At 40.8% G+C, this 500,885-nt stretch overlaps 2 protein-coding genes across 4 annotated transcripts; one reads left to right on the forward strand and one right to left on the reverse strand.

The window, feature by feature from the left end:
- Positions 1 to 213,613: 213,613 nt before the first annotated feature.
- Positions 213,614 to 313,513, reverse strand: Sec5 (secretory 5). Of its 2 annotated transcripts, XM_068227474.1 has the most exons (18): positions 313,360 to 313,513; positions 313,125 to 313,245; positions 312,697 to 312,849; positions 294,507 to 294,654; positions 294,233 to 294,428; positions 289,163 to 289,283; positions 284,179 to 284,393; positions 276,735 to 276,850; positions 265,816 to 265,937; positions 256,825 to 257,048; positions 252,427 to 252,674; positions 247,890 to 248,004; positions 241,932 to 242,087; positions 241,731 to 241,853; positions 234,773 to 235,093; positions 233,553 to 233,737; positions 225,655 to 225,714; positions 213,614 to 216,389 (listed from the first exon to the last, which is right to left on the reverse strand). In XM_068227474.1, the coding sequence occupies exons 2-18, from the start codon at positions 313,231 to 313,233 to the stop codon at positions 216,287 to 216,289; spliced, it is 2,715 nt and encodes a 904-aa protein (XP_068083575.1). In that variant the 5' UTR covers positions 313,234 to 313,245; positions 313,360 to 313,513; the 3' UTR covers positions 213,614 to 216,286. The 2 variants fall into 2 exon arrangements, with proteins under 2 accessions (XP_068083575.1, XP_067002420.2); XM_067146319.2 differs by having other exon boundaries at positions 313,125 to 313,513.
- Positions 313,514 to 333,452: 19,939 nt separating this feature from the next.
- On the forward strand, positions 333,453 to 469,071 carry LOC136872510 (serine/arginine repetitive matrix protein 2). Of its 2 annotated transcripts, XM_067146320.2 has the most exons (4): positions 333,453 to 333,770; positions 429,881 to 430,671; positions 451,746 to 451,879; positions 468,262 to 469,071. In XM_067146320.2, exons 1-4 carry the CDS (start codon positions 333,616 to 333,618, stop codon positions 468,796 to 468,798), a joined length of 1,617 nt encoding a protein of 538 aa, XP_067002421.2. In that variant the 5' UTR covers positions 333,453 to 333,615; the 3' UTR covers positions 468,799 to 469,071. The 2 variants fall into 2 exon arrangements, with proteins under 2 accessions (XP_067002421.2, XP_067002422.2); XM_067146321.2 differs by lacking the exon at positions 451,746 to 451,879 and having other exon boundaries at positions 468,262 to 468,750.
- The last annotated feature ends 31,814 nt before the right edge of the window (positions 469,072 to 500,885 follow it).

Here is a 500,885-nt window from a genome sequence, read left to right on the forward strand (position 1 = left end):
CCATCGTCGCCATAAGATCCATCTGTGTCGGTGCGACGTAAATCAAACTGTAAATAAAAACTACATAATCCTTATTATTATTATTATTATTATTATTATTATTATTATTATTATTATTATTATTATTATTATTATTATTATTATTATCCATTCCTGTGCCTGTCTCTTATGCCAAGGCGCTGGATTCGTTTTCCAGCCAGTTCAAGGATTTTAATCCTGGACTGAGCAGTAGACCAGGGTTCACTTGAAACGAGATTTTCTCAAGCTCTTAGTTAAAGGAAGGAAGCGCACAGTGAGGAGATGATGCTACTGACCTGGTATATATAGACGAGCACTGGTTGCCATGGTTACAATGGTGTCGTGAACTGACGACGCTTATTCCAGATAGACTCCAAACCCAAAAGCATAATATCCATGTTAAAACCAAAAGCTATTGAGATATCCGCAATTAATCAATCAATCAATCAATCAATCAATCAATACTGATCTGCATTTAGGACAGTCACCCAGGTGGAAGATTCGCTAACCTTTTCTTAAGTGATGGTAAAGAAATTGGAAATTTATTGAACATCTCCCTTCGTAAGTTATTCCAATCCCTAACTCCCCTACCTATAAACGAATATTTGCCCCAAATTGTCCTTTTGAATTCCAGCTTTATCTTCATATTATGATCTTTCCTACTTTTAAAGACACCACTCAAACATATTCGTCTACTGATGTCATTACTCGCCATCTCTCCACTGACAGCTCGAAACATACCACTTAGTCGAGCAGCTCGTCTCCTTTCTCCCAAGTCTACCCAGCCCAAACTTTGCAACAATTTTGTAACGCTACTCTTTTGTCGGAAACCACCCAAAACAAATCGATCTGCTTTTCTTTGGAATTTTTCCAGTTCTTCAATCAAGTAATCCTACTGTAGTGAGGGTCCCACACACTAGAACCATATTTCAGTTGGAGTCTTACCAGAGACTTATATGCCCTCTCGTTTACATCCTTACAACCCCTAAATACCCTCATAACCATGTGCAGTGTTCTGTACCCTTTATTAACAATCATATTTATGTGATCACCCAATGAAGATCTTTCCTTATATTAACACCTACGTACTTACAATGATCCCCAAAACGAACTTTCACCCCATCAACGCACTAATTAAAACTGAGAGGAATTTTCCTATTTGTGAAACTCATAACCTGACTTTTAACCCCGTTTATCATTATACCATTGCCTACTGTCCACCTCACAACATTATCGAGGTCATTTTGCAGTTGCTCACAATCTTGTAACATTTATTACTCTGTACAGAATAACATCATCTGCAAAAAGCCATATCTCTGATTCCACTTGTTTACTCATATCATTTATAATAATTGGATGTTGGTATGTTTGAAGCTAATAGACTCATAACCTACTGGACCGATTTCGCTGAAATTTTCACAGCTTGTTCTTATTACATCTGAGGAGGGTTACGAAGTGGTCTGAACGAAATCTGATTGGTAGTTCGGCACTAAGGGGAAGATAAGCAAACCGCAAGATAAGTCCGATCAGCGGGTTGCCTACCCAACAGTATGGGAAGATTATGATGTGTTCCTTAAAACTTATTTCTGCTTTTATCTAGAAAAGTTACTGTAGGGGCAAGAAACTCCTAGCACCCCTAAAGGAAGGGCGTGAAACTTAAAAATCCGAAAATGACGATATTAGTGAGGAATTCATAGTCTTTGGGGTAGCTAAGATGAACTGTGACACTCTGAATGCCGTTTAAGTCAAAGTTCGTTCCCAATCGGTATGGTAAACATATTATGACTTACTGTTTGGGAAAGAAAACTGTAGGGTAAGACACACATACAGGCGGGATCGTACAACTGAAGATGTTACAGACGTTAAAATTGGTATTTGGAATCTTCTTTAAAAATAAACATTTTTTTTTAATTTTTGGAAAATCCATAAAGTATATTATTGGTATAAAAATTCATAAAATTATTGAAATGGGCAGGAAAAACAATATGACTACGACAGGCATATCGCCTACTCTAATTCTCTGAGTTCTTTCTAGAAATACAGCCACCCATTCAGTCGCTCTTTTTTCTAGTCCAATAGCATTCAGTTTTGCCAGCAGTCTCCCATGCTCTACCCTATCATATGCCTTAGGTAGGTCAATCGCAATACAGTCCAATTGACTTCCTGAATCCAGAATATCTGCTATATCTTACTGGAATCCTCACCCCCACTCCCCTTTCCTGTGTGGTTTGAACAACATTTTACTTCATTACTTATTCCTTGAAAGAATTGCACGCCGTGGTGTAGAGGCGAGCTATCCTCGCAGACAATGACAACGATCTGACATGCTGTGGGTATGTTCTGGCGTCTACCTACTTCACAAACTGCCCGCATACTGTCTCACATCTGCCTCTTTCCTTTCTTTTAAATGGCACACGTGCGTGTATTATCCCTGGCCTTACTGAAAATGAAAATCTATAACTTGTTTTCCAGTCATTGACCGGGTCAGGGATGGAATGAATGAAACCTCCATCTTGCGGCGAGGATAGGAACTGGGCCGGCTTCCGAGACCTGTCGCACTCCTCTGGGTCAATGATTAATGACTGACAGATGAAATGATATTGGAGAGTGTTGCTGGAATGAAAGATGACAGGGAAAACCGGAGTACCCGGAGAAAAAACTGACCCGTCTCCGCTTTGTTCAGCACAAATCTCACATGGAGTGACCGGGATTTGAACCACGGAACCTAGTGGTGAGAGGCCGGCGCGCTGCCGACTGAGCCACGGAGGCTTCCCTGGTCTTACTATTAGTCTATAATCTGAAACATAAATCTTCGATGTGAATTGCAACTAAGAATTCGAACTTGCCTCGAAGGAATTCTCAGCTGCCGAGATATACTGTATGTATTTTTCCAGAATAACATGTGGTGGTCGTTGTGATCATTGTTTTAAGTGAGTGTACAACTACAGTAGGTAAACATTGTCTCCTAGCACTAATCGGAGGAAAGTTTTTTACAATTTGCTTCACGTCGCACCGACACAGATAGGTCTTATGGCGACAATGCGATAGGAAATGGCTAGGACTGGGAAGTAACCGACCATGGCCATAATTAAGTTACAGTCAAAGAATTTGCCTGCTGTGTAAATGGGAAAACACGGAAAACCATCTTCAAGACTGCTGACAGTGCAGTTCGAACTCACTATATCCGGAATGCAAGCTCACAACTGTGCGCCCCTACACGCACGGCCAACTCGCTTGATATCAGTTGGAGAAAAGAGTAGAGGATGGTTGCTCACTTGCACTTCCTCTTAAAACAATAATCACCATCACCACCACAAGCACTTAGAACCTTCGAAGAATTCGGGTAGCGGCAAAAGAAAGAAAAGGGCCACGAAGGGCGAGAGAATGTAAAACATCGTGGGCCTCTAAAACCTAATAGGTCTACAGTCCGTATCGGAAGAGAACACGAATTCACTAAGAGAGGTCAGACAACAAAGATTAACGTTAAAAGGCTGGCAAAAGGTGGTGACGCTCGTTATTGTTTTAAGATAAAGTACAACTAGACAACTATTGACACTAACCAGAGTAAAAAAACTGGCAAAAGTAACTAGAAGCAATACAAGACTCAGCTAATGGAACCGTGGTCGCCAACCCACGCTCCCTAGTTGAGAGCCTGTGGTCCCCCGTTTAGTCGCCTCTTACGTCAGGCAAAGGACACCGCGGATGTATACTGCCGCCCCCATCCACAGGGCGACCACGTTCAGAGGGTTCTGTAACCTTTTGAAATTATAGAACTTGATACGTGAGGGATGACAACTCTCCCATTTTGTCGCCCCAGCTAGAATGATGGCTTCACTGATGTTCTTGCCGAGATAAATTATATATTTTCTAGTTCCGTTGCATTGTCTCGGTGCCATTAAAGTTAAGTACACTTCATAGGATATATTTCTTTTTAGTACGTCACTAGATCTGTCTGCGTTGGTGGGTCGTAAACAGATAGCAAAAATAAACTAGACGACATTTAGGCAGCGTATGCGCGTATCAGTGCTGACGAAGGGCATTTTAAACATTTCAATAAGAAACAGTTCCATGTGGTACGCTGGTAACTTACGTTCTGTTCATGTGCGTTGTAGGAAAGGAGTTCTAACTAGAGCCCGGATTATATGTAACATAAAAACGAGAAATATGTACATAAATTTGTAGCTAAAATTGACAAAATATGCAGTCAAATATGTAATAAATAAAACATATGTAACTTTATACCTAAACTTTATTTGATGTATTCTTGTACACTGAAAAGGAAACAAAACCGAAAAAAGTTTTAAAACTGCAGATTTTATTCAACCTGTAATTTTAATTTGGAGGTGCAATTAATAACTAATTATTTTTCCAAATTTTCTTCGGTCATCTAATGTCTTCTATCTGTTAGGATGTTCTTATATGTGAAAAAAGACCTTTTAACTTCACATGAAGTCACTGGCGCGTATTTCAAATTAGCTGCCAAAGAAATATTTAATTGTAGACTTGCTCAAGCAAGGGAGGTCCTTATTTCGAGAGCTTATATTTCGTCTCATGAAACACAGATATACCGAGCTCGATAGCTGCAGTCGCTTAAGTGCGGTCAGTATCCAGCATTTGAAAGATAGTGGGTTCGAGCCCCACTGTCGGCACCCCTGAAGATGGTTTTCCGTGGTTTCCCATTTCCACACCAGGCAAATGCTGGGGCTGTACCTTAATTAAGGCCACGGCCGCTTTCTTCCTACTCCTAGCCCTTTCCTGTTCCATCGTCGCCGTAAGACCTATCTGTGTCGGTGCGACGTAAAGCAGGTTCAAAATTTTATATAAAAAAAGAAACGCAGATATGCTTATTAGAAAAATAAAATCTGGAGATTCTTGTATGGAGTGTAGCCCTTTAAGGAAGTGAAGGATGGACGAAACCCGAAGAAGAAAGAAAGAAGGAAAGAAAGAAAGAAAGAAAGAAAGAAAGAAAGAAAGAAAGAAAGAAAGAGAAAAGGCGCTTTTGACATGTGACATCAAACCAAGGACTGGGGAAGGGATCACAACAGAAGAGTCACTAAATCTGAGAGGAGAACAATGTGACACAGTTTTTGCAAGGGAAGATTGGTAGACACAGCTCAAGACACTTAAAACATGCACCGTCAACACAGCTAAGGGATGCGATTCTTTGACAGAATACCTCATTTTAAATTATTAAATTATTTTTTAGATGTTAAGAGACCCACAGGCTTTTAAATCTATTTTCAAGTGTTTACTTAAAAAACTTAAGTCCTTGTAAAATTAGTAAAAAAAAGAATTGCTTTATTTCAAATGCGTTATATCCCTCAAAATATTTAAAATATGTAATATTTATTAAAATATTTATTATGCATCGAAATATGTAAAAATGTATAACTTTAAACTCCTGGAATAATGGTCCTTTTAGTGTGATTCGCCGACATTTTAGCTTTCCTTGTAGCAACGTATATGGGAACCAAATATGTAATTACATATAACCCGAGCTCTAGTTATAACATGGAAATAAGCCGTTGCCGGGTCTATATCCACATAACGTATTTTATTTTTCTACCTGTGAGTAATGTGTCCTAGAAGTTTGGCCGTACCTTTCTGTTACACCCTGTGTTAGTAGGGATTTTTAGACATCTAATATAACCGAGTGAGTTGGCCGTGCGGTTAGTGGCGCGCAATTGTGAGCTTGCCTACGGGAGATAGTGGTCACGAACCCCACTGTCGGCAGTCTTGAAGATGGTTTTCCGTGGTTCCCTCTTTTCACACCAGACAAATGTTGGGGTTGTACCTCAATTAAGGCCACGGCCGCTTCCTTCTCACTCCTAGCCCTTTCCTATCCCATCGTCTCCATAAGACCTATCTGTGTTGGTGCGAGGTAAAGCAACTTGTAAAATAAGATATCTAATATGCATACATTGTAGAACACGGAGTGCTAAATGGACTTCCTTAGTTGAAGTGACGTTATAATTACACTCGTATCTCGGTGAAACTTTTATTGGCTAACGTCTTTCCCTATCGCTCTGATGCGCATTTAAATCAATCAGTTCTAGATGCTGTAATGCTGGTGGTCCCGGCTGAATGCCCGGTGGCCCACTTCTCTTGGACTCGGTCCCAGTGAGTATCGCACGTGAGCGAGTGGGAGGAGGAAACCAAAGCCCCCTGGCTGAAGTGTTTATGGTGGCTACCTGCTGGCCTGCTTTACGAGCTGACTCGTCTTTATGACCGGCCGGCGACTCTACAAAGGGGGGGAATTAACGGCTCCACTCAGTAATCCAGCTTCAAACTCTCTCTCTTTTTTTACTGCCGTCGTCTCTGAAACGGATTCAAGTCTATTGTCACGTAATCCTCAAAGGGTTTTTGTTGTTTGTTCTAAAATTTATTTCTTTATCGTGATCCCGAACCCGCGATTGGAGCTACATAAATCTCTTTTGTGCTTCAGGGCATGCCGAATGCAGTCTGTGTAGCACGGTAAGGCACAGTTTGGTCCTGCCTTCGTCAGACCGGGAGGTCGCAGCATGAAATGAAGTCAAACCGGTTGTCACTGTTTTGTCCTCTGAAGCAAATACTGTATTGCCTAATTTTCCTAACGTTACTAGATTACTTGTGTTGTTATCGTTGTCGTCGTCGTCGTTGTTGTTGTTGTTGTTGTTGTCGTTGTTGTTGTTGTTGTTGTTATTGTTGTTGTTCGAGTCATCACTCAGTCAGTGCATAGACTGATTTGGAGAAGCTTTCCATGCCACCTTACCCTGTGCTAACCTTTAAATTTCTGCGTAACTACATCCTACAACTACTCGCCTACACCTGCTCTTCTTGCTTCCTACATTTTTCTCAGAAACTGTCCGCCTCCATGGCGTGCTGGCTTTTGGTCACAGGGGTCCCGGGTTCGATTCCCGGCAGGGTTCGGGAATTTTAACCATCATTGGTTAATTTCCCTGGCACGGGAGCTAGGTGTGTGTGTTGACTTCATAATCACGTATTCCTCATCACGACGCGCACCTGGCGAGCCGAACCCGTCCTGGGATTTCTCGGCGCTAAAAGACATACGCCATTTATTTCTCAGAAACTAATTTATCAAGTCCTGGGTGCCTCCCAACAGAACCCCATAACCTTCCGATTTCGTATCGGATTGACAAATGATGATATTAGTTCTGTTGAAGGATCTGAAAGAGCCTCCGTGGCTCAGGTGACAGCGCGGCTTCTCAACGCTTGATTCCGTCGTTCAAATCCCAATCTGTGCTGGACAAAGCGAAGACGAGATAGGTTTTTTCCGGGTACTCCGGCTTTCCCTGTCATCTTTCATTCCAGCAACACTCTTCAATATTATTTTATTTCATCTGTCAGTCATTAATCATTGCCTCAGAGAAGTGAGACAGGATTCGGCAGCCACACAATTCCTATCCTCGCCGCTAGATGGGAGCTTCATTCATTCATACTGTCGAATGACTGGAAACAGGCTGTAGATTTTCAGAAAGGATCTAAGCTACAAATTTGGCGCTACTGCTAGCACAGTTTTGTAGAGTGCGCGCTTGTCGCCCGCTGTGGCCCAGTTCAAGTGAATATTTAATTCTCATGAGCACGTTTGCACTTGAAATAAACTTCGAGCTTGGTACGTGGTGTTCAGTGCATATAATACAAGCAAAACTGGAAATTTACTCAAATGCTTCTCTTCATTTACATACACTACAAATGAATACAGATTGCATCCGGGAGATAGTAGGTTCGAATCCCACTATCGGCAGCCCTGAAAATGGTTTTCCGTGGTTTCCCATTTTCACACCAGGCAAATGCTGGGGCTGTACCTTAATTAAGGCCACGGCCGCTTCCTTCAAACTCCTAGACCTTTCCTATTCCATCGTCGCCATAAGACCTATCTGTGTCGGTGCGACGTAAAGCCCCTAGCAAAAAAAAATGAATACAGAAACGACCAGTGGTAAATAGGCCTGCATCCCGCGCATAAGTCTGGCGTCAAGAAGGACATACGACAGTAAAACAGGGCCAAATTCACATCAAATGACGATCCTAGTAAATTGCGAAAATGTTCAGGAATAATAATAATAATAATAATAATAATAATAATAATGATGATGATGATGATGATGATGATGATGATGATGATGATGATGATGATGATGATGATGATGATGATGATGATGATGATGATGATGATAATAATAATAATAATAATAATAATAATAATAATAATACAAGGAGAAACACCAACATAAAACATAGACTACGGTATGTACTTCTTGGCATTTCATTTCATTTGGTTTGAGAGTTATATGTCTCAGATACCCCGTTTTTATGACAATTTTCTTACTTTTTCGAATACCGGTATTTAAAATCTCCATTTAAGTTGAAAGTTTGGATATCTCTTACTTTTTATTATGCCTTCAGTTATTCTTTAAATCTATTTCTCATTTTCAGTCAACTACATACACTGATAAGTTGATAAGTAACTGAATTAGAGTCTGCTGCCATTTATTTATTTATTTATTTATTTATTTATTTATTTATTTATTTATTTATTTATTTATTTATTTATTTATTTATTTATTTGTGAACATAATAGGTCATGAGTCCCGATTGGATTATTCACAATTGTTACTTATATACACTGACTGACAGAGCAAATGCAACACCAAGAAGGAGTGGTCAGAACTTTATGCCAATTGCAGGGTAGACTGACGTCACTGAGGTATGCTCATGATGTGAAATGCGCCGCTGTGCTGTGCACGTAGCGAACGATAAATGGGACACGGCGTTGGCGAATGGCCCACTTCGTACCGTGATTTCTCAGCCGACAGTCATTGTAGAACGTGTTGTTGTGTGCCACAGGACACGTGTATAGCTAAGAATGCCAGGCCGCCGTCAACGGAGGCATTTCCAGCAGACAGACGACTTTACGAGGGGTATGGTGATCGGGCTGAGAAGGGCAAGTTGGTCGCTTCGTCAAATCGCAGCCGATACCCATAGGGATGTGTCCACGGTGCAGCGCCTGTGGCGAAGATGGTTGGCGCATGGACATGTGGCACGTGCGAGGGGTCCAGGCGCAGCCCGAGTGACGTCAGCACGCGAGGATCGGCGCATCCGCCGCCAAGCGGTGGCAGCCCCGCACGCCACGTCAACCGCCATTCTTCAGCATGTGCAAGACACCCTGGCTGTTCCAATATCGACCAGAACAATTTCCAGTCGATTGGTTGAAGGAGGCCTGCACTCCCGGCGTCCGCTCAGAAGAATACCATTGACTCCACAGCACAGACGTGCACGCCTGGCATGGTGCCGGGCTAGAGCGACTTGGATGAGGGAATGGCGGAACGTCGTGTTCTCCGATGAGTCACGCTTCTGTTCTGTCAGTGATAATTACCGCAGACGAGTGTGGCGTCGGCGTGGAGAAAGGTCAAATCCGGCAGTAACTGTGGAGCGCCCTACCGCTAGACAACGCGGCATCATGGTTTGGGGCGCTATTGCGTATGATTCCACGTCACCTCTAGTGCGTATTCAAGGCACGTTAAATGCCCACCGCTACGTGCAGCATGTGCTGCGGCCGGTGGCACTTCCGTACCTTCAGGGGCTGCCCAATGCTCTGTTTCAGCAGGATAATGCCCGCCCACACACACTGCTCGCATCTCCCAACAGGCTCTACGAGGTGTACAGATGCTTCCGTGGCCAGCGTACTCTCCGGATCTCTCACCAATCGAACACGTGTGGGATCTCATTGGACGCCGTTTGCAAACTCTGCCCCAACCTCGTACGGACGACCAACTGTGGCAAATGGTTGACAGAGAATGGAGAACCATCCCTCAGGACACCATCCGCACTCTTATTGACTCTGTACCTCGACGTGTTTCTGCGTGCATCGCCGCTCGCGGTGGTCCTACACCCTACTGAGTCGATGCCGTGCGCATTGTGTAACCTGCATATCGGTTTGAAATAAACATCAGTTATTCGTCCGTGCCGTCTCTGTTTTTTCCCCAACTTTCATCCCTTTCGAACCACTCCTTCTTGGTGTTGCATTTGCTCTGTCAGTCAGTGTATAAAACATTAACATATTCTTAAAATGATTTTCCTGTGAAACACAAATCAGATTAAAAACGACATGAAGCATAACATCACAATACTAATTCTAAGTAATTAAGATATAATATAATACTTTAAACAATTATTAAAACAGGATATTTCACTGGGAATATACATAATTGAGTAATATGATTGACAAGGTTTACATTAATTATTTTTAATGTTTTCATTTCTGTTAAATGTGAAACGCAGAGAGTTTAAAATTATCAACATATGGATGAATATAGTTGTAAAGTCTCATTGCTCTGTTAATTGGGGAGTTTTTGTGAATTTCAGTCGTAGTCTCTGAAAGAAAGACGATATTTCTAGGAAGACTTAATTTCTGTCATGTATAGAAAGAGACTGACTGAATCATATATCAGACATCAATTTTATACAGGCATGCACACTACCACTATACCACGGGGCCGGCACATAAACCAACCCATTCTGAAAAGGATATAAAACGACCAATAAATTCATACGTATTCATCAAATTTCATCATCATCATCATCTGTTTACCCTCCAGGTTCGGCTTTTCCCTCGGACTCAGCGAGTGATCCCACCTCTACCGCCTCAAGGGCAGTGTCCTGGAGCTTCAGACTCTTGGTCGGGGGATACAACTGGGGAGAATGACCAGTACCTCGCCCAGGCGGCCTCACCGGCTATGCTGAACAGGGGCCTTGTGGAGGGATGGGAAGATTGGAAGGGATAGACAAGGAAGAGGGAAGGAAGCGGCCGTGGCCTTAAGTTAGGTACCATCCCGGCATTCGCCTGGAGGAGAAGTGGGAAACCACGGAAAACCACTTCGAGGATGGCTGAGGTGGGAATCGAACCCACCTCTACTCAGTTGACCTCCCGAGGCTGAGTGGACCCCGTTCCAGCCGTCGTACCACTTTTCAAATTTTCGTGACAGAGCCGGGAATCGAACCCGGACCTCCGGGGGTGGCAGCTAATCACGCTAACCACTACACCACAGAGGCGGACTTCATCAAATTTACAAAACATTATTGGTAATTATACATAACGGTCTGTTATATTGGTGTCGTGCAAGATGCGACCGTGCCGCATACGACCCGTGCCACTAGCGACCGCATAATCTGTAACCGTGCCGGATGCGACCCGTGTTGACAACCCAATCTTCATTTTAATAAGCTTTGTCATCATTCAAAATAAGGCAAGCTAAATCAGAACCGAAAAATGTTAGAAAATAGGCGAAAAGTTTCCAGCACTGCTTACCGGGTAGGGAATGCAATTGTTACCATTGATGCTTTCACGTCCCGTACATTGAATTAATTGTCGGGAAATACAGCCTGTAAAAACCTTTACGGAGAACAACCCCAACGATTCCGCGAATGGTTTATAAATAATAATTAATGAGTACATTTTATGACGAAACCAGCTCGAGAACTCGTCGTTGACAACTAAATCAGTGTGATGTATAAGTTGGAATGCCACAAACAGAGATATTCCTTCCGCAGAAAAAAAAAGATGGATCATAAATAATGCAAGAGATATTTTAAGGTCAAAACCATAAAAATGTGTATGGGGGTAGGGGATGTACAATCGGGTAATTCTGAATATTAGAATAACATACGCTCTGTTATATTTTAAAGAATATTATATTTGTTTTTCAGTTACCTTATGTATTAAATACAGTTCTTGGGGATCATCAGGATCAGTCCCTGGATTTCTGGAAATAGAAACGACACAACAGCATCTTCCTAAGTTACTTTTGAAGAATTTACTGCAAAGTACCAGCTCTAAGCGCAATGTCACTTGAACGACTCCTATAAGCAGCTACTGTCCCTACTTTACGTAACACTTCTGAGTGAAATAGGTATATTTTTTACAGCACGAAATATGGTGATGCGTTTACGTTTTATCCTACTGCATGCCCATACAGGCTTATGAAGGTGCGTTTCCATGGCTGGGAGAAGGTACCAAACAGGTTATCTCAGTGCGTTACGGCACTGCCTGTTACGACTACTTCTGGAGACGGTTGGGTTCGAATTCCCCGTCGGCCATCGTCGAAAATGGTTTTTCGTGGTTTCCCAGTTTCATCTCCAGCTAAATGCCAGGATGGTACATTCCTCATGGCCATGACCACTTTCTTCCCACCGAGCTCGATAGCTGCAGTTGCTTAAGTGCGGCCAGTATCCAGTATTCGGGAGATAGTAGGTTCGAACCCCACTGTCGGCAGCCCTGAAAATGGTTTTCCGTGGTTTCCCATGTTCACACCAGGCAAATGCTGGGGCTGTACCTTAATTAAGGCCACGGCCGCTTCCTTCCCACTCCTAGCCCTTTCCTGTTCCATCGTCGCCGTAAGACCTGTGTGTGTCAGTGCGACGTAAAGCAACTAGCAAAAAATAAAAACTTTCTTCCAATTCCTAGCCTATACAATAATTACACCTACACCCACATACAGTAGTACATGTAGCCCACTCCCATGGGGGAAAGGAGCTACAGATCTGGTGAGCCAAACATGCCCTCGGACCTCCCGTCACTAAAAGTCATGCGCTAAAGAAATACAATTTGAAAACGTTCAAGGTAATCATAAGAAGTGGTATCAATTTTTCATATAGGCTACTCGGAAGTTTCGTGAGATCGTGTTACATAGTAAAACCACTTTCCAGTAGATAGAGGATGGAACGTAACTGATGATCAAATTAATAGGGTAGATCTTGGAGAGAGGATCACAATGCCGTCATTTGCAGGTCTGTAGCTTGCACCGTTACGCTAAGACTTGGGAGAAAGGAGACGAGCTGCTCGAATAAGCGGTATGTTCCGAGTTGTCCGTGGAGAGATTGTATGGAATAACATTACTAGACAAATAAGTTTGAGTGGTACTTTTGAAAGTAGGAAAGATCGTAACATGGATATGAAGATGGAATATAAGAGGACAAATTCGGGCAAATATTCATTTATAGTGAAAGGAGTTAGGGATTGGAATAATTTACGTAATTTACGAAAAACAACTAGCAAAAAAAAAAAAAAAAAAAAAAAAATCCAAGGTAAAGCTTCGATACATTTCCAAAATTCTCTTAAATCATTTAAGAAAAGAGTAGGTCAACAGCCGATAGGTAATCTGCCGCTTCGGTGATGGCCCTAAATACAGATCAGTGGTGACTAATTAACATTTTGCTTTACGTCGCACCGACACAGATAGGTCTTACGGTGACGATGGGACAGGAACGGTCTAGGAGCGGGAAGGAAGCGGCCGTGGCCTTAATTAAGGTGGCCTACAGCCCCCCATTTGCCTGGTGTGAAAATGGTAAACCACGATAAACCATCTTGAGTGCTGCCAACAGTGGGGTTCGAACCCACTATCTGTGGAATGCAAGCTCACAGATACGCTCCCCTGATCGCACGGCCAACTCGCTAGATATTTACTGTTGCATACACGTGAAGTGATTAAAACTAAAGTAGAACCTCATTAATCCGGACCCTGTTACTCCGGACTTAGCTTAATCCGGACAGCCGTTTAATAAAAATACACAAATGCAATTACAGTATAAAGCTGAGTTACGAGCGCAATGTTGTAAACTACTCAGAGGAGGAGATCGTTGAAAATGTGATCGCAGCAGAAAGCTCTGAAACCGATGAATTTGACTAGGTGGTATTATTATTATTATTATTATTATTATTATTATTATTATTATTATTATTATTGCTATTTGCTTTACGTCGCACCGACACAGATAATTCTTATGGCAACGATAAGACAGGAAAGGCCTAGGAATGGGAAGGAAGCGGCCGTGGCCTTAATTAAGGTACAACACCAGCATTTGCCTGGTGTGAAAATGGGAAACCACGGAAAACCATCTTCAGGGATGCCGACAGTGGGGTTCGAACCCACTATCTCCCGGATGCGAGCTCACAGCTGCACGCTCCTAACCGCACGGCCATCTCGTCCGGTTGGTGGTATTATTAACCCTAAGCTAAAACTTTGTGAAATTAAGGACCATCTAAACATTGCCATTAAATACGTTGAAGATAACAACTATGAAAACATATCTGCATATTACGGACATTTGACGCATCTGCGTGAGTTAATTATTCAAGAAATTAATGTCAAAGAAAGACAACAAAGGATTAACAGCTTCTACAAAACAGAAAGTTTGTCAAGTATGGTCAGTTCTAATTCTGAACTGCACTAGTTCTGTATTTGTAGGGCGTTATACTGTATTCCAATATATCTTGTATACTAAATTACTTTTGTATTTCTTAACAAATTTAATATACTGTACTGAACACGTTCTTTTTACTGAACAGAGTGTTTAAATACGTACCTGGCCTCATTTGAAAAGTTATTTTGTTTAATCCGGACAACCTAGGACAACCTAGAGCCCCAATTAGACCGGATTAATGAGGTTCTACTGTATGTTCCATATTAGTAGTCACGTTGGATTGTACAAAATTTTCACTTTTCTTCTCTATGTCCATACGTATGAAACGATCTTATACAAATTTATTAAAGTGAATAAATAGGGCATTTACCGAAAAATATGATGACGAACGAACAAAAAAAAGCAGCACGCTTCCTTCTGATTACTGATAACTGCTTGGAACCCACAATTAGGCTACTTAGGGACTATGCTACCTAAGTCTACGTATAAATATGTATTAACATGAAACTAACAGAAGCATTCCGAGAAGAAACCAAAAATTTTATTTACACAGACATATATTACGAGTATTTTCTCCAGTAATATTTCTTTTAAGCAGAACAACGATGCTCTTCCAGCTATATTTCTATCCGTCAGCTTTCAATGTGAAAGAGGAAAGTTTAAATTCATTTCCTCGAGCTGCTGCCTATTAGTTTAGTCGCGCACTCAGCAGAGTGAGGTTCGGTGCTTGCCAATTACTGTCGCGTCGTTAGCAAGTATTGGCTTCATAGCGTGGCCAACACGTGCCACCTCTCCCTTCTCTGAGGACAGATTAGTTTATTTTCTGCTCCATTGTGTCGTAAGTGGCACATAACCAATCCACGTACTGTATCGAGAACTGGCATACTGTATTATTATTATTATTATTATTATTATTATTATTATTATTATTATTATTATTATTATTATTATTATTATTATTATTATTATTATTCCGGGGTATCTGTAGAACGCAGAGGTGAAAGAAGGTGCTGGATAGAATGGGTCGTCTGTCTACGATAGCAAACATTGAATTAAAACTTAAACGAAAAAAAACGTAAAAAATTTTTACGTAGTGAAATAACAACGACAAATTTGGGGATTAAAATAGAGAACTCTAGAATAGGGAATTTGACAATTTTGGGCTTCGAACCCTTAGTTTACACATTTAAAATTTCAGAAGATGAATTGTTTAGACAAAGATAGAAATCTCCCAAAATTCAAGAGCACTTGCTCCAAAGGTTACAATCTCTAGCCCTCCAGATACACCCTGCACTATTACAGAAATCTTAGAAAAGAGCTTACATGCTCTCCAACATCAAATTTCTTACAGCCTACTCAAGGCAACATTACATCTGGCCTCTAAGCACAATTTACAATTGAAATTACTTTTACACAGGGTATCTGTTACCCAAACCACTGGGCCTTCGTGGAAAAAGAACACGTTAGATTACTGGCCCGAACACAAAACGAGTGGAGGCGTACAATTGCACTCCTAGATAATGAAGTATAAAATCCTAACTGGGCTCTCGACCCGATTATACAGGGGCTAATCCCAAGCTACTGAGGTGACTCGAAAGAAGGTTAATTTACTGCATTACAGGAAAGAAAAACAGTTACGAAATCGTAGTCACCTCAAACCAAGCTGAAGGGGAACTCGAGAGGGTAACGCACTCTCTATCCCCGATTTACAGTTTTAAGACTTTATGAAATTTTACATTGGCCGAAAGAAAGTTTACATTTTAGAGAACAGGAGGTTACATAATTAGAAACTAGGACCTTCCCCTCGTGTAAGTCTGCGGAGGCAGCTACAGAAAAATAAGTCTGGTGGTCATTAACTTGGCTGCTGGACTGCCTGGTGAAGAATGAGGCGCCCCGCCTCCTCTCTTAATACACACACACACACACACTCAGAAATACGACGATCAATAGACAAGGTAGCCAGAAAAGCCGCAGTTTATACACGCGAGGGGACGGTTCTAGAGGGTTCTGGAGTAATCCGGACACACCCTCTAAATTTTATTGGCTTAATCAAAAGTTACACCCAAAGAACAAACAAGAAGCCTGTGATAGGCTGAAAAATAATTACAGAAAATTCCTATTGTCCAGATTCAAAACTGGCGGAATGAGAAAGAAGTGTTGCAAACTTTGAAATATATATAAAAAAAGAAAATTAATTTAGTTGGGAAACATAAGAACACAAAATTTCTTTAAATTACTAATTCTTCCGTCTTGCACCAGAGTGCATGACCACAGTTTTTTGTAGAGATATGTATGGATAAATGTCCAAACTTCTTGATGTACATCAAAACAAAACAAACTAACCTCAATCAGTTCAGGAAACTTAGACATGACGAATTTCTCAATTATTCAGTAGTTCACATCTTCTGATTAATGTCCCAACTTCATGCAAAAGCAGTTTCACGTTTTGTTGGATAGATAGAGTTCATTAAGGCGCTTATTTTGAATGCGCGGAGTTGAGGTGTACCTCCCGGTACAGTTATTACCGTGTTTTGGTAAGTTGCAGAGGTGTAAGAAGGTGCTGGGGTGAATGGGTGGACAGAGAAAAGTTCGAAGCGTAATTTAAAACACTAAAATTAAAAATGTTATTTCTTTCCTCCCTTTCTTCTTTACTTTCTGGTTTTAAACTTTGGTAAACAATAACCGCAGATCAGGAGCTCGTCGGCTCAAATAACAAGAAAGATCAAAGTTTAGGTACACAATAATTTGTAGAATAAGCTTGTAGCTCCAAAGTTACATTATTCGAAAGAGCACCGTTTCTCCGTTCGACTAATAATCGAGGAGATGCTCTCCAAACTTATTACAATCTAGCCTCACCAAGGCGCAATTTTCTAATCCAAATTTCACAGTTAGATCATTACAGAATAGTTTAATGTCTTACCCACTCGACAATCTGGTTTACTCTTGACTATCAATAGTTAAAATTTAACAGAGGCAATAAGTGCCCATTCTACATGGCTTTAGTGATCAAAGAGAAAAGGTTAAAGATGTCAGCCGTAAACAAAATGCTAGGAGGCGAATACCTGCGCTCCTTTGGAAATACACCTTAAAACACTTAATAATCTATGTGGGCTTGTGGCCTTAAGTCACAGAACCCAAGCCTATACTACAGAGGGCGACTAGATGGAGAAAAACATTAAGTTCCAAAATAAGAGGTAAGTTCAGATTTTCACAAAATCATAGTCACCCCAAATACCAAGTTGAATGGGAATTAAAAGAGGGTGAATACTCCTTAGTCCTTAGACTTGTTTGCAACTTTACATTTACAAGATGATATTAAACCTTGTAAATTTAGATTAAGAATGGATTTTGAAACCTTCCCATCAAGTCGGCTATCTGAAACTATCACATAGGCCTTACTTGAAAGATGATTGCTATTACATTGAGCTGGTGGGCCTTCCGACGACGGGTAAGGCTTTCCCTCTGCCTCCACTACGCACGCACTCTAAAACTCTTCACTGGAGCGATGGAAAATACAACATAGCCTATAAGGTCCCAGTTTTTATAGCGGAGGGGAAGGTTTCAGAACTCTCTAGGCCGAAGCCCTGTACATACCCTCAATTCTGATTGGCTAATTTAATAAATATCCAAAATTTCTGATTGGTTGATAATTTCATGAAGAAGGAAGAGAGAGCATTGCTAGTAATCTTGGAACACAAAAACAATCTACGAACATTTCAGTTATGTAAACCTAGAAACTAAAAATTTCTTTCAAAATTAAATGTCCATCCTCCCACCGGGGGGGGGGGGGCACATAAATCGATAAGAGAGACATCTGAAGATAAATTTCGAAACTTCTTCTGCAACACAGTTCAAGGTTCACATTATAGATGGCCTTCTAAAAGGCGCTCAGTTTAAATGTACGGGAGGTGCACCTCCGGTACAATTATTATTATTATTATTATTATTATTATTATTATTATTATTATTATTATTATTATTTCTTCGTTATGCCCGTTTACAGAGCGCGTTGGAACTTGTTAGTTTACAGAGCGCGTTGGAACTTGTTAGCTTGATGATGGTTTTCCTTTCTCCTCCTCCCAAAATCTCTTCATGAACTCGCTATGCTTTTTCTTGCGTTCTTCCGTCCATTGCTTCCCTGTGGTTCTTTTAGTCTTTTCCGTGAACGTGTGCTTTGCTACCAGATTCCCAAAAGCCTTGCGATCCTTGATGATATCTTCTGTGATATTCATTTCTTTTAAGTCCTGATTTCCTCTAACCAGCTTATTTTTACCTTTGATTTAATTATACCAAGCAGTTTTTTTGCATATCTAGTGTCGTCCATTCTACAGATGTGGCCATAAAATGTCAATCGTCTCCTCCGTACGGTATCGGTGAACTTGTCGATTGCTTTGTACAAATCTACAGTTTTCCTTTTGATCCATATACCATTTACTTGAACGGGGCCATATATTTTCCTAAGAATGTTTCGTTCTTGTTTTTCAATTTCATCAATTTTAGAGTGGCCTCCTAGGGATGTGGTTTCTGAGGCATACAAGGCTTCCGGAAGAACAACAGCTTTGTAATGCCGAAATTTTGCATTTCGTGACATCACTCTTATATTGTAGTGATTCCATGTTATTCGGTATGCTTTCAGGAGTTTGGTGGCTCTTTCTAAATTAGATTTCCTGTCCAGTCCGGATGGTACAATGATTTCTCCTAGATATTTGAAGAAAGGGACCTGTGTGATTATTCCATAATTTGTCTGTAGTGGGGATCTTTAGATATTCTGGTGTCCATTAACCATGATATGAGTCTTCTCAATCGATATTTGGAGGCCTGTATTTCATGCTATCTCATGTAACTTATCTATGGCATACCTGATTTCTCAGGCCGGAAACGATCTTGAAGGTACAGCGGTTAGCGAGAGTGGAAAACGACCTTATTCTAAATCAAGGAGTCGTTCAGAAGCCGTAATCATCAAACCAATGAACGGTAAGACTTTCGCTGATGTTTAGAAGGATATCAGGAACAGGGTGAAGCCGAAGGACAGTGGATCAGGCATCCAATCTATCCGCAAAACAAGAGCTGGGGCTGTTCTTCCCGAATTGAATAAAACAACACAGATTGAAAACAGGGAGATATTCAGTAAATCTGTGAGAGATGCCCTCGGACAAGATGGTGATGTAAAGGCTTTAATCCCCCGAAATACAATGGATATTCGAGACTTGGATGGCGTCGCTACCGCTGTAGATGTGGAGGAAGCTGTAAGACGAGATTCCGGTAATCCTCATGGAGAGCTGAAAATATCGGTTACAAAACAAAACAGCTGGGGACAGAAACTTGCCATCTTCAAAACTAAAGACGAAGATGCTCAGAAACTACTGGAAGCAGGAAGAATTAAGACAGGATGACTACAACTACACTGCAGTGTACGTGCTAGAACCATGTTACCTCGCTGCTTTCGATATCTATCGTACGGACACCTGACAAGAAACTGCACAGGCCCTGACAGATGCAAGCTCTGTTTTAAGTGTGGAGAACCTGGTCATAAGGCAGTAGACTGCAAAAAGAATAATCCGCGATGCATGCTTTGTACAGACAAGGGTGTCAATGAAGCTAAACGAAATTATGTTCCTGGATCAAGTGCATGCACAATATTTCGGGAAGCTCCTAAAAAGGCCAAACATCACAGCAAATTACGCGAATCCTTCGAGCAAACATTCACAGGAGTAAAACAGCCAACAACTTTATGACACAGCTAATTTATTAGATGGAAGCAGACATCGTTATTATTAGCGAACCATATCAAGAGGGGGACCATCCAGGGTGGTTTGTAGATAATTTTGGAACAGCTACAATAGCGATACCAGATCTAGTAACAGAACATGGATGTGAGGATGGTTTTGTTTTGATATAGATTGGGGGAATCACTACTGTAAGCTGTTATTTTACGCCAAATGAATCTGTTCCCAAATTTCAAATGAAACGTGATGGCCTTGAGGACGCATTTCGCGGAATGGAAAACAGACTAGTGGTCGCTGGTGATTTTAATGCTCAAGCGTTGGAATGGGGCATACCACAAACAGACTCCAGAGGACGACGTATAATGGAGATGAAAGCCATAAGGGGATTGGTGGTCAACGACATTGGAAATGTGCCAACATTTCAACGGTCAGGATGTCAGGGAACAATACCGGATGTAACCAACTCATCGGAGGATATTGCGCCTAAGATTACTGAATGGCAAGTGATCGAGAACTATACGGGGAGTGATCACCAATATATCATCTTTTGACTGCTCCAGGAAGCTCCTCAAGTAAGAAACATCTTGCGCAGGCCAGCACGGTGGAACATAGCCGGTATCGACAAGGAAACGTTTCTTGATGTAATACGGAATGGAATGGAGAACATAACAGAAAAATGCTTTAGCTGTAGAGGGAAAGAAGCAGCTGGTGTATGTGTTAAAATCACCATGCCGCTAATCCAGCAAGCATGCAATATCTCAATGTCCCGAAAGAGACCACGAACTAACAAGCGCTCAGCGTACTGTTGGACCGAACAGATTGCTGAACTGAGAAGGAATTGTCTGCGACTTCGACGTAGGGCTCAGAGGATGAGAGGCAGTCCAGAGAATACCTCAATCTCAACGGAGTAAAAGTGAGTGAGGAAGGAACTTTGCAATGCCATTAGAAAGAGTAAAGCCGATAAATGGCGGGCATTGGCTAAGGAAGTAGAAGATCGATTGAAACTAGGTTACAAGATTGTAATGAAGAAAGAAGTAGAAGAATGAAGTAGAAGATCGATGGAAACTAGGTTACAAGATTGTAATGAAGAAAGTCGGGACATTTTCAACCCCGAGCGTGAATCCGCAAACCATTAAAGAAATTGTGGATACACTATTCCCCGACCAACCAGAGAGGATTAACTGTGACGATGAAAAAAACGGGATGATATACCCCTCTTCATAGTAGAAGAGCTAAACAGAGCTATTAGCTCTCTTAGAAACAAGAAGACTCCAGGACCAGATGGTATACCTGGAGAATTGCTCAAGATAATATCAGAACTCTGTCCAGAACTGTTGCTGAATATGTATTATCACTGCCTGCAAGCGGGTGTTTTAGTCCCCGATGGAAAAGGCCCGATTGGTTTTGATCAGCAAATGAAAACCTGGTGGTTATAGACCTTTATGCATGTTGGACACAGCTGGAAAAGGCCTGGAGAAACTTCTGCAGCCTATAATTCTCTCAGCAGTTTAGCTAGCAGGGGATTTATCTGTTCGCCAGCATGGATTTCGGAGAGGGCACTCGACGATGGATGCAGTGTGGGAGGTGGTGAATACAGCACAAAGAGCACAAACGGGCAATCATCATTCCAGTAAATTGACACTTATTGTGATCCTGGATGTGAAGAATGCTTTCAATTCGGCAAGGTAGAGCGACATGTTGGAAGCTCTTGAAGAAACTTTCAAGCTACCACAGTATCTTATGCACATAATGAGAGACTACTTCAAGGATCACACTCTGATGTATGATACGGAAGATGACCAAAGGACAAAACTACTGACGGCTGGTGCAGCGCAGGGATCGAACCTTGGCCCAGATCTTTGGAACATCATGTATGATGGCTTATTACGTTTGGAGATGTCAGAGGACACGAAGCTTGTGGGCTACGTTGATGATGTGACCGCCTTGATAGTGGCTCGTAATGTTGAGATTGCTCAAATCAAACTGAACCAGGTGATACGGCGCGTAAAAGAATGGATGATGAGTCACAGTCTAACACTAGCAGAACGCAAAACGGAGATAGTTCTTCTGACGAGGAAAAGGATAGAGACTGTTGTGCTAATGATTGTTGGAAAGTTAGTGATTGAAACGTCTACGAGCACAAAATATGTAGGAGTGACACTTGACTCCAAGCTCACATTCTGGAATCATATTCAGGGAGCGACAGATAAGGCAGTAAAATACATGACTGCACTTAATAGACTGATGGGAAATATTAAAGGCCCGTAATCCGGTGAACGACGCCTTCTCATATCGACGGTTCAGTCAGTGCTCCTGTATGGCTCTCTTAGAATCCTTGAGATTTGCTTGGTATCGGAGAAAGATAGTTGTTGTGCAGCGGAAAGCAGCTTTACGTATTGCATGTGCATACCACATAGTTTCTGAACCTGCAATACTCACGGTGGCAGCAATATCTCCAATAGATCTACTTGCATTGGAGCGAAAAGATATCTGGCGTACCCAATGAGAGCTGGGAAAGAAATGTGCAAAGAAGCGTGCTTTCAGTCAACGGATGAGGCGATGGCAACTCAGATGGGAAAGTGACTCTCAGGGTAAATGGACCAGGCGACTGATACCACGCTTGGATATCTGAGTTGGAAGGGTTCATGGTGAAGCCAACTATTACCTCACACAGCTTCTAACAGGACATGGATATTTTCGGAAATTCCTGCATAGAATGGGCGGAGAGAGTGATGCAGTATGCATACACTGTGACAACATCGATGATGTTCTTCACATCTTATTTGTGTGCGGCCATTGGAACATAAAGAGAAGATGTGTGGAAACTGAACTGGGAGAACTGACACCAGATAATATTATTTCTGTGATGCCACGAAACCAGGAATCGTGGGATTGTGTGGCAGTGCATGTGGAGGATGTCCTTGTCAGAAGAAGAGGAATTTGAAAGCGTACGAACGCCCGTAAAGGAGAAATAAGAAAGAGGATGTTTGAAAGACTAAGTAAGGACGACATAACCCTGAAGTAATGCGAAAGCAGTTTCGGAGTGATTATACCCATCGTGAGAAAAGGGTGTGTGGTTTTTAGTGGGTAAGAATCCCACACACTTGCGAGTGCGGACTCTTCACTAGTGTCTTTTGAAGATTTTCCACAGTCCGTCGTAAAAGTATTATTATTATTATTATTATTATTATTATTATTATTATTATTATTATTATTATTACATGCTACTTTACACAAAACTACACTTAAAAACAAACCAAACCCCATGGTACTACAGCCCTTGAAGGGCCTTGGCCTACCAAGCGACCGCTGCTCAGCCCGAAGGCCTGCAGATTACGAGGTGTCGTGGGGTCAGCACGATGTATCCTCTCGGCCGTTATTCTTGGCTTTCTAGACCGGGGCCGCTATCTCACCGTCAGATAGCTCCTCAATTCTAATCACGTAGGCTGAGTGGACCTCGAACCAGCCCTCAGGTCCAGGTAACAATACCTGACCTGGCCGGGAATCGAACCCGGGGCCTCCGGGTGAGAGGCAGGCACGCTACCCCTACACCACGGGGCCGGCATTCTTAAAAACAAGCAGTACTGTAAAATATCATTATATTTTGTTTTTATACATCAAAATGGAATGCTTTTATGTCTCTCATATTGTATATAGCATATGAATATTTTGACTATTGGATGCCTGTCTCCATTTATAGAAACAGCGGGTGTACTTGAATTAACTCAGCGGTAAGAGCAGCTTTTCGATATTACAACGTTTCATTTGATTTGTTTGTTACCAACAAAGGCAAGACTTCTCTATTTATGAATAGTAATAATAATAAAAATTCGGCAGCCCTGAAAATGGTTTTCCGTGGTTTCCCATTTTTACACCGGGCAAATGCTGGGGCTGTACCTTAATTAAGGCCACGGCCGCTTCCTTCCAACTCCTAGGCCTTTCCTATCCCATCGTCGCCATAAGACCTATCTGTGTCGGTGCGACGTAAAGCCCCTAGCAAAAATAATAATAATAATAATAATAATAATAATAATAGTCATAATAATAATAATAATAATAATAATAATAATAATAATAATAATAATAATAATAATTGTACCGGGCGGTACACCTCCACGCCGCTAATTTAAAATTTGCGCCAGTTGAAACTCCTCTGCTGGAGGAAGTCTGAACTTTATTCACGGTATTAATTTTTAAGTTTCTCAGAAGATGTCACTACGTGGAAATTTTGGAGTTTTTGAACTGTGCCACTTTTGATGTATTTTTGTTTTACCGGTAGTAGGAAGTGTGAACTTTCTCTTCTAGAGGACACTACTGAAAAACTACAATGGTGCACCCTAGTGCGATGTGAAAGAACTATTTTTTGGAGAAATTTTTATTTCAAAAGTTTGTTTCTTGTTAAATTTCTTTCTGTTATTGTTTAAGTTGGCTGTATACCCCTCTCTTTCCCCTTGTTTTGTATTTAGCCAATCCCGAATTTCTTTAATTAATTTCTGACCAATCTGATGTATCTTCCCCCTACTTGAATATGTTGCTGTACCCTACCCAATAAAGTGATTGTGGGCGGGTGTTTTCTTCCCTAAAACGCCTCGAACTTTCCGCGAGAGTATATAAACTGCTGATTTTTGGGTCTCTGCGCCACTTCTGTACCATCTATCAGTGTGTAAAGTACATAGCAGGGGGCGGGTAGCGCCTCTTTCTTCGGCAGCGGTCAACAACAAGGTAATGGCCGATTAATAACTTCTTTCTTTGCTAGCTCAGCAGTTTAACTCTCGGGGCGGGTCCGAAGTTTTTCCATAATGTAACCTTCCTTCAAATGTAAAGACCTTTGGTATCTATTCTATCTTTAAACTACATATCGAGATAGAGAGTGCTTAACCCTCTCGAGCTCCCACTCATATTGTTTTGAGGTGAACTTATTTTTCTCAACCTATTCTTCTTTAACGTAATGTAAATTGTTTCTTTCTTAAGTCACCTCTTTAGTATGGGATTAGCCCTTGTATTAACGGCCTAGTGCCAAGTAGGTTTTAAACAAAGAGTATTAGGAGCGCAAGTTCGCCTCCTCTCAAATTGTTATTTTAGAGGTCATGTAATTAATCTTTTCTCACTTAATAGACCTCAGTAGGTTGGGTATTTTACCCCTGTGTCTATGTCCTGAGAGGACAACTTGAAGGTGGAGTTTGGTGTGGCCTCTCAGAGGCTTAAAGTTTGAGAGCGAGTAGCTCTTTCTTGAAAATTGAGTGTTGTATGCCTCGAGGAGGCTTTTCTGTGTAATTTGGAGCAAGTGCTCCTGAGCATGAATGGGGTTTTCTGCCCCTCTGTTAAAACTTATTTTGAAGTAAGGTTGGGCTGATTGCCCAAGCATTGTGAAGTCGGGGCGCGAAGCCCAAATCCAGTAAATTGTGTAACTACATTTTGTTGACTTGCTACTCTGTACCTGCCATGCTTGTTATTTCCTTATTTTGAAAAGAAAATATAACCTTGTTAATTTTACATGAACTCTAATTTCGTAGCTTGAGACCCGTTCACACCCGCACCTTCTTTCACCTCTAACTACCGCAAAAACTCGGTAACAATAATGATAATAATAATTGTACCGGGCGGCACACCTCCGCTCTGCTAATTCAAACTTTGCGCCAGTTGAAACTCCTCTACTGGAGGAAGCCTGAACTCTAACCTCTAACAACCATGTTAATTCTAAAGTTTATCAGAAGATGTCATTACTATAAATTTTGAAGTGTTCTGAACTGTGTCTTTTTCGATTTATATTTGTTTTCTCTGTAGCAAGAAGTGTGAACATTCTCTTCTAGATGGCACAACTTAAGAACTACAATTGTGCATCCTAGTGCAAAGTGAAGGACCTTTTCTTTGAAGAAATTTTGTAGTCATAAGTTTGCTCTTTGTTAAATTTCTTCTGTCATTGTTTGAGTTGGCAATGTTAATCCGTTCGTTCCGCCAGTTTTGAAATTAGCCAATCCCGAATTTCTTAAATTAATTTTCGACCAATCGGGGCTTTCTTCCCCAACCTACTCTGTAACTGTGTTCGGTAACCAATAAAAGCTCGTGGGCGGGTGTTATCATTCATGAAAGGTCTCGAATGTTCCACGAGGGTATATAAACTGCTGATTTTTGGGTCTCCGGGCCAATTCAGTAACATCTATCATTGTGTAAATTATGTAGCAGGGGGCGGGAAGCGCCTCTTTCGTCGCGCAGCAGTTCATCAATAAGGTAATGGCTTTTTAATAACTTATTTTCTTGCTAGCTCAGCAGTTTAACTCTCGGGGCAGGTTCGATACCTTTTACCATGTAACTTTCCTCTAAAATGTAAAAGACACTTGGTATAGATTCTATCTCTTTAAACTACATATTGGGATAGAGTTAGAAAGTGCTTAACCCTCTCGAGCTCCCACTCCTATTGCTTTGAGGTGAACTTATTTTCACAAACGTTTCTTCCCTTCCTAATGTAATATAAATTACTTTCTTATATTAGTCACCTCTTTAGTATGGGATTAGCCCTTGCATAAGCGGCCTAGTGCCAAATAGGTTTTAAAGAAATGTATTAGGAGTGCAAGGACGCCTCCTCTCAAGTTGGTATTTTGGAGGCCATGTAATTGTCCTGTTTCTTTATTGAGTAGGCCTCAGTAGGTTGGGTATTTTTACCCCTGTTTTCGTGTGCTTGGAGGTCAGCTTGAAGGTGGAGTTTGGTGTGGCCTTTGATAGGCTTGAACTTTGAGAGCGGGTTGCACTTTCTTAAATCGGTTTATGTGTGCCCCGAGCAGGCTTTACTGAGTAATAGGGAGCAAGTGCTCCTGGGCATGATTGGGGTTTTCTGCCCCTTTGTCAAACCTGGTATTTGGCTAATGTTGGGCTAATTGCTCAAGAATTGTGTGTCTGGCTCTCGGAGCCCAAATCCTGTAACAACTGTAATTGTACATTCTCGATTTATTGCTAGGCTACTAAGTACCTGTTATATTTGTTATTTCTTGATCTTGAAAAGAAAATATAACCTTGTTAAATTTTAAATTAACTTTAATTTCGTATATTGAGACCTATTCATCCCAGCACCTTCTTTCACCTCTGCTGATCCACCAAACCACGGTAACAATAATAATAGCCGGACTGAGCATTGATCATGTGGCTATAGGCAGACAATACAATAGAGAGATAGGAAACATCAAGGTATTCTGAGGAGAAAACATAGACTTTGATCATTACCTTTCACTTGTCAAGGCTAATTTTTTACCCTTGAGAAGAACAGCAAAACCCCCAAGGAACTCGAGAATACCCAGGTTCAACACTCTGCGACTACGTGAAAAAAATTGCGCCTTTCAGGATACACTAAGGAAGAATACACAGAAAGAAAGTTGGTCAGCCCTACAGAAAGCTCTTCTGGATGCCGCCCACGAAACTATCCCCACGAAGTCCAACAAAGGAAAGCACCTTTGGTGGACAACGGAGTGCGAGCAGGCCATAGAAGAAAGGCGTAGAGACTGGATCAGATGGAACCAGCACAAGAATGAAGCCAACCATGAGGCCTTCATCACTCAAAGGAAAGCAACATCAAACACCGTACGCAGAGCCAAGAGGAATTACCTGCGAACCCTGCTGCAACAAGCAAAAGAACATGTCCAGAGAAATAGCTCTAGAGACCTGTACAAGGGACTCGAGATACAGGCGACCCAGGATACTGCCCCTACCTTACTTCTTCGTGGGCAGGACAGGAGGATTCAACTGAACAAAGGGACTGCACCAATATTCTTGCAAATTATTTCCAGAAGCTCCTCAACACAGAAGAACCTACAGTAGTGTAAGACTAATCTTCCATGAGTCTTCAACCAGGAACACTGATTCTCAACCACACGACAGGAAAAAATAAATAGAAGATACAATCAAGAACCTAAAGAATAACAAAGCCTCAGGCGAAGATGGTATAGTGGCATGGTATAGACGCACGGGGAAATCTAGACGGAAGCACAATAGAAGGAAAGGCGGCAGTATCCCCTTCGGCTGGCTGGGAGGTCTCCGGTCTGACTCTTTCCGTCAAGGAAATGCCGAAGACGGCTGCGACAGGGTTAACACGTAACAATATTTATTGTAAAGTGATGGTGGTGATTATTGTTTTAACAAGAAGTACAACTGGGCAACATCCTCTATATAATACTAATCAGAGGGACAAGAATGGAAGGGATCCGACACTTCGAAAAATGAAGGTATGAGCCAAAGAAAGACAGGGGCCACGAAGGACGTGAAAATGAAAGACTCCTTAGCCCTCGGACCTAATAGTGTTGGGGTCAGAAAAGAACAAGATTTGACCAAGAGAGTTCAGATGAAAGTGATGAGCTAAAGGGCCCCGTGTTCGCCAACACATGCTCCCAAGTTTAGAGACCCTGGGACCCCTTTTCATCGCCTCTTACTACAGGCGGGGGATGTCGTGTGTGTTATTCTTCCACCTCCAATCGTAGGGGGCATTTATTGTAAAAGTGTTATACCGGTAATTTATTTCCGTTTAAATGTTTGAAGTCTCAAAAAAAATTTACTTTCATACAGCTTATGAGTGGAAACCAAATCCCATGGTACAGAGCCGGGCGAGTTGGCCGTGCGGTTAGGGACGCTCAGCTGTGAGCTTGCATCCGGAAGATAGTGTGTTCGAGCCCCACTGTCGGCAGCCCTGAAGATGGTTTTCCGTGGTTGTACCTTAATTCAGGCCACGGTTGCTTCCTTCCCACCTCTAGGCCTTTCATATCACATTGTCACCGTAAGACCTATCTGTGTCGGTGCGACGTAAAACAAATTGTAGCCGGGCTGAATGGCTCAGACGGTTGAGACGCTGGCCTTCTGACCCCAACTTGGCAGGTTCGATCCTGGCTCAGTCCGGTGGTACTTGAAGGTGCTCAAATACGTCAGCCTCGTGTCGGTAGAGTCACTGGCATGTAAAAGGAGTCCTGCGGGACTAAGTTCCAGCACCTCGGCGTCTCTGAAAACATAGAAGTAGTTAGTGGGACGTAAAGCAAAGAACATCATGATTATTAAACAAGTTGTAAAAAAAAAAAATCCAATGGCGTAACAGCCCCGAAGGCCCATATATTACGAGGTGTCGTGTGGTTAACACGACGAATTCTCACGGCCGTTATTCTTGGCTTTCTAGACCGGGGACGCTATTTCATTACCAAACAGATCCTCAGTTGTAACGCTGAGGCTGAGTTGACCTCGAACCATCCCTCAGATCTATATAAGAATCCCTGATCTGGCCGGAGATGGAACCCGGGGCCTCAGGAAAAGAGGCAGGCACGCTACCCCTACACCGCGGCGCCGGCGGAACTTGTGCATAAGGGCGGTAACTTTTAACGTTTTGAAATCAGAAATGTAGTATTTTGATTTGTACATTTAGCATTTACTAACGTTTATACTTCGTAATTCTAGTAAATAGACCTAGGTATGTTTCTTGATAATATTAATGTGAAATGAAATCGAATTTGCATAGCTGACGTGCCTTCATGGTTATAACTGAAAATTTTTTGTTAAATAGCTCGTGGGTATCGCTAAAAGAACATTATTCACGATTTTGAATTTTTCTTTGCTTAATAGCATTAGTAAACCGCTTACCTGGGGTTGGTAACCTCCATATTGGCCTCGTAAATAGCAACCACCATCATCATCATCAACACCAAAACCCTAACCTGAGTCAGTCGATTCCAGACACAGAAGCACGAAAGTAAAAGCTCGCAAAGATGATTGTTCTCTAACCGGAGGAAATCCCAACAGTTGTAGTACAGATTGAGAGGCAAAGAAATTTGAGGAAAAGCAGACGAGATGTAGGGCACTTTTTACCCTAACATCGGCCCTGCTCAAGTTCTGTTTGTTTTTCCTTCCCAACGGGTCATCTTTGCAGTTAATACATCGAGAAATAAAGCAAAGTTAGTCTAAAATCGTATCGGTTCATCGCAAGCCTTATCGCATCGTTAATAGGTATACACTGGAGGAAAATGAAATCCTAGGACCAAGAAGAAGAGGAATGAAATTTGGGCTAAGCAATTGTCTAGGTAACATATTTATTTGATTACAGTTTCCAGATGGTGGTGGTTATTGTTTTAAGAGGAAGTACAACTAGGCAACCATTCTCTATATAACACTAATCAGAGGGGAAAAATTGAAGGGATCCAAAACTTCGAAACATGAAGGTATCGGCCAAAGGAAGACAAGGGCCATGAAGGGTGTGAAAATGAAAGACTCTCTAGGCCTCGATATCTAATACCGTCGGGGTCGGAAAAGAACAAATGTTGACCAAGGTAGGTTGGATAGAATAGATGAAAGTAAGGAACCTGGCACAAGTAAGTACAGTAGAAGCAATACCAGGACTCAACTCAGGGCCCTGTGGTCGCAACCCACACTCCCAAAATGATAGCACTGGGGCTCCTTTTAGTCGCCTCTTACGACAGGCAAGGGATACCGTGGGTGTTATTCTACCGCCCCCACCCACAGGGGGCAAACACAGTTTCCAGGTCACAGGTGCAGGTATGCACGAGGAGACACGTGAGATGCACCACATGGTGAACGGTACTCGGTACGGTTCGCTATCTTTTGCATTTGTATTCAGTAATTTGTTTTTCTCATATTAGTCTTTATCTCTCTAGTATAGCGCAGTATAGCCTAGTTTACAGTTTAGCATAGCATAAGTTAGCACAATACAGGTTTAATAGTTAAATGTACAAAAATAGCTGTAGTTTTATTTACGTCCATGTATTGGTTAGTGTATGCCCTTGCTGGCGGGACCTAGTATTTACAGTGCACTATGTCTTCTGGTATGGGCTAGAGCATTTTTTTTTACTTTCATTGATCTGTCTCAGCTTTATTCTTGGCTTTGACAAAATGAAAGTGACTGAGGTATGAGTGATGCTAGTAATGCCATTCCTTCTGCAGCCAGTCCCTGCTATGGATGGTGTGAAAATATTGCTCATAGGGTCAGTTGGTGCATGCATTTCAGTGGGCTTGGCAGACTGATATGTAATAGCAACTCCTGGCTCGGTGAGGAAAGCAACGGGAAACTATCTCACTCCTCATTTCTCTAGTACGCCGCTTCAGTGATGCCTAGGCCACCTATGACAGCTGATGGCGGAGCTGTTGAGGATTCAATCAGCCTTCGGGCTGAGGACTAAACATACAACATACATTGGTTAGTGTACTTAGTTCGTGCGTGTTTAGAATGTCTCAATGTAGTTTGGGAAAGACGAGTGGCCAGAAAGTGACTGTGAGACCAGTGGAGTATTCCTTTTGAAGGCAATAACCTCCGGTGTCCGGACATTTCTATAATATAATTTCGTGTGGCTATTTCTAGCCGAGTGCAGCCCTTGTAAGGCAGACCCTCCGACGAGGGTGGGCGGCATCTGCCATGTGTAGGTAACTGCGTGTTATTGTGGTGGAGGATAGGGTTATGTGTGGTGTGTGAATTGCAGGGATGTTGGGGACAGCACAAACACCCTGCCCCCGGGCCACTGGAATTAACCAATTAAGGTTAAAATCCCCGACCCGGCCGGGAATCGAACCCGGGACCCTCTGAACCGAAGGCCAGTACGCTGACCATTCAGCCAACGAGTCGGACTCCGGACATTTCGTACCACGGACATTCCGTACCACTTGATTTTTGAGGACATTTCGTACCACGTAGGTCGTTATCTACCTGTCAACAATTTTCCCGTAATCCGCAAATATTTACGTCAGGACAATCCGTACTACTTGGTGTCAAAGTGGAATTCAATTTCCACGCCAGCGGGACTAATGAGCCGTCAGACACGACTTTAGAAATCAGAAACAAAAATAATTCACAGTATTTGCTGAAGAAAACTTCTATATTATTTTAATAATTGCCCTTTAAACTATACTTATCACTTATGTTTACGTAGTTATCACAAGAGTCGATATTTTGAATTACAAAGCCTGAAACAAAACAATACATTAGAAATACACATTGTGTTCGGGCGCAATGTACCTGACGAGCACAAGGATGGATAATATTACTATTATTCGTGAATATTTATAAACTACTGCATTATTTCAGTATCAAGTAAGTAAAAAGAATATTCTGATTAAGTTGCCGATATAGGCTTGAAGGTCACGCGGAAACAGGAAATTACTGATAGATGGAAGTAATTAGGTCCACGTGAATGACGAATACGAGATAACAATTAACACGTGTGCGAATGAGATCAGTTGCGTCCGACGGAAGGTGGTCACACCGTGTGGAGGCTTCTGCGCCACTAGTGGACAATGGATATACAAATGGATACATTCATTAGGATATCGTTTTTACTTCGCAATACTTTCTCACTCTCTCAAGTGGTACGAAATGTCCTCTCCTAAATATTTTAAAGTCATTAACTGACACTTCGCAGGTAATCAGCCGGTCAAGTGGTACGAAATGTCCTAGAACCATAACCTCCTTCCTGTACCAGCCATTAGCGGTGAGTGATGTGTTATTTCCTCATTCTCTTTTATTCTTAATAATGTATCCTCTGTTTAGTGTCGGATGTTGTTAATAAGTGTAGCTTTTTTTTTTTTTTTTAGTTTGTTTCCGATCCCGATTCACTAGCTTTTCTGAGTACGGTATTACATTTTCGAGGGGTGTTCTGCTAGTTGCTTTACGTCGCACCGACACAGATAGGTCTTATGGCGACGATGGGACAGGGAAAGGCTAGGAGTGGGAAGGAAGCGGCCGTGGCCTTAATTAAGTTACAGACCCAGCATTTGCCTGGTGTGAAAATGGGAAACCACGGAAAACCATCTTCAGGGCTGCCGACAGTGGGGTTCGAACCTGTTATCTCCCGAATACTGGATACTGGCCGCACTTAAGAGACTGCAGCTATCGAGCTCGGTCGAGGGGTGTCCACCGCGGTCGTATTGCATCAGCTGTTCTCGCGGCAGTAGCGCGCCAGACGATGCTCATTTCTTTTGCGAAACGTCAATTTAGAAGTAAAGCCGTGCAGAGTATAATCAGAGGGACAAAATGGAAGGGATCAGACACTTCGGAAATTGGAAGTATCGGCCAAATAAAGACTAGAGCCACGAAGGGCGTGAAAATGGAGGACTCCCTAGGCCTCGATATCTAATACCGTCGGGGTCGGAAAAGAACAAGAGTTGACCAAGGGAGGTCGGATAGGATAGATGAAAGTGAGGAGCCTGGCATAAGTGGAGGTAATGCCAGGACTCAGCTAAGGGCCCCGTGGTCGCCAACCAATCCTTCCAAGTTAAGAGCCCTGGTGCCCCTTTTAGTAGCTTCTTACGACAAGCAGGGATAACATAGGTGTTATTCTACCGTCTCCAACACACGGGGAGGTGGGTTGTGGGGCAAATTGTAAAAAAATCTTAATTCGTGCTTCGAGAATGAACTGAAATTGATAGTCTCGTGAAGTGGAGTGTTACTTCACCATCTTCATTCAAATGTAAAAATTATATTATCATTTAATATTATTAAATGAAAAATATTTTGGCTATAAGTAACTTTGCAAAGTTCAAAATATTATAAAACTTTTAAACTGATTATTTTTATGCAGTTTTCTTTATTCATATATTTATAAACGTAAGTTGTTTACTTATGATCGGCCCCGCGGTGTAGGGTTAGCGTGTTTGCCTCTTTTTCGGAGGCCCCAGATTCGATTCCCGGCCAGGTCAGGGATTTTTACCTGAATCTGAGGGCTGGTTCGAGGTTCACTCAGCATACGTGATTACAATTGAGGAGTTATCACACGGTGAATTGGCGGCCCCACTCTAGAAAGCCAAGAATAACGGCCGAGAGGATTCTTCGTGTTTACCACACGACACCTCGTAATCTACAGGCCTTCGAACTGAGCAGCGGTCACTTGATAGGCCGATTCCTTTCGGGGCTATTGAGCTATGGGGTTTTGTTTGGTGTGGTTTATTTGTAAATTGATAAAATTAATGAAATTTACATATAAATAAGTACAAATTCTGGCTCCTTGGCTGAATGGTCAGGCCTTCGGTTAAGAAGGTCCCGGGTTAGATTTTCGGTCGGGTCGGAGATTTTAATCGCGTCTAGTTATTTCCTCTGACTCGAGGACTGACTGTCTGACGCAACACATTCCTTTTCTTAAACACATAACACATCACACTACCATCCACTATAAACTAATCGAATATCGTTTCATGAACAATTATTAGCATATTCTCACATAAACACGCAACAGTACTTACATCCCTCCACATAGAGTTGGCGTCAGAAAGATCATCCAGGCGTAAAACACGGCCTTGTCCACACGTGCAACAGTTCACACCTTCAATCCCATCAGGGCGTGAGAAACGTGGTAGAAGAAGAAAAGAACAATATATTCAATGACAAATATAACATTCAGGTGAAATAAAGTTTATTTACATAAGGTAATCAGTTTATAATAACATATAGACGTATTTCCATGTTGTCAAGCCGATAGAAGATGTTTCAGAAATGACTAAAACCAGTAAACATTTTTATTAATTATAGTGAATTATTTTTGTTATCATTTTTAAACAAATGATAGATTATTTTGTGTCCCACTGCATCGCCCACTTGACCGCTATAAATTGACTTTTCCGTCTAACCCGCTGAGTTGTAAAATATATCACACAAATATTTTTAAAATACTCCATAAGATCTATTTGATAACTAAAAATGTAACATTTTTTATTTGCTCCTATACAGTAGGTTTCTTGTTTCTGGTAGCCCCTCCACCCGAAAATTCCCTCCAGCCCCCTCGTACTCTCCACCAAAAAAGAAAAGAAATCTTAGGTACAGCCTTGCTCCTAACTGTATGTCAATCCCAAAACGATTTATTGTCATATTTTGTGCGTCTGTAAACAAACCAGCATTAGATATGTTAGTTGCAGACTTTTAATTCGATCCTGTCTCAGGTGACACTGTCTTGCCAGCAGGAGCCAAACGCTGATCAATTAACTTTATTATAGCAGAAGCTGGCGACCCCAAGGGTGCGCTTTGTGGTAAGAAGACGGCAGCATCGCAGCGTCTCCTTCGCTTTGTGGTTCGGCTCAAAGTGGCCCCTTGACAGAGGACCAGACCAGCTTTGTTTGTGCTGATTGATGTCATTGTTTTTGATCTCCTACTCTCTCTCTCTCTCTCTCTCTCTTGTCTTGCACATAAAAACAGGAGCCTGCTCTCAAAGGAGAGACGTACTGTACATGACAAAGGCAGAAAGAAAACAGAATTGGCAAAGGCAGTAGCACTCACACATGCAAGCGCTTTTGTTGAAAGCATTTTGATAATTCCACTAATGTACTATACTCCTATGCTCCGTTTTCCTCAGTGTGGTACAATTTTATTAGAGGAACTACCCTACGCGGCCAAGCCAGACGAACCCTTCCCCACTCCATTCTCCATCGCTGTGTTCTCTGTACATACAGCAAGGACGCTGCACAAAGACTCCTCCACTCAAACACACACCACACGACTCTGTTATTGCACATTATAAATACAACCTTTTTATATTTTTGCATCACACTCTTAAGAGGCTGGAATGAAATAACAATTAACTAGCTTATGTCAAAGAATGTTTAATAAACAATTTCCTTCTGGTCAATGGACAAACAGGCTTCCTCTTGGCGTACAAACACGAGCTAAAAGCATTTGCAACTCAAAAGAAGATCTTGCTGCTGAAATAGCCGCGTTGTGCTTTGCAGCAGTTATAATAGAAAGTCATTGCCAGTACTCACTACATCAAAAGAAAAAAAAAGGAAAGGAATTAGTTCTATAAACTCGCTGTGCTGAAGTACGTTCTAAATTACCGGCAGCAGGTAAAGGTATTTCACAAAAGAAAGAAGGAGAAATAGCAATCTGTTACGAGCACGAAAATGACGAAAACAGGATTTAATGAATTCATATTGATATGAACCTGTCGTTGGCGGGGCATTCAACATGTGCATGATCACAGTGGGGTGGTGATATGTATTTTAGAGGAAGTACTACTAGGTAATCATCTCTGAACAACTGAAGTGGAAAAAATATTAAAATAAAATAATTTATTCAACGAAGGAATTTCACAATGAATTACAAAATAAAACAAAAAATATTGTATTAAGCCGAAGAGGTCACAAACCAATTAAACAGAAATATAAGATCCCTGAGTAACAGAACACTAGAAATGTACATACCCTTGATTAATCTACTCTCACATATAAAGCGAATGGCGAGATCAGCAGCAATCGCGTAATCGGATAGAGTTTGTTCGAGTGTCTCCTGCAGGTTGAGATTCCGTCTTAGGCCAGAGAGATCGGCGTACTCTTTGAGGATGTGCGCGACGGTGTATGAACACAGTTTCATCGATTTTTAATCGAATATTCTACGTAGAACTGAAGATGAAACGAATGCAGGATTTTTGAGCTTTTTGCAGCCTACGAGCTAACTGAGAGTTGAGGCCGCTATACAACATCATGGTCGTCAAACAGGGGCAATATAGAGTGTTGATTAAGCTAATTTTTGTTGCTAAAATTAAGAATTTTCTGACTCTCTGCAATGGATGGAAGGACCGTTACACTCTCGAACAGGTATATTTTACATTGTGTTTTATATTGAGCAGAGAGGGAAAGAAGCGTGAATGGCTGGACAAAGCATAAACCAAAGTTTAAATGTTGCTAACAAAATCAATGAAAATTCCTTTCTTAAAATTATTATTATTATTATTAATTTATTTTACACACTTTCAAGGCAATGATATTCAAGCAAATGTACAGATTTTAGGAAATCAAAGCACAATAAACCTTAATTTACAGTACATTTTTTACGCAGAATTTGAACCCATAAATTTCTGAACAGTTCCAGTCTTGGTAATAACCACCGCATTCTACATGATCTTGTAGATGTTGGTGTTGACATCCAGCTTCTTTAGTCTTTCCATCAGAGTTTTAGGTACAGCAGCTATACTCGAAAGGATGATTCAGTATTGTAGTTACCTTGGGGATGATTGGTACAATTATCACCTCTTCACACTGCCATAATCGTTGAATATGCTCCACCAGTGGTGTATACTTGTTGATTTTCTCAGTATATTTTTCATGGAAATTTCCCGATGTTCGGGACAGCTATGTCAATCAGAGCGACGCGTTTTGTTTCCTTTTCTAACACCGCTATATCCAGTCTGTTGTGGTTAGTCATCTTATCTGTGATAATTGTACTTAAAATACGGAAGTCTTTCATCAATCAGCCGGTATTTGATAGCAAGTTCTTGGTGCAAAATCTTGGCAACTCAGTCGTGGCGTTCCTTACAATCCCTTCCTGAGAAATGTGAGCATCCAGAAGTAACGTGATGGACGGTCTCTTGCGTTTGGCAGCCATTACGACACGAGTCCCTCATGACTGTTGGGTCCCTCATCACGTTTTTCAGGTAGCTTCTGGTTGGAATGATTTGGTCTTGAATAGCCAACATAAAACCTTCTGTTTCGGGGAACATTTTTCCTGCAGCCAGCTATTCGAAGCTTCCAAATCGTTATTATTATTATTATTATTATTATTATTATTATTATTATTATTATTATTATTATTATTATTATTGTAAGGGTTCCCTGGAGAGACAATATTCGGTTGGCATTAATTTACAGTTATTCGGATACAACATCACAATCAAATGACAACTTAAAACCGTCAAATACTTGTAAGTCCTTCCTTACTTGAAAGCTGGGGTCCATTTTTTTATAAAGTCCCAGCTGGTCAGCACTGCGCACCTTTGAATAAGTTGAAGTAGGCAAGGCACGTGGCAGATGGAGATGTATCGGCGCTGTACACAAATGACAGCCTCCATCAGAAATGACTGAGTACTCGGCGCACTTCAAAGGAGGCGGCATCGTTTGTTAGAGAAGACCACCCCTATAGTCGCCCACTGGCCAGTCACATTTCACTCTACGGCAACACCTGCCTCGGTCTTAAACACTACAACACCTGGATCATTCTTTTTTGTCCTTTAGTGCATGATATGGACTATGAATGATATTATGTTCCCTATTTCTACGGTACTGTACTACAGGGTGGTCGGAAGCAATGTGAATCGGGTATATGAGTATTAAAGAGTTGGTCATACTGATGTATAATTTGAAAAAAAAATCAATATCTCACTGCGTTGTCATTTTATCTGCTACTGAATTTGGCCAATCAGATCGCTTCGCGGACGAATTCAAATGGCCTTTGAGAAATGGTGCTATTAAATTTGCAGAGCAGCTGTCCATATCAAGAGAACAATCCGACGGTGGTTCATTGACGAAGTACTTGTAAAGTCATGGAAAGTTGTAAGAAGAATAGGACAGTAGGAAAAGGTAGGGCATGCAATAAGGCAGTCTGTGGGTCTTGCACTGCCATCTGTACTAGGAAAAGCAAAACTTCAGTGGCGTTTAGTTGTGTGTTGAGCTGTTCATACATATTTTATTCCTTTCTACAGTACCGGTACATTGAAAAGTACAATGCATATAATAACGTTTACAACTAGGGTTCTATACCAAGTTATTGATGTAACTCATATTTTTAACACTTACATTTTTTATGTTTTAATAACATGGTTGCTCATTATTCGATTTATTGCACTTTCTCACTCTTTTTGTCCAACCCTTCGTAAGGGTGCAGTGGCATCACGCGACAATCCACTTGGTGATCTTCCTCCAGGAGTCTCTACTTTGGGCATGGTGACTTGCTTACTGGAAGCTCATCCTGGTCAAGCTCTTGATCTGGTCCATCCATCGTAACGGTGCACGTCCTCTAGGTCTTCGGCCGTCGACTTTTCCCTCTATGATAAGTATTTCCATTGCCTGTTGTCTTCTGGCAATATGACCAAAATATCTGAGTTGATTTTGGTTGATAAGGGTCGACAGTCTTGTTCTGATGGCGAGCTGTTGCAGGATCGATTCGTTAGTACGGTGTGCTGTCCATGGTATTCGCAGTAATCTCCTACAGCACCACATTTCTAGAGCATCAATACTGCGGCGATCCACTGTCTTCTTCGTCCAAGTTTCTGGTGCATAGGTCGCGGTAGGGAAGATCCGAGTTCGTATGAGGTAATTTGTATTATTATGTTGAGACGATTCCGGGAAGAAAGGTTAGCCCGACGGCCTCTCTCTGGATCGCCCGCAGCTAAATCGCAGCAATTCGTTTGGCATGTATGAGGAGATAGATCTTAAAATAAGGTTTCGCTTTTCGGGAGACTTGTTTCTTGAGACTGACAAAAGGACAGTCCGGTAACTGTCAACTTGAATACAATTCTTGGCAACCGATATATTTTATTATATACATGGGGTGATTTCCATGCGATTATAGATCACTTCGACTACATACATATAAGAATTACGTATCCCGATCGTCAAAGGACTGACCGGGAGCGATTCACTTATATTTACTGCCAAGAAAACACACATTATAGTGAAAATATTATGATGACATTTAATTTCCACCGAAAGTTATACTCTTATCTGTGGGCACGTCATGCTCATGCTTAGCCATATTTGAGTAATGTGTAGGAAGACAAACAGCTGACTGGCGTTTGGCGCGCGCACAGACGAATTTCATTGGTTGCGACAAGCAAAGATACTTCTGTCTCCATTTTCAAACCAAAATTGAAACTTTAAGCGATGTCTAGTTAAACATTGACTGAACATTGTTTATGCAATGGAAGATCGTGCTAGTTTTAGACGTCGTTTAGGTAGACGTTGTCTAAGGCTTAAAACTAGTCATCGTTTCTGCAATCGGCCCTTATAATGTTTAAGTTATGAAAAATAGAAAACAGAAAAAAATTGTATTCATACACGTAAACTGGGTTCAAAATCATGTATGGAGTCAAAACGACTCACTTTGGGCGTTATAGGAAGATTGTAAACCCTGGGCGTGCTAGTGCTTAAGACTGGCTTGAGATCATCAATCGAAGGAAAAACTTCGCCATGGGAGGGATATGAAAAACGTACCTTCGAGCTGCCAGGATCACGCTATGATGACACCGGCTGAATCCCACTGGTGTTTGTCTTTGATGCTCATTTCTCAGCATGATGGCTCTCAAGCAGGTCTTAAAACAGTGCACATTTAGCAACATCGCCTCGCAAGGTCCATTTCAGTTGCCCGCGGAGCGATCTAATTGGCTAAATTCATCACCTGATTAAATGGCAATGGCACGAGTTTAGAATTATTTTTCTCAAATTATTTATTAGTATGAAGTATGACCAATCCTTGACTCGGTTCACGTTGTTTCTGACCGCCCTGGAGATATCCTCGACGGAAGGGCAAGAGAAAAGTCGAAAAAACATTTTATCAGAACAGGAAAATGTCCGTTTCAATTTAGCTGCACTGTTACTCAGGGTTGCCAAATATCTGAAATCAACATACAGCACAGATGCGCGCTCGAGCACTTACTTGCTAGGTGACACAAAATATGTTAAAATGTGACTTAAGAAATGCAAAGTAGGACAATTTTAATTCACTTATTCATTTACATCATTGCAGTTACCCACCTTATGATTAAATACTTTTCTCATCACGTTGGATAAAGCCGAACCTGTTATTAATTTTAGTGAAAAATGGAAGAGTATGTATAGGTACTTTAAGGCAGAAACAGGTTCCAAGAAAGACAGTCCAGGAATCATTAATGAACAAGGGGAGTATGTATGTGAGGATCTTCAAAAAGCAGAAGTATTCAGTCAGCAGTATGTAAAGATTGTTGGTTACAAGGATAATGTCCACATAGAGGAGGTGACTAATACTAAAGAAGTATTAAAATTTGCATATAACATTGGAATTTACAATAAGATACACACGTTGAAAACTAGAAAAGCAGCTGGAATTGATAAGATCTCTGGGGATATACCAAAGACAATGGGTTGGAATATAGTACCATATCTGAAGTTCTTATTTGATTATCGTTTGCTTGAAGCAGCTTTACCAAATGAATGGAGAGCTGCTATAGTAGCCCCTGTGTATAAAGGAAAGGGTGATAGACATAAATATGAAAACGCTTTGGGAAGGCATTCTTTCTGATTATATTAGACATGTTTGCGAAATTAATAACTGGTTCGATATAAGGCAGTTCGGGTTTAGAGAAGGTTATTTCCCTGAAGCTCAACTTGTAGGATTCCAGCAAGATATAGGAGATATCTTGGATTCAGGAGGTCAAATGGACTGTATCGCGATTGACCTGTCTAAATCATTTGAGAGATTGGATCATAGAAGACTACTGGCAAAAATGAGTGCAATTGGACTACTAAGAAGTTAAAAGAAAGTATAATATGGTTCAACCTTTCAATACTATTAAAATAACAAATGTAAGTTTACATTCCTATTTAATTAAAATTGGTACCACCGGGCGAGTTGGCCGTGCGCGTAGAGGCGTGCGGCTGTGAGCTTGCATCCGGGAGATAGTAGGTTCGAATCCCATTATCGGCAGCCCTGAAAATGGTTTTCCGTGGTTTCCCATTTTCACACCAGGCAAATGCTGGGGCTGTACCTTAATTAAGGCCACGGCCGCTTCCTTCCAACTCCTAGGCCGTTCCTAACCCATCGTCGCCATAAGACCTATCTGTGTCGGTGCGACGTAAAGCCCATAGCAAAAAAAAAAATTGGTAGCGGTTTCGACCATCATTTTTGGTCATCATCAGCCGATCACAAATAGGTGTAAAACAATGCACATATAAATAAATTGCGAAGTAAGTTACTGATAGTGAAGCACTAAAAACTTTAGGGAGTACTGAGCGTTGAAAGATGCACAGGTAGAAATGTGAAGTTTAGATGATACTGTCAGATGCAGTTTATGAAGCACTATAACACACGTATTTATCAGTTGCAGTTTATAAGGCACTGTACAATTTTAAGGATACTGCGTGTCAATCATGAACGTTAGTAAGCACTCTACGGGAAAAATTCCATAATCAAATACGTATCCGAATATAGTACTGAGCAAATTCTTGATGACCAAAAATGCTGGTCGAAAAAATTAAATAGGAATGTAAACTTATATTTCTTATTTTAATAGTATTGAAAGGTTGAACCATTTTATACTTTCTTTTAACTGATTAGTGAACTCACTTCAGTACGGAACAATATGAAATTCTTATCTCTTAATGCAATTGGACTAGAGAAAAGAGTGACTGAATGGGCTGTTATATTTCTAGAAAATAGATCACAGAGAATTAGAGTAGGCGGAGCTTTATCTGGCTGTGTAATAATTAAGAGGGGAATTCCTCAAGACCTTTACGTTTTCTTATATACAGTATATAAATGATATGAGTAAAGAAGTGGAATCAGAGATAAGGCTTTTCGCAGATGATGTTTTTCTGAATAGAGTAATAAATAAGTTACAATATTGTAAGCAACTGCAAACTGACCTCGATAATGTTGTGAGATGGACAGCCCGCAATGGTGTGTTGATAAACGGGGTTAAAAGTCAAGTTGTGAGTTTCACAAATAGTAAAATTCCTCTCAGTTTTAATTACTGTGTTGATGGGGTGAAAGTTCCTTTTGGTGATCACTGTAAGTACCTGGGTGTTAATATAAGGAAAGATCTTCAATGGGGTAATCACATAAATGGGACTGTAAATAAAGGGTACAGATCTCCGCACATGGTTATGGGGGTATTTAGGGGTTTTAGTAAGGATGTAAAGGAGAGGGCATATAAGTCTCTGGTAAGACCCCAACTAGAATATGGTTCTAGTGTATGGGACCCTAACCAGGATTACTTGATTCAAGAACTGGAAGAAATCCAAAGGAAAGCAGCTCGATTTTTTCTGGGTGATTTCCGACAAAAGAGTAGCGTTACAAAATTGTTGCAAAGTTTGGGCTGGGAAGACTTGGGAGAAAGAAGACGAGCTGCTCGACTAAGTGGTATGTTCCGAGCTGTCAACGGAGAGATGGCGTGGAATGACATTAGTAGACGAATAAGTTTGAGTGGCGTCTTTAAAAGTAGGAAAGATCACAATATGAAGATAAAGTTGGAATTCAAGAGGACAAATTGGGGCAAATATTCGTTTATAGGAAGGGGAGTTAAGTATTTGTATAACTTACCACGGAGATGTTCAATAAATATGCAATTTCTTTGCAATCACTTAAGAAAAGGCTAGGAAAACAACAGATAGGGGATCTGCCACCTGGGCGTCTGTCCTAAATGCAGATCAAGATTGATTGATTGATTGATTGATTGATTGATTGATTGATTGATTGATTGATTGATTGATTGATTGATTGATTGATTGATTGATTGATTGATTGATTGATTGATATCAAATACGTAACTTCCCAACGCTCCATTAACCTGTCTCTAGAAGTTCATGATACTGTTGCTGAACAAATTCAGTCATATTTTCAGTTCATCTCTACTGAGCTTGAGAAATAGGGATGCACTTAAGAGGTGTTTCAATTTCTACATGCAATATTTCCAGTGCATGTTTGAAATCGTTATTAATAATGGATTCAGGGTATCCGAATTTAAAACAAAATTTTACTCTGCGACGGAAATGGGACGAGACTCTGATAGCTGTCCGCTATTACGTGTCGTGGGTTCATAACCGCTAGCCTGACCAACCCAAGAATCGGAGAATGCGTTAGGCAACGAACTCTCACACCACATTCAAAAAAATCGATCTTCTTTGAAAGAAATAAAAGCTTTTGTTATTTATGAGAGGTGGACTGGAGTACGCTTTGAGTAATTCAACTTAATTATGGCGAAACACGAGACAATTGACGTCCCGGATGGGAACTATCCGGTAGTGGTGGTGGTGGTGGTGGTGGTGGTGGTGGTGGTGGTGGTGGTGGTGGTAGTGGAGGTTATTATGTTTTTAAGACGAAGTACAACTGGGCAACCATCCTATATATAAAACACTAATCAGGGAGAAAAAAAGAAGGGATCCTCGAAGAAAGACAGTAACAGTTCTAAGAAGATCAGAGCAACGAAGGTAGTGAAAATGAAAGACTCCCTATGTCTCGAATGCTCTGATACCGTCGGGGTCGGAAAAGAATAAGAGTTGACCAAGGGAGATCGGACAGGATAGATGAAAATGAGGAGCCTGGCACAAGTAAGTGGAAGCAATGCGAGAAAATTAAAGACTCCTTGGGCTCTAACACCGTACTGGTGGTGACTAGTTTTAAGAGGAAGTACAACCAGGTAACCATCCGTTATATAACACTAAACAGAGAGAAAAGTGGAAGGGATCCAACATTTCGAAAAATGAAAGTATCGGCCAATGAAAGCCAGGGCCACGGAGGGCGTGAAAATGAAAGATTTCCTAGGCCTCGAATACTCTAATACGATCGGGGTCGGAAAAGAACAAAAGTTGACTAAGGGAGGTCGGATAGGACAGATGAAAGTGAGGAGCCTGGCACAAGCAAGTGAAAGCAATGCCAGGGCTCAGCTAAGGGCCCCGTAGTCACCGACCCATGCTCCCAAGTTAAGAGCCCGTGGGGTCCCTTTTAGTTGCCTCATAAGACTGGCAGAGGATACCGTGGGTGTTAATTCTACCCGCCTTTACCAACGAATAGAACCTCGTGATGTAGCGAACACAGTCCGCAATTCCAAGTGATGCAGGGCCCTACTGACTCCATACCAGGCAGCATTCAACATTGTACTGTAACTCAAGGTGGGCACATCCTGTACCGACATGTCTCCACCTGAACGTGTAATCATCGCATCACTGCCTCACACCCGCACACTTCGGGCGTTGTAGGCACACCCCTTCGTGGTGCTGCAATTTCCTTTTTCCTAATATTAATAACTGATAGGGAATGTTATCGGGACGTTACTCTCTAATGACCGAGCGAGTTGGCCGTGCGGTTAGCGTCGCGCAATGGTGAGCTTACATTCTCCCCCTGTGGGTGGGGGCGGTAAAAGGGGCCTCAGGGGCTCTGAACTTTGGAGCGTGGGTTGGCGACCACGGGGTCCTCAGCCGAGTCCTGGCATTGCTTCCACTTACTTCTGCCAGGCTCCTCACTTTCATCTGTCCTATCCGACCTCCCTTGGCCAACTCTTGTTCTTTTCCGACCCCGATGCTATTAGGTTTGCGAGGGAGTCTTTCATTTTCACGCCCTTCGTAGCCCTTGTCTTCCTTTGGCCGATATCTTCATTTTTCGAAGTGTCGGATCCCTTCCATTTTTCCTTCTGATTAGAGTTATATAGAGGATGGTTGCCCAGTTGTACTTCGTCTTAAAACAATAATCACCACCACCACCTGAGCTTACATTCGGGAGATAGTGGGTTCGAACTCCAGTGTCGGCAGCCCTGACTATGGATTTGCGTGGTTTCCCATGTTCACATCACGACCGCTTCCAACCCATTCCTAGCGTTTTTCCTATCACATCATCGCGGCGTAAAGCAAATTGTTGAAAAAAAAAAAAAAAAAACCTTTAATGAATCAAGAATGTCGTTTCGCTCATAGAAGTCTAACTCACGAGATTATGAAGTTGGACTGGATCATTCAACGCTGGCTTTTTTGTGCCCTCATTGTAGCTGATAATGTCTTATCTTGCTGACTATGGATGCAGTCATCAGACTTGGTATTAAAGACGGAAAAAACACGTGTAAATGTTCTAAATGATTCTGTTTGTTTTTTAAAGTTGAAAGGGAGAGAGAAGGCTTAAACTGTGTCGTCAACAAACTTTATAACGAGGAAATGTTGGTGTTTATTAGTAACTTCACGAACGTTTTGTTTTTACTTGATTAAGTTGAGCAGTTTTTTTCTCATACGCCCGCCTAGCCATAAGCCGTGTGCGTTCTTCTTTTTGTGAGTTACATTTAAAAAATACAAGCCTTTTGAACTTGCCTTTCTGTTGTAAGGGGTTAAAGTTACAAGCTTATTCTAACTTCTAAACGCGTGTAAATTTATGACACACACACACACACACGCGCGCGCGTTCTCAAATCAGGGCCCGTTTCAACAAAGGATATTACCATTAAAGAACATTCAAGTAGGGTACCTCTGTTTCTACTTTTCTAAATGCTGTCGATAAGGGTCTGAATGTAAACAAGCTGGTGGTTGTTTCATGTTTTAAGAGGAAGTACAACTAGGCAACTATCATCTATATGACACTAATCAGAAAGAAAAAATGGAAGGGATCTGACTTCGAAAATTGCAGGTACGGCCAAAGAAAGACAAGAACCACGAAAAGCGTGAAAATTATTGTCTAGGCTTCCATACGTAATACCGTCGGGTATCAGAAAAGAACAAGTGTTGACCAAGTCTTATTTTTTTTTGCTAGGGGCTTTACGTCGCACCGACACAGATAGGTCTTATGGCGACGATGGAATAGGAAAGGCCTAGGAGTTGGAAGGAAGCGGCCGTGGCCTTAATTAAGGTACAGCCCCAGCATTTGCCTGGTGTGAAAATGGGAAACCACGGAAAACCATCTTCAGGGCTGCCGATAGTGGGATTCGAACCTACTATCTCCCGGATGCAAGCTCACAGCCGCACGCCTCTACGAGCACGGCCAACTCGCCCGGTAGGGAGGTCTTATAAGATAGATGAAAGTGAGGAGTCGGCACAAGCAAGTGGAAGCAATGCCAGGACTCAGCTAAGGGCGCCGTTTTCGTTAACCCACACTTCCAATTTAGAGCCCCTGGGGCCCCTTTTAGTCACTTATTACGACAGGCAGAGGATACCGTGGGTGTTATTCTACCACCTCCACCCACAGGGGTAAAAGGGTCCGACACGTCGGAGAATGAAGGCATCGGCAAAAGAAAGGAAAGAGTCACAATTGGAATGAAAATTAAATAATTCAATGGCCTCGCAAGCCTAATACCGTGGGGGTCGGTAAATAACAAGAGTTCACCAAGATAAGGTGATGGGGCCGATAACCTAGATGTTAGGCCCCTTTAAACAACAATAATCATCACATAAGGTGATGGTGATGATTATTGATTTAAGAGGAAGTACAACTGGGCAACCATCCTCTGTTTACACTAATTAGACGGAAAAATGTAGAAAGGGTCCGGCACTAAGAAAAACGAAGGCATCAGCATCACGAAAGGCGTGAAAATAAAAGGCTCCATAGGCCCCGATATCTAACACCGTCGGGGTCGGAAAAGAACAAGAGTTGACCGAGGAAGGAGCAACGTCAGACTCTGTTCGGAGACCTGTGGTTGCCAACCCACGCTCTCGAGGACAGAGCCCCTGGGGTTTGCGGCTTTTAGTCGCCTCTTACGACTTGCAGCAGATACCGTGGATGTATTTATGCCTCCACCCAGAGGAGATTTATGGAGATACTTGTTTGCACTCAGGATCGAAGATCGATCACAGTCAATACTTTTTAAGGGCAGGAGACTCATAATTTGCCACGTCGTTATATCTACATTGAAAGAAATTGCAGCTTGACTTATGGACACATTGTAGACTAGGGGTCACCAAATTATTAGATACAGAGGGTCACATATCAAGCTGTGAATCCCAGAGAGGGCGGAATACAGACATTCTATCAGAAATAAAATACCATAAAGAAATTAATAAAATGTAATATACAATGTGTTCATTAAAACTCAGGTGTACTTTCTTGAGCGGTATAAAATTTGCTTTTTAAATCCACAAATTTATCAAACCCGGCTCTAATCTAGTCTCTTGAATAAATAAAATACCTTCCAAATGTTGCTCACTTAAGTTACCTCCGTACTGAACTCCAACAAAGAATAGGTTAAATAGTAGCCTGCTTATATGCCTAGATAGTCCCAAAAACATACTTAAAATCTCTGTGCAAACTCTTTGATCCCTCGTAGAGTTAGGCTTGTTTCGCGCCGCATTTCAACACAAGCTTATTCCCATGTTTTCCTGATAAAACTTAGTTTTCTCGTTATTCAATCCTATGCATCTTTTTCAAGCCTCAAATTACTTCACGGGCCGTACTTAGAGATGGTGGGGGTGGTGATAATTATTGTTTTAAGAGGAAATACAACTGGGCAACCAACACTAACACTAACCAGAGAGAAAAAATGAAGGGGACCGACACTTCGAAAAATTAAGGTATCGGCCAAAGAAAGAGGGCCATGGAGGGCATGAAGGTGAAAGACACCCTAGGCCTCGTAAACCTAATACTGTCGACGTCAGAAAAGAAGAGGAGTCGACCAAAGGTGATCAGATGGGATAGATGAAAGTGAGGAGCCTGGCACATACCGGGCCTCAGTTAAGGGCCCCATGGTCGCCAAGCTACACTCCAAAGTTTGGAGCCCTTGTGGCTCCTTTTAGTCGCCTCTTTTGACAGGCATGGGATACCGTGAGTGTTATTACACCACCCGCACCCACAGGAGGAAAGGTCGTCGATGATGTATTCGAACCCACCTGTCTCCCGGGTAGAGAGTGGTGGTGGTAATTATTTTTGTTTTAAGAGGAAGCACAAGTAGGTAACCATCCTCTATATGCTCTAATAACGTCGGGGTCAGAAAAGAACAATAGTTGATCACGGAAGGTCGGATAAGATAGATGAAAGTAGGGAGCCTGACACAAGTAAGTGGAAGCATTGCTGAGACTCAGCTAAGGGCTTCGTGGTCACCAACCCACTCTCCCCCAAGTCCAGAGCCCATGGGACACCTTTTAGTCGCCGCTTACGGCAGGCAGGGAACACCGTGAGTGTTATTCTTCCGCCCCCACCCACATGGGGACCCAAAATAGAGATAGCAACCTTAACTGGCCGTGACGCAATGCACTGAGTTTTTTCTTTCCTAGTAGTTTATCGTGGCACTAACACATCGAAGAATTTTCTGCGAAGTAGGGACGAGAAATGGCGAGGATTGGAAAGGAAGCGACCGTGAATTTAATTAAGGTACTGACCCGTGTCCTGACGGACCATAAGAGACAATCAGATATGTATTTGCCATATTAGATAATTGTATTGAGATAAATTTCATTCGGGCATTGTAAAAGTAGTAGATTGCAGAATAGTTGAGACAGGAAGTCCATGGACACAAAGTCGCTGAGTATTGCGCGATGCTTCTCTGTGACCGTGGGAAAGGTTCGGCGTTACCAGAAGTTAGCACATATCGGAACGTGTGGAATACGTTGGCCAAGAGGACATTCGTCCAATTAGGAAGCATGGGTGTGGCCAATATGGAGTCTGGACTGCGTGGAATTAAAATCCCAGGTTGACCAACATGGATATCTGCGTGAAGAACACATCGCTATAGAGGAATCAATTCTGTTAGTTGATGGATTTCCACAGGTCTCAAAGTGAAAAACAATAAGGAATACGCTATAGAAATAATCTGAGTCATTTTTAAGTCATCAGGAGTGTGTTTTATGTTAATTTTAATTAATATAAAAGTCATTGTGAATCAGAAGCACGCTGATTGGTTGATTCTTTAAACATACGGGAATCCCCTAGCGAAAACGGCGTTGGCCAAGCTTCGTAAGCGTCCCGATCATTGGGAGCGTCACTCTGCTTGTGTGAATCGACGGGAGTGAACGTCGGTCTATACTGCTCTGATATTTGTACGCGAATGTTGTCACGTGGGTAGACATATAACAGTGTATGGTCTTTTCGACCGAAAAACAGTGCATTTGGTTGTGAAGTTTGCTAAATTAACTGGTGCAGTGATAAATTGCCGATTACATTATGACGCAAAGTTTTACTCCAATGTAATAGACGGTAATATCAGCCGCAGACTGGTGAGTGAAGGAGAGACGCTCAGTTGTATTGCATTTTCGAGTCTGTCGCGCATCGCTAAGGACTTTCTTACCGAACCGTGAGTCGCTCTAACTAACTGTGTTAAACCCTAAATGTGTGTTCTTAATTTTACGTGTGTTTTTTCTGTCGTCAGATTAATGCTGTCTTAATTCACAGCTAACAAGGGTTTATTCGGCACGTGCACATAGAGCGGTGAAGAGGCATTTATTTGAAGTCTTCTGTGTTGCAGTGAACACGAACTTTCATCAAGAAGATGGCACCGCCCATAGAAGAAATAAGGTTGTTTCCATGTGTTAAAGCTGTGATGAAAATGGAGTAACCTAATCCCAGTGCAGGGATGTGAGCCGTTGCCGACGTCCAGAGAGTTGTCAAAGATAAGACGCATGCTTTTAAATTAGATGGCATGTTATATGAATTATGTTTAATACTAGTGAAGCTTACAGTAGTGTAGGGATTTTTCTTTAACGTAATTTTTGGCCGGACGGTATGTTTTTATTTTACATTTGTGATGCTGTATATACGGATAGGAGGGGAATGCATGATTTTTCTATTTTTCTTTTACTTTACGATTATTTAGCTGGGATATTGAGGGAGTTGTTAGGATTTACTTTGTTTTTGTGTCATTATGCATGTTACTTAGAATTATTCCGATATTCTTGTATGTTAGAGATAGGAGGATTAGATTGACAAGATCATCCACTTTCCGAGTTAAACACTTGCTGCGTCGAGAGTAAAATCATTTTTTTTTTTCAATTTAGAAAGGTTAGTAACAGTTAGGTTGCATGACGCATGTTATTTCAGGAGCTGTGACACGAGTGGAGCTGCATCGCAACGTTGACTAGAAAAGGATTCTTCCAATGTAGGTTGGAAACTGTTTCATACAATGATTTGAGTGGGATTTGAACCCGAATTTATAATGAGAAAAGCAGATGAGATTGTAAGAAATATAAGAGAATTGAATGCATGCTGATTTATGAAGTTGATTATGCAGGCCGATTGCATGCCTGATGAAATGATAAGAATTATGTGCAGTGTGAATAGTGCTGCATTTGTATTCTGAGAGATTATTGAGAATCAGAATGGACGAGAAATTAATGCCAGGCCAGTGAATCTGATGTGTGTGTTGAATTTTAATAGCATGCTAGCAAGAAGTACGAATGTATGTGAATTTCCGAGCAGTTGAGGAAATACGAGCTCGCCTTACAGGTTTACTTATCAGCCGTGTTTATATAGACAGTGTGAAATGAGATGTAATTTCCATAATGCAATCTTGTCGAACAGTAACCAAGCCCTCAGTGCAGTATTGAGTTTTAACATTTCTTTTCAGCCCACAGCAAAGCAGGACATATGTGACAGATGAACGCACTTTCTGGTGCGCAAATGCAGCAGAGGAACGCAATATTGCCCATTGCTTTCCACATGTTAATAAAGGATATTATATGTTTTCTCTTACATGATGGTAATTTGTGCAAGTTCATGTTGTTTTGATATGTTTGTCTTGTTGTTAACACGTTCATTACCTGCTTCTGAGCGGGACACTTGAATGCCTGGACCAGCCATTTTCATGCCCGGCCCTCTTAACGTGCATTACTTAATAACATTTACCATTGCCCCTGAACTATAAAGGTTAGAAACATGATACTTTGTGCTAACCTCTAGTAAATATTTAAGGTGTGATATCTGGTGTCACAGATTCCAAAATACGTCTAATTTTATACAGCCTATCTGTACTTTTGGCATAATGATTACTGCCACTGTAGTGAAGAAAGGAAAGAATATGAAGGAAGTGTATTCGGAACATTGTTTTAGAAAAAATCGGGTTATGAAAAACAGGGTCTTCGGTCCAGTACATTTTTATATCAAGATTTTGGAATAATCGGTTTCAACGATTGCATGAACGAATTCTTCGTGAAAGACCGGGGCGCCGCGCCTATCACTTGACTCGCCTATAGATTGGTTTGCTCACACACATACTGATAAAATTCGTCATTCATGAAAATACTCACCTAATTAAAAATATCCTGCTCATTTTCTGTTTGAACGTTTATACCTGAATTTTCTCTAAACGATGGAACAGGTGGACAATAACTAGGATGATATGTATCAGGCACTTCACTTTCCTTTATAGGCCTATTGGTTTCGGGAATCGGAAATTCCTCGTCACTCTCACTTTCACTATCTGAGTCTATTTCAGGAATACGTTCATCACCAGAACAATCATTGTGAACAATATCTAATAATTAATCTTCCGTAATAAACTTTCCTTTATAAGCCATTATAGTACACTCGGTAAGAACGACACGCACTCCATTGGAATCTCAAGTACCGTCTTGACACGCGAGGAAGTGCTGAGATATTCCCGCTAAAACAGCTAAGATAAACATGAGTCCACTCAACGCGGGGGTTATCTCAAAAATGTCAACCAACTTCCTGCTACAACCAGTAACGCTGACTGAGGTGTAAGAATGCATAGATGACGAATATAAACAGCATTGTTTCGCGCGGAACATTAAACGTCTTACGCCGTCCACGGCCCACAGCATAGGAGCAAGCTTAAACGTCTTACGCCGTCCACGGCCCACAGCATAGGAGCAAGCTTAAACGTCTTACGCCGTCCACGGCCCACAGCATAGGAGCAAGCTTAAACGTCTTACGCCGTCCGCGGTCCGCAATGAGTTAAATGGGGAACAGCCCGAGTGCTGAGTGAATGTTCGTGGTCAATCTAGTTCTCACTAGATACTTTTGGTGAACCGCGTTTCACGTCGAGTCAGTGTAGTATGTAATTTTTCTCTTTCCTAATCCGATGTAAATATTTGAGATACTTAGCTTATATTGTGATCATTGTAAATATAGCGTAGGTAAATGCCACTAGTATTTTTCATGTCCCATTGCGTCTTAATTTTCGTTTAATGTTAAATTTTGCGACAACTCTCCTGAATTTAAATCCGTATCTTTGTGATACTTAAAATCGTGTTAATCCATACGAATCAAATACGCATATGCATACGCATACAAATGTGAACATGAACATTGGACAATCATGTGAAGTCATTTTAAAGTTCACAAGTATTTAACGTTGTGTTTGGACTTTCATTTTGCATTTAATTGATTGCGTACTTAACGTTCTGATGTCCATTTTCCTTTCAATTTTATCTCTGCGATAATTTTCTAATCATTTTATTATTTGAATTTCATTTGTGTTAGTATGATTCGGGGTTATTTTATGAATAAACTCATCCTACCCCATATTAATGTTTCTCATTCGAGTTAAACCTCCATTTCCTGTCATATACTTATGATTAGGTGTTAAACTTCGACATTTAGACCTGCCCTTCGACAACCAACCCACTTCTCTGCCCAAATCTGAATTAGTCGGATGTTTAATCAGGAATGGAGGCATCGTTCTAGAGGGTTATTACCCCTGGGTACGGTACAGTACAACCCCAGCATTTACCTTGTGTGAAAATGGGATACAACGGAAAACCATCTTCAGGGTTTACCGACGGTGGATTCAAAATCCATCATCTCCCGAGTGCAAGCTCACGGCTACACGATCCTACCTGCACAACCAAATCGCTCTGTCGCACCGAGTTAAACTGTTCAGTGGTTATTATTATTATTATTATTATTATTATTATTATTATTATTATTATTATTATTATTATTATTATTATTATTATTATTATTATTATTATTATTATTATTTTTGCTAGGGGCTTTACGTCGCACCGACACAGATAGGTCTTATGGCGACGATGGGATAGGAAAGGCCTAGGAGTTGGAAGGAAGCGGTCGTGGCCTTAATTAAGGTACAGCCCCAGCATTTGCCTGGTGTGAAAATGGGAAACCACGGAAAACCATCTTCAGGGCTGCCGATAGTGGGATTCGAACCTACTATCTCCCGGATGCAAGCTCACAGCCGCGCGCCTCTACGCGCACGGCCAACTCGCCCGGTATTATTATTATTATTATTATTATTATTATTATTATTATTATTATTATTATTGTTGTTGTTGTTGTTGTTGTATTTCATCATCAACATCACACTCTGTCGTTAGTCTTTTTTTTTTTTGCTAATGGCTTTACGTCGCACCGACACAGATAGGTCTTATGGCGACGATTGGATAGGAAAGACCTAGGAGTTGAAAGGAAGCGGCCGTGGCCTTAATTAATGCACAGCCCCAGCATTTGCCTGGTGTGAAAACGGGAAACCACGCTTGAAAACCATCTTCAGGGCTGCCGACAGTGGGATTCGAACCCACTATCTCCCGGATGCAAGCCCACAGTCGCGCGTCCCTAATCGCACGGCTGACTCCCCGGTCATTAGTGTTAACCAGGGCTTATAATCCCATCATTTCACCACTTATAACAAGAATCAACATTGTAGCTATTAGAATAAAACTTTCCACTTCATATCATTTAATGACATACCGTGAACAATCGTCCTCCTGTGTAGACAAGTACGTGCCCCAACCTCTACCACTGTAGAACTACATCAAAAGCAATGCATACTGTCTCTTTTCCCCTTTTTATTTGGCCAATAAACTAGTCGGTAATCCTGTTTTCTGGAGCAGTGAGCCTCTGTCTCCACATAGAAAACGTGCGTCGTGCATGCATTGGAACCGCACTTGTTAGCAGAGCGCAGACTTCCTTTGATGTACGACACAAAAGGCGAATTGGCGAAATATGACAACACGGTCATGACACTGTGTGTAGCCCTCAGGGTGAACGGTACAGTTGCTGTAGCAAGCAGAGGAACACCACCTAGCTACATCCGGTTTCATAGACAAGGATAATGTGTAGCCTATTTTAATTTCAAGGATTTCAGGTACTGTATGAGTTCACTCACTTCAACACACTACCGTACCTGTAAAAAGCTTAATTCCTACCAATTATTAAGTTATTATCCTTGGAAGTGAACCCAGTACTTAAAACCAATCTATAAAAATGTTTAAATTTTCGTTAAAACTGTGCGTTTTATCATAATAATAATAATAATAATAATAATAATAATAATAATAATAGCTTTACGACCCACTAACTGATTTTACGGTTTTCGGAGACACCGAGGTACCGGAATTTAGTCCCACGGGAGTTATCTTAGGAGCCAGTAAATCTACCGACACGGGGTTGACCTATTCGAACACCTTCATATACAACCGGTCTGAGCCAGGATCGAACTTGCTTACTTGGGCTCAGAAAGCCAGGGCTTCAACCGTCTGAGTCACACAGCCTGGCTATAAATTTATAAATGTAATACGAACATGATAGAGAAAGAAGGTTTGGAAAAAACGAGACTTTTTAAAAAATCTTGGGGAATGGATCCAACCGAATGGGCTTGATAAGAATTAAATATAGAACAAACCAAAAAGAAGAAATTCCGTATAGATCAATACAGAACTTATAACAAGAGTGGCGGTGATTACTTTTCAATTGGGCAACCATCCTCTATTAACACTAATCAGAGAAAAACATCAGGGGGCCCAACATTACGAAAAATGGTATCGGCCGAAGAAAGGGAAGGGCCTCGAGAGCGTGAAAATGAAAGATACCCTAGGCCTCGTAACCTGGGGTTGGAACACTTGCACGGAGTGACATTTGCACGGAGCCTTTCACTCTACTTGATGAGTCAGAAGTAGGATGGTGACACTTGCACGGAGCTTTCACTCTACCTGATGATTCAGAAGTAGAATGGTCATACTAACATAAATTTTTGATAATTTGATACGTACTTCGACGAAAATGCACATAAATACTGGCCTCTCCTGGAATTCCAATACCACACGCGTAAATGCTTCAGCATGTAAGAAAATTACTCAGAAAGTATAAAGTAGTCTTCGGCTCGCCAGGTGCAGGTCTTTTTGGTTTGACTCCCGTAGGCGACATGCGGGTCGTATACCCAGCCCCCGTGCCAGCGGAACGAACCCAGAACCCATTATGGTTAAACTTCCCGACCCTGCTGGGAATCGAACCCGGGACCCTGTGACCAGAGGCCAGCACGCTAACCATTTAGCCATGGAGCCGGACAATAAATTCCATAAAATGACCGCATAATGACTTACAACTTCATAAAAAGACATAATACAAAATGGCAAAAAATGATCTAATAAATTAGCACATTTTGCTATTTGTTTAAGGTCGCACTAAGACATCGAAGATTTTCGGCGACGGAAGGGTGGGAGATTGGGAAGGTAGCCGCCGTGGCCTTCATTAAGGTACAGCCCCAGAATTTGCCTAGTGTGAAAATGGGAAACAACGGAAAACCATCTTCAGGGCTGCCGACAGTGGGTTTCGAACCTACTATCTCCTGAATGCAAGCTCACAGCTGCGCGACTCTAACCAGACGGCCACTTTCTCGGTAATTAGCATTTTTACAATGTGGGAACTATGATAAGGATTTCTATACAAATTAGCAATGTCTACTTAGAACCAATTAAAAAATGGCATGTCACCAAAAATCCTAACTCTGGTAATCACGGTAGTGAATTTAGATGCAATTTAGAAGTAACCGTTAATGGCGTCATGGTGTAGGAGTAGCGTGCCAGCCTCTTACCCGGAAGCCCCGGATTCGATTCCCGGCCAGGTCAGGAATTTTTACCTGAATCTGAGGGCTAGTTCAAGGTGATTAGATTAGAATTGAGGAGCTATCTGATGGCGAGATAGTGGCGCTGGTGTAGAGAGCCAAGAATAACTACCGTGAGGATTCGTCGTGCTGACCACACCTCCCAATCTGCAGGCCTTCGCGCTGAGCATCGGTCACTTGGTAGACCAAGGCCCTTCAAGGGCTGTTGCACCATGGGGTTTGTTTTTCTGTTTAATTTTATACATTCTAAGATACATTTAGCTGACTTAGCGCCGTTTCCAGGGAACACTACAGGGAGGTAGTATCTTTGCGTTCCTCATACATAATTTTTTTCACTTTATGCAAGTTCGTCAAGTTTTTTATTTTTAAGTGCTGATTCAAGATATTTGCACGGTTATGCAGTGATATTTCATTGTCACGTTTTCTCTTTATTATGATTCAGAATATTTCTATATTTACAATATTTACATGATTTACAAATCCTCTAATATTCCAGGGTAGTTTCACTGCAGTTTCTGAGCGTAATGAACACAAACTAGGAATGACCTTAGTTTGCCATCAACTTCAAGTATTTTTAAGACCTTTGAAATACTCTCATCGATCTTCACTGTTGATTTCTTCCTTCTCTTCCCATCGATATTCAAAGCTATCCTGACAAATTGGTGACCGTAGTACTCTGCGTCATCTCGAAGAGTCTTGATCAGCGAATATACATTCGGGTGCGCTCTCGAAATTAAACTGTTTATTCTTTGGTTCCAACCTTCAGAAAAGTTATTGGTCCAATGCCACCTTCCACAACATTTCCACATATTCCTTGGCATGTGCTCGTTATCCAGCCATTGACCAACGACATAGTCATAAAACACCTGTAGATTCTGAGGCGAGCTCTCCTGAATACATAACCAACCATTCTCAATCATTTCTAGGGAAATGAGCGCTAGTGCTGAACACATTCGAATATGAAGTCTAATTCCTTCATTTTCCCTGTACGCAGTAACAAGACCACAATCTTGTACTTTCCTCCATATACATTGATTAAAATGATAGTTGCAGCCAAAAATCTCAGCTTGAGGAAACAGCGTTTTAGCTGATTGGACGATGGCGATTTCGAAGTCCATAATACGTGTCCCAGGATTCCACCCTAGTACGTTGTTTTTAACAGCTCCGAAGAAACGAGCATAAGGTTTCCCGTTTTTTGTTTGGTAACAGCGCGTAGACAACTGGTATCGTGTTGGTTTCTTCCCAAGAACTTCCAAGATCGGCGTGGATTTTAAGTAACAGCCCAAACTGCTTGCTTGAACTTTTGAAGGTCTCGTCGACAAAGAATGAAGAGCAACTTGATAAAGCAGATTTTCCTTTCTCGCTGGCAAACACTAATATCCTGACTTTAAGCCCCCTGTTGTCGTCTTCAAGTAGGAATTTTCCACCGTCGTTCATTGCTATGTCTCTTTCCTGTATTAATACACCTCCAGAATCGATCGGGTCTTTTGTAGGCCCCATTCTTTTCCGTCGGATACGATATAATGATTGTTTGGCACTTCTATGTGATGGCAGCGATGTCGCAAGGTCATAGTCTCTATTGAAGAGCTGGCCTACTTCTTCGGTGTAAACTGTTGAAATCATACTGTCTGTTTCCCTTGCCCTTTTTTTTTTCTTTTTGTTGCATTTACAACACTTTTTTTTTCACTTCATTCGCCGCGTCGTCCGGAATGCAAACATGACTTGTCTCGCCTAAAACTGTATTATCTTTCGTTGTTATTCTTCCTTTACATTTACTTTACTTTTCTTGAAATATACGCACCGCCAATAAGTCATTTGATCATAATTGGTATAGTCCACAATATACTGATGTCCGTCGTAAATCAACAAAGGCGGTCTCAGTGAACTCCATAGCTGCAGAGCAATTATCACCAGTTCAACACTGAACACTAGTTGTCACACAGGTATCTACTGTAGCAATGAATTCCACTTACCGGGTGGGTCTTCGCCTCCCCTGTTTCTGGTTTTCCAACCCTCCTTGGGCCTCCGTGCAAGTGTCACTGTTTGAAATAGCCATGCTTAGTAATTTCCGGAAATTTTAGCTTTCAGTGCAAGTGTCAACACATTCCATCTCCGAGCAAGTGTCACTCCGTGCAAGTGTCACAACTTCCGTAACCTAATACCGTCGGGGTTGGAAAAGAACAACAGATGACCAAGGCAGATAGGATACGAGAGATGAAAGTGAGGAGCCTGACACGAGGGGAAGCAATACCAGACTCAGCTACATGGTGGATGTGGTGGTCGAGGTGGTGGTGGTGGTGGTGGTGGTGGTGGTTATTGTTTTAAGAGGAAGTACAACTAAGCAACCATCCTCTATGTAACACTAATCAGAGATAAAAATATGGAAGGAGTACGACACTTCGAACAAAGAAGGTATCGACCAGAGAAAGACAATGGTCGCAAAGGGTGTGAAAATGACTCCCTAGGATTCGCAAACCTAATACCGTCGCTGTCCAAAAAGAACAGGAGTTGACAAAGGGAAGTCGGATAGGATAGATGAAGGTGAGGAACCTTGCACAAGTACACCTGTCAAGAGAGTCAGCGGATATCCCACCCACAGCGGGAAGTGTTGTTGGTGAGGATAAAAAATGAATTGGCGTATGGCGTATATTGCCGGGAGTGTCCGAAGACATGTTCGGCTCGCCAGGTGCAGGTCTTTTGATTTGACTCCCGTAGGCGACCTGCGCATCGTGATGAGGATGAAATGATGAAGACAACACGCACACCCAGCCCCCGTGTCAGCGAAATTAACCACTGATGGTTAAAATTCCCGACCCCGCCGGGAATCGAACCTGGGACCCCTGTGACCAAAGGCCAGCACGCTAACCATTTAGCCATGGAGCCGAACGTTGGTGGTGGTGATCATTGTTTTAATATAAAGTACAACTAGGCAACCATTCCCTGTTAACACTAATCAGAGGGAAAAACTGGAATAGTTCCGACACTTCGAAAAATGAAGGTATCAGCCAAAGAAAGGCAAGGACCACGAAGGACGTGAAAATAAAATGCTCCCTACGCGTTGAAAACCTAACATCTTTGAGGTCGGAAAAAAACAAAAATTGACCAAGGCAGGTCGGATAGGATAGACGAAAGTGAGGAATTTGACACAGGTAAGTTGAAGCAATGTCAGGATTCAGCTATGGGCCCCTTGGTCGCCAACTCACGCTCTCCAGTTCAGAGCCCCTGGGGCCCCTTTTAGTCGCCTCTTACGACAAGCAGGGGACACCTTGGGTGTTATCCTACCGTTCCCACCCACAGGGGGAACACAGGGTGAAGTATTTCACCTTAATAAATAACAAGATAAATTCTTCATCTACCCAGTTTATACAGATGATGAATATTTACAGTAAAACAATCTATATACATATTCGAACATTCATAATGGCATTTATTATAATTTAGTTATCCATAAGCTCTGTCCTGTATTTGCCAAGCTCTGAGCTCCAGCAGGTAAGGGGTAAGGCGATATAATTACAGGAAGCCTAGAGACAGTTGAGTACAGTGTTTGACCTTTGTCTACACTTGAGTATGTAATATCGTGTGTGTGGCGGCAAACATGAAAGGAAAGGAGGGAAGGTCAACTTTCTCATTGGCTTTATGGATGGATTCTCGTCTCTATCTCTCCTTTTCTCACTAGGCCGCACGGCTCTGCTGCTTGATACAAAACCGCGGATAAAAAGAACAAAAGGGTAGGGTATTTTGTGGGAGGGGTTCGGAGAGAGGCGGTCTCCTTTGAAGTGTTCTTTTTCCGCGGTTCGCCATTGTAACCTCCTTGGTTGCAAACAAAGACTTCAAAAGCTCTTTGGCGAGCCGCTGCCTAGCTTGGCCGCGCGTGGCACTAGCTCTTGTCTAGAGAACATCAAACGTGAGGTCCACCCACCCGGCAGTGCGAATATCAGAGAGGGGGATTCCCCTCCCAATTGATAGTGCGATGTGAGAGCAACACCAGCTCTCCCATGTACGTAGTCACAATGGTGTTTCCATTATCAAGAAGATAACGTACATTTTTACTCAGTGCGGTCCTACGGACACTGATTTCATTACAATCACTTACTTGTTAAGGTTAATCATGATCGAAAGTCGAAAACCAGAAGCCATTGAACGACATTTTTGCCTTTACTTGCCATCTCCTTCGTTTGAAAATCCTCTTAATTTCAAGTAAATAAATATTTTATTTTTGAGTTGTTTATAAATTATTTATTATTATTATAATAAATTTATTACCGTATTATTACTATTATTATTATTATTATTATTATTATTATTATTATTATTATTATTTTGCTTTTCGCTAGTGGTTTTACATCGCACTAACACGTAAAAGGTTTTCGGCGACTCAATGACGGGAAAAGACTACGACTGGGACGGAAGCGACCGTGGCTTTAATCAAGGTACAGCTCCAGCATTTGTCTGGTGTGCAAATGAGAAACAACGCAAAACCATCTTCAGGTCTGCCGACAGTGGGATTCAAACCTACCATCTCCCAGTTGCAAGCTCACAGCTCCGCGATCCTAACCGCACGGCCACCTCACCCAGTATATAAAATGATAAGCTATGCTACAAAAGAAGTTATGATCATTCTTTTCCTAGAAGGAATCGTAATTTAATTTCATATACTGCTCACATTCGTCCAGTCTCCGTGGTGTAGTTGTTAGTGTGATTAGCTGCCACTCCGGATTCGATTCCAGGTCAGAAGATTATGAAGTACTATAAAAATATCTTTGTAACTGGAAGAATATATATGCAAACACAGTATTAACTTACATTTTCTTGTCATAAGGGAAACGGAAGAAAGACCGCGAATCCTTCTGCACTTCATAGTTATTGCAGCCAAACGCAGGACATATCTTTCCACTCATATTGACAAGAGATATAAAGGAATGACACACGCTACTATTTACTTACGTCAACTTAATGCAAACGCATAAATAACCCCAAAAACTTCACAAACAAATACACATGCTCTTATGACATAATCAGTAACTCTCAGGTCACTCCGCTAGGCAGAGCACTAATCGCTGTCCCTCGATATCTCGCAGAGTGTCGCGTATTGTCTCTACTGTATTTGTTATAACTCCACCGAAGGACGTTCCGATATACTGAAATATCGATATTTCTTTCGGTATCGATATTAAATGAAATTATCGGTATGCCGATATTACTGAAAGAAAATCTCTCGATATCAATTGATATATTTTCAAAAACAAGTAAGGATTTTACATTATAATAAAGTACCGTACATTAAATTTGAGATCACAGGTGTTCCAGGAAATACAAGATAATTAATATAATCAGATAAAGCGTTCAAAATTTAGTATTTAAATGATGATTGCCAACGGCCGTAGCCGTGTTGAAACACCGGATCCCGTGAGATCTCCGAAGTTAAGCAACATTGGGCGTGGTCAGGACTTGGATGGGTTGCCACGCGCTGTTGGTGGGGCGTAAGGGGATGGAGGAGCGGAAAGGAACTGGCCACCCTACCGCACGTAAACTCCGGCTCAGGAACACCTCTGCGGAGGTTCGGACCTGCCTTCGGGCAGAATAACCTTTAAAAAATGATGATTAAAATATAATAAAGTACTACACCAAGCACACCGAGGTTATGTTTTTATCCTGATTAAGAAAATATAATTGGATTCTCGGCATGCAGAACATGAAAAAACAAAAACACTTAGAACTTCACTGTACTATTTAGAAAAATATGCCTTATTGATTAAGATATAACGATCGAAATATAGTATGAAAATCATGGTAGAACTATAATTAAATACAAAATGAAGCATAATGATGTTACGCTTTCATGTCGAATAAAATATATTAGTAGACCTTTGATATACAATATATGAGCCAACTAAAACACTTAGAACTATTCATTGTCCGGTACACTACTTAGAGAAATAATCTTGTCCAAGTATTACGGAGACTACCATGGTGGACAGAGGTGAAAGAAGGTGCGGGCATGAATGGATATTTACTCATATCGATAATATCGCAATGATCCTATTCCATCATACATCATTATTTTATTATTATTCTGTCGTCCTCTCCATCACTCGTATCTGCATCCGATGGGGATTCTTGCAGGTTGATGATTACGGGTTCCAAGACGTTGTCTATACAGTAATTTATTATTAATACGAAAAGCGCACAAACGTGCAAAGAGTTTAGGTTCACTGTTCTTTGCTATATGCCATTAGTGATTTAGTGCGCTTGTAGCATTCGCTGAAGTGGTAGCGCTTACAGGCCTTTCCGCAGAGGCTGCATACACTCTCTGGTGAGGGTTCGTGGAAACTGTTTCTTGTGCATAGCTTATGGTGGAAACCGTGCACCGCGAGCCTAGTTATGGCGCTTCATAAGTCCTTGTTTGGTCCCGTCCAGTTCCGATCTAGCATAGCATCCGTTGCGTAGAATTCGGGGCCTGAAGTCCGCTCTCTCGTTTTGTCTGTCCCGAAGTAGGTCCGACTCTTGTTTCGTCGCTGGCAGCTGTTGTCTGAACCTCAAGTCTTCTATGAGGAAACACATTTTTGCAAGTTCGTAAGCCAGTCTCGAAGGGGCGTATTTTGATATGCCCAAAGTTCTCTTTAGGTATCTTGCTTTCACACACTCAAGGGTCGAGAGGTCTCTAGTTGTCGTATGAGCTCTATGCCATAGGTCAGAACAGGCATTATATTTGCGTAGAAAAGTGTTAATGCGGTGTCTAGTGCTAGTTTTGTCAGATTTTTATTGTCGTAAATGGCTTTCATGGCAGCAGCTGCCCTCTCCCGTATGTGAATTTTGTAAGATGATCCCGATGTTTGTAGGGTGATGCCTAGGTACTTGAAAGAGTTTACAATCTTTAACTCTTCCGCTCATTAGTATATTTTGTCTTGTGCAGAGGTTTTCCTCCCCTCCTGAAGATCATTTGCATTGTCTTGTTGGTATTCAGCTGAAGTTGGTTGTTTTCAACCCACTCCTGGAACCGATCTACAGTGTCTTGCAGGGCCTTCCTGTCGTGTGAGCCTAATATGATGCCATCTGCGTAGAGGTACATTTTCATTGAGTCCTTTTGTAGGATGTCTGTGACGTCTGGCATGACGGCTAATCGGGTCTCCTTGTAAAACGCCGTTGCTCTGTACTATGTTTTCTGAGATCGTGACGCCATCTTTGATTATGATTTTGTTGTAGGTGAGCAGGGTTTTGATGGCAGCTGTTGTTGGGTTATCAATAATCTTCCGTTTGAAGTCATCTTCTTGAATGGTTTCAGCATGCCGAATACAGTCCGCCCATGCCTTTGTCGTAATACTTCCAATAGCCTGTGAACTAATTTCTCCGTGTCCGCAATTTTGGAAGTAGTGTTTCTTTCTGCCACGAATCCCTTAACCTGTGACCATACAAGTTCTCTCGGATTGTAGTGGCAATGATACGGTGGCAAGCGCATAATTCTATGGCAATGCTCACGAGCGACAGCGTTAAGTTCGTAATCTTTTTCGCGCGACTTACGTATTTTAACCAGTTGGAACAACTCCACCTGTGTCTGTGAAGCCGAGTGTGGAAGTGACTTACTGAACAGCCATGCTACAGTATCAACCTTCTTACTGTTTGAACTTCGCGCATTATCCCTTATAACTGAGTGATGGCTAGCATTATCCATCAAAATTTCTGACGCTGGAGCTAGAGAGTGTAAAAACTGTACTTTGAACCACTCAGTAAACGTCACTGCATTAATTTCACTATGATAGTCACCGTTACTGTTATGTTTGGACCAAAACACTAATTTGCTTTGAGGAATGAATCCAGAAACAGCAGAACCAGCGTAACAAATCATTAAAGGACCGCCCTTACCAGTCGTAACTTTCAGACCCCCCCCCCCCTCCAAGCCATCATTCGATTTCTAGCAAGTACTTCTGGTATGGTTCTGATTCACCCAAGTTTCATGTAAGCTCGTAAAAAATAATTGGACCTTTCCTTCTTGCCTAATTTGATGCAATGTCCTCAAGAATACGGCCCTTGCAGCAGCGATATCAGAACGTTCTATAAGGAACTTTCTTCCGTCATTACACTTCACGTATCTGAAACCCATACCCTTTGAAATACGTAGTATTGACGTAGTACTTCCCTTGAATCGCACAGATTCGTCTTCCTCTGTAGCCTTCACCAATTTCTTTGCCGTTGGAAATTCACCTGCAGCATACATGTCACGTATTTTGCGCCTAAGAACGTCTTGATTAAAACCATCTAAATTCGCCACAGTCTTTTCACGTTTGTGATGTTTACATGGTGGCCGCAATAGTACGCTACCACTTGTTTTCCTGAATCATTCTCTGTACAGTTCTCTGGCTTGCTTATGCAGAACCTTGCGCTTATGCTGTTCATCTTCCATGATTCAACGCACGGATCTACAATTAATGTCACGAAATAACAACGGTTCACTTCCTATAAACTTTATATTATTCAGTAGTTACCTTGCCTTCACAAGCTCAGAACGGCTTGTGATGTTTACATGGTGGCCGCAATAGTACGCTACCACTTGTTTTCCTGAATCATAATGACTGATATCGCTGCTGCAAGGGCCGTATTCTTGAGGACATTGCATCAAATTAGGCAAGAAGGAAAGGTCCAATTATTTTTACGAGCTTACATGAAACTTGGGTGAAGCCGAGTGTGGAAGTGACTTACTGAACAGCCATGCTACAGTATCAACCTTCTTACTGTTTGAACTTCGCGCATTATCCCTTATAACTGAGTGATGGCTAGCATTATCCATCAAAATGCTTCCTCGTGCTACAGAGGAAGACGAATCTGTGCGATTCAAGGGAAGTACTACGTCAATACTACGTATTTCAAAGGGTATGGGTTTCAGATACATCACAAGCCGTTAAGTGAGCCGATTGGTTTTCTGCGGAGTAATGACGTAACTGCGCAGAATCTCGCTAAACTGGGCCGACATCGTTCATGCCGCGCAGGATAGCGCTCTGTTGAGGTATCACTGCAAGCCTCCTTTATATAACAATGCACTGACGGTGCACTAGGTGAGATATTCATCTCCATTGGTATAAATGACTGCCTTTGACTGTTATATCAGAACATTGATACCCCACATCGGGATCTGTATAGGTTGTACCAGACATACGTCTACGAAAACTCGGTAAATGGTCAACTTATATTTCCTAAATTTAATAATAATAATAATAATAATAATAATAATAATAATAATAATAATAATATAATATTGCAGTGAAATCAACTGTTATTGTTTAATGGCTGGCCAACACTTCGAAAAATGAAGGTATCGTCCATAGAAAGACAAAGGTCACGAAGGGCGGGAAAATGGAGGACTCGCTACGCGTTGAAAACCTAATATCGTTGGGGTCAGGAAAGAACGAAAAGTGACCAAGGTAGGCTGGATAGGATAGATGGAAGTGAGTAAGTGAAAGCAATGCCAGGGCTCTGCTAAGTGCCCCATGGTCGTTAACACACACTCCCGAGTTACGAGCCTCTCAGACACCTCTTACGACAGGGAAGGGGTTATGCCGTGGGTGTTATTCTACTGCCGCCCCACCCACAGCTGGATTTGAGTACGGACCAACTACGTCATAACCCCCCCTCCATGTCACAAAAGCCCCAAAGGACCATGGCTGACCAAGCGACCGCTCCACAGCCCGAAGTCCTACAGATTGCGAGGTGTCGTGTGGTCAGCACGACGGATCCTCTCGGCTGTTATTCTTGGCTTTCTAGACCAGGGCCGCCATCTCGCCGTCAGATAGCTCCTCAGTTGTGATCACGTAGGCTGAGTGGACTTCGAACCAGCCCCCAGATGCAGGTAAAACTCCCTGACCTGGCCGCGAATCGAACGCGGGGCCTCCGGGTAAGAGGCAGGCGCGCTACCCCTACACCACGAGGCCGGCAACTACGTCATAGTACGCTGCTACACGTCTATACAAATGCAAACGAACGTTTATAATACATACATGCGTCTTCAGGTTCTCGGTGGAGCATAACAGTTGACGATAATGCAGGCTCAACTGCCAGTACAATAGAACTCACTCGGAATTGTCGGCAAGATGAAAGAAGAGCTCTCAGGTGTGAGCGACCCCGTCATCTGCCTCAAGGCGAGGTTACTTTCTCAACTGGCTCATAAAGGAAGGTGTGATGAATGCTTACCCCTACCTTCAAATGTATTTTCTTATTGCTTCCTGAATTAAACATATTATAGTAGATTTTGTATGTGTTCGATAAAGTAGAAAAAGACGAGTCATAACCGAACTTGTAATGTTGAAAACAACTAGCTGTTACACGTTGTTGACGGTTACTCAAATAAGAACTAAAAACCTTAAGCGCAGCCAGGTCGAAATTTAGCAATTCCATTTTCTTTATCATAGTCTGAATTACTATAGTGTTAAAGGCGCTAATGAAGTAAAGAAGGATAAGTATAGTGAGCAGTCGTTTGTACATAGCGTTTCTCATGTCTTCAGTAACCTTCAAAAGTGCTGTCGCGGTACTGTGACCCTTCTTAAATCCAGATTGCAAAGGATCCAAATGAGCATTTTTATTTAGGTATTCCAGAACTTGCTCGTATACTAAACGTCCAAAGGCTTTAGAAAGCGTAGGGAGTATGGACATAGGACGATAGTCAGAGGGTGATTGTGGGTCTAAACCAGTGGTTCCCAACCTGGGGGCGATCGCCCCCAAGTGGGCAATTTGGGTTATCATCAAGGGGGCAATAAATAACTGGGGGGGACATTTGGGGGCGATGAGTATTCAAAGGAGGAAAAATTAAAATAGTACTGTACAGTAGAAGTTGGCGGGTAGCACGAGTCGCTGGCTGTTCTCAGCCGGCAAGTTCACTGCACTCATCCCCTCTCCACAGTCCCCACCTGTTGTTGCTCAGCGCGGCAGACTGGTGACTCAACCCCTTTCCCCTGCCATCACAACACACTTAAGTGTAGAAATTCATGCACAATGGATTCAGAAAAAGAAGTGTCGTTAATACTCAGCTGAGTACTTAAAATTCGGTTTTATCGCGTCACCGCAAAATGTGCACTTTCCAGTTTCCACATTGTCTTTTGTGCGATAAAACATTTACTAGTAATGAAGCCATGAAGTCTCCGCGAATGAAAGATCATTTATCAAGAGCACACAGTGATAAAGTGAGTACAGAACTTAGTTATTTTCAACACCTCAAAGCTTAAGTTGATAAACGGTCCATTGTGAGTGAATTATTTAAAAAACGATTAACCGACCTTGACAAAGGTCTTATTGCTTCTTACGAGGTGTCTTTATTGATTGTTAAATGTGGTAAACCTCACACAATTGGCGAAACTCTTGTTTTACCGGCTACCCCCCCCCCCCCCCCAAAGTTGAAATCTTGCTAGGCGTGGGCCCTAGTAATATGTCATACGGTTCCTTTGAGCAACAATACTGGTTCCAGGCGAATTGACGAAATGACCACGGGCGTTGAATCCAAACTCGCCAATTTGTTGAAAAAAAGTAAATTTGCATTGCAGACTGATTAATCAACTGTGATTGATAACAAAGCAATTGTATTTAATTATCTTACGTGAGGTTTATCAGTAAACAAAAGGAAATTACCGAGGAAATGTTGCTTGCTAGAACTTTGATCACTGATACGAAGGGATCGTCAATTTTTGAAGTGGTTCAAGATTATTTTGAGAAAAAAAGACATTCCCCTAACAAACGTGAGCGCTTGCGCAACAGACGGTGCTCCTGCTCGCCATGCGTGGTTTCTAGCCCACCTTAAGAAAGAAGTGTCAGATGTCATCACTATTCAGTTTGTGATTCATCGTCAACATTTATCTGCGAAAAAATGGAGTAATGTCCTGCATGAAACCCTACAACTGGTTATTACTGGTGTCAACAATATCAAAGCTAATTCTCTCAGTGACCGTCTGTTCCGATAATTTTTCCATGAAAATGACGAGAAATACAAACGCTTGCTTCTAGATGTGGCCGTGAGGTGGCTTTCCAAAGGAAACTGTTCGCGCCATTTCTTCGAATTATTTGACACTGTTACTGAGTTTCTCGACACGTCTGATCCTGTTTTAAGTGAGAATTTGAAGCAACGCAAGTTGGAACTTGCGTACTTTACATATATTTTTGAAAAAATGAACTAAGTCAATATAAGGCTTCAAGGAAACAAGATGAACCTTATCAGGGCCAAAGGAATTATTTCATCATTCATCACCAAGTTTGATATTCACAAGGTGAGTATTGGCCATAAAGAGCTGATTGAGTTTCCGAACCTTAGAAGCTGTTCAGTGTCAGATAACGAGACTCCTGAACTCCCAGAAGACAAAATCCTAATTTTTACTGATCACCTTGACCAGTTAAAAACTGACATGGAATCAAGGTTTGAAGATTTGACCAAGTTACAAATTCCGTTTTGGATTCTCGATCCATTCTCGTTTGAAACTTTAGATAGGTTTGATAACTCTTTTCAGACGGAGTATTCAGATCTGAAGATGACTGTGAGGCGAAAATCATTTTCAAGCAGAGCGGTTACGAGTTAGCCTGGGTGAAGCTTATGTACACTTATCCACAACTGTGAGGAAAAACTAAACCACTTCTCATCTTGTTCCCGTCAGCATTCTTAGTTGAAAAAGGATTTAGTTCCGTTGTCCAGCTCCTCACAAAACAAAGAAATAATTCGGATATTTGCCTCAAAGGTGACTTGCGCCTGAACTTGACGAACATAAAGCCGGATATTCAAGCTTTAACTGAAATCCACCAAGCACAAGACAGCCACTGAAAAGGTAAAATAAAACAATAACAATATTTTCAAACTTTAATTTACTCTTTCAAATTTAACTGTCAACTTTCTCAATATTCCCATATTCCAGTTTTAAAATTAAAACACGTACCCCTGTTTTCTAAATGTACGTCAATAATCTTAGTTAATTATTTCACTTCTTTGTTCTTAAAAATCTGTAAAAAAAATGTGCATTTTACTTTTTCTATTTTATTTAAGAATAACCAGATAAAACTGCTTTGGTTGTTTTTATATATGGTATTAAAATAGTTAAAATAATAAAACTGATTTATTATTTACACGTTACTTCAAATTAAAATTAGGTACACAATGAAAATGAAAAGGGGGCGATAGGTGTTAGTCAACCTCCAGAAAGGGGAGACGGGCTACAAAAGGTTGGGAACCACTGGTCTAAACTCTTAGGTACCGGTATAATTTTGGCTGTTTTCCAGACAGTAGGGAAAGTTATGTTTAGTAAACAGTAGTTCAGTATATGCGTCAGTATAGGCAGGACAGCACTCATAATGTTATGTATAAAAGTAATAGGAATTTGATTTAATCGAGTACAGAGCCTTTTTAACCTGATTTTCTGCTACACTGTGAAATGTGAATGGTGGATTGGCTGGAGGGGAGGGCTGTGAGTCGGTGCAGTTAATTGAGGTAGGTTGAATATTTATTCTACTAAAGTAATCGTTCAGTTCGTCAAGTGGAATGTCAGGAGTTGTCTGTCTCTGTTGATGTTTTCCTATTCCCAGAGCTCTAAGTTGGTCCCATGCGCGATTAAAATTTAAGTTGTTAGCTAAATTCCGGAAGTATATACATTTTTTAATTTCTGATTAACTGCTTTGTGTGATTTCTTAAGATGCGGTAAGATTCGAAGTCTGCGTCATCTAGGGTTTGTTTATAATGTCGAAATAACGAGTCACGGTGGGCCATCATTCTCTTGGCTTCATCATCTAGCCATGGACAAGAAGGGGGCGCGCGCGCGCGCGCGCGCGCGTGTGTGCGTGTGCGTGTGTGTGTGTGTGTATTTCTTTGCCGCATTATTTGTATAAAATGTCACTTCTTTATTGCTTATCACATGACCATTATTATAATAACATTACCGTATTTATTCTAAAGCACAATATTGCGTCGTTACTCAAACTGTTTATTCTTGCATTCATTTCACTTGTACTCGGAATATATGAAATGCTGCAGTTATGTGGGATGGGAGTAACAAAGGTGGTTGCCGTCCAAGGAGGCCAGATATCCCAGGAGTTTTAACGAATGTACTTTTATTAAGCATTTTATATATAATGTAGGCTATATTAATATTAGCTTCCGGAGTCCGACTCATTGGCTGAATGATCAGTGTTGAGTCCTTCGGTTCAGAGGGTCCCGGGTTCGATTCCCGGCCGGGTCGGGGATTTTAATCGCGTCTGATTAATTCTTCTGGCTCGGGGACTGGGTGTTTGTCCCAACACTTTCCTCTTCTTATTCAGACAACATACTACACTACCAACCACCAAAGACACAACAGTGATTACATCCCTCCATATGGGGTTGGCGTCGGGAAGGACATCCGGCCTAAAACAGGGCCAAATACACATGTGCGACACAGTTCGCACCCGCGACCCCACAGGTGTGGGAAAAGTGAGTATCCGCACGAATCCACCACTCTTACTGGATCCAAGGACACTCTTTTCCTATTTAGGTATTCTATACCACCTAAACTCTGGAAGTTTGGACACCTATCAAAATACAATTCTGGATGAATGCCCCCCCCCCCCCACCCAAACTGAAATTCTGGCTACGCTACTGAGAAGGTGGGTGGTGGTGGTGGTGGTAATTATTGTTTTAAGTTGAAGCACAACTAGGCAACCACCCTCTACATTACACTAATCAGAGTGAAAAAGGGAAGGGATCAGACACTTCCGAAAAATGAAGATATCGGGCAAAGAAAGACAAAGGCCACGAAGGGCGTGAAAATGAAAGACTCCTTAGGATTCGCAAACCTAATACCGTCGCGGTCGGAAAAGAACGAGACTTGACCAAGGGAGGTCGGATAGTATAGATGAAAGTAAGGAGACAGAACACAGCTGAGGGCTCCGTGATCGTCAACCCACACTTCCAAGTTGAGAGCCCCTGTGGCCCCTTTTAATCGCCTCTTACTACAGACAGGGGATACCGTGGGAGTTATTATACCGCTCCCTGTCACAGGGGGAGCGTGAAAATGAGAGACTTCTAAGGACTCCGGGACCTAATACCGTCGTGGTCAGAAAAGAACACGAGATGACCGAGAGAGGTTCGATAGCATAGATGAAAGTGAGGAGCCTGGCATAAGAGTTTGAAATTTCGACATCAGAACGTATCAGACACAAAACTTAAAAAATAAATTTAAAACATTCATTTCAAGAATTTATTGGTCAATCTTCTCAGCCATTTCTTGACGGAACAGAATTATTTCACACTGTCTCTACCTAATCGACGGCGTCAAGAATTTCTCTAAATCTCTTATTTTATGACACTCGTCTAATACAATATATTCCTCTGCTACAGCTATTGCTGTCTGCTTCGTTTTCTCATAAATGTCCTTGTGGGGTAAAATGAGTTCATTGAAGTCCTTCCGATTCAGAACGAAGATTTCACAGAATTCAACTGCAACTGCACTCATTGAACGAATTTCGTGCAAAACGAAAGCAGCCATACCGAATATTTCTCCATCTTCCAAGTGTTTCACTTCCCTCCCGGTTGGAGAGATAAGGGCACAAGTACCAGAAGATAAAAAATAAATTTGTTCTGCGTAGCAACCAGCTCTCATGATCACATCATTGGGTAGATATACTTCATACTTCAGTGAAGTAACAATTCCTCGCATTATTGGGGCTGGTAAAGACGCAAATAGATTAACCTTTTCGATTAGGTGACGACAGCTGTGTACAGTAATATCTTCCTTCAGACGATCTGATAATGTATTCATGATATGCTGCAGTTTAAAGTAAGATTTCTGGTATTTGTACTCGTAATATACTTTCATGCGATGCTGAAGGGGAACTGGCAATTTTTTCTGACGCATATAACCTTCAACTTCGTTCATCACAACTCTGTATTTTGTTGATGATGCTCTTTCCCAGCCCTGTATCTGAAAAATGAAAGCGAATATATAGGCCGACATTAGAAAGCCGCCAAGCATAGTCGCATTCGCCAAGTAAACGTCTACCCCACTACTAGGTACGGTCTCAGTCATGTCGAAAGCAAACGCGTACGAAATCGCTCGGTACAAACATGCTATGTACTTCTCTGAGTATGATGAATCAGTAATATTTGCCTTAGCAATCCACGAGGAGTCCAATTTCATGCTTTTCGTTAGTATACCGTAACTGGATACAATGTACTGGAGACATGCCATCCAATGAATGAACAATATCACATTTACTATTAGACACGTATAGCAAACGAAGTAAACACCTAATCCTATCATATCGGCAGCAAGACGTAAATATCTATGAAGAGTTGGCAAGTGCAATATTTTTAATACAGAAAACAATTCAAGAATTAATGTAGGCAAATGCGTCTGTTCTATACGTTTGCAGTTAAATACACCGTATCGTAGTTGTCTGAATGGAATTGATGACATAATATCTATGACGAAGTATCTGCGAATATAATGCTGTGCAATCCGCTGGTGATCTATGATAATCTCCCCAGTGACAGGGTCAATGTACCCTGAAAAAAAGTTGACTAACACGTCAAGTAGACAATAGATATCTAATCCTAAACTTATCTGTTCCAACCCTGCGGGCAATATATCACCCCTTACCTGGATAAAAGCTGTAACAATTGGTATAATAATGAATGAGAGACATAAAATCGGCATCATGAACATTTCCCAGACAGTTCTGGCCACACTTAGAGGATGGAGAACGTACCAGTTCTGAGATTCTATTTGACGTCTTTTCTCGCGTCGGACTGCTGGAGTACTTCTCAGATAAGTGTAAGAATAGGGATGCATTCCTGATACAATAATGTATTCCTGAAAAAATACTATCAGACGTGTCCTAAATCTTCTCGCCACTTCCTCTGAAGATATTACTGCATCCTTACTCAGTTCACAAGTGTGATCAGTTTGCATTCTGACCGACAAATTCTGACAAATTAACAATATCAGTGCACAGATGATGTACAAATAACCTTCCTATCCTTTCTCCAAGACCGACTCCAATCCTCAGACCTTAATGCTACCACTGCCTTCGTGATGTTCAGGCCGTACTGTACCTCTGATGACGTCACACAAAGAGGCGAACTGTTTCCTTCGTCCGACCCGTGTAATGCAAGGACATGATGCGTCTGTACCTTTCGTAATTGTGAAATATTTACAAATATTGCATTAATATTACAGGTGAGATCACTAAAACCTGTAATCGCATCATAACTCGTAAGTCAGGTCTATGTATTTTTGGGAGAAGTAGGTTTGAAGTGCGATCTACGCGGTCAAAGCTTCAGTGTTTTACTCATCAATGTACCCAACAAATAATTATTCTGCATTAATACAAATATGGAGACAACAAACGTGCAATAATAAACTTTACTTTCATACCTCTAGATTGCCACAAATACAGTAGCTTTCTTGTTTGTTTTTTTGTTGCTGTTTGACACTTCTGGCACTATCCTTCGAACATTTTCTTGAGACTCTTTCTTCTATACATTCTGTGTCACTTTTTGTTTAGGAATAACCCATGTTTTCCCAAATATTAATGCACAAATCAGCCACATGTATTAGTTACTTCCCACATTCACGGAAACTGCCGAGGAATGGCTTTTACTCGCATTAATTTTGGGGAGAAAGGGCAGCGCTTACTAAAGAAATAACCATATGTAGGTTCCATTGGTTACTGTCCACTTTTATACTTGTTCTGTATCAACAATAGCATGCTCTGCTTTAAATCTGTGAAACAAGAAAGTTAAAAGCAGAACTCATCATAAGCTCTGGAAAATGAGTGAAACACCTTTATTCTTCGTAACAGGTATTTTTTTTCGGTTGGGATTTTCGTTTTTCATAAAGGTAGTCTGCTCCCTATACGAAGAAAATGAAAATATTAATGTCTATTTACTTGTATAGTTGTATTTTAGCCGTGGACGCACAAGTTCTTAGAATTGTGGCAAATGCGAACTTTCACACACTGTATTTAAATTTGTACCACATTATATTTCCACAAAAACGTGTTATATGATAAAAATTAAATGAGTAAATTACACGAGAAGTATTACGTCCCTTGAATTTACATTACTCACCACGTGAAGATACCATGCCTAACCTAAACTATGAGGTCTCATTATCTTAATAACAGCTGTTGACGTAAATCTTGATGTAATAAATTTAAAGAAAAAACATTCAATATACTTAAATATAAATTTTGTCTCTCAACGGTCACAACTATCCTAAGAATGCCCCCAATCCTTATGGATTACATTCACGAGTACAATTTGTAACATTCGCTTAGCTCGCCTCAATTGATCAGCTGATTGGCTTGGCGCGCTTTCTACAGTACGGCCTGTATATTACGAAGGCAGTGATGCTACTCTCGATCGTTCAAAAATGGCGAATCGAGTAGCCGGAATTGTTGGAAATGTGGATTTGTTTTGGTTTGTTGTAATCGTATGTAGTCGGTGTAATTTTATGAAAGCTGACGATAAATGTTAGTTTATTTGTAGAATATAAGTGTGCGAGTGTATATATGAGTCAGTGGACACACATGATCTGTAATTATACACAGTAATGTGAGAATGTGCTTGTTTTGATCGTGTTTTTACCCATTAAAGAACATGAGTGCACTAGGTGGACCAGGTTTTAATCTAACTATGGCAATGCCTCTCACACAACTATTCGTAAGTTTCCTACGGATTAGAACATTAAGAGAGAAATGGATTAGGAATATACATCGTGATTATTTTGAAGTCCATGAGAAAATTGTACCGTGCATACATCACTTTGAGAATAAGTCTGAGGTTAGGGAGGCCATTTCTCTACTTCCAAACTATTCATGTTCCCCAAAAAAATAATTTATATAGATTATAACTGATATTGTGTTATTCCGTCAGTGTTTATTTGCTTCAAAATGTCGAGTGATTTATATGGAAGTGTATTTTACAATAATCTGTGCTTTGCCTGCGGAAATGTTTGGCTGGATTGGAGTATAACAAAACTTATAAGTGTGACAGATGGAGCAAGCTGTATACTGTTACACAGAAGAAATAGTGACTTGAGGGATTAGCTGGGTTTGTAACGTAGGGTTTTACATTACCAACACCTTCAGATTCATGCTGTGGTTATCTGTTATCAAGCAGACAGCGCCGAACTGAAGCTCGCCCATGTGGTTAAATATAAATGTTTAGTCAATAGAGTTTTTGCTCTCATGTTCTTTAATGGGTTTTTTCGTGTGGCTATCTCTAGCCGAGTGCAGCCCTTGTAAGGCAGACCCTCCGATGAGGGTGGGCGTCATCTGCCATGTGTAGGTAACTGCGTGTTATTGTGGTGGAGGATAGTGTTATGTGTGGTGTATGAGTTGCAGGGATGTTGGGAATTAACCAATGAAGGCTAAAATCCCCGACCCGGCCCGGAATCGAACCCGGGACCCTCTGGACCGAAGGCCAGTACGCTGACCGTTCAGCCAACGAGTCTTTAATGGGTAAAAACCTATTATAGCTTTAGTGTCTGAACGTTTTATTACTAAGGTTACTATCATTATGTGAAGTGCTGTTATGCCAACATTATGTTAACATTACCAGGGCCGTTCATTGGGTTAACATAATCATTTCGAATGTACTTGGGCTGAGTGACTCAGACGGTTAAGGCGTCAGCCTTCTGAACCCAAGTTGGCAGATTCTATCCTGGCTCAGTCCGGTGGTATTTGAGGGTACTCAAATACGTCAGCCTTGTATCGGTAGATTTACTGGCACGTAAAAGAATTACTGCAGGACTAAATTCCGGCACTTCAACGTCTCCGAAAACCGTAAAAATTATTATTTCGGGTGTACTTCCCATTCATTGGGTGCTGAATTTAAGAAATTGTCCACCACTTCAAAACTAAGGTAACAAATTATGTTTCACAGTTCTCATGAGAGCGAATAAATCGAGGAATTTCGAACCTTAATTTATTTTGAAACATTCAATTTGAACAGTTTTATCATGTATTTTCATCTATCCAGCGAAGTGAAATCTAAGAGAAAATGTTATTTGACGAATTATTGAAATTTCTAAATAATCACCTTGTTGGGCTCTTTTCTAGTAGAATATATGTAATGCTAGTTGATTATATGTGGTGCGTACTTGTTGGCGAAGCGTTTTCATACGTGTAAAAGTGATTTTCCCTATGATGTTACATTTATCATGTTAAATTACCGCCGTTTATATAATATGTGAGTGATATTTTCGTGTTGGCCAATACCAGCAATCTGGCTACTTCGGCCGCCATGTTTTTTATATTACGGTCTGAGGATTGGAGTCGGTCTTGCTTTCTCCTAACGAAAATATTTTAATCTTACCGCCAGAGGTCGAACCGTAAAGTTCATCAGCGCTTCCAAGTAGCCACAGTAGAGAAATTAGAAACTAATGATGGCAAGGCCATCTACAATGGCAAGGCCATCTACAACTATTAAATCTGGAAAGCACGTAAGTGGGTATCTAAAAAAAAATGGCCACAGACGTAGGCCATGTGCAAGTGGTTGTAATGGACCGTGTTTGCATTCTTCTTAGCTTATGTTGCACACGTGAACAGGCGGTAGATGTTATTTTGTACGTGTTTAATAGCGCTACAGTTATTTTTATTAGCGATCTAGTTGTTCCTTGTCATGTTAATGAGGTAATTTACAGTGGCGGCTCGTGGGGTGTAAGTTTGGTGTAGCCCAACACTCGCGTCTGCAGTAAACGTGTATGTTTTGAATAGGTGTGTTGGATAATCTAGCTAGCAGGAAATAAGGGATCAGGATGATCTTTTGGTAAGATAATGGTCTACAAATATCCGCTGTATAATTTTCATGCACTTACTTTAAAAACCACAATGTAACTATAAAATTAACTAAAAAACAAATATTACTCACAATCGGTAATGTCTATTGCTTGTACGTTAAATCTATTCTTCGGTCCTATGAAGCAGCGAACCTGTCAATGATGTCATCGTAAAAGGGCATTGTATCCATGAAGTCGCTGAGCAGTGACTTCTCCAGGGATATGGTTGCCAGCGCAGTCAACCTCTCCTGCGATGTTGAATTCCTTAAGTAGATTTTTATCCGCTTAATGCACGAAAAGCTTCTTTCTACTGAGGAGCTGGTAGACGGTATAGTAAGTATTAAACAAACTAATTTATACGCTTCTTTAAAAACGTCTGTGAGTTCATTTTTATTGAGCGACAGAATGATTTCCTCCAAACTGGTGTTTTTGTAGGTGGAATTAGAATAGATAAACTGAAGTTCAGTTTTTAACGTGTGTGTGTCAAATGTGGGATAAGAGATTTTTTAAGTTCTCTAGAGCATCTAGAGGGAGGATTATAAATTCTTCAAACTTAGAGCTATCTCCTAAGCAAAGAAATTGGAGCTTCTGCATATCTTGAAATCTTATATCAATCTCTACGGAGACTAAATCCAGTATCTGGAAATAAAGCCCTCGATACTTTAGAAAAATTTCACTTTCTGTTTTAAAACCAGAATGTCTTTTTAGTTCAATTTTGGTTTTCTTCTTCTTCTTCTTTTTTTTTTTTTTTTTTTTTTGCTATTTGCTTTACGTCGCACTGACACAGATAGGTCTTATGGCGACGATAGGATAGAAAAGGCCTAGGAGTTGGAAGGAAGCGGCCGTGGCCTTAATTATGGTACATCCCCGGCATTTGCCTGGTGTGAAAATGGGAAACCACGGAAAACCATCTTCAAGGCTGCCGACAGTGGAACTCGAACCCACTATCTCCCGATTACTGGATACTGGCCGCACTTAAGCGACTGCAGCTATCGAGCTCGGTAGCGGTTTTCTTCTCAGCCGTACGAAAATAGGTTGTAAATGTTTCTTCATTCCTTTTACCTAGTGTCAGTTGCCATGTGGTGCTTATTTTTGAGAGGCAGAAGTAAACGTCCAGAGATTTCTTTTGTAGCACCTTAAATAATATATTAGCAAGCTCAAAAATGTCCTTGAATACTATTGATAAAATGTGAACTGGAAGCTATTGAAGTTATTAAACAACCCCTCTGATTGGCGAATGATTTTTTCGTCTGACTGAGGATCGTACATGAGTCTTTCAAACATTTCTTTCAATCCCTCCAACTCCTCGACAACCACGCTCAAACGTTTCCCATGTGACGACCAACGTGTATCCACACCAGATGGTATTCGCTTCGCAATTACTGAATCAGCGACGAAAGTTCTTTTGGCTGATGAATGAAAAAATGAAGGAATACCACCAAGACTCGCAAAAAAAAAAAAAAGAAATTACGGCACTCTGATATGTTGGTAATACTTTGCTTTACCACTAGATGTAATCGGTGTGCCAAACAATGTACAAATAATGCTTGAGGGGCATCTTCCTTGACCTTAGTTTGAAGACCATTTAGATGACCTGCCATGACACTAGCTCCGTCATAACACTGCGCAATCAATTTAGTTTTGTAGGAAAATTCACGCAAAACAGTCTGCAGCAAGCTGAATAAAGTAATCACCGTACGGTCCGAACTAACGTCAAAAAAAACAAGAAAGCGTTCAACTAGCGCACCTTTGTGGGTAATATACCAAAGTATCACCGAACACTGCGATTTCTTTGTGATATCAGTTGTATCGTCGACCTGAACTGAAAAGAAAGAGGTTTCTAAAATATATTCTTTCACAGCATCCCTAATGAAGGTATAGATGCAGTCTATTAACTCACATTGTATAGTTCTCGATTCTGCGCTAAAAACTTTCTTTGTAGAAGCATAATGCTGCTGCATTTCTAATGAGCTGCTGGAAACTAAAAGTTTCAACAGTTCTTTGAAATTCCCTCTATTTAAGGAGGAATCGCTCTCATCATGGCCTCTAAATGCCATTTCCTGCTTAGAAAGAAATAAAACTGGTAATCGCATGAAAAGTCTGTTAAGCCTCACATTCTCACTAAATTTTGTGATGTATAGACGAGCATTTTCTCTTAAAGCGTCAGCAATTTGATTCTGATTCTTCGCAAGTTCGTTAAATCCCACGGCATTTTTATATGCTCCGAGGAACCTTCGTGCTTTTGGAAAGACCTAATAGCACAGGACATATTTTCAAATCCTATGTGATTCCAAACTCTCTGTTTCACTCCAGTAATAAGACAAGGCCAACAAAAGAGTCTGCAAATAATGACTACCGCATAACCACGAATAACTATTATACCAAGATACCTGGAAATTTCTTGTGTTCATCTTTCCGGAGGCAGTACCTGTTATTTTGTAATAAGTCAAAACTGGTTGGGGACGATTGCTTGATAAAATTTCTTTTTTATCCTCCTCCTTCCATTTCGATAACGGAGTTTCTCTTAAAATACAAACTAAATCCATGGATGGTTCCATGTTAAAGCACGCCTTGGAGGGAAGACTATTCTTTCACACTATAAGAAAAGATTTAAATACTATAAGTACGACCTCCACGCTACATATTTATATCCCTAATGAATTTCAAACGCACTTCCTCTCCAAACATCCATACGACAATAATTATTCTACGCTTCATACAGGAACTATAAAAACGCCAAGAGCTCACCGTGTGAGCTGTGCTACTAAATGCTCTTCAAATGCGCTTATGTTAGTTACAGTTCACTCACAATTAATCCGCCACACGGCCACGATTCACATTATAACAACTATAAAAGAATACTCCGTGCACCACACGTTCAAATTTATAAGAAGCTTCTTGTTACAGCTGTTGTAACAGTAGCCACAACTCTCGCGACAAAATATACTAGTAAATGTGTCTTTGATTGTGTTTTAGCGTGAGATTGAGATAGTAATATTGGCAGCAATGCTGTAGGAGTCCGCATGTGCTCAACCTAAGCCGTTGGCAACGCCTAAGCAGCGAGGGCGGGTTACATGTTCGGGTGTGTTCGGATAATATCGTCCCAGCTAGAGCCAAGCAGCCGAATATCCCAGAGACTCGCTGGGCTGCACCACGCAAAATACAACCGATGGGTACTTATGACAGTCTTGGGCGTTGTCATGACAACCGTTGTGTTACACGTCTTAAGTCAGCCCGCACTGCTGCACTCAGTCCGCAACACTCGTAAAGGAAGCGAACAGCGGTGCTTGCTTAAGGTGCGTTTTCCACGGTGCGATTGTAGCCGCAACGGCGATTGTAGCCGCACGGCGACAGCAGTATTCCATCTCCGCGCATGCGCAGTTTGAATTTGGTCTGCGACTCGCTGCGATTGCGGCTTGAGCCGCCACACTGGTGCAGTGAGCAGTGCTGGCGGCCGCAGTCGCTTAGACGGAAGTGACAATTGCTCAACACCTCCTCCGCAAGCACTCTCCTCTATCAATCAAGGGCTGATAAAAGCCGAGCCGTGCTCAGATGTAAACAGTCTTCATATCTTGTCAAGATTACTGGATCATAATTTATAGGAATGAATATACAGTATAATATGTACTTTTAAATAAAATGCAAATCCCACACTGCATTATCATTTTTTAGCGTTTTTATTGATTCCTTCATTCCCTAGATTACACCGATGGAATGGCATGCAAATAATTGACATATTGGTGCAATTAATGTTGTGTCACTCAATTAAGTTGCGGGTTTGTTAAACTTGAAGTTTACCGGGCCAGTTGGCGGTGCTGTTGGGGGCGCGCATCTGTGAGCTTGCATCCGGGAGATAGTAGGACCGAATTCCACTATCGGCAGTCCTGAAGATGGTTTTCCGTGATTTTCCATTTTTACACCAGGCAAATGCTGGGGCTGTAGCTTAATGAAACCACGGCCGCTTCCTTCTAGCTCCTAGGCCTTTCCTATGCCATCGTCGCCATAGGACCTATGTGTGTCGGTGCGACATAAAGCCACTAGCAAAAAAATCTTGAAGTCTATTACGACCACAGATTTACTGATCGTTATGTCTTACTGTAAAAACACTTATTCAGCTGAGCTAAACACTGTTAACATAAGATTAAAATATCCGTACCTGAGAGAGAGTGCAAGTTTCTCAGCTGGGCCGATAGGCTTCTTGTACCGACTGCACGGGGTTTTCAAAATTTCACTTTTTAAAAGTTAGAGAATATAACTAAACACTCAGTCTGAAATACTTCCTGAACTTTGTCTCATCACTTAACAGTTGCCTGTTAATTAAATTGTTACAGCGTCCTTCCTCATAGTGCGATTCAAATATACTGTTGACTTTCCTTCTTTTCGGGCCGAGATACCACATTGACAGTTCTTCTTCTTCTTCTTCTTCTTCTTCTTCTTCTCCTCCTCCTCCTCCTCCTTCTTCTTCTTCTTCCATTAAAATGCCAAGGAAATCCCTGCCACTAACGAAATCGCCCGTGCTCTCGTCCATTTCTGACGGACTGGACTGCGGACTAGCGGCTGGAGTCGTGTCTAAGAAAACACCCTACGTGCCCGTCGCTTGCGGCTACTGTCGCCAACGTATATGGCGACCCCAGTCGTTGCGGCTCTGGCCGCCGTGGCGGCTACAGTCGCACCTTGGAAAACGCACCTTTAATTAACTATGAGCCCTACGCCTGTTGAGAAATCACAACATATAGAGCGCACTCTTCGGTTTTTAAACGAATATGTTTTAAACAGAAAATACATGGATGCAGAAAATGATAGACGTTTGTTTTGAGAAATGTTAGTGCAGCCCGGCTGTACCGGATGCACTTGAAAAGCCGCTACTGTTTCATTTATTATTCTGACCCAACGAGCTAGACTGTATTGCGTGGGATACCATTTATCTCTTTTCTTCCTCACAACAAATTGTTCCGTTAATTCCTTGTTCTTTAAAGGAAATCTGAAATATAATCCGACAAATAATTACCGTGGCTATCAGTACTTTCGCTCTGCAATCATTACAATGGGTTTAATTACTAACAGAAATTACGAAAAGTGATCTCGTGTATAATTCAGTAATACTTAAAATACGATATATCCTTGGTTTTATTACTCCGATTAGTACAACCGTACGCTGAGCATACGGCTGGCATTCTTGAAAGCGAGAATCTATCTTTTCACTTCTTAAAACTTAAGAAAACTTACGATATTAAATTGCCATGCACAATCTCCCTGTCACCTCAGCTTATGTTCTCGCGCCAACTCGCTTTGTTTTGACAACCGTAAACATGGCTGCCCTTTATCAACTTGCTTCCGCAGGGAGCGCTGATGTCAGGCATACAGCCCCTCTATGTTATTCTAGCTCGTTGTTCTGACCACTATAGTTTTATTTTGGTCCGTATTGACTTAAATCTAATACACCGCTGAAAATCATTGGTCAATTCTATTAAAAGTTATTTAATCTATATTAATACAATCCCGTACATGTTTCAAGAACCTCACCTGTTTTCTCCATCAGCGACCGTACAATCTAAACAAGTTGTAATTAAAATACAGGAAATGCCATCTACTAGAAACGTTTAAAATTGCACTACCTCTAAATAAGTTGTAATTAGAGAGAATCCACAAGGGATAGCTGCCCTAGAACAAGGGAATACTGTACGGTAACAGCATCAAATAGACAATAATTTTCGCACTATTTATCTTAGGATAAAATTAGCTTATATATTTTTGAATTTCGAAATTCCCTTGTTGTACAGCTATCCCCGATCAGGAAAATTTTATTTTTCTTTACATATACAGCATAAGTGGTGATTTACCATTGAGAATGAATCAAGTAAAACACAAATACATAAAAAAACAAAAATTGTTTGCATAAAATAAATTCTAATAATATTGTTACGAATAAAACTCCGTATCTTCTTCTTCTTCTTCTTCTTCTTCTTCTTCTTCTTCTTCTGTATCTGTTTACCGTCCAGGGTCGGCTTTTCCCTCGGACTCAGCGAGGGGTGGCAGTTAATCACACTAACTACTACACCACAGAGGCGGACTCTGTCTGTTGTATTAATCTAATTTATTTCAGGATGACCCAATAAATGCACACACACACACACACACACACACACACACACACACACACACACACACACACACACACACTCTGTACCTTACTGGAAAACAAACATGTGCCTGTGAAACCTGATGAACAACCAGAGATGAGACTATACTGACCACCAACCCGGGCTTCGAACAGCCCTCCTCCTACTTTCTGGGTAAGCTCCAGCATCGCTCGAGCACAATGGGGGGGGGGGGGAGGGGGAGGTGACGTTCGAAACGTATTTTTCTTTTAAAAATGTATATAAAAGTCATGGTCACGAGAGGTTCATTGTATTTTTCTTGTAAAGAACACATAACAAACTGTAACTGGAACCAATTTCAGCTCTTGATTCCCCTGTGGGTGGGGGCGGTATAATAACACCAACGGTATCCCCTGCCCGTCGTAAGAGGCGACTTGAAGGGGACTCAGGGGCTTTGAACTTTGGAGCGTGGGTTGGTGACCACGGGGCCCTCAGCTGAGTCCTAGCATTGCTTCCACTTACGTGTGCTAGGCTCCTCACTTTCGTCTATCCTATCCGACCTCCATTGGTCAACCCTTGTTCTTTTCCGACCGCGAAGGTATTACGTATGGAGGCCTAGGTTCATTTTCACGCCCTTCGTGGCCCTTGCCTTCCTTTGGCCGATACCTTCATTTTTCGAAGTGTCGGACCCCTTCCATTTTTTTTCTCTCTGATTAGTGTTATATAGAGGATGGTTGCCCAGTTGTACTGAAACCGTACAGTGTCCTGTACAGCTCATGGGAATGATATGGGCTTTTATACTCCATTAAAATTACTCCTAAAGGTCGCGTCATTGGTAGCAGTATGGGCGAAGGGGATCGAGCGGCGTCCGGCCAGAACGGAACCCGCGAAAAGAGCGCCTGCGAACAAAGGGAGGACAAAGCAACAGCCAAGCCCCCGCGGAAATACGCTCTCAACTTGCAGAGAGAGATAGAAGGGGACGCGATGCTGGAGTAGTCAGATACGCCCCGAGGTGTGGCCTAGCTTCCCAGAGTTCCAAACGAACATAAGGAACTTCCGGTTTTTTATGCACGTGTCACGGGTGCCAACGTCGGACTTTGGCGCGTAAACAATGGAATGATATTTTAATCCAGATATAGGAAAATTATGTGAGACACACCCTTGAATAGAGCGGAATTTTCTGCGTTCCCCAGACTAAAAATATGTAATAACTTATGCAGGGGAAGAAATGAGGTCACCAGCTGTCAAGATGTAACATATCGCTAACACATGTGGATACAGCGGCGTCACCCAAGCCAAGAGTCGCGCTCAAAGTTTACTCCACCTCCCGAGGGACGCTAATGAATTAATCAAAGGCGGGAAGCAAATTACATAAAAACTGCTGATCGTAGGTCCAGCACGCCTGGCTCAAATGAAAGAGGAGACAGAGGGCTACAAGATGCAATATTTAAATATCGTCAATTCTTGGTACGAAAGGAGCTCTTGTTCTTAATGAACCGTGAACGTTGACGCCCCCAAGCTTCCGGCGGGCAAGATAATATAGGCCGAGCAGGCCATTGCAGAGACAGTTGTTCTTTTACGGTCGTTGAGAAGGACACTATGTCCCGCGGTGCCCCAGTTTAAGTCAGAAACCCTTGACCGGGTATTGTAAGCGCCATTGTGTCCAGCACGCTTTGTGAAGTGAACGGGAGGCCAAACGAGCCTAGGTATTGTTTCTGTGCTGCGTGTCAAACTAGTTTCCGGGGTATCCAACGGACCCCATGGCATGCCCAGAAATTTTGTATTTCTGTTTTTCTGTCCTTGTGAACATGTATTGGGGCTAATTCACCTGTTATGTTCAGTAAATATATAATAACATAGTACTCACTTTTATACACTCGTCCTTGAGGACCTCGAAGATAGCTTTGCAAGTTTCTGGAATTACCTTTCTCAGAACTTGAGGGGAAATTGTCGCTGAAAATTTTTAAATCTTCCATACTTCTTCCTGTAGCCAAGTACCGAAGTGTAGCTACGAGCCGTGCTTCTGCATTGATTGCTTTTCTCATTTGGATATCTTGCTTTGTGATCAATGGCGCAACCATGTTTTAACACTTTTCTGTATTCTATATCTGATATTCGCAAAAAAGTTTTGAAAGTCTTTTGCACTTGTATTTTTGAGCATGTTTAAAATAATAGGCGACCATTTGTCTTTTTCCTGTAACCAGTCATTACACCACGTACTCCTCCTCCTCCTCATCATCATCATCATCTTCATCTTCTTCTTCTTCTTCTTCTTCTTCTTCTTCTTCTTCTTCTTCTTCTTAAGACAACCCAACTGGTCAAGCACAAGACAAGCAGGCGCAACTTTCGAAACACGAGAACTGTGTGAGAGAGTTCTTCGTGCTGGACGAACGTGTGTGTAGCGAAACAGAAGCGAACTTGGTTCGCGAACCAACTTCAGGAACCAAGTCCGTCGGACCATGTTCGTATGTGTATAGGGCGTTTAAGTCCACTGTACGCATGCTAGATCTCCGTAAGTGACCGATCGCCTGGCAGCTACCGATCCCGAGAAATCAGTATCAAACACAAACACACTGTGCGGTTCAGTCGGTGTCACCGTAGCCTATTTGCTACGGCACTATCTTATCACCTTGGAGGTCCGTGTTCAGATCCCACCCCTGGGGAATTCTTTCTTCGATTAGTGCTCTCCTGCCGGTCTTAAGGCGGCACGTACAGATTTATCAACACAGAGCGCAAAGCCAATTTGAATTCGCCCGCGAAGTGATCTGATTGTCATTTGACAACGGTGTGAGAGAACGAATGAATTGTTTCAAATTATTTATCGGTATGACCAACCCTCTAATGCTCATATACCGGGTTCACGTAGTTTTCGACGACACTGTATATTAAGAAAACATAAAAGTCCAATATTACTGTCCTGCAGGACTTTCCCCTTAATCGTCACAGGATCGGATTTCTACCACCTGATCTTATCTATCCGTTAAACCCTCTTTTTTTACACATTGAAGGAATTTATCATATAGTACCCTGAAATTTATGCATGCCTCTTCCAGAAAATGGAGATTTTGTTGTTGACAACCAATAGATTATATTTTTTCAGTCTTAAAGCACTTCAGCCTGCTGCCTACTTAGATTCATAGCCCTCACTGAGTCGTTGGTTCAGTCTGGACTGACTGACCAGGAAGAGTTCCTTTTCTAGGTTCGTTCAAAGGAAGTAGATAGTTTGGGCATTTCATCTACCTGTTCATCTGATCGAGACGACAAATTGGGGGAAATATTCGTTTATAGGAGGGGAGTTAGGGATTGGAATAATTTACCAAGGGGTATATTCAATAAATTTCCAAATTCTTTGCAATCATTTAAGAAGAGACTAGCAGTTTCCCGCTGGCTCCGCCCGCAATGTACAAAGTATGGTGTTGTTCATTACTATCCTCACGGATGTATCTGCAAAGTTTCGAGTTAATGAAATAAAGCACATGATCTGCTGTGCTAATAGAATGTAATGTTATGTCAACGAAACACTTGAAAATACTGTACATCACACAAAGACATTGAAGTAAACGTTCCTTGGAACAACACTACGCGCCGAACTGTTAAAAAGTCCTTCAAAGATCTTCGTCATGGAGACAAATGTACTCATAACTTTTCTCATAATTTATCAATTTAAGTATTTACTACCTCAAAAGAAAACGCTTGATCCACTGAGTGTTTTTAAACCAATACAAACTGCGTACCTCAATTATAACGAAAGATATGATTGCTTCAATGAGAAAAAATGTTGAAGAAATGAGACGTCGAATTGAATGTGCACTTTCCTCAGAATCAACCGATTTGAATAGTTAAGGGCCGAAATGAAAGAGCTTGATCCACTGAGTGTTCTTAGGCCAAAACGAACCCCGTACCTCAATTAGAACCAAAGATATGATTGCTTCAAAGAGGCAAAAACTGGAAAAATCAAATAATTTGAGGAAGGCAGAAGTTAAGTGATTTATATTATCTGATGATAAATCTGTGCATGAATACCTTTCAGTTTAAAAAATGAAGGAAATCGACCGATAGAATGGCCGGACTGACTGACTTTAGTTTTCATAAACATTTTTATTATATAGATTTTTGGGTGACCGGTAATGATCATCTTTAACCAAAAGTAACTGCTAAGCCCAACCCTAGTTCAGAGGGCGTTGTTTGAACTTGAACACCTTCGAGCATAGAAATAGAGAGAGAGGGCGCTTCGCATATTTCTACCGGCCAAGCGTGGCACCAACATCACGCTCTGAGCGATCAGCGGATGTAGGACAAAACAAGGCGGTCTTCCATAAGAAGAACATTGCGAAGTGTTTTTCAATCCCGATTTAAGCGTGCTCCTTATAATTAATTGATTTAAACTACTGATGGTGATAAATGCAATTCCCTAGGAATATTTCCTTTCCTTTTTGTATGAAAAGTGTTAAGTATCATTTTATATGTGTCATATTCTGATGTGTTTATGTATCAGTTAAGCGATACTGTGACGTGAATAGGTCTCACGTTGTTAACCTATTTTAGTTACTTGTCTCATAATTTCACAAGTTTTAATTTTTCTCCGCAACATTCGTCTGAAAGAGTTATTTTTAAAATATTTTTACAGTGCTGCAAAGAATAAACTCAACAAAACATGCCAATAACCTGCATTTCTAATAATGCCGATTTTATGCCGGTTAAGCCTTATAAATCACGTAACGTGACCGATAATAACGCAATCATCCCCACCTATAACGATTATCGCCAAAGAAACTTTGAAATTACCAATACTTAATGCAGGTTCTGTCGTTAAAAAAAAAAAAAGCTATCACTATCATCACACTTATTCACAGACCTTCACATTTAGTTTACAGATGTACATTTAAGCATGATGGTAATTATTGTTTTACAGGGCCTAACATCTAGGTTATCAGCCACTATCATGCATGAACGCACATAGAACAACCTAACATCTAGGTTATCAGCCATTATCAGATATGGATAGGCGCGCGCACACACCCATTGTTATTCCCCCTCTCCAAATATTTATATCTTACATTAAATAAATGATGTTGTTGTTACTTCATTTGAGTGGCTTGCGACATACTGGCCATCATCCCCTTATACTTAGGTGTTAGGCTGAATTTATCTGATAACCTAGTGTGTGTGTAACTAGTTTTTAAGGTGTAGGATTCAGATAGGTGGGGGGGGGGGGTGATTTAAACAAAGTACCATCCCGGCATTTTCCTGCGAGGAGTATTGGGAAACCCGGGGAAAACCACTACTCTAAAGATGGCCAATCAGCACCGGGATTTGAACTTTCTATCTCCGGCTCAGCCGCGTAGTCATGGTGCGCGACTTACGGCTGTGCTGTGAGGTCCAGAAATAAATTTAGGCTACCAGGCAAAACGAGTATGTCAAAAAAGTACAAAGTAAGATAAGTCCACGATGTAGTTATAAGTCAGAACTAAACTGTATGAACCTAGGCCTAATATTTAATTTGGTCCCAACGGTACAAGTAAACATGTTAATATCTATCTATGGCAGAAGAGTACAAGTAATTTTCTGACTTATACTCGTTTTCCTTGGCAGCCAAGATATTATTTGAAATGAAGACTGTCTTTTCAGTTACAGATTTCTAATCCTTACCTGTGAGAAGATATTTTATTCCCCTTTTCAAATCTCTGACTGCAATTGTAAGCTATATTTTGCTATATTCTTTCAGACTGGTGTACTTCACTCATCACATCAACGAAAAAACGTTGTTTTTTAATGTTTGTAACACATTAAAACTGCATAGAAAAAGCCTGGTTTGTCGACAATGAATCCTTGAAATATCCCCGCTTACGCCGATGGCCCGCGCAATTTACGATAGGTGCCCAACATCAGCTGATTTGTATCTTGGCGCCGTATTCTTCTGGCAGCGCCCTGTCTATCTATTTGTATGCTCGAACTTGAACACAAGTATACAGAGAGTATCTAGCGGACTGTGACTGGATCTCATCGAATGTCAATGCTTACTTCGTATATACAAGTTCTTTTGCTCCTCTCCCCTTTTCATAAATCTCTTTAGCTTTTGGCTTTTATGGCAAAGCTTCAGAATAGTGTGTATTCTATGTGTTCTCTCTTACTCTCTTTACTCGTTTAATATACTGCATAATCTATTTCTCATTTCTGTTGGTCAAAACTTCGTACTAATTTTGCCTATAAAATGACTAAGGAGCACGTATGTGAACTGGAGGACAAGAGAAGTAAGTATCCAGCAAATCTATCTGTTCTCGGAAGGGTTAAGCATTGCATAGAAAGGTTCACAAATATCTCTGGTAAAAACCCTATCGCTAAGAGATACTTTAGGAGTTCGTCATCTCTGGAAGCTGAGAGACGTCGTCACGGGCATCCCACGACTTGGTACATAATTCATCCTTTCAGCGTTTTCAGAACAGCATGGGATGTAACTTTATTTGTTATTTCTCTGATATCTCTTTTTGGGGAACCCTTCTTTTCGACTTTCAAAGCAGACATTGATACGAGTCTGAATCCATGTATCGAAGCACTTAATTTAGCAGGTGATTTTCTATTCCTCGTCGATGTTTTTCTCAACTTCTTTACTGGTTACATGGCTAAAGACACTGAAGAAGTTATTTTAAGTCAAAAGAAAATAGTGTGGCATTATTTGTCTGGATTCTTCTTTATCGATTTCACGTGTAACTTTCCTTTCTCAGAAACAATACTTGGTGTACTAAGTACAGAAACGATCGAAGCAAATCGAGACATCATTCGTCCTCTCGATCTGATGTTTATATTAAAGGTATTCCGAATGAAAACACTTTATATGTACGCTTATACTTTAAGCGAATTATTGGACATAGATCCAATCAAATTAATGTATTTTCGTCATACTACTTGTAGTTTAGTGTACATTCATTGGTTGGTATGTTTTCAGTATTTGACTTCAGATTTCTTTCGTCTTTATAGTAATAGCAGAGGATGGATTGTTGAAGCTAAGCTTCTCGACCAGAGCGCTGGAAAGAAATATCTAGTTTCTTTCAACAGAGCAGTGGCCCAAGTGTTTACACTCGCATATGGAGATGCTCCTCCACATACAGCTGAAGACGCAGTTGTATCATTACTAACAATGTATTCTGGAGCAATAGTTATAGCATTCTTATTTGGTACTGTCGTGCAGGTACGAAGCTGGAAGAAAGTGGGAGACGTGAAATACGAAGTAGTCACAAATCAACTTCGAGTATATATGTGCAATAAGAAACTTCCAGTTCCTCTGCAGGACCGTGTGCTTAAGTACTCCGAGTATCGTTATCAAAAGAAATACTTTCGTGAACACTTGATTATGTCATCCATAACAAATAGACTCAAAGAAGAAGTGAATGTCGAACTTTGTCAAAACTTGATAAAAAGTTCTTCACTTTTCAGCCACTTACCAGAGGATATCCTTAATTTAATAGTTATGAAGCTAACGCTAGAAATATACATGCCTAATAGTGTTATAATGAAGGCTGGTGAAAGTGCAGATTGTATGTTTTTTTTATCAAGAGGAACTGTTGCAGTACTTTCACATTCTGGAAGGGAGATTTGTCATATGGAAGATGGCGCCTACTTTGGAGAAGTCGCTCTCATCGAGGAAGATACACGGCGAACTGCTAGTGTTCTCGCTCTCGAGTATTGTGACGTCTATATTCTAAGAAAGATAGATTTTGAACACATTTTCTTACCTCACAAGAGGCTTTATAATTCGATAAAAGTATTAGCCATGAAGCGTCTAAGAGAAACTATGTTAGTGGAAGAAGCATACCGCGAACGGGCCATGGCATCTTTAAGAGGAGATATGAGGCACACTTCTCAAAGTAACCGTTCATTTCAGTGAAAACTTCAGTAAATTGCTATTCGATCGTCCATACATTTCCCACAGATAGCTCGTTTCACTTCCAAAAATTAGAGTAAATATTCTGTATGTAGGAGTAGTTATTATTGACTACTAAGGTAGAATGTGCTGTTATATGTAAGTGGTAATATTTACTGGTGACAGTATCATACTTTACTCATAAGTAGGCTGAGTAATGAACAAGTTCTTTAGGAACTTCCAAGTTGTATATACTATTGAACAGTTAGGCAATCAGGCCTATGTTGTCATTATTATTTACCTTTAATATTTCGACTGGGATACTGTCAAACGCCATAACCTTCATGTCTGTTCTTAAAAAGTGCATATACCTATAACTTTTAAATTATTTTAAGATATCGTACCTCCTCCATGCTGTTTCAATTTTTTTGATATCGCTTGTTTTGATTCATGTCTCATACCATTCTTATTTCTTTATCATGTATGATGTCCGACCTCACGCCTGAGTGGTCTTTGTTCCCCGAGATGGCGGGTTCGATTTCCGGTCGAGGAGAACCTTAAATAGATCAGCGTGGGATCCCACCTCTGCCGCCTCAAGGGCAGTGTCCTGGAGCGTGATGCATTGAGTAGGGGATACAACTGGGGAGGAGAAGCAGTACCTCGCCCAGGTAGTCTCGCCGGCTATGCTGAAATGCGATGGGGAGATTGTAAATGATAAGCAAGGAAGTGGGAAGGAAGCGGCCAGGGAAAATAACAATTTAAGGTTAAAATCTCCGACCCGACCGGAAGTCGAACCCGGGGCCCTGTGAACCGAAGGCGACTACGGCGACCATTCAGTCAAGGAGAAGAAAAATGATAATAATTAGGACTCGGAAGTTTATGACCCAAAGAAGTACAAAATATGCAAGCAAATATGTCCTAAAAACTAGCTAAATATAACTTAAAAAAGTAATATGACCTAAGCATTTTAGGGATAGATAGCAAATATTAGATTATTACTGACATTAAACAAGCCAACAAGTGATTAGCGATAATATAACAGAAACATTTATCAAGTAAACATACAGAGCTACAGCAGGTACGTTAAAACTTCATACATACATTCATTCAGTAGCATAGCCCTGAGGCGGAGTGCTCACTCTGTTTTCCTAAAGAAAGACAAAAAAATGTACGTATTAGCATGTTTTTTGGTATCTGTCGGTATATATTGGACCAGCACCACTTTCTCGGAATAACGTCTTCTAAACCGGCTTCCTATCTGTTTCGAATTAAAGAAAAAAAAAACATCTACTGCAGTACTACTACACGACGCAGATAACATATACGGTACCTTATTAAAAACAACGATTCAGTTTAAACAAAACCTAGTGATTTGCCTGTGTCGTGCAGCTGTGAGCTTGTATTCGGGAGATAGTGGGTTCGAATCACACTGTCGGCAGCCCTGAACAGAGTTTTCCATGGTTTCCCATTTTCACACCTTAAGACCATAGATGCTTCTTTTCCACTCCTAGCCCTCTCCTATCCCATCGTCGCCGTAAGACCTGTCTGTGCCGGTGCGATGTAAAGCGGATTGTAAAACAAAATATAACCAAATATGACCTTATATCACTAAAATGAGCTAAACATGATCAAAACAATAAAAGTGGCCGAAATATTCATTTAAATGCAGTTTAAAATTGCTTTAGACGGGGTCAGGGATTCATCATTCTGAGCTATGATTTTTCCTTAACATCCGAACCAGCCCCGCGGTGTAGGGACCAACGCGTCTGCCTGTCAGCCGGCTGCCCAGGGTTCGATTCCCGGACGGGTGAGGGGTTTTTAATTGTAAATGATTAATATCCCTGGCCTGGGGACTGGGTATCTGTGTCGTCCTTACGTTCCTTTCCTCACATTCAACACTCCGCAATTCCAATTACACGCAGGTTCATGTCACATGGTGCAAGTAGGGGCAAAAGATCGCTATAGGTCGACGCCCCGAACAAATAGCATTAAAAAAAAGAATCCGAACCAATAATAATATTAATAATAATAATGAGGTAGGGAAAGGGTGGAACCTGGTGTCGGTGCATGGCGTATTGCTGTTGAATAATAAATGGTCTAGACCTAGAGCCTCCGTGGTTCAGACGGCAACGCGTCGGCCTCTCACCGCTGGATACCGTGGTTCAAATCCTGGTCATTCCATGTGAGATTTGTGCTGGACAAAGCGGAAGCGGGACAGGTTTTTCTCCGAGTACTCCGGTTTTCCTTATCATCTTTCATTCCAGCAACACTCTCCATTCTCATTTCATACCATCTATCAGTCATTAATATACATCACTTTGGGAGTGGCGACCCCATCGTAATAATAGCCTATATATGATTCATTCATTACATCCCTGACCCAGTCAATGACTGGAAAACAGGTTGTAGGTTTTCATTTTCAACAAATGGTCTGTACAAGGCTTAAGGTCTCCATCTGACGGACAAAGCAACCACCAACAGTCCTCACTGCGGAGAGAACCCAGGCGTTTGGCATACAATCTAATGATTAGAAATTTTAGACATTTTATATCACCACCTCTCTGTCCGACTCGTTGGCTGAATGATCAGCGTACTGGCCTTCGGTTCAGAGGGTCCCGGGTTCGATTCCCGGCCGGGTCGGGGATTTTAACCTTCATTGGTTAATTCCAGTGGCCCGGGGGCTGGGTGTTTGTGCTGTCCCCAACATCCCTGCAACTGACACACACCACACATAACACTATCCTCCACCACAATTACACGCAGTTACCTACACATGGAAGATGCCGCCCACCCTCGTCGGAGGGTCTGCCTTACAAGAGCTGCACTCGGCTAGAAATAGCCATACGAAATTAAAAAATTAAATTAAAACCTCTCTTACTCTGCTGGTCAACATTCTGATGGTAATGTTTTCCCCTCAAGCGGATTCGAACCGCTGACCATGGTGTCAGACCTTAAAGACTTGGCGCCTTAACGATCTTGGCCATCAGACGGGCACACACTGTGGGTGGAGAACACGAATAGCAGAACAAGCTATATAGATACATTTTATAATTTCGGGCAAGAGTCGCTGATTCACGAACATTAACTAAGTTAATTCGTATGTTTCCTTCGTCTTTTTCATTTTAATCCGTTTCCCTCCAGGGTTAGTTTTCCCCTCGGTCTCAGCGAGGAATCCCACCTCTACCGCCACAAGGGCAGTGTCCTGGAGCGTGAGACATTTGGTCTAGGATAAAACTGGGGAGGAGGGCCAGTACCTCGCCCGGAAAAACACTTGGAGGATAGCTGAGGGGCGAATTGAACCCCATCCACTTAGCTGACCTCCCGAGGCTGAGTGGACCCCGTTGCAAACCTCGTACCGTTTTTCAAATTTCTTGGCAGAGTCGAGAATCGAACCCAGGCCTCCGGAAGCGGCAGTTAATCACACTAACCTCTACTCCACAGAGGCGGACATATTTACTTTTTATTATTTTGATTTTGCAGCAATAAAAATACTTTTTTGTGTATGTTATACTTTAGCCAACCCCGCGCTCTAGGAGTTCCGAGTTCGATTCCTGGCCTGGTAAGATATTTTTACCTAAATCTGAGGGCTGGCTCGAGGTTCACTCAGCTTATGTGAGAACAGTTGAGGAGATATCTGACGGTGAGATAGCAGCCCCGGTCTTGAAAGCTAAGGAAAATGGCTGACTACGCGTTAGCTCGTAATCTGCAGGCCTTTGGGCTGAGTAGCAGTCGTCTGGTAGACCAAGGCCCATCCGGGCTGTAATGCCATGAGGTGTATGAAAATGCGATTTTCATTTCACATTAATATTATCAAGGGACCGAGCAGAGTACTAAGGCTGTAGAGCCAATCTCTACATTCATGAGACCCGAGGGTTCGAACCCCACCGTCGGCTGTCCTGAAAATGGTTTTCTGTGCTTTCCCATTTTCATTTCCAAGCAAATGCCGGGACACATCCTATTCATAGTCCACAGCTGATTCCTTCCATCTCCTTACCCGATTTCACTCACCATCGTTGATTTAATCATGAGCTCCTCAAGTGTGGTCGGCAGTAGGAAGGGTATCTGGCCGTAAAAACATTCATCTCACCTCATCCCCGACCCCGCATCAAGAAACGGGACTAATTGGCAGAATATACATAGGGTACATTGTCAAGGTAAATTACAGTACTTATCAGAATTATCGCAAATGCTTTGGATTTCGTCAATATACCATAAAATGTTAAATGGCAAATGCAAAAACTCTTCAAAATGCTAAATCTATCTTCTTCTATCTGAAGCTCCAGGACACTGCTTTTCCTACACCTGTGGGGTCGCGGGTGCGGACTGCGTCGCAGATGTTGATTTGGCCCTGTTTTACGGCCGGATGCCCTTCCTGACGCCAACCCTATTTGTAGGGATGTAATCACTATTGCGTGTTTTTGTGGTGGTTGGTAGCGTGGTATGTTGTCTGAATATGAAGTGTTGGAACGGACACAAACACCCAGTCCCCAAACCAGAAGAATTAAATAGAAGCGATTAAAATCCCCGACCCGGCCGAGAATCGAACCCGGGACCCTCTGAACCGAAGGCCAATACGCTGACCATTCAACCAAAGTAGAATAAAGTAGAATGTTTGTCTGTCCATCCGTTCCTTATTCAAATCTATACCGTTCCACCAATCCGAACCAAATTTAGGGCCCTGCAGGTAACCCTGTCACAAGAAATTTGAGCAGCCTTCCCCATTTCCTAAATTTTGGCCCTTGGGCACATTAAGATAGGCTAATATAGGTTAAATATCAAATTTGTCTTACAAGGTGCCTCACGTACAAGAACATAACATATTAATCTTAATTGGATATGAGACTCGTTTAATTAATTGTATGCTTCGAATATTAAATATTATTTACACCTGTTTGATATGCAGAGGAAATTGCTGTTATTAAGCCTTCTTAGTTGTGCTTTAATAAACTGTAAATTTGTAATACCTGAAGTCATCTCTTTTCAGTTCGGACTAAGTTTTTAACTGTTAGGTTTTACCTAAAAAAAAAAAAAAAAAAAAAAAAAAAAAAACAGTATTATGCGTGAAAAGAAACAACTTACTTAAAAGAGAATTACATGTTTCTTTCTTATAAGGACATCGTCAGATCCAATCAAATCACAATCAAATATTTAGAAATATTTAAACATGTATTATTATTCTTTGTGTCCGCCTCCGTAGTGTAGTGGTTAGCGTGATTAGCTGCCACCCCCGGAGGTCCGGGTTCGATTCCCGGCTCTGCCACGACATTTGAAAAGTTGTACGAGGGCCGGAACGGGGTCCACTCAGCCTCGGGAGGTCAACTGAGTAGTGGTGGGTTCGATTCCCGCCTCAGCCATCCTGGACGTGGTTTTCCGTGGTTTGCCACTTCTACTCCAGGCAAATGCCGGGATGGTACCTAACTTAAGGCCACGGCCGCTTCCTTCCCTCCTCCTTGTCTATCCCTTCCAATTTTCCCATCCCCCCAGAAGGCCCCTGTTCAGCATAGCAGGTGAGGCCGCCTGGGCGAGGTATTGGTCATTCTCCCCAGTTGTATCCCCCGACCCAGAGTCTGAAGCTCCAGGACACTGCCCTTGAGGCGGTAGAGGTGGGATCCCTCGCTGAGTCAGAGGGAAAAACCAACCCTGGAGGGTAAACAGATAAAGAAGAAGAAGAAGAAGATTCTTCTTTGTTCTATCGGCCTACTAAGGACCACGTCTTCTCCGGCCTTTGATCTTTGCCCAGTGCTCCTTCATTTGTTGCCGGTGTTGCTCTTTTCTTTCCCGTCTTCAACTTTGGCCTTTCTTGAAAACCCTGGTGGTCCTTTAGTTTCCTCCTGAGTGGGTTGCGTTCTTGTATATCTTCATAAGTGATCCCCATCTCCTGTAGGTCCCTTTCCACATCCTTGAATCAAGTTGGCTGGGTCTTCTTATCTTTAAAATAGGTAAAGATCTGGTTCGATAAACATTTATTATTATTATTATTATTATTATTATTATTATTATTATTATTATTATTATTATTATTATTATTATCATTATTATTATTATTATTATTCTTGCGCTCCGGCCTTCTAAGGACCACGTTACAATTTCAATTCTTCCTCCTTAGTTCTTTCCTTTTCTTCCAGTATTCTTTCATTGTTTCACTGTACTTCCTTTTCCTGTCTTCAGTCCACTTTGTGCCTGTTTTCTTTTCCTTCCTCCCTTGGAATCCTTCCATTTGTAAGACTTTCTTCCTAAAAATCTTTCTTTCCAATAATTCTTCTTCTCGTATGTTGTTCCTTTCCAGGTCTTTCTTGACTTCTTGAATCCAGGTGGTAGTTGATTTCTTTTCCCAAAGGTACTTGAAGATTCGTTTAGTTAGTCTATTATCATCCATTCTGTAAATGTAAATCTCCTTTTTCTTATTGTTTCTGATATGTTTTCTATGTTCTGATAAATTTCATTGTTACTTCGTAATTTCCAAAACTCTGCAATTCTTAGAGGACCTAATATGTTCCTTATAATTCTCCTTTCTAATATTTCTAATTTATCGAGCTTGTAGTTCAGTGCTAGACATTCGCTGGCATAAAGGCATTCTGGTTTCACTACTGTGTTGTAGTGCTTTATTTTAAGTTTTCTTGATAAGCACTTTTTGGTATAAGTATTCTTAGTTATAGCGTACGCTCTTTCCATCTTTTGTATCCTCTCCTCTATAGCAGATTTTTCTAAACCATTTTCTTGAATTGTCCCACCCAAATATTTGAATTTCTTTACCTTTTTATTTGACCAATATCCGTTACTAAAAACTTTAATCAGTTTACCGTCCAGGGTTGGGTTTTTCCTCGGATTCAGTGAGGTATCCCACCTGGGAAGGAGGACCAATACATCACCTGCTATGCTGAACACGGACCTTGTAGGGGGATGGGAACATTGGAAGGGATAGGCAAGGAAGTGGAAAGGAAGCGGTCGAGGCCTTAAGTTTGGTACCATCCCGGCATTTGCCTGGAGAAGTGGGAAACCACGGAAAAGCACTTTGAGGATGAATGAGGCGGGAATCGAACCCCCTCTACTCAGTTGACCTCCCGAGGCTGAGTGGACCCCGTTCCAGTTCTCGTACCACTTTTCAAATTTCGTGGCAGAGCCGGGATTCGAATCTGGGCTTCCGGGGGTGGCAACTAATCACGACTTCACCACTACACCACAGAGGCGAACATTTATGTTTATTTCTGTTTAAATTTGTTTAAGATAAGTTCCAAAATTCAAATTCCTGTGTATTTAAACAGAAATAAAGATACATGATTATACATTTGAGTGTGATGTGATAGAATCTGATGGTATTCATTCAGGAACGAAATATTCAATTTTAATGGAGTTGTTTCTTTTTCAAGTAGCCTATAATCCCGTTATTTTACTTACATCTTATAAATCTGTGTCCCTCCGTGGTCTTTGCACAGCTGAACACCCCATATTAAACAGCATCTTTGGGTCACTGTCTGGAAAGCTTCGCGCACCGCAGTTTTCAGATCATCATTTCCAACATACCACTGCTTCCTCACCTGCTCCTTGATGTAACCCCAGGGTGCGTTATCAGGTGTTGTTAGATTAGGGCTCCTTAGTGGCCATGGAAGAGGAGCTGGATCATTGTCCCATCCTCGACCGATACAGCGATTCCCAAAGACTGCGTTCAGACGTTGTCGAACAGACACTGCGAAGTGAGCCAGCGCCCCATCGTGTTGAAAACGTCTAAGATTCCCGCATTTTGCAGCTGCGGGATAAGCCAGTCATTAATCATCTGGAGGCAACTGCTCTGATTAACAGAACGATCAAAAGTATATGGGCCAAACAGACGCGTTTGTGTCTTTCTGGCACGAATGATGACGTGTGGAGGCAACTGTTCTGATTAACAGAACGATCAAAAGTATATGGGCCAAACAGACGCGTTTGTGTCTTTCTGGCACAAATGACGTGAGGTGGGTTTCGCTCGATTTCATGAAAAACATGTGGATATTCTTTTCCCCAAAAGTAAACATTGCGACTACGGGAGCTGCGATAAATCGCACATTCGTCAGTGAACATGATTTCTGCCTTCTGACAAGGGGGTATTCCCTACTCGTCAAAACCGATTTCCCTCAAATTTATAGAACATGCAGGGCTTAGCTAGAAATGAAAGTACCCGAAGTGGGAACTCCAGATGGCCAAGCGTATAGAAAATAAAAATGTTGACGCGGCTCTCGCACCGTAAAAGCCACTTACGTTAGCGCGCGCGTCGAGCAGTAGTTGGCGTAGCGGTAAGAGCTTGAACTAGTAATTCGATGGTCGTGGTTCGACTCCTCGTGTGTAGAATGTTTTCCTTCGATTTTTATATATTCATTTATTTTAATTTATTTTATTTATTTGTATGCAAAAGGCATATAGGACGTCATTTTTTAATGAGCGCACAATTGTAGAAAATTTGGAGTTGCGAACTTGTCCGACGTGTTCAAACAGAAATTATTCCTTTTTCTCCTTTATTGGCTATTTCCTCTCCTTGGGGAATGTGCCATAAACGTGAATAGTCGTTTGGTAGTAAGATTCGTTTTGATCTGACAAGTGACGGTTGCTCCTGGCGCCTGTACACAAACAATAGATTTTTGGCGCAGGTAGGAAAAAGTCTGACAATTAAATCCCAATTTTTTACCTTTTCTGAGCCTTTTGCGTATAAATAAATGCAATGAATTATTCATTTCTTTGGTTAATTGAAAAATGAATAATGTAAAAGTTGACATGAAAACCAGTCTCCACACGAGTATTTGAACCAACGACCATCGAAGTACCTGTCCAAGCTCTTACCGCTACGCCAACAACTGCTCGCCGTGCGCAATAACGTTAGTGACTTATACGGCGCGAGAGCCGCGTCAACATTATTATTATTTATTTTTTTTTTTCTATACGCTTGGCCATCTGGAGTTCCCACTTTGGGTACTTTCATTTCTAGCCAAGTCCTGCATATTGTATAAATTTGAGCGAAATCTGTTTTGACGAGTAGGGAATGCCCCCTTGTGAGCCATTGTTTGGAATTGTTGCAACATCCAACCTCAAGCATCAAATCCAAATCCAAATCATCTGATAATTCATTGACACTCAATGGACGCCAACACCTCTTTTTCAGATCCGCTTTGATGTATTTCCTCATGGTTGATTCCGGAATCCCAACTATGACGCACGTTTCCGTATGGATTTTTCCACGTCAGCGCAAATTTCAAGACTGGTGGATAGTCATTCACTTCTCAGCGCGTCGCGAACACTGCCCGTTAAAAAAGGCTTTCTTTTCCCTCGCTAACAACGTCTTCTTTTTCGGCGCTGCTTTCACAAATCGCGCAAAGAAATCGTCCCTCACATTTTTTATTAACATGCCACTAATTTTATGCTCATGAATCCACACAGTGGCCAACAAACTTTCCTCAATCGTATAATCACTTGTATCAGCCATTCTTTCAATATCTTGGCACCAACTGATGTCAACAATTGAAGACGATAACAACGGGTATCTGACAATAGAAATAAATAATGAGTAGGGGTATACGGACTTTCTGCGCACTCTGCTTACCTAAAATAAATCTTACATTTATGGAACGCTCATCCGATTTGTTGTTAATCAAAATTGCAGGGCTTTATTTTTAACACTTAACCGATGCGTTCGCCAGTACTGATCACACTGTCTGGAAATACTTCCGAGATTGTATGAGGAAGGTATTCTTCCACTGTATGCGCAGTGGCTGGATCTTGTTTAAACCATCCGAGCGATTTTTCTTCTTCCGTCAAATGGTGCAAGAACGGCGTCAAAATGTCACCTCGGTACCTCTGTACCGCATAAATCCTCAACCTACAACAATTCCTTCACTGTTGTGGCCAGCCGTGAATGGAACTTCCTTCCGCAGGAGGTCAGAGGGATATCAAACCACGGAAGATTTAAAAGTATGTGTTCAAAATATCTCTATGAAACGAGCTCGTAGTGCGACAGTCTTCTTCTTCTTCTTCTTCTTCTTATTATTATTATTATTATTATTATTATTATTATTATTATTATTATTATTATTATTATTATTCAATAGTGTTAGAAAGTACTCAGCTGTGGTTTCCCGCATAGTTATCCTTATCTCTATCCCCATTTTGCAATGTTTTTCATACACAGTAAACACACGAAAACTGTATTCGTCAATGTCATATATTTCTGGAATTGGACAAATTAATTGTAAATATTAGTAGTTTTATCTATATTATTATTATTATTATTATTATTATTATTATTATTATTATTATTATTATTATTATTATTATTATTAAAACTGTAATTCGTTGTATGTTAATTTCTTCGTAGGAAGCAAAATGTTAATTTATATTGTGGATTATAATAGTTATTTTTATGTACAGCAGGATAGCATAGTACCATAGTAATTTGTTCCAGTCTCTTTTTTTTCATTTATTCAGTATTTTATATATTTTTATGTTATTTATGTATTTCACTGGTTAAGTGTAAGACAGGGACACGTGACCCTAACTTTGCCAGTTAAAATAAACCATATCTATCTCTCTCTCTATCTATCTATCTATCTATCTATCTATCTATCTATCTATCTATCTATCGTCACGTAAAAGATAGGCCCAATTATTATTCTTGCATTAACAGCACATCAAATACCAACGTTCCTATAATAATGAGGAATTTCGTGAAAACCATGAGGAATTTCTGCACTCCAGTAGCGAGAGTTATTACCGTTCACATGACCAGTAAGATGAAACCAGACCTCATCTAAAAAAGTTGGCGAGCTGTGGATCAATTACACCATCATGGACCGATGAAAGATACCACTCACATTATCGCACTCTTGCTGCTGGATCACCAGGGTTCAAACAATCGGCCCGTGTAAATCTGTACGGTTTGAATTTTATCAACTTTATTGGTTTGTGTGCAGAATAGGTCGAAATCCCTACTTGTGCTACTTTCGGGAGAGATTTATTTGGCTATTGTTTAAGATTTGCACGAATTTCTTCTAGCTTTTCCCCTTTTAAAGCTGTTCATTTGCTCTTGTGTTTCTTGTTTTCCACTGAGCCAGTACTGTCAACTTTATTTACAATATTGTGAATTGCTGTTGTAAAAGGTGGCACTTCACCAGGAAAGTTCCGAACAAATTCAACACGCACCCGACGAGCTGATTCGTATTTACAATACTTCTTAGACATAAAGACGCGCTGGTGCAATGAAAGCAACTTTGCAAACGGACAATTCAGGCCTTCAACCTTCGACTGAGCACTTGCCATCGCAAACTACAGTACGACATTGCAAGTTATGAATCTCATTCCGTATTGACGGTTATCACTTTACAAAAGAAAATATTTATAAAATCCTCCTATCAATACAAGTCATCTGTTAAATGAAGCAAAGTCTATACATGTTTCAGCCTAATCTCAAGGCCATCTTCAGTAGTAAAACAATGATTACATAATATACAAATATACAAATATAATAAACAAACATCTAACAGATGACTTGACTTGTATTGATAGGAGGATTTTATAAATATTTTCTTTTCTAAACAGTACGACATTCAATTATAGAACCGGTGTTATCGCGCGCCTGCCAGCGGAGAAGAATGGCGCTCTGTTATCGGTCAAGAGTTAAAAATAAAGCCCTGTAGAAGTATTTTGACATAGCAAATTATTTTTTAAAACAAGAATTAGATTTTCAGTTGGAAACCGTAATTGTTTCAATGATTTGATTATTAAGAATCCTGAACACTATAAAGTATTCAATCTCTTTAGGCCTTTTCAAAAGCCATACGCCATTTCATTTCATTTTCATCGTGAAATTACCAGCGTTTCGCCCCAGTGTGACAACGGGCTCGTCAAGTTAGACTGCCACACATTTCCGAGATGCTGGCGTCTAGTGCGCCGTTGAGACACCTCTGTGTAGTAACAGTGCACGAGGGGAAATATGTACCTCTACTTGTATAAATACTTGCCTTGTTACTATCAGTTTTGTTCAGTTATTTCTCTACACTATGGGTCCGGTCCCTACTATATAGTACAAATGTAGCTCATAGTAATAGTAAGTTTATTAACCTCTCCTAGACAAGTTTCAAACCACAGCTGTACAGTGGAATTAATAACGACGTTTCTAATTAGTTACAAACTTCCTTTATGTTTATAATACAATGTGAACTATATTCATTTCGTTAGTAATTAAAACCAGAATTATATTTTAGCGATATGTTAAATATCTGCATTCGACTACTGAAGTTACCTTTATTTTGTTACTGTATAATTATAACCTAACTTGTACCACTATGTAAGGCACTGATGTATATCACAATATTGAAAAAATTAATATACGTTGATACATATATTTAATAAATAGAAGAAACACGCTGTTTAGATTAAACGGTCTATAATACTGTGCACTTTGCCGTAGCTGAAGTAAATTAAAACCACACAATGTATTTAGCATACAATCAATGAATCCTAACTTGAATGCTCTTAAAAAAAAAGTGTTCTTCTTAATAATATATTCAATACACATGTCAGAAGTTCATTGACAATTTCTGTGGTGATGACTGATGACCCAAGGTATGACCCATGTATGGAGGAGGGGATTTTTAAGACAATCAATCTCCTGAATCTGAATTCAGGAAGCTCTTTGAAACTATGATCAGTTGTCAATTTTTCATGAATTTGTATGATTTAGTTGCTCATAATAATTGAAGGAAATTAGCATCATAGATTGCAAAACTGTATTATCATTGAATGCTCTTATAATCAGGTGTATTTCTAAAATGAAATTAATTTCATCACATTTAATTCACTGGCAATTGACTTTTGTGACGACCCAAGGTTACAGCTTGGCTGGCCTGGTCTTGTGTAAAATTTTCTCCATTTGAGTGGAAAAGAGAACATCGAAGAGCATCAATCTCTTTAATTAACGAAGCTGTTTGCCATTTAAATGGTGAAAATGTGTACCGCATCCTTCCATACAGAATCAGTATAACTTTTAACGAATGTTCATGGTTTAGTTGTAGAGTATATTCGTAATAAATAAAAACCATACAGTGAAAAATATGAATTATGTTAATGCTCTTTGATATAGTATGTGTGTGCATTGCTTTTGAATTCCTATATCTAATAAATGTAAGCAATACTACTTACAGTTGAACACGGAAGGTCCAGAACTTTAGCCATTGAGAACAAACTGCAGATTGACGTGTCATTTACTTCTTCTTCCAGAAACATCGACTGGGGGAGTTGATGTCCATAGTTGTACAGTTACATACTATATGCTTTTTTATAGACTACAAAAAATGTTATATGATTGTGTCACTTCTTCTTAGTTATAGAGTAGACTACGTTTTTTAAAAGTAAAACTGAAAAGAATACCTTAGAATAACAGTTACGTTTATTTTAAGTCCACAAAACTATGTAATTTGTAGCTATGTCTATTTTCTGTTTGTTTTTCTTTAATTTTCACATCGTTAATACATTTCTAAAAACAAAACAAAACTAGCGTTATAAACTGGAGCTTCTTTAATGCTGTACAATTTGTAAAATGATCATGAGCAGCTAGATACAGTAGTTACCGTACATGATTATTTCTATGTTTGTTCACTGTAATATTTTAGCTATTGTATACGTTGTGTAGCATAACAGAGAAAAACGATATTCTGTTCTTTTGTCTTTCAATATTACACTAGTTATTTTAGAGATATATTTCATCATGTACTATATACCAATAAGTTTATAGACGCAACGGAATCTCATGGTATCGCTTTTCTTTTCCACTCAGCACAGGTTTTCGTTGACAACAGATAATATTGCGTAATTGAGTTCTGCTCAGTAGTCTGAGATGTTTTCAAGAGGGCCTCTTGCGATAAACAACAGACTGCTGTATGCTATAACACCGCATATTAATCAGTACACATGAGAGGCACTACAGTAAAATTCCATTTCACTGTTTCTCATGTTCTCAAGGAAGTTACATTTCTCACAACAATTACAATGTGTTAAGCAAGCAAAAATTGATTTCTGGACGTAACGTATAGAATTGCCAACATCCTTGCGTTTCATAGAGATTCAAAGAAATACATAAACGTGTAAAACTTTTAAACAATTCATCTCTCATCATGAATGAAAAATTATACCTACAGATTGTATGATATTTTCCGCTATATACTGTACTGAGAAACTGTTTTCGTTCCCGCGTCGGGCAGGTTCCACTATGTACAGGTAATTTTGTCTAGTTTTAATCTCATGGACCATGGACTATTTCCATTAATACCAGGTTTCCATTATGTGCAGGTTCGTTGTAAATAGGTTTCACTGAATTAACTATGTAGTATATTTTCACATAGTAAATGTTTCGTAATTAATAATTAATATGAATGTTTTGCCGATGGAATTATATAGTTGTCTATAAGGTAAAAACGGCAAATGAGTAATATATTTTATCGATTCCTTCACAGTATTCATTTATAAATCTGTGTAAAATGCTGTAGAAACATAGTACATTGTAGAAATTCTTGTTTAACTTTCTCATCTCTTGTGTGTATACACTGATTATGAGCAATGGAATTAGAGATAGCTAGCAAAATGGCGCTGTGTCGGCCCGGCGGATGGAATAGTTCGGCGTGGTACATGACTGAGATGTCGTCAGACCTCGTACTGGCCGTGTGAGTAACAGGTGAGCACAGAATGGGTAAGGCACGAGATCTAGGTGCGTTTGATTGCGGCCAGATTGTCGGTGCCATATGCATCGGCTATTTCATCTCCGAAATCACACAGACGGCTTTACTGTGCAAAGCCTTCTATAAGCCACAGTGTTCAGAGTGTACCATGAGTACGTAGATTCCGGCAAAACCACTAACGTCAGGATCAACTCTCGTAGGGTACAACGTGTTGTTGGCAGAGGTCATCATTGACTGACTTGGACGGTAAGAGTGAAGAAACGGGTCACAGTGAAGCATATTACTCGCAAACTCATTGCCGGATAACAATGTAGTGTCCGTCGAGGGCCACCTCTTCGGAATGAGGCACAGAAGCCCCGTCCCACTGCACACCGCACGCCACAAGGCACAAAAAATGATATTGGAACAGGAACACCACCACTGAACTCTCAAAGCAGAAACAGAGATCGCCTGGACAAATGAGTCGTGTGCCAATTTTCACACGCCGATGGCGGGATACAAATGCGTCATCAAGCACTCCAGGCAATGGATTATCTCGTTAATAGGGTAGAGTTCAGGCCGGAGGTGGTTGTTTCATCGTATGAAGACTGTTCACGTTGGATCAAATGAAACCTGCGGTACATCTGACAAGTACCTCATCGACGAACGATACAGAAATCTGTTGTTAGATCATGCCTACCCATTTGTTCACCTCCAACAGGAGATCTGTACGAACAGTACGACAATGCACCGTCCAGTTGCTTCCGAACTGTGATTGATTGGTTCGATGAACACTCCATGAACATGTGGACGCTTGCCTGACCCCTAAGATCACCTGACGTGAATCCTACTGAGCACATTTAGGATGCTGTCCAGAGAGATATGCACGCCGTTGACCTTACCCTGAACAATCTCTCTGCATTACGAGAGGCTGTGCGGTGTTCATGACTTTCCACGCGTATGGTATCTGGTAGAGTCTCTGTCACGCCGCATCGCCATCGTCATCATGGTGAGAGTGAGCGCTGCTCGCAACTAGCCAGGTATCTCTAGTTCAGTTGCTCACCAGTGTAATATTATTTTCGTTTATTTTGTACTTATAAAAGGAGCACTTCTGTTAAGAATGTCTTCGTCTCTAGTTTCATACTAACAGTGCCATTTTACTCCGTGTTGCATTGTTTCTCCTCAAACACTGATATGTTTGCTTTATTTTTTAAATATTTATAAGGAAAATATCCTTAAATGAAGCATATCTACTCTGCTCTGTATTCCAATGCAAAAGAAACATTATATGTTTATAGGACTAGAAACCGATATTATTACCTTCCTTTGTTTAACATATTTGCATAATATTATGATTTAAAAATATGTAAAACTGGCATATTATGTAATTATTATTGTACACTTTTCCTCATAATTTATTGTCAGTTGTAAAAATATGTGGAAGAAATTGTTGTAATTGTGATTGTACTCTTTTGATGTAATTAAACGTTTTATTGCTCTTGAAGTGACTGGTAAAATAAGTTACTAAAACTGTTCGTAATATATCTAGAGTTCACGGAGCAGTCTGGCTCCTAGGCTGAATTTTCTTCGGTCTTCGGGACGCCGGATTCGATTCCCAGCCGAGTCGAGGGATTTTAATCCTAAACTGTTAATTTCCTTGGCTTGGGGACTGGGTGTTTGTGCTATCTCGAACATTTCTGCAACTCATACACCACACATAAGAATATTCTCTTCCACACTATCATACAATTTCACATACACGACAGATGCCGTCCACCCTCGTCGGAGGGTCTGCCTTACAAGGGTTGCACTAGGCTAGCAATAGCCACACGAATTTATTATTATTATCGTCGTCATCATCATCATCATCATCATCATCATGGAACGTATGTTGGGATTATGTCTTAATTTTCAGTTGAAGATATGTGAAACAATATTTCCTTCTTCACTCTTTTGAGCAAGAATATGAATCGTAAGATTTCTGTGGATACATTCCATTTCCCCTAAACTTTCAACTCCCAATAATTCAAATTTCACTTTCACCGGTAACTAAGCAGTGTGAGTATCAAGTAATTTCTCCCGATGTTTGAGTCATTTTAGACGGAATAGAATCCTTATATCGTTTATTGTCTGCTTCAAGTAGTTTTCCTTCGAAGAGATCGTCGGTTTGTCCTGTGAAAAAAATCTCTGTTTCGTCACGAAGTATAAGGACTGTTTTCAATAATGAATTCAAGGACTGCGAGAGAGAAACTCATACGGTGTTATGTTCCCTGGAATGGTCCAAAGTCCATGAAAGTTGTCAAAATGAAGTGATTATTATCTCATTGTACCTTCCCTTCAAAAAATAACCACTACCACCAGCATGCAAGATGTACAAAACTTCCCATACATATCCGAATGGACCGATTCATGATACGTAGTTATTTTCTCTGGAATCCAAAATCCATGGAAGCCTTTGAATTCACATCTGTGAATATCATTTTGTAAGATTTTCCTAAACAAATATTCATAAATGTTATAAAGGTACTGTACAGTGCAGTATTGCAAAACGTATCGGAAGTGGTAACTACCAAATTCAGTGTTTTGCATTACGTTGTCAAACGAATCTTCATCACACTCCTCATCTTGGGTATCGCCCGAGTTGTGTTATATGCAGCGCGTACAAGTATTTCAATCAAATGTCCTCTTCTGAAATGACGTCCAAGGTACGAGTGTTTCTCTCTCCTCGCCCAAGGGATGTCAATTGGAAAGCACAGTGTGATGTCTGTGGGCTAAACCTGACTAACCTGAGACTGACTCTACTATCGCTTGGTTGTACAAGACTTCTAATTTTTATCTTTCCCATCCAGTCTTGACCAAGTGTTGTTATCCTTCAGCTACGACGATATAAGATTTTCGTCATTTTCATGCCATTTGGTTTGTGTAAAAAGGGAATGATTATTTCGTTGAACCTCCCTTTAAAAGAATAGCCACCACCGTACACAGCACTAACAATGCAGACATTAATTTCTGTAGGTTGCATCCTGTCGACGCATAGTAGACCTGCCTGCTAAATCTTCACACACCTCCCGAATAACTTACCTCAAAACGTAACTGTAATTGTGCCCAATCAAATGTTGTGGTACGATTTCGATTCGATGACCAAGAATAGTCTATCAAACTTCTCTTGCTAGTGATTTACGAGAGAGAGTAATCTCCATGGTCTGTTTTATTCTTTTGTAGAAGTGTAGAGCCTATTTCTCCTGTGGTTTAAGTTGAAAAGGGGTGAATATTTCGTTGTACAGACAAATCTCGATATCTCGAATCTCTTTGGGAACTCAATATTATTTCGAATTTTCGAAATTTCGAGATATAGAGAATTCCCGGTTTTGAGCATATACAGGGTGGCCCACTTAAACGTTTCACCGCAGATATATCTGGAACAACAAGAGATATTGAAAAATGACTTTCACGGGCATGAAGGCAGGGAAAGGGCCAATTAAAGTAAATATTATGAGCCAGTCTAAAACGTAGGAAAATAGTATTTTCAACATCAACTTACGTTTTTTTAAATGGATATCCTGCATTATTTCGTAAGCAATCGTTAATATGAAAAATCACATAAGTAATGGCGTTTGTTTCATCGCAATAGGTCAATTACATCCCGAGATTCCAGCACGAATCTCACGGTCATCTTACCCGCGATATGATTGCCGTACTACGATACGACAGGCGCTATACTTAATGCTATTTGCACTGCTATCAAGAGGGATGAAAATAAGAGAATTTCGTTACAGTAACTTTGCTGTACGAATTATGTACATTCTGAAGTAGTACAGTACAGGTACTGCAATGTACTGTGTAGGTAAATAAAACACGCAAGAGAGGAACCGTTATTTACATATCCTTTTGCTGTGGCAGGAAACCCTTCTCTTATTATCATCCCTCTTGATAACAGTGCAAATAGCATTAAGTACAGTGCCTGTCGCATCGTAGTACGGCAATCATATCGCGAGTAAGAGGACTGTGAAGTTCGCGCTTGACTCTCGGGATGTGCAACTGCTACGCGATTCATTTATCTCAAGCGTCAACTTCACGTTGCAATATCTCGGGATGTAATTGACCTATTGCGATGCAACAAACGCCATTACTTATGTGATTTTTCATGTTAACGATTGCGCACGAAATAATACAGGGTGTCCATTTTAAAAAACGTAAGTTGATGTTGAAAATACTATTTTCCTACGTTTTTGACTGGCTCATAATATTTACTTTAATTAGCCCCTTCCCTGCCTTCATGCCTGTGAAAGTCATTTTTCAATATATCTTGTTGTTCCAGATATATATGCGGTGAAAGGTTTAAGTGGGCCACTCTGTATAATCGAATCATAGGTACCTATGAGTTGATACAGTAGTATTTAACTGTTATAAAACTCCACTTGAAGTACTGTAAGACTTTAACTACAATACTTATTATAGCAACTTGTTTAAGACAGATTCCATACAGTAGAGGAACATGAAACATACCTCCGCTAACATATTGGGAAAGATCCGTTGTTGTTGTGAAAACACTATGACTTACATTCGACCGTCTCTATGTAGGATCGAAGAATACCCACCGGATTTAATACTCATACAGGAGAGGGCTCATGCAGCTTCAACTGCCTATGGTCAGCCTACCAGTGGTGGACAGATGTAAACATACCGAAGTTGGCCGGAAAGATGTACGTTAAGGATTAACAACACATATGGTATTGCACAGTTGTTATTATACAGCATTCGAGCTACAGAATATTTTCAGCTTCTGGGGAGGAAATGTTTGCTTTGAGAAATCAGGAAATTCGTATAACCGAATTTTGTGTAGGCCTAATAGAGAAATAAATACACGGTAAAAATAGAACAGACGGCCAGAACCCCCTGTGGGTGGGGGCGGTAGAATAACACCCACGGTATCCCCTGCCTGTCGTAAGAGGCGACTAAAAGGGGCCTCAGGGGCTCTGAACTTTGGAGTGTTGGTTGGCGACCACGGGGCCCTCAGCTGAGTCCTGGCATTGTTTCCACTTACTTGTGCCAGGCTCCTCACTTTCATCTATCCTATCCGACCTCTCTTGGTCAACTCTTGATCTTTTCTGACCCCGACGCTAATAGGTTTGCGAGGGCTAGGGAGTCTTTCATTTTCACGCCCTTCGTGGCCCTTGTCTTCTTTTGGCCGATATCTTCATTTTTAGAAGTGTCGGATCCCTTCCATTTTTCCTCTCTGATTAGTGGTATATAGAGGATGGTTGCCCAGTTGTACTTCCTCTTAAAACAATAATCACCACCACCACCAGACGGCCAGACATTGAAGTTACTTTGAGACAGAGAAAATTTGAGTAATGGAGGTTCGACTATATTTCCATTTAAATATATATATTTTCCAAGATAATATAATTTAACAGATTGTGAGTGACCACGATAATAATCACCACGTGTGTAAAGAGGTTGCTGTCACCTTCTATTGTTAAAGTGTGCGAATGCTCCAAATGGGGTATATTTGAGCGCAAACATTCACTCTTAGTTTATCAGAAGTAGCCTAGTGGACATATTATATAAATATAGTTCTTGATATGAAAAACTTGATATGGACGTCAGATATGCTACGTCATAATATGTGCAATTCTGAAAGCTTCCGAAGTAAACTAGAACAAGAAATAGACCTTTGATGTTAACATGCTTACAGTCGTTCCGAGCTTACGTTCTCTTTTCATGGCCCCTTTCCTAACATGAATGGAGATAATTCTCTCACATTATTGCATTGAATCGTGCAGTATTTCGTTTTCGTAACAGTTCATTTCAGGAGCTTACAGGTACATGCTCTGTGCTTACATCGTTTACCATCAGGAAGTTCATACACTTATAGGATGTTATCGCTTTTGACACTACTATACAGTCTATCTCACCATGTTTGAGAGTAGAAGAAAGCAGTCGCAAGCACGTGTATTCTGGAATACTACCTATTCCAAAACATTTCTCTTTCGTTCATTAGACTGTTTCACCTGAGCAACAATCCTCATTATTACGATTTTTTTAATCACAGAGAAGTTAGAACAATTCGATTTTCCTCTGTGAGGTTTGCAGTAGAGAGACTGAAGGTAAGCACAACCTAATGTTCAGCCATATACAAATATCACGCCAGCTACAATGCACCTGACTAGATATATTAGCTGCCTCTTTGAACAGAAACACACTGCAACATCAAATCCAAAATTATAATATTGTTAAAAGCATCATATGTTAGGCTTGTTATATTTCTGATGATGATGATGATGATGATGATGATGATGATGATGATGATGATGATGATGATGATGCTTGTTGTTTTCGGCCCCTAATGTTACGAAATGAAATGACAAATTAAAAGTTCAAAATCATCCACTGACCAAAATAAAAAAATGTCATGAAGAATGAATGGATGGACATGAATTTAAAACAATCAGTGGATCCGACTCAAAAAACTATCATAAATAATAGTCTTACTGACCAAGGGACCACTTCTAAAGCACAATCCTGAATCGAAGATGCTTGATGTCTAAAGGGGTCCAAAATCCAGGTCAAAGGCCTCTCAGAATGGTACTTATCGCTAGGAAAGTAGAACCATGGTATATGTCATGTTGGGGTACTAATCAAAAGTAGCGAAGACTCACGGTGTTCCACACATGATGGTACTACTCACAAGTATTGTACGTCGTACAGGTAACGCTGACCTAAGGTGTTTCTCACACAATGGCGCCACTCATAGCCAACACAAACTCACCTAGGTGTACAAATCACGGGCGCCGGTATTCCCGTGGTGTTCCTCACGTACTGGGTACTAATCACAGGCAACGCCCAGACTCGTGGTGTTGCTCACATGGGTACGACTCACAGGTGCTGGAAACCCACAGTGATCCACCCTCTCCTGCTACTAAGCACAAACCTATTTCGTACTTAATATAGTGGTACTACTCGCAAGTAAAGGCGACCCATGGTGTTCCCCGCGTGATAGTACTAATCAAAAGTAGTTTCATGGTTCTAAGACAAACATCCCTTGGTCGCCCCTTTTAGTCGCCTTCACGATAGGCAGGGGATACCGTGAGTGTATTTTTCGTCTACGTCTCCCACCTACAGGGGGTAGAGAGAGAGAGAAAACGAAGAAAAAGAAGGGATCCGTCACTTCGACAAATGAAGTAACGGACGAAGAAAGGCAAGGGCCACGAAGGGCGTGAAAATGAAAGACTCCCTAGGCCTCGAATGCTCTAATACCGTCGGGGTCGGAAAAGAACAAGAGTTGACCATGGGAGGTCGGACAGGATAGACGAAAGTGATGAGCCTGGCACATGTGGAAGCAATGCCAGGACTGAGCTAAGGGCCCCGTGGTCGCCAATCCACACTTCCAAGTTGAGAGCCTCTTGGGCCCCTTTTAGTAGCATCTTACGACAGGCAGGGGATACCGCGGGTGTATTCTACATGTGCGTCCCCCACCCGCAGGGGGTTTGGGCCCCTTTTAGTCGCATCGTACGACAGGCAGGGGATACCGTGGGTGTATTCTTCATCTGCGTCCCCCACACACAGTGGGCAGTGTGTATGGTCCGCGAGAGGTATTTTATTTCCCTCAAGTCCGCCGGCAAGCCGGTTAGGACCCCCCTACCCGCCACCTGGGACGCGCCACGTGGGAGTATCACCTCTCCCTCCTGCTACGCCAACGTAGTAGGTTCGTGGTGTTATATTTCTTCTAAACTATGTAAGTCGATCAACGTTAATTTTTTTTTTTGCAGATGTTCATATAAGAAGTGGAAAACCAAACCTCACAGGCATTGCATACTCCGACTTTCAAACATGGTAAGACAGACTGTAGATCACGACACAGCTGCGTTAAGAGGGAATAGTAGCCTAGTTATTGTCTCTTAACAATAACTACCATCACCACCAGTTATCCCGAGCGGCGCTTCTGTATTTCTGCTTTATTTCGGATTACTCTATTTTTCACTATTGCAATGAAAAGGGTTCTTATACGTTTTCTTGTGCCATTCGTTAGTTACTGGTCGAACATTCAGTAGTGCAATGTGAATATTACGGGTAATTTCCTTTAGAATACCAGAGCTGAATGTTAGTCGAGATATGATGCTCGTCATATCAGTTCTTTCTCCTCTACCAGACGTAGGGAGTTTTGATATACTGAACTAACCCCTAGTCATTAGGTTTAATGTCCGGCACCTTTAGTTGAATGGGCCCCGGCTTCGATTCCAGGCCGGGTTGGGGATTTTAACCTTCATTGGTTAATTCTGATGGCTCGGGGTCTGGGTGTTTGTGCCGTCTTTATATATATATATTTTTTTTTTTGCTATTTGCTTTACGCCGCACTGACACAGATAGGTCTTATGGCGACGATGGGATAGGAGAGGCCTAGGAAGTGGAAGGAAGCGGCCGTGGCCTTAATTAAGGTACAGCCCCATCATTTGCCTGGTGTGAAAATGGGAAACCACGGAAAATCATCTTCAGGGCTGCCGACAGTGGGGCTCGAACCCACTATCTCCCGATTAGTGGATACTGGCCGCACTTACGCGACTGCAGCTATCGAGCTCGGTCGTCGTAATTAGAAAACATCATAGGTAGGGCCCCATCCTCATAGATGCGCAGGTCGCCTGCACCAGGCCTCTTCGGAGGCCACACGCCGTTATTATTATTATTATTATTATTATTATTATTATTATTATTATTATTATTATTATTATTATTATTAGATTTACTAACTTAACTTGCCTTGTGTGACAAAAACGATGAGGCACCACATTCTCTATGCGGTCCGTCCTTAATGTTATAAAAGGTGGCTGCAATAATATAGTCATTTGAAAGGGGGAAACTCCGTAGGGAAGAGCTTTTGCATGATTGGCCATCCGGATGGTCGTTTGCAAGACTACCGTTTCTAGGATCAATTCTCTCTTGACCGCGCGTCAAAATGTTTGTTCACCGACTACCTACTGGTAGCTTTTCGAATTTCCACCTTGAAAGCATTGCAGACGGCCATGGACCGGAGGTGACAGTGGCGCTAAAGCGGCTGTGGTCTAGCGCCGGGGATGTCTTGGTACGACCGCGACAGGGTAACCAGTGCCGAAAGGGGATATGGGATTGCCTGGTGTGTTTAGGAAGGTTTCTCATAACTTTTCCTTTAAGGAGGGGTGGAAGTAGCTGACAGAAGACTAGCCTTTGCACCTCAAGTTATTCTATACTCTTGTATTGGACTATGTTCCTGCGTTAGTACTCGCTTGTCGGTCATTTGTCCAAACAGGTAGGTCACCACGGGCTGTGAGGCGGGTCGGAGCCTCACGGCACCGCCACACAAAACAAGGACATATAATAACACAGCACTATTCACTCTCTCTCTTAGAACATTCGAGCTGGGCTGAGCCAGGACCATCCTCTCTACAGCGTGGACCAGGAATCCAGTGACTTCCATCTCTTCGGGGCGTTGAAGAAGCATCTTGGTGGTAAGCGGTTCAGTGACGATACGGCCGTCATGGCGTGGCTTCAGATACTGGACTCAGATTCCTTCCATGCCGGTATCAAAGCCTTGGCGTATCGTTGAGTAAGAGCTTGGACAAGAATGGTGAGTATGTTCAATAGTAAATGGCATCAGTGCCGTAATAATGTGTACGGTATCTGGCTGCACAATAAAGTTTCGCCGCACGAGCTCTTTTCATCGTACTTTTTGAAGCTACCTTGTACATATAACAGAAGGTGCCCCCCATAGTCGGAGTTCAGCCTTGCAAACACTGCACCAGGCTTAGCAATAGCCGAACGAAATTATTACCTACAGTCTGTTTCATCGTGTTTGAGAGTCAAAGAAAGCTTTCTGAAATACTACCTGTTCCAAAATGTTTCTCTTTCGTTATTTGCTTTACGTCGCACCGATACAGATAGGTCTCATGGCGACGATGGGATAGGAAAGGCCTAAGAATGGGAAGGAAGCGGCCGTGGCCTTAATTAAGGTACAGCCCCAGCATTTGCCTGGTGTGAAAATGGGAAACCACGGAAAACCATATTCAGGGCTGCCGACAGTGGGGTTCGAACCAGGGACTCTCAGCGTGGGTAGGCGACCACGGGGCCCTTAGCCGAGTCCTGGTATTGCTTTTACTTACTTGTGCCAGGCTCATCACTTTCATCTATCCTATCTGACCTCCCTTGGTCGACCCTGTTCTTTTCTCGCCCCGGCGCCATTAGAGCATTCGAAGACTAGGGAGTCTTTAAGGATCACGCCCTTCGTGGTCCTTGTTTTTCTTTGACCGATATCTTCATTTTTCGAAGTGTCGGATCCCTTCCATTATTCTCTCTGATTCGTGTTACATAGAGGATGGGTGCCTAATTTTACTTCCTCTTAAAACAATAATCACGTGTCTTAAAATCGGCTTTCGAGACTCATCGAAGAAAAATCATTTCGCCAGGGGAGTGATATGAAAATGGACCTCGGAGCTGACAGGATTGCACAATAGCAAGTACGCTGAAGTGACACCGGCCGAAATCCACGGTGTGTTTGAGTGTGAAGCTAATTTCTTCGTATGGACCTCGAGGCGGTCTAATTCATTTGCAAATTTAGCAACACCGTCTCACAAAGCCCATTTGAATTCGCCCGGGGAGCGATCTGATTGGCAAACTTCAGCAGCTGATAAAGTGACAATGGCGCGAGAAATAGATTTTTTTTTTTCAAATTATCTTTATGACCAACCCTCTAACACTGATATACACGGTTTACTTTGTTTCCGACAATCCTGTGTAACACCGAAAATAAGTTCATTGGGGGTTATGGTTCACTGGATTGAGCCACAGACATCAAAAAGGGATTACAGAGCTTTAACTTGTCAAAAATTTAAAGGAACGCAAGTAATGACAGAATATACATACATATAAAATAAGAGTTTTGTCTGTACATTGCTCAGAATTTAAAACGAATGGTATTTCTGTGTCGGTCATATCCAAAGTAACAAAGAAATGCACTTTTTACTCTTCCATAATTTTTGTCTCTGTCTGTCTGTCTGTCTGTCTGTACGCGCATCACGAGAAAACAGCTGAAGAGAATTTAATGAAAATCGGTATGTAAAGTCGGGGAATGAGCCACTACAATCTAGGCTATAAATTATTTTATTCACGCTGAGTGAAATGGTAGTTTAGGGGAAGGCTTAAAACTTAATTCTCAAATATTTATGTTATTAGTGGTCCTATCGATAAATACTACATAACTAAAGTTATATAGAATATCCGACTATTTATGTCTTATCCATTTTTACAGTACTGGCTCTGATAAAATAGTGTTATTCCTGAATTTGTATTTTTGTTGCTAAGTCCATATCAACGGCGAGCCAAGAGAAAATGGGTAAACAGAACTGAATGAAAATCGGTATCTAGAGTCTGAGAATAAGAAACTACAGTCTAAGCTAAACAATGTTATTCACCGTGGATGAAATGGTAGTTTAGGGAACGGGCCTAAAATTTAATTTTAAATACATATGTTATTGGTCCTATCGAAAAGTACTACATAACAAAAGTTATAGAGAATTTATGTTTTCTTCAGTTTTACCGTACCCACTATGGTAAGAGTGGTATTTCAGAGTCGGAGGAAAACTAAATGTGAAGGCCTACAATATCGAAAGCTCATAAAATTGATCAACAATAACATTAAATTGACCATTGTTTTTGTGATATTCCTTGTCTCTTATGTTGCCAGTCATCTCCGATAGATGGGATTACTGCTGTGTGGTGGTGGTGGTGGTGATTATTGTTTTAAGAGGAAGTACAACTAGGCAACCATCCTCTACTGCTGTGTACCGAGTATAACAGCCTGCTTGAATATTGGAGGTAAATAGCTGGGGAGTTAGATAACTTTCTTCTTTACCACGCCATTCCTGTGGTTTGTACATTTTCTGATACTGCTGGTACGTAACACACTGGTTCATCATAGTATTCCAGCTATTCGATCCATACTCTGACGCGCTCATTGGAATGATCAGAATCCACACTTAACGGTATATTGGCAGAGGCTGACTTATGACCTGGTCTAGAATTACAATTTCGGCCTATTCCAAATTATAGCACCACAATTGACTAAATAACTCAAAATTCAATTCTGAAAAGAGCCGTTTCTTGAGAAAAGCTTCTCCCTCTTGACTTTTATTAAATTCTACATTCATTTTATTCCAAATTAGCAGCGAAGAGGGGGTTTCTCCTCTGGCTTGGAGGAAAAATTTGCCTACAAGTCAGATAGTTTTTCCCGCCGTTAGTGTAGTGAATTGAGATTATCCGACTCATCGGGTACTCCTATTAAACAGATAGGTAAAAGGGCATAGTTTTTGCCCTGGGACTCTACACTATTCGATCCCACTTCCCCCCGAAATTAAGGAGTGTTCACGGCTCACGGCTGTCTGTGGCCTGGTCATTCCAGCTCTAGAACTTTGGACGGTTAGATCCGCAGCGTAGTACTGTTCGTTGAAAGTGGGAAAATGTGTGGTTTTACATTTGATCGAGCATTTCATATATGATACCATTGTTTTTAATCGTGACATTCCTACTGACGTCATTGTAATGACCTATGTTGATTTCAGTTGAGAAAACTACTAAGACAGTATTTCTGAGGATGTAAAAAGGCAGATGGATCATGAGTGTCTACCATTATAATGAAAACTCCCCAACATGCTTGCGATATGGTAGGCAAGAGGGCCTACCATTACAATGAAAATACCCTAATCCAGTCTTCGAAAAGACGTCTGGTGACTTTCCCGTTGAGTTTCTTGGGTAACGTTAAGAGCTATGCAGTATAATACAATCTTACTCACAACGTGTACGCTACCTAACCTAGAATTCTGTATTCAATGTAGAATTCCGTAGCGAAGCTCGGGTACATCAGCTAGTAGGCCTGTACACATATATATTATACACAATGTTTGGATTGGATTATTCTGAAGCAGTGGCTGCAATTACTGATAACCGGAACAATTTTCGTAAGGCATTCAAAATATTAGTGATTCAAGCGGCAAACATTCATAAGAATAACTCGGACTTTCACGTGAAAGGCAGTTAAGTATTGCAGATTGCAATTTGGACGCTGCATTTAATTCAACTGATGATGAACATGTCTGATAGGCGGGGAATATTTACCTTAGCATTTCAGACTGCGTCACATTCACTCAGTTTATGTGCAACGGCAGATAGTGATGAAGAACTAGAAGATTGCGATGTTGATCCTCCCAAAAAATGCATCAACAAGAGGATATTTTAAAAAGTGCAATGCCTTGTAGAGTGCTGCAAATTACCCAAAATCTGCAGAAATTATACAGGTTTTTAGGTCACACATACTTAGCAGGCCTGGCAAAGTACTACGATTCTATGAGAAATTATACGCATACAAGACAAGTTAGATGCTTTGTATAAAGCAATGGACTTCAAGAGTGCGCTGAGAGATCACTTCATTTACGTATATTAAATAATATATTGTATAAGTACCCTCATAAACGGTATTCAACCCATTTTTCACCTTTTTTTCACCCCCTTAACAGGATTTTCCGAAAACAAAAAATACGTGCTTCCTTATTTTTAAAGGAGATTCCAAATACCAATTTTCACATCTTTAAAATGTTAAGGGTTTGAGATATAGATACATTCATTTTGAAAATTCACCCCCTTAGCGACGGATTATCCAAAAATCCTCTCTTAGTGAGCACCTACATTGTAGTATAAATGTATTTTCAAAAATTAATTTCTTTATGTCCAGTAGTTTGGGCTCGGCGATGATGAGTTAGTCAGTCAGTCAGTCAGTCAGTCAGTCAGTCAGTCAGTCAGGACATGTTATTTTATATATATACCTACTAACCACATCTTAGAGGCCCTAGACATGTACTTGGTCATCCTATTTCCAACTTTGTTATCATTAGGGCCGAAGGCACAAATCACAAACGTTGTTGACTGGCGACGCATTGCGCCGAAGTTTATTTGGAAGATCTAGAACGAAGATTTAAGGAGTACTTCACAATGTCATCTCCATTTATATACGTTCAGACCGTTTGGACGGAAATACTGTATTCCTTATTCCGATTATACTAGTACTAAGAATGTTCATAAATGAATAGTCAAAAGAAATTAAACCGCAACAACATCTCATGGATTCACTTTCTACCAAGGCAAAGATTATTTTTAATACTGAAAACATTTCTCATCAGATAAAGTAGGGGTCCTCATACCACGAAAAGCATAAAATTAAGAAATTTCCTCAATTGTACCGAAAATTGAAGGACTAAAGGGGCCGGAAAGGTTTCAAATTGTGAGTCTTGTATAATGTCTATCAAAATAAAATAAAAACAAATTTCGAAAATCCCTTCTGGCCTAAATGCAGTTCCGGAAAAACAGCCTAAAATCGCATGTTTCTTTACTCATTTTCTGTTTTATTCAAATCCTAGCCAAATTAATTTATTTACATAATTATTTCTGTAATGTGTTCCTTGGTTCAATACCTTCAGGCTTTTTGATCTTTTTTAAAAAAATGTCCACACCAAATATAGTTATAAAGGCTTAAGTGAATCTCTGCATTGACTCACATTAGCGCTCGTAGTGGTGCTGAAGTGAAACAATGCATTGACTTACATTAGCGCTCGTAGTGGTGCTGAAGTGAAACAATGCATTGACTTACATTAGCGCTCGCAGTGGTGCTGAAGTGAAACAATGCATTGACTTACATTAGCGCTCGTAGTGGTGCTGAAGTGAAACAATGCATTGACTTACATTAGCGCTCGCAGTGGTGCTGAAGTGAAACAATGCATTGACTTACATTAGCGCTCGTAGTGGTGCTGAAGTGAAACAATGCATTGACTTACATTAGCGCTCGTAGTGGTGCTGAAGTGAAACAATGCTTTGACTTACATTAGCGCTCGTAGTGGTGCTGAAGTGAAACAATGCATTGACTTACATTAACGCCCGTAGTGGTTGAAAAAGGCAAACTGCTAATCTAATCGACCGCATAACGATGATTAAGAAACGGATTGTAATTTTTAGGAATAAATAAAGAATATATTCTCATACTTTATTATATTTTAATTACCTTAAATTCGTAGCTCATATTCCTAGGATGTTTTTAACATTGAGTTGCTTGCCTGAAGGGCCTGAACTGTGGATTTTCAACAGTGTTTTCAATTGCGAAGATAACAGTGAAAACAAACATCTAACAAATAAAGCTGAACTTATGGCGTACTTAAAACACCTGGAAAAAAGAAAGCATTTCTATCCGCTGACATGTGCCAGGCTCTTCTCTTTATTCATTGCTATCTGATCTCCTTCGGAAGACAAAAATCATATTGCATAGACTGAGGCTATTATTTCTTTGTACCAGAGGAATTTACGAGACCTCTATAAGGCCCGTATTACACTATCAAAGAAAATGGATTCAAATAACTTTGATCAAAGACATTTTGATTGTATTTGATAAAAAGAACGTGGATGAGAACCATCTTGGATCAATCTTTGACGAGTTTCTCCATGCTGTTATATTTGATCAAAGATTTCGTGATAAGTGTGAAAGATGACCTGGTAAAAATGACCAAGAATTAAATTGAAGCGTCGCTACAGTTAAGCTTCTTATTGCATTTTATGAGGAGAAGGATTTGCTGTATAACACGTAGTCCACACATTATAAAACAGAGAATTGCGATTAAAGAAGTACAGCGATATGGAAAGACCCAATACTTGGCTGAAAAAGTTTAGGTAGCGTAATTAATTGCTGATATTAGTACATTTGTATTATGTATGCCTAGTGGAACTTAGTGTTATATGTAAACGTAAAATAATATCAGCAATTATTTTCTTTTCAGCCAAGTATTGGGTCCTGAGAGCATTTATTTTGCTCACATCCTCAATCGTTAATTCCCGGAATACGTGTAGGCCTAATGTATTATGTATATTTGGACGTGCTCCGTTGGCAAGTAAAAGGAAGAGTTACTGCAAGTGCAAGCGCTCTTCTAAACTTACAGCATTTCTCAAATGGGTATTTTGCTTCACCACTAATGGAACAACTTTCTCAAGTAACTTCTGAAGTGTGTCTATATCCATTCTTATATATCTCCGGTATGATTCCGGGTCCTCACTTTTCAACTTCATTCATTATTGCATTCACAATTCCTATTGAGATTCTCCTCGCAACCCATGACCTCACTCAAAATTTCAGACTTTTCTTGACAATAGTCCTCCTATATTAATACTGCACACGCACTTGTAACTAGAGTGGGAGTCTGCTCAGAATCCATTGTTGTTTACACAGCCTTCTCGGAAAGAAGACTGCGGAGTTTGTTCAAAATATTTAAGGCCGATTGCAGAAACGGTGTTTAGACTATGTCTACGGTTAAACAATGCCTAAGTATGGTTGCCGCATTGCAGAGACGTTATTTATCACTTGGATACTGTCTAAAACCGATGTTCAACTGTCTATATTCAAACACTGCCATATTTCCCTTGGTCATCATCTTGCAAGGAACTGCACACGCAGATTCTTGTTCACCATCGCTTAGCTCCTTCTCCTCAGAGTTTAACCTCAAATGAGAGTGAATCACAATCAGAGGTTATGTACCATGAAACATGTACGGTAATTTGTATTACCATGTTGAGACGATTCCGGGAAGAAAGGCAGCAATTCATTTGAAATGTACGGGGAGGTAGAGCTTAAAATATGATTTCGCTTGTTTCTTGAGACTGACAGAGAGACAGTCCGGTAAATGTAAACTTGAATACAATTCTTTGCAACCGATATATTTTATTATGCATGGGGTGATTTCCATGAAATTATAGGTCACTTTGACTACATACATGTCAGAATTACTTGTCCCAATCGTCAGAGGGCTGTGATATACATCAACCGGGAAGGGGAAGGATTCACTTATATTTACTGCCAAGTAATCCCACATAATAGTGAAAACTAAAACGTAGGTTTATGTGATGTTTAAATATAATCGTCGCGCTAATTCAGATAAGTTTTCGACAATTATGAGATAGGAAAAGGCAAGTGGTGGTGATGGTGGTCATTAATGTTTAAAGACGAGGACTGGGGAAGAAGAGCCGTGGCCATAACAACAGCCCTAGTATTTGCCTGGTGTAAAAATAGGGAAACTACGATCTCCAGAATGCAAGCTACATCTATATGGCCCGTACAACACATTCGGTTACACATTACTATTGTTTCATCTTCCCTTCTTCCAAGCTATTTATGAGTAGATTACACTCACCGTAACAACGCTATAATCAAAGTTACACTTCCCCGTATAGTGGCGTGTCGATTTAGTGTCGACAATATTATGAGATTTAATTTCCATCGAAAGCAATACTCTTATCTGTGGGCAAGTCATGCTCATGCTCAGCCATATTTGAGTAATGTGTAGGAAGACAAACAGCTGACTGGCGTTCGGCGCCCGCACTGACGAATTTCGTTGGTTGCGACAAGCAAAGAGTTGCATGAAAGATACTTCCATCTTCATTTTCAAACCAATATTGAAACTTTAAGCGATGTCTAGTTAAACACCGGCTGAACATTGTTTATGCAATGGAAGATCGTGCTCGATTTAGACGTTGTTTAGGTAGACGTTGTCTAAGGCTTAAAACTAGTCATCGTTTCTGCAATCGGCCCTAAATGTAGTGTAATAGCATATCTTTAATTACAACATGGCTTCAAACACTGATCAAATAATTTGATCAACGTTGTTACCCAAGTTCTTTGGTAGTGTCCTAAGGTTGAGAAACAACTGTTCTCACCAATCGCTTTGAGTTAACATGTCTTCTCTGCGACTTTACTGGGTAGGAGAACGAGAGAATTCAATACTTCAACACACAAGGATAGAAGAAGCCTGGTCTTCTTTACGACCGTGACTAGCATGACCAGCTGACAGCATGGCCACTCACACCTGGATAACGTGCGGCTCTTTTGATCTCGCCGACACTCATACAAGACCAGTTGAGTCTCCCTGTTTACGAGATCTTCTATTGTACTCAGGACATTGTTCAGAAGAATATTACCTCCTAACACAGGGGTAGCATTCATGTTCCACGTAACGCAAATTTGACTCTATTTAACTCCCTGTTCAAAGCAATAATACTTACAGCAGCAATCGAATGGTTCTGAGACGGACAGGTGAGCGACACACACAACTAAGAGGTCATGAACCTTGGAGGAAACAAAGGATGAGTATTTCAGTCGCATAAAGAAGAGAATAACCGGAGGCTGCCGCAGCTTAAATATTTTTGTCCAGAACAAAATTTATTCTCGCTATAAGCAACTTACTGCGACTATAGTTTCAAATGTAATTTTGTTATAGAGCTGTAGTAGTGGTGGCGATACTGGTTATTAATGTTACGAGGAATTACAACTGGATAGCCATCTTCTATTAACACCCATCAGAAGGAAAATGGAAGATCTACGACATTTCGAAGAATGAAGCTGTCGGCAAAAGAAGTGCGTAAAAATGAAAATGACATCCTAGGCCTCCCTAATCTAATACCGCCGAGGTCGGAAAAGTACATGAGTTGTCCAAGGAAGGTCGGATAGGATAAATGAAAGCGAGGAGCCTCGAACAAGAAAGTGGAAACAGTCCCAGAACTCAGCTCATGACCTCGCGGTCGCCATTCCGCTCTCCCAAGTTAAGAGCCCCTGGGGCTCCTTTTAGCCACTTCTTACGACAGGCAAGGGGCAGCGTGGATGTTACTCTACCGCCCCCCATCCATAGGGGGATGACTGCAAAAAAACTTTAAAAAACGTTTATTTATGACGTTCGGCCTGGTGATGATCATACAGCTAGCATAGATATTCTGAAACACAATAAAATACAAAGAAAATGAACATATTACATGAAATGTACTAAATAAGCTCTTGTTTGTGACGACTAACTATGAGAAGTTGTCATCGTGTATTCTTCAGAAATGTCTGGATAGCGGAATACACGGAGGCACGGTTTGTAGCGAGCAAGGTTGATAGACTGGTTGGTAGTGGTTAATGTAAATCTGCTATTGTCTTTATGAGTGTTTGTTGCTGAGAAGTAATCATAATAATAATAATAATAATTTCGGGTGGCTATTTCTAGCCGGGTGCCTTGTAAGGCAGACCCTCCGATGAGGCTGGGCGGCATCTGCCATGTGTAGTTAACTGCGTAATACTGCGGTAGAGGATAGTGTTATGTATGGTATGTGAGTTGCAGGGATGTTGGGGACAGCACAAACACGCAGCCCCCGAGCCATTGGAATTAACCAATGAAGGTTAAAATCCCCGACCCGGCCGGGAATCGAATCCGGGACCCTCTGAACCGAAGGCCAGTACGCTGACCATTCAACCAACAAGTCGGACTGCTGAGAAGTAAAACGTTTGCACTGAAAAAGTCACACAAGTATAATACGGGGTGTCAGCAACATTAATACGAAATAGATGACTGCGGAAGCTATCATGGTTGAATCTGATCTGATGGATGTGACGTATCGCCTGTTAGAATTCCACTCAGAGAACCAGGGTTTCGACGGTGGATGAGGCTGTATCTTAGAATAATGATGTTCACGCTGTTGTTTAGATATATTCCACTCTTCATTCCACATGTCGTATGCTCGTTGTTTTTCGCTAGAAATGAGGTCCAGTGGATGAAAGGTACGTCTCATAGCTTGGCCTGATTCTGCCGCTTGTTTGGCGAGCTTATCCACATATTCGTTGTGGGTGATTCCGCTATTGGCTGGTGTCAACAGAAGAATGACACGATAGTTGTGTCGGTTCAGTTGAGTGATTTCCTTTAGTATTTTGATAATATAAACACTAGGTTTTTGACACAAAATTGGTGTTGATAAAGTATTTAGTACACTTAGTGAATCAGAGAGGATGATGAATTCTGATGGTGGAAAGGATTCTACATACGTAAGGGCTTCGAAGATAACAAAAATCTTCGACAATGTTGTGAGATGGACAGCAGATAACAGTGTGATGTAAAACGAGATGAACAATCAAGTTGTGAGTTTCACCAAGAGGAAAGGTCTTCTCAGTTTTAATTCCTCCATTGATGTGGTGAAAGTTCCTCATGGGGATCATTGTAAGTACCTATCTACTGTATGCGTTACTATAAGGAAAGATCTTCACTGTGGTAATCACATAAACGGAATTGTAAATAAATGTTGCAGAACTCTGTACATGGTTATGAGGGTATTTAGGTGTTGCAGTAAGGATGTAGTCCGCCTCTGTGGTGTAGTGGGTAGTGTGATTAGCTGCCACCCCTGGAGGCCCGGGTTCCATTCCTGGGTCTGCCACGAAATTTAAAATATGGTATGAGGGCTGGTACGGGGTCCACTCAAGCCTCGAGAGGTCGAATGCGTAGAGGCGGGTTCGATTCCCACCTCAGCCATCCTGGAAGTGGTTTTCCGTGGTTTCCCACTTCTCCTCCAGGCAAATGCCTAACTTAAGGCTACGGCCGCTTCCTTCCCTCTTCCTTGTCTATCCCTTCCAATCTTCCCATCCCCCACCAAGGCCCCAGTTCATCATAGCAGGTGAGGCCGCCTGAGTGATATACTGGTCATCTTTCCCAGTTGTATCCCCAACCCAATGTCTTACGCTCCAGGGCACTGACCTTGAAGCGGTAGAGGTGAGATCCCTCGCCGAGTCCGAGGGAATAACCAACCCTGGAGATTAAGTTTTTTTTTTTTTTTTCTACTTGCTTTACGTCGCACCGACACAGATAGGTCTTATGGCGACGATTTAAGAAAGAAAGAAAAAAAGAAAGAAAGAAAGAAAGAATATAAGTACCTGGTAAGACTACAATTAGAATATGGCTCGAATGACTGGAAACAGGCTGTGGATTTTCATTTTTTCTTCAGTGAATGGGACGCTTACCAAGTGACGATTACAGAACTGGAATAAATCGAAAGAAAAGCAGCTTGATTTGTTCTGGATGATTTCCGACAAAAGAGTAGCGTTACGAAAATATTGCAAAGTTTGGGCTGGGAAGACTTGAGAGAAAAGGGACGAGCTGCTCGACTAGGTGGTATGTTCCGAGCTGTCAGTGGAGAGATGGCGTGGAATGACAGTAGACGAATAAGCTTGAATGATGTTTTTAAAGATAGGAAAGATCATAGTATGAAGGTAAGATTGGAATTAAAGAGGTTGGGGCAAATATTCGTTTATATGACGAGGAGTTAGGGATTGGAACAATGTATCTTTGAAATAATTTAAGAAAATACTAGGTAAACAAATGATAGGGAATCTGGCACCTGAGTGACTGCCCTAAACGCAGATTAGAGGAGAATGATTAACTGATAGAATAGAAGAAGGAAAACTATGACTGGAACTAGAAGAAAATGAATCTCCACTGCTTCTCGGAGGTGTCTGTAGATGACACACCGAAAATAATAAATCACATAATGTACAGTATGTCGTTAATAGTAAATACGCACTTTAACTCCGCAATGTTTGCCATCTCTTACGTGGTTACGTTCCAGAAGCCTCTGACAGTGCGCAAACATGAGCAAGAGCCTGGTGAAGGAAAGGAGGGCAGGCGAGGCAAGCCGAGATCAGCTCGGGCTGTTTCCTGTGTAAGATCTCTTTGACTGTCTGCACTTCACATAAAACTCGCAAGCAGACAGCCTTTGTTTCTTGTGCACCCTACACAAAGGAACAGGGGGGATGGAAAGGCTTATTGATGTAACCTTAGCCTTTGATGTTCTCAAAGCCTTGACACACTCACAGACTTCTCCTCCTCCTCCTCCTCCTTGAATTGGTAATAAAAAGAAAAGTGGGGACTCTTTGTACCCCTCTCTTCTCTCTTTCGTCTTCTTTCCTTTTTAAAAACCTCACTCCTCTGCTACATTTTATAATATATAAAAGCAGTACCTGCTCTTAGTATCTACCTGAAATTCATTTATAATGCCGTATCTACTTTTACTCGTAGTTTTAATTATTTCCGTAAAATCAAAGAGAATACTCTGTCTTCTAACTGAAGACATCTCACTCACTTGGTCTTGTCTGAAAGCTCTTTCGCGCTATAAAAAAATATGTGACACTAAACCCGTTGAACACAGCAGAACAGAGATGTGCAAATATGAGAAGGGGAGTGGTAAGTGGAGGGTGGTGTTAGCATGTAAGGTGTAACGTTTACGGGTACTCAGAGCCTCCCTTCACACACACTCACACACACACGCGCTATGCTAAGAGGTCAATTAAACACTAGCTTGCAACATCACCCCGTCAAGCCGTCTGCTTTTCTCAACTCGTGAAGTCAATAATTTTGTTAAACCGTTACATGCTGCGTTTTTACAGTTATGCTGCTCTATCATCACAAAGTGCGGCTCACATTAGAGAATTTATTTATTTATTTACATAAATAAGACGACAGTTTGTTACATCGTGAAAAACTATTGAGTTTTTCACTTCATTTGTGTAAAAGGAATTATTATGTTCCATTTGGGACAAATATTACGGTGACATTTCGTAGATAGGTATGCGCTACGTAACCGAATTTTCTATTTCTGCTTAATGGATTGTAGGAACCCGTACTGTGTGTGACCATAAGGATCGTGAATTATATATATATAAACGCCAGTAGACGTTACAGTTTGGAAATAATAAGCAAATTATTCGTACGCACAAATAAAGAACTGTTTGGACTCATACTTCACGGAAGGAAAATGCAATAATAGTTTGACATATTAACCCGCCCGGTGGCCATGATCGTTAAGGGGTCAAGTCTATGTGGTCTGACAACGTGATTAGCCGGTTCGAGCCCCGTTGGTCGAAAGGAAACTACTTTTCTCTGTGCGAAAATCAAATGATCATAAATCTGTCTCTGGGTCATGACCATCCATCCATACCTTACACCACAGCATTCATGGTTGCTAGGGTTTCGCTTCCGTCAGACTAACTTGCGTGACGGGCTGAGTAGCTCAGATGGATGAGGCGCTGGCCTTCTGACCCCAACTTGGCAGGTTCGATCCTGGTTTAGTCCGGTGGTATTTGAAGGCGCTCAAATACGCCAGCCTCGTGTCGGTAGATTTACTGACACGTAAAAGAACTCTTGCGGGACTAAATTCTAAATTTCCGTCACGTTAATTTTCAGATGACCCCCAGAGGCACAAGACAGGTACTGATCGTGATTACCGTTTTAAGAGGAAGTATAACTAGGCAACCACCTTCTATTAACACTAATCAGAGGGAAAAAAAGAGAGGGCTCCGACACTTCGATAAATGAAGGTATTGGCAAAAGGAAGACGAGGGCCACGAAGGACGTGAAAATGAAAGACTCCCTAGGCGTCGTAAACCGAATACCTTCGCGACATAACACATATTTATGCCAAAAAGTTTTCAGCTTCAGAATGGTGGCCGGCAGGTTAGGAGAGGTGGCGACATATAATTTCTAGTCACTGGATTGCGTACCAAAAGCCTTGATTCAATTCCAAACCTATCCGTAGTGTTCAAATGGAGTGAGGACAAATGTCGCTGTTGATGGTGATTCGTCCGTCGGATGGGGACGCTAAGACTTGAACAGACCACTTGGTGCTATTCGACAGGAATTGGCTGTGTGCCGGCACCGGGTATCACTCTCTCCGTTCCTCCTATTATATATCACCTAATAAATTTCATCTCATTAACTCCTCTGATGAGGTTGACGTCAGGAAGCGCATCCGGTCATAAAAACTCGCTACCCGACCCCGTAGGTAAACGGAAAGGGCCGGACATCCATACATACTGAACCCTTTTGGTTCACTATGAAGGATACCTACCTTCCTTACCTATCAGCAAAATTTCATGAGATCTGTCTCTTGGGTCGTATCGGGTTCTTCGTCACTAGCTGAGGTAAAGGTAGGGTTCAGTAATTCTAATCTATCTACTCAAATGAAAGGTCTGTTTAAAAAATATTCCTATTTATTCAAGTAATCTCTGAAGATTAATCATGTATCATCGGTATCATTGGGATCCAATCGTGTCCACTGGACACCACAATCATTTTACACAAAGATCAGAGCACTGGTGTGAGCCTTTGACATAACTGCCTGATGGGCATCCTTATTAGAAACCATTGTCTCAATTATTAATTAATGAAAAGAAAGTCTGGAAATCCTTAGATTCGGCTTCCATGTGAGACTACATGTACCATCATAGTGATTCTTTATGGTCCAGTCCTCGTAACACGAACTCTGGACTCTGGATATAATTAAGGCAGTTCAATCGCTGTGTGCCACACCGTGGTTATACGGCATGGACCCTTAATTGAATCGATGTGGCCTGTGACTATGTCATGGACCGACATCTAAACTTCTAAGTTACTTTAAAGTCATTTGGTTGATGACCGCAAGGAAAATGATGCTACGGTGGCATATGACCCCATGACCATCCAAGTTTCTAAGCTGAAGGCTAAACACAATTAAGTTACATTGGTTGATGACCAAGTTTCCACTTCACTAACCCCAGCACATTTACTGCTCCATCAATCAAAGTCAAATAATGCAACAACAACAATTCTCACAATACTTTGTGGCAGTAAAATCCATTACCTTCACATATGTCCCCTTAATCGTTACGTTAACATTTACATATTCCCCAGAAAAATAAACTAAGATTTCCAAAATGCATCTTCAAGTTATTCGCTTGATTTAAAGTCATTTCAAAATACGTTTCCACTGAATTAAATAATTAAATAAATTTAAATGATTTAATGAAATCTTAATGAACAACAATATCTCAGCGGACGAATGGTTTCCTTCACAAGTCCCCACACAAGTCTTGACGTAATTCATTTTTAATCATGTTGGATGTATATCGTCGGTAGCTGGAAAAAATTTACATCACTTATTTCCCGTATTTATCTTGTTTCGTGATATCACACTTCAATTTAATCTAATACTAACCATTATTACTACTTGGATAACCTTGATAATTAAGTACAAAACCATAAGTAACTCGCCGTACAATGTAAACCGATTACGATGTCATGTCTTGTCATAACATTTCCATGAAGCTTTGTGCGCCCCTCACAAACAAAACAATCATCATTACCATCGCTCTATATTTTGGACAACCCTGAAATTGGCTAATCTCGCTCATTATACTCTAAGTTCGTGGTCTCAAATATACATTACAATCTCAATTAAACAAATTTACAGTATCTAATAACACACACGTTATTCCTGGATGAAAATTTCAACTAGATTCCGTAATTATAATGATTTCCGTTGCCAAGAAATGCGATCTCAATTCTCACACACTACCCAAATCCCGTTACACGAGCTGCGAACTCCTTTCAGCTGACTGCATTGAGACACGACCCCGCTCCGCTGGGATATGAAACATCTGCTTCGTTTTGCCTGACTGGCCTCTCAGAATGAAACCTTTAACTTCGCCGACATAATTAAACAAATACGATATTTCTGACCAGCAAAATGCACATAGATTATATTTCAAAATTACCTACAATAATTGTACACGTCGCAAATTAATACCGGCATGGATTCTCTAGTTCTACTTTCCATCCCAAACATTACACAAAATCCCCTCGGGCTTATACATATCCTGGCACATTTACAGGCTTCCAATCACCTGATTCACAAATCCTATCTCAACTCATACGACAACTCTAATCTCTGTTCTCCAACTCGACGACCCTCACTAACAAAGAAATGGAATAAAATATTTAGAATCCACGACGCATAATACGCACAAATACATTAATAATGAACACTTCGCATAATGATCTCGTATTTTCCAAACTGGATCTTCACAAAATGACTGTCAAAATTCTACTAATTTTTTATTGTCAGTCAGACACATTTTAAATGGACATAGAATAACGTTTCACTTCGTGACAAAAATTCACCACTCTACATTTCTCACCCGACAGCGCTCTTCCGCTCGATTGAAAATGGGTAACCATGGATTTCTTACATCATTTACGTCAAAATTCAAACAGAAGAATTTTACGTCAGATAAAATTATCTCAATTTAACATCACAAAAGTATAGGCAATAAATTCACGGAAATTGACGATCTACTCTAGACGTGATATCACTTCGAAGCCCTCACTAATAACTTTTACATGTCACCCGGCACGCACAATATTTTAAAAATTTACCCAAGCACAAAATAAAAGAAATGATCTTTCGTCATATTTCTGAAATTTGCCAAAAACATATGGGTGACCAACTGCGTCATAAACAAAACCCATTTCAAATGCACATTAGTTTGACATCACAAAACAAGATATAGTAGGTGGTAAGATGGCAAGGCACCTATCTTAGATTTACGTCGGATTTCATCCTTCGGCTCACCCGTGGCCCGCTTTTCTAGCCATTTTACATTTCTGGCTGTACATCATAATATTTATTTATTTTCCTGGAATAAAACATTACAAAAAGAAATACACTTCATTTGTTGATTTCGTTGATCGCACTCGACTGATAGTATTTGTTTCCCGCACACGAATTACTTCCCTTACCACACACAAATATATAAAAACTTCTTCGGTATCTTGACCGTCCTTTTTATACAATTTACTTCTGCTCAAAGAAAAACTATCTCCACATGGAGTCAAGACCCCAGCCACATCGGCTAAAATCTGTCGGTTGGACTTAGTCTACTTTTGTCGATCGATTTACAGAGCAGTTCAACCCTCTGTCTTCAGCCTCACGATACAAAATGTAGGGGTTTCAACATGGCGTCCCTTCTATATTTATAGACAGTACCTCCTCTCTCCAGGCATTTTCCCTTTGCCGCCAAGAAATTTTGCGTAACTTTTTCGACTTACATGAACTGTATTTAAGAGTTTTGGAAGTAACCACATACTTGCTACATCGCTAGCAGTAGTGTTCCTGGACATTTAAAATTTATATTTATTGATTTAAATGGTTAAATGACCTCATTTGATAGGCACTACTTTTCTGTCAACTTCGCGTGGGGACGCTAGATACGCGCGCTCTTCTGAAATAATCCACCAGAAATGGCTTAGCTGTCTCATATCCGTCTTACTAAAGACCAATTGTCTTATAGATAAATACAGGACCCTCATTATATTGCATTCACCACTAATTCTTTCATTTAATTATATTTATTCAACATAAACTTTCTTCCGTATCCGTCCACTGCCGACACGTGCGGATGACGTCACGTATCCCAGCGTGGGAATGAAGGTAGCCACCCCCCTTGTCACGTGCTGCTTCCGTGATATCAAGACTATGCTCAAGCTCCTCATCGCCATTGACATGGAGCCTCATGAAGTAGCTTTCATACTTAAAATTCTTAGGGCACAAAGGTCATGGGTTCATATGCCCAAAAGTTTCCTGACAAACATTGAATTGTTAAAGAATGGAGTGAGATTAAAAGGAAACAACTTACCTATGCGAGAAACTGATAAATATTAAATATATATTCTAAAACCAATATTTTACAATAAAACTACATTTTTAAATTACATCTGAGCAAGGAATAGACAATATGTACACATTTACTCCCACAAACAGTCTAACTTGAGCAAGCGGTGAGAGTGGACGTGTTGTGTAGTGCGTGCCGTGAAGCGTGGTGGGTGTGGAACTGTACCGGGCCGCGACTTGGAGGTGGCAGTGGAAGCAGGGGAAGTACCCTAGAGAATGGGAAACAGGAATTGTTTGTCAAATATACAAGAAGAAAGGTAACAAAAACAACACGAATAATTATAGGGGTATATCTCTGTTAGATTTATACAGGAGTTTTAGCTAACAGATTAAGTGACTGAGCGGAAAAGAACTCGGTTTTGTCAGCTTACCAAGGGGGCTTTAGAAAAGGAAAAAGAACGGTAGACAATATAATAGCGAGGAAGATTTTAGAGAAATACATGAGTATGGGAAGAGGCAAAATGTTTGTGGCGGCAATTTATTTCAAAAAAGCGTTGGATAAGGTAAACAGAAGTGCTTTAGCAGAAAAATTAGGTAGGTTGGGGATTTCGGGGAAGATGATTTGTGCAGTGGAGGTGATATATAAGAAGGTCAGGTGCTGCGTTATGCTGGAGTAAAACAGGTTGTGTAGGCCATTAGAGTGTAAGGTGGGTTTAAAACAAGGATGAAAATTATCCCCGATATTGTTTATTTTATTTATTAATGACATTTTGGATGGACACGGCGAGAAAAATGGGCGGCACCGCTGCTTAATGGGTTGGAGATACTGGGACTGATTTTTACAGACGATGTGGTTTTGCTGACATTAACTGCAGGTGGAAGCAGCAAAGTTTAAATACGGTGTCAGAATATGCAAAGGAATGGGCCCTGAAAATTGACGGGAACAAATGTAAAGTATTAGTAACGCAGAAACATAAAGGTAGAAAAAAGGAAATGATCTGGATTGTACAGGGAGAGAGGTTGGAACAAGTAAATAAGTTAGAATATCTAGGAGTGGTTTTAAACAGAAGAGGGACATAGTAGGATCAAATTAAAAGAGCAAGGAGTAATGGGTTTGCAGCCTTAGCCTCAGTCAAAATTTTAGTGGCTAAATTTCCGGGAATTAGCTTTAAAACCTTGAGGTTAGTCTTAAGATCAGTAGTATTCGGTAGGATAATGTATGGGGCGGAAATATGGGGGCTGGAGGAAAAGAGAGAGTATACTTAAGACAAAGTATTAGTAAATTTAGTAAGGCAGTGATGGGGCTCCCTGAGTGCACAGTAGCGAATGCTGGGATGGAATTAATGTGCGGGGAAGAAATAGAGGTTGAGTTTATGAAAAGAGTAGTGAAATACTGGATGGGGTTGAAAAGAGAGGATGGAGGGATGGTGCTCCAGGCTGCGTACGAGCAACAAAAGAAAAGTATGTATAAGGGGTGCTGGCTAGCAAAAATTAAACTATACTTGGAGAAGGTGGGATTGGGGTACATGTGTTTCTGCTATTGGCTTTACGTCACACCGACACAGAAAGGTCTTACGGCGACGATGGGACAGGAAAGAGCTAGGACTGGGAAGGAAGCGGCCGTGGGCTTAATTAAGGTACAGCCCCAGCATTTCCCTGGTGTGAAAGTGGGAAACCACGGTAAACCATCTTCAGGGCTGCCGACAGTGGGGTTCGAATCCACTAGCTCCCGAATACTGGATACTGGCCGCACTTAAGCGACATGTGGGAAGAGGTTTGGAAGAAGAAAGAAGCTAGGGGTCAAGAGGTGCTTTCGAGGAGAATTAGAGATATTCGAAAGCAGAAATGGACAGAAGAGTGCAGGAACAGAGGATCGCTTAGTGTTTTTAATAAAGTAATGGAAGTGACAGGGTTAAATATTAGGAACGTAGATAGGTTAAACAGAAGAGGATTACTATGGTGGCTGATGGAGTTATACAAGAATAAGGGATGGACAAAGGGTAAAGATAAAACATTATGCGTATTATGTGGGATATCAGGCAATAATCTAGACCCTTAATAGGTAATTGTAAAGATACGGAAAAGTTAAAAAATAAAATTTTGAGTGCCAATAATCAGGAATTATTAGAAAAAGGGGATGAGCATAAAATCGTAGAGTGGATTATCAAAGAATGGGAGAACGGAGGAGAATTAAACAGGTATTTATGTGTGGTAAGTAGAGTTTGTGAAATAACGTTAAAAGAGATAAGTTCATAGAAAGAAAGTTCGAAGAGCTACGGGTGTAAAATGAGAATGAATTTGAGGCGTGTGTATGAGTATAAGCAAAATTTTTCGATATAAGGATTTGTACGTTGTACTGTACTATCGATATGAAGGAGATCGATGTGTGTGTTGTAAAATCAGGGAGAAGAGAATTGTTGTTTATGCTTTGGATGTAATGGCGACTGTCAATAAAGAGATTGTTTATTTCGTTTGAATCGCTATTTATTCAGTACATTGGCGCAGTCGGTAAAATCCGTTGATTAAATCCGTAAACTAAACCTTCAGAAGACATTAAAATGGAAAGAAACAGTACTATACCAATTTTCGATGTACATGGAGATGTCACCAGCCTTGCTTGTAGATGGAAAATATGGAAACGTTCGGTCGAATTGTATATTGCCGCAAAAGGAATAACAGATTCTGCTAGAAAACAGGCAATTTACCTACATTCGGGTGGAGAAGGCTTGCAAGACATATTTTATTCTGTCCCTGAACACAACACTATTCCTACAGGTAAAGCTGTGCATGAATATACGTTAGAAATGTTAGATTTAAAAAAATCCGAAAAGAAATCCGCTATTTGAGCGGCATATTATGAAGTCTATGAAACAGGATATTAATGAAACATCTGACGCCTTTATATCTAGGTTGTGTCAACAAGTTGTCAAATGTGATTTTAAAGATATCACAACAAAAAAAAGAATTGGAAGACATGTTTGTTTGTGACAAGTTCGTAGAGGGTTGCAAATCAGCTGAAGTTAGAAAGAGAATATTGGAAAAATCCTCTGTAACACTAGATAATTTGGTTGACATTAGACGGGCACATCACATTTTAGTAAGGACGACGTTTGTGAGCAAGAGGTGTATAATATATCGATTAAGAAGAAATTTGGGACTTCACAAAGAACTATTTCCAACAGTGGCAAAAACACGGGTGCTCCGCCGAAAACTAATTATAATAGTTATCAAAATAGAGGAGAAAGGAAATGTTATCGCAGCGGGGAAACAAACCACTTAGCAAGTGACCCCCAGTGCCCTGCGAGAAGCAAAGTTTCCCAGGCTTGTAATTTAACGGGGCACTATCGGAAGTGTTGTAGAACAAAAAAGGTATATAAGTTAGAATCGGTGGAGTCAACTGTTGATTACGAAGTTTCTTACGTGGGCAACGTCAAATATGAAGACGGCCCTGGATGTAATAGTGGTTTAGACTACACCTTTCTAACAAATGGCGGGGGGAAAACGGAAGACAACGGGGAAGGCCACTGTCTTGTCTATTGTCAGGGGTACCCTTCGTTTTTATTATTGACTCGGTATCTACTTACGATGTTATTGACCAAGAAACTTGGAAGGAATTTAAAAGGAAGCAGGTAACCGATAAAGTAAAATTAATACATAGTTCAAAAAGACTTTTCACTTATGGTAGAACCGATTCGTTGGATATTTTAGAAGAGTTCGAGGTGGACATAACGCATTACAGTAGGAAAAACTAGTACAACTGTTGTAGTTATTAAAGGTAATGGACCGCCTATTTTGGAACGTTCCTCGGCTACTACAAAACTAGGAATATTCAAATTTCTGAGCAGGTTAACCATACAGTGGTTTCTGAGACATCAAAGGTGGGCAAAATAAAGAATTTTGAGCTTAAATTACCAATCGACCCGAAAGTCCGACCAGTTATTCCACCTCTGCGGAGGATGTCATTGGTATTGAAACAAAAAGTAGCACAACGTATCCTTGAGCTGGAGCAAAATGACATAATTGAAAAGGTTGAATGACCGTCAAGATGGGATTCCCCTCTTGTACCAATTCCAAAAAGTGACAGCGTTAGATTGTGTGTCGATTTGCGAGAGGCAAATACAGCTGTACTAAAGCCTAGCCATCCCTTACCAACCATTGAGGACCTACACCCTAAAATTAGTGAAAGCAAATACTTTTCGAAGTTGGATGTTAGGTCAGCTTTTCACCATTGTGGTGCTGCATCCAGACTCACAGGAGATTACCACAATTAGCACACATTTGGGCTTATGTAGGTTCAAGCGGCTAATGTTTGGTTTGAATCGGGCAGCTCCTGAATTCCAAATGATAGTGGAGCATCTGATAAGGAACAAGATTCCTACAGGAGTTTACGTATTTATTGATATTATTGTGTATGGGGAAACTAAATAAATACATGATTCAAGATTTAAAAGGTTCTTGAAGTTTTCGCGAGCACGTTATTGAACTGAATGAGGAAAAGTGTGAATATGGTAAAACTTCAATTAAGTTCTTGGGTCACAGCATATCAGCAAATGGCATTAGGCCTACCGAAGACAGAGTGGCGGCTCTGAAGAATTACAGAAGACCGCAAAATGTGTCTGAGCTGAGAGGTTTTCTAGGCCTACTGAACTACGTAGGTAGATTTATTCCTAACACATCAACCATGACAGAACCACTGCGAAAGCTTACACATAAATCTGCACAGTTTGTATGGAAAAAGTACACCAAGAGGCTTTTAATAAAATAAAAAATACTTACATCTAGCTCAGTTTTAGGATATTTCAACCCCAAGTACGAAACGGTAGTGATGGCAGACGCTGGTCCAAAAGGATTTGGTGCGGTGCTGATACAACGGGACAATGAAGGGATTGTCTGGGCGTGTGAGCGTCTAAGGATTTTCCTGACGGGTAAGCAGTTTTGCCTGTATACGGACCATAAACCACTAGAGGTAATTTTGGGGCTACATCAAAACCCTGCGCGAGAACTGAACGTTGGCTTTTGAGACTCCAATCTTTTTACTTCCAAGTTAAGTATGTAAAGGGGAAAAATAACATATCAGATCCTTTATCACGGTTAAGTGAGAATTCAATCGGTGAAGCCAAGAAGGACACATATCTGATGCACTTGGCCATGTATTTGGCACCAGTTGCATTATCTTTGGAGGAAATAGATGAAGCTTCAAACATTGATCCCACTCTAAAAAAGGTCCGGTCACATTTACAAGCAGGGTGTTGGGATCGTTATGACGTTGACCTCCTTTCATTTCTGGCGATGATGTCGCAATTATGCGTCATGGACAATATATTATTGAAAGAAACTAAGTTGGTAATTTCGAAAAGTTTACAAACTAGGGTCCTTAGTTTGGCACACGACGGTCATCCGGAAATTTTGGAAATGAAAAACAGACTCAGATCTAAATTATGGTGGCCCGGAATGGACAAAGCAGCGGAACGGACAGTGAGAACATGTCTGGGTTGTCAGATTACCAGTAAACCCGAGAAGCCCGAAAACATATATCCGACAGTAATTTCTAAAAAGCCTTCGGAACGAATAGCTGCTGAATTTCTGGGCCCTTTTCGTAATGGGGTACAACTATTGATAGTGATAGATTACTTTAGCCGTTTTATGGAAGTGACCAAACTAAGTAATACTGACTCTAAAAGCATAATAAAGGCCCTAGATGGAATTTTTTCAAGATACGGGTATCCTGGAGTTCTCTCAACAGATAACGGCACGAACTTCGTCAGCGCGGAGATGAAAAATTACCTGCAACAGTGTGGAATTCATCACCACAGAGTTACCCCGTTACACCCACAAGCAAATGACACAGTGGAAAACTGAACCCAGGGATAACTTAACGACTACAGGTTGCCAATGCCATGAAATTAGATTGGGAGTTACTACTAAATAAGTATCTACTGATGTACCGGAACCATGGGACCAGACTACAGGGGTTAGTCCGGCGGAGTTAATTTTTAACAGAAAAGTAAGGGACAAAAATTCCCGGTCTGGCCCCATACAAAACAGAAAACATTAGAAGAGGTGGGGGAACGAGACCTTATTCAAAAGTTTAAAAAGATAGAATACGCGGATATTAGACGTGGGGCCCGAGAAAGTAAATTATCAGAGGGTGACAAGATTTTGATGCGTAATCCCAGAGTAAACAAATTTTCAACCACATTTGGACACACAACTATAAAAGTCGTCAAGAGGAATGGCAACACTGTGACAGCAGAGACTTCGGAATGCAGACAAATAACTCGCAACTGTACCTTCTTCCGGCCTGTTCATGAGCTGTTGTCTGAGGACGAGTCGGAGAGTGTGAAAGAGCAACCAGAGGAACCAGAAGAAGAAGTAAATCAACCAGAGAAGAAAGAAGAAGAAGGGAGCCAAGAGCCAGGACTGAGACGAAGTCAACGGGAGAGGAAACCCCAGGAATTTTTGTCAGACTACGATTTAAAATAAAAATAGAAAGGAGTGATGTACTGTACTATCGATATGAAGGAGATCGATGTGTGTGTTGTAAGATCAGGGAGAAGATAATTGTTCTTTATGCTTTGGATGTTATGGCGACTGTCAATAAACAGATTGTTTATTTCGTTTGAATCGCTATTTATTCAGTACATACGTTTAGAGTTAATTAGTGCGGTTAAGTAGGAAAAGTACGGTTACAAATATATGTGAAGAGTGAGTGAAAGATAGTTAAGATAAAGGCAAAAGTTAGTAGGTTCTGTTATATCTGATTGTAAAACATGGTGAATGTGACATGTGTGTGAAGTGTAAATAAGAGTAGGGAAGTGGCAAGATATTGTAATTTGCAAGGTGAAAGTCATAAATATAGGCCATGTTTATAATGATATGGCAAGGCATGGTCGTATAATTGAAATAGCAGTTGTAAGGAAGTTAGATAAGGAAAATCATGACTCAACTGCTGAGTTAGTTGGGTTAGTGCATAAGTAATATTGAAAACTGCTAAGTCAGTATGTGCATAAGGCGATTAGGTAATAAGAATGCTAAGTAAGCGGAGCTGGAAAACAGTGTTCTACTGAGAACGAAATGCTGATTTTAAGAAGATAGAATATAATAGGACAGGTTTTGAGGTTTTCAGTAAATACGTGTGTGTAAGATTTAAGTTAGAAGAGTTTAACATAAGTTAGGCATAAGGATGGCGTTTACACGAGGATTGGTTTCCGCCCATGTGAGCGTCCACATAGTAGACTTTGCATATCTGTATATTTTTATTTTTATTGCTTGTTCTTGTATGAAGTGAGGGAGGGAAGGAATGACACAAGAGGGAGGGATAGGGCGGGCCTATCCCAAATGTTGTAGGCAAAGGTGAATAGAGGGAGGTCTAGAGGGTGAGACGGGGCGCATGGGGTGCTGGATTTCATCACCAGGCACTGCCCGGTTAGTAAGGTAGTTATAAAGTTGGCACTTATACGTGGATAGGTTTTCCGCCCATGTGAATGTCCACTTAGTAGACTTAGTTTACTTTTGTATGTTTTTTCTTCATTGTAAAGGGAACAAGGTAGTTATAAGGGTGGCGCTTGCATGTGGCCCGGTTTCCGCCCATGTGAGAGTCCACATGGTAGATTTAGTTCATTTTTTTATTTTTATTTTACATTCTTTTTCTTTGTAACGGGAACATGGATTTGGCCGAAAGCCTGTAATGTTCTTCATCAATAAACACTTAAATACATACATACTCCCACAGATCACCAGAACACATCAAACTCTCTTCTCATCAAAGAAACCCCGCTTTGCTTCAAGTACACTCTTAACTATTCTCGGCATTCACAGAACAAAACACTGATGCAGGTATACTTAGCCAGGCATTCCGCAAGATGTCCCACAGCTTTTCCTATTAAGGAGGACACATTTTTCCGACTTGCTCATCCAACTTCTCCCAAGGCAGCTCAAATGGATTTAAATCCAGGGATTGGGGGTGGGGGAGGCATTCCATTAAAAACAATATTCCCCAGAGTTTTGTTTGTTTTGCAGATAATTCATGAAATAGCGAGACGTGTGTCTGGGCTCATTGTCTTGTTGGAGCACAAACCCACGCTGCTGTCCAGACGGAAGAGCATGCGGAGATAGGATGGAATGGAAGCCGTTTTTGTCCAGTGTTCCTTGAATTCGGCGCAGTCTACCAACTACACTGAATGTAAAACAACCCCATACCATCACAGAGCTCCATGTTTCACTGTAGGTGTTAGAGAGTAGGATGCGTTTTTACCGATGCTGAACGTCGAACATAAACCCGTCGCCGTTGCCCGAAAACATTCGAAACTTGGTTACAGCAGGTAATATATTCTGTCATTAAAATCATTCAACATATTCGTGCGGGTACATATGTTTTGTTCGGAACTTCTGGCCGCCAATGTACATACATACATACATACATACATACATACATACATACATACATTCATACATACATACATACATACATACATAGATAATAGTTTGAAATATTGTGAATTCGGTGTTGCGTTGATTTCTGAAATTATGGTCCTCACAACACAGAAGAAGGTGTTTATCGTGAAACATTATTTCCGGTCATACGGAGTGGGGCATCAGAATGGACCGAGTCTGCTTCACGAAAGTACATCACGAGGAGGGATTTGACATGGAGGTACCAAGTAACAGAGCAATGTCAGCTGTCATTGACAAGTTCCGTCATACATGATCAGTCTTATATCAATGAAAGAGGACAACAGGACGCTCAAGAACCATCACCACAAGCGAAAAACATGGCCGAGTTCTCTAATAGGTGTTACAGTCCCCAGAGCGTACAGTAGTCTACAACAGTTGAACATTTTAAAAGTATTATGAGAATAACAAATTTCCACCAGATTTTGAACATCTTGTAGACGAGAATAGATACCAAGTTTCTAGTACAAGATAATTATTTTGTTATGTATGCCAATGTAAACGTTTTAAATTGTACGCTCATATAGTGTATGTCTGTTTCTGCAATTTGTTCATTTTAAAATGTATTATTTTTGTACCCCGTTCACTTAAGATTGTAATAGAGTAGCATTTATATTAGACTAATTTAAATAAAAATATAGGCATATAATCCCATATAGATTGTTTTTTCTTGACAAGTGTCTTAAAGTCTTACCTTATCCGTTAGGTATTTTGGTGACGATGAGATAGGAAATAGCTAGGTCTGAGAATGAAACAGCCGTGGCCTTCAATCAAGTACATCCCGACATTTGCCTAGTGTAAAAATGGGAAACCACAGAAAAGCATCTTCAGAGTTGCCGAGGAACCCACCATCTCACAGTTATGTCCCGAACGGGAGCGGGAAATTCGCCGCAATTCATTTGTCGCAGTTAAAATTCGGCATAGAATTACAATTCGTAATGATTACGCTTCACCACAAGTAAAATTCGCAACAGGTAGGATTCGTCACACAATTACCATTTGACACAGTTATAGCGTGTTTATGGCGTTCGTCATAACGTCGCCATTTACAAGAAGTGTCTGCCCATTTACGTTTCATAGTGTATTTTTAACTTTTCTTGTCCACAATAATGTATTGTGTTTCTAAATTATAGTTTCTGTGGGTATTAATAACTTTCGTAATTCGATGTATTTTCACTTCCACTGTAATTTCGCAGTATTTTCACAATTTTAGTTGATAAAGTAGATACACATAACCGACAGAGGACGCCACAAACTTATAAATAATACTTGCATTCGGTAGATAGTGTCGGCGGCCCTGGTTTTCCGTGGCTTCCCATTTCCACACCAGGCAAATGCTGGGGCTGTACCTTAATTAAGGCCACGGTTGCTTCCCTCCCACTCCTAACTCTTTTCTAACCTATCGTCGCCATAAGAACTTTGTGTCAGTGCGACGTAAAGCAAACTGTAAGAAATGAAATATATATTATCTGTTTCAAACATTTTGATTATAAAGTCTTAACCCTCTCATGCATCATGTCCACTACAGTGGACGGCTCCTATTGGCTGATATTAGAGCTCACTAGCACTTTATCCGTATCCCCTATTGCATGAGGTCCACTCTGGTGGACGTGTTCTATTCAGTGCTGCATTCTTATGGCGGAAAAAGCGACTACTGGAACGGCAGGCGCCTTTCTTCTACAAGTGTGTGACCAAAATGTGGGGAAGAAGGATGTCTATGTACATGTTCCCACAATAAGAACAAAATCCTTCTGTGGAAGAAGTAAAGATAGGGTAAAAAATTATAATATCTTTTATCATAGTATATAGGGTGTTGAGAGACATTTCCTTTATCCAGAAACTTCCTCAGTGTATGTGTACTGCGCTATATGTTCATGTCCACTGTGGTGGACGTTATGCATGAATGGTCACAACCATGTGCATGGCTGTATCCACTGTGGTATATGTCATGCATGCGCAGTACTCGGGATTATTCTGATTTCTGTAGTTAGTATGGTTTATCCGTGTATTTTAAATTTATGTTTAAAACCGTACCTATACTCATATTATAATAATAGCCTGACATTAGAAATATAATGAGTATATTTGCTCACTGATTTGTAAAATCATCATTTAGTCACTTTCAACCATCATATGTTTATTATATTATTATTATTATTATTATTATTATTATTATTATTATTATTATTACCGGTATTACTGTTAGTATGGATTATTATTGACGTCTTGGCAGTCACAAGATCAGTAAGTCTGTTGTGCATGAAATGATCGAGGATTTCGTTGGTAATCACCCGTATATTGACATGGAAAGTGAGTATAAGTAATATTTAATATCCGTGCTTTCAAAATTTAATAGGATAAACTACGGTAGTGGGTGAAAAGTTCAAGATATTGACATTGTGTGTTAGCGAAAATGCGTTTTTAGGTTACCTAGTTCTAGTTTCATCAAAGAAAATGAAATGATCGAAGATTTCGTTGGTAATCACCCGGATACTGACATGGAAAGTGAGTGTAAGTAATATTTAATATCCGTGCTTTCAATATTTAATAGGATAAACTACGGTAGTGGGTGAAAAGTTCAAGACATTGACATTGTGTGTTAGTGAAAATGCGTTTAAAGGTTACCTAGTTTCGTCATAGAAAATAACAGAGAATAGATATATCTCTGCGACCTGAGTCACGGCCAGCTGGACTCCCTACACACGGCACGATGTCGGGAGCTGGAATCCAGTGCGACTCTGTGGATTTGAATCCAGCATCTATGGAACATGGCCACAATATCATGGACGTGGAGCGCACGCATGATACATGCAATAGAAGCATTGAGCAGAATGCGGAAACGAATCTGAGGCTTGATATCACTCAACAAATTATGGAGGATATGCTAAAAGAGGAAGAACAACTGGAAATCGCCAGGGGCCTGTTGAAAAGTATTCTTGCAATTCAGCAGAAAAATATGAAGATTTAAATTCAGCAAGGTTTAAGGAAATTGGAGGAAGCCCTAGATGCGGGATCTACGCACAGAAAAGCCTGGAAAGCAACTAGAGCATTAATGCAAAAGGATTTGACCGGTCAAGAGAAAGTAGAACAGAGCACCGCAAACAGAAACGTAGAACAGGATAACTGGGAAATAGTTTTATCCAAGAAGAAGAAGAAGAGGGAACAGAGGCAGAAGAAGGCAGATGAAGATGAAGGTACTCAACCTGAACCAGTACCGGTATCTGAAACTGTTAAAAAGAACGAGCAACAGAAACGTTCAACTATAAGAAGCCGCCCAGAAGCCGTACTTATTAAACCGATGAATGGCAAGACTTATGCAGATGTTGTGAAGGATATCCGCAACAAGGTGAACCCAGAAGACAGTGGCGCCAGTGTTAGATCGATCAGGAAAACTATGTCTGGAGCAGTTCTTCTTGAATTTAATAAGGCCACGGAAAAGGAGAATAGAGACAATTTTAATAAATCACTTAAAGGCGCTCTTGGACATGATGGCGAAGTAAAGGTTTTGACGCCTAGAACTACATTGGAAATTCGGGATATGGACAGTGCCACCACTATTTCCGACGTAGAGGAGGCTGTAAGACGTGAATTAGAAAATCTTAATCAAGAATTGAAGGTCTCCATCACAAATCCGAACAGCAGGGGACAAAAACTGGCCATCGTGGAGATAGAAGATAGCGAGGCACGAAAGCTGTTAGACATAGGCAAAATTAAACTAGGCTGGCTATACTGCAGAGTAAGACGGTGGGCCGTAGTTCCTCGGTGCTTTAGATGTCTGTCATATGGGCATCAAGCACGAAACTGTAAAGGATTGGACAGAAGTAAGCTCTGCTTTAAGTGCGGAGAAGCTGGTCACAAGGCAGTAGGATGCAAAACGAATCCACGATGCATAATTTGCACAGATATGGGCGTTGAAGAGCCAAAACGACATCATGCTCTTGGCTCAGGCAAGTGTATTGTGTTTCGTGAAGCACTAGAAAAGGCCAAAAAGCAGTGGTGAATGGTACAGATCCTTCAAGCCAATATACACAGGAGTCTAACTGCCAATGATCTATTGACGCAGATAATCTATGAGATAGGAGCAGACATCTTGATTCTCAGCGAACAATATCAAGACAGAGAACAACCAGGCTGGTTTTCAGACAATCTAGGGACAGCTGCGATATGGGTACCAGACCTTGGAAAATACTCAGTTACAAATCAAGGATGCGGAGATGGGTTCGTCTGGGTCCAAGTTGAGAAGGTAATTTTTGTCAGCTGTTATTTTACCCCGAACGAGGCTATTTCTGACTTCCAGACAAAACTAGATGGGCTTGAAGATACTCTGCAAGGGATGAACACTAACCTAGTTGTTGCTGGTGATTTTAATGCTCAAGCAGTTGAATGGAACTTGCCTCAAACAGATTCTAGAGGGCGGCGTACAATGGAGATGGTCGCGAGATTGGGATTAATGGTTATCAACGTTGGTAATGTGACAACCTTTCGGCGACCAGGGTGTCAGGGAACCATACCAGATGTAACCTTTGCTTCTGAAGACATTGCGTCTAGGATAACTGAATGGCGAGTAATTGAAGAATATAATGGAAGCGATCATCAGTATATCACTTTTCGTGTACTTCAAGAGACTCCGAATCTAAGGATTACCACGCCCAAGTCAGAAAGATGGAACATAGCCACTATGGACAGAGAAAAATTTCATGAAGTAATACAGAATGGAATGGATTGTATGACGGATACATGTCACGGAGGCAAGAGAAGCATTATTGCTAATAAATGCGTGGAACACACCATGAGACTCCTTCAGCAAGCATGCGACGCATCAATGACCAGAATCAAACAACGGAGAGGCAAGCGTCCAGCATATTGGTGGAATGAAGAAATTGCTGAGTTGAGGAAACAATGCCTGCGACTCAGACGAAGGACACAAAGAGCACGACATAACGACGCAGCTCTCTCAGTAGAGTATAAGACTATGAAGAAAAGACTGCGAAATACAATTAAAAAGAGTAAAGCCGACAAGTGGTGGGAAATGTCCAAGGAAGTGGATGAAAATCCATGGGGATTAGGGTATAAAATTGTCATGAAGAAATTCGGGATGCTACCAAGCCCTATCATGGATCCACGCACCATGGAAGAAATAGTACACACACTATTCCCTGATCATGCAGAGAGGATTGATGATGAGGCCGAGAAAGAACTAGACAATGTACCACCTTTTACAATTGAAGAATTGATAACAGCAATTAATTCCCTTAGAAATAAGAAAGCCCCTGGTCCAGATGGTATTCCAGCAGAAGTACTAAAGGTGGCAGCCGAATTATGTCCTGAACTGCTGTTGAGAATGTATAATCATTGTTTGAAAGCGGGAATTTTTAGCTTTCGTTGGAAGATAGCTAGATTGGTTCTGATCAGTAAAGGGAAAACTGGGGGTTACAGACCTCTATGTATGCTGGACACTGCCGGGAAAGGTTTAGAGAAGCTTCTACAACCGAGAATACTAGCAGCAGTCCGATTAGCTGGCGACCTATCCGACCAACAACATGGATTTCGCAGAGGTCACTCAACGCTAGATGCTGTGAAGGAAGTGGTGAAGACAGCAGAACGAGCTCAAACGGGTAATCATTATTCTAGGAAACTGACGCTTCTTGTGACTCTAGATGTTAAAAATGCCTTCAACTCGGCAAGATGGAGTGATATTTTGGAAGCTCTAGAAGAAACTTTCAAGCTACCAGAATATCTCATGTATATACTGCGAGACTATTTGAAAGACCGTACATTGTTATACGACACGGAAGACGGTCAGAGAAGAAAACGGCTCACAGCTGGTGCAGCGCAAGGCTCAATTCTCGGACCACACCTTTGGAACATCATGTATGATGATTTGTTACGGCTGGAGATGCCAGAAGATGTAAAACTTGTGGGTTATGCTGATGATGTAGCTGCTGTGATAGTAACCCGTAACCTAGAGCTGGCTCAATTTAAATTGAATCAGGTGATGCGACGTGTCAAAGAATGGATGATAAATCACAAGTTAGAACTCGCAGAACACAAAACGGAAATTGTCCTCCTGACGAGGAAAAGGATTAATACTGTTGTACCGATGCAGATCGGACAGATAGCCATCGAAACAACTAGGAACACAAAATATCTTGGTGTAACGCTTGATACTAAGCTTACATATTGGGACCACATCCAACGGGTAACAGATAAGGCAGCGAAAACCATGACTGCACTGAGCAGACTCATGGGAAATATCAAGGGACCGATATCTAGTAAAAGGCGGCTTCTCATGTCAATTGTTCAATCGATACTGCTATACGGTTCGGAAATTTGGGCTGAATCGTTAAAAATTGTGAAATATCGGAGAAGAATTGCGGCTGTACAACGGAGAGCAGCTTTACGAATTGCTTGCGCATATCGCACAGTATCAGAACCCGCGATTCTAGTAGTAGCAGCAGTAGCTCCCATCGACTTGTTGGCCTTCGAAAGACAAGAAATTTGGCTCACACAAGAAGAGCTAGGAAGGAAAAGGGCAAAAGCTTTGGCTCATAGTCGCAGAATGCAACGATGGCAAACAAGATGGGAAGATGATTCTAGAGGGAAATGGACGAAAAGACTGATACCTTCTCTGGGCGTATGGGTTGCCCGAAATCATGGTGAAGTGAACTACTATCTCACACAGTTCCTGACAGGTCATGGATACTTCCGAAAATTTCTTCATAGGCTAGGGCTAGCAACTAGTCCGGTGTGCATATACTGCGGCGATATCGATGACGTATCACATACTTTCTTTGTGTGTGTTCATTGGCTGCCACAAAGAAGATGCTTAGAAGTTATGCACGGAGAATTGACGCCAGAAGGGATCGTGTCAGTAATGCTACGAAGTCGAGAATCTTGGGACCAGGTGGCAGTCTACGTAGAAAATATTCTGCGTCAGAAGAAGAAGGACCTGGACGATTACGACAGATAGTAAAGCAGAAGAAGGAAGATGAAGCACAAGATGCATTAAGCACGACATCCGCCCTGAAGTAATGCGAGAGCGGTTCCGGGGCGGAGATAAACGTCGTGGGAAAAGGGAGTGTGGTTTTTAGTGGGTAAGAATCTCCACACACTTGTTGAGTGCGGACCCTCACAAGCGTCTTATGAAAGATTTTCCACACTCCCTCGCAAAAAAAAAAAATACTGTTAGTATGATTATTATTATTATTATTATTATTATTATTATTATTATTATTATTATCTTTTTCCAATACGGGTGATAACTGAAAAATTCTGGATGGCTCTGACTATACAATTGCTGATGATAATGACGCAGATGAAGACTGGGAAGCAACAACTGTGATCCCCCACAATGTCGTTATTCCCGAGTCCAGAAGAAGTTGAGGAGGAGAACGAACATCATTTTGATCCCCCTGCTACAGATACGTCCCAAAGGCAGGCATCCACTTCTATGAGACAAAAAATAAGCCCAGTTCCACATGGACAAGGACAGACAATAAGTTTTGTTGTTCTCTTCCTCCATTTTTGGAAGACTAAGTGTAATGTGTCACTTTGTCCAGACAGCTTTGCCATTTTCCACACAAGAAAATGAAAGACACTGAATGAAATTATAATGCATAGGATGAATCTATTAATGCATGAAGTCCACTCCAGTGGACATGGTGTTATTTCCATGGTGTTTGGTGTAAATTACTGAAATAATGCTTTGAGTGATCCATTGGTACCCCTGATATTACAAAAACACTGTATTTAAAAATTTTATCCCCCATGCCATTAATTTATGCATGAGAGGGTTAAAGAGTGGACTCGCAGGCAACTTTCTTTCCCGCGTATTTTTCAAGATCTCTAAAATACACTGGCGAAAAGAAATATCCAAACACCAAGAAGGGGTTGTGCTAGATTAACGAACGTCGGTAGGCGTGTTAATACATATGAAAGATGACGTTGATTCAAATTTCCCGCAAATCGCATTAGCGTGGCCCCATGACGTTTCACATCATGTTTGCTTTAAATACAGGCTGTACAGCGCGAGAGCGTTAATTACCTGTGAGATTGGACGGAGTGACTGTGAATAGGTCAAGAATTCCCTTACAACGACGAAGAGGCCAGTATCAACAGCTCACTGCGGTTGGACGAGGCCGTATAATAGGGCTACGTGAAGGTGAATTTTCCTTCCGCGCTATTGCAAAACAACTTGGCAAGAATGTCTCCACTGTGCATGTGTGCTGGCAGCAGTGGCCACAAGAAGGTACGCTCCGGACGTCCCTGTGGCACCGCCGAGAGGGAGGACCACCGTATTAGGCGTGTGGCTGTGGCGTAGAGGACTGCGTCTGCAGCAACAATTCGAGCGGTAATTGGCACCACAGTGACGGAGTGAACTGTTCGAAATCGGTTACTTGAAGGACAGCTCCGATTCAGACGCTCTGCTGCGTGCATTCCACTTACTTTAAACCACCGCCGTCTTCGACTTCAGTGATGTCAAGCGAGAGCTCATTGGAGGATGGAGTGGAAGTCCGTTGTGTTTCCCGAAGAAAGCCGGTTCTGCCTTGGTGTCAGTGATGGTCGTGTATTGGTTAGAAGGAGGCCAGGTGAGCGCCTGCATTCCACTTGTCTGCGGCATCGGTACACTGGAGCTGCACCGGGACGTCTGATCTGGGGATCAATTGCCTATGACAGCAGGAGCACTCTCGTGGTTATCCCACGCACCCTGACTGCAGATGTGTACGCCTGTCTGGTAAAATGAAATGGCGTATAGCTTTTAGTGCCGGGAGTGACCGAGGACAAGTTCGGCTCGTCAGAGGCAGGTCTTTTGATCTGACTCCCGTAGGCGACCTGCACTTATTGATGAGGATGAAATGATAATTAAGACGACACATACACCCAGTCCCCGTGCCAGGGAAATTAACCAATTATGGTTAGAATTCCCGACCCTGCCGGGAATTGAACCCGGGACCCCTGTGACCTAAGGCCATCACGGTACCCATTTAGCCACGGAGCCGGACGTCCGTCTGATGATTCGACTTGTTGTGCTGCCATTCATGAACATCATTCGCGGGGGTGTTTTCCAACAGGATAATGCACGCCCCCATGTCACTGTCGTAACCCAACGTGCTCTACAGTCGACATGTCTTGATCTGCTCGATCCCCCGATCTGTCCCACGTATGGGACATCATCGGACGCCAACTCCAGCATCATCCACAACCGGCATTAACCGTCCCTGGATTGACCGACCAAGTGCAACAGACATGGAGCTCTATCTCACAAGCTGACATCCGGCACCTGTGCGACACAATGCCTGCACATTTGCATTCCTGCATTCAGCAGTTAGGCGATTACACCAGTTACTATTGGACCAGCATGGCACATTTGCGATGACTTTTTTCGCGTGGATATTAACCTGTAGTCTTGTACCTTTAATCAATGAAATATGCTAACTCGACAAATATATTGCCAAAATGTCCGTTCCCTCCATTCCTTATTTCATGGTGTTTGGATATTTTTCCGCCAGCGTATTTAATTTTGACCTTTTTAAACGGGGCATATACAAACATCGTAAACAAATCTCGACGAAATTCTTTTTTATTTTCTTCATCTGATTTTTTATGTTCAAGGTCAATCTCCCGATTGTAAGCTCACAGTTGCGTGACCCACGCACGGCCATCCCGCCCGGTTACAGATAAGAGACGCAGTACAAAACCATAAAGTACGTGTTTCACTGGACGAAACGTTCATAGCAAGCGTTACTGTGGAGATGATGTTGCTTGATCGTGTTGGAAAGAGAACGTTGACAACTTGAGTACTAGAAAAAATTAACCAAACTACGATTGTAAACCTTCTTGAAATTGCAATGGATCTGCATTTTGTGTCATACTGTACTTGAACGGTAACATGTTTACGAGTAATAGCACGCCCTTCCTCTAACCCTTCCTTCTGCTGTTAACAGCACAACAGAGTGGTCTTGGTTCTAACGTTGTGTGTTCTGGTTTCCTAAGCACGAGTCATGGTTTCAAATGACTGAATTAGCCGACATCACAAACTCAACAATGATCAGTTCTAGCCCAACTGTTGTTTAATTTATACATTCATGATCTACATTCAATTACAACTCTGGTTATGTTGTTGATTTAGTAATAGGCCACCCAACATACGGACTTCAAGATAAAATATTGTCCAAGGATTTATGTGAACTTGATTCTTATTTCCGAAACTAGCGAATGCAAGCATGAGCAAAATAATAGTAACCTCAGTAACAAACTGGTGAAAACACAGTAGAGATTACACTTTAATGATATTTTGATTCATCATAGTTCTCAGTCGAAGTACCTTGGTGTGATCCTCGATCGAACTCTAACAGACAACACCAAGAAAATCTGGCACCAAAGTTTACCACACGAAATAGCATCCTCCAAAAGTTGTGCGGTAATTCATGGGGTGTTTCAGCAGCTACTGTACCTAGCGATGTTCTATTCATGGACTTGCATTATCAGCATCAGAATACTGTTGCCCAGTACGTTTGAACAGCTGGCATGAATGAAAAGTTGACACCCGGTGTAATAACTTGATGAGAATTATATTTGACTCTACTCGATGCTCCAACATACTGGTTACCATTCCTTTTCCGTATTGCTCCATCTCACCTTGTAACCGTACAACTAGGTTACAGATTCCATTCAGTATTTATTATTATTATTATTATCATTATTATTATTATTATTATTATTATTATTATTATTATTATTATTATTATTATTAACCTGATTCATTAGATTTTATATATTCTGTTTCTCATCATTTAGACTGTAATAATTAGGTATCACGTATATTATTGTATTTCATCATAGGTTAAGTGAATATGTTTGTAATTATTCTGTATGGTAGTAAGTGAGATTTGTTGGTTTCATATTGTCATGCTGTGGCTTGTAACTTTGGCTAGATGAGCTGGCATAGTATTTTGCAATCGAGGCTATGTTTAACTGTGCAAGGAGATTTCCCGGTGACGCATTCGGTATAGTCATTCTCGGACCGCTTGGGTACGCTTAGACGACACATGACTGATGACATCAGTGCGTGGACACGTGATTGCGACCAAGTGTCAGTATTCGCCAGCTACTGTATGTGGAAGTGGAAGGGATGAACAGTGAGTGGGGAGATGAGTCGTCATCGCGAGGTGATATAAGGTGATGCTACGGTAGGGAGAGGTACTCAGTTCATCATATCTATTCAGTTGATAGTACTCAGTTCATAAGCAGTTCATATCGTGCAGATCATATGTAACAGTCAGATGTATCACATGGAAGAAGTGGTCTTAGTGTGATGGTCAGAGCTAAGAGTTGTGTTTGAAGAGGTAATCATCGAGGAAGTCTACAAGTGGTGGTTGTATCCGAGCAGAGACGGGTACTATGCTGATAAAGAAACATCATCTTCTAGTGAGGATGGACTTCACACGATGTTTCAATAATATGTTTCAATAATATGTTCCAATTTCTTATAATATATTGAATGGACGTAATTACATTGGAGCTCCCTACACGCGTACATGGTATGTAGGCCAACTCCTTGTTATATAAGAAGATTACAACAGACGGCTCCCGACTTCAGCTCACAGGTTTTCCCAAGAATTTCAAGTTCAACAGCGGTGTATGCAGACAACAGGTAATTAAAGCATCAGACATGTTATGCATTCATAACATGAAGAAGAGTGTAATCAGCGGCGATATCACATCTCACTTCAAGTTCATGCCAATAGTTTTTTTTTTGTTTAGATTAAATTTTCCTTTTCTTTGTACCGCAAATCTCACGATATATTTCTTTTGTTAAATTAAAAGACGTAAATGATTGTTCATTGTGACGTAAATTTAGTCATAAACTCAGTTTTATTTTTAATTATAATAAGTGATTCCAGTTCCATGTACAATCCTCAATTGTGGTAATGCAACAGTAATTTAATATTGTCCTGATCCATATCCCTGTATATTGCCAGATATGTGAGTTTATCACCTCACGCCTTGAGATAATTGATATAAGAGGTATGCTCTACCGAATTTTGTTGTTTTTCTTAAAAAAGCAACTGGCGCTCAAACAAATGTTATGTATATTGTGTGAAGGAGATGTAAGTATAAGAGTAGTGGTCGGAGTAGCCACAACCTTCGCCGCTCAAACGCACTAGTTCGAAAGTATAATAAGATCTCCATCAGCACCATCTACCAATCCACCAGGATAGCACATCACAATGCCTGCAGACTAAAATCACGTCACCTTTTAGTAAGAACAACTGAGGAATTTAAGGAGACAGCTTTTAAGCTTTCTAAAGAATGAACATTGACAGAAAGGCTGAAACAATCTCCCCATACACAACAGACACTGGATCTATTATAAAATTACTTGGGAAGTACCTGTACAAAGAAATATGAGCTACGAGAACGGCAAATGTACTGTATACAGTTCATAGAATAGGCCTCGCTTACTTGGTATAAGACACAGGTTTCAGAATGTAACCATCGGTACACGGTATCACAATTTGAATTATTTCACTGATAACTGTACGGTAATTCCTACTGATTTGATCACTTTGTGTAAATTGACTTCGTGTGGCACACAAACACACACTGTTTATCTATGTCTTGCAATCGGGCAATAGATTTTCAAGCACAAATTTTTCTTGACAAAGTAGTAAGCCTTAACGCCATCCATAGGTAACATACTGTCTACCTGTAGAAATAACAATAACACATACTGTAGTATCTAAGAAAAAGGTATACGACTTCAAACATACTGGTTACCATTCCTTTCCCATATTGCTCCATCTGACCTTCGCCCCTCAAACAGTCCAGATAGCATAAGGCTACCATATCAGCAGCTAATACCAACAGAGCAACGATGATATTAACTGATTACCATCCCCAGACTGATGGATGCATATATAGACCAAACAATAGACAATAATACTTGTAAACTGACACTTGACAATGGATCTTTGGCCACGTCAAACATACTCTTACAGGCATCCAACTTCCCTCTCCAACTTACCATGGCGTACACAGCGTGGGCAATGGCTGTCCACTCCGGAGAGAAAGATCTCCCGCGCTTTCATAGGGCTTACTACAGGAACGCCTTCCACGGACTTGTCACACCCAAGACTCGGCGATCAGTTGCATTCTCCTCGATGACTCACAGTGTTGCCAACTTAGCGGATTTTCCGCTAAATTTGGCGGAATTAGAAGACTGTCGGTGGATAAATATGTCATTTAGCGGACAGCGGATTTTTTTGGCGGAATTTTAGATTTTAGATTTATTGTAACGGAATTATCCATTTTTACATTTTTTAAAAAATTCGTACTCTAGTCTGTCTCCGAGCTATTCCGTATTTCTTGTCATGAGCTAGCATTCACATGAGGAAAACATGTTATTTGGATTTGATGTTATGAGATCATGGTATCATAAATTTGTAATGCGTGGGGAAAGGTTATTTATCTCTTAGTTGACGAATGACGACAGATAATGAAACTGTGAGAGAGTAGCATTTATATTTATGCTATGAGGGAAGACCGTTTAATGAACTGGCCTGTTCTGTGTGTCGCCCTTGAGGTAGGGGATTCACCCAGTTTGCACCCGGCAGTAAGACGCCTATAAGTTTTAGCTCGCGGGCTCGCAGGCAGGGGGTTAATCCCAGTGAAACTCACAGATCAGGTGAGTGCAGACATTTACTTTTATTATTATTATTTATTATTCACCTCGTAATCTGCAGGCCTTCTGGTTGAGCAGCGGTCGCTTGGTAGGCCGAGGCCCTTCAAGGGCTGTAGTGCCATGGGGTTTGGTTTGGTTATTATTTATTATTGCTCATTTTTTGAGATCGGATTTCTTGGCGGAATTTTAGCGGATTTTTAGTAGTATTTAGCGGATCTTGAAAATATAAGTTGGCAACACTGATGACTCATGCAAATTCCATGTTATTTTTGCCTTCCGTTAACAGTTCCACTTGTCCTAAATACTGTACACAACATATTACGTATACGATCCTATATGGAGACTTTCTATACACTTAAATATACGAACAATTTAACGTTGAATAACAAGTATAATGAAAGTGTGTGATATTAGTACTATCACTGAATTTAATTTAATTTTGAGTCCTTAAGGCTACCATCAACTAGCACAACAAGTATAGGTATCACTGAAGAGGCGTATATGAGAAGTGAGATATTTTCCCGTTGCTTTTCTCATCGAGCACTAAGGTGCAATTACGTATCAGTCTGCCAATCCCACACAAATGTACACACCAATTGACCCTACTAGCGAAACTTTCACATTATTGATCACAGGGCTGACTCCGTAAGTGAAGTCATTACTAGCATTGCTCATACCTCAGTCCTTTCATATTGTCAAAACCAAAGATACGACTGAGACAGATCTATGAGCGTAATAAATTTGCCATAGTCCATACCAGAAGATACAGTGCACCATAAAAACTATACCTCACCAGACATCGGTCTGGGCTTCTTGGAAACGTAATGACTACAAAATAAGTATGAACTAATATGTAGATTGTAGACATTTTAAAACCGGAAAACATTAACTACAAACGACCTAAAAACAGAAGAATCTGAACATTTCTTAACTAATTAAAATTTCTGCATTGTATCCCAGGACTTCTGGGGTCACTGGACCCACCGTGGCTCGTTTTGAGATACCACGTGATTTTCAGAGCCGTCAACAACCCAGAATTATAAGACTTCACATTCTCATAATAAATCACTAAGCAATAAGAAACTAATTCTGGTAAAAATTCCATCCTAGGATCCTCCGGGAATCAAACCTTTACCGTCTGGGTGGAAAAACCAACAACTAAGCTATTCCAATAATCATGTTCTCTAGGTTGAATATTTTACGAAGGAATACAACCAGTGTTCAGAAAGAAATCCTCGGCATTTGTTCTACTGCGTTCTTTAGTGAAAGTATGCGATGGATCAAAAGTAATATATACGTGCTTACAACCCCTCGACTTAAAATATAATTTTCACTAGAATCATCACGTGGCACGCGAAATGTTTATAAATCTCTGAGTTAGACCAAAATTGAGCCTCGCCACATCAACGGCCCTAATAAATTTAATTTTAAAAATGAGGGAAAAAATGACTATCAACATTTACATTGTTAAATGAAACTGATGACATCAGCAAATGCCACCACTAATGTGTTCCTTTAATCTTAGTAATTCCCTCCATTACTCTTACGTGTTAATAGGAAGGCATAGCTTTCTGCTGCTGTAGAAGGTGATGTCGGAGATTGTAATAAAACGAAGATGTAATGCTATATTTGGGAGAAAAGAGAAACATCTAACAACAAATATGCTTATATCTAGTATGTCGCCATTGTTGGTCACTTTTGTCCGATTATTGATCGTGGAAAGTTCCTCCTAGCATATTCACACAATAAAATATTCCTTTATACGGACTGCTCTTTTAAACTATCAAGATTTAATTCAGTCTACTTGCTTTGCTCGAGTTTCTTCATGTACATTCATAATTATTGCAGCAAAGGCTTTGCTATTGTTCCCCATTTTGCTTTGTTCTTTTGTCAGTCCTTCTCCCACCAGTCTGGGAATACGGTACCGGCATGTTTTGTGCTAGTCACTCCGCCTGAATTAAGCGGAGTGGTTCTTCAATTAAAGACACAATACTCACACTGTGAAGCCTGATATATATACATGCACAGTCTTTAAAGAGATGCAGCAGTCTGCAATTTTTCTATTTTTTTTCAGTAAGTAATCATTATAATTTTACAAAGTACGGACAATTTACAGTATTAATGTAAATGTTTTTAACCCTTATGGACTTCCTCTTGATGAAATGTATGTATAGAAAGCGCGGCGTTCGAGCAGCAACAAAAGGTGCTACTTCTCACTGTTGGTAATTAATTTGAAGATGCCATCTATGCACATTTGTAATTATACAGTTTACATAATTTCTTCAGGTAAAATTGCATATTAAATATTACCACATAAAGTTTTAAAAACTCCGTATTTAAATCATCGTCTGTGGTTTCCCATTTTCACACCATGCAAATGTTGGGGCTGTACCTTAAGGCCAGGGCCGCTTCCTTCCAACTCCTAGGCCTTTCCTATCCCATCGTCGCCATAAGACCTATCTGTGTCGGTGCGACGTAAAGCAACTAGCAAAAAAGAAAAAAGTTCCTTACATAGTCTTTTCTAAAATGATCTCAAAGAAATTGAAATTTTATCGAACATTTGCCTTCATAATTGAACCCATTCCCTAATTCCTCTTCCTATAAATGAAAATTTGCCTCAATTTGGCCTCTTGAATTTCAAGTTTATCTTCATATTGTGATATTTCCTAACTTTAAAGCCTCCACTCAAGCTTTACCTGGGAACATATCACATAGTATAGCATCTCGTCTCCTTACTTCCATGTCTTTCCAGTCCGAAATTTACATCATTTAGGTGACACTGCTCTTTTGTCGGAAATCACCCAGAACAAATCGCGTTGGTTTCATTTAATTTTTTTCTAATTCTTGTATCAAGTAATCCTGTTGTGGGTCCGATACACAGGAAGCATACTCTAACTGAGGTCTTATCAGAGACCAATATGCCCTCTCCTTTACATCTTAAATACCCTCATAACCACATGAAGAGATCTGTAATTTATAACCCCGTTAATTAGATTACTCCAGTGAGCATCTTCCCTTATTTTAAAGCCTAGGTACTTACAGTGATCCACATGAGGTACCTTCATCCCCTTAACACAGTAATTAAAACTGAGAGGACTTGGTGAAACTCATAGCCTAACTTTTCACCCCATTGTTTGCTATCCATCTCACAACATTGTCCAGGTCTTTTTGTAGTTGCTCACAATCCTGTAATTTATTTATTACTCTATACAATGTAACACAATTCGTTATCTATAATTCCAATTCTTTACTCCTATCATTCGTGTATACGATGTGATTCTTCTGCCCCTTTGAATTTTAGATCTTCGCCCACCCTTCAAACGTCAAGAACCATTCTTTTGTGGATCCACTTATTTTATGATATTTCCTAACTTTAAAGCCTCCACTCAAGCTTTACCTGTGTATTCATTTCTAGCCTGCCTTCCTTCCCTTAACAAAGTGTCATTCTTTGATTATTAGCTATGGCTTCAGGGGAAGCGGATATCTCCCACTCTGGAAGCGTTTCCCCTCTTCTCATGCCACCATGTCTTTGGTCTCCTTCCCCTGTCCCTCTCGGGGATCCAATCGCTGTTGACTCGCTCGGCACGTGACCTCGCCCTTTGGACAAAGTCACGGTTGACCGAATTCAGAGAGAAGATTCTGCTTCTCTTGCTTGAAGGTGACACATACGGGCCGGTGCCGTGTGGAGGTCGAACTAGGTTCCACTGACATGGAGGTAGGAGTTGAAATTTCTATTGTTCCCCGATGTCTTACCAAGTAAGAAAGGGTATGGGGTGGTTGGACTTTCTTAATGAAAATCAAGGTGTTAGGTTTAGCCAAAAACTCATTTGTAACTATCATCTGTAAAAGTCTAGTTGGTGCATTTACGTAGAGCTAATGCTCATTATTTCTTGTAAAGTGTTTCACTTATGCCGTGGCAGATTTTTGATGAGGCACGTACCCCTTGTAAGGGGATGTTTAAATTGTAAAGTTCCTGATTATGAATTGTAAAGCCACGGGTAATGTTATTTGAGGTTCCTTATGATGAAGTGGCAACGTTTTACGCACCTTCGTGTAATGACAAGTAAAGTGTGTATTAAGTCGCATCTGTTGGAAACTAGAAGAGTTTCTCCGCAGTTCTAAGAGCTGGTTAGATGTTGTTATTGTAATCTCGTGCTTACTTAAAGTGTATTTTTTAATTACCTGGGCTGGTTCCCTAGGTTACCTTGTGCGACATTTGTAAATTACATATTATACGAGAGTGTTCCCATTATATATTGGATAAAGAGTCTGACAGAGTTTATGATTAAGGTGCGAAGCAAATGTTGTCATCAAACAAAGCAAATTTAAATCAGGTATATAATAAAGTTTTGGCACTATGATTCGAGTGCTTATCTGTACAGCCCCATAGGCCCACCACTTCCTTCTCTTTCGCTACGCTTGCCAATTTTGGCACAGAACTGGTAGCAGAGCGGTCGTGGTTGAATGGGGCTGGCCTAGGACCAACCGGTGTATGAGCTTGGGAGAGACGTGTGCACTGAGAGTATTTCCGTCAGTGGGATCCCTGAACTTCTTATTTTTGGCGTAAAATGGCTACTCGAGATATAGTCTATCCTGGGGCTCTCCGGAAAAAGGAACTTTTGTACGGATTAGCTATTCGCGGCTCAGGCACTGTTAAGAGTAACGAGGTATTGTTAAGAGCTAATTTAAACAAAGTAATCTCTGTGCCCAACCTAACTGACGGCGAGGTTGGTGGAGCGGCCTTGTTGATTGAAGCAACCTATCTGATATTTTGTCAGTAATGGGGTTTCTAGAGAGCGATGTAGCATCGAACCACCAACCTAGAAGAGTCCAAGGTCGCATTACTCATTATCTTCACCGTATCGAAGACCTACTCTCATTAACCTTGAAAGAGGAAACTAGGAAACAAGTTAAGGATTTAGAAGCTAAAGCCGGTAACCTTGTAGAGAAATCTGACTCGTGACTGTTAAGACCAAATTTGCCCCGCTTGATGTAGTTGTAGGTGAAGACGATTTGGGTAAACATAGAGAGAATTTAGAATCGGTAGAGCAGCAACCTTTACAGTAAACCTTATCGTCATATGTCTCACCCTTTTCTAATATTCCACATCCGTTGACCTTGACGTTAAAAGGGGCTCCATATTATTGTGTAAATTTGGCTAGCGATACTGTTTCTTTCCTGCGTTTTCTCGTGGAGTTCCAAGACCGTGCCTTGATCTTTCGATTATCACACGCTCAAATGTTACAGAGTATTTATCCGCTTGCTCTTGGTGTTTTGTCGCAAAAGATAGTTAATGTAATTGCTGACCATATGTCCCTTTAACAGTTGCATGCCTATTTATTAACACATTTCATTCCGGCTCGGGCACTTAATTCCTTTATTCAAAGTAACTATATTAGAGTGCAGCGCGTTGACGAGTCCTTATCGGACTTCATTTTTGACATCAAATTTTATGCGAGAGCCTTTGCGTTGAACTACTCGGAAGAGCAAATTGTCTCAACCATCATAGAGGCGATTTCTCCTGTATTCCGCTCCTGTTTGTGTTTTGCGGCCCATCCTCTCAATGTTTCGGAGTTGGAGGCGATGGTAGTATGCACCGAAGGAGTTCGTCATGCGGACTCTCTGTGTACGTCGAGTGATCCCTCCGTGCCTAAGGCCCTTAGTACTCCTTCGTCACGCAAGTCAGGGAATGTAAGAAATGCTATTCCTGCGGCTCGTCAGAACATCTGCGAATCCGCTGCCCAGTTAAATGTTCGGATGCGCGACCTTCTAGAGTCAGCACTGACGCAAATGGGCAATCAAGGAGCAGTAGGTTGGTTTGCTTTAAGTGTAGTCTCTCTGGCCATCTGGCGAGAGATGTCTGGGAACTTCGGTTCCAGTTGATTAGGTGAGGGGGTAGTCGTGGATATTTCTACTGATGAACCCCCGTGTGTCAATGGTGATAAAGGTCTGCCTATTGATCATCCTGCTAGTAAGTGTCCGGCAGAGTGTTTAAGCATCTCATCCAATCTTAAAGGTCCTCTTCCCTTTATTAAGGTTGAGGTTGGTAACGAGCCCGTGCCTGCACTGTTAGACTCTGGCAGTGTGGTATCCCTCGTAAGTAAGAAAAGGTATTTAATTAATTAATTTATTTATTTATTTATTTATTTATTTATTTATTTATTTATTTATTTATTTATTTATTTATTTATTTATTTATTTATTTATTTATTTATTTATTTATTTATTTATTTATTTTGCTTCAGACAAGTACAAACCTAATGATGTAAAACACATATACATATATTATTACATTCGATAAAACAAATATTAAATTAAAATTATAATATATCTTATGAAAGTCCTTGTAAAATAAAGTCATAAATGAAATAAAAATACACTTTTCTTCAGTAACATAATATTACAAATATTGAGTTACATATGCACATGGTATAACAAGGTATTTAAAATATTATAATTAAAATGATGTACGAACTGCTTTAAAGCTGCATTAGTATTGTAATTATACATGATGGTAGTGATGTTATCGAAGTGAATAATGATGATGAAGTAGATGGTATAACTAGAAACTATAAAGATGACTAAAATTATGAGCTTAACAATAGGAGTCAGCAAAGTGGGATTTTAATTTAGAACAGAAAGCAATTAAGTTATTTGTTTACATTGTTTTACTATGGATGTGTATGTAGTTGCAAATATATCTAGTCTGTACTCATTGCTATATTTATTAAATACTAGCTGTAGTACCCGGCGTTGCCCGGATAGTTTTTGAATGTTTACTTTTAATATTTGTATTACCAGTTAGTTGAGTGTGAAGTGAATGCTTATAGAATTCTTTTTGAGATGTTGATTTTACGACTTATCATGTAGTTTTATAGTTATTTAGATGTATCTGACTTCAAGTTTTAGATTATTTAATTATCGAGTGAACACTAATCTCGGTCATTTTATACTATTTACTTTTAAGCCCTTCTCAGCTCCTGCCTCGATGGAGGCTTAACGTGGACTTAAACGCTATCCACAGCGTCACAGGTCGTATCAGCGGCACATAAACAATGGATTTCGACATTAATATTGGTTATTTTCCTTATTTTTGCACGTCAGCCCCTCATTCCCCAACACCAGCGGGGGCTAGGTGTATCTGACCTCCACAGTAATGTTTTCTATATAGTAAGTCATGTGTATACCAAGTTTGATTGAGAGATATCTAAAACATACACACATCCTTAAACTCTGTCCCTTTGGACGTTTTCAATTTTTTGCCAGTTCTCATCTGCCTGCCGAGTAGGACTGAGCTTTATCTTAAACGGCATCCAGAGTGTTACAGTTCATCTCAGCGACCCCGAAAACTATGGATTAGACACAAATTTCGGTCATTTTGGTTAATATTTACATTTCGCCCCTACTTTAGAGGCTAGGAGTCTCTTACCCCTAGGGTATATTTCTTCGGACAGTAGGTCCAGTATACACACATGCGTCCATTCTCTCGGTCATTTTCGAAATTTTGTTTTTCACTTTTTCTCACCGCTATGCGAAAGGAGGCAGAATTTTGACTTCTAAAATAATTGGAGCGTTACTATTCATCTCAGCGACCCCGAAAAGAATGGATTCGACACTATTTTCGAGTATTTCTACATCTCATCCCGTCGTAGGTGTGCTAGGGTTGTCATACCTCCACGCACTTTTTCTCCTGATAATAAGTCATAAGTGACCAAGTTTGTTTGAAATTGTTCCCGTAGTCCCGAAACGTATGGATTCAACACTAATATCGGCCATTTTCAGTCTTAATTACATTTCGTACCCTTATCTAAGGCTTCAAGGGGTGTCTTTCCCCCTTAGTATTTTTTTCAGGTATTACGTAATATTTGCATTAAGTTCTGCTGACAGTTATACTGGAACGTACAAAAACATCCTTAATCTCGGTCATTTGGATATTTTCTGTTCTTGACTCCTTCTCACCCGCCTGGCAATTGGGGATCAACTTGGACTTAAACGACAACCGGAGTGTCACTCCTCGTTTAATCGACACCTAAAACCATGGATGTGACATTATTTTCGATTATTTTATATCTAACTCCCTTCCTAACCACTCACTACAAAAGGGGCCTTAATTTGGACTTTAAAAGTCCAGAGTGCCACCATTCACCTCAGCGACCCTAAAAACTGTGGATTCGACACTAATTACGATTATTTTTATATATCACCCCCCTTGCCCCCCACCCTAAAGGGGGCTGAACGTGAAATTAAGAATTTCCCGGGATGTCACTGTTCATCTAAGCGACCCTGAAAAGTATGGATTCGACTCTATTTTCGTTTATTTTTATATATGACCCCCCTTGCCACCCGCCCCTAATGGTTCCTGGGGTGTCTTATCCCCACGTGGTTTGTCTCCCGATACTAAAAATCCGGAGTGTCTCTATTCACTTTGGCGACCCCGAAAACTACGTATTCGACACAATTTTCGATTACATGTATATATCACTTCCCCCTCGCCCCAACGCCAAAGGGTCTGAACTTGGACTTTAAAAAATTGGAGTGTCACTATTCATCTCAGCAACCCCAAAAAGTATGTATTCCACACTACTTTGATGGTTTTCATATCTCAAGCCCTCCGCCCCCACCCCTAATGGTTCCTGGGGTGTCTTATTCCTACGTGGTTTGTCTCCCGATATTAAAATTCCGGAGTGTTACTATTCACCTCGGCGACCCCGAAAACTGTATATTTGACACTAAATACTATTATTTTTATATCTCACCCCCTTGCTCCCCGCCCCAAAGGGGGATGAACTTGGACTTTAAAAAATCCCGGGGTGTCACTATTCATCTAACCGACCCCAAAAGGATGCATTCGACACTACTTTCGATGATTTTTATATCGCACCCCTTCGCCTCCCGCCCCTATGGGTTCCAGGGGTGCCCTACCCCCACGTGGTTTGTCTCCTGATAGTAAAAATCCGGAGTGTCAGTATTCATCTCAGCGACCCCGAAGAGTACTTGACATTCTTTTCGATTATTTTTATACATCACTCCCCCCTTGTCCCCCACCCTAAAGGGGGCTGAACTTGGAATTTAAAAATTCCCGGGTTGTCACTATTCACCTAAGCGACCACGAGAAGTATGGACTCGACACTATTTTCGATTATGTGTATATATCACTCCCCCCCTCGCCCCCACCACAAAGGGGGCTGAACTTGGACTTTTAAAAAAATTGGAGTGTCACTATTCATCTCAGCGACCCCGAAAAGTATGGATTCGACACTATTTTCGTATTTTTATATATGACCCCCTCACCCCCCGCCCCTAAGGGTTCCTGGGGTGTCTTACCCCCACGTGGTTTGTCTCCTGATACCAAAAATCCGGAGCGTTGCTATTCACTTTGGCGACCCCGAGAACTATATATTTGACACTATTTTCGATTATTTGTATATATCACTCCCCCCTCGCCCCCACCCTAAAAGGGGGCTGAACTTGGACTTTTAAAAAAATCGGAGTGTCACTATTCATCTCAGCGACCCCGAAAAGTGTGGATTCGACACTATTTTCGTTTATTTTTATTTATGACCCCCTCGCCCCCCGCCCATAAGGGTTCCTGGCGTGTCTTACCCCCACGTGGTTTGTCTCCTGATACTGAAAATCCGGATTGTCGCTATTCACTTTGGCGACCCGGAAAACTATGTATTCGACACTATTTCCGATTATTTATATATATCGCCCCCCCTCGCCCCCACCCCAAAGGGGCTGAACTTGGACTTTAAAAAAAATTGGAGTGTCACTATTCATCTCAGCGACCCCGAAAAGTATGGATTCGACACTATTTTCATTTATTTTTATACATGACCCCCCTCGCTCCCCCCGCCGCTAAGGTTTCCTGGGGTGTCTTACCCCCACGTGGTTTGTCTCCTGATACCAAAAATCCGGAGTGTCGCTATTCACTTTGGCGACCCCGAAAAGTATGTATTTGACACTATTTTCGATTATTTGTATATATCACTCCCCCCTCGCCCCCACCCCAAAGGGGGCTGAACATGGAACTTTTAAAAATATCGGAGTGTCACTATTCATCTCAGCGACCCCGAAAAGTATGGATTCGACACTATTTTCGTTTATTTTTATTTATGACCCCCCTCGCCCCCCGCCCCTAAGGGTTCCTGGCGTGTCTTACCCCCACGTGGTTTGTCTCCTGATACTGAAAATCCGGAGTGTCGCTATTCACTTTGGCGACCCCGAAAACTATGTATTCGACATTATTTTCGATTATTTGTATATATCACTCCCCCCTCGCCCCCACCACAAAGGGGGGCTGAAATTGGACTTTTAAAAAATTGGAGTGTCACTATTCATCTCAGCGACCCCGAAAAGTATGGATTCGACACTATTTTCATTTATTTTTATATATGACCCCCCTCGCCCCCCAGCCCCCAGGGGTGTTTGGGATGTCTTGCCCCTACGCGGTTTGTCTCCTGATACCAAGTCATAAGTGTATCAAATTTGGTTGAAATCGCTCCAATGGTTTGGGAGGAGATGTGGTACAAACCCACCCACCCACCCACATACATACAATGATATATATATATATAGATTTTCATTGAGTTTAACCCTGGTGAATTACTATGTTGTTGGGTTCTTGGTGTAGAGCAGTAGAAAGTAACATGTTTTGGGCGTGTAGATGGATTAGGATAGACAAGTTGAACAGAGAGAGCAAGTTAGAGCTAACAATAAGATTGTTAAATAATTTGTAGGCAAATAGAAGAACTGCAATTACTCGTCTTTTTGCTAAGGACTTATAGCCAATTTGTTTCATTAAATCATCATACGAATCAAATTTAGGGCAATTATTAGTTATTTTGTACGTAAGGTATCTAAGAAATTTGTTTTGCACCATTTCAACTTTGCTTTCATATACAGTAGTTTAAGGGTGGGATTCTATAATAGCTTTATTGCCTCGGGATTTGTGAAGTCACGCGTCCATTAAATCCTAATATTCTATAAGCATTTGCAACTACTTCGTTTATGTGTAGAGAGAACGTCAATTTAACGTCAAAATGCACACCAAGATCCTTGATAGAATTCACTGCTGACAGAGTAGTATTCAAAATATTATATGAGTGACTAATTTTATTTTTATTCCCGGAAAATACCATTACATGACACTTGTTAATGTTAAAATCTAACTTGTTAATAACGCTCCAATGTGATATGCTATTGAGGTCTTTCTGAAGAAATCTACAGTCCACCTGTGAACGAATGGTTTTGAAAATTTTTACATCGTCTGTGAAAAGCAATATTTTTGAATACTGTATGCATTTAGGAAGATCATTAATAAGTAGTAAGAAGTCGGATTGCTTCCACCTGTTCACTATTTTTCCTGATAAGGTCGTCTTGCTCAGCAATAGACTTAGTGTTGCTGTCTATCTTTTCATGGCAGAGATCTATAGACTTCCTTGGCTCACACTCTTGCTTCATCTGTTCAGATTTGAGTTCCCTTATTTCACTTTGCAGCTCTAGTAGCAATTTTACCACGTCCTCAATAGAATAGCACTGCTTTTGACTCGTACTTGCCCCACAACACTTGCCATTGTTCATTTCACTACATTTACCGTGAGCCCATTTTTCACATAGTCCACACTGTACTTTATTCTTCTTGTCCAGCTCCTTGTCACACACAGCGCAGGTTGCCATGTTCTTGTGTTTCGTTGGCTCCACAAAGAAATTATTAATAATAAATTAAACTGCAGTTCTTAACTAGTTCTAGTTACGTTTATACGTTCACGCTTGCAGGAGTTCACATTTACACTGGTTGCACAGGATATGTATATTTATGTTTCACACGATATTACACAATGTTCAGGAGCCGATCATCACACCACTCTTACTCTGCCGCCATCTTTAGTGCTTATACCGCCCATAAGTCTATTTGCAAGTTTTCGGACTTGGAACCTGTTTATTTTCTTGCGTATCGGTCAACTATTCGAACGTAGAGATTGGGGGTTTGGTTAGGGCGGAAATTCGTATCTCTAACTTCTCTTGGAAATTTCCATTTTTCGTACCTGTAAATTTGTCGTGCCCTGTCATATTAGGAACAAACTTTTTTATTTTTCTGGATTAATTTTATACTTCCAGAATCACACATGTTGCTTTAAATGTTGTCATTCTGTAAAAATGCCGCTAAGTTTTTAAATTCTATCTTTCTATCTTTTCGGTTACGCCCCCTCAGAGCGAGGTTGTGTGTGACCTTAGCCATCTGGCTGAGGATCAGGCGCAGAGTGTGAGGGGGTTTTGTGACGCATTTTCCGATGTTTTCCGCGAAATTGGGTATGACTAATGTGTTGGACCATAAAATCGAAGTCTCGGATCCTACTCCTGTAAGAATTCCTCCTCATCGATTATCTCCTCCTAACGTCAAGGTCTTGAAGGAGATCATCGATAACATGCTTGATCAGGGAATCATTCGGCTTTCCACCTCGGCCTTCTCGTCGCCCAATTTTCTCGTCCCTAAACCTCAGAGCGGGTTCAAGCCGGTTCTTGACTATAGGGTCCTGAATAAGAAAATTGTGTTACAGTCGGTTTCTCTCCCTGATTTACACTCGTGCTTCTCATGGTTTAGGAAGGCCCGCTATTTTCGGTTTTAGATCTAAATCAAGCTTATTATCAGATTCCCCTTGCGAAAGAATCTCGCATTTAACAGCATTCGCCACCGACTGGAATTTATATGAGTTCTGTAGGCTCCCTTTTGGCCTCAGGCGCCGCGGCGCTAACGAGGCTATTGGATAAGATTTTTCTGATCTTAATTCAATTACCTCTACCATTATTTGGACGATTTAGTCGTCTATTCGGAAAGTTTTGAGGAGCATCTGATACACTTCAAGGAGGTATTGAACCGTCTCCGTAAAACTGAGCTCAAGATTAAGCTCTCGAAGGTCTCTTTTGCGAAGCCCCAAATGTCATTCCTTGGGCATATAGTTTCTCCTGGAGGTGTTTCTGTCGGAAGTTTTCCGGACGTTTATCCCGGATTTTGCTAAGCGTGCTGCCCCACCGAACGCTCTCTGTCGAAAAGGTGTTAAATTTTATTGGGGTCCCTCCCAGCGAGCAGCCTTCGAAGACCTTAAGCTAGCTATCTCTGATGTCCCCGTCTTAGCCATGCCTGACTTTTCGAAAACGTTTGTGTTTCAAACTGATGCCTCTTGCTCTTCAGTCGCTGCTGTTTTAATGCAGGGCTCCGAGTTAGGGAGATGTCCCATCGCGTACGCATCCAGAATATTTCCTCTCCTTGAATCTAAGTACTCCATATTGTACCCTACAGGGCACACTAACACTGCAGGATCATACCTGCTCACCTGTTCTTACATACGGGCACCAGTCAGCTGCAGTCGGCATAAATGGTCGACAATTGGGTTCTTATAACGAGACGATCATGGGGAACTCATACAATTACATTAAACTACGAAATGAGGAACACTTTTGCTGCGATCAGAATTTTTGAGCATAAGTTTGTATTCACAACTCAAGTTATTTACAGGGATTGCACCTGTAGTGCCAAAATAAATGCCCCAAAAGCTCACATCTACAGTTTAAAAGAAAACAAAGAAAACACAATCTGGGTTATGACGTTGTGCTGAAGTTTGTCGATCTGTGAACCAGGAAAAGAAACGGATGTGTCCCCAACATGGAAACAGCATCACTGTGCCTACGACATAAAATGACATGATGGTAGAATTAAGGATATCCGCAGAAATTAGCGCTATTATGAAAGTTTCCTCCCATATCGGGATATTTATATACACAAAAATAGCAGCGCAATAAGTATAAAGGTAATCTCAGATAACCTACTCTACCGCCCTATATTACATATTTACAAGGACTTGAACCTACGTCCACCAGGCAGAACTTTGTGTCAACAAATGGACTCTCATAACAATTACACCGTGCAAGATAACTTAAGAGTAATACGCAACCATAAGAATGCAGAAACAACAAAAAAGAAAGGAAAGGAGACAAACGTTCAAATGAATGAAGCAACAGTGTCCCCAAAAAGCTTCTCTACCAAAAGAAAGACGACCTTCCCCCGGGCTATACAAAGATGGTCACGCCAACCCCAGGGTGCGGGCCGTGCATTGACCTGTTTGGTCTAGCCATGAGAGGCTCGCCCTCACCAAAAAAAATTCGTAAACACACCGACCGCCTGTGACCCAGTACCCTGGTTCTTGTGCTCCCAGAGCTAACTTCACAAAGGGGGCTTATATTTATCTACGCTTGACAAAGCAATGGCCACATAAATAAGTGAGCAAAATACATCTTACTCTATGTATCCGATTTCACTAACAAACCACCACGGGCCTCGTTTATATCATACAAAGTATTCTACCATACTACACTCCGTTAAAATCAATATCGTCGATTTATACGACGGGTTCACAGTAACCTTAGGTCTGCGGTTCAAGCCCTGTTTGGCAGAGTCGCACAGAGTCAAATAACATTTATGTCTCCACCTGCGTTACAGATTACGTTCATCTAAGTTGCATAAATAGAGCCATGCATATGATCGAAATACAATCAGCATGCACACCTAACATCACGCAGATATGTCTGCCCTTCCCCCTAGAATATAATGGTAATTACTAATAGTGATCCTAATCCTACAAGGAAAATGTATTCAACGACCGACCCAAAGGAAAATATCCGTTCTATCGTACTCAAACAATATGTATCAACTAGGCACACTACCTCTTGCAGCGTTAAAAAAATTACATCATTGCTTTACATAAAGAAAAAATCTATCTACCCTTATCCTTTAGATATATCAACACAATCTTAATATGCAGCCTGATGGGCCACGATCAAATCCTATATTAATATTCACAAGTTTAATTATACTATCTCTGCGTGACTCCCTAACTCAATTACATGTCTAGGAAATCATGGTCCACTTATCTCATTATGATGACCTCCTCCTCTCCCCCTTCGGGTAGGCTATAGTGATTTAGCCCATCATGGTAGAGGTCTCGTCCAGGGTCGATTCTTGGAGTCCGGTTTCCCCGTCCCGCTGGTCCATGGTGCTGTCTTCTTCTTGAGGGATGCCTCGTTCAAGGTAGCGTCTTCGAAGCCACGTTCTGAAGTTCTTGCACCTCACTTCCCTCGGAATACGTCTCGACCTCTTACTACAATGAAATGTTCATTTTAAACACAACGCATCATTCTAGACTTTCATTTAAGTTGAGCTAGCATACAGCTCTAACACTTTGCAATATTACAACTCCTTGTCCTCAATTCTCGTATAACCGAATACTCACTAACTTGTGCACTATGCCATAAACTAGATTCAGCCCTAGAAACTATCTACTCAGTTATTGTTTTTATGCCCGCTTAATTCGGATTCACAAGTCTATCAGAGGATGGATATAGACCTCCTTAGCCTATTGTCCGCACTTCCTCGGCACCTCGGGAGCTTCGCCCCTACCGCTATTTATCGGAGTCTATAAGTACGACGTTCTTTTGTTGCCGATACAATTAGCCACATGCGACCTCACTGATAGGTATCTGAACATTGTCACACCTATGAATCTACCATCTGTAACTCTGTAGATCACCGATCCACTGGATCAAAGTTACCGCACTGCAATAATTACTCACTGTCTTTATTCTGAACAAAAGGGTTTCTGGCGCAATCTAGGCAGACGCACGACGCGTACTGGCAGCAATATGATCGTCGACTGGATGACCCCTCCCATATCACTCAGCTCTTATAGGAGGCAACACACCAAAGGACGCTAGGGAAAGTCCCGAGAAACAACTTGTGTGGGGAATGTGGCCACTACAGAGCTTCCCACGGTGGTTATGCTTGCTACGTATTTATTGATCTAATTCCATGTTGATAAACCTTGAGGTATCTATGGCTTCGTAAAATTCTGGCAATCATTTCCATATTTTTATTTTCCTGAGAAATCTTCAATTACAAGAATTGTGGCTCGATTCCCGTAGTGTGGTGACCCTGTCTGCTCCCGCTTAAAATTCTGTTTAGGTTGGCGCTGGGACTTCCCATAACAAATTCTTATCTCTCTTTCTCTCTTCCACATATATTCTTTCTCACTTGTACACAGCCACACCCTGCCTCGGGAATTACCTTCTCGATTCCCGCGCTCTATACAGCATCACGCCCTCACAAGCGGCGTCCTATTGCAATATTTTTACTGCGTTAAATATCCATTCTCGCGATTAAATAGAATGGTACAATATATCCATATATGAGTTGGAGGGATTCGCCGTGCTATTTGCCCTCGAGAAATTTCGAATGTATTTGGAACACGTCAAGTTTGAGCTGGAGACGGACAACCAGGCGTTGAGCTTGGTCTTGGGTAGGCCCAGCAGATCTGGTCGTTTAGCTCGTTGGGCAATTAGGGTTTCGGCTTTCAAGTTTGATATCCGTCATATTCGGGGCACGTAAAATGTAGTAGCCGATTCTCTGAGTCGTATGTTTTATCCCAGCGTTGAACAGGAAGACGACTTAGGCCCGGATCCTACAACCTCGTTGTCGATTTCTGGGGCAATTTTGTCTGATGCTTCTCTTCTATACCATGGTATAGCTAAGCTTCAAGCTGACGATTCTGAGTTAGGACCAGTTATTCAAGAGTTAAAGAAAGGGATCCTGGTCGCTCCTTTTATTCTCAGAAATAGAGTTCTTTGTTGTCCTTCTCGCCACGATCAGAAGATGAAGGTAGTGGTGCCCACAGTTTTGGTTCCAATGGTATTCAAATATTGTCATGAAACTCCTCGTGCTGGGCAAAAAGGAGTATTTAAACTAGGGAAAAAATTAGGGAGTATTTTATTTGCAAAGGGGTGGATGGAGAAAATCGAGAACTTGTCAAGGCCTCTAAGATTTGCAAGATCAGTAAGCCGGCGATTAGTACCAAGGTAGGGCTATTGTCATCGACTCAGGCGATGCGGCCCATGGAGCGTATCGTTATGGACTACGTCGGACCTCTGCCCAAGTCGAAAGGAGAGGGGAACTGTTTCATCCTAGTTTGTGTGGACGGTTGTTCTCGGTGTTCGTGGTTGTTTCCGACTAATTGGGCTACTGCTGATGCCACCATAAAATGTTTGAAGAGCACTTTTCTACCTTTGGGCTCTGTCAGTTTTTAGTCTCTGACAATGCAGAAGCTTTTACGTCTAACCTGTTCCGGAAGTTTTACTTTGGCCTGTCCATCTCGCATGTTACGACCTCCGCGTACTACCCCCAGGCGTCGAACGCAGAGCGGATGAACCGTAATTTACATTCCGCTCTCATTGCCTTCTATCGTCAGGATGTTTCGAGGTAGGACACATCTATCTCATGGTTAGCCTTTGCTTTCAACACTGCTATCCATAAGGCGTATAAAATGTCGCCTTTTGCGCTTATGTTTTCCTTCGTCCCTAATTCTCCCCTATCCAACTTATTGAGCATGAATAACTTATTACCCGAGCATATTGACCCTCCTGATATTAGGGCTACTTGGAGACGTGCTATGCAAAATTTCAAGGTTTCACATTTGAGGAAGCAGCAACGCTACAATCAAGGGCGTACGCCTACCAGCCTGGCCGTCGGCGATACGGTTTTTGTAAAAAATTCGTTCCATCTGGTAAACTCGCTCCTCATTTCTGGGGAACTCTGTACTGTTCTAGAGTTTCTTACTCCTCTTTCGCTGCTACTTAGGGACCCGGTCGGGCAGAGAATCTTCAGGGACCACCCCTCCCAGGTCAAACCGGCGTAGTTGCTCGCTTCTTCTGAGGTTTATTGCCCTCCATTTGCCTTGTTTCGGAATACTTAAGGAGGGTTTCCTAATGTTATATTGGCATTCTAGTAGTTAGCCTATGTTTGGGTGCATTATATATTGTCCATTGTCTCTGTGTAATTTTGCTCCTTCCACCTCACGCCTTCATCCCTACATCTCGTTTGCTATCTTGTTCGCTCGTTACCTCCATGTCAGGTGCCTAGTCATCTCCTGTGGCCTGACCCCATACCTTCCCGTCAGTCCTTCCTTTACACGGCAAAACGTTGAAAAATTCTGTCGGCTCTGTGTTGATTGTTCCAGCTTTCTGGAGAACCCATCTTGCCTAAGTTCACCGGGAGGGCCCCCCGATGCAGCTGGCTGGAGTGTACCACGTCTCTCGGAGCCGATGTTTCTTCTTTATTATGAACTTCAGTTATCTCCACCGACCTGTCTTCTTTCGAGTTGACCCTGCCCTGGTGCTCAGCAACTCGTTATATGGAAGATTACTTCGTTCTACTGTGCTCTGTGGAAGGACTATTCGGAGATTCTACCCATATAATATTCGACCGGTGGTGTCGATGTTGCAACTGTTCACTTTGTTGGCAGCCTTTCGGCGTATTAGAATTGGACCTGTACTCTGGTACGTGTCCCCTGCTTGCTGAGCAACTGGCTTGCTTTGAAATATGCCCCGTCTTTATTGCTAGCGAAATATGGTGTGCTCAAGATACCTTAATTATGAATGAACATGGTTTCTCATTCAAGAGGCTAATTCCTTCCCGTGGTTTGGCTTAAGGTGGGGAGGTCTGTGCCGTGAGAAGTCTTCCTCGGCACTTTGTATTTTATTCAGTCTGGCCAGGGTCTAATGTTATGTGCACTTTATATTTGTAACTGTTCTCTTGTATATGTATATATGTTTGTGTATTAATTTCTAGCCTGCCTTCCTTCCCTTAATAAAGTGTCATTCCTTGATTATTAACTATGGCTCCAGGGGAAGCGGATATCTCCCACTCTGGAAGCGTTTCCCCTCTTCTCATGTCTCCATGTCTTTGGGCTACTTCCCCTGTACCTCTCGGGGGATCCAATCGTTGTTGACTCGCTCGGCACGTGACCTCGCCCTATGGACAAAGTCACGGTTGACCGAATTCAAAGAGAAGATTCTGCTTCTCTTGCTTGAAGGTGACACACTACAGGCCGGTGCCGTGTGGAGGTCGAACTAGATTCCACTGACATGGAGGTAGGAGTTGAAATTTCTATTGTTCCCCGATGTCTTACCAACTAAGAAAGGGTATGGGGTGGTTGGACTTTCTTAATGAAAATCAAGGTGTTAGGTTTAGCCAAAAACTCATTTGTAACTATCATCTGTAAAAGTCTAGTTGGTGCATTTACGTAGAGCTAATGCTCGTTATTTCTTGTAAAGTGTTTCACTTCTGCCGTGGCAGTTTTTTGATGAGGCATGTACCCCTTGTATGGGGATGTTTAAATTGTAAAGTTCCTGATTATGAATTGTAAAGCCACGGGTAATGTTATTTGAGGTTCCTTATGATGAAGTGGCAACGTTTTACGCACTTTCGTGTAATGACAAGTAAAGTGTGTATTAAGTCGCATCTGTTGGAAACTAGAAGAGTTTCTTTGCGGTTCTAAGAGCTGGTTAGATGTTGTTATTGTAATCTCGTGCTTACCTAAAGTGTAATAGGTTATTAGATTGTTAGCCACGTAATTTTCTAGAATTACCTTGGTAATTGGCAATTATATGAAGTGGGATACCATCCTCTTTAATCTTGTATTAACCGTATTTTTTAATTACCTGGGCTGGTTCCCTAGGTTACCTTGTGTGACATTTGTAAATTAAATATTATACGAGAGAGTTCTCATTATATATTGGATAAAGAGTCTGACAGAGTTTATGATTAAGGTGTGAAGCAAATGTTGTTATCAAAAACAAGGCAAATTTAAATCAGTTACATAATTAAGTTTTGGCACTACGATTCGAGTGCTTATCTGTCCAGCCCCATTGGCCCACCGCTTCCTTCTCTTTCGCTACGCTTGACAATTGTGGCACAATTATTATTGCAGTGTTTCTGTGGAACGTATAGGTGTAAGAAGGTGCGAGCTTGAATGGGTGGATAAAAGGGGTGATAGCATAATTTAAAACCTTAAAATTTGAAATTTAATTTTTTCCTTTCTTTTCTTTCTGATTTTAAACTTTGATAAACAACACCACCAAATAACAATTGAATAAACAACTGGTGAGCTCGACAGCTCTGTTCACAACATTAACTCACAGTCAAAATTTTAATTGCAAAATGAGCTAAGCTCGAAGTTACACTATTTTCAAAGAGCATCCTTGCTACATTCAATTTCCGGCAGTTAAAAGAGGTGAACACTCTTTATTCCATGAGTTACATCTTTCCCAGCAGGGATTAGAATAGAGTCCTTATACTTACTTAAAATGCCCATTTAAAGGAAGACATTAAACTTGGAAATTTACATTGAGAATAAATTTTTGAAACCTTCCCCTTAAGTCAGCTTTCTGAAGCTATCACATATTTAAAGGTTGTCTGCCATTACCTTGAGCTGGTGGGTCTTCCAAGGACGGGCAAGGTTTTCACCTGCCTCCATTACGTATGCGCTCTAGACTGGAGCGAGGAAGAAGACAACATGGCCCCAAAACTCCCAGCTTTTATAGGAAAGGGGAAAGTTCCGGAACATTCTAGGCCGATTGCTTGTACACACCCACAATTTTTATTGGCTATCAAAATAAATACTAACATTTCTGATTGGATAATAATTTCAGAAAGGAGGAGGCTATGTACTGCTGACAACTTCAGCACATAAAAAACAAATTCCAAACACTTCAGGTTAACCAACATCGAAAATACAACATTCCTTTGACAATTAATTGCCCGTCCTCCCACCAGAGGGAGCACGTAAGTCGACAGTAGAGACATGTGAAGATTAAAGTCCAAAACTTCTTCCAATACACAATTCAGAGTTTACATCACAGATGGCGCCCGACTCGTTGGCTGAATGATCAGCGTACTGGCTTTCGGTTCAGAGGGTCCCGGGTTCGATTCCCGGTCGGGTCGTGGATTTTAACCTTCATTGGTTAATTCCAATGGCTCGGGGGCTGGGTGTTTGTGCTGTCCCCAACATCCTTGCAACTCACACACCACACATAACACTATCCTCCACCACAATAACACACAGTTACCGACACATGGCAAATGCCGCCCACCTTCATTGGAGGGTCTGGCTTACAAGGGCTGCACCCGGCTAGAAATAGCCAAACGAAATTAAAAATCACAGATGGCCTTCTAAAAGGCGCTCAGTTCAAATGCGCGGAGAAGTTGTACCTCCAGTACAGACCTCCACCCCCTAAAGTTCTACCACGGACAGTAGAGTTTTGAAATTTGGCATTTAGGAAATTTTAGAAAATTTGAAATTAGACATCAAAGTTAGAAACTATCTTAATGAAGATTTCATTCACAAGGTATTTTGAAGAAAATATTTCTTGAAGTGTTTATGAAGTCATAGAAGTCCAGTCAGTAATGCCCAAGGTTTACGGCAAGAGCGGCCACCACTTCCGATGCCAGGGTGGGGTACCCCGGACCCACCAAATACGCTTAGATCTCTCTTTCGCACTACCTTGAGAGGGGTAGCCATGGTGATGATCACTACGGACCACGTTTCATAGTTCTGCCCAATGATGGAGTGGGCGGTTGCGGTACAGCATCCCAGCCATTACCGCTGTTGATGGTGCCCAAGTTGGCCGTTGAGAAGGAACTGAGCCGGAACGAGGTGGGCCCTTACCCCGCGCCGGCACCTCTCGCCACGTGTTACGTCATAGTCTCAAAAGAAGTCAGGGCACCGCAACAATTAATTCCTGGACAACAGTAGCTGATTTTATGGAGAGAGTTTTTTGTTGGTGGTGCATTTAATGTTGGTGGCATGTAGGAAGAGTGCACGGAATTCAGGCTCAGGCTTGGAGGCAGGGGAAAGATAATGACAGACAAGAAAAAAATTACTGAAGGGAAGGCTTTTACAAAAAAACGTTTGGACCAAACATAACTACAATTCACCATTAACAGGTGCAGAAGGTCTACTTTTTTAAACTTACTTGAGAAAAACTTAAGATTCTAAGCTGCTAAGGAAATAAATATAATGAAATTGGCAATGTCATCACTTGGTGGCTTAAACCGAAAAACAGAGAGTTTATACAGGTTTTACTTGGGACAGGTGAACCCTAAAAATCCTCTCAGTGTTGGATTACTCACCAAGAAGGTGACTGGCGTTAAGAAATCCAGAATAACACCAGGACCATGAAATCTAGGGCAAACTTGCCTGCAAAAACGAAATATTTCACCATGGCTTGATCTCCCAACCTTTAAAATATTGGATCTCCATCCAGGATCATATCTCTCTTTCACTTTCTCGTGAGAGGCTTTAAAGTTATTTTTAGCCTTTGTCCAAAGATCCCTGATATTATCGGGGTCTATTGTCTCTGGTAAAATCTCATTGATTGACTACAAATTGGACAACGGAATGTTAGGAACGAACTTGAAGGTAAGAGACGCGGAAGAAAACTTGTGTGACTCGTGTACCACCGAGTTGAATGCAAAAGATAGCCAATGCAATGAAGTGTTCCACCTAGAATGATCTGCATGATGGAAAGCGTTCAAGGCATATCGAAGATTACGGTTAATCCGCTCAGCTAGAGATGGTTATGGATAATAGGCTGTCGTCGTTACATGTGAGTTGGATAGATCAAAACAGAATTTGCGAAACAAATTATGAGCTGAATGCCTTGGCATTATATGAGAGTATGTATTGACAAGGTCCAAAAGATGCAAAAATAGTATTGAGGCAAGAAATAGTGAACTGAGCGGTGGCAAGCCTAGTCGGAAACAGCTATGAGAACCGTGTGAAACCATCCACACACACAAGGATGAATTTGTTCCCGTTCCCCTTAGATTGAGGGGAAAGGCCCGACATAATATACTGAACCCATGACCTTTGTGCCCTAAGATTTAAGTATAAAAGTTACTACCTGATGCCCCATGTCAATTGTGATGAGGAGCTTGAACATTTCTTGATATCACGGAAGTGACACGTGGCAAGGTGGTGGCTACCTTCCGCCCCACGCTATGAGATGTGACGTCATCTGCAAATGTCGAATGTGGAAGGATTCAAAAGAAAGTTTATGTTGAATAAATATATTTAAATGAAAGAATTGGTGGTGAACGCAGTATAATGAGGGTCCTGTATTTATCTATAAGACACTTGGTCTTTAGTAAGATGGATTTGAGAATGCTAAGCCATTTCTGGGGATTATTTCAGAAGGACGCGCGTGTATATTTTACCCACGCTAAGTCGACAAACAATAGTGCCTATCAAATGAGGTCATTTAACCAGTTAATTTAATAAGAATAAATTTTAAAGGTTCAGGAACACTACCGCTAGCAACTTAGCAAGTTCATGGTTACATCCAAAACTCTTTTAAATACAGTTCATTTAAGTCGAAAAGTTACGCAAATTTTCTTGGTGGCAAAGGGAAAATGCCTGGAGAGAGGGGGTACTGTCTATAAATAAAAAGGGGCGCCATGTTGAAACCCCTGCATTTGTATCGTTGAAGCTGGAGACAGAGGGTTGAACTGTTCTGTAAATCGATCGACCAGAAGTAGACTAAGTCCAACCAACAGATTTTAACCGATGTGGCTGGGGTCTTGACTCCATGTAATTGTATAAAATGTATAAAAAGGACGGTAAAGATACCGAAGAAATATTTATAAATTTTTGGTGGGGTAAAGAAAGTACTTCGTGTGTGGGTAATAAAAATAATCAGTGGAGTGCGATCAACAAAAACGACAAGTGAAGGGCATTTCATTTTTATGCTTTATTTCCAGGGAACAGGAAGAAAATTTTTATGTACAGCCAAAAATGTAAAAATGGCTAAATAAATGACAGAGGGTCACAGGTGATCCCAAAGATGAACGCTAAGGTAACCTAAGGTAGGTGACATGCCATCTTACCGCCTACTATATCTTGTTTTATGATGTCCAACTTATATGTATTTGAAATGGGTATTTATGACGCAGTTGGTCACCCATATGTTTCTAGGTGAATGTCAGAATATGACGAAAGGGTCATTTGTTATATTTTCTTCTTGATACATTTTTAAAGTATTGCGAGCGCCGTGTAATGTTGTAAAAGTTATTAATGAGGGTTTCCAAGTGATATTAGTCCAAAGTTGATCGTCATTTCCGTAAAGTTATTGCCTATATTTTGTGATGTCAAATTAAGATGTTTATTCGACGTAACATTTTCAGTTGGAATTTTGATGGAATTGGTCTAAAAGGGATCCGTGGTTACCCATTTTCAATCGGATGGAAGCGCTGTATGTAGTGTTGAGTAATGCAGATCGGTGAATTTGTCACGAAGTGTAATGTATTCTATGTCCTTTTAAACCGTGTCTGAGTGACAATAACAACGGTAAAATTTGTCAGTCATTTTTGTGAAAATCCCGTTTTAAAATACGAGATCGTTTTATGAGAAGTTGTTCATTATTAAAGTATTGTGCGTTATTAGGCGTCGTGGATTCTAGTAAGGATTTCTATTCCAGTTCTTTTGTCAGTGAGAGTCGTCGAATTGAGGCAAGAGTTAGATTTGCCCTATGAGTTGAGATAGGATTTGCGAATCAGGTGATTGGAAGCCTGTAGTGAACCCGGGACTTTGGTGTGAGCCCGAGGAAGACTTTGTAATATTTGAGATGGAAAGTAGAGTGCGAGAATCCGCGCCGGTGTTAATGTGCGACGTGTACAATTACTGTAGGACATTTTAAAGTAAATCTATGTATATTTGTTTGGTCAGAATATCATATTTTGTTCTATTTAGCAAAGTCAAAGGGGTTCGTTCTTAGAAGCCAGTCAAGCGTGGTGATAGACATGTGCTTCATATTAAAACTGACAGACAGGGTGAGGGTCATTTGTACTCGAAGCCGACAGCTGATCGGAGTTCGCCGCTCGAAGATGACGGGGTTGTGTGCTGCTTGCTACGTGTTAAAAATGAAACTGCATTCTTGGCAACGGATATCATTAACCGCGGGAACTAGTTGAAAATATCATCCGGAAATAACGTGTAGGTTATTAGATACTGCGAATTTGTTTAATTGAGATCGTAATGTATGAAACCCTAGAGTTCGAGTATAATGAACGAGGTTAGCCAATTTCAGGGTTGTCCAAAATATAGAGTGGTGGTAGTGATGATTGTTTTGTTTGTGAGGGATGCACAAAAACTTTATGAAATTTTATGACAAGATATGACATCGTAATCGGCTTACATTATACGGCGAGTTACTTTTGGTTTGTACGCAATTATTAGGGTTATCCAAGTATTAATAATGGCTAGGGTTAGGTTAGATTTAAAGTGTGATGTCATGAAACAAGATAAATAGGCCTACTGGAAATAAATAATGTAAATTTTTCCAGCTGCAAAGTAACGATAGATAATACACATTAAACATGAACTGAATATAACTGCGCGAAACGTTGAGTAGGGACTTGTGAAAGAAACCATTCGTCCGTGGAGATAGAATTTGTTGTTCATTAAGATTTCATTCAATCATTTTTAATTTACTTAATTATTAAATTCAGTGGAATCGTGTTTGTGAAATAACTTTAAAGCAAGCGAATAACTTGGAGATGCATTCTGGAAATTTTAGTTTACTTTTCTGGAAATATTTAAATGTTAACGTAACGATTAAGGGGACATATCCGAAGGTAATGGATTTTACTGCCACAAAGTATTGTGAGCGTTGTTGTTGTTGCATTATTTGACTTTAATTGATTGAGCCGTAAATGTGCTGGGGTTAGTCAAGTGGAAACTTTGGTCATCAACCGATATAACTTAATTGTGTTTAGCCTTCAGCTTAGGAACTTGGTTGGTCATGGGGTCATCAACCTATGTGACTTAGATTAGGGCCATATGCCACTGTAGCATCATTTTCCTTGCGGTCATCATCCACAATTACTTTAAAGTAACTGAAAAGTTTAGAGGTCGGTCCATGACATAGTCACAGGTCACATCGATTCAATTAAGGGTCCATGCCGTACAGCCACTGTGTGGCACACACCGATTGGACTGCCTTAATTATACCCAGAGTCCAGAGTTCGTGTTACGAGGGCTGAACCATCAAGAATCATTATGATGGTACATGTAGTCTCACATGAAAGCCGAATTTAAGTATTTCCAGACTTTCTTTTCTTTATTTAATAATTGAGACAATGGTTTTTATTAAGGATGCCCATCATTCAGTCAAGTCAACGGCACAAACCAGCGTTCGGGCCCTCTGTGTAAAAATGATTGTGGTGTTAAATGGACAAGATAGAGTCCGAATTATACATGGATTACAAATTATTAGTTTCTTCAATAAAATTTTCCAAAATAAAATATAAGTATTTTATGAATAGACCTTTCATTTGAGTAGATATATTAGAATTACTGAACCCCACCTTTGCCTCAGCAAGTGACGAAGAACCCGAAACGACCCAAGAGTCAGATCTCATGAAAATTGCTGATAGGTAAGGAAGGTAGGTATCCTTCAGAGTGGACCAACGGGTTCAATATGTATAATCGCTCCATAGGGCGGGATGCTTGATGAGATGACAATAGTCCTAGCTTAGTAGACAACGTGGGCTTACTAAACAAACAAGATTTACAAGCTTTAAGCAACTCCCTAGTCTCACCGTCCATATTCTTCCAGATAAACATTTCTCTCATCTTCTCTCTAGTTTTGAAAATGCCCAAATGTCCCACTATTGGGGTCTCATGATAATACTTGAAGACCATACGCACAAGAACAGGTGGAACTAAATTTTCATCTTTTGGTCGTGCCTCGAAGAGCCAGCTGCAGTGCCAACTATCAGACAAATACGAACTAATAGCAAACCAACTGCATTCACCTCAACTGTAACGCCTCCCATTAGACAAGAAGCATTGGAAATGCTCTCAAAATTACACATGTGCCAACAATTTGACATATTAATGAACCATATATCAGTCAGCGGAATAAGGGAAAGAATTATGAACTTAATACTAGACCTGCAACGCCCCCTTCCCTAGCGATATTCTAAGACGTAAAATCATGCGTACGTAGGGAAAAACGAGGCGCGAATCGCGACTAGAAAAGGCCAGCAGAGAACAGCCTTGAGCTGGAAACGATCCTCATTATTAATGAATAAGGATATCAGTCTAAACTACAGCAATAAAATAAAAAAAATTAAGGTTTATTGATAAAATAAGATTGAAGCAGAAAGATAAAATTGTGATGTAATAACATAAAAAATGGTAAAGGATTATAACGTAAGCATACCTCGTTCAATGGATATCTGAACATTATAGCGTGAGTGCTGCGTTTTTACACTCCAGGATAGAAATAAATATCACCACAAACTTGCCGCCTCATATATTACCAGGTTACATCATGTGCAGGTAATTATACAACTCACACGACCCAACTAGGTCATTCTTTTTACGAGATTTACTTCATTCACAGCATATCCCTCTTTGCACTCATTATCAACACAACAACAATAGTCATAGCTCATCCGAAAAAAAGGTCCATGCATAATGGAGGGGGAAAAAGGTAAAACCAAAACGTTAGATAATAACATGCCAGAGAGAGAAAGTCGCTGGATCAGAGAAGTGAATTAAATCAAAAGAAGAAAACACAGGCATGCACATAGCCCACCTGAATGAAAGTAAACAATCATGGCTGCTCACGGCCAAGCAAGCGCCCGAGACAGAGACCAAGATAGAATAAGCAATACTGTACCCAGAACAAACAAAAGGTACAGAAACAAAATCATAAACGAAAATACAACTGACCGATACATCGTCTTTCCACTCCCCTCACTCACTCACACGCACCCAGGTTCACACACACATGCTAGCACGGCAGGCAATAGGAGCGGTAGCTCCAATTAATAAAGCAGAACACCACTTCATGTAGGGTGATTCGCCTGGTCACAAACTACAGGTCTCGTATTCACCAGACAGCAGTGTGCACGACGCAAACAATTATACAAAGGGGTCAGATGAATCCCGTACCCATAACCATCATGTCACCCGCCTCGTACGACGAGAATGAAGCTTCCAGTCGACACGGAGAGCATACACATAAATGATGGCGAAATACCATATGATGCAGTGCACACAAATAGAACCAATTTTGAGACCCAGTTACAAGCATGGCATAGTCGCAAACACACTAACAGACACACGTCCCATTCGTGCTGCATGGGCCGGAAGACGCATATCAATCAGCTATATTCAATGGGGTGAATAGTACTACAAAGAAACAAGAATTAACGTACCTCCAATATGAATAATCAAAGTATTAAGATGCATGTTAGTATGAGCTCGGTTTGAATATATTAAACATCCATTTATAAGATAGGAATACAGCTCTGCTCTGTGCGGGCTCCATTGTTAAATAATCTCTCATAAATAAAGCAAAGATCCCCTTTAAAGAGATAATACTCCTCGTCTCGCAAAAGGAACGATCTTCCGTGTTTATATCAGACAGTGCTGCCCTCTCTACTACTTCATCAGAAACGCATAAGTTATTCAATTTGAGGCCATAGGAAGCTTTTTACTTTGAAAAACGTCACATTAACGAACATGCCACTAGGCATGGTTCAGACCTTACCTACCCCCCAGCTGGAATAACAGTCGAATCAGTCGCACTCGACCACATTTTAAAAATAAATAATGGGAAGTAGGCATACATTCATCAACACCCAAGTTGAAGGACTACGTATTCTATATTGGAATGCATTTATGCTGAAACAACGAAAAACTGAATTTGAACAAATATTGCAACATTACCACATAGATGTGGCACCCGTAAACGAAACCTTTCTGAAAACTAAGGTGAAATTCTCCGTTAAAGGATACAAAATCCAACGAGCAGACAGGGACACCACTGAAGGTGGAGGAATAGTCATCCTCATCAGACAACACCTAAAATTTGAGAAATTCCTGCTACCTACACTAAAAATCATAGAAGCATCAGCAGTGAAGATCCACACAAAACGAGGCCCTATACTACTAGTAGCTGGATACAAACAACCAGGAAGTCCTCTACACACAAGAGACCATGAATACATCTTTAACAGTCGTACACCTACCATACTCGCTGGCAACCAAAATTCTAAACATACTGCATGGAACTCGCGGGTTATAAACCCTGCAAGCAAAAAGATGATGGAGCATTGTCTTAACACAAACATAAATATCTTACGAACTTCCGAACCCACATATATACCATACAATCCCAACCACCAGCCCGATATCATGGACATTGCACTAACGCAATAAATTGATAACGACATCCATTAGACCACGATTTGGGCCACCGACTCTGACCACAGGCCAGTGTTGCTGGAAATACAAGATGACGCAGTCACACCAACCCTGTCGAACAAATCAAACATTATACCTACCAAAAACATCAACTGGGACAAATTGAAAAACTATATAGAAACAGATACAGATCACTCACCCTAAGAACTAAACACGCCAAAAAACGTAGACGCACCCGTACAAAATCTCATCGCATCCATCAGAACAGCAGCCAAGGCAGCCAGCACACCAACCACCAAAATAGAGACTAAAAACTTACCGTTAAGAATCAAATTCCTCATCAAACTAAAAAATATCGCCAGACGAAGATAGCAGAAGACCAGAAATCGACAACACAAGCGCACATACAACTTTCTCAATCGAAGATGTGCAGCTGAAATACTAGAATATAGCAACGAAAAATGGAACAATATCCTCTGCTATCTATCAACCAAAGACAACAGCATTTGGCGAATGATCAAAGTACTCAAACGGAAGTCCTACAATATCCCTGTCCTCAAAACCAACGACATCACTGCGTTCACCAACTCCGAAAAAGCAGAAATACTAGCCAGCTCACTTGAAGAACAATTTAAACCAAATGATGAACCTCAATATACCGACTTCACTAAAGACATTGAAGAAGCAGACAATAACATTCGACAAACACCAGCAAGCCACACAGACGAATACCCCGCAATCACAGTCCCAGAAGTCGCTTAAGTGCGGCCAGTATCCAGTAATCGGGAGATAGTGGGTTCGAACCCCATTGTCGGCAGCCCTGAAGATGGTTTTCCTTGGTTTCGCATTTTCACATCAGACAAATGCTGGGGCTGTACCTTAATCAAGGCCACGGCCACTTCCTTCCCATTCCTATGCCTCTCCTATCCCATCGTCGCCACAAGACATATCTGTGTCGGTGCGACGTAAAGCAAATAGCAAAATAAAGATATCAAGAACAAGATCATAATATATGAAACATTTCTTCGGACTGTAGCACTATACCCATCCACATATGGGGCACAGCCAAGGAGTGCTACAAACATTTCTACCGCCCAGATCAAGAGCATACTAACCCCTTAATACAATAACTTCATGACATGTATGAAGGCGTATATTATCGTTATAAGCACCCTAAAACCCAAATAAATGACTAAATCACCCAAAGAAATACACTACGCTAAAACTATTTTGTAAATATTCCACAACAGAAAATACAAAACTCAGAACCACATATAATGTTATTACTGTAGTTACTGTAAATACTATAGTAAGTAAAAATGTCCAAATTTACATACCATGTAAATATTGTAATGTATGGTAAATACTATATAAAGTAAGCTAATTACACCACCCTACAGCACCACTGTATATAATTGTAAATAATAGTGCAGCAACAAACTCCCCTTACTCCAATTTCTTTTTAAATACTGCATGCCCTGTCGAGACCCACCCACAACCTCACAAATACCAATTACAAAATACCAACATTTTCGCATGTAAATAATCACAAAAATATACCGGACAAAACCAACAGAGCCAAAGTTAAATTGCGATTAGAGACCAAATAGGTCGGGAATCTCAACAAAAATCACAGCTGTCTCTCGAAGAGCGACAGCAGTCGCTCCGCGTGTCTCAGTCTCATAAGGGACCACATGTTCCACAGAAGAAAGGGTTTCCATAATAGGAGTCAACACTGGATCTTCATGTTGGATTTTGCTATGTCAAGAAATAGCATAGGGGCATCAGTCAAAATGGCACTAACACTAGGAGGTATAAAAATAGAAAGAGAAGAATTGTCTACCTGGTCACCAGAATCGACCTCGCCAGAAAACATACGGCTTAACCCATCTGCGACCGTATTCTCGGATCCCAGAAAATTCCGCACGTCAAACTGAAACGCCAAGATACTCATAGCCGAAAGGGCGATTCGCCCTGTACGATGAAGCCTAGCCAAAACCCAGGTCAGAGCCTGATTGTCGCTCTCTAATTCGAACTTAACATGTTCAAGATAAAGGCGAATTTTTTCCAAGGCAAACAGGACGGCCAGTCCTTCTAACTCGTACATGGAGTACTTGGCTTCTCGACATGATAAGGTCCTAGACGCATAGGCCGCCTCCCGAGTTCAGATTCCTGAAGAAGAACAGCTGCGACCACAGATGATGAGGCGTCTGTCTGAACGATGAACGTCTTAGAGAAACCTGGCATTGCTAAGACTGGGGCATTACAGAGAACTAGCTTCATGTCTTCGAATTCAGCTTGTTGCGATGGCCCCTTTTCAAACTTAACACCTTTCCTACGGAGGAGGTTATGGGGCGCCGCCCTGTTAGCAAAATTTGGAATGAATTTCCTAAATAAATTCACCATTCCGATGAATCTAGCAATCCCTTAACATCTTTAGCAGGCTTAAAGTCATGAATAGTCTGTGTTCTGGAATGATCGATTGGAACTCCGTCTGGTGGCACAATATGCCCTAAGAAGGACATAGTTGGCTTAACAAAAGATATCATAGATAACTTGTCTGTCAATCCAGCTTTACGAAGACTATTTAGTACTTCCTATAGATGAGCTAAGTGTTCTTAAAAGGCCTCAGAGAAAATAACGACATCGTCTAGATAATGGTACAGATATTCGAATTTGATGTCGGAGAAGACCCTACTTAGCAGTCTAGTAAGAACAGCCGCGGCCGCGGAAGCGTGCTGCGTCCACAACCCAGAGGTCCGTGGATCGAAATCACGCTCTGGTACCACTTGTTACTATGTTTCAGTGGAAGGCAGAGGTGTAAGGAGGTGCGGGCTTGAATGGGGGGACAGAGAAAAGATGAGAGCATAATTTGAAACACTAAAATTTTAAAGCTTTCATTTTCTTTTCTTTTTTCTGACTTTAAACTTGATGAACAACACCACGACATAACAACTGAATAGACAAAGGGTGAGCTCGTCATCTGTGAGCACAACATAAACTCATAGTCAAAATTGTAATTAGAAAATGAGCTTGTAGCTCAACGTTACACTATTTTCAAAGAGCACCTTTTGCTCCACTCAATTTACACTCTAGGAAACTGAACTCCAAAACTTACTAAAATCTAGCCTCTCCAAGGCACAATTTTCTTATCCAAACACTAGATAAAGCTAGAAAACAAAGTTCACTGTCTTTTCTGCTCGATGGTCTGATCCACAATGGACTCTGAGTAAGTAGAAATTAAACAGAGACAATAAGTGCCCATTCTAAATGGCTTTTGTGGTGAAAAGAAAATGTTTAAGAAATCGGCCATAAACAAAATTCCAGGAGGCAAAACATTTGCACTCCTTTTGAATAAACTTGGTAACACTTAAGATCCTATCTGGGCTGATGGCCCGAATTTACAGAGGCTAAGCATATACTACTGAGGATAACTAGATGGAGATTATATTAAGTTCCAAAAATAAGGGTAAGATATAAAGTTTTAGAAAATCATAAATACCCCCATACCATGTAGAATGGCAATTAAAAGAGGTGAACACTCTTTATTCCCCAGGTTACATCTTTTCCAGCAGGGATTAAAATAGAGTCCTTAGACATACTTGCAAAATGTACATTTAAAGGAAGATATTAAACTTAGAAATTTACACTAAGAATGAATTTTGAAACCTTTCCCTCAAGACAGCTTTCTGAAGCTATCACATATTTAAAAGATGTCTGCCATTACCTTGAGCTGGTGGGCCTTCCGAGGACGGGCAAGGTGTTCCCCTGCCTCCACTACGTATGCAGTCTAAACTGGAGCGAAGAAGAGGAAGAAGAAGACAAGATGGACCCAAAACTCACAGCTTTTATAGCAGAGGGGAAAGTTCCAGAACTCTCTAGGACGATGGCTTTTACAGACCCGCAATTTTTATTGTGTAACAAAATAAATACCAAAATTTCTGATAGGCTAATAATTTCAGGAAGAAGGAGGCTATGTAGTGCTGACAACTTCAGCAGATAAAAAAAAATTTACAAACACTTCAGGTTAACCAACATTTAAAATACAATATTCCTTTGAAAATTAATTGTCCGTCCTCCCACCAGAGGGGGCACATAAGTCGACAGTAGAGACATCTGAAAATTAAAGTCCAAAACTTCTTCCAACACACAGTTCAGGGTTTACATCACAGATAGCCTTCTAAAAGGCGCTCAGTTCAAATGCGCGGAGTAGGTGTACCTCCGGAACAATTATTATTATTATTATTATTATTATTATTATTATTATTATTATTATTATTATTATTATTATTATTATTATTATTATTATTATTTGTGTTACGTCTCACCGACACAGATAGGTTTTATGGCGACGATGGGATAGGAAAGGTCTAGGAATTGGAAGGAAGTGGCCTTAATTAAGACAGTAGGGTATGAACCCCCTTTCTCCCGGATGCAAGCTTGCAGCTGCACACCCCTAACCGCACGGCCAACTCGCCGGGTTTATTATTATTAATATTAGACTATGTCCGCCTCTATGGTGTAGTGGTTAGTGTGATTAGCTGCCACCTCCGGAGGTTCCGGTTCGATTCCCGGCTCTGCCACGAAATTTGAAAAGTGGTACGAGGCTGGGACGGGGTCCACTCAGCCTCGGGAGGTCAACTGAGTAGAGGTGGGTTCGATTCCCACCTCAGCCATCCTGGAAGTAGTTTTCCGTGGTTTCCCACTTCTCCTCCAGGCAAATGCCGGAATGGTACCCAACTTAAAGCCACGGCCGCTTCCTTCCCTCTTCCTTGCCTATCCCGCACCAAGGCCCCTGTTCAGCATAGCATGGAAGGCCGTCAGGGCGAGGTACTGGTCATTCACTGGTCATTCTGCCCAGCTGTATCCACCGACCCAGTTCTCACGCTCCAGGACACTGCCCTTGAGGCGGTAGAGGTGAGATCCCTCGCTGAGTCCGAGGGAAAAACCAAGCCTGGAGGGTAAACAGATTAGGAAAGAAAGATAATTTTCCGATATGCCATTTCCTTTTGGAACAGTACTTGCAGTTCATTAAATAGACTACTGATAGCGAATTAGAACTTACTAAAATGTTTTTGCTATATTGGAAATAATTCGATCTTATTCACTTCAGCACATTATCAAATTCGTTGCGTTTGTGTGAATGGTTCCTACTAGGTCCATTCTCTTTTGCATTTCATTACCCAAGGTCTCAATCCTGCTGCGCTCGAATAATGTATAGTCTCGGGGTAACGCGCTGGAGTGCGGTTACCGACAGTCGGGGTTCGAATCCCAGTGAAGCGGAAATTTTTTCCTGAATAATAAATGGATATAGCCCTTAGTAAGAGTGTGCCAAGGAAGTGAGTGAAGCAGCATATAGGAAGCTGGACGCAAGGGCTGAGTAGATGATGTCATACCATCGATATGCAGGACTGGGGAAACTTGGAAACGCATGTCTAAATATGACGGATACGAGAACACGAAGAAACAGGTCTGAAGTGGTTGGGAAGAAATACTATACGAGCTGCCACCCCCGGAGGTCCGGGTTCGATTCCCGGCTCTGGCACGAAATTTAAAAAGTGGCACGAGGGCTGGAACGGGGTCCACTCAGCCTCGGGAGGTCATATGAGTAGAGGTGGGTCCGATTCCCACCTCAGCCATCCTGGAAGTGGTTTTCCGTGGTTTCCCACTTCTCCTCCAGTCATATGCCAGGATGGTACCTAACGTAAGGCCACGGCCGCTTCCTTCCCTCTTCCTTGTCTATCCCTTCCAATCTTCCCATCCCCCCGCAAGGCCCCTGTTCAGCATAGCAGGTGAGGCCGCCTCTCCCCAGTTGTATCCCCCGACCCGATGTCTCACGCTCCAGGACACTGCCCTTGAGGCGGTAGAGGCGGTATCCCTCGCTGAGTCCGAGGGAAAAGCCAACCCTGAAGGGTAAACAGATTAAGAAGGAAAAGAAGAAGTAAAGGACCTCGTTCAACGGTTGGATGAAAGTGAAACATACGCCTGTGAGGTAGGCAACCCGGATAGTATGAGTCAAGAACGGGTTTTGGATAAACCGACGGAGAGTGGAGGAGGTGGGGTCGGTCGACAGTTGCCTTTTACGTATTCCCAACAACTAGCCCGCCTTTACGAATATACTTCGACTTATCAGCGCGAGTGGATATTTTCCCAACAACTAGCCCGCCTTTACGAATATACTTCGACTTATCAGCGCGAGTGGATATTTACCTCCCTTGTCTTTTGAACTACATAACCCAGTACGTCAATAACAACGTCCTCCGGTGGTGTGTGGTCTCGGAGTAACGCGCTGCATTATGTATGCTGACCGCTGGAGTTCGAAACCCCGTACGGCAGATTTTTTTTCTGAATAGTAAATAACTCACTCTTGTCAACGTCAATACATCCATTACGTATATATTTTTATTCCCGCCTGTGTGGTGTAGTGGTTAGTGTGATTAGCTGCCTACATAATTAAAATCATGGTACTTACACTTGGATGAATGGATCTTTTCAGCTCCTTTCTCTTTAGGACTTCATTACCCTCTATCTCTATACCAACGTCGGACAGTGAGGTGTGGTGTTGGGGTAACGCAGTGGAGTCAGGATTGTTAGCACAGGAGTTCGAATCCCAGCAGAGAGGAGAATTTTTACTGAATAGTAAATGAATATATCTTTCAGCAATAGTGTACCGAGGAAGTGCCAGGTGTTGAGCAGCCAGGAGGAACAGCTGAGTAGATGTCATGGCGGCGACATGGAGGGCTTCAGAAACTTAGAAGCAAATATCTGAAATATGGCGGATGAAAAAATATGAACTAAGGAATTCTGAAAAAACGACAATGTCCAGGAAATGGTTCGGAAGAAATACGATATGAGTAAGGGAAGTTGTTCACGGGTTGAATTGAAAATGGGTGGGTAGCGCCTGTGAGGTAGGCAATCCGCACAGCAGGGGTCAACGACCTACTTTTAAACAAACCGCCAAACGCTCGACGATAATAATACAGATCATATGAGCTACAGGTTTAAATTACTTCGCAATGAATAACGCTAAGTCCAAATATGTAGTAGTGCGCATGCGTGAGCATGTGATCGCTTACAACCAATCAGTAACCCGAAACAAATCTTGGATTTCTGGTCTGCTGTTTGATGTAGGTATAAGGGTGGGTTAGTGGTTGGGAACACGTCGAAGGCAGCGGTCGGCCGACCCCAGAGGGGAACCCGGAGCCATTACCCCCAGCTGTCTAAAATACAGGGGGGACTCTATGTCGGTTTGTTTAAAAATAGGTCATTGACCCCCTCCTGTGCGGATTGCCGACCTCACAGGCGCCACCCACCCATTTTCAATTCAACCCTTGAACAACTTCCCTTACTCATATCGTGTTTCTTCCGAACCATTTCCTGGACATTGTCGTTTTTTCAGAATTTCATAGTTCATATTTTTTCATCCGCCATATTTCAGATTTTTCCTTCTAAGTTTCTGAAGCCTTCCATGTCGCCGCCATGACATCTACTCAGCTGTTCCTACTGGCTGCTCAACACCTCCCACTTCCTCGGTACACTATTACTGAAAGATATATTCATTTACTATTCAGTAAAAATTCTCCGCCCTGCTGGGATTCGAACTCCAGTGCTTAGTATCCACACTTCAGCGCGTTACCCCATGACCACACATCACTGTCCGACGTTGCTCTAGAGATAGAGGGTAATGAAGTTCTAAAGAGAAGGGAGCTGAAAAGATCCATTCACCCAAGTACCATGATTTTAATTATGTAGGCGCAATGTAATAAAAATATATACGTAATGAATGTATTGACGTAGATAAGGATGAGTTATTTAATATTCAGAAAAAAATTCTGCCGCATTGGGTTTCGAACTCCAGCGGTCAGCATACATAACGCAGCCCGTTACCCCAAGACCACACACCACCGGCAAACGTTGCAATTGAGATACTGGGTTATAAAGGTCAAAAGAAAAGGGAGGTAAATATCCACTCGCGCTGGTAAGTCGAAATATAAAGGCGGGCTACTGGTTGGGAATACGTCAACCCGTCGTTGACTCCTACTGTCCGGGTTGCCTACCTCACAGGTGGATGTTTCACTTTCAGTCCAACCCTCGAACACAGTCCTATACTCACATATAAACCAGTTCCCGGACTTCCCTTCTTCAGACTTGTTTCTTCGTGTTCTCGCATCCGTCATATTCAGACATGCGTTTCCAAGTTTCTCCAATCTTGTGTATCGATGGTATGACATCATCTATTCAGCCCTTGCGTCCAGCTTCCTATATGCTGCTTCACTCACTTCGTTGGCACACTGTTACTAAAGGCTATATCCATTTAATATTCAGTAAAAATTCTCCCCTTCACTGGGATTCGAACTCCACCTTCCGGTATGCGTACTCCAGCGCGTTACCCCGAGACTATGCATTTCTCTAGCGCTTTGGCATTGAGACCTTGGGTAATGAAATGCAAAAGAGAATGGACCTAGTAAGAACCATTCTCACAAACACAATGAATTCGATTTAGTAGGCACAATACTCTAATAATATTTTGAACTGAATAAGATCGAATTATTTCCAATTATAGCAAAAACATTTTTGCAAGTTCTAATTCGCTATCAGAATGTAATAAACTGCAAGTACTATACCAAAAGTAAATGGCATAAAGGAAAATTACCGGTATAATAGGCAGTCCATTGGATGCTAATTAAGAAACCTTGTGTCGTCTACGTCCGCCTCTTTCGTGTAGTGGTTAGCATGATTAGCTGTCACCCCCAGAAGCCTGGGTTCGATTCACGGCTCTACCACACATTTTTTGATGTGGTACGAGGGCTGGAACGTGGTTCACTCAGCCTCGGGAGGTCAACTGAGTAGAGGGGAGGTTCGATTCCCACCTCAACCATTCTGGAAGTGGTTTTCCACTTCTCCTACACGCAAATGCCGGGATGCTTCCTAACTTAAAGCCACGGCCACTTCTTTTCCCCTTCCGTCTCTATCCCTTCCAATCTTTCCATCCCCCGACAAGGCCTCCTGTTCAGCATAGCAGGTGAGGCCGCCTGAGCGAGGCACTGGTTCTGCACTCCAGTTGTATCCCCAGACCCAAAATCTCACGCCCCAGGACACTGCCTTTGAGGTGGTAGAGGTGGGATCCCTCGCTGAGTCCGAGGGAAAAACCAATCCTGGAGGGTAAACAGATTAGAAAAGAAAGAAAAAAGAAGTAGGCTATAGTCTATAAAATAATTATTATAGGAGGATAATAATAGTAATAATTAGTGATTTACACCCGCTAGGGGGCGCTTATGACTAGTTATATTTGGATGCTCGCTTTCGTCCCCAATTCCTCTTGAGTCCTGCTATTATTTTTTACTTTCTTTTCTTTGAAAGAGGTTTGCGAAATTTAACATATTCTGGTCGAGAAGACCGCGAATTTATCAGTTTACAAAATTTAGGGCGGTCTGAGACATCAGTATCAGAAATCCCAGCGGAAGCTAAGTCCTTTTTTACTCCATTGAGCCACATGCTCCCATTTTTGTAGTTTTGTTGATTGAGAAAATCTCTGCCGTTGTCCATTCTCAGAAGGTGCCCGTAAAACTTCAGCTGCCTAAGGCGCATACTAGTGTTAGCCGTTTCCGATCGTTGGTACAGTTCAGAGTTTGCTTTAAGTCGGTAGGTTCCATCCGGGTGAACTCTTGACCCATGAAGTTTCCGGAGGATACGTCTTTCGACTTTTTTTAGGTCGTCCGTGGTGCCTTTCCTGTTCACCCGTAAGGTCTCCGCAGCATATAAGAACTGGGGTCTGACAAATATTTTGTAATGGCATATTTTGGCGTTCTTCGAAATGCTTGTTATAACGAATAATAATAATAATAATAATAATAATAATAATAATAATAATAATAATAATAATAATAATAATAATAATAATAATAATGGGAGCATTAAAATAGAAGACCACCGAGCTGGATAGCTGCAGTCGCGTAAGTGCGGCCAGTATCCAGTATTCGGGAGATAGTAGGTTCGAACCCCACTGTCGGCAGCCCTGAAAATGGTTTTCCGTGGTTTCCCATTTTCACACCAGGCAAATGCTGGGGCTGTACCTTAATTCAGGCCACGGCCGCTTCCTTCCCACTCCTAGCCCTTTCCTGTCCCATCGTCGCCGTAAGACCTATCTGTGTCGGTGCGACGTAAAACAAATAGGAAAAAAATAGAACACCTAAAAGTAAAATACAGCTTATCATCGACCTATCCAGGGCGTGGGGCGTGACGTGGCGGAAAGTCAATGGACTGGATAGACAGCTGGACTCGCACCAATGACACAGCAACAGTTTTTTCAACACCTCGCATTCTATGCTACAGTGGAAAGAAATTATGACTTCATTAACATGAGTTCAAGATTTCAAATTCATAAGTATTTAAACAGAACACAGAAAAAGTAGTAGTTAGTGGGATGTAAAGCAAATAACTTTGTTATTATTAATTTTCGGTAGTGATTTTGTGTGATGAAAGTGGACGTTATCTTTGTAACCAACAATCTTTACATACTGCTGACTGAATACTTGTGCCTTCTGACATGCACACTCCCCTTCTTCATTAATGATTCCTGAAATGTCCTTCTTGGAACCTGCGTCTGCTTGCCATTTCTCAATATTTGAGTGTGATTTGATAAAATTTGATGATGTTCTTTCAAGAATGAAACATGCCATTCTATTTTAATTTGCAACCTGGACAATTTTTGGTAGCCGGGTGGAGTGGCTCAGACGGTTGAGGCACTGGCCTTCTGACCCCAACTTGACAGGTTCGATCCTAGCTCAGTTCGGTGGTATTTGAAGGTGCTCAGATACGTCAGCCTCGTGTCAGTAGATTTACTGGCTTGACTAAATTCCGGCACCTCGGCTTCTCCGAACACAGAAAAAATAGTAGTTAGTGGGACGTAAAGCAAATAACATTATTATTATTATTGTTGTTAATTTTCGGTAGTGACTTTGTGTGATGAACGTGATGAATATTTTCCTCTACGGTATACTAAGACTTCACGTGTCACACGGATAAGATTTCTTGAATATAATTCTTAGTGTGAACATAGCGCCTTGACTCTGAGGAAATGGTCGCTAATATGCTTCTCTGTGCGAGTGAATGCACGTGTGAGCATATCCATTCATTTCTTAGGTTTTGAATAATTTTGCATAGGTATAAAAATCTAAAACACAGAGTGTGCAAGTTACTTTGTGCTCAGTTTTCCTTCATCCTGTTTCGTTCCTATTAAAGTTGTAGGTTCGTGGTTGTTAGAATAGCTCATGCAAGTTAAATGTGACAGTCTTGGTAAATATAGGTAATTTATTCGTTACAAAATAATTACCAGTACAGTTTTTATTAATTTGTTTTCCACAACGTGTTTCAGGGCTTCAAAATCAAATCAATCAACATTGATCTGCATTTAGGGCAGTCGCCCAAGAGACAGATTTCCTACCTGTTGTTTTCCAAGCCTTTTCTTAAATGATTGCAAAGAATTTGAAAATTTATTGAACATCTCCCTGAGTAAATTATTCCAATCCCTAAATCCCCTACTTATAAACTGATATTTGGCCCAATTTATTCCCTTGAATTCCAACTTTATCTTCATATTGTGATCTTTCCTACTTTTAAAAACAGCATTCAAACTTATTCGTCTACTAATGTCATTCCTCGACATCTCTCCACTGACAGCTCGGAACATACCACTTATGATAAAGATGTTGATTCCCATAGGGAACCTGAAATATTTTTTATGAATGAGTAAATTTATAATACCAATATAGTTGGTCCATTATTGGACATTGTAAATTTTCCAGCCAACTCATTCCTGGTTGTCAGCGTTTTGCCCCAGTGTGCTAAGTTGGACTCATCAGTTGGTAAATAGCACATCCTCCAAGACGCATGGCTAGTGCATACTGTAGAAGCCACTACGTAGGCTACATCAACATCTTCATCATCTGATGACCAGGCAGGCATTAATTTTGGAAAATGAGACGAAGTCTCTCATAGTGTATTGACACTGCCGGTGGCTCAGAGTAGCCTACGCAGTGGCCTCCACGGTATGCACTAGCCATGTGTCTTGGTGGACGTGCTATTTACCAACTGATTAGTCCAACTTAGCACACTGGGGCAAAACGCTGGTAACCAGGAATGAGTTGGCTGGAAAATTTAAAATGTCCAATAACGGGCCAACTATATTGGTGGGTAAATTTACTCATTCGGGACAAATATTACAGGTTCCCTATGGGAATCAACATCTTCATCATCTGATGGTCAGGCAGGCATCAATTTTTGAAAATGAGACGAAGTCTCTCATAGTGCATTGGACTGCCGGTGGCTCAGAGTAGCCTATGCAGTGGCCTCCACGGTATGCAATAGCCATGCATCTTGGTGGGTGTGCTATTTACCAACTGAAGAGTCCAATTTAGCATACTGGGGTGAAATGTTGGCAACCAGGAATGAGTTTGCTGGAAAATTTATCATGTCCAATAACGGACCAACTATATTGGTATGATAACATACCACTTAGTCGAGCAGGTCGTCTCCTTTCTCTCAAGTCTTCCCAGCCCAAACTTTGCAATATTTTCATAACGCTACTCTTTTGTCAGAAATCTCCCAGAACGAATGGAGCTGCTTTTCTTTGATTATTTTCCAGTTCTTGAATCAAGTAATCCTGGTGAGGGACCTACACTGAAACCATACTCTAGTTGGGGTCTTACCAGAGAATTTTATACTCTCCCCTTTACAACCTTACTGCAACCCCTAATTACCCTCATAATCATGAGCAGAGATCTGTACCCTTTATTTACAATCACATTTATTGAATACCCCAATGAAGATCTTTCCTTATATTAACACCTAGGTATATATTTTTTTTTTTTTTGCTAGTTGTTTTACGTCACACCGACACAGATAGGTCTTAATGCGACGATGGGACAGGAAAGAGCTAGGAGTGGGAAGGAAGCGGCCATGGCCTTAATTAAGGTACAGCCCCAGCATTTGCCTGGTGTAAAAATGGGAAACCACGGAAAACCATTTTCAGGGCTGCCGACAGTGGGGTTCGAACCTACTATCTCCCGAATACTGGATACTGGCCGCACTTAAGCGACTGCAGCTATCGAGCTCGGTACCTAGGTACTTACAGTGATCCCCATAAGGAACTTTCACCCCATCAATGCAGTAATTAAAACTGAGAGGATTTTTCTTATTGGTGGAGCTCACAACCTGACTTTTAACCCTGTTTATCATCATATCATTGCCTACCTACTGTCCATCTCACAACATTATCGAGTTCCTTTTGCAGTTGCTTACAATCTTGTAACTTATTACTCTATACAGAATAACATCATCTATTGCAAAAAGCCTCATCTCTGATTCCAGTTCTCTACTCCTATCATTTATATAATTATATAAGAAATCATAAAGGTCCAAATATACTACCTTGAGGAATTCTCCTCTTAAAGATTACAGGATCAGATGAAGCTTCACCTAATTTTCTGAGTTCTATTTTCTAGAAATATAGCCACCCATTCAATCCCTATTTAGTCTAGTCCAACAGCCCTCATTTTTGCTAGTAGTCTCCCATGATCTACCCTATCAAATGCCTTAGCTAAGTCAATCACGGTACAGTCCATTTGACCTCCTGAATCCAAGGTATCTGCTGTATCTTGCTGGAATCCTACAAGATGAGCTTCAGTGGAATAACCTTTCCTAAACTTGAACTGCCTTCTATCGACCAGTTACTAATTTCACAAACATGTGTAATATAATTAGAAAGAATGCTTTCCCAAAGCTGACATGCAATGCAAGTCAAACTTACTGGCCTGTCATTTTCCACTTTATGTCTATGACTTCTACAGCAACTGTCCATTCATTAGGTATAGCTCCTTCATGCAAACAGAAATCAGATATGGTAGATACTATATCCCAACCCATTGTCTTTAGTATATCCCCAGATATCTTATCAATTCTAGCTGCATTTTTAGTTTTCAGATTTTGTATCTTATTGTAAATGTCATTGTTATCATAGGTAATTTCAACACTTCGTTAGTATTAGTCACCTCATCTATTTGGATGTTATCTTTGTAACCAACAATCTTTACATACTGCTGACTGAATATTTCTGCCTTCTGAAGTTCCTCGCATACACGTTCCCCTTGTTCATTAATGATTCCTGAAAAGTCCTTGGAATCTGTTTCTGCTTTAAAGCACCTATACATACCCTTCCAGTTTTGACTAAAATTTATATGACTGCCAGTTATGCTTGCCATCATGTTATCCTTAGCTGACTTCTTTGCTAGATTCAATTTTCTAGTAAGTTCCTTCAATTTCTCCTTCCACAGCCATTTTTAACTCTATTTTTTTCCAACCTGCACCTCCTTCTTAGTCTCTTTACTTCTCTGTTATATATAATGTAGGGGGTCTTAACCATTTCTTACCACCTTTAAAGGTACAAACCTGTTGTCACATTCCTCATCAATTGCTTTAAACTCATCCCATGGTCTGTTTACATTTTTATTTACCATTTTCCACCGATCATAGTTACTTTTTAAAAACTCCCTCATGCCTGTTTTATCAGCTATATGGTACTACTTAATAGTCCTACTTTTACGGCCTTCCTATCACTTTTTTTTTTTTTAACTACGACAAAAACAGCTTCATGATCACTAATACCATCTATTATTTTGGTTTCTCTATAGAGCTCATCTGGCTTTACTAGCACCACGTTCAGAATACTCTTCCCTCTAGTTGGTTCCATCACTTTCTGATTCAGTTGTCCTCCCCAGATTAACTTATTTGCCATTTGTTGGTCTTGCTTCCTGTCAGTTGCATTACCCTCCCAATTGACATTTGGTAAATTGAGAACACCCACTACAATTATTCCTTTCCATATCGTTTCCCACATAACTGATTATCTAATCAAATAATTCTGAATTAGTGCCTGTGCCATGCTTTCCCGGTCTGTATACTCAAAAACAACAAGTTGCCTAGTATCTTTAGAGATAAGCCTTGCACCTAGAATTTCATGTTTGTCATCTTTAACTTTCTCATAGCTTACAAATTCTTCTTCCACCAGAATTAATACTCCCCCTCCTACCATTCCTATCTTATCTCTACGATAAACACTCCAGTCCCGTGTGAACATTTCTGCATCTATTATATTATTTCTCAGCCACGATTCAATTCCTATTACAATATCTGGTAAGTGTATATCTATTAACTAACTAACCCCATGGCACTACAGCCCTGAAAAGCCTTGGCCTACCAAGCGACCGCTGCTCAGCTCAAAGGCCTGCAGATTATGAGGTGTCACGTGGTCAGCACAACCAATCCTCTCGGCCGATATTATTGATTTTCTAGACCAGAGCCGCTATCTCACTGTCAGATAGCTCCTCAATTTTAATCAAGTAGGCTGAGGGGACCTCGAACCAACCCTCGGATCCAGATCGAAATCCCTGACCTGGCCAGGAACTGAACCCGGGGCCTCCGGGTAAGAGGCAGACATGCTACCCCTATACCATGGGGCTGGCTGTATATCTATTAAATTACTTAATTCTACTCCTTTTGTTACAATACTTCTACAGTTCAACATAACATTTTTATGTCATCCTTACGTGACGTCCAGATCACGGTACCCTTATCGCCGCCACCTAGACCACCCCGTTTCCCTGAATGTACCTCCCTATAACCCTTCTAAACAAATTTTCTAAAGTATACATTCTATTGCGGTTTACGTGAAGGCCATGTGAGTGCAGATCCCTATCTCCTACCCACCCATTAGGATGTAGAAATCTCACTACCAGTTTCCCATATAACCACTCCATAGTTTCATTTAAATCTCCAAACACCTTCCACTCAGTATTCCACTGATAACAACCTCTGCTTCCTTAAATTTCAACCATGCTGCATTTACCAGCTCCCACACATCCTCAACTACGTTGATACTTACACCAAATAGGTTATAAAGATAATAGCAGAAAGTAGGAGTGAAAACTTGAGACAGTGAATGTGGCTCACTCTGGAGGCTCGCAGTGTAGACGTAAAACTGGGCATCAATAGCTGTGAAGTAATTCAGTCACAAATGTTAATAATGTTTAATTGTATACAGATTATATGGCTGGAATAGGCAGTATTTGCGCTATATATGGTTGCAATAATTACAGAGCGCCATGTGCGTCAAAGTCTTTCTACAGATTTCCGAAAAATAAGGAAATGTAAGTGCGAGTTTAGATGTTTGGTTAGATTTATGTTTACACAACTTCATTTTGTATAGAATTAATACTTGTTTTTACAGCAGTAGAAAGCAGCTGTCAACTGCTCTGTTTTAGTTAATTTGCTTATTTTGTGGCAATCTGTTTTACTACCTCATTTTTACACGTATTCTTCATTACAAGATGCCATCATCGATATATAGTAATGTGATGATGAATATACAGTACATGCAATTATTCTATACCTACCTGTATTGTGATTGTGACATGAGTAAGGCCTCCTGGTGAATTTTAACACTTTATAGGGGAGTACTCTGGAGAACAAAACTAAAATTTGAGAAATGAAAAAATCATCTCCTAAGGGAAGTAAAATAATGATTTTGAAGATATTTGGCCTAATTTTGTTATTACATGACTGATAAGGCATGGCAAGTATACTTACCACAGACCGGTTATAGTACTGTATTACAGTGAATGGTCTCTGGTAAGAATACTTACCATTTCTTTGATTCAATCTAGAAATCTAGTGTTCTAAATATTTATTTTACAATCATAACTGAAAATTACTGCAAGTGGGGATATCTGAACAATTCACGAGTAGAATATAAATTTAATGTCAAGAATGTCATTGTTTGGTCCGTATTAAATCAAGATTCACAAAGCAATAAATTGAAGTATGGAGGTCCACCTATTCCATACAAATTATGTAGGAGTATGCCCTCCGTGACCCCCCCCCCCTCCTCCAATCCAATATACCCCGCTCCTTCCTTCCCTCTCCACCGTATCGCTGCGCGTATGACTAGCTGGTTAGTTCCTCATCAACTCCACAACTAACAGCCTATCACCCGAGGTGAGTTTTCTACTTAAAGCTTTCTTGCCCCATTTCTTTATTTCTAACGCTAACTTGAACATATTTTATCTTATAGGTTCCGTCTTGGATCGAGAACCATTTATTCTAACATCTATAACATCAAACTGTTGCGACGAGATCCACTCTCCCAGCCACATTACTACACCACATGAACGAAGTTTGAACTCGGTGCCATACATTATTGAATCTTTCTTGAGGAACAACATTCAAAATGAACTCCGTTACTTCTATACATAATATTACAAATGAATTATGGCTATAACATTCATCTGCTATATATAATTGACGCAAGTTGATCTGTAATAATGAACAACATTCAAAAGGAACTCCCTGTTACTTATATATATATATATATATAAAATATTGTTTGATATATAATCTTACAAGTGAATCATAGCTACAATATGCCACATTTGACCAACAAATTGTTACCATAGTGACAAAGACTATCAACATTGGGCTCTTAGATTTTTAATTTCTTTTAATATATGACTTTCAAGTTCCAAACTTGTAAAAAATAGTTGTTATATGACCATCAAGTTTTATACTTGTAAAAAGCAGTGTTTGTTCATAACATGGATATCCACTTTAAGTTACTTAGTATGTTTTAATTATAGGATCTATTATGATTATGTCCACTATATATGTCATAAGTTCCCTATCTGGCTGATGATGGCATTCATTATGCTGAAACCGGTCCCATGTAATAAATGATAATGTGGCGATTTAAAACTCGCACATAATTTGTATTGTATAGGTTGACCCCCATACTTCATTTTATTGGTTTGCGAATCTTGTCGTTTTCTTTGAAGTGCTACAGTGAGCACATCTTCGAAAAGCAAGACCCTATTTTGGAAGATGATTTCCTACATTTGTAAGTCTTGTAGCATTTGGGAACGTTTGTCACCCGTCTGGATGGTTATTCTTCTTCCCTCTCCCGACCATTGCCACTGGACCCTTCTTCACTCGTTCGCAGTATGACCCAATGTGTTCCGTTGCCAGCAATGATCTGTATTTTAGGTGTGTGAATGGTTTTGTGTTCGGACTGGATTCCTTCAAGGTGATTTTGTACAATATAAAACTATTGACAATGCACGCAATAATAGATTTTCATCCACCATCTGCAAGATTTCCAGGATATGTTGTAAATGGAATGAAGTTGACCAAAATGATCAACTCCACCATGTAAGTATTATAATCCTTTGCAGATTCTAGACAAGAAAAACAGTCTCTCTTTCCTTCTTTGTTAGCCCTCAGTACCTGTCCTTTGGGTTGAGCATAATGCATTGCACTGCTAACATTTACACACTTCTTACCTCTGTCCTTCCATTCAGAAACACCCACAACATCACCAGCCATAACTGCATCACTTTCACCCATTTTCAACATTCTGTCAGGAAGAAGCTTGTCTTTGGGGAAAAATGTCCTTGTTTGATTGTTGCACAAGCGAAGAAACTTTTGCTTAGGAGTCTCATCATCATAACGATGTTGGAAAAGAAATTATCGAAGAACAAGCAGTACCTAAACCCTCAAATGCATGGCGAAGTTTGCTTATTACGCATTCACCTTATTACAACTGCCTTCGTACACTGATATATCTAAACAATAGCCTGTCACTGCACAAGCTACTACCCATATCTTGAATCCCCTCTTTATAGGTTTCATTGGCATAAACTGCTTGAGAGAACTCGCTTTGAAACTAACCAAAGATTCATCTATCAAAAGGAAACGTGAGGGATGGAATACGTCCTTGAAAACAGCATTCAAACGGTTCAATAATGGTCGCAGTTTGTACATTCTGTTGTAATTTTGTTCTCCTTTCTTTGGTATTTTTAAGTTGTCATTCAGGTGCAGGAATCTCAAAATCTTGAGGAACCACTTCACTGACATTACTGCTGAAACTCTATTATTGTGGAAGTTGCTGTCATTGCTCCAGTAAAGTCTGAAGCTAGGTAAAGTATTGAACCCCATTATAATTGGCAACACAAGAAAAGCCTTTAGTTCATCAACAGATAAGCCTAGCTCACATGGGCGCCCATGCCTGGGGTCAAGGTGGGGACTTGGCCGCCCGCCCCCTACCTCTCAGGAAAAGGAAAAATCTAATTTATTCAGGGGTTTTTCTTTCAAGAAAATGATTTAACAATCAGTATTACGTAGGAGTGGTAGAGGATACCGTGTGTGGTACTCTACCACGGAATACAAGTCGCCATTCATCTTCAAAAATATTAAAAATACTACATACCCCCAGGTCTAGCCCCCCTCTTCAACCCATGCTAGCTCATAATGATATGAAGCATACAAATTAGACTGAAGAACAATGAGCTGCAGGAATGTTGTAGGTAGGAGCAACATGATCGCCATAAGACGTATCATAGTTGGTGCAACGTAAAGCTGCTTGTAAAAAGTAAGCAGTCTGATTCAGATGTGATAGTCCTATGCAGTCAACAAGATAAATATATATCAAACTGGGTGGTACATCAGTATATCTCAGGCCATTTGGAGGATATCATTTCCAATACATGAGCATTTGAATAATGACCAGAACCTCAATTTAAGATGGATAATTTATGAGATTCCACTCTTCAGTACTACAGTCAACTACTGTATTCACTTACAATAAATAGTTATTTAATATAAATTAGTACATGTTTCAATCCTTGTTTCTCTGGTAATTTCACTATTAAACGGACGTAAAAGACGTTGCTAAAGTCATTGTTCGCTTTTGTGTGGCTATGAATTCTCAATGTTAAGAATGTTATTTCACAGCTCTTAGTCAATGGATTGAGATAAAATCAAAGGTAGAGAAACTCTGAATGTATCTACTTTAGCACTGGCAAGTTTCATGAAAAAACGGGTCACATGTGTTTATTCAGTTTAATCACAGACATAAAAACAAAACCACCAATATAGTTTCTGGATCATACATACTCTCAGCACTCTCAAAAATAATTTAAAAAACTGAATGTACAGAAAGACACTTTATTGTTAATATAATAGTAAGATAAAAAGGGCTTCACAGTCATTTACCTTATGAGCTTAATATTAAAGGAATTTTGTCAACACATTTCAAATTTTATTCTCTTTTACAGTCACACAATATCTATACAAAACATCTTAAAAAAACTGTACATACTGTACATGCAGTTTGCTTGAGCCAATGAATTATCATTCTTCTGAAAATTGGGTGTTGTCATGGTCCCACCTGATTCACAAAGTTCTTTCCAATACAATTAGGCTTCTTTGTATTTTATAGCATTCATATACATATATTACACATATTTTACAATCATATTCGTTCAATAAATCATTTTCAGCCTTATACAACCAAAACATCAACATTTACTTGTGTAAATACAAGTTTTCTCTTTTTCCCCTTACACACAAATTCTTCAGATTAAGACACGAATTGCGCATATGAAATCCATGCCCTTAATTAAGGTACAGCATTGGAATAAACCCAACGTAAAAATGAAAAGAAAAAAAAACATACAGATTGTAGGCTGGGTTGTCTACATGGCAGCAGGCATTTGTGTGTGACTTCTATGAGCAACAAGAGAAATGAGAGACTGTGTGGGTTTGGCCCCCCAAAGTAGTTGTGGCTGGCATATTGTAGATTCTCTTTTTTTTTTTCTTTTCTTTTTTTTTTTGCTAGTGGCTTTACGTCGCACCAACACAGATAGGTCTTATGGCAATGATAGGATAGGAAAGGCCTAGGAGTTGGAAGGAACCAGATGTGGCCTTAATTAAGGTACAGCCCCAGCATTTGCCTGGTGTGAAAATGGGAAACCACGGAAAACCATCTTCAGGGCTGCCGACAGTGGGATTTGAACCCACTATCTCCTGGATGCAAGCTCACAGCCGCGCACCCCTAACCACATGGTCAACTCACCCGGTATTGTAAATTCTAATGATTTCGGGTTTGATGATGACATTGACATCGCATAACACAAGGCATTATTTACTGATTTCTTGTAAACTAACTTATATGACATGTCGCCTAGCAACACAAATGGCTAATTATACATCCCGAATATTTCCAAATAGTTGCCAACTTACTTATTTGACTGGATGTCTATTTATACAGCCTGAGCATGCACTCCACATTATTCTGTACCAGTTGGCGAGTGCTTATGCATGTCAAAAACCATGTTACTTCTGCTCTAATTATCCAATGTCTACCGTAATGGTCGTGCTATGTCGGGCGAAATAATTTGCATTTAAATCATGGTCGAAATTTACATTCAGGAGTCAATATGAAGCAAATTAAGAAATTCTCATATTTTCTCTTCCGTATAACTTTTTCCTCTAGAGTTGCGTGCAACCACTGTGGTACAATCATATTGGGCTTAGGGACAGCTTTCTAATGGTAACCCATACGAGGAGTTAATATTTTGATGGCTTTGACTGTCAAACTGCTGATTTGGCATGTACACAACAAAGAAAATGTTTATTTTGGATATACATTTCCTATGAGGATTTGTTATTTTTGTTGGTTATTATAATAGTCATAATCATGGATACCACCACAAGACTACAGAAAACGGCATTCTGGACCCTTCTGTATGCCCATGATGTGTTGTTGGCCTCTGTGAGCAAGATGAACCGCCAAGAACAAGTACAGACATGAAAAACACACCTACACGTGTGCGTATATGTCTTTTTAAAAAGATGGAGTTCGTGACGACAGATCTCAATGTTATGCATACCATCCAAATCAACGGCATCGACCTAAACAAAATCTTCAAGTACCCTGGCTCAACCATCGCTGCCAATAGGACTCTCGGTACCGAAACAGCCAAGCATGTCAGTAATGCGAGGCTGAAGTGGTGGTCTATGACTGGTGTGTTTTGTGACAAGAAAATTCCTGAGCAGTTAAAGTCAAAAATATATCAGACTGTCATCCATCCAGTTGCACTATATTGAACTATATGGTGCAGTGTGTTGGCCTGCAACAAAGGAAGTGGAACACTGATTTGTCGTTATGGAAATCAGAATGCTTTGCTGGACATTGGGCCTGGTACTCCACAATCATGTCACCAATTATGACATCTGTAGTAGATATGGAATTGAACCAATCACAGACAAGATGAGGGAAAACCTGCTACTATGGTACAGACACGTGCTTCGAGCAGACAGCACATCTGTCACAGGAAGAGGTTTGACCATGGAAGTTGCGGACAGACTGTCAGCAGCAAGACCAAAGCAGCGATGGGTCAGCACCCTAACCGGACACATGACAAGTGGAGAAACAAAGCCAAGAAAGTGGACCCTGTCATCACACACAGTCTCCTTGACTGTACTAGTCTGTTTGTTTATGCATAAACTGACACTCAAATTGCTCTGATCACAAGCTGTTCAGGTTTAAAAAAAAATACAATTTGCTTTACGTCGCAACAATGAGATAGGAAAGGGCTAGGAGTGGGAAGGAAGCGACCGTGGCCTGAATTAACCCCTATGCACTGACAGGCAGATTAATACGTGATGCTTCTATCCACAAGCATTCTGGTCTGCACCCATGACCTCATTAAGAGTGTAGGAAAAGTAGTGGAGCAAGAAAGAAAGAAAGAAAGAAAGAAAGAAAGAAAGAAAGAAAGAAAGAAAGAAAGAAAAAGAACAGTTGCTAAGGGCTTACTTGATCAAATATGGCTCCTTTTTCCACTTTTGCCATGGTTTCCCATTTTTACACCAGACATATGCTGGGGGCTGGCTGAAAACCTTTAATGTGTTAGTGCGAAGTTGAACAATTAGCAAAAGAAAAACTTTTCTTCCACTTCTTTCCTTCTTCTCCCTTAAGTAAAGCCGTGAAGAAAAACAGAAAAATAAGAGTTCCTGATGGATTGCTCAATCAAATATGGCTCATTTTCCTTTGTTTCATTTAACCTTTCTTCTTCTTCTTCTTCTTTAGGAAGGTGGGGGAGAAAGGAGGAAAAAATGGCAGAGGGCTTACACAATGAAATATGACTCCTCCTTCTCCTTCTTTAGGAAGAGCAAAGGAGAAAGAAAAATAACAATGGCTGAGGGCTTCTTCAATCAAGTATGACTTCTTCCGTTCTTTATTTTCTTCTTCTTCTTCTTCATGAAAAGTGGAGGAGAAAGAAATAAAGAAATTAATAAATAAAGAGAACAATGGCTGAACATTTACTCAATGAAATATGATTCTTCTTTTCTTAATTTTCTTATTACTATTACAATACCTTTTTCGTTGTGGATAAGGCTATTTCAGAATTGTTCGTGGAATTTTAGAACCGGCGGATTTCTATCAATGTCAGTGACCATGGCGCTTGGGTGCATTTGAGTTAAGGCACAGCCCCAACACTGCCTGATGTGAAAATGGGGAAGCATGGAAAACCATCTTCAGGGCTGCCGACAGTGGGGTTCAAGCCCACTATCTCCCGAATGCAAGCTGACAGCTTCGTGACCCAAACAGCACAGCCACTCGGTCAGTATGAGCATTCGGAACTAATATTTCAGGTTCCCTATGGGAATCAACATCTTTCTCATGAGAAGTTCACTTGCTGCAGAGGTTCCACTTGTGTTGAACTATTCGAAATCAGAAGTTCGCAGCACAGCTCATTCCCAGTGTGATGTTGTCAGCGGGATAAGATTATTTGCGGACATACTGCTTACTCTTGAAGAGTATTTGCCACAGACCCCCAAATAAAAATTTGTGATTTTTACTTTCTGAACATGAGTGGCCGGGTTGAAAAACATCACATCAAAAACACAGGGAACCATCTTCAAAGTGGCTGAAAGTGACTTTCAAATCTACCATCTCCCAAATGCAAATTTAGCATAGCAAATGTGCAACATCTCATAATACTGATGTAGAAATGAAGGTGTGCTGTTTGTACACACAGTGTACAACTACAACTAGCATTAAGTGATGCCAGAGTGTAATAATACCAGTATTTACCCTGAAAAGAGGTTCTTCATGATTTATTATTTCCTGCTGACACAGGTCAGCCCCTATGAGTGGAGGTGGTATCCCTTGCCTGTCATAAGAGGTGACTAAAAGGGGCTCCAGGGTATTCTAACTTGGGAGCGTTGGTTGGCGACCATGGGGCCCTTAGCTGAGTCCTGGCATCGATTCAACTTACATGTGCTAGGCTCCTCACTTTCATCTATCCCATCTGACATCCCTCGGTCAACTCATTCTTTTCCAGCCTTGATGGTATTAGGGTTGTGAGGCCTAGGAAGTTCGTTTTCATGCCCTTCGTGGCCCCTGTCTCACTTTGCCAGATACATTCATTTTTGAAGTATTGGACCTCTTCCATTTCTTTTATCTCTGATTAGTGTTAATAGAGGATGGTTGCCCAGTTGTACTTCCTTTTGAAACAATCACCACCACCTGACAGAGATCACTCTCATTTTAGCATTCTTACAAAATGCCAAAAGAGTGCCAGAATTTAATCAAATCCTAAGTGTTGGAGGCAAACTCCTTACAAATGATGACTCATTAAGCTTACTTGTTTGATGATGAGATAGCATAGAAAACAATACCATATTGATGTGTTAACCAAAGTTTGTTCATTAGAAATTGCAATGTAAAAATTTTGCCCAGATAATTATTCTTTAACATATCAAAAAGTCTACTAATAAAAGTCCTGAAAATTGAAATGCTCTTAAATGTCCACCAAATGAATAGTAATTCCTCAATCTTGGAGATGAGTGCCTTACCAACTGCAACAAATGCCAGTTATCACAACCTAAATTACAGTATATGATGTACAGAAGTGTGCATTTGTACACAAGTAAACATGACAATATAAACTGATATTGTTTTGGCTACCATTTTTAATTGAACAAGTCAAAAATCAAGCAAGTGTAGAAAGTAAAAACTGATATCATCAAAGAGATTAGGATATACTGGAGCCTTTACAGTTAACTCTTTTATGAACAGATTATTCAACTGTTGCAGTATGAAAATATATTAATCTATTTACACCAAAATTATTCTCCAAGACCAGTGATTACAACTTAATAAATTACACTCGCAGTTATTTTCGGATCATTAATAATATTCTGAAGGAATTAGTTCTCATACAAATTTCCAGAATAAGGAAAATATATAAGGATTGTCTTCACAATAGAGAACTTTAATTCTCAGCAGCCTGTATTCTCTGCAAAAGTATGTATTAAATATACTTTAACACGTTCAATGCAGATCACGCGCCCAGCATGTGACGCTACTTTATAAGCCTAGCGTGTCATGGGACGGTTGCAAGGAAATGTAAATTTCAGGTTTCCCGCATGGTAAGAAAGGCTCTAATTGTCATCCCGCACATCGTGTAAGTCCAGTCTACTAGCAGATTCATCCGTAGCCATATTTGCGCTTGCGGATTCCGTTTCCCGCGTATTTCCTCTCCAGAGTTGTCGTCATACGACATCATTCATTTATGGGATCTTTGCAGAGTAAGACCACTTCAATGCGAGCTAAGATACTGCATTTTCTGTTTATTAATTCTTCAGGAGAATTACGAGTGGTTCCACTTTTGAAATAAATTCCACTACTGCAATATGTTTTGTAAAAGAACTGACCTTGTAATTGTCGTTTATTCTTACATCATATACGTGTATAATACGAAAGAACTTCTAATTGTCATTTATTCCTCATCACATTTATTAGTAACTTGAAAGAACGTGCAGTAATCATTTTTGATTGCGTCGTGATGCTTATGTTATAATTTTATTTATATATATTTTCTTGATGGCCGACAATGTGGTTCCTTCAACATCACGAGACCTACCCAATTAGTCAAAGTATTTCATTTTTGTTTGTCAAATTCTGTAATAGAGAAGTGTAAATATGAATATATTTATGTCTGTAACATACTTTATGCATTTGTTTGCTATCCGTGGTAAACAATGCACAGTAATCTACCAACGTGCGTGGCGCGTGATCCGTCTGGTGACCAGTATTACTTCTTGATTTCAACCACCGTGCGGGTCACGCACCAGGCGCGTGAGTGGGATAAGTCCACGAGTTCGATAGAACTCGCCCTACCAAAGTACAAAACTTTGATAAGTACAACTTTGGCGGGTATGTCACGCTCTGCTAATACGCAGTGAACGTGTTAAAATGTTACAACCGTTGGAAGTGCATGCCATCGGACAATCATAAAAGATTATGCAGAGAACTACCACTCACTTCAAATTTACAGCACAATATTTTGTGAGCTCATTTCAATATCTTCATAAATAAAAACTGTATGTTATGAAAAGGGGGGGGGGGGGGGGGGGGGAATGATCAAAAGTATCTAAAATCCCCTATGTACATATAAACTGAAACCTACCTTGCACTGACGACCTATGCAATGATACGTCACTACAATCACTACTACTGCTTTAAAAGCAGTTGAGGGCTAAATGTTCTTCAGTGCTACAAGATACCTGCAGAATGGGCAAGCAAGGGAGTTTAGTGACTGTGAATATGGAATAGTTTTTGGTTGCCATATCAGAAAGCAATCAGTCAGGGTCATTTTCTTCATCTCAAGTTGCCCAGATCCACAATCAGGGACAGTTAAATACGAATATGATGTTTAAAATAATGAACCCTGTCGTCTATGGACATCATGCCTGCCTCTTACATGGAGAACCTGTATTTGATTTCTACCCAGGTCAAGGATTTTTATCAGGATCTGAGGGCTACTTTACGGTTCAATCAGCCTACGTGAGAACAACTAAGGAGCTATCCGATGGTGAGATAGCGGCCCCCGTCTAGAAAGCTAAGAATAATGATCAAGAGATTGGTCATGCTTATCACGCATCATCTCATAATTTGCAGGCCTTTGGGTTGAACAGCGGCCGCCGGGTAGGCCAAGGCCCATGGGAGCTGTAATGCCATAGTTTTTTCCATTTCAGCTGGGTGAGGGGTTGTAAGTGAACTTCTCACCATAGTAAGAATTTCCTGTTATATGTTTCCTTTGTTTTTCTATCTTTCCTCTAACCTATCATCTATTGATGTAGCTGAAGTTAATCTGGTATACTTTGTGTATAAATCTATATACCACATTTTTCGGACCATAAGACACACCTTGATATTTTGATGAAAATTTTTTTTCCATTTGTTTTACGTCGCACCAGCACAGATAGGTCTTATGGCGACAATGCGACAGGAAAGGCCTAGGAGTGGGAAGGAAGCGGCTGTGGCCTTAATTAAGGTACAGCCCCAGCATTTGCCTGGCGTGAAAATGGGAAACCATGGGAAACCATCTTCAGGGCTGCCGACATTGGGGTTCTAACCCACTATCTCCCAGATGCAAGTTCATAGCTGCGCGACTCTAACCGCATGGCCAACTCACCCGGTGATAAAAATTTAAGGAAAAATATAATTTCACTGTATTTTCAACCAAATTTTACAGAAATAATTTGTGAACAAACACAAATTACCAGCTGATAGTGCAATACTGTCACTTACAAATCTCAAGTAGTCTTCCTGCTGCTCTATTACCATGTAATTTGCATATTCCATAACTTTTAATTTGAATGGCAAGTCGTAAAGAAACCTCTTCTGTACAACTGACATTGTGTATGGTAAATTATCACTGCCGGAGCCTGCCACTACTGGAACTTGCTATTATTGATTACAAAGTGAAAGATTTTCGTTCTACCCTTCCTTGAAGGTTACCTATAACGGTAGTCAAGGTAACAACAGCTCTTTGTGTTTGCCTGATACGATAAGGAGGCGAGCAGGGAAGGAGCTGCAAGCCATCTTGTTAGGAATTCCCTGGCAACTCATATTCCTGTCAGACAAATGCAGGTATACCACAGCTGCTGTTTCTTAACCCCAGTAGTAAATGGGGTCAACTGCTGAGAGTATGGTATTGTAAGGAATATTTTGAACATTGTGTAGCAAATCGCGTATACTTTGTGTCCAAGTATGATAGATCTTCGGGCCATACGACGCATCCTTGTTTTAGGCAGTATATTTTGTAACAAAAAGTGCATCTTATGGTCCAAAACATACAGTAATTTCCAGTCTTAACAAAATAATGCTAAAAGACACTATTACCATTGAATAACTTGGCACACTGTATATTGAGGAATGTTTCAACCTAACATCTACAATCTACAGATATATTACTACAATATTCTCCCTAGATGAAAAGCCCATAAGTTCTATTAGGCAGTTTTCATTCAGTTCAAATATAAAGCATTCTAATTCTTAATACATTTGTCTATTAAAAAACCATCATGATGATTTTATCATTAATTTTTTCTCGAAGATTTTGTTTTTTGACATGCATGCTAAGTGTAATAAACAGTAAGTGGAGAGCATTAGTTAAATGAGTTTCATGCACAAATGGAAACTATTTACATTTTACGCAAGCATGTAAATATCTCTTTTAGCTCCTATAACCTTATAACATATATTTATGATGTATAATAGTTATTAAAAAATGTTCAACATTCTAATTTAGGAGGTAGGAATCTGATTGTTTCAATTTAAAAAACTATAAAATCATTTTCAAATTCATAGTGTTAAAAACAGATTAATTTAAAACTACTCAAATTTGCTCATTTGCAAGTAAGCTCCATTTCAAATTTTCATCTCATTACAAAGTGACTACACAGGCTTCATGAAACATGATAGTCTTAAGTTTATACAAAAGTGATAAACAGCTGGAAAACTTTATATTTTACAACGGCCTCACTTTACTTCCTCAAAAGTAAATCATCACTGTCACTGCTAATGTATGCGCTGTTCGATCTATTCCTGGCAGGCCCCAGAACGGAAACATCTACCGGCATTGCCGAAGAGAGATAGAAACACATCCTTATGATTAGGGATCTTGCCCTCATGGAGAGATGCTGTGGAACGCCAGGCATAACAAGATTCGGTCCTTTATAGCAAATTCCCTCAGAAAGAAAAATTATAGGGTCGCTGAAGAGGTATCTAGACTTGCCAATAACGGTAGCAGTAGGAGAATTGACATCATATCCTACAAGGAATCAGAGGGTGTGGGGTATATAATAGACCCCACAGTTTGTTCGTTTTGAAATCTCCACAGACCAGCCAGAAGACACTGATAGGGAAAAGACGCTGATCTATGAAATTGACCATAATTTATTATAAAGACAAATTTGGACTGAAGGACAAGATTAATTATAGGAGATTGAGGGACTATTCCTCGATTCATTGTGAATTTTTGGAACCGGTTTATTTGAGAGGTTCCAGAACTACAAACACGTCTTTGTTAGCTTTACGAGGTTCCATTTCATTACTGAGAAATCATTGCTATGTGTTATAACTTTTATAGTTTAAAGATATTTTAATAATGTAATGAACAAAATTATTGTAAACCAAAATTATAATTTCATTTGTTTTGTTATGATTTGTCCTTTGTGACAATCTTCAACTGAGGGAAGTTTTGTACATAAAAATAATGATTTCAATGACATTAACTACGGAACAGTCGTAACTTACTTCTGATGGAGTAAACTATGGTCTTTGCAAAAAAAAAAAAAATACACCAATATAGGAAACAGTTGTTCGCTATTGTGAGTGGATTTTATCACCTGGCTCTCCACCATTTAATATTATGAGGAAACACCGGGGCAGGTTTTATCATCTCTAAAAATTTTACTAGTTTGAGGTGCTGAATATGCAAAAGACTTAGTTGGGCCTGAAATGTGAATTCACCTAGCTGCTGGACCTACATGCTACCATTTAAGCTAGTGAGAATGGCAAGTTCATCTGCATTCCTCTCATATATCACAAGTCATATTAAGCCTTAAATAGTTAAATTAGGGACGCAAAACAAACAAGAACAGGTTTTCTCATCATTTGTCCACGCAGTACAGGATTAGCGAGTCTGCCCCTTATGTGGAGGCCCCAGGTTTGATTCCTGGTTGAGTCAGAGAATTTGACCTGGATATGAGGGCTAGTTTGAGGTCCAATCAGCCTACATGAGAACAAGTGAGGAACTATCCGATGGTGAGACAACGGTCCCAATCTGGAAAGCGAAGAGTAACAACTGAGAAGATCTGTCGGGCTAACCAAGTGTCACCTTGGTAGGCTTTCAAGCTGAGCAGCAATTGCTTGGTAGGCCAAGACTCATCAGGGCTGTAGCACCAGGGGGTGGGGAAAAGCATACCTTTCTATGACTGGGACTAAGTATCCTACGATGTGATTTAGAAAGGGCAAGGGTAGAAATATAGAGTCCACCCTGCACAGATAACATAATATTTTCATTTCATTGCTGCTATTCTTACATAGGAATGACTCTGTAGGAGAGATGTGTTCATTATGCCTGCCAGGGACAAACGCACCTGCCCCTAGTAGTTTACAGTATTTACTTTTATAACCTAAAGTAATGGTCCAGGTACCATTATCAAATTGCTTCTGCCAAGGATCATGGGTATTGGCTGAGATATCAAAGATTAAGATGTCACTCCCATGAATAAAGAGACAGAGATTTCGTTACCAACCACTGCAGAAGAGAAAAGGCTAAAAAGGACTGTGAAGTTTGAAAATTCCATGGCATCGGATGATAACCTTACACTTTCTCAATTCCTTTTTTAATCTCGGGGATTACCTCAAGGAAAATAAAAGGTCATTTAGTAGCTGTAATGAATTTTTGCACACCTAGGCCAATTTCTGTAATGAGAACAGTGGCCGCTTTGGGGCCACACTCCCTTTGAGGTTTTTTTTTTTTTCCATCACCGTGGTGCATATAGTCTGCACAACAAGAAAAAAGACAGACCAACAACCAACAGTTGGTAACAGTGCTATTCTACTTACATCAGTGCTACTAGTGGAAACCTAAATATTAAACAAAGGACAGTCACTCTGTGTGCCTCCCGTTACTGACATTGTTGGGTTGGACTCTATATAGTTATGTCAGGGTAAGGTATAGCAGCTGCTCTTTACAAGCTATTTGAATTAGTCACCAACTCACAAATTTATATTTTCTATGGTTAGCATTACAATATGCATATCACAGGAGGTAATTCAAAGGGGAAAGATGCAGCAGCTGAATATCCAGAAAAATTTGGTCATGCAAAACTATCTTGGACATTCTGACAATCAGAAACATCCACAGCAACAATTAATATTGAAAAATAATTAATTCCATGGGGGTACAAATACAGGATATCAAAAGGCGGCCATGGTTTGAATCCCGCCCAATGTACATTAGATTTTTGAAATATATATCCTCGTGGTTTGGATTCCACAAAAGGTGGAAGTCTATGTAGCTATGATTATGATATCAACGGTCACATAGAACTGTAAACCTTGAAATAAATTGATATTTTTCTTGGAACAACTTGACCATTATTTACAAATATATGGTACAACAAATCTAATTACTATTTAGTTTATCTCCTTTCTTTTCTTGTTCCAGACTTCAGAAAGTGAAAACATATTGCTTTACTTGGTTTGTGATTTTCAAAACTGAAGTTTCCTTTGCCTTTCAAAATGAGCTATCATTATTACATCTTCATTTACTGTATATTTTGAACAATTAACAGTAGGCACATCTATGAACTGATATTACTGAGCTTTCCATATGGTCAAAATATCAAAGTTGTCACTTCCATCTTAACATACACATACGGCTTTCTCAAGAATTTTCAATGTTGGAAAAGCTGGTAAGAGATCACTACAGTCACAGATCATAAAAAGCAGAATGATGCATTTAAACAAATATCTAGATGTTCAGTCTTAATTAGTGAAGACTTGGCATGAAAAATATTTATTATACAATGTACACTTACAATGATATCTTTTTAAGTAATCCCTCCTCTCTGTTCTTATTATTCTAGCTGATCTTTTACTAGCTCAATAAATATTCATATCTCTAAAGTTATCTAGAGAAGAGAGGAGACAAACAATGAATGGGGGAAATACTTCAACAAACTTCTTTCATGCACTGAATTGTATGGAAGTAGGAACTTGTTGGCTTAACCAGTATGAAATGCCATAATTCTGGTATGTCAGGATATCATATTGTGAAATCCATAATATGAATTCCAGAGACCGACTAGGAAAGCAGTTCATAAGAATGACTTGCTTGATTTCTGGCTTTATACAATGATTAATATTAAACAGGAGTCTCCCAATAAACTCGTGCTAGTGGGCAGGGCTGATGGGTGCTGGCTCCTGCCCCATCCGAGAGCTACCATCAGATTCCTTGAGTTGATCCCTCCACATGCTTGGTGTCAGTGAAACAGAGAAGTTGCAATCTCATATGGGCACGGGCCTTGTTTAATACATCCTCCACCACTCTGTAAAACATTGAACAACTATTAGCTATATCCCCTACATAATTACAAAACTGGTGTCGCTCCTGAATATGATTTCTTAACATATTTTGCTCTGAAATTTGAAATCTATACTAATCACATTTTTTTTGGGGTTTTTTTTTTTGAGGTCTTTCAACCTTTTTCTCTGCAACCACTATACTGCAGCTAGCTTTTTTCCATTAGAATGGATTGAATTTCTACATTAATTTAGTACATAACTTTTTTTTTTCTATTTCTAAAATGAATGACCATTCAGATGAAAACAAGTCAACTGAGAATGGTGTTATACATATTTTTGTTGCAAAAACTAAAATAAAATACAGACCAAGAGCTGGTATGTCACACATCAGTATCAACAGAATGATGCAAACAAATATTTAGATGTTCAATCTTAATAAGTGAGAGCAATGGAAGACGACTTAGCACGAAAATATGTTTCTATTATTAGTTATATCCTCTTAAATAACTACAAAAATGGTATCACTCCTGAATACAATTTCTTATTACACTCTGGTCTTTACTTTCTTTTTTTTTTGCTTTACGTCACACCGACACAGATAAGTTTTATGGCGACAATGGGATAGGAAAGGACTAGGAATGGGAAGGAAGTGGCCGTGGCCTTAATTAAGGTACAGCCCCAGCATTTGGCTAGCGTGAAAATGGGAAACCATGGAAAACCATCTTCAGGGCTGCTGACAGTGGGGTTCGAACCTACTATCTCCCGAATACTGGCCGCACTTAAGTGACTGCAGCTATCGAGCTCGGTGGTCTTTACTTTGAAATCTGCACCAATCACTGGTGTGGAATTTTTTTGGAGGTAAAAAAAAAAAAATTATTTTTAATGACAAACACTATGAATAAACAACATAGTAAATATTTACTAGGCTGTAAGGTTCTTATGAGCGCAAAGTCCAAGATTACACTTGCTTCTAGTAAATATGCAGCTGTGTTTACAGAGCTATGTCCTAAGAAAGAAATATTTGGAATATATCACACATCATTGACTTGGGCAGTACTACTGCCATCTAGTGATATATAACCCTTCAAGTGCAAAAAATATAACAGACACCATAAGTAACTTCAGAAGGGTTTGGTATTGCTATGTATTGTAAATGGATGATATTCAAATTCCATCTGATACGTAACTATAAACCAACTAGTAAAAGGAAGCTATGAAGACCCTTGAAAAGATGGAGTGACTAGCTGAAGATGAGGAGAGAACAGGCCTAGAGGCCTAATCCTTGAAGTTGATGTTAACTCTGGCTGGGTTATTCTCCTCTCTTACTAATCATTGGATGAACACATTCTGGTCCAGAATTTAAAATCTATTCAAACACACCGTGATATCACACTCAGGAGAGTAAAAACGATTAGCAATTATCTGTATGTCATCTATTAACCACAATGTTTGTATTTCTCAAGAACTGTCAGAAACCCAAATACAGAGGAAATTTATTTGATCTGAAGAACACGATAAACTTAGTCTACTTGCCAAGTATAAAATACACAAAGCTGCTAGATATTTCATACAGTCCCATATGAATTAATCAGAACATGAGAAGGTGGAGAAGTGTCATAAATACCCCCACTCGACAGGAGCTGCGTAAGGGGAAAGGATGAGGAGGATGATGATGATGATGACAATAACATACGCATTTTATATCTTTTTGCACTTCACCTAATACACTATATACCTTTAATTTTTGGTAATAGGTAGTAATATGTCCTCCTTTCTATTTTTTAAGTTGCTTTACATGATTAGGCAAAGATTCCACATGCATTTTGTACATATTTTTATGTTCATCATGAAACCATGCTAAGTTAAGCCTCTATCATGCATATTTTTGTGGAACACTAAAGTTTTGCAAGTCTCCTTTTGACAATAGCTCACATTTTCTATTGGATTAATGTCAGAGGAGTTTCCTGGCTACTCTAAGACACAAATATTGTTCTCACTGAAGAATTTCTTTACTTTATTTGAAGTACGGTAAGGAGGCAAATGTTGCTGACAAATTCCATCACTATAAACTATTAGCTTCTATAATCTATCAGCTTCATGGTCCGTATTGATTATTTAAGCGCACACGTATGAAGGAGGAGTTTTCCACCTCATCAATACTCATCACCATCATAATCATCACCATATGGAAAAGTCTTCTGCAGCTAACCAACCTCTCTTCTTTCCAGTATTTGGTTGTACTAGTCAGATAATGTCATCGACTGGTACAAAGGGCCCCGGTCCTTCACATGTGAAACAAAATACTTCTTCACAGGGTGTCTTACTGAATCATATTATATAATATGCTTCAATTTATTTATAACAACACTGTGGCATCCATAATTTTATTTAGCGTGCCATGTAGTCACTGGGAGTGAAGGAAGGAACCCTGGGTGGCCGTGTCATAAGCCGTGAGAAGCCCATATCGCTCAGGTAGGAACGAAATCCTCGAGTTGGAATCGAGCCGCAAGCCGTGATTTCAATCATATAGACCCTATGATGTCAGCGTACCCACACACAGCAACCTGAAGGGGGTGAAATTTAAACAAGGGGATGTACAGAATAAATGTCGCAGGTTGACAAACTTCTCTTCTCCATGGCTGGAATTATCTGAATTTCAATCAATCTGCCACTATGCTAAATTCCACAGATCTGACTCCACGCATAATTAAGATTAGAATTATCGAGTAATAGGAGCCGATAATATTATTTATTTGTACTGAATTGAGAGATGTGCGTATTTACAGGAGTGGCCGTTGACACTTGGCCAGCTCTTACAAAGGTAAAAGGTTTGTTAGACGGGGGTTATCCTCGAAGTTAGCATCTTCTAGACGCTATAAATTCTGCGGCAGGGAAGGAAGGGCTCTCAGTTAATCATTGACTCTCATTCAGGCTCAGTCGCTCGGCAGCTCATTGAGTCTCAGTCGCACTCTCACTCATTGTCTCATTCACCTGCTGTTTTGAAACGCCAAGTGCGGCGTGTCGTAATTCGCGAACCAACAAGGCATTAATCTTTGTGAAGTGTTTGTTAGACTAAAGAGCAATCACCGTGAGTTAGCACACAAGAGCTAGTGATAACGTAAAATATTATAAGTACTGTTTAATGTGTATGCAAATTATGTTGACGTGTGTGAGTCACTTAAAACGTAACTGCTGCCAAGTACTGATTACAACCCCAGGCCAGTTTCCTTAAATTAGTGCAGCACAGATTGAACTCACATCTGCGTGGAGGCTATAGTCAATAGTAGCCAAATACTAGGGTTTTAATCATGTGTACAAGCATGCCAAACGTTGAAGTAGATGTTTATATTGTAACTCAACAGTTCCAGATATGATCGACATCAAGCAGAAAACCATGAAATATCCCGGAGTTGAGCTGAGGACCTTCATCCCTGTGCTGTGTATCGTCATCATGGGCTAAGCACGCATTACATAGCGGTCATGTGATTCGTCGCTGATGGTGAAGTTGCTGCCAAGTTAAGTCTTTTTGTTCCATAAGCATGTGAAGTGATATCTTGATGCACTTGTTTAGTGTTACTTAAACAAGTAAATTTATCTTTAAATTAAGCCAGAGTGGCATTTGCTTTGCTCATTTCAGGTAAAATTAAATATGTTCAGGGCTGTATGCATGTTAAGGCCCTGAGCTGTGTTGTATTTAATTTAGATGGGAACAAGGGTAAGAATAGGTTAGATATAGATGTGTGTATTAGTTATTAGTATTTTATTCCTGTGTGGGTTCATTTTAGATAGAGTTGTTTGGGCAGATTCTTCATAATACCTAACGGGCTGTACACCATCAGTCGTAATATTATAAAGGATTACACTAGAGACAGCATATGTTAGGATGTTTTTGTGCATGATGCATGAATTTCAGCTGCGAGGAAGACGCAACGGGAGATCTTACAATGTCGAGAGTAGAGTAGGGTCTTTGAGCATGGTGGCAGGCAAATTCAGTTAATTAATGTTTGTTGCTAACCAGCTGATCTTCCCTGTTGTGTCAAATTATGTTGAAATGTTGTGTCTATGTGAGACATTCAATCTTCCAACGTGGATATGTTGGGATCAAGACCTGGCACCTCTATCAACTTCAGTCTATATTATTTGTGTGTTTTATTTGCAGGTGTGATTTATATATATTTATCTTGTGCTCTTTATTGTTGAGTCCAGTGTATTTATTTGTGTTGTGATGTTGTCTTTTGTTGATTAACAGGGAAACTTAGCCCAATGGCTAAATTTTGGGAAGAAAGGTTCTGACCTTGTCGATGCTCATGGGTTTAGCCCAATGGCTAAATTATGGTAAGAAAGGTCCTGCTCATGGGTATGGATCCATATGATTAGAATCTGTGTTTTGTTTGGATGGGTAATTTAGACGCAGCCCTGAACTGGTGCTTTATATATTTGTGTCCGAGTTGGAGTGTATATATGTAAACTATGCCAATTACTAGTGTATCGGATATTACCATCGCATCTCATAAACGGTTGTATATCGAGCCTTCGGGCAAAGAACTAGGGACTTAACAAGGCAGACAACATAACAAAATAAAATGTAATTCAAATATATTCCATATAAGCATGTTTTTTTATTTTCTCAGGTTCATTACCCAATTTCTTATTAGTAAACCCTTTGATAATTATGTTAATTTGTGTATATGAGCATGTCACTTTGTTTAAGCAATTATGGTCGGTTAATCATTGTGTTATATATATAAATTTTTATTTAGAATGATTTTAATTCACGTTTTTAGTTTAATAAATCTATTCTACCCGATTACCTGCGTTCTCATTCACAGGATTTATATGTATATATTTCCTGTCCATATACTTTGGTATATTTTAGTAACTGGAGATTTTATTGCCCACATCCAGATGTACCACGCACTTCTACCCTGCGCTAGGCTGAAATTATGACAGAAAATGTGAGCTATTTGCAAAAGGAGACTTGCAAAACTTCACTGTTCCACAAAAATCTTCGCCGAGTGTGGTAATTTAAGTGTGTAATTTAAGTCAATTTTATTATTGATTATTATTATTTATTTATTTTTAAATTATTTTTCAGATAAAATTTGAAAAAGAAAAAGCATATAAATCAACATAGAAATACTACAATGCATATGACAGGAGTACAGAAAGCTGTAACAATGCAGCCTTTCTACCAGTCCACTGTGAACAATGACCAACAACAATTTTCTTCAGACCTATGCACTGCAATGGTGAGAGTCTAATATCCCCCTGCATAAACTGGAGCCTCCAACATTAAAAGAATTTTTAAGAAAATAAATGAGCAAAGTAATGCCATGACCCTCAAAGTTACAGAAGAATTACCTGCAGTTATCGTACTTATGGGTAAGTTTAAAAAGTCCTTTTATAACAGTAAACATCAAGTTAGATTCAACCTATGTTTCAATCCTCTCTGAATGAGAAGTGGGTACACCACTGTGCAAATTTTGATCATTTTATTTCACTGCCCTGACAGTTGCCCAATGCCTCCAGGCCATTCAGGCCATGGATAAAGAGGATGCTGTCTGCATAAGAGAAGCTAAAGAAAGCCTTGTCCTCCCCATCGGTTCCATCCGATTTGGCATTCCTGAAGGCAAACTTCAACGAGCTGCCGGGAGCAATCGCCGTGTTGGAGAACAGTGCATGCCCCTGGTGGAGTCATTTAGGATTGTGGAAGAAGTTAGAGAAAGTTTTAACGGAACTTCTAGAAAGGTAGTCGCTGTCAGCACATAGTTCGATAGGGTCCTGCGGCGGAATCCAGGATGGAAAGCGATGGTAAAAGTAGCCAGGGTCCTACGAAAAGTAGTAGATGAAATAATGGAACTAAGACCAAACGAAGTAGCTTCATTGAAGGTTTGTCCGATCACTTCATGCCAAGCTGAGTGGCTCCGACGGTTGAGGCATTGGCCTTCTGACCCCAACATGGCAGATTTGAACCTGGCTCAGTCCGGTGGTATTTGAAGGTGCTCAAATACGTCAGACTCATGTCCGTAAATTTACTGGCACATAAAAGAACTCATATGGAACAAAACTCTGGCACCTGGGCGTCTCCGAAAACCGTTAAAGTAGTTAGTGGGACATAAAGCCAATATTATTATTATTATGATCAATTCATGTGATGTTGAGAGATTTTTACTCAGTGCAAAAACATTCTGTATGACAGAACAGGATTGTTACCAGAAAACATAGAAAAGTTGCTTGTTATAAATTCCTTTTATAGTAATTGAGTGTGTTATTAAATTATAAGTAATCTTTACATGCCTATTTTGTTGCCTATTTTAGAAGTTAGTGTCTAATTACATGCCTATTTTGGCTATTTTAAGAGCCTATAATTCTCATCTCAAGTCATGGCACATCCAGAAATAACTTCAGTCAGAATGATGTTAGTTGTGAAGGACAACAGAAGAATTACATCTTTGCGGGTATATGTGCTGTCCTATTGAAAATGCATCCAATTTTGCAAACTATAGAACACAGATACAAAGGTGGCCCAGAAAATAATGCACCACAATTTTTTTTCTCAGCCCCCAACAATGCTACAATTATGAAACTTTAGATACAAATTCTTTGAAGTTTTCGGAGTACGCGCACAAAGTTTGTTTCATCCGACAGGTAGCATACTTCCAGCAATGGTTCAACATGGCATATGTAAGTGATGTACGTTACAATCAGCGTGTCATCATTGAATTTCTCACTGCGCAGTAAGAAACTGTTGGAAACATTTACGTGCAGTTTACTTGAGCATCAGCAGTTGATAGAAGTACGGTTAGTCTCTGGGCACAGAGTACGAGTCCATTTGAAAGCAGTTCAGCAGAGCTCCAAGATATGCAGCGTTCATGACTGTCCCACGACTGTTATACCCGACAAGATGTAGCGTGCTGATGTGCTCATTCGCGAGGACCGATGCAGAACGACTTTGCATTTGGTGCAGGAGCTGTCAATCAACAAAGGAAGTGTCAGTGTAATCATCAATGCTCTTGGTTACGCAAAAAATAGTGTTCACGAGGGGTTCTGCACCGTCTTACGCAGGAACACAAAACCTTTCTGAGTTGCTGCAATGTTGTGAAGCTGAGGGGGAAGCCTTGTTGTCCCAGATTATGACAAGTGATGAAACCTGGGTTCACCATTTTGAGCCCAAAACAAAATGGCATTTGATGGAATGGCGCCATCCTGACTCTCCACATAAGAAAAAATTCAAAGCAACTGCTCCTGCTGGTAAGGCCATGATCACCGTGTTTTGGGATTGTGATGGTGTCATACTCATTAATGTGAAGCCGAGAGACATATGGGAGCACATTAACTAAACTCAAGAAGTGCTTCCAGTCCCTTGGACACCATAACAACCCAGGTGACTGTTTGCTTCAACACGATGATGCACGCCCTCACACAAGTTTGAGGATGTCGGAACACATCACGAAACAGGGTTGGACAGTGTTTCCCCATCCACTCTATAGCCCTGACCTAGATCCCTCAGACTTTCGTTTGTTTGGGTCATTGAAGAATACCATTCGTTGCAGACATTTTGAGGATGACAAAGAGGTGATTCGCACAGTGAAGAAATGGCTTCGTGAAAATAACAGGGAGTGGTACCGACAGAGCAGACGTGTCCTTGTGTCTCGCTGGAGGAAGGCCAAAGAATGGGAAGGAGTTTGCATGAAAATAGGGAGTGTAAAAGAAACATCATTCTTTCTTGTGAGTAAGTTTCATTGTGTTCAATAAATAATTGTTGAAGAAAAAAATGTGGTGTATTAGTTTCTGGGCTACCCTTGTATTTTGAGACAGACATATTGAAATGGAATGTGATTCCATCCATTCAAAGATAGAGAGGAAGTTCCAGTCTACATACCTGAAGGGTGGGTAGAACTTATATGGAGTGCTTGAAACAACCCTTGACCTTATACAATCGAAACAATGCTGCACAATGACTAAGGGTTTCAGAAGAGACTATTCCAAGGAACATTCCTTGGAAAACTGTCTGCTGGATGCAGTAATGAAAAATGGAATCCACTAAGATACTCCTTCGAAGAAAATTTCAACAGTGATTTTAAAGAAATTAGTATCAAATGGACAGGGTGAAGCCAAAGTAATGGTCCACTCTGTACAGCCTACAGTGAAGATCTGTCAGTCTCATAGGCAAAACTCAACAGTCTACACAAAAAATAATTAATTTAACTATTCCCAGGGAGTATCCTAGGTTTTACAGATCAGCGAGACACAACAAAGAAGTTCAGGATGCTCTTCCACAACCCAATGCAGATGAAGATTCTGTATATGAATGACTTGTTTCAGGCTATGTGATATTCTACCTGAATAATGTTCCATGTATTGACCTCAAGATTTAAGAATGTGTTGAATTTTTGATAATAGTTTAAAACTGATTCATAAAAGAACTGTACTGATTTCTCTTTTAATTCAAATTGTTGAGTAATTAAGTAAAATCAAACAGTAACTGATAGGTTCATTCTGTGCATATATTGTACCCTAATTCCATAAATGTGCCATTTTGTACCAAATACACGAATGTGGAGAGAACCTGGGAAAATGCATGAAAACTTCATCTAATATGAAATGCTTCAGTGAAATTTTAAAGGGAATCACTGATGGAGCAAGTGTAAAACCCAATTTTTCCCAAGGTTTCAAACATTCCAATCAATTTTTCTTAGAAAAATGATTCTGCACATTCATGGTTTTGGTATTTACATGACAATTTATAATAATTGCTTGTAGTTTGCTTTGCCAGACACAGTGAAGCATATGACAATCTGACTCATTGGCTTGAATGTCAGCGTTGAGGCCTTCGGTTTAGAGGGTCCTGGGTTTGATTCCTGGCTGGGTTGGGTATTTTAATAGTGTCTGATTAATTCTTCTGACCCAGAGACTGGGTGTTTGTATTTGTCCCAACACTTTCCTCTTCATACTCTGACAACACACTGCACTATCGAGCACCACAGAAAGACACAATAGTGATTAAAACCCTCCATATAGGGTTGCCGTCAGGAAGGGTGTGCGGCCGTAAAACAGGGCCTAATATACGAGTACATGTGTGACAGAGTTCGCACCCACGACCCCACAGATGTGGGAAAAGTGGTAGAAGAAGAAGTGAAGCATATGATTGGAAAATATATTCAAGGTTACATGGGGTGTGATAGCTGAGTGGCACTGTCACTGGCCAATGTGAACCTTTTACAAGGTTTTTAAGGTCAAGGAGAGTTCTGTTCATTCTTAAAAAATCATAACATTATATATACTTACTGCTGATCCTCTGTACTTGTCAGTGATGGAATTGCTTCTAAAGCCTCAGCAAAAAATGTTCTGAAAGAGAATAATAATTTGTAAATTAAATCTTTATCTGAGAGTAGCATCAAATAACATTAAAAAGAAAAAAATGAAGTTATTCCTACAAATGTTATAAAGACTTGTGAAATGGTTAAAGGATTTTTGTTTTGTTTCGTTAGTCTTGATCAGTAGAGGAGAGAGGAAGAGTGGCTCTCCAGATGATCCTGTACCTGGATGCTACTGAGAAGCATTGAGGAAAGAGAAAAGCAAACAAGAATAGCCATAGCTAACATCAAGAGCACGTATTTCCATGTATCTGAGTAACCGTTGATGCACAAACTTGATCAACCAGTTGGATAAGTGATGATCGGTGGTGAAGATCTTCCCAAGGTGCTTAAAAGTAAAAGAACTAGTTGAATTTAAGTGCACCACCACTGTTTGGTGCCAATGTAGGCTATAGCAATTAATCATATCACATCCCACTGTCAGCTGTTTTTCTACTTAAGCAAACTTTAAATGCTTAAATATGAAGTTTATGAACTTTACGATCGAGAAGGCATAACCAACCCCTGATTTTTCACAGAAAGCCCTTGAAAACGGAATATAACAGAAAACTGAAATTATGAACAATGGCTGGTTCAGAACATTTTGAGTTAGAACAGAACAAAATATTCTGCTTCAAAATATGTTTACGTTCCTAAGAATTATACATTTTGAGAATAGGTTCTGTTTTAACAGTACTGATGTCCAGGGCAACCAAACATCAAGTGGGGCACTGTTTAAACAGCTGAATTAGGTGCCACAACAGGTTGACCTACTCTACAAATGTTATAAAAGTCTGGAGAAGTCTTCAAGATTGTGAGGTAACAAGATGAACATCAGGTCACTTTCTTATCTCTACATGCTGGTGTGATATACTGGCTATTCCTGTCACAAGTACACTCTTTCCCCATAAGCAAATGGTTGAACTTCTTGATCCAGTCTGTCACATCAAGCTCCCCCTACCCTTCCTGTCCATTTGCCATACACCACCACAGGAAGATTCCCTAGAAGCCAACAATAAACTTCAGATCTGTTCCTTAATCTCTGCTTTGTTCTTTATTTTACCGCATTATTGGTCACTGTTAAACTGGCAAATGCCTTTATTTATTTATTTCAATTTTTTAGCCTACATTACACTACTTTAGTCAGGTTTATGGAGGTTTTTCTTGTTTTTGTCAGCCCAATACTGTTTCATCCTTTCTGAACATACTTTTCTTTCTGCTTCTGGAATCACTCTTCCTATTCTCTGCTTACTGATTTTCGTCTGTAGTCTAGCGTGTTTATCTTTCAATATCTTAAGTGTATTTGTTCTGTATTTTAAATCTTCTATTGTAATATGAAACTGTCTCGTGTATTTTTTAAGTTCTGTGATCCATCGAATATTATTCTTACTCTTACATAATTTTTCTACTGATTCTATTTTCTGGTGACCGTAGATGCCCTACGAGTCTTGTTCATTTTGCTAGTCACAGGTTCTATTACTTTATAAACTGTTTCATTGGAAGCTAGTCTCCAGACTTCGTTTACTTGATAATTTTTATTTCAACAGGTTCTCACTATTCTCCTTTCTAACTTGAGTACTCTATCTTTTGCAACTCTGTTTGTTATTCTCAATAATGTTTCACATGCATATGTAATTTGTGGCTGGGTGACTGTTTTGTAATGTTTCAATTTGGTTGCTATTGAGAGAAACTTTTTACTATATGTATTCTTGGTAACATGCTGTGCTGTAACCAGTTTGTCTATTCTATTTTGCCATGCAGGTTTCTCATTCAGGTTATATGTGATTATTTTGCCTAAATATTTTGATTTTTCTACAATTTTTATTTCTTGGTCTCCCAGCTTAATTTTGTTTGAAAGTGGAAGCTGAGTTAGCATAATTTCTGTTTTTTTTCAAATGAAATTTTCAAACCAATATCCTGAGCTATTTCCTATAAAGTTTTTATTTGTTGTTTTGTTTCCTGAATATCATTGACCAGAAGAGCTACATCAGCAGCAAATCCTAGACAGTTCAAATGTATGTTATCCTTCTGGGTTCCAATTTGTATATTTTTCGAGTTGTTCTTGTACCTTTCCCTCATAACATACTCTAGTGCACAGTTAAAAAGAAGAGGTGACAATCAGTTACCCTGTCTTAAACCAGTTGTTACGAATGATTCAGAAAGTTCTCCTCTCAACTTAATTTTATAAATTAGGGTCAGTTCAATCAATTTGATTAGCTTTGGGTGAAGTCCAAAATGTCTTAAAATTTTTAATAATGATGGTCTGTGGAAATCTATAAACATTACTGAAAGGGGCTTGTTTCATTTTCTGAAATACACCATGACTAGTTTCAAAGTTATTATTTGTTCAGAGCAGCTTCTCCAAGGTCTGAAAGCCTCCCTGGTATTCACCTAATTCTTGATCAAGTTGTTCTTTTATCTGATTATATAGTATCTAAGAGAAAATCTTATACGTGCAGTCAAGGATGGAAATACCTTTATAGTTATCTGGATTACTTCTTTCACCTTTCTTATGAGTTGGATTAATTATAGCTGTTGTCCATTGTTCTAGGAATTTTTCTGATATCCAAATCTTTTGTATCATCATATGGAGAGATGTCTGAGTACCACTATAGTACTAATTAATATTATAATAAAAGAATCCTTACCAAAATCCAAGTAATATACATAATTTCAACTCCCATATGCTATTATTCACGCAATAGCTATTAGTAGTGCTACATCCCCAATTCGATTAGATAAAGCTGTTAATAAACCCGCATTATAAGATTTAACATTTTGGTAATAAATAACTAAACAATAAGAAACAAGCCCTAATCCATCTCATCCTAATAAGATTCTAATTAAATTTGGTCTAATAATCAAGAATATTATTGATAGTACAAATATTAATACCAAAATAATAAATCGATTGATAGTCAAATCACCATCTCTATAAAAAATTACTAAAGCTGAAATAAATAATACAAACCCTATAAATAAAAGTGATATCCAATCAAACAAAAAGGTTATAACAATTGAACTTCTATTCAAATTTAACACTTCTCACTCAATAAAAATCACTAAATCGTATATAATAAAATAAAATCCTATAATTATCAAAATTATTGCTACGATAAACAAAAATAAAAAACTTGAAAAACAAATAGACAATGACCATAAAATGGTTTAAAGTAGTCACCTACATCACTGGTATCACAAACCAACATTTTTACTTTAAACTATTTAAACACAATCACAATATACATAAATCTCCCTTTAACACTAAAATATTTAATGGTAATCAATGAAGCAGAAGAAAAATAAATTCACGACTATATCCGCTTGAAAAAGAGTAAATTCCAGAATATATTATACCATGTTGGCTATAAGCATATAAAGTATACACTGCTCTAAAAAATGATAATATTAATATAACCATAGACACTCATGATCAAGCAACCAATCTATTAAATAAACTAATCTCACCCATTAAGTTAAGTGTATTTCCACATCTCTGCAAATACTTTTTTTTTTTTGCTATTTGCTTTACGTCGCACCGACACAGATAGGTCTTATGGTGACCATGGGACAGGAAAGGACTAGGAGTGGGAAGGAAGCGGCCATAGCCTTAATTAAGGTACAGCCCCAGCATTTGCCTGGTGTGCAAATGGGAAACCACAGAAAACCATCTTCAGGGCTCCTGATAGTGGGGTTCGAACACACAATCTCCCAGATGCAAGCACACAGCTGCACGACCTTAACCGCATGGCCAACTCGCCCGGTTCTGCAAATTCCTGGTCTTTCCCACACTCTTTGTAGTTCTTTATTTCCTTAAGCACTTTTTCAACTTCTTTTGCTGTAGGTGGGTTTATATTTTCTGGTTTAGTTTTTATCAGGGTATGTATATCAATCAACAATAGTTTTTCAGGTTCATCACTGTTCAAGAGCTTGTTAAATTCTTCCGCCATCATTTCTGCATTCTCCTTATTGTTATGCGCTATTTTTCCATCCTTATTTTTCAACAATAATGTGGGGGGTTGTATTTTTACAACTGTTTACCAAAAGCTTTGTATATCATCTCTAGAATTGGTTTTGTAATAAATTTTCCTCAATAGATCCTATGTGGTCATAAAAGAATAATAATAATAATAATAATAATAATAATAATAATAATAATAATAATAATAATAATAATAATAAGAGGAAGAAGAAGAAGAAGAGTTTATTAAATCTTACTGGTATTTTCTCTTCATTCTTTTGATAGTTTGTGTACCGGAGATACACCTGCCCCATGCATTTAAAATAAGCACCTTTTAGAAGGCTATCTATAACAAACCCTGTTAACTGCTAGTAGAAGTAGTGTGAACATTCATCGACAGATGTCTCTACTATCAACTTTCTCTGGGGCGAGAATGAACAATTAATTTTTGAAGTAATTTTGTGTGTCAAGGTTTCCTAAACTGAACTGGTTATTGATTGTTTTTGGTGTTCTAAAGTTATCAACACTTCTATCTCTTCCTGCCAATCTTATATTTCAGCCAATAAGAAATTCTGTACATTTAAGTAACCAATCAGAGTTTTTTATATTTATTTTATTGTCCAGTGAAAACTGTGGGTGTATCAGGGTCTCAGGTCACATAAATCTGGAACCTTCCTCTCCGCTATAAAAGCTGGGACATTTCGGACCATGTTGTCTTTGTGATCGCACCAATCAAGAGGTTTAGAGTGTGTTTGTAACGGAGGCAGGGGAAAGGGCTGCCTCATCCATCTCCAGGAGGTCCACCAGCTAAAGGTAATGGCAGACTCTGGGTAATCATGTAATAGTCTCGGAAAGATAGTTTGAAGGCAAGGTTTCAAATTTTTTAAAAAATATAACTTTTATTTTCTCCATGTAAATTTCAAACTTTAAATGTGTTGTGTAATTTATAACACCGTCTATGCTCCACCTAGTCACACTGTTAAGACAACTAGTGATGTGAACTTTGGCCAATCAACATGTTTAAGAATCCATCGAGGAGGATCCTAGATGAATTTCTGTTTCAACAAAGTAAGAACAATGGGAAAATGGTCATTTTCACAGAGATCATCGTATGTATTCCAGCAAAATAGGGGACCAGTGTTTGGCTGCATAGACATAGTCTATGCGAGAGTATGTGCTGTAACGTACACTGAAATGAGTTGGCTCACCTGTATTCAAAATACATAAATCCAGCTATCTTACTAATGTTTCTAACTCTCTTTGCCTGGGGCAAGGCGTTTTAGAGCCCCATATAGGATGAAGAGCGCTAAAATCGCCCCCAATAGGAGGAATGGGGGTGGAAGCTGATCTATGAGATCGCCTATGAGACTAGCCTGGTGGAAAATAAACATTACACACTGTTGCTAAGACAGGTAGCGGAGTGCGAACTGCTACAGCCTCCAGCAGGGTTCTTAGTGGAACCTCTTCACTATAGGTATCAGAACGGACAAAAATGCCAACGCCAGCAGAAGCCCGGTTGGCATAATGTTGTTCTGTCGAGTTTAGTCTAAAATTTCTCAAGACCATATGATGACCTAGTCTCAGATTAGTTTCCTGAATGCAGAATATACTCGCTGAATACTCAATTAGCTGGCACAGCTCAGCAAGATGCCTATCATAACCGTTACATTTCCTCTGTAACAGTGCCTTAGTGAGGACTATAAGGGACGAGTGTTAGGTTATACTTAAAACCTAAGCACTAACATCAACATCTACATCCGTAGATGTAGAGGAAAGCTCGACGTCCATCCCATCGTCAATGGACGAGGGGACTGACGCCCTGAACTTTGACTTATTTGGGGGCGGGATTTCGTCCTACGAGGGGAGCGTGCAGGTTTAGGAGCATGCGTACTTGCTGGCACTGATTCATACCCTCCAGATGGAGGGCATGATTTCCCCCTCACAGGAGAAGTGCCGGAGCACCCTTGTGCTCTGCTTCTCCGCCTTCTTTTCTTGTTTAGACGGGCTGGGAGACCTTTTGCCAGCCCTGGTCGATGATGCCGCCTCCGCCGGCATGGGAACCGCTTTCACCGACCTCTTTGTTGAGAGAGACTTGGCCTTCACCCCCTGCTGCGCCGGCTTAGGAGTCCCAGCAGGCACAGACTTATTTGTGGTCGAAGGTGGGGGTGGTCCTCCCCCCCACTTTGAGCTTTTACTCTTTGCGGCTTTGCTCCCAGGAGCAACAGCCGCCTTAGGAGCAGCAATCATAATAGGTTTAGAAGATGTAAACAACTAACCTGGAAGACTCTGTGCTATCTTTGTGTAGTCTAGCTACTTGGCAGGTGTATTCATAGAATTGAAATTATGGTGCGCTTCCTGGTAGGAAGGATCATCCAGGGTCTTGATCTCCTGGATCTTCTTCTCACCGAGATATCCCGGACAGTTCCGATCTCGGGATGAATGAAGACCAGGGCAGTTAGTGCACCTGTAAGGAGTTGTGCACTCTTCCGCGCCGTGAGCCCCTCTGCCACATGTACCACATACAGACGGATTCAAGCAACGAGATATCATATGCCTGAATCTCTGGCATTAATAGCAGCGCATGGGAGGCGGGATGTATGGCCTCACATCGCAGCGAGAGGTTGTTGCCTTGACTTTTTCTGGTAACACTGACAATTTGAAGGAGACAATGAACGCACCCATGGCAACGTCTTCACCATTGACTTAGCGCGTAATGCGCCACACGTGTGTTACGCCACGGTGCTTCGTGTCTTCCATCAATCCATCGTCAAGTGTTCAGGATGAGATTGCGGTGGAAGATAACTCCACGAACCACATTCAAGGTGTTGTGCTCCTCCACTTTGATGCGAATATCGCCAAAGTGATCGCATTTGAGCAGCCAATCAGCTTGCTCGGCAGTGCGCGTCTTTAGCAACAAACTACCGTTGCACTAGTCAATGGAAATCAATAGCCGCAGACTAAGTTGTGCTGTCCACACAATACACTTCCCGTGAAGGATAGCAATTATTTCCACAGCATGTTTGTAATGAGGATGGCGATATGCAGTATTTTTTTAGATCGTGCCTGTGTAGCACCAGTATTTATTGGCAATGAATACAAATGAGACCAAAGCAGTCATGATCAAATTCAAGATTTAAAATAACCATGCATCAAAATTCTAATCGTGATTGGTTCTTTTAAACGTGCCTGTGAATCTATGAGGGATGATGACAGTGATGCTGAAAATAATGGCAAATAAGGTTAAGTCTGCATGTTAATAGAACAAATAAAATATTAGTAATGGTAATGTTTTATTTCACCAATACTGGTAACTACTGTACTTTATTTTCAATTTAAAGTTACCATCCGTACTGTAACCATTTGATATGGTGTATGCCATCTGTGTTTCAATACATAAACTACACAGCTGACCGATGCTACTAATTGATCACAGACATTGTTTGCAATTGCTACTGGTTTGCTATATTGTCATTGATGCTATTAACTACTTGATATTTAAGTTTTTGCATGTTTTAATGTGTGATATTTAAGTTTTTGCATGTTTTAATGTGTGTCTTTTTTGCTCCAAATTTTTCTTGGCACAAAAGACACAAAAGATTTTGGTTATAAAAATCAGAAAAAACAATGTGTCTATTGAGCGGATAAATAATGTACATATAAAAAGTTTGATAAGAGGATATTCAAGGGTAAAACATTTCCGAAAGTAACTGGTATTATGCATGTAAGGCACCAAAAAGCATAAGTGTAACTGGAATTGTTGGTCAATAACAGCAGAAAATAAGCTCCCTTGGAAGTGTCTACCTCTTCATGGAGAAAACAAAACAAAATAATCATATACGTCCCAGTATCAATGCAACTCTAATACTTACTGAGCTACTGGTGTTGTGAAGTGCCTCAGAGTTTCTTGTACCAGCCTGATATCAGCACGAGCCTGCTGGTTACCATGAACACTGAACCGAGTCACACAAGACATAAGACGAGACAATTCTTCAGCCACGGTTTCTACAATTTGGGATAGTACTCTGGTTACTAAACCAGGTGAAACTCTGTGAACCTGAAATAAAATCATTAAAATATCTTCATCCACAATCTGTTACAGCTTTATGCATCCAGTCACCATGATCATAGCAACCACAGTAATGTAACAGTCAAGTGATAGTTAACAAAGGTATTAAGCCTCTGCAGTGATTAGAGAAGCTACACCTGCCAAAATGGCCAGCAAAGAAGTGTCACACTACAAAGTCTTAATTCAATCACACTTGTCTCTTTAAAACAAGTTGGTTTACAGTTTAACTATTCTTCTGATATTTAACATTTTCTCCTCTGCATGAATATTTTGTGCATATCTAACTACCTGATTAACTATGGCACCAGGGAGCAGTACTAAAACCGAGATGTTCATAGAGTAAGATTTTTTTTTTTTTTAGGAGCAGCAATATATAAGCACACTATGTAGAATGTAATTGTATATTTGAATATTGTAATTTTAAGTGGTGATGGAGGCACTTTCGTGCATGTGGGGCTATGCCCTTTCTCCATTCACCATCCATAAATTGTACCTACAATTAGTGGAAAATAAATAATAATAATATTGCTTTTAGTTCATATTATCAAGTGATATATTAATGTTGTGAAATAAATCTTGACCAACCATCACCTCATTTAGGATTTTACAACCAAGATTTTGAACTGGTCAATCCATCTGTTGTATCCATTTTACATGTCCTGTACTTACCCATCTAACATGTAACCCCCTCTGTACGAATGAAAAGTCAAGCACACATTTAGTCTTCAGTATAAGATTCGATTTATCAAGGTTTAAAGGAATTGAGAGTCTAATATGAATTTTGACAGACACATAAATATACATAACTCTATATACAGTAATACAGTTTTCCAAATACTACCAAGTTTTCCACCAGATGTCAATAAAATTAGATGTATACATGTAATTTTGATTTCTTTAAAAGTTTTGAAACAAAACTTTCCAGAAATAATCAAATTCACTTTTTTTTTAATGATTTACATAAAATGAAAGCATTATGAAATCTGGTAACACATAGTTCAAATCAGTGTACAGTAAACAAACCTCTGCATGTACTCCGTTCATATTGGCAATTATTTCTTTGACATAAGGGGAGATATCTGTAGATTTCCGGGGAGTGTCCCAATCAAAACGACCCAAGTACATGGATGGCTCGATGGTGCCTACCAACGGATCACTCTTTTGTTCAAGGTATACTTCAAGGATGCGTTTATCTAGGGCTGTAAGTGCACTTTGAGCTGTTGCTATAGGTAATGTGGGTGATGGATAACCATTCCGAGTGAACAGTTCCGAGAGTCGAGGGAGTATCACACGAGCAGTGTAGTGGCAGTTGCTAAGTGTGGTCAACAGCCGCTGTTCCCATGCCTGAAAAGACAGTTCAAAGGTAATATTGGTACTGTTGCAGATATAGCTGATATTTTAAGGTAAGGAAACACAAATCACAACTACACCCATTCTTAAATATCTGTAAATATTTGGCCAAGGAAACACATAAATCACAACTACACCCATTCTTAAATATCTGTAAATATTTGGCCAGGCACAAATATAAATATACATCATGAGACTGTAGGTATTCTTATTTCACATTCTTGTGATAGTAAAAGCTTCACTGGGCAGATGACTAGTACTTCTAGAAATTATAATTACAGTTTGTGATAATGAGAATTTTTACTTAACACATTCACAGCCGATGACATGTGCACCATAACTCCACTTTTACTTGGTGCCGACCGATGACTACACTTGTGTTACACTCCATGTCAAATATTAAAGCTCATATTTCTGCTAGTACTTATCTAAACAAGCAGATCTGTAATTTGTGCATTGTTTCCTATTTGCTTAACGTCGCACTGACACAGATAGGTCTTATGGTGACGATGGGACAGGAAAGGCCTAAGAATGGGAAGGAAGTGGCCGTGGCCTTAATTAAGGTACAACCCCAGCATTTGGCTGGTGTGAAAATGGGAAACCATGGAAAACCATCTTCAGGTCTGTCGACAATGGGGTTCGAACCGACTATCTCCCGGATGCGAGCTTACAGCTGTACGGCCCTAACCGCACGGCCAACTTGCCTGATTTGTGCATTGTTAAGCTGCTGTTAAACATATGTTCCATCTGGGCATCAGATTAATTGTTAGTTCTCTCTCTGTAGCCATAAAATTCAGCATACTTTTCTACAAGGTCAAAAAAAAAGTGAGGTTGCTGGGCCTTCTCAGAGGAAGAAACACAGTCTCGTAGGCTCCCAAAATCTATCACACAACCTTCAAGAATGTATTCTGCCAGTAAACATGTGGCTAAGAAGAATGGGCGTACGATTGCAAGATGCTGCTCAGATAGTGTTATGAAGAGGGGCGGTGCAGCACAGAATGTTCTACTACAGCGAGTGTCCAGGACAGCCAGGTTTGTGTCTTGAGCAATACTTCAAGGCATTCCACATAAGACAGAAGTAACTGACAGGAAACAATGCCACATCTACCTATGCTTGTTGCAGCACACTTTTATAGGCTATTATATTGACTATGATCGTACAGTAGTTGTTCACATAGCAACAATAAGGATTTTACAAAACACCATTTCTGTGAGAAAACAAAATTAGAAACAAAGTTGTTGAATATCTATAGTCGAACAAAACATTTTTTTCCTTCATTCCATTTCATTACTTGTCATGACACACTGTGATAGTACATATATCACAACCCCGAATTATATGTAGAAGTTAGAGATATTATTGTCAGTATTCTATTTATTATTATTATTATTATTATTATCATTATTATTATCAGTATTTCATTTGTATATTTTGCCATTTATATTTGTAAGCTGGAAGATATCCACATATGTAGGTATGAGTAATTTGTTTTGCACGTGTGGAAAAAAACTGCTTTAATAACTCTGGTAATTTGGATGAGTCATGTGGCTACCCCAGTGTTTGTTGTGAGGTACTTGTGTTGGGAAATTCCATGAGTCATGTATATATCCCAGCCTGATGAGATGAGCTTGTTGTTGTATTAGGGAAGTTCGTTGACTCATGTAATAAACCCCAGAGTTTGTTTATCTCTTGGGAGCAAGGAGAAGTTTCAGGGCATGGTCTTGACAAGAGGTTCACTCATGATTGGCTGGCAAGCACCAATCCAGACGTATCATCTGAGAGGAGGGGGATGTTGATGTCTATAAAGGTTGATCATACAGTGGCAACCGGGGACAATGTAAAGGAACGAGAAGGAAGACAACTACAACCAATCACTACGGTATAAGAAGACCACTCAGTACGGACAAGAAGGACAACTGACGCACTGTACGAGTAGGAAGTAGTGCTGGATATACGGTATTCGAGTGACACGGCTGCAATGGACTAGACTTCAAACGATCGTGGAGCGTAGTCTTGTTATGTTCGTGGAAAGTGGCTGATCAACAAATTGTGGAGGGCGCACGCATTAAGTGTTGTTGTACTTGTGGAGGTCTAGCATTATATGTTGGTGAAAGCTATCTCAGACTTTCCATAAATTATGTTGAGGATCGACAAGCGTGTGTCACTAAAATGTATATATCTTTACAAGTGTTAAAATATGTGAACACAGTATTACAAGGTACAGTATCTGTGTGATGTGATAACTGCCGATTATGAGAATCGGCAAGTCGAATTGATATAGAGACAGTGAAGGGTATTTATCTTCATACACTTACACTGTTCATCGGACTATCTACAAATGGTAGCTTAGTTCTCGCTTTCGTTTTCCCACGGTTTTCATTATTGTTGTAAATATGGAGTCTTCCAGCAATATTTTATGTGTGTGTTATATGTATAATGTTGTATGTTGATGAGGTGCTCATGCACGGATTTTGTTAAGAATATAGTTAGCTATTTTAGAATCAGTGTTATTGATGAACCTAGGTGCAGTTCCTACCTATTTAGTTGTTTTCAGGAGGTTAGGTAAGGCCTGCAGCAGATGTACCAGTACGCAGCATTATGTACACGCCCTGGGATATAAAGTTTATCATGCTCTTATCTAAATTCGAGGGATCCATTCTGGTGAACTCTGGCGCCCATACTACGGACATTTCGGTTAATTATGCTTATTAATTTTATTCAGTTTTAAGTAATTTTATTTATATATTTTTATTCATGATTTTGTTTATTAGTATTCATCAATTAGTTACAACACATGCTGCGTCAAATGGCACCAGAGGTGAAAAGCTCATCTGTAGTGCTGATGATGCACTGTATGCATCATGGTTCCTATGCACAGAAAACTACTGAAATATTTGAAATGATAATCTAAAATGTGTATAAACACATAAATAAACTCCATTACCGATATCCAAGTGGTCGCGAACGTGTTAACAAATAAAAAACACAAAAATGTACTCTCCCTTCAGTCCATATATCCTTGACAGGGTGTGGTGGCACGTTACGTGTTACTGGAGAGTAAACACCATTCTCTCTGATTCTGTGCCAGCTGTCACCTCATGGAGAATATTCCAACTAAGGTTTTCGACTGGTCGATCCATCTGTTGGGATGTCTACCCGTGGGCTGCTTTCCTTTTACTTTCTCCTGCACCACATTTTGTATGGCACTCTGTCTTCGTTCAATGAGTATGAAGAAATGCAGAGAGGCACTGTCTATTCTTCTGGTGAGCCTATCCTACACTTGAAGCTTTCTTAGAACATACTGTATGCATTAGTTTGTTGTTCTGTCCATGATAATCATAGGACCTAGTGATATATGAACATTCCAAAAGCACTGGTTTTGTTCCTATATGCTTTTATAATCTGTGCTTCTGCGGCATATATGGTGATAGTCTAGTCAATGCTCTGATATTTCCTAAGTTTGGTTAGTCCTGTTATCGTCCTGTCCCTTCATATTTTAGTCATCATGGCAATTGTGGTTCTAGCTATTGCTAATCATTTGATTTCTTCTGAGTAGGTACCATAATTTGAAATCAGTGTTCCCAAGTAGATGAACTTATTCACTACCTCCAAGCCATCTATTTTTCTCATGTGTTGTGTATGACCGTTTGCTCTGTCTACAATCATGGTCTTTGTGTAGGCCCTGTTGATCTCTAGACCATACTCCCTACTGGCTACTGTCAACCTCTCCATTCTCCATTATGACTTTCATCTCCCTGACAGTTGCAGCTATGAAGAGGTATCGTCTGTGTACTTGAAGCAGCTAACAGTTCTGCCTCCTGAGGAGATTCCACTCCTCCAATTCTCCAGCACTTTTCTGTTAGGTTTAATAATAATAATAATAATAATAATAATAATAATAATAATAATAATAATAATAATAATAATAATAATAATAATAATAATAATAATAATATATTATTATTTTTTAATTATTGGCAAGTGAGAGGGGTGTTACCCTCTTGTGGTGGCCCATCACCTCTACCGCCAATCCAGCTTACGCCCCCTCCACACTGCTAGACTCTCTACACTCGCACCCCGATTTGCTATAAATAGGGTGCACCTTTGGAGAGTAGTGTCAGTTTGATCTGGTTGGTACAGGCTGCCTGCATGTCAGTTTCGATATTCTGTGTTACTGTACAAGAGGTAGGGAACCAGGACCCTGTTAAGAGACCTTTAGCCAAGTTTTAAAACCAATTTTGTTGGGTAAACACCAAATGTCTCACCACAGATCATCTACACATCAACATTGTTCGACATGTTGTGACAAACTGACTTCTGCTCTCTGATACACAGAGGAGTGCCCTTCATTTTAATTGTTGCTGTTGTTCTTTGGGTCATCAGTACATAAACTGGTTTGATGCACCTTCCATGCCGCCCTATCCCGTGTTAACCTTTTCATTTCTATGCAACTATTACATCCTACATCTATGCTAATCTGTTTGTCATATTCACCCCTCAAATAGTAAAAATCATTCTCCCCTCACCAATTCGATTCAGTATCTCTTCATTTGTGATTTTTAATTATCACCATTTAATGTTTGTCATTGTCTCCTGCTTCTGTAGCTGAAACTTCCCACTCTGACTTGGCATTGTGTTTATCCTATTAAATGTTCTTAATCACATTCACAAAAAGTTGATTTTGTAATGTATTTATTCCTTTCCATTTATCCTTTTAACCTTCTGTATTCATCCTTAATATTTTACTGTACTCATCTTAAAGATAGGGAAAGGAAAGAGACTAAATTATTATCTGGTTTTCTTCTTAATCTACAGTTCTCACACTAAGACCGAAGCTTGTCTAAATAGCCCCTCAATAGTGATGAAGCCTGCTCTACAGATCAAGCTAGGAAACAGAAAGGAGCTTTTTGGGGCTAAGAAGAAATGGATGTGGAACCAGACTGATGAAGTGAGATCCCATCAATGTGAATATAGCAGCTTATGAAACAATAGAGGTTGTCCTTGTGTAACTTACTATGTTACAACAAAATTTTGCATAATAATATAGAACAATTTGTTCCTTAAATATTTCTTTTATAATGAAAATCCACAGCCTGCTTTCAGTCATTTGACTGGGTCAGGAATGGAATGAATGAAGCCCCATCTAGCAGCGAGGATAGGAACGGTGCTGGCTGCCGAAGCCTGTCACACTCCTCTGGGGAAATGTTTAATGACTGACAGATGAAATGAAATGATATTGCGGCTCTATTTCTTTTGTAATCTATACTGTATATCATTTTTATATTCTGTATTTTATGTAATTTAATTTCAATATTGCAAGTAAGTATTTTGCTACATGCACAAACATGAATGTGCGGAGTACCAGCTTCCCACATAAACAAATACGTAAGGAAACATGGTATTCATGTGACGGTAAGACTACCAATCAGATTGATCATGTACTAATTTATAACAGGCATAGAAGCTCCATAACTGACATCAGAGCTTACAGAGGAGCTGAGATAGGATCTGATCACAATATGATAATTGCTTATGTTAAAATTAAACTGAAAACCTCTTGTAAGTCACAGACTGAGGAAAGATGCAAAGTTGACACCGAGAAACTGAAGCAGGAGGAAGAAAGATAAGTATTTCAAACAGATTTGATATTCTGGGAGTAATTCCTATAGAAGACATTGATGAAACAAATGACAAAGTTTGTGAACGAATGTGGAATAACATGAAACAAATTATGACATCAGTATCAATGAAAGTGATACCAAAAGGTGTTAGTAAGAAAAAGAAATGGATCGATGAGCCATGTCAAGATGTAGTTAATAAAGTGGCAATATGTTGTAATAAGTGGTTGCAGTCTAATAAGAATGTAGATGTTTAGGTGCGCAGAGGTTGCGAATGTTGAACTCGCACCTTCGAGTTTCGACTCGATCAATTTGACTTGGCCGAAGTTTTTCAAAATGGCTGCCAAAGGCAATCTGTTCTGTTGCGGTCGCACATGACCAAATATAACCTCCAATTCATTATCTAAGAGTGTGACCAGAAAATAATGTTTTATAACACACTGTTCCAAAATAAAAGGTTTCTACTAACATTTGTTTTAAAAAGAGTGTGATTTGCAATAATACTTTATTTTTATTGGCCCCCATGCATATGTTTTCATATTTGTTGTTTGGGGTTTTTCACACCGTTTAGTGCACTTGTTATTTTATAAGCCCCAGCAGAAAAGATTTTCATATTTGTTCTCTCGTGTTTTTCACAGCTTTTAATACTTTCCTCTCTTCTTCAGAAATGGTACATATAGTTTTCACTGCACCCGCGGACACACGATGTAAAATACCTTCATGTCGGAAAAATCAAATCTAGTGTTTCCATATCCCTGTTGGAAAGTTTTTACTCATATATTTAGTACGTTTTCTCACTTAACACATTCATTTTTGTTGTCCCCTGCAGAGATGTCTTAATGAGGTTTTACTGTAGTTGAAAAATAAAGGATATAATATTTTTCATAGGATATAATTGAAAAACAGCATTCAAATTGTAATTTTTTGTTGTGAATGTTATACTAAAAAATGTAGAAATCAGATTTCTAATTGAACTATGACTAATAGAAGTATAATTTATCAACGTCCTTACCGGCCCACTAATATCCTTATCTACTCCACGATAGACAGCTGGAGAGCCAATTAGCTGTGACACAGCCAGAGAAGGACTATCATCCTGCATTGCTTCATTGCTAAAAGCAAGGGTCTCCAGAGCCTAAAAATTAAAGACATATTGTGATGGAAACTATTCACTCGTGCCAACAGACCTCTATTCTCATAAAGAAATACCTACCTGCGTGAAGCTCAGTAAGAGTGATTGTACAAGAGCATTGAGCTCACGCTGAGCTGTTGGATTTGCCAGCAGAGGCTTCTCTCTATGCTCTCCCAAAAGCACGGACTCTCTCACCAGTTGTACCACCTCCTGGACCTTTGCCTCAAATTGGGCAGGCTGCAACAAGTAAACGGTATTTTCCAACAATTAAGTGATATAAGGAAGACAAACATGAATCATAGGTAGATAACATATCTTGATCAAGAAAATTCAAATAAAAATCAAGTATATATGAAGAGTTCCAAGCAGTAAAGGAATTCTCAACCGTATGTCCATTTCCATAGTTAATTTCATAAAAATTAGTGGGGCAATCATCAGCCATACCCATAGGTATGTTTTATGAAGTTCACCCTTCTTTGTATTATAAAAATTTTGATAAGAAATAAAAAGATTAAACAATTAGCATTCAGAATGCAGGTAAAAATGTAAATTCCTTACAGGGGTCCAGCTCTTTTGAATCACACCCCGAAGGGAAGTGAGGTGTACTGTCAGTTGCTAGGTTCTGTGGCTATAATAGAGGGGTCACACCATCTCTCGCAGGAAGAAAGGAGCGGTCTACTACCTTGCATCAGACATTGTAGTGGAGTGTGGACGGGCATATGGTGCGTTGCTTCTGAACACTCAGGCAATGTTTTCTTTTTTTAGCAATACCACGCACTCACCGTAACACAAGTTCAACTGCATCACCAGTTGTTTACTTTTTCACACATTCAAAGAACCCAGCAACTAAGAATATGTTCCTTTTCAACCAAAAATCATAATTCCTAACAGTCTTAAACTTCTGGCGGTGTCAGGAAACAAACCTGGGCCTCAGAGGATTATAGCCATGGAATCTTCAATTTTATATTCAATCCAAATCAGAGAGTTATTCATTTTTTCAAGAATCCCATATGCATCAGTCAGAATCTGAACCATGGCCACCATTTAAAATAAATAGAAATAAGGATTCCACCTAATCAATACATATTTATTTATATGTGACTATTATATCACATTGAGAGACTAGTTTCAGTCATATAATGATCATCCTCAGCCCTTTATAACTAAAAATTGAGCATTAGATTCTATATGTACACATAAGACAAAGACAAAACTTATACATTAAAAATTGGGTGATGTACTCGTGAGCTGTGTTGTGCGGTTTGATGTGTCTAAAAAAGTAAAATTTGCATCTGGTGACGTCACAACAGGTATAAATTCTTTAAATTAAATTACTTCTAATGACATTCACATTGGATAAAGTAGTATTTTGTTGAATGTCAAATTCATCCCATTCAATTAGTTGAGTCTGTGGAAAGTGCGTCTGAGAATTTCAGCATTCACATAATCATGAATGTCACATGATCAGTTGAAACCCAAAGTTGGGTAATAAGATGATGCTGAGGAGAAACTGGCAGTTTTTTCTTGAGATAACTTCAACAGAATTTGATTACCTGTGTTTAATCTGTAAACTTCTATCGTTATCTGGAAATTAAATGAGGTGTGGTTAATTTACACTTGCAGAACCTCATAAATGTATATAAATTTGTGAACTGTGCCAATATGGGTTGTTGAAGATAGCATCTGAAAGGGAAAGCAAAGAAGAAAATAGTCACATATAAATAAATATGTACTGATAGATGGTTTCCTTATTTTTATTTATTGTAATTGTATCAATACAGATCAATATGAAGATAACTGCATACGATATGGCCACCATTGTTCAAAGGAAGTGGTGGTGGTGATGATTTTTTAATTATCATACATGCAAGTTTGAAATTCCCCGTCTATTTCTTTCCCCTGAGATGATGTAACAGATAGCAACCTGAACACCAAGAGAACGAAGAGAAAGGGCTGATATTTACCTTAATATTAGTTTTTCAAACTAATATGTACTACTAAGGCTAGAGTAAATGTCATTTCCCACCATCTGTCTCTGGTATTTCTTGTTTTATATGAGAAATAACGATACGATGTGTTTTAGTGCTGGGCGAGATGTAACGGGAAGGAGTGCGAGGACTGGGCGCCATCAGATATGCCTTCATATCAGGCCAACTTCCTATCCGAGGCATTCCAATCCTCGAGTTCATCATGCGTGGTCATATCCAGCGGAGGAAGCCTACTGAAGGTTTTATTTTTATGTTACTGGATGGTAACTGAACTGACCCACAGTGTTTGCAGACCACCTCCTTTGAAGTGATTTTGCTGTCAACATTGGGTTCAATAGCTAGTATTAACAGAAGATTAGAGGAACTGTTATGAGATAGCAAACATAATCCATATGATTATGGATGTTATTGGTAGTGGTCTACAAATACAGAATATATCTAATTTCCAACCCAGGTTAAATGATTTATTAATTACAGGTGGTGAAACTATACTTGTCGGGGGTGATGCTGATTCCTCCCCGTGGTGCCCCTGGATAGGTACAGGTAACTGTGTTGCCAGTACTGAACTGAACGTCAGCTTTTGGTTGCCAGACTATCACTTGTGATCTCCTGGCTAATGGTACACAAAACGAATGATACTAGCTCTTTTCAGAGCCAATCTGCAAAGCCCTTGGGAACTGTTCTGAGAGTCCTTCAAATCAACATCGAAGGAATCAGTAGATCTAAAAGTGACTACCTTTCCAAACTGGCATTGGAAAATAATGTTGATGTAATATGCATTCAGGAAACTCATGCCTCTGATCCATCTCAGCTTCGTTCAAGAGGAAACATTCCTGGATACAAGTTACTGGGAGCTACTTATCATCAGTCTTATGGAAATGCAACCTTTGTTCGAAATTCCATCGCCTGCTCTTATTTAGTCTCAGCTAATTCTGATGCAGGCATTTTCAACATCACTACAAAAGTCAATGATGTATCAATCATAAATATTTATAAACCTCCAGGAATTCAGTGGCCTAACAGTGTTCTTCAAACAATCTCTCACCCATCCATCTATGTGGGTGATTTCAATAGTCATCATACTCTGTGGGGTTATAGATATAGTGACCAGTGTGGAGAAAAACTTATAGAGTGGGCAGAGCTTTGTAACATGCAACTGATTTTCAATCCAAAAGACAAACGTACATTCAAGTCAGGAAGATGGGACTCAGAAACCAATCCTGACTTGTGCTTTGCTTCATGTGATTGTCAGGGATCCAGCTTACCTGTGTTTCGTAAAGTTCTTATGAACTTTCCACATAGTCAACATCGACCTGTCCTTCTGGAAACTGGAATGCAGATTCCTATTATAAGATCTTCTCCACTCCCTCGTTGGAACTTTAGTAAAGCTAGTTGAGAGAGCTATTCAGCTGATCTTGACAGTACCATACGATGGATTCCTCCTGAGGTTAGTAACTACTCTAGGTTTGTAAAAGCTACTCTAACATGCGCTAAAAGATATATTCCCTGCGGAGTGAGAAAGGACTTTATTCCAGGGTGGGATGAGGATTGTGAAGTACTTTATGAGGATTTCCAGGAGAGTGGTGAAAAAGATGTAGCTGACGAGCTCCTTCATAAACTAGATGAAGCTAGACGAAGCAGATGGAAGGAAACCATAGATACACTGGACTTCAGACACTCAAGTAGAAAAGCTTGGAGTCTTCTAAAGAAGCTGGGAAGAATACCTCACAGTCCCCAGCTGAAACCAGAGGTTTCACCTAATCATATTGCTAGTCGCATTGCCAGTTTGTCCAAATCCAAGCCAGACAAATTACACAAAAGGTTTATAAAAAACGAACTGTTTCGTTTGAAAAAGGAGTACACTACTTCTTCCAACATTTCTGCTCCTTTTACTGAGCAAGAGCTTCTGCTTGCCTTAAATGAATTGAAAAATGGAAAATCCCCGGGTTTTGATGGTATACACCCAGAATTTTTGAAGCACTGTGGAAAAAATGTAAGGAACTGGCTAGTGCAGTTTTTCTCAAACATACTCCGAACAAGTCAACTCCCTTCAGAGTTTAAACGAACTAAGATACTAGCTATCTTAAAACCTGGTAAACCTACGGATTCTGTCGAAAGCTATAGACCAATTGCCTTAATGAGTGTCTGCTTTAAGCTCTTGGAACGGCTTATCTACAATAGAATAAGTCCTCTAATTTTTAAAATCATTCCAATCGAACAGGCTGGTTTTAGACCTCAACGTAGTTGTGAAGATCAGGTGCTTGCACTGACAACACATATTGAGACAGGTTTTGAAAAGCAATTAAAGAGTGGTGCAGTGTTTATTGATCTAACAGCTGCATATGATACAGTGTGGAGAGAAGGTATTGTGTATAAGTTCTTTAAACTGACAAAGTGTAGTCAAATGTCGTGTCTGATTAACAATATGCTCTCAAACAGAATTATCCAGGTAGTCATGCATACAAATCACAGCAAAATAAAGGTACTTAACAATGGTTTACCTCAAGGATCTGTTCTCTCTCCATTACTGTTTAACTTGTATATTGCGGACATACCTGTCACGAGCTCTCGTCAGTTTGCTTATGCCGACGATCTGGCAATAATTAGTCAGCATGTGGATGCTAATGTGATAGAGAGAACTTTAAATGCAGATCTGGATGTTTTGTGCACATACTTCAAAACGTGGTGCTTGAAACCAAGCCCTAGTAAAACGGAAACCTGCTTCTTCCATTTAAATAACCGGCAAGCGAATATCACCTTGAAAGTGTCACTTAATGGAAGTCTTCTCCCTCACAATGCCAACCCCAAATATCTTGGAGTTACTCTCGACCGAACGCTATCATACAGGAAACATCTAACCAACCTAGCAGCCAAATTAAGGTCATGCAACAACATCATTCACAAACTTGCTGGCTCCACATGGGGAGCCTCTGCATGTACTTTGCGTACTTCAGCTATGGCGCTGGTGCTTTCCACAGCTGAGTACTGTTCTTCCGTATGGATCAACAGCTCTCATGCTAAAAAGGTGGACACGGTCCTGAATGAAACAATGCGTGTCATAAGTGGCACAGTAAAATCTACTCCTCTTTTCTGGTTGCCAGTGCTCAGCCACATAGAACCTCCTAGAATTAGAAGATTGAACAACTTGTTTAGAGAATACAGCAAGATATTAGCCAATCCTGATCTCCCCATCCATGAAGATGCTTACGTCAGATTCAGCCGCCTCAAATCAAGATCTCCTCCTATTCAAACAGCACAGGAACTTGTTAGAAGGGATTTCAATCCAAAAGCAGATTGGCAACAAGAGTGGAACAGCGTAGCTCCGACTCAATGGCGGGCATTGTTCAATTATAAGAATCTTCCAGCTGGCTTTGATTTACCCCGCAAGACATGGGTAGCCCTCAACAGAGTCCGTACTAACCACGGGAGATGTGGTTCAATGATGTTTAAATGGGGTATGAGATCTTCCCCAGCCTGTGACTGTGGTGCAGTTAAACAGACTATCGACCATATCGTCACCAAATGCATTGGAAGGGCATTCGCTGGATCTAGCCAGGACTTTGTGGTGGCTTCTGCTGAGGCCATACAATGGCTAGAGAATTTGGATCTAAATCTTTGAACCCTTTTGCTTGCATGATTGTTTTCAATATTATGTGTATATCTTATAATTATGTATATAATGGTTTGTGCTTACTGTTCATTTATATTTAATCTTTGTATTGTTTTGTGTATGTTACCATACGCTAATAATAATAATAATACTACTATACTTGACGACCTACTCAATCATTTTTCTGCATAAAAGGACATGTAATCTATTCAAATGGTCTTTTCCTTTATATTTAATATTCAGGTGTAAGAGAGGACCACTATTTAAGTTTTTACAAAGAGGCTGATGAAGCTTGAAATACAGTACAATTTTCCTCAATTTCATTGAAAATTTCCTGACTGTTTTGCAGTGTTAAAGGTCACAAAAGAAAAATGCAGAAAACTTCTTGAATGTTTATGGTTAACAAGTATGATGAAAGCTCTAAAACAAGAAATAACTCACCAGTTCTGAAATCCCACCATGTACGCTATCAAATTCAACTTTCCAAGTTTCTTTCTTGTGTAACGACTTTACATGTTCAGTAGCTTGTTGAAATAATGTGCTTGTACAATGTAACCTGAAATACAGAAGCATTTCACCACATGAGTAAACTGCGGATGAAGTAGAAAATGTATATGAAAAACATGAGTCTAACTTCATATTATAAGGGGCAGTCATATGAAAACCGAACACCCACCATTACACACGTTCTGCATGAAAAGGGTGGCAACACTGTTGTTATGTATCGATACTACCATCACTGTGGTAGGGGAACTGCATAGTGGCAACTCGCAGGTGCATGGAGTTGTTGGATTATGTCTTTGTTGGTGCAGGGATTTGTACAGTGTGTTCGTCCAGCTGTAGAAACGGAGACAAGCAAAGAAGAGCAGAGAAGCGTGGTTCGTTTTCTGGTGGATGACGGTGCTGGAGTACGCATAACTCATTGTCACATGTCTGCTGTGTATGGCGAACACTGCATGTCCATGACAAGAGTGCACGAGTGGCATAGGAGAATTTGAGAAGGGTGCACCTCACTGCAAGATGATGCGTGCCCAGGACAGGCCCATCGAGTCATTATTTCTGATGTGATAGGGCGGATTGATAGCCTTACCTGAGAAAACCAATGTTATCACGGAGGAAGAAATTCGTGTTCAGGTCGTCATTAGCCATGGCTCCGTGCATGCCATTATCAAAGATAACTTGCATTTCTGCAAAATTTGTGCGTAGTGGGTTCCGCATCAACTGATGGAGGGACATACAGAATGGCGTCATGTCCGAGTCATCTGCAGCGCTACTGCAAGGAACATTATGCATTTCCGTCCCATATCGTCACAGGGGACGAAACGTGCTGCCACCATTTTGAGCCCGAGAGCAAACAGCAAAGCCAACAAGGGAAACATCGCAATTCTCCCCCATCACAGAAATCTGAAACTGTTCACATGAGTTCTTGTTAAGTCATGATGACCTCCTTTGACTGCAGGGGCTCTTTGCTTGTCATCTTTGAGCATGGAATGACAATCAATGTGCAGCACTATGAAGACACCTTTACAGAAAGTGCTGTGCGCCATAAAATCAAAATGCACTGGAATGCTGTCAAATGGAGTCATCCTGTTGCATGATAATGCTTTCCCCCATACTTCCAATCTGGTGAAGGCTACGCTTCAGCAATTTGGTTGGGAAACACTTCAACATCTTCTATACAGCCCAGATCTTTCAATTTGTGATTTTCATATTTTTGAAGAAGTTCATGGACGTCTGTTTCATTCGAACGAGGAAGTGTAAGAGTGGGTGCGGTTGTGGATCATTCATCAACCTACTTCTTTCTACATAACTGGTATTGATCGTCTCATCTCCCAATGGGATAAACGTATTAACTCCTTTGGTAATTACTTTTGAATAAAACCATTCCATGATCACATGGTAGTGGGTGTTCGATTTTCATTTGATTGCATTTTATAACAAAAATGGTCTGAGTCAGCTTGTTCAGCTTGTAAGGTGCAATGGTAAGAATCCAATCAATCTTCAGCCACTCTCAATGAGTATATATTGAAGTGAGCACATATAATTACAGTGTATTGAACATCTCAACACTGAACAAGAAATGACATCAAGGTGAATAAGTTTTAATGCATTACAAAATACACTGCTGTCAACACAGTGTATAGGCTACCTTATCACTGAACAGACATACAACTCTTGGTCTATTACTACAGTAAAACTTCGTTAATTCAAAGTCATTGGGACGTGAAAATCGGACTTCGAATTACGTGATTTCGAATTAACCACCAACATGTACTTCAGAAATGCCAACCCTTGCTGCGTCACAATATATTCTAAGACCCATTACTGCATTGATTCACAGTTCAAAGCTCTAAAATGCCATGGAAAAAAAACTATTTCCAAAATGTATCCAACAAGGTGCATTTACAGTATTCAAATAATGCACTTTGATAACTCACTGGCAAACATAACCTCGCACAATTAAATAAAAAGAAAGAGCATGATTCAAAGACGAGGAGGAATCTATACTGGCTCCCTTCTGCAAGTGCTTTATTCATTGCATTACTGTACTGTATGCATTTTAGATGCCTTGTGCTTGCACAGAAAGTACCCGATGCCCTTAAAACATCGTGGCTTATCAAACTTTCATATGATGAGGGGAGAAAGTCTCTCACTTCCGTCCACATTACAACAATAGTAAAGTGACTATACTTGTATGATTTCCCACCATGGCACTAAGACCCATTAATGCATGCAATCACATTGATTCTCAGTTTAAACTTTTCAAATGCCATGGAAAATACTATTTCAGAAATGTATCCAACAAGGTGCATTTACATTATTCAAATAATGCAATTGGATAACTCGCTAGCAAAAATAACCTCACGCAACAAAAGAAAATAAGATTAAAAAATGAGGAGAATCTATGCTGGCTCCCCTGTGCAAGTACTTTATTCATTGGATTACTGTACTGTATGCATTTTACTGTAGATGCCTTTTACTTCCACAGAAAGTACTCGATACACTTTCAAAATCGTGGCTTATCGAACATTCCTATGACGAGAGAAGGAAGTAGGAAGTCTCTCGCTTCCGTCTGTATTACAACACAGAACTGTGGCTCTATCTTTGTACGATTTCCCGCCGTGGCATTTCTCTCGCAATTCAGAAATGCCAAACCTTGCCGCTTCACAAAGTATTCTAAGACCCATTAATGCTTGTAATCAGCTTTATTCACAGCTTAAACCTTTCAAATGCCATGGAAAAGGACTATTTCCAAAATGTGTCCAACAAGGTGAATTTACATTATTCAAATAAAACACTTGGATAAATCACTGGAAAACATAACCTCATGCAACGAAAGAAAAAAATAAAATTCAAAGACGAGGGCAAATTATGCTGGATCTCCTGTGCAAGTGGCTTATTGTTTTGGATTACTGTAATGCTTGCATTTTTAGATGCCTTGTATTTGTATGGAAACATCGTGGCTTATTGAACTTTCCTATGACGACTGAAGAAGTCTTCCGCTTCCGTCTGCATTACAACACAGTACAGTGACCCCATCTTGCTTAAAACCGTAATTCTGTTGATCTCGGCATTAAAAAAAAATGTAGTTTCATCGGCATTGACAGTACTGTTCGGTGCGTACAAATTGATTATAATTATGAGCCATGCTTTTTCACCAATTGTCTGCATCGCCAGTGTTAGCGGATTCTGCTTCTCTGCATACTGCCCACTACGTGATGATGTGGTGTTCCTTAAAAAGCTGAATGCAAACGAATTACAATTTCAATCAAACTTAGCAATTATGAAACACACACTAGACACACTGAAACGAGTGAAAGTGCAGAAAGCTACCCCTGCACGTTCCGGAAGACGCGTTCTATTGTGACGCTGAGAAATTTCAAATTTAAATTACTCTGAAAAATACTACTGTACTTTTTTAAATGTAAAGGAAGTTTTGAATCAAGAGTCTGAATTGTTTTCCGTTTAAATACGACATATGGGGTCAGTTTTTTCCATCAGCTGTTGCACAAAGCATAACTATACACCCACATCGAAACATACGTGAACCAGGAGCGTGTTGTCAACCTTGACGCAAATAAAACCTGCACCCCAATTTTGAGCCTCAAATATTTTTTAAAAATTTGCGGGGATTATCCGTGTAAATACGGTAAATTACGAAGAAAAAAAAATTTAAAAAAATAAGTACAGTAAAACCTCTGTTAACCAGAACAAAGGGGAGAAAGGTGGTTTCGGATAATGAAAATTTCGGATAACAAAATATTTTTGTAGATAAGAAACTTTTTGATGTTTTAGATTAAAGTAAATGAAGATAATACATATACAGGACTAACAAAGCATTTAAGAAAAACCCAAACTACTGTACATGTTTATAACTAACCATGTTCCACAGTGCATATACTTATGCTGTACATACTGCACTTTTTTAAAAGTTTTTTTCTCTTTTTATGTCGTTTTTCTAGTCGCTATGTCACACCAATGTTTCATTAGCAGAATGTCAGAAGGCTTTGATTCGTCACATCACAAACTGAGTTGGCAAAAGAGAAGGGAAGGAGGCACTCAAGATCAGAGTCCATACATTACATTACTAGTCCCTGTATCGTAATGTAACATAATTTTCCTTCAATTAGTTTTTACAAAAAATATTTGAGACTGTTTCGATTAAAAATGTTCTGGACAACAGAGGTTCTACTGTACTCATGAAAGAAAATTCTATATTAAAAAAATGAGGCTGCACAGGTGATTTCTCAGCATTTGTATCCAATCATGTTAGACTGATATCCTAGTACAGCAGTGGTTGGATTCCACAACTTCCAAGCCTGATTACAAGTAATTCTCTATTAAAGCAAGCTTGTTAGATGTAGGTTATACTTGGTTTGAATTCTTTCCATTTGTCAATTTATACTAACTGAAACTTTCATCATTTTACTGTTAAATGCATTTTGACTCTCAAAGACATAACTAAAATTGTATTTACCGGAGATCAAATATAAACATTGCAATAATGTCAAGGGCATCCCCTGGAAGATCCAACCGTATGAGAGCACTGTAAGCAGCTCGAACATATCTCAGACAGTGTGGTAGCCAAGGACCAACTGCTTCCATGCCATGGGTTGGCCAGGAACCATATATCTGGCGCTGAACGGACATCCGGTCCAATGTGTGTGGCAGTATACTAGCTCTCAGCAAGCCACAGAAATGTTCAATTCCAGCCAATATCATACGCTACAACAAAGGTTTTACAACATTTATTAGAGCATACATTTCCTTTAAATTGTAACATTCTCCTCTACAAGTATCAAAATATCTTGATAAGAATACAGTACAGTTTGAAGCACAGAATTAACAGAAAATATTTTAATTACAACATCAGGGAATGGGAGAAATTACAGGGTGTGCAGGAAGCAACTAGGCTGCAGAATTTGTAATATCAATGGAATCATATTGTACAGATATGCTAGTCAATAAATGAGGACATAATATGCAAAAGCCACCAATTTCTGACATTTTGAAGCTGTATACGCCATTATGTGTGCAACAGAGAATTCTTTGGTCATATTTTATTACTCATAAGCAAAACTCGCCATTTTATGTTATAAATGCATGTAGAAATTTGCAGTTTCAAGCAATAACCACCAAATCCTTAGGATCATGGCAAGCAAGGACCGCCAAGTCCAAAGGAGCCAATGAAACTGCTCATCCATTTCACGTGAAATACTTTATAGGTTTCATTTCACAGATGTTTTTCAGGTCGTAAGATAACATATATTTGTTTAAATTATCAAGAAATATATTAATAACATGGAAGATTGTTCTGTTAAAATAATTCCATGTCAAATCAAGAGAATAATACTGAGAAAAACAAGCAGTGGAATTACAGTACGGGGTGAATCACATTACCGCACTGATCTATGCGTCCCTAAAAGTATTCTCAAGAAGGGAAAGAGATTAGGAAACACTACTCTTAATATTCTTCTAAATGGTGTTCAAGTGAAAAAAAAAGAAAAGCTCACAGACATAGATAACCTACTAAAAAAGCAATGGATTGGAATAGCAAGAAATGGAGAACCTCGAATTCTACAAGGACCTCATCAATACTTCCAATGAAAATCTAAGTTATGAATTTCATTATGGTCCATATTGACAACTGATCACTATCAAAGGGTAGGAAGGGTCCACCTATTCAGTACCATTAGCTTGTATATTGTCTTACAAAACTAATGGTATTGAATAGGTGGATACTTCCTACCCTTCAATAATGAAAATCTACCTGAATTAGTGGAAGATGAGCCTGCCTGTGAAGGGAATGGAAGTGAATGTGTGCCTGATCTGAGAGTTTAAAACAATGTGAATGTTTTCTTATTGTCAAGATATATTTGGTGAACCATAACTAATTCAATTAAACATTATTCTTGAATTTACCTCTATAAAAAGTTTTTTATTATTGAAATATTTCATTGTTAACGCAAAATACTTGACTGCAGAACCTTAGCTCTTCATTCATCTACATGATGGAATTTTGAATTGATGATTACTATCATGTTCCAACCAAAACGCTCCAAATCCAAAATAAAATCCACATTTACAGCAAGAATAATAGGTATAAGTTTATTTTTCTTTCTCATATTATTCCCAAACCCCTTACATATCTCTTGTCCAATGCACACACAATAAGAACAAATTTTAAAGCAGAGGCATGTTTTCCTCAATTTCTGAAAATTTTGTCAATGTGGACTTGGCAGCTTTTGCATCTTATGTCCTCAAACAGGATCTTAACTTCTGCATTTCTCCATAGTACACGATCACAGGTTCAGTTAAAGATACAATAAGTGCCCATCCATCCATGTTTGAGGAGAACGTGTGATTGAGCAGGAAATGCTCAATCACAGCCCAACTAAATCAACATGTCAGCAGACTCTTAAGGTAAATGATACATAAAGTGTTAAAGGAAGAAATTAATTCCCCCCCCATGTAAACCTCATCACATGCAGGAGCTGATACCTGAAGACTGTGCCACAGAATGGAGTGAGGGATTGGCATGAAGACTGGTTTCAACTGTTCCAAATTATTCCATGTCGGTGGGTTCGTCAATCAACATAATTGCCATGAATGGGTGGCCCACAATCCTAGAATGATTTAGAAAAGATGCAGAACCACACAAAGACCATGTGGTATGGAATGACAGCCACAAATGTAATAAGTCCATATCTTCTGTGTGACACCATGAATTCAGATTGTTACTTTCAGATGCTTGAAGATTACATACAGCCCACAGTATCTGATTAGAAAAGCACTCATGGCCACTTTCCACGTAGGATGGTGCACCACCTCACTTTGCAAATGTTATACGTGTGTGGTTGGATGAGAAGTTTCCCAGACGTTGGCTGAGGCAAAATGGACCTCACAAATGGCCTACGAAGTCTAGTTCTCACTCGCACCCTAAGACATTTCCTGTGGGTCTGGAAAGAAGTCATCGTCTTCTTCTTCCTGGCCTTTTCTCAATTACCTGTTGTTGGTACTTTATCTGGATGTAGCTCAGTTTTCCTTTCCTGACACTAACCCAATATGGAGGGACGTATTCACTATTGTGCATTTCTGTACTGGTTTGTAGTGCAAAATGTTTTATGTACATAAAGATGTGTATCAACACCCAGTCAGATGAATTTAATCAGGCGAAGTTAAAATCCCTAACCTGCCTGGGAATCAAATCCAGGGCCCTCTAAGCCAAAGGCCACTATGCTAACCATTCAGCCAAGGAGATGGACTGGGTCTGGGATGAAGTGTACCCCAGAACATCTCATTTAACTCATTGGAAGAAGTGCAAGTAGGGATTTAGGACATTATCACCAATGTCCCACACAACTTCCTCCAGAAGACTGAATTCCATTCCCAGTTGTGTGAGGAAATTGGTAGACGTCCCAGGAGTCTACATTAAATTTTGAGGTATGCCATTTGAGGTATTCCATTAATAATTTTCATATTGAATAAATTTCAATAAATTTGCATCGGTAATATACAGTGAGTGTCTCTCATTGGTCAGGTGTGTGTGTGTGTTCAGCGCCTGCCTGCCGTTGACTGATCACTCCCTGCACTTACCTCACTTTGTCTGTGCGTGACATAATTAAAATTTTGAAAATAAGCACATACCTTATGACGGGAGATGTCGGAAATGTTCTCCTCTTACATCCACACATTTTTGGCATCTTGTTAGAAAATGATGATTCACAGGCATTAGTTTGTCTTCCATAATTGAGGTTATTTTTTCTTCCGATATATTCTTTCAGTTCATCTCACGTGCATACAATTTTTTTTTTTGAAATTCTGCCATAAATAAAAGTCACAAACAGATAAATCTGGGGATCGTGACAGCCGTAAGTCCGTACTAATAACTATCTTCAAAAATTTTCCTCAATGAACTTAAAGTACCATTAGCAGTAGCAGAGACTTTCTGGATATATCCATTTTGAATGTCAGTCAGTTCATCAAAAAATGGTTTGAGTATAATGTCCCTGTATCTTTGCGCATTCATTGTGTGCATCATACTCCGATTCATTCGTCATGCAAGGGAATTTCACACATGCAATGAGAGTTTACTGCACTCCAATATCTGTTATTCTGTGATGAACCATACTCATGTAAATGGAACCATATTTCACCAGAGAACAATATTAATGATCAGTTATCTCATCATCAGCCATTTTACAATATTAAATTACAAAAACATAGTCGCTTATCATGATCATGAGGACACAGTTCATGTACTGTTATAGTTACCTTGAAAGATTTCAATTTTAAACATTTTCACAGCTAAGATATTCAAGTCGAAAAATGTAGACAGTGGGCACACATGGTTTAAAACAAATTTTTATTTTTCTATATTCAGTTTTGGATCACATCAGTACATATAATAGAATCAATTTCTTGTAAATAAAACACAAATTAAAGCCAATTTTCTTTTTTTTAATTCTTTCCTATCAATTAGGGTGTGCTTATTATTCACAATATATAAGTATATACAATATATAAGTAAAGAATTTAGTTTTGTCTATCGATGTCTAATCAGAATGGAACTCATGGAAGGAACGAAAAATCAATGGGCAAAGAATTTAACAGAAGGGAATCTCTAATAATTTGGCTGGTGTACTTAAAAAGAGGTAATGTACACGTACACAGAATTTAGTATTTATTCATTCAATAGTTTGTCACATCTCTACCTTCGTATTATTCACACTAATATTACTTCCCTTTTAACATTAGATTAGTTATCACATCAGACTACAACAAAACTAGCTCTCTAACAAAATGGTAAATTAATTTTTAATATAAGAGTAAATTATTTCTATCAAACAGTACTAGAGAGCAATGGCTGTCATACCTTGAATTCTGCATCTCTGTTAGACTCCACCTTGACATGTAGCTCTCCTGTAAAATATGCCTGGCCTAATTTCCACAGATCTGGGAAGCGATCAGAGATAATTTCAGCCAGTTCTTCCACAAATAACACTCTCTGAGGTACTGAACTAACAGTATCTTGAGAAGCTCCTTTGTTCATTTTGCCAGATAGTGGAGTATTTTGCTGACTGCCTTTCGATGATTTACCTGAATAAACAGAAATATTATTAAAGTATCTGGAGAGAGTTTTAAGAAAGTCTTAACTTTAAAACCTGCTTTATCTACACAGCAGCCAACATCTTGAGTCGAATGTATACTTTCCTTTGAAGTGTAAAAGGAAAGTACTTCCTTTACAAAATGAAGGCAGTATGGGTTCATGACCCAAGTAAATTCATTACTTCTCATTCAATTAATCTCATAATCATGGAAATACAGGTTTCAAATTTTACAAATTACCTAAGGATAGAATCTCGACTTTGTAGACAGTGTGATGCATTTATACACAAAAATTTGCATAAGGAATGTAATGTATGTAGAATTGCAAAGCTAATAAAGATGAAATGAATGATCGTGAAAAAATTGGGTAAGGAGGTGTAAGGAATTGGCTGTGGCCTATGAATAGGAGCTGCCATGGCATTTGCCTGGAAGTGAAAATGAGAACCAACAGAAAACCATTCTTAGCACAGCCAACAGTGGAGTCAAATCCACACATCTACCAAATCCAGAGCTTGGTTTTCTGGCTGCAGCGCATTAACATGCATGACCATTCCGCTCAGCAGATAATCTAAAATGGAACTGAATATGTGAAATTATTTTATCACTGAAGTTACCTTCATTTGCTTAGAAAAAAGAACTTGGAAATATAACCAAAACTGTAATGTGTGTCTATTATACAGTATTGAAATTGGGGACAAACCAAAGCAGTTGCATCATGAAAAATATGATCAGCAACACTAATCTCACGCCAATGTAATAGGATGATTAGAACTTCAATAAATATCAATTTTTACCTGTTGAATAAATTCTGGAAATGTTTGACAATCCAAGTTGATATCTCTCTCTCTCTCTCTCTCTCTCTCTCTCTCTCTCATATATATATATAAAATCATATTTTTAGAACTTCTGCTTCTTCTTGCTCATCAGCATTTGTTCTGCTACTATGTGGCTCCACTCTCTTCATGGGCCATGCTGAGATGTAGACTTATGTTTCTTATGTTAACATGTAGTGTACAGTCCATTGCTGCTTAGATATCCAAACACTTCCAGTCTGTAGCCAATCTCTGTAATCACACTTCCAAACTATCATAGTAAACTTCTGATTTTTTTAATTTTTTCCACTGGATGCCAAATCATTTTTGTATGCCTGTGTTAAAACACAATTCAACCTTTGCTGGTCATCAGATCTTTGTCTCCAAAATGCTCAGTCAACATTCCATTTCTTTCATAGCTGGCTAACATTCTGTATCGCAGGGTACCCTAGAATCATAAGAAATAAATTGACAAGAGGGTCCACCTTTTCAATACACTGCCTGCTTCCTACAACAAGTCAGTGCTTGTTCCCTATCTACTCCTTTGTTTACATGGCCTGCCTGCTTCCTCCAGCAAGTCAGTGCTTGTGCTACATCAGACATTGGATATACCGTACATTTTAAAGACAACACACTATGACAAGATCATATTGTCATTATATGTATTTTATTGTTGTTATTATTTCTGCAACATTGTCTTTGGTATACATATATTTTAGTTATCACATAATCTGTTTAATTTTTATGTGGCTGAAACTAGTCCCAAGACTGATGTAATTACTTGATATATTGTATTGAAAAGGAACAAAAATGAGATTTATAGCTAATAATTACTCTAGAATCAACATGCATTTTTATGCCTCCAGGGAAGTACGATGGAGTCAAGAGTTTCCTTGTTGGCTAAGTAATTAAATGAAATAAGTTTCATAATGATAGATCCGTATTGAAATGCGATTACAACACAGTAAATTAATGTATAATTAGGGTCCAGCCAGGCAAAACGTAAAGCCTATTTATACTTAGGTTTAATTTCTTCGGTATTTGTGTTTTAATTTTGCTTTAGGCTGATGATGGCCTAGTACTACGTCGAAACTAGTCCCTAATCATTTATGTAATTTAAACTCTCTACATTTTGTATTGAAAAGGTGGACCCTAATTATACATTAATTTACTCTTTTGTAATCACAGTTCAATATGGATCTATCATTATGAAACTTATTTCATTTCACCCAATCAAATTTCCTTCCACGCCAGCCAAATTCACCGTTGCTTATGGAGCCATATTCACAAACCTGGGACTTCAGACAGCTTTCAGTATTACTACTCTCCTAATGGAGCCTCATTTGGCAATCTCAAAAAATGTTGGAATATTTTTCCTAGCATTCCAAATACAGTGAAACTCTGTTAAGAAGTTTTTCAAGGGACTGAAAAAAAAACAAAAACTTCTTAAGCAGGAAACTTCTTAAAAGGGGTATTGCCCAAAAACTTATTCTGTACTTTGAAATACATGTGAAACACACAGCCAACAGATTTCCTTGTTTGTGAACAATAGCGAAATAGGCCGATACATAAGAGCTGCTAACAGAAAGCCACAATATAAAAATACGATTATCATGACAATATTTTTAGAGATAAAGTAAAATAATTGAACATACCATATTATAAATATATTTGATAAGAGAAGGGAACATATTATATAAAAACGTTGCCAGGTTTGCTTATTTTAGCAGGCAGAACCATTTCCTTCCACGCTTCCCTTTCCTCTGCACTTACACTCTCTGCTTCGCCACAAATTGTTTTGTAAACGATGCCGGCTCTATTTTTAAAGTGGTCCAGCCACCCGTTCGACGCGGTAAAAGGTGCCCTTAATTTGCATGCGGCTTTCTCCTGCACAACAGTCCCACTGAAAGGTATGTTTAAACTTCGCTGCTGTTTAAACCATATTAGCAGAGGTTGTTCTATTTCATCGTACTTTTCAGATTTAACTTCCTTACAATTTGCTGAAGTATTCCCTGCAGAAGCAAAGATCTCTTCTTTCTTCGCTATAATGCCGTTTAAAGTAGACGGCGGCATCCCCAGCTCCTTTGCCAAAGCAACACTGGAAAGTGTAGAAGACTCCACTTTCCTTATTATCTCCACTTTGTCTTCTATTGTTAGTGCCTTTCGCTTGATCTCTTTCCTCTGAGTTCCGCCCATTTTCACTTAAAACGTTTGTACGTTGATATTACAAGTACAACTAACTTCACCGACTCCTATTCATACTAATTACTACGCTACACCATGCTTGGCAATCCGGAGCTTAGGCTTACAAGACACAAAGACAAGACGTGTACTACAGTTTGTTAGCATATGCTTTCTATCTTCCTCACACCCCCAACACCTGCTTCAAGGATAACGGCAGCAAATGGGAAACCTGGCAACTTATTCTTAGAGATTCTTAGAACCTAGGCCTAAATTGCCGCTGCATTCCTACTGGTTGTCACAGTAACGGGCGTAGTTTCTGGCTGTTTCACAAGTACCGCATGGCCAAGCCAGTATTGAGTTCATTTTCCCGCCTCAATCCTCTTCATGCTAGAGGTAATGAAAAGAAACACAGGTTCGAAGTTGCAGAAATGAGTGCATAGAAAAGTATCTGGGGTATTACATGGGAGTGATAAATGCGCAGTAGCAATGCTAGCACATCTAAACGTAAACAGTTTCTTTCCCTGCGAGAATTTTATTTCATATCTCCTCATCCTTGTGCTATGTTGTAATAATGCGAAGTAATACTTACGAGTGACACGATAATACAATGTTTAGCTCATACAAAGGTAAAATTAAAAATAACTTTCAATTTTATGCCAGCACATGGTATTGCAATGCCTGGGTGTGCCTCCCATCAACAACCAGTTGGCTATCAACATTCGTTCAACTTCGTAAACGATTGGGATCTTTCGGCCGGCTGTTTGGCGGCATGTGTATCAGCTGGCTGCTGGCAAGTCGGCTGTTTCCTGCATAGAGACGGGAAGTTGTTTTTGTTCACCTCACTAATAATGGACACGGAAAATCTTATCAGTTTAGTTCAAAAATGTAATTTCCTCTACGGCAAGACCAATAAGTATTATTGCAACAACAACGTAAGAGAGAATGCCTGGAAGGAAATAAGCAAGGGAATGAAAAATCAAACAGGTTAGAATATTCAATTTTGTGGTAGATTAACAATAATGTTGCGGACAAATACACTTTACGGTTCTTAATTAATGTTTAGGCCACCTCGATTAATGGCTTCACCCTGTCGCGGCTCCCCAAATTACCAAGTTTTATCAAACCATCCATTGCATGCTTTATGTTTCCCACGTAGAATCCCGTTCGATTCTATTCCACTAGATGGAACGGTGGAGTAGAAATTCTGACTGATGTGTTCGATTTGATTCCACAAGGTGAGAGTGAGCATCTGGTGTCTGTGTCGTCATAGCGTGACATCGCATGGCCTTGGCAAATCCGCACAGGTTCCGTGACACCAGAGACACACCGTGAGCTCGCAAACGGTCTAACACAGGGTGCAACTTGTGGGGAGACTGGAGGGTTCTAACCATGGGCTGCTTTAAGCGGACGTTTTCTATCTCAAGGGGCTCTAAAATCTGAACTGTTTAACCGGGAAATATATTTACAACAGAACACTTTAAACGGGAAAAATATACATATATCTTAATGCAACTGACCAAGGGACCAAGAATATCACACTTCTTAGGCGGGAAAACAACTTATGCGGGAACTTCTTAACCGAGTTTCACTGTAATTATGAACTGATGTCAAATCACTGGTGCATATTAAGGTGTACTCGCCTTGTCAATACTGTGACATCAACCAACGGCAGAAATCAAGGTTATGCACATTGGTGCCAGATATTTTGTATCCTTTCTCCCCAAACTGCTCCCATGTAAATGTGTTATTATAAACCTTGTAATTTCCCAACTTTTCAATAGAGTAACATCAATATTACTGTGTAGTTGCCCTGTCAATATTTTTATCATCAACCAACGGCAGAAATTATTGTTATGCAGGTTGGTGCCACACATTTTGTATCCTTTCTCCCCAAACTGCTTCAATATATATATATATATATATATATATAAGCTTTGTAATTTCCTAAATTTTCTAATAGAGTAGCATCAATGATTCATGACAAATCACCACTGCCAGACACTGTTAAAATGCCCTGTGGTTTTACGCATTGGTACCGACTACTGTATACCTTAGATGCCCCCATGTAAATATGTAATAAAATCCTTTTTAACTCCAAATTATTAATGAACATTGTTTTTCTCATTGAAATTTTAGTAACATTTTCCTTGCATTTCAGATAGTGTAATGTCACTTTTTCGTATGGACCACTGCTGATGGACACTGTTAAATACCCTGTTGTCTTAATGGACACTGTCAAATATCCTATTGGTGTCCGCCTCTGTAGCATAACGATTAGTGTTATTAGCTGCCGTTCTCGGGGGCCCGGGTTCGATTCCCGGTACTGCCAGAAATTTAAGAATGGCAGGAGGGCTGGTATGTGGTTGAAATGGCACATGCAGCTCACCTCCAATGGGGGTGTCCCTGAAAAGAGCTGCATCACCTCAGGATGAGGACACGAGTTTACTTTTACCTATTGGTGCCAGTAACGTATCTTTCCCTTAAACTGTCCCCATGTAAATATGTTAACTTAACCTTTGTAAGACATACCCTAATATTTTGACGCTGTTACCCTTCACAACTGGTAATTTACAGCCAACGGCTGATGTGCTGTATCTATATCCGTATGTAGTTATCAGACTGTGCCTCTTATAAGGGCTTCTGATAAGTTCACCTGCATACATCCCAGCGTCAGTGGATAGGGTCAGACACATCCCACTCTGATGAGTCTAGTGTCAGACCTAAGACGAAACGCTGGTTAATAGAGCAAACGCCTGAAAAGCCTTGCACATGATTTTTGATCTGATTTTGACATGCTCTATTGGTGGAAAAAATATCTAATTCCCTCCATGGGAATTTAGAATTTTCATTCAAAATTCCTAATTGTTTAAAATTTTAATGTATTGAATAGGTGATATTATAAACCAATTAGCATCCTACATATAGTATCTTCAGTACAGATCCATAATGATATTTATCACTTGCATCGCCTTCGTATGTCGACGAGAGAGTTCGCTAGTGGACATAGCGAGGAAACGATGCCGGAGGTGACTGATTGTACGCAACATAACTGGGGTGCATAAATATCTGTAACGGAAAAACTCGTGCCCACTTGATCGGTCGTAATAACGGATGCATCAGTGATAGGGCTCTCGCTGTAACCTAAGGATAATACACAGTTTAATATCGGACTTTTGAAGGGACAGACAAAACAGGGTTCCTGTTATATACCGTACTTGCTATAGCCAACTTCTACTGTATAATCTTTATTTCTTGATATGTTTAATATGCAAGTTAGTGGTTTCAATATTTAAGAAATTTATTATATATGTTACCGTGTTTTAGTGGTAGGTAGAGGTGAAAGAAGGTGCGGGCGTGAACGGGTCTCAAACTACGGAATCAAAGTTAATGAAAAATTTAACAAGGTTATATTTTCTTTCCAAAAACAAAGAAATAACAAGCATGGCAGGTACAAAGTAGCAAGTCCAAAGGGTAGTTACAATATTTACAGGATTTGGGCTTCGCGCCCTGACTTCACAATGCTTGGGCAATCAGCTCAGTTTTACCCCAAACACAAGTTTCAACAGAGGGGCAGAAAACCCCATTCATGCCTAGGAGTCCTTGCTCCAAATTACACTGAAAAGCCTCCACGAGGCATACAACACTCAATTTTCAAAAGAGCCACACGCTCTCAACTTTAAGCCTCTCAAAGGCCACACCAAACTCCACCTTCGAGTTGTCCTCACTGGACATAGACACAGGGGTAAAATACCCAACCTACTGAGGTCTATTACATGACCTCTAAAATAAAAATTTGAGAGGAGGCGATCTGCACTCCTAATACACTTGTTTTTAAAACCTAATCTGGCTCTAGGCCACTAATGCAAGGGCTAATCCCATACTACAGAGGTGACTTTAGAAAAGAGCAATTTGTTTTACGTTAACGAAGAATAGGTTGAGAAAATAAGTTCACCTCAAAACAATGTGAGTGGGAGCTCGAGAGGGTTAGCACTCTCTATCCCAATATGCAGCTTTAAAAGAGAATAGATGAAAAGATTGGTTACATTTTAGGAAAAGGTTACATGGTGGAAACGCTTCGAACCCGCTCCGAGAGTTAAACTGCCAACCTAGCAAGAAAAGAAGTTATTAAGAGGCCATTACCTGGTGTTGAACAGCTGGAGAAGAAAGAGGCGCTTCCCGCCCCCTGCTATGTACTTTACACACTGAAAGATGGAACAGAAGTGGCCCGGAGACCCAAAAATCAGCAGTTTAAATACTCTCGCGGAAGGTTCTAGGCGTTTTAGGGAAGAGAACACCCGCCCACAATCACTTTATTGGCTAGGGTACAGCAACATTATCCCCTTTGGAGAAGATACACCTGATTGGTTAGAAATTAATTTTAAAAATTCGGGATTGGCTAAATACAAAACAAGGGGAAAAAGAGGGGTATACAGCCAACTTAAACAGAAAGAAATTTAACAAGAAACAAACTTTTGAAATAAGAACTTCTCCAAAAAAAATAGTTCTTTCACTCCGCACTAGGGTGCACTATTGTTGATCTTCAGTAGTGTCCTCTAGAAGAGAAAGTTCACACTTCTTACTACAAGCAAAACAAAATACGTTGAAAATGACACAGTTCAAAAACTCCAAAATTTCCAGGTAGAGACATCTTCTGAGAAACTTGAAAATTAATACTGTCCATAAAGTTCAGACTTCCTCCAGCAGAGGAGTTTCAACAGGCGCACATTTTAAATTAGCGGTGTGGAGGTGTACCGCCCGGTACAATCTTCTTTCTTCTTCTTCTTTTTCTACCGCTTATCCCACACCTGTGGGGTCGCGGGTGCGAACTGCGTCGCACATGTGGATTTGGCCCTGTTTTACGGCCGGATGCCCTTCCTGACGCCAACCCTATATGAAGGGATGTAATCACTATTGCGTGTTTCTGTGGTGGTTGGTAGTGTAGTGTGTTGTGTGAATATGAAGAGGAAAGTGTTGGGACAAACACAAACACCCAGTCCCCGGGCTAGAAGAATTAATCAGAGACGATTAAAATCCCCGACCCGGCCGGGAATCGAACCCGGGACCCTCTGAACCGAAGGCCAGTACGCTGACCGTTCAGCCAACGAGTCGGACTGTACCACCCGGTACAATATAGAATATAAAATGAATATATTATTCTTCGAGAGAAATCTACTTTACATACTATCCACTAATTGGAGAAATCTACTTATTAGCAAGTTACGCTGAATGTATTAAAGCAGGATCTAGCATAGCTATCTACATTAGTAGTTTATTTATCACAACATTCTAGTTAACATTTTGTCACTATAAAGATAACATTTTTAGAAAAAAAAAGATATGATATACAAAATATGGAAAATTCCAGCTTTGCAGTTCATCAGGAAGTTGGTGAAAATCCTCAGGCATATTTAAACAGACTCATTGGACACAAAAGGAATGTCACATAATAGGATTTGCCGAGCGAGTTGGCTATGTGGTTTGGGTCTCACAGCTGTCAGCTTACATTCAGCAATGCAGATGGTTTTCCAGGCAAATTCTAGGGCCATGCCTTAAGGTTTTGGTCACTTTCTTCCCTTCTTGGCCCTTTCTTATACAATCATTGCCAGACCTGTCTGTATCAATGTGAAGTAAAACGAACAGCTAAAACATTACTAGCATTTCGATAACAACCGTGCTTTGTTTTGTTCAACCTAAATACAATGAAAAATTTAAACACTACAAATTCAAGAAAAAAGTTAACTGGAAATGTGTGTTGTACATACCTGAGTCTTCAGCAGCAATATGTTCATCTCTACATTCATTCAGCCTCTGAGATAAATATTTGGAGTGACACTGAATAGCATCCCATGCTGGATCTCCAGGAACTTCCATGTTAACTAAATTTCTGAAAATGATCCACCATTATTAATTATAAAATAATTATTCAAACTAAATGACCACAACAAATCATTCAATTGCCTGTACAGACAATACGTACATTATATCAGATTAGAACATAAATACAATTCAGGTAAGTAATTAGTGCAGTTAGTTAAACAGCCAGGCATAAAAGATGGCGGTAAAAATGAGTGGAGCAACAGAGACCTCACAATCAACAAACAAATCTCATGTTTGGGTTTTATAAGTTTTAAAATACAGTATTTAAAATCCTTCCTCATCCTACACTGATAAATTATTGAGACTTTTAATCTCACTCAGTGATAGCCACTATTAAGGTGAAGTATTAGTTATTCATCATCATCATCATCATCTGTTTACCCTCCAGGGTCGGCTTTTCCCTCGGACACAGCGAGGGATCCCACCTCTACCGCCTCAAGGACAGTGTCCTGGAGCTTCAGACTCTTGGTCGGGGATACAACTGGGGAGAATGACCAGTACCTCGTCCAGGCGGCCTCACCTGCTATGCTGAACAGGGGCCTTGTGGAGGGATGGGAAGATTGGAAGGGATAGGCAAGGAAGAGGGAAGGAAGCGGCCGTGGCCTTATGTTAGGTACCATCCCAGCATTCGCCTGGAAGAGAAGTGGGAAACGACGGAAAACCACTTCCAGGATGGCTGAGGTGGGAATCGAAACCACCTCTACTCAGCTGACCTCCCGAGGCTGAGTGGACCCCGTTCCAGTCCTCATACCATTTTTCAAATTTCGTGGCAGAGTCGGGAATCGAATCCGGGCCTCTGGGGGTGGCAGCTAATCACGCTAACCACTACACCACAGAGGCGGACAAAACCTGTCCCGCCTCCGCTTTGTCCAGCACAAATCTCACGTGGTGTGACTGGGATTTGAACCACGGAACCCAACGGTGAGAGGCTGGCACGCTGCCGCCTGAGCCACGGAGGCTCATTAGTTATTCTCTATTTATTAACCTTTTCATGGCCAAGTTTTGATGACCAGCCAAACCCTCGGGCCGGGATTTTTTAAGGAAGAAGCACTTTTACAGATACATTTTTACTGATACTATTAATGGAATGCATACTTTTACAGCTGGATGCCCTTCCTGACGTAAACCTCAGTTGAACAGATAATGAATATGAAATGAATGATGGTGAATGAAACTGGGCAAGAAAGTGGAAGGAAACCACTATGGCTTATGAATAGAAACTGTCCTGGCATTTGCTTGGGAGCACAAAAGGGAAACCCAGAGATGCCAACTTTCAAGAAAGGCAATTAGTAATGCAGCCGTTAGGGGAGGGGGGGCGACTGTAGAATTATTATCCCCCCCCCCGAGATCTCACTAACTCACACATCATCGAAAAATCAATGAACAACATACAATTCAACCAAGTGTGTGTGACATATTCAAGGACTGGCCTATAAACAGTGTATGATTCTTACCTGCTAGAGGAACAGGTGATCTGCAGTACATATCTGAGTGGAGGTTGAAGAATCATTTCTTTCGTTGAGTACTGCAGTTGTCCCCTTAGCAGCTTTTAGTTCCTGTTTCATAAAGGTACACTGGCGACATGCTTTTTCTTTTGATATCATGTGCATCCTCTGCACTAACAGAGCACTTAACAGTTCGGTGTTCATATTAGCACGGAATTCAGTGTTGTTCTTCCTCACCAAACTAAAAACTCTTTCCACTGGAGCATTGCTATGGGGTACTAGAAGAATAGCCATCATTAGCTTACTCAGTGAAGGGTACTTCCTCATACCTGAAGCATCACTGATCTTCGATATTTCGAACCAAAGTTTGTCGGACCTTTCATCCTTGTCAAAAGGGAATCCATCAAACTAAACTCCGTTTCCAAAGAATCAATTTGTGATGACAGAATTTTAGGAAACGGCCAATCATAAATTCTACTGATAAAAATTCTTGGATTTCCTCTGGAAAACATCAGCAACTTCAGCATGCTCGAGAAACTTATCCCTAATTGCCCATTTGTTGACTATGTACTAACATGTTTTTGTATAGAACAGTCTCACATCGGGATAAAAGTTTTTCAACGTAGTTTCATCTACAGCAACTAATGACAAACACAGCCTTGCACATGAATATTAGGATTTTCTTTAAAAATGAAGAGGCTCACACCTTTGGAAACATCAGTCATAGAAGTTGCATTATCACAGGCAAAACCTACGCAGTTATCCTATGGATCATCCAAAATATTGAATATTCCATTGCCTGTATTGTCGGTGGATTCCCAAATTGTAAGAATTATCGTTGAAATTTGCGTAGATTCCTCATCGAAAAGCGTCACAACTAATGGGTAGAGCTTTTTTCATTCATATCGTTACTGCCGTCTGGGGACTTCATTAACTCTGTTAGCTCTCCCTCAACTGTAGAAGCCAAAGATTTAACCAGCGCTCCCGTTTTTATTCTCGTATAACCGTACTTCGAAGCTATTTTCGAATCGGGAAACATTGTCTTGAACAAAACGTCCCGCATGGTCACTACAGACTAAAGGCAAATTGTGTTCAACAAGAAAAGTCATAAACAACTCTGTGCTTGTTACTGAGCTTTCATCCTCCGAGGATTTAGCAAAAATGTTTAAATTCTTGTTTGTGTCCCTCAGCTTAATTGTATCCGTATGAATTTAGCTAGGTACGTGCTTGCGACAGTCGTCTCGCCCACCATGCGCAACTGCAAAATCGCGGCTACACACACTACAAAAGATGTGTGAAGGAGTTTTTGAGGAACGCAGTAAACAGGGCCATACTTTCGAGTATTTTTGGTTTCTTACTAGCATCACTGGTCATGTAACTTCACCACACATACAGTATTTTCTTGCACAAGAAATCACTTCATTGTTTATTTCAAACTGTTCACATTTCATAACACACAATTAGCATATATCCTAGAAGAGCAATATATGTAAATTTGGCAACCAAAATCGCAATATCCGGGCGAGTTGGCCGTGCGCGTAGAGGCGCGCGGCTGTGAGCTTGCATCCGGGAGGTAGTAGGTTCGAATCCCACTATCGGCAGCCCTGAAGATGGTTTTCCGTGGCTTCCCATTTTCACACCAGGCAAATGCTGGGACTGTACCTTAATTAAGGCCACGGCCGCTTCTTTCCAACTCCTACGCCTTTCCTATCCCATCGTCGCCATAAGACCTATCTGTGTCGGTGCGACGTAAAGCCTCTAGCAGCAGCAAAATCGCAATAAATACTTCAACAGTCACACACACAGTATTCACAATGAAATTGAGTTTGCCACCACCGCCACCACTTTGCCGCCGAAACAAAGACAAAAGAACTTCTTTCACAAATAGAATGGAACATTCCGGAAATTAATATAAGTGCAAGTAAAAACAATGTCTAATCCCCCAAGGTCAACCAGGCTTGCTTCAAATAAGAAAGATGACAGAACATTTCAAAGACCAGAGAAAATACACTATTCGATTCGCAGACCACAATTTTCACAGTGATAAGTTTTTAAAATCTTCATAATTAAAGGTAGAAAGAAAGGAAAGGGGAAAGGACAAGGGAAAACATGAGAAAGAGAAAAAATATGTTAGGAAGCGAAACAAGGAGGATGAAAATTTAAGTAGGGATCAGGCTGCATAGTCCCAGCTGGAAATAATAACGGTGATTACACCACACACAAAGTTCAAAGTAACTGATAAGGTTGGCAGTCCACCACTCCCTTTTTACACACTCGGAGAAGAAGTCTCAGAATGAAAATTTGTGCACCATAATTGTATTTTGACATTGAGTCCTGAAGGGACTAGAGTTCAGAATCAAATAGTAGTAAAGCCTCTCAAGGCAAGGAAAAGGCAAGTATTGAAAACATAATGTAAAATACTAGTCTGCTCACCCGGTCTGAAGAGGAAGAAGAAGAAGAAGAAGGTTAACAGCACACGGTCCAGCCGTGTGGAATGCAGGAGCTCCCACTGCCTATTACAAAACACGAAGCACACCTGATCGCTGGTCGAAGGAAAGCGGCGAGTATATATACGCCAGGGAAGGCAACTCTAGAAAATGCTGGAAACAGGTGACGTCAGGTGGTGGCGTGGGGAGAAGCGACAGCGCAAGCAGTAGTGAGGCAGACTAGCAAGCAGGCAGAGCAGTATAATGTGTAGCAGAACGGAGCGGGAAAGTATGCTTAAGGTAAGAAAAATGTTGAGATCGGGAGCTCATAACAACGGATATCACGGACAACCATCGCGAAGGCAGGCCCGCAACGTCCAGGGCCCATGCAAAGGTCAACAGTGTGAGTGCACCGGTGCATTAAAGTGAGAGAAATCGCGACGCAACTGAACATTATAAAGATAATTTAAAAGTCACCACCTTATCAATACACAGATTTATTTACTTCAAAATTGGTAAATTAGGTCAAGACCGGTTTCGACCCCTAAGGGATCATCTTCAGTTGACATACATATAAAAAAGATATATACAAAAACATCACATGTAAAATATTAATCTTTTAGTTAATTCAATTGAGTAAAAAAAATTTTTTGTGTTTAGAATGTTGGTGGGTACATCTTAGTTTGAAAACATGTGTGTGAGATTTATAGGCTCACCATGTCCAAATTATTGTGTATACAGGTCCTATACCTCCCTACATACAGCGTCAAAACTATTACATTCAATACAACCCATCTATTTGATGAAAACACTGGCAAATTGCTTACTGAAATGGCAAAGTGTGTACATTTCTAGTTCAAAAGCACATGCTGTTTGTTACATGCTGTCATATTACAATTTATATTACAAAGTATAGAATAAAATTATTCTTGCATTTGTGCACATTGATAATAGTGAGACTATTGTATGGTCTTCAAAAAATACCGTTGTTTGAGGTATGTCCTGTATATCTGCTTTTGTGAAATGTCAATAGTCTAGTTACATTCTTATATATAAGTTATGAAATTTCACTTTTTATAGTTCAGTCAAATGGAAGAAACATAGAATAACCTTGTTAATTTAGATTCTTCATGACTAAAATACTGGTATATAGTACATTATTAAAATAGATCCTTAATACTAAAACACAAGTATGTGGTACCTTCTGTACTTGTTTTATATATTAAAATGGGGTTTACATTTATTGACATTAGTTCTATGGTTTGTTATCATTTGTGAAGTTGTGGTCTAATATGAAAGCCAGTTCGAAATGTTTAAAGTTAGTCTGATGGGAAAGGGTTCAATCCCTTGTTTATATTGTTTATTTTTGCCGCTTGTACAAGCATGGGGTGATCTAGTTAAAATGAACTCTTTATACCTAAAATATTGGTATATGGTGGCTTATTAAAATAAATTCTTTACATTAAAAGTACTAATATGTAGTGCTATATGTGCACATTTTTCAAACGTAAGATAGGGTTAACATAGGTTAACAACAGTACTATGGGTTGTTACCGTTTGTGAGATTATAATCTGATATAACTGGTCAGTTAGAAATGTATGAAATGTTTACATAAATAGGACCAAATACATATTTATACTATGTTGCTTTGCCTCTTTTTTCAAGTGAATTACGTGATGTAGTATAATATTGATGCAATTTTCTAAGCTGCTGCTGTTGTTGTTGGAGTTATCTTGAGATTCTGTATGTCGTTAGGAAAACAACTTTACAAATGATAACAAACCATAGAACTAATGTCAATAAATGTAAACCCCATTTTAATATATAAAACAAGTACAGAAGGTACCACATACTTGTATTTTAGTATTAAGGATCTATTTTAATAATGTACTATATACCAGTATTTTAGTCATGAAGAATCTAAATTAACAAGGTTATCCTATGTTTCTTCCATTTGACTGAACTATAAAGAGTGAAATTTCATAACTTATATATAAGAATGTAACTAGACTATTGACATTTCACAAAAGCAGATATATAGTGACACACCTCAAACAATGGTATTTTTTGAAGGCCATACAATAGTCTCACTATTATCAATATGCACAAATGCAAGAATAATTTTATTCTATACTTTGTAATATAAATTGTAATATGACAGCATGTAACAAACAGCATGTGCTTTTGAACTAGAAATGTACACACTTTGCCATTTCAGTAAGCAATTTGCCAGTGTTTTCATCAAATAGATGGGTTGTATTGAATGTAATAGTTTTGATGCTGTATGTAGGGAGGTATAGGACCTGTATACACAATAATTTGGACATGGTGAGCCTATAAATCTCACACACGTTTTCAAACTAAGATGTACCCACCAACATTCTAAACACAAAAAAATTTTTTTTGACTCAATTGAATTAACTAAAAGATTAATATTTTACATGTGATGTTTTTGTATATATCTTTTTTATATGTATGTCAACTGAAGATGATCCCTTAGGGGTCGAAACCGGTCTTGACCTAATTTACCAATTTTGAAGTAAATAAATCTGTGTATTGATAAGGTGGTGACTTTTAAATTATCTTTATACTGTGATACTAATCAATACGGAAATGAAGCTAATAGATTATAAGCAGCTGAACATGTCGTATGGCAGTGTGTTTGCCATTGTTCATGAGGACCTTGGATATCGTAAGCTGTGTCAAAGATGGGTCCCACGTCTTCTCACCGATGAGCACAAGGGACAACGTTTCCAATCCTCTCTGGCATTTTTGCAACGCTATGCCGCACACGGCAACGGGTTTCTGCGGTGAATCGTCACAGGTGACGAAACGTGCGTCCACCACTTCACCCCCGAAACGAAGTGAACATCAAGGGAATTGGTGCACCCCTCATCACCGCAACGAAAGAAGGCCAAGGTTCAACCTTCAGCCTGTAAGGTTATGGCGACAGTGTTCTTTGACATGGAGGGTCTGCTGCACGTGTAATTCATGCTGAAAGGAACGACGATCAACGTGGCGTCGTATTGTCAAACGTTGCACCGGTTGTGTAAAGCGATGAAAGAGAAGCACCGGGGGAAATTGAGCGCCGGTGTGATTTTGTTGCACGATAACGCAACACCTCACAAGGCCCGCCAAACGAGAGAACTGCTGCAGCGTTGCAAGTGGGAGGTTTGGCAACATCCACCCTACAATCCCGACTTAGCGCCATGTGAATTTCATCCATTCGGTAAGCTCAAAACGGAGCTCGGTGGTCGACGTTTCCTGACCGATGAGGAGGTGAAGGCCGCTGTTGCCGAGTGGTTGCGAACGCTGGAGGAAATTTCTATGCATCCGGCATCGACAAGTTGGTTGTGCGTTCGCAGAAATGTTTGGAGTCTCGTGGAAACTATGTGGAAAAGTGACGTTACAGTGTATGTCGTTATAGGCGTGCTGTTGTATAGGTGGTGTAATAAATGGCCACAACTGGGAAGTGCAATTTATTTTCTGATCTGCCCTCGTATTACTGAAATATAATATAAAATTGTTGATCCAAGAACTGGTATTATCAAAATCATTAACATTTGGGGGGAAAAAACGTAATTACTCTTGTATTAGACCCCTTTCCCCCCACTTTTACAGCCAGAAATTAAAGGGGGGGGGGTCCAATATGAGATATCCTCAATTTTTTTGCAGTGAACGCAGACTTCTAGGCTATAAAGAGCTATAAATTGTACATGTAAACATGTACATGTTCTTTAGCAAACCTATGAATGTATATGAGTTATACTGGCTATTTTCATTCGAAGGCAGTATTTCTACATGTAAAAAGTCAAAAAATGGTGAACACGACTTTTAGAACTACATATAAAGTAAATATAATCTGTTTTATTTACTCATATCACGTCATTCGTTTCATCTCATTAAATCCTCTGATGAAGTCGATATCAGGAAGGGCATACGGCTGTAAAAACTTGCTACGAAGATTCGGCTCACTTCATACTCGACCCCGTAGAGAAAAGGGATAAGGATATTGTATTTTTTTTTGCTATTTGCTTTACGTCGCACCGACACAGATATGTCTTACGGCGACGATGGGATAGGAAAGGCCTAGGAAATGGAAGGAAGCGGCCGTGGCCTTAATTAAGGTACAACTCCGGCATTTGCCTGGTGTGAAAATGGGAAACCACGGAAAACCATCTTCAGGGCTGCCGACAGTGGGGCTCGAACCCACTATCTCCCGATTACTGGATACTGGCCGCACTTAAGCGACTGCAGCTATCGAGCTCTGTATATTGTATTATCATATTATACAACACTGATACAAAATAACTGAATGGCCAGTCATTTGTCTCTGTCAGTTAAGCAGTAGCTCTACCACACAGTAAAACTGATCACTGCTTTCATTTTAATTGTCTTGCACCGCTAACTTCCCTGCTACCGGCATGTCGTCATTCCAAGTGACGTCATCTTCACTGTCTTTTCGTCAGCCACACACAGCAACTGAGACCAAGAGCATTCGAGGTTCCGTCTTATTGAACCTTTTTAAAATAGTTTCGTTCCCGACTATAGAGTCCAAACTGTGTGAAGGTATTCCCAACTGGTTTCTGGAGATGGTCTCTGATATTCCCAGCTGGTGTGTGTGTGTGTAGCAGAAGCCACTTCTTCTGAATAAAGCAGTGTTGTTGAAAGGGTGCCAAATCACCAGCTGATAACTAGTGTATGATGATGATGCTGCTGATGCACGTTGTTTAGAGGAGCCTAACATCTAGGTCATCAGCCTCTAATGGAACGAAATAAGACAAAATGTAATGACAATTCAAAGTTCAAAATCATCCACTGACCAGAATAAAAAACGTGATGATGAAGAATGTATAGATGGATATTAATTTAAAACCATCAGTGGACCCAACCCAGAAACTATCATAAACAATAGTATTCCTGACCAAGGGACTGCACATTAAAGCACAATCCTGAATCGAGGATGCTTCTTGCCTCAAGGGGTCCAGAATCGAGGTCAACAGGCCCCTCATAATGGTTCTGATCGCTAGTGAAGTAATAATCTTGTTGTTTTTACTACTTTTTTGGTTTTTGGAGATGCTGAGCTGCCAGAATTTTGTCCTGCAGGAGTTCTTTTATGTGCTAGTAAATCTACCGACATGAGGCTGACATATTTGAACATCTTCAAATACCATCAGACTGAGCCAGTTGGGGTCAGAAGGCCAGCACCTCAACCGTCTGAGCCACTCAGCCCAACACTAGTAAAGTAGAACCATGGTATTTGTCATGTTGCGGTACTAATCAAAAGTAGCGTAGACTCACGGTGTTTCACACACTATGGTACTACTCACAAGTATTGTACTTCGCACAGATAACAGACCTATGGTGTTTCTCACAAAATGGCACCACTCATAGTAACGCAAACCCATGGTGTTTCTCACCTATACTCCGTACGGCTCTACTTCTAAATTGACGTTTTAGCAGATTTTGGCTCTGTCTGGTGGTTATGCGCTGAAGCATAGACATCCAACCAATCCCAAGCTGCCATTCAATAGGGGTAGACTGAGAGAACAAAAAGAAGGGATCCGTCACTACGAAAAACGAAGTAATGGACGACAAAAGGCAAGGGCTACGAAGGGTGTGAAAATGAAAGACTCCCTAGGCCTCGAACGCACTATTACCATTGGGGTCGGAATTTTTTTTCATTTTCTTTGTCTCGAAAAGCCAAGGGGGGTCTAATACGCAAGAGGGTCTAATATAGAGTAAACTATCAAACTATCAAACCGAGATATGGAAAAACTACATACGATTCTTTTCTGACGTGGCATTTTACGCTGTGTATCCACGGGTACAGTGAAAATTATATCTACAATTTTTAAAGATAAGAGGAAAGTGTTAAAAGATATGAAAAAACACAAGAGAACAAATATGAAAACCTTTTTGTTGGGGCTTATAAAATAACAAGTGTACTGAAAGGTGTAATAAACACCAAGATGACACATATGAAAACGTGCACCGGGGCCAATAAAAATATCGGAAGTGTTATGGCTGATCACACTCTTTCTAAAACAAATGTCAGTAGAAGCCTTTTATTTCAGAGCATTGTGTTATTAAGCATTATTTCCTGGTCACACTCTTACGCAATGAACTGGAGGGTAGCCTACACTCGACCGTGTGCGGCTGAGAGGAATGACTTTGGCCGCCATTTTGAAGTCAACAAAACTTTTGTGTTCATTAGTAAGGAATTTCATGACTTTATCCGTATCCATAACTATGCTATAACAGGACAAATATGCACCACGCTAGTCAGTTTCACACAATTCTGTTCCTAATCCAGATATAGGCTACCGTATCATGCAACAAATATCGGTACATTTCACTGTAGCACGCAATACAAACTAAATTTCTAACTTCTGAATGGAATATGAAATACAAGTACAAACAGGCTCACTGCTTTTCAGCAATCTCGCTGTGAACTGGCAAGCAAAACTGAACATTTCTGAGGCTAATGGCTTTCTCCCCAAAGGTCCAACTTATCCCGTGAAATTCAGGAATTCAAGGCCTTTTCCCGTAATCATGCAACTGTGGCGATGGCTCTTACCCGAGTTAGAAATCACGCTTCTTTCACAAATAATGACAAATAACATTTTCAGGGCTGGGAAAAATGTGATCGTACTAAGCAGTAATAACGAAAATTTGTGATGTGATAAGCGAGTTATTTTTATACAGATTTAATATGATGAGAATTGCGACTTCGAACTTACAACGTGCTAAGTGGGAAAATGTGTAAATGAGAACGCACTAACAAGGTTTCACTGTACTTAAAACTAATCTCATCAGATCTAATTTCCATTGTTAAAGGATTTAATGTACAAAAGGCACAACACTGAAAAGCAATACCCAGTTGAAATATTTTTCAGCCGAAGTCCATTACATACAAGATGGATGTTTACCTAATAATTTTCTTCTGTTCATCTAGAGTAGTTGGCATATCCTGAAGTTTACCACGTAGAACTTCTTGAAGATTACTCATTCTTTGCTCCACTTCCGCTAAAACTTTCTTAAATATCTGGAAAGTTTATAAAATAATTTATGATATTCCGGTGAAATATTACAGTAAATACAAAGGATCCTGTATAAAAGTTTTTCCATAAATACAAAAGGTATTACATCATCATATGTTTTAAAACTGCTATTAGAAATGTTTACTTTAAACACCTGCTGAGTAATAAATTGAATGACAGATCCTTTGGATGAATGGGTGAAAATATGTTTGCACAGAAACAATCAAAACAAAACAGCCGCAGTGATTAAAACCATCAATTTGAATGCTATGCGAACATAATAGCACATATATGCATCAGAAGGACATTTTAGTTTTATTAATAAAACACTAGAGGAAACAGAGATAATAATTGAAATTAGTTCTCAGTAATATTTTTCACGTCATGTCATGCTACTATAAGATGATATGTCAATGACCAAGTATCATCAGTCTGTGCCTGTATCATACAGCAAACATTCATGTTTACAACCAAATAACTAATATCTTAATATGTAGACTTTCACAACCTCTAAATGACATAATAATTTGGGGATATTAGGTTGTGTAATGTTAATAATCTGCTGATGCATTTCGATCCTGCGACCAGGATCATCTTCAGAGCAATAACAAATAACGCATTGGCAACTATCACTCCACAGTAACCGGACTCAAGATAGAGTCCCTGTTGGAAATGCAGTTCATTCCAGGGCCTTCAGAGTCAAGGAGGAAGATGTTGATGAGTTAACTAAGGAAAGTACCATGATCTACTCAGTATATAGCTGTCATCTTTGTTAAAATTATTCGGGTGTTCAGCAATTTCTATTGCCTCATAAATGATTCTAGGTATAAAATGTTTCTCTTTATAAATGACAGAAGCTAAATCAAAATGATTTGATGGTCATTATGTATGGCATTATAGTGTATTTAAAAATAATAATACAGTGAGTGCGCTAGTAACAACAGCGTAACGACACAGAGATGTATACTCTCTGGAGAGAACAGCTGTTCTTCTCATTGGAACTTTCTTTGTAGTGAATAGTTACGCAATGCTGTGACAAATGCATTTCCTAAAAAAATAATGTTAAGTACTGGATAAGTATATTTAGTAGAGTGTTCAGAATACAACAGTTGGCGACGAGGTGAAAGTATAAATAAGTATTGCTAATATCCTGCACAGTACTATCAATCGACCACCGCAAATATTTACCGCTGTTTTGACACAATTAGGTTACACTCAGAAGAATGGATTCAGAACAATTTGCTAAACTATTAGATGCTTTCAACCGACAACAACAAACCCTGCTTACTCAGTTTATAACAACATTCCAAAGAGAATCAGGAAGAGAAATGTCGCATTCAGGTAACTGTTCAAGCATACAACCATTTGAAAATTTTGATTCTAGGAAGGAAAAATTTGCATGCTATGTGGAGAGGTTTGAGAATTACGTAGCAATGAAAAATATCACAGATGATGAAAAGAAAGCACAGCTACTATGCATCTCTATAGGTTCCGTGCATTACAACAGTCTATCTGCATTTCTAGGCCCAGAAAAATCGATCAGAACTCAGTCATTTACAGATCTGGTTAAACTATTCAGCCAAATGCTTGTTCCCAAGAAAAGTGCCATTATTTCTCAGCATTATTTTTTAAATGTCTATCAGAAAGAGGGACAGTCTATCGCTGATTTTGTCGCAACTCTTCAACGTAATTTAGCTGAGTGCGAATTTACAATCAGATGCCAATGTCAACGTACAGTTTCAATTTTGGATGTATTTCTAAGAGCCCAGTTAATAAGAGGTTTACGAGACAATTGGTTACGCAAACAGCTACTGCAATCTAATATCACCACTTTTGATGAAATCCTAGCTAAGGCAACATTATTGGAAACGTCTAGAATAGAAAGTAGGGAATTTACCAGACAAACCTTTTAATCGGCATCTGAATTCAACAACAGCGATACATATAAGGTTACTGCTGGCTCAGATCACCGATCTCGACGGGATCACAGTTTGCGTTATCGTTCTCCGAGCCCCAGTTATAGCAAGAGTAACCATTCATTGAGCCCTGACCATTCATGCAACACACGTTCACCGAATCAAAGTATCCGATATGATCAACGTTCTCTCTCTAGTGGAAGAATCAGACCTGATTTCAGAAGATTAGGAATTGATAACCTCTGTTTCCGATGTGCTAAGCCGAATCATCGTGTGTCAGAATGCCGAGTTAGTAGGTATGATATTAGATGTGATTCTTGTGGAAGAGAAGGTCATCTCGCCAAGGTGTGTATCACCAGCCTAATGCGAAATTCCAAATCAAAAGCAGATAGTTCCAGCTCAACTAAATCAATTTCAGTTATCCCATGTGATGCCCAGGATCATTCATACGGTGTGAGTAAAGCAGAACCTACCTTCTCTCCGTCACATGTAGAATTATTTGAAGTTACTCCCGACTCTGATAAATATATGGTTACTGTATCACTAAACAATAAGACACAGTGTTTTGAAGTTGACTCTGGTGCATGTTTTACTTTGCTTCCTGAAGATGCATTTAATGAATTAGATCTAGGTTTATCCTTACAACAATCTGAAATTGCCTTTCGTTCATATTCAGGCAATATTATCACACCTATGGGAAAGGTTACAGTCTCAGCTGTATATAGACAAGGAAATCCAAGATGATATATATATTGTCCCTAAGGGCTACTCGGCATTACTTGGAAGATTGTGGATTAGGAGACTTGGTATTGAATTAAAGGAAATAGATGCTAGCAAGGAAACTCCACTCATGTCATATCCAGTTAACGCTATCTTTTCAGTTGATGACATAATTAATGAATTTCCTGATGTATTTGAAGAGAGAATTGGACGTGTTCCAAAATTTGAAGTAAAGTTACAGTTACATGAGGGAGCTAAACCAGTATCTACACGAGAACGGGATGTTCCCTATGCACTTTGTGAACGAGTTGAAAGGGAGCTGGACTCACTAGAAGCAGCTGGGGTCATATCTCCTGTATCATCAAGTGACTGGGGGTCACCGTTGGTCGTCATTCCCAAGCCAGATGGAGGAGTTAGATTATGTGTTGATTACAAATGTGGTGTAAATGAGAAACTTGTTGCTGCAAATTACCCCATAAGGCGAATTGATAATGTGTTGAACAGCCTACATGATTCCAAATATTTTTGTAAACTGGACTTGTTCAAAGCATTTCTGCACTTGGTAGTTGATGATGAAAGTGCTACAATCCAGACTATATCTACACATCGTGGAACATATAGAATGAATCGTCTAAGTTTCGGAATTAAAACAGCGCCATCCGAATTTAACCGAATTATTTCACAAATCCTCAGGGGACTTCCAAAAACAGAAGCCTATTTTGACGACTTAATCGTACATGGATCAACTCTGGAGGAGTGCACACACAATTTGCGGTTATGTCTGAAGAGATTATCTGATTTTGATCTGCATATCAACCGAGCTAAGTGTTCTTTCTTTGAAGAGAGAATTGAATATTTGGGCCATGTTATCCAGCATAATACCATTAGTAAGTCCCCAGAAAAAGTTAAGAGCTGTTAATGACATGCCTCATCCTACAAGCGTTGATGAACTACGCAGATTTTTGGGACTAATCACATACTACTCCAGGTTTATACCAGATTTCTCCACCATGTCATATCCATTACGGCTCCTGCTCCGCAAAGGCCAAGGACTTCGGAATGTGAAACCGCATTCCTCAAGTTAAAAGCAGAGTTGTGTAGCGATCGGGTCTTAACGCCCTATGATCCAAAATTACCAATAGTTCTGACGTCAGACGCAAGTCCAACAGGTGTTGCCGCTGTCCTTAGCCATCTAATTGATGGAGAAGAAAGGCCGATTGCGTATGCATCACGATCACTGACTGTATCAGAACAGAACTACAGCCAACTAGACAGGGAAGCTTTGACAATAATGTTTGCTGTCAACCACTTTTACGCCTATGTTTTTGGCAGGCACTTCACACTAGTGACTGATAATGAACCGCTAACTCGTATTTTTCAGCAAAACAAAGCTCTACCACAGATGACATCTGCTCGTCTACTACGATATGCTTCGTTCTTGTCGGGATTCGATTACACAGTTCAATTTAAGAAGGGTGCAGAGAACCAAAATGTTGACTGTTTATCGCGGGCTTCCCTATGACTGTTTATCGTGGGCTTCCCTACAGCAAGTCCATTCTTCAACAGATATCTCCATTGGGGATGAAGTTAACCAGTTATTTACGCACCTAATATTTCAAATTTCAAGCGAACGAATCACATTTCGCACCATCCAGGATGAAACACGTAAAAATCATGAACTGAGTAAACTTGTTTCTGATTTACAGAATGAACGGATGGTTTCAGAATATACTCTGAATGATGGTGTGCTGTTTAGACAAGACAGAGTTGTTATCCCTTCAAGACTAAGAGATCAGGTTTTAAATGAACTTCACGAAACTCATTTGGGCATCATGAAGATGAAACAGCTGGCCCGTCGCTACGTCTATTGGCCTGGAATTGATCGAGACATTGAACGCCTAGTAAAAGGATGTCAAACATGTGCATTGACAAGAGCAAATCCACCAAAATCACCAGTGCACCCATGGGACGAACCAAAAGAGAACTGGGAAAGAGTGCATATTAATTATGCAGGACCTTTTGAGAACTGCAACTTTCTGATTTGTGTCGACGCCAAATCGAAATGGGCAGAAGTGTAAATTTTACAAGATACGCCAACAAGTACCTCCACAATCATGTTGCTAAACCGTATATTTGCTTCTCATGGATTTCCAGCAAGCATTGTCTCAGATAATGCAGCCATTTTCCAAAGCAATGAATTTCGCACCTATTGTTCAACAAATGGAATTATTCAAAAATTCACTGCACCTGGTCACCCAGCCACTAATGGCTTAGCAGAACGACATGTTCAAATATTGAAGAATCGTCTCTGTTCTGCCTCAGATGATAATGTCGCAATATACGAGAAAATACAAAAGATTCTGTTTCGATACCGTGCTACACCCCTTGCATGTGGAAAGTCACCAGCAGAGCTATACCTGAACCGAAAAATGAGGATTCGCCTTGATGCTTTCTTCCCTACCCGACCTCAACCTTCATTATCGGTAGCCAAATCAGGACGATCGTTTCATGTGGGGGAGAGAGTCCAGGTGCGCTTCTTTTGCAATAACAAGTACACTTGGAAATTTGGACAGGTTGTAAAGAAGTATGGTCAGCGACACTACCTAGTTATTTTGGACGAATCAGGAAGGACACTGAAACGCCATATTGACCAAATGCGTGGGACACTGATTCAACCTAAATCAGTTACATTTGAACCAGCCCAGTCATACGACGTACCTAGAGCTCCAGAATGCCATGTCTCGGTTAATTCTGATTTAACAGTATCACCACGCCAAGATCCAGCTGTTCCAGTAGAAAATCCATCAACCCCAGATACGGCAGTGACACCACGACAGAATCCCGATGTTCCAACAAATGTACATGTCCGTAGATCATCAAGACATACTTGACTGCCTGTGCGGTTCCGTGATTTTGTTTTGTGAACCAACTCAGCTCAACTGTTCTGTGAGAAGTGAAGTACCTTTTTCAAAATTCAATAGATTATCTGTTTTCCCTTTTTTTTAAATTCATCTATATTCCTTATCTGATAAGTTCACAGCTTCAAAGTGTTTATTTAAAATTCAGTGTATAACACATTTCTAAGTGGGGGAGACTATAGTGTATATAAAAATAATAATACAGTGAGTGCGCTAGTAACAACAGCGTAACGACACAGAGATGTATACTCTCTGGAGAGAACAGCTGTTCTTCTCATTGGAACTTTCTTTGTAGTGAATAGTTACGCAATGCTCTGACAAATGCATTTCCTAATAAAATAATGTTAAGTACTGGATAAGTATATTTAGTAGTGTTCAGAATACAACAGGCATGTTCTGCCACAGCAGACTTCTCGGGCTGGCAAAGATGTAAGTGCCTGCGATGTTCTTTAAACCATGTTGCTATCTTCCTACATGTTTGGCAAATATAAACCGATCCACAGGAGCAAGGAATCATTTATATTCCAGTACAGTTTAAACCAATAGGATCTTTGACAGAAGATTATTAATATTACAAGACTTAATATTCCCAAATTTTTATAATGTTAAATAACTGATATACTGTATTTCACATTTTAAATTACAACATTCTAACAGTGATGAGCACATGGGCAGAACTGCTGTAATCCTCTTAAATTCCATTAAATGAATGTCTTCAAGCTAGAACTTATATTCCACAGTATACTCGCACTAGATGAAGAGTGAGCTGTAAAAAATGCAGCAGTCCCCAATCCAATATGACATATCACTGATATAGTTCATTAGGTAACATACATTTCAAATGCAATAAGACTAAATCTAAGAGATATATTTCACAACTACCAGAAAAAAGGAAACAAGTAGCAAATAAAGTCATATGAGGCATATTCGGAAAATAACAATAGCCTACCTCACATACAGATCAAAGGGTAAATTTGTGATGTGTACTGTGGCTAAACCAGCTTTCACTGTGATCCTTTCGCTTTCTTATCGGATTTATCTGGCAGTAGCATGCCAAATCTCATTCAAGTCACATGTGCTGGAAATGGCTGTGCTGATCCAAAATCCCACCAAACATAAGGTGTACTTCAGCATGTGGTTATTTAACTGAAAAAATCAAGCAACCAGCGGAAACTGTTGGAGGACTAAGTGGCGCCACGAATTCTCTGGAGGCAGGACCAGTATTCTTAACAAAAGGATGAGCAGTAGACGTTTGTAATCATGCATGTGATGATATTCATTTTTTTCTTACCTAAAGTAACATCTTGGTCAACATAGAATCGACAACAATGACAAGTTAAAGGAATAAGTTAAGATGTGGTTGAAGTGATGATGTAGGCAGCAGACTTCTATACCTCTGGGAAACAGAAGCTACTACCTCATTAAATAAACGTTTGGACAACAGCAACAACAAGTTGGAAAATCAAGTATGTACTAGTAATTCATTTATAGAGGAAGTTCAAAAAACTAACCATAATGTGAATGCATATTGGCCTTTTTACCTTTACTTTCCAAAAATGCTTCATATGTAGGAAGATAGGAACAGGAATAGGAACATATTAGAATAAACATAATGACACATCAGTGAGCAAAGAGGAAGGAACAGAGAGATAAGAACAAAATATGGAAACACAGGAGGACAAGAAAAATCATCACACAATTAATATTTATGGAAATATTGCAAGTAACATCACACACATATTTTACTATATTTATAGAAAATCACAGGAAATGACTCACAGCCACTTCAGTATCACCAAACAAATTTTTAGCTCTTGCATAATCATTTATAACAACGTCATAATCGCCTTTGCGAATGTTGCGATCAATGTTAACAGGAAGACTGAAGAGGAACTTGAATCTATGGAGAACACCCAGAGCATTTCGTGTTGCATCAGCTCGGTCTCGGCGAGCCAAAACCTCCTCAAAGAGCTTGTTGGCTTCTTGCATTGACTCTAAAGGGATGGAGAATATACGGTATTCGTAAGATTTTTATAATTGTGAAAAGAATCCAAATTTCACACACAATAATCAAAGAAATCAATAATTCAACATTAACATTCCAATGAATCAACAAAATTCTAAAGAGTCCTAGTTAGCTGTAGTCTTCAGATTTTAATGTTCAGTAATTTTTCAATTGGTACATGAAGCAAAACAAAACAAAAGTACACCCCTAAAGGAACAAGATCCAACAGCCATCCAATGAAATTTTGGCAAGACATTAGGTCTAATATGTCAATGGATGATGATGATAAAATTTGTTATCAGCATTAATATAATTGTCAGATATTTTTCTCATCACTGGCATGGGTCCTTACTGATTTTATAACTTAAATCAAACAATTAAGTTACATGTCCAAGGTGTTCTCAGCACTGATTAGTCTTCAGCCCTGAGAAGTTTGACATACATTACATACATGTACATGCTTCTTACATCATCAAATAGATCATGCCATGATACATGTGAGGCGTCTAGTATCAAAACCGGCCAAGTCACAAAATTTACGAAAATGAGTTAAGGTTATAAATTTGAAGTAGAAGTATAACACTATCAGGTGAAACAAGAATATGCTTTAAAATCGTCCATGTCTTCATGTTATAGAGCACTGAAATCTCGGTCGTGCAACAGAATCGGCCAAGTCATGCAGCCAGTGAATTCAAAACCGGCCAAGTCAAGGAACGAGCGACAATCTTTATGATGCAGCATCATTATCTGGAATCTTGTGTTGTTACATTAAGCAACAATGTGATAATATCAGTAGGCAAAATCGTTCCTTGTAATGTATATTCTTTGAAGTCATAATATTTTGCTTTTGTTCGTTTGCAACACTGATTTACGTATTTGCGGGCTTCTTACCATCATTGGTGCCAAAGCAATCCCATTTCCAGTGTGCTCGTATTTTGTCATTATTGTGTGCTGTAACGTGGATATTGTTCCGAGTGTTGAACTGAAAGATTTACTTTCATACCTTGTGAAATTGTACAAAATTGCAACAAAAACGGCCAAGTCAAAATTTAAATTAACAAAAAAGATGGGTTAATTATGAGTTAGATTTCTCAAAACAGCGGAACTTAAATATTAAGCCATTAAGGATATAACTGTTAAAAAAATATTTTCTGAGCATCATTGCTTTGTCTCTACAGGTTTTTCGTCCGTATTGAAAAATATGCCTTGAGTGACTTGGCCGGTTTTGATACTAGACGCCTCATGTGCTTGTCCTGTACCTGTAAATAAGTGGGTATTTTGTTTGTTTTTTTGTTTTTACAATTTGCTTTACGTGCACCAACATAGGTAGGTCTTATGGAGACGATGGGATAGGAAAAGCCCAGGAGTGGGAAGGAAGCGGCCATGGCCTTAATTAAGGTACAGCCCCAGGATTTGCCTGGTGTGAAAATGGAAAACCAGGGAAAACCATTTTCAGGGCTGCCGACAGTGGAATTCAAACCCACTATCTCCCGGATGCAAGCTCACAGTTGCACGGCCAACTCGCCTGGTAATGACATCAGTAGACAAATAACTTTGAGTTGAGCATTTAAAGGAAGGGGAGTGATAAAATGAAGACAAAGTTGGAATTCGAGACTATAAATTGGGAAAATATTCGTTTAATTACCTTAGTTACTGGAGAGCTTGAATATATTGTAATTACATTAATTATTGTCCGACTCGTTGGCTGAATGGTCAGCATACTGTCCTTCGGTTCAGAGGGTCCCGGGTTCGATTCCCGGCCGGGTCGGGGATTTTAATCTTCATTGGTTAATTCCAATGACCCGGGGGCTGGGTGTTTGTGTTTTATCCCCAACATCCCTGCAACTCACACACCACACATAACACTATCCTCCACCACAATAACACGCAGTTACCTACACATGGCAGATGCCGCCCACCCTCATCGGAGGGTCTGCCTTACAAGGGCTGCACTCGGCTAGAAATAGCCACACGAAATGTATGTACATTAATTATTTAATTTTTCTTGTAAATGCCTTCCAAAAATTCAGGCTTATACATGAGGTGGCAGATATCAGTTATTTACCTAGTTTTTTCGTAAATGATTTCAAAGAAGTTTGAAATTTATGTAAAAATACAAATACTGTATGTCAGCTTCTTGAGAGTAACATAGTTACATAAATGTAATATTGAAGGCAAATGAAACATGATATTACAGCAAAGAAGCTACGAAGATATTTGAGTTCGCTGTTCTGATTAATTTATACTAAAATTTTCCTTTTACAATTTGCTTTATGTTGCACCGACACAGTTAGGTCTTATGGCAACAATGAGATAGGAAAGGGCTAGGAGTGGGAAGGAAACAACTGTGGCGCGCCTTAATTACGGTACAGCCCTGGCATTTGCATGGTGTGAAAATGGGAAACTACGTAAAACCATCTTCAGGGATGCCAACAGTGGGGTTCGAACCCACTATCACCCAAATGCAAGCTGATAGCTACGTGACTCAAAATGCACAGCCGTTTGCTGTTATATAGAATAAGTGCATGAAGGTGTTATAATACAAAGGTGTTAATGCAAAATTGATAATTTTGTCATGAAACACAGTGGTTAATTGGTTGAAGTTCCTAGTATTTTTACACTGGAATGGTCACTGTAGCCATGAACTAAATTGTGTAATAGATTATGTTCTTAATTCAGTAAATGCTTCCTCTTTTTTTCTTCTAGGTATTTTCTATTTTCTTAATACTGCATAAGTTTCAACAGACAGCAAAAAAAGTACATACCAACACATACTCAGTGAAACCTCCATTAACTGGTCCTCTGTTAACCAAAAATCATTTTAACCAAAATGTGCAACTGAATTTTTATGAACAAAAATGGTAATGAGGGAATTGTTTAGGAAATGTCTCCCAAAAATAAAGATTGGCCGAAAAATCAAAACAAACTACATGGGTTTCACCGACGATTTAGCATTACTAGCAGTGAAAAGAAACAAAACCCAGATATCAGAACTTCAAAACATTGCAAAACAAAATTGGCCTCAAAATATCATTTGAAAAAAAAAACAGAAATTATGCCCCAGAAATCAGCAACTAAAAGAAGTTACCATTAATGTAATAAAAATCAAAATAGTAACTCAATTTAAATATCTTGGAGAAGTAATAACAAATAACCTAAATGACAATCTCAATCCAAATAAGAACAAATAGATTAGCCAAAGCCCAAAAATTAACATGGGATATCTACAAAAAGAAATGTCTATCAATAAATGCAAAAATAAAACACTACAACATAGTTATAAAACCAGAAGCTACATATGCAGCAGAAACACTTTTTCCACCTGAATAAACAATCAAAGACTGACAGATTTCAGAACTGCATCAACAAAAAATACCAGAAAGATGGACAGTGGGAGATAATGCCTAACAAAGGCATGTACAAAGAGCTAGAACCCATTACAGATACTATGCGTAAGAGGAGACTGGGATTCTTTGGACATATCATGAGGATGCAGGATTCAAGACTTCTGAAACAACTAGAACAACACAATCTAGTCTCAAAAAATACCACAACAGGATGTAAATGGATCAGAGGAGTAAGAGAGGATCTGAAGAAAATAGGCCTTACAACAGAAAACACCGCAAATAAAATAAAATTGAATACAAAACTCAAGAGTACAAACCTCCGCTTTACCCTTACAAGAAACAAACCAACAACACGCATATTTTCAACCGAGGAAAGGGCACGAAGATCGGAGCATATGAAGAAGTACTGGGAGGAACGCAAAGCCCGAACAATCCCTTCAAAGAGACCTGAACATTGGACTGACTAAAGTGATCCTATGCGGTCATAAAAGAAGAAAAAGAAATTAGGAAATACAAAATATATGTACAGTATGCTCATATTATAACTTATTTTTAATTTCAACACTTCTTGGGCAAAATATAAAGTGAAAGTAAGAAAAAAAGTTGTCACTAAGTGGGTCATGCATGCAAGGTCAACAACATTTCCAATTATTTATGAACCAGCTAAACCCATCCCTTGCCTCCCAAATAGCAGCCAGGCTTACCCTATGCCATTAGTCAAGTCTCAATGTGGCTCGGTCAGCTGTGTCATATGATTCTGTTGTGCATACAATGTGTCAAGAAAACAAACTAGGGGTTGTGATTACAAATGAATAAAAACTCAAGGCAGTCAAGAGAGTGAAAAATGAAGACATTTTGCACACTCTAGCAGCAGATGTAAATGTAGATATTTCTACAATTTCAAAACTGAGTTAAAATAAAAGTTAAACTAGAAGAGCATTATTCCACGATATCCCATAAGAAAACCACAAAACCATATCAAAATGAAAAAAGAAAGTGAAAATTCTTCACCAACAGATATCCTCTTTATAATATGTTGGCGTGACACTGCTGCCAAAAAGAGGACGTGAACAAGAAACCCAAAAGAAAATTTTGAACTTCTGAAAGATATAGTGAATAATTAACACGTATTTGGTAATACTGTACTGTATCTACTGTATGAATCATATCATTAGATTTTTAAAAATATGCATAATTTTTTCATGTAACTGTAACTTATGAGTCAGTTTCTAAAGTTTTTACTCCAAAAATGGGTGTACATTAACTAACTGAAATGTTGCATATCCAAAATGCGAACAGGCCCCCTTTTTCAGTTAACAGAGGTTTCAATGTAATAGTATTTTCAAATATCTTCATATATTTATTTCCCATGATAGTCATCAAAATGTCATTATATGCTACAAAAGTTTACCTTGAATGGCCTTTTCCACCTTGGCTGTAGGGTCTGAACCATTCTCCTTTATGTCTTGTTCAAACTTGTCTTTGAGAGTGGTAAGCGTATCTAGCTGGTCCATTACTGAACCTACATTAGCCTATGGAAGAAAATAAAGAAGAGACAAAATCATCCACAAAATAAAATCCCAACCTAAAACTAAATCAAAACAGCCAAACCGAAAAAAGATTATGTCCTATTTACCTTCAATAACACCAATATATATACTATAATATCTTTAAGAAGCACAGCCTGAAAATAGCATTCAAAACCACACACAACAGCACCAACACTATACACAACACCAAAACAGTCAATAATAATAATAAATACAACCAATCAGGTGTCTACCGCATCTAATGTAACAACTGTGACATAAGCTACATTGGACGTACAGGCAGAAACTTCACCGTCCGTTATAATGAACATATAAATGCAGTAAAGCACAACCATTTCTCATCAATAGGCCAACATGTAGAAGAATCTAAGCACAACTTCACAGACATCAATAATGACATGATATTAAACATAAACTCTAAGGGCCCCCTGCTCAACATAACCGAAGATTTCTATATTTCTTTGGATCAATACGCTAACCCCAATCATAACATTAACGACATTACAGAGAAAACCAGTATCATCTTTGACAAAGTCATTCCTGCAATAAAAAATGACTATCTAAAATTAGTAAACACACGTCATAACAAACCGACGAATCACAAACCTAACCCCGCCCCTACCTTCACAATAGCCACTCCTCCATCCCCTCCACCAACATCCCTCCACACTGCTAACATGAGCCCCAGATGTACTCGTAGCAGAACACAACAAATCTCCAAACATATCGGTACACAACCTCCACAGCAACAACAGTAAGTACTCTTTTCATTTCACACATACATCCAAGCATTCCTTCATACATACGCTATACTCATATTAGCTTTTCTTTACAGATAACAACCATATAACGTGCATAGATGAGAGAAGTGTCACCACCAACTGCTCTAAAATTAAACCCTATCTTGCTGTATATATAAATCTTACCTGACTACATCAACAGTTGAATTGCACAGTACTCAATTTTCAAATTTTAATGACAAGAGTTCTTATAACATACCAATACGAAGTATATCAGCCATAGAACATTCTCGATATTCACCTAATACAACTTAATCAACACAAGAACTACAAGAGGATTGAAGAATGAATGCAACGTAACATGAACTCAAATTTTAATAGACGTTTTTAAAATATACCATGTTTTAATGTGTTTAATGTGCTATATTTTTTAGTGTCTTATGATGTGGCATATATATTTTAATGTGTTTATGTACTCATGTCCATGCTCAATCAATAGGTTTTAGTTTATTCTAACCATCACCCCTTTTAATCAGAGATATTTTAACGCAACATACTGCAATATATTTTACTTCCATTTTTCATTAGACATCCGGATGCTCTTACGTAACATCTTTGTAATTTTGTCTAATGACTGTAAATTTGTGTGCTAGCTGATGATGGCCAAGATAGGCCGAAACCGGTACTAGTGCAATAATTCATTCACAATAAATTTATTGATCGGTGGAACATTTTTCTTGTCTATTACATTGAATCCAATCAATACGGAATATGAAACTTATAAATAATAATACTTTCAAGTAGATACCTATGGGCGACCTGCATGTCTGTGAGAATGGAGAATGAAATCAATGTTGAAGACAGCACAAACACCCAGTCTCTTAAGGCACAGGAAATAACCCATGAAGGTTAAAATTCCTGACTCAGCTGGGAATCAAACCTGGGACCCCTTGTACCAAAGGCCAGCATGCTAATACATTAGCCACAGAGCCAGACAGTCTATGTAGTTGCTGTTATCCTTGCCAATGAAAGTATGTCTGTAATGAAAGCTCGTCCATTTTTCTTTATCTTGCTCTCTTTCTTTCTCTTCTTCACTCAGGAAGAGTTCATTACTTTGGTACATTACTTCCTATTTTATTTCCTTTTCTATTCTTTTGATTAAGATGAGAGTTTGAGAGAGTGAAAAAGCTTTTGCAAAAAAAAAAAAAAAAAAAACTGTGGAGATGGAGCACAACTTTTCTTTGCACGACTTTGTGAAGTCCATGGACAGTATGTAATAGACAGGTGCAACTGTTGGAATAGCAGACAGTGATTGACGGGCTCATTTCCTTGTCCCAGAGAAAAATATAAGGAAAGCGGACAGTAGTGATGAGATATTAGATTCATTTTCCTGAATCGATTCATTTGATTCCATTCACGTTACTAAATCGAGACAGTGATCCAATTCACAGCACATTATAGAGTCATCGTTCCTATTGCACCTGTGTAGTGTGAACTGATAAGACGGCAGCAACAAACATTCAATGCTTGCTGCTGCCATCTGGTCTTCATTCTATGAACTGCTTTCCTATGTGACATCTAGCTTTCAGATTCAGGTTTCTCCAGCAGCCACCTCTTCACATCAAGTTTTGATGTTACAAAGCCTTTCACCCCCACAATGGCAACCCCATTAAATAAGCATATTTAATTAGACGAAAAATATCTGTACACACAATCATCAATGACCTGCATTTAGAGCTGTCACCAGGTGGGAGATTAGGTATCAATTGTTTGCCTAGTCTGTTGTTAAATGATTTCAAAGAACATGGAAATTTCATTGTATTCACGGTAAATACAATACAAAACAAATAAGTTAAAAAATGAAATGTAGGAAAAAAATAGGTACTTGTGCAGTAAAATACTTATGTAGTTAATAATAATAATAATAATAATAATAATAATAATAATAATAATAATAATCGATACAACTCAAATTTTCTACACAGACTTGTGATTTTCCACAGTTCTCTGAAAGTCACAACTCTATTATATATACAGACTTAGATGTAAAAATACCTGTGTTCACAGTAAGTAGCCTATATATTAAATATAAACCAATAAGGTGCTTTACATCATACCGACACAGGTAGGTCTTATGGCGACGATGGGATAGGAAAGGGCTAGGAGTGGGAAGGAAGCGGTCATGGCTTTAATTAAGGTACAGCACCAGGATTAGCCTGGTGCAAAAATGGGAAACCCTAGAAAGCAATCTTAACGCCTGCCAAAAGTAGGGTTCGAACCCACCATTTCCCGAATACAAGCTCGTAGCTATGCGACTCTGACCGCATGGCCAACTCACTCGGTCATCTTTGAAAATATGTCTTTCTATCAGCAATAGATTTTTTTTAAATCATCATATTTTGTGTAGGCAATCCAAGATGTACAGTAGCACTCTGGTTTTCTGTTTCAACATCATCTTATTTAAGCTACTAAGTCAGTCGGCTCACTTATTCGCTATCCACTTACACCGGTGATCTTGTGTTTTGATTGTTGAGGTCTTGTGCAATGATGCGACATACGAACTGAGAGAATACTTAGGTTCTTCCCAATATAAAACAAGACAATTGTGAGTGGTCATGAGCATAGTCATAGGGTAGGCTAGAGAGTCGAGTTGAATTGTCGAATGTCAACTAATTTATAATACTGATTCATTAAACTAATAAATAGAATAACCTAATAGCCTACCTATTTACTAGCTAGCTACTTTTGAATAATGTTTTGACTACCTTTTTAACACTGCAAATAAATCCATCTATTATTTAAACCTCCCTGTAAGAAGACAATGAATGCAAGTGGGTATTATTTTCAAATAAGCTCAGAGCGGGAGCTTAAGCAAAACATGTCCCATTTTAACATCTATGTAATATTTGTATCTTAAACTTAAAGATTTTAAAGTATTGGAATGGTGGTTTTTAATAAATTTGTTTGAAACATTTTACAATGTCCAGTGTACCGATAATGAACTGTGTGTGTGTCATGTCTCACTGATCCATGATTGCGTATGATTCTTTCAGTGTGCGATGGCTCTGTATGTCTCGCTGCAGCGGAAGTTCGGCTCCCCGCCAATGTCCACTGTACCGATAATGAACCATGTGTGTGTGCTGTGTCTTGCTGATCCATGATTGTGCCAATCACCACTGTCTTCTGGGAGTCAGCTGAATCGTGTGCCGTCAGCTCGCCATTCCTGTGAATCGAATCACTTGGACACTTGAATGAATCGATACACTCCTTCGAATCATACACTCGGTAGTCAACACTAGCGGACAGGAGTGTGTTCCTTCGGTTGGACAGCCCCAAACTTGAAAAATTTATAAGAACTGAGCAGTGCTATTTTGTGTTAGTTACTTATTTTCCATTAATAACTAATAAAAGTAATTTCAACATTTTGGTATTCAGTAAGAAGTACAACCCGCATGCTTGTTAAATTCAATTTTTTTTTAATAGCAGAGTGAAGTATGAGATTGTCATGTTGGTAAAAGCACTTAATTTATGTAAACATACAATCTAATATGGCATGTGCCAGAAGTTTTTGCATAATTAATTCACCTTGTATACTGTATATCTAATAACTTGAATTGTGAATTGTTTGTATTTTTAGGGCCTTAACATTTGACATGAGAAAAACCATTATAGCACAGATTCCCTACTTATATTTCAGTCACATTATTGTAAATGTTTCTTGGGACTGCAAAATGCATGCAAGAAAGAAACACATATCTACATCACCCCACTTGTTTAAATTTTCCCCTATTTTTCATTTCTATTTCTTTTCCTCATCATTTATATGTATGGAATAAAGTAAACATGCATATATGAAGCAAAAACTGTTCAGATTGAGCTCAATTTAGTACTTTTCACTATTTGTTTTAATTTCTTTGATTGGCAGTACCAAGGATATTAACAATGACGTGGCACTCTTCTTCCTCCCCTGTCCCCACTTTCCATAAAGTCAGTGATCAAAAAAACATGTGCATACAGTACTACATTCTATATGATGATAAAATTGTCTGAAAAGTAGGTACTGAAGTTTTACTAAATCAAGAGAAAGTCCAAAGTTCTTAAGTCAATGGCAGACTACTGTATGTACATTTATCCATTCATGTTCTCCTTTATTAATTTTACTGGCTGATATGATCATTACGTAACACATACCTTCAGGAATGAAAGTTGACCTTCTTTCTGACCCTCCACTTTACGTCGCAAAAATGCCAAGCCAGCCTTGAGGTCATCAAAAGTGGTGACATGATGATGCTCTAATAGAAACCAGCCTGCTATAAACTGTTCTGAGGCCAGATCTCCAGAACCTTCAGGAAACAATTCATGCAAGTCATCTTCAGGGAACTTTTTGCTGAAAGAGAAAGATTCACACTTAACATATTATTTGATTAATGTTGTGTACCTTGACTTTAAAGGATTTCCATCTTACTCATTGCCTTCAACAGATAGTCCTAAAGGATCTTCCTGTTGATAACTAGTAGGTGAGAGAGATCTTCGACCCCACACTAACGTCTGAAGTGGAGCCTCCTCAACCCACACCGCACTCTCCTTCATGGGTCCAATTGTCTCATGGTAACCTAAACAGAAAACAAATACATAAGTAAAAATATCACAATGGTAAAGAGTTCACATCATTCTAGGAAACAACAACTTAAAAATGTTTTAATCCACAAATTCCATAAAAAGGACAGGAGTATCCAAACTTCACACTTATCTTAGGAAATTAACATTGTCATTATATGGCTTAGACTGTCAAATATACATCTTCTAGAGACTTCTGCTTCAAATTTCAACATTTTATCTCCACTGCTGAGTCATATAAATTTAGCCTATTCAACACTATAGTAAGCACTTCTAGCAAGGAAGATGACAACAGTAAATTAAACAGATTAGAATTTTAAGAGAGGAAAAACTTTACTGAAAACATTCCTCATGTATACATCAAATTCTTTTCATATATTCATTTTCATTTCTCTTCTTGTGGAGTTTGATGTGGGAGTGTGAGATAGTTGCTTGTTGCGGTAAGGAGCATTATCTACAAAGAGGGCACTATTTCATATATAGATGAAAAAATAAATTTTCCACCTTAAAAAAATTACCAACCTCAAGTTGGATTGAATTTGTAATCTTCGACACTTAATAAATATAGCTCATGCAAATAGATAAGAACACTCTCATGCACAGGAGGGGAGCAGCACAGCGATACAGAGAAAGCAAGGATGATCATGTTCGGATAAAATATTGTCTATTTTATAAATGCACTGGACTAGTTTGTTCATTTTTAATTAACAAATACAATAGGGGTTTTAGCAAGTATTTGTGAAAAGAATTCCCATTTCTGTTAAACAGAAAATCAATTTCTCTTCTCGTGGAGTTTGATGTGGGAGTGTGAGATAGCTGCTTGTTGTGGTAAGAAGCATTATCCATAAAGAGGACAGTATGAGGTAGTAAAGTATGTATTAATTCCTGCCTGAGTCACCTTTCGAAACTTTTGAAGTCCAAGTCATTGTGATAAATCCCTGTTTTCTGGCTAGATTTAGATCTTGAGTAGGCATTTGGTACAAAATATTCCTTTCCACCAGTTTAGATGATTATGATATTGATATTTTTATCAAAACAGGTTTTTCTTTTCTTTTTTTACAATTTTATTTTATGTTGCACTGACACAGATAGGTCTTATGGCGACGATGATGTAGGAAAGGGCTAGGAGTGGGAAGGAAGCAGCCATGGCCTTAATTAAGGTACAGCCCCAGCATTTGGAAAGTCTCGTTGATATAGACAACCGAGTTCCACCTGCCTGTACTTCTGGATACTTCTAATGTAAGCAATTCATTTGACCCTGATACTGTGTTCCTGGAGAACTTTTTGTTTTCTACCACCTAAGTCCTAGATTGCGAAGAATTTTATGGAGTGTGTTTATACTTCCTTTTAAATTTATTGAAGTCTGTATTTTGCATGAATTTTCTTTAAAGTGGGTATTCTTTTCTCTATAAAGTACAAATTATTTACAGTAAAGCAAACAAATTGCTCATTAAAATTGTTTAAAGTGGGTTTTCAAGATCTTCTGGGCCTTTCCTTGTAAGGAATTGAAAGTAACTAATCCACGTCCATGCCTGGATACTTGATGCACTGGACAGAAATAAACAATACGCCAGTTGCTTCGGCCACTTGTTTCAATGTGGATTTGAGTTTTATTGGATTATCAAGCACGGTTTCTTTCCTCTTAAATTGGAAGACATTACCAACCACTTCACAGGTTTGACTATGAAGAACTTTACCCTTTAAATTGCTTTGTACCAGTGGCACCTTCAACTCCGAATGTGTTCCCACAGAGTAATGCCAGCTTAGCACTATGACATGATGACAGCACATCTGGTGCTGGTGACCAAATGAACGGGAGAGGTTACTAGACTTCTGCGATCAATACAACATGATTGTGACAAACACGTTATTTGATGTCCCATTACGCACAAGATATACTTGGCAAGCCCCATGTGACACTGCCTGTAATCGAAATGATTATATCCATGTCAAGAGAAGATGTCACAATCAAGTAAAAACAAGTCACAGCTCTTCTGGGGCAGAGACTGACAGTGATCATTGCCTAGTCATGGCCAAATGCAGTATTCAACTGAAAAGAATCGATTACCGAAAAGCAAAACCTTTACATCTTAGCCAAGTTAAGACCATCAAACTATGAATGTTTATGTACAAAAAACAAATGAATTAACAAAAGGAAATGAAGAATTGGAATGGGATACTATAAAAGAAGGTTTGCTAGGTGTAGCTCACGAAACACTGGGAACAAGAAGATCGGAACCAAGAAAACTGTGGATTACCACAGAAATATTGGATCTAATAGCGAGGAGAAATCGGTACAGGAGAGGGATCACAGCAGAAAGCCAAGACAATACAAGAAAAGTCAAAAATCAAATTACAACTCTATGTAGAAGAGCAAAGGAGTATGGATGGTCAAGGTAACTGAGAATATCAGAAAAGGTAGGCTATAGTTGAAGGAAGGACAGACAGAGCGTATAGGAACATTAAAATATTAAACCGGAAACCTAAAGTGAAAAGCTCCATAGTAAGAGATAAAAATTGGAAAATATTAATAGATAATGACATCAGTGCATAGTGGAAGGAATACCTTGAACAGCTGTATGAAAGAGGAAATGTGCTTAATGATCTAAGGTGTATTGAACCAGCACTTCAGCGATTACATGAAAATAAAGCACCGGTCCAGATAACATACCTGGAGAACTGCTTAAGAATATGGGAGTGAAATTGAAAGAACTTCTATTTGTCATGATATGCAGATGCTATGATGGTGAAATTCCAGAAGACTTCATCAAAAGCAAAATGGTTATGATATCAAAGAAGTGAAGTAGTGTAGAACGTTCCAATCACAGAACCATAACTCCGCTCTATCATACATTCAAAATACTACTCTCAACCAAAAAAAAAAAAAAAAAAAAAAACCACGATAAATAACAAATTTAATTTACAAATTTATCAGGACCAGTTCGTCTTTAGGATAGGGATGGGAAGAAGAGAAGCCATCTTAGCTCTCCAAACAATATTAAAAAGGAGGTTGGAAATGAATAGGAACGAACACCTATCCAGTGTTTGTAGATATTGAAAAGGGTTTCGATAACATGAGTTGGGACAAACTGTTTAAAATTCTTAGAGGTACAGGTTTGGACTGGAAAGACGGGAGGCTGATATTGTGACTCTATGGACAGACCACGATAGTAGATATCGGAAGAATATCCAGACAGCAAAAATCAGGAAAGGAGTAAGGCAGGGGTGCTTTCTCTCACCATACCTTTTTAATGTATTCTTTGAAGAAACCATAAATAAGTTTAAGGCAAAAACCGAAGGGGTAAACGTAAATGGGCACCATATCCAATGCATTTGATTTCCAGATGACATAGCAACTGTAGCAGACTCCAAGAAAGAGTTGTCTAAGATGCTGAGTGTGCTGTCGGCATTGTCAGATTCACGCTTAAACATTACTGTAATATCAAAAAGACCAAGATATTAGTTGTGAGTAAACATCCTGAAAGAATTCACACTAACATCAAGCTTACTGACAAGATTGTGAAACAAGTCACCAGTTTCCCTTGTCTAGGAAGCCTGATCACCAATGACAACAGGTGGAGCAAAGAGATCAAAAGGCGAATAGCACTTGCCAAACAGGCATTTAGTAATAAGAGAAATCTTTTAATCGGTGCAAGTTTAGAGTTTGGAACTAGAAAGAAATTTTGCAATTTCTTTTGTATGGACTGTGCTATTGTATGGCTGTGAATCTTGGACAATCAGAGATCAGGACTGAAAACTACCAGAAGCGTTTGAGATGTGGGTCTGGAGACAAATGTTAAGGATTAAATGGATTGAAAAGAGAATAAGCATAAGTGTTCTAGAATAAATTTAAGGGATGAGAGAACTCATGTTAACGATACAAAGAAGAAGAGCTAAATTCAAGGGCCACATCTTGAGATAAAATACCTTTCTTACGAATCTGCTGGAAGGAAAAATCACAGGGAAGAAAGGCCGAAGACAAGAGAGGAAAAAATTCCTTCAAGACTTGACACCGAGTCTCCATTATGGTTCTTATTATGAAATGAAACGAAGAGCTGAGAACAGGAAAGAATGGTTGCATAGACAAGACATTGCCTTTAGACACTGATGATTGTCTTCTTTTTAAAATTAATATTGTTTTAAGCATAACAAGGTACTTTAATGTTTTTGATAAGAAGAAAATTCTTTGTAACTCAACCTATGCAATTTAATGTAGCTGAAGATGTACCTACGGAACAAAACATGTCCTACAAATAATTAATTTGTTTAAAGCAAATATATAGTATCAAACAGGTGGAAATTTATTTTTAATGATTTAATGTAAAATTGTAGTGTTACAATAATGTTGCAAACTTTGAGCTGTGAAGACTTGGAAGTAAGGGGACAAGCTACTTGACTACGCAGAATGCTGCAAGAAATCGCCTTCATTTCCTGTATCAAATCTTAATGTTTTGACCTGTCAGTGTAAAGATGTCTTGGAATGACATTAATAGACAAATAAGCTTGAGTGGAGGTTTTAAAAGTAGGAAAGATAATAAAATGAAAAGGTTAGAATTCAAGAGCACAAATTGAGACAATGAGGAATTAGGGATTGGAATAATTTATCAAGGGAAATGTTTGATAAATTTCCAACTTCTTTGAAATCATTCAGGTACAGATTAGGTAAAGAACTGATAGGGAATCTACCACCTGGGTGACAGCCCTAAATGCAGATCAATGGTGACTGAAGAGTAAGATCTTGCAGATCTTGAAATCAACTCAGCAACTTATATACTATGAGTTGCCTAAAAACGGTCACTATCAGTAAATTATTGTCCAGCTCCTTGGCTGGATGGTCAGCATAATGCTCTTCAGTTCAGAGAGCCCCGGGTTTGATTCCCGGCCGGGTCAGAGATTTTAACCTTAAACGGTCAATTTCCCTTGGCTTGAGGACTGGATGTTTGTACTGTCCCTAATACCCCTACAACTTTCACACCACACACAACACTATCCTCCACTACAATACCAAGCAGTTCCCTATACACGGCTGATGCCGCCCACCATCGTCGGAGGGTCTGCCTTACAAGGGCTGTACCAGAGTAGAAATAGCCTAGATTATTGTTAAATACAGTACAAGATTCAAGTTGATATGGTGCATAATCAACTAAAAAGTGTTAAATAAAAGAATGTAGGGACAAAAAGAACTAATAAAAACGATTCAAATACGTTGTTTCATGAAAGGAAGCAGAATCATCAACCCCACGAGAGTGAGAGATTAACTGAATGACTGATTTTTCTGACAATTTGTAGTTGTCTTACTAAAAAAATAGGTCTGTATTAGAGTACCGGTGCCGGTAATTTTAACTGAAGGTTAAGTACCAACCCTGCCATTTCTATAGAGTTTAAGTGGAAAACAACAGAAAACTCATTTCCATTATGGCCAAGTGGGAAATGAACACACTTCTCTACTCAATTTTGTTCCTTAAGGCTGAGTGCATCTCCTCCTATCTTGAAGTACGAACAAGAGACTTTACAACGAAATTTCATTAAGTCTAATGCTTTCCATATTATTTTACACTGCCCGATGTGTATGATGATTACCGGTATACATGGCGAGAAAGTAGCTGCAAGAAAAAGATATGAAAAATGTATTTTCATAACCTGCGGAGACCAACTATTTTAATATTTTTTTCTTTTACCATTCATGTTTATCGCACGGATATCGTGTCTAATGTAGAAACATCGCTTCAAAGATGAAAAGACAAATAATAAAATATCACATTACTTAGCATTTTTCTACAAGTTCTTGATCTCTCTCGCACTTTTATGCCAGTGACTGTAAAACAAGGCTAAGTAACAATGCAAACACACTGAACTTTATAAAATTGAAATGAATATGAATTCTCGTATTGTAACAATGATTGTTTACTCCGTCCGCTTGCCGATCCTCATTGTCGACAACAGTGTTTGTTAATAGGCGGAGACGCCAAATATACAATTGGTGTACAAATCAAATGAGTCATTCTCTTCCGCGCAAAATCGACACACACAGAGTTTATATGGAAGTGGGAAAATACATAGCCCACTCTACGATTGCACTCGCGGGCCACAATTATCGTAGAGCCAAATTTGTAAAATTTACACTTCTGTCGCTGGCGCCGGCAACAATGCAATCCTTCGTCTGATCAGATATTGAGGCGATAGGAGTTCTTAAAGGCCATTATTAAAGAAGCCAGGGAAGCACGGGTGGCCCAGATTGGCTGCGCAGTAGATGTTAGTTTTCTCTCGTCCTGCGCGTGACGTCATCAAAGGAGCACCGTGACTGTATAGTCACCTTGTGTAGCATACAACCGCATGTGTATCTTATTTCGTTTTTTATCGCTGTCTGCTTATAAAGAAAGGGTTTCCAAGTAATATCTATAGTTAGTTTCTTTCCGTATATTGCTATTGGTTTATATAGTGGCGTACTGTATTTTCGTGTAGTTATTTTCTTTTCGTCAGTTGCGTGAAGAGTTTAATAGTAGCTGGAATGAAATTTCTGTGTTCATAGTATAATTGCAGAGTATATATTTGCGTGTGAAATAGTAGTGTACGGTATATATTTGCGTGTCAGTTTGTAAAATCTTGAGTGTGAATAAAATTTCTTAAATTTGTTAGGCTAAAGCACATGATATCTGTTCGAAATGCCTGGATGTGCAGTGACTGGCTGTCTGTCTTATGCCTGGTGAGGAACATATTGCTTCCTTCTTCCAGCTTCTAAATGACTCATTTGATATCCTCAATGCAAGAACACCTAATGATAAGAAAAAGCTCGCAACTGGGTACGGTAATGATCTTCAGGTCCAAGAAGGAATTCTAAGGCAGCTGTACACATGCTGTGAACGAATGAGAGTTGGTAAATCGAGTCAATTGCTCCCATTTCAGAAAGGTTTTATGAAGACCATCCGTTCAGTATTTGGCCTTTTTAGTGACCTCCAATATCTCAACATTAAGTACATTTTGACTGCTCGATTAAACCAAGACTGTCTGCAAAATTTATTTTCTCAGATAAGAGGACTCGGACATTTCTATGAACATCCGCTACCAACCGAGGTGAAATTTAGATTGAGACTGTTACTTCTGGACGCGAACTCAGAAAATATTCCGTTATCCAATAAAGCTGCAGTGATTTCAGAAACTGATAATGTGATACTGACATCTAAACTTGTAGATTTACTGCCGGATATGTCTGAAACATTACGCATGATTGAAGGTGAGACAGAAATTCGGGCCGTTAATGATTCACCGCAATCTACAGCGACACCTGATTGTTCAGCAGAGGGATTTCGGTACCTCGCCGGCTACATCGCCTACCGTGGAAGAAAATATGATAGGTCAATGGGAAATCCCACTGGGGAAATGCTTTCCATATCTTCTGGTACAGCCCCTGTGGGATGGATAGAAGTGTTATCTCGGGGAGGTCTACTCGTTCTATCGGAAGAATGGCTAAACCAAGTAAAGGAATTCGAGTTAATTTTCACGGACACTCACGGACGTGCGGAACTGTCACGCATACCTAATATTATACGCAAAGTGTGTCAAATAATTAGCCGTAAATTCCCAATTGTACCACCTGAAATAGTAAAAATGTATGTTAGGACGAGAACATTTGTACGCATACGACAAATGAACATTCGGGCAAGGACTGAAAGATCCACAGCAGCTCATTGGCGAAAGGCACGGCAGTGGATTTTATCTTCAAAAGCAACCACTTCATGACATCTGATCTCACAGGTAGGACTGTGTTCTAATTGTTTTTCCTGTTCTTTCTTATTCTTTAATTTTAAAATGTAGGAATATATGCAAGGTTTCGAATATGAACTTACTTCTGCTGCTGTTATAATATGTGTTAAGCTTTAAACTCGATACCTGCGGAATTGAGTCATATATCGTGTGTTAACATGCGGTAGTTCCATTACGGAAGTTCTGCTGTAAACATTTAATATTACAAACATTTCGTATCTCTAAATATTTATGTTGACAAATTTGAGAGCACGTAGCCTTCCTTAAACTAAATAGAGGAACTTGGATGTGTTAATAAATTTCGAGCGTTGGTCAGTGTGCCGTCACGTTACGTTTATGTCTTATTCGTAACAGAAATAATGAAACTTACTATGCTGTACTCTCTTTCAATCTTATAACAGCAGTAAACTTTATGTCTGGTCTGCATTTAGTTCTGAGAAACTGTAATGTTTGCTGGTGTTATGAGATTCCTACTGAACTGCGCTCTATGGGCTTGGCTGCTTTGCTCCTTCTGTGACGTCATTCCGTTAACCAATAGCAGCTCGTCTCGCGTTGGGCCCAACCTTTAGTAGTGTTTAAGAACCTTGCCAGGGAAGCTTTCCAAGAACAGGAAAGGAAACGTACAGAAGCAGAAAGGCATCCCTACAAGGCACTGAACCCTAGGCAGCCAAACTAATCGCTGTAGTTCAAAGTAGGGAGACTCGCCCAGTGATATGAAAAGCTGCAGACTTCGAAATGATAGAAGATCCAGAAAACCTCACAGAAAATGAGGTTATGAAAGTCATTACAAGGTCTAAGAATAATGAAGCGTGTGGTGTGAACATTTGAAAGAGGTGCAGCCAAAGCACTTAAAGGAGGTCTAGTCAATCTCCTAAACGAATGTCTACGGAGAGGAACACAATCAGAAAACTGGAGAAAATCCACAGTGAAGATGCTATATCAAGGCAAAGGAGATAGCTCCCACTCGTACAGAGGTGCGGCATGGGTCCATGCCAGATGTTAGTGTGCTGGCCTTTGGTCACAAGGGGTCCCGGGTTCGATTTCAGGCAGGGTCGGGAATTTTAATTGGTTAATTCGGCTGGCACGGGTTCTGGGTGTATGTGTCGTCTTCATCATAATTTCATACTCATCACGACACGCAAGTCGCCTACAGGAGTCAAATCAAAAGACCTGCATCTGCGACCCGAATTTGTTCTTCGACACTTACGGCACAAAAAGCCATACGCCATTTCAGAGTTGTGGCACTAGAATGCACACTACTAAAAATATTGACAAGACTGGTATGCGAGTATGAACCGTTCGGGTTTAGAAAAGGAAGATCTGCTACGCAATGCCTTCTGACCGATACAGAAGCAGCTTTGGCTCTACCACGGAGGAAATTACTTGGGATCTTTTTGGACAGCACGAAGGCTTTTGATACGATAAATAGATTCTGATCGACAAAGTAGAGAGGAAGAAAACCATATGGCCAGACTCATCAAGTAGGCCTACCTGCTAAGTAGTAACCATATCGAAGCATGCGACAACGAAGTCGACAATTATACAGCAAATAGAGTCTTACAGGGGGACCCCCAAAGCCTATTACTCTTCAACACTGCTACAGAGGATCAGAGGATCGTTAGATCAAGAGGACTTGCAACTAGCTACGAACAATTGTAGCAGATTGGGCGGAAGAGAGCGAACTGCAAAAATAAGGCAAAGACGGTAACGATGTCCTTCAGGACAGGAGGCAAACGGGCGACGATATAATACAAAAACAGAGCTCTTATCTTGGAAAACGCGTTCGCACTTCATGTGTGTTTGAGAAAGAGAGAATATGCTGCCAAGAGCGATACACAACTCCTAAATCTATCGCTGGAGACGGTGGTAGAATTATTCAGGTTGAAATTACCCCAGTAGTTACATCTGGGTTGGAAAGCATATTGCAACACCTCAAATACAAAAGCCTACTAGACCTGGAAAGGATCAAAGCCAGCTACCTCAAGAGATTCACATCATCGCATCTAGTCGATGTCCTGGCAGAACTCTTTATTTGCCGAAGAGATGAGTCAAGACCATCGAGTTGGTCTTGGATGAGGCTACAGCTGTTACTGCCATGTGCATCCGAATATGAAGAACTGCTGTGGATACAACAAAGAAGAGGAATGAAATATGGAGTGAGCGGCGCGGACAAGGAATGAGGACTGGACAAGAGGATTGTACGAATTGCGACACGTATTTATCAGTGCATGTGTATCGTACTATGTTAAGTGCGACAGATACCACATCTTGGGGTGGTGCAAGCAGAGGAAAACTTCCCTAACACAATCCTGCAAAGAGTAATTTTCTAAATTCTTAATGGAATACAAACTAACCATTATCATTGAATTTAGTTGAATTATATGGCCATTGGCTGCAATAAAATTGATTATTACCTATTAACTTGAGTTCTCGACTCGCCTCACTATACTACGGAGAACTACGAGTCATCCAACTCTACACTAAATCGGAAATGGATCAACAAGGATGGCAATCTTCCTATAGACAGCAAAGATACTTTTATACGTTTTGTCAAATTTGTTATGTCCTAGAATGTGCATGCGTCTCACTTCTGAAAGGATAGTCCAGGAGATCTGGCGAGTTTCCGCCTGATCCGTAATATTTTTGTAGATAACCTAAACTTACGGAAACGAAATACAGTGTGTCATCGTCAATTGACATGAAATTAAAAGGAATATATGTCTACTTAATCCCCCTCTGGGTGGGGGCGGTAGAATAACACCCACGATATCCGCAGCCTGACGTAACAGGCGACTAAAAGGGGCTCTGAACTTAGGAGTGGGTTGGCGACCACGGGGACTTTAGCTGAGTCCTGGCATTGCTTCCACTTGTGCCAGGATCCTCACTTTCATCTATCCTATCCGACCTACCATGGTCAACTCTTGTTCTTTTTCGACGCCGACAGTATTAGGTGTCGACGTCTAGGGAGTCTCTCATTTTCACGCCCTTCGTGGCCCTTGTCTTTCTTTGGCCGATACCTTCATTTTTCGAAGTGTCGGATCCCTTCCATTTTTTCTCTCTGATCAATGTTATATAGAGGATGGCTGCCTAGTTGTACTTCCTCTTAAAACAATAATCAGCACCACCACACCTGTATAATTGAATGTAATCTGTAATTCGAAACACTGAAAGTCTAATTGGTAGATTGTACACATGGCAACTTCTTACTATGATATCCTTCCAATTTCAATTACGAGTTTTGTGGACACTGTACATTCATTATGAAGTTTATTTCCTGTAGTGCCTATATAAGAGCCTAATTTGGCATTTGCCTCTTTATTTCTAGTGCCAATCAATCTTCAGTTTAAATGAAACTTCAAACAGCTTGATGCAATCTTGGACGATGGCTTTGTAAGATCACTCGATAGAAAATTTTCCACATTCTATAAAGTTACATCCTCCCTGACAATACATCAGTCAGCTTATTTAACGCTACCAACTCAAAACAATATAAAATACTGGCACTCTCTTCGTACATTGCAAATTCATTAACATAATTTAAAAGATCCAATCTGAATATATTTCAAAAATCCATATATTTATTTCTGATAACCAGTCAAAACTCGTACACAGGCTCCCCCCCCCCCCCTATGGGTGGGGGCAGTAGAATAACACCCACGGCATCCCCAGCCTGTCGTAACAGGCGACTAAAACGAGCCCCACGGGTTCTCAACATCGGAGCATGGGTTGGCGACCACGGGGACCTTAGCTGAGTCCTGGCATTGCTTCCACTTGTGCCAGGCTTCTCACTTTTATATATATCCTGTTCGACTTCCCTTAATCAACTCTTGTTCTTTTCCGACCCCGATGGTATCAGAGCACTCAAGGGCTAGGGAGTCTCATTTTCACACTCTTCGTGGCCCTTGTGTTACTTCGGCCGATATCTCCATTTTCGAAATGTCGGATTCCTTCTATTTTTTCTCTGTGATTAGTGTGTTATATAGAGGGTGCTGCCTAGTTGCTCTTCCTCTTAAAACAGTAATCACCACCACCACCACCACTCGTACAAGGCCTAAAATAATTTTTCCTGGATAGAAGACATAGGAGAGATTCATCCGAAAGACTGGTCAATGCCCGCTCGGTGGCCATGACCATTAAGGCATCGAATCTCAAAGGTCTGACATCGTGGTTAGCCAGTTCGAGTCCCCTTGGTCGAAAATTTTTTTCAACAAATCGTCCGTTGGATAGGGTCGGTTGTAAAGCCTTGAGCACACTCCTTGGTGCTATTCGGCAGAGTAGTCTGTTTCACTCCCTCCCTTTCTACTATCATACATTCATTCATCTCATTTCATTAACGCCTCTAATGAGGTTAACGCTGGGAAGGGCATCCAGCAGTAAAATCTCACCACGGAGATACATCTCACTTCACACCCGACACCATAAATAAAAGGAACAAGCATAGGACATACATTCGATACCCTGGTCAAGAATACAGAACTGAAATTGCTTTCAAAACGGGCCATCTAATCGCTATTCAAGCACCGAGTCTTAGAATAAAATCTCCCCAAATAAACTGAGCAATCTTTCAGTGAAGTGGGGGCAGTACAATAACAGTAACCCCTGCCTATAAGAGGCGACTAAAAGGGGCCCCAAGGACTCTCAACTTGGGATCGTGGGTTGACGACCACAGGGCCCTTAGCTGAGTCCTGGGATTCCTTCCACTTCCTTGTACGAGGGTCCTCATTTTCATCTATCCTATCCGACCTTCCTTGGTCAACTCTCGTTCTTTTCCAACCCCAATGATATTACAGCATTCGAAGCCTAGGGGGTCTTTCACTTTCCAGCCCTTCATGGCCCTTGTCTTTTATTGGCCTGTACCTTCATTTTTCAAAGTGTTGGTTACCTTCCCCCTCTGGTGGAGACAGTAGAATAACACCCACGGTATCTTCTGCGTGTTGTAAGAGGCTATTAAAAGAGGCCCCAGGCTCTCAACTTGGGAGTGTAGGGTGGCGACCATGGGGTCCTTAGCTGAGTCCTGACATTGTTTCCACTTCTGCCAGGCTCTCACTTTCATCTTTACTAACCGACTTCCGTTGGTCAACCCTTGTTCTTTTCCGACCCTGGCAGTATTAAGTTTATAAGGCCTAGGAAGTCTTTCATTTTCACGCCCTTCGTGGCCTTTGCCTTCCATTGGCCAATAACTTCATTTTTCGAGTGTTGGACTCCTTCCAGTTTTCCCTCTGATTAGTTCTAATAGAGGATGGTTGTCCAGTCGTACTTCCTCTTAAAACAATAATCACCACCACCACCATGCTGTGAACCTAAGCCAGTCAGCCTTCTTGAAATTATATCTCCTGCAGAACGGAACATTCCTGGGTCTTACTGCAGCAAATACTTCACACATTATTGATCTGAGTTCCATGTTTGGTACTGGACTACAGACTGACTTCACATGCTGCCGACTTAATAAGACAACGATTATATCCTCTTCTCCATCTACCACTGCTAAAGGATGCTGGTGGTTTAGCATTGTGTATATGAGTCAGCTGATTTAACCCAGCCTTTTCTTGCAGTGCAGTGTCATTCTTGTCATCAGACTCGTAGCCCCGAACAGTACTAAGGCAGTTAAAATCACCAATAAGTATCTTTACACGTTGATTCTGAATGTTGGGAGGTTTCTTGACTGTGAATTCAATGGTAGATGGCTTATACAAAGATGAGATCGTGCAGTTATTGATCTCTATGGTGAAGTAGCGAGTATAATTATCCTCTGTTAAGGTTGTGGATGGAATCTGAACATCAGGTTGGACAAAGAGGCACTCAGGCCTAGATGCTCTTAACTTACAGCAGGAGTGTGGGTTGGCAACCATGGGGCCCTTAGATGAGTCATGACATTGCTTCCACTTACCTGTGCCAGGCTCCTCACTTTCATCTATCCTATCTGACCTCCCTTGGTCAACTCTTATTCTTTTCCAACCCCAACGGTATTAGGTGCTGAGGCATAGGGCGTCTTTCATTTTTACGCCCATCGTGGCTCTCATCTTTCTTTGACCGATACCTTAATTTTTCGAAGTGTTGAACCCCTTCCAATTTTTCCCTCTGATCAGTGTTAACATAGGATGGATGCCCAGTTGTACTCCTTAATAATTACTACCACTACCACCTGAATGTAATGACTTGTTTTATGAAATGATTTTTTTAATTATAGAAATATAACAATTATATATTCAAAATCAAAAATTAATCTTACTAAGAGCAAACTCCACATTAAGAAGCCAATGTCTAATATTGTATAAGACACGATGCTTAATGGTTAAACAAGATTCTTTTAAACGTCAGCAGATAATTGTAATTCTACAAAATTATGTAGCACAATTTGGAAGCCTACTGACAGCAGAAAGATGCAGTAGTCATATGTTGGATATTGAAGTTTATGTGCTTTCATTCTCCTCAGTCTAGATTTGGGAGTAATTTTATCCATACCTACTGTACAGAAGTTGCAAAAGAGAATTTGCAATTGGAACTCTAATATTTGACAGTATGACATATTTTACAAAGCATGGAGTTGCCTGATTTTTTTTTTTAAGTCATAATTTTTCCCAGTTAGATTTTTCTCAAATCCAATCTGCCAGTGAATGAAATGCCACTAAATCCCAGCAGGCAGCATCTGTTCTCCAGGTTCGGGGCAGCCTCACTGAAACCTGGCAGTTAGATAAAATGCCTTTGTGCGCTACGAGCCGGTTGTAATAATAGCCTATATGAAGCATCAAAGTGGATCAGAAAAATTATCTAAGGAGTACTCCAGAAGTGACGTACATCTCTAGTACGTGGATGAAGTCAATGATCCACAGCTTGACCCAGGAGCTGCCTGGCTAAGGTGAGAGACACAAAACTTGCAATGTTTTTTAATAGTTGTATAGTAACTTCTTATTTTTTCAGTATTACATTAGGGTGACCGACCTAGAACCAGAAAAAATACCTGGACACTTTTCTCGAACATTCTACTCGAATCATTTCATAAGGTCACTGACATATTATCGTAATTCCAGTGATGTAGAAAAAATAATAAATAACCCTACACATAAGAAATTTTTCGTAAAATTAACCAATAATAAGGGAACATGTCAACTGTAACATTACTTAAAAGTTATTTTTTCATTTTAGAATTTGCTTTACGTCCCACCAATATAGATAGGTCTTACGGCGACAACGGGATAGGAAGGGGCTAGCAGTGGGAAGGAAACAACCGTGGCCTTAATTAAGGTACTGCCCAGCATTTTCCTGGTGTGAAAATGGGAAACCATGGAAAACCGTCTTCAGGGCTGCCAACAGTGGGGTTCGAACCCACTACCTCCCAATCGCAAGCTGACAGCTCCGTGCCCCAACCCACGTAGTTACTCTCACTGATGTAAGAAGTTATTTTACCAACCTAGAAGGATGTATATGGCTGCATCTATTTTTGTCAAGTTACACTCACATTCTTGTATCATTCTACTGAATGTATGCCAAATGCTTTATTACTAAAGAAAATGAAAAAATGTTTTATTTATCTATAAAATGGCTAAGTTTGCCACATATTATGGCGTCTTCCTTCTAAATACATCAGATCTTGACGAGATACTTGCCTGATCAATCGATTTTTTTTTTTTTTTTTTTTTTGCTGTACGTCACACTGACACAGACAGGTCTTATGGCGACGATGGGACAGGAAAGTCCTAGGAGTGGGAAGGAAGCGGCTGTGGCCTTAATTAAGGTACAGCCCCAGCATTTGCCTGGTGTGAAAATGGGAAACCACGGAAAACCATCTTCAGGGCTGCCGACAGTGGGGGTTCGAACCCACGGTATACCCTGCCTGTCGTAAGATGCGACTAAAAGGACCCTCAGGGACTCAACTTGGGAGCATGGGTTGGCGACACAGGGCCCTTAGCTGAGTTCTGGCATTGCTTACTTATGGCAGGCTCCTCTCACTTTCATCTATCCTATCCGAACTTCCTTCGTGAACTCTCATTCTTTTCCGGCCCCGACGCTATTAGAGCATTCAAGGGCTAGGGAGTCATTTTCACGCCTTTCATGGCCCTTTTCCTCTTTTGGCCGATGCCTTCATTTTTCGAAGTATTGGTTCCCTTTCATTTTTTCCCTCTGGTTAGTACTATAAAGAGAATGGTTGCCTAATTGTATTTCCTCTTAAAACAACAATCACCACCACTATATGTCCCTTACGAAACCAAGTTAATGTAGTTTTGTCACATTTAATATCCATAACCATACATAAGTAACAGTCTTTCCAATATTTTGCCTTCCTCTTAGAAAACGAATGTAAAATATTAGCATCAGTTCTGTTATCATCAACAGCAAATGCACAAACCACGTTATGTCCAATAACACCATCACAAAAATCAGTTACGTCATTCCACTTAATAGGAACATCCTTAAAAACATACAGCAACAAATCAGAAACCATATTTTCATGACCTCCCATCTTTAGAAACGACAGATACATGTCCCGTCCCATAATTACAGAAGATACATCAGATTGATCAATCTTGAACCAATGTTGGCATTGCCATCAAAATAAATAATTTTCCTCCTTACATCTGACTTAAGAGCCCTATAAAGGGGCAGCCGCCGTCTGTAACGTCTTACATTCATAGCGACAGCAGTGCAAATAAGCAAGCTGTAACTTCCACGCTGCCTCAGCGCAAGCACACCACCAGCGATAAGGGACTTTAACTCTAGTCGTGATTGGTGTATATTGTTAGGAGGGGCAAAACGGCTAAATGATAATTTCTTGCCATGCACACAGCATGTGCTGCAGCCATAGAAAAAAGCCTCTGTTCACGTGACAGAGATTAGCCTGGATGTGCAAAAATAGTCCCAGCAACTAAATGAACCTTTTTCTTGCCGTGCAGACAGTATTCGCCGCAACCATAGAAGAAAGCCTCTCGAAGGGAGTGTGGCCGCAAAGAGAAGAAAAAAGCCTGTTGAAGGAAGTGAGGTCTCGAAGGGACCACCCTCTATTGGTGGGGATGGTAGAATAATACCCACAGTATCTTCTGCCTGTCATAAGAGGCAACTCAAAGGTATCCCAGGAGCTCTTAACTTGGAAGCATGGGTTGGCGACCACGGGTCCCTTAGCTGAGTCCTGGCATTGCTTTCACTTGTGCCAGGTTCCTCCCTGTCATCTATCCTATCTGACCTCCCTTGTCAACAATTGTTCTTTTCTGACCCTGACGGTATTAGGTTCCCAAGGCGTAGGGAGTCTCTCATTTTCCAGGCCTTCTTAGCCCTTTGGCCAGTACCTTCATTTTCTGAAGTGTCAGGTTCCTTCCATTTTTCTCCCTCTGATTAATGTTAATAGATGATGGTTGCCTACTTGTACTTCCTCTTAAAACAATGACCACTACCACCGAGATTCAAACCTCAACCTTCCCAGTGATAATCTCGTAGCTAAGTCACTGAACTAATTACGCTGCCCTTCCCACCCCAATGAGGTCACTGACCTCTAGAGACAGAAATAGTAATAGACATTGTAAAATATCTACTGGTTCTTCTTCTTCCCAGCGTTTTCCCACTGGTGCAGGGTCTGCTGTATAAATTATCTACTGGTGGATTTGAAAAAATATAGCCTATGAATTTGTAATTTTTAGGTCTGTTCATATAGTATACCTTTGGTACCTGAACAGAACTTGTTCTTCATATGTAAATGAGCACCTGTAAATAAACTGTGAAATATGGGGTTCTTTAACAGTATGTTTTTTTTTTTGCTAGTGGCTTTACGTCGCACCGACACAGATAGGTCTTGTGGCGACGACGTGATAGGAAAGGCTAGGAGTTGGAAGGAAGCCGCCATGGCGTTAATTAAGGTACAACCCCAGCATTTGCCTGGTGTGAAAATGGGAAACCGCGGAAAACCATCTTCAGAGCTGCCGACAGTGGGATTCGAACCCACTATCTCCCGGATGCAAGCTCACAGCCGCGCATGCCTAACCACACGGCCAACTCGCCCGGTAAACAGTTTTAAAACATCTAAGTAGCTAAGAAGACAGTACCCTCTTCATTACTCAGGAGGTAGGCTAAACCATCCTATCTCTCCAAGTCATGTTATATGATAGCTTAGGGATATGACGAATGAATGTGAACCCTCGAGCAACAGGGTGAAGAAAAAAAAAATGTATTGAGTTTCAATCCATTTCAAGGATGATGTAACATATCTGTTAATAATAGAAAATGAGGTGAGAAGGAAAATTAAAGATGGTGAAAAAAAAATAACTGTATGTTGTAATATATTACATCCATACCACGAAATTGGACGGTTGATGTCCCTCGTCCGCCTGATCTTGTTGTAACAATTATATCACCTCTCCCTTTTCCTGGCCCTGAACGAGCAAGAATTTTCTTGCTAGATTTCCATTCAGCAGATAGTTGGCAGTCACATCCACAGATAGTTAAGCCTAAAATCACATTCAAGCAAAACATTAACATTTTATCACCAATGAAAGTAACCATATTTATCGACGACTTTCATACTAAAATATTTCTAAACATGAATAGCCTAAGGGAGATTTCTAATGCATATTCCACTAAAAATGATAGCATTTTTAAAAAGTGTCTGATGAAAATTAAATTTCATAAGCTAACATAAATTACTGAATTAAAACAAAAAAAAACTGTGTGAATGACAAGATTAATATAAGTGATATGCATGCTGTCAAAATAATGTCCATACCTATTAAGTCTAAGGGCCCAGTACCAAGAAATTCACCACGAACTGTTACGAGTGTACCAGGAGGTCCCTCCTTGGGCGATATACCAGTAACCACAGGTGGCGGGGCCATTTTTAACTCTCACTACAAAAGTACAAACATTATAATACACAAAACACCGCTCTATCCACGAAGAAATACTTTAAACAAATTTGAGGTTAGGCTGTTTCGTAGGTATTCATAATATCAAATACTGACACAAACATCAATGATTCAACGTCTTCATTACTTGATCATTTCTAATATGATCGACATAATATGACATTTGCAATGCACGTTCAAACCAGCAAAATCTACGCTACGGTTTCACATAGTCGTATTTGACAGATTGAAGACAGCCATGATGTATCTATATCGCACTCCCACTGTGCACAGCCGTTGCCTACGAGATATGCACAGCGCAGCACAGCACAGTGCAGAGCACGAAAAGACAGCTACCGGATGCAGATTGAGCAGGCAGTGACCAAAAGACACCAGGCTACAGCAGGGCAGCCAATAAAACATAATATGAAAGGCTGGAAGTTGACAGAGGAATCCTGCGACATTTTTACGCAGATTACGGTACCTTCCAGCATAAACTTTTTCTTGCTGACTGTAATATGAACTTACGGATTCGTCCCAGTTTTACGGCTGGATGCCCTTCCTGACGCCAATCATCTGTGAAGAGTTATACTGCATTCGCTATTGTGTGTTTCTGTGGCAGTTTGTAGTGTAATGTGTTGCATTTGTGTGAAGAGAAGTGTACTTTGACGAACACCGAACCAGAGGAATTAACCATACGCAGTCTTTTCAGTTAAGTCTCGGCCCGGCCGGGAATCAAACCCGGGGCCTCTGGCCCGGAGATCAGTACGCTGACACTTGATATTCTCTAACATAATATTCTTTCAAAGAAAATTGCAAGGCATTCGAGGAAAAAGAAGTTTCTCGTGACCATACGGTACTCTGTATTAGGTACTCTAGCTTTCACGGAGTGGAATAGAAACTGCCAGTTGAGAAGTAATTGAGTCAAATTAGTGGAATTACTTGAAACGAACACTTTTTTTTTGGTAATGTTTACTTGTAATCGTTAAAAAAACAAAGCAAAGTCTTCTCCGTACAGTCCTTGTAGCGATGGAAGGTACTATACGCGCACTTTTTCTTGAGCCCGATTTTTACGGGGTGAGGAGCAAGGAGGGAGTGTTGCCAGTTCCGGTTATACTGCCAACTGGATGGAAATGAAATCTGAATTGAATCGATAATATGATCGATCGATATGAATTTTCTAAACATTTATTATCTTACGTCAACAATTGTGTCACACATACATTATTTAACATTATATAACATTTCTCAATGCGAATCTTGTTACTAGCATGAATTATATAGTTTGGCTTTGCTGTGTAAACAACAACAGTACTAGTTTGCAAAGTGTGCGCCAGATGTCGCACAGCGATGAATAAGCGATTCATAGTTTGTGTTTCAAAGGTTGCCGATATGGATGTCGAAGACAACCGATTCAGTACTACGGAGCTCCGGGCTCAAGAAAAAGTGCGCGTATAGTACCGGTAAAGGCTTCAACTATATGTAACCTCGGCACTTGAAGGGGTAGAGTGGTTAGCTGTACACCAGGCCGCCTTTGCTCCCAGGAATTAACATGGTACTCATTTTTGGTGTGGGCTGGTTGAACCTCAGGACCACTTGTAATCGTTATTTTTGTAAAATGTAATTTTTAATCCTAATTTACTTCTCGAAACAACATGGTAAATATTACATTCCAGTAATCGATATACATCGCATGAAAGCAGAAACATGGAACGGGGAAGGGGGGGGGGGGGGAGCGGCGGATAAGTGGTGATGACAACTGCTTCAGTTCTATCACAGTAGACAAGGACATTTACCAGTGCTGAATAAAGTACATTCTTACTTCTTTAGCTCTGTACTTCTAGTAATATCAATCATTGCTGCGGATGTTCTTCAAGTGCCCATGAAGGGCGTATTTTCAGTTAATGCAAAGTTGTATTTTCCGACAAAGAGATCGAGTCTTAAAGATGAGAATTTTAAGAAGCAATTATTTTGTAAAGTAATGGCAAACTGAAATGCTATAAGTCACTGAAATAAAACTGATGGGAAAATATAATTTCGAAATTTTCAAGGTACCATGTTTAGTCCTAGTGATGATGGCAACTTAATGTCTCTACAGAGCCATCTACAGGTAAAGCAGGAAGGTACGCTTGGCAACACTGTATCTATCTGTCAAGCGGAGGCTGATTAAAAAGTGGGCGTGTCCGATTTTGAATGACTTCACCCAAATTCACTACATTTAGATCAACACGGTGATTATGATAAATGCACACTCTTCGTAAAATGGCACTAAGAAACACACACATCAGTAAATGCATTCACTGAATTTAGAAATACACATTTTTCATTAATAAAAACAAAACACTTTAAGAACAGTACTCACAAGCTCAATTATTGTGGAGCGTTGACAGCTTCCTCCGCTTAGTGCCTTTATCCTCACTGCTGACATAACTCGTGTTCATCTGCTTTCAGCACTTATTTAACACGACATTAGAAAATGTAGACAATAAACAATCTATCGCACCGTTATTGTCACGCCCACAATGGCGGCGTTCAAACCAGAACTGTTGGTTTTCATCTTTTCCTAAAGCAGCTCAGGATAGAGAGAACAGAAATTCTTTATAATTTTCACAATCCAGGTAGTCTTCATACACCACTGTTCTGCAGACACACACAGCATCGACCATGACGGCCAGGTCAGGGATTTTTACCTGGACCTGAGGGTTGGTTCGAGGTCCACTCAGCCTACGTGATTAGAATTGAGGAGCTATCTGACGGTGAGAGAGCGGCCCCGGTCTAGAAAGCCAAGAATAACGGCCGAGGGGATTCGTCGTGCTGACCCGACGACACCTCGTAATCTGCAGGCCTTCGGGCTGAGCAGCGGTCGCTTGGTAGGCCAAGGCCCTTCAAGGGCTGTAGTGCCATGGGTTTGTTTTACGACGGCCACCACCACCATCCCCTGCCTGTCGTACGAAGCGACTAAAAGGGACCCAAGGGGTTCTCAACTTAAAGCATGGGTTGGTGACCATGGGGCCCCTTACCTGAGTCTTGACATTGCTCCCACTTACTTGTGCCAGGCTCCTCACTTTCATCTATCCTGTCCTGTACGACTTCCCTTAGTCAGATCGTGTCCTTTTCCGACTCCGACGCCATCAGAGCATTCGAGGCTTAGGGGGCCTTTCATTTTCACGTCCGTCATGGCCCTTGTTTTTCCTTGGCCGAACCCTTCATTTTTCGAAGTGTCGGATCCCTTCCATTTTTTTCACTCTAATAGTGTTATTTAGAGGATGGTTGCCTAGTTGAACATCCTCTTAAAACAATAATCAACACCACCACTATCCGACCTTCCATGGTCAACCCATGTTCTCTTCTGACTGACCCGACAGTATACATACGAGGCCTATGGTGTCTTATTTTCATGCTGAGGCGACTAAAAGGGGAAGTGTGGGAACTCTTCCGTTTTTCCTTTGGTGTTAAGAGAGGATGGTTGGACAGCTTTTATTTCTGCTTAAAGCATCAAACACCACTACAACCACCAACTAACTGAGAATTTAACTGGTATTGATACACTAGTCTGTGTGATATAGGGACATTTTACATTGAAAATATCACATGCTTGAAACTGAGATTGGGAGTAATTCAATATGAAAACTCACATTGTTTTTGTTATTAGTTAGGATATAATTTAGTTTCAAATTTATTCTAGTTTTTGTTTACATTATTATTTGCATTATTATAATAGTTTCAATTTTAAATTCCATTGTATCTAACAAGTATCACACCTTGAATATTTTCGAATTTTTTACATTGTAAATGTAATGCATATGTCCCCTTAAAATGAACCCCATGTGGGTGGGGGCGGTAGAATAACACCAACGGTTTCCCCTGCCATTCGTAAGAGGCTACTAAAAGGGGCCCCAGGAGCGTGGGTTGGTGACCATGGGACTCTCAGCTGAGTTCTGGCATTGCTTTCACTTACTTGTGCCAGGCCTCTCACTTTCATCTATCCTATCCGACCTTCCTTGGTCAACTCTTGTTCTTTTCCGACCCCGCTGGTATTAAGTAATAGGTATCGTGGCCTAGGAAGTCTTCGTGGCCCTTGTCTCTCTTTGGCGGATACCTTCATTCTCCGAAGTGTCATCCCTTCCCTTTTTATTCCCTCTGATTAGTGTTATATGGAGGATGGTTGTCTACTGGTACTTCCTCTTAAAACAATAATCACCACTACCACCACCATACGTGATGATAATCCAAATACTGGACTGCAGTACTTATATTTGCCATGACGTTAAAGACTTACGAAATAAAGTTTACTCCACAAATTAGTGCAAACCACAGTCTTTTATGTGAGAGAAATTCAGAAATACAGATTACGACAGAAGCGCATCTAAAACGGAGTAATTTGAACTTAGTAATCGTGAAGAGCAGATCACGATTCTAGAAGGAGTTTGTAAACAAACTAACAATCAATCAGAAATTCAATTTTCAGAATGAAAATCTTACATTATTTTGTCACATGAAAATCTGGAAACGTGTATATTTTCAAATTTTAGCGCATCGATTTCTCATAAAACAATGATCATCTTTACCATCCAACACTTTATTATTATTATTATTATTATTATTATTATTATTATTATCATCGTCGTCGTCGGACGCGATGATTAAAGTCGTAGATCGTCTACAACAGGGCCTCTCAAACGCCCAAATTCTCACGCGTGCAAGCAGCGGTGCAGGGTCCTGTGCATGGTGCATCGGTCCCGCTCGGCTCGGCTTGGACCAACGCTTCGTCTCTGGGCTAGTCGGCTAAGCTCGGCTCAACTCAGCTCGGATTTGGAGCGCTACGGAGCAAGTGAAGAAGAGAGAGACAGGGGGAGCGAGCGAGACAGGCATGGGGAAAGAGAGAGACAGCGCTATTGCTCCAAATCGTGGAGTGGGGGGTCTGCACTCTGGTCAACCAAGCGAAGTCGTCTTTTGCGCCGTGCACAGTGCATGCACCAGGCGCATGCATCCTAAGAGGTCCTGGTCTATAAGGTGGGTGTATCTGGAATGTGAGTAGGCCTCGAACGTGTGAACATAATACATACGCAAAGAAAAGGGAACGCTCTATATACTCAAGATGTAATGTCACTTCAAACTGCAGTTTGATCGATGGATCAGGTCTTATCAGGTTAATGATTGTGATAAATCGTATCTACATTCCTATCATTTAAGACAGTTAGGCGCGGCTGTGCGCTTCAATCTAATTGAAAAGCATTCAGTCAGAATGTAATCATCGTGTCAATGTTGCCACCATATTTGAAATATAAAGGTGTGAAAAATAAATTATACTGAAGGGAGATTTCTTTTTCACCACACCTCATGTATGTGGAGATTGTTGAATGAATTACTGATCAAGCGTGTGGCAACAGCGGGGTCCCAACTGAGAATAACATGCATTCCACTTACTTGCGTCAAACTTTTCCCTTAGTATCTCCTTCTCCGGATGGGAGTGGGGTGGGGGAGCTAGAATAACATACAAGGTATCCCCTCCCTGTCGTAAAGGTGACTAAAAGTGGGACCAGGTGATCTCAACTTGAGAGCATGGGTAGAAGACCACGTTCCCCTCCCTGAGCATGGCGTTGCTTCTATTTACTTCCACTCAGTTGTGTCAGACTCCTCGTCTTCATCCTTCCTATCCGATCTCCTTTGGTCAACTCTTGTTTTTTTCCGACCCCGACTGTATTAGGTGTGCCCCCGTGAGTGGGGGCGGTAGAATAACACCCACGATAACGCCTGCCTGTCGTATTAGGTGTCGAGGCTAGTGAGTCCTTCGTTTTCACGCTCTTCAAATCAAGTCAAAATCTCTTTATTTGCAAATGAGGTGTCTACCTCGGTGGCAAATGGTACACTAAAATACATTATTGTCAAGCACTAAATTTTAGATTAACAAGAGAAGAAAATTTTCCTAGAATACAATATTATACAATTTACGCTAACAATTTTTTTCTATTAAACACACAGCTCATCCTTAATAAATTTATATTGTTTACAAAATTGTACTTATAATATCTCCTGTACTTACAAATATAGTTAACTCATATACAGTATGTGGAATTACTTCAAATAATACTATACAACTGGTATACGATTAAAATGTACATGGCCGGGCTGAGTGCCTCAGGCGGTTAAGGCGCTGACCTTCTAACCCCAACTTGGCAGGTTCGATCCTGGCTCAGTCCGGTGGTATTTGAAGGTGCTCAAATACGACAGCCCCGTGTCGGTAGATTTACTGGCACGTAAAAGAACTCCTGCGGGACTAAATTCCGGCACCTTGGCGTCTCCGAAGACCTTAAACAGTAGTTAGTGGGACGTAAAGCAAATACCATTATTATTATTATTATTATTATTATTATTATTATTATTAATATTTGTTACGGAGTTATCCGTGGTAGTTAGAGGTGAAAGAAGGTGCGGGCGGGAATAGGTCTCAACTTACAAAATTAAAGTTACTTTTAAAACTTTATCAAAGGTTATATTTTCGTTTCAACAACAGATAACAACAACAGAGTAACAGGTACCAAGTACCAGGAAAACAATTTAAGAAATTACAATTGTTGCAAGATTTGGGCTTCGAGCCCCAAGATTAATTTCTGAGCTCTCAGCTCATCACCACAATAGCTACAGGGCAGAAAACCCCTAAGTACAAGGAGCACTTGCTCCTAATTACAATGTTAAGAGGGAAAGAGCAGACCCGCTCTCAATTTTACAAGCCTATCAAAGGCTACAACAAACTTCTTTCCTAACTGCCCTTAAGGCACACCTACTGAGAAACAGGGGTATCTTGTACCCAACCTACAGGGCCTTCACATGACGAAAACAAACTCTGGGTTAATTAAATGGCCCAAAAAACCAAATTGACTGGAGGCGTAGCTTGCACTCCTACGTGAAACTTCTTAAAACCTAGGGGGCACTCGGCCAGTTATACAGGGGCTAATCCCATACTAGGGAGGTGACTAGTTGGCAAATAAGTTTAAGACTTTAAGAAGGAAGAGAAAAACGGTTACGAAAACATAGTCACCTCAAATTCAAAATGAAGGGGAGTTCGAGAGGGTGAAGCACTCTCTATCCCTGTCTTACAGATTTGTAATTTATAGACAGACAGAAAATAATTTACATTTTAAAAGGGTAGTTTACATACTAAAGGTTTCGAACCCTCTCCGAGAGTTAAACTGCTGAGCTAGCAAGAAATGAAGATGTTAACAGGCCATTACCTTGTAGATGAACTGCTGCTTGGAGAAAGAGGCGCTTCCCGCCCCCTGCTATATATGTTCACACACTGCGAAAGATGTTACTGAAGTGGCCCCGAGACCAGAAAATCAGCAGTTTTTATACCCTCGTGGAAAATTCGAGACCTTTCAAGAATGAAAAAGACACACCCCTTCAACTTAATTGGTAGACAAGGAATTACACATGGAAACCTGAGGAAGAAAGCTATGATAGGGGGAAAATTAATTACAGAAATTACTGATTGGTTAAATTCAAAACTGGCGGAAAGAGAAGGGTTATACTGCCAACCCAAAAAATGACTAAAAGAAATTTAACAAAGAACAAACTTATGAATACCAAATTTCTTCAAAAGAAACAGTTCCTTCACTTCGCACTAGGGTGCACAATTATAGTTCTTAAGTAGTGCCATCTAGGAGAGAATGTCCACACTTCTTGCTACAGAGCAAACAAATACAACTCGAAATAGACATAGTTCAGAACACTTCAAAATTTACAGTAGAGACATCTTCCGAGAAACCTTTGATTTAATACTTTAATATTTTAAAGTTCAGAGTTTCTCCTGTAGAGAGGTTTCAACTGGCGCAATATTTGAATTCGCGGCGTGGAGGTGTACCGCCCGGTACAATATTATTAAAATTTAAATTGCATTTATTTATTTATTTATTTATTTATTTATTTATTTATTTATTTATTTATTTATTTATTTATTTTACCCATTTTGGAACCTAAGTAGCATAACGACCTGCTGCGTCTTAACCAGAGCCCCCTTTTGCCACCACTTTTCAGAGTTCCTGAAGGGCCTTCACAGCTACCGTAGCAGTCCCAGGGCCCTCGAAGTCCCCACTGTACTTCACCCCTACAGGCAGTCCCCTACTTTGGCTGTCCAAACTCCTTAGACCAGGGGGATGGAATTAATTTATTCACACACATTTTTTATTTACAATAACCTGCACTGGTCTAATGCTCTCTAACATTTCATTTATTTTCTCTGTTGCTGTTTATTCTCTTCTTGAATATCTGTACAGATTTTGGAAAAGGATCAAACACTACCCCTGGTAAATTGTTCCACTCCTTCACGCCCTTCTCAATGAATTAAAATTTACCCCAATCGCTTCTGCTAAATTTCCTTCTAATTTTATACTTGTGGTCAATCCTGCCGATATAATTATTTTCCAACTGAAGCCTCTCACGGATATCTCCCCATGCTTCTTCTCCTGTATAGGCTCTATGTAATCCTATAAGCCTAGTTTTCTCCCTTCTCTTACTTAATGATTCCCACCCAAGTTCCGTTAACATTTCTGATACACTACTCTTTCTCCTGAAATCCCCTGTTACAAATCTTGCTGCTTTCCTCTGCACACCATATATTCCTTTTATTAGGTACTCTTGGTGAGGATCCCAAACACTGTTTGCATATTCCAATAATGGACGAACCATGCTTAAGTAACTTTTCTCTTTTAATTCTTCGTTGCATTCTTTAAGTAGTCTCATTATGACATGTAACGATCTGTATGCTTTCCCAACAATGTCATCCACGTGACCCTTCCAGTGGAAATTACTTTCAAGTCCCACACCTAAGTATTTGCACTTGCCATCTTTTGGGATAACTACACCATCCAAAGTATATTCAAATTCAGTTTTATAACTCCTGTTTGTAAATGTTGTAACAGTTGATTTGCCTCCATTAACCTTCATATTATTTTCTTCAACCTGTTGTTGGATACTCTCAAGGTTCCTTTGTAATTCTGAACAATCCTCAATGTTATTTATTTCTCTATAAACAATTATGTCATCTGCATACAATCTGATTTTTAATGTTATATTATTCCCTAAATCATTTGCGTATATTAAGAAAAGTAACGGACCGATTATACTACCCTGTGCAATTCCCTTCCAATCTTTCCCTTCCTGCGATACATTATTTCCTACTTTGACTTTCTGAACCCTTAAATTTCGAAATGTTTTTATCCAACGTGTAATCCTTACGTCCAATCCTATTACCTCTTCGAATCCCTTGTCTTTCTTCGACCGATACCTTCAATTTTAGAAGTGTCGGTCCGTTCCTTTTTTCTCTCTGATTAGTATTGTATAGAGGATGGTTGCACAGCTTGTTTATTTCATCTTAAACAACCACCACCACCTAGCATTGCTTCCACTTACTTATGACAGGCTCCTCACTTTCATCTATCCTATTCGATCCCCCTTGGTCAACTCTGGTTGTTTTCCGACCCCGACGGTATTACGTTCCCGAGGCTAAGGAGTCTTTGAATTTCACACCATTCTTGGCCCTTGTCTTTCTTTGGCTGATACCTTCAGTTTTCGAAGTGTCGGAACCCTTCCATTTTTTCTCCTCTGATTACTTTTACTAGAGGATGGTTACCTAGTTGTACTTCCTCATAAAACAATAATCACCAGCACCACCAACTCAACAGAATCAAGCATTATCTATGACCATCCATTCGCAAGATGATGATGATTATTGTTATTATTATTATTGTTACCGTGTTTTCGTGGATCACAGAGGTGAAAGAAGGTGCGGGCTGGAATGGGTCTAATAATAATCATATTTGCTTTACGTCCCACTACCTACTCTTACGGTTTTCGGAGACGCCGAGGTGCCGGAATTTGGTCCCGCAGGAGTTCTTTTACGTGTCAGTAAATCTACCGACACGAGGCTGACGTATTTGAGCACCTTCAAATACCACCGGACGGAGCCAGGATCGAACCTGCCAAGTTGGGGTCTAAAGGCCAGCGCCTCAACCGTCTGAGGCACTCAGCCCGGCGGAATGGGTCTATCTACGAGAGTCAAAGATTGATTTAAAACTTTAAAATAAAGGTTATACTTCTTTTCAGATATTAAATTTTAACAAACAACAAGATTTCAGGTACAGGTAGATAGGTACAAAATAGAAAAACAGGAAAAACCTAGAAAAGACTAGTTATAATTTGAGCTTCAAGCTCATAATTTACCAAGGTCCCAACATCGCAACTGTTGCGTTAGACAGATAAACAAGGAACCCCAATTGTTTTACAGGTATTTTTTTAGATTACATTTAACAAGAGCACAATTACGCCAAAGATTACAAGATATGACCTTCCAAAGGCACCATTCAATATCACACAAATATATTTACATTGAAGGAAAGAGCCTCAATGCTCTACAATATCTGCCAAGGAGACCGCGCTCCCAAACTGTTACAGCCTACTCAAGGCAACCATTAACTTTGTGTCATTACACTTACTGACTTGCCAGCTACAGTAAACACAACATTTGAATAGAGCTGCACTTTCATTCTGCATGGAACTTTACACTGTCGTTTCCTACAATGCCGTCCATAGATAACAATATGTAGAAAGGCACTCGATGTATTTGTTTACTATATCTTGTTTTAATTATGATGCCATGGAAGTCATAAAGACGACGGGCAGTCTACACGCTTTCACCGGCGTTGGCTAGTGTGACAAGGTCCAGCTGCTGCCCTCTAGGTTCCTGTTCTAGGTGCCAAGTCGCGGGATGGTGAAGCTCTTTTAGGCGCCGGTGGTGCTGCGGCTGTGTCATTGTGGAGAGTGTTTTTTGGGCTGATGCGATGATCCTGAGTGGTATTTTGTCCAGGCAAGGGTGTGTTATCAGCCAGGAGGAAAGCAGATTTTATGCGATCAATGCTGACGCGGACAGGCTTGCCTCTTATCTGCACAGTCAGTGTCCTATCACTTCGATCTAACACTCGATGTGGGCCGGTGTATGGCGGCTGTAGTGCGCCGCGGACCGTGTCATCACGTAGGTAGACATGAGTACAAGTGTTCAAGTCCCTGAAGATGAAGGTAGAATATTGACCATGCCGTGATGCTGGCAAAGGACGCAGTCGACTCATTTGTTGGCGGAGTCTGACTACGAAGCTTGAAGTGTCCTCAAGGCGGTTGTCTGTCGTGGCACAAAGCATTTCTCCTGGAAGTCGAATTGGTTCTCCGTAGACTAGCTCTGCCGAGGAAGCGCCAAGATCTTCTTTATGCGCACTTCGGATACCAAGTAAGACAATTGGCAAGGCTTGCAGCCAAGACATATCAGGATGGCACATGATGTCTGCCTTGAGTTGACGGTGGAAACGTTCAACCATTCCATTGGCACAAGGATGCCAGCTGGTTGTTCGGCAGCGTGAGGTTCCGGTGAGAATCCCCAGGTTTCGGAACAACTGAGATTGAAACTGTCTGCCTTGGTCGGTCATGATACGGTGTGGTGATCCAAAGCGAGAGATCCAGCATGCTACAAAAGATTCAGCGACGTCTTGGGCTGTGATGCGTTCCACTGACCAGACTTCTCGCCTGCGGGTGAATCGATCCACTGCTGTCAGACAGTATCGGTAATTTCCAGCAGGAGGGAGTGGGCCGATGATATCCAGATGGGCGTGCTGGAAGCGAGCAGACGCTGGGGTAAGGTTCACAATTGGAGCATTGTTATGGCGCGTGACCTTCGAGCGTTGACATGCCTGGCAGGCTCGTGCCCATGCACGGCAGTATTTTCGCATGTGGGGCCATACGAAGCGTTCTGATGCTAAACGGGCGGTCGCTATGGCACCAGGATGACTTAGACGGTGAAGAGAGTCGAAAGCTTGTCTGCGAAAAGGTGCAGTGATAAAATGTCTGGGTCGACGCGTTAAAGTGTCACAGAACAAAGTGATGTTGGTTCCTGGTATCCGAACTTGCTCCAACCGCAGTGCTCATTCGCGGTTCAACAGATCAAGGAGTTCTACATCCCCTTCCTGTGGTCGTACCAAAGCGCTGAAGTCCAAGGTCCTACTGGCAATTCCGTTGCTGCGAGATAGTGCATCTGCGACTACTTTGGAAGAGCCTTCAATGTGCTGAATGTCCGTTGTGAACTGAGCGATGAACGATAACTGATTCACCTGCACTGGTGGAAGTTTGTCGCGACGTTGCTGGAAGGCGTGGGTCAGGGGCTTGTGGTCTGTATAGATTGTGAACTTCTGGGCTTCCAAAATGTATCTGAAGTGCTGCACTACTTCATAAAAGTGCAAGAAACTCTCGGTAGTAGACTGGCCATTCGTTTTGCTTCGGAGACAGTTTCCTAGAGAAGAAGGCTAGAGGCTGCCAGGCACCGTCCACGTATTACTGGAGTCTACCTCCAATAGCGCTGTTGGATGCATCTGTGAACAATCCCAATGGAGCTTGCGGATCGGGATGCCTAGGAGGATAGCTTGAGCGAGGCTTTCTTTACAGGCGGCAAAGATGCGTTCCATTTCTGGTGTCCAGGGTACCTGTTGAGAGCCGCGTAAACAGGATACAGCTGCGTGGAGTGGAGCCTGGTACTGAGATGCCGAGGGAAGGAATCGGCGATAGAAACTGATCATTCCCATCATCGGGTACTCCTAGGAAATATTAGTAAAAGGCATAGTTTTTGCCCTGGGACTTTCCATTATTCGACCCCCCCATCCCCCGCCCCCAAAAAACGAACAGTGTTCACGGATCACGGCTGTCTACAGCTGGGTCATTCCAGCTTTGGAACTTTGGAATGTTAGATCGGCAGTATAGTACTGTTCGTTAAAACGTCTGAGGAAACGTCTGAGATCACGTGCAGTTTTCGGGAGAGGAAATTTCTGCAGCGCTGTGATGTGTTCCTGCAGTGGTCGTGTCCCTGCGGCGGAGACTTCGTATCCGAGAAAGGTGACTCTTGGAGATGCTAAGACACTCTTGGTAGCATTGATGAGGATGCCATACTCAGAGAGGCGGTTGAAAAGAGCTTGCAGGTGGCGCCTGTGTTCTTCAGGACTCTTAGAGAAGACCAAGATGTCGACGTAAGCAAACGTGAAATCCAGACCACAGAGTACTTAATCTATGAATCTTTGAAAGGTTTGACCAGCATTGCGTAATACGAAGGTCATGAAACGAAACTCAAAGAGTCCGAAGGGCGTTATGATTGCGGTCTTCGGAATGTCGCTTGGGTTCACGGGAATCTGGGTGTAGGCCTTCACTAGGTCGATAACTGAGAAAATATTGCATCCGCGGAGCTGATGGCTGAAATCACGGAGATGCCGAGGTGGATGCTTGTCAGAAATGGTCCGTGAGTTTAGGGCACGATAATCTCCACAGGGCCCCATCCTTCGTCCTTCTTCGGTACCAAATGGAGCGGTGTCGACCAAGGACCCTCAGAACGTCGTGCTGTACCTTCCAGAAGCATGGCATCAAACTCCTTCTTAGCGATCTGGAGACGATCCGGGTCGAGACGACGAGCTCGGCAGGAGACAGGTGGTCCTGGTGTAGTGCGAATAAAATGTACCGTAGAATGGCGTACTTCCCGCGCGGCTCCAGATGGACGAGTGAGGTCAGGAAATTCCTTTAAAATTTCATGAAACGTAGTCGGTGCATTGAGAGCCTTCACACTGGGCTGTAGAGAGTTAGCAGTTTGGATGTTCACTGATAAACCTGTGATGCCGTTCACCAAGTGTTTGTTACGACAGTCTGGCAGAAGATGGTAATAGGCGAGGAAGTCTGATCCTATGATTGGAAGTGCGACGTCGGCAACAACAAATTTATATGAAAGTTCTCTTCGGAGTCCGAGGTTCAGTTTCAAGTGCAGAGTCCCGTATGTGTGGATTGTGGAATTATTGGCAGCTGCGAGTTCATAACTGGTCTGATGGCGACTCCCCTTCAGGAATTTATGCGGGAAGCAACACAAATCCGACCCAGTATCGATCAGAAATTGATGTTTAGTGCTCTTGTCCGTGATAAAGAGGCGGTTTCCATCTGTTGGGCAACCGTTTACCGCCGTCACTGGTTGCCGTTGGAGTTTGACGGGAAGTTACAAGGTAATTCACATTTCTGTGCCTTTTCGCGGAAGCGGCGATGGTACCAGCAGACACCTTGTGCACCAGCTGTCGGAGAAGAGCTGCGGCTGTTGCTAGGACGGCTTGGCCGATCCAGGGAACGAGAGCGTGCGCGGAAGGAAGTTTGCAGTGCTGCCATCTGGTGTGAAATTTCATCTATCCTCTTCGCGAGCTGGCTCATCTCACTAACTGGTGGTGTACTTACGGCGTAAACAGTGGCGGGAAATGGCACGGGTGAAACCTCAAGAATTTTGTCGGCCAAGACGGCAACCTTATCTAGCGGCATCTCACTGTGTTTGTAAAATGGCCTGTACTTGTGATGGCAGGCGCTGTATCCATAACTGTCTTAAGAGGTTATCTTGCACTTGTGTGTTGCCCACGAGAGACCTAAGGTGTCGTAAGAACTGAAGTGGCCGGATGCCCTCCCTGAAGGCTAGGAAAGCAACATATAGGGAATCTGCCACCTGGGTGACTGCCCTAAATGCAGATCAGTATTGACTGATTGATTGAACTGGGATGGCTTTCGGTCACCGAGCTCCTCTTCCATGAGCAGTTGAACGCGTTGCTCTTCCGATAGAGAAAGACGCCGAATGAGTTCGGTACGCAGATACGCGTATGCATTTTGCGCTGGAGGGTTGGTAATAATATCTTCAACTTCCGCGGCATAGCAACTGCCCAGCTGGGAAACAATATACGCATATTTTGTTGCGTCTTGCGTGATACCGGATAAATTGAACTGCGCTTCTGCCTGAGCGAACCATAGCGCCGGCTTGTCTGGCCAGAAAACAGGTAATTTAACTCCAACACGATTCACTATAGTACTAAACTCTGAGGGTGGTGACTGCGGCGTTTGCTTTTGAAGTTGCTGTTGCAGGAGGCGATTTTGTTCTTGCAATTGCTGTAGCTGCTGTTGTAATTGCTCCATAGCGACGGCGGTAACTAGCGTGTGAATAGCACTGACTTTAAGTAGAAAACTGTATCACACTATATTAATCACGTCGGGGTCACCAAATGTGGGGATCATTACACTTACTGATTTGCCAGCTACAGTAAACACAACATTTTAATAGAACTGCACTTTTATTCTGTACGGAACTTTACATTGTCGTTTCCTACAATGCCGTCCATAGATAACAATACGTAGAAAGGCTCTCGATGTATTTGTTTACTATGTCTGGTTTTAATTATGCTGCCATGGAAATAATAAAGAAGACGGACAGTCTACACGCTTTCACCGGCGTTGCCTAGTGTGGCGAGGTCCAGCTGCTGCCCTCTATGTTCCTGTGGCGGAGGGATGACGTGGTTTCGCCACAACTGTTACTAGGGCGTCTTCACTTAATAAACTAACTTTCAGACCTCTCTAGGCACAACATACAATTTACAACACCATATCGATTCTTTTACACAGGGGTATCTCGTACCCATTCTACTGGGCTTTATGGAAATGAACAGGTTTAATTACTGGCCCCAAAAACAAAATGTATGGAGGCGGACACTCGCGCTCCTTGAAATTAAGAGGTTAAAACCTTACTTGGGCTTGTGGTCCGATGATGCAGAGGCTAATCCCACACTACTGAGGTGACTAGATGTACTAGTTAATTTACAAGTTACAAGCGGAAACGGTTACAAAATCATAGTCATCTCAAGATTAATTAAAAGGGGAATTCGAGAGGGTAATGCACTCTATATCCCCGGATTACAGTTTAAGTACTCGATTTACTTGAACTTTTACATTAGAAGGAAGAAAGTTTACATTTTAGGAAATTGACAGTTACGTAGTTAAATAATGGAACCTTTCCCTCGGGTCAGCTTACACAGATAACTACTTAGATGGAAAAACTGTTGGCCATTACCTTAGCTGATGTTCTGCGTGCCGAAGAATGAGGCCCCCGCCTTCTGTCTTAAAACACACACACACACACTCAGTATGACGACGATCAGAAAGACATCTTAACTCGACAAGGCGTCAGCTTTTTTACGCGAGAGGAGGGTTCGAGAAGGCTCTGGACTGAAACCGGACACACCCTCTCATTTTTATCGGCGGATAAAATTGGTACAAGAAGCGTTTGATTGGCTGAAAAATAAATACATGAAATTTATGATTGGTTAGAATCCCACGTTGGAGGGATGAATAAGAAGTGTTGCAAACCTTGAAATATCAAAAACTAAGAAAGTCCATTCATATCAGAAAACCCCTAAACACAAAATTTCCTTCAATTACTAGTTGGTCCACTTTCCACCAGAGTGCATGACATCAGTTTTTATATAGTTCAAAACTTCTTGAAATAGTTGTGGCAAACATCCAAAAGACAAAAGAAATTCAGTCAGTTTAGGAAACCTTAAAATATCACATTAATCTATCCCTTTAGTAGTGACATCTGTTGATCAATGTCCCAACTTCCTGCGCTAGCAGTTTCAAGTTTTGTATGATAGATAACGTTCTCCAAGGCGCTTCTTTTAAATGCGTGGGGTTGAGGTGTACCTCCCGGTACAATTATTGTTATTATTAAGCTACGTACAGATGTAAGCTACTTGGTGGTACATCCATGTCGAAATATGGGTTGCAAATAATACTCTTCTCTGCCTGGGGGCGTCAAGTTGTTAAATTCGACCCGTACTGCAAGGGCACACTAGCGCTGTTCCCTCTAGTTTACGGTCTGAATGTACCGTACTGACTTTTTTTTTACAATTTTCTTTACGTCGCGCCGTCAGAGATAGGTCTTATAGCGATAGGAAAGGGCTAGGAGTGGAAAGGAAGCGGCCGTGGCCTAAATTAAGGTACAGATCCTGCATTTGCCTTGTGTAAAAATGGGGAATCACCCAAAACCATCGTTAGGGCTGCCGACGGTGGTCCCTCTGAGTGTGAGGGCGGTAGAATAACACCCACGGTATCCCCTGCCTGTCGTAAGATGCAACTAAAAGGGGGCCCAGGAAGGGTTGCCCGACGTTTCGGATTAACGGGATAGTACCCTATTCGTGTTAAATATCCCGCGTCTCGGACAGTTCCTATTCGGGACGGCAATTATCCCGTATTTTTAACCTCGAGAGAAATACGCCAGTGTTTCCACATCTGATAAGTACCAAGAGCTTTTCTTCTGACTTTCAAAGAGGATACAGTAGATTTCTTCACTCCTTGTTTTCTTTATCGTGTGAGTTCATAGATTTTTAAAATTGTTTTTTTATTGTTTGTAGTTCTCGGGTTGTCCATCCTGGCGAATAAGACACGTAACAGCGGACAGCTACCTGACGTAGTCAAGTCCACCGCATGTTTGTGTCAAATTGTCAGCTAGGAGAAATATTATGTTCTGTTGACTTGATTAGGTCTGAGCTGTTCATTTCTGTAATTTTTTCTTCAATGGCGTTACAGTGACGTTTATGAAATTGCTAAGAATGACAACAACAACAACAAAAACTGTTAACAGCATTTGAGAGAAATGAAAATATACTGAAATTGAAAGAACTAGGATGCATAATGAAATAAACTAAGTTTTTCCTACAGTCGAACCTCCATTACTGGAATTTTCACTCTCTCGAAGTAACTTAAATTTCCCGGCCGTTTCTCCTATTCTTCACGTGCATTTATTTCTCCATTAATTGAAATTCGGTTACACGAATTTCTCCATTTCTCGAAGCAAACATTTCCTCCCTTAAAGCAAGAAATATTCTGTAACTCGAATTTTGTGCAACATGAATTGTGCAATACGGCATTTGTGGTTTGTTAGGAACGGTTAACAAGTAAAGAAAGGGTTACAGTGATGCTGGGAGCTAATAGGATGGGAACCAAAAAACTAAAACTTCTAATGAACGGAAATTCGGCGAAGCCTCGCTGTTTCTCGGATGTGAATTAATTACAGGTCACGTGCGAAAGTAACCCTCAAAGTCGCGGATAACAAGCTCCATTTACGAATCTCGGCTGCGTGGTATTGACGAGAAGTTGCAACGTGAAGGGAGGAAAGGTTACCAGTAACAAGAGGCTAACGGATTTTTTCCAAAGGTGTTAAGCGAGGTAAGGGCCTGCCTGGCCGAGGCAGTAAAGGCGTGCTCGGTCCGCCCGGAATAACGTGGCTTCGAATCTCCGTCAGGAAGTCGTAAAATTTAAGAAACGAGATTTCCACTTCCGCAGGTGCATATGGCCGTGAGGGTCACTCAGCCTACACCAAAAATGAGTACCAGGTTAATTCCTGGGGGCAAAAGCGGCCGGGCGTAGAGTTAACCACTCTACCCCATCACGTGCCGAGGTTAACAATGGTGGAAGCCTTTACCTTCCACTCCTCCAAGGGCCTTCATGGCCTGAACGGAGGTGACTTTGCTTTGCTTTGTTAAGCGAGGTATGTTTCTTGTTTCACTAAAAGTTATAATTAAAGTGATGCCATAAAATAGAGTTTGTACATTTTTAAATGCAAAGCCATGAAGGCCCCTGGAGGTGTAGAAGGTAAAGGCTTCCACCAACCATAACCTCGGCACTTGGTGGGGTAGAGTGGTTAGTTCTACGCCCGGTCGCCTTTGCCCCAGGAATTAACCTGGTACTCATTTTTGGTGTAGGCTGAGTGAACCCCAGGGCCATGTGCACCTCCGGAAGTGGAAATCTCAGTTTGTTAAATTTTACGACTTCCTAACGCCTTTACCACCTCGGCCAGGCAGCCCTTATAATTTTAAATACTGTTAAAACGAATGTATTCAGTGTAAGTCCGTAGATACAAATGATTCAGTTATGTACTATAAATGCTCAAAAACGGTATTCTCTATGTCTCGAAATTCCGATAACTCGAAATAAATTTTAACTGCCGAGGTGATTCGAGATATCGAGGTTCCATTGTCTTACGATATACCGAGCTCGATAGCTGCAGTCGCTTAAGTGCGGCCAGTATCCAGTAATCGGGAGATAGTGGGTTCGAGCCCCACTGTCGGCAGCCCTGAAGATGGTTTTCCGTGGTTTCCCATTTTCACACCAGGCAAATGCCGGGGCTGTACCTTAATTAAGGCCACGGCCGCTTCCTTCCAATTCCTAGGCCTTTCCTATCCCATCGTCGCCATAAGACATGTCTGTGTCGGTGCGACGTTAAGCAAATAGCAAAAAAATTGTCTTACGATGACGATGGGATAGAAAAGGAAATCGACCGTGGTCTTAAGACAGGCTACAGCCTCACTATTTGCCTGGTGTAAAATGGGAAATCACTTAAAACCATCTTTAGGGCTGCCGACCGTAGGGTTCGAAGCCATCGTCTCCCGAATACAAGCTCATAGATACATGACCCAAACTGCGCGGGCAACTTGCACGGTACAGTAAGTTTTGGTCTGTGTATAAATGTTAAGGCATGCATTAATAAACTGCACTATGATGTCAACATAATAATACGCGTATCATTTTGAAACGATGTTTAAAACTCGTAGAACCGGGCGAGTTGGCCGTGCGGTTAGGGGCGCGCGGCTGTGAGCTTGCATCTGGGAGATAGTGGGTTCAAATCCCACTGTCGGCAGCCCTGAAGTTGGTTTTCCGTGGTTTCCCATTTTCAAACCACGCAAATGCTGGGGCTGTACCTTAATTAAAACCACGGCCACTTCCTTCCAACTCCTATGCCTATCCCATCGTCACCAAAATACCTATCTGTGTCGGTGCGACGTAAAGCCACTGGAAAAAACTTGTAGATTTTTATTTCCTCGATCGCACATCTGTCCCAGCCCCAGGGGCTCTTAACTTTGGAGCGTGGATTGGCGACCACGGGGCCCTTAGCCGAGTCCTGGCATTGCTTCTACTTACTTGTGCCAGGATCCTCACCCTTCGTGGCCTTTGTCTTTCTTTCGCCGATACCTTTATTTTTCTAAGTGTCGGGCCCCTTTTAATTTTCTTCTCTGATGAACTGAGGAAGGTTGCCGAGTTGTACTTCCTCTTAAAACAATAATCACCACCACCACCACCTGCCTACAGTGGGGCCCGAACGCAAGCTCACAGCTGCGCGCCCCTAGCCGCACGGACAACTCGTTCGGTTGATGAGAACAAGAAGGTGCAATTATGACGTTTTACGCAGACCCTCTAACTGGTCTTCCCACGCCGCCTCCGCGAGCGAAATGCTCAAGTTTGTAATGAAGTGCAGATTAGTATGACATTCACTTCTGTTCTAGCGAGCAGTGAGTTCGGCGTTTCGGATCATCCACCAACTCAGCGACTTGAATGGGCAATGCTGGTTAATCAAGTGTGATATAGTTGTGCGGTCCGCCACTTGCGCGCAGCTGTTCCAGATAAGACATGCCAGCTGTGAGCAGGCAGTAAGTGTCCGCCCATTGAACTGTGATGTCGCGCAGGAAAACTATCAGCGTGCACGATTACCCCGAGCACCTGAACCCGTTCAGTGAAATACATCAGCATCAGCCGCAGTATGAACCCGAGCCTTTTAAGTTCCATACCATGGGTCGTCCCAAGAGACGAGCCTCTATTAGTAACGCATGGTAAGTACAGTGTATGACCAGCAGTCGAATCACATCATCGAAACCATTTGTGATAAGTGTTTTTTGGTGTTTTAGTGGATAACGACTTGATATCTCTCAGCTATCAGCAGGGGCAGGTACTTATGGAGATTGATTTCTCATTTGTGTTTTCTAATATTGATGTCAGCGGAGATTATTGGAGTCTGTCTTACGCTCTTGGCAGAGATTTGTGGAAATAGTGGAAAATATAATAATTTTGGAACTGGAGTATTGATTCAGTATGAACATCACTTTCCACGACCACAAAAACATAACTAATATTAAAGATTTGTGGGATTCTGGTAAAGGTGCAGTATGACAAAAAAAAAAAAAAAAGATTAATTGCTCAGCCGTAAATACTACACTTCAGGGAGATAATAATAATAATAATAATAATAATAATAATAATAATAATAATAATAATAAGGAAAATCCACAGCCTGTTTCCAGTCATTCGACCAGCTCAGGAATGGAATGAATGAAGCCCCCATATAGCGACGAGGATATGAATTGTGCCGGCTGACGAAGCCTGTCGCACTCCTCTGGGGCAATGATTAATGAATGACAGATGAAATGAAATGATATTGGAGAGTGTTGCTGGAATGAATTGTGACAGGGAAAACCGGAGTATCCGGAGAAAAACCTGTCCCGCCTCCGCTTTGTCCAGCTAAAATATCACATGGAGTGACTGGGATTTGAACCACGGAACCTCGCGGTGAGAGGCCAGCGTGCTGCCGCCTGAGCCACGGAGGCTACAATGATGACGATGATGATGATGATGATGATGATGATATAATTCTTCACGTAGCTTTCATCTTGCATTCGGGAGATAATGGGTTCGAAGCCCACTGTCGGCAGCCCTGATGATGGTTTTCTAGGTTTCCCATTTTCACACCAGGCAAATGCTGGGGCTGTACCTTAATTAAGGCCACGGCCGCTTCCTTCCTACTCCTACCCCTTTCCAATCCCGTCGTCGCCATAAGAACTATCAGTGTCGGTGCGACGTAAAGAAAATTGTAAATAATAATAATAATAATAATAATAATAATAATAATAATAATAATAATAATAATAATAATAATAATAATAATAATAATTTTAATTTTGCCGATATTTTTTGTTTTATATTATTAGCTTACTACAGCTTAGTCTAGTTTACAAAACGTTTCAGATCTAGTAGTGTGATCATTGAGCATGTTTTTATTTTCTAAACCAAACTGTTAGAGAACCAATCGTCCGAGGGCGTCAAATAGAAAGACCTGCATCGGGCTAACTGAACATGTCTTCGGACACGCCCGGCACTAAACGTCATTACATAAATAAATAAATAAATAAATAAATAAATAAATAAATAAATAAATAAATAAATAAATAAATAATGATACAGAGAAAATATTGATATATGTATTGTTCAATACAAGATTATTTAAACTCAGTTCTTCAGGTATATTCTATGCTACGGTAGTTGAAATTATGTTTCTTTCTTTCTTTCTTTCTTTCTTTCTTTCTTTCTTTCTTAATCTGTTTACCCTCCAGGATTGGTTTTTCCCTCGTACTCATCGTGGGATTCCACCTCTACCGCCTTAAGGTCGGTATTCTGGAGCGTGAGACTTTGGGTCGGGGATACAACTGGGGAGGAGGACTAGTACCTCGCCCAGGCGGCCTCACCTGCTATGCTAAACAGGGGCCTTGTGGGGGGATGGAAAGATTGGAAGGGACTGACAAGGAAGAGGGAAGGAAGCGGCCGTGGCCTTAAGTTGGGTACCATCCCGGCATTTGCCTGGTGGAGAAGTGGGAAACCACGGAAAAGTACTCGAGAATGGCTGAGGTGGAAATCGAAACCACCTCTACTCAGTTGGCCTCCCGAAGCTCAGAGGACCCTGTTCTAGACCTCATACCAGTTTTTGAAATTTCGTGGCAGAACCGGGAATCGAACCCGGACCTCCGGAGGTGGCAGCTAATCACGCTAACCACTACACCACAGGCGGAATGGAATTATGAATTCCCATTTGCTTTACCCAGCGAGTTAGATGTGCGGTTAGGGTTGCGTAACTGAGAGCTTGGATTTGGGAGATGTGGGTTCGAATCCCGCCGTCGGCAGTCCTGAACATCGTTTTCCGCGGTTTTCATTTCAAACAAGGCAAATGCTGGGGCTACTGTATACCTTAATTAGGCCCCAGCCGCTACCTTCCGAGACCTTTTCCATCCTTTCGTCGCCGAAAACCTTCGATGCGTTAGTGTAACGTTTAAAATACACTAGCTAAACAACTTGCTTTTAACAAACATCGCCAAACTACATTATTGTACATGTTTCATCCCCCTGTGGTTGGACACGTTAGAATAACACCCATGGACTCCCCTGCCCGTCGTAAGAGGCGACGAAAAGAGGCCCCAAGGGATCTTAACTTGGGAGCATTGGTTGGCGACCACTGCGCGCTTAGCTGAGTCCTGGCTTCGCTTCCATTTACTTCTGCCAGCCTCCTTACTTTAATCTATCCTATCCGATCTCCTTTGGTCAACTCTTGTTCTTTCCGACCCCGACGGTATTAGGTGTCGCGGCCAAGGGAGTTTTTATTTCATGCCCTTCGTGACCCTCGTCTTTCTTTGGCCGATACCGTTATTTCTAGAAGTGTCGGATCGCTTTATTTTCCCCTCCGATTAATGTTAATAGAGGGTGGTTGCCTAGACGTACGCCCCCTTAAAACAATAATCACCACCACCACCACCACCACCACCACCACCACCACCACCACCACCACCACCACCACCGCAAGCTCCAAGGAGCAACATATGTTTTGAGACCCGCCAAACACATTTTCATATTATTATTATTATTATTATTATTATTATTATTATTATTATTATTATTATTATTATTATTATTACCAAAAGATGTGTGCCTTAGGCAGGCAGTTTACTGTTTCTCTCATAAAACTACCACCACTACCACCACCACCACTACCACCACCACCACAACCAATAACAACAACAATTGCGTGTGACCTCCGGCGAGGTCTGGTGTGGATTTTTCAAGTAAACGCCTATGGGGGACCTGCACATCTGTGAGGATGGGGCCCTACCTAGGATGCATCTTTAATTTTTGGGAGTACATGGAATTGAACCTAGCCCTCTGTGAACGGCAACTAATAGTCCTAACTGTTACACTCTAGAGGTAGACGCCTTCTTCCCTATATGAACTGTTTTATAGGCGTGAAGTTTTAAAATATAATATTTTGTAGTTGTACTAACATCGAACTTGACCCTGAAAAGAGACCTCTGTGGCACGGTGGATTAGCAGTTGTCCTTCCATCCGCAAGATCCCAGCTGAGTTCGTTGACATTTGAGGGCATTTAAATGCAACAAGTCAGTATCGTTGACTTCTTTCACGTTAAGGAACTCGAGTTGGACATGATTCCAACACCCTGGCATGTCTTGAAATAAGTAGCACTTGAAGAAACGTCTACTATCATCATCATCATCATTACGGACTTCATAGAGCATACCGACTCGTTGTACGTAATCTTCAACCCTCAGTAAATACTCCCACATTCGAAGGAGGTTCCCCCTATGGGTGGTGGTGGTGGTAGAATAACACCTAGGGTAACTCCTGCCTGTCGTAAGAGGTGATTAAAAGGAGCCTCAGGGTCTCTAAACTTGGAAGCGTGGGTTGGCAACTACGGGGCCCTTAGATGAGTCCTGACATTGCTTCCACTTGCTTGAGCCAGACTCCTCACTTTCAACTATCTTATCCGACCTCCCTTGGTCAATTCTTGTTCTATTACGACCCCGACGGTATTAGGAGCGAGGCCTAGGGAGTCTTTCATTTCCACGCCCTTCGTGGCCCTTGTCTTTTTTTTTTTTTGGCCGATATCTTCATTTTTCGAAGTATCGGATCTCTTCATTTTTTGTCTCTCTGATTACTGTTAACGGAGAATGGTTGATTAGTTGTACTTCCTCTTGAAACCATAATCACCACCACATTCGGAGGAGGTGATTATTATGCATGCTTTTTATGCGGATTGAAAGAGTAATTAATTCGTAATTCAATAAAAGTGATTATTACAACTTCCTAATTAATAAGCTCCGTAATAAATCAGGGTGCATCGAGTAAAGAAATTACGGAGCTGAGACGGTTAAGGTGCTAGCTTTCTGAGCCCAAGGTGGCGGCGGGTTCGATCCTGGCTCAGTCCAGTGGTATTTGAAGGGGGTGTTCAAATACGTCAGCCTCATGTCTGTAGATTTACCGGCATGTAAAAGAACTCCTGCGGAACTACGGCGTCTCCGAAAACCGTAAAAGCAGTCAGCGGGACGTAAAACCATTGTTATTTTCATTTTAATAAGCCACCCAAGAGAAGTCTAACTGGCAAATAAAGTCTGGCGTAAGTAAACGCAAGCAGTGCGAAATTCCGATGAGGGTGTCACCCAAGGCTGTTGTTGCTTATATCCTAATGAGTTAGCTCACAGAAATATCTCACTTGAAGCATCTTTTCTTCTTCTTCCTCTTCTTCTGTTCGTCTTCTTCTATTTTGGGCCGATGACCGTGATAGTATTGCCTTTTAAGACTGAATAAGCAACAATCATCAGGTACGCTTTTCTCACGGACGAGTTCTATTGCCACTTCCTCTCGCTGCATTTGCATTACAAAAGAAGTGGGAGCTGAAATCGAGCCCTTTGTTCCTACCTCTGGTATTCAGCACTTTATGCTATCAAGTTCGTTATCGCCTTTTCAAGACCTTTATTAGTAAGGCTATTCGAAGATTGGTCGAATATGCTAGCACGAACGCCCGTCATGAAAAAAAAAGTAAATCCACAGCCTGTTTCCAGTCATTCATCAGGAATGAAATGAATAAAGCTCCATCTAGCGGCGGCGATAGGAACTGTGCCGGCTGCCGAAGCCTGTCGCCGCACTCCTCTGGGGCAATGGTTAATGACTGGCAGATGAAATGAAATGATACTGGAGAGTGTTGCTGGAATGAAAGATGAGAGGGAAAACCGGAGTATCCGGAGGAAAGCCTGTCCCGCCTCCGCTTTGTCCAGCACAAATTTCACATGGAGTCACCGGGAAATGAACCAGGGAACCCAGCAGTGAGAGGCGGCGCGCTGCCGCCCGAGCAACAGAAGCTCTGTAATATGTAACTGAGTAAAATATTCCTCAGGTAATTGTAATTCAGCCCAATTACTTTTATTGTACTCTTCCCATCACCGAACGTAGGCTATGTTGGCAATAATATATCCGACCTTAAACTTGGCCAAATTCACATGAAAAGCCGACCCCAATATATTCGGAAAAGAGGCCAGAAAGAAGGAAAGCAATGACGTTAATCATTACGCATACATGTAGAGCCTCCGTGGGTCAGGCGGCAGCGCGTTGGCCTCTCATTGCTGGGTTCCGTGATTCAAAGCCCGGTCAGTCCATGTGAGATTTGTACTGGACAAAGCGGAGGCAGGACGAGTTTTTCTCCGGGTACTCCGGTTTTCCCCGTCATCATTCATTCCAGCAACACTCTCCAATATCATTTCATTTCATCTGTCATTCATTAATCATTGTCCCAGAGTAGTGCGACAGGCTTCGGCAGCCGGCAAAGTTCCTATCCTCGCCGCTAGATGGGGCTTCATTCTTTCCATTTCTGGAAACAGGCTGTGGATTTTCATTTTTATTACGCATATATAAACAAAAATAATAATGCAATCTATTGTGTCTCGTCTTCGGGTTTAAGAAAGAAGAAACTAGTAACCTGACCTTAGAATACGGAACAGGATTGGCACATTATTCTCTCCTGCGTTTAGAAGAATGAAGGTGTAAGAAAGGGAAGGGCCACGAATATCCATTCGGTAAGGTATACAGGTTCCGCCTCTGTGGTGTAGTGGTTAGTGTGATTAGCTGCCACCCTCCGAGGCCCGGGTTCGATTTCCGGCTCTGCCACGTAATTTGAAAAGTGGTACGAGGGCTGGACCGGGTCCACTCAGCCTCGGGAGGTCAAATGAGTAGAGGTGTGTTCGATTCCCACCTCAGCCATCCTCGAAGTGCTTTTCCGTGGTTTCCCACTTCTCTTCCAGGCAAATGTCGGGATGGTACCTAACTTAAGGCCACGACCGCTTCCTTCCCTCTTCCTTGTCTATCCCTTTCAACCTTACCATCCCCCCGCAAGGCCCCTGTTCAGCATAGCAGGTGAGGCCGCCTGGGCGAGGTACTGGTCATCGTCCCCAGTTGTATCCCTAACCGAGAGTCTGAAACTCCAGGACACTGCCCTTGAGGCGGTAGAGCTGGAACCGTGGCTGAGTCCGAGGAAAAACCGACCCTGGAGGGTAAACAGATAAAGAACAAGAACGAGAAGAAGGAGAAGAAGACTATTTTGCTATTGGCTTTAGGTCGCACCGACACAGATAGGTCTTACGGCAACGATGGGACAGGAAAGGGCTAGGACTGGGAGGAAGCGGCCGTGGCCTTAATTAAGGTACAGCCCCAGCATTTGCCTGGTGTGAAAATGGGAAACTACGGAAAACCATGTTCAGGGCTGCCGACAGTGGGGTTCGAATTCACTATCTCAAGAATACCGGATACTGGCCGCACTTAAGCGAATGCAGCTATCGAGCTCGGTAAGAAGAAGAAGAAGATATACAGGGTGTATCTGAATTATACCGACAAAAAAAATGAGGGATGCTCTTCGTGTTATATAAAGAACGATGGCGCAATCGGATTGCGCACCTTTCGATAAAATGAGGCTACTTTGTTACTTCCGGGCACGCGATTCAAGTCGTTAAAATCGCCGTATTTACTGTGCCAGAGCCCATACGGCTTCACGCTACTGTGCTTCAGGGAGGGGAAGTGGGGGTGATGTTCTGTCCGCATTGGCTACTAAGTGTGCTTTATAAATTGGTTTCGGTACACCAACGAAAAAATGGCTGATATTCCCTAGCCTATGGCGGAACAAATGGCAACGGGAGAGAAACTGCACTGACTTATGGCGTCCGAAACCTTAATCGCCGCCAAACTCATCATTCAACCTGGGTGTCCATTGGCAGGCGACTGCGAGAAGGATGGCAGAAGAAAACCCTCATGTAACAGTAGTGCGCACTTTTCAGAATAGGTTTAGTGTCAATATTTGGGCCGGCGTTGTGGTGACAATTTACTTGGACCTCATGTCCTTCCTCCTTGCCTGAACGGTGAGGAATGCTTGGTACATATTACTGCCTGGATTATTGGAAGATGTTCCTTTCGGTATTCGGCAGTGAATTTGGCTGTGCTGTGTCATAATGGCACTTCACCGCATTTCACTCGCCATGTCACACAGGAAGATGGGTAAGCCGTGGCGGGCTAGTTAAATAGCCTCCGCGCTGGGCCGATGGACTTTTCTTGTTACGTAAAGTTCAAAGTAGAAATGGGAAAGTGGGGGGGGGGGGGGGGTATAGAACGTTTACTGTAATCAAACCACTGAGCGTATTGTTTTTGCTTTTTGTTTTTGTTCAGTATCTCATTCCTTTTACAATGTTGTGAGTAACTGAATGCACAAAAATTCAATGACGGCAGTGAAGCATCTTTGCGCATGTTAAGTAATAAAGAACGTTACTGAGGCCAGCAGATGAGAGGAGAAATAATCGGATGCATCGTGTGTCTTAATTACTGTGTGTTCTTGTACTGTGTGTACAATTACGGCTGCTTAGTAAACTTCTTCTTCTTTATCTGTTTACCCTCGAGGGTCGGTTTTTCCCTCGGAATCAGCGAGGGATCCCACCTATAACGCCTCAGGGACAGTGTCCTGGTGCTTCAGACTCTGGGTCGGGAGATACAACTGGGGAGGATGACCAGTACCTCGCCCAGGCGGCCTCACCTGCTATGCAAAACAGGGGCCCTTGCGGGGGATGGGGAGATTGGAAGGGATATACAAGGAAGAGGGAAGGAAGCGGCCGTGGCCTTAAGCTAGGTACCATCTCGGCATTTGCCTGGAGGAGAAGTGGGAAACCACTGAAAACCACTTCCAGGATGGCTGAGGTGGGAATCGAACCCACCTCTACTCATTTGACCTGCCAAGGCTGAGTAGACCCCACTCCAGCCCTCGTACCACTTTTCAAATTTCATGGCAGAGCCGGGAATCGAACCCGGGCCTCCGAGGGTGGCAGCTAATCACACTAACCACTACACCACAGAGGCGGACGCTTACAAAACAAACTGTAGATATTGCTTTTAAGAGACAAGGACAGTTCTGCTCGAGTCGAACGAAGAAACTTGTGCATTCGCGCGGAGCATTATCGCCCCACTTCCCCTCCCTTCCCTGAAGTACAGCACCTGACAGCGGTATGCGCTCTGGCACAGCAAATACGACGAGTTCGTCATTTTGAATCGCTTGCCCGGAAGTAACAATGTAGCGTCATTTTTTCGAAAATAAAAATGTTCTCACCGGGCGAGCTGGCCGTGCGGTTAAAAGCGCGCAGCTGTGAGCTCGCATCCGGCAGACAGTGGGTTCAAACCCCACTGTCGGCAGCCCTGAAGATGGTTTTCTGTGGTTTCCCATTTTCACATCAGGCAATTCAGGCTGTACCTCAATTAAGGCCATGGCCGCTTCCTTCCCATTCCTAGACCTTTCCTGTCCCATCGTCGCCATAAGACCTATCTGTGTCGGTGCGACGTAAAGCAAATAGAAAAAAAAGTTCTCCGCCAATTCGATTGCGGCATCGTTCTTTATATAACACGAAAAGCATCCCTGACTTGTATGTCGATATAACTCCGATACACTCTGTAGTGTTTACAGTGCACTTTGTCTTCTGGTATGGGGTAGATCCAGTATGTTGCTTTCATGGATCTGTTGTCCGGCTCCGTGGCTAAATGGTTAGCGTGCTGGCCTTTGGTCACAGGGGTCCCGGGTTCGATTCCCGACAGGGTCGGGGATTTTATCCATAATTGGTTAATTTCACTGGCACGGGGGCTGAATGTATGTATCGTCTTCATCATTTCATCATCATCACGACGTGCAGGTCGCCTACGTGTGACAAATCAAAAGACCTGCATCTGGCGAACCGAACTTGTCCTCGAGCACTCCCGGCACTAAAAGCCATAGCCATTTCATTTCATGGGTCTGTTTCAGTATTATCTTTGGTTTGACAATATGAAGGTGACCGATTGTGACGTATGAGCAATGTTAGTAATACCAATCCTTATTCAGCCAGCCCCTGTGATGAATTGCGTGAAAGTGTCACTCATAGGTTCATGTGCACGTATCAGTGAGCTTGGCAGATTAATATGAAACAGAACCTGTGGCACCTTGACTATATATGACAGCTAATAGTGGTCAACCTTTCCACTGAGTAAGCCTACGTAACATAGACCTACTCTTTATTATTATTATTATTATTATTATTATTATTATTATTATTATTATTATTATTATTGTAATTATCCGACTCCCTGGCTGAGTGATCAGCATTGAAGCCTTCGGTTCAGAGGGTCCCGAGTCCGATTCCCGGCGTCTGATTAATTCATCTGGCCCAGGGACTTGTTGCTTATGTGTGTCCCAACACACTCATATTCAGACAACACACCACACTACCAACCACCACAAAAACACGCAATAGTGTTTACACCCCTCCACAAAGGGTTGGCGTCAGGAAGGGCGTCTGACCGCAAAGGGCCAAATCCACACGTGACAGTTCACATCCGCGACCTCACAGGTGTGGGAAAAGCGGTAGAAGAAATTATTATTATTATTATTATTATTATTATTATTATTATTATTATTATTATTATTATTGTCGTCGTGCAGACTCAGTCATATTTCTTGCTGATTTTTTGTGTGTGTGTGTGATGTGAACGCTCAGACCACTCAACTGTCGATATAAACGGAAAATGTAAAGTACATTTGATGTATTTACATCTATTGTATCGAGTCGTGAGAATGTTTGTAGGGAAATGACAGTGCGGTAAGATAATTGTTTCTGTTTCCTCTGGCCAGTGAACGTCCCTCCCACTAGCTACACAAATCATACTGTCCCTTTAAAAATTAAAAGGAGGATGTGAGCTCATTCTCATTAGCATAGAGCAAATCTAGTTCAGCTTCAACAAACCAAGGAGGGAGATCGTAACTCCATGTTCAAGCATTTTAACAATATTCCAGCACATTGAATACATTGACATTTTGTTCGTTTTAAATTAGACTCCATTGGTTGAACGTGAACATTACGCCGAAGTCTGGTGGTGTGGTAGGCTTTGAATTAACGATCAAGCGACGGACGTACTTAGGTGGTACAATACGAATATAACATTTTGAGGCCTGTATTATTGGTAGCCTTAATTATTAGTCTCAATTATTTAATACTTTTCTTCGGTCTGAATAGCACCGATGTTAAAGTTGTTGATTTTTGCAAGGGGCTTGGGACATCTTGATCAACAGTTTCGTGCAGAGAGAGAAGAAGAGAGTTTGAAGTATCATAACTTGTATTATTATGATGTATGTATTGATGTGTATCTTAATAATTAATTTTGTAGCAAACAAGCTCCTATAATCACACGTTCTCTTTCTCATTGATTTACTTTCACACTCCGTTGTTGGCAGTAAGTAAACCGAGCTCGATAGTTGCAGTCGCTCAAGTGCGGCCAGTAACCAGTATTCGGAGATAGTAGGTTCGAACCCCACTATCGGCAGCCCTGAAGATGGTTTCCCGTGGTTTACCATTTTTACACCAGGCAAATGCTGGGGCTGTACCTTAATTAAGGCCACGGACACTTCCTTCCCACTCCTAGCCCTTTCCTTGTCCCATCGTCGCCATAAGACCTATCTGTGTCGGTGCGACGTATAGCAACTACCAAAACAAAAAAAAAACAAAAAAATAGACAGTAAGTAAGTGTTTAGAGTAAAAATTCTATGCCTTATACTCACGTTAGATTATTCCCATGGAGGTCTGTACAAATCTGTACGAAGTCGTTGAAATATAATTAAAATGTACGAACTGCAACTTTGAAGCACAAACAATACATTTTAAACAGATAATATCAAAACATGTTCAAACAGGTGGACGTTTTTTCACTCATAAATATACGAGACAAAACACTGGGAACCCCGACGTGAATCATAAGTAGAGTACAGTATCAGCGTGTGGATCCCAAGATTACAGATTTAAACCTGATAAACGTAAGCTAGTCCATTTTATGTAAGACAGAAAGTTAGTCCAATTAACATTAGGATGTCGGCATCTCCAGGATCACTGGCGACATATTCAGTATTTACTCGAGAAAATAATTATCCGACTCCTAGGCTGTATGTTCAGCGTTGAGGCCTCCGTTTCAGAGAAAGCAACAATCGTGGATTCGACGTGATTCGCCAGAAGTGCCCACTGCCACGAAAATCCATAGTGTACCAGCAGCGTTCGAACTATCACCCCGTGTGTGGAAGATCGCCAAAAGGATATATACGAAACATGGAGTATGCAACGACTCTTTAATTTAAAATGGATTCAGATCACTGATCCACTTTGCAGTTGCCAAGCAGTACGTCTGACCATCAGATATCGCTCAAGACTGCAGCATCACAGCATATCGAGGTGACACGATCGACTGCTGTGTGTTGTGTACCGAGGCACTAGAATGGATCGAAAAGCTGCTTTTTAATATTTAACTTGCTTCTTTCTACCGACGGTATTCTAATGAAATAACATGTGTAACCATTCGCTAAATAAATAAATAAATAAATAAATTAAATAAATAAATAAATAAATAAATAAATAAATAAATAAATAAATAAATAATCCTAGACCATTTCATGGTTACTTAGTTGTACTCCTCTTAAAACAAAAATCACCACCTCCTCCTCCTCCTCATACAGCACGATCCAACAATCTGACAATTCACTGTTTTACTATGGATCCCAATCGCACTTCGACTCCCAGGTGATTTCATATTGACCGATTAGTTCTCTTCACAGTCTATGAGATTCTCAGCATTCTCATCCAACAAGACAGTCTGAAGGCATTGGTATGGAGTCCGACATTCAGGTGTAGAGAGAAAAGTGGAGAACATATGTGCTGAGACGCATTTTAGAGGCGAAAATATCGTTTTTCGTTCAATTTATCAGGCTGCTAATAATATATTGATATTTCGTCGTCTATCCATGTGTCCTGTTTTCACTTCAATCAATCAATCAATCAATCAATCAATCAATCAATCAATCAATCAATCAATCAATCAATCAATCAATCAATCAATCAATCAATCAATCAATCAATCAATCAATCAACCGATCAATCAATCGATCGATCAATCAATCAATCAATCAATACTGATCTGCATTTAGGCCAGTCGCCCAGGTGGCAGATTCCCTATCTGTTGTTCTAGTCTTTTCTCAAATGTTTGCAAAGAAATTGGAAATTTATTGAACACCTCCCTTGGTAACTTATTCCAATCCCTAATTCCCCTTCCTATAATCTAATATTTTCCCCAATTTGTCCTCTTGAATTCCAACTTTATCTTCATACTGTGATCTTTCCTACTTTTAAAGACACCACTCAAACTTATTCGTCTACTAATGTCATTCCACACCATCTCTCCACTGACAGCTCGGAACATGCCACTTACTCGATCAGCTCGTCTCCTTTCTACATAGTCTTCCCAGCCTAAACGTTGCAACATTTTTGTAACGCTACGCCTTCTTCGGAAATCACCCAGAACAAATCGAGCTCCAGTGCTGTTTGTCTCGCTAGTGAATGTGTATGCATGGTCTTTCAAATATAATTTCCTCTTTTACAACTCGAAATATTGTGTTAAAAGAAAGGATAAGTTCTAGCCTGCAAGTTGTGCGAATCATTTGACAATGTGGCCCCCCTTGTTGACATTATTGCAGAGTAGTTACGGGCTTGACTATTGTGTCCCTACTTTCGTAAATGGACCTATAAAACCTATTTGTATGTTGTTTGTCTGCCACATAGTCCCGTTCCTTAAGGTGGTGGTGGTGGTGATTATTGTTTAGAGAGGAAGTACAACTGGGCAACCATCCTCTATTGAGGCTAATCAGAGGGAAACATGGAAGGAGTCCGACACTTAAAAACAAAACAAAAACTTCAGCCAAAGAAATACAAAGGCCACGAAAAGCGTAAAAATGAAGTATTTCCTAGACCTCGAATGCTTTAATACCGCCGGGGTCGGGAAAGAACAAGAGTTGACCAAGAAAGGTCGGATAGGATGGATAGGTGAGGAGCCAAGTACAAGTGGAAGCAATGCCAGACCTCAGCTAAGGGCACCGTGGTACCCTTTGTGGCCCTTGTTTTCCTTTTGTACAATTTCTTCATTTTTTTGAAGTGTCTGATCCCTTCCATTTTCCTCTCTGATTAGTGTTATATAGAGGATGGTTCCCTAGCTATACTTCCTATTTGTTACATATTGCTTTAAGTCGCACTGACACAGATAGGTATTATGTGACGATGGGATACGAAAGGCCTACGAGTGGGAAGGAATCGGCCGTGGCCTTAATTAAGGTACAACCCTTGCATTTGCCTGGTGTTAAAAGTGGGAAACCACGAGAAACCATCTTCAGGGCTGCCGACACTGGGGTTCGAGCCCACTATCTCTCGGATGTAAGTTCAAAGGTGCGCGTCCCTATCCGCACGGCCAACTCGTCTGGTGTACTTCGTCTTAAAACTATAATCACCACCTGTTATATAGATGATGGTTACCTTGATATACTTCCTCTTAGAACAATAATCACCACCACCACTTTTCAAGCACTTCGTGGCCCTTATCTTTCTATACCCGATACCTACATTTTTCGAAGTGTCGGATCCATTCCTTTTTTCTCTCTGATTATAGAGGAACGATGTGTTTTTTTCATAATTTTTATTTATTTTATATGTCAAAGGGGTGCTGCACCATAGTATCCTTTACTTTCACCTGAGAAATTTGACAACCCTGGACACGTGACTTCAACAGTTTTGTTATATACTGTCGATGTTTTGCGGGATTGTCGTTTCTCTGCATGCAAGTAATTGGTCGTGTGTGGTTTATCGTGCTATGAACTCAACTTTCAGATTACGCAGCTCAGTTCAGTATCGATATCCCTTTTGTTTCCCTTCTATGTGGTACAGAGGAGACCTGGATTTGATTCTTACTTAAACAATGAGAGCATTTACTTCGATGGAATTAACGAAATGCCGCAGAAATGACGTTAAAACAAATACTTGAGTGGAGATTACAACACACCGGATTAAAGCATTCCGTTTGCGTCACTGGAAATCAATTGTTCCTTGTTCTGAATATTGAGACACTAACTCGTAGGTTAAACAGAAGTGGCTCAAGCAAGCGGACCAGTTCATCACCTTTGCGGGCTGAAAACATCAACTTAACTCTATCCCTCGTTGGCAGCGGACTACTTTTTACATCAGCAGAGGGAGTTCAGGCGTCTGTACGGAAGAAATATTTTGTGCAAGGAGAACATTTTAAAGCTAAATTTGTGTACTTTTTCCTTTCTACAGAAGTTTCTCCGTGGCTCTGACGGTTAGGCTTTGACATACTGATTTTTTAAGGTACCAGCTGTCGTACCCGTCGTTGATAGGTTAATTCCCAATGGATGGAGGAGGTAGAATAACATCCACGGTATCACGTGCCCGTCATAAGAGGTGACTAAAAAGGGCCCCAGGGGATCTTAACTGGAGAACGTGGGTTGGTGATCACAGGGCCTTTAGATGAGTCCTGGCATTCTTTCCACATACTTGTGCCTTAATTAAGGTACAGTCCCAGCATTTTCTTGGTGTGAAATTGGGGAAACCAAGGAAAACCATCTTCAGGGCTGTGCCGACACTAGAGTTCGAACCCACGATCTCCCAAATGCAAGCTTACAGCTACGTGACCCATCCATTCATTGTTCATGCCATTTTTTATTTTGGTCAGAGGATGATTTAAAACTTTTAATTTGTCATTTAATGTCGTACCATCAGGGGCCGATGACCTAGATGTTAGGCCCCTTAAAACAACAAGCATAATCATCATCACTTTGCGAATGCACATTTCTGAGAGAGGATAAGGCCTTCTGACGCATAAAGAGATACCGGTTTGACAACAATGTTATAATAATGATTTTTGGTATTTATAGAAAAGTACATTTTTAATATATATTCCGGGTGGTTTGGAAAGCTACCTCAATTTTCCTTATTATTATTAACCAGCCCTATGGTGTAAAGGTAGTGTGTCTGTCTCTTATGCCAAGGCCAAGGGCTCTTTTTGTGGTCAGTTCAAGGATTTTAATTCTGGACTGAGAAGTAGAACGGGGCTCACTTGATATGAGATTTTCTCAAGGAAGCAGGCGCACAGTCAGAAGATGACGCTACTGACCTGGTGTACATAGACGAACACTGGTTGCCATGGTTACAATGGTGTCGGGGAAATAGATGACGCTATTTCTGGATAGACCTCCAGCCCCAAAACATATCCATGTGAATAACAATCTAACCAAATAAACAAACATTGAATATAAAGATAAGCACAAATATGCGAAAAATGTTCGGAGGTGGACATCTAATTCACAGATCCGTTTGACTGCTTCATAGAGGAGCAATAAATAACATAAATAATTTCGTGCCGAGTGCAGCCCTTATAAGGCAGACCCTCCGATGAGGGTAGGCTGCATCTGCCATGTGTACGTAACTGCGTGTTATTGTGGAGGAGGATAGAGTTATGTGTGTTGTGTGAGTTGCAGGGATGTTGGAAACAGCACAAACACCCAGCCCCCGAGCCATTTGAATTAACCAATGAAGGTTAAAATCGCCGACCCGGCCGGGAATCGAAGCCGGGACCATCTGAACCAAAGGCCAGCCAACGAGTCGGACATAGGGGGCAGTGATATAGATCTAGTCACCAGTCCAGGCCCACAGTCAGCATTCATGGGTCATAACTAGGGCCCGGATTCATATACACTAAAACTTCGAAAAACATGCATGCACGTATGCACCAAAAATATTGAATATATGCACGAAAATATGCACTAAAAATAAAACAAAATACACTTACCAAACTCAGTGTATGTTTAACTCAGTGTATGTTTCATTCCTTGCAAAATGATGCATGGCAGGAAGTTATTAACATTTTTTCAATGTTTTCCGGGGTCATTGACTTTCTATTGTCGGGCAGAATTTATTTATACGCTGAAAATGATTGTTCTACGGCGACGAATGCAACTGGGCTTTACTTGTACACTTGGCAATGACTGCTCGGAACATTCTTCTGGCAATGACTGCCTGATTACACTTCTGTAGTTGCTTATGGATTGAAATGTCAGAAAGAAGGAAATAGCTGTTGTGAAAAGAGTCATTATCCCCCCTGCGACACTGAAAGTACTGTCCTTGATCAGGGAAGGCTTCTCGTGTTGCCAGGGGATGTAAAACATATATAGAGCTCATTAGACGTTTCATTTAGTTCAGAAATCCTACATAATCGATCACACCTAAGATAAAAATATATCTATAAATGCACCAACGTTCAAAATATGCATTTGCATATGTACATATGCATTTTAAAAATATCCGGACTCTAGTGATAACATCGACAGTCTGGTGGGGGGTTCCACAATCGCACTCTGGATTACCTACCTTTCCCTACTTAAAAATAGAAAGTTCCTGCTGCACCCTGAATTCATATATCCGTGATCTCATGCTAAGTTTGTACTAAACGAACCGGAGGAGGGACAGGTTAATACCGGGTTAGCTTGTCCCGTCCAATTCACAAATACGCGCATTTAATTCATAATCATTCCCCTGGGGTGGAAAAGGTCTCATCTAGGGTTGTACCGGGCGAGTTGGCCATGCGGTTAGGGGCACGCAAATGTGTGCTTGCATCCGGGAGATAGTGGGTTCGAACCCCACTGTCGCCATCCCTGCAGATGGTTTACCGTGGTTTCCCATTTTCCTACCAGGCAAATGCTTAATTAAGGCCACGGCCGCTTCTTTCTCACCCCCAGGCCTTTCCTATCCCATCTTCGCCATAAGACTTATTCTTTCGGTGTGACGTAAAGCAAGTTGTAAAAAAAAAGTATAGGGTTACGACCTGTCTCATAGTTCAGGCAAATATGATTTGTCACGTTCTTTCTTAGTTTTTTTTCTAGTTGTTAAACGTCGCAGTAACATATCGAAGCCTTTCGGCAACGCAAGGATGGGAAAGTTCTAGGATTGGGAAGGAAGCGGCCGTGGCCTTAATTAAGGTATAGCCCCAGCACTTAATGGTGTGAAAATGAGATGCTACGGAAAAACATTTTCAGAGCTGCCGACGGTGGGATTCGAACCCACAATCTCCCGATTGCAGGCTCACTGCTGCACGACCATAACCACACGGTAGCATTCGTTAATTAGGCCCAAGTCTTAAATACTAGAACTAACGATCAGCAAAATACTCGTTTGAGATCTTGGATCAGAAACAGATCGAGAAACAAACAAGCACAGTTGATTCGGTTGCCCGTCTTTGTCCATCCATCGCTAATCAAAACTGAAGGTCACCGTCAAGTAAGCTAAGCATTTTGTTGGGAGGGAGGGCGTAGTGTTACGTGCATGAAGCATTGTGAAAACACAAAGTAGTCCCAGGGTTAGCCAAAACCAGTCACCTAATACATAGATTCCTTGCGTTAGGGAGCATTTTCCAGGCTATGAGCTCAGCTCTGTCGGTGGGGGTCGTAGAATAACACCCATGATATCTCCTGCTTGTCGTGAGAGGCGGCTGAAAGGGGCCCCATAGGCCCTGAACTTGGGAGCGAGGGTTGACGTCCCCCTGAGTGTGGGGGCGGTAGAGTAACACACACGGCATCCCCTGCTTGTCGTAAGAGGCGACTGAAAGGGGCCCCAGAGGCTCTGAACTTGGGAACGAGGGTTGACGACCACGGGGCCCTTTACCTGAGTCCTGATATTGTTTCCACTTACTTGTGTGAGGCTCCTCACTTTCATCTATCCCACCCGACCTTCCATTGTTAACTCTTGGTATCTTCCAACACCGACGCTACTAGGTGTCGAGGGCTAGGGTGTCCTTCATTTTCACGCCCTTCGTGGTCCTCGTCTTTATTTGGCCGATACCTTTACTTTTTGAAGGGTCGGACCCCTTCTATTTTTTCTTTCTGATTAGTGTTATATAGAGGATCGCTGCCTAGTTGTACCTCCTCTTAAATCAATAATCACCACCAACACCGCCACCATCACACCGGAGTAAAGATAGCTTCGTCCGAGAACTGACTTCTTTCTAAGAGAATATCCCCCTGTGGGTGGGGGCGGTATCCCCTGTCTGTCGTAAGAGGTGACTAAAAGGCGCCCCAGGAGCTCTCAACTTGGGAGCGTGGCTTGGAGACCACATGTTATGAACCTGCGTGTATTTGGATATTGCGGAAGTGTAAGGTGTTGAATGTGAGGAAAGGAACGTTAAGGACGACACATATACCCAGTCCCCAGGCGAGGGATATTAATAATTTACAATATTAAAAACCCCTGACCCGGCCGGGAATCGAACCAGTGGCCGCCGGGTGACAGGCGGACGCGTTGCTCCCTACACCGCGGGGCCGGACGGCCCTTGTCTTTCCTTCGTCGATATTTTCATTTTTCGAAGTGTCGGATACCTTCCATTTTTCTCTCTGATTAGTTATATTAGTTATATAGAGGATGGTTGCCTAGTTGTACTTTCTCTTAAAACAATAATCACCACTACTTCTTACAGAATGCTGTTGATCGCAACTGCGAGCTCACTGCATTAGCTTTGCTGCACCGTGATTAAATTTTATTTAAGATATTACAATCCTTGAAAAATACACATCCTGTTCCAATTGTTTTAGTCTCATAGACAATTATTATTTGCCTCAGCAGATAGATAAATGGTACATGTACTGTATAAACAAGCTGAACACACTGAAGTTCTACTTTAACAATGGTTTTTGGTACGGCACAGGGCACGCACGCGCTATGCGGTTGTTGATAACGTTCGTGTATCACTTTTGATCATGAAGGTTCTACGAAAAAACCGTCCTGCACGTTAAAAAAGTATAATTATAGGTAATATCTGGCCGGCGCCGCGATATGAGAGTAGCGTGCCTGACATTTACCCCTACCACCACCCCCTGTGGGTGGGTGACGCAGACGAAGAATACACCCACGGTATCCCCGACTAAAAGTGGCGACCAAGGGATGATCAAATTAGAACCATGAAACTACTTGTGTTTAGTACCATCACGCAGGGAACACCATGGTTCGCTTTTACTTGCGCGTTGTACCACTATGTTAGGTACAAAATAAGTTTTGTGATTAGCAGCGACAGTGTGTGGCTCAGGATGCATTTTACAGTACCTGTGATTCATACACCTATATGAGCAACACCGTGGGATGAGCGACACCATGGTTCTGCCTTGCCTATGCTTAGTACTCACTATGTGAGGAACACCACGGGATAGTGCGAGTCCGTGTGGTTAGTCCACTTATGTGAGGAACGCCATAGGTTTGCGTTGTCTGTATAGGTTTGTCTTGCCTGTAAATAGCGCCGCAGTGTGCGAAACACCATAGCTCTGTGTTACATGTGCGAATTTCATTACATGTGAGTAGTACCATAATGTGTGGAATACCGCGAGTCTACGCTACTTTTGATTAGTACCGCAATGCGACAAATGCTCGGTTCTACTTTCCTAGCGATAAGTACCATTATGAGGGGCCGATGACCTAGGTTCTGGACCCGTTTCGACTAAAAGCATCATCGATTCAGTATTGTGCTTTAGAAGCAGTCGCTTGGTCAATAATACAATTGTTTAACGCTAGTTTCCGGGAATGTGGGGCATTGCGCGTTGGGTCCACTGATTGTTGTAACTTCATATCCATCCATTCATTCTTCGTCCCCACGTTATCGAATTCTGGTCAGTGGAGGATTATGGATTTTTAAATTGTCATAACATTTCGTACCATTAGGGGCCGATGACCTAGATGTTAGGCTCCTTTAAACAACAAGCATCATCATCATCATCATCATCATCATCATCATCATCATCATCATCATCACCCCTCCCCCTCCGTCACCCCTCCTCCCTCGGTTCGATTCCCGGTCAAGCCAGAGATGTTTAGCTGGATCTGAGAGCTGGTTTGAGGTCCACTCAGCTTACGTGATTACACATGAGGAGTTATCCCACGGTGAGATAGTGGCCTCGGTCTAGAAAGCCAGGAATAACGGCCGAGAGGATTAGTCGTGTTGACCACACGACTCCTCGTAATTTGCAGACCTTCGGGATGAGCATCGGTCGCTTGGTAGGTCATGGCCTTTCGGAGCTGTTATGAGTTTGGGGATATTATATTGACGAAAAGGTGAAAGAGAAGAGTTTGATGCAAATAAGTGATGAAATATCAGGTTCAACTTGGGCTCTATAGTTACCATATATGTTTTTCCGATAGTTGTAGGGACAAACTGAACGTGAAAATGTAGTCTTTCCTGACCTTGATATGATTCATTCTTTGACTATTTCGTGCAGGTCTTGTTTACTACGTTCTATAATGTTGCTCTAAGGAACATAGCTAATGGACCACTTAACTTAGCCTTGCAGCTAATTGTGAGTAATAAAGGAACCGTACAGATGTGGAATTCGCCTTTCTAATAAAACTGTAGCTCAAGTGGATAAAGAGCCACCTTCCACTACAGAAATGACGCTCCTTAATTTTCTACTCTACTGTATTTAAAGCAAAATTATACTATTTGCTTTACGTCGCACCTACACAGATAGGTTCTTATGGAGGTGATAAGGAAAGAAAGGCCTTAGAGTGGGAAGAAAGCAGTTAAGGTACAGCCCCAGCATTTGTCTGGTTTGAAAATGGGAAACCTCGGAAGACCATCTTCAGGGCTGCCGACATTGGGTTCCAAACCCACTATCTCCTGTATGCAAGCTCACAGCAGTGTGACCATAACCAGACGTCCAGCTCACCCAGTTAAAACAAAATGTTGTACAGTATAGTACAATGTTTTGTAAAGTAGGTCACCGATAACATACTGTTTGAATGAAAATAACATTTGAGTAATTCGAATATCGCCACAGACCCCAACTTGGCAGGTTCGATCCTGGCTCAGTCCCGTTGGATTTGAAAGTGCTAAAATACGTGAACTTCGTGTTGGTAGATTTACTGGCATGTAAAAGAACTCGTGCGGGGCTAAAATCCGGTAACTCGGCGTCTCCGAAGACCTTAAATGTAGTTAATGGGGCATAAAATCATGAACAGTACTAGATACAAAGTCGCGGTTCCACACATGGCGTTTTAACTTCAGAAAGCACCTCTTACAATGTCGATTGTGGGCTTGATTTCTACATCCAAGAACATGGTACAACATGAAGATCAATAAAATAAGAAATCAATGTCCTCCTTAGTAGCCAGCGGTACGCACCGCCTCACTGTACTTTTAAAAATCAACATTTGGAAAGTGTACACGATTTCCCTTATCTCGGTAGCAAAATAAATGATGGAAGAAGTAGAGGAGAAATTTTCAGTCGCATCAACAAAAGAAAGAAAGAAAAAAACTCTTCACGAGAATGATGGGTTTTCGATAGTGTTTCTTATCTTATGTTTGGTATTTATATGCACCCAGTCTGCATTTGTGTAACAAAACTTAGTATGATATTTCTTTCTTTCTTTCTTTCTTTCTTTCTTTCTTTCTTTCTTTCTTTCTTTCTTTCTTAATCTGTTTACCCTCCAGGGTTGGTTTTCCCTCGGGCTCAGCGAGGGATCCCACCTGTACCGCCTCCAGGGCAGTGTCCTGGAGCGCGAGGCATTGGGTAAGGGGATACAACTGGGGGAGGATGACCAGTACCTCGCCCAGGCGGCCTCACCTGCTATGCTGAACAGGGTCCTTGTGAAGGGGGGATGGGAAGATTGGATGGAATAGACAAGGAAGAGGGAGGGAAGCGGCCGTGGCCTTAAGTACCATCCCGGCATTTGCCTGCAGGAGAAGTTGAAAACTACGGAAAACCACTTCCAGGATGGCTGAGGTGGGAATCGATCGAACTCACCTCTACTCAGTGACCTCCTGAGGCTGAGTGGACCCCCTCATACCACTTTTCAAATTTCGTGGCAGAGCCAGGAATCGAACCCGGGCCTCCGGGGGAGGCAGATAATCACACTAACCACTACACAACAGAGATGGACAGCATGATATTTTTGTTGTAATTATAGTCTGAGAACGACTTTCTATAACTTTGAATTTCTAGTACCTGAAATAAAATAATTCGTGGTAAGAACAGGGGCGTAATGTTACGGCGTGCAACGCAGCGGGCCGGAGTCTTTAAAGGGCTCCGCAGTTTCCTCGCAAGAAAATAATATATCCTAACACTCTGCACGGAAATGGTCAGGACGGTTTTGTAGAATCTGTCGAAATAGTTTGTTTTTTACGTAGAGGAATTGCCACTTGGTGTCATCTAGCAGCGGTTTGTTGTGTTAACACAGCACAGCTGTAAAATATACTTGCCCTTGCCGTCTCTCTCAACAGCGTGACATGTTCCTCAGGAAGGACCTGCACCACATTATTTAAAAATTATTACAGGTATGAAAATTGATACCAAAACATCATTTTGCATTCGAGGCCTAGGGAGTCTTTCATTTTCACGCTCTTCGGAGCCCTTGTCTTTCTTTGGTCGATACCTTCAATTTTTGAAGTGTCAGACCCCTAGTTGTACTTCCTCTAGAGTTGCAGTCAATGGCGAACCGAAATGTGCATTAATCAAGGAGGTCACCATTTCGAGTACATACTGCGTTAGTTTGTGTCCATGTAGGCCTACCTCAAGTCCCTTCCACCGGCCATACTCTTCCCGTCCAGACTTGATCATCAAACGGCCCTTTTCAGGGCCACATAAACATCCATTCGCTGAAAACATTTATGTGAGACAATATGCCTGCCAAGTAGCACGAAATAAAAATATTAAAAACGGAACATCGAACATTCGAACCAGCTCGCACTTCATCCGGTCACTCATGAATTAACTGCCGGTTCAAACGGGTTAACGAGGGACCTACGTGGTCAGCGGAAGATTAAACTTTAGCTAGTACCCGTAGCGTAGACCTCTTGTAATCTTCCACGTGTCTAAAGGTTTCATTCGCTGTTAGAAATGGCCAGTGAGTTCATTCAGGACTACTACTGAAACGTTTTCATTCCTCCCCTGAAGGGGGAGGTGGGCCTCTTTAGACGGTAACGCCGTCTCTCAGGCCGGGAGATTTGTTACGGTGAAGGAGATGCTCGGAGAAGAGGGGGTTGGCGGCCGTAGCCTATACTAGGAACTCTCCCGGCATTCGCCTTAGTGCAGGAGAATGGAAAACTACGGAAAACCATTCTCAGGACATCCGACGGTTGGGGCCAGCCGTGAGGTCCAGTCCTGTCGCGTCTCCCGAATGCAGAGGCGTAGAGCCACGGTAGAGCCGTGGCCACTCCTCTGCTCGGTTGGCCGGTCAGAGTGCAGAGCTGTTGGACCCCGGACCAGCCGTGGCCACTTATGGGCCGAGTCTGCATCTACCGACCATCATTCAGGAACGCTACTCACAAATTCATCGCATAAGGCCGTCAGAACTCTAGGGAGTGGTCTCAATGACATTTGTAGTATGTTGAAATCGGCATTGTCCGATGTCTACAAAATGTGTGTGTGTGTGCGCGCGCGCGCGATGTGGCCTAAAACTACCTTCAAAGGGGCAGAAGACTCGAACTGTATACTAATTTATGCTATGTTAAACTGTATACTATATACCGAGCGAGTTGGTCGTGTGGTTAGGGTCGCGCATTAGCTTGTATTCGGGAGATGGTGGGTTCGAATTCCACCGTCGCCAACCCTGAAGATGGTTTTCAATGGTTTCTCATTTTCGCATCAGACAAAACCTGGGACTGTACCTTAAATAAGGCCACGGCCGATTCTTTCCCAGTCCTAGCCATTTCACATACTTCCATCTCCGAAAACCTTCGATGTTAGTGCGATGTTAAACCGCTAGATAGCATTCGGGAAATAGTGGGTTCGAAGCTCAGTGTCGGCAGCGCTGGAGAATGGTTTTCCATGATTTCCCATTTTCACATCAGGTAAATGCTGGTGTTGTACCTTAATTAAGGCCACGGCCGAATCCTTCCCACTCCTAGCCCTTTCCTATCCCATCGTCGCCATAAGACCTGTCTGTATCGGTGTGACGTAAACCAAAATGTAAAAAAGAAAACACTAGGAAAAAAAAGAAAAGTCTATACCCAGTGAGACAAAATTAGAAATAACAGCATTAAGAACACAAATTACTGAAGAAAACGTAAAAGATCACGAAGCGTACCGAGTACCATATACCATAGCTGAACCACGTTGCTAATGTACGGAGGTTTCGAGATCGCGCTCTATATGAATGGCAGTTTGGGATTGGTTGGATGTCTGTGTTTCCGGGCACAGCCAGTAGACGCCGCCTGAATGGGCCAAAACGTCAATTTAGAAGCTATAATGTTCAGAGTATATACGTAGTAGACTCGAGAACTATTCCTGATTTTGCTACAGATTAGGACCGGTTTTAGAGACTCGAACAGAGTGCAGTTACCATGAAGCTAACTCGATTAAGTAGACAATTGGATTAAAATTCCACTCTCGGCTATCACGATTTTTTCTATTCAGTGCTAAACAAGTATCGGAATGGTATTCAGTGACTGTTTTATATGATGTTGTTTAAAATGCTGCTCGCTGTTTTGTGAAGTTACCTCTTTGATCCTGCCTGCAGCGCGAAATACACGTCAGTGATTAGCGTTTACATGACTCGGCTAAAGAACGTGGCATGATTCAGCGAACGAAACTAAAAGGGATGTGAGTGAAGAAGCGATTAGGTCGAAGGTTAACTCATGGGACTTCGGATACGGTAATTTATTTCAGGAACTACTATGGTGAAGCCTCCGTGGCTCAGGTGGCAGCGCGCCGGCCTCTCACCGCTGGGTTCCGTGGTTCAAATCCCGGTCACTCCATGTGAGGCGGGTCAGGTTTTTCTCCGGGTACTCCGGTTTTCCCTGTCACCTTTCATTCCAGCAACACTCTCCTATATCATTTCATTTCATCTTTCAGTCATTAATCATTGCTTCGGCAGCCGGCACAATTCGTATCCTCGCCGCTAGATGAGGGCTTCATTCATTCCATTCCATTCCTGACCCAATCGAATGACTGGAAATAGGCTGTGGTTTTTCATTTTCAACTACTATAGGGGATTTTTCCTAGGTCATTCTCGCTACATCAGAACACAGTCTATAGAGTGATTTCCAAGTCACCCTATCTGCTAAATGGCAAGGAGGGAGCTGTTCATCTGGAATCAGCCATTCACGTTGGTACTGACTTCTGGTTTGTCATTTTTGCCGTGATGTTCTTGCGAGTACCTCAGACCTTGATTTGAGACGTTGACCTGTATTCTATTGTATAGTTAGTGTAGATAATACACGTTATATTTCTGACACGAGTAAATAAAACTGTTGTGTAGTCTGATAAAGGTGTTGGAAGAAAAACAATGTGTCCTTTTTGTCAGGTTTGACTTCCAGTGAGCTTTCATAAAGTGGTCGAAGTTCAGTAAGGCGAACAGTATTTTCTTAGTGATCACCTTACTGTCACGCCTTGGTTGATGTTACGTGTCCCACACTCTGTCTCAATAGTTCGGATTTCTTCGTATCATTCTCAAAGCTTCGTAAGGCTTGACTTGATTCATTTCTGCGAGGAAGTTCAATCTGATCTGTAATGTTTGTGTTTGATCTTTCATGTTCCTGCAGAACCCTCTTATTATGTTATGTCTCAAGGAAGCAGGCATGTTACTGTCTTCCTTAATTCTTTTTACTAATACAATTTGATTTACGTCGCTCCGAAACAGATAGGTCTTACCGCGGCGATGGGAAAGAGCTACGAGTGGGAAGAAAGCGACCGTGGCCGTAATGAAGGTACATCTCGATCTTTTGCCTGGTGTGAAAATGGGAAAGCACGGAAAACCATCTTCAGGGATTCCGACAGTGGGGTTCGAATCCACTATCTCCCGAATGAAAGCTGACAGCCGCTCTATCCAAACCGCGCAGACACTTGCTTGGTGAAATGATGATGATGCTTGTTGTTTAAAGGGGCTTAACATCTAAGGTCATCGGCCCCGCTTGGTGAAATATTCTACTGTTCATACACATTCACTAGAACGACTAATCTGCCCAGTTATTTCTAGACATCACCTTTGACAGAATTCACGACGGTTGGAAACGTGTGATATGGTAACGATGAATCGGTTAAAATCTGATGCTGGAAGAGCGCTTCCACGAAATTCGCTGGGCCAGACTTAAATTATCCTAGAAGTGAATAATGTTCATCAAATTCCGATATAATTTGGAAATTAAATTTGATAAATGAATTGACCGATTTCTAGATATGCTTTACCTTGAATTTATTTAAGAACCAGGAACAACAAGGTCATCAATTCCTTGTTATTATTGTATAATAGTCTGCTTTAGTACGTGAAGCTTAATCATATGCAGCCTCGTATGAGGGAAGTATTTGATTCAATCATATCTGGATATAACAATACCTAGAATGATCACAAAGTGTAATTAATTCACATCTTGCATCAATGTGCTAAGGAGGCAGGCGTATTACTATCTTGCCTGAAATATTTCGCATCACTAATTCAGTCCTCAACTCTCCATACGATGTATGCCTTGCGAACAAGAGCGTCTCTCATTTTCAACATTGAATGCCATTTCACATTTTTTACACGTGTAGTTGTAGGTGTCGACGGATCCGAAATGCCGTCTTGCAATTCCCATCCCTATTGGGTAGGCCATAACGAAATAATGTCTCTACCTGTGATTGGGGGTGGTAATATAACACGCATGGTATCTCCCACATCTCGTGAGAGGCGACTAAAAGGGGAACCAAGGGCTCTGAAGTTTGGAGCGTGGGTTGGTGACTTAGCTGAGTCCTGGAATTGCTTTGACTTACATGTGCCAGGCTCCTCACTTTCATCTATTCTATCCGACCTTCTTTGGTCAACTCTTATTTTCCGACCCCGACACTATTAGAGCATTCGAGTTTTTCATTTTCACGTCCGCCGTGGCTCTTGTCTTTCTTTGGCCGATATTTTCATTTTTCGAAGTGTCGGATCCCTTCCATTTTTCTCCCTGATTGGTTTTAATGAAGGACGGTTGCTCCTAGTTGTACTTTCTCTCAAAAGAATAATCACCACTACTCTCTCTTTCTTCACAAAATGTTCAGTTATTGACTAACGGCTTTGATCCTCGAAGTACAGAAATTGTATACAAAGAGGAATTAAAGCATAGATCACTAGTTGAATGTTTAAGAATAATGCACTAATGCTTCGGCAATGTTTAATCGGTGAAATTATACCCTCCTCTATCGCTCAGAGGGTTTGGTGTTGCGTTCTTGAGAAGTGCGTAGTTACCAGGGACCACAACTGAATCTGAGATTGATTCCACTTCTATTGTGCAAGACTGTTCTAGTAATCTATCCTTTCCGAAAATCATTGATGGGGAATATGGCGTAAATGTTAGACCCTGCAAAACATCATCATCATCATCATCATTATCTTGACCTACTTTTGTAGTTTATCGATGCCTAGAGAAATTATCATTTTTCAGAACTTTGGTAGTCCTTCCTTAACGATGTTCCTGTCAAGATGTGGGGTTGCCTGATCTGTAGCATCAGCTCGCATGTCAAGATCGCTTTTTTTGGCAGCCTTGATTTCCTCACTTTGTCTGAAATGAAGGGTATTCCGAAGGTGTTCTCTACTGTTTCATTTCTGACATGGTCAAGTCGAGCGACTCCCAAAGACCATCTGACAATAAGTTATCCACATCTCCGTTGTGTGAAGTAGTGTCCTAAAATAGAAAGGTGATCCCTGGGCTGCTTACAACAACAGCATTGAAACCGCAAGTAGACCAGCTCGCAGCATCACACACGAGGGCACTATATTATGCAATGTACGGTTGATTATTGTAATTTTCAGTAGCCACACATTTTAAGGGGAGTATGCCGCTAATGTTAAACTACTAACTTCATAACCCATTTTCTTAAGAACTACTTAGTGCATCTTAATGAAATGTATGCAGATTAGTTATATATGATTCGTGTAGTTACTTAGTAGATTGATTGAAGTACATATTCTAGGAATTAGGATATTTTTTTCTATTGTATTTTTTACATTTTTCCTTATATTTTGCGTGCATTCTACTGCAAATACACAGTTCAAAAAATAGGAGAACATGTTTTGAACGTATGCCATACTCCACAAAACAATACCTCACACCCAGGTACAGTGACTCACATAATTATTCGGACATGTTGGTAATTATAGTCTTTGCTACACACTGTCCCTATATTTCAGAGAAAATATTGTACACGCAAACTAGTTTCTGACAGAACTCAGTTTGACAGACTCAACGCGGCGTTAAAATGTGTAATTTTAGTTAACAGAAGAGAACCACTGACCCTGGAAACTCAGAACGCAGTTAACGTGCTTCAACAAAATTATTCGGACACAAGTCAGTTGCCATGCAGAGGTCGTGTACAGGAGAGCCACGGACAATATGAACTTAAACAATCAATGAGTTAGAATGTTGTGTACAACTTAAGAGAAAATGTGCCGCTGAGGAAGAGAGAGCACAATCGAACAGCGGCAGCTAGTTTTTTTCCACCATGCCAAATGTAAAAGTTGTCGTCAAATTGCTGAAATGTTACAAATGAAGAAAAGTACAGTCTCTGATATTATCACAAGATTCCGGGAGGAAGATGGGATTGAACAATCTACCGCATACGGGACGTCCAAGAACTTTCTCTGTGAGAGAAGAGAGTTATATAACCAGAAAGACAAAAAAGAACCCAAGTAAAGTGCTCCAAAACTCGTTTACGCAGATTGCCGCAGACACCGGAAAGAAAGTGCATCCTTAAACAATACGGAGAGTGCTCAGAAGAGGTAACTTTCACGGTCGTATTGCAAGATGGAAGCCCTTCATAAATCAAATAAATCGAAGAAAGAGAATGCTGTTTGCCAAAGAGCATGTTAGAGAGGACAATGAGTGGTGGAATGACGTTATATTTTCTGATGAGAGTAGATTTAACATATTTCAGTCTGATGAGAGGATAACAGTTTGGCGGCGTCCTAATACTGAGCTTCAAGAGAAAAATCTGAAAGCAACTGAGAAGGATGGTGGTGGGCATGTAATAGTGTGGGGGGTGCATGTCGACGAATGGAGTTGGTGAACTGGTTTTTATTGAAGGTAAAAGTGACCACTTTCGATACCTTAGAATACAGAGGGACAATATGAAAAAGAGTGCCGAAAAGATGGGGATTGGTGAACATTTTAAGTTTTATCAAGATAACGACCCAAAGCATATGACCAGGAATGTAAGGATGTGGTTATTGTTTAATTGCCCAAAGGTGCTTCATCCTCCCCCTTAATCACCGGACTTGAATGCGATTGAGAACCTTTGGAACAAACTTGATAAAGAAATAAGAAAAACAACAATCACATTTAGAGAACAGCTGAAAAACCGACTTCAAGAAGAGTGGCAGAAGATATCTCCTGATTACACCCGGAAATTAGTGGAGAGCATGCCAAATTGACTCAAGGAAGTAATTAAAATGAAAGGAAAGACAACCAGGCGCTGTACCGTTAGGATCATAAGTAAAAAGGAAAGTGTCCGAATAATTTTGTGCAATATTGGTTTTGGTTTCATTTTGTTTTTTAATTATTATATTTTCATTGACAGTGTTAATTAGAAGAACGATGGACGTTTAGTTTTTATATTTCTTACAGAAACTTGTATTAAATTTATATCAGTGATTTATTATTGTCCGCCTCTCTGGTATAGTGGTTAGCGTGATTAGCTGCCACCCCCGGCGGCCCGGGTTCGATTCCCGGCTCTGCCACGAAATTTGAAAAGTGGTATGAGGGCTGGAACGGGATCCACTCAGCCTCGGGAGGTCAACTGAGTAGAGGTGGGTTCGATTCCCACCTCAGCCATCCTGGAAGTGGTTTTCCGTGGTTTCTCACTTCTCCACCAGGCGAATGCCGGGATGGTGCCTAACATAAGGCCACAGCCGCTTCCTTCCCTCTTCCTTGCCTATCCCTTCCAATCTTCCCATCCCTCCACAAGGCCCCTGTTCAGCATAGCAGGTGAGGCCGCCTGGGCGAGGTACTGGTCATTCTCCCCAGTTGTATCCCCCGACCAAGAGTCTGAAGCTCCAGGACACTGCCCTTGAGGCGGTGGAGGTGGGATCCCTCGCTGTGTCCGAGGGAAAAGCCGACCCTGGAGGGTAAACAGATGATGATGTAACGTTCCAGACGTTACAGGGTAATTATGTTAATTTTATTATGTGTAATTAATTCAGGAATTTAACGTCATGATATCTATTTTGGTATATAATTGTATTATAATTCATGTTTAATCATTTGCTCACTATCATTTCATTACTTTGTAACTACGACTTGTAAACGAGGGCTGAATATCCTAATATTCACTTAGATTCTTGCGACAGTCGGTTAAAATTAACTTGCAGTAGATTTCCTCTATCTTGCCACATCACCGAAGAAGAAGGAAGGACAAATTTAGACATCAAGTTCTGGGAAAAGCGAGCACGTGTTCAAGCGTCCTAACGTAAGCTACCGTATTTCGACCAGAATTATTCAAACTGATCACCGCCTATATTTTCAAAGGAGCGTCATGTTGTCATGGATACTGAGTGAAAGGACTAATAGAAGAACAGTTGATATCATGGTTAAGACCCGTCAACTCTAATATCTGGAGTGGGGAGAGACGTGTCATCTGATTGGACCACGTGTAGCGACCTGTAATTAGCACGAGAGAAGGTTATAAAAGGGCGTGTTGGAGCTCTTTGCTTGATTCTCTCTACATTATTCTGATCGATATTATTCTACATTATTCTACTTGATTCTCTACTTGATTCTTCGTCTCGATACTTAGAAATTCTGAATGAGGGGTGAATAGCCACTCTCATCAGGAAGTACGTACAGCTCGGCTACGAGACCGGTTTGAACCAGTCTAAGTCAATAGGTAGTATTAATCTAGATAGAAATGAAACTTCAGAGAACATTCTCAGTAAAGTTGGAAGGATTCTTAATTGAGTATCCTCTCCATATAACCCAAGGTGGTTCTTCTAACTATGACTTAGGGCTTATCTCCAATATATGGGATAAAGCATAATAGGGAGTGTTAGTTTTGAAGTCATCTTCCAATTAGTGGTGGGTGCAATTTGCAAGGCAGGAATGGTACTTAGCTGCAGATGAAGAGATCTCAAAGACGACCGGTGATGTTCCCGCTACAAGGATGGAAGCTTTCCAAGGACCAGGAGAACAAGACAACATGGTGAGCAAGCGAGTTAAAGATATTGCAAGTTTTCGCGAAGTAGAGTCATTCAATTTTTTGTTAAATTCATTTTCTATTTTAAATTCAGTTCTCGTTAAACCGTCGTCATTTATATAAAATATATAATAAATAGTATTTTTCTAGTTCACTTTAATCAATCTGCCTTAATTAGCCTTTTGATTTCTAATTCTCCTGCTTAATGATTAGTGCACTATCACCCCACCCCTGTGATAAGAGTCCGTCCAAGCTTGATTATAAATTTTTATCTTTAAGTCCTCAACTTAAAGATTGGCGCCCTTAGCTTGAATGGTTGCATTTCTCGTTCGATGATTGTTCTCCGAGAGGGGAAGTCACATAAATGGCGCCCAACGTGGGGCGAGAAAATCATTAAGTACGGAGCAGTTAATGACAGTAACGATATCAGAATTAGTATTATGGGCAAAATTTGGATATCCACGTTTCATTAGGAGTGTTTGATTGTGGGAAGGGTCATGGCTGATCAGACGAAAGAGGAGAGGATGTTGCGCAGTGGACGGGCGATAAAAGGCAATAACGTATTGAGTTCAGAGGAAGAGTTGTGTAGTCTAGGAGAGGAAATTGAAGATAGAAGTGTAAGTAGTATGGAGAGTGAAGGCAAGCAGAAAGAAGTCAGTATGGAGTCAGATGATAGTAGGATGGGGGGCGAAGCGGAAGTAAACACTAACAATGAAAGTAATAATAATGATCAGTTAATGGGAATGATGCAGTTAATGTTAAGTAAGATAGAGGACAGTAAAACTGAAATAAAAAGTGAATTGGAACAAATTAAAACAGATGTAGAACAAACTAAATCTGAGCTTAAAAATGAATGGGAACAAATTAAAACAGATGTAGAACAAACTAACACTAAAATTGAGAATATTAAATATGAACTTAAAGAACAGTTAGAGCAAACTAAAGCTGAATTAAGCAGGGAGATGAGGGAAAATAAGGAAGAAGCGAATCGGAGAATGGACGAACACAGTAGGCAGTTACGCGATCTGGTGGTAAAAAATGAACATTTTAATAAGCGATTAGAGGACCAGAAAAATGAATATGTACGGCAAGGGAAAGAGGTAGAAGAAAAGTTTGCGGAGCAGAGAAGTGAATTCCTGGAATTAATGGGGAAGGAAAACAACTCTACTAGGGAGGAAGTAATGAGGCAGGTCACTAGTATTGATAAGAGAGTTGAGACTCAAAGAGGGGAAATACGGATATTCAAAGACCACGTCCAACAAGAGATTGACACGGTAAAGCTTAGAATAGAAGATGAGACCCGGGCAAGTGAAGAAAGGTTTGCGATAGCTGAAGAGAATAAGATTGAAATTAAGACATTGAAAGAGAAGCAGGTTAATTTGGAGAGCGAAATTGATAGGAGAGACAAAGAGGTAGAATGCCGGATGGAGAAAGCAGAAAATCAGTTAAAACAGGTGGCAAAGGATAAACAGGTTTTCACGGGAAGGCAATGTCTAGGAAATAGCTACATTAGGGAAATTGAACTACCTAAATTTAATGGGAAACAAACGAACCCGCTAGATTTCCTTAAGATGATTGAAAAACGATTTGAAAAGCGTCTAGAGGAAGGGTCTATGGACTGGGAAGACGTTATGGAAAATATTGACCATGCTTTTGTAGGAGAAACTCGGTCTTGGTTCATGGTATATAGGCAGACGATGACGAACCTGAAAGAATTCAGAAATAAGTTTAGAGAGAAATTCTGGAATGAAGCGATACAAGCTCGGGAGAGAGAAAGGGTGGTATTTGGGAGGTACAAACAGCATGAAGGAGTTACTATGACCGAGTACTTCCTGGCACATGTCATGATTTGTCAGAACTTAGATGGTATAACCGAGGGGTCTGATGTAGTAAGACTACTTTTAAGACATTTTCCGGACAGGGTGAGAGAAGCGGCCTGCATGCAAAAAGTTGGAACTATTCAGGAGATGGAGAACCTACTAGGCAGTTTTGATGCGTTAGGTAACCTTAGGAGTAGAACGGAGAATATTCAGAACTTTAGTCATCACAACGGAATGAGACATAACGGTAGAACACAGAATCACGAAGCTCGCAATCAGTTCAGACCTCAGCAGAACAGCAGGAGCGGAGCACCTGAATATAGGACAGGAAATTCCCAACGGAGGCCAGAGCAATGTACTAATGAGTCCAACGTCAATACACAAAGGGAACCTTTAAACTAACTAGAGGCTGTAATGATAGGTCAGAATTCCAGCCTAGTACGAAGGTAGCGAAGTGTCTTGCCATGAAAGTGTTACCATATGACCTAGTTGTTAGAGACGATTTGTTGTATGAACCCGAGCAGAATAATGGAGATTCAAGTAATAAAGTAGTCAATCCCGTTGTTAAATTGAAAGTCTGGGGGGCGTGGGTTAAAGTTTTGATTGATTCTGGTACCCAAATATCATGTATTAGTTCTCAGTGGTATGAGTCATTAGTGAAACAGGGTATTCAGTTGGAGGAAATGCCTGTTAAGTCTACTTTCATCATTACGGCTGTTGGAAAGAGGTCTAAGCAAATTTGTAAACAAGTAGCTGTCCCGATCTGCATTAATAATTCTATTAGCGTTCAGATATGTTTGGTAATTCCGCATTTAATATTTGATCTTATCTTGGGATCTGACTGGTTAACGTTAAAATTGGCTCAGTTAAATTACAATGATCTAGTGCTAAATTTGAGGTGGAATAATGAGGATATCAAGGTCAAGTTTGAGGAGGAAATTCAGAGGAAAACGGAAGTTAGTACAGTGTGGAGAATGAGAGAGGTTTCTAAAGTAAATGAAGAGGCTAGTGAGGGCCTGAAGTTGTGCCAGTTGTGGATTAGTGAGGATAAAATATGTGGCTTGAAAGAAGCCGTAAGTAGAAATGAGTTAAATGAAATCCAGAAGGACAAGTTATTTGAAGTGTTATGTGAACACGTGGAGATTTTCTCCGAGAAACCTGGTGTTACCCATCTGTATGAACATTCTTTTTCTGTGCTGGATAAGACTCCATTCAGCGGACCGCGGTATCCGATACCACACAAATATGCCAAAGCCGTAGAGGATCAAATTCAAGCTATGTTAGCAGACGATGTGATTGAATTATCAAACAGTCAATATGTTAATCCCTTAATTGTCGTGCCTAAGTCTGATGGATCAATACGTTTGTGTATTGATGGCAGGGAGATGAACAGACGTATTGGTGCTGATCAGTTGAGATCACAAACCATTGAAGAGTTGATACAGAGTTTTCAGGGTAAGAGTTGGTTTTCTACGTTAGATCTTAGGAGTAGTTTTTGGCAGATACCTTTGAGATCAGAAGACAGGCCTCTTACTGCTTTCAGCTATAAGCATAGTTTGTACCAATTTAGGCGTGTTCCTTTTGGGACCCGTACGAGTATGGAGATAAGCCCTAAGTCATAGTTAGAAGAACCACCTTGGGTTATATGGAGAGGATACTCAATTAAGAATCCTTCCAACTTTACTGAAAATGTTCTCTGAAGTTTCATTTCTATCTAGATTAATACTACCTATTGACTTAGACTGGTTCATACCGGTCTTGTAGCCGAGCTGTACGTACTTCCTGATGAGAGTGGCAATACACCCCTCATTCAGAATTTCTAAGTATCGAGACGAAGAATCAAGTAGAGAATCAAGTAGAATAATGTAGAATAATATCGATCAGAATCACGTAGAAGTCTCGTAGAAGATTATCGATCAGAATAATGTAGAGAGAATCGTAGAAGATCCGTAGAAGAATATCGATCAGAATGACGCCAAGAGCTCCAACACGCCCTTTTATAACCTTCTCTCGCGCTAATTACAGGTCGCTACACGTGGTCCAATCAGATGACACGTCTCTCCCCACTCCAAATATTAGAGTTGACGGGTCTTAACCCTGATATCAACTGTTCTTCTATTAGTCCTTTCACTCAGTATCCATGGCAACATGACGCTCCTTTGAAAATATAGGCGGTGATCAGTTTGAATAATTCTGGTCGAAATACGGTAGCTTACGTTAGAACGCTTGAACACGTGCTCGCTTTTCCCAGAACTTGGTGTCTAAATTTGTCCTTCCTTCTTCCTCGGTGATGTGGCAAGATAGAGGAAATCTACTGCAAGTTAATTTTAAACGAATGTCGCAAGAATCTAAGTGAATATTAGGATATTCAGCCCTCGTTTACAAGTCGTAGTTACAAAGTAATGAAATGATAGTGAGCAAATGATTAAACATGAATTATAATACAATTACATACCAAGATAAATATCATGACGTTAAATTTCTGAATTAATTACACATAATAAAATTAACATAATTACACTGTAACGTCTGGAACGTTACATACGCCCCCATGAGTTCTTAACAAATATCACATGAGTTGAGAACTCACACACTTACTCCCACATTGACTTGAAATACCTCTATTACCTGCCCATTACGAGCGACAGTATTTTCATACAATTAATTATATCTCACTCTTTCCATATCTCTCTAAGACTGCTTACCATTGCGAATGTCTGTTATTTCAGTTCATCTTGAGGTTTAGATGCTAAATTATGCCCAACACAAGCAACTTTCCACTTTTGTAAAAAAACAAGATTATCCTAGAGAATATAACATAATATATATACAATTCAGATTACAAACTCTGCCGAGTGTCTTTTTGTCCTTTTACTCCCCATCTCTCCGACATTCTTTGCTAGATAGCAGTAACACGTTCTCTTCCAATCTTTTACATTAAAACCATGGAAAACTAATGATACAAACAATTTACACTTTTATCACTCTTTCGAATGTTTCAACCTTATCTTGAAGCATTATGTAATACACTTCACACAAATACACACGTGATTTAAGCTCACGGTAAAATTATTGCAAGTTAGAAATGCACATACGGGAAAATTAATTATTTGCCGTCGTCAGCTTTAATTAGCCTTCTGTAACATCTCAGAAAACAAATATATAAAATTTCATGGCCTCACATACGGAAAACAGATGATCTATCGTCAATGAACGAGCGTAAATCTACCGCTACACACAAACACCTCCCTTGTTTACAAACACAACTAGGAAATACCACCACAATTGAGACGTAAACTCATTCCGCTCGTAGTCTGCCATAACAAGTAGCAACTTCCCCGAGTTACTGACCTATATCTCACAATCCGGTTCAGCCAACTCACACGACAGGTATCTCCGTAAACTACTAATGTTATATGAACCATTCATTACGCTCTCGCCATCCGCTAACTTGTAAGCACAGGGTCCAAGTTTTCTATGTACTTTATAAGGGCCTTGATATAAAAGAAAAAATTTCTTTGTTACCTTATCCTCACTATTTGACAACATTGGAACTCTCACCAAAACCATATCACCTACCTCAAAGTTATCCAGTACCTTACGTTTCTGCTGCCTTTTACGTTTATCTCCAGATTTAATCAGGTTCTCCCGTGCCAGTCGGACGTAAAATTCAGCATTACGAGGTGGTTCCTCAGGCAAACCTAACACTCTCACTACGCTCTCGCATTCAATACACAAACGTATTGATCCATCAGACTTAGGCACGACAATTAAGGGATTAACATATTGACTGTTTGATAATTCAATCACATCGTCTGCTAACATAGCTTGAATTTGATCCTCTACGGCTTTGGCATATTTGTGTGGTATCGGATACCGCGGTCCGCTGAATGGAGTCTTATCCAGCACAGAAAAAGAATGTTCATACAGATGGGTAACACCAGGTTTCTCGGAGAAAATCTCCACGTGTTCACATAACACTTCATATAACTTGTCCTTCTGGATTTCATTCAACTGATTTCTACTTACGGCTTCTTTCAAGCCACATATTTTATCCTCATTAATCCACAACTGGCACAACTTCAGGCCCTCACTAGCCTCTTCATTTACTTTAGAAACCTCTCTCATTCTCCACACTGTACTAACTTCCGTTTTCCTCTGAATTTCCTCCTCAAACTTGACCTTGATATTCTCATTATTCCACCTCAAATTTAGCACTAGATCATTGTAATTTAACTGAGCCAATTTTAACGTTAACCAGTCAGATCCCAAGATAAGATCAAATATCAAATGCGGAATTACCAAACATATCTGAACGCTAATAGAATTATTAATACAGATCGGGACAGCTACTTGTTTACAAATTTGCTTAGACCTCTTTCCAACAGCCGTAATGATGAAAGTAGACTTAACAGGCATTTCCTCCAACTGAATACTCTGTTTCACTAATGACTCATACCACTGAGAACTAATACATGATATTTGGCTACCAGAATCAATCAAAACTTTAACCCACGCCCCCCAGACTTTCAATTTAACAACGGGATTGACTACTTTATTACTTGAATCTCCATTATTCTGCTCGGGTTCATACAACAAATCGTCTCTAACATCTAGGTCATATGGTAACACTTTCATGACAAGACACTTCGCTACCTTCGTACTAGGCTGGAATTCTGACCTAACATTACAGCCTCTAGTTAGTTTAAAGGTTCCCTTTGTGTATTGACGTTGGACTCATTAGTACATTGCTCTGGCCCCCGTTGGGAATTTCCTGTCCTATATTCAGGTGCTCCGCTCCTACTGTTATGCTGAGGTCTGAACTGAATAAGTAAAAAGGAAAGTGTCCGAATAATTTTGTGCAATATTGGTTTTGGTTTCATTTTGTTTTTTAATTATTATATTTTCATTGACAGTGTTAATTAGAAGAACGATGGACGTTTAGTTTTTATATTTCTTACAGAAACTTGTATTAAATTTATATCAGTGATTTATTATTGTCCGCCTCTCTGGTATAGTGGTTAGCGTGATTAGCTGCCACCCCCGGCGGCCCGGGTTCGATTCCCGGCTCTGCCACGAAATTTGAAAAGTGGTATGAGGGCTGGAACGGGATCCACTCAGCCTCGGGAGGTCAACTGAGTAGAGGTGGGTTCGATTCCCACCTCAGCCATCCTGGAAGTGGTTTTCCGTGGTTTCTCACTTCTCCACCAGGCGAATGCCGGGATGGTGCCTAACATAAGGCCACAGCCGCTTCCTTCCCTCTTCCTTGCCTATCCCTTCCAATCTTCCCATCCCTCCACAAGGCCCCTGTTCAGCATAGCAGGTGAGGCCGCCTGGGCGAGGTACTGGTCATTCTCCCCAGTTGTATCCCCCGACCAAGAGTCTGAAGCTCCAGGACACTGCCCTTGAGGCGGTGGAGGTGGGATGCCTCGCTGTGTCCGAGGGAAAAGCCGACCCTGGAGGGTAAACAGATGATGATGATGATGATGATGATGATGATGATGATGATGATGATGATGATGGTGATTTATTATTACTGAAATCACTAATACAAAGGAAATGTAATAAATCATGTCTGTCCGAATAATTACGCGAGTCACTGTATATTACCAACTAAACCTTTATTCTTTACCGTTGAAGTATACAAAAGAGCATCAATGGATTCGCGTTCATTTTCAGAACACAAACGGAAATGTCCAAATAGGGGCGAAAACAAAGTGATAACAGTCCTCCAGGGTGGATTTTTATCACGGTTGAAGAGCTTCAGTATGGTGTATGTCCTCAACGAGCATTTATTACAGCTTGGCACCTACGTGGCATGCTCCGTAGAAGTCGACGGAGATCACGTTGCGGTATCAGGTCCCATTCTACAATGAGAGCCTGTTCGAGGTCTCGGAGAGTCTGAGGTGGGACAGGACGCCCACAAACACTTCTGTCAAGCCTGTCCCACACATGCTTAGTGGGATTAAGTTGGGGACTCACTGCTGGCCATTCCATCTCTTGAATGTCCAGTTCTCGCAAGACAGCTCTGATGATGCACGCACAAGAACCCTGGTATTGTCGTGCATGAGTACGAATTCAGGGCCAAGACCGTACGCAGCAACCAACACATCCTGTAGCAGTATCTGCTCAGTATACCCCGCAGTGGTAAGATTACCAAGGACGACGACAAGATCCGTACGGCCATCAATACTGATGCCACCCCACACATCACAGAACCTTGTCCAAATCGGTCGCCTTCCTGGAGAAAATTTGGCATGTACTGATCACCACGGCGTCTCCATACACGTTGACGTCCATCACGCTATCTCAGGGGAAGTCTGGACTCGTCTGTGAACAACGCAGGTCTCCATTGGCGAAGTTGCCAGTTGACGTGGGTACGGGCAAACAGAAGGCGAGCTGCGCGATGTTGCTGCGTTAAACGGGGCACTCGAACAGGACGTCTGGGTCGTAAGGACACTTCTCTTAACCTGTTATTTACTGTCTGGTCAGACACTGTGACTCCAATGACCCTCGTGAGGTCTTGTTGCAGTTCTCTGGCAGTTGCTGAACGACGCTGCAACGCACAGATGGTCAGATATCGGTCATCCTGTGGGGTTGCCATGCATCCACGACCTTGTCCAACCCTGCTTGTGAACTGGCTTGTCTCATTGTAGCGATTCCACAAGCGTTGAATAACTGACGGAGAGACATTGAGATCCATAGCAACACGACGAAAAGTCCATCCTTCCTGGGTTAAGGTGACGGCCCTTGCGGCTTGAACCTCGTTAAGATGTCTCATGGGATGTGCTGGTTTACGTACGACGTGCTCAAATGATCGCAGTAGTCTGTGTACCTCCCGACACACGGACGCACCGGTATTCACTTTGTTTTGAGGGGTCACCTGACAGTTTAATGCATGGCTACGAGGTATAGTATTATAAATGAACCGTGAAGAAATCAAGAGTCTTATCTTTTATAGTTCCTGAGAAAACGGATTATGTGTCTGAGAAAGATAAGACACAAGATCAATAGTATACTAGCACAACCGTACAAAGAATTACACACGTTTATACCAAGAATATCGCATGCGCAACGTAAACAAAAATCACAACTATTATTCCAGTGCTATCAACTTATGTAGCAAAGTGAGCTTGCATTCGGGAGATAGTGGATTCGAATCCCACTGTCGGCAGCACTGAAGATAGTTTTCCGTAGTTTCCCATTTTTAGACAAGGCTGTACCTTAATTAAGGCCAAGGCCACTCCCTTCTCACTCCTAGATCTTCCCTATCCTATCGTCGCCATAAGACTTATCTGTGTCGGTGCGAAATGAAACAACGTGTAAATGGTATATCGTAGAATGAATTCCTGTACTACTGGGCAACGTTCTAATTCAAAAGGCAAAAAGATGACCAATAAAATCCTCCCACTGCTGATGTGTTAATATTACTCGCCAAAGAAAATGAATCCTATTAATTTTTGTGACGACTAATGACAAGCTATTTAGAACCCTAGCGCCGGAAAATTAGCTTCAGAAGTGTTCAGTGAACTGCTATGTCTAGTTCAATATGAAACTGAGTGGGTCAGTATTTTATGTGAGTTCTATTGAAGCTAATGACTCGCTCCACAGGAACCCCACAAATTATGTCAAGGGCGAGAGGATTATTAGGACACAATGGGAATTCTGATCCTCGGCTTAATAACACAGTTCCGGTGTTAACGAACCCATTCCAGTGACGCCATTGTGTAATAGTTCGCTAAACAAACACATGATTGAAATTCGTGATATAATGGAAAATAGGACTTAACTTGATGATGTAATTATTGTTACATACATCTTCATTGTACCCTTCAGCGATCAGTCTGCAAGCCACTATAAATTAACTGTGCTTATCCAAAATTTTATATTTGGAACTTATTTTGTGGGGTGATTTAGTACTACAGCTCGTATCTTTAAATCACTATAAACTGCAATTAACTATCGTTACCTCGGTTGCAATCTGCTTCTCTTACCCTCTATAGTGGACTCCATTATTTTCTAGGTAGCCTATCCCCTTCATTCGTCTCCAATGACTCCACCACCGAAGCCGGTTTACACGCACAACTTCATCCACAGAGTTCATTCCTCAAGCAGCCTATTTTCCCATTCCGAGTACCGTCTTGCAGACCATCATTATCATATTTCACACAACTAAGTTTTAGTAGTTTACATTTCTTGCTATCAGTTATAAGAAATAAGTTATAAATTCATTTCACTTGATCGTTTGCTGCAGGTATTTAGATAACATTATATGTACAGTATTAAGCATTTAATTTTAATTCTATTTATCTTGTAACAACAGTATTCCGTATTTTTCCCTACTATCTCATATTCTTTTAGAATTAATTTGTCTTGATTTTATTTTTGCTTAATTTTTTAAATGTTATTATTGAAAGTCGTTAAGTGTAAGAAAGGGCCGTGAGCCCAACTTGGCAAAGGAAGGATAAGCGCAAGTCAAGAATAAATAAAATATTAATTTTCCTCCTCTTTATTATGATTTTTACAATTGGCTTTACTCGCACTGACACATATAGTTCGTATGGCGACGATGGGACAGGAAAGGGCTAGGGGTGGGAAGGAAGTGACCCTTGCCTTAATTAAAGTACAGCCCAGCATTTGCCTGGTGTGGAAATGGGAAACCACGGAAAATCATCTTCAGGGTTGCCGACAGTAGGGTTCGAACCCGCTATCTACCGAATACAAGCTCACAGCTGCGTGCCCCTAACCGCACGGCCAACTCGCTCGGTACTGTAAAATCAACTACAGACTAGGTACTATCAATCGCCGTAATAAAGAATTGTTTAATATACTCGAAACGTCAGCATAATGTACATTGAACAACGAAATAGTACAACCCGGATGGAAAACATAACAGTAGTCCAGTATTGAATGCTGCCTTTCTATAATAAGCTGTAAATGGTGGCTCATAAACAATGGTGGTTTCAGGGTGTGGGCTAGGTGGATCCAGGCCCATCCAAAAATAAGATATATTCAAATCTAAAAAAAAAGAAGAACGCAAACGTAGAACAGTTATGTAAAAAATAATTCTGCAGGGAATGGATAAGAGATATTCCCAGAATATAGATGTACTTCACACCGTGTCTGCTACTGATCCTTCCTCAGATATATTTATGAATTTAAAAATGCTTTGCACTTTGAGAAATGATCGAATCGAAATGAGGAAATCATTGCTCATATACGGTATATATAGACAGCGCTGTCTAGTCAAAAATATGCATAAGGATTGTGACTGTACATTTCAAATTTTCTCAAAAATTAATAAAGTGGAAAGGTGTTCCAAGGAGAAGAAAAATGTATTAAGAATCGTATTAGTACTTCGTGTGAATACTGCCATCAGAGTGTGACATCCCTCAAGAATGAAACTTATCCAAAAAAACACATGGGAACGCTTTCTAACCCTAGCAGTGGTTTCAATTGAGAAAGAGAAAATCTGTCATTACATATTGTATGAACCACATGCAATCGCTGATGAGTTCGCCTCTCAGCAACCACGTGCACTTCAGTTGATCATATAACATGAGATTGTATTTCATAATTATTTTATATATAATAATGTTATTGTCTTTACATCCCACTAACTACTCTTTGACGGTTTTCGAAAAGGCCGAGATGCCGGAATTTAGTCTCACAGGAGTTCCATACGCACCAGTAAATCTACGTCCGAGGCTGACGTATTTGAGTACCTTCAAATACCACCGGACTGAGCCAGGATCGAACCTACCAAGTTGGGGTCCGAAGGCCAGCGCTTCAACCGTCTGAGCCACTCAGCCCGGCTATTTTATATTTATTATGCAGCCATAATATTGACTTCTTTACGAAGTATATTCTCTAAAAATTAGGCAACGCATATTTTGGAAACAATCTGAATCGTTGTATTAAATATTCTGATAATGTAAACTCTTGAATTACATCTTCAATTCGTAGGAAAATGAGTGGCCGCGTCTGTGGTGTAGTGGTTAGTGTGATTAGCTGGCACTTCTGGATTCGATTCCCGGCTCTGCCACGAAATTTGAAAAGCGGTACGAGGACTAGTACCGGGCCCACTCAGCCTCGAGAGGTCAAGTGAGTAGAATGGGGGTGTTCGGTTCCCACCTCAGCCATCCTCGAAGTGGTTTTCCGTGGTTTCCCCACTTCTCTTCCAAGCAACTCCCGGGAAGGTACCTAACTTAAGGCCACGGCTGTTCCTTTCCCTCTTACCCCTGTGGGTGGGGGCGGTAGAATAACACCCACGGTATCCCATGCCTGTCGTAAGAGGCGACTAAAAGGGCCCCAGGGGCTCTGAACTTTGGAGCGTGGATTGGCAACCAAGGGGCCCTTAGCTGAGTCATGGCATTACTTCCACTTACTTGTGCCAGGCTCCTCACTTTCATCTATCCTATCCGACCTCCCTTGGTCAACTCTTGTTCTTTTCCGACCCCGACGCTATTAGGTTTCCGAGGGCTAGGGAGTCTTTCATTTTCACGCCCTTCGTGGCCTTTGTCTTTCTTTGGCCGATACCTTCATTTTCGAAGTGTCGGAACCCTTCCATTTTTCTCTCTGATTAGTGTTATATAGAGGATGGTTGCCTAGTTGTACTTCCTCTTAAAACAATAATCACTACCACCACCTCCCTTCTCTCTTCCTCGTCTATCCCTTCCGATCTTCCCATCACCCACAAAGCCCCTGTTCAGCATATCATTTGAGGCCGCCTGGGCAAGATACTGGTCCTCCTTCCCAATTGTATCCCCGACCCAAAGTCTCACACTCCAGGACATTGCCCTTGAGGTGGTAGATATTGGACCCCTCGCGGAGTCCGGGAGAAAACCAACCCTGGACGGTAAACGAATTAAAGAAAGAAAGAAAGAAAGAAAGAAAGAAAGAAAGAAAGAAAGAAAATGAGTTTGGAAGCAAATTTTACAAATAAGTTTGGGTCCACCCAAAATATTTCTTCTAGAACCACCACTGCCCATAAAGTTCAAGTCGGCCAGCTGAGTAGAAGGAACTGTTTCTTTCAGTTGAGGCTGCCGGGAGATGGGACCACTTCATGTTTATTGACTCTGTATTCATCAAACGGAAGTCAGTGGAGCTGAGATGGTGTAACATGACGAAGGGTAACATGTTACTATCAGCATAAATTGTATAGATGTGGGCTGACGAGTTTCTCCTTAACACAGCATAGAACTCCTTGAAGAAGACAGAAACATGCTTTCTAAAAAGGAATTCTTAAATATCTTTGTTAATTTTAGTTCTGTTGAAGAATTGCACATTAAAAGTGAGCAGGGGATGTATTGGACCTACGGTCACAGGTCGTTTGGGCTTAGAATATATCACGTGAGTGTTGGATAGGTGTTAGAAATTCTTTCAAGGTCCACCTATTCAATACAATCATTGTATTGAATAGGTGGACATTGAAAGAATTTTTAATTTACTGTAATCCCACTTCAATACGGAAATCAATGAAATTCATAACTATAAGGTGTTAGAAATAAGGAAATTGCAGAGAAGGTTTAGAAGATGATTGCGACAGGGTTCGGCAGCCGGCACAATTCCTATCCTCGCCGCAAGATGGAGGCTTCATTCATTCCATCTCTGGCGCGGTCAATGACTGGGAAACAGGTTGTAGGTTTTTATTTTTCAAGACCATTGCTAATACGAAACCTTCCCTCTCCCCGACCACCGATCCGGCATTTTCTTTGTCTAAACTCTTTTGAAGGACCACTTCTCAGTGAAATTTGGAGGAGTATAACATCCATGAGAAAATGTTGTAGCTGGCAAGTCCTTCGTGGTTAGTGTGATTAGCTGCCAAGCCCGGAGGCCAGGCTTCAATTCCCGGCTCTGCCACGAAACTTGAAAAGTGGTACAAGGGCTGGAACGGGGTCCACTCAGCCTCTGGAGGTCAACTGAGTAGAGGGGTGTTCAATTCCTACCTCAGCTATCCTCGAAGTGGTTTTCCGTGGTTTCCCACTTCTACTCCAGAGAAATTCTGGGATGGTACCTAACTTAAGGCCACGGCCGTTTCCTTCCCTCTTCCTTGCCTATCCTATCCCTCCCCCCCCCCCACAAGGTCCCTGTTCAGCATTTGCCTGGGCAACGTACTGAACCTCCTTCCCAGTTGTGTCCCCCCTGACCCAAAGTCTCACGCTCCAGGACACTATCCTTGAGGCGGTAGAGGTGGGATCCCTCGCTGAGTGTTAGGGAAAACTAACCCTGGAGGCAGGGGCGTATTCCCCTTGAATGCAAGGCATTCATTGCATGCGTTATGGTAACACAAAGAACTGTCTGATGTACGATTTTAGGTTGTTTCATGTCGAATATTAACGATTTCATCTCTCAGAAGTTCAAAAGGTCCGCGCAACTGTACTGGTTCCGTTGCTTGACTACGTGTGGTGCTCGTGTAGTCTCGCCGTCTACATCACTCTAGGAGGAAAGAGACAGCGAATGGAGGAGTTAAGGATGTAAGGCATTCAATCTTAAAATTGCATTCGGTGGCAGACGTAGTTCTGAAACCCTCCGAATGATGTCGCTGCAATTGAAACTAGGTCAGAATTTGTCACCCCATACCCGTGCTACCCTCTGCCATCTGTTAGCAACTTGGAGAAAGCCGGTATCTTTACAGCGAACGGGACCCACAGATTACCCTCCGTGAGAACCCAACGTGACGAAACTGACCAATGCCACTGGGGTGACATACCTCCAGTGCTTGAGTTGTGGCTAACTAGTGAGTTAATTCATTGTGCTTTATTATATTTTGCGCACATGTGGTATTAACGATGGATGAGTCTAAAACGGATATAATTGTAAATCAGTTTGAAAAGCCAGTTACTGGCCGTTCGTTTGATGAAAAGATTCAAATAGTTAAAGCCTGGAGACCTCTACATTCCCTCGTAAATTTCTTCTTCTTCTTCTTCTTCTTCTTCTTCTTCTTCTTCTTCTTCTTCTCAATCTGCTTGCCCTCCAGGGTTGGCTTTTCCCTCGGACTCAGCGAGGGATCCCTCCTCTACCTCCTCAAGGGCAGTGTACTGGAGCTTCAGACTCTGGGTCGGGGGATACAACTGGGGAGGATGACCAGTACCTCGCCTCACCTGCAATGCTGAACAGGGGCCTTGCGGGGATGGGAAGATTGGAAGGGATAGACAAGGAAGAGGGAAGGAAGCGACCGTGGCCTGAAGTTAGGTACCATCCCGGCATTTGCCTAGAGGAGAAGTGGAAAACCACGGAAAACCACTTCGAGGATGGCTGAGGTGGGAATCGAACCCACCTCTACTCAGTTGACCTCCCGAGGCTGAGTGGACTCCGTTCCAGCCCTCGTACCACTTTTCAAATTTCGTGGAAGAGCCGGGAATCGAACCCGGGCCTCCGGGGGTGGCAGCTAATCACACTAACCACTACACCACAGAGGCGGGCCCTCGTAAATTTAAAAACACAAAACAGAATTGTGTACGCACGTTCAATCCAGAAACTTACAGTAAAACTGTTTGGCTCGAGTTCACCTACATGTAATTAGGGTGAGTAGAATTGAAATTTACTTAATACATTGTGTTAACTGCACGGTTACTAGTTGGATGCCTTAGTGGAGATTCCAGGATACGCCACTGCCTGGAGGGTAAACGGATTAAGGAAGAAAGAAAGAAAGAAAGAAAGAAAGAAAGAAAGAAAGAAAGAAAGAAGTCCCTATCCAAGTTCTTGACGAGATAAGAGACACTTTCTATCACATTTTTCTTGCGAAGTCTAAGCTCTGCATTTCATAACCGTGTGAGTAATCGACCGAGAAGGGCATACCTAACGAACTTGGCTTGTTTTAAAAGCAGGGGCAAATGGGGTGTGTGTCATAGCAGAGCCAACTGTGATGGCAGAATTGTCTAGGAAAGCGAGAAGCGTGTTATTTCATGAGATCGAGTAAAATGATCCGCCATACTGTAGTGAAAAGGGTTATAGGAAAGCAAAAAATTAAAAATAAAGCAGAACTCAGATCAATTCCACTTTAAAGTCGAAAGTGTGCTTAAAATGAGTGAACACATACCCCCACAGTTTTACGAAGCTCTACTGATGTCAGAGCTCGAACTAAGGATCGAGTTAATAATTTCCGCAATAGGGTAAGAAGTCCGTTGGCTCGGAACACTATTCACTATTAAATCTCCATTGAATTATGCAGGAAAAGGTTTTTAAATGGAATCTGTATACATTCCTTCGAACGACATTCCGCTGCGGAAATGGTAAATGGACATTTTAATTCGTGTTGCCACAATGGTTTGGTTTATGTTCCACAACCTCAAGTAAACGACATACTTAAAGCTATGATAATGACTTCATGAACCATATAAGCCAGTATAATAGTCCAATGTCCTTTGCATCCTTCTCTGCTAATCGTAACCACATTCCAGGATTAGGTCCTTATTGTTTCAAGATTCAGGGGATGATTCATACCAACATTTCAAATTTACTGCGTACTGAAAGTTGCCGAGCATTATACGGCCAGCTTTGTGTGATAGATTCAAGTCTTGCGAACAGAATTCATTGTGAACATTCTATAACTTCCTTTCTTAATCCAGAGACAGTTGAAAGAATCTCCACCATTTTGCTACCCATTCGCTATTTCATATCATAATGAGACAAGAAATAAGTCTACAGCTATTAACTGCAATAGACACTAGTGCAATAGACATCTCTCTTATGTGCATTCTAAAGTTTGTGATGCTTGATCTCCAGAATTTGTAATGTCACTACGGACTCTTAAGCTAAATCTGACTCGTTCGAGTGTGTCCCTCTTAAAGAACTATGGTTTGGCTGTGAGTGTGGGCTTCTAGGCAAAAGATATGCGATCCAATTTCAACACTTGTACAGCAGGTCGTTATCTGCCTACACTTCTGTAACGTAGCCAAACCAGGAAGAGTCGATCAGCCATTGCACGCCAACGCAAAACCTGCATGTTCCAGTAACGAGAAAATTTGCAATGTCAATTTGCGTTGTACTGTCTAATGTAGGACTTGAAAAAATGTACTACCGATATGCTTCATTAGCTTCCATTTAACTTTTTAGTTTAGAGACGATGTTATGTTCAGTTCTTTAACTGAATAGTCAGCGTAGAGTTTTTCTGTTCGGAGGATTCGAGAAATATTCCCGGCTGGGTTTTAGGGAAGTTTTTTTTTTTTTTTTTTTTTTTTTTTGCTTAACGTCGCACCGACATAGATATGTCTTACGGCGACGATGGGATAGGGAAGGCATAGGAATGGGAAGGAAGCGGCCGTAGCCTTAATTAAGGTACGGCCCCAGCATTTGCCTGGTGTGAAAACGGGAAACCACGGAAAACCATCTTCAGGGCTGCCGACAGTGGGGTTCGAACCCACTATCTCCCAATTACTGGATACTGGCCGCACTTAAGCGACTGCAGCTATCGAGCTCGATAGGGAAGTTTTAGGACTGGGTGTTTGTTTTAATGGACGCTCTCTTCACATACACACAATACACCACACTGACAACTACCAAGTCCGACTCCATGGCTAAATGATTAGCGCGCTGGCCTTTGGTTCAACAGGCCCCGAGTTCGATTCTCGCCCACGTCGGAGATTTTAACCGTAATTGGTTAATTCCACAGGCTCGGGGGTAGAGTGTGCATGTTTACCTTTCCATAATTGTGTCTATTTCAATATAAGTTGTAATATCTGAAGCCGTCTCTTTTCACTTTCGACTCAGCTTATAACTTTTCGGTTCTTCAGTCTGCCGAAACTAATTTTGATTAATACATTTATAAACTATCTGAAAAAGAAAAGCTATGATAACAGTATTATATTGAAAAAGAAACACATCGGGTGAGCTGGCCGTGCGGGTAGGGGCACGCAGCTGTAAGCTTGCACCCGGGAGATAGTGGGTTCGAACCCCACTATAGGCAGCCCTGAATATGGTTTTCCGTGGTTACTCATTTTCATACCAGGCATATACTAGGACTGTACCTTAATTAAGTCCACGGACTCTTCTTTCCCACTCCTAGCCTTTTCCTATCCCATCGTTGCCATAAATGGGGGCGGTAGAATAACACCTACGGTATCCCCTGCCTGTCGTAAGAGGTGATTAAAAGGGGCCCCAGGGGCTCTTAACTTTGGAGCATAGGATGGCGACCGCGGGGCCCTGGTCTGAGTCCTGGCATTGCTTCCACTTGTGCCAGGCTCCTCACTTTCATCTATCCTATCCGACCTTCCTTGGTCAGCTCCTGTTCTTTTACGATCCCGATGGTATTAGAGCACTCGAAGCCTAGGGAGTCTTTTATTTTCACACCCTTCATGGCCCTTGTTTTCCTTTGGCCGATAACGTCTTTTTTTCGAAGTCTCGGATCCCTTCCATTTTTCCCTCTGATTAGTGTTACAAAGAGGATGGTTACCTCGTTGTACTTCCTCTTACAACTATAATCACTACCCTTACCACCGTTTCCATAAGACCTCTCTGTGTCGGTGCGACGTAAAACAAATTCAAAAAACAAACTGAATTAAAACACAAGACACGTTTCGTACTTGAAAGAACATCATCAGATTCCACCAAATCATACTCAAATATTTCTCGAACGGTCAACCATCGTTTCGATTCCGGATGCGTAGAAACCACCAACCACCTGGAGACAGCCGCTTTCACCTCCTCATTGTTTCGGAATCCTCGTCGACCGAGATCCCTGTTCAGCTTACCGAACACATGATAATCGCATGGCGCTAAGTCGGGACTGCATGGAGGATGTTGCCATACCTCTCAGTTAAATCGCTGCAGCAGTTCGGACATTTGGCCGGTCGTGTGAGGGGTTGCGTTATTGTGCAACAAAATCGCACCGGCGCTCAATTTTCCCCGCCGCTTTTCTTTAATTCCGAAACGATGAGGAGGTAAATCCAGCTATCTCCAGGTGGTTACATAGCGCTCGAGATGATTTCTACACATCCGGAATCGAAAAGTTGGTTGACCGTTCCGAGAATTGTTTACAGTCTCTTGCGTACTATGTGGAAAAGTGAACTTACATTGTATGTTCTCATAGCCGTGTTGCCCATGTTTAGGTCGTTTCATAAATGGCCATAGCTTGGAAGTGTAACTTGCTTTTTGATTCGCCCTTGTATTAAAGGCAATGGGTTGGGATATAGTGTCATGTCTGAAATAATTGTTTACTGTTTGCATGAAGGAGCGATACCAAGTGAATGGAGAGTTGTAATAGTAGCCTCAGTGTTCAAAGAAAGGGTATTTTTGATGAGGCGGATAATTACACTTCAGTCAGCTTTATATGTGTTGTTTGTAAGTCTGGAAAATCATTCTTTGTGGTTATATTAGACACGTTTGCGAAATTATTAACCGGTTTGATAGAAGGCAGTTCCGGTTTAGGGAAGGTTATTCCACTGAAGCTCTACTTGTAGGATTCCAGCAAGAAATAGAAGATTTTTAGATCCAGGAGGTCAAGTAGACTTTATCGTTAGAGACCTATCGAAGGCAGACAGGGTAGACCATAGGAGATTACTGATGATAATGAGGGCTATTGGACTAGACAAGAGAGTTGTTGAATGGTTGGATAGATTTCTAGAAAATAGAACTCAGAGCATTAGAGCAGGTGAAGCGTTATATGATCCTGTAATCAATAAGTGGTGAAGGTGGCGGTAGGTGTGGGGGTGGGGAGTTCAACGGGGCAGTCTTGTTGGACCGTTTACATATATATACATATAAATGACATAAGTAAAAAAATCTGGAATCACAGATACTGTAAGTTTTGTAAGGCTATTTGCGGATGGCATTATCCGTACTGTATAGAGTAGTAAATAAATTACAGGATTGTGAGTGACTACAGAAAAGACTTAGACAGTGTTGTGAGATGGACAGCAGACAATGGTATGATGATAAATGGGATGAAAACCTAGGTTGTAAGTTTCTCCAAGAGGATATGTCCTCTTAGTTTTAATTATTGTGCTGATGGGGTGATATTACCTTATGGGGATCACTGTAAGTAATTAGTGTTAATATAAGGAATGATCATTGGGGTAATCACAATAACGAGGTTGCAAAGAAAGGTTACAGATCTGTTCACATGGTTAAGAGGGAATTTATAGACTGTAGTAAGGATGGAAAGGAGAGAGCACATAAGTCTCTGGTAAGACCCCAATTAGAGTTTGGTTCCAGTGTATGGGTCCCTCACCAGAACTACTTGATACGAGAACTGGAAAATATTTTTTCTGGGTGATGCCCGACGAAAGCGTAGTGTTATGAAAATGTTCCAAACTTCGAGCTGCGAAGACTTAGAAGTAAGGAGACAAGATACTCGACTAAGTGGTATGTTCCGAGCTGTCAATGGAGAGTTGGTGTGAAATGATATTAGTAGAGGAATAAGCTTGAGCGGAGCTTTTAAAAGTAGGAAAGATTAAGTTGGAATTCAAGATGAAAAAATAGGGACAATATTCATTTATCATTCATTCATTCTTCATCATCACGTTTTGAATTCTGGTCAACGGATGAATTATGTACTTTAAAATTGTCATTGCATTTCGTATCATTTCGTACCATTAGGGGCCGATGACCTAGATGTTAGGCCCCTCTAAACAAAAAAGCATCATAATCATATTCATTTATAGAACGAGAAGGAAGGGATCGGAATAATTTATCAATTTTTCGATAATTTTCCACGTTTGAAAACATAAGAAAAGGTTAGATAAACAATTGATGGGGAATCTGTCACTTGGGCGACAGGCCTAAATGCAGATGATTGATTGATTGATTGATTGATTGACTGATTGATTGATTGATTGATTGATTGATTGATTGATTGATTGATTGATTGATTGATTGATTGATTGATTGATTGATTGATTGATTGATTGATTGATTGATTGATTGATTGATTGATTGACAAAATTTTCTTCTTCTAAGTCTGAGGAATGTGTTCTGGCGTACCTTACGTTTACAACCTGTAGTGAGTAACGGAATATATAAGAAACTAAAGATGATGTGTAGCCTGGTTATGTGACCTTAACTCTTCTGTGCGATATTTTTAACTACTCAAGGTTTAAAAGAAACCACGTTTGCCGATAAGAAATGCCTATTCTTGAGAAGTAGCATTTCCATTAGCGCGTGTTGGTCCTAGAGATTGAAGTCTACAGCACGAGAGAGAGAGAGAGAGAGAGAGAGAGAGAGAGAGAGAAAGAGAGAGTGTGTATTAATTTATTACCATTATGTAAAGTAGGAGTTACAACACCACGATGAGTTGCGATAACTGAAATCAAGCTTATCTACAGGTATACGAATTGCATGGCATATTCATTTTATTAAACTCATCATCAAAGACAACCATCCAATCCTCTCACCCAATACCATAGACAAATGGATTTTTGCAGGGTGATCCAGGGTGATCCCTCTTGTTCGACTTCGTAACAGCAGACAATCTAAAGGAGCAGGTAACATTCTATGCGTACGCAAACGACATGACACTAGGCTCATCAAACCTAGAGGTCCTTCAGGAGTGCAACTTTCGCCTAGTGTCATGGGGAATAAGTTGGAGAAAAATGAATAAAAGACAGTACATATGATACAGTATTTACGCGAATAATCCCCACCGTCAATTATCCCCGCACCCTAATTTTAGGAAGGATCATTTTGAAAAAAATGAAATGAACTAAAATTCCTACCATCGAAGGAGTAAAGTAGGCATAAACAAACATGTTATATCACTCCGCGAGGTTTACGTGGTCTTTACGCAAATATGAATGTGTAAATTTACGGATATAGCTGCTCTGTCTGAAGATATTTGAGATCATAAAAATACATTATCACTGCTAAAAATATATCTGACATGAAAATTAGCAAGTAGATCTAAGTATTTCATTAATCTGAACTTGCAAAGGACTCGACTCCCTGTAGATCGGAAGATTCGTTGTCTCTTGCATCACTAGAATACTTAGCAAGTAAGTCTAGGTATTTCATTAATCTGAACTTGCAATGGACTCGATTCCCTGTAGATCGGAAGATTCGTTGTCTCTTGCATCACTAGAATACTTAGCAAGCAAGTCTAGGTATTTCATTAATCTGAACTTGCAATGGACTCGATTCCCTGTAGATCGGAAGATTGTTGTCTCTTGCATCACTAGAATACTTAGCAAGTAAATCTAGGTATTTCATTAATCTGAACTTGCAATGGGCTCGATTCCCTGTAGATCGGAAGATTGTTGTCTCTTGCATCACTAGAATACAAGTAAGTCTAGGTATTTCATTAATCTGAACTTGCAATGGGCTCGATTCCCTGTAGATCGGAAGATCCGTTGTCTCTTGCATCATTAGAATACTTAGCAAGTAGGCCTAGGTATTTCATTAATCTGAACTTGCAATAGGCTCGATTCCTTGTCGATCGGAAGATTCGTTGTCTCTTGCATCACTAGAATACTTAGCAAGTAGGCCTAGGTATTTCATTAATCTGAACTTGCAATAGGCTCGATTCCCTGTAGACAGGAAGTTTTGTTGTCTCTTGCATCACTAGAATCCTCTCCTAAATTACAAATTCGTCACACTCCACGTCTAAAACACTTTTCACACGCGGTCTCTTTTCACTCGCATATTAACACGACCGGTGGTGGATAATTCTTTTCGTGAAATGTAAACACTTGAAACAGACACACTGGTGAACAATGATGTTAGTTATGCGATACAGAAAAACCTCGTTGAACTCTTTGGGATGCAACGATCTGACTTCGAATTACGTGATTTCGAATTAACTGCCACCTCGTGCTTCAGAAATGCCAACCTTTGCCGCGTCACAAAATATTCAAGACCTGTTACTGCATGCAACTAACATAGATTCACAGTTTAAACCTTTAAAATGCCATGGAAAAAATCCAAAATGTATCCAAGAAGGTACATTTACAGCATTCAAACAACGCATATGGATAACTCAGGAGGAAAAATAACCTCACGCACGAAAAAGAAAAGATACGCGATTCAAAAACGAGGACAAATTATGCTGGCTCCCCTGTGCAAGTGCTTTATTTTTTGGATTACTGTACTGTTTGTATTTGTAGATGTCTTTCACTTGCACGGAAAGTACCCGCTGCCCTTAAAACATCGTGGCTTATCGAGCTTTTTTTATGGCGAGGGGAGGAAATCTTTCGCTTCCGTCTGCATTGCAACACAGTACAGTGAGCCCATCTCCTTTAAAAACATTCGTTTTGGCTAAGCATAAAAACAATACAGTTTCATTGGCAATGACAGTATTGTTCGCTGCGTACGAATTGATTATAATTATGAGCCACGCTTTTTCGTCATCTGTCGGCATCGCCTGTGTTCGCGGATTCTGCTCCTCCGCACATTGCCTGTTACGTGATATTGCGGCGTTCCTTAAAACGCTCCACGAACCTGCTACGCCTGCGTAGCAGGGGGAGAGGTGATACTCCCACGTGGCGCGTCCCAGGTGGCGGATAGGGGGGTCCTAACCGGCTTGCCGGCGGACTTGAGGGAAATAAAATACCTCTCGCGGACCAAACACACTACCCCCTGCGGGTGGGGGACGCACATGTAGAATACACCCGCGGTATCACCTGCATGTCGTAAGAGGCGACTAAAAGGGGCGACCAAGGGCTGACTGAATTAGAACCATGAAACTAATTTTGAATCGTACCATCACGCGGGGAACACCATAGGTTGCCTGTACTTGCAAGTAGTACCACTAAATTCGGTACGAAATAGGTTTGTGATTGTAGTAGTAAAAGCCTGGCCTGGTGGATTCCAGTACCCGTGCGTCGTACGCATGTGTGCAACACCGCGGGTCTGGGCGTAGCCTGTGAGTTGTACCACTATATGAGCAGCACCGTGGGTCTGCGTTGCCTGTGATTAGTACCCACTATGTGAGGAACACCACGGGAATACCGGCGCCCGTGTTTAGTACACCTAGGTGGGGAACCTTCTCGGTTTGCGTTGACTCTGAGTTGGGCCATTGTGTGAGACACATCATAGGTCTGCGTTACTTGTACGTATTGCAATACTTGTGAGTAGTACCATCTTTTGTGGAACACCGTGAGTCTTCGCTACTTCTGATTAATACCCCAACATGACACATACCATGGTTCTATTTTACTCGCGACATGTACCATTCTGTGGGGCCTTAGACGTGGATTTTGCACCCCCTTTAGACACCAAGCATCATTGTGCTTTATAAGTGGTTCCTTGGTCGGTAATAATGTTATTTTCGATCTGTATTGAGTCCGATCCACTGGTTTTTGTTTGTTTGTTTTGTGTTTTGTTGAGTTCCTGTCCATCCATTCATTCTTCATGCCATATTTTATTTTTATTTTGGTCAGTGGATGCCTTTGCAATTTTTGTTCTTTCATTTCGTACCATTAGGGGCCGATGACCTTCGATGTTAGGCCCCTTAAAACAACAAGCATCATCATCATCATCATCAACCTTAAAACGCTAAATACAAAAGAATTACGATATCACTTGAACTTAGCTACTATTACACACACATTGTCGACACACCGAAGTGAAAGAAAGTGCGGAAAGCTACACCTACTCGCTCCGGAAGACGCATTCTACCGTGACACGGAGAAATTCTGAATTTAAATTACTTTGTAAAATATTATTTTTTAAATGTAAAATCAGTTTTAAATTAAAAGTTTGAATTGTTTTCCGTTTAAATATGACATAGGGGGCAGGTTTCTTCCATCTGCGGTAACACAAAGCGAAACTGTACATCCAACATCGAAAACTTGCCAACCTGGACGCAAATAAAACCCGCACCCCAGTTTCGTGCCTCAATTTTTTTAATATGCGGGGATTATTAGTGTAAATACGGTATTTAGGAAGGGAGGAAAAATAACGAGAAAAGAACAGCTATCTCTCGCACCAAACCAAGAACTGATTAAAACAGCTAAGGAATAACACTACAGACAACTGGAACTACGTTTGTACCTTCACCAAACTCGTCAGAAATAGTATAACGGCAGCTTTATTAGCCGTCGATGATATTCAGCTCCTGCATAGACTCTCTGTATCTACTACTATGAAGATCTTCAATACGAAGATAATGCCCGTAGTGACATATGGTATAAACTTTCCAAAACAAATCTTAAGGAGATCGAACAGATCAAAGCATCATACCTCTAGAGACTACTGTGTGTTTCTAAATTCACCCCGTCTACGCTAAAATACGAGCTCGTCAGAGTCTATCTTCATAGAACAACTAAGGCAAAATAATGCTTCTTCCATCTACAAGGACATGTAAGACTTTGTTAGAAGAGCTACAGCGCAAGAGAAATGAGATATGGTTCGAATTCTACACGTCTGAAGCAATGACTTCTTCAGAATGGAAAGATGCGGACTATGACCTGCGACACATGATGACGAGATTCGCAGCACACGGATTCCTTCATCATGTCTGCAGGAAGAAGACTTTCCACATCCCAGGCGAAGCCACTTGTGAATGTGAACTGTGCGGAAGACATATGCTGTGGTGTCAACAGAGGCGACTAACTCTCACTCAATTCTATAGTGACTAAGATGATACTGGCACATCATTCATGCACGATATACACTTTGCGCACAGTATCTATATATTTTAAAAAATTAGCAAAAACAGCTTTGTCAAGTCCGTGCGGCCGTTCTACTGGACCGATTTGCTTCATTCTTTGTTATGTTCTCCGAAATTACCTGTCGCTGAATCGTCAGACATTGACAGGCTCCAGAGTTCAGTCAACGTTGATTAATACTAAAATCAAATCACTAAATGACCACTCCAGTAATTCCAGGCGAAGGCTTATCCTAGCCCGCAATACATTTTGTACTTAGCGGGTTGCTAAGCAATGAACACTTCTTCATTATTATTCTGATGTGGTTTTCATCCTCAGTAATGTGATTGCATGCAGCTTTGTTTGATTACCACCTGTCAGGCCAGAGATATACACTTCCTCACATCATGGAAGAATACTATTCTTTGCTAGATACTCTCTGATTCTCTGACCTGCCGCAGCTTCTAAATAAACTCAACAGAACGTTCCTAACAACTTACATGCTGCAAAAATAAAACAGTCAACGTACGTGCAGACGGGAAGGTATCAAGTCGACTAGCCTTGTGTATGCCCATTAATAAATCGCAGGGACAAACGGTTGAAAAAGTGGGTGTCTACTTACCCAAACCAGTACTCAGCCATGGCCAATTGTATGCTGCACTATCTCGGGCAAGATCGTTTGTCGAAGCACAGTGAATATTGTATGGAAAGAAGTTATAAACTACATTACGAATGAATCAGTTGGTGTTCTGTGATGAATCAGTTATTATTAAATGTCCATAGAACCATTGAAAATGGCAGGCAAATATGATTACGACAGGCGTAATAAGACCTATTTATAACGAATGTTGTGGAGAAGCACGGGTCTACTAGTTAATTTTATTGTATGTATTTCTTTTATGGCCATTGGCTGCAATAAATGTTTCTTATGTTATTAAATAACACATTACACTGAAACATTGAACAATGTTTAGCAGCAAAGTGAAACTTATGAAACTGCGTGATTAAAGGACCTGAAAAATTCAGTTTTAACATGGATATGTTTTTGGGCTGAGGGTCTATCTGGAAGTAGCATAAGCTATTCGGCATCGACAGCTTTGCGTCGACAAAAAACCGACACCGTAACAGGCAACCAGTGTACGTCATATGGATGGAAGAACGACGCCATTTTTGTGGACGGAATGGCAAAGTTTTGGAAGATGTTGATGTTGGACGTATTAGACCTAGTGAGATAATCTATATTTAAAAAAAGCAATGGCGAATAATTTTAACAGGAAAAACATTAATGAATATCCTAAAACTGGGGAAGAATTAAAGCTCAAGGATGCAAACGGTTGAAATAACGTGGTCCACAGCAGGCCGAAACGAAGAAAGAAGAATATCCTAAAATTGCGGGAGGAAAAGAAAATTACTTCCTTAGATTTATCGGAACGCCTTATCTTCCTTGTGGGTGGAGCGAAACGATGCAGTCATTATCTGTACCCCGTGCATGACGTAAGAGGCTACTAGTAGGGGAACGATCAAAAAATCTGTAGGCCTATTCACTCTCTGAGTGGCTCAGACGGTTGATGTGCCTGCCTTCTGACCCAAATTTGGCAGTTTCTGGCACCGGGGCGTCTTCGAAAATCGTAAAAGTAATTAGTGAGGCGTATGATAATAATGTGTGTAGGAGTAGAGTGCTCGGTTCGCCCGGAAGGACGTGGGTTCGAATCCCCATCAGGAAGTCGTAAAATTTAAGAAACGAGATTTCCACTTCCGGAGGTGCATATGGCCCTAAGGTTCACTCAGCCTACACCAAAAATAAGTACCAGGTTAATTCCTGGGGCAAAGACGGCCGGGCGTAGAGCTAACCACTCTACCCCATCAAGTGCCGAGGTAGCGGATAGTGGAAGCCTTTACCTTCCACCCCTCCAAGGGCCTTCATGGCCTGTACGGAGATGACTTTGCTAGGGGTAGAGTGCTTGCCTCATATCCGGAGGCCCCGATTTCCATTCCCGGTCAGGTCAGGGATTTTTACCTGGTTCTGAAGGCTGGTTCGAGGTTTACTCAGCCTACGTGATTACAACTGAGGAGTTATCTAACAGTGAGATAGCGGTCCCGGTCAAGAAAGCCAAGAATAACGGCCGAGAGGATTCGTCGTGCTGACCACGCGACACTTCCTAATCTGCAGGCCTTCGGGCTGAGCAGTGGTCACTTGATAGGCCAGGGCCCTTCGGAGTTGTTGCACCATGGGGTTTTGGTTTCGATTTTAGTAGTACTGTAGTTCAATTTCTACGACTGAAAGAGGCCTCAGGCGCTATTAACTTGGGAGCGTGGGTTGCTGACCATGGGGCACTTAGCTAAGTCCTGGCTTCCACTTACTTGTGCCAGGCTCCTCACTTTCATCTACCTTATCCGACCTCCCTTAGACAACTCTTGTTATTTTCCACCCTAACGCTATTAGGTTGCGAGTGCTAGGGAGTCTTTTATTTTCACGGCTTTCTTGGCCCTTGTCTTTCTTTGGCCGATACCTTCATTTTTCAAAGTGTAGTAAGTTACCCCTTTCATTATTTTCTCTGATTAGTGTTACATATAGGATGGTTGCCTAGTTGCACTCCCCCTTAAAACAATAATCAACACCACCACTCTCCACATATGTTCAGACTTCAGCCCGAAGGCTGGTTGGATCCTCAACAGTTCCACCATTAGTTGTCATTGATGATCTAGGTGTCACTGAAGAGTATTACTAGTGAAATTAGGAGTGAGGTAGATTTTCGTTGCTTTCCTCACTGAGCCAGAAGTTGCTATTACATATCATTCTGCCACGCACCCTGAAAGACATGCTTCCAACCGACCCTATGAGCAACATTTTAACACCTTTCATAACAGGGACGGGCTGTATAAGGAATGGCATTACTACCATCGCTCATACATCGGTCACTTTCATATTGTCAAAAACAAGAATGAGACTGAGACAGATCCACGAAAGCAATAAAATTATTCTAGCTCATATCAGAAGACACAGTGCACTGTAAACACTACAGTAGGTCTTGCCAGTGAAGGCATCTTGAAACAATGCCCACCGAGCTCGATAGCTGCAGTCGCTTAAGTGCGGCCAGTATCTAGTAATCGGAAGGTAGTGGGTTCGAGCCCCACTGTCGGCAGCCCTGAAGATGATTTTCCGTGGTTTCCCATTTTCACACAAGGCCACGGCAGCTTCCTTCCAATTCCTAGGCCTTTCCTCTCCCATCGTCGCCGTAAGACATATCTGTGTCGGTGCGACGTAAAGCAAATAGAAAAAAAAAGAAAGAATGCCTGTGTTTAATTTTAACAAACTCCCCGGCAGTGATGGATATTGTAGGATAAGTTTGATATCTTTGGAAGTTCTGGAGAGGTAAGAAAATGCATCATCCAGCACTGGTGAAGCTTCCGGTTTTGCTGTAGCAGAGCTGAAAAGTTATCTTCATCATAACATTAAAAGAAATGCTTACAGTTTCTTACTTCCATGCGATGTATGTCGATTACTAAAATGTACCGATTACTAGGATGTAATGTTTAACCATTTTATTTCAAGAAATATTTTTAATAAAATGTTATATTTACTCGTACTGTAACGATTGTCTGTCTCTGTGGAGTAGTGTTAGTGTGATTAGCTGCCACCCCCGGAGGCCCGGGTTCGATTCCTGGCTCTGCGACGAAATTTGAAAAGTGGTACGAGAACTGGCACGGGGTCCACTCAGCCTCGAGAGGTCAACTGAGTAGAGGGTATTCGATTCCCACCTCAGCCATCGAAGTGGTTTTCTGTGGTTTCCCACTTCTCCACCAGGCAAATGCCGGGATGGTACCTAACTAAAGACACGGCCGCTTCCTTCCCTCTTTCCTGCCTATCCCTTCCAAAACTTCCCATCCCCCCACAAGGCTCCTGTTCAGCATAGCAAGTGAGCCAACTGGGCGAGGTACTGGTCCTCCTTCCCAGTTGTATCCCCGACCCAAAATCTCACGCTCCAGGACACTGCCTTTGAGGCGGTAGAGGTGGGACCGCTCGCTGAGTCCGAGGGAGAAACCAACCCTGGAGGGTAAAAAAGATTAAGAAAGAAAGAAATGTAACGATTACAAGTAAAAATGTGTAAAAAAGTATGCTTTACAAGTAATTCAATCACTTTCATTCAATTACAGTACTTCCCAACTCTGGCATTCTCCCACCCCCACGTCAAATCTATATATATAAAGTTGTAGGGGTCCGCTGTCTGTAATTTCGTTTGTTTTGCCATTTTTTCAGATATTTATCCATTTTAGGTCAACTCAAGACCAAATCGCTGGTTTTTATTTTTCTTGTCTGTTTGTCTGTTTGTTCCACCATCACAGCGAAACGGCTGGATAAATCTCAACCAAACTTCAAATTTAGATTATACTCATCCGGAGGAACGTTTCGATATGCATATCATTTTAAAATCTTTGAATAGACGGGTGGTTTATAGGAAAACCAGGACGGTTTTCCTCAATTTTCTCTTATGCTATTGATTTTCTGTAAACTCCGTGGATCGTATGTGAAAAACACCTTCATTACAAAAAACTTTCGATATGTTCATAATATACCTTACTCTTCAAATGACGGAGAAATTTACTATTTTCTGCGGGTATCATGCTCTGCATTGAGTGACCGACAGACCGACAACGAACCTACAGGTTACCATAGCAAAGTCTCTGACTGCTTGCCAGCAGGGAAGTAACGTATTGCCATTTTCCTCATCATGCCTTTAAATTCGTGGTTGTTCCTGGGGTAGAAGGCAAGAGAGGCGTCAATCTGCCATTCTGCGGGATATTGGCGGAATATCGTTGGAGGTTATAACCGTCCTCGAGTAGCTTAAGTAATAACACCATCAGTCATCTTATCTGTTTACCTAAGAATCCCTGCGCCTAAATTTCTCCTCTGTTACCGCGTTCTTATATCCATAACTCACACCAGCATAATTTATTGAGGGACATTTGATTTTCCAATACAATCAATTGGTATTTACATATTTGTCGTCATCCGGCTATCCTCAGTTATAATCCATTTTCTATTAATGCCAGCTTTGTTAACTGTATTATTTTCTTCCTTAATTACTCCGTATGTATGCGAGTGTTAATCCCGAAAGCTGGACACTCTTTTCTTTGAGGAAATGTTCTAAGCTATGTAAATGTACAACTTTTGACCCCGGGAAATATCGAAATATGGATGCAATTTTAGCGGCGGAGCAGACATTCGTTTCGGGATAATTGGTGGCTAATCGGTAAGTCGTATCACAAATCAGAAAGCACAATCGCCTTTCACTTTGGAGAGATCTACAACTTTGGTCCCATGACTTTTCGTCGTATTTCTATCCTTTATACGTTAAATAGAGCTGTATTTCTCGATTTCAAGTTAATTTTGTTCTTTTACACGTATATGTTATCATTTGGCACACTTATAAGGAAAGATAGAATCATGAAAATTGGCACGCACATTGACATGACCAGGGGCCATGTGATAGACATATTTTATGATTCTAGCTGTCACATGAGCATCAAAAATATAAAGTAGTATGTGAAAACTGTACAAATTTTCACCCCATTCAATGACTCTAACTCAATCAAACCATAAATATAGGAGATACGAGAAGATGTCATGGGACCAGCCATGTAGAACACAGAACGAGGCGTCTGATGGTGAAGTCCGTTTGTAGATATGTCGTACAGTTTCAAAGCAGTAACTCTCGAAATAAAGGTCTCCACTTCTAGAGTGTGTCTGTACATTGACTATTTTGGCGATATTTCCGTACGGTTATCCGTTTCATGTATAATAATGACCATCTGCATATTTTTAGCTTTGGTGTCTGTGTGTTTGTCTGTTTGTTTGTTTGTCTGTCCACCATACTTCATATTTAGAATCCACCTGTCCTTGGGTAGGTTTTAGGGCAAATATTGTCCGGCTCCATTGCTAAATGGTTAGCATGCCTGCCATTGATAGCAGCGGTCCCGGGTTCGATTCCTGGCAGGGTCGGGAATTTTAACCAACATTGGTTCATTTCTCTGGCACGGGGGCTGGGTGTATGTGTCGTCTTCATCATCATTTCATCCTCATCATGATGCGTAGGTAGCCTAAGGGCGTCAAATCGAAAGACCTGCACCTGGCGACCCGAACATGTCCTCGGACACTCCCGGCACTAAAAGCCATACATTTAATTTAATTTAAATTTCATTTCATTTCATTTCACTTCACTTCATTTCATTTCATTTCAGGGCAAATATTGTTTCTAAATCCCTGAACTGAATGGGGGTTTATATGAAACGAAACCGTGATTTTGCACTATCACAAAATATACACAACCAAACTTAATGGAAATCTACCTATCTTAATGGAAATTAAAATCTAAACTTTTTGTCTCATTTGCATCATTTCGATACGAGGATTACTAAGGGAGATGTCATTAACGGACCGTTTTTCGGTACAAATTCCACCGGGCTTAACTCAAGAGCTTTTTTTTTTGCTAGTTGCTTTACATCGCACCGACGCAGGTAGGTCTTATGGCGACAACGGGACAGGGAAGGGCTAGGAGTGGGAAGGAAGCGGCCGTGGCCTTAATTAAGGTACAGCCCCAGCATTTGCCTGGTGTGAAAATGGGAAACCACATAAAACCATTTTCAGGGCTGCCGACAGTGGGGTTCGAACCTACTATCTCCCGAATACTGGATACTGGCCGCACTTAAGCGACTGCAGCTATCAAGCTCGGTTAACTCAAGAGCGGGTGTGTGTTAAGCGTGTTTCTTACAGCTTAAAACCAATGAAGATATTTGAATCAAACTTTATATATAGCAGCCACCTGTCCAAATATAGGTTTTAAAGGTCAATTACATTTCATGTTCCCGGAATGGACTGACTGTTTATAGGGAACCGTAATGGTGATTTTACTCTTCCACAATATATACAGTACAAGACCAAGCTGATTGGAAATCGACCCAACTTGATGGAAATCCATTTCTAAAACTTTTTATTTTCATGTGAATGTTTTCGACGGGAGGATTAATAAGGGAGATATCATGAATTGTCGGTTGGCAGGTTAAATGTAGCGGACAAAGCCCAAAATGTGTTGTCCGTGGAGCAGATTCCTTATCTATCCATATAAATAAAATCGTAACGACTGTGTGCCTGTACATTGACTATTTTGGAGAATTTTTCGTACAGCTACCCGTTTAAAGGGTAATAATGACCATATGCATATTTTTTGGTATAGTTTCCTGAAAGTCCAAATTTTTACCCTTCTCGCCCAAAAGCAGATTGCGGCATAATCTGTCAGACGAAAAAGAAAATTGAAATTTGCCAAAATTATACGTTTTATCCTGTAACGGTCGGAAAACTTCCAAGACCTTTACATTTTTCACTTTTGATCCCCGAAGAATAGCGAAATATGGAGGCAATTTTGATGATGGTACAGGACTTCAGGAAGTCCTATAACATAACGGATGGCACAATCTCCGTTCAATTTGGAGTGATCTACAACCTCGGTCTTATGACTTTTTGTCGTATCTGTATTCCTTTTACGTTTGATTTTTCTCTATTTCTCTATTTGTACTTTTCACATGCATAATTCATACTTTCAATCACTTATAGGAAAGATAGAATCATCAAACTCTACACGAAAATTGGCCCACCCAGTAACCATATGTGAGCCAAATGCCATGTATGTAGCTGTCACATAATTACCCGAAATGTAATGCAATGTGAGATCATCTTACAAAAATTTTACCCTTTTCAACGTTTCTAACTCAATCTGACCCAAGAATAGATGATATATCATAGGACCAGCCATTTAGGCCGCTAAATCCGGCGTCTTATGGTACAATACTTTTGTCGATATGTCGTACCGTTTAGCAGCAGTTAATCTGTAAATGAAGGTCTGCAATATTGTAAACATGCATATACTTTCGTATGTCGATCTATATATATTCACTGATGTCGATTTGTAGCGATCGAGAAAGGGTGTGTCTGCTATTGTAATCAGTACTCCCCACACCGACTTTGACTGGCAGTAGAAATGGGGTCCTTCTCCAACTCCTGTTTAACTGGCATTAGTAAGGAAGGCCTACCATTGTAATGAATAACTGACTTCTCGATTTGACTTGCAGAAAGCAAGGGAGCATGCAGTTTTGTTTAAAACTCCCCTACCCGATTGTGTTCAGCTGTAGGCAAGGGTGCACGCCATTATAAAGAAATGTACTCATATAAAATCTAACTGATATTAGGCACAGGGGCCTGCTATTTTGATGGAAACACACCAACTTGGTGTGACTGGCAGTAAGCTGGCTGGCAGTAGGAAAAGGGGTGTGTCATTATAATAATAGCTGCACAACTCAATTTAGACTAGTAGTAGGGAAGTTGCCTGCCATTATAATAAAAACACCTTAACTGTCATCCGTCTGGAAGTAGGAAAGGGGCCTGCCATTGTAACTAAACTCCCCAAATCGATTGTGACCGCGCAGTAGGCAATGGGGCCTGCAGTCATAATGTAAACTTCCCAACTCGATTGTGAATGGCAGTAGGCAAGTGAGCCTGCCATTATATCACAAATCCGTAAGAAACACTTTACATTAGAAACAAAGTATGGGAACCTCCCCATGCTGTTTCTCGGATAACGCTAAGAGACATACAATTTTAAAACAATCTTATTTACTGCATGTATAGTATTTACTTCGATATTCGAATATAATGTAGGATACCGTAGCGAAGCACGGGTACATTTGCTAGTAACTAATAAAACTAATCTGGTTTTCAGAGTTGTAGCATACGGTACTTCAAGATACTTGTACCACAACACATCTACCAGAGGTGAAGAGTAAGACGACTCGCAAGCAGTTGGCAACTGTCAAAGTGCGCTGTACACGAGATGCACTTAACTTCCTCGTTAACTACGAGCGACCACAGCATATTAATGGACGTTGTTAATCTAGAATGCAGCTGATGTTACACATGACCTAACTTACAGTACATACTCCTATAGAAACCGACATCAACACTGAAAAGAATTTGCTATTCAATTGGAAATAATTCGTCACGCTTCCTCAATTCACTATATCAGACTCGGTCAGTCAGCAGAAGAATGATATCTTTACTTGCTAGAAGCCTGGCAAAGTACCAGCGAAAGAACTGTTGTTCTTCACTAGTGTCTTATTGTAAGAGGCGACTAAAAGGGACCCCGGGCGCTCTAAACATGGGAGCGTGGGTTGGCGACCACGGGGCCGTTAGCTGAATCCTGGCATTACTTAATCTTACTTGTGCCAGGCTCATCACTTTCATATATCCTATCCGACCTCCCTTGTTCAACTCATGTTCTTTTCCGAACCCAACTGTATTAGGTATCGAGGCGTATGGAGTATTTAATTTTCACGCCCATCGTGGCCCTTGTCTTTCTATGGACGACACCTTCGTTTTTCGAAGTGTCGGACCCTTCCATTTTTTTTCCCTATGATTAATGTTAATAGAGAATGGTTGCCCAGTTGTACTTCCTCTTAAAACAATCAACACCACCGTACTACTACCACTACCACCACTATCGGTAAAAAGATACATTTTCCAATTTTTCTTCTCTAAAAAGCACAAGTAAGTTTCAGTCTGCTCTCGGACGATACTATTTCTTGCGTCGCCGAAAACCTTCGATGTGTTAGTGGGAGGTTAAACCACCAGGAAAAAAATAAATAAAATATGTTCCTTACATTGTATATCCTACCGATTTTGACATAAATATCTCTTATGTCTGGGGGCCATCCGAAAATTTGTGTAACGTAACGCGACAAAATGGGTGGCGGTAGTGTAACACCATAGCAACCGTGCAGGCAGGATGTACGGTATGGATTGATTGTCAGGTAATGTTACCTAGCAACCGTGCAGGCAGGATGTAAGGTATGGATTGATTGTCAGGTAACGTTACCTAGCAACCGTGCAGGCAGGATGTACGGTATGGATTGATTGTCAGGTAACGTTACCTAGCAACCGTGCAGGCAGGATGTACGGTAATGGATTGATTGTCAGGTAACGTTACCTAGCAACCGTGCAGGCAGGATGTACGGTAATGGATTGATTGTCAAGTAACGTTACCTAGCAACCGTGCAGGCAGGATGTAAGGAATGGATTGATTGTCAAAAAACGTTACCTAGCAACCGTGCAGGCAGGATGTAACGTATGGATTGATTGTCAGGTAATGTTACCTAGCAACCGTGCAGGTAGGATGTAAGGTATGGATTGATTGTCAGGTAATGTTACCTAGCAACCGTGCAGGTAGGATGTAAGGTATGGATTGATTGTCAGGTAATGTTACCTAGCAACCGTGCAGGCAGGATGTACGGTATGGATTGATTGTCAGGTAATGTTACCTAGCAACCGTGCAGGCAGGATGTAACGTATGGATTGATTGTCAGGTAATGTTACCTAGCAACCGTGCAGGTAGGATGTAAGGTATGGATTGATTGTCAGGTAATGTTACCTAGCAACCGTGCAGGCAGGATGTAACGTATGGATTGATTGTCAGGTAATGTTACCTAGCAACCGTGCAGGCAGGATGTAACGTATGGATTGATTGTCAGGTAATGTTACCTAGCAACCGTGCAGGCAGGATGTAACGTATGGATTGATTGTCAGGTAATGTTACCTAGCAACCGTGCAGGTAGGATGTAAGGTATGGATTGATTGTCAGGTAATGTTACCTAGCAACCGTGCAGGCAGGATGTAAGGTATGGATTGATTGTCAGGTAATGTTACCTAGCAACCGTGCAGGCAGGATGTAACGTATGGATTGATTGTCAGGTAATGTTACCTAGCAACCGTGCAGGTAGGATGTAAGGTATGGATTGATTGTCAGGTAATGTTACCTAGCAACCGTGCAGGCAGGATGTAACGTATGGATTGATTGTCAGGTAATGTTACCTAGCAACCGTGCAGGTAGGATGTAAGGTATGGATTGATTGTCAGGTAATGTTACCTAGCAACCGTGCAGGCAGGATGTACGGTATGGATTGATTGTCAGGTAATGTTACCTAGCAACCGTGCAGGCAGGATGTAAGGTATGGATTGATTGTCAGGTAATGTTACCTAGCAACCGTGCAGGCAGGATGTAACGTATGGATTGATTGTCAGGTAATGTTACCTAGCAACCGTGCAGGCAGGATGTAAGGTATGGATTGATTGTCAGGTAATGTTACCTAGCAACCGTGCAGGCAGGATGTAAGGTATGGATTGATTGTCAGGTAATGTTACCTAGCAACCGTGCAGGCAGGATGTACGGTATGGATTGATTGTCAGGTAATGTTACCTAGCAACCGTGCAGGCAGGATGTACGGTATGGATTGATTGTCAGGTAATGTTACCTAGCAACCGTGCAGGCAGGATGTAAGGTATGGATTGATTGTCAGGTAATGTTACCTAGCAACCGTGCAGGTAGGATGTAAGGTATGGATTGATTGTCAGGTAATGTTACCTAGCAACCGTGCAGGCAGGATGTAACGTATGGATTGATTGTCAGGTAATGTTACCTAGCAACCGTGCAGGCAGGATGTAACGTATGGATTGATTGTCAGGTAATGGTACCTAGCAACCGTGCAGGCAGGATGTAAGGTATGGATTGATTGTCAGGTAATGTTACCTAGCAACCGTGCAGGCAGGATGTAAGGTATGGATTGATTGTCAGGTAATGTTACCTAGCAACCGTGCAGGCAGGATGTAACGTATGGATTGATTGTCAGGTAATGTTACCTAGCAACCGTGCAGGCAGGATGTAAGGTATGGATTGATTGTCAGGTAATGTTACCTAGCAACCGTGCAGGCAGGATGTAAGGTATGGATTGATTGTCAGGTAATGTTACCTAGCAACCGTGCAGGTAGGACGTAAGGTATGGATTGATTGTCAGGTAATGTTACCTAGCAACCGTGCAGGTAGGATGTAAGGTATGGATTGATTGTCAGGTAATGTTACCTAGCAACCGTGCAGGCAGGATGTAACGTATGGATTGATTGTCAGGTAATGTTACCTAGCAACCGTGCAGGCAGGATGTAAGGTATGGATTGACTGTCAGGTAATGTTACCTAGCAACCGTGCAGGCAGGATGTAACGTATGGATTGACTGTCAGGTAATGTTACCTAGCAACCGTGCAGGCAGGATGTACGATATGGATTGATTGTCAGGTAATGTTACCTAGCAACCGTGCAGGCAGGATGTAAGGTATGGATTGATTGTCAGGTAATGTTACCTAGCAACCGTGCAGGCAGGATGTAACGTATGGATTGATTGTCAGGTAATGTTACCTAGCAACCGTGCAGGCAGGATGTAAGGTATGGATTGATTGTCAGGTAATGTTACCTAGCAACCGTGCAGGTAGGATGTAAGGTATGGACTGATTGTCTGGTAATGTTACCTAGCAACCGTGCAGGCAGGATGTAACTATGGATTGATTGTCAGGTAATGTTACCTAGCAACCGTGCAGGCAGGATGTAACGTATGGATTGATTGTCAGGTAATGTTACCTAGCAACCGTGCAGGCAGGATGTAACGTATGGATTGATTGTCAGGTAATGTTACCTAGCAACCGTGCAGGCTATGTCTTATTGCTGGTTGCCATCTGAAATGAGCAGCCGGTGATGGATGGCCATGACCTAGAGACATACAGTATTTATGATCATTTGATTTTCGCAAAGGGGAAAAGTGATTTCTCTTCCAATGATTTGTGGGGAAGTGAGTAATGATTACCGTAATTCAAATTATAGTCCGACTCTGTGGTGGTTAGTGTGATTAGCTGCCACTCCCGGAGGCCCGGGTTCGATTCCTGGCTCTGCCACGAAATTTGAGAAAGTGGTACGAGGGCTGGAACGGGGTCCAATCTGCCTCGGGAGGTCTACTGAGTCGAGGTGGGTTCGATTCTTACCTCAGCCATCCTGGAAGTGGTTTTCCGTGGTTTCCCACTTCTCCTCCAGGCAAATGCCGGATGGTACCTAACTTAAGGCCACGGCCGCTTCATTCTCTCTTCCTTGTCTATCCCTTCCAATCTTCCCATCCTCCCGCAAGGCCCCTGTTCAGCATAGCACGTGAGGCCGCCTGGGAGAGGTACTGGTCATCCTCCCCAGTTGTATCCCCCGACACAGAGTCTGAAGCTTTGAGGCGGTAGAGATGGGATCCCTCGCTGAGACCGAGGAAAAAACCGAACCTTTAGGGTAAACAGATAAAGAAGAAGAATTCAATTATAAAGTTCTGTCGAAAACTATATCTCGCACAGAAACTGCTGGTTTAGAATTATGTGTGAGTTTGCGAATAGTGAAAGACATGGTACCAAAAGTAGAACAAGCAAGAGGTGTCATTTACGGTGAAGAAGAAACTCGGTAAGGTACTGACCGAGCGAGTTGGCCGTGCGGTTAAGGGCACGCAGCTGTGAGCTTGCATTCGGGAAATGCTGGGTTCGAACCCTACTGTCGGCAGCCTTGAAGATGGTTTTCCATGTTTTCCTATATTTACAACAGGCAACTGGCTCTCTACCTTAATGAAGGCCATGACCGTTTCCTTTCCACTCCTAACCCTTTCCTATCCCATCGTCGCCATATGACGTATCTGTGTCGGTGCGACGTAAAGCAGATTTGCAAAAAAGTAGGGGACTGAGTACAAATGAGGGATACGCAGCAATGTGCAGAATTAGTGCCGTTTTTCTCATCATTTTGGATTTCCTAGAACTGAAAACATATTAACCTGTTAATCTTACCTTCAGTTAAGCTATGATAACAGAGCAGAACAAATATTGATCGAATATTGACACGAGGAAGATAACGGTGACGTGCCGTCACGCCAGTTAAAAGGAGTTATGACAATACTGTTTTGTTTTAATGCTATGAGGTGAGTCATGGCCCAACTCTTCAGGGGGCTTTGGTGAGGTAGTCAGTCTGTTCGCGGGCGGGCCCGACCTACAGTATTCTGTTTACGGTTTACTAGCTTCTATTGACATCCTTAACCACTTCCGTGTAACACATGATTGGCCATTCCATTCATGTGGAACCTCCCAGCATGAGCTAAAGTGGATAGTATAGTAGAGTGTCTCCGGTGCGACACATATGGGACCGGGCCGTAAGAATTAGAGATATCTGTCTGATTACTCAATGAAACTCTCTCTTTCTTCATCTTCTTACCCTCCAGAGTTGGCTTTTCCCTCGGACTCAGCGAGGGATCCCACCTCTACCGCCTCAAGGGCAGTGTCCTGGTGCGTGAGACTTTGGGTCGGGGATACAACTGGGAAGGAGGACCAGTACCTCGCCCAGGTGGGGCCTCACCTGTTATGCTGAACAGGGGCCTTGCGGGGGGATGGGAAGATTGGAAGGGATAGACAAGGAAGAGGGAAGGAAGCGGCCGTGGCCTTAAGTTAGGTACCATCCCGGCATTTGCCTGGATGAGAAGTGGGAAACCACGGAAAACCACTTCCAGGATGGCTCAGGTGGGATTCGAACCCACCTCTACTCAGTTGACCTTCCGAGGGTGAGTGGACCCCGTTCGAGCCCTCGTACCACTTTTCAAATTTCGTGGCAGAGCCGGGAATCGAACTCGGGCCTCCGAGGGTGGCAGCTAATCACACTAACCACTACACCACAGAGGCGGACACACAATGAAACTACAGATTTATTTAAATGAAAGTGTTTACCTGATTGACGAAAAGAACTTAAAACAATACTGTGTACTACTAAGGGTACATATTGAAATAAATGTATGCTGTATCTATAAAGGGAGGCCCCGGGTTCGATTCCCGGCCAGGTCAGGGATTTTTACATGGACCTAAGGGCTGGTTCGAGGTCCACTCAGCCTACGTGATTAGAATTGAGGAGCTATCTGACGGTGAGATAGCGGCCCCGGTCTAGAAAGCCAAGAATAACGGCCGAGAGGATTCGCGTGCTGACCACACGACACCTCGTAATCTGAAGACCTACGGGCTGAGCAGTGGTCGCTTGGTAGGCCAAGCCCTTCAAGGGCTGTAGTGCCATGGGGTTTGGTTTGGTTTGTTTCTGTATCTATAAAGACATATTAAATGAAAAAATCGTTCAGAAAGCAATTCGCGGGCGCTTATGTGAGTCAATGCAGAGATTCACTTGAGCCTTTATAACTACACTAGCGAATGTACCCGTGCTTCGCTACGGTATTCTACATTGTATTTGAATATCGACGTAAATAGTGTACATGCAGTAAATAAGATTGTTTTAAAATTGCATGTCTCTTAGCGTTATCCGAGAAAGAGCATGGGGAGGTCCCCGTACGTTGTTTCCAATGTAAAAAGTTTGTTATGTATTTGTGATATAACGGCAGGCTCACTTGTCTACTGCCATTCACAATCGAGTTGGGAAGTTTACATTATAATTGCAGGCCCCATTGCCTACTACGCGGACAGAATCGATTTGGGGAGTATCGTTAAAATGGCAGCCCCCTTTCCTACTTCCAGACTGATTACAGTTGAGGAGTTTTTATTATAATGGCAGGCAATTACCCTACTATCACTCGAAGTTGAGTTGTGCAGTTATCATTATAATGCCAGGTCTATTTTCCTACTTCCAGCTACCTTACTGCCAGTCACACCAAGTTGGTGAGTTTCCATCAAAATAGCGGGCCACTATGCCTAATGAAAGTCACATTTTAGATGAGGACATTTCTTTATAATGGCGGGCACCCTTGCCTACTGCCAAACACAATCGGGTAGGGGAGTTATAAACAAAACTGCATGCTCCCTTGCCTTCTGCAAGTCAAATCGAGAAGGGAACTATTCATTACAATTGTAGGCCTTCCTTACACAGGAGTTGGAGAAGGAACCCTTTCCTACTGCCAGTCAAAGTCGGTGTGGGGAGTACTGATTACAATATCAGACCCACCCTTTCTCGATAGCTAAAAATCGACATCAGTGAATATATATAGATCGACATACGAAAGTATATGCGTGTTTACAATATTGAAGACCTTCATTTACAGATTAACTGCTACTAAACGTACGTCATATCGACAAAGGATTATACCATAAGACACGCCGGATTTAGTGGCCTAAATGGCTGGTCATATGATATGTCATCTATTCTTGGGTCAGATTGAGTTAGAAACGTGGAACAGGGTAAAGGTTTGGTAAGATTATCTCACATTACATTACCTTTCGGATAATTATGTGACAGCTACATACATAGCATTTGGCTCGCATATGCCTACTGGGTGGGCCGATTTTCGTGAAGAGTATGATGATTCTGTATTTCATATATGTAAATGAAAGTATGAATTATGCATGTGAAAATTCCAAATTGACTTAACATCGATTAATAGAGAAAAATCAAACGTAAATGGGATACAGATACGGCAAAAGTCAAAAGACCAAGGTTGTAGATCATTCCAAATTGAACGGAGATTGTGCAATCCGTTATGTGATAGGAATTTCCGAAGGTCTGCACCATCATTAACCCTTTTGCTCTCAGGCTATTTTCACCGGTCAAGCCCAAAACACTCAGGCCATTTTTCATGATTATGCATGTTAAAATGTAAAAAATTGCCGTGTAAAGAAATCCCCAGTTACAAAATTGAAAAAAATTACAGTAGTACACTATTTAATATCGTTTTAGGAAAAAAATATCCCAAAATTTTTCATGGCATATTTTACTTCAAAATAAATTTTGAAATTTGAAAATATATTACAAAAAATAAAAATCTGTTTTTAAATACTAAAAAAGTAATATGTTCTTTAGTGATATTGTTGTTCAGTCATTCTGAAAATAAGAGCATTTAATTCTGTATAACATGATATAATTTTGTTTTTTGTATTCTTATTTAGTCATGAGTTATAGCACCTGACGTAAAGAACTGTACACGTACCTTCCGGAGTGAGCATTTGTGTTTTGGAAAAAATTCTCCTATCATCAGTACCTGTAAAATCCGAATCACTTCTTCTTTATCTACAGCTTTTCCCACACCTGTGGGGTCGCGGGTGCGAACTGTGTCGCACATGTGGATTTGGCTGGTGGTTTATGGCCGGATGCCCTTGCTGACGCCGACCCTATATGGGGGAAGTAATCACTATCGCGTGTTACTGTGGTAGTTTGTAGTGTAGTGTGTTGTCTGAATATGAAGAAGAAAGTGTTGGGACAAACACAAACACACAGGCCCCGGGTCAAAAGAATTAATCAATGGCGATTAAAATTGCCGACCTGGCCGCGAATCAAACCCGGACCCTCTGAACCGAATACCTCAACGCTGATCAATCAGCCAATGAGTCGGACTGAAATACGAATCAATGTCGGCTATAACGTCACCGTCATCATCTAAAGCATCTAAATAATCCAAAACATCGGAATTATTTAGCCTAGAACTTGGCCCAGCCATGTAAAAAAATTAGGCCTACTCGTGGCACGAAAATCTAATAACACGAAATGTTAAACTAAAATTCACTTGAGAACACTGATGTAGAATATAATGTAGAATATAAACAAAATATAATTAACAATAATCTATTATTAAAATGGAAACAATAAAACGAAGGAAAACACGTATTTTGAAGCTTAAATGGGACTGTACTGGCAAGCAGCACACTTCAACTCGTCATGCGGTGAACATACGCGGTTTGATAACTTCATTTGTTCCAAACAGGTAAGCTTCGTGTTTGTATCTCTCGAGAAAAGTGTAAACTAAATCCAAAAGCTACTATTAATGTATTTTCCTGACATCTGGGGATCCATTAAGGTACTTATACAGCCGTCCGAACACAAAGCCGATAGATCGGCACGCTGAGTGTTTTAAGCAATACCACCCGAGCCGATAGATCGGCTCGCTGAGCGTATAAGGGTTAAAATTGCCTGCATATTTCGATATTCTTCGGGGATAAAAAGTGAAAAATGTAATGATCTGGGATGTATTCCGTTCGTTACAGGCGAAAAGGTATAATTTTGTCAAATTTCAATTATCTTCTTTTTCTTCTGGCAGATTATGCCGCAATCTGGATTTTGGGCGAGGCGGATAAAAATTAGGACTTTCAGGAAACTAAACCAAAAATTATGGAGATGATCATTATTACCCCTTATAACGGAATGCTGTACGAAAATTTCGCCAAAATAGTCAGTGTAGAGGCACACAGTCGTTACGATTTGATTTATATAGATAAGGAATCTGCTCCATGTAAAACACCTTTTGGGCTATGTCCGCTGGACTTAACCTGCAAAAGTGACCATTTATGAAAAATGCACATGAAGAAAATGGTTTAGAGGTGGAATTCCATCACGTTTGGTCGATTTCCAGTTAGGTTGGTCTTGTTCTGTATATATTGTGGAAGAGTAAAATCACCATTTCGGTTCCCTATAAACCGCCAGTCCATTCCGGAACATGAAATGTTATTTACGTTTAAAACCTACCTTTGGACAGGTGGATGCTAAATATAAATTTTGGTTCGAATGTCTTCAGTAGTTTTCAAGTTGTAAGGAATACGCTTTACACGCACCCGCTCGTGAGTTAAGTCCGATGGGACTTGTACAGAAAAACGGTCCGTTAATGATATCTCCCTTATTAATCCTGGTATCGAAATGATGCACATGAGAAAAATAGTTTATAAATTAATTTCTACCAAGACAGGTAGATTTAAATTAACGTTGGTTGTGTATATTTTGTGGAAGTGCAAAATTACTGTTTCGGTTTCGTATAAACCCCCAGTCAGTTCAGGGATTTTGAAACAATATTTTCCCTAAAACCTATCAAGGACAGGTGTATTCTAAATATGAGTCTTGGTGGAAATACATCCAGTAGTTTGTAGCATTCGCGTACATACGGCGTAATTAAGGAAGAAAATAATACAGTTAAGAAAGTTGAAAGTAATAGAAAATGGATTATAACTGAGGACAGCCGGATAACGACAAATATGTAAATGCCAAGTTAACGTATTGGAAAATCAAATCCCCTCAATAAATTATGCTAGTGTGTGTTATGGATATAATAAAGCGGTAACAGAGGAGAAATTTAGATCCAGTGATTCCTAGGTAAACAAATAATAAGAAGATGACTAATGGTGTTATTACCTAATCTATTCGAGGGCGGTTATAACATCCAACGATATTCCGCCAATATCCCGCAGATAGGCCGATTGACGCCTCTCTTGCCTTCTACCCGAGGAACAACCACGGATTTAAAAGCATGATGAGGAAAATGGCAATACGTTACTTCCCTGCTGGCATGCAGTCAGAGACGTTGCCATGGTAACCTGTAGGTTCGTTGTCGTTCTGTCGGTCACTCAATGCAGAGCATGATACCAGCGGAAAATTGTAAATTTCTCCGTCATGTGAAGAGTAAGGTAAATTATGAACATAACGAAAGTTGTTTATAATGAAGAGACGTTTCACGTACGGTAAACTAAGTTTACAGAAAATCAATAGTATAAGAGAAAATGGAGGAAAACCATTCTGTTTTTCCTGTAAAACCCCGTCTATTCAAATATTTTAAAATAATATGCATACAGAAACCTTCCCCGGGAGGAGTATACTCTAAATATGAAGTTTAGTTGAGATCTATCCAGCCGTTTCGAAGTGATGGTGGAAAAACCACTCAGGTTTTCCTATAAACCCCCCGTCTATTCAAACATTTTAAAATGATATGCATATCGAATCCTTCCGCGGGATGAGTGTACTCTAAATATGAAGTTTGGTTGTGATCTATCCAGCCGTTTCGACGTGATGGTGGAGAAACCATTCTGGTTTTCCTATAAACCCCCCGTGTATTCAAAGATTTTAAAATGATATGCATATCGAAACCTTGCCCGGGTTGAGTATACTCTAAATATGTAGTTTGGTTGAGATCTATCCAGCCGTTTCGACGTGATGGTGGAAAAACCATTCTGGTTTTCCTATAAACCCCCCGTGTATTCAAAGATTTTAAAACAATATGCATATCGAAACCTTCCCCGGGATGAGTATACTCTAAATATGAAGTTTGGTTGAGATCTATCCAGCCGTTTCGACGTGATGGTGGAACAGACAAACAGACAGACAAACAGACAAACAGACAAACAGACAAACAAACAGACACGAAACGTAAAAACCACCGATTCGGTCTTGAGTTGACCTAAAACGGATAAATATCTGAAAAATTGGCAAAACAAAAGAAATTACAGACAGCGGACCCCCTACAATTTTATTTATATAGATTCGGTGTGTACATTTAAAAGAATAAAAAAACTGAGTGTATTAAACCAAGGAACACATTACAGAAATAATTATGTAAATAAGTTGATTTGGCTAGGATTTGAATTAAAAAGAAAACGAGTAAAGAAATGAGCGATTTTAGGATTTTTCCGGAACTGCGTTTAGGGTGGAAGTGATTTTCGAAATTAGTTTCTTTAGTTTGATAGAGCTATTCAAGACTCACTATTTGGAACTTTATCTTGCCCTTTAGCCCTTCAACTGTCCGACTCGTTGGCTAAACGGTCAGCGTACTGGCCTTCGGTTCAGAGAGTCCCGGGTTCGATTCCCGGCCGGGTCGGGGATTTTAACCTTAATTGGTTAATTCCAATGGCACGGGGTCTGGGTATATGTGCTGTCTTCGTCATCATTTCATCCTCATCGCGACGCGCAGGTCGCCTACGGGAGTCAAATATAAAGACCTGCACCTGGCGAGCCGAACCCGTCCTGGGATATCCCGGCACTAAAAGCCATACGACATTTCAGTCCTTCAACTTTCGACACAATTGAGGAAATTGTTTAATTTTACGTTTTTCGTAATTTGTCTACTGAGAAATGCTTTCAACATTAAAAAGACATTTTATTCAATGACCGAAGAGCCTCCGAGGTTCAGGCGGCAACGCACCGGCCTCTCACCGCTGGGTTCCGTAGTTCAAATCCCGATCACCCCATGTGAGATTTGTGTTGGACAAAGCGAAAGCGGGGCAGGTTTTTCTCCGGGTACTCCGTCTTCTCCTGTTATCTTTCATTCCGGAAACACTCTACAATATCATTTTATTTCATCTGTCAGTCATTATCATTGCCACAGAGGAATGCGACAGGTTTCGGCAGCCGGGCACAATTCCTTTCCTCGCCGCTAGATTTTTTTTTTACTATTTGCTTTACGTCGCCCCGACACAGATAGGTCTTATGGTGACGATGGGACAGGAAAGGCCTAGGAATGGGAAGGAAGCGTCCGTGGCCTTAATTAAGGTACAGTCCCAGCATTCGCCTGGTGTGAAATTGGGAAACCACGGAAAACCCTCTTCAGGGCTGCCGACAGTGGGATTCGAAGCCACCATCTCCCGAATACTGGATACTGGCCGCACTTAAGCAACTGCAGCTATCGAGCTCGGTCGCCGCTAGATGGGGCTTCAATCATTCCATTCTTGATCCAGTCAAAAAGGCTGTGGATTTTAATTTTCATTTTTTCATCCTGTTGTTGAAGTTTGCTGACCTCGTTAGACATTCAGTACATTTCAGAAGGACTTCGAACTTCACTTAATGAGTTTCAGGTAATTAACTCAATTGAAGAGCAGACTGCATGTGTATCTGAAGCAAAACAAGACTGGCTTCACCCGGTGTACAGAAGAACGTTGTGCATATAAAATAAAATGTTCACAGTCTTTGCAAAAGCATCCAGCAATTTGAAATAAATGGTATGGAGCTTTGCGAAAGTCTGAGGGTGCTAGATACTGCCATCAAAATTTTGGACGCAGCTTGTGAAAAACATTGGAGTGATGTGAAGTATAAAATTGCAAACGTCCTTGCAAAACAATAACGGTCTTCAAAAGCTAAGGGAAATTACTAAAATCCTTCAAGTTTTCTGAAGGTGCGTAGCTAATTCCCCGATTTTAAGTTTCGTCCCATCGCTTATTGTGATGTCGAAAGTACATTGTCTGTAGCTAAGTATATTTTTACAGACAGGAGGAATAAATGTGATCCAAATAGTGGGAAAACCATAGCATCTCAGAGTTTTACTAAATGTTTTGGTTTAAAAGTAAAAAAGGTTTAGGAATAATCTTTCTTTCTTTCTTTCTTAATCTCTTTACCCTCCAGAGTCTGTTTTCCCTCGGACTCAGCGAAAGATCCCATATCTATCGCTTCAAGGGCAGTGTCTCGGAGCGCGAGACTTTGAGTCAGGGGATACAACTGGGGAGGACGACAAGTACCTCGCCCAGGTGGCCTCGCCTGCTATGCTGAACAGGGACCTTGTGGAGGGATGGGAAGACTGGAAGGGACAGGCAAGGAAGAGGGAAGGAAGCGGCCGTAGCCTTAAGTTAGGTACCATCCCGGCATTTGCCAGGGATGACTGAGGTGGGAATCGAACCCACCTCCACTCAATTGACCTCCTGAGGCTGAGTGGACCGCGTTCCAACCCTCAAACCACTTTTCAAACTTCGTGGTAGAGCCGGGAATTGAACCTGGGCCTCCGGGGGTGGCAGCTAATCACGCTAACGAATACACCACAGAGGAGAACGTTTAGGAATAATGTGTTTAAATATGTATCTTTATGATTAGGAATTTGAATATTTCATGATACGTTGATGGTGTTTCCTCGTATCCTACAACAGTAAGCATTCAGACTCAATTTTTTAGTGCGTGAACTAGAATAACGATGGCAGAGGTAAGGAGGACATCAAATACAGACTAGCTCAGGCAAGGAAGGCCTTTATTAAGAAAATAAATTTGCTCACTTTGAGCACTGATATAACTAGAAAGACTTCTTCTGGAGCATTGTATGAAAATGAAATATGGACAACTAGCTTAGAAAGGAATAGGATAGAAGATTTTGAAATGTGGTGTTACAAATTAATGCTGAAGGTGAGATGGATAGATCGAATCACAGACGAAGAGAAACTGAATCGAATTGGTAAGAGGAGAACGGTTTGGAGAAATTTGGCCAGAAGATGAGGTAGAATGATAGGACACATCTTAAGACACCCAGATCCTGTTTAGCTAGTTTTTTAAGGGAACAGTAGGCGGTAGAATCGGCAAGGGTAGACCAAGGTATGAGTATGACGAAGAGATTAGAGTAGATGTAAGATGTAGTAGTTACGTAGAAATGAAAAGGTTAGCACATGATAGGGTGGCACAGAGAGCTGCATCAAACCAGTCTATGGACTGATAAACCAAACAACATGTAAGTGCATATTTAGTCCGCCTGGTGGCTATGTCCGTTAAGACATCGAGTCTACATGGTCTGACATCATGGTTAGTCAGTTCGAATCCCAGAAACCTGAAAGGCCAGTTTGGATTTCTGAGTCATACAAGGGTCTTAATTCTGATCTACTGAGCCTTGTGACATGAACTGAGGCATAGTCTGATACGATACGACACGATACACCTAGTCAAAAAACTCAAGTGATAGGGCTGATAACGTGACCCTATACAAGAGTATTTAGCTAGACAGAAATCCGTCCTAGTAGACCCTAGAGTCTGTATGTGCTATGTGGGCCACGTATTTAGGTTTACTTTTAGTTTAGATCAGTATATTCCACAATAAAGATCTGGATATCCTCAGGCCCCTCCGTGGCTCAGACAGTAGACAGTCAGCTTCTCACCGCTGGGGCCGTGATTCAAATTCCGGGCACTCCTTGTGCTGGACAAAACTGAGATGGGACACGTTTTTTCGGGTACTCGTGTTTCCCCTATCATCTTTAATTCCAGCAAATTTTTCCACAATAATTTCACTTCACTTCATTTAATTTGTCGTCCATTAGTAAATGACCCAGCCTGCACAATTTCCTATCCTCGCCGCTATATCGAAGCTTCATTCATTCCGTTTCTGACCCGGTGAGTTGACTGGAAACAAGCTCTGGATTTTAATTTCGATATCACTACGTTGAGAAAATGCGTAAATCCAGCGTTGTTACATAAGAAGATGCGCTATATCACCAGTAAAACATACGCATTCCTTAAGTAAAGCATTCACCATTGCCAATATGTACACTACCTGAAAGAAATGGAAGCTCCCAGAAGAAATGGCCGGATGTCAATGTAACTTCGTATACGTACACACCATCGGTGGGTATGTAAATGATTAGAGTTGCTATTCTCTGTGACAGGAAGAACGGTCATCGGGGTGCATTAGTGTTGTTACTGAGCCTGGTAGGGTATATAAGGGGCGTGAACTGCGTCGCGTCGATTGATCACTGCGAAGGACATGGAGATGCCGTGTACTCGTGTGAGATCGCGTTATCAGCATTGTGCGTTTCCATTTGGCTGGCTGGTCGAATCGTGCAATATCCAGATTTGTAGGACATTCTAATGTGACAGTGGCCCGATGTTGGACTGCGTAGAGACGTGAGGTCTTCTCAGTCACGGCACCGCTCCAACGCAGCCGTTTTTGTTGTGGTGTTAACGCCAGTCTACGCACGGAACGTCATTGTTCCAGTCGACCACGTCTGACCACCACAAGGGAGGGTCGCCGTACTGTGCACCAGGCTTATCTGCGCCTGCCATCCGAGAACAAGTAATGGACTCCCTGCAACATTCTGTGTCATCCCCCACCATTGGTCAGAGACTAGCAGCACCCAGACTAGGGAATTACCGTCCCATATGTAGGCTGCCGTTAACACCACAGTGCCGTGACCAGGAAGCGAAGCATGGACTGCTCATGAATGGCGTTGCATTGTGTTCAGCGATGAATCGCGGTTCTGCATTACCCAGGATGACCATCGTCTGCGAGTATGGCGGCGACCTGGGGAGAGGTCCCATTGCTCCAATGTTTTGGAGAGGCACAGCGGTGTTACTCCTGGCGTCAAGGTATGGGGAACCATCGGATAGTCACGGCTGGTAGTGATTAAAGGGAACTCCGACAGCACAACGGTACGTCACAGATATCCTGCGTCCCCATGTGTTACCTGTCATGCAAAAGTATCGTGGTGCCTGTTTCAACAGGGCAATGCACGTCCACACACGGCACGTGTCTCTATGTTGAGGAACTCCCGTGGGCAGTAAGATCCCCAGATCTGTCCCCGATAGAACATGTGGCACCAACTGGGACGTCAACTCCATCCCAGCGCCAGTATCCAGGATATCAACGATCAGTTACAACATTTGTGGGCCAGCTTGCCTCAGGAGAGAACACAACGGCTTTATGACACCCTTCCCAACCGAGTCAGTGCATGCATCCTCAGGCCAGAGTGGGTGCAACGTCATACTGATGAGTGCTCTCGTCCTGCCAAGTTCTTTGTAAATTTGACTCGATTTTGTAATCGCTGGAATAACATCGCATACCCTCTCAACACGTGAAATTACATTTCGTTTTCTTCCCTCTTCTAGGGGCTTCAATTTTTTTTTTTTTTTTTTTTTACCTACCTTTAAATAAGATACGAATGCACAGAGTAAACATGGAGAGGAAGTCTTCTTTCTGACTGAGTAATCGTTCAAGGTGTTAAGGCTGAACTTTGAATTGGAGATAAGTCAGAGGTAGGTCTTCTTTTGAGCTTTGATCTTCACAGATATAGACTTGACTAGTCATCTCCTTACATCAATAGCAGTAGTTCGACAACAAAGACCTGGAATTTAGCCTTCTGGAGTTTATTTACAGTTCAGGCAAGATTACTTTGTTCAAGCCACAAGAAATATTTTTCAAACTCGCCCCCAGCGACGATAAAATAAATGCACTTACGAGTACTAACGATTACACACTAATTCATGCCACTGTACAGTATATCATTGCTATGCACAGGCTGGATAAAAACAATGTTTCCATCTCTTGAGCTCAAAATGACAGCAGATAGGTTTTACTCCTACACGCTGTCCCACCGTACACCACCCACGTAGGATTGAACTGAGATCTGGACAACGTGTAGGCCAATACATAGCATTAAGGGTTGCTTTATATAGCTAATTATTCGGACAGAGAGAAAGAGATAACATTTATCTGCTCGTTACTATGTAGGGACATTCCAGTCCCTATGTCTAAGTTGTGGTTTCCTGGAAGAGTATTTGTCAAAGCATCGTTTTTCATCCATCGGCTCGCTTCTTACACACAATAAACAATACTTATCTATAGGGGGTGGATGTTGTTGAAATTCCAATGTTCTCCTCTTTGCATTAGAACGTTGCTCATTAGAATATAAATTCATTCTACGATATAACGAAGGATAATTACGTGTATTTTGTATTTTTTTTTGTGTGCACATTTTGTCGGTTTGAACTGATCAGTCATTAATTCACCTTTTGAAAAGGTTCTCGGACATTACTGTGCATAGAATTTTGGATAATTTTTGATAATTTATTTTTTAAATTCATGAATCTATTCTTTATTGTCAGACTAATAAAGAATCCACAAGTAACAATGTATAAAATTAATTTTTTCTTACATATGTTTGAAGATGCTAAATATTTTTCATGGCAGGATCTGACCAGCAGTTGTTGCTAAGAAATGGTAAGAAAAGTACTAATACCTACTAGGTGGCCCGCCAGCATGCAATAGTGATGCTTGGGATGCCTAATCACTTGTTTTCAAAGAAGCGCTACAACGTACTGTATTTCGGATGTTGTGAAACAAATAGCAGTCATTTTACTACACAGCTTCTGTAACAGGGTGCATTTGTAAATGCGACAAAGATGTAGAAAATAACACTTAATAACGTATTAATTGACTATATACACGCTTCGACATTCCACTCCAGAAAAGAGTTGTTTGTATGAAACAAGAACTAATACATATTATTATATCTTCAAAGCTCAGAAAATTAAAATGTCACACGTGGATCTACTAGAACGTATCCTTTTACAACTACTCATAGCAGATATGTTCAAAAACACGTACCCGATAGTGCAGGCAGTGCTGACCACGTCCCGCAGTGTCTGCATGGAGATGTCTCAACATTTCAGGTGTCACTCCAGTGCAGGCCTCACGAATCGTTGTTGGAATTGCTCAGCATTTTCCGGCTTCTGTACCATATACCAGCCTAGTACTACGCTGTCGAAAACGAGGCTTACTAATGCAAAGGGGCGCATTAGACGGGTAGCGCCGAGGAACATGCTGCGAGCGACCGTCCGGTTATCTCTTCATATTCTGATGTAACCTGACTGCTGGCGGTAGTGCCCCTGTAAAAATCAGTTAGTAGATATCCCATTCATCACTACTGCATGCGGGACACTTATAAGCAGAAAGTACGGCGTTGGCGGGTCGCTTGGTATATGTGAGTCTTGTATTTCTGTTTCCAAGATATATGCAGATATACAATACATAACTCTGATAATAAGGAGAAAGTATTTCCTAATGCAACAGCCTTTGCACCCGCCCCAAAAGCCAGTCATTCACACCCGCGTACTCAAGGTCAAGAAAAAATGGAGAGGAGAAGGGTTTCGAAACATTTAACTTTCCGCTTCAGTACAAAAGTACCCTCTCAAGTGTACACTGTATTTCTATGCAAGAAACATTCCAAAAGTGAAATCACCACAAAGTGTATTTTGAAATCAGCTAGTGAATGAATTTGGAAAAGACTTGTTGTGCAGTAAATTAGCAGACATTTTTGTAAAAGCAATAACTGTGCAATAAATAGAACAGGGGTATATTTCTTGTAAAATAATTGTTACACAGTCAACAGAATTCAGTTTTGATGAAATGTTTGAAAGGTATTTTTATATAGCATTTTTCCATAAATAGAAGAAACTTTTATTGATCATTTTTAGGCAATCAACATCCGCCTCCTACGTATCTACCATTCCTATACATACATGGAGGACTGTAGCCGAGGGTATACGCCACATACCCTCTGCTTTATTGCACTCGCTAGACGCAGAGGTGCTCACGCTGGGCATTTCGTCCCGCGGGCACACAGCGCTGTAAGCGGGCGATGAGCGTACTGTATGCTTTTCAGACCAAGTTACGTGGTCATGTCACAGGCCGCGAAGATTGAGCGAAATTCTCTCCGTCACTCTCGACCACACCAGAGTTTGAAATAGAGTCAGAAAATAATGAAAGAAGGGGGGCAGAATTTCCACGTCATTTTTAACGTATGTTGTAAGAAATACGTACGTTATTTATGTTCATTACAGTTTATGTATTTTGACTGGATACAATAAAGAGTTATGTCAACACCCTACAATAATCTTGTAATGTACGTAATGAATTACAGGAGCATTATAAGCTTATTATTATTTGCAGGAAGCTAGTAGCATGATACTTAGTTGTATACATTTGGGCATGTGCGGTTTTCTCACTATTCACGCGGAGTGATGGGCAAGGGAGAACAGGACATAACCGTAAGAGAACGGGGTGGGACGGGCCCACCCCAAATATATAAAAGAAGGGAGAAATGTGAGAGGCGGGATATGGGAGGAGAGCGGCTCCAGCTTCACGTGGCCGGCCGCAATGAAATGGTGAGAGAAACGCACTGTCATCTGGTAAGGTTGTTGGTGTCTTCCTTAGGGCCTCGCGGATAGGGCCGGTCGTGTCATCATCGGGAGGGCGGCTTTTTCTCACCAGGGGTGATGACACGGCCGGTCAGTAGCAGTAGATTGTCATTAATATTATTTATTGCCTTTATTTTATTATCCCATATTGTCCATTGATTTTATTTCTTCATATTAAGTGGAGACGATGGACGTGGCATGTAGGGACTGAGGATGACTGCTGTGGTGACCCTCCCTTGGGAGTGTCACGTTTCCGGGGTATCCAATGGACCTCATGGCATGCCCAGGAATTTTGTATTTCTCTTCTTTTCTTTTGGTGTTAGTTGTCCTTGTGAACATGTATCGGGGCTAATTCGCATGTTATGTTCAATAAATGCTAATAAATTACAGTTTTCAATATTATATTGTAAGTGGTGCTTAAGAAACATTTCTAATATAATACAGAGTGAAAGTAGATAAGCTGTGGCTTGTGCATGCTTGGATTTAAATTATCTGATAAACTCACCGGGAATAACATCAGTGAGGTTATTTATCTGAAGGCGCTTGAAAAGGAGTGATATAGGGGTTGAAGTATTTTTATTAATCGCAACGACCGTGTGTCTGTACATTGACCATTTTCGCGAAATTAACGTACAATCATCCGTTTCAGGTGTAATAATGACCATCGACATATATTTGAGTTTTCGTTTCCTGAAACTCCTCATTCTTACCCCTCTCCCCAAAATTAAGATGGCGGCTCTATCTGCCAGACGAGCCAGAAAATTGAAATTCGGCAATATTATAGGTTTTAGCCTGTAACCGAAGGAAAAATTCCAAAATGTTAACTTTTTCCCTTTTTACCCCGGAAAATATCGAAATATGGAGCCATTTTAATGACGGTGCAGACCTTCGATTCCATGTATTTCGTAGCTAAACGGTAAGTCGTATCATAAAACGGATAGCACAACCTCCGTTCAACTTGGAGTGATCTACAACTTTGGTCCCATGACGTTTCGACGTATCTCTATCTTTCATGGTTTAGATTTGGCTGTGTTTCTCAATTGTACGTAAATTTTGGAGTTTTTGCACGTATAATTCATAGTTTGACACACTTATAAGAAAGACGGTATCATCAAATTCGGCACGAACATTGGCCCTCCCAGTAGCCAAATGCGAGCAAAATTATATGTTTCTAGCTCTCACATACTTATCCGAAAAGTAATGCATTGTGTGAAAACGTTACCCAAAATTCTCCTTTTTTCAATTTTTTAAAGATTAATCTAACCCATAAATAGAGGAGATATGAGCAAATATCATAGGATCAACCATTAGGCCGCTAAAAGAGACGTCATAAGGTGCACTCTGTTTGTCGATATAACGTACCGTTTAGCAGTAGTTAATCTGTAAATTAAGGTCTGCAATATGTAAACATGCATAATACACTCGTATGTCCCACATCGATTTTGACTGGCAGTAGGCATGGTTTCCTTCTCCAACTCCTTTGTAACTGGCATTAGTAAGGAAGGCCTATCATTGTAATGAATAATTCTCTTCCCGATTTGATTGGTAGAAGGCAAGGGAACATGCAATTTTCTTCAAAACTCCTCTACCCGATTGTGCCTGGAAGTAGGAAAGTGGGCCTACCATTGTAACGAAAACTCCCCAGAACGATTGTGACCGCAGAGTAGACAAGTGGGTCTTCTTTTATAATGAAAACTTCCCAACTCAGTTGTGGATGGCAGTAATCAAGTGAGCCTGCCGTTACCATGACAACTTTGCAACTCGCACTTTACATTGGAAACAACAAATGGGGACCTCCCCATGCTGTTTCCCGATTAACGCTAAGAGACACGCAATTTAAAAAAAAATTCTTGTTCACTGCGTGAACAGTAATTTTCTTTGATATCCGTAAACAATGTTGAATACCGTAGCGAAGCACGGGTACATTTGCTAGTGTAAATAAATTACGTTTTGCTGAATGAATAACAGGAATTTTACCTTTTTGTTGGAAATAGTATCATTCCCATCTAAGGAATTGTAAATCGAAGCTTGTGCGCTTGAAACCTGTATCTTAATAAATTGTAACAAAAATTATAACGTGCCAGTTTTCTTGGAATGTATAAATGTAAGAAAATATAATGGACTGTTCATATCAAGCGCAGATTATAGTGTTCTTTACGTTTAACATTGTACCCGAATCAGCATTTCGCTGAGTAGTGGAGGAGAGTTTCTTAGTGACAGTCGAACGACACTGCTTCACTTCCCTGCCAAGTGTGTTCGGTCTCTCGCTTCATTGTGACGCATGCTTGCTACGTAAGCTGCCCGCATTTACGTCAGACCAGCCCGGCAGAACTGGGCTAGCCTCAACGGGCGCCCAGCTGAGCACCTCTGCTCTAGAGTATGCTTTCTGATTTATTGCGTGTATCTTCTACTTTGGTTTCCTTTCTTTTTCATTTCTGGATTCTGCGAGTTTTAACTTTCTGTCTGCGCTCGTAATCGCGATCGTCGAGGGTTCAGCTTGACGAATAACATCATCAGTCATCACTGTTCGTTGCTTACGCCTCCAGCGTTATATTCGTTCATTCAAATGTCCTACCAGTTGACCAATTTAAGCATGAGAAATATAGTATATGAAGACGTGGCTGCAAAACCACCTTACTAATTTAAGAGTTTGTTACACTGAGGAATGTGATCATAAACTAAAAGAAGCACTTATTTTAATTTTCATAAAAAGATACTTGAGATATACCAAGCGCGGGAAACGCGGTAGAAGAAGAAGATACTTGACATATACCATAGCTTTCACCTGTCCCGCATTCGCTTAGCGAACATTGACGATTATGTTGGTGATTTATTTACTGCTGCTCCAAACTGTTCAAAAGTAGATTTTTCATTTTAGTCCGTCATATACTTTACCTACGATGTTGTTCTTCTACCGGCTTCTCGCTTGACTTCTACCATACATTGTGCAAAAGACTGTATTTCTATGGGTCTCGCATGGCATGCAGTAGCGGCGATTGGGAAGTAGAACTGGGGGAGAGGGGAGGGGGCAATAAATCCCGGATTTGTGGGATATGGCGAGAGGGCGGGGGCGGTGTATATTCATCAAAACTGAAGAAAAAATGCTACAAAATTGTAAGCTTTTAATGCTCTCTGAGCGAATTTCGACAGTCGACAAAGAGGTAACTTAAAGATTGAAAGTCTACCAACGTAAGTGCGGTAATAATAGTTTTTTGTTTTTGTTTTGATTCAATACTACACAATAAAACTTTCAACAAAAGAACAATATTATACAAGTATTGCAATTAAATAGAAGTTAATATTTGACTACACACTAAGAAACTAACAGGACTGCCAGAAAAACGTCCATGATATCGGCAAAGAAAAAAAACCTGCTACCCTTCCTCAGAGCACATGCAAAGTCTCAACTACTTGCCGTGGAGCCATACAAATCGGTTAGCCGCGGCGAACGACATTTTGTGTGTATTTCCGCTGATAATTTTGTTAATAATTAAATTAAATAAAGGATAGAATTAGCCGGTAAGACAACAGGGCTTGTACAAATCGCATTTTTAACAATTCCTATAATTCCTGGTTTTAGGCGGCTAAAAATGTAATAAAAAGTCGAATGTTTTCTCCACAAAATTTGGGGGAGGGGGACTGCCACTGCCCCCCCCCCGCCAATCCTCCTTATCGCCACTACTAGACATGCATAAAATATTCAAGTTTCTATATCTTGACGTTTCTCGCTATATCATTTGGTTTTTCCTTACTTCCCAGCACCTCCTCATTTCTCACAATATCAGTCCAGCATATACGCAAACATAGATGAACACTGGTTGCCATGCTTACAATTGTGTCGAGAAATTGATGATGCTAATTCCAGATAGACCCCAGCCCCCAAAAACATCACGTTTAAAACATGGCGTCAAATATTTTGGGGAGATATTCCTAACAACGTAACATTACAAAACTTATGAACATGCTCGTGAAAATGCTTAGCATCTGAGCCCAGGATAAGCTATCATGTCAAATTGCTTTCCTGTTGTAGTAACTATCTTTTTAGAGCAGGCCGTGAGATTAGTTTTCCCCTGGTTGATAGTCTTCTGCTCGTTTGGTTGCTTGTTTACAGTAATAAAATTGCATTCAGCGAGTAAAATGTCAGATATTCGCACCCTTTATGATCTTTCAGGTGGTAATGATTCAAGAACATTTGAACTTTATGCTAAAATGTACTCAGACTTATTCAAGAACTTCCTCACGAATTCACCCACTTTATGAGAGACGGGAATATTTTATAAGAATGTCTTAGGTGTTTAAAGTATGAAATTATGAACTTGAGAAACGTAGTTTGGACCAAAATCTATTAGATAGTACCTGAAGAATTACTCCACGGGAAGGAGTAACTGCTGTACCCCAATGTTGACGGTTTAAGAGAACGTATTCTAAATGGGTTTAAACAAGTACGAAGAACTCAGGGTTTCTACTGATTACGCCTAAGCACGGAACACAGGCTCAGAAGATGCATCGACTCAAGAGGAAGCCACTTGTGCAATTTTTGTAATAACTTCCTTAATAGTATACCTTTTTTAATAACTTGATTTACGTCGTGCCGATGGCGACGATGGGTTAGGAACGGGCTAGGAGTGGGAAGAAAGCGACCGTGGCTTTAATTAAGGTACAGCGGTAACATTTGCCTAGTGTGAAAATGGGAAACCACGGAAAACCATCTTCAGTGCTGCTGACGGCGAGATTTGAACTCACAATCTCCTGAATGCAAGTTGATAGTTGTGTGACCCAAACCACACTGCCACTTGTTCCGTAATAGTATCCCTTGTACTATTTCTTTCTTTACGGAGCGAGTTGGCCGTGTTGTTAGGGTCACGGGAGATTGTGGGTTCGAATCTTACCGTCAGCAGCCTTGAAGACGGTTTTCCAATAGTTTTCCATTTTCACACCAGGCAAATGCTTTGGCCGTACCTTAATTAACACCACGGCCACTTCCATCCCAATCCCAATCCTTTACAATCCTTGCGTCACCGAAATCCTTCGATGCGTTAGAACGACGTTAAAACAGTAACATTTTTTTAAATCCCTTCTTTGTATGTGATGAACAGGGTTAGGGTTTTGATGATAAGTCATATTTTAATTGGTTTACAATAGGCATTGCTAACTTCCACAGTAATCCTGATCATAGTTCCCACATTGTAAAAATGCTAATTCATTAGGTCATTTTTGTCATATTTTCAATTTTGTACTTTCAGGCAGTGTTGCCAAGTTATATTTCCAAGATCCGCTAAATACTACTAAAAATCCACTAAAATTCCGCCAAGAAATCCGATCTCAAATAATGAACTATAAAAATGAGCAATAATAATAACAATAATAGTAATAAATGTAAATGTCTGCACTCACCTGATCTGTGAGTTTCACTGGGATTAACCCCCTGCCTGCGAGCCGGCGAGCTAAAACTTGTAGGCGTTTTACTGCCGGGTACAAACTAGGTGAATCCCCTACCTCAAGGGCCAAACACAGAACAGGCCAGTTCATTAAACGGTCTTCCTTCATAGCATAAATATAAATGCTACTCTCTCACAGTTCATTATCTGTCGGCATTCGTCAACTAAGAGATAAGTAACCCTTTCCCCACGCATTACAATTTTATGATACCGCGATCTCATAACATCAAATCCAAATAACGTGTTTTCCTCGTGTGGTGGCTAGCTAGAAATACGGAATAGCTCGGAGATAGACTGGAGTACACATTTTTTTAAAACGTAAAATGGATAAAACACTAAATTCCGCTATAATAAATCTAGAATTCCGCCAAAAAATCCGCTGTCCGCTAAATGATATATTTCTCCGCCGACAGTCTTGTAATTCCGCCACATTTAGCGGAAAATCCGCTAAGTTCGCAACACTGCTTTTAGGTCAGTTTCTAAAATCATTATTTGATGATTTTATGCGATTTTTAGACTAATTTATACTTTTTGAGACATTCTCTTACATGTTTGAGGATTTGGGAGCATTTACGCGTCTGGTGTTAGATATTATCGCAACTTTAAGTGTGTTTTTTGTTTTGTTCTTCAGATGTTCCCGACTTACCGGAGCTCATAACAGAAAAGACATTCTTGAATGAAAAACTGAATTTGCAGTATTAAACAATGGGTTGAAATGTTAACCAGTATTTATGTGTGTCTTCATCAATGCGTGAAATTAGATTAGGTATCCATTAAATTTATAGGAAGACACAGTCTGTTTGCATTTGTTTGAGTGTTAAAATTATGTTAACAACATAGGCTATACCAAATCGACTAGTAAATTGATTAGAACGTCTTATTTAAAATGTATACGTCATGTATAAAAGATTTCGGATCATTTTACTGAAATTTTGCCGTCATGTTATAGATTACTCTTTAAACTTTTCAGGTCATCAAAATCCTGGCCTTGGTGATAAAGTAGTGTAACTATTAAACTAATCATTTTGAGGACCATGTCCTTAGGCATTTTAAAAATGTTTTGTTGTTAGGTATATGTACCCAAAATATTTGACACCAATTATATATACAGTGTGCCTTTGCTGGCGGGACCTCGTGTTTACAGTGCACTACGTCTTCTGGTATGGGCTAGAGCAATTTTGTTACTTTCATTGATCTGTCTCAGCTTTATCCTTGACTTTGACAATATGAAAGTGACTGAGGTATGAGTGATGCTAGTAATGCCATTCCTTCTGCAGCTGGTCCCTGCTATGAATGGTGTGAAAATAGGGTCAGTTGGTGCATGCATTTCAGTGGGCTTGGCAGACTGATATGTAATAGCAACTTCTGACTCGGTGAGGAAAGCAACGGGAAACTACCTCACTCCTCATTTCCCTAGTACGCCTCTTCAGTGATGCGTAGGCCATCTATGACAGCTTATGGCGGAACTGTTGAGGATCCAACCAGCCTTCGGGCTGAGGACTAAACATACACACATATATATACAGTGGGACCTCAATATCTCGAATCACCTCGCTAGCTGAATTTTATTTGCAGTTATCGAAATTTCCAGATAAAGAGAATACCATTTTTGAGCATGTATAGCAATAATTGAATCGTATGTATCTATATACTGAATACACTATTGTTAACAGTATTTAAAAATATACAAACAAACTCTATTTTACGGCATCACTTTAATTATAACCCGTATTACAGTAAACCGAGCTCGAAAGCTGCAGTCGCTTAAGTGCGGCCAGTATCCAGTAATCGGGAGATAGTTGGTTCGAATCCCACTGTCGGCAGCCCTGAGGTCCCATTTTCACAACAGGCAAATGCTGGGGCTGTACCTTAATTAAGGCCACGGACGCTTCCTTCCCACTCCTAGCCCCTTCCAATCCCATCGTCGCCATAAGACCTATCTGTGTTGGTGCGACGTAAAGCAACTTGCTACAGTAATATTTTAGAAGACAGTACCTACAGTAGTGAAACAAGAAGCATACCTCGGTTAAAACTTTCGAAAAAATCCGTTAGTCTCTTCTGTTTGTTACTGGTAACCTTTCCTCCCTTTACGTTGAAACTTCTCGTCAATACCACGCAGCCGAGATTCGTAAATGGAGCTTGTCATCCCCAACTTCGGGGGTTGCTTTCGTACGTGACCGGTAATTCACACCCACGAAACGGGTGGCTTCGCCAATTTTCTGATCACCAAGTTTGAGTTTTTCGGTTCCCGTCATATTAGATCCCACAGTACACCTTTCGTTACTTGTTAACTGCTCCTAACAAACCACACATGCCATATTGCACAGTTGTTGGACAAAATTCGACTTAGAGTATTTTTTGTTTCACGGGAGGAAATGTTTGCTTTAGAAATCGAGAAATTCGCGTAACCGAATTTCGAGTAATAGAGAAATAAATACACGTGAATAATAGGACAAACGGCCGGGAAATTTAAGTTACTTCGAGATACTGAAAATTCGAGTAATGGAGGTTCGAGATATCGAAGTTCGACTGTACCATGTATTTTGAATTAGAATACAGTAAGTCGTTTTATCAGTAAATATTCCAATAAATGAACACTGTCTCCAGTGGGCTAGTCATCCAAAGAGGGAAGAGTATTCTGTCCTGGCATGTAGCCTACTATTCTGTTACCGAGCAAATGGCTGATTGGTTTGCGTCACGTATCTATGAACTTGCATTCGGGAGATAGTGGGTTCAAACCTCACTGTACCGGGCGAGTTGGCCGTGCGCGTAGAGGCGCGCGGCTGTGAGCTTGCATCCGGGAGATAGTAGGTTCGAATCCCGCTATCGGCAGCCCTGAAGATGGTTTTCCGTGGTTTCCCATTTTCACACCAGGCAAATGCTGGGGCTGTACCTTAATTAAGGCCACGGCCGCTTCCTTCCAACTCCTAGGCCTTTCCTATCCCATCGTCGCCATAAGACCTATCTGTGTCGGTGCGACGTAAAAGCCCCTAGCAAAAAAAAAACCCTCACTGTCGGAAGCCGTAAATATGGTTTTCCGTTGTTTCCCCATTTTCACACCAGGCAAATGCTGGGGTTGTACCTTAATTAAGGCCACGGTCGCTTCCTTCACACTCCTAGCACTTTCCTATTCTATCGCCGCCTTAACACCTATCTGTGTTCGTGCGGCGTAAAGCAAATCGATGTTTTATTCTATCCAGTACCCCGTGTGTACCTCACTAGTTAATTTCTAGCTGTTAGCAACGTCACTGGCACAGTCGGATGGCCATGAAACTTTGGCCTTTATCAAAACTACAGAGTCACAACACATGCACTCATCTTCTCCCGTTAACACAGTGATTGCTCCTTCACAGAAACGTCTCTTAATCATTTAATACATCCCGACCTAAACATACACGGTAGTTACAAAGTGGTCGGATCATTCGCTTAATACAGGAGTGACAGTAACAGTCTGCTTAATCATTGTAAATAGGCTCTGCTTAGGAAGTGTGTGCTATCTTATCTACTACCAAGTTATCTTCATGTTATCAAGATTTCTTGCTAAAAAATCTTTCCTAACATCAACTTATTTATTAGTAACTGACAGAAGAAATACTCTTTTACTCTCCCACAAACGCTCGGTACTTTTGAGACATGGAGTGACGATCATGGAATCTTAACTGAGTCTGGCATTGGTGGTGGTGGTGATTATTGTTTTGAGAGGAACTGCAACTAGGTAACCAACATCTATTAACAGTAATCCGAGGGAAAAAATTGAAGAGGTCCGACACTTTAAAAAATGAAAGTATCCAAACAAAGTGTAGGGCCACAAAAGGCGTGAAAATGAAAGACTCCGTAGGCCTCGAATGCTCTAATACTATCAAATTCGGAAAAGAACAAGAATTAACCAAGGGAGGTTGGATATGATAGATAAAAGTGAGGAGTCCGGCGCAATTGACACATACACCCAGCCCCCGTGCCGGCGAAATTAACCAATTAAGGTTAAAATTTCCGACCCTGCCGGGAATCGAACCCGGGACCCCTGTGACCAAAGGCCAGCACGCTAACCATTTAGCCATGGAGCCGGACATATGTTTGTTTTGTTTGCTAGTTGTTTTACGTCGCACCGACACAGATAGGTCTTACGGCGACGATGGGACAGGAAGGGGCTAGGAGTGGGAAGGAAGCGGCCGTGGCCTTAATTAAGGTACAGCCCCAGCATTTGCCTGGTGTAAAAATGGGAAACCACGGACCGGACATATGGACATATCAGTTAATATAATATCATTATATGATATGTTCATACCGGAGTTAGAAAAGCTATCGTATATGCAGAGAGATGCTGATTTGAGGGTGTTTTTTAACCACTGTTGTCTGTTTAGTCAATTTTCTACTTCTAGCTTCCTCTTCCGTTCTTTCCAGTATTCCTTCATCACTGCTTTATTCTTCTCTCCTCAGCTTATTTAGGCCGAGTTTCCTTTTCATTCATTCATTCTTCTTAAAACTTTGTTTTTTTAATCTCTTTCTATAGTTTTCTCTTCTCTTAATTTTTTTCTTTCTAAATCTTCCTTGATCTCTTGTACCCAGCTCGTTGTGGACGTTTTCTCCCAAAAAGTACTTGAATATCTGTTTTGTCAATCTGTTATCATCCATTCTGTAGACACGTCCAAAAAATATCAACCCCCTTTCTCCCTATATTTCCTGTTACATTTTCTATGTTCTGGTATTTTTCCTTATCTATATATTAACAAAATTTATGAAAACTAATGTAAGTCAGTCCGGCCATTCTACCCGATCGATTTCCTAAACATTTTTTTAACGGAAAGGTATTCATGCACAGATTTGTCATCAGGTACTATAAATGACTCAACTCCGCCTTCCTCAAATTATTTGATTTTTTTCTATTTTTGTCTCTTTGAAGCAATCATATCTTTGGTTATAATTGAGGCACTGGCCTAAGAACACTGAGTGGATCAAGCTCTTTCATTTCAGCTCTTAACTATTCAAATTGGTTGATTCTGAGGAAAGTTATGAGTGCACATTCAATTTGACGTCTCATTTCTTAATCATTTTTTCTCATTGAAGCAATCATTGAGGTACGCAGTTCGCTTTGGTCTAAAAACACTCAGTGGATCAAGCGCTTTCTTTTGAGGTAATAACTACTTAAATTGGTAGATTCTGAGAAACGTTATGAGTACATTTGTCTCCATTACGAAGATCTTTGAAGGACTTTTTAACAGTTCAGCGCGTTGTGTTGTTCCAAGAAACGTTTAATTCAATTTCTTTGTGTGATGTATTTTCAAGTGTTTTGTTGACATAATATTACATTCTATTACCACAGCAGATCATGTGCTTTATTTCATTAACTAGAAACTTTGCAAATACATCCGTGAGGATAGTAACGAACAACACCATACTTTGTACATTGCGGGCGGAGCCAGCGGGAAACTGCTAGTTACTGTAATTCTTATTTTTCATTGTTCCGGGTTTTTTCATTGGTCCTAATATTTTTCTCGTGATTCTTCTTTCTAGGACGTTCAGTTTATATAAATTATAGTTCAAAACTAGAAATTCACTTGCATAAAGACATTCTGCTTTCACAACTGTATGGTAGTGCCTTATTTAAAGATTTTTAGATAAGTATTTCTTGTTGTAAATATTCTTAGTAATTTTATTATTATATTCTTTCGTTTTTCTCGTCTAGGAACATGTTTGCTTCCCGGAAGACGAAGCCTGTGGAGGCTTCCCTGAACCTGTCGCCTCGCCTACCACGAACCTCTTCACTGGCCAACAATGAGCTCCAAGAACCACCACCTCCAGCACGGCGGAAACTGTTTTCAGATTTCTCCTGGTTACCAGGACGACGTCGGTTTGGCAGCGTTTCCCAACAGTCCTCCCCTAGCACCCCTCGAAGAAACAAGACACCGTATCCGGAAGAGACCACCGCGCAGCGGTATCGCTCCATCTCCTTGACGCGCACCTCTGAGACCACGGTGTACAGGCCCGGCGAAACTCCTCTAATCACCCCCAGAACCCACCGCTACCGCTCACCATCCCTCATCCCTAGTGACCATGACCCCTACAGGACTATATCAGGATACCCAGCAGTCAATGGTGGAGACTACCGCTACCCACACGAAAGACGGAACAGATCTTCCTCGGAGAGACTTAATGTTGAAGAAATACCTCGACGTACTAGGTCATCGTCCTTGTCCCCTACAGCCAATGGTGGCCCTTATAGTACGAGGCTGTACATAGATGAACCACCATCACGCACTAGCACTCAAGGTTTAGAAAGACTGTATATAGAAGAACCAGCAGATCGCCAAAGATCATCAGTAACTGTTCACAGAAGACTGTATGGAGAAGAAAGTCCCAAGAAGACCCCCAATGGAGATCAGCATGACGTACAGGATTCGCCCCGCAACAGGCCTTCCTCGGTATCGCCTACGTCGAGTGGTGGGAGACAGTCGCCTGCAGTGACACCCAGCCACGGTAAGTAGCTATTTTCCTTCACATTTTCTTCAAATTTGACTTGAACTGAAAACATCTAGTCATACAGATGTGTGAATATTGCTAGACTCACCAAGTTTGATTTACCAGACCCCGTATTTCGATGAACTAATAAATGGCGAAAAATGACTTAAAATTCCTCAAGAAATGACTTAAAACACATTGGTGACTGTTTCCGAACGGAGGCTATTACCCCCTATCGATCGGATAGTTCAAGCCTGCAAGAACAAATTTTACACTGCTGCACTCATACTCATGTAACGCTAAAACTATTCTAGATATCAACCTGAAATTACGAACTGGATTATCTTTTGAGAAGCCGCTGACTGTATCTATACCTATTACATACTACAAGTGCTATCTATACTCGACTTGTGTGCATCTAATTCACTGCTGTATTCCAACACACGAGATTGTTGTACATGATTTGACATGGAAGGACCAAAAGAACTGTCAAAATCACTCACATAATTTGAAATATATAATTCACTGTGTCTATGTACACCTGATAACCGCACATACAATCTGATAACCGGTCTGTTAGCAACTGCACGCGCCGCGCCATGCTGACAGCTGCACTGCAGCTTCAAGGAATAGTTCGACATTTCCGATATTATTTTGCTACGAAGGTTCAAAGAAAAGATGATGATGGAGCAATACTTGCCTTATACTATTTATTCCATGACTACACTGTTATGGATTTCACCATCAGATTATAGCAGACGATGTTATTCTGTACAGAGTAATACATAAGTTACAAGATTGTGAGCAACTGCAAAATGTCCTCGATAATGTTGTGAGATGGACAGTAGGCAATGGTATGATTATAAACGTCAGGTTGTGAGTTTCACAAATAGGAAAAGTCCTCTCAGTTTTAATTACTGCGTTGATGGGGTGAAAATTCCTTTTCGGGATCATTGTAAGTACCTAGGTGTTAATATAAGGGAAGATCTTCATTGGGGTAATCACATATGATTGTAAATAAAGGGTACAGATCTCTGCACATGGTTTTGAGGGGATTTAGAGGTTATAGTAAGGATGTAAAGGAGAGGGCATATAAGTCTCTGGTAAGACCCCTACTAGAGTATGGCGTATAGGACCCTCCACAGGATTACTTGATTCATGAACTGGGAAAAATACAAAGAAAAGCAGCTCGATTTGTTCTGGTTGATTTCCGACAAAAGAGCAGCGTTACAAAAAAAGTTGCAAAGTTTGGGCTGGGAAGACTTGGGAGAAAGGAGAAGAGCTGCTCGACTAAGTGGTATGTTCCAAGCTGTCAGTGGAGAGATCGCGTGGAATGACATCAGTAGACGAATAAGTTTGAGTGGTGTCTTTAAAAGTAGGAAATATCACAATATGAAGATAAAGTTGGAATTCAAGAGGACAAATTGGGGCAAATATTCGTTTATAGGTTGAGGAGTTAGGGATTGGAATAACTTACCAAGGGAGATGTTCAATAAATTTCCAATTTCTTTGCAATCATTTGAGAAAATGCTAGGAAAACAACAGATAGAGAATATGCCACCTGGACGGCTGACCTAAATGCAGATCAGTAGCGATTGATATTGATAGCAACGATCAAGGGAACACGAGGTTCATAAAAACGAGAATTCTCGGGGGCCGTCACCAATGTGTTTTAAGAGCGAGAAAACGAACCAAGGACAGAAAGGAAAATATTTATGTATTTAACCAAAATAGTAAATACGTGTACTCGTAAAGAAGTGAATACAATTAATAACCAGGGCTGAGTATCTCAGACGGTAGAGCACTGGCCTTCTGAGCCCAGTTTGACAGGTTCGATCTTGGCTCAGTCCGGTGCTATTTGAAGGTGGTCAAATACGTCAGCCTCTTGTCGGTAGATTTACTGGCACGTAAAAGAATTCCTGCGGGAGAAAATTACGGCACCTCGGCGTCTCCGAAAACCGTAAAAATAGTATTTAGTGGGACGTAAATAACATTATCACAGTATTACAATTGGTAAACATCATAAAATAATAATAATAATAATAATAATGAAATGAAATGGCGTATGGCTTTTAGTGCAGGGAGGGTCCGACGACAAGTTCGGCTCGCCAGATGCAGGTCTTTTGATTTGACTCCCGTAGGCGACCTGCGTGTCGTGATGAGGATGAAATGATGATGAAGACGACACATACATCCAGCTCCAGTGCCAGCGAAATTAACCAATTAAGGTTAAAATTCCCGACCCTGCCGGGAATCGAACCCGGGACCCCTGTGACCAAAGGCCAGCACGCTAACCATTTAGCCATGGAGTCGAACATCATAATAATAATAATAATAATAATAATAATAATAATAATAATAATAATAATAATAGAGGTGGGGCTGTACCTTTATTAAGACCACGGCCGCTTCCTTTCCGCTCCTAGCCCTTTCCTATAGTTGCGACGTAAAGCAAAATAGTAAAATAATAATAGATACACAAGCACCTGAGAGAAGAATATTTTAATATTTTTTAAAATGCAGTTCTTACAAACAACACAACTGAGAATAGGTCACCCAGGAATATTCTGGATACGTCGTGTTTGTCGTGACCCACATGTTGCTGATTGGTAAATCCTTTTTGTCTGCTACCCGTTTCGCTTCATATATTTTTCAGAAAGGTAATCTGACCATCTGTAGGACTCACCGAATTGTAAAATATTTTCCTTCAATGGACAGCCAAATTTGGCATTCTAACACTTGAAGTGTATCATTCAGGAATAAATAAAATTCGCACGGTATAAGAAAAACGATACTAACCAACACATGTAGGCCTATGTAAGTACTCGAGCACTTCAGCAATCTGACTTAAATTTGAATTTGTACCTACTACAGTGATAACTCCCACTCTCATCGCAAGCTCATCCATATTAGAAGCAATGTCTTATCGCGCTCTACCGGGCGAGTTGGCCGTTCGGTTAGGGGCGCGCAGCTGTGAGCTCGCATCCGGGAGATTAGTAGGTTCGAACCCCACTGTCGGCAGCCCTGAACATTGTTTTCCGTGGTTTCCCATTTTCACACCAGACTGTACCTTAATTAAGGCCACGACTGCCTCGTTCCCACTTCTAGACCCTTCCTATCCCATCGTTGGGCGGCAGAATACACCCACGGTATCCCCTGCCTGTCGTAAGAGGCGACTAAAAGGGGCTCCAGTGGCTCTGAACTTTGGAGCGTGTGTTGGCGACCACGGGGCCCTCAGCTGAGTCCTGGCATTGCTTCCACTTGTGCCAGGCTCCTCACTTTAATCTATCCTATCCGACCTCTCTTGGCCAACTCTTGTTCTTTTCCGACCCCGACGCTATTAGGTTTGCAAGGGCTAGGGAGTCTTTCATTTTCACACCCTTCGTGGCCCTTGTCTTCCTTTGGCCGATATCTTCATTTTTCGAAGTGTCGGACCCCTTCCATATTTTACCTCTGATTAGTGTTATATAGAGGATGATTGGCTAGTTGTACTTCCTCTTAAAACAATAATCACCACCACCACCACCTATCCCATCGTCGTCATAAGGCCTATCTGTGTCGGTGCGACGTAAAGCCAATTGTAAAAAAAAATCATCGCGCTCTAGGTATGTAGATGTTCAAAAGAGTTTGGATAAGGGTTGTAGAGAGTTACTTTATTTTCACAGTTTTCTAACCGAGTTCCGAACCTTTTGATGCTTGAATATTCTCGTTAATTGAAAGTTATTTTTGTGTATACTTTTCTGTTATATGGGTTATATGAGTGTGATTTGATGATGATTTTCCTTTAATGAACTAAACATTTGATTCTCTTTTAATTAAGTTGTTTCTTTTTCAGGTAAAATTCTGTTACCATATGTTTTTTCAGATAGTTTATAAATGTATTACTCAAAATTAGTTTCGGCAGACTGAAGAACTTAACAGTGAGAAAATAACTGAGTCTAAATTGAAAGGAAATGGTTTTAGATATTACAAACTATGTGATCGAAAGAGTACAAGAAAAAAAAAGAGTGACTGGGATTGCTTACAGTGAATTACGATTACAAATTACTTTTTCAACAAGTAATCAGTAAAATGAAAATTACTTTACAGAACACTAGTCTTCACTTGGGGCTGGAATAATACAAAATTTAGGAAGGAAAATTAATATATTACTTCATTTTGTGTGTGTGTGTTTTAGCATAGAGGCATTACGTGGCCATCATCACTAGATGAGACTAAACATGATACCTTGGAATTTTTCCATTATTTTTATTTTAGTTAATGAATTTTAGCGTTTGGTATGATTTTCCATTTACTTTGTAAATAGATTAATTGGTTCTTAAAATCCCCATCACTCATTCACGATGTCTTAAGGAAGGAAAGTACACCTGTGCATTTACAGAAAAAGACGCCCTACAGGAGCACTTGAAGGAATGCCTGTGTTTAATATGAGTAACATCTTTGGAATGTCTTTAAAAGCACTGGAGAGGTAAGAAAATACCTCATCCAGAACTGGTGAAACAACAGGTTCTGTTGTAGTAGAAGTGAAAACGTTATCTTCACCATAATGTATATTTCACGTTTCTGCCTCCGAGTGATGTACTATTACAATTACCGAGCTCGATAGCTGCAGTCGCTTAAATGCGGCCAGTATCCAGTATTGTAAAAAAAAGCTATTACAATTGTATTTCAAGAATTATATTACGAGTAACAATTACATTTTGTTAAAGGTAACGATCACAAGTAAAAATTACTAAGAATGTAATATTTACAAGTAATCCGATTATTTTTCTCAATTACTTCCCAACTGTGGATATTATTTGCAATTTCCTTTACGTCGCATCGACACACATAGGTCTTATGGCTACGATGGGAAAAGAAAGGGCTAGGAATGGGAAGGAAGCGACCGTGATCTTTTTCTTGGTGCAATAATAGTAATTTCGTGTGGCTATTTCTAGCGGGGTGCAGCCCTTGTAAGGAAGACCCTCCGATGAGGGTGGGCGGCATCTGCCGTGTGTAGGTAACTGCGTGTTATTGTGGTGGAGGATAGTGTTATGTGTGGTGTGTCAGTTGCAGGGATGTTGGGGACAGCACAAACACCCAGCCCCGGAGCCATTGGAATTAACCAATGAAGGTTAAAATCCCCGACCCGGCCGGGAATCGAACCCGGGACCATCTGAACCGAAGGCCAGTACGCTGATCATTCACCCAACGAGTCGGACATTTATTGGTGTGAAAACGAGAAAGCACGGAAAACCATCTTCAGGGCTGCCGACAGTGGGGTTCGAACCCACTGTCTCCCGACACTGCCTTTGAGGTGGTAGAGGTGGGATCCCTCGCTGAGTCCGACGGAAAATCCAACCCTGGAGGGTAAACGTACTGAGAAAGAAAATAATGACATCAAATTAGTGTTACATTTACGAGGTCTGGAATGTCTTTCATTTCCTCACAATTCATGACCCTTACTATTTTTTCGTGGATAGATCCATTTTTCTTTCGATTTATCGGAACACTTTATCTCCCCTAAGGCTGGAGTAAAAGGATGCATTATCTGTACCGCCTGTATACCGTAAGAGCATATCCATGATTCTGTGCTTTTCCATGTCGAAGAGAAAACACGTGAGTACTTTTTACGAAGATATCGGACACGTCGGGTGAATACGGCAGATAATCCAATACCTCCCATCGCCAGTTACGCAGGCGTTCATGACGTGGCAGCCAGGGGCATGGATCACAGTCTTGCAACTCGTGCGAGCTCGTTTTCGACGAATAAACTCGTACCAGGCGAGCTGGCATATAGTCAGATCGTCTGACAATGTACTGCTCAGATGGCGACATGTCGAAACCTGCCCTGTTATTTTTCACACTCCAATAGTATATCAAAGGAAATGCACTGTCACAATTTTAGCTGCTAATACGCATTGGAAGAATTTTTTAAAATACCCAAGTCTTCGCTGTTCTGTACGCGGAAACCTTTTGTATCAGAGGTCTTTACAAACTTTAGCGCTCGGTTGTCGAGGATCTGGAAGGTGGTGGTGGTGATTATTGTTTCAAGAGGAAATACAACAAGGCATCCATCCTCTGCTAACACTATCATAAGAAAACGTGGAAGGGGTCAGATACTTCCAAAAAATGAAAGTATCGGCCAAAGAAAGACAAGGCTATGAAAGGCTGGAAAAAAGACTCCCTAGGCCTAGGAAACCTAATACCGTCGTGGTAGGAAAAGAACAAGAGTTGGGCAAGGGAGGTCAGATAAGAAATGTAAAAGTGAGGAACCTGACACAAGTATGCGGAAGCAATGCCAGACTCAGCTAGGGGAACTGTGGTTGCCAATCCACGCTCCAAACTTTAGATCCCATGGCCCTCAATTAAGTCGCCTTTTCCGACAGATGGGAGGTACCGTGGATGTATTTTACAGCCCCCTCCCACAGGGGAAACTATGGAAGTTTGAGTCATACGGACAGTTGTTATGTCACTTCACTAGGGAATTTTAAAAAAATCAGTTACTTCTACTCTTTTTAGTCATCACAATAGCGCAACATAACTGCGAAATGATCAAAACAGATGTTTTCCTTGCACCGTGCGCATCGAATAAAAGAAAAATTACTGCATTCAGGCATGTCACAGTAATTACTGGCTTTCTTTTCATACAAAATTGGGATGAAGTAAGAAATGGTCCCGGCTGCATTCCGCCCAGATTCTTCATAGATTAAAATCATGTGTATTCGTCGTTGCTGGACACACCAGCCATTGTCGAAATCTTGATAGCACATGCAGTGATGCTATACCAAATACCAGCCTACTACTATACGTTCGAAAACGAGGCTTACTAAAGCAAGAGGACGCTTTAGACGGGTAGCACTTAGGTATATGCAGTGAGTGGCCGTCCGATTTTTATATCTTCGTATTCTGGCGTAACCTTCCTGCAGGCAGTAATACCCCTGTGAAAGTCAGTTATCAGACATCCCATTCATCACTAGTGCATGCGCGACACTTATAAGTAGAAAGTACGGCGTTGGCGGGCCACCTGGTATGACTAGAATACAGTGAGTTTCACTCATCGGTTGGCCGGCAGCGCGCCCAGCTTATTTGCCTCTCATTGACTCATCACTTCTCGCTACACAGGGCAGCAACAGCACGGGAATTCCCGTACTTCGCAGTTCACGTCTGTGCTTAGAACGTGTACTAAGTGTTTATTTGTCACCCCAACTGTTCTCGAGTTGTGAGGTGTTACTTCGGGGTTTAATTCTCATACTGCCTCCACATGTGTACACGGTAGACGAAAGAGTATTTGTGTACGATAATTATGTGAAAAGAGTCTTGCAGGGAAGGTATTAGGCGATTTGTAACACGGTTTCCAGGTGTACGCCCTCCACATAGAGAGACTGTGCGGAAATTCATAAACAAATTGAAAGGAACTGGTTCTTCACTCGTTGAGAGGCGAAGTTTTAAAACATGTGTACTTAACGAGGAAAAAATAAATGAAATCGCAGAAAGATTAGAACATACGCCTACAAAATCCCCAAGATGACTAGGACAAGAAGCTGAGGTTTCGAAGAGCTCAGCATGGTGGGGTACGGAAAAATTAAAATTGAAACCATACAAGGTACTTGTAGTACACGAATTCTTCATTATTAATTTTCTTAATTCTTATTTTCTTAATTTTAATTGTTATCTCATGTGATAAATGGATAAAGTGAGCGAAGTGTTGTTTTTGTTGCTATGCCGCGGAGCGGGGAGTGATGAGTCAACGGGAGGCAAGTAAGCTGGGCACGCCTGCCGGCCGACCGATGAGAGAAACTCACTGTATTATGTAATACATTTTCGATTGCAAACTTACATATTAATGACACAAATAATATAGAGAAACTGTGTATTAATGTTGATATGGATAACGCAATTCTTCTTGAATACAAGATCTGACCCGTAAGCTCACTTCGCATAAAAATGTGATCTTGCTATAGCATAATACACTGACTGACAGAGCAAATGCAACACCAAGAAGGAGTGGTTCGAAAGGGATGAAAGTTGGGGAAAAACAGAGACGGCACGGACGAATAATTGATGTTTATTTCAAACCGATATGCAGGTTACACAATGCGCACGGCATCGACTCAGTAGGATGTAGGACCACCGCGAGCGGCGATGCACGCAGAAACACGTCGAGGTACAGAGTCAATAAGAGTGCGGATGGTGTCCTGAGGAGGGATGGTTCTCCATTCTCTGTCAACCATTTGCCACAGTTGGTCGTCCGTACGAGGCTGGGGCAGAGTTTGCAAACGGCGTCCAATGAGATCCCACACGTGTTCGATTGGTGAGAGATCCGGAGAGTACGCTGGCCACGGAAGCATCTGTACACCTCGTAGAGCTTGTTGGGAGATGCGAGCAGTGTGTGGGCGGGCATTATCCTGCTGAAACAGAGCATTGGGCAGCCCCTGAAGGTACGGGAGTGCCACCGGCCGCAGGACATGCTGCACGTAGCGGTGGGCATTTAACGTGCCTTGAATACGCACTAGAGGTAACGTGGAATCATACGCAATAGCGCCCCCAACCATGATGCCGCGTTGTCTAGCGGTAGGGCGCTCCACAGTTACTGCCGGATTTGACCTTTCTCCACGCCGACGCCACACTCGTCTGCGGTGACTATCACTGACAGAACAGAAGCGTGACTCATCGGAGAACACGACGTTCCGCCATTCCCTCATCCAAGTCGCTCTAGCCCGGCACCATGCCAGGCGTGCACGTCTATGCTGTGGAGTCAATGGTAGTCTTCTGAGCGGACGCCGGGAGTGCAGGTCTCCTTCAACCAATCGACGGGAAATTGTTCTGGTCGATATTGGAACAGCCAGGGTGTCTTGCACATGCTGAAGAATGGCGGTTGACGTTGACGTGGCGTGCGGGGCTGCCACCGCTTGGCGGCGGATGCGCCGATCCTCGCGTGCTGACGTCACTCGGGCTGCGCCTGGACCCCTCGCACGTGCCACATGTCCCTGCGCCAACCATCTTCGCCACAGGCGCTGCACCGTGGACACATCCCTATGGGTATCGGCTGCGATTTGACGAAGCGACCAACCTGCCCTTCTCAGCGCGATCACCATACCCCTCGTAAAGTCGTCTGTCTGCTGGAAATGCCTCCGTTGACGGCGGCCTGGCATTCGTAGCTATACACGTGTCCTGTGGCACACGACAACACGTTCTACAATGACTGTCGGCTGAGAAATCACGGTACGAAGTGGGCCATTCGCCAACGCCGTGTCCCATTTATCGTTCGCTACGTGCGCAGCACAGCGGCGCATTTCACATCATGAGCATACCTCAGTGACGTCAGTCTACCCTGCAATTGGCATAAAGTTCTGACCACTCCTTCTTGGTGTTGCATTTGCTCTGTCAGTCAGTGTATAACAAAACCAGGATGAGTGGCAATTTGTTGGTCACTTACTGGAGCCAACTTTACTCTGACATACGCCTCCAGAGAGGCGTGATACAGGCCTTTCTAGTTGACGCCCATGGGCGAACTGCGCGTCTTGGTGTACGATGGTGATGATGACATCAGTGAGGTAGGGAAAGGGTGAACCCCTATGTCGGCCCTACTCCTGTGGAATGACTCCAAAGGGGTCTGCTCAAGGCTTAACATCTCCATCCGACGGATTAATCACCATCAACAGCGTCATATGCCCTCACTCCACATGAACACTGCAGAGAGGTTTGGAGTTGAACCTAGAGTTCTAGCACGCAATTTAAGGATTAGAAATTGTATACCATTGCCTCTCCTACTCTGCCGGCCAACATTCTGATGATTTTTCTACCAATGGGATTCGAACCGGCTAACCACGATGTGAGACCTTAAAGACTTGACTCCTTAACGACGATGGCCACTAGGCGGGCTACAGCACAAAAGAGTACAAAATTGAAGTGTAAAAGCCTTACAAATCAATTTGCATTCTTAGGACTCATTTGCACTACATTTTTCGGTGGTGGTTGGTCTTGCCTTACTGAAATTTATTTCAGTAAAAGCACTCGTTGTTTGGATTGCTGTCATTTGACGGTTTCGACGATATGTCCGTTGTTTTGCCACTACGGTTCTGGATTTGCACTGGCAGTGCGGTTTCTGCGCAGTCCAACAAAGACGTGGCGCACTCATACATGCACACGTACTAGCTAGCCTAGCTCGGCGATGCCACTCGCCAGAATCGTGCTGGCACGCGCTGCGAGAGCGACACCTTTGGTTGTCGTAAACGATGATGGGAATCCTTGATAGCAAGTGCCAGTGCTTTCTCTTGAGTTAAAGGTGATGTTCCAATGAATTGGCAGCGGTTGATTGCATCGACCCCCGTGAGGTACAGCACTGTGCAGTACAATTGCAATGATTGACACTTCACAATGGACGTCTTTCATTGGCCTCCATTCTTTGGATTTCGACGGAACTTGCTGTCTCTCCTGGAAAATCCAGCGTATTCACCCGATATGAGCACGTACGGTTATGATCTCCTCGCAAATATGATAGAATTCCTTCGTAGCATATATTTCGATACAAGAAAGTGGTGGTGGCGGCGGCGGCGGCAGCGGTTGAGAATTAAAATCAGGGGGGGGGGGAGGAGGGAGAGGGGCAAAAAGTGTACTACTTGTTCTGGCGCTATACAAATCGGTTAGCCACGATGAACTACAGTATATTTTGTGCGTATTTCCACTAATAATTTTGTTAATAATTAAAGAAAATTAAAAGGAAAGAATTAGCTGATAGGACAACAGGGCTTGTACAAATTGCTTGTTTTTAATAAATCCTAGTTTCAGGTGATTAAATGGAATAAAATTGTAATGTTTTCTCCACGAAGTGCGGGGGGGGGGAGAACTACCCCCCGCCCTTGCTCCCCCTAATCACCGCTACTGACGTCGTGGTGATGGTAGTGATTGTGGTGGTGGTGATTATTATTTTAAGTGGAAGTACAACTGGATAACTATCCTCTATTAACATTAATCAGGGGGAAATTTGGAAGGGGTCAGACACTTCGAAAAATGCAGGCCTCAGCCAAAGAAAGACAAGGGCCACGGAGGGCGTGAAAATGAAAGACTCCCTAGGCCTCGTAAACCTAATACTGTCGGGGTCGGAAGAGAACAAGAGCTGACGAAGGGAGGTCGGATAGAAAAGATTAAAGCGAGGAGCCTGGCACAAGAGAATGGAAACAATGTCGGACTCATCTAGGGGACCCGTGGTAGCCAATCCATGCTCGAAAGTTCAGAGCCCCTGGGTCTTCGATACAAGAGAAGCAATCATCCGTGCCATAGAACGGCCACTGCGAGGCATCATCAGAGATGGGCACGCTGTAACCCCCCCACATGGGTAGCAGAAAATAACAGATATGGAGGAGAGTGCACTGAAGCGATGTAACTGTTTCCTCAGTCAATAAAACCGGGTAAAAATGATAGTAGTATTACTTCCACATTTTATCCAGCCATTGTTGACGATAGTTGTGGGCCTACGTTCCTTGATCGATTTTCGTTTAAACAGTGTGAAAGATATTTATTGTTCTTGTACTTCCATTGGACTAAAGTTTACTGTGCTTTATTTTGGCCATTTAGGTTATGAGTATTATAACTGTCCGCCTCTGTGGTGTAGTGGTTAGTGTGATTAGCCGCCACTCCCGGAGGCTCGGGTTCGATTCCCGGCTCCGCCATAAAATTTTAAAAGTCGTGCGATGGGTGGAACGGGGTCCACTCCGCCTCCTGAGGTCAACAAAGTAGAGTGGGATTCGATTCCTTCCTCAGCCATCCTCGAAGTGGTTTTACGTGTTTTCCGACTTCTCCTCCAGGCTAATGCCGGGATGGTGGCCACTTCCTTCCGTTTTCCTTGTCTATCCCTTCCCATCTTTCCATCCTCCCAAAAGACCCCTGTTCAGCATAGCAGGTGAGGTACTGGTCCTCCTGTCCAGTTGTATCCCGCGACCCGAAGTCTCACGCTCCAGGACATTGCCCTCGGAGCGGTAGAGGTGGGATCCCTCGCTGAGTATTAGGGAAAAGCTGACCGTGGAGGGTAAACGAATTAAGAAAATCGATACATGAAAAGGATGCCTATCAAAGCAAACATTCCTAAAAGTGTTATATTAAATTTTATACTATTTTTTTCAATTAATGCATGGAAAAATTATACGATCTTTTAACCTGTGAATTTCTTAAAATTTATATTTTACATGAAACTGCTTGTGTAGTCCTAGCCTAGAAGCTCTAAGTGCAGCTTTGTACGTAAATCGCTCCCTAAAGTAAATGTGCAGAAGAAATGGCTTCAGTTTTCATTTTCAGTGTTTGTAACCACGCAGCTCATTTTATGAGCACATTGGAATCCAATTTACGCGCAACTCGTAATGCGTTACCGTAATTTCTTTCGCGCAAGTCGAATACAGATTCTGACGATAACGCGCAACTCCGGTATCCCCTTTAAAGATAAGGAAAAAATGAGTGGAAACTTAAACGCGGTAATGTATTTGAAACATCGGCGTAATTGACCACAAACAACGACACGGTACAGCCCGAAGAACATACATTCATTTTAACAGGAAACGGGAAGCTTCAACACGACACAAATATTCTTATAGTAATTGAGATACTGGCAGACTATCATCTAAAAATAGTAACCGCGCCTGTTCGTCGGATTTTATTCATTGTTCTTTCAGTACAGATAATTGATATCCAGTCGTCTGACCTTAATGGATACTATAAGCTGATAAGACTTCCTCTCTCATAATTGATACCAAATAAGAATGGAATGGTTCATTTCTTCGAACTAATAAGGCAATTCTATAGAACAACATGGCCGAGCTTCATGTTGGCAAGAGCACAAGGGCAGAGGTCTTGAGGCTTGGCATGCAGCTGAAAGAAAGTGAGAGACGCAATTCCTTTCAATGGCGTACAACAGTCAGGTCATATTCTGTATTCATAGAGATAGCTTTCTCTCCTCTATAATGCTTGAAAATTGTGTGAATTAGTATTTATTCGAGACGAGATTATGTAACATCATTAAGTCAATGTCGTGACTTCTCCATCTTAGCCATAAATCTTCGTTTAACTCAGGGTAGATTACGTACCTAAAATGCAAATGGAACATTGCTATGTAGGAATCCACCACGCATATTTTAGTTTATGCATATTTAGTTTCTATGTCATTCAGAGAAATATATACCACACTTTAAATATTAAGTAGAGAATACTACAAAGCCTCCGTGGTCCAGGTGGCAGCGCGCCGGCCTCTCACCGCTGGGTTCCATGATTCAAATCCCGGTCACTTCATGTGAGATATGTACTGATCGGGTGTTGTCGAATTTGTCCGACGGTTAGCACAGGAGGTGGTGTCAAACTGGTCTGACGGTTAGCACAGGGCGGCGTTCGAAATTACCCAACTGTTAGCACGGGGGGGGGGGGGGGGGATGTTGAACTGATCCGACGTTAAAATATCGGAAACAAGGATCCAAGAAGCCTTATCGTACGCTCATATACAGTATTACAACTGTCCCATAAAATTACGCAGGACAATATAGTAAATATATGTAGTAGCCGTTATATTGTGTTGTGTTGTGTTGTGTCGTGTCGTGTCGTGTCGTGTCGTGTCGTGTCGTGTCGTGTCGTGTCACTTTTGACACGATTGTCTCTTCTCACCTTTTGGATATTCAAATCCCTCAAATACGACTAAATTAAAGCCCCTCTCGCTTAATATGGAAAACAGTGTACACCTGTACAGTAGTTCATTCCACGTTACGAAAACAGTATTGCTCTTATGGACCAACAAAGAGTATACACCCCGTCTCTGAAACACGCATAATTCCTCGTGATTAAGGGATATTAACTGTACTTTTTAATGTATTATGAAAGATAAGTAAAAATTATGCGGCATTTTTGCTTTGAGTTATTAAAATAACTACGTAACATTTTCTTTTTCATAAATACATTTGTAGGGAAGGAGCACAATGGCGGAACAGCCATCGGTTCGATGCCTTCCTTCATTTTCCTTGTTCTGTGGTGCTCTGATACAAGCCTCGTCTAGTCCCTCACCCTGTGAACCGCCGCCAGCTCACTTCTGTAGTGATATTTTATTTGCTGCGTGTGTGCTTTTAGGTTTTAAATCATTGCGTAATTTTCTTGTGTTGAGTGAGAGTTATGCGATAAGCCTACGTGTGTGATTTCTTTCTTTAACATTTATACTGTGATATTTTGTAGAGTCATGTCAAATATTTATTTGTTACGTCTGTTTTTTAGCCTTTATTGCCTGAAGATATTTATTAAATGCAATTAAATGCATCCCTCACCCCTCGAGCCCATAAAAATTATTTGTCTATTTTCTCCCCCAATTTCCCTTACACTTCAATGCTGAGTAATACAAGTAATATTTATATTGTGTGACATGCAATAGTTGCAGTCTCCATATTGAAGTGACAGTCGGTTGTCTTTTTAAAATGGCGAATTTGTGATGTGAGTGTTTTGTTTGTGACAGCAGTGATTAAGGTTATGTATGTGTTAATTTGTAAATAGATGTGAATAAAATAATTGTACCAACTGACAGCATCTCGTGTGCGTCTTTGTGGATACGTTAACCTATTCCGTTGAAAGCCTATTTCGATTAGATCTTACAGCTGCAAGTCAACTACTTATGGATCGGATTGCATGTTAAACTGAAGGTCCCTTGGCTACCATCACGTAAAACTACACGCTTGTTTTCCTTTTGCTGTATAGTTACCGCCATCCTCTTCTTGGAGTTGAAAGCTAGTACACAAATATCACTTGGTTTCAGATGTTGTTAGCATTGATGTTACAATTGATCACGACAGAAAGGTAAAGTAATATCTTGGAACTGATTGATAAACAGTCTGCAGAAATGATTATAAAGGCACGTTTTATGCAGCTTTACTAATGCTAATCCGTCAACGGTGGGTATGACTAGCTAATTTCTCAGTAATGGCTAGGCCACAGCCAAGTTAATAAACAATGTTAAAGAAACAAAGTTAATAAACAATGCTAATGAAACAAAGTTAATAAACAATGTTAAAGAAACAAATTTAATAAACAATGTTAATAAAAACATTTCTCAGCATAGTAAATTTTTGTTAACAAATTTCTTCAACATTATGGCCACACCACGAAAGCTGTTTGTGAGGTTATGATGCATAGGGTCAGGAAGAGGAAAATAAACCCTAAGTGTGGCAAAGCAAAATATTGGAAAGACGTTTAGTATTAAGTTTGGAGAGAACACTTACGTCAGAACTTTGAATTCATGTTGCAGCAGGCTTTCAAACTTTTCTTGAGAATGCTCCCACATGACTTTCAGTTCTTGTTGGCAATAATTGGGCCTGAAATTGCGAGAAATTATACAGACTATTGGAAACCCGACTCCACTAATGCCAGGCTATGTATGAGATAACTAGCAACTGGTGACTCGTACATTTCATTTATATCTAGAGTATCAAAACAAGCAATTTCAGTTATTTCAATTCAAAGAATTGGTAGAGGTACGAAATAAAGAACATATTTATTTAACCTAGTTAGGATAGCATCATTTTGATGATATACAAGTGACTATGGAGGATTAGGTTATTCAACGAGGAATGAAGCTGGAAATGAAACTACATTAGAACATAGCTAAAAGAATATCATACAGATTTAAAACTACTGTATATTAGAACTTTCACTTGCGATTTGATAATATATTTTTAGAAGAAACAAGAAAGCTCGTATTCCGCGCTATGAAGTTGCGTTCATGCTCCAAGTGCGTCTTTGCGCATGTGTGAATCGAAATGTTAACGAAAACACGAAAAGTTAATGAAAAGTTTCATTCACAAAAGTTAAAGATATTTTGTTAATTGACATTCACTAAAAACACGCTATTTTGATTATTAACAGTCAAAAATGTTCATGAACATGGTTTATTAACAGAGTTAACGAAAACATCTTGGTGTGGACTATTGTGTGATGGAATGGTGGTTGGTTGTGCTTTATATAAATGAAGAGGCAATCACAAACACCCAATAACTCAGACCAAATAGGATTGTCCATTCGTCGAAGCTGGTCTTTTTCTATGGGCGTACGTGAACGGTGGGACGGCGACTGCTCTCTCGTTTACCGACACGAGGCATGCTGGAAAGACGGCAACACGTACGGGACTCGCCCTGTACTACATTAAATCTATTAATTATATGAATGCGTTATGAAATTGGGAAGTTCATTTTACAGTCCATTTTAAGAAAGAATTTCAAAGATCTAATTTGTTAACATATAAGCGTCAGATATTACACATTAATGTTTTTCAGCTTGTATAAACGTGCCACAGTATGTAAAGTTGAAAAGCTGTGGAAACAACATTTATTCTTTCAGTAATTGTTCAATGAAATGAGGACTTGGTTCATACGACTTTCTTTTAAAATCATAGTCTTATATAGAAATCATGGGTTAAATGCATATAATACTTTTAACAATGTTTCAATTTACCAAGTGACTTGGCCGTGCGGTTTGGGTCGTGTAGCTTGAGTTTGCATTCGGGAGATAGTGGGTTCGAATTCCATCGTCGCCAGCCTTGTAGATGGCTTTCCGTGCTTTCGAGTTTTCACACCAAGCAAATGCTGGGGCTGTAATAACAACACTAAAAAGTTAATGTCATTTAAACCTCGAATTTCACTTTGTCAATTATTATTCTAAAAATACACACACGCACGCAAGTATCGATAGTCAAAGACAGACGTCATCAAGTAGTTATTCTAGGGAGCAGGCGCTACTTGTTACTTGCTCGTTCGCACTGCCGCGTGAGATGAGAGCAGCGGACAGGTGGGTTGCATACAGTGGCGGTACTTGCAGTAAGCACACGGAGATGTTACAATAATAATAATAATAATAATAATAATAATAATAATAATAATAATAATAATAATAATAATAATAATAATAATTTAGAGCATGGATCATGCGAAAAAACAGCACACCGATTATAGAGTATAACAGGGCAAGAAAATTATTCATCGACAATGGAAAGATACAGCAGTGTGCAATATGTCTAAAATAAATAAATTTTCACTATTAAGTAACTAAAGTTTTGCGATACGTGCATTTATTGATTTTTTTTTAGGGGCTTTACGTCGCTCCGACACAGATAGGTCTTATGGCGACGATGGGATGGGAAAGGCCTAGGAGTTGGAAGGAAGCGGCCGTGGCCTTAATTAAGGTACAGCCCCAGCATTTGCCTGGTGTGAAAATGGGAAACCACGGAAAACCATCTTCAGGGCTGCCGATAGTGGGATTCGAACCTACTATCTCCCGGATGCAAGCTCACAGCCGCGCGCCTCAACGCGCACGGCCAACTCGCCCGGTCATTTATTGAAATAAAATATAGGCTTGAACGTCGTGTGGTGTGAGAATAACGTGCATCCTCACTGATCTTCAGTATATATCACGTCATGCACTTCCCGTACATGCTCGTTGAGCTGCTCTCGTTCCTCAACAGCCGGGAGCAAACTGGCTCCGATTTTATTTCGCTCTGAGTTGAAACCAGCTATACGCAGTTATTATAACAAAGTCAAAGCACTGTTCCACTTGTAGTCTTGCATTTATCTACCGAAATCTTGTCCTTGTGGTCAGCTGTTAAAATGGTTCAATACTCAAGCCAAGGGTCGTATTTTAATTATTTTTTTGCAACTTGTTTAACGTCACACAAACACATCGAATGTTTTTGGCGACGGAGGGATGGAATGGGCTAGTATTGGGTTGGTAATTGCCGTCGCCTTAATTAGTGTACAGACCCAGCATTTGACTGGAGTGAAAATGTGAAACCACGGAAAACCATCTTCAGGGCTGCCGACAGTGGGATTCGAACCCACTATCTCCCGAATGCAAGTTCACATCTGAACGTGTGCCTTAATTTAAGGCCACGGCCGCTACCATCCCAGTCCTATCACTTTCCCGTCCTTGTGTCGCCGAAAACGTTCGATTTACTAGTGCGACGTTAAACTACTAGCAAAAAGAAAAAACACTTTCTAATTTTCTTTTAGGATCAGGTAGAATGTCTTCACGGCACGGATGTGGTTCGTGGGCCACCAATTGCATTACACTTTCCGGTGAGAATTGCGAAACATGTAAGGTCAGAACACTAGGGCACAGTATCAGACCAACTCGCACAATAACGATAATTGAACGGTGTGCTCTGAAGAATGCGTCATAAAGCACTTTAATGACTGTTCTCCCAGAACAACTGGTGACGTGTATCATACGAGTAAATAAGTATCTGCACGTCAGTTCCTGCGACATGCTATGAATCGATTGAGGAAAATGATACCACAGTAATTTTGCTTATACGTGTGCATGCATTCTTGATTAAATATCGCGTACATAAAACAATCAATCACCAATTCTAACTGAATCGAGGCACAACATCAGTTATACACAAGTACCCAGGGGCCAAGACGATTTCTCATTTTCAACTCTTAAAGTAACAGAAGTAGCTTAGTGGAAACAGGAACATGTACTGATTGAGCACTGTATCCTCCCCTGTCTTCAGAAACTGCATACACTAAAAATCTTAACACACTCCCAAAATATGCAATAAAATTAACATGCTAATATTATTAATTATCCGTCATTAATGGTAAGTGTCAGCCTCCGTGGCTCAGGTGGCAGTGCGCCAGCCTCTCACCGCTGGGTTCCGTGGTTCAAATCCCGGTCACTCCATGTGTGATTTGTGCTGATCAAAGCGGAGGCGGGACAGGATTTACTCCGGGTACTCCGGTTTTCTCTGTCATCTTTCATTCCAGCGACACTCTCCAGTATCATTTCATTTCATATGTCAGTCATCAATCATTGCCTCAGAGGAGTGCGACAGGCTTCGGCAACCGGCACAGTTCCTATCCTCGCAGCTAGGTGGGGACTTCATTCAATTACTGACCCGGTCAAATGACTGGAAAGAGGCTGTGGATTTTCATTGCGTGTTTCTGTGGTGGTTGATATTGCGATGTGTTGTATATGGATGGCAAGAAGTATATTAAGACGAGTACAACACCCAATTCACGAGACGGAGGGATTAACCATACGTAGTGACAAATAACCGATCCCGCCTGGATTCGAACCGGGACTATCTTAATCGGAAGCCTCGATGATGACCATTCAGATTAGGACCCGGTCAAGATCTTAATAATACTACTCAGAAAAATGAAGGAATTCAACCCTTCGAAAAATGAGAGTACTCGCAAAAGAAAGGGAAGGGCGACAGTGGTGGTTATTATTGTTTAAAGAGGAAGTACAACTGGGCAACCATCTTCTCGTGAAACTAATCAGAAGGAAAATAGAAGAGGTCAACCTTAAGATATCGATCAAGAAAAAAAAAGACAGGAGCCACGATGGACGTGAAATTGAAACTCCCTACGCCTCGCAAACCTAATGCCGTCGGGGTTGGAAAAGAACAAGAGTTGACCAAGGGAGGTCGGAGAAGATAGATGAAAGTGAGGAGTCTCGCACAAGTAACTGGTAAGTGGAAGCAATGCCAGGACTCAGGTAAGAGACCCGTGGTCGACAACCCACGCTCCCAAGTAAGAGCCCCTGGGGTCCCCTTTCAGTCGTCTCCTACGACAGGCAGGGGATACCGTGGGTGTTGTTATGTCTCCACCCCATCCACAGAGAGAAGACTCCCTCCATCTCGCAAGCTTAAGACCGTCAAAGCCTGAAGATGGCAACAATTTACCAGGGAAGGTCGGATAGGAAAGACGAAAGCGAATTAGTGGAAACAACGTCACACTCAGCCAGAGGCCCAGTTGTCGATAACTCACCCTCTCAAATTGATAACCCATGGAGATCATCCTTTTAATCTCCCCTTACAACAGACAGAGGATTCCGTGGATGTAACCTACCATCACCCGCAGAGGATGGTTAACAGGAGAGTACGCTCAGAGTGTATTCCTATAATAACCTGTGGGTGTTTCTAATTGATTTAGGCGTCCGACTCAATGGCTAAATGGTTAGCGTGCTGGCCTTTGGTCACTGGGGTCCCGGGTTCGATTCCTCGATTCCCGGCAGGGTCGGGAATTTTAACATTAATTGGTTAATTTCTCTGGCACGGGGACTGAGTGTGTATGTCGTCTTCATCATCATTTCATCCTCATCACGACGCGCAGGTCGCCTACGGATGTCAAATCAAAAGACCTGCACCTGGCGAGCCGAACATGTCCTCGGACACTTCCGGCACTAAAAGCCATATGCCATTTCACTTGTATCGATTTAGACTAGAAATGAGAAGAAAGCGACCAGAACAGCACATCGTTCCGCAAGAGTAACTGCAGGCGGCCCCATGTATGGGGTGGCCTGAATAATTGCTAGCAGTAACTTTAAAATGCCTTTTTGGTTTGACGACCCCATCGCAACAATAACCTAAAAGTGAGTGATGGTATACCATCAACACCCGGACCTGGCAGGAGCTGGACAAGGGGAAATGAAAAAGATGATGATTCCTATTTATGTATGTTTATTTAAATAGGAATAATTTCTTCAAGATGGTCGCCAACATCAGCAGCAGCAGAAGAAGAAGAATAATAATAATAAGAAGAAGAAGAAATAATGTTATTTATATTTTCAATATCCGAATTCTTTTCCTTCCTCTGTCAACACATACATACATACATACATACATACATACATACATACATACATACATACATACATACATACATACGCTGGGCTGAGTATATCAGACGGTAAGGCGTTAGACTTCTAAGCTCAAGTTGATGGGTTCGATTCCGGCTCAGCCTGGAGGTATCAAACACATCCGCCTTGTTTTGGTAGATTTTATCTGGCATTCAGTCTTCTTCTTGGGCTTTTATCCAACCGACATCACTTTAGTCTTGGAACATTCAATTAACAAATTCAAGTATAAATATTCATCATTTTAATTAAATACTGTTTTCGTCTCATAGTTCATAAACATTTAGTGTGTATAAATATAAGCTAGTATTCCACTTGGCTTTATTAATGAATGTTAAAAGTTTGTTACTTTCGTGTGTTTCTGGGCTGTGAGGCATTATTATTTTCTCTTTGAAAACTTTATGTCTTCTTCCTAATCTTCCAACCTTCCATTACTTATCTGTGTGTTTGTGTTTGTTGAACAGAACGGTCCAGCCCTTTCGACGAGCCCTTGGTGTCTCAGAGACCCCCACGGCCGCCGAGGACCAAGAAACGTCGAGCACCTCTGCCTCCCTTACCACAGTTCGCCCAGAAGACAGAGCCCGCGCCCAGCAACGCCGTAAGTCTTACGCTTTGATCTAATACTAAACGAAATGTAGGCAACTTCCTTTAGAACTTCTCAAATAAAGCCGTAAGTAGGAAGTAGTGATTTTGAACGTCTCCTGAAATTTTGAAAGAAATGGAAGTCAGACCATATATATCGACGGAAATTGTAAATAAACAACTAACTATCAGACTAATGACCAGTAGTATAATAACGACGATTGCTTTAACACATTCCAAAATCGAACCCCGTGGCGCAACAGACCGGAAGGGCCATGGCCTACCAAGCAACCACTGCTCAGCCCGAAGGCATGTAAATTACGAGGTGTGACCGGGCGAGTTGGCAGTGCAGTTAGGGGCACGCAGCTATGAGCTTGCATCCGGGAGATAGTGGGTTCGAACCCCACTGTCGGCAGCCCTGAATATGGTTTTTCGTGGTTTCCCATTTTCACACCACGCAAATGCTGGGACTGTAAATTAATTAAGACCATGGCCGCTTCCTTCCTATTCCTATGCCTTTCCTGTCCCATTGTCGCCATAAGACGTACCTGTGTCGGTGCGACGTAAAGCAAATGGTACAAAAAATACGAGGTGTCATGTGGCCGGCGCTACGAATTCTCTAGGCTACTCTTGGTTTTCTAGACCGAAGCCGCTATCGCACCGTAGGATAGCTCTTCAGTTGTAATCACCTTTTAACATATTCAGACTTGAATTTTTTGCACGGATAGAAAAATTAAGAGCAAATTCGCCTCCTAAATCAGTATCCAAATTTCTGCAGTGAGATTAGCAATTATGTAATGTTCTTGAATTTAAATATTAATTATAATGTTTAATTATACACTTGTTATTTTAAGAGATTAAACGAATATGATTTCACGTTTGCTTGATCCCGTCTCAGCAGTAGACTTGAATCGAGGGCAAGATACGAGATTACAGTATTTTTTATATGATCTCGTCTGGAACGTGAGAAATAGTGGTTCAAGTCACACACTATAAATCAATTTATTTTAGTAGTTATTTACATCACACGCCACTGATGATTTGAACTGTGATTATCAACCTATGATAACACTAAATCTTAATGCTATTTTAACCATGAATTTCATTTCATGCTAATTATTATTTTAAACACACACACGGAAGTATCGTTAGTCTAAGACAGTAATTACGCAGTTATTATAACTAAGTCAAAACGCTGTTACGCTTGTAGTCTCGCATTTATCTACCGAAATATTGTCCCTGTGGTCAGCTGTTAAAATGGTTCAATACTCGAACCAAGGATTTCACTTACACAAAATAAACAAATAAATAAATAAATAAATATGAACGCGTCTACATATAATAATAATAATAATAATAATAATAATAATAATAATAATAATAATAATAATAATAATAATAATAATAATAATAACGAAAATAGAAAAATATGAAATTAAAATCAAATTTAACTTACAGGTCGAACAAACGACAACTACGGAAGGATGACTTTGTCCTTGATGTCTTTTCCTGAAGACCGTTCACCCACAGGTCGCTAAATAAATAAATAAATAAATAAATACAATAAATAAATAAATGCTATTAAAAATCTCCGTCGGCAAGTCGTCACACCTGTTGAATAAAGCAAATATATTCTTGTTATAACGGCATTTTATATTATTACATTAGGTCACATTTATTTTGTCCGGCAAGATTGAGGCCATTAGCCCCCCTCTTCATCCAACCATAAAATATAATATTTACAAGTACAAAAGTAAAGAAATAAAAATGAAAACATCTTACAGGTACACTTTAGCATCAATAATAATAATAATAATAATAATAATAATAATAATAATAATAATAATAATAATAATAATAATAATAATAATAATAATAATGTCCGCCTCTGTGGTGTAGTGGTTAGCGTGATTAGCTGCCACCCCCGGAGGTCCGGGTTCGATTCCCGGCTCTGCCACGAAATTTGAAAAGTGGTACGAGGGCTGGAACGGGGTCCACTCAGCCTCGGGAGGTCAACTGAGTAGAGGTGGGTTCGATTCCCACCTCAGCCATCCTGGAAGTGGTTTTCCGTGGTTTCCCACTTCTCCTCCAGGCGAATGCCGGGATGGTACCTAACTTAAGGCCACGGCCGCTTCCTTCCCTCTTCCTTGCCTATCCCATCCGATCTTCCCATCCCTCCACAAGGCCCCTGTTCACATAGCAGGTGAGGCCGCCTGGGCGAGGTACTGGTCATTCTCCCCCGTTGTATCCCACGACCAAGAGTCTGAAGCTCCAGGACACTGCCCTTGAGGCGGTAGAGGTGGGATCCCTCGCTGAGTCCGAGGGAAAAACCGAACCTGGAGGGTAAACAGATGATGATGATGATGATGATGATAATAATAATAATAATAATAATAATAATAATAATAATAATAATAATAATAATAAGTCGGACCTATCTAGCAAACAGTCTAATTCGGAGCTCGTAAGTGCCCGTAAGTCAGTTGAGACTAGGCATACAGTATTTCACAGAATATGACAGAATGACTTGAAAACCATGCCGAGAAGTCAGTATCAAACACAAACACATCGTGGCGAACTTGCTAGGTGCTCTGAGGTACTTGTTGAAATCCCTCCGCCGGTAAAATTTTACCTTCGATTGATGCTCTCAAGCCGGTGTTAAGCCACATGCAGATTTAACAACACGACCACGCAATGTCCATTTGAATTCGCCCGCGGAGCGATCTGATTGGCTAACTTCAGCACCTGACAAAATGAAAACGGTGCGAGATATCGAATTTTTTTTTCACATTATTTATCAGTATGACCAACCCTGTTCACTCGGTTCACGTTGTTTCCGACCACCCTGTATACAGTCGAACCTCGATATCTCGAACATCCATTACTCGAATTTTCAGTATTTCGAAGTAACTTCAATTTCCCGGCCGTTTGTCCTATCCACGTGTATTTAGTTGTCTATTACTCGAAATTCGGTTACACGAATTTATCAATTTCTGGAAGCAAACGTTTCCTCCCTTGCAGCAAAACGTACTGTGTAACTCGAATTTTGTACAACATTCACTGTTCAATACAGCACTTTGGTTTGTGAGGAAGATTTAACAAGTAAATAAAGGGTTATAGTGATACTGGGAGCTAATATGACGGGAACCGGAAAACAAACTTCTAGTGATCGTAAAATCGGCGAATTCATTACCGGTCACGTACGAAAGCAGCCCCGGAAATCGTGGATTACAAGCTCCATTTACGAACTTTGGCTGCGTGATACTGACGAGAAGTTTCAACGTGAAGGGAGGAAAATTTTCCTTTTCGTAGACAACTGCCCTGCTCATCCCAAAAGGCTCGTTCTGGAGTTAAAGGCAGTGCGCGTAATCTTCTTGCCGCCGAACTTAACATCCAAACTACAGCTCATGGACCAAGATATGATTAGAAACTTTAAGCATTTCCCTAGGAAGAGGACTGTTCAGAGAATTCTGAGAGGAATTGAATCCGCGGAGTCATTACTACTGTCGATAACAACGCTGAGTAAATCGTGGGTGATGTGAAGCAGGAAACAATTAAACTGCTTCCACAAAGCAGGATTTTTGGAAGGTGACTCAGGAGCTTCAGAGCACGAACAGGGCAAAAGTCACTCCTATTCTTGAAGAATGGGTGGAGTATCGGCAGCTCGTTAACTGCGAAGCTGATTTTGTGGTTTCTGACGTTATAGTGACAGAGCCTCCTATGGATACCGTCAACTCTCTTGGCGGCCAAGAAGAAGAAAATGATGATTCCCAACAAAAAGGGTTGGAGCTGCCTTCTGCTGTACCGTCAGCACACCAGGCGATAAGTGCAATGGCTATTCTTGGAACCTACATACAGAGTCAGTCGAATATAAATTACAGTGTTTTCACAGCAATAAATGTTGAAAATATGCGGAAGAAAAGAAAGTTAACCGCAAAATAATAAGAAGAGAAAATGAAGAAGATACTAACGGATTTCTTCCAAAGGTGTTAACGGAGGCATGTTTCTTGTTTCACTACTCTATGTACTGTATTAAAAGTTACTCTATTAACCCGTGAGGGGTCGCGTCCGGTCGTTTCAACCATTTCTGTTTATTTTGATCAATCCTTCAGCGAACAATGTTTATTATTCTTCCTACCCCTCAGTACCTTCCAATGGACACGTCCACACTTCTGTCACACCACTGTGTTTGTCTGTGTTTAAATAAGATTGTTCCGAGGTATCTGTGGAACAGCAGAGGTGAAAGAAAGTGCTGGGTGGAGTAGGTCTCAACTACGAAATTAAAGTTAATTTAAAATTTAACAAAGGTTATATTTTCTTTTCAAGATCAAGAAATATCAAGTATAACAGGTATTCAGTAGCATATCAACAAATTAAGAATGTACAATTGCAATTGGTTAATGGATTTGGGCTTCGAGCCCAGACACGCAATCCTTGAGCAATGAGCCCAACTTTACCTATGTACAAAGTTCAACAAAGGGGCAGAAAACCCCAATCATGGCAAGGAGCACTTGCCCCCAATTACCCAGTTAAGCCTGCTCAAGGCACACAGAAAATACATTAAGAAAGAGCAACTCGCTCTCAAAGTTCAAGCCTATTCAAAGACCACACCAAACTCCACCTTCAAGCTGCCCTCCGGGCACACAAGAACAGGGGTAATGATACCCAACCTACTGAGGCCTATTCAGTAAAAAAAAAAAGGTTAATTACATGGCCCAAAATTTTAACTTGACTGGAGGCGTAACTAGCACTCCTAATACACTTTTAAAACCTATTTGGCACTTGGCCGCATACACAACGGATAGTCCCATACTAAAGAGGTGACTTGTATAAGAAGACTTTATTACATTTAAAAAAGGAAGAAACGGTTGTGAAAACAAAGTCACCTCAAAACAATAGGAGTGGGAGCTCGAGAGGGTTTAGCACTCTCTATCCCAATTTATCGTTAAAGAGTTGAAGTTTTACCAAGTGTCTATTACATTTTAACGATAGGTTACATGAGAAAAGTTTTCGAACCTGCCCCGAGGGTTAAACTGCTGAGCTAGCAAGAAATAAAGTTATTAAACGGCCATTACCTTGTGGATGAACTGCTGCCCGAAGAAAGAGGCGCTTCCCGCCCCCTGCTTCATAATCACACTAGGAGAGATGTTACTGAAGTGGCCCCGAGACCTAAAAATCTGCAGTTTATATACCCTCGTGGAAAATTCGAGACGTTTCATGAATGATTACAACCCGCCCACAAAATTTTATTGGGTAACAGCAAAAACTACTTCACCAGACGAAGAAGAAACACCTTATTGGTGAAAAATTAATTACAGAAATTCCTCATTGGTCAAGTTCAAAACTGGCGGAAAGAGAAGGGTTATACTGCCAACCCAAACAATGACTGAAAGAAATTTAACAAAGAACAAACTTATGAATACCAAATTTCTTCAAAAAAAAGTTCCTTCACTTCGCACTAGGGTGCACAATTGTAGTTCTTAAGTAGTGCCATCTAGAAGAGAATGTTCACACTTCTTACTACAGAGAAAACAAAAACAAATCGAAATCGACATAGTTCAGAACACTTCAAAATTTACAGTAAAGACATCTTCTGAGAAACCTTAGAATTAATGTGGTTGTTAAAGTTCAGGCTTTCTCCAGTAGAGGAGTTTCAACTGGCGCAATGTTTGAATTAGCGGCGTGGAGGTGTACCGCCCGGTACAAATATTATCTTATATTATTGTAATAATAAATAGCGTATTAACTAAGCGTTTGGTGTTTTATTAGTTTCCGATCGAAATGAGCGTACGCAACTCCTGGCGTTACACTCGGCACGCGACCCCTCGCAGGTTAAGTGTTATAATTAAAGTGATGCCGTAAAACAGAGTTTGTTAGTATATTTTTAAATACTGTTAAAAATACTGCAATCAGTATAAGCCCGTAGTTACGTATGATTAAATTATGCGCTATACATGCTCAAAAGCGTTATTCTCTATATCTCGAAGTTTCGATAACTCGAAATATAATTTGGCTCCCGAGGTGATTCGAGATATCGATGTTCCACTGTACTTGACTATTACTTTTTACCGGTGATTTTACACAATTCCCCAAACTAGTTGGCTTTATTGTTACCTAATACTGTAGATTTGATAACAACGTTGCCTGAAACTAGTATCTTTTCTTGTTGAGAGCAACTAAATGAGAGTTCCAGGGCGAAAACTCTGCCCTTTTACTAATTTATTTCAGAGAATACTCGATGAATCCGAAAATATCTGTTAACTGTACTGGCAGGGGAAAATCAATCTGCCTGAGGGGCGTTTGCCTCCCGTCAGAAAAAAAAATCCTCATCACTGAATTTAGTTTTAAAAATCAGTACCAGGGTATTAGATGGGCTGGGAGTGAAACTTCACTTGTTAACAAACGAATTTCTAATTTTTAGTGACAACTGGCTTTAATTTGCTGCTGAGGCTCCTCCGACAAAGGCAAGCAGCGCATTCGACTCCCGTGCTGAAGAAATAACCTTGTGTTACGATGAGGTAGCATCAATAAGAGTATATTATTATTATTATTATTATTATTATTATTATTATTATTATTATTATTATTATTATTGGATTTACGACGCGCCGACACAGATAGGTCTTATGGCGACGAAAGAGTACGTCAGTGTTTGTCCGTGTTCCAAAATTGTGTTTGAATGAGGTCTGGTGAATTTCATAATCTAAGACGGACGGTGAGCTTGAGGAAAATATCTGGTGAAGGAGTCATCAAAAGGAATGGTGATTAAGGACCTGTTTCAGTTTTATCCAACCAAGAGACTCGCAGTATACAGAACTGGAGGAATTCATTGTGCTATAACAATACTATCAATGGCGTCGCACTATTTCCCACGACGAACAGCGTCACACTAGCCCTCATGAGGGTGAGTCAGCAACGTTCACATTCACTTGCTAATCTAATTTCTTAGCATGGTCATGGAATCGAACTGTAGATTACTGAGGACAGCAGTAGACAACGCTATAACCGAATCTGCAAATTAACTGTTAGGTTCTTCAGTCCGACAAAATTAATGTTTGAATAAATGACATTTAGAAAGTACCTGAAAATAAAACATATAATAACATATTATACCCGAAAAATAAACAGATTACTTAAAATATAATGTAATTGTAATTAAAAGAAACTTAAATTAATTGCAATTATAATTATTTAAAATATAATTACATTATAATTAACTTTTCAATTAACATTAATTTCATTATGTAGGATCATAATTATAATTAAAGTAGAATGTAATTATAATTAAACCATTTAATTAAAATTAAGCTAGTTAGAATTATAATTAAACTATAATTCAATTATTTAATTAAAATAATTACAATAATAACTATAATTAAGTCAACTGGAATTTAATTACAATATCATAACATTATTTAATTAAAATTGAATTAATTATAATTAGAATGAATTAAACTATAATTGAAATGAAATGGCGTGTGGCTTTTAGTGCCGAGAGTGTCCGAGAACATGTTCGGCTCGTCAGGTACAGGTCTTTCGATTTGACGCCCGTAGGCGACCTACGCGTCGTGGTGGTGGTGGTGGTGGTGGTGGTGGTGATGATGATGATGATGAAATGATGATGATGACAACACATACACCCAGCTCCTGTGCCAGAGAAATTAACCAAAGATGGCTAATTCCTGACCCTGCCGGGAATCGAACCTGGGACCCCTGTGGCCAAAGGCCAGCACGCTAACCATTTAGCCATGGAGCCGGACAAACTATAATTAAATTATTAATTAAAATAATTACAATAATAACTATAATTAAGTCAACTGGAATTTAATGATAATAGTATTTAATTAAAACAGAAATAAAGAGAATTATAATGAGTTTAACTAGAATGTAATTATAAATAAATGACTTTAAAAAAAATTAGAATTAGAATGAATTAAACTAGAATTAAATGATGATTAAATTGCTTAATTAAAGTGTAATTACAATAATAATTAATTAAACTATAATTTAATTATAATTGCATTATTTAATTTAATTTAATTTAAATTGAATGAATTCGAATGAATTAACTGCAATTTAATTATAATTAATTATTGAATTGATTATAATTATAATTTAATTAAGATGTTTCTTTTTCACGTATTTTCTAAATTTTATATTTAATAAATTCGTTTCGGCAGACTGAAGAACCTAACAGTTTTAAATTGAGCCGAAAATGAAAATAAATGGCGTCCGATATGGAGTCTGCAATGACATTGCAATTGTAAACCTTGTGACTATTTAATTTTTATGCAGAAACTCTGAATGGGTTTCGAGAAAGGAATAATCTGTATAAATAAAATGATAATTTGGTGTACTTTCCCGCACAAGGGTGGAAAGTCTGTAACTCGTAAACGTTCGGCCGTAGGGCGTTTGTCCATGTGTTCGTTTGGGGTGTACTTTCCACCCCCAATCACTTAACAGATGTTTGGGAACACTCTGTATAAGCTGTTAACTGTACGGCATTCGGTAAAATAAACTTCGCATCCGTAGTACGTGATGCGGGTAGCTGACCTCATTTGTAATTTACAGTTGTATGGAACTTGTGCTGGTAGCTCATCCTATACGGAGCGTGTTTATGGTGGTAGCGTATCATAATTCCCCACCATACTGAAGTGGGCGCGAAAAGAAAGTGTGAAATAAGTCGCAGAGAAATATCGTGAAGAGGCACCGAGTTTAACCCCGTTATTCTTGGTATACACTTCACCAGGTATTACTGTTACGAATAAACATGAACGGGCGGTAATCATTTTTGACAGGCCGGGGACTTCACTTTCACTCGCTCGCATGCTCAGTCCCTTCACATACAACAGCTGAACGCAGATAAGTATGTACGTAGGGCTGCTGACCCCCACAACACACGATGACTGTTCCTTAGTTCAATTCCAGAGAAAGTCCAGTAATTCACACAGTCTGTATTTGGTTGCTCCACACAGTGAACTACTTTACACTCATAAGCAATCAGCGGTCACACAACAACAACAACAACAACAACTCAACACTGCTAGCCAGCACTACGATATTCCTCACAACAACGACAATTAGCACTGCTCTAATACTCACACAAGGTGTTCCACACACTTCGACTCCAAGGCAGTCCACAGCAGTACACGCACAGTACTCCGCTCAGTGCACAACGATACTCTGACCCCGATGGGATACTGACGACAGCCAATATTACTGCCGCCCGTCCGACTTCTCTCAGTACTGACTGACTGTTGTTCATGGCTAACTCCTTTCTATATCCTGGTGGTGGAGTACTAGAATATTCGGGGCTCGGCTAGAGACGGAACATTCTCGTTGCACCTTTGGTAAGGCGTGCGGAGAAACCAGACGAAGAGAACATAAGTTTGACATGCATTGCATGTAAGCTTTGGGAAAGCATTCTTTCTGATTATATTAGACATGTTTGCGAAATTAATAACTGGTTTGACAGAAGGCAGTTTGGGTTTAGGAAAGGTTATTCCACAGAAGCTCAGCTTGTAGGATTTCAGCAAGATATAGCAGATATCCTGGATTCAGGAGGGCAAATGGACTGTATTGCGATTGAGAACAATAGAGGAGAAACCACGGCATGTCATCTTGCCGGCTGGGAGATCCCCGGTCTGGCTTACTCATCCCTTCCAGGAAATACCGATCGGGACTACTATGGCCAGTTATGGCTGGTAGCTCTGTGTAGGGTCCGAATCCCCCGTCGGCCATCCTGGAAATGGTTATCCGTGCTTCCCCATTTCAGTTCCAAGCAAATACTGGAATGCTACATTTCTCAAGGTCACGTCTGCTTCCTAGCCCGTACAACGTACAGAAAACAGCAGCGGTGCATATAGCTAACACTATGGGGTGTACCGAGAGAGCAGCTAGAGAAATGACGAGTCGACCATGTCCTCGGACACTTCGTGCACTAAAACTCCTACGCTCTTTTTTTTTCCTTATATTTTCCCAATTATCTTTGTGTTACCGAGCTCGATAGCTAAAGTCGCTTAAGTGCGGCCAGTATCCAGTATTCGGGAGATAGTGGGTTCGAACCCCACTGTCGGCAGCCCTGAAGATGGTTTTCCGTGTTTTTCCCATTTTCACAATAAGCAAATGCTGGGGCTGTACCTTAATTAAGGCGAAGGCCGCTTCCTTCCCAGTCCTAGCCCTTTCTTGTCCCATTGTCACCATAAGACGTATCTATGTCGGTGCGACGTAAAGCCAATAGAAAAAATATCTTGGATCGACACTTGTGAATGGATTTAGCCCAGTTTTACGAACGGATGCCCTTCCTGATTCCAACCCTATATGGAGGGATGTATTCATTTTTGCACGTTTCTGGTAGTGTGTATGAAGACCACCACTAACGCCCAGTCTCCAATCTAGAAGAATTAACCAAGCGTGGTTAAAATTATCGGTCCGGCCGAGAATTGAACCCGGGGCCGTTTGAACCGAAGACCAGTACGCAGACGATTCAGCCAAGGAGCTGAACTCCTCTAACATTGGAGTGAGCAATTGAATACATTCTCGAAGAGTGGTCACCACGTACGCAGCAGATGCTTGCACGGCGCTTTGTTGCAACTAGGGAAGAAAGCAAAATGAGTTGTTTGTGTATACAAACTAATTTAATTAGGTTGTGCGTAGGAAACAAAACTAATTATTTTGATATGTAATAAGTAATTACTCCTTTGACTACTGCCTGTACTCATAGAAATACTGTAGGCGAACACAAAAGCTTGTTAAGGAATACAGCATAAACAATTAACAACAAACGAATTGTCCAATAGTATTATGTAAACGTAAACATAAACGAGAAGTCGCGTTGATTCGGGGTAACAGGTGCGAGGGCGCATGCGCCTATCCCAAGTCTCAAGGTCTGGCAGTAAACATCTGTTCGCTGAATTTTGCAAATTGAGGTGCTGTCGTAAAGTTTCAAACTGATAGAGCAATTGTGCCTTAGTTACATGTTTACTGTATGGTTGTGTAATGAACAATTTAATAATGAATATCAAATTATTCAGAAACTTGCATTGTCTGTTACGACTGATGTTTGTAGCTAATCTGTTACTTGTGCCGTAGCTACAAGCTGCCTCGACTTATCGCCAGACGCAGATAGTACATTACTGTGGGTTTGCTTGCGTCTTGACTCCCCATACCGCCATCTAGTTTTTACACCACTGCTGAGCTGCTCTCGGTTCTTCCCGCGCTCATGCCGTTAGCTCAATGAGCGGGGCTCTCTCTTTGCCCATCTATGATTTCAGGGCATCAGAGTAACTACAAACGTTAAAATCAGACAAGTCACATGGTTTTAAAGATAGGAATTCTTCAAAATATGCATCATATAATTCTTTTACGAACAATGAAAGTTCCGTAAAAGCACAAATTCTGTTCCACATAACACCAATCAATAACTTTTTGCCTTGCATTTAAATCCCTCAAATGATTTATAATTCCGGATAAAACGGCTAGATCAGCAACCTAGCGCGTGTATTCTTACATCACCTTAGTCGCAGTGACAGATAGTATTTGCACTGTCGGCAGCCCTGAAGATGGTTTTCCGTGGTTTCCCATTTTCACACCAGGCAAATGCTGGGGCTGTACCTTAATTAAGGCCACGGCCGATTTCTTCCCATTCCTAGGCCTTTCCTATTCCATCGTTGTCATAAGATATATCTGTGTCAGTGCGACGTAAAGCAAATAGCAACAACAACAACAAGAACAACAAAAATATAGTATTTGGGGGGGGGTCAGTCCTTGGCAGATAGGTCTCCATCAAACGCTGAGTTCCAATGACCAGTCTCAGATACTATTGCGATTAACGATGCCAATTATTACTTGTGATATTGTGATTCGCGTAACACTGCCAGCAAGAGTGACGTTAAACTAGCCTTTCTTAATTAAAGGAACCAATGTTATCAGTGTTTCATCGCGTCTCCAAATCCTCCATATCAAAAGTAATTCCTGGAGATCTTTGAACGAGGTCAGGGCTGCGGGATCAGTGCTGGGGAACTCCAGTCTATCTAAATACAGTTTCAACCAGTAACCACAACAAGCTGCAAGAAATGAATGAGTATGCGCCGTATCCTTGGCTTTATGTCCTTAGATTAACGCCCCATGAGTGCTGTGGCTCCAAAGTTGTCAAACTCTCGTTATCGACTGGAGATAGATTTCCACCTGATGGTACAAAACTGTACGAAGCCATGAGCTATAGCTCATTTCACGATAAGAAAACAGTATTGCTCTTATGGACCTACAAGAAGTGAACACACCCCCCCCCCTTCTGAGACATCCATAATTCCTCGTGATTAAGGGATATTATACTGTACTTTATACTTTATACTTTGTACTGTATTATGAAAGACAGATAAAAAGGATGAGGCACTTTTGCCCGTGAGTTATTAAAATAACTACATAACATTCTCTTTTTCATAAATATATTCGTAGGGAGGAAGCACAATGGCACGAACAGCCATCGCTTCGTTGCCTTCCTTCATTTTCCTTCTTCTGTGTTGCTCTCGTACAAGTATCGTGTAGTCTCTCTCTCTGTGAACCGCCGGAAGCTCACTTCTGTAGCGAAGTCAACTACAGTGTTTATTTGTTGCGTGTGTGTTTTTAGGCTTTAAATCAGAGTGTGCTTGTCTTGTGTTGAGTGAGAGTTGGTTGTGTATTGCATAGTATCTGTATGTGTTCTATTATTTTCGTACTGTACAGAAGTTGATACTGAAGATTTTGGTGTTGTGATGTGCAGCGATACGTCATGGCATAACTTGAACATATAAAAAAATTGCCGTGTGTTTTATTTGTGCTTTGTTTTGTTATTTAGCTGTTCCTTCTTACGCGTATTTCAAATTTACCACTTATTTTTACGACCACATTTCATTTTTTTTACTATTGTCTTTGTGAGTGATACGGCAGCACTCTAATACCCCGCGTTATTTGGGGAAATTTATTATTAATAATAATAATAATGCTACTGGTTTTACGTCCCACTAATTACTCTTTTACGGTTTTCGGAGACGCCGAGGTGCCGGAATTTAGTCCCGCAGGAGTTCTTTTACGTGCCAGTAAATCTACCGACACGAGGCTGGCGTATTTGAGCACCTTCAACTACCACAGGACTGAGCCAGGATCGAACCTGCTACGTTGGGGTCAGAAGGCCAGCGCCTCAACCGTCTGAGCCACTCAGCCCGGCTGAAAATTTATTAAATGTAATTAAATGCGTCCCTCACCCCTCGAATCAATTAAAAATGTTTCTATTTTCTCCCCCAATTTGCCTTACACTTCAATGCTGAGGATTTTTGTGTGCCGTAGTTTACCTCTGATTCTGTACAAACCAAAAATTGCCCCTGTATACCCCCCCCCCCGTCCTCATCAGTTCATAAAATAATTTTCAGTATACTTTCTTCCGCTTTGTATCTTGAATTTCAGTACTTAATTTCACAAATGTATGTGCCGCCGTTTTGCCGTGATGGTGTTGAGCAGAGCCGTTCGATATGGCAACCCTGTTGTCATAAGGGCAATACTGTTTTCTTAACATAGAATGAACTATAGGAGGCGAAGGAAGGTAGTGGAGTGGGTAACTACTGCTGGGCTGCTAGCTTGCAATACAGTTATAATTACGAGAAGCCGATGTGGACAATTCCATAACAACAAGCGAAGTGAACGTTCCTCCACTCTCACTCTCGCTGTAGCACATGCACACGCCCGCATACAAACTAGGGTTGGGCACTATGCCCCTGTTTCGGCACACTGTGCCGGTGCACAGTTATGTTCCGCTGTTCCAGAACACCGAGTGTCAATTGTTCCGAAACATTCTCAAACGAGACGGAGACACTGACTCGCTGTCCCGTCAGAAGCGCCACTATGCACTGCCCTTCGCCTACTAGCTGAACTGTGCAGTGGGCGCACGGGACGCGGGACTGTAACTGCGCAGTGTAGAGAGAACTTCGAGAGGCAACATTACCTGCTCCGCTGGAATATGCCTGTCGGAACGTGCTGTGTGATGTGTGCCTGTGTGTAGTTATGGCCATGCCCAGCATAAAACTGCACGGAACGTGAACGAACAGTCGGAACACTGAAATTCGCACCCAATAATCACATTTAAAGGCTGCTTTTAGGTTAAGATTTTTCCGGTCAATATGAAATACACATAACACGGTTACAATGGCCGTTCAGGTGTTTAAAAGTAACTAATTCAAGAATATTTTCACCAGTTGAATGTATTAGCCTGTATTGTGAGTAATTAGGGCCAGGAAAAAACTTCACGGCACGTGAGAAAGCAGTCGGAACTCTGAATGAAATCATGTCTTTCTTTTTAGGATAAGAATGTTTTCATTCCTTCTGAATTACACCTGTCACGATTACACTAGCAGTACAAGTGTTTACAAATGTCACAATGTTATTTTCACCAATTAAAAGTTTACTCGCACAGTTGAAGAAACATTCGTCAGTGCTCTATTCTCGTACACAATATACAAGCGGAACACGAAAATAAAAACTGTGGGATGTTTAAGTTTGAAATGTCTTGTCATTGTGCTGGTTGAAGGTCCCTTTGCAGACAAAATAGAACACAAATCGCATTTCACTCTGTCCGGTTTTCTTCTAGTAAAAATTTTCTGAACAGGACTCCGATGCTACATTATACAAAGTTTACCGTATTTCGTACGGCTTAATTACTTTTGTGCTGTTATGCTCTTTGCACTTCGAATTCCTTCCCTCTCAACTTCCATTTACTTTCTTTAATATCTCGAAAATTTCCCTCAACACTTTCTCGGGAATTGATGTAAGAAATTAATTTGGACTTTAAGGAATCTTTTAAGCCCAAGAAAAATATAGGTCATCGCTTTGGAATTAAAGATATAACTGGATGAAAAAATGTTTACACTCCAGCACAGGGTGGCACACAGCCGGTATCGACAGTCAGACACAGTCAAGGCCAACTAATCTATCTAGTGCGGCCTTGACACAGCACGTTCGATACAGGCACATTCCAGCTGACGCGGAGTATGTCATGTTGCCTCTCGAAGTTCTCTCTACGACGCAGTTACAGTCCTGTGTCCCGCGTCCCGGCACTCTGTACCGAAACACTCCGCCTCAAGCTCCTTTGCGGAACAACTCTAATACAAACACGCCCATGACGTGGAAGGGGCGTCTTTCAAATCTGACCAATGAAAACGATTTTTCGTCCATTTCTAGGATCGCAGAATGTAAGTGCAAATGGTTTCTAGAGGACCCGCTGCAATCGCTGTTCACGATTAAGATGCCAAATACCATGCCACCTGGACTACATTTACGAAATAAAAAACATACGCCTCAACCCATGATCGACCCCTCGACCTCCTGCATGCTAACCCAAAACTCTATCCACTGCACCAACTGTACAGCACGAATAATATGTGGCTGGCAGAGGTAGTTACCCTACATGTGGTTACAGTGTTGCCAGATTGCCACTCTTCAATGTCCTTTTTCTGCCGGATATACTCGCAGGACGAACTTTTCTGAGAGACATTTTTTTCATTGCTGGCATGTGGGGAGTCGCGCTGCGACGCCCGAGTGCGCGAATTTCGGTTCACCTTGTATAGAAATGTGACTATGAATATACAGCACATATGGTTATTCTATGCATGTCATGTATTGCGATAATAGACGCTATTTTCAAGTCTGTATACTGCATGCTAAAACAATATAATACCACGTCAGAACATTGCTATGTTAGTGTGTGACAGCTGACAACGTGACAAGCGACAAGAGACAACCGGGATTTGAAGGAACCCTGTTTTAAATGGATGGCGCTGAAAGTAACATTGATTACTGTGATGTTGAAAAATGTATTCTGTATTTGGCTTTCAATGTAATAGTGTGAAATCTTTTGATCGCTTCTGCAGTGTCAAACAATTCCTGAATGACAGTAGTAATGACCCCGAATATAACAAGTTACCTTGTTGTCAGAAATGGGCAAAGTTGATTGTAGTTCATAGTTACTCAAACTTGCAGAATACCTTTTGTTTATGTATGTGAAAATTAAAATATATGTCTAAATTCAGACTCTTACTGGAGGATTTTTGTGTCTTCTTTTCCTTCGATATTGTCCTCATTTTTAAATAGTTTAGTCCTCTTTTTAATCTATTTTCATCTTGTCACAAAGTAAACGTGCATTTTCCTTCATATTTTTGGGTCATTTTCTCGCTCATTTTGTCATTTTATAGGTAATTATCTTTTGGCATTGATTAGATTATCATAGACTTGTCCCTGGAAATCGCACATCATTCTTTGACGATCTCTACTGTATGTAATATATTTCATGAGTGAATACATTCTGTTCTGTTGACTCGTAACATTAATCTATGTTCTGTATTGTATTAATAAACCGTTGTTTGTGTTTCGCAGGAATCGGGCACCACCGAGTCCCCACAGCAGCCGACCGTCTCCGCGGAGAAATCAATTTCTTCCGAAAACTTAACGAACGATTCCGAGGAACAGTTGAAGGTTACCGACAGCACAGCAAAACTTACCGAACACGAAGTGGAAGCTATCGAGCCGAATGCTGTCGACAAGCTGACAGTCATCTCCGATCAGCAGCTGAATATTGCAGGACAGCAGATGAGCACCTCCGAGCAGCAGTTACAGATTGTCGAGCAGCAGACGAACACCTCCGAGCAGCAGATGAATGTTGCCGAACTGCAGACGAACATGTCCGAGCTGCACTTGAATGTTACCGAAGCGCAGTCCGAACAGGGTAGTGTTAAGGATGAAATAATGGAGATGCCAAGGAATAGCGACTGTGAGACGGAGACCGCCGAGGTTGATAAAACTCTTTTGAACAAATCCGAAAAGGAAGATAGTGATTCTAATGCGGCAGATACACCAGTTTGTAAACCTGAGACTAAGATACGAACAAAATTTGGGGTTCTTGATACTCCATAACCGGACTCCTCTTCCTGAATGAATTTTCTTTTTTCCGTGCAGTTTTATAAGGCAATGTTACAGGCCGTAATTGTGATCATGAATATTTCAATTAAACAACTCTAGGAGCATGTTAGACTGAGAAAAAACCAAAGAAATCATTATATTATTGCTCATATGCCAATTTTAAAACTGCAAAACTGATTTTCATTGAAATCTGTATTCTTTTGAACATATGTAGTAATGTTATCAATGTAAAATATATTGCTAAATATATTGTTTTATCCTTGTTATAAAAACATAATTTATTTACTTAATCAACTAACTAATGTGAATTATGAAGCTTAGACAGAGGTTTTGATTCCAATATTATTGTTTTCTTACTTTATATATATCTTCTTCTTCTTCTTCTTCTTCGATACCTAGCCGGTGCATGGTTGCGAGGGCAATCTCCGTAGCCAGTACAGAGTCGTGGGCGCTGCTCTACTCCGGATAATAATAATAATTTCGTGTGGCTATTACTAGCCGAGTGCAGCCCTTGTAAGGCAGACCCTCCGACGAGGGTGGGCGGCATCTGCCATGTGTAGGTAACTGCGTGTTATTGTGGTGGAGGATAGTGTTATGTGTGGTGTGTGAGTTGCAGGAATGTTGGGGACAGCACAAACACCCAGCCCCCGGACCATTGGAATTAACCAATTAAGGTTAAAATCCCCGACCCGGCCGGGAATCGAACCCGGGACCCTGTGAACCGAAGGCCAGTACGCTGACCATTCAGCCAACGAGTCGGACACTCCGGATAATGTTCAGGACATACTTCCATTCTTTGGGTTTGGCCACTAAGCGCGTGGTGTCATCAATCAATCAATCAATCAATCAATCAATGAATCAATCAATCAATCAATCTTTTTTACACTTTTCTTTACGACGCACCGTCCCAGATAGGTCTTATGGCGGCGATGGTATAGAAAAGAGCTAAGAATGGGAAGGAAGCGACCATGGCCTTAATTAAGGTACAGCACCAGCATTTTCCTAGCATGAAAATGGAAAACCATGGAAAATTATCTTCAGGGCTGCGGACAGCGGGATTCGAACCCACTATCTCCCGAATGCAAGCTGATATTACGTAAATAATACATGTTTGGATCGATATGTGTTTGCTCTAAATCGAATTTTGGACGAAGAAGTTTAGTCCCGGAATCAGAGGAATTAACCAGAAACAATTACATTGTCCGAACGGCCGGTAATCGAACCTGGAATCCTCTGAGCTTAATCACCTAAACGCTGACCATTCAGCCAAGGGATCAGACTATTTTAAAATACTATTGATGTAAAAAGAAAACTTTGTGACTGGTACTCACTCCATTGACTGATTGAGATTTTGATTCATTCCACCAAGCGAATCGGAATCAAGTCTTCATTCCCCTCCATGAGGGGTAGGGGTGGATCACCTAAAGGGTAACGCCCTCTCTCTGGCCAGGAGATTTAGGCGGGTAGCAGAGGATTTGAAGAGTGAGTGAGATGGGAAAAAGAGTGAAGTATCTTATTTTGGCAGCTGGAAAAATGTCGGCCTCTTGGTTAAATAGGCTATGGTAAACTGAAAAGAATTTTCTTACTCACCGAGCGAGTTGGCCATGCGGTTAGGGTCGAGTGGTTGTGAGCTTGCATTTGGGAGCTGGTGGGTTCGAATCCCACCGTCGGTAACCCTGAAGATGGTTTTCCGCGGTTACGTATTTTCTCACAAGGCCGCTTCCTTCCCAATCCTAACCCTTTCCTATCCTTGCGGCGCCGAAAATGTTCGATGAGTTAGTGCGACGTTCAGCCACTAGCAAAAAAATGAAATCATCCTAATGTACGCTCTAACTATACTATGCAACTTTAGAGAGGAACATAAGAAGTAGAGTCGAGTCTACTTGACCAAAATATGTGATGACAAAGCACCGTTCATTGCGATGTTAGCATCAATCCTGACCCGTCGGGGGGAAACTAATATGTACCCTGAAAGGTTAATGTACCGGCTGGGCAAAATAAAACTAGCCCGGGGAAAATACTTACAACAGGACTGACGCGGGATTGACTCTTGTTAATGAACATCACAGACGATGCTGGAAATGGCCTCATCTGAAAAAATGAAAAACTGAGGATCCAAAAGTCCTGACTCCACTCCACTCAGAAACCACCGGCAGAACTCAACACGTGAGGTTCGTTTGGACGCTCTAACGCATGCACTACAGTAAATTTGTTAGGATACACGACGATGTCTTAATTCTCACTTGCATCCACTCAGAAACCACCGGCAGAACTCAACACGTGAGGTTCGTTTGGACGCTCTAACGCATGCACTACAGTAAATTTGTTAGGATACACGACGATGTCTTAATTCTCACTTGCATCCACTCAGAAACCACCGGCAGAACTCAACACGTGAGGTTCGTTTGGACGCTCTAACGCATGCACTACAGTAAATTTGTTAGGATACACGACGATGTCTTAATTCTCACTTGCACAGATAAACAATGTTGATGTTTCGTCGGACTTCGTTTCAGGCTTTCCTTCACTCGAGCAATATTTTCTGGTGTTCGAACTCTTTTCGGATAATTACAGTTCTTATTCGCTACACAGCCCGTTTTCAAGCCGTTTCGCTATTACATTTTACATTGCACACTTTGCTGAAGGTCTTGTCAAAACACCTCCAGCCATAAACTCTTGCTCAAACAGTTCCGCACAGGTTTTCCACGAATCGTGATTCACCTAACACTCGACAATGAACACACGCTGTTTTATCGTGAGCATCATTTTGTGTTGATCAATAAACACGCCTGCTTCTCTCTCCCACTCACTCTTACGTAATGACTAGGGCCCGGAATTTTTAAAAATGCATATGCGCATATGCATATTTTGAACGTTAGTGCATATATAGATATAGTTTTCTCGATTATCTAAGATTTCTGAACGAAATGAAAAATATAATGAACTCTACATATGTTTCACATCCCTTGGCAGCACGAGAAACTTTCCCTGATCAGAGACAGCGCTTTCAGTGTCGCAGACGGACAATGACGCATTTTACAACAGCTATTTCCTTCTTTCTGACATTTCAATCCATAAGCAGCTACAGAAGTAGAATCGACCAGTCTTTGCCATAAGAATGTTTCAAGATATCAGTGCCAGTGTACAAGTATTGCCTAGTTACGTCCGATGACGTAGAACGATCATTTTCAGCGTCTAAATTAATTCTGTCCGACAACATAAAGTCATTGACCCCTGAAAACATTGAAAAACTGTCAATAACCTACTGACATGCATCATTTTACAAGGAATGAAACCTGTTTAGCAATTTAACACTGAGTTCAAATTAAATAATGCGTTTGGTAAGTGTATTTGTATTTATTTTTAATGCATATTTTCGTGCATATTTTCAACATTTTGAGTGCATATGTGTATGCATATTTTTGAAGTTTTTTTTGTTTGCTATTTGTTTTACGTCGCACCGACACAGATATGTCTTATGGCGACGATGGGATGGGAAAGGCCTAGGAAGTGGAAGGAATCGGCCGTGGCCTTAATTAAGGTACAGCCCCGGCATTTGCCTGGTGTGAAAATGGGAAACCACGGAAAACCATCTTCAGGGCTGCCGACAGTGGGACTCGAACCCACGATCTCCCGATTACTGGATACTGGCCGCACTTAAGCGACTGCAGCTATCGAGCTCGGTTTTGAAGATTTTAGTGCGTATGAATCCGGGCCCTAGTAATGACACAATGACGTATTCGGAAGATGCGGGAGATGCGCACGCGCAGACATGTGTCAGCAACCGATTGGTGCATCGAAATCAGGGTTTCCAGCATTTCCTGTGATTGGCAGTTCTCCTGTTCATTAACAAGTGTCAGTTCCGCGTCAGTCTTATAAATATTTCCCGGACCAGTTTTATTTTGATCACCCGGTATATATCAATGTCGAGTAAATTCCAGTGAACACACATTTCAACATGATTATTTTTCAAAACTTACGACAGGACGATGATGGAAATTCACCAGACAATGGAGTTGTGCACTCTGCATTAAACTGCGGAACTTGAGCAATGGTAAAGTGTCGAGAGATCGCGTGACTGTCAACATGGGTAACTCACACCACGGACAGTTAACAGGATATCATTTTAATTAACTCGGAACTTCAAATAACATGCGCATTCCAATACAAGCATGAACACTCGCCTAGCACAAATCTCCGCAGTACAGGCATGGAAGGACTCTGAAAACAAAAAAGGTAATAATAATAATAATAATAATAATAATAATAATAATAATAATAATAATAATAATAATAATAATAATAATAATAATATCCGTTCTCTTCTCACTAACTATTTGTACGAGTTTCGAATATGAAATGTCGGAATGTTGTTGTGCAGGAGATGTGATACGTGCCAGGAAATCTATCGACATCAGCCTGATGTATTTGAGCATCATCAGAAACCACCAAATGCTTTTCCGTGGTTTCCAATTTTTACACAAGGCAAATGCCTGGATAGTACCGTTCTCAAGGCACGGTCGCTTCCTTCTTCCTAGCTCTTATAATTACGCCTAAAGTCAGACATTGTCATATTGAGAGGTTTTTCTTTACCAGAAGTATTACGTAACTAGGACAGTTATGAGTTATAACTAGGGCTCGGAAGTTGAAGACCAATAAATTGCCTAAAAAGACCTGTACAAAAACCTAAAAATATCCAATAAGCACCTAAAACTAGATAAAAGGACGGAAGATGCTATCCATATTCATTCATAATTCTAGTTTTAATTACATATTTAATGCTTTAAAATGAAAAATTCTGGTGGTATGCAACATACAGTGCAGTAATGTATAAGTAAAATACTTCTTCTTTCAGACAGTGTATATTTTCAGATAAACATAATTTTAAAAAAGGAATTCCGTTTTTGTTAAGAAAAGTACTTGCAGAATTTAGAATTTAGCGAATCCGCAAAAGGCATCCTGGAGAAAGAAATTGAAATTAATATAAGTGGAATAATTTGGTAACCACACTAGGGTTACAGAAATTGGAATACGGAAACCTTACCTCAGTTGGCTTTGTAGTGTATCATCTCCAGGTTTTTAGATGTAAAGGATCGTCAGTTTTCAGACAGCACATTGCAAACCATCGAGAAACTTCTCTCCACACCAACGGATGTTAAGGGTTTATTCTACTGGGCAAGTTAGCCGTGCGGTTACGGGCGCGCAGCTCTGAGCTTGCATCCAGGAGATAGTGGGTTTGAACCCCACTGTCGGCAGCCCTGAATATGGTTTTCCGTGGTTTCCCATTTTCACACCAGGCAAATGCTGGGGATGTACCTGAGTTAAGGCCACGGTCGCTCCCTTCCCTCTCCTAGGCCTTTCCTATCCCATCGTCGCCATAAAACCTATCTGTGTCGGTGCGACGTAAAGCCACTAGCAAAAAAAAAAATGAGCATATATTATGTTGGGCCTCATCTTTGGACACTCGAGAAAAAGAAAGATTTTTCATCAACTTCCGAGCCCTACTTATAACTAATGGCAGTTAACTCATTTAGTTTTAGTTTTGTAAGGCATATTTCTGAATTTTAAAACAAATGTAGTTTGCCTTTGTTGAAAGTAAGAGTACTTTTTCCGCTCTATCTGTATCAAGGCGAATAACTAATAGTATTTTGTGTAGTTTCAGATACAAAATGTATCGTTAATGATTTCATTTATTATTAGACTGTATTAAACACAAGAATAATACGACACACACAAGTATCTATTTATTACGCCACAGAAAAATCAGTATTTCATACTGACAATGATTTTAAAACAAATAGCTATTTCTTTTTAAACATTTTTAACCCTGCAGAGCTCGCGCTGAATTTCAGAGACTCAGAAAGTTTTGTTTGCAATCTTTACTATAGATTGCCTCATGTTACAAACCTGCCCTCTTCAATACCTTCCTAAAACAACCTGCCCCTTGACGTGATGTCATCCGATTTCGCTACGAACTTCCATGTTATAACTCTTACAAAAGGTAAGCCTATTTCTTTGCATGTATATTCCTGTTAATAACGTCTGTTTATTGAATAAAATATTTATTTATTTATTTATTTATTTATTTATTTATTTATTTATTTATTTATTTATTTATTTATTTATTTATGTTCCAGCATAGCTCTCAAATAAACTTGGTACATACGTATATGCCTTACTATCTGAAGAAAATACTGTGGGGGTAAGACAACACCAGCACCTCTACGGTCGGGGGTTGGGAGGGAGTGACATGAAAGAATGATCGAAAACGACCAATATTAGTGTCAAAAACATAGTTTTCAGTGTCGCTGAAATTACTTGTAGCACACTAGATGTTATTTAAGTTCAGCCTCCATCGACATCGGGATTCAGAAGGAGTGGAACAGAAAATGTCCAAAATGACCGAGATTAGTGTTGAATCCACAGTTTTCGTGTTCCCTAGGCTGATTAGTGACAGTTCCAATGACAGTTGGAATCGTGTACATCATATCTATACCGATCCCGATAGCTGCAGTCGCTTAATTGCGGCCAGTATCCAGTATTCGGGGGATAGTGCGTTCGAGCCCCACTATCGGCATCCCTGGAGATGGTTTTCCATGGTTTCTCATTTTCACACCAGGCAAAAGCTGGGCCACGGCCACTTCCTTCCCACTCCTAGCTCCTTCCTGTCCCATCGTCGCCATAAGATCTGTCTTTATCGGTGCGATGTAAAGCAACTTGCAAATAATTGCATCCTACCTATAGCCAAAATACAGTTACCACTTATTTTTATTATTTCATTTGGAAGGATCATCTACTTCCCAGACAGAATGGGCTGCAGCAAGGACAAAGTTCCACGCGAAACAAAATAATCTAAAATTAAATCTTTAAATTAAACACACAACAGTAATTCTAAAACTAAGAAAACTTCGTAAAATATCAATCAACGTCACAATAAAGAAATCTATAAATTTGGCTAGTGGGAAGTGTGGCCTAACCCGCTCGTGCGTACTGTAGCGAGAGTAACATAACTTCCAGAGGTTCTAATGTGCCAGGCCCCTAATATTTATGCAAATCTTATAGCACAACTGTTGTCCGGGCTAGAGTGGCCTATACTTGTTACTCGCTTCAGTAAGCAGGCATTCGGGCTCCAGACTGATCACCGTCAACCAGTACGTGCACTGGTTCTGACTGTGCGAGTGATGAGACAAATGGAGTTATTTAATTGTACCGGTTGGGTTAAAATTGTACTCACCCGGAAAATATTTACAGTAGGACTGACCCGGGAGTGACCCTTGTTAATGAACATCACAGAAGATGCTGGAAATGGGCTTATCTGAAGAAATGAAAAACTGACTATAGCCTACAAAAGTCCTGACTCAACTTCATTCAGTAACCACCAACAGAACTCAAAACGCGAAAGTTCGTCTGGACGCTTCAGCGCATACACAACAGTAAATTTATAAGGATACAGGTGCAGATCCTTTTTTAACACATAATTACATGTAATATAAATCCTAGAAGTAAACATTCAGAAAAGTACCCAGGTAAAGCATTGAGCAATTTCATATTAAGACACTTTATGTGGCCTGTTTATCCTATAATGTGGAGCAACACGGGTCCTCTAGTTTTTATTAATGTTATTTAATTATTTACGTCGTTCTGGCAGTTAGCGGTCAAGAGCACCGCGGTAGGATTTCATCGGGGTCCGCCTACGGCGCGCAGGAACCGCACGCGGATAACCACGGCGGCCGCGCGCTTTCGACTCGCCACCACCGGCAGGACGTCCCACGAACCATGCCAGTTAGACACCGACGAGCGATGAACCGACAGCGTGGGACACAAATCCAACTACGAGCTTTTTAACCGCAACAACTTTAATATACGCTATTGGAGCTGGAATTACCGCGGCTGCTGGCACCAGACTTGCCCTCCAATGGATACTCGTTAAAGGATTTAAAGTGTACTCATTCCGATTACGGGGCCTCGGATGAATCCCGTATCGTTATTTTTCGTCACTACCTCCCTGTGCCGGGAGTGGGTAATTTGCGCGCCTGGTGCCTTCCTTGGATGTGGTAGCCGTTTCTCAGGCTCCCTCTCCGGAATCGAACCCTGATTCCCCGTTACCCGTTACAACCATGGTAGGCGCAGAACCTACCATCGACAGTTGATAAGGCAGACATTTGAAAGATGCGTCGCCGGTACGAGGACCGTGCGATCAGCCCAAAGTTATTCAGAGTCACCAAGGCAAACGGACCGGACGAGCCGACCGATTGATTTTGATCTAATAAAAGCGTCCCTTCCACTTCTGGTCGGGACTCTGTTTGCATGTATTAGCTCTAGAATTACCACAGTTATCCAAGTAAAGTGGTACGATCTAAGGAACCATAACTGATTTAATGAGCCATTCGCGGTTTCACCTTAATTTGGCTTGCACTGAGACATGCATGGCTTAATCTTTGAGACAAGCATATGACTACTGGCAGGATCAACCAGGGAGCTGGCTGGCTCGAGAGCCGAAACCGAGCGTCGTAGCCCGCCGCCGACGAGTGCGGCCTGCGGGACACAGACTTGCTTTGCTCCGTTGGCCGACCGAGTGGACGCCAACTAAAATTTCATACTGCCGCCAGTTTGTCCCACGGTAGATTTGGAACATAGTAGATTATAACAGATGTGTTTTGATGCATGCATTCTTCTCCCTCTTACTACATTAAACTTATTCACTATTTCAATCCAGTTTCTAAATTGCAGGTTTTTTAAAAGTTCATTTTGTATATTTTGTGCTAGACGTTAACAGAGTTATATAGTCTAGAACAAACATGTGTCTCACCCTCCTTAAGTTGCATTAGTGCTTACTTTTGTCTCATCAGTCTTTATAGAGTTATCATACAATTACAACATCCATTTTCAATGAACTGAATGACTGAACGAGTGGCTGAGTGCCTGTATGAATTGGTGAGTGAATGATTCCATGATTGAATTGTGCTCGTGCATTAATGAATGAATAAACACTCTTCTCACCCAGTCAGGGATAACCGCCAACTTAAGAGAGAGTTACATATAAAAAAATAAAAAGTCTTCTCTCCCAGTCACGGTTAGCCACCAACTTAGGAGAAAGTTACATATTAAAAATATTAAGTCCTCTCTCCCAGTCGCGGATAACCACCAACTTGGGAGAGAGTTACATATAAAAAAGTAAAGTCTTCTCTCCCAGTCACAGTTAGCCACCAACATGGGAGACAGTTACGTATAAAAAAGTAAAAAGTCCTCTCTCCCAGTCACGGATAACCACCAACTTGGGAGAGAGTTACATATAAAATAAAAAGTCTTCTCTCCCAGTCACGGTTAGCCACCAACTTACGAGAAAGTCCTCTCTCCCAGTCACTGATAACCACGAACTTAGGGGAGAGTTACATATAAAAAATAAAAGTCTTCTCTCCCAGTCACGGCTAGCCACCAACTTGGGAGAGAGTTACATATCTATATATATAAAATAAGAGTTTTGTCTGTACATTGCTCAGAATTTGAAAATAATGGTATTTCTGTATCGGTCATGTCCATAGTAACAAGAAAATGCATTTTTTTACTTTTCCGTAATTTCTGTCTGTCTGTCTGTCTGTCTGTCTGTCTGTCTGTCTGTATGTATGTACACGCATCACGAGAAAACGGTTGAAGAGAATTTAATGAAAATCGGTATGTGAAGTCGGGGGATGAGCCTCTACAATCTAGGCTATAAATCATTTTGCTCACCCTAAGTGAAATGGTAGTTTAGGGGAAGGCCTAAAATTGAATTCTCAACTATTTATGTTATTAGTGGTCTAATGAAAATTGGTATGTGAAGTCGGGAGATGAGCCTTTACAATCTAGGCTATAAATCATTTTACTCACGCTGAGTGAAATGGTAGTTTAGGGGAAGGCCTAAAATTGAATTCTCAACTATTTATGTTATTAGTGGTCGTATTTTAAAGAAAATGGGTATGAAAAGTTGGGGAATAAGTTGATACAATCTAGGCTATCAATAATTGTATTCACTCTGAGAAAAATTGTAGTTTAGGGGAAGGCCTAAAATTTAATTCTCAAATATTGTTGTTATTAGTAATCCTATCTTGATGAAAATCGGTATGCAAAGTCAGGAAATAAGTCGCTATAGTCTAGGCTGTAAATTATTTTATTCACGCTGAGTGAAATGGTAGTTCAGGGGAAGGCCTAAAATGTAATTCTCAAATATTTCTTATTAGAGGTGTAATCGATGAATGCTACATAACTAAGGTTATAAAGTATTAAATTTCCTATTATTCATGTCTTATACGAGTACATTGTTACCGTACTAGCTATGATCACAAAGATATTCATGAATTTGGATTTTTGTTACTAAGTCCATATCAGCGCCGAGTAACGAGAAAATGGGTAAACAGTATTTAATGAAAATCGGTATGTAAAGTCGGAGAATAAGAAACAGTTTATGGTATAAAATATTTTACAAATCACAGAGTCGAAAGAAAACTAAATGTGAAGGCCTACAATATAGAAAGCTCATAACATTGATCAACAATAACATTACATTGACCATTGTTTGTCGTGATGTGCTTTGTGTCTTCTGTTGCCCCTCATCTCCGGTAGATAGGATTACTGCTGCGTACAGAGTAATTTTTATTTGATTTACGTTGCACCGACATAGATAGGTTTTATGGCGACGATGGGATAGGAAAAGGCTAGGAGTGCCTTAGGCCTTAATTAAGGTACAGGCCCAGCATTTGCCTGGTGTGAAAGTGGGAAACCACAGAATACCATCTTCAGCGCTGCCGACAATGGGGTTCGAATCCACTATCTCTCGGATACAAGGTCACAGCTGCGCACCGATAACCACACGGTCAACTCGCCCAGTCGTACAGAGTGTAACAGCCTGTCTGAATATTGATGGGAAGTAGCCGGGGAGTTAGATAACTTTCTTCTTTAGCATGCCATTCCCCTGGTTTATAAATTTTCTGATACTACTGGTACGTAACACACTGGATCATTATAGCATTCGGGCTATTCAATCCCTACTCTGAGGCACTGATTGGAATGAACAGTGTGCATATTTAGCGGAATAATGGCAGATGAGTGTTCATGGCAATCTGCGGCCTGGTCATCCCAGCTCTGGAACTTTGGACTATTAGATTGGCACCGCAATCTAACCGCAGCACTGTTCGTTAAAAGTGATAAAACGTGCGGCTTTCCATTTGATCGAGTATTTTAAATGATAGCATTGCTTTTAATTGCTACATTCATACTTATGTTTTTGTAATGACCTATGTTGATTTCAGGTTAGGACAACCACAAAGTCAGTCTTTCTGAGAATCCCGTAGCGAAGCACGGGTACATCAGCTAGTAAAAATATAAAAAAGACCTCTCTCCCTGTCACGGATAACCACCAAATTGGGAGAGAGTTGAAACATGGTAGTGAGGGTGATTATTGTTTTAACTATTCCCTCTTAACTAATCAGAGGAAAAAATGGTGGAGTTCAAACCCTTCAAAAAAACGAGGCTGTGAACAGAAGAAAGAGAAGGGCCACGAAGGGCGGGAAAATGACATATTGCTTAGGCCTCGTAATCCAATACGGTAGAGAACAAGTGCTGATTAAGGGAGGTGAGATAAGAAAGATGAAAGCGGGAAGGCTGGCTCAAGAAAGTAGAGCAATGTCAGAATCGGCAAGGGGACTCGTGGTTGCCATCCCATACTGACATACTGAGAGTCCTGGAGGTTTCCCCTTTTAGTCACTTTTTACGACAAGCCGGAGATACCGAAGTTTTCTTGGAAAATGAGAAAGGACGGAAAATCACGCCTTCAGGGCTAACAACAGAGGGTTCCAATCCATCATCTTCCGAATGCAAGCTAACAGCTACATGGACCGAACCGTTTAGCCAGCTCGCTCGGTTACCATACTCACCCTCAGGGGAGAATCTTTACGGATCGGAAGCCAGTGATACTCAATTGCAGCATTTTAATGTGAGAGACTCGTATCGCCAGATTTCTGGCGTGTTGAAGAAACCCTTTTTGGAGATAAATTCTGACACTCCAGCGTTATTTGAAAGCAACTGGATTGATATTAAAATATACTGCATGTGATTAAAATAAAACAATATTTATCCCATACCTTAATTCATGGAAGGTTCAGAAGTTTCTCCTAACAAATCTCAGTGATGGCAGTCGGTAAATCGTGGTACTCCTGTTTCAAAGTATCCAGGTTCAATCCCAGCTGAGATCGATAACAATTGAGGTTATTTAAACGCGAACACTCTATCATTGGCCTCCGGCACGTTTAGGGACTACTGTGAGACAAAATTCTGACATCGTAGTAAGTCTTGAAATCTACAGGAGTTTAGGAGACATTAAACAATTATTATTATTATTATTATTATTATTATTATTATTATTATTATTATTATTATTATTATTATTATTATCTCTCCAAATATTAGAATAAAGTGAGGCTGATAAATCCGTTCTATCCCCCTTAAATAGTCAGTCATTATTGATCTCTATTGAGGATTGTCGCCCGGGTGGCAGATTCCCTACCAGTTGTTCACATAGTCTTCTCTTAAATGATTTCAAAGAAGATGGAAATTAATTGAACATCTCCCTTGATAAGTTATTACAATCCCCAATTCCTCGTCCTATAAACGAGTATTTGACCCAGTTTGTCCTCTTGAATTCCAACTTTATACTCACTTTATAATATTTCCTGCTTTTAAAATCTCCTCTCATACTCATTCGTCTACTAATATCATGCCAAGCCTTCCGTTCTATGATAGCTTGGGACATACAGATTAGTCGATATGTTCGTCTCCTTACTTCCAAGTCTTCCCAGCACAAACTTTGCAACATTTTCATAACAGTACTCTTCTTTCGGAAATCACGCAAAATAAATCGTGCTGCTGTCCTTTGAGTCTTTTCCAGTTCTCCTATCAACTAATCCTGGTGGAGTCTAGCCAGTGACGCACATGGCCTCTCCTACAGCCCCTAAATACCATCATAACCACATGAAGGCCCGGTTTCATCAACACATGTTAGTACTTAACAAGGTGTTAAATCATTTTAACATACGATTTAAGAAAATTTGCGTTTCATCAACAAATGTTAACATTAACAAATGTTAAACTGCGTATTAAAGTTAACATCAGCCATTTCCAATGTTAAATGGCTAACATTAGCATTTAGCAACCTGTTCCAAAATGGCTGCTGTGAATCTCGCTTTCGGGGCGGAATTGCTCTATTTCGATCTTTTACAAAACAATCCTTATCGAAGAAGAGTTCGACGAGGTACTGACTTTGAAAATTTGACGGATCCGAAATTTCTTCATAGATACAGGTTATCGAAACCAGTCGTTGCTATGGTTGTTGACGAAATTCAAGTTAGGTTAGAATATCCTACGAAGAGAAACTTACCTCTTTCTCCAATGTTGCAGGTATTGATAATATTACGAGTTTTTGATACTGGTTATTTTCACATAATGGCCGGAGACAATGCTGGAATTTCTAAAGCCACTGTTAATAGAGTTGTTTGTCGAGTGTCTGCAGCAATAGCATCCATGAGAAGGAGGTATGTAACATTCCCTTCAGTAGAAGAGCGTCAGCAAATTATCCGCGACTTCCATGAAATAAGCCGTTTTCCTGGTGTTTGTTCTACGTGCAATAGATTGCACACATGTAAGAATCCAATCACCTGGAGGCAATTGGGCCGAAATATATCGTAATCAAAGGGATATTTCTCTGTTAATGTTCAGGTGATTAGCGAGCCTAACCTCCAAATCAGGGATATACTTGCTAGGTGGTCTGGTTCTGCACACGACAATACAATATTTAATAACTCCCATATCGGAGCACAGTTTGAAGTGGGACAATTAACGAAGTGATTTTGTTAGGTGACAGTGGATACCCGCTAAAAAAAGTATTTGTTTACCCCCATTGAAACCCTCGCGGACTTTTCCCGCGCCTCGTCCTTTTCTTTTATCGTCAAGCCATTTGTGCGCTTGCACTCAATAACTTATATATATTTACTAACTAATTCAATTAACAACTCTTTTTCGAAGAAGGAAAAATTAGAACTACGATTCCGTTTCACTTCACGCGCCATATTTTACAGCTGTACTCAAACAAAAGCGTATCGGAGCGCGTTGTAAAACAGCATGTTCGTACCACTGCCTCCTTGATTCGCACCAGTTCGCAATATTGGGAGAGTTAACAGTCGATTAGTTAACATTTCACAAGAAAAGTTTGATGAAACGCAAGAAACCTAACAAGATGTTAAATTTCTAACTCCGTATTAACTAACTACTTGTTAGTATATATTTAACATGTGTTGATGAAACCGGCCCTAAGAGATCTGTAACCTTTATCTGCAAACCCGTTTATGTGATTAACTCTATGGAGGTAGTTACAGGGATCCCCATAAGGTACTGTGATCCCATCGACACAGTAATTAAAATAACCACCACCACCACCACCTATTCGTCTTCACCCTTTTACGTAAGGAGTTGTTTATTCTGCTCAGTTTCAGAGCGCGTGCATTTGCCCTTACCCTATGACTTTCTCACAAATAATTTTTATCAAATCACCTGAGCAAAAACAAGATTAGATAAACTAGATCTCAACAATTTCTTTAATCGTATGTAAACGGATCATTGTGAACTGATAAGTTGTTACATGAGAATTCTGTTGACCGTCTTCCTCTTAATACATTAGCGTACTTTTTATTATTTCTTCATCAGATCGTGAAATAAATTGTCAATAAATTGCAGTGTTTAACGTTTTATATTACACTGTAACTTATTCAGTTTTATTAATCTGCTTGGAATTATAAATGAGCACAAAATGCAATAAATTTGCCTCTAGCAGTTATGAACAAAGGGAATTAAATACCTAAAAAGAAAAAAAAGGAGAAATGTGTGACCGGGCGAGTTGGCGGTGCGGTTAGGAGCGCGCAGCTGTGAGCTTGCATCCGGAAGATAGTGGGTTCGAACCCCACTGTCGGCAGCTCTGAAGATGGTTTTCCGTGGTTTCCCATTTTCACACCAGGCAAATGCTGGGGCTGTACCTATTAAGGCCACGGCCGCTTCCATCCCATTCCTAGGCCTTTCCTATCCCATCGTCGCCATAAGACGTACCTGTGTCGGTGCGACGCAATACAAATAGCAAAAAAAAAAAAAAAAAAAAAAAACAGAGAGAGAGAGAAATGTGCGATTTGTGATGATTTGAGTGCTTTAACATACGGTTGCAGTAAACGTCGTGCCCCTGTCCTGATGGATCTCTTGGGTGTTGTGAGTGCAATGGTATGGATGGCATCTTAGCTTCTTGAGTCTGTTACAAAAGTCGACAGAGAGAGATGTAATCATGCTATGATCAGATGTCCAAGGACTTTAAGATTCTTGAGGTGACAAACAGGTTGTATCAATTTTCTTTCTCTTCTTCGTCTCGCATCAGTCTCGAATCTGATGTTGGAATCGATTATATGGCCACATTTTGTTTTTCGCCTAAAGCGATTATGTCTCTTCGACGAAAGCTGCCAGTAATTGAGATGCCATGGACGAGCCCTTAGATAGGATGGAACGAATACTGTGATCCCTAATTATTTATAAATTACAATATTCAACGGGAGTTTAAACATAACTTCAAAATCCTGAAAATTTCTGGGGTGGTCGGAAACAACCTCCGCCGGGTACATGAGCAGTAGAGGGTTGGTTTTACTGATAAATAATTTGACATTTCGCGCCGATGTCCTTTCGTCAGCTGTTGAAGATAGCCAATCAAATCCCTTCGCGGACGAATTCAAATATGCTCTGTGCGGCGATGTAGCTAAACCTTCAAGTGGCTTAGATGGGCTTAAGAGCCGTCCCGAGAAATCAGCACCAAACATAAACACACAGCGAGTTTCAGCCGGTGTCGCCTTAGAGTACCTGCTAAGGAGCGGCCCTGTCTGCTCGGAGGTCCGTGTTCAAATCCCTCCCATGTTTCTTCGATTGGTGGTCTCAAGCCAGTTTTAGGCATGTGCAGATTTAGCAACACCGCCTCAAAAAGCCCATTTGAATTCGCGCGCGAAACGATCTGATTGGCTAACTTCAGCAGCTGATCAAATGGCAAAGACGCGAGATATCGATTTGAGCGTAGACTTACGTTCCTTGATAGCCGGCACATGGAAAGCAATATATTTTAATACGCTTTTAGTATTTCGGTAGAACGCGTATATCGCAGAGAGTATTTAACGTACGATTATGTTTCATGTCTCAATTGACAGTTGAAAGAGGACGATACCTATTGCAAAACAAAAATGTAACGTATTTTCACGAAATAGCGCTCCAAAATAAGGCAAAATTTGTTATAAATATGACGTCACACGCATATTTTAAGATGGCGCTGTATTGACTCGCGCCCTCTTTTGCAGGTTAGCTGTAGTTGTGAATACAGTTGTATAGAATAACAAATTTAATAATGGAACACTTTAATTTGGATGTTGTCCCGAGCAACTATCCCAGCACATTGGGCAATTCATTTATTGATCTTACTTTTACTCGTAATATCACTCCGGAACTCTTGAATTATGTCTCTTACTTCTCATATCACAGGCCCATACTACACGGAGTCATTACCCATATTCCAAGTGCACCACGTTCTAATGAATAAAATGTACTATCCATATAATTTCTCAATAATTAAGTCTACGAAACACTCAAAACAATAATGACAGCCTACTGGCATTTTTTTTTCAAATTATTAACAGTATGACCAACCCTCTCTAGCGCTCATATACCTGGTTCACGCTGTTTCCGACCACCCCGTATAGTCCTTCACTTCAGTACGTCACTGCTTCTGTACTGAAACTGGCGGTGGAATGACAGGAAATTATAACTTTCGAAATAATATGAAATACATAGTAGAGTTATCGACGGATACTGATGATTATTGTTTTAAACAAGAAACATGACTCTTGATATCGTGATCATAGCCACGGAATCTGAACGATTTGAATTTTCGTTTCAAAAAATCTCACTTACATTATAGGAATGCGAACTTTTTTTTAAAGTGAGTACTATGCCACTCGGTTGTTGAACGGCACCCGGAAAGGGTAAATAATCTATAATTTTTTGTAATATCTGAAGCCGTCTATTTCCCGTTTCGACTCGGTTAATTTATAAATGTTAGGTTCTTCAGTCTGCAGAAACTAATTTTGAGTAATAAATTTATCTGAAGAAGAAAACAGCCCGGCTGAGTGGCTCAGACGGTTGAGGCTCTGGCCTTCTGACCCCAATATGGCAGGTTCGATCCTGGCTCAGTGCGGTGGTATTTGAAGGTGCTCAAATACGTCAGCCTCGTGTCGGTAGATTTACGGGCACGTAAAAGAACTCCTGCGGGACAAAATTCCGGCACTTCGGCATCTCCGAAGACCTAAAAACGTAGTTAGTGGGACGTAAAGCCAATAACATTATTATTATTATTATTATTATTATTATTATTATTATTATTATTATTACGGGGATACCCGTGGACGAGCAGAGATGAAAGAAGGTGCCGGGGTGAATGGGTCTCACTACAAAATCAACGCTAATTTAAGACTTTAACAAAGGTTATATTTTTTTGAATTTCAACAATCAACAACAAAACTTTAACAACGTTTCACTTAGTGAGATAACGATGACATAGCAATTTACAAACAAGACTTAGAAAAATTTAAACACTTTAACACACTTGGGCTATAAGCCCCTAGTTTTACAATTTCTGAGCTTCCAGCTCCAATTTTACCGAAGAGCATAAATATACAAAAAAGCAGAAATCCCCTACTACCTGGAGCACTTGCTTCGTAATTTACAATATAAAGCCTTCTAGAGCAGTACTAAAAAAAAAAAAAAAAGGTAACGTGCTCTCCCTTTTCCTAGCCTATTCAAAGCGATATCAGAAAATTACAACTTCCAATTGAAACAGGGGTATCTAGTACCCAACCTATTGGGCCGTAGCGGAAAAGAACAGGTTAAGTAAATGGCCCAAAACACAAATTGAACGGAGGCGTGAACATGCACTCCTAAATATGCATTCTTAAAACCTAAAAGGCACTAGGCCGATGAAACAGGGGCTATTCCCAAACTATGGAGGTGACTCGTATAAGAAAGAAATTTAAGACATTACAGAAAGGAAGAAAACCAGTTACACAACGTAGTCACCTCAAACCAAAATGAAGGGGAGCTCGAGAGGGTGCATTACTCTCTATCCCCGATTAGCAGTTAAAGATTTTATGAAGTTTTTACATAAGCCGGCAGAAAATTACATTCGTAGAAAAGTAGGTTACATGGTTAAAGTTTCGGACCTTTCCCTCAGGTTAAACTGCGGAGCTAGCAAGAAATAAAGGTATTAACTGGCCATTACCTTGCTGAACAACTGCTGCCTGATGAAAGAGGCGCCTCCCGTCTCATGCTTGACACACACACACACACACACACACACACACACACACACACACACACACACACACACACACACACACAGTTAGATGTTGATCAAATGGCCAAGAGACGTGAAAATCAGCAGTTTATAAACCCTCGGGGAAGGTTCGAGACCTTTCATGAATAATCAAGACACGCCCACAGGGTTTTATTGGTGGATAGAAAAGTTACACACAAAATCGAAGAAAAAGCCTATGATAGGCTGAAAATTAATCACAGAAATTCGTGATTGATTAAATTCAAAACTGGCGGAAAGAAAGATCAATATTGCCAACCCAAAAATGAATGAACATAATTTAGTAAAAGAAATAACTTATGAATACAAAACTTCTTCAAAAAAGTTATTTCACTTCACACCAGGGTGCATGATTATAGTTTTCTAGCCGTGACATCTATGAGAGAGTGTCCAAACTTCTTGATGAACGGAAAACAAAAACAAGTTGATATTCACACAGTACTGGAAACTTCACAATAACAAAATTACGATAGTGACATCTTCTGAGTAAAGGTTTAAATAGGTCTAGTTTCAAGATCAGTGTTTCTCCTGTAGAGGAGTTCTTTTAGGCGCAAGATTTAAATGTGCGGCGTAGAGGTGTACCTCCTGGTACAATTATTATTATTATTATTATTATTATTATTATTATTATTATTATTATTATTATTATTATTATTACGAAAAAGAAAACATATGGTAACATCATTATACTTGAAAAAGAAACAACTTTATTAAGACAGAATGACATGTTTCGTTCCTGAAAGTACAACATCAGATTCTATCAAATAACACTAAAATATTTAGAAATGTATACATATTTATGTTTAAATACTTAGGAAAATTTATGTTTATTTTTGTTTAAATACTGAGGAACAGAAATATTTGAGTGTTATTTGATAAAATCTGACGATGTTCTTTCAGGGACGAAACATGTCATTCTATTTAATTCAATTGTTTCTTTACCAAATTTAATACTGTTACCATGCGTTTTTTTCAGGTAGTTTATAAATTCGTTAAACAAAATTAGTTTCGACATACTGAAGAACCAATCAAAATCAATTTTCGACTGTTTCTGCCTTATTATGTCTGAGTTTCTTCTTTCGGATCAGTTTTTATTTCAGACATTTACGACGTTTCAAACTGTGTTCATTTTTGCAATGTCTGGGAGACACCACAAGTTGGGCGTGGCATGACCACAATCAGCTGTCACGTTACCGTACATCTAATTTTCCATTGTTAAAGGAAACTAAGATTCTACTGAAGGGATGGATGTCTCAGAACGTCGCCAATCTGTATCTGAAGGAAGTTTAAATTTCAATAGCTGGTGAACTTGCAGGGGAGAACAATTAATTGGGAACAAAACTCCGTGTGTTTACTTTACGCTTTGGCGGCTTCTTGTATAATAATTTATGTGTTTTTTAACAGTTTAATCAAAATGGCTAGATTTAATAGCAGAACTTTCAGGAAACGTAAAAATATTGGAAATACCAAACGTTGCAAATGAGCGCGTAAACAAGTATTCCCAAGTTAGAAATTAACGCAAAACTGAGGCGAAACCAGCTCCACTTCGAGCAGGAAGGGGAAAGCAGATGCAGCAGAAAATGATCTGGCAAAGCTACGAAGACAATAAAAAATATAAGAAGGCTATAAGATGAGATGGAAGAAGGCCCGGATAATCCATTGTATGGAGCTGTCTCTGGAGCTAGAGCAATCTCTGAGCATCATTTCTCGAAAAACCTTTTTTTTTTTTTTTTGATCGTCTAAGGATCATTTGCTAGGATACCATTTAACATACATAACTCAAACTTACCTGTCGTGTCCGAATTATTATTTAACACATCTTAAAGGGGGTAATTTTGTTATCAAAAGTTTTAAAAGCACATTGCGTAAAATGTTTAATTTTTTAACTTACAATTTTGAAGTCCATTAAAAAATGTAAACTTTCCGAAAACTGCAGACACTAACAAACTCCCGCGTTAAAGTATGTAATAAGGACTAAATAATAATTGAGGAGTGTCCGTTCAGAAGGTGCTATTTCCACCTTAAGAAAATTGTAGGAAAAGTGGAAGAAACTTAAATTAAAAGGCATATGGAACGTACCCATGATTGGGTTTGGAACAAAGTTTTAGGAATTACATCTTCCTGGTCTGGAATGTTCATGAAAATCGACAATATTCAACTACTGTAATGCTTGTGGACAAAATACTGATTTATTTTTTGGAAATGGAAATAGCACCTTTTGATGAGACACTCCTCAATTACTCTATACCAAGTTCCTGGGTCTGCAACTTTCTGAGAAAAAGTTTCTTAATAATCATCGATATAACAATTCCTTTTAACACGTCAGAGAAATTAATTGAACCGGTGAGACCAAGGAGGGAAAATTTCCACTCGACCCTACATTTGGGAAACAAAAAAAAATTCATAGCAACCAAACTAAAAGTTGGATGAAGAAACTTACAATTACAAACTTATTATAACCACAATAGTAATATTCCACTACTGGTTTGTTTTACAAATCTTTATTTTAGCTGTGATATGCTTTCGAAGTTGGTGGAAACTTTCCATTTTTGGTCTCAGTTGAGTAAAATAGTAAGTATAATACACATTTTTTCACTGTTAATACAAGATATTATTGCCTTAAAACACAAAAAATGGATTATATAAGTTATAGACATATTTAAGTTTCAGAAAAGACATCAGTTCTTCACCTTTTAGTCTTTGTAGAGTTTCTTAGTCTTTACTGTCATCATCTTTAGTCTGACTAGTGGTAGCTAGCGATGGGCAGTCTGAGACGGGGTCTTGACATTTCTCGAGACTAGCGCAGGTACTGTTTCTCGCGAGAAATTTCGAGAGACCTCGAGAGCGTTGTCCCCGTATTGTGTGGCGAGCAGCGTGCCATAGGCCTACAGGAAGTTGAAGCGGAATGGAGCCGAGTATACGAATAGCCAACCACGGGCCTTGTCCATTCCGTAAACACGTGTCAACAAGCGACTAGGGCGTTCATTTCTTTGATTTCTACTAAGGTCTATTTTGACGCACTATAACATAATTATAAAGGACACGCATTCTGGTATTGTATACAGCGGTAAGTACACGAATGAGTAGGCTAAGTACGAAAACTGACGGCTACTGTAGGTACACCTACCTGGATACTAGAGGTGTGCATTATTCGAACTCGAGACGGGAGGAGATGGGCCTTGCTGCATTTGCAACCACCATCACGTACGAGAGGAACATGTAATCTAAAATGCCTGAGTTTGCTCCTATTCTTTTGACAGGGTAGTGATGGGCAACGCTCGTGAGATATTTACCGGGTTACTGGCGCATGATAATTGGTGGAATGTTTTCCTTTTTTCAGCTCAACAGATGCATTTTAAAACGAAGAACAACATTGGCTATTTCAGCTCATTTTGTAAAAAAAAAAAAAAACCGGAACCGTTCCTTTCTATGTCTCACCGATTCAGCTGTCTTACAGCTCAATAACATCCTCTTCGCTGTTTTCAGACACCGATATGCCGGAATTTTGTCCGACAGAAAAACCTTTCCCGTGCCAATAAATCTACCGACCCTAAGTTAACATCTCTGAGCACTTTCAAGTACAACTGGAATAAGATGGGATCGAACGCAACAACCTGGGCTCATAAGGTCAACACTCTGCCGTCTGAGCCACTCAGCCCAGCAGAGAAGAAACTGGAAGAAACTGGACACTTCGGAAAAAATAATATATCGGCTAAAGAAAGAGAAGGGCCCCAAAAGGCATAAAATCGAAAGCCTCGCAAACCGAATACTGTTCGGGGTGGAAGGGAAGTAAGTACAGGAAATATTGAAGCCAGGAGCAAAGTGCAAATCTCAGACTCAGCTAGGGTCCCCCTGATTCCCACTTCGCACTCCAAGTTGTTGGCAGCGATAAAAGTACAACTTTCTGGACTTAATTGTTCCCGAGCACTAGGTTCATTTCTTGACCAATACTTGCTTATTTAACACTGAGAAACAGCTAATGAAGGTGAAATATAGACAGGTGACAATGCACAGCCAGATAATATTTAAGAGGATGCGATATTATTTCCAAGAGAATGTACTTTAAAACATTCTAGTTCTTTGTCGACAAGTACTGATGTATATCTTTCTGAATAATACCTATTGTCCAGTTCTCTTTGACAACCTATTGTCTTCAGTTTGCGCCTAATATTTACAGTTTCTTCACGTGTAAGGCTCAACACTTCCTCGATCTGATAAGATAACAGGTTGAAAGAAGTTCGAAAGGAAAGTTTGAAGCGAAAATCATATGCCAGAAAATTGAGAGGAATGGTATCTGTCGATTATGAAGTGAGATTAGAATATGTAAATAATCTGAAAATATGGAATGTGTATTTGAACTTGTAGACCAGAGGTGTTCAGCTGGGCGCCCGTTGAGGCTAGCCCAGTGCGGCCGGACTGGCGTGATTTAAATGCGCGCAGCTTACGTAACAAACATACGTCACGCTGAAACGAGAGCGAACGCACTCGGCAGGAAAGTGAACTAGTGTCGTTCGATTGTGACTACGAAGTTCTCCTCCATCACTCAAAGAAATGTTGATTCGGGTACAGTATTAAAAATTTAAAAAATGATAAAACACGCTATAATCGCAAGAAAACCGACCTTTTCAATATTTAATTTATATGCGTACTATTTTTGATATAAACAGTGAATTTTATTTTCTTACACTTATACATTCAAAGAAAACTGACACAATTGTGGTACAATTTACAAAGATACAGAATTTTTGTGTTGCAATTTACAAATATAGCCTACAGGGTTTAAGCGTACAAGCTACGATTTACAATTCCTTGGATGAAAAAGGCAGTATTTCCATTTTTTAAAAGTAAAATTCCTGTTATTCGTTCAGCAAAATGTAATATATTTACATAATTGAACAAGCTTAATGTTTAATTTTGCACATTGTTGTAGTGTTATGTGACTTTCCTTGTTCATTGAATTTCAGAAAATAGTATTGATAACTTATCAAATTAATAGCTAGCCTCTAAATGGCGTGGGAGTTTCACCACGAGTGAGGACATAAATATTTACTATCCAAGATTAAAGTACAACAACAACAACAACAACAACAACAATGTAAATACATCTACCAAATAAATGTATGACTTCAAACAAATGACCCAAGTGATGTTATTCCCGATAAGCATGATTGCATTGTTGGTGAGTTTATCAGATAATTTAAACCTAAGCAAGCACAAGTCATAGCCTATCCACCTTAACTCTGTATTATATTAGAGATGTTTCTAAGCACCTCTTGAAATATAATATTGAACATTTTGATTCATTACGTACAGCGGAACAACATTATTTGAGGGTGTTGGCCTAACTCTTTATTGTATCCGGTCATAATACATAAACTGCTATGTACATAAATAACTTATTTCTTACAATATAAGTTAAAAATGGCGTGGATTTCCTCCTTATTTCTTCCATTATTTTCTGCCTCCATTTCAAGCTCGTGTATCGCCGCAGTGGTCGAGAGTGACTGGGAGAACTTCGCCCAAACTTCACGGCCTCTGACGTAGCCACAACGTCACTGTGGTTGAGTAGCATACGCTGCGCTCATCGCCTGCCAGTCCACCCACTTACAGTGTTGGGCGCCCGCGGGACGGAATGCCCAGCGTGAAAACCTTTGTTGTAGAATATGTGAACAGCTGTTCATTCCTATGTGCTTTCATAATATAACTCATATTCTTTGATATCATAGCTTTTGTAAGCCTTGAATGTTTACAACATATTGTACGTAATTTTAAAATGAGTTGTTATAATAATTTAAATGTCAGTTAAATTACATTTTACGTTAACGAAACTTTAACCAGTAGCTCTGACTTTGGGGGGGGGGGGGGCAAAGCCTTCCCGCCCTCCCAAAAATGAAATTAAATGACGTATGGCTTTTAATACCAGGATGTGTCCGAGGACTTCGGCTCGCCAGGTGCAGGTCTTTTGATTTGACTCCCGTAGGCGACCTGCGCGTCGTGATGAGGATGAAATGATGATGAAAACGACACATACACCCAGTCCGCGTGCCAGGGGAATTAACTAATTACGGTTAAAATTCCTGACCCTGGCGGGAATCGAACCCAGGACCTCTGTGACCAAAGGCCAGCACGCTAACCATTTAGTCATGGAGCCGGACCCCCAAATATGATCTTACGGGGGCAGAGTGTCGTTCTGCCTCGCACTCCCCAAATTCTCCTCCTATATGTTAATTCCCCTTAAAATGGGGAACTCGGTAATCTTCGGAGCCCCGAATCGTTAATTACAGTTAACAAGATATAAAAAGAAAGTCCCAAGTCTGGTTCTCTCAGGCCTGCTGAGGGATAGGTTGAGCTGCGCTGATGGGGTTATAGTCCAGTCAAGTTAAACATGAAAAGAGGGTCGTGCTTGCAAAAGGTCCGGTAGTTCTGAATTTTGTATATGTTGTTAGGACCTAAACCAATATTAAAAAAAACAGATTTGCAATTTCCAAAGTGCTGTACGAGCGGTGGTGTACCCAAAAAACCATGAAATTTTCGCACTTTTTTCGGGTTTTGCTCAATATTTCAGTAAAGGAAGGGTCTGACCGTATAGTTACTCTACATACTTTTAAAGTAAACTAAATGTGCTACAATTTGAGACCAGGGCGAGCTCTATACGGCCATTGGTTCCCAAGATACAGTTCTTAAAAAATAGGCAATTTTTTTCCAAAAAGTGAAATTTTTTTCGGAATGGTCACATATTTTGTGAAATATCTTCTAAAATACGCATCCCACGTCAAATATTATATGAAATGAAGTTATAGTAAATTTAATTAGCTTTCATTTGAGACCAGAGTGGTACGTGTTGGCCGAGCGGTTCTCTCAGAAAACGGCAAATAACCAAAAACAGTCATAAGTGGGTTTTGGGGGGAAATGCAAATAAACTGTTCTCACGTCTTTTTATGGTTTTATGTTTTTTATTGGAACCTTCATTTGTACACTGTCCACAAGATGCTTCATTTTGTCCACACAGCTGGACATTTTTGTACCCTAAGAGCGCGCACCTCTACCTTCAGGATATGATGGCTCTACAAGATCGGATGGATAAAAGTGAATACGATATGTTCACAAAGGATCATTTACCATTCGACGGTCTGACAAATTTTGGTCTGGGTTGTGGTTAGACCTAACAATTGAACAGAAGCTGATGCAATCCATGAAAACGGTGGGTTGACCCAAGGAAGGGGAATCTCCGACAGTGTGCTGGCAAGGTGGACAACAGGAATGGTGTTTATGGTGAACATATGTGAAGAGCTTCAAAGATTTTTCAGCATCTCATATCCTACCGGGGAGCATCATGTAGACATGAGACATTCTATAATCGTCCAAGATAACAGTGATGTGGAAAAACTCAAAAACTGGTTTGCTCTCCACCCTCCATTTTCCAAAACTGACAGTTTGCTTTCTATCAGTAGTGGTTTTCTGATAGGTCCTGAGGATTTAAAGGATGACTTAAAGTATGAGTTGGCCCCGTTCCCGATGTCTCTGTCCAACGCGCAAGGGCATAAAATCCACTCCGTACTCTGCCTTCACTCCTCTTTCCAGACACACGCCGATAGATGCCAGCACTCACATCGTTTTGGAATGTGCCTACTTCTTGCACAAGGTCGTGTGGTAGCAGAAGAGCACAATTCGAGCACTTTTGGCGCGTTATACCACCTACGTCCGTAACCACTTTGGGAAGAACGTCTCTATCGTTTCTGACGGCTACCACGAAGATGCTACCAAAAAACAACACCAAAACAGCGGAACGACTCCGGCGCTACGCATCTCATTCCAGCTACGAATCCACAGTAATTCAAATTGCTCAAGAGCATGTATTGGGCAATGAGAACAACAAGATACGCCTAATAACTCTTCTTTGTGACGCCTTTCAGAAGAAGGGAGTAGAAGTGGCTGTTGCCGAAGAAGATGCGGATCGAGAGATCGTCATGACGGCGCTTTCAAAAAGAGAAGCAGCCGATCGAGTCGTCATAGTTGGAGAAGACGTCGACCTGCTTGTTCTTCTCAACGGTTTAGGCGCTGAAGAGGAACCACGTGCTGAGCAAGTAGATGTCTTCCTTCGGCCAGACTCCACCCCACAAGCCGTGAGAGAAGCAGGCATCAAGTGCTTTGTGGCTCTTTATGGGGGTGACATCGCGAGGGATACTTTGGTTTTCCTGAGGTATAAGACGTTTTTCACTTCAACGAGCATAAACCTCACCCGTTTGCCACCGACAGAAGATGCCGCAGGCCACCATGCAGCAAGGTGCTACCTCCAAGTGCAGAAGTAGCGAGGAGTCAAATTGAATCCCACTGATTGGGGGTGGAAGCTGTCTTCCCAGGGACTCTCCCCCATCCCCATTACCATGGATCCCGCCCCTCCCGCCCTTCTGCGAAAAATTTCATGTACATGCAAGAAAGGATGCTCTGAGAGCTGCTCGTGCAGAAAGGCTAGGCTCCACTGCTCAGTCCTCCGCCAATCATGCGGTGGCAAATTGTGCATTAACGTCCCGGATGTGGAGCTGAAATGCTCGGACGATGAAGATGACCCGACTACAGACTGGGTGCCTCTCCAAGCGTCCATCACAGTCATCGAGACACCATCTTCGTGCGAGCCCAAGTCCGGGCCATCTAAGATAAAAAGAATGGCATGATTTGGCAACAAAACACAATTCCTACATGATTTATATTAGTTTTTTTTATGTAAATGGAATCTGTCCTTATAGTAGGTATCATGATGTTTGTACAAGCATTTTAGTGTATAGGTATATAAAACAATGTTTGACGATGACGTAATTCCCGATAGGTATATTACCTTTTTTCATCAAACAAATTTTTAACAATAAAAAATTTAACTTTTTGATAAATAAAACAATAAAAAGACCTGAGAAAAGTTTATTTGCATTTCCCCCCAAAACCCACTTATGACTGTTCTTGGTTATCTGCCATTTTTGAGAGAACCGTTCGGCCTATAGGTACCAGTCTGATCTCAAATGTAAGCTAATTAAATTTACTACAACTTCATTTCATATAATATTTGATGTGGGATACGTATTTTAGAAGATATTTCACAAAATATGTGACCATTCCGAAAAAAATCACGTTTTGGAAAAAAATTCCTATTTTCGAAGAACTGTATCATGGAAACCAGTGGCTGTATAGAGCTACCCCTGATCTCAAATTGTAGCAAATTTAGTATACTGTAAAAGTGTATAGAGTGACGATACCGGTCAAACATTCCTTCACTGAGATACTGAGCAAAACCTTAAAAAAGTGCGAAAATTTCATGGTTTTTTGGGTACACCGCTGCTCGCACAACACTTTGGAAATTGCAAATGTTTTTTTAATATTGGTTTAGGTCCTAAAACATATTTAAAAAAATCAGAACGACCGGACCTTTTGCAAACACGGATGTACATCTTGACTGGACTATTATACCCAGAGAGTCCGGTGAGCTCCCGCTAACGGGTTTTGGAAGAGAATGGAGGACTTCCTGGAGTTTCCGTAGAAGTAATCAGTGCGATTATCATCTTATCCATGTACAGTCAAAAGACGTGCAGAATTGAGAGTTATAGGAAAATATAAGTTTTGTAAATGTGAGTTAACACAATGCGGTCAGAAGTGGAGGTATTCGAGCAAAGCATGTTCAATGATAGTAACTTTCTGTTATGTGGGTCTCACAATCACGAACAATGCCTTACGATAAATCGAGAATTAATTTCGAACAGTGTAAAAACAAAAGGTGCGTGACGACTGATTTGAACGGCGATTGAAGTTGCAGAAGTTTATTCACCCACTCTTCCTAGAAGGAGAAAGATTCCCAAAGTGTATGACCATGTTGTTAGAGTCATCAGTCTATAGACTAGTTTGATGAAGCGCTCCATGCCACCCTATCCTGTGCTAACCTTTTCATGTCCACGTAATTACTGCATCCTGCATCTGCTCTAATCTGCTTGTCATATTCATACCTTATTCATACCCCTACCGTTCTTACCGCCTTCTTCAAAAACTAACTGAACAAGTCCTGGTTGTCTTAAGATGTGTCGTATCATCCTCTCTCTTCTTCTGGTCTAATTTAGCCAAATCGATCTCCTCTCACCATTTCGATTCAGTATCTCTTAATTCGTGATTCGATCTATCCAACTCACCTTCAGCATTCTTCTGTAACACCACATTTCGAAAGCTTCTACTTTCTTTCTGAGCTAGTTATCGTCCATGTTTCACTACCATACAATGCCACGCTCCAGACGAAAGTCTTCAAAACCGTCTTCCTAATTCCTATATCAATGTTCGAAGTGAGCAAATAACTTTTCTTAAGAAAGACCTTCTTTGCTTGTGCTAGTCTGCATTTTATGTCCTCCTTACGTCTGCCATCGCTAGTTATTTTACTACCGTAGTAACAATGTGCATCAATTTCCTTTAAGACTTCATTTCCTAATTTAATATTTTTATCATCGCCTGACTTCGTTCGACTGCACTCCATTACCTTTGTTTGGACTTATTTATTTTCATCTTGTACTCCTTGCATAAGGCTCTGTCCATACCATTCAGAAATTTCTCCCGATCTTATGCAGTCTCCGATAAAATAACAATATCATCAGCAAATATCAGGGTTTTAATTTTCTCTCCTTGGATTGTGATTCCCTTCCCAAATTTCTCTTTGATATCCTTTACCGCCTGTTCTATGTAAACATTTAAAAGTGGGGGGGGACTGCAACCTTGCCTCACTCCTTTCTGGATTGCTGCTTCTTTTCCAAAGCCCTCGATTCTTATCACTGCAGACTGATTTTTATTCAGATTGTAGAGAGATAATTCTTCGTTCTCGGTATCTGATCCCGATCACCTTCAGAATCTCAAAAAAAAAAAAAGCTTGGTCCAATCAACATTATCGAATGCCTTTTCAAGATCTGCGAACGCCATGTACGTGGGCTTGTCTTTCTTAATTCAATCCTCTAAGATCAGACGTAAAGTCAGGATTGCTTCACGTGTTCCTACATTCATTCCGAAGCCAAATTGATCCTCTCCAAACTCTGTTTCAACTTGTCTTTCCATTCTTCTGTAAATAATACGTGTTAAAACGTTGAAAGCGTAAGACACTAAACTAATGGTGCGGTAGTTTTCACACCTGTCAGCACCGGCTTTCTTGCGAATAGGCATAACAACATTCAGCCGAAAATCGGATGGTACCTTCTCCTGTCTCATACACCTTACAAACTAAATGGAATAACCTCGTCATGCTGGTTTCTTCTAAGGCAGTCACTAATTCAGAGGGAATGTCATCAATTCCAGGTGCCCAGTTCCTATTTAAGGTCTCTTAAAGCTCTGTCAAATTCCAACATCGAAATTGGGTCCCCCATTTCATCAGCATCAGCAGCCTCTTCTTGTTCCAGAACCATATCATCTACGTCTTTACCTCGATACAACTGCTGGGTATGTTCCTGCCATGTTTTCTTTCACTTGAAGTGGTTTTCCATCTGAGCTCTTAACATTTATACACCGAGTTTTCTTTTATCCAAAGGTTTCCTTGATTTTCCTGTATGCAGCATCTACCTTTCCTAGGACCATACAACCTTCAAATTCTTTACACTTCTTCTTCAGCCATTCTTCCTTACCTGTCCTGCACATTCTATCCACTTCATTCTTTAATCGCCTGTATTCTTTTTTGCTCTCTTCATTTTTTGCATTCTTGTACTTTCGTCGTTCATCAATCAGGTGTAGTATCTCCTGAGTTATCCATTGATTCTTACGTGATCTTTCCTTTCTTTCTATCATTTCTTCAGCAGCCCTAGAGACCTCATTCTTCACGACTGCCCATGTTCATTCTTCCTCTATTGTGTTTCCTCCAGACTTTTCATTTAGACCTAGTGCAACATGTTTCTTGAAACAGTCCCTCACACTCTTTTCTTTCAACATGTATAGATCCCACTTCCCTGCAGTCCTTCTTTCTTCGATTTCTTCAACTTCAGGTGGCATTTCATGACCAACAAGTTGTGGTCAGAGTCCACGTCTGGTCCTGGGAAAGTATTGCAAACCACCACCTGGTTTCCGAATCTCTGCCTAATCTTAATGAAGTTCATTTGATACCTTCCACGTATAAGCCATCTTTTTTGGTGTTTGAACCAAGTATTAGCCTGGACTAAATTATGATCGGTGCAGAATTCAACCAGCCAACTTTCTCTTCCACTCCTTTGTCCCAATCCAAATTTTTCTACTGTATTACCTTCTCTTCCTTGACCTACTACTGCATTCCAATTTCCCATCACTATTAGATTCTCGTCACTTTTTACATATTGTATTAAATCTTCTATCACTTCATATCTTCTTTCGATTTCTTCATCTTCTGAACTAGTAGGCACATAGACCTGCACTATTGTGGTGGGCATTGGTTTGGTGTCTATCTTGACAATAATAATCCTTTCACTATGCTGATCGTAGTAGCTTATCCGCTGCCATATTTTCTTATTCTTTATTAAACCAATTCCTGCGTTTCCCCTGTTTGATTTTGTGTTGATAATTCTGTAGTCGCTAGACCAAAAATCCTGCTCTTCCTGCCAACGTACTTCACTTAAACCAACTACATCTAACTTTAGTCTATCCATCTCCCTTTTCAGATTCTCTAACCTACCACAGCGTTTCAAACTTCTAACATTCCACTCCGACTCGTAGCATGTCAGTATCCATCTTCCCGATTAATGATGATTGCCCCCTCTCGTGTAGTCCCCACCCGAAGATCCGAATAGGGGACTATTTTACCTCTGGAATATTTTACACGGGAGGAAGCTATCATCAGTACATAATTCATACAGAGAAAGCTGCATGTCCTCGGGAGTTAGTTACGGCTGTAGTTTCTCGTTGCTTTCAGCCGTGTGGCAGTATCAACACAGCTAATCTGTGTTGAGTATTATTACAAGGCCATATGAGTCAAGGCATGACCATTCTGAAGATAATTGAGCAGAGCAGTTTGATTGAGTTGAACAAAGGTACAGGTGTCCATTCTTTGCAATCATAAATACCAATGTTAGCTGTTTGGCTCCCTATTTTGACACATCACCTTGCAAATTTTTACTTCAATTCGAGTAGCTTCTACTTGGGAGACCGAGCTCGATAGCTGCAGTCGCTTAAGTGCGGCCAGTATCCAGTATTCGGGAGATAGTGGGTTCGAGCGCCACTGTCGGCAGTCCTGAAGATGGTTTTCCGTGATTTCCCCATTTTCACACCAAGCAAATGCTGGGACTGTACCTTAAATAAGGCCACGGTCGCTTCCTTCCCACTTCTAGCCCTTTCCTGTCCCATCGTCGCCATAAGACCTATCTGTGTTGGTGCGACGTAAAGCAACTAGCAAAAAAAAAAAAAAAAAAAAAATACATGGGAGTGTGAAAGGTAAATAATTGATAGCTTAGAGGACATTACCAAATAGTTCACCTTAAGGATGTCCGACTCAATATTTAAATGGTTAGCGTTCTGGTCGTTGGTCCAGAGGTTCCCGGGTTCGATTCTCGGCTGGGTTTGGGTTTTTAACCTTAATTGGTTAATTCGTCTGGCTCGTGGACTGGGTTTATATGCCGTGTTCATCATTGGATCTTAGGCAGAGTCCCAT

This window comes from Anabrus simplex, chromosome 4 (assembly GCF_040414725.1).
Source record: "Anabrus simplex isolate iqAnaSimp1 chromosome 4, ASM4041472v1, whole genome shotgun sequence".
In the NCBI taxonomy this organism is placed as follows: Eukaryota; Metazoa; Arthropoda; class Insecta; order Orthoptera; family Tettigoniidae; genus Anabrus; species Anabrus simplex.

Coding starts and splice junctions, on each gene's coding strand:
- Sec5 (XM_068227474.1), bottom strand. CDS start 313,233: ATGGCCCCGCCACCTGTGGTTACTGGTATATCGCCCAAGGAGGGACCT. Junction 241,854..241,931: donor TCTTACTGAGCTTCACGCAG/GTAGGTATTTCT, acceptor TTTAATTTTTAG/GCTCTGGAGACCCTTGCTTT. Junction 235,094..241,730: donor ATAAGGATATTAGTGGGCCG/GTAAGGACGTTG, acceptor CTGTCTTTTCAG/GCATGGGAACAGCGGCTGTT.
- LOC136872510 (XM_067146320.2), top strand. CDS start 333,616: ATGTCGCGCAGGAAAACTATCAGCGTGCACGATTACCCCGAGCACCTG. Junction 333,771..429,880: donor GCCTCTATTAGTAACGCATG/GTAAGTACAGTG, acceptor TTTCTCGTCTAG/GAACATGTTTGCTTCCCGGA. Junction 451,880..468,261: donor AGCCCGCGCCCAGCAACGCC/GTAAGTCTTACG, acceptor TGTGTTTCGCAG/GAATCGGGCACCACCGAGTC.